We start from the raw sequence: 576,716 nt of genomic DNA, 5'->3' as shown, positions 1-576,716 counted from the left end.
AAACGCTGATTTTTGCTATTGGTTTCTATTGAATAATGAATGTTTTGAATTTTCTCCAAAAGTAAAGTAGTTGCAAACTCATGCTTTTAGAGACTTGTTTGGGCTCATGAGAGGAGTAGAAAAACATCAAAAATTTCAGTCCTGCATGATTCTACCAAGAAATGAGTGTTCATTCAAACCGCTGGTTTTTGATATTTTGGGCCCTATTGAATAATGAATGTTTTGAATTTTCTCCAAAAGTAAAGTAGTTGCAAACTCATCCTTTTAGAAACTTGTTTGGGCTGTTGAGAGGAGTAAAAAACCATCAAAAATTTCAGTCCTGCATGATTGTACCAAGAAATGTGATTCTTCATTCAAAACGCTGGTTTTTGCTATTGGGCTCTATTGAATAATGAATGTTTTGAATTTTCTCCAAAAGTAAAGTAGTTGCAAACTCATCCTTTTAGAGTCTTGGTTTGGGCTCATGAGAGGAGTAGAAAAACATCAAAAATTTCAGTCCTGCAAGATTCTAACAAGAAATGTGAGTGTTCATTCAAACCGCTGGTTTTTGATATTTTGGGCCCTATTGAATAATGAATGTTTTGAATTTTCTCCAAAAGTAAAGTAGTTGCAAACTCATCCTTTTAGAAACTTGTTTGTGCTGTTAAGAGGAATAAAAAACCATAAAAAATTTCAATCCTGCATGATTCTACCAAGAAATGTGATTCTTCATTCAAAACCTGATTTTTGCTATTGGGTTCTATTGAATAATGAATGTTTTGAATTTTCTCCAAAAGTAAAGTAGTTGCAAACTCATCCTTTTAGAGACTTGTTTGGGCTCATGAGAGGAGTAGAAAAACATCAAAAATTTCAGTCCTGCACGATTCTACCAAGAAATGTGAGTGTTCATTCAAACCGCTGGATTTTGATAGTTTGGGCCCTATTGAATAATGAATGTTTTGAATTTTCTCCAAAAGTAAAGTAGTTGCAAACTCATCCTTTTAGAAACTTGTTTGGGCTGTTGAGAGGAGTAAAAAACCATCAAAAATTTCAATCCTGCATGATTCTACCAAGAAATGTGATTCTTCATTCAAAACCTGATTTTTGCTATTGGGCTCTATTGAATAATGAATGTTTTGAATTTTCTCCAAAAGTAAAGTAGTTGCAAACTCATGCTTTTAGAGACTTGTTTGGGCTCATGAGAGGAGTAGAAAAACATCAAAAATTTCAGTCCTGCATGACTCTACCAAGAAATATGTGTTTATTCAAACCGCTGGTTTTTGATATTTTGGGCCCTATTGAATAATGAATGTTTTGAATTTTCTCCAAAAGTAAAGTAGTTGCAAACTCATCCTTTTAGAAACTTGTTTGGGCTGTTGAGAGGATTAAAAAACCATCAAAAATTTCAATCCTGCATGATTCTACCAAGAAATGTGATTCTTCATTCAAAACGCTGATTTTTGCTATTGGGTTCTATTGAATAATGAATGTTTTGAATTTTCTCCAAAAGTAAAGTAGTTGCAAACTCATCCTTTTAGAGACTTGTTTGGGCTCATGGGAGGAGTAGAAAAACCAAAAATTTCAGTCCTGCACGATTCTACCAAGAAATGTGAGTGTTCATTCAAACCGCTGGTTTTTGATAGTTTGGGCCCTATTGAATAATGAATGTTTTGAATTTTCTCCAAAAGTAAAGTAGTTGCAAGCTCATGCTTTTAGAGACTTGTTTGGGCTCATGAGAGGAGTAGAAAAACATCAAAAATTTCAGTCCTGCATTATTCTACCAAGAAATGTGTGTTCATTCAAACCGCTGGTTTTTGATATTTTGGGCCTTATTGAATAATGAATGTTTTGAATTTTCTCCAAAAGTAAAGTAGTTGCAAACTCATCCTTTTAGAAACTTGTTTGGGCTGTTGAGAGGAGTAAAAAACCATCAAAAATTTCAATCCTGCATGATTGTACCAAGAAATGTGATTCTTCATTCAAAACGCTGATTTTTGCTATTGGGTTCTATTGAATAATGAATGTTTTGAATTTTCTCCAAAAGTAAAGTAGTTGCAAGCTCATGCTTTTAGAGACTTGTTTGCGCTCATGAGAGGAGTAGAAAAACATCAAAAATTTCAGTCCTGCATGATTCTACCAAGAGATGTGTGTTAATTCAAACCACTGGTTTTTGATATTTTGGGCCCTATTGCATAATGAACGTTTTGAATTTTCTCCAAAAGTAAAGTAGTTGCAAACTCATCCTTTTAGAAACTTGTTTGGGCTGTTGAGAGGAGTAAAAAACCATCAAAAATTTCAAGCCTGCATGATTCTACCAAGAAATGTGATTCTTCAATCAAAACCTGATTTTTGCTATTGGGCTCTATTGAATAATGAATGTTTTGAATTTTCTCCAAAAGTAAAGTAGTTGCAAACTCATGCTTTTAGTGACTTGTTTGGGCTCATGAGAGGAGTAGAAAAACATCAAAAATTTCAGTCCTGCATGATTCTACCAAGAAATGTGTGTTCATTCAAACCGCTGGTTTTTGATTTTTTGGGCCCTATTGAATAATGAATGTTTTGAATTTTCTCCAAAAGTAAAGTAGTTGCAAACTCATCCTTTTAGAAACTTGTTTGGGCTGTTGAGAGGAGTAAAAAAACCATCAAAAATTTCAATCCTGCATGATTCTACCAAGAAATGTGATTCTTCATTCAAAACGCTGGTTTTTGATATTTTGGGCCCTATTGAATAATGAATGTTTTGAATTTTCTCCAAAAGTAAAGTAGTTGCAAACTCATCCTTTTAGAAACTTGTTTGGGCTGTTGAGAGGAGTAAAAAACCATCAAAAATTTCAATCCTGCATGATTCTACCAAGAAATGTGATTCTTCATTCAAAACGCTGATTTTTGCTATTGGGTTCTATTGAATAATGAATGTTTTGAATGTTCTCCAAAAGTAAAGTAGTTGCAAACTCATGCTTTTAGAGACTTGTTTGGGCTCATGAGAGGAGTAGAAAAACATCAAAAATTTCAGTCCTGCATGATTCTACCAAGAAATGTGTGTTCATTCAAACCGCTGGTTTTTGATATTTTGGGCCCTATTGAATAATGAATGTTTTGAATTTTCTCCAAAAGTAAAGTAGTTGCAAACTCATCCTTTTAGAAACTTGTTTGGGCTGTTGAGAGGAGTAAAAAACCATCAAAAATTTCAATCCTGCATGATTCTACCAAGAAATGTGATTCTTCATTCAAAACGCTGATTTTTGCTATTGGGTTCTATTGAATAATGAATGTTTTGAATTTTCTCCAAAAGTAAAGTAGTTGCAAACTCATGCTTTTAGAGACTTGTTTGGGCTCATGAGAGGAGTAGAAAAACATCAAAAATTTCAGTCCTGCATGATTCTACCAAGAAATGTGTGTTCATTCAAACCGCTGTTTTTTGATATTTTGGGCCCTATTGAATAATGAATGTTTTGAATTTTCTCCAAAAGTCTTTACTTTTGGAGAAAATTCAAAACATTCATTATTCAATTATTCAACTACTTTTAGTTGCAAACTCATCCTTTTAGAAACTTGTTTGGGCTGTTGAGAGGAGTAAAAAACCATCAAAAATTTCAATCCTGCATGATTCTACCAAGAAATGTGATTCTTCATTCAAAACGCTGGTTTTTGCTATTGGGCTCTATTGAATAATGAATGTTTTGAATTTTCTCCAAAAGTAAAGTAGTTGCGAACTCATCCTTTTAGAGTCTTGGTTTGGGCTCATGAGAGGAGTAGAAAAACATCAAAAATTTCAGTCCTGCACGATTCTACCAAGAAATGTGAGTGTTCATTCAAACCGCTGGTTTTTGATATTTTGGGCCCTATTGAATAATGAATGTTTTGAATTTTCTCCAAAAGTAAAGTAGTTGCAAACTCATCCTTTTAGAAACTTGTTTGGGCTGTTGAGAGGAGTAAAATAGAATCAAAATTTTAAATCCTGCATGATTCTACCAAGAAATGTGATTCTTCATTCAAAACCTGATTTTTGCTATTGGGCTCTATTGAATAATGAATGTTTTGAATTTTCTCCAAAAGTAAAGTAGTTGCAAACTCATCCTTTTAGAGACTTGTTTGGGCTCATGAGAGGAGTAGAAAAACATCAAAAATTTCAGTCCTGCACGATTCTACCAAGAAATGTGAGTGTTCATTCAAACCGCTGGTTTTTGATAGTTTGGGCCCTATTGAATAATGAATGTTTTGAATTTTCTCCAAAAGTAAAGTAGTTGCAAACTCATCCTTTTTGAAACTTGTTTGGGCTGTTGAGAGGAGTAAAAAACCATCAAAAATTTCAATCCTGCATGATTCTACCAAGAAATGTGATTCTTCATTCAAAACGCTGATTTTTGCTATTGGGTTTTATTGAATAATGAATGTTTTGAATTTTCTCCAAAAGTAAAGTAGTTGCAAACTCATGCTTTTAGAGACTTGTTTGGGCTCATGAGAGGAGTAGAAAAACATCAAAAATTTCAGTCCTGCATGATTCTACCAAGAAATGTGTGTTCATTCAAACCGCTGGTTTTTGATATTTTGGGCCCTATTGAATAATGAATGTTTTGAATTTTCTCCAAAAGTAAAGTAGTTGCAAACTCATCCTTTTTGAAACTTGTTTGGGCTGTTGAGAGGAGTAAAAAACCATCAAAAATTTCAATCCTGCATGATTCTACCAAGAAATGTGATTCTTCATTCAAAACGCTGGTTTTTGCTATTGGGCTCTATTGAATAATGAATGTTTTGAATTTTCTCCAAAAGTAAAGTAGTTGCGAACTCATCCTTTTAGAGTCTTGGTTTGGGCTCATGAGAGGAGTAGAAAAACATCAAAAATTTCAGTCCTGCACGATTCTACCAAGAAATGTGAGTGTTCATTCAAACCGCTGGTTTTTGATATTTTGGGCCCTATTGAATAATGAATGTTTTGAATTTTCTCCAAAAGTAAAGTAGTTGCAAATTCATCCTTTTAGAAACTTGTTTGGGCTGTTGAGAGGAGTAAAATAGAATCAAAAATTTAAATCCTGCATGATTCTACCAAGAAATGTGATTCTTCATTCAAAACCTGATTTTTGCTATTGGGCTCTATTGAATAATGAATGTTTTGAATTTTCTCCAAAAGTAAAGTAGTTGCAAACTCATCCTTTTAGAGACTTGTTTGGGCTCATGAGAGGAGTAGAAAAACATCAAAAATTTCAGTCCTGCACGATTCTACCAAGAAATGTGAGTGTTCATTCAAACCGCTGGTTTTTGATAGTTTGGGCCCTATTGAATAATGAATGTTTTGAATTTTCTCCAAAAGTAAAGTAGTTGCAAACTCATCCTTTTAGAAACTTGTTTGGGCTGTTGAGAGGAGTAAAAAAAATCAAAAATTTCAATCCTGCATGATTCTACCAAGAAATGTGATTCTTCATTCAAAACGCTGGTTTTTGCTATTGGGCTCTATTGAATAATGAATGTTTTGAATTTTCTCCAAAAGTAAAGTAGTTGCAAACTCATCCTTTTAGAGACTTGTTTGTGCTCATGAGAGGAGTAGAAAAACATCAAAAATTTCAGTCCTGCACGATTCTGCCAAGAAATGTGAGTGTTCATTCAAACCGCTGGTTTTTGATAGTTTGGGCCCTATTGAATAATGAATGTTTTGAATTTTCTCCAAAAGTAAAGTAGTTGCAAACTCATCCTTTTAGAAACTTGTTTGGGCTGTTGACAGGAGTGAAAAAACATCAAAAATTTCAATCCTGCATGATTCTACCAAGAAATGTGATTCTTCATTCAAAACGCTGATTTTTGCTATTGGGTTCTATTGAATAATGAATGTTTTGAATTTTCTCCAAAAGTAAAGTAGTTGCAAGCTCATGCTTTATAGACTTGTTTGGGCTCATGAGAGGAGTAGAAAAACATCAAAAATTTCAGTACTGCATGATTCTACCAAGAAATGTGTGTTCATTCAAACCGCTGGTTTTTGATATTTTGGGCCCTATTGAATAATGAATGTTTTAAATTTTGTCCAAAAGTAAAGAAGATGCAAACTCATCCTTTTAGAAACTTGTTTGGGCTGTTGACAGGAGTAAAAAACCATCAAAAATTTCAATCCTGCATGATTCTACCAAGAAATGTGATTCTTCATTCAAAACGCTGATTTTTGCTATTGGGTTATATTGAATAATGAATGTTTTGAATTTTCTCCAAAAGTCAAGTAGTTGCAAGCTCATGCTTTTAGAGACATGTTAGGGCTCATGAGAGGAGTAGAAAAACATCAAAAATTTCAGTCCTGCACGATTCTACCAAGAAATGTGTGTTCATTCAAACCGCTGGTTTTTGATATTTTGGGCCCTATTGAATAATGAATGTTTTGAATTTTCTACAAAAGTAAAGTAGTTGCAAACTCATCCTTTTAGAAACTTGTTTGGGCTGTTAAGAGGAGTAAAAAACCATCAAAAATTTCAATCCTGCATATTCTACCAAGAAATGTGATTCTTCATTCAAAACGCTGGTTTTTGCTTTTGGGCTCTATTGAATAATGAATGTTTTGAATTTTCTCCAAAAGTAAAGTAGTTGCAAACTCATCCTTTTAGAGACTTGTTTGTGCTCATGAGAGGAGTAGAAAAACATCAAAAATTTCAGTCCTGCACGATTCTACCAAGAAATGTGAGTGTTCATTCAAACCGCTGGTTTTTGATAGTTTGGGCCCTATTGAGTAATGAATGTTTTGAATTTTCTCCAAAAGTAAAGTAGTTGCAAACTCCTCCTTTTAGAAACTTGTTTGGGCTGTTGAGAGGAGTAAAAAAACATCAAAAATTTCAATCCTGCACGATTCTACCAAGAATTGTGAGTGTTCATTCAAACCGCTGGTTTTTGATATTTTGGGCCCTATTGAATAATGAATGTTTTGAATTTTCTCCAAAAGTAAAGTAGTTGCAAGCTATTGCTTTTAGAGACTTGTTTGGGCTCATGAGAGGAGTAGAAAAACATCAAAAATTTCAGTCCTGCATGATTCTACCAAGAAATGTGTGTTCATTCAAACTGCTGGTTTTTGATATTTTGGGCCCTATTGAATAATGAATGTTTTGAATTTTCTCCAAAAGTAAAGTAGTTGCAAACTCATGCTTTTTGTTTAAATATTTTTATTAAAGTTTCAAGTATAGAGGGAAAGGGTAAATGGACAAAGTAAAAAGTAGAGAACTTTACTCTACGTGTTACATCACACATTAAATAAAATTGTTTAATACAAGTAGTGTACATAAGAAACAAATATAATACATCGCTTGAATGCAATCCTCTCAAAAAAGGAACCAACATTGTCATATTGAGTTTACAGTAGAGTGTTAGATAACATAAATTAAGAAAATTTCAAATTCCAAACATCCCATTTAGTGTGATATTTATGGAGAGTACCATTAATAAAGGCAAATCTTTTCTCCATAGAATTATGAGTCCGTAATTTACCTAAAATATCAGCAAAAGAAGGTAAATCAGTTTTAAGCCACCAGAAAGCTATAGCGTTTTTGGTCACCAAAAAAGTATGTATCATTACAAATCGAATAACAGGATTTATTTCTTCAGTGCCCAAAGAAAGTAATGCCATTTGTGGGGTGACCTTCACTGCGTTGTCAGAGAGAGTATTTATATGATTCGTAACTTCTTTCCACAATCTCTTCAATTTAGGACAGCTCCAGAAAATGTGGTACAGGTTACCTGGTAAACCACAATTCCTCCAGCATAGAGGGGAGTATTTATTATCTATATGAGCTAACCTAATCGGAGTGTAATGCCATCTAATTAAAGTTTTAAAGAAAGACTCCTGTAAAGTCGCAGAAATAGTAGATGCATTTGAAAACTTTATGGCCTTCCCCCATTGGTCTTCATCAAATTTTATGTTAAAATCCCTTTCCCATCTTTGAATGTATACATTTTTAAAGAGTTCGGTGTCGTCATTAAGGTGGGAATATATGTTTTTAAGACTCCAAGTCGACTTAAGAGCAACATTTGCAAACATGGAGGCCACAATATCCGAATTCAAAGCTCTACTAGTCAAAAATTTCCGCAGAAGATCTTTCAGAAGTAGATAAGAGGTGAAATGTGTAGACGGGACATGAAATTTATTTTTAATTTCATTAAAGGGTAAAAAATTTTGTCCGTCCCATAAATCCCCTACCGTATTAATTTTAAAGCTGCACCACTCCTCTGGAACTGGACATTTATATATTTTTGATAATAATTTTAATGGGAATTTTTTCAAAATGCTTTTCCTGTCGTCGCCTTTCTTTAATTTTGTGAAACTCCTCCACATAGTCAGTATAGAATTTACAACAGGATGTTGATAAGTAATGATCGAAGGAGATAGCAGATCTTTAAAGAAAAAATCTGATATTGAACTAGTCCCATAATGTTCTAGCTCAAGGTCCAACCAAGCGGGAAGTGTTTTCGTAGAAAACCACTGTTGACTCTGAAGAATAAGAGAAGCTTGAAAATAGATTTGAATATTGGGGAGTGCAAGGCCTCCATTACTCTTTTTCTTATATAAAATTTCAGTAGCAACTCTAGGTTTCTTCCCTTTCCAGATAAAAAGGTTAATTGCTTTTTGGATTTTAAATAAAAGGGAAGTGGGAATCATAAGAGGTAAATTCCTAAGTACAAAAAGAATTTTAGGTAAAATATATGTTTTTATTACCAAGGTTCTTCCCATCAGGGATAGATCGCAATTATTATAACCAGAAAGGTCTTTTAAGATTTTCTTACTGAGATGTTCCATATTCTTAGAAACAATGAGTTTCAAATCTTTAGGGAAAATTATCCCCAAGTATTCTAGTTCAAAATCTTCCCAGTAAAATTCAGATAATTCTTTAAAGGCTTCAATTTCAGAGGGACGTAAATTAAAATGTATTATTTTAGATTTTTGGGGATTTATTTTAAAATATGAGACCTTAGAGAACTCATCTAAAATGGTGATTAAAGCGTTAAGTGAATTAGCCGGATCAGTGACTGATAACATAAGGTCGTCAGCAAATAAGGTTAACTTGTGATGATAATTTTTTGTTTTAAAACCCGAAATATCAGTACATTGTCTGATCATTTCCGCCAAGGGCTCGACTGCCAAGGCAAATAAAAGGGGCGAAAGGGGGCAGCCCTGTCTTGTTCCATTAGTGATGTTGAAATTCCTAGAAAGGTGATTATTAGTATAGGTTTTAGCATTAGTATTAGAGTACAATGCAAATAAAGATGTTATAAAGCGATTGTCAAAACCAAACTTTAGTAAAGTAGCTTTAAGATAATCCCAATTCACCCTATCAAAAGCTTTTTGGGCATCCAACGAGATAAATAGTGAAGGGAGATTATTAGAGCTAGCTATGTTAAACAAGTTCAAGATTCTTCTGGTACCGTCTGTTACTTGTCTTCCGGAGACAAACCCTACTTGATCATTTTTAACAAGATCAGGTAAAAGATTCTTTAATCGATCCGCTAAAATTTTTGAATATACTTTAATATCAGTGTTAATTAAAGAGATCGGACGATAATTTTTAACTTCTTGTGGGTTTCTAATGTCTTTGGGGATCAAAATGATAGTTGCCTCCGTCATTTCTTTGGGGAACGATCCAATACTAGAAGCGTGGTCAAAAAGAGATTTTAGGTGCGGGGATAAAATGTTGGAGAAAAACTTGAGATATTCGTTTGTGAACCCATCTGGGCCAGGGGATTTGTTAAGTTTAAGTTTGTCAATCGTTTTGGCAATTTCTTCTACAGTAAACGGTTGATTTAAAAGAGTTAGGTCCAAATTATCTAGTTGGGGAAGGGTCAATTTAGAAAGAAAAAGGTCAATCTCTTTTTGATTAGGAGTATGAACTAAGGGATCTTTTTTAAGATTATAGAGGGTTTCAAAATAATCCGCAAATATTTCGGTAATATCAGAGGGGTGTTGTTTCATTTCTCCTGAAGGGGATTTGATTTTAACAATCCTTCTACTTACGCGAGCTTGTTTAAGTTTACTTGTCATATATTTGGTGGGTTTTTTAATTGAAGCATACAGATTATATTTTGATGCTCTAACAATGGAATCGTACTCGGAAATAATTTCGGATCTTAACGCCTATCTCAATTTCAGGATATCAAGATGGATAATATGGGATGGAGCAGACAGGGAATTTTGTTGTTTTTCTTTTGAAGCAATTTGGTTCTGGAGGTCAGCAATTTTTTGTCTTTTTTCTTTTTTGTATCTCGTGGAGAGTTGGATGAGACATCCTCTCAAGACCGCCTTGTGGGCGTTCCATAATGTAAAGGGATCAATACTATCTGAAGAGTTTTCTTTAAAATAATTGTCAATAGTTTCGGTAATTATATTTCTATACTTTGGGGTACGTAGTAGGGTAGGATTAACCTTCCAAAGAAAAGTGTTTGCTACTGGAGGGCCTGATTCAAATACTGCCAGCACAGGGGCGTGGTCGGAAAAAGACTTCTCAAGAATTTCAATTTTCTTAAATGTTGTGATAGAAAAGACATTGGTTAGAAATAAGTCTATTCTGGAAGATGTCTTATATATATCTGAGTAATATGTAAATTCTCTAGAGGTGGTATTTAGACATCTGAAAATGTCATACATCTCATTTTGTTTTATCCAATTTTTCAGAGATCGGCCTGATTTAGAAGTAGCAGAAGATGATGAGTCAATTTCTCTATCGGGAACTAGATTGAAGTCCCCTATTAGCATGAGGTCACCTTTTTTAACTTCGTCAATCTTCTGCATTAATTTATTAAAAAAAGAGATCTGACCATTATTTGGGGCATATATATTCACGATTGTACAAAGGTTAAAATTTAACTTACATATGAGGATGTGAAATCTTCCCTGGGTGTCGGGATGTTCTTCAATTAATTGGAAGGGAATATTCGTATTTATAATGGTTATAACTCCCGCACTTTTTTTATTATTATTGAGGGATTTAAAAATATATGGAAAATCTTTATGCTGAAAGGTTGGATGTATATCTTTTATTAATTTGACCTCTTGTAAACAAGAGACATCCGCTTGAAGCCGTCTTATTTCTCTCCAAGTTATATAGCGCTTATGGGGACTGTTCAGTCCTTTAACATTGTGTGAAAGGATTTTAATTCTCATGATAATCTCTTTCCTTTTTTATTAGAGTAAATTATCTTATATATATTTAGGATTGCTTACTCTTATTAGCTGAATTCAATAAAATGTATATGTCTAGAAAAGGCGAATGAAACAACAAAAAGAAAAAAAAAAAAAAAAACTATAACAAACAAATAAACAAACTTAAAGAGTCCTCCTGGAGTTAATCACGGAACGTGATAATCTCCTTTTTTTGGGTACTTTAAAAAAAAAAAAGCCAAAGTGGCGAGAACCCATGAAGCCATTGATATTTTGTCAAATGTCAAATGTAAATAATACAAAGATCAATGAGAGATATATCCCTATTCAACCAGTATCTTTGTTAGAAGGATCCTCATCTAGAAAGCGTATAAAGTCTAAAGCTTCCTTTGGAGTAAAGAAGGGGACAATTTTACCCCTATGTGACACAAGTAACTTTGTTGGAAAGCCCCATTTATATGGAATCCCCATTTCCCTGAGAGCATTAGTAGCTTGATTAAACAATTTTCTAGCTTCCATAGTTGACTTTGAGAAATCAGAGAAGAATTTTAAATGATTATTAGGGGGAGGTAGAGAGCCCTTCTCTCTAATATATCTTAGTATCATTTCTTTAGTTTCAAAAAAGTGAAAGTGAAGTATCGTATCCCTCGGCTTATCCATTGGTACATTCTTTGGGCGGGGCAGGCGGTGAATCCTATCAATTATCAATTGTAAATCAGTTAAGGACGGCAAAGCCTTTTTAAGCGTAGCTTTAGTGTAATCTGAAAGGTCTTTCTGTATCACGCTTTCAGGTATCCCCCTAATCTTGACGTTGTTCCGTCTACTCCGGTCCTCTAAGTCCGTTAACTTGGACCTCACGGATAAAAGTTCGGCTTTTAAATCTGAGTTTTGCTTTAATAACTCATCTGTTCTATTTTCAACCTTTGACAATCTTTTCTCATTCAGTTCAAATCTTTGAGAGAATTTTTCACTAATCTCCTGCATATCCTTCCTGTGAGAATCAAATCCCGTTTTAATCGACGCATTGATTGCATTGATAGATTTATGCATGAATTGATTAGCTTGATTGGTGGATTCCTGGAAGGATATGAGGAAGCCAGCAAGCAAACCCTCAGTGACTCGCCTATCAGAGTTCAACAGTGTTTTAAAGTCAAAGTCATGGGGAGTCAGAAAATCAGTAGAAGACGACTCCGGACAGCCTTTTTTAGAGAGTTGTTTAACTGGGGTACTATTTGGAGAATAGTCATCAGATGAAGTATTAGAATCTAAATCTGCTGCCTCTGTTCTCACAGTTTCACCTTCTGGAATTCTTCTCTTATGAGATTTGGATAAATCCATTTTACTTTCCTCATCCTGAAAAGAAAGTTTTGAGGCACCTTTATTATCAAAAACTTGAGAAGATGTGAAAGATAGAGTACGGGGGTCAGAAGATATAATTTTTTGATCCGAGTCCTGCTGAGTAGCCTTATTAGATAAACCGTGAGGCATGTGTCTAGATGAGATAGCTTCCTCCCTTTTTAGAGGGGATCTAGATTTAATTGGACTTAATAGATTAACAGATTCAGTGTAAATTTTCTGATTTGAAGCGCTCGTAGATTTCTGGTTTTTACTAGTAGGCAATTTAGATTTCAAATTAGATGCCATAATTAGAGTATACCGAAACAAGAGTAAAGGAAATGCGCTATACCCTTAAATGTTCCTGTATATGCCACCCCTGTTTTATTATTATTGTAATTAAGTTGAACTTTATTACAGTTTCAGCAGGGTTTGTAAATCGCAAACTAAGATAAGAATAAAGACTTAAATAGAGTAGTAATGTAACCCCTTCAATTTTGATAATTCAACAAAGCAATAGAGACGTCTTGTCCTCCGTAACGTAGGCTTATATAAAACAACAGCACCTCATACACTCCTGTCCAAACACTACCTATATAACCTCAGGTGCCTTAAATGTTATAGACAGAGAAGAGAAGAGCATACAATCAGTAGGATTCAGAATAAGACAGTATAAGCTCTATATCTTCCCGTCTAGGAATGTATAGATTAGTTATTCCCTTAAATATCTTCTTCTAATGCTTTAATATGTCATCAAAACAAGGCACAAGAGACAATCTCCATGTAAGTCTCATCTAACTCAAGGATGCACTTCAGCAATACGCAAACAGTCTTATTGATATAACAATATTCAGATACTCTCCCCTATATTACTATCCCTATTCCAATTTACAAATAATTAAGATTTCACCATCCCCAAGAGACTAACAATAAGTTCAGAGAGCAACAGATTCCATCTCACCCAACGAGTGTAATATTCTCCAAGTAGTAGGGGTCAACGATGCTCCTTCCTTCAGGTCACCGTTGGATAGTAATCAAGTGACCGCCAAAACCATAGTCAAATTTCACTAAATCTCCTCTGCTTCTTCTTGTATAAATGTAGCCGTCTCTAAGCCCCTTAGCGTGTTAAAGGGTCGAACTCGATGTGACAATCAGTCAATGACAGCCTCAGCCGAGGCACCCAATAAGGACCAGATCCACCTCCACCCTCTTTGATGACAGCTTCTTCCTTGCAGCTTCGTGCCCGCCAGCTCCCGCCGCGACACTCTCCAGCACCGCCAGCTCCTTTACTCCTCTGCAGCTGAGCGGCGGCAAGCTGCGCAGAGCTCGGTCTCCAGGCAATGACCTCCGATCAGCACAGAAAAAGCATGGGCAATTCCAAATTCTTTCTGTTAAAGATATCCCCAGCAGTGGGCTTCTCCTCCTAGACCGCCGCTAAGCTCCAGCAGCTCTCCCGCCAAACAGTTTTAAAATCAGACGCGGCGCTCCCCTTCTTCTCCGCACTCACCAATGCAACACTCAGTCAGTGACAGCTTCAGCCGAGGCACCCAAGAAGGACCAGAGCCACCTCTACTTTCTTTGATGACAGCCTCTTCCTTGCGGCTTCGTGCCTGCCAACTCCCGCCGCGTCGCTCTCCAGCACCGCCAGCTCCTTTACTCCTCTGCAGCTGAGCGGCGGCAAGCTGCGCAGAGCCCAGTATCCAACAGCGTCGACAGCGGACCTCTATCGACTCAGGAATACCGAGGCTCCTTCAGCGTCAGATCAGGGGCTCAGCAGCCGTCACACAGGATCTCCTCCAGTTCATACCTCTGATGTAAACAATGGCGGTACCCGCGGCTAAGTACAGGGGAAACCTGTTGAGTCAACAGCGGCTCTCTCCTCACCACTCACTTCTAAAGGCTGTAATTCCTTAAGTAAACAGCGGATTTCTTCCAGGGAGGTGTCAAAATGTTCACAATAAAGATAAGAATCCAATTCCAAAGGTCTTCTGATGAATAAGAGTCTTCTTAAGCAATTATGTTGCTTTGTAGATAGGCTTCATGGGAGCTCTGAGCTCAAGTGTCCTCCTACATCGAGCTCCAGGCCACACCCCTTCCGCAAACTCATGCTTTTAGAGACTTGTTTGGGCTCATGAGAGGAGTAGAAAAACATCAAAAATTTCAGTCCTGCATGATTCTACCAAGAAATGTGTGTTCATTCAAACCGCTGGTTTTTGATATTTTGGGCCCTATTGAATAATGAATGTTTTGAATTTTCTCCAAAAGTAAAGTCGTTGCAAACTCATCCTTTTAGAAACTTGTTTGGGCTGTTGAGAGGAGTAAAAAACCATCAAAAATTTCAATCCTGCATGATTCTACCAATAAATGTGATTCTTCATTCAAAACGCTGGTTTTTGCTATTGGGCTCTATTGAATAATGAATGTTTTGAATTTTCTCCAAAAGTAAAGTAGTTGCAAACTCATCCGTTTAGAGTCTTGGTTTGGGCTCATGAGAGTAGAAAAACATCAAAAATTTCAGTCCTGCACGATTCTACCAAGAAATGTGAGTGTTCATTCAAACCGCTGGTTTTTGATATTTTGGGCCCTATTGAATAATGAATGTTTTGAATTTTCTCCAAAAGTAAAGTAGTTGCAAACTCATCCTTTTAGAAACTTGTTTGGGCTGTTGAGAGGATTAAAAAAGAATCAAAAATTTCAATCCTGCATGATTCTACCAAGAAATGTGATTCTTCATTCAAAACGCTGATTTTTGCTAGTGGGTTATATTGAATAATGAATGTTTTGAATTTTCTCCAAAAGTAAAGTAGTTGCAAGCTCATGCTTTTAGAGACTTGTTTGGGCTCATGAGAGGAGTAAAAAACCATCAAAAATTTCAATCCTGCATGATTCTACCAAGAAATGTGATTCTTCATTCAAAACCTGATTTTTGCTATTGGGCTCTATTGAATAATGAATGTTTTGAATTTTCTCCAAAAGTAAAGTAGTTGCAAACTCATGCTTTTAGAGACTTGTTTGGGCTCATGAGAGGAGTAGAAAAACATCAAAAATTTCAGTCCTGCATGATTCTACCAAGAAATATGTGTTCATTCAAACCGCTGTTTTTTGATATTTTGGGCCCTATTGAATAATGAATGTTTTGAATTTTCTGCAAAAGTAAAGTAGTTGCAAACTCATCCTTTTAGAAACTTGTTTGGGCTGTTGAGAGGAGTAAAAAACCATCAAAAATTTCAATCCTGCATAATTCTACCAAGAAATGTGATTCTTCATTCAAAACGCTGATTTTTGCTATTGGGTTCTATTGAATAATGAATGTTTTGAATTTTCTCCAAAAGTAAAGTAGTTGCAAGCTCATGCTTTTAGAGACTTGTTTGGGCTCATGAGAGGAGTAGAAAAACATCAAAAATTTCAGTCCTGCATGATTCTACCAAGAAATGTGTGTTCATTCAAACCGCTAGTTTGTGATATTTTGGGCCCTATTGAATAATGAATGTTTTGAATTTTCTCCAAAAGTAAAGTAGTTGCAAACTCATCCTTTTAGAAACTTGTTTGGGCTGTTGAGAGGAGTAAAAAACCATCAAAAATTTCAATCCTGCATGATTCTACCAAGAAATGTGATTCTTCATTCAAAACGCTGATTTTTGCTATTGGGTTCTATTGAATAATGAATGTTTTGAATTTTCTCCAAAAGTAAAGTAGTTGCAAACTCATCCTTTTAGAGACTTGTTTGGGCTCATGAGAGGAGTAGAAAAACATCAAAAATTTTAGTCCTGCACGATTCTACCAAGAAATGTGAGTGTTCATTCAAACCACTGGTTTTTGATAGTTTGTGCCCTATTGAATAATGAATGTTTTGAATTTTCTCCAAAAGTAAAGTAGTTGCAAACTCATCCTTTTAGAAACTTGTTTGGGCTGTTGAGAGGAGTAAAAAACCATCAAAAATTTCAATCCTGCATGATTCTACCAAGAAATGTGATTCTTCATTCAAAACCTGATTTTTGCTATTGGGCTCTATTGAATAATGAATGTTTTGAATTTTCTCCAAAAGTAAAGTAGTTGCAAACTCATGCTTTTAGAGACTTGTTTGGGCTCATGAGAGGAGTAGAAAAACATCAAAAATTTCAGTCCTGCATGATTCTACCAAGAAATGTGTGTTCATTCAAACCGCTGGTTTTTGATATTTTGGGCCCTATTGAATAATGAATGTTTTGAATTTTCTCCAAAAGTAAAGTAGTTGCAAACTCATCCTTTTAGAAACTTGTTTGGGCTGTTGAGAGGAGTAAAAAACCATCAAAAATTTCAATCCTGCATTTTCTACCAAGAAATGTGATTCTTCATTCAAAACGCTGGTTTTTGCTATTGGGATCTATTGAATAATGAATGTTTTGAATTTTCTCCAAAAGTAAAGTAGTTGCAAACTCATCCTTTTAGAGACTTGTTTGTGCTCATGAGAGGAGTAGAAAAACATCAAAAATTTCAGTCCTGCACGATTCTACCAAGAAATGTGAGTGTTCATTCAAACCGCTGGTTTTTGATAGTTTGGGCCCTATTGAATAATGAATGTTTTGAATTTTCTCCAAAAGTAAAGTAGTTGCAAACTCATCCTTTTAGAAACTTGTTTGGGCTGTTGAGAGGAGTAAAAAACCATCAAAAATTTCAATCCTGCATGATTCTACCAAGAAATGTGATTCTTCATTCAAAACCTGATTTTTGCTATTGGGTTCTATTGAATAATGAATGTTTTGAATTTTCTCCAAAAGTAAAGTAGTTGCAAACTCATGCTTTTAGAGACTTGTTTGGGCTCATGAGAGGAGTAGAAAAACATCAAAAATTTCAGTCCTGCATGATTCTACCAAGAAATGTGTGTTCATTCATACCGCTGGTTTTTGATATTTTGGGCCCTATTGAATAATGAATGTTTTGAATTTTCTCCAAAAGTAAAGTAGTTGCAAACTCATCATTTTAGAAACTTGTTTGGGCTGTTGAGAGGAGTAAAAAACCATCAAAAATTTCAATCCTGCATGATTCTACCAAGAAATGTGATTCTTCATTCAAACCTCTGGTTTTTGATATTTTGGGCCCTATTGAATAATGAATGTTTTGAATTTTCTCGAAAAGTAAAGTAGTTGCAAACTCATCCTTTTAGAAACTTGTTTGGGCTGTTGAGAGGAGTAAAAAACCATCAAAAATTTCAATCCTGCATGATTCTACCAAGAAATGTGATTCTTCATTCAAAAGCTGGTTTTTGCTATTGGGCTCTATTGAATAATGAATGTTTTGAATTTTCTCCAAAAGTAAAGTAGTTGCAAACTCATTCTTTTAGAGACTTGTTTGTGCTCATGAGAGGAGTAGAAAAACATCAAAAATTTCAGTCCTGCACGATTCTACCAAGAAATGTGAGTGTTCATTCAAACCGCTGGTTTTTGATAGTTTGGGCCCTATTGAATAATGAATGTTTTGAATTTTCTCCAAAAGTAAAGTAGTTGCAAACTTATCCTTTTAGAAACTTGTTTGGGCTGTTGAGAGGAGTAAAAAAACCATCAAAAATTTCAATCCTGCATGATTCTACCAAGAAATGTGATTCTTCATTCAAAACGCTGATTTTTGCTATTGGGTTCTATTGAATAATGAATGTTTTGAATTTTCTCCAAAAGTAAAGTAGTTGCAAGCTCATGCTTTTAGAGACTTGTTTGGGCTCATGAAAGGAGTAGAAAAACATCAAAAATTTCAGTCCTGCATGATTCTACCAAGAAATGTGTGTTCATTCAAACCGCTGGTTTTTGATATTTTGGGCCCTATTGAATAATGAATATTTTGAATTTTTTCCAAAAGTAAAGTAGTTGCAAACTCATGCTTTTTGAAACTTGTTTTGGCTGTTGACAGGAGTAAAAAACCTTCAAAAATTTCAATCCTGCATGATTCTACCAAGAAATGTGATTCTTCATTCAAAACGCTGATTTTTGCTATTGGTTTCTATTGAATAATGAATGTTTTGAATTTTGTCCAAAAGTAAAGTAGTTGCAAACTCATGCTTTTAGAGACTTGTTTGGGCTCATGAGAGGAGTAGAAAAACATCAAAAATTTCAGTCCTGCATGATTCTACCAAGAAATGAGTGTTCATTCAAACCGCTGGTTTTTGATATTTTGGGCCCTATTGAATAATGAATGTTTTGAATTTTCTCCAAAAGTAAAGTAGTTGCAAACTCATCCTTTTAGAAACTTGTTTGGGCTGTTGAGAGGAGTAAAAAACCATCAAAAATTTCAGTCCTGCATGATTGTACCAAGAAATGTGATTCTTCATTCAAAACGCTGATTTTTGCTATTGGGTTCTATTGAATAATGAATGTTTTGAATTTTCTCCAAAAGTAAAGTAGTTGCAAACTCATCCTTTTAGAGACTTGTTTGGGCTCATGAGAGGAGTAGAAAAACATCAAAAATTTCAGTCCTGCACGATTCTACCAAGAAATGTGAGTGTTCATTCAAACCACTGGTTTTTGATAGTTTGGGCCCTATTGAATAATGAATGTTTTGAATTTTCTCCAAAAGTAAAGTAGTTGCAAACTCATCCTTTTAGAAACTTGTTTGGGCTGTTGAGAGGAGTAAAAAACCATCAAAAATTTCAATCCTGCATGATTCTACCAAGAAATGTGATTCTTCATTCAAAACCTGATTTTTGCTATTGGGCTCTATTGAATAATGAATGTTTTGAATTTTCTCCAAAAGTAAAGTAGTTGCAAACTCATGCTTTTAGAGACTTGTTTGGGCTCATGAGAGGAGTAGAAAAACATCAAAAATTTCAGTCCTGCATGATTCTACCAAGAAATGTGTGTTCATTCAAACCGCTGGTTTTTGATATTTTGGGCCCTATTGAATAATGAATGTTTTGAATTTTCTCCAAAAGTAAAGTAGTTGCAAACTCATCCTTTTAGAAACTTGTTTGGGCTGTTGAGAGGAGTAAAAAACTATCAAAAATTTCAATCCTGCATTTTCTACCAAGAAATGTGATTCTTCATTCAAAACGCTGGTTTTTGCTATTGGGATGTATTGAATAATGAATGTTTTGAATTTTCTCCAAAAGTAAAGTAGTTGCAAACTCATCCTTTTAGAGACTTGTTTGTGCTCATGAGAGGAGTAGAAAAACATCAAATATTTCAGTCCTGCACGATTCTACCAAGAAATGTGAGTGTTCATTCAAACCGCTGGTTTTTGATAGTTTGGGCCCTATTGAATAATGAATGTTTTGAATTTTCTCCAAAAGTAAAGTAGTTGCAAACTCATCCTTTTAGAAACTTGTTTGGGCTGTTGAGAGGAGTAAAAAACCATCAAAAATTTCAATCCTGCATGATTCTACCAAGAAATGTGATTCTTCATTCAAAACCTGATTTTTGCTATTGGGTTCTATTGAATAATGAATGTTTTGAATTTTCTCCAAAAGTAAAGTAGTTGCAAACTCATGCTTTTAGAGACTTGTTTGGGCTCATGAGAGGAGTAGAAAAACATCAAAAATTTCAGTCCTGCATGATTCTACCAAGAAATGTGTGTTCATTCATACCGCTGGTTTTTGATATTTTGGGCCCTATTGAATAATGAATGTTTTGAATTTTCTCCAAAAGTAAAGTAGTTGCAAACTCATCTTTTTAGAAACTTGTTTGGGCTGTTGAGAGGAGTAAAAAACCATCAAAAATTTCAATCCTGCATGATTCTACCAAGAAATGTGATTCTTCATTCAAACCTCTGGTTTTTGATATTTTGGGCCCTATTGAATAATGAATGTTTTGAATTTTCTCGAAAAGTAAAGTAGTTGCAAACTCATCCTTTTAGAAACTTGTTTGGGCTGTTGAGAGGAGTAAAAAACCATCAAAAATTTCAATCCTGCATGATTCTACCAAGAAATGTGATTCTTCATTCAAAAGCTGGTTTTTGCTATTGGGCTCTATTGAATAATGAATGTTTTGAATTTTCTCCAAAAGTAAAGTAGTTGCAAACTCATTCTTTTAGAGACTTGTTTGTGCTCATGAGAGGAGTAGAAAAACATCAAAAATTTCAGTCCTGCACGATTCTACCAAGAAATGTGAGTGTTCATTCAAACCGCTGGTTTTTGATAGTTTGGGTCCTATTGAATAATGAATGTTTTGAATTTTCTCCAAAAGTAAAGTAGTTGCAAACTTATCCTTTTAGAAACTTGTTTGGGCTGTTGAGAGGAGTAAAAAAACCATCAAAAATTTCAATCCTGCATGATTCTACCAAGAAATGTGATTCTTCATTCAAAACGCTGATTTTTGCTATTGGGTTCTATTGAATAATGAATGTTTTGAATTTTCTCCAAAAGTAAAGTAGTTGCAAGCTCATGCTTTTAGAGACTTGTTTGGGCTCATGAAAGGAGTAGAAAAACATCAAAAATTTCAGTCCTGCATGATTCTACCAAGAAATGTGTGTTCATTCAAACCGCTGGTTTTTGATATTTTGGGCCCTATTGAATAATGAATATTTTGAATTTTTTCCAAAAGTAAAGTAGTTGCAAACTCATGCTTTTTGAAACTTGTTTTGGCTGTTGACAGGAGTAAAAAACCTTCAAAAATTTCAATCCTGCATGATTCTACCAAGAAATGTGATTCTTCATTCAAAACGCTGATTTTTGCTATTGGTTTCTATTGAATAATGAATGTTTTGAATTTTCTCCAAAAGTAAAGTAGTTGCAAACTCATGCTTTTAGAGACTTGTTTGGGCTCATGAGAGGAGAAGAAAAACATCAAAAATTTCAGTCCTGCATGATTCTACCAAGGAATGAGTGTTCATTCAAACCGCTGGTTTTTGATATTTTGGGCCCTATTGAATAATGAATGTTTTGAATTTTCTCCAAAAGTAAAGTAGTTGCAAACTCATCCTTTTAGAAACTTGTTTGGGCTGTTGAGAGGAGTAAAAAACCATCAAAAATTTCAGTCCTGCATGATTGTACCAAGAAATGTGATTCTTCATTCAAAACGCTGGTTTTTGCTATTGGGCTCTATTGAATAATGAATGTTTTGAATTTTCTCCAAAAGTAAAGTAGTTGCAAACTCATCCTTTTAGTAACTTGTTTGGGCTGTTGAGAGGAGTAAAAAAACCATCAAAAATTTCAATCCTGCATGATTCTACCAAGAAATGTGATTCTTCATTCAAAACCTGATTTTTGCTATTGGGCTATATTGAATAATGAATGTTTTGAATTTTCTCCAAAAGTAAAGTAGTTGCAAACTCATGCTTTTAGCGACTTGTTTGGGCTCATGAGAGGAGTAGAAAAACATCAAAAATTTCAGTCCTGCATGATTCTACCAAGAAATGTGTGTTCATTCAAACCGCTGGTTTTTGATATTTTGGGCCCTATTGAATAATGAATGTTTTGAATTTTCTCCAAAAGTAAAGTAGTTGCAAACTCATCCTTTTAGAAACTTGTTTGGGCTGTTGAGAGGAGTAAAAAACCATCAAAAATTTCAATCCTGCATTTTCTACCAAGAAATGTGATTCTTCATTCAAAACGCTGGTTTTTGCTATTGGGCTCTATTGAATAATGAATGTTTTGAATTTTTTCTAAAAGTAAAGTAGTTGCAAACTCATCCTTTTAGAGACTTGTTTGTGCTCATGAGAGGAGTAGAAAAACATCAAAAATTTCAGTCCTGCACGATTCTACCAAGAAATGTGAGTGTTCATTCAAACCGCTGGTTTTTGATAGTTTGGGCCCTATTGAATAATGAATGTTTTGAATTTTCTCCAAAAGTAAAGTAGTTGCAAACTAATCCTTTTAGAAACTTGTTTGGGCTGTTGAGAGGAGTAAAAAAACATCAAAAATTTCAATCCTGCATGATTCTACCAAGAAATGTGATTCTTCATTCAAAACCTGATTTTTGCTATTGGGTTCTATTGAATAATGAATGTTTTGAATTTTCTCCAAAAGTAAAGTAGTTGCAAACTCATGCTTTTAGAGACTTGTTTGGGCTCATGAGAGGAGTAGAAAAACATCAAAAATTTCAGTCCTGCATGATTCTACCAAGAAATGTGTGTTCATTCATACTGCTGGTTTTTGATATTTTGGGCCCTATTGAATAATGAATGTTTTGAATTTTCTCCAAAAGTAAAGTAGTTGCAAACTCTTCATTTTAGAAACTTGTTTGGGCTGTTGAGAGGATTAAAAAACCATCAAAAATTTCAATCCTGCATGATTCTACCAAGAAATGTGATTCTTCATTCAAACCTCTGGTTTTTGATATTTTGGGCCCTATTGAATAATGAATGTTTTGAATTTTCTCGAAAAGTAAAGTAGTTGCAAACTCATCCTTTTAGAAACTTGTTTGGGCTGTTGAGAGGAGTAAAAAACCATCAAAAATTTCAATCCTGCATGATTATACCAAGAAATGTGATTCTTCAGTCAAAAGCTGGTTTTTGCTATTGGGCTCTATTGAATAATGAATGTTTTGAATTTTCTTCAAAAGTAAAGTAGTTGCAAACTCATTCTTTTAGAGACTTGTTTGTGCTCATGAGAGGAGTAGAAAAACATCAAAAATTTCAGTCCTGCACGATTCTACCAAGAAATGTGAGTGTTCATTCAAACCGCTGGTTTTTGATAGTTTGGGCCCTATTGAATAATGAATGTTTTGAATTTTCTCCAAAAGTAAAGTAGTTGCAAACTTATCCTTTTAGAAACTTGTTTGGGCTGTTGAGAGGAGTAAAAAAACCATCAAAAATTTCAATCCTGCATGATTCTACCAAGAAATGTGATTCTTCATTCAAAACGCTGATTTTTGCTATTGGGTTCTATTGAATAATGAATGTTTTGAATTTTCTCCAAAAGTAAAGTAGTTGCAAGCTCATGCTTTTAGAGACTTGTTTGGGCTCATGAGAGGAGTAGAAAAACATCAAAAATTTCAGTCCTGCATGATTCTACCAAGAAATGTGTGTTCATTCAAACCGCTGGTTTTTGATATTTTGGGCCCTATTGAATAATGAATATTTTGAATTTTTTCCAAAAGTAAAGTAGTTGCAAACTCATCCTTTTTGAAACTTGTTTTGGCTGTTGACAGGAGTAAAAAACCTTCAAAAATTTCAATCCTGCATGATTCTACCAAGAAATGTGATTCTTCATTCAAAACGCTGATTTTTGCTATTGGGTTATATTGAATAATGAATGTTTTGAATTTTCTCCAAAAGTAAAGTAGTTGCAAACTCATGCTTTTAGAGACTTGTTTGGGCTCATGAGAGGAGTAGAAAAACATCAAAAATTTCAGTCCTGCATGATTCTACCAAGAAATGAGTGTTCATTCAAACCGCTGGTTTTTGATATTTTGGGCCCTATTGAATAATGAATGTTTTGAATTTTCTCCAAAAGTAAAGTAGTTGCAAACTCATCCTTTTAGAAACTTGTTTGGGCTGTTGAGAGGAGTAAAAAACCATCAAAAATTTCAGTCCTGCATGATTGTACCAAGAAATGTGATTCTTCATTCAAAACGCTGGTTTTTGCTATTGGGCTCTATTGAATAATGAATGTTTTGAATTTTCTCCAAAAGTAAAGTAGTTGCAAACTCATCCTTTTAGAGTCTTGGTTTGGGCTCATGAGAGGAGTAGAAAAACATCAAAAATTTCAGTCCTGCAAGATTCTAACAAGAAATGTGAGTGTTCATTCAAACCGCTGGTTTTTGATATTTTGGGCCCTATTGAATAATGAATGTTTTGAATTTTCTCCAAAAGTAAAGTAGTTGCAAACTCATCCTTTTAGAAACTTGTTTGTGCTGTTGAGAGGAGTAAAAAACCATAAAAAATTTCAATCCTGCATGATTCTACCAAGAAATGTGATTCTTCATTCAAAACCTGATTTTTGCTATTGGGCTCTATTGAATAATGAATGTTTTGAATTTTCTCCAAAAGTAAAGTAGTTGCAAACTCATCCTTTTAGAGACTTGTTTGGGCTCATGAGAGGAGTAGAAAAACATCAAAAATTTCAGTCCTGCACGATTCTACCAAGAAATGTGAGTGTTCATTCAAACCGCTGGATTTTGATAGTTTGGGCCCTATTGAATAATGAATGTTTTGAATTTTCTCCAAAAGTAAAGTAGTTGCAAACTCATCCTTTTAGAAACTTGTTTGGGCTGTTGAGAGGAGTAAAAAACCATCAAAAATTTCAATCCTGCATGATTCTACCAAGAAATGTGATTCTTCATTCTAAACCTGATTTTTGCTATTGGGCTCTATTGAATAATGAATGTTTTGAATTTTCTCCAAAAGTAAAGTAGTTGCAAACTCATGCTTTTAGAGACTTGTTTGGGCTCATGAGAGGAGTAGAAAAACATCAAAAATTTCAGTCCTGCATGATTCTACCAAGAAATATGTGTTTATTCAAACCGCTGGTTTTTGATATTTTGGGCCCTATTGAATAATGAATGTTTTGAATTTTCTCCAAAAGTAAAGTAGTTGCAAACTCATCCTTTTAGAAACTTGTTTGGGCTGTTGAGAGGAGTAAAAAACCATCAAAAATTTCAATCCTGCATGATTCTACCAAGAAATGTGATTCTTCATTCAAAACGCTGATTTTTGCTATTGGGTTCTATTGAATAATGAATGTTTTGAATTTTCTCCAAAAGTAAAGTAGTTGCAAACTCATCCTTTTAGAGACTTGTTTGGGCTCATGAGAGGAGTAGAAAAACCAAAAATTTCAGTCCTGCACGATTCTACCAAGAAATGTGAGTGTTCATTCAAACCGCTGGTTTTTGATAGTTTGGGCCCTATTGAATAATGAATGTTTTGAATTTTCTCCAAAAGTAAAGTAGTTGCAAACTCATCCTTTTAGAAACTTGTTTGGGCTGTTGAGAGGAGTAAAAAACCATCAAAAATTTCAATCCTGCATGATTCTACCAAGAAATGTGATTCTTCATTCAAAACGCTGATTTTTGCTATTGGGTTCTATTGAATAATGAATGTTTTGAATTTTCTCCAAAAGTAAAGTAGTTGCAAGCTCATGCTTTTAGAGACTTGTTTGGGCTCATGAGAGGAGTAGAAAAACATCAAAAATTTCAGTCCTGCATGATTCTACCAAGAAATGTGTGTTCATTCAAACCGCTGGTTTTTGATATTTTGGGCCCTATTGAATAATGAATGTTTTGAATTTTCTCCAAAAGTAAAGTAGTTGCAAACTCATCCTTTTAGAAACTTGTTTGGGCTGTTGAGAGGAGTAAAAAACCATCAAAAATTTCAATCTTGCATGATTCTACCAAGAAATGTGATTCTTCATTCAAAACGCTGATTTTTGCTATTGGGTTCTATTGAATAATGAATGTTTTGAATTTTCTCCAAAAGTAAAGTAGTTGCAAACTCATCCTTTTAGAGACTTGTTTGGGCTCATGAGAGGAGTAGAAAAACATCAAAAATTTCAGTCCTGCACGATTCTACCAAGAAATGTGAGTGTTCATTCAAACCGCTGGTTTTTGATAGTTTGGGCCCTATTGAATAATGAATGTTTTGAATTTTCTCCAAAAGTAAAGTAGTTGCAAGCTCATGCTTTTAGAGACTTGTTTGGGCTCATGAGAGGAGTAGAAAAACATCAAAAATTTCAGTGCTGCATTATTCTACCAAGAAATGTGTGTTCATTCAAACCGCTGGTTTTTGATATTTTGGGCCTTATTGAATAATGAATGTTTTGAATTTTCTCCAAAATTAAAATAGTTGCAAACTCATCCTTTTAGAAACTTGTTTGGGCTGTTGTGAGACGTAAAAAACCATCAAAAATTTCAATCCTGCATGATTCTACCAAGAAATGTGATTCTTCATTCAAAACGCTGATTTTTGCTATTGGGTTCTATTGAATAATGAATGTTTTGAATTTTCTCCAAAAGTAAAGTAGTTGCAAGCTCATGCTTTTAGAGACTTGTTTGGGCTCATGAGAGGAGTAGAAAAACATCAAAAATTTCAGTCCTGCATGATTCTACCAAGAGATGTGTGTTAATTCAAACCACTGGTTTTTGATATTTTGGGCCCTATTGCATAATGAATGTTTTGAATTTTCTCCAAAAGTAAAGTAGTTGCAAACTCATCCTTTTAGAAACTTGTTTGGGCTGTTGAGAGGAGTAAAAAAACCATCAAAAATTTCAAGCCTGCATGATTCTACCAAGAAATGTGATTCTTCAATCAAAACCTGATTTTTGCTATTGGGCTCTATTGAATAATGAATGTTTTGAATTTTCTCCAAAAGTAAAGTAGTTGCAAACTCATGCTTTTAGAGACTTGGTTGGGCTCATGAGAGGAGTAGAAAAACATCAAAAATTTCAGTCCTGCATGATTCTACCAAGAAATGTGTGTTCATTCAAACCGCTGGTTTTTGATTTTTTGGGCCCTATTGAATAATGAATGTTTTGAATTTTCTCCAAAAGTAAAGTAGTTGCAAACTCATCCTTTTAGAAACTTGTTTGGGCTGTTGAGAGGAGTAAAAAAACCATCAAAAATTTCAATCCTGCATGATTCTACCAAGAAATGTGATTCTTCATTCAAAACGCTGGTTTTTGATATTTTGGGCCCTATTGAATAATGAATGTTTTGAATTTTCTCCAAAAGTAAAGTAGTTGCAAACTCATCCTTTTAGAAACTTGTTTGGGCTGTTGAGAGGAGTAAAAAACCATCAAAAATTTCAATCCTGCATGATTCTACCAAGAAATGTGATTCTTCATTCAAAACGCTGATTTTTGCTATTGGGTTCTATTGAATAATGAATGTTTTGAATTTTCTCCAAAATTAAAGTAGTTGTAAACTCATGCTTTTAGAGACTTGTTTGGGCTCATGAGAGGAGTAGAAAAACATCAAAAATTTCAGTCCTGCATGATTCTACCAAGAAATGTGTGTTCATTCAAACCGCTGGTTTTTGATATTTTGGGCCCTATTGAATAATGAATGTTTTGAATTTTCTCCAAAAGTAAAGTAGTTGCAAACTCATCCTTTTTGAAACTTGTTTGGGCTGTTGAGAGGAGTAAAAAACCATCAAAAATTTCAATCCTGCATGATTCTACCAAGAAATGTGATTCTTCATTCAAAACGCTGGTTTTTGCTATTGGGCTCTATTGAATAATGAATGTTTTGAATTTTCTCCAAAAGTAAAGTAGTTGCGAACTCATCCTTTTAGAGTCTTGGTTTGGGCTCATGAGAGGAGTAGAAAAACATCAAAAATTTCAGTCCTGCACGATTCTACCAAGAAATGTGAGTGTTCATTCAAACCGCTGGTTTTTGATATTTTGGGCCCTATTGAATAATGAATGTTTTGAATTTTCTCCAAAAGTAAAGTAGTTGCAAACTCATCCTTTTAGAAACTTGTTTGGGCTGTTGAGAGGAGTAAAATAGAATCAAAAATTTAAATCCTGCATGATTCTACCAAGAAATGTGATTCTTCATTCAAAACCTGATTTTTGCTATTGGGCTCTATTGAATAATGAATGTTTTGAATTTTCTCCAAAAGTAAAGTAGTTGCAAACTCATCCTTTTAGAGACTTGTTTGGGCTCATGAGAGGAGTAGAAAAACATCAAAAATTTCAGTCCTGCACGATTCTACCAAGAAATGTGAGTGTTCATTCAAACCGCTGGTTTTTGATAGTTTGGACCCTATTGAATAATGAATGTTTTGAATTTTCTCCAAAAGTAAAATAGTTGCAAACTCATCCTTTTAGAAACTTGTTTGGGCTGTTGAGAGGAGTAAAAAAACATCAAAAATTTCAATCCTGCATGATTCTACCAAGAAATGTGATTCTTCATTCAAAACGCTGGTTTTTGCTATTGGGCTCTATTGAATAATGAATGTTTTGAATTTTCTCCAAAAGTAAAGTAGTTGCAAACTCATCCTTTTAGAGACTTGTTTGTGCTCATGAGAGGAGTAGAAAAACATCAAAAATTTCAGTCCTGCACGATTCTACCAAGAAATGTGAGTGTTCATTCAAACCGCTGGTTTTTGATATTTTGGGCCCTATTGAATAATGAATGTTTTAAATTTTCTCCAAAAGTAAAGAAGATGCAAACTCATCCTTTTAGAAACTTGTTTGGGCTGTTGAGAGGAGTAAAAAACCATCAAAAATTTCAATCCTGCATGATTCTACCAAGAAATGTGATTCTTCATTCAAAACGCTGATTTTTGCTATTGGGTTCTATTGAATAATGAATGTTTTGAATTTTCTCCAAAAGTCAAGTAGTTGCAAGCTCATGCTTTTAGAGACATGTTAGGGCTCATGAGAGGAGTAGAAAAACATCAAAAATTTCAGTCCTGCACGATTCTACCAAGAAATGTGTGTTCATTCAAACCGCTGGTTTTTGATATTTTGGGCCCTATTGAATAATGAATGTTTTGAATTTTCTCCAAAAGTAAAGTAGTTGCAAACTCATCCTTTTAGAAACTTGTTTGGGCTGTTGAGAGGAGTAAAAAACCATCAAAAATTTCAATCCTGCATATTCTACCAAGAAATGTGATTCTTCATTCAAAACGCTGGTTTTTGCTTTTGGGCTCTATTGAATAATGAATGTTTTGAATTTTCTCCAAAAGTAAAGTAGTTGCAAACTCATCCTTTTAGAGACTTGTTTGTGCTCATGAGAGGAGTAGAAAAACATCAAAAATTTCAGTCCTGCACGATTCTACCAAGAAATGTGAGTGTTCATTCAAACCGCTGGTTTTTGATAGTTTGGGCCCTATTGAGTAATGAATGTTTTGAATTTTCTCCAAAAGTAAAGTAGTTGCAAACTCCTCCTTTTAGAAACTTGTTTGGGCTGTTGAGAGGAGTAAAAAAACATCAAAAATTTCAATCCTGCATGATTCTACCAAGAAATGTGATTCTTCATTCAAAATGCTGATTTTTGGTATTGGGTTCTATTGAATAATGAATGTTTTGAATTTTCTCCAAAAGTAAAGTAGTTGCAAGCTCATGCTTTTAGAGACATGTTTGGGCTCATGAGAGGAGTAGAAAAACATCAAAAATTTCAGTCCTGCACGATTCTACCAAGAAATGTGTGTTCATTCAAACCGCTGGTTTTTGATATTTTGGGCCCTATTGAATAATGAATGTTTTGAGTTTTCTCCAAAAGTAAAGTAGTTGCAAACTCATCCTTTTAGAAACTTGTTTGGGCTGTTGAGAAGAGTAAAAAACCATCAAAAATTTCAATCCTGCATGATTCTACCAAGAAATGTGATTCTTTATTCAAAACGCTGATTTTTGCTAAAAGGATTAGTTTGCAACTACTTTACTTTTGGAGAAAATTCAAAACATTCATTATTCAATAGGGCCCAAACTATCAAAAACCAGCGGTTTGAATGAACACTCACATTTCTAGGTAGAATCGTGCAGGACTGAAATTTTTGATGTTTTTCTACTCCTCTCATGAGCCCAAACAAGTCTCTAAGGATGAGTTTGCAACAACTTTACTTTTGGAGAAAATTCAAAACATTCATTATTCAATAGAGCCCAATAGCAAAAATCAGGTTTTGAATGAAGAATCACATTTCTTGGTAGAATCATGCAGGATTGAAATTTTTGATGGTTTTTTACTCCTCTCAACAGCCCAAACAAGTTTCAAAAGGATGAGTTTGCAACTACTTTACTTTTGGAGAAAATTCAAAACATTCATTATTCAATAGGGCAAAAAATATCAAAAACCAGCGGTTTGAATGAACACACATTTCTTGGTAGAATCATGCAGGACTGAAATTTTTGATGTTTTTCTACTCTCATGAGCCCAAACAAGTCTCTAAAAGCATGAGTTTGCAACTACTTTACTTTTGGAGAAAATTCAAAACATTCATTATTCAATAGGGCCCAAACTATCAAAAACCAGCGGTTTGAATGAACACTCACATTTCTTGGTAGAATCGTGCAGGACTGAAATTTTTGATGTTTTTCTACTCCTCTCATGAGCACAAACAAGACTCTAAAAGGATGAGTTTGCAACTACTTTACTTTTGGAGAAAATTCAAAACATTCATTATTCAATAGAGCCCAATAGCAAAAATCAGGTTTTGAATGAAGAATCACATTTCTTGGTAGAATCATGCAGGATTGAAATTTTTGATGGTTTTTTACTCCTCTCAACAGCCCAAACAAGTTTCTATAAGGATGAGTTTGCAACTACTTTACTTTTGGAGAAAATTCAAAACATTCATTATTCAATAGGGCCCAAACTATCAAAAACCAGCGGTTTGAATGAACACTCACATTTCCTGGTAGAATCGTGCAGGACTGAAATTTTTGATGTTTTTCTACTCCTCTCATGAGCCCAAACAAGAGTTTAAAAGGATGAGTTTGCAACTACTTTACTTTTGGAGAAAATTCAAAACATTCATTATTCAATAGAGCCCAATAGCAAAAACCAGCGTTTTGAATGAAGAATCACATTTCTTGGTAGAATCATGCAGGATTGAAATTTTTGATGTTTTTTTACTCCTCTCAACAGCCCAAACAAGTTTCAAAAGGATGAGTTTGCAACTACTTTACTTTTGGAGAAAATTCAAAACATTCATTATTCAATAGGGCCCAAAATATCAAAAAACAGTGGTTTGAATGAACACACATTTCATGGTAGAATCATGCAGGACAGAAATTTTTGATGTTTTTCTACTCTCATGAGCCCAAACAAGTCTCTAAAAGCATGAGTTTGCAACTACTTTACTTTTGGAGAAAATTCAAAACATTCATTATTCAATAGGGCCCAAATTCAATCTGTGTTTGGAAACCGCTTAAGAGAGTGAGTGCACCATTCTCATAGGAACTGCAGATACTGAAATGATGCGTGTAGTGAAGTGAGCAAGCTCTTTTTCCATCTCCCTGGCGAGCATCGCCCACCTGTCTGCTGAGGCTCCCTCAGCAGACTGAAGCTGACTACTACTGCGCAGCTGCTACAGACTGTGGGCTGCCCATTGTGACACGTTGTCCCATTGTGACACGTCGTCCCATTGTTCCAGGAATAGAACACATCCAAGCATTGTGTTCTATGAATGGCATGATTCCTATCACAGTGTTCCATGGATGGAACACATCCTATTTACTGCAGGCAAGCAGCGCACCTAGCTGCTGCTGCTGCTGCTACTGCTACAAGCCACTAGAATACCGTCTGTCAGACAGGTGGACGTAGGCCGAACATTCAAATAACTCGCCAGATAAATCGTTGCTTTTCCATTTAATTCATATATGAATTAATTCAAAATTGAACAGTAAATTTCAAAGTTGGAAGGCCACAAGAGGGGGACAATGTTTCAAAAATGAAACGACATATCATTGCATGAGGGATGTGGTAGGAATTGAATGCTTGAATTAAGACTGGGGAAGTACTGAGGGGAAGGGGCTGCAGGCCTTGTAGAAGGTGGGTGTGCAGAAATGTAGCTATCCAAAGGCAAAGACATTACTGCAGCTTGTCACACCTGTACCTACCAAGCAGCAAAGGCCAAGATAGATCGTTATTTTACTGACAGATTGAATACAGTGCAATACCTCCCATATAGAGGTGAATAAGAGTAGTAGTAGTAGTAGTAGTAGTAGAAGAGTTGGTCAAGTTAAATCAAGGCTAAGGAATTGGAAATGTGCAACTTGGACCAAGAAAAACTTATTACAGAGCAACGACATTTGAAAAAAGCATTCAAATCATGCTTTGAAAACACTACTTGTGTATCCCGACTTCAATTCAATCTGTCTTTGGAAACCGCTTAAAGGGAAGGTGCCATCCAAAAAAATTTTTTTCAGCAATTGAAAAAATGTAAAGAATTAATGTTTACATTTTCTTAAAAAATATTATCGTTTGTTTTTAATTTTGCAAAATATGAAAAATAATTTTAAAAAGTTTGGCATTTCCACTTGTTAACACTAGGGGGAGCAGCTACTGAAATCTGGCACAAAAACCTATGACATCTATAGACACAGTGAGCAGCCATTTTGATGGGGCTTGCAAAGTTACTGACTGTCTTTGCATGTAAAGTCTGGATCACAACAGGCCATCAATCAGCAGACATGTTTCCTGGATTTCTGTGGAGCAGACAAGCAGACGGTTCATCCATGTGAATAAAACACAGCGCTCTTTGTACAATCCCTGGCACCGAACAGGGCGCCCCCACAGACCAGCACACACTGCTCTCCTGAAATACTCTGTGCTGCTGTCGCCCTGCTCCTTCCACCATACATCAGGCCCCTGTCCCCTCGGTTTCACACATCGCCAGGACGGGATCTGAGGAGAGGAATGGGGTCTTCGGTCACCGAGGATGGCAGGCAGCAAGGATTCTGGGAGCAGAGTGACAGCAGCACAGAGTATTTCAGGAGAGCAGTATCACACGGGATAGGATTAGATACACGGCTCAGCAGGCAGCATCACACAGGAGAGGATTAGATACACGGCTCAGCAGGCAGTATCACATGGGATAGGATTAGATACACGGCTCAGCAGGCAGCATCACACAGGAGAGGATTAGATACCCGGCTCAGAATACAGTATCACACAGGATAGGATTAGATACACGGCTCAGCAGTCAGTATCACACAGGATAGGATTACATACACGGTTCAGCAGTCAGTATCACACAGGAGAGGATTAGATACACGGCTCAGCAGGCAGTATCACACAGGAGAGGATTAGATACACGGCTCAGCAGGCAGTATCACACAGAAGAGGATTAGATGCACGGCTCAGCAGTCAGTATCACACAGGAGAGGATTAGATACACGGCTCAGCAGTCAGTATCACACAGGAGAGGATTAGATACACGGCTCAGCAGAAAGTATCACACAGGAGAGGATTAGATACCCGGCTCAGAATACAGTATCACACAGGATAGGATTAGATACACAGCTCAGCAGACAGTATCACACAGGAGAGGATTAGATACATGGCTCAGCAGACAGTATCACACAGGAGAGGATTAGATACACGGCTCAGCAGAAAGTATCACACAGGAGAGGATTAGATACCCGGCTCAGAATACAGTATCACACAGGATAGGATTAGATACACAGCTCAGCAGACAGTATCACACAGGAGAGGATTAGATACACGGCTCAGCAGACAGTATCACACAGGAGAGGATTAGATACACGGCTCAGCAGAAAGTATCACACAGGAGAGGATTAGATACCCGGCTCAGAATACAGTATCACACAGGATAGGATTACATACACGGCTCAGCAGTCAGTATCACACAGGAGAGGATTAGATACACGGCTCAGCAGTCAGTATCACACAGGAGAGGATTAGATAAACGGCTCAGCAGGCAGTATCACACAGGATAGGGTTAGATACACGGCTCAGCAGGCAGTATCACACAGGAGAGGATTAGATACACGGCTCAGCAGGCAGTATCACACAGAAGAGGATTGAATTGTTTGGCTTTGGATAGCTACATTTCTGCACACCCACCTGCTACAAGGCCTGCAGCCCCTTCCCCTCAGTACTTCCCCAGTCTTAATTCAAGCATTCAATTCCTACCACATCCCTCATGCAATGATATGTCGTTTCATTTTTGAAACATTGTCCCCCTCTTGTGGCCTTCCAACTTTGAAATTTACTGTTCAATTTTGAATTAATTCATATATGAATTAAATGGAAAAGCAACGATTTATCTGGCGAGTTATTTGAATGTTCGGCCTACGTCCACCTGTCTGACAGACGGTATTCTAGTGGCTTGTAGCAGCAGCAGCAGCAGCAGCAGCTAGGTGCGCTGCTTGCCTGCAGTAAATAGGATGTGTTCCATCCATGGAACACTGAGATAGGAATCATGCCATACATAGAACACAATTCTTGGATGTGTTCTATTCCTGGAACAATGGGACCACGTGTCACAATGGGACCACGTGTCACAATGGGCAGCCCACAGTCTGTAGCAGCTGCGCAGTAGTAGTCAGCTTCAGTCTGCTGAGGGAGCCTCAGCAGACAGGTGGGCGATGCTCGCCAGGGAGATGGAAAAATAGCTTGCTAACTTCACTCCACGCATCATTTCAGTATCTGCAGTTCCTCTGAGAATGGTGCACTCACTCTCTTAAGCGGTTTCCAAAGACAGATTGAATTGAAATCGGGATACACAAGTAGTGTTTTCAAAGCATGATTTGAATGCTTTTTTCAAATGTCGTTGCTCTGTAATTAGTTTTTCTTGGTGCAAGTTGCACATTTCCAATTCCTTAGCCTTGATTTAACTTGACCAATTCTTCTACTACTACTACTACTACTACTACTACTACTCTTATTCACCTCTATATGGGAGGCATTGCACTTTATTCAATCTGTCAGTAAAATAACGATCTATCTTGGCCTTTGCTGCTTGGTAGGTACAGGTGTGACAAGCTGCAGTAATGTGTTTGGCTTTGGATAGCTACATTTCTGCACACCCACCTGCTACAAGGCCTGCAGCCCCTTCCCCTCAGTACTTTCCCAGTCTTAATTCAAGCATTCAATTCCTACCACATCCCTCATGCAATGATATGTCGTTTCATTTTTGAAACATTGTCCCCCTCTTGTGTCCTTCCAACTTTGAAATTTACTGTTCAATTTTGAATTAATTCATATATGAATTAAATGGAAAAGCAACGATTTATCTGGCGAGTTATTTGAATGTTCGGCCTACGTCCACCTGTCTGACAGACGGTATTCTAGTGGCTTGTAGCAGCAGCAGCAGCAGCTAGGTGCGCTGCTTGCCTGCAGTAAATAGGATGTGTTCCATCCATGGAACACTGTGATAGGAATCATGCCATTCATAGAACACAATGCTTGGATGTGTTCTATTCCTGGAACAATGGGGCCACGTGTCACAATGGGACCACATGTCACAATGGGCAGCCCACAGTCTGTAGCAGCTGCGCAGTAGTAGTCAGCTTCAGTCTGCTGAGGGAGCCTCAGCAGACAGGTGGGCGATGCTCACCAGGGAGATGGAAAAATAGCTTGCTAACTTCACTCCACGCATCATTTCAGTATCTGCAGTTCCTCTGAGAATGGTGCACTCACTCTCTTAAGCGGTTTCCAAAGACAGATTGAATTGAAATCGGGATACACAAGTAGTGTTTTCAAAGCATGATTTGAATGCTTTTTTCAAATGTCGTTGCTCTGTAATTAGTTTTTCTTGGTCCAAGTTGCACATTTCCAATTCCTTAGCCTTGATTTAACTTGACCAACTCTTCTACTACTACTGCTACTACTACTACTCTTATTCACCTCTATATGGGAGGCATTGCACTGTATTCAATCATAGAATCGTAGAGTTGGAAGGGACCTCCTGGGCCATCTGGTCCAACCCCCTGCTCAAAGCAGGATTCGCTAAATCATCCCAGTCAGATGTCTGTCCAGCCTCTGTTTGAAGACTTCCATTGAAGGAGAACTCAATCTGTCAGTAAAATAACGATCTATCTTGTCCTTTGCTGCTTGGTAGGTACAGGTGTGACAAGCTGCAGTAATGTGTTTGGCTTTGGATAGCTACATTTCTGCACACCCACCTGCTACAAGGCCTGCAGCCCCTTCCCCTCAGTACTTCCCCAGTCTTAATTCAAGCATTCAATTCCTACCACATCCCTCATGCAATGATATGTCGTTTCATTTTTGAAACATTGTACCCCTCTTGTGGCCTTCCAACTTTGAAATTTACTGTTCAATTTTGAATTAATTCATATATGAATTAAATGGAAAAGCAACGATTTATCTGGCGAGTTATTTGAATGTTCGGCCTACGTCCACCTGTCTGACAGACGGTATTCTAGTGGCTTGTAGCAGCAGCAGCAGCAGCTAGGTGCGCTGCTTGCCTGCAGTAAATAGGATGTGTTCCATCCATGGAACACTGTGATAGGAATCATGCCATTCATAGAACACAATGCTTGGATGTGTTCTATTCCTGGAACAATGGGACCACGTGTCACAATGGGACCACGTGTCACAATGGGCAGCCCACATTCTGTAGCAGCTGCGTAGTAGTAGTCAGCTTCAGTCTGCTGAGGGAGCCTCAGCAGACAGGTGGGCGATGCTCGCCAGGGAGATGGAAAAATAGCTTGCTCACTTCACTCCACGCATCATTTCAGTATCTGCAGTTCCTCTGAGAATGGTGCGCTCACTCTCTTAAGCGGTTTCCAAAGACAGATTGAATTGAAATCGGGATACACAAGTAGTGTTTTCAAAGCATGATTTGAATGCTTTTTTCAAATGTCGTTGCTCTGTAATTAGTTTTTCTTGGTCCAAGTTGCACATTTCCAATTCCTTAGCCTTGATTTAACTTGACCAACTCTTCTACTACTACTACTACTACTACTCTTATTCACCTCTATATGGGAGGCATTGCACTGTATTCAATCTGTCAGTAAAATAACGATCTATCTTGGCCTTTGCTGCTTGGTAGGTACAGGTGTGACAAGCTGCGGTAATGTGTTTGGCTTTGGATAGCTACATTTCTGCACACCCACCTGCTACAAGGCCTGCAGCCCCTTCCCCTCAGTACTTCCCCAGTCTTAATTCAAGCATTCAATTCCTACCACATCCCTCATGCAATGATATGTCGTTTCATTTTTGAAACATTGTCCCCCTCTTGTGGCCTTCCAACTTTGAAATTTACTGTTCAATTTTGAATTAATTGATATATGAATTAAATGGAAAAGCAACGATTTATCTGGCGAGTTATTTGAATGTTCGGCCTACGTCCACCTGTCTGACAGACGGTATTCTAGTGGCTTGTAGCAGCAGCAGCAGCAGCAGCTAGGTGCGCTGCTTGCCTGTAGTAAATAGGATGTGTTCCATCAATGGAACACTGTGATAGGAATCATGCCATTCATAGAACACAATGCTTGGATGTGTTCTATTCCTGGAACAATGGGACCACGTGTCACAATGGGACCACGTGTCACAATGGGCAGCCCACATTCTGTAGCAGCTGCGTAGTAGTAGTCAGCTTCAGTCTGCTGAGGGAGCCTCAGCAGACAGGTGGGCGATGCTCGCCAGGGAGATGGAAAAATAGCTTGCTCACTTCACTCCACGCATCATTTCAGTATCTGCAGTTCCTCTGAGAATGGTGCGCTCACTCTCTTAAGCGGTTTCCAAAGACAGATTGAATTGAAATCGGGATACACAAGTAGTGTTTTCAAAGCATGATTTGAATGCTTTTTTCAAATGTCGTTGCTCTGTAATTAGTTTTTCTTGGTCCAAGTTGCACATTTCCAATTCCTTAGCCTTGATTTAACTTGACCAACTCTTCTACTACTACTACTACTACTACTCTTATTCACCTCTATATGGGAGGCATTGCACTGTATTCAATCTGTCAGTAAAATAACGATCTATCTTGGCCTTTGCTGCTTGGTAGGTACAGGTGTGACAAGCTGCAGTAATGTGTTTGGCTTTGGATAGCTACATTTCTGCACACCCACCTGCTACAAGGCCTGCAGCCCCTTCCCCTCAGTACTTCCCCAGTCTTAATTCAAGCATTCAATTCCTACCACATCCCTCATGCAATGATATGTCGTTTCATTTTTGAAACATTGTCCCCCTCTTGTGGCCTTCCAACTTTGAAATTTACTGTTCAATTTTGAATTAATTCATATATGAATTAAATGGAAAAGCAACGATTTATCTGGCGAGTTATTTGAATGTTCGGCCTACGTCCACCTGTCTGACAGACGGTATTCTAGTGGCTTGTAGCAGCAGCAGCAGCAGCAGCTAGGTGCGCTGCTTGCCTGCAGTAAATAGGATGTGTTCCATCCATGGAACACTGTGATAGGAATCATGCCATTCATAGAACACAATGCTTGGATGTGTTCTATTCTTGGAACAATGGGACCACGTGTCACAATGGGACCACGTGTCACAATGGGCAGCCCACAGTCTGTAGCAGCTGCGCAGTAGTAGTCAGCTTCAGTCTGCTGAGGGAGCCTCAGCAGACAGGTGGGCGATGCTCGCCAGGGAGATGGAAAAATAGCTTGCTCACTTCACTCCACGCATCATTTCAGTATCTGCAGTTCCTCTGAGAATAGTGCACTCACTCTCTTAAGCGGTTTACAAAGACAGATTGAATTGAAATTGGGATACACAAGTAGTGTTTTCAAAGCATGATTTGAATGCTTTTTTCAAATGTCGTTGCTCTGTAATTAGTTTTTCTTGGTCCAAGTTGCACATTTCCAATTCCTTAGCCTTGATTTAACTTGACCAACTCTTCTACTACTACTACTACTACTACTCTTATTCACCTCTATATGGGAGGCATTGCACTGTATTCAATCTGTCAGTAAAATAACGATCTATCTTGGCCTTTGCTGCTTGGTAGGTACAGGTGTGACAAGCTGCAGTAATGTGTTTGGCTTTGGATAGCTACATTTCTGCACACCCACCTGCTACAAGGCCTGCAGCCCCTTCCCCTCAGTACTTCCCCAGTCTTAATTCAAGCATTCAATTCCTACCACATCCCTCATGCAATGATATGTCGTTTCATTTTTGAAACATTGTCCCCCTCTTGTGGCCTTCCAACTTTGAAATTTACTGTTCAATTTTGAATTAATTCATATATGAATTAAATGGAAAAGCAACGATTTATCTGGCGAGTTATTTGAATGTTCGGCCTACGTCCACCTGTCTGACAGACGGTATTCTAGTGGCTTATAGCAGCAGCAGCAGCAGCAGCTAGGTGCGCTGCTTTCCTGCAGTAAATATTGAATGCTTGAATTAAGACTGGGGAATTACTGAGGGGAAGGGGCTGCAGGGCTTGTAGCAGGTGGGTGTGCAGAAATGTAGCTATCCAAAGCCAAACACATTACTGCAGCTTGTCACACCTGTACCTACCAAGCAGCAAAGGCCAAGATAGATCGTTATTTTACTGACAGATTGAATACAGTGCAATGCCTCCCATATAGAGGTGAATAAGAGTAGTAGTAGTAGTAGTAGTAGAAGAAGAGTTGGTCAAGTTAAATCATTGCTAAGGAATTGGAAATGTGCAACTTGGACCAAGAAAAACTAATTACAGAGCAACGACATTTGAAAAAAGCATTCAAATCATGCTTTGAAAACACTACTTGTGTATCCCAATTTCAATTCAATCTGTCTTTGGAAACCGCTTAAGAGAGTGAGTGCACCATTCTCAGAGGAACTGCAGATACTGAAATGATGCGTGGAGTGAAGTGAGCAAGCTATTTTTCCATCTCCCTGGCGAGCATCGCCCACCTGTCTGCTGAGGCTCCCTCAGCAGACTGAAGCTGACTACTACTGCGCAGCTGCTACAGACTGTGGGCTGCCCATTGTGACACGTGGTCCCATTGTGACACGTGGTCCCATTGTTCCAGGAATAGAACACATCCAAGCATTGTGTTCTATGAATGGCATGATTCCTATCACAGTGTTCCATGGATGGAACACATCCTATTTACTGCAGGCAAGCAGCGCACCTAGCTGCTGCTGCTGCTACAAGCCTCTAGAATACCGTCTGTCAGACAGGTGGACGTAGGCCGAACATTCAAATAACTCGCCAGATAAATCGTTGCTTTTCCATTTAATTCATATATGAATTAATTCAAAATTGAACAGTAAATTTCAAAGTTGGAAGGCCACAAGAGGGGGACAATGTTTCAAAAATGAAACGACATATCATTGCATGAGGGATGTGGTAGGAATTGAATGCTTGAATTAAGACTGGGGAAGTCCTGAGGGGAAGGGGCTGCAGGCCTTGTAGCAGGTGGGTGTGCAGAAATGTAGCTATCCAAAGCCAAACACATTACTGCAGCTTGTCACACCTGTACCTACCAAGCAGCAAAGGCCAAGATAGATCGTTATTTTACTGACAGATTGAATACAGTGCAATGCCTCCCATATAGAGGTGAATAAGAGTAGTAGTAGTAGTAGTAGTAGTAGTAGAAGAGTTGGTCAAGTTAAATCAAGGCTAAGGAATTGGAAATGTGCAACTTGGACCAAGAAAAACTAATTACAGAGCAACGACATTTGAAAAAAGCATTCAAATCATGCTTTGAAAACACTACTTGTGTATCCCAATTTCAATTCAATCTGTCTTTGGAAACCGCTTAAGAGAGTGAGTGCACCATTCTCAGAGGAACTGCAGATACTGAAATGATGCGTGGAGTGAAGTGAGCAAGCTATTTTTCCATCTCCCTGGCGAGCATCGCCCACCTGTCTGCTGAGGCTCCCTCAGCAGACTGAAGCTGACTACTACTGCGCAGCTGCTACAGACTGTGGGCTGCCCATTGTGACACGTGGTCCCATTGTGACACGTGGCCCCATTGTTCCAGGAATAGAACACATCCAAGCATTGTGTTCTATGAATGGCATGATTCCTATCACAGTGTTCCATGGATGGAACACATCCTATTTACTGCAGGCAAGCAGCGCACCTAGCTGCTGCTGCTGCTGCTGCTGCTACAAGCCACTAGAATACCGTCTGTCAGACAGGTGGACGTAGGCCGAACATTCAAATAACTCGCCAGATAAATCGTTGCTTTTCCATTTAATTCATATATGAATTAATTCAAAATTGAACAGTAAATTTCAAAGTTGGAAGGCCACAAGAGGGGGACAATGTTTCAAAAATGAAACGACATATCACTGCATGAGGGATGTGGTAGGAATTGAATGCTTGAATTAAGACTGGGGAAGTACTGAGGGGAAGGGGCTGCAGGCCTTGTAGCAGGTGGGTGTGCAGAAATGTAGCTTTCCAAAGCCAAACACATTACTGCAGCTTGTCACACCTGTACCTACCAAGCAGCAAAGGCCAAGATAGATCGTTATTTTACTGACAGATTGAATACAGTGCAATGCCTCCCATATAGAGGTGAATAAGAGTAGTAGTAGTAGTAGTAGTAGTAGTAGTAGTAGTAGTAGTAGAAGAGTTGATCAAGTTAAATCAAGGCTAAGGAATTGGAAATGTGCAACTTGGACCAAGAAAAACTAATTACAGAGCAACGACATTTGAAAAAAGCATTCAAATCATGCTTTGAAAACACTACTTGTGTATCCTGATTTCAATTCAATCTGTCTTTGGAAAACGCTTAAGAGAGTGAGTGCACCATTCTCAGAAGAACTGCAGATACTGAAATGATGCGTGGAGTGAAGTGATCAAGCTATTTTTCCATCTCCCTGGCGAGCATCGCCCACCTGTCTGCTGAGGCTCCCTCAGCAGACTGAAGCTGACCACTACTGCGCAGCTGCTACAGACTGTGGGCTGCCCATTGTGACACGTGGTCCCATTGTGACACGTGGTCCCATTGTTCCAGGAATAGAACACATCCAAGCATTGTGTTCTATGAATGGCATGATTCCTATCACAGTGTTCCATTGATGGAACACATCCTATTTACAGCAGGCAAGCAGCGCACCTAGCTGCTGCTGCTGCTGCTACAAGCCACTAGAATACCGTCTGTCAGACAGGTGGACGTAGGCCGAACATTCAAATAACTCGCCAGATAAATCGTTGCTTTTCCATTTAATTCATATATAAATTAATTCAAAATTGAACAGTAAATTTCAAAGTTGGAAGGCCACAAGAGGGGGACAATGTTTCAAAAATGAAACGACATATCATTGCATGAGGGATGTGGTAGGAATTGAATGCTTGAATTAAGAGTGGGGAAGTACTGAGGGGAAGGGGCTGCAGGCCTTGTAGCAGGTGGGTGTGCAGAAATGTAGCTATCCAAAGCCAAACACATTACTGCAGCTTGTCACAACTGTACCTACCAAGCAGCAAAGGCCAAGATAGATCGTTATTTTACTGACAGATTGAATACAGTGCAATGCCTCCCATATAGAGGTGAATAAGAGTAGTAGTAGTAGTAGTAGTAGTAGAAGAGTTGGTCAAGTTAAATCAAGGCTAAGGAATTGGAAATGTGCAACTTGGACCAAGAAAAACTAATTACAGAGCAACGACATTTGAAAAAAGCGTTCAAATCATGCTTTGAAAACACTACTTGTGTATCCCGATTTCAATTCAATCTGTCTTTGGAAACCGCTTAAGAGAGTGAGTGCACCATTCTCAGAGGAACTGCAGATACTGAAATGATGCGTGGAGTGAAGTGAGCAAGCTATTTTTCCATCCCCCTGGCGAGCATCGCCCACCTGTCTGCTGAGGCTCCCACAGCAGACTGAAGCTGACTACTACTGCGCAGCTGCTACAGACTGTGGGCTGCCCATTGTGACACGTGGTCCCATTGTGACACGTGGTCCCATTGTTCCAGGAATAGAACACATCCAAGCATTGTGTTCTATGAATGGCATGATTCCTATCACAGTGTTCCATGGATGGAACACATCCTATTTACTGCAGGCAAGCAGCGCACCTAGCTGCTGCTGCTGCTGCTGCTGCTACAAGCCACTAGAATACCGTCTGTCAGACAGGTGGACGTAGGCCGAACATTCAAATAACTCGCCAGATAAATCGTTGCTTTTCCATTTAATTCATATATGAATTAATTCAAAATTGAACAGTAAATTTCAAAGTTGGAAGGCCACAAGAGGGGGACAATGTTTCAAAAATGAAACGACATATCATTGCATGAGGGATGTGGTAGGAATTGAATGCTTGAATTAAGACTGGGGAAGTACTGAGGGGAAGGGGCTGCAGGCCTTGTAGCAGGTGGGTGTGCAGAAATGTAGCTATCCAAAGCCAAACACATTACTGCGGCTTGTCACACCTGTACCTACCAAGCAGCAAAGGCCAAGATAGATCGTTATTTTACTGACAGATTGAATACAGTGCAATGCCTCCCATATAGAGGTGAATAAGAGTAGTAGTAGTAGTAGTAGTAGTAGTAGTAGAAAAGTTGGTCAAGTTAAATCAAGGCTAAGGAATTGGAAATGTGCAACTTGGCCCAAGAAAAACTAATTACAGAGCAACGACATTTGAAAAAAGCATTCAAATCATGCTTTGAAAACACTACTTGTCTATCCCAATTTCAATTCAATCTGTCTTTGGAAACCGCTTAAGAGAGTGAGTGCACCATTCTCAGAGGAACTGCAGATACTGAAATGATGCGTGGAGTGAAGTGAGCAAGCTATTTTTCCATCTCCCTGGCGAGCATCGCCCACCTGTCTGCTGAGGCTCCCTCAGCAGACTGAAGCTGACTACTACTGCGCAGCTGCTACAGACTGTGGGCTGCCCATTGTGACACGTGGTCCCATTGTGACACGTGGTCCCATTGTTCCAAGAATAGAACACATCCAAGCATTGTGTTCTATGAATGGCATGATTCCTATCACAGTGTTCCATGGATGGAACACATCCTATTTACTGCAGGCAAGCAGCGCACCTAGCTGGTGCTGCTGCTGCTGCTGCTACAAGCCACTAGAATACCGTCTGTCAGACAGGTGGACGTAGGCCGAACATTCAAATAACTCGCCAGATAAATCGTTGCTTTTCCATTTAATTCATATATGAATTAATTCAAAATTGAACAGTAAATTTCAAAGTTGGAAGGCCACAAGAGGGGGACAATGTTTCAAAAATGAAACGACATATCATTGCATGAGGGATGTGGTAGGAATTGAATGCTTGAATCAAGACTGGGGAAGTACTGAGGGGAAGGGGCTGCAGGCCTTGTAGCAGGTGGGTGTGCAGAAATGTAGCTATCCAAAGCCAAACACATTACTGCAGCTTGTCACACCTGTACCTACCAAGCAGCAAAGGCCAAGATAGATCGTTATTTTACTGACAGATTGAATACAGTGCAATGCCTCCCATATAGAGCTGAATAAGAGTAGTAGTAGTAGTAGTAGTAGAAGAGTTGGTCAAGTTAAATCAAGGCTAAGGAATTGGAAATGTGCAACTTGGACCAAGAAAAACTAATTACAGAGCAACGACATTTGAAAAAAGCATTCAAATCATGCTTTGAAAACACTACTTGTGTATCCCAATTTCAATTCAATCTGTCTTTGTAAACCGCTTAAGAGAGTGAGTGCACCATTCTCAGAGGAACTGCAGATACTGAAATGATGCGTGGAGTGAAGTGAGCAAGCTATTTTTCCATCTCCCTGGCGAGCATCGCCCACCTGTCTGCTGAGGCTCCCTCAGCAGACTGAAGCTGACTACTACTGCGCAGCTGCTACAGACTGTGGGCTGCCCATTGTGACACGTGGTCCCATTGTGACACGTGGTCCCATTGTTCCAAGAATAGAACACATCCAAGCATTGTGTTCTATGAATGGCATGATTCCTATCACAGTGTTCCATGGATGGAACACATCCTATTTACTGCAGGCAAGCAGCGCACCTAGCTGCTGCTGCTGCTGCTACAAGCCACTAGAATACCGTCTGTCAGACAGGTGGACGTAGGCCGAACATTCAAATAACTCGCCAGATAAATTGTTGCTTTTCCATTTAATTCATATATGAATTAATTCAAAATTGAACAGTAAATTTCAAAGTTGGAAGGCCACAAGAGGGGGACAATGTTTCAAAAATGAAACGACATATCATTGCATGAGGGATGTGGTAGGAATTGAATGCTTGAATTAAGACTGGGGAAGTACTGAGGGGAAGGGGCTGCAGGCCTTGTAGCAGGTGGGTGTGCAGAAATGTAGCTATCCAAAGCCAAACACATTACCGCAGCTTGTCAAACATGTACCTACCAAGCAGCAAAGGCCAAGATAGATCGTTATTTTACTGACAGATTGAATACAGTGCAATGCCTCCCATATAGAGGTGAATAAGAGTAGTAGTAGTAGTAGTAGTAGAAGAGTTGGTCAAGTTAAATCAAGGCTAAGGAATTGGAAATGTGCAACTTGGACCAAGAAAAACTAATTACAGAGCAACGACATTTGAAAAAAGCATTCAAATCATGCTTTGAAAACACTACTTGTGTATCCCGATTTCAATTCAATCTGTCTTTGGAAACCGCTTAAGAGAGTGAGCGCACCATTCTCAGAGGAACTGCAGATACTGAAATGATGCGTGGAGTGAAGTGAGCAAGCTATTTTTCCATCTCCCTGGCGAGCATCGCCCACCTGTCTGCTGAGGCTCCCTCAGCAGACTGAAGCTGACTACTACTACGCATCTGCTACAGAATGTGGGCTGCCTATTGTGACACGTGGTCCCATTGTGACACGTGGTCCCATTGTTCCAGGAATAGAACACATCCAAGCATTGTGTTCTATGAATGGCATGATTCCTATCACAGTGTTCCATTGATGGAACACATCCTATTTACTACAGGCAAGCAGCGCACCTAGCTGCTGCTGCTGCTGCTGCTACAAGCCACTAGAATACCGTCTGTCAGACAGGTGGACGTAGGCCGAACATTCAAATAACTCGCCAGATAAATCGTTGCTTTTCCATTTAATTCATATATCAATTAATTCAAAATTGAACAGTAAATTTCAAAGTTGGAAGGCCACAAGAGGGGGACAATGTTTCAAAAATGAAATGACATATCATTGCATGAGGGATGTGGTAGGAATTGAATGCTTGAATTAAGACTGGGGAAGTACTGAGGGGAAGGGGCTGCAGGCCTTGTAGAAGGTGGGTGTGCAGAAATGTAGCTATCCAAAGCCAAACACATTACTGCAGCTTGTCACACCTGTACCTACCAAGCAGCAAAGGCCAAGATAGATCGTTATTTTACTGGCAGATTGAATACAGTGCAATGCCTCCCATATAGAGGTGAATAAGAGTAGTAGTAGTAGTAGTAGTAATAGTAGTAGTAGTAGAAGAGTTGGTCAAGTTAAATCAAGGCTAAGGAATTGGAAATGTGCAACTTGAACCAAGAAAAACTAATTACAGAGCAACGACATTTGAAAAAAGCATTCAAATCATGCTTTGAAAACACTACTTGTGTATCCCGATTTCAATTCAATCTGTCTTTGGAAACCGCTTAAGAGAGTGAGTGCACCATTCTCAGAGGAACTGCAGATACTGAAATGATGCGTGGAGTGAAGTGAGCAAGCTATTTTTCCATCTCCCTGGCGAGCATCGCCCACCTGTCTGCTGAGGCTCCCTCAGCAGACTGAAGCTGACTACTACTGCGCAGCTGCTACAGACTGTGGGCTGCCCATTGTGACTCGTGGTCCCATTGTGACACGTGGTCCCATTGTTCCAGGAATAGAACACATCCAAGCATTGTGTTCTATGAATGGCATGATTCCTATCACAGTGTTCCATGGATGGAACACATCCTATTTACTGCAGGCAAGCAGCGCACCTAGCTGCTGCTGCTGCTACAAGCCACTAGAATACCGTCTGTCAGACAGGTGGACGTAGGCCGAACATTCAAATAACTCGCCAGATAAATCGTTGCTTTTCCATTTAATTCATATATGAATTAATTCAAAATTGAACAGTAAATTTCAAAGTTGGAAGGCCACAAGAGGGGTACAATGTTTCAAAAATGAAACGACATATCATTGCATGAGGGATGTGGTAGGAATTGAATGCTTGAATTAAGACTGGGGAAGTACTGAGGGGAAGGGGCTGCAGGCCTTGTAGCAGGTGGGTGTGCAGAAATGTAGCTATCCAAAGCCAAACACATTACTGCAGCTTGTCACACCTGTATCTACCAAGCAGCAAAGGACAAGATAGATCGTTATTTTACTGACAGATTGAGTTCTCCTTCAATGGAAGTCTTCAAACAGAGGCTGGACAGACATCTGACTGGGATGATTTAGCGAATCCTGCTTTGAGCAGGGGGTTGGACCAGATGGCCCAGGAGGTCCCTTCCAACTCTACGATTCTATGATTGAATACAGTGCAATGCCTCCCATATAGAGGTGAATAAGAGTAGTAGTAGTAGCAGTAGTAGTAGAAGAGTTGGTCAAGTTAAATCAAGGCTAAGGAATTGGAAATGTGCAACTTGGACCAAGAAAAACTAATTACAGAGCAACGACATTTGAAAAAAGCATTCAAATCATGCTTTGAAAACACTACTTGTGTATCCCGATTTCAATTCAATCTGTCTTTGGAAACCGCTTAAGAGAGTGAGTGCACCATTCTCAGAGGAACTGCAGATACTGAAATGATGCGTGGAGTGAAGTGAGCAAGCTATTTTTCCATCTCCCTGGCTCCCTCAGCAGACTGAAGCTGACTACTACTGCGCAGCTGCTACAGACTGTGGGCTGCCCATTGTGACACGTGGTCCCATTGTGACACGTGGTCCCATTGTTCCAGGAATAGAACACATCCAAGCATTGTGTTCTATGAATGGCATGATTCCTATCACAGTGTTCCATGGATGGAACACATCCTATTTACTGCAGGCAAGCAGCGCACCTAGCTGCTGCTGCTGCTGCTGCTACAAGCCACTAGAATACCGTCTGTCAGACAGGTGGACGTAGGGCGAACATTCAAATAACTCGCCAGATAAATCGTTGCTTTTCCATTTAATTCTTATATGAATTAATTCAAAATTGAACAGTAAATTTCAAAGTTGGAAGGCCATAAGAGGGGGACAATGTTTCAAAAATGAAACGACATATCATTGCATGAGGGATGTGGTAGGAATTGAATGCTTGAATTAAGACTGGGGAAGTACTGAGGGGATGGGGCTGCAGGCCTTGTAGCAGGTGGGTGTGCAGAAATGTAGCTATCCAAAGCCAAACACACTACTGCAGCTTGTCACACCTTTACCTACCAAGCAGCAAAGGCCAAGATAGATCGTTATTTTACTGACAGATTGAATACAGTGCAATGCCTCCCATATAGAGGTGAATAAGAGTAGTAGTAGTAGTAGTAGTAGTAATAGTAGAAGAGTTGGTCAAGTTAAATCAAGGCTAAGGAATTGGAAATGTGCAACTTGGACCAAGAAAAACTAATTACAGAGCAACGACATTTGAAAAAAGCATTCAAATCATGCTTTGAAAACACTACTTGTCTATCCCAATTTCAATTCAATCTGTCTTTGGAAACCGCTTAAGAGAGTGAGTGCACCATTCTCAGAGGAACTGCAGATACTGAAATGATGCGTGGAGTGAAGTGAGCAAGCTATTTTTCCATCTCCCTGGCGAGCATCGCCCACCTGTCTGCTGAGGCTCCCTCAGCAGACTGAAGCTGACTACTACTGCGCAGCTGCTACAGACTGTGGGCTGCCCATTGTGACAAGTGGTCCGATTGTGACACGTGGTCCCATTGTTCCAGGAATAGAACACATCCAAGCATTGTGTTCTATGAATGGCATGATTCCTATCACAGTGTTCCATGGATGGAACACATCCTATTTACTGCAGGCAAGCAGCGCACCTAGCTGCTGCTGCTGCTGCTGCTGCTGCTACAAGCCACTAGAATACCGTCTGTCAGACAGGTGGACGTAGGCCGAACATTCAAATAACTCACCAGATAAATCGTTGCTTTTCCATTTAATTCATATATGAATTAATTAAAAATTGAACAGTAAATTTCAAAGTTGGAAGGCCACAAGAGGGGGACAATGTTTCAAAAATGAAACGACATATCATTGCATGAGGGATGTGGTAGGAATTGAATGCTTGAATTAAGACTGGGGAAGTACTGAGGGGAAGGGGCTGCAGGCCTTGTAGCAGGTGGGTGTGCAGAAATGTAGCTATCCAAAGCCAAACACATTACCGCAGCTTGTCACACCTGTACCTACCAAGCAGCAAAGGCCAAGATAGATCGTTATTTTACTGACAAATTGAATACAGTGCAATGCCTCCCATATAGAGGTGAATAAGAGTAGTAGTAGTAGTAGTAGTAGAAGAGTTGGTCAAGTTAAATCAAGGCTAAGGAATTGGAAATGTGCAACTTGGACCAAGAAAAACTAATTACAGAGCAACGACATTTGAAAAAAGCATTCAAATCATGCTTTGAAAACACTACTTGTGTATCCCGATTTCAATTCAATCTGTCTTTGGAAACCGCTTAAGAGAGTGAGTGCACCATTCTCAGAGGAACTGCAGATACTGAAATGATGCGTGGAGTGAAGTGAGCAAGCTATTTTTCCATCTCCCTGGCGAGCATCGCTCACCTGTCTGCTGAGGCTCCCTCAGCAGACTGAAGCTGACTACTACTGCGCAGCTGCTACAGACTGTGGGCTGCCCATTGTGACACGTGGTCCCATTGTGACACGTGGTCCCATTGTTCCAGGAATAGAACACATCCAAGCATTGTGTTCTATGAATGGCATGATTCCTATCACAGTGTTCCATGGATGGAACACATCCTATTTACTGCAGGCAAGCAGCGCACCTAGCTGCTGCTGCTGCTACAAGCCACTAGAATGCCGTCTGTCAGACAGGTGGACGTAGGCCGAACATTCAAATAACTCGCCAGATAAATCGTTGCTTTTCCATTTAATTCATATATGAATTAATTCAAAATTGAACAGTAAATTTCAAAGTTGGAAGGCCACAAGAGGGGTACAATGTTTCAAAAATGAAACGACATATCATTGCATGAGGGATGTGGTAGGAATTGAATGCTTGAATTAAGACTGGGGAAGTACTGAGGGGAAGGGGCTGCAGGCCTTGTAGCAGGTGGGTGTGCAGAAATGTAGCTATCCAAAGCCAAACACATTACTGCAGCTTGTCAAACCTGTACCTACCAAGCAGCAAAGGCCAAGATAGATCGTTATTTTACTGACAGATTGAATACAGTGCAATGCCTCCCATATAGAGGTGAATAAGAGTAGTAGTAGTAGTAGTAGTAGTAGAAGAGTTGGTCAAGTTAAATCAAGGCTAAGGAATTGGAAATGTGCAACTTGGACCAAGAAAAACTAATTACAGAGCAACGACATTTGAAAAAAGCATTCAAATCATGCTTTGAAAACACTACTTGTGTATCCTGATTTCAATTCAATCTGTCTTTGGAAAGCGCTTAAGAGAGTGAGTGCACCATTCTCAGAGGAACTGCAGATACTGAAATGATGCGTGGAGTGAAGTGAGCAAGCTATTTTTCCATCTCCCTGGCGAGCATTGCCCACCTGTCTGCTGAGGCTCCCTCAGCAGACTGAAGCTGACTACTACTGCGCAGCTGCTACAGACTGTGGGCTGCCCATTGTGACACGTGGTCCCATTGTGACACGTGGTCCCATTGTTCCAGGAATAGAACACATCCAAGCATTGTGTTCTATGAATGGCATGATTCCTATCACAGTGTTCCATGGATGGAACACATCCTATTTACTGCAGGCAAGCAGCACACCTAGCTGCTGCTGCTTCAAGCCACTAGAATACCGTCTGTCAGACAGGTGGACGTAGGCCGAACATTCAAATAACTCGCCAGATAAATCGTTGCTTTTCCATTTTATTCAAACATTAATTAATTCAAAATTGAACAGTAAATTTCAAAGTTGGAAGGCCTCAAGAGGGGGACAATATTTCAAAAATGAAACGACATATCATTGCATGAGGGATGTGGTAGGAATTGAATGCATGAATTAAGACTGGGGAAGTACTGAGGGGAAGGGGCTGCAGGCCTTGTAGCAGGTGGGTGTGCAGAAATGTAGCTATCCAAAGCCAAACATATTACTGCAGCTTGTCACACCTGTACCTACCAAGCAGCAAAGGAGAAGATAGATCGTTATTTTACTGACAGATTGAATACAGTGCAATGCCTCCCATATAGAGGTGAATAAGAGTAGTAGTAGTAGTAGAAGATTTGATCAAGTTAAATCAAGGCTAAGGAATTGGAAATGTGCAACTTGGACCAAGAAAAACTAATTACAGAGCAACGACATTTGAAAAAAGCATTCAAATCATGCTTTGAAAACACTATTTGTGTATCCCGATTTCAATTCAATCTGTCTTTGGAAACCGCTTAAGAGAGTGAGTGCACCATTCTCAGAGGAACTGCAGATACTGAAATGATGCGTGGAGTGAAGTGAGCAAGCTCTTTTTCCATCTCCCTGGCGAGCATCGCCCACCTGTCTGCTGAGGCTCCCTCAGCAGACTGAAGCTGAATACTACTGTGCAGCTGCTACAGACTGTGGGCTGCCCATTGTGACACGTGGTCCCATTGTGACACGTGGTCCCATTGTTCCAGGAATAGAACACATCCAAGCATTGTGTTCTATGAATGGCATGATTCCTATCACAGTGTTCCATGGATGGAACACATCCTATTTACTGCAGGCAAGCAGCGCACCTAGCTGCTGCTGCTGCTGCTGCTACAAGCCACTAGAATACCGTCTGTCAGACAGGTGGACGTAGGCCGAACATTCAAATAACTCACCAGATAAATCGTTGCTTTTCCATTTAATTCATATATGAATTAATTCAAAATTGAACAGTAAATTTCAAAGTTGGAAGGCCACAAGAGGGGGACAATGTTTCAAAAATGAAACGACATATCATTGCATGAGGGATGTGGTAGGAATTGAATGCTTGAATTAAGACTGGGGAAGTACTGAGGGGAAGGGGCTGCAGGCTTTGTAGCAGGTGGGTGTGCAGAAATATAGCTATCCAAAGCCAAACACATTACTGCAGCTTGTCACACCTGTACCTACCAAGCAGCAAAGGCCAAGATAGATCGTTATTTTACTGACAGATTGAATACAGTGCAATGCCTCCCATATAGAGGTGAATAAGAGTAGTAGTAGAAGAGTTGGTCAAGTTAAATCAAGGCTAAGGAATTGGAAATGTGCAACTTGGACCAAGAAAAACTAATTACAGAGCAACGACATTTGAAAAAAGCATTCAAATCATGCTTTGAAAACACTACTTGTGTATCCCGATTTCAATTCAATCTGTCTTTGGAAACCGCTTAAGAGAGTGAGTGCACCATTATCAGAGGAACTGCAGATACTGAAATGATGCGTGGAGTGAAGTGAGCAAGCTATTTTTCCATCTTCCATCTTCCTGGCGAGCATCGCCCACCTCTCTGCTGAGGCTCCCTCAGCAGACTGAAGCTGACTACAACTGCGCAGCTGCTACAGACTGTGGGCTGCCCATTGTGACACATGGTCACATTGTGACACGTGGTCCCATTGTTCCAAGAATAGAACACATCCAAGCATTGTGTTCTATGAATGGCATGATTCCTATCACAGTGTTCCATTGATGGAACACATCCTATTTACTGCAGGCAAGCAGCGCACCTAACTGCTGCTGCTGCTGCTGCTACAAGCCACTAGAATACCGTCTGTCTGACAGGTGGACGTAGGCCGAACATTCAAATAACTCGCCAGATAAATCGTTGCTTTTCCATTTAATTCATATATGAATTAATTGAAAATTGAACAGTAAATTTCAAAGTTGGAAGGCCACAAGAGGGGGACAATGTTTCAAAAATGAAACGACATATCATTGCATGAGGGATGTGGTAGGAATTGAATGCTTGAATTAAGACTGGGGAAGTACTGAGGGGAAGGGGCTGCAGGCCTTGTAGCAGGTGGGTGTGCAGAAATGTAGCTATCCAAAGCCAAACACATTACTGCAGCTTGTCACACCTGTACCTACCAAGCAGCAAAGGCCAAGATAGATCGTTGTTTTACTGGCAGATTGAATACAGTGCAATGCCTCCCATATAGAGGTGAATAAGAGTAATAGTAGTAGTAGTAGTAGTAGAAGAGTTGGTCAAGTTAAATCAAGGCTAAGGAATTGGAAATGTGCAACTTGGACCAAGAAAAACTAATTACAGAGCAACGACATTTGAAAAAAGCATTCAAATCATACTTTGAAAACACTACTTGTGTATCCCAATTTCAATTCAATCTGTCTTTGGAAACCGCTTAAGAGAGTGAGAACACCATTCTCAGAGGAACTGCAGATACTGAAATGATGCGTGGAGTGAAGTGAGCAAGCTATTTTTCCATCTCCCTGGCGAGCATCGCCCACCTGTCTGCTGAGGCTCCCTCAGCAGACTGAAGCTGACTAGTACTGCGCAGCTTCTGCAGACTGTGGGCTGCCCATTGTGACACGTGGTCCCATTGTGACACGTGGTCCCATTGTTCCAGGAATAGAACACATCCAAGCATTGTGTTCTATGAATGGCATGATTCCTATCACAGTGTTCCATGGATGGAACTCATCCTATTTACTGCAGGCAAGCAGCGCACCTAGCTGCTGCTGCTGCTGCTGCTACAAGCCACTAGAATACCGTCTGTCAGACAGGTGGACGTAGGCCGAACATTCAAATAACTCGCCAGATAAATCGTTGCTTTTCCATTTAATTCATATATGAATTAATTCAAAATTGAACAGTAAATTTCAAAGTTGGAAGGCCACAAGAGGGGGACAATGTTTCAAAAATGAAACGACATATCATTGCATGAGGGATGTGGTAGGAATTGAATGCTTGAATTAAGACTGGGGAAGTACTGAGGGGAAGGGGCTGGAGGCCTTGTAGCAGGTGGGTGTGCAGAAATGTAGCTATCCAAAGCCAAACACATTACTGCAGCTTGTCACACCTGTACCTACCAAGCAGCAAAGGCCAAGATAGATCGTTATTTTACTGACAGATTGAATACAGTGCAATGCCTCCCATATAGAGGTGAATAAGAGTAGTAGTAGTAGAAGAGTTGGTCAAGTTAAATCAAGGCTAAGGAATTGGAAATGTGCAACTTAGACCAAGAAAAACTAATTACAGAGCAACGACATTTGAAAAAAGCATTCAAATCATGCTATGAAAACACTACTTGTGTATCCCGATTTCAATTCAATCTGTATTTGGAAACCGCTTAAGAGATTGAGTGCACCATTCTCAGAGGAACTGCAGATACTGAAATGATGCGTGGAGTGAAGTGAGCAAGCTATTTTTCCATCTCCCTGGCTCCCTCAGCAGACTGAAGCTGACTACTGCTGCGCAGCTGCTACAGACTGTGGGCTGCCCATTGTGACACGTGGTCCCATTGTGACACGTGGTCCCATTGTTCCAGGAATAGAACACATCCAAGCATTGTGTTCTATGAATGGCATGATTCCTATCACAGTGTTCCATGGATGGAACACATCCTATTTACTGCAGGCAAGCAGCGCACCTAGCTGCTGCTGCTGCTACAAGCCACTAGAATACCGTCTGTCAGACAGGTGGACGTAGGGCGAACATTCAAATAACTAGCCAGATAAATCGTTGCTTTTCCATTTAATTCATATATGAATTAATTCAAAATTGAACAGTAAATTTCAAAGTTGGAAGGCCACAAGAGGGGTACAATGTTTCAAAAACGAAACGACATATCATTGCAAGAGGGATGTAGTAGGAATTGAATGCTTGAATTAAGACTGGGGAAGTACTGAGGGGAAGGGGCTGCAGGCCTTGTAGCAGGTGGGTGTGTAGAAATGTAGCTATCCAAAGCCAAACACATTACTGCAGCTTGTCACACCTGTACCTACCAAGCAGCAAAGGCCAAGATAGATCATTATTTAACTGACAGATTGAATACAGTGCAATGCCTCCCATATAGAGGTGAATAAGAGTAGTAGTAGTAGAAGTAGTAGTAGTAGAAGAGTTGGTCAAGTTAAATCAAGGCTAAGGAATTGGAAATGTGCAACTTGGACCAAGAAAAACTAATTACAGAGCAACGACATTTGAAAAAAGCATTCAAATCATGCTTTGAAAACACTACTTGTGTATCCCGATTTCAATTCAATCTGTCTTTGGAAACTGCTTAAGAGATTGAGTGCACCATTCTCAGAGGAACTGCAGATACTGAAATGATGCGTGGAGTGAAGTGAGCAAGCTATTTTTCCATCTCCCTGGCGAGCATCGCCCACCTGTCTGCTGAGGCTCCCTCAGCAGACTGCAGCTGACTACTACTGCGCAGCTGCTACAGACTGTGGGCGACCCATTGTGACACGTGGTCCCATTGTGACACGTGGTCCCATTGTTCCAGGAATAGAACACATCCAAGCATTGTGTTCTATGAATGGCATGATTCCTATCACAGTGTTCCATGGATGGAACACATCCTATTTACTGCAGGCAAGCAGCGCACCTAGCTGCTGCTGCTGCTGCTGCTGCTGCTGCTACAAGCCACTAGAATAATGTCTGTCAGACAGGTGGACGTAGGCCGAACATTCAAATAAGTCGCCAGATAAATCGTTGCTTTTCCATTTAATTCATATATAAATTAATTCAAAATTGAACAGTAAATTTCAAAGTTGTAAGGCCACAAGAGGGGGACAATGTTTCAAAAATGAAACGACATATCATTGCATGAGGGATGTGGTAGGAATTGAATGCTTGAATTAAGACTGGGGAAGTACTGAGGGGAAGGGGCTGCAGGCCTTGTAGCAGGTGGGTGTGCAGAAATGTAGCTATCCAAAGCCAAACACATTACTGCAGCTTGTCACAACTGTACCTACCAAGCAGCAAAGGCCAAGATAGATCGTTATTTTACTGACAAATTGAATACAGTGCAATGCCTCCCATATAGAGGTGAATAAGAGTAGTAGTAGTAGTGGTAGTAGTAGTAGTAGAAGAGTTATGTGTTATCCAAAGCCAAACACATTACCGCAGCTTGTCACACCTGTACCTACCAAGCAGCAAAGGCCAAGATAGATCGTTATTTTACTGACAAATTGCAGTAAAATTGCAGTGCAATGCCTCCCATATAGAGGTGAATAAGAATAGTAGTAGTAGTAGTAGTAGAAGAGTTGGTCAAGTTAAATCAAGGCTAAGGAATTGGAAATGTGCAACTTGGACCAAGAAAAACTAATTACAGAGCAACGACATTTGAAAAAAGCATTCAAATCATGCTTTGAAAACACTACTTGTGTATCCCGATTTCAATTCAATCTGTCTTTGGAAACCGCTTAAGAGAGTGAGTGCACCATTCTCAGAGGAACTGCAGATACTGAAATGATGCGTGGAGTGAAGTGAGCAAGCTATTTTTCCATCTCCCTGGCGAGCATCGCCCACCTGTCTGCTGAGGCTCCCTCAGCAGACTGAAGCTGACTACTACTGCGCAGCTGCTACAGACTGTGGGCTGCCCATTGTGACACGTGGTCCCATTGTGACACGTGGTCCCATTGTTCCAAGAATAGAACACATCCAAGCATTGTGTTCTATGAATGGCATGATTCCTATCACAGTGTTCCATGGATGGAACACATCCTATTTACTGCAGGCAAGCAGTGCACCTAGCTGCTGCTGCTGCTGCTGCTACAAGCCACTAGAATACCGTCTTGTCAGACAGGTGGATGTAGGCCGAACATTCAAATAACTCGCCAGATAAATCGTTGCTTTTCCATTTAATTCATATATGAATTAATTCAAAATTGAACAGTAAATTTCAAAGTTGGAAGGCCACAAGAGGGGGACAATGTTTCAAAAATGAAACGACATATCATTGCATGAGGGATGTGGTAGGAATTGAATGCTTGAATTAAGACTGGGGAAGTACTGAGGGGAAGGGGCTGCAGGCCTTGTAGCAGGTGGGTGTGCAGAAATGTAGCTATCCAAAGCCAAACACATTACTGCAGCTTGTCACACCTGTACCTACCAAGCAGCAAAGGCCAAGATAGATCGTTATTTTACTGACAGATTGAATACAGTGCAATGCCTCCCATATAGAGGTGAATAAGAGTAGTAGTAGTAGTAGTAGTAGTAGTAGTAGAAAAGTTGGTCAAGTTAAATCAAGGCTAAGGAATTGGAAATGTTCAACTTGGACCAAGAAAAACTAATTACAGAGCAACGACATTTGAAAAAAGCATTCAAATCATGCTTTGAAAACACTACTTGTCTATCCCAATTTCAATTCAATCTGTCTTTGGAAACCGCTTAAGAGAGTGAGTGCACCATTCTCAGAGGAACTGCAGATACTGAAATGATGCGTGGAGTGAAGTGAGCAAGCTATTTTTCCATCTCCCTGGCGAGCATCGCCCACCTGTCTGCTGAGGCTCCCTCAGCAGACTGAAGCTGACTACTACTGCGCAGCTGCTACAGACTGTGGGCTGCCCATTGTGACACATGGTCCCATTGTGACACGTGGTCCCATTGTTCCAGGAATAGAACACATCCAAGCATTGTGTTCTATGAATGGCATGATTCCTATCACAGTGTTCCATGGATGGAACACATCCTATTTACTGCAGGCAAGCAGCGCACCTAGCTGCTGCTGCTGCTGCTGCTACAAGCCACTAGAATACCGTCTGTCAGACAGGTGGACATAGGCCGAACATTCAAATAACTCGCCAGATAAATCGTTGCTTTTCCATTTAATTCATATATGAATTAATTCAAAATTGAACAGTAAATTTCAAAGTTGGAAGGCCACAAGAGGGGGACAATGTTTCAAAAATGAAACGACATATCATTGCATGAGGGATGTGGTAGGAATTGAATGCTTGAATCAAGACTGGGGAAGTACTGAGGGGAAGGGGCTGCAGGCCTTGTAGCAGGTGGGTGTGCAGAAATGTAGCTATCCAAAGCCAAACACATTACTGCAGCTTGTCACACCTGTACCTACCAAGCAGCAAAGGCCAAGATAGATCGTTATTTTACTGACAGATTGAATACAGTGCAATGCCTCCCATATAGAGGTGAATAAGAGTAGTAGTAGTAGTAGTAGTAGTAGTAGAAGAGTTGGTCAAGTTAAATCAAGGCTAAGGAATTGGAAATGTGCAACTTGGACCAAGAAAAACTAATTACAGAGCAACGACATTTGAAAAAAGCATTCAAATCATGCTTTGAAAACACTACTTGTCTATCCCAATTTCAATTCAATCTGTCTTTGGAAACCGCTTAAGAGAGTGAGTGCACCATTCTCAGAGGAACTGCAGATACTGAAATGATGCGTGGAGTGAAGTGAGCAAGCTATTTTTCCATCTCCCTGGCGAGCATCGCCCACCTGTCTGCTGAGGCTCCCTCAGCAGACTGAAGCTGACTACTACTGCGCAGCTGCTACAGACTGTGGGCTGCCCATTGTGACACGTGGTCCCATTGTGACACGTGGTCCCATTGTTCCAGGAATAGAACACATCCAAGCATTGTGTTCTATGAATGGCATGATTCCTAACACAGTGTTCCATGGATTGAACACATCCTATTTACTGCAGGCAAGCAGCGCACCTAGCTGCTGCTGCTGCTGCTGCTACAAGCCACTAGAATACCGTCTGTCAGACAGGTGGACGTAGGCCGAACATTCAAATAACTCGCCAGATAAATCGTTGCTTTTCCATTTAATTCATATATGAATTAATTCAAAATTGAACAGTAAATTTCAAAGTTGGAAGGCCACAAGAGGGGGACAATGTTTCAAAAATGAAACGACATATCATTGCATGAGGGATGTGGTAGGAATTGAATGCTTGAATTAAGACTGGGGAAGTACTGAGGGGAAGGGGCTGCAGGCCTTGTAGCAGGTGGGTGTGCAGAAATGTAGCTATCCAAAGCCAAACACATTACCGCAGCTTGTCATACCTGTACCTACCAAGCAGCAAAGGCCAAGAATGATCGTTATTTTACTGACAGATTGAATACAGTGCAATGCCTCCCATATAGAGGTGAATAAGAGTAGTAGTAGTAGTAGTAGTAGAAGAGTTGGTCAAGTTAAATCAAGGCTAAGGAATTGGAAATGTGCAACTTGGACCAAGAAAAACTAATTACAGAGCAACGATATTTGAAAAAAGCATTCAAATCATGCTTTGAAAACACTACTTGTGTATCCCAATTTCAATTCAATATGTCTTTGGAAACCGCTTAATAGAGTGAGTGCACCATTCTCAGAGGAACTTCAGATACTGAAATGATGCGTGGAGTGAAGTGAGCAAGCTATTTTTCCATCTCCCTGGCGAGCATCGCCCACCTGTCTGCTGAGGCTCCCTCAGCAGACTGAAGCTGACTACTACTGCGCAGCTGCTACAGACTGTGGGCTGCCCATTGTGACACGTGGTCCCATTGTGACACGTGGTCCCATTGTTATAGGAATAGAACACATCCAAGCATTGTGTTCTATGAATGGCATGATTCCTATCACAGTGTTCCATGGATGGAACACATCCTATTTACTGCAGGCAAGCAGCGCACCTAGCTGCTGCTGCTGCTGCTGCTGCTGCTGCTACAAACCACTAGAATACCGTCTGTCAGACAGGTGGACGTAGGCCGAACATTCAAATAACTCGCCAGATAAATCGTTGCTTTTCCATTTAATTCATATATGAATTAATTCAAAATTGAACAGTAAATTTCAAAGTTGGAAGGCCACAAGAGGGGGACAATGTTTCAAAAATGAAACGACATATCATTGCATGAGGGATGTGGTAGGAATTGAATGCTTGAATTAAGACTGGGGAAGTACTGAGGGGAAGGGGCTGCAGGCCTTGTAGCAGGTGGGTGTGCAGAAATATAGCTATCCAAAGCCAAACACATTACCGCAGCTTGTCACACCTGTACCTACCAAGCAGCAAAGGCCAAGATAGATCGTTATTTTACTGACAAATTGAATACAGTGCAATGCCTCCCATATAGAGGTGAATAAGAGTAGTAGTAGTAGTAGTAGTAGAAGAGTTGGTCAAGTTAAATCAAGGCTAAGGAATTGGAAATGTGCAACTTGGACCAAGAAAAACTAATTACAGAGCAACGACATTTGAAAAAAGCATTCAAATCATGCTTTGAAAACACTACTTGTGTATCCCGATTTCAATTCAATCTGTCTTTGGAAACCGCTTAAGAGAGTGAGTGCACCATTCTCAGAGGAACTGCAGATACTGAAATGATGCGTGGAGTGAAGTGAGCAAGCTATTTTTCCATCTCCCTGGCGAGCATCGCCCACCTGTCTGCTGAGGCTCCCTCAGCAGACTGAAGCTGACTACTACTGCGCAGCTGCTACAGACTGTGGGCTGCCCATTGTGACACGTGGTCCCATTGTGACACGTGGTCCCATTGTTCCAGGAATAGAACACATCCAAGAATTGTGTTCTATGAATGGCATGATTCCTATCACAGTGTTCCATGGATGGAACACATCCTATTTACTGCAGGCAAGCAGCGCACCTAGCTGCTGCTGCTGCTGCTGCTGCTGCTACAAGCCACTAGAATACCGTCTGTCAGACAGGTGGACGTAGGCCGAACATTCAAATAACTAGCCAGATAAATCGTTGCTTTTCCATTTAATTCATATATAAATTAATTCAAAATTGAACAGTAAATTTCAAAGTTGGAAGGCCACAAGAGGGGGACAATGTTTCAAAAATGAAACGACATATCATTGCATGAGGGATGTGGTAGGAATTGAATGCTTGAATTAAGACTGGGGAAGTACTGAGGGGAAGGGGCTGCAGGCCTTGTAGCAGGTGGGTGTGCAGAAATGTAGCTATCCAAAGCCAAACACATTACTGCAGCTTGTCACAACTGTACCTACCAAGCAGCAAAGGCCAAGATAGATCGTTATTTTACTGACAGATTGAATACAGTGCAATGCCTCCCATATAGAGGTGAATAAGAGTAGTAGTAGTAGTAGTAGTAGTAGTAGTAGTAGTAGTAGAAGAGTTGGTCAAGTTAAATCAAGGCTAAGGAATTGGAAATGTGCAACTTGGACCAAGAAAAACTAATTACAGAGCAACGACATTTGAAAAAAGCATTCAAATCATGCTTTGAAAACACTACTTGTGTATCCCGATTTCAATTCAATCTGTCTTTGGAAACCGCTTAAGAGAGTGAGTGCACCATTCTCAGAGGAACTGCAGATACTGAAATGATGCGTGGAGTGAAGTGAGCAAGCTATTTTTCCATCTCCCTGGCTCCCTCAGCAGACTGAAGCTGACTACTACTGCGCAGCTGCTACAGACTGTGGGCTGCCCATTGTGACACGTGGTCCCATTGTGACACGTGGTCCCATTGTTCCAGGAATAGAACACATCCAAGCATTGTGTTCTATGAATGGCATGATTCCTATCACAGTGTTCCATGGATGGAACACATCCTATTTACTGCAGGCAAGCAGCGCACCTAGCTGCTGCTGCTGCTGCTGCTGCTACAAGCCACTAGAATACCGTCTGTCAGACAGGTGGACGTAGGGCGAACATTCAAATAACTAGCCAGATAAATCGTTGCTTTTCCATTTAATTCATATATGAATTAATTCAAAATTGAACAGTAAATTTCAAAGTTGGAAGGCCACAAGAGGGGTACAATGTTTCAAAAACGAAACGACATATCATTGCAAGAGGGATGTAGTAGGAATTGAATGCTTGAATTAAGACTGGGGAAGTACTGAGGGGAAGGGGCTGCAGGCCTTGTAGCAGGTGGGTGTGTAGAAATGTAGCTATCCAAAGCCAAACACATTACTGCAGCTTGTCACACCTGTACCTACCAAGCAGCAAAGGCCAAGATAGATCATTATTTAACTGACAGATTGAATACAGTGCAATGCCTCCCATATAGAGGTGAATAAGAGTAGTAGTAGTAGAAGTAGTAGTAGTAGAAGAGTTGGTCAAGTTAAATCAAGGCTAAGGAATTGGAAATGTGCAACTTGGACCAAGAAAAACTAATTACAGAGCAACGACATTTGAAAAAAGCATTCAAATCATGCTTTGAAAACACTACTTGTGTATCCCGATTTCAATTCAATCTGTCTTTGGAAACTGCTTAAGAGATTGAGTGCACCATTCTCAGAGGAACTGCAGATACTGAAATGATGCGTGGAGTGAAGTGAGCAAGCTATTTTTCCATCTCCCTGGCGAGCATCGCCCACCTGTCTGCTGAGGCTCCCTCAGCAGACTGAAGCTGACTACTACTGCGCAGCTGCTACAGACTGTGGGCGACCCATTGTGACACGTGGTCCCATTGTGACACGTGGTCCCATTGTTCCAGGAATAGAACACATCCAAGCATTGTGTTCTATGAATGGCATGATTCCTATCACAGTGTTCCATGGATGGAACACATCCTATTTACTGCAGGCAAGCAGCGCACCTAGCTGCTGCTGCTGCTGCTGCTGCTGCTGCTGCTGCTACAAGCCACTAGAATAATGTCTGTCAGACAGGTGGACGTAGGCCGAACATTCAAATAACTCGCCAGATAAATCGTTGCTTTTCCATTTAATTCATATATAAATTAATTCAAAATTGAACAGTAAATTTCAAAGTTGGAAGGCCACAGGAGGGGGACAATGTTTCAAAAATGAAACGACATATCATTGCATGAGGGATGTGGTAGGAATTGAATGCTTGAATTAAGACTGGGGAAGTACTGAGGGGAAGGGGCTGCAGGCCTTGTAGCAGGTGGGTGTGCAGAAATGTAGCTATCCAAAGCCAAACACATTACTGCAGCTTGTCACAACTGTACCTACCAAGCAGCAAAGGCCAAGATAGATCGTTATTTTACTGACAAATTGAATACAGTGCAATGCCTCCCATATAGAGGTGAATAAGAGTAGTAGTAGTAGTGGTAGTAGTAGTAGTAGAAGAGTTATGTGTTATCCAAAGCCAAACACATTACCGCAGCTTGTCACACCTGTACCTACCAAGCAGCAAAGGCCAAGATAGATCGTTATTTTACTGACAAATTGCAGTAAAATTGCAGTGCAATGCCTCCCATATAGAGGTGAATAAGAATAGTAGTAGTAGTAGTAGAAGAGTTGGTCAAGTTAAATCAAGGCTAAGGAATTGGAAATGTGCAACTTGGACCAAGAAAAACTAATTACAGAGCAACGACATTTGAAAAAAGCATTCAAATCATGCTTTGAAAACACTACTTGTGTATCCCGATTTCAATTCAATCTGTCTTTGGAAACCGCTTAAGAGAGTGAGTGCACCATTCTCAGAGGAACTGCAGATACTGAAATGATGCGTGGAGTGAAGTGAGCAAGCTATTTTTCCATCTCCCTGGCGAGCATCGCCCACCTGTCTGCTGAGGCTCCCTCAGCAGACTGAAGCTGACTACTACTGCGCAGCTGCTACAGACTGTGGGCTGCCCATTGTGACACGTGGTCCCATTGTGACACGTGGTCCCATTGTTCCAGGAATAGAACACATCCAAGCATTGTGTTCTATGAATGGCATGATTCCTATCACAGTGTTCCATGGATGGAACACATCCTATTTACTGCAGGCAAGCAGTGCACCTAGCTGCTGCTGCTGCTGCTGCTACAAGCCACTAGAATACCGTCTTGTCAGACAGGTGGACGTAGGCCGAACATTCAAATAACTCGCCAGATAAATCGTTGCTTTTCCATTTAATTCATATATGAATTAATTCAAAATTGAACAGTAAATTTCAAAGTTGGAAGGCCACAAGAGGGGGACAATGTTTCAAAAATGAAACGACATATCATTGCATGAGGGATGTGGTAGGAATTGAATGCTTGAATTAAGACTGGGGAAGTACTGAGGGGAAGGGGCTGCAGGCCTTGTAGCAGGTGGGTGTGCAGAAATGTAGCTATCCAAAGCCAAACACATTACTGCAGCTTGTCACACCTGTACCTACCAAGCAGCAAAGGCCAAGATAGATCGTTATTTTACTGACAGATTGAATACAGTGCAATGCCTCCCATATAGAGGTGAATAAGAGTAGTAGTAGTAGTAGTAGTAGTAGTAGTAGTAGTAGAAAAGTTGGTCAAGTTAAATCAAGGCTAAGGAATTGGAAATGTGCAACTTGGACCAAGAAAAACTAATTACAGAGCAACGACATTTGAAAAAAGCATTCAAATCATGCTTTGAAAACACTACTTGTCTATCCCAATTTCAATTCAATCTGTCTTTGGAAACCGCTTAAGAGAGTGAGTGCACCATTCTCAGAGGAACTGCAGATACTGAAATGATGCGTGGAGTGAAGTGAGCAAGCTATTTTTCCATCTCCCTGGCGAGCATCGCCCACCTGTCTGCTGAGGCTCCCTCAGCAGACTGAAGCTGACTACTACTGCGCAGCTGCTACAGACTGTGGGCTGCCCATTGTGACACGTGGTCCCATTGTGACACGTGGTCCCATTGTTCCAGGAATAGAACACATCCAAGCATTGTGTTCTATGAATGGCATGATTCCTATCACAGTGTTCCATGGATGGAACACATCCTATTTACTGCAGGCAAGCAGCGCACCTAGCTGCTGCTGCTGCTGCTGCTGCTGCTACAAGCCACTAGAATACCGTCTGTCAGACAGGTGGACGTAGGCCGAACATTCAAATAACTCGCCAGATAAATCGTTGCTTTTCCATTTAATTCATATATGAATTAATTCAAAATTGAACAGTAAATTTCAAAGTTGGAAGGCCACAAGAGGGGGACAATGTTTCAAAAATGAAACGACATATCATTGCATGAGGGATGTGGTAGGAATTGAATGCTTGAATTAAGACTGGGGAAGTACTGAGGGGAAGGGGCTGCAGGCCTTGTAGCAGGTGGGTGTGCAGAAATGTAGCTATCCAAAGCCAAACACATTACTGCAGCTTGTCACACCTGTACCTACCAAGCAGCAAAGGCCAAGATAGATCGTTATTTTACTGACAAATTGAATACAGTGCAATGCCTCCCATATAGAGGTGAATAAGAGTAGTAGTAGTAGTAGTAGTAGAAGAGTTGGTCAAGTTAAATCAAGGCTAAGTAATTGGAAATGTGCAACTTGGACCAAGAAAAACTAATTACAGAGCAACAACATTTGAAAAAAGCATTCAAATCATGCTTTGAAAACACTACTTGTGTATCCCGATTTCAATTCAATCTGTCTTTGGAAACCGCTTAAGAGAGTGAGTGCACCATTCTCAGAGGAACTGCAGATACTGAAATGATGCGTGGAGTGAAGTGAGCAAGCTATTTTTCCATCTCCCTGGCGAGCATCGCCCACCTGTCTGCTGAGGCTCCCTCAGCAGACTGAAGCTGACTACTACTGCGCAGCTGCTACAGACTGTGGGCTGCCCATTGTGACACGTGGTCCCATTGTGACACGTGGTCCCATTGTTCCAGGAATAGAACACATCCAAGCATTGTGTTCTATGAATGGCATGATTCCTATCACAGTGTTCCATGGATGGAACACATCCTATTTACTGCAGGCAAGCAGCGCACCTAGCTGCTGCTGCTGCTGCTGCTGCTACAAGCCACTAGAATACCGTCTGTCAGACAGGTGGACGTAGGCCAAACATTCAAATAACTCGCCAGATAAATCGTTGCTTTTCCATTTAATTCATATATGAATTAATTCAAAATTGAACAGTAAATTTCAAAGTTGGAAGGCCACAAGAGGGGGACAATGTTTCAAAAATGAAACGACATATCATTGCATGAGGGATGTGGTAGGAATTGAATGCTTGAATTAAGACTGGGGAAGTACTGAGGGGAAGGGGCTGCAGGCCTTGTAGCAGGTGGGTGTGCAGAAATGTAGCTATCCAAAGCCAAACACATTACTGCAGCTTGTCACACCTGTACCTACCAAGCAGCAAAGGCCAAGATAGATCGTTATTTTACTGACAGATTGAATACAGTGCAATGCCTCCCATATAGAGGTGAATAAGAGTAGTAGTAGTAGTAGTAGTAGAAGAGTTGGTCAAGTTAAATCAAGGCTAAGGAATTGGAAATGTGCAACTTGGACCAAGAAAAACTAATTACAGAGCAACGACATTTGAAAAAAGCATTCAAATCATGCTTTGAAAACACTACTTGTCTATCCCAATTTCAATTCAATCTGTCTTTGGAAACCGCTTAAGAGAGTGAGTGCACCATTCTCAGAGGAACTGCAGATACTGAAATGATGCATGGAGTGAAGTGAGCAAGCTATTTTTCCATCTCCCTGGCGAGCATCGCCCACCTGTCTGCTGAGGCTCCCTCAGCAGACTGAAGCTGACTACTACTGCGCAGCTGCTACAGACTGTTGGCTGCCCATTGTGACACGTGGTCCCATTGGGACACGTGGTCCCATTGTTCCAGGAATAGAACACATCCAAGCATTGTGTTCTATGAATGGCATGATTCCTATCACAGTGTTCCATGGATGGAACACATCCTATTTACTGCAGGCAAGCAGCGCACCTAGCTGCTGCTGCTGCTGCTGCTGCTACAAGCCACTAGAATACCGTCTGTCAGACAGGTGGACGTAGGCCGAACATTCAAATAACTCGCCAAATAAATCGTTGCTTTTCCATTTAATTCATATATGAATTAATTCAAAATTGAACAGTAAATTTCAAAGTTGGAAGGCCACAAGAGGGGGACAATGTTTCAAAAATGAAACGACATATCATTGCATGAGGGATGTGGTAGGAATTGAATGCTTGAATTAAGACTGGGGAAGTACTGAGGGGATGGGGCTGCAGGCCTTGTAGCAGGTGGGTGTGCAGAAATGTAGCTATCCAAAGCCAAACACAATACCGCAGCTTGTCATACCTGTACCTACCAAGCAGCAAAGGCCAAGATAGATCGTTATTTTACTGACAGATTGAATGCAGTGCAATGCCTCCCATATAGAGGTGAATAAGAGTAGTAGTAGTAGAAGAGTTGGTCAAGTTAAATCAAGGCTAAGGAATTGGAAATGTGCAACTTGGACCAAGAAAAACTAATTACAGAGCAACGACATTTGAAAAAAGCATTCAAATCATGCTTTGAAAACACTACTTGTGTATCCCGATTTCAATTCAATCTGTCTTTGGAAACCGCTTAAGAGATTGAGTGCACCATTCTCAGAGGAACTGCAGATACTGAAATGATGCATGGAGTGAAGTGAGCAAGCTATTTTTCCATCTCCCTGGCGAGCATCGCCCACCTGTCTGCTGAGGCTCCCTCAGCAGACTGAAGCTGACTACTACTGCGCAGCTGCTACAGACTGTGGGCTGCCCATTGTGACACGTGGTCCCATTGTGACACGTGGTCCCATTGTTCCAGGAATAGAACACATCCAAGCATTGTGTTCTATGAATGGCATGATTCCTATCACAGTGTTCAATGGATGGAACACATCCTATTTACTGCAGGCAAGCAGCGCACCTAGCTGCTGCTGCTGCTACAAGCCTCTAGAATACAGTCTGTCAGACAGGTGGACGTAGGCCGAACATTCAAATAACTAGCCAGATAAATCGTTGCTTTTCCATTTAATTCATATATGAATTAATTCAAAATTGAACAGTAAATTTCAAAGTTGGAAGGCCACAAGAGGGGGACAATGTTTCAAAAATGAAACGACATATCATTGCATGAGGGATGTGGTAGGAATTGAATGCTTGAATTAAGACTGGGGAAGTACTGAGGGGAAGGGGCTGCAGGCCTTGTAGCAGGTGGGTGTGCAGAAATGTAGCTATCCAAAGCCAAACACATTACTGCAGCTTGTCACACCTGTACCTACCAAGCAGCAAAGGCCAAGATAGATCGTTATTTTACTGACAGATTGAATACAGTGCAATGCCTCCCATATAGAGGTGAATAAGAGTAGTAGTAGTATTAGTAGTAGTAGTAGTAGTAGTAGTAGTAGTAGTAGTAGAAGTAGAAGAGTTGGTCAAGTTAAATCAAGGCTAAGGAATTGGAAATGTGCAACTTGGACCAAGAAAAACTAATTACAGAGCAACGACATTTGAAAAAAGCATTCAAATCATGCTTTGAAAACACTACTTGTGTATCCCGATTTCAATTCAATCTGTCTTTGGAAACTGCTTAAGAGAGTGAGTGCACCATTCTCAGAGGAACTGCAGATACTGAAATGATGCGTGGAGTGAAGTGAGCAAGCTATTTTTCCATCTCCCTGGCGAGCATCGCCCACCTGTCTGCTGAGGCTCCCTCAGCAGACTGAAGCTGACTACTACTGCGCAGCTGCTACAGACTGTGGGCTGCCCATTGTGACACGTGGTCCCATTGTGACACGTGGTCCCATTGTTCCAGGAATAGAACACATCCAAGAATTGTGTTCTATGAATGGCATGATTCCTATCACAGTGTTCCATGGATGGAACACATCCTATTTACTGCAGGCAAGCAGCGCACCTAGCTGCTGCTGCTGCTGCTGCTGCTACAAGCCACTAGAATACCGTCTGTCAGACAGGTGGACGTAGGCCGAACATTCAAATAACTAGCCAGATAAATCGTTGCTTTTCCATTTAATTCATATATAAATTAATTCAAAATTGAACAGTAAATTTCAAAGTTGGAAGGCCACAAGAGGGGGACAATGTTTCAAAAATGAAACGACATATCATTGCATGAGGGATGTGGTAGGAATTGAATGCTTGAATTAAGACTGGGGAAGTACTGAGGGGAAGGGGCTGCAGGCCTTGTAGCAGGTGGGTGTGCAGAAATGTAGCTATCCAAAGCCAAACACATTACTGCAGCTTGTCACAACTGTACCTACCAAGCAGCAAAGGCCAAGATAGATCGTTATTTTACTGACAGATTGAATACAGTGCAATGCCTCCCATATAGAGGTAAATAAGAGTAGTAGTAGTAGTAGTAGTAGTAGTAGTAGTAGTAGTAGTAGAAGAGTTGGTCAAGTTAAATCAAGGCTAAGGAATTGGAAATGTGCAACTTGGACCAAGAAAAACTAATTACAGAGCAACGACATTTGAAAAAAGCATTCAAATCATGCTTTGAAAACACTACTTGTGTATCCCGATTTCAATTCAATCTGTCTTTGGAAACCGCTTAAGAGAGTGAGTGCACCATTCTCAGAGGAACTGCAGATACTGAAATGATGCGTGGAGTGAAGTGAGCAAGCTATTTTTCCATCTCCCTGGCGAGCATCGCCCACCTGTTTGCTGAGGCTCCCTCAGCAGACTGAAGCTGACTACTTCTGCGCAGCTGCTACAGACTGTGGGCTGCCCATTGTGACACGTGGTCCCATTGTGACACGTGCTCCCATTGTTCCAGGAATAGAACACATCCAAGCATTGTGTTCTATGAATGGCATGATTCCTATCACAGTGTTCCATGGATGGAACACATCCTATTTACTGCAGGCAAGCAGCGCACCTAGCTGCTGCTGCTGCTGCTGCTACAAGCCACTAGAATACCGTCTTGTCAGACAGGTGGACGTAGGCCGAACATTCAAATAACTCGCCAGATAAATCGTTGCTTTTCCATTTAATTCATATATGAATTAATTCAAAATTGAACAGTAAATTTCAAAGTTGGAAGGCCACAAGAGGGGGACAATGTTTCAAAAATGAAACGACATATCATTGCATGAGGGATGTGGTAGGAATTGAATGCTTGAATTAAGACTGGGGAAGTACTGAGGGGAAGGGGCTGCAGGCCTTGTAGCAGGTGGGTGTGCAGAAATGTAGCTATCCAAAGCCAAACACATTACTGCAGCTTGTCACACCTGTACCTACCAAGCAGCAAAGGCCAAGATAGATCGTTATTTTACTGACAGATTGAATACAGTGCAATGCCTCCCATATAGAGGTGAATAAGAGTAGTAGTAGTAGTAGTAGTAGTAGAAAAGTTGGTCAAGTTAAATCAAGGCTAAGGAATTGGAAATGTGCAACTTGGACCAAGAAAAACTAATTACAGAGCAACGACATTTGAAAAAAGCATTCAAATCATGCTTTGAAAACACTACTTGTCTATCCCAATTTCAATTCAATCTGTCTTTGGAAACCGCTTAAGAGAGTGAGTGCACCATTCTCAGAGGAACTGCAGATACTGAAATGATGCGTGGAGTGAAGTGAGCAAGCTATTTTTCCATCTCCCTGGCGAGCATCGCCCACCTGTCTGCTGAGGCTCCCTCAGCAGACTGAAGCTGACTACTACTGCGCAGCTGCTACAGACTGTGGGCTGCCCATTGTGACACGTGGTCCCATTGTGACACGTGGTCCCATTGTTCCAGGAATAGAACACATCCAAGCATTGTGTTCTATGAATGGCATGATTCCTATCACAGTGTTCCATGGATGGAACACATCCTATTTACTGCAGGCAAGCAGCGCACCTAGCTGCTGCTGCTGCTACAAGCCACTAGAATACCGTCTGTCAGACAGGTGGACGTAGGCCGAACATTCAAATAACTCGCCAGATAAATCGTTGCTTTTCCATTTAATTCATATATGAATTAATTCAAAATTGAACAGTAAATTTCAAAGTTGGAAGGCCACAAGAGGGGGACAATGTTTCAAAAATGAAACGACATATCATTGCATGAGGGATGTGGTAGGAATTGAATGCTTGAATTAAGACTGGGGAAGTACTGAGGGGAAGGGGCTGCAGGCCTTGTAGCAGGTGGGTGTGCAGAAATGTAGCTATCCAAAGCCAAACACATTACCGCAGCTTGTCATACCTGTACCTACCAAGCAGCAAAGGCCAAGATAGATCGTTATTTTACTGACAGATTGAATACAGTGCAATGCCTCCCATATAGAGGTGAATAAGAGTAGTAGTAGTAGTAGTAGTAGTAGAAGAGTTGGTCAAGTTAAATCAAGGCTAAGGAATTGGAAATGTGCAACTTGGACCAAGAAAAACTAATTACAGAGCAACGACATTTGAAAAAAGCATTCAAATCATGCTTTGAAAACACTACTTGTGTATCCCAATTTCAATTCAATATGTCTTTGCAAACCGCTTAATAGAGTGAGTGCACCATTCTCAGAGGAACTTCAGATACTGAAATGATGCGTGGAGTGAAGTGAGCAAGCTATTTTTCCATGTCCCTGGCGAGCATCGCCCACCTGTCTGCTGAGGCTCCCTCAGCAGACTGAAGCTGACTACTACTGCGCAGCTGCTACAGACTGTGGGCTGCCCATTGTGACACGTGGTCCCATTGTGACACGTGGTCCCATTGTTCCAGGAATAGAACACATCCAAGCATTGTGTTCTATGAATGGCATGATTCCTATCACAGTGTTCCATGGATGGAACACATCCTATTTACTGCAGGCAAGCAGCGCACCTAGCTGCTGCTGCTGCTGCTGCTACAAGCCACTAGAATACCGTCTGTCAGACAGGTGGACGTAGGCCGAACATTCAAATAACTCGCCAGATAAATCGTTGCTTTTCCATTTAATTCATATATGAATTAATTCAAAATTGAACAGTAAATTTCAAAGTTGGAAGGCCACAAGAGGGGGACAATGTTTCAAAAATGAAACGACATATCATTGCATGAGGGATGTGGTAGGAATTGAATGCTTGAATTAAGACTGGGGAAGTACTGAGGGGAAGGGGCTGCAGGCCTTGTAGCAGGTGGGTGTGCAGAAATGTAGCTATCCAAAGCCAAACACATTACCGCAGCTTGTCACACCTGTACCTACCAAGCAGCAAAGGCCAAGATAGATCGTTATTTTACTGACAAATTGAATACAGTGCAATGCCTCCCATATGGAGGTGAATAAGAGTAGTAGTAGTAGTAGTAGTAGAAGAGTTGGTCAAGTTAAATCAAGGATAAGGAATTGGAAATGTGCAACTTGGACCAAGAAAAACTAATTACAGAGCAACGACATTTGAAAAAAGCATTCAAATCATGCTTTGAAAACACTACTTGTGTATCCCGATTTCAATTCAATCTGTCTTTGGAAACCGCTTAAGAGAGTGAGTGCACCATTCTCAGAGGAACTGCAGATACTGAAATGATGCGTGGAGTGAAGTGAGCAAGCTATTTTTCCATCTCCCTGGCGAGCATCGCCCACCTGTCTGCTGAGGCTCCCTCAGCAGACTGAAGCTGACTACTACTGCGCAGCTGCTACAGACTGTGGGCTGCCCATTGTGACACGTGGTCCCATTGTGACACGTGGTCCCATTGTTCCAGGAATAGAACACATCCAAGCATTGTGTTCTATGAATGGCATGATTCCTATCACAGTGTTCCATGGATGGAACACATCCTATTTACTGCAGGCAAGCAGCGCACCTAGCTGTTGCTGCTGCTGCTGCTACAAGCCACTAGAATACCGTCTGTTAGACAGGTGGACGTAGGCCGAACATTCAAATAACTCGCCAGATAAATCGTTGCTTTTCCATTTAATTCATATATGAATTAATTCAAAATTGAACAGTAAATTTCAAAGTTGGAAGGCCACAAGAGGGGGACAATGTTTCAAAAATGAAACGACATATCATTGCATGAGGGATGTGGTAGGAATTGAATGCTTGAATTAAGACTGGGGAAGTACTGAGGGGAAGGGGCTGCAGGCCTTGTAGCAGGTGGGTGTGCAGAAATGTAGCTATCCAAAGCCAAACACATTACTGCAGCTTGTCACACCTGTACCTACCAAGCAGCAAAGGCCAAGATAGATCGTTATTTTACTGACAGATTGAATACAGTGCAATGTCTCCCATATAGAGGTGAATAAGAGTAGTAGTAGTAGTAGTAGTAGAAGAGTTGGTCAAGTTAAATAAAGGCTAAGGAATTGGAAATGTGCAACTTGGACCAAGAAAAACTAATTACAGAGCAACGACATTTGAAAAAAGCATTCAAATCATGCTTTGAAAACACTACTTGTCTATCCCAATTTCAATTCAATCTGTCTTTGGAAACCGCTTAAGAGAGTGAGTGCACCATTCTCAGAGGAACTGCAGATACTGAAATGATGCGTGGATTGAAGTGAGCAAGCTATTTTTCCATCTCCCTGGCGAGCATCGCCCACCTGTCTGCTGAGGCTCCCTCAGCAGACTGAAGCTGACTACTACTGCGCAGCTGCTACAGACTGTGGGCTGCCCATTGTGACACGTGGTCCCATTGTGACACGTGGTCCCATTGTTCCAGGAATAGAACACATCCAAGCATTGTGTTCTATGAATGGCATGATTCCTATCACAGTGTTCCATGGATGGAACACATCCTATTTACTGCAGGCAAGCAGCGCACCTAGCTGCTGCTGCTGCTGCTGCTGCTACAAGCCACTAGAATACCGTCTGTCAGACAGGTGGACGTAGGCCGAACATTCAAATAACTCGCCAGATAAATCGATGCTTTTCCATTTAATTCATATATGAATTAATTCAAAATTGAACAGTAAATTTCAAAGTTGGAAGGCCACAAGAGGGGGACAATGTTTCAAAAATGAAACGACATATCATTGCATGAGGGATGTGGTAGGAATTGAATGCTTGAATTAAGACTGGGGAAGTACTGAGGGGATGGGGCTGCAGGCCTTGTAGCAGGTGGGTGTGCAGAAATGTAGCTATCCAAAGACAAACACATTACCGCAGCTTGTCATACCTGTACCTACCAAGCAGCAAAGGCCAAGATAGATCGTTATTTTACTGACAGATTGAATACAGTGCAATGCCTCCCATATAGAGGTGAATAAGAGTAGTAGTAGTAGAAGAGTTGGTCAATTTAAATCAAGGCTAAGGAATTGGAAATGTGCAACTTGGACCAAGAAAAACTAATTACAGAGCAACGACATTTGAAAAAAGCATTCAAATCATGCTTTGAAAACACTACTTGTGTATCCCGATTTCAATTCAATCTGTCTTTGGAAACCGCTTAAGAGAGTGAGTGCACCATTCTCAGAGGAACTGCAGATACTGAAATGATGCGTGGAGTGAAGTGAGCAAGCTATTTTTCCATCTCCCTGGCGAGCATCGCCCACCTGTCTGCTGAGGCTCCCTCAGCAGACTGAAGCTGACTACTACTGCGCAGCTGCTACAGACTGTGGGCTGCCCATTGTGACACATGGTCCCATTGTGACACGTGGTCCCATTGTTCCAGGAATAGAACACATCCAAGAATTGTGTTCTATGAATGGCATGATTCCTATCACAGTGTTCCATGGATGGAACACATCCTATTTACTGCAGGCAAGCAGCGCACCTAGCTGCTGCTGCTGCTGCTGCTACAAGCCACTAGAATACCGTCTGTCAGACAGGTGGACGTAGGCCGAACATTCAAATAACTCGCCAGATAAATCGTTGCTTTTCCATTTAATTCATATATAAATTAATTCAAAATTGAACAGTAAATTTCAAAGTTGGAAGGCCACAAGAGGGGGACAATGTTTCAAAAATGAAACGACATATCATTGCATGAGGGATGTGGTAGGAATTGAATGCTTGAATTAAGACTGGGGAAGTACTGAGGGGAAGGGGCTGCAGGCCTTGTAGCAGGTGGGTGTGCAGAAATGTAGCTATCCAAAGCCAAACACATTACTGCAGCTTGTCACAACTGTACCTACCAAGCAGCAAAGGCCAAGGTAGATCGTTATTTTACTGTCAGATTGAATACAGTGCAATGCCTCCCATATAGAGGTGAATAAGAGTAGTAGTAGTAGTAGTAGTAGTAGTAGTAGTAGTAGTAGAAGAGTTGGTCAAGTTAAATCAAGGCTAAGGAATTGGAAATGTGCAACTTGGACCAAGAAAAACTAATTACATAGCAACGACATTTGAAAAAAGCATTCAAATCATGCTTTGAAAACACTACTTGTTTATCCCGATTTCAATTCAATCTGTCTTTGGAAACTGCTTAAGAGAGTGAGTGCACCATTCTCAGAGGAACTGCAGATACTGAAATGATGCGTGGAGTGAAGTGAGCAAGCTATTTTTCCATCTCCCTGGCGAGCATCGCCCACCTGTCTGCTTAGGCTCCCTCAGCAGACTGAAGCTGACTACTACTGCGCAGCTGCTACAGACTGTGGGCTGCCCATTGTGACACGTGGTCCCATTGTGACACGTGGTCCCATTGTTCCAGGAATAGAACACATCCAAGCATTGTGTTCTATGAATGGCATGATTCCTATCACAGTGTTCCATGGATGGAACACATCCTATTTACTGCAGGCAAGCCTCGCACCTAGCTGCTGCTGCTGCTGCTACAAGCCACTAGAATACCGTCTGTCAGACAGGTGGACGTAGGCCGAACATTCAAATAACTCGCCAGATAAATCGTTGCTTTTCCATTTAATTCATATATGAATTAATTCAAAATTGAACAGTAAATTTCAAAGTTGGAAGGCCACAAGAGGGGGACAATGTTTCAAAAATGAAACGACATATCATTGCATGAGGGATGTGGTAGGAATTGAATGCTTGAATTAAGACTGGGGAAGTACTGAGGGGAAGGGGCTGCAGGCCTTGTAGCAGGTGGGTGTGCAGAAATGTAGCTATCCAAAGCCAAACACATTACCGCAGCTTGTCACACCTGTACCTACCAAGCAGCAAAGGCCAAGATAGATCGTTATTTTACTGACAAATTGAATACAGTGCAATGCCTCCCATATGGAGGTGAATAAGAGTAGTAGTAGTAGTAGTAGTAGAAGAGTTGGTCAAGTTAAATCAAGGATAAGGAATTGGAAATGTGCAACTTGGACCAAGAAAAACTAATTACAGAGCAACGACATTTGAAAAAAGCATTCAAATCATGCTTTGAAAACACTACTTGTGTATCCCGATTTCAATTCAATCTGTCTTTGGAAACCGCTTAAGAGAGTGAGTGCACCATTCTCAGAGGAACTGCAGATACTGAAATGATGCGTGGAGTGAAGTGAGCAAGCTATTTTTCCATCTCCCTGGCGAGCATCGCCCACCTGTCTGCTGAGGCTCCCTCAGCAGACTGAAGCTGACTACTACTGCGCAGCTGCTACAGACTGTGGGCTGCCCATTGTGACACGTGGTCCCATTGTGACACGTGGTCCCATTGTTCCAGGAATAGAACACATCCAAGCATTGTGTTCTATGAATGGCATGATTCCTATCACAGTGTTCCATGGATGGAACACATCCTATTTACTGCAGGCAAGCAGCGCACCTAGCTGTTGCTGCTGCTGCTGCTACAAGCCACTAGAATACCGTCTGTTAGACAGGTGGACGTAGGCCGAACATTCAAATAACTCGCCAGATAAATCGTTGCTTTTCCATTTAATTCATATATGAATTAATTCAAAATTGAACAGTAAATTTCAAAGTTGGAAGGCCACAAGAGGGGGACAATGTTTCAAAAATGAAACGACATATCATTGCATGAGGGATGTGGTAGGAATTGAATGCTTGAATTAAGACTGGGGAAGTACTGAGGGGAAGGGGCTGCAGGCCTTGTAGCAGGTGGGTGTGCAGAAATGTAGCTATCCAAAGCCAAACACATTACTGCAGCTTGTCACACCTGTACCTACCAAGCAGCAAAGGCCAAGATAGATCGTTATTTTACTGACAGATTGAATACAGTGCAATGTCTCCCATATAGAGGTGAATAAGAGTAGTAGTAGTAGTAGTAGTAGAAGAGTTGGTCAAGTTAAATAAAGGCTAAGGAATTGGAAATGTGCAACTTGGACCAAGAAAAACTAATTACAGAGCAACGACATTTGAAAAAAGCATTCAAATCATGCTTTGAAAACACTACTTGTCTATCCCAATTTCAATTCAATCTGTCTTTGGAAACCGCTTAAGAGAGTGAGTGCACCATTCTCAGAGGAACTGCAGATACTGAAATGATGCGTGGATTGAAGTGAGCAAGCTATTTTTCCATCTCCCTGGCGAGCATCGCCCACCTGTCTGCTGAGGCTCCCTCAGCAGACTGAAGCTGACTACTACTGCGCAGCTGCTACAGACTGTGGGCTGCCCATTGTGACACGTGGTCCCATTGTGACACGTGGTCCCATTGTTCCAGGAATAGAACACATCCAAGCATTGTGTTCTATGAATGGCATGATTCCTATCACAGTGTTCCATGGATGGAACACATCCTATTTACTGCAGGCAAGCAGCGCACCTAGCTGCTGCTGCTGCTGCTGCTGCTACAAGCCACTAGAATACCGTCTGTCAGACAGGTGGACGTAGGCCGAACATTCAAATAACTCGCCAGATAAATCGATGCTTTTCCATTTAATTCATATATGAATTAATTCAAAATTGAACAGTAAATTTCAAAGTTGGAAGGCCACAAGAGGGGGACAATGTTTCAAAAATGAAACGACATATCATTGCATGAGGGATGTGGTAGGAATTGAATGCTTGAATTAAGACTGGGGAAGTACTGAGGGGATGGGGCTGCAGGCCTTGTAGCAGGTGGGTGTGCAGAAATGTAGCTATCCAAAGACAAACACATTACCGCAGCTTGTCATACCTGTACCTACCAAGCAGCAAAGGCCAAGATAGATCGTTATTTTACTGACAGATTGAATACAGTGCAATGCCTCCCATATAGAGGTGAATAAGAGTAGTAGTAGTAGAAGAGTTGGTCAATTTAAATCAAGGCTAAGGAATTGGAAATGTGCAACTTGGACCAAGAAAAACTAATTACAGAGCAACGACATTTGAAAAAAGCATTCAAATCATGCTTTGAAAACACTACTTGTGTATCCCGATTTCAATTCAATCTGTCTTTGGAAACCGCTTAAGAGAGTGAGTGCACCATTCTCAGAGGAACTGCAGATACTGAAATGATGCGTGGAGTGAAGTGAGCAAGCTATTTTTCCATCTCCCTGGCGAGCATCGCCCACCTGTCTGCTGAGGCTCCCTCAGCAGACTGAAGCTGACTACTACTGCGCAGCTGCTACAGACTGTGGGCTGCCCATTGTGACACATGGTCCCATTGTGACACGTGGTCCCATTGTTCCAGGAATAGAACACATCCAAGAATTGTGTTCTATGAATGGCATGATTCCTATCACAGTGTTCCATGGATGGAACACATCCTATTTACTGCAGGCAAGCAGCGCACCTAGCTGCTGCTGCTGCTGCTGCTACAAGCCACTAGAATACCGTCTGTCAGACAGGTGGACGTAGGCCGAACATTCAAATAACTCGCCAGATAAATCGTTGCTTTTCCATTTAATTCATATATAAATTAATTCAAAATTGAACAGTAAATTTCAAAGTTGGAAGGCCACAAGAGGGGGACAATGTTTCAAAAATGAAACGACATATCATTGCATGAGGGATGTGGTAGGAATTGAATGCTTGAATTAAGACTGGGGAAGTACTGAGGGGAAGGGGCTGCAGGCCTTGTAGCAGGTGGGTGTGCAGAAATGTAGCTATCCAAAGCCAAACACATTACTGCAGCTTGTCACAACTGTACCTACCAAGCAGCAAAGGCCAAGGTAGATCGTTATTTTACTGTCAGATTGAATACAGTGCAATGCCTCCCATATAGAGGTGAATAAGAGTAGTAGTAGTAGTAGTAGTAGTAGTAGTAGTAGTAGTAGAAGAGTTGGTCAAGTTAAATCAAGGCTAAGGAATTGGAAATGTGCAACTTGGACCAAGAAAAACTAATTACATAGCAACGACATTTGAAAAAAGCATTCAAATCATGCTTTGAAAACACTACTTGTTTATCCCGATTTCAATTCAATCTGTCTTTGGAAACTGCTTAAGAGAGTGAGTGCACCATTCTCAGAGGAACTGCAGATACTGAAATGATGCGTGGAGTGAAGTGAGCAAGCTATTTTTCCATCTCCCTGGCGAGCATCGCCCACCTGTCTGCTTAGGCTCCCTCAGCAGACTGAAGCTGACTACTACTGCGCAGCTGCTACAGACTGTGGGCTGCCCATTGTGACACGTGGTCCCATTGTGACACGTGGTCCCATTGTTCCAGGAATAGAACACATCCAAGCATTGTGTTCTATGAATGGCATGATTCCTATCACAGTGTTCCATGGATGGAACACATCCTATTTACTGCAGGCAAGCCTCGCACCTAGCTGCTGCTGCTGCTGCTACAAGCCACTAGAATACCGTCTGTCAGACAGGTGGACGTAGGCCGAACATTCAAATAACTCGCCAGATAAATCGTTGCTTTTCCATTTAATTCATATATGAATTAATTCAAAATTGAACAGTAAATTTCAAAGTTGGAAGGCCACAAGAGGGGAGCAATGTTTCAAAAATGAAACGACATATCATTGCATGAGGGATGTGGTAGGAATTGAATGCTTGAATTAAGACTGGGTAAGTACTGAGGGGAAGGGGCTGCAGGCCTTGTAGCAGATGGGTGTGCAGAAATGTAGCTATCCAAAGCCAAACACATTACTGCAGCTTGTCACACCTGTACCTACCAAGCAGCAAAGGCCAAGATAGATCGTTATTTTACTGACAGATTGAATACAGTGCAATGCCTCCCATATAGAGGTGAATAAGAGTAGTAGTAGTAGTAGTAGAAGAGTTGGTCAAGTTAAATCAAGGCAAAGGAATTGGAAATGTGCAACTTGGACCAAGAAAAACTAATTACAGAGCAACGACATTTGAAAAAAGCATTCAAATCATGCTTTGAAAACACTACTTGTGTATCCCAATTTCAATTCATTATGTCTTTGGAAACCGCTTAAGAGATTGAGTGCACCATTCTCAGAGGAACTGCCGATACTGAAATGATGTGTGGAGTGAAGTGAGCAAGCTATTTTTCCATCTCCCTGGCGAGCATCGCCCACCTGTCTGCTGAGGCTCCCTCAGCAGACTGAAGCTGACTACTACTGCGCAGCTGCTACAGACTGTGGGCTGCCCATTGTGACACGTGGTCCCATTGTGACACGTGGTCCCATTGTTCCAGGAATAGAACACATCCAAGCATTGTGTTCTATGAATGGCATGATTCCTATCACAGTGTTCCATGGATGGAACACATCCTATTTACTGCAGGCAAGCAGCGCACCTAGCTGCTGCTGCTGCTGCTGCTGCTACAAGCCACTAGAATACCGTCTGTCAGACAGGTGGACGTAGGCCGAACATTCAAATAACTCGCCAGATAAATCGTTGCTTTTCCATTTAATTCATATATGAATTAATTCAAAATTGAACAGTAAATTTCAAAGTTGGAAGGCCACAAGAGGGGGACAATGTTTCAAAAATGAAACGACATATCATTGCATGAGGGATGTGGTAGGAATTGAATGCTTGAATTAAGACTGGGGAAGTACTGAGGGGAAGGGGCTGCAGGCCTTGTAGCAGGTGGGTGTGCAGAAATGTAGCTATCCAAAGCCAAACACATTACTGCAGCTTGTCACACCTGTACCTACCAAGCAGCAAAGGCCAAGATAGATCGTTATTTTACTGACAGATTGAATACAGTGCAATGTCTCCCATATAGAGGTGAATAAGAGTAGTAGTAGTAGTAGTAGTAGAAGAGTTGGTCAAGTTAAATAAAGGCTAAGGAATTGGAAATGTGCAACTTGGACCAAGAAAAACTAATTACAGAGCAACGACATTTGAAAAAAGCATTCAAATCATGCTTTGAAAACACTACTTGTCTATCCCAATTTCAATTCAATCTGTCTTTGGAAACCGCTTAAGAGAGTGAGTGCACCATTCTCAGAGGAACTGCAGATACTGAAATGATGCGTGGATTGAAGTGAGCAAGCTATTTTTACATCTCCCTGGCGAGCATCGCCCACCTGTCTGCTGAGGCTCCCTCAGCAGACTGAAGCTGACTACTACTGCGCAGCTGCTACAGACTGTGGGCTGCCCATTGTGACACGTGGTCCCATTGTGACACGTGGTCCCATTGTTCCAGGAATAGAACACATCCAAGCATTGTGTTCTATGAATGGCATGATTCCTATCACAGTGTTCCATGGATGGAACACATCCTATTTACTGCAGGCAAGCAGCGCACCTAGCTGCTGCTGCTGCTGCTGCTGCTACAAGCCACTAGAATACCGTCTGTCAGACAGGTGGACGTAGGCCGAACATTCAAATAACTCGCCAGATAAATCGATGCTTTTCCATTTAATTCATATATGAATTAATTCAAAATTGAACAGTAAATTTCAAAGTTGGAAGGCCACAAGAGGGGGACAATGTTTCAAAAATGAAACGACATATCATTGCATGAGGGATGTGGTAGGAATTGAATGCTTGAATTAAGACTGGGGAAGTACTGAGGGGATGGGGCTGCAGGCCTTGTAGCAGGTGGGTGTGCAGAAATGTAGCTATCCAAAGACAAACACATTACCGCAGCTTGTCATACCTGTACCTACCAAGCAGCAAAGGCCAAGATAGATCGTTATTTTACTGACAGATTGAATACAGTGCAATGCCTCCCATATAGAGGTGAATAAGAGTAGTAGTAGTAGAAGAGTTGGTCAAGTTAAATCAAGGCTAAGGAATTGGAAATGTGCAACTTGGACCAAGAAAAACTAATTACAGAGCAACGACATTTGAAAAAAGCATTCAAATCATGCTTTGAAAACACTACTTGTGTATCCCGATTTCAATTCAATCTGTCTTTGGAAACCGCTTAAGAGATTGAGTGCACCATTCTCAGAGGAACTGCAGATACTGAAATGATGCATGGAGTGAAGTGAGCAAGCTATTTTTCCATCTCCCTGGCGAGCATCGCCCACCTCTCTGCTGAGGCTCCCTCAGCAGACTGAAGCTGACTACTACTGCGCAGCTGCTACAGACTGTGGGCTGCCCATTGTGACACGTGGTCCCATTGTGACACGTGGTCCCATTGTTCCAGGAATAGAACACATCCAAGCATTGTGTTCTATGAATGGCATGATTCCTATCACAGTGTTCCATGGATGGAACACATCCTATTTACTGCAGGCAAGCAGCGCACCTAGCTGCTGCTGCTGCTACAAGCCACTAGAATACAGTCTGTCAGACAGGTGGACGTAGGCCGAACATTCAAATAACTAGCCAGATAAATCGTTGCTTTTCCATTTAATTCATATATGAATTAATTCAAAATTGAACAGTAAATTTCAAAGTTGGAAGGCCACAAGAGGGGGACAATGTTTCAAAAATGAAACGACATATCATTGCATGAGGGATGTGGTAGGAATTGAATGCTTGTATTAAGACTGGGGAAGAACTGAGGGGAAGGGGCTGCAGGCCTTGTAGCAGGTGGGTGTGCAGAAATGTAGCTATCCAAAGCCAAACACATTACTGCAGCTTGTCACACCTGTACCTACCAAGCAGCAAAGGCCAAGATAGATCGTTATTTTACTGACAGATTGAATACAGTGCAATGCCTCCCATATAGAGGTGAATAAGAGTAGTAGTAGTATTTGTAGTAGTAGTAGTAGTAGTAGTAGTAGTAGTAGAAGTAGAAGAGTTGGTCAATTTAAATCAAGGCTAAGGAATTGGAAATGTGCAACTTGGACCAAGAAAAACTAATTACAGAGCAACGACATTTGAAAAAAGCATTCAAATCATGCTTTGAAAACACTACTTGTGTATACCGATTTCAATTCAATCTGTCTTTGGAAACCGCTTAAGAGAGTGAGTGCACCATTCTCAGAGGAACTGCAGATACTGAAATGATGCGTGGAGTGAAGTGAGCAAGCTATTTTTCCATCTCCCTGGCGAGCATCGCCCACCTGTCTGCTGAGGCTCCCTCAGCAGACTGAAGCTGACTACTACTGCGCAGCTGCTACAGACTGTGGGCTGCCCATTGTGACACATGGTCCCATTGTGACACGTGGTCCCATTGTTCCAGGAATAGAACACATCCAAGAATTGTGTTCTATGAATGGCATGATTCCTATCACAGTGTTCCATGGATGGAACACATCCTATTTACTGCAGGCAAGCAGCGCACCTAGCTGCTGCTGCTGCTGCTGCTACAAGCCACTAGAATACCATCTGTCAGACAGGTGGACGTAGGCCGAACATTCAAATAACTCGCCAGATAAATCGTTGCTTTTCCATTTAATTCATATATAAATTAATTCAAAATTGAACAGTAAATTTCAAAGTTGGAAGGCCACAAGAGGGGGACAATGTTTCAAAAATGAAACGACATATCATTGCATGAGGGATGTGGTAGGAATTGAATGCTTGAATTAAGACTGGGGAAGTACTGAGGGGAAGGGGCTGCAGGCCTTGTAGCAGGTGGGTGTGCAGAAATGTAGCTATCCAAAGCCAAACACATTACTGCAGCTTGTCACAACTGTACCTACCAAGCAGCAAAGGCCAAGGTAGATCGTTATTTTACTGTCAGATTGAATACAGTGCAATGCCTCCCATATAGAGGTGAATAAGAGTAGTAGTAGTAGTAGTAGTAGTAGTAGTAGTAGTAGTAGAAGAGTTGGTCAAGTTAAATCAAGGCTAAGGAATTGGAAATGTGCAACTTGGACCAAGAAAAACTAATTACATAGCAACGACATTTGAAAAAAGCATTCAAATCATGCTTTGAAAACACTACTTGTTTATCCCGATTTCAATTCAATCTGTCTTTGGAAACTGCTTAAGAGAGTGAGTGCACCATTCTCAGAGGAACTGCAGATACTGAAATGATGCGTGGAGTGAAGTGAGCAAGCTATTTTTCCATCTCCCTGGCGAGCATCGCCCACCTGTCTGCTTAGGCTCCCTCAGCAGACTGAAGCTGACTACTACTGCGCAGCTGCTACAGACTGTGGGCTGCCCATTGTGACACGTGGTCCCATTGTGACACGTGGTCCCATTGTTCCAGGAATAGAACACATCCAAGCATTGTGTTCTATGAATGGCATGATTCCTATCACAGTGTTCCATGGATGGAACACATCCTATTTACTGCAGGCAAGCCTCGCACCTAGCTGCTGCTGCTGCTGCTACAAGCCACTAGAATACCGTCTGTCAGACAGGTGGACGTAGGCCGAACATTCAAATAACTCGCCAGATAAATCGTTGCTTTTCCATTTAATTCATATATGAATTAATTCAAAATTGAACAGTAAATTTCAAAGTTGGAAGGCCACAAGAGGGGAGCAATGTTTCAAAAATGAAACGACATATCATTGCATGAGGGATGTGGTAGGAATTGAATGCTTGAATTAAGACTGGGTAAGTACTGAGGGGAAGGGGCTGCAGGCCTTGTAGCAGATGGGTGTGCAGAAATGTAGCTATCCAAAGCCAAACACATTACTGCAGCTTGTCACACCTGTACCTACCAAGCAGCAAAGGCCAAGATAGATCGTTATTTTACTGACAGATTGAATACAGTGCAATGCCTCCCATATAGAGGTGAATAAGAGTAGTAGTAGTAGTAGTAGAAGAGTTGGTCAAGTTAAATCAAGGCTAAGGAATTGGAAATGTGCAACTTGGACCAAGAAAAACTAATTACAGAGCAACGACATTTGAAAAAAGCATTCAAATCATGCTTTGAAAACACTACTTGTGTATCCCAATTTCAATTCATTATGTCTTTGGAAACCGCTTAAGAGATTGAGTGCACCATTCTCAGAGGAACTGCCGATACTGAAATGATGCGTGGAGTGAAGTGAGCAAGCTATTTTTCCATCTCCCTGGCGAGCATCGCCCACCTGTCTGCTGAGGCTCCCTCAGCAGACTGAAGCTGACTACGACTGCGCAGCTGCTACAGACTGTGGGCTGCCCATTGTGACACGTGGTCCCATTGTGACACGTGGTCCCATTGTTCCAGGAATAGAACACATCCAAGCATTGTGTTCTATGAATGGCATGATTCCTATCACAGTGTTCCATGGATGGAACACATCCTATTTACTGCAGGCAAGCAGCGCACCTAGCTGCTGCTGCTGCTGCTGCTGCTGCTACAAGCCACTAGAATACCGTCTGTCAGACAGGTGGACGTAGGCCGAACATTCAAATAACTCGCCAGATAAATCGTTGCTTTTCCATTTAATTCATATATGAATTAATTCAAAATTGAACAGTAAATTTCAAAGTTGGAAGGCCACAAGAGGGGGACAATGTTTCAAAAATGAAACGACATATCATTGCATGAGGGATGTGGTAGGAATTGAATGCTTGAATTAAGACTGGGGAAGTACTGAGGGGAAGGGGCTGCAGGCCTTGTAGCAGGTGGGTGTGCAGAAATGTAGCTATCCAAAGCCAAACACATTACCGCAGCTTGTCACACCTGTACCTACCAAGCAGCAAAGGCCAAGATAGATCGTTATTTTACTGACAAATTGAATACAGTGCAATGCCTCCCATATGGAGGTGAATAAGAGTAGTAGTAGTAGTAGTAGTAGAAGAGTTGGTCAAGTTAAATCAAGGCTAAGGAATTGGAAATGTGCAACTTGGACCAAGAAAAACTAATTACAGAGCAACGACATTTGAAAAAAGCATTCAAATCATGCTTTGAAAACACTACTTGTGTATCCCGATTTCAATTCAATCTGTCTTTGGAAACCGCTTAAGAGAGTGAGTGCACCATTCTCAGAGGAACTGCAGATACTGAAATGATGCGTGGAGTGAAGTGAGCAAGCTATTTTTCCATCTCCCTGGCGAGCATCGCCCACCTGTCTGCTGAGGCTCCCTCAGCAGACTGAAGCTGACTACTACTGCGCAACTGCTACAGACTGTGGGCTGCCCATTGTGACACGTGGTCCCATTGTGACACGTGGTCCCATTGTTCCAGGAATAGAACACATCCAAGCATTGTGTTCTATGAATGGCATGATTCCTATCACAGTGTTCCATGGATGGAACACATCCTATTTACTGCAGGCAAGCAGCGCACCTAGCTGCTGCTGCTGCTGCTGCTACAAGCCACTAGAATACCGTCTGTCAGACAGGTGGACGTAGGCCGAACATTCAAATAACTCGCCAGATAAATCGATGCTTTTCCATTTAATTCATATATGAATTAATTCAAAATTGAACAGTAAATTTCAAAGTTGGAAGGCCACAAGAGGGGGACAATGTTTCAAAAATGAAACGACATATCATTGCATGAGGGATGTGGTAGGAATTGAATGCTTGAATTAAGACTGGGGAAGTACTGAGGGGAAGGGGCTGCAGGCCATGTAGCAGGTGGGTGTGCAGAAATGTAGCTATCCAAAGCCAAACACATTACTGCAGCTTGTCACACCTGTACCTACCAAGCAGCAAAGGCCAAGATAGATCGTTATTTTACTGACAGATGGAATACAGTGCAATGCCTCCCATATAGAGGTGAATAAGAGTAGTAGTAGTAGTAGTAGTAGAAGAGTTGGTCAAGTTAAATAAAGGCTAAGGAATTGGAAATGTGCAACTTGGACCAAGAAAAACTAATTACAGAGCAACGACATTTGAAAAAAGCATTCAAATCATGCTTTGAAAACACTACTTGTCTATCCCAATTTCAATTCAATCTGTCTTTGGAAACCGCTTAAGAGAGTGAGTGCACCATTCTCAGAGGAACTGCAGATACTGAAATGATGCGTGGAGTGAAGTGAGCAAGCTATTTTTCCATCTCCCTGGCGAGCATCGCCCACCTGTCTGCTGAGGCTCCCTCAGCAGACTGAAGCTGACTACTACTGCGCAGCTGCTACAGACTGTTGGCTGCCCATTGTGACACGTGGTCCCATTGTGACACGTGGTCCCATTGTTCCAGGAATAGAACACATCCAAGCATTGTGTTCTATGAATGGCATGATTCCTATCACAGTGTTCCATGGATGGAACACATCCTATTTACTGCAGGCAAGCAGCGCACCTAGCTGCTGCTGCTGCTGCTGCTGATACAAGCCACTAGAATACCGTCTGTCAGACAGGTGGACGTAGGCCGAACATTCAAATAACTCGCCAGATAAATCGATGCTTTTCCATTTAATTCATATATGAATTAATTCAAAATTGAACAGTAAATTTCAAAGTTGGAAGGCCACAAGAGGGGGACAATGTTTCAAAAATGAAACGACATATCATTGCATGAGGGATGTGGTAGGAATTGAATGCTTGAATTAAGACTGGGGAAGTACTGAGGGGATGGGGCTGCAGGCCTTGTAGCAGGTGGGTGTGCAGAAATGTAGCTATCCAAAGACAAACACATTACCGCAGCTTGTCATACCTGTACCTACCAAGCAGCAAAGGCCAAGATAGATCGTTATTTTACTGACAGATTGAATACAGTGCAATGCCTCCCATATAGAGGTGAATAAGAGTAGTAGTAGTAGAAGAGTTGGTCAAGTTAAATCAAGGCTAAGGAATTGGAAATGTGCAACTTGGACCAAGAAAAACTAATTACAGAGCAACGACATATGAAAAAAGCATTCAAATCATGCTTTGAAAACACTACTTGTGTATCCCGATTTCAATTCAATCTGTCTTTGGAAACCGCTTAAGAGATTGAGTGCACCATTCTCAGAGGAACTGCAGATACTGAAATGATGCATGGAGTGAAGTGAGCAAGCTATTTTTCCATCTCCCTGGCGAGCATCGCCCACCTGTCTGCTGAGGCTCCCTCAACAGACTGAAGCTGACTACTACTGCGCAGCTGCTACAGACTGTGGGCTGCCCATTGTGACACGTGGTCCCATTGTGACACGTGGTCCCATTGTTCCAGGAATAGAACACATCCAAGCATTGTGTTCTATGAATGGCATGATTCCTATCACAGTGTTCCATGGATGGAACACATCCTATTTACTGCAGGCAAGCAGCGCACCTAGCTGCTGCTGCTTCTACAAGCCGCTAGAATACAGTCTGTCAGACAGGTGGACGTAGGCCGAACATTCAAATAACTAGCCAGATAAATCGTTGCTTTTCCATTTAATTCATATATGAATTAATTCAAAATTGAACAGTAAATTTCAAAGTTGGAAGGCCACAAGAGGGGGACAATGTTTCAAAAATGAAACGACATATCATTGCATGAGGGATGTGGTAGGAATTGAATGCTTGAATTAAGACTGGGGAAGTACTGAGGGGAAGGTGCTGCAGGCCTTGTAGCAGGTGGGTGTGCAGAAATGTAGCTATCCAAAGCCAAACACATTACTGCAGCTTGTCACACCTGTACCTACCAAGCAGCAAAGGCCAAGATAGATCGTTATTTTACTGACAGATTGAATACAATGCAATGCCTCCCATATAGAGGTGAATAAGAGTAGTAGTAGTATTAGTAGTAGTAGTAGTAGTAGTAGTAGTAGTAGTAGTAGTAGTAGAAGTAGAAGAGTTGGTCAATTTAAATCAAGGCTAAGGAATTGGAAATGTGCAACTTGGACCAAGAAAAACTAATTACAGAGCAACGACATTTGAAAAAAGCATTCAAATCATGCTTTGAAAACACTACTTGTGTATCCCGATTTCAATTCAATCTGTCTTTGGAAACCGCTTAAGAGAGTGAGTGCACCATTCTCAGAGGAACTGCAGATACTGAAATGATGCGTGGAGTGAAGTGAGCAAGCTATTTTTCCATCTCCCTGGCGAGCATCGCCCACCTGTCTGCTGAGGCTCCCTCAGCAGACTGAAGCTGACTACTACTGCGCAGCTGCTACAGACTGTGGGCTGCCCATTGTGACACGTGGTCCCATTGTGACACGTGGTCCCATTGTTCCAGGAATAGAACACATCCAAGAATTGTGTTCTATGAATGGCATGATTCCTATCACAGTGTTCCATGGATGGAACACATCCTATTTACTGCAGGCAAGCAGCGCACCTAGCTGCTGCTGCTGCTGCTGCTGCTACAAGCCACTAGAATACCGTCTGTCAGACAGGTGGACGTAGGCCGAACATTCAAATAACTAGCCAGATAAATCGTTGCTTTTCCATTTAATTCATATATAAATTAATTCAAAATTGAACAGTAAATTTCAAAGTTGGAAGGCCACAAGAGGGGGACAATGTTTCAAAAATGAAACGACATATCATTGCATGAGGGATGTGGTAGGAATTGAATGCTTGAATTAAGACTGGGGAAGTACTGAGGGGAAGGGGCTGCAGGCCTTGTAGCAGGTGGGTGTGCAGAAATGTAGCTATCCAAAGCCAAACACATTACTGCAGCTTGTCACAACTGTACCTACCAAGCAGCAAAGGCCAAGATAGATCGTTATTTTACTGACAGATTGAATACAGTGCAATGCCTCCCATATAGAGGTGAATAAGAGTAGTAGTAGTAGTAGTAGTAGTAGTAGTAGTAGAAGAGTTGGTCAAGTTAAATCAAGGCTAAGGAATTGGAAATGTGCAACTTGGACCAAGAAAAACTAATTACATAGCAACGACATTTGAAAAAAGCATTCAAATCATGCTTTGAAAACACTACTTGTTTATCCCGATTTCAATTCAATCTGTCTTTGGAAACTGCTTAAGAGAGTGAGTGCACCATTCTCAGAGGAACTGCAGATACTGAAATGATGCGTGGAGTGAAGTGAGCAAGCTATTTTTCCATCTCCCTGGCGAGCATCGCCCACCTGTCTGCTTAGGCTCCCTCAGCAGACTGAAGCTGACTACTACTGCGCAGCTGCTACAGACTGTGGGCTGCCCATTGTGACACGTGGTCCCATTGTGACACGTGGTCCCATTGTTCCAGGAATAGAACACATCCAAGCATTGTGTTCTATGAATGGCATGATTCCTATCACAGTGTTCCATGGATGGAACACATCCTATTTACTGCAGGCAAGCCTCGCACCTAGCTGCTGCTGCTGCTGCTACAAGCCACTAGAATACCATCTGTCAGACAGGTGGACGTAGGCCGAACATTCAAATAACTCGCCAGATAAATCGTTGCTTTTCCATTTAATTCATATATGAATTAATTCAAAATTGAACAGTAAATTTCAAAGTTGGAAGGCCACAAGAGGGGGGCAATGTTTCAAAAATGAAACGACATATCATTGCATGAGGGATGTGGTAGGAATTGAATGCTTGAATTAAGACTGGGGAAGTACTGAGGGGAAGGGCCTGCAGGCCTTGTAGCAGATGGGTGTGCAGAAATGTAGCTATCCAAAGCCAAACACATTACTGCAGCTTGTCACACCTGTACCTACCAAGCAGCAAAGGCCAAGATAGATCGTTATTTTACTGACAGATTGAATACAGTGCAATGCCTCCCATATAGAGGTGAATAAGAGTAGTAGTAGTAGTAGTAGAAGAGTTGGTCAAGTTAAATCAAGGCTAAGGAATTGGAAATGTGCAACTTGGACCAAGAAAAACTAATTACAGAGCAACGACATTTGAAAAAAGCATTCAAATCATGCTTTGAAAACACTACTTGTGTATCCCAATTTCAATTCTTTATGTCTTTGGAAACCGCTTAAGAGATTGAGTGCACCATTCTCAGAGGAACTACAGATACTGAAATGATGCGTGGAGTGAAGTGAGCAAGCTATTTTTCCATCTGCCTGGCGAGCATCGCCCACCTGTCTGCTGAGGCTCCCTCAGCAGACTGAAGCTGACTACGACTGCGCAGCTGCTACAGACTGTGGGCTGCCCATTGTGACACGTGGTCCCATTGTGACACGTGGCCCCATTGTTCCAGGAATAGAACACATCCAAGCATTGTGTTCTTTGAATGGCATGATTCCTATCACAGTGTTCCATGGATGGAACACATCCTATTTACTGCAGGCAAGCAGCGCACCTAGCTGCTGCTGCTGCTGCTGCTGCTGCTACAAGCCACTAGAATACCGTCTGTCAGACAGGTGGACGTAGGCCGAACATTCAAATAACTCGCCAGATAAATCGTTGCTTTTCCTTTTAATTCATATATAAATTAATTCAAAATTGAACAGTAAATTTCAAAGTTGGAATGCCACAAGAGGGGGACAATGTTTCAAAAATGAAACGACATATCTTTGCATGAGGGATGTGGTAGGAATTGAATGCTTGAATTAAGACTGGGGAAGTACTGAGGGGAAGTGGCTGCAGGCCTTGTAGCAGGTGGGTGTGAAGAAATGTAGCTATCCAAAGCCAAACACATTACTGCAGCTTGTCACACCTGTACCTACCAAGCAGCAAAGGCCAAGATAGATCGTTATTTTACTGACAGATTGAATACAGTGCAATGCCTCCCATATAGAGGTGAATAAGAGTAGTAGTAGTAGTAGTAGTAGTAGTAGAAGAGTTGGTCAAGTTAAATCAAGGCTAAGGAATTGGAAATGTGCAACTTGGACCAAGAAAAACTAATTACAGTGCAACGACATTTGAAAAAAGCTTTCAAATCATGCTTTGAAAACACTACTTGTGTATCCCATTTTCAATTCAGTATGTCTTTGGAAACCGCTTAAGAGAGTGAGTGCAACATTCTCAGAGGAACTGCAGATACTGAAATGATGCGTGGAGTGAAGTGAGCAAGCTATTTTTCCATCTCCCTGGCGAGCATCGCCCACCTGTCTGCTGAGGCTCCCTCAGCAGACTGAAGCTGACTACTACTGCGCAGCTGCTACAGACTGTGGGCTGCCCATTGTGACACGTGGTCCCATTGTGACACGTGGTCCCATTGTTCCAGGAATAGAACACATCCAAGCATTGTGTTCTATGAATGGCATGATTCCTCTCACAGTGTTCCATGGATGGAACACATCCTATTTACTGCAGGCAAGCAGCGCACCTAGCTGCTGCTGCTGCTACAAGCCACTAGAATACCGTCTGTCAGACAGGTGGACGTAGGCCGAACATTCAAATAACTCGCCAGATAAATCGTTGCTTTTCCATTTAATTCATATATGAATTAATTCAAAATTGAACAGTAAATTTCAAAGTTGGAAGGCCACAAGAGGGGGACAATGTTTCAAAAATGAAACGACATATCATTGCATGAGGGATGTGGTAGGAATTGAATGCTTGAATTAAGACTGGGGAAGTACTGAGGGGAAGGGGCTGCAGGCCTTGTAGCAGGTGGGTGTGCAGAAATGTAGCTATCCAAAGCCAAACACATTACTGCAGCTTGTCACACCTGTACCTACCAAGCAGCAAAGGCCAAGATAGATCGTTATTTTACTGACAGATTGAATACAGTGCAATGCCTCCCATATAGACGTGAATAAGAGTAGTAGTAGTAGTAGTAGTAGTAGTAGTAGTAGTAGTAGTAGTAGAAGAGTTGGCCAAGTTAAATCAAGGCTAAGGAATTGGAAATGTGCAACTTGGACCAAGAAAAACTAATTACAGAGCAACGACATTTGAAAAAAACATTCAAATCATGCTTTGAAAACACTACTTGTGTATCCCAATTTCAATTCAATCTGTCTTTGGAAACCGCTTAAGAGAGTGAGTGCACCATTCTCAGAGGAACTGCAGATACTGAAATGATGCGTGGAGTGAAGTGAGCAAGCTATTTTTCCATCTCCCTGGCGAGCATCGCCCACCTGTCTGCTGAGGCTCCCTCAGCAGACTGAAGCTGACTACTACTGCGCAGCTGCTACAGACTGTGGGCTGCCCATTGTGACACGTGGTCCCATTGTGACACGTGGCCCCATTGTTCCAGGAATAGAACACATCCAAGCATTGTGTTCTTTGAATGGCATGATTCCTATCACAGTGTTCCATGGATGGAACACATCCTATTTACTGCAGGCAAGCAGCGCACCTAGCTGCTGCTGCTGCTGCTGCTGCTACAAGCCACTAGAATACCGTCTGTCAGACAGGTGGGCGTAGGCCGAACATTCAAATAACTCGCCAGATAAATCGTTGCTTTTCCATTTAATTCATATATGAATTAATTCAAAATTGAACAGTAAATTTCAAAGTTGGAAGGCCACAAGAGGGGGACAATGTTTCAAAAATGAAACGACATATCATTGCATGAGGGATGTGGTAGGAATTGAATGCTTGAATTAAGACTGGGGAAGTACTGAGGGGAAGGGGCTGCAGGCCTTGTAGCAGGTGGGTGTGCAGAAATGTAGCTTTCCAAAGCCAAACACATTACTGCAGCTTGTCACACCTGTACCTACCAAGCAGCAAAGGCCAAGATGGATCGTTATTTTACTGACAGATTGAATACAGTGCAATGCCTCCCATATAGAGGTGAATAAGAGTAGTAGTAGTAGTAGTAGTAGAAGAGTTGATCAAGTTAAATCAAGGCTAAGGAATTGGAAATGTCCAACTTGGACCAAGAAAAACTAATTACAGAGCAACGACATTTGAAAAAAGCATTCAAATCATGCTTTGAAAACACTACTTGTGTATCCCGATTTCAATTCAATCTGTCTTTGGAAACCGCTTAAGAGAGTGAGTGCACCATTCTCAGAGGAACTGCAGATACTGAAATGATGCGTGGAGTGAAGTGAGCAAGCTATGTTTCCATCTCCCTGGCGAGCATCGCCCACCTGTCTGCTGAGGCTCCCTCAGCAGACTGAAGCTGACTACTACTGCGCAGCTGCTACAGACTGTGGGCTGCCCATTGTGACACGTGGTCCCATTGTGACACGTGGTCCCATTGTTCCAGGAATAGAACACATCCAAGAATTGTGTTCTATGAATGGCATGATTCCTATCACAGTGTTCCATGGATGGAACACATCCTATTTACTGCAGGCAAGCAGCGCACCTAGCTGCTGCTGCTGCTACAAGCCACTAGAATACCGTCTGTCAGACAGGTGGACGTAGGCCGAACATTCAAATAACTCACCAGATGAATCGTTGCTTTTCCATTTAATTCATATATGAATTAATTCAAAATTGAACAGTAAATTTCAAAGTTGGAAGGCCACAAGAGGGGGACAATGTTTCAAAAACGAAACAACATATCATTGCATGAGGGATGTGGTAGGAATTGAATGCTTGAATTAAGACTGGGGAAATACTGAGGGGAAGGGGCTGCAGGCCTTGTAGCAGGTGGGTGTGCAGAAATGTAGCTATCTAAAGCCAAACACATTACTGCAGCTTGTCACACCTGTACCTACCAAGCAGCAAAGGCCAAGATAGATCGTTATTTTACTGACAGATTGAATACAGTGCAATGCCTCCCATATAGAGGTGAATAAGAGTAGTAGTAGTAGTAGTAGTAGTAGTAGTAGAAGAGTTGGTCAAGATAAATCAAGGCTAAGGAATTGGAAATGTGCAACTTGGACCAAGAAAAACTAATTACAGAGCAACGACATTTGAAAAAAGCATTCAAATCATCCTTTGAAAACACTACTTGTGTATCCCGATTTCAATTCAATCTGTCTTTGGAAACCGCTTAAGAGAGTGAGTGCACCATTCTCAGAGGAACTGCAGATACTGAAATGATGTGTGGAGTGAAGTGAGCAAGCTATTTTTCCATCTCCCTGGCGAGCATCGCCCACCTGTCTGCTGAGGCTCCCTCAGCAGACTGAAGCTGACTACTACTGCGCAGCTGCTACAGACTGTGGGCGGCCCATTGTGACACATGGTCCCATTGTGACACGTGGTCCCATTGTTCCAGGAATAGAACACATCCAAGCATTGTGTTCTATGAATGGCATGATTCCTATCACAGTGTTCCATGGATGGAACACATCCTATTTACTGCAGGCAAGCAGCGCACCTAGCTGCTGCTGCTGCTGCTGCTGCTACAAGCCACTAGAATACCGTCTGTCAGACAGGTGGACGTAGGCCGAACATTCAAATAACTCGCCAGATAAATCGTTGCTTTTCCATTTAATTCACATATAAATTAATTCAAAATTGAACAGTAAATTTCAAAGTTGGAAGGCCACAAGAGGGGGACAATGTTTCAAAAATGAAACGACATATCATTGCATGAGGGATGTGGTAGGAATTGAATGCTTGAATTAAGACTGGGGAAGTACTGAGGGGAAGTGGCTGCAGGCCTTGTAGCAGGTGGGTGTGCAGAAATGTAGCTATCCAAAGCCAAACACATTACTGCAGCTTGTCACAACTGTACCTACCACGCAGCAAAGGCCAAGATAGATCGTTATTTTACTGACAGATTGAATACAGTGCAATGCCTCCCATATAGAGGTGAATAAGAGTAGTAGTAGTAGTAGTAGTAGTAGAAGAGTTGGTCAAGTTAAATCAAGGCTAAGGAATTGGAAATGTGCAACTTGGACCAAGAAAAACTAATTACAGAGCAATGACATTTGAAAAAAGCATTCAAATCATGCTTTGAAAACACTACTTGTGTATCCCGATTTCAATTCAATCTGTCTTTGGAAACTGCTTAAGAAAGTGAGTGCACCATTCTCAGAGGAACTGCAGATACTGAAATGATGAGTGGAGTGAAGTGAGCAAGCTATTTTTCCATCTCCCTGGCGAGCATCGCCCACTTGTCTGCTGAGGCTCCCTCAGCAGACTGAAGCTGACTACTACTGCGCAGCTGCTACAGACTGTGGGCTGCCCATTGTGACACGTGGTCCCATTGTGACACGTGGTCCCATTGTTCCAGGAATAGAACACATCCAAGCATTGTGTTCTATGAATGGCATGATTCCTATCACAGTGTTCGATGGATGGAACACATCCTATTTACTGCAGGCAAGCAGCGCACCTAGCTGCTGCTGCTGCTGCTTCAAGCCACTAGAATACCGTCTGTCAGACAGGTGGACGTAGGCCGAACATTCAAATAACTCGCCAGATAAATCGTTGCTTTTCCATTTAATTCATATATGAATTAATTCAAAATTGAACAGTAAATTTCAAAGTTGGAAGGCCACAAGAGGGGGGCAATGTTTAAAAAATGAAACGACATATCATTGCATGAGGGATGTGGTAGGAATTGAATGCTTGAATTAAGACTGGGGAAGTACTGAGGGGAAGGGGCTGCAGGCCTTGTAGCAGGTGGGTGTGCAGAAATGTAGCTATCCAAAGCCAAACACATTACTGCAGCTTGTCACACCTGTACCTACCAAGCAGCAAAGGCCAAGATAGATCGTTATTTTACTGACAGATTGAATACAGTGCAATGCCTCCCATATAGAGGTGAATAAGAGTAGTAGTAGTAGTAGTAGTAGTAGTAGAAGAGTTGGTCAAGTTAAATCAAGGCTAAGGAATTGGAAATGTGCAACTTGGACCAAGAAAAACTAATTACAGAGCAACGACATTTGAAGAAAGCTTTCAAATCATGCTTTGAAAACACTACTTGTGTATCCCATTTTCAATTCAGTCTGTCTTTGGAAACCGCTTAAGAGAGTGAGTGCACCATTCTCAGAGGAACTGCAGATACTGAAATGATGCGTGGAGTGAAGTGAGCAAGCTATTTTTCCATCTCCCTGGCGAGCATCGCCCACCTGTCTGCTGAGGCTCCCTCAGCAGACTGAAGCTGACTACTACTGCGCAGCTGCTACAGACTGTGGGCTGCCCATTGTGACACGTGGTCCCATTGTGACACGTGGTCCCATTGTTCCAGGAATAGAACACATCCAAGCATTGTGTTCTATGAATGGCATGATTCCTCTCACAGTGTTCCATGGATGGAACACATCCTATTTACTGCAGGCAAGCAGCGCACCTAGCTGCTGCTGCTGCTACAAGCCACTAGAATACCGTCTGTCAGACAGGTGGACGTAGGCCGAACATTCAAATAAGTCGCCAGATAAATCGTTGCTTTTCCATTTAATTCATATATGAATTAATTCAAAATTGAACAGTAAATTTCAAAGTTGGAAGGCCACAAGAGGGGGACAATGTTTCAAAAACGAAACGACATATCATTGCATGAGGGATGTGGTAGGAATTGAATGCTTTAATTAAGACTGGGGAAGTACTGAGGGGAAGGGTCTGCAGGCCTTGTAGCAGGTGGGTGTGCAGAAATGTAGCTATCCAAAGCCAAACACATTACTGCAGCTTGTCACACCTGTACCTATCAAGCAGCAAAGGCCAAGATATATCGTTATTTTACTGACAGATTGAATACAGTGCAATGCCTCCCATATAGAGGTGAATAAGAGTAGTAGTAGTAGTAGTAGTAGTAGTAGAAGAGTTGGTCAAGTTAAATCAAGGCTAAGGAATTGGAAATGTGCAACTTGGACCAAGAAAAACTAATTACAGAGCAACTACATTTGAAAAAAGCATTCAAATCATGCTTTGAAAACACTACTTGTCTATCCCGATTTCAATTCAATCTGTCTTTGGAAACCGCTTAAGAGAGTGAGTGCACCATTCTCAGAGGAACTGCAGATACTGAAATGATGTGTGGAGTGAAGTGAGCAAGCTATTTTTCCATCTCCCTGGCGAGCATCGCCCACCTGTCTGCTGAGGCTCCCTCAGCAGACTGAAGCTGACTACTACTGCGCAGCTGCTACAGACTGTGGGCTGCCATTGTGACTCGTGGTCCCATTGTGACACGTGGTCCCATTGTTTCAGGAATAGAACACATCCAAGCATTGTGTTCTATGAATGGCATGATTCCTATCACAGTGTTCCATGGATGGAACACATCCTATTTACTGCAGGCAAGCAGCGCACCTAGCTGCTGCTGCTGCTGCTGCTACAAGCCACTAGAATACCGTCTGTCAGACAGTTGGACGTAGGCTGAACATTCAAATAACTCGCCAGATAAATCGTTGCTTTTCCATTTAATTCATATATGAATTAATTCAAAATTGAACAGTAAATTTCAAAGTTGGAAGGCCACAAGAGGGGGACAATGTTTCAAAAACGAAACGACATATCATTGCATGAGGGATGTGGTAGGAATTGAATGCTTGAATTAAGACTGGGGAAGTACTGAGGGGAAGGGGCTGCAGGCCTTGTAGCAGGTGGGTGTGTAGAAATGTAGCTATCCAAAGCCAAACACATTACTGCAGCTTGTCACACCTGTACCTACCAAGCAGCAAAGGCCAAGATAGATCGTTATTTTACTGACAGATTGAATACAGTGCAATGCCTCCCATATAGAGGTGAATAAGAGTAGTAGTAGTAGTAGTAGTAGTAGAAGAGTTGGTCAAGTTAAATCAAGGCTAAGGAATTGGAAATGTGCAACTTGGACCAAGAAAAACTAATTACAGAGCAACGACATTTGAAAAAAGCATTCAAATCATGCTTTGAAAACACTACTTGTGTATCCCAATTTCAATTCAATCTGTCTTTGGAAACCGCTTAAGAGAGTGAGTGCACCATTCTCAGAGGAACTGCAGATACTGAAATGATGCGTGGAGTGAAGTGAGCAAGCTATTTTTCCATCTCCCTGGCGAGCATCGCCCACCAGTCTGCTGAGGCTCCCTCAGCAGACTGAAGCTGACTACTACTGCGCAGCTGCTACAGACTGTGGGCTGCCCATTGTGACACGTGGTCCCATTGTGACACGTGGTCCCATTGTTCCAGGAATAGAGCACATCCAAGCATTGTGTTCTATGAATGGCATGATTCCTATCACAGTGTTCCATGGATGGAACACATCCTATTTACTGCAGGCAAGCAGCGCACCTAGGCTGCTGCTGCTGCTGCTGCTACAAGCCACTAGAATACCATCTGTCAGACAGGTGGACGTAGGGGGAACATTCAAATAACTCGCCAGATAAATCGTTGCTTTTCCATTTAATTCATATATGAATTAATTCAAAATTGAACAGTAAATTTCAAAGTTGGAAGGCCACAAGAGGGGGACAATGTTTCAAAAATGAAACGACATATCATTGCATGAGGGATGTGGTAGGAATTGAATGCTTGTATTAAGACTGGGGAAGTACTGAGGGGAAGGGGCTGCAGGCCTTGTAGCAGGTGGGTGTGCAGAAATGTAGCTATCCAAAGCCAAACACATTACTTCAGCTTGTCACACCTGTACCTGCTAAGCAGCAAAGGCCAAGATAGATCGTTATTTTACTGACAGATTGAATACAGTGCAATGCCTCCCATATAGAGGTGAATAAGAGTAGTAGTAGTAGTAGTAGTAGTAGAAGAGTTGGTCAAGTTAAATCAAGGCTAAGGAATTGGAAATGTGCAACTTGGACCAAGAAAAACTAATTACAGAGCAACGACACTTATAAAAAGCATTCAAATCATGCTTTGAAAACACTACTTGTGTATCCCGATTTCAATTCAATCTTTCTTTGGAAACCGCTTAAGAGAGTGAGTGCACCATTCTCAGAGGAACTGCAGATACTGAAATGATGCGTGGAGTGAAGTGAGCAAGCTATTTTTCCATCTCCCTGGCGAGCATCGCCCACCTGTCTGCTGAGGCTCCCTCAGCAGACTGAAGCTGACTACTACTGCGCAGCTGCTACAGACTGTGGGCTGCCCATTGTGACACGTGGTCCCATTGCGACACATGGCCCCTTTGTTCCAGGAATAGAACACATCCAAGAATTGTGTTCTATGAATGGCATGATTCCTATCACAGTGTTCCATGGATGGAACACATCCTATTTACTGCAGGCAAGCAGCGCACCTAGCTGCTGCTGCTGCTGCTGCTGCTACAAGCCACTAGAATACCGTCTGTCAGACAGGTGGACGTAGGCCGAACATTCAAATAACTCGCCAGATAAATCGTTGCTTTTCCATTTAATTCATATATAAATTAATTCAAAATTGAACAGTAAATTTCAAAGTTGGAAGGCCACAAGAGGGGGACAATGTTTCAAAAATGAAACGACATATCATTGCATGAGGGATGTGGTAGGAATTGAATGCTTGAATTAAGACTGGGGAAGTACTGAGGGGAAGGGGCTGCAGGCCTTGTAGCAGGTGGGTGTGCAGAAATGTAGCTATCCAAAGCCAAACACATTACTGCAGCTTGTCACAACTGTACCTACCAAGCAGCAAAGGCCAAGATAGATCGTTATTTTACTGACAGATTGAATACAGTGCAATGCCTCCCATATAGAGGTGAATAAGAGTAGTAGTAGTAGTAGTAGTTGTAGTAGTAGTAGTAGAAGAGTTGGTCAAGTTAAATCAAGGCTAAGAAATTGGAAATGTGCAACTTGGACCAAGAAAAACTAATTACATAGCAACGACATTTGAAAAAAGCATTCAAATCATGCTTTGAAAACACTACTTGTTTATCCCGATTTCAATTCAATCTGTCTTTGGAAACTGCTTAAGAGAGTGAGTGCACCATTCTCAGAGGAACTGCAGATACTGAAATGATGCGTGGAGTGAAGTGAGCAAGCTATTTTTCCATCTCCCTGGCGAGCATCGCCCACCTGTCTGCTTAGGCTCCCTCAGCAGACTGAAGCTGACTACTACTGCGCAGCTGCTACAGACTGTGGGCTGCCCATTGTGACACGTGGTCCCATTGTGACACGTGGTCCCATTGTTCCAGGAATAGAACACATCCAAGCATTGTGTTCTATGAATGGCATGATTCCTATCACAGTGTTCCATGGATGGAACACATCCTATTTACTGCAGGCAAGCCTCGCACCTAGCTGCTGCTGCTGCTGCTACAAGCCACTAGAATACCGTCTGTCAGACAGGTGGACGTAGGCCGAACATTCAAATAACTCGCCAGATAAATCGTTGCTTTTCCATTTAATTCATATATGAATTAATTCAAAATTGAACAGTAAATTTCAAAGTTGGAAGGCCACAAGAGGGGGGTAATGTTTCAAAAATGAAACGACATATCATTGCATGAGGGATGTGGTAGGAATTGAATGCTTGAATTAAGACTGGGGAAGTACTGAGGGGAAGGGGCTGCAGGCCTTGTAGCAGATGGGTGTGCAGAAATGTAGCTATCCAAAGCCAAACACATTACTGCAGCTTGTCACACCTGTACCTACCAAGCAGCAAAGGCCAAGATAGATCGTTATTTTACTGACAGATTGAATACAGTGCAATGCCTCCCATATAGAGGTGAATAAGAGTAGTAGTAGTAGTAGTAGAAGAGTTGGTCAAGTTAAATCAAGGCTAAGGAATTGGAAATGTGCAACTTGGACCAAGAAAAACTAATTACAGAGCAACGACATTTGAAAAAAGCATTCAAATCATGCTTTGAAAACACTACTTGTGTATCCCAATTTCAATTCATTATGTCTTTGGAAACCGCTTAAGAGATTGAGTGCACCATTCTCAGAGGAACTGCAGATACTGAAATGATGCGTGGAGTGAAGTGAGCAAACTATTTTTCCATCTGCCTGGCGAGCATCGCCCACCTGTCTGCTGAGGCTCTCTCAGCAGACTGAAGCTGACTACTACTGCGCAGCTGCTACAGACTGTGGGCTGCCCATTGTGACACGTGGTCCCATTGTGACACGTGGCCCCATTGTTCCAGGAATAGAACACATCCAAGCATTGTGTTCTTTGAATGGCATGATTCCTATCACAGTGTTCCATGGATGGAACACATCCTATTTACTGCAGGCAAGCAGCGCACCTAGCTGCTGCTGCTGCTGCTGCTACAAGCCACTAGAATACCGTCTGTCAGACAGGTGGACGTAGGCCGAACATTCAAATAACTAGCCAGATAAATCGTTGCTTTTCCTTTTAATTCATATATAAATTAATTCAAAATTGAACAGTAAATTTCAAAGTTGGAAGGCCACAAGAGGGGGACAATGTTTCAAAAATGAAACGACATATCTTTGCATGAGGGATGTGGTAGGAATTGAATGCTTGAATTAAGACTGGGGAAGTACTGAGGGGAAGGGGCTGCAGGCCTTGTAGCAGGTGGGTGTGCAGAAATGTAGCTATCCAAAGCCAAACACATTACTGCAGCTTGTCACACCTGTACCTACCAAGCAGCAAAGGCCAAGATAGATCGTTATTTTACTGACAGATTGAATACAGTGCAATGCCTCCCATATAGAGGTGAATAAGAGTAGTAGTAGTAGTAGTAGTAGTAGTAGTAGAAGAGTTGGCCAAGTTAAATCAAGGCTAAGGAATTGGAAATGTGCAACTTGGACCAAGAAAAACTAATTACAGAGCAACGACATTTGAAAAAAGCATTCAAATCATGCTTTGAAAACACTACTTGTGTATCCCAATTTCAATTCAATCTGTCTTTGGAAACCGCTTAAGAGAGTGAGTGCACCATTCTCAGAGGAACTGCAGATACTGAAATGATGCGTGGAGTGAAGTGAGCAAACTATTTTTCCATCTGCCTGGCGAGCATCGCCCACCTGTCTGCTGAGGCTCCCTCAGCAGACTGAAGCTGACTACTACTGCGCAGCTGCTACAGACTGTGGGCTGCCCATTGTGACACGTGGTCCCATTGTGACACGTGGCCCCATTGTTCCAGGAATAGAACACATCCAAGCATTGTGTTCTTTGAATGGCATGATTCCTATCACAGTGTTCCATGGATGGAACACATCCTATTTACTGCAGGCAAGCAGCGCACCTAGCTGCTGCTGCTGCTGCTGCTGCTGCTACAAGCCACTAGAATACCGTCTGTCAGACAGGTGGACGTAGGCCGAACATTCAAATAACTCGCCAGATAAATCGTTGCTTTTCCTTTTAATTCATATATAAATTAATTCAAAATTGAACAGTAAATTTCAAAGTTGGAAGGCCACAAGAGGGGGACAATGTTTCAAAAATGAAACGACATATCTTTGCATGAGGGATGTGGTAGGAATTGAATGCTTGAATTAAGACTGGGGAAGTACTGAGGGGAAGGGGCTGCAGGCCTTGTAGCAGGTGGGTGTGCAGAAATGTAGCTATCCAAAGCCAAACACATTACTGCAGCTTGTCACACCTGTACCTACCAAGCAGCAAAAGCCAAGATAGATCGTTATTTTACTGACAGATTCAATACAGTGCAATGCCTCCCATATAGAGGTGAATAAGAGTAGTAGTAGTAGTAGTAGTAGTAGTAGTAGTAGAAGAGTTGGCCAAGTTAAATCAAGGCTAAGGAATTGGAAATGTGCAACTTGGACCAAGAAAAACTAATTACAGAGCAACGACATTTGAAAAAAGCATTCAAATCATGCTTTGAAAACACTACTTGTGTATCCCAATTTCAATTCAATCTGTCTTTGGAAACCGCTTAAGAGAGTGAGTGCACCATTCTCAGAGGAACTGCAGATACTGAAATGATGCGTGGAGTGAAGTGAGCAAGCTATTTTTCCATCTCCCTGGCGAGCATCGCCCACCTGTCTGCTGAGGCTCCCTCAGCAGACTGAAGCTGACTACTACTGCGCAGCTGCTACAGACTGTGGGCTGCCCATTGTGACACGTGGTCCCATTGTGATACGTGGCCCCATTGTTCCAGGAATAGAACACATCCAAGCATTGTGTTCTTTGAATGGCATGATTCCTATCACAGTGTTCCATGGATGGAACACATCCTATTTACTGCAGGCAAGCAGCGCACCTAGCTGCTGCTGCTGCTGCTGCTGCTACAAGCCACTAGAATACCGTCTGTCAGACAGGTGGGCGTAGGCCGAACATTCAAATAACTCGCCAGATAAATCGTTGCTTTTCCATTTAATTCATATATGAATTAATTCAAAATTGAACAGTAAATTTCAAAGTTGGAAGGCCACAAGAGGGGGACAATGTTTCAAAAATGAAACGACATATCATTGCATGAGGGATGTGGTAGGAATTGAATGCTTGAATTAAGACTGGGGAAGTACTGAGGGGAAGGGGCTGCAGGCCTTGTAGCAGGTGGGTGTGCAGAAATGTAGCTTTCCAAAGCCAAACACATTACTGCAGCTTGTCACACCTGTACCTACCAAGCAGCAAAGGCCAAGATAGATCGTTATTTTACTGACAGATTGAATACAGTGCAATGCCTCCCATATAGAGGTGAATAAGAGTAGTAGTAGTAGTAGTAGTAGTAGAAGAGTTGATCAAGTTAAATCAAGGCTAAGGAATTGGAAATGTCCAACTTGGACCAAGAAAAACTAATTACAGAGCAACGACATTTGAAAAAAGCATTCAAATCATGCTTTGAAAACACTACTTGTGTATCCCGATTTCAATTCAATCTGTCTTTGGAAACCGCTTAAGAGAGTGAGTGCACCATTCTCAGAGGAACTGCAGATACTGAAATGATGTGTGGAGTGAAGTGAGCAAGCTATTTTTCCATCTCCCTGGCGAGCATCGCCAACCTGTCTGCTGAGGCTCCCTCAGCAGACTGAAGCTGACTACTACTGCGCAGCTGCTACAGACTGTGGGCGGCCCATTGTGACACATGGTCCCATTGTGACACGTGGTCCCATTGTTCCAGGAATAGAACACATCCAAGCATTGTGTTCTATGAATGGCATGATTCCTATCACAGTGTTCCATGGATGGAACACATCCTATTTACTGCAGGCAAGCAGCGCACCTAGCTGCTGCTGCTGCTGCTGCTGCTACAAGCCACTAGAATACCGTCTGTCAGACAGGTGGACGTAGGCCGAACATTCAAATAACTCGCCAGATAAATCGTTGCTTTTCCATTTAATTCACATATAAATTAATTCAAAATTGAACAGTAAATTTCAAAGTTGGAAGGCCACAAGAGGGGGACAATGTTTCAAAAATGAAACGACATATCATTGCATGAGGGATGTGGTAGGAATTGAATGCTTGAATTAAGACTGGGGAAGTACTGAGGGGAAGTGGCTGCAGGCCTTGTAGCAGGTGGGTGTGCAGAAATGTAGCTATCCAAAGCCAAACACATTACTGCAGCTTGTCACAACTGTACCTACCACGCAGCAAAGGCCAAGATAGATCGTTATTTTACTGACAGATTGAATACAGTGCAATGCCTCCCATATAGAGGTGAATAAAAGTAGTAGTAGTAGTAGTAGTAGTAGAAGAGTTGGTCAAGTTAAATCAAGGCTAAGGAATTGGAAATGTGCAACTTGGACCAAGAAAAACTAATTACAGAGCAATGACATTTGAAAAAAGCATTCAAATCATGCTTTGAAAACACTACTTGTGTATCCCGATTTCAATTCAATCTGTCTTTGGAAACTGCTTAAGAAAGTGAGTGCACCATTCTCAGAGGAACTGCAGATACTGAAATGATGAGTGGAGTGAAGTGAGCAAGCTATTTTTCCATCTCCCTGGCGAGCATCGCCCACCTGTCTGCTGAGGCTCCCTCAGCAGACTGAAGCTGACTACTACTGCGCAGCTGCTACAGACTGTGGGCTGCCCATTGTGACACGTGGTCCCATTGTGACACGTCGTCCCATTGTTCCAGGAATAGAACACATCCAAGCATTGTGTTCTATGAATGGCATGATTCCTATCACAGTGTTCCATGGATGGAACACATCCTATTTACTGCAGGCAAGCAGCGCACCTAGCTGCTGCTGCTGCTGCTACAAGCCACTAGAATACCGTCTGTCAGACAGGTGGACGTAGGCCGAACATTCAAATAACTCGCCAGATAAATCGTTGCTTTTCCATTTAATTCATATATGAATTAATTCAAAATTGAACAGTAAATTTCAAAGTTGGAAGGCCACAAGAGGGGGGCAATGTTTCAAAAATGAAACGACATATCATTGCATGAGTGATGTGGTAGGAATTGAATGCTTGAATTAAGACTGGGGAAGTACTGAGGGGAAGGGGCTGCAGGCCTTGTAGCAGGTGGGTGTGCAGAAATGTAGCTATCCAAAGCCAAACACATTACTGCAGCTTGTCACACCTGTACCTACCAAGCAGCAAAGGCCAAGATAGATCGTTATTTTACTGACAGATTGAATACAGTGCAATGCCTCCCATATAGAGGTGAATAAGAGTAGTAGTAGTAGTAGTAGTAGTAGTAGAAGAGTTGGTCAAGTTAAATCAAGGCTAAGGAATTGGAAATGTGCAACTTGGACCAAGAAAAACTAATTACAGAGCAACGACATTTGAAAAAAGCTTTCAAATCATGCTTTGAAAACACTACTTGTGTATCCCATTTTCAATTCAGTCTGTCTTTGGAAACCGCTTAAGAGAGTGAGTGCACCATTCTCAGAGGAACTGCAGATACTGAAATGATGCGTGGAGTGAAGTGAGCAAGCTATTTTTCCATCTCCCTGGCGAGCATCGCCCACCTGTCTGCTGAGGCTCCCTCAGCAGACTGAAGCTGACTACTACTGCGCAGCTGCTACAGACTGTGGGCTGCCCATTGTGACACGTGGTCCCATTGTGACACGTGGTCCCATTGTTCCAGGAATAGAACACATCCAAGCATTGTGTTCTATGAATGGCATGATTCCTCTCACAGTGTTCCATGGATGGAACACATCCTATTTACTGCAGGCAAGCAGCGCACCTAGCTGCTGCTGCTGCTACAAGCCACTAGAATACCGTCTGTCAGACAGGTGGACGTAGGCCGAACATTCAAATAACTCGCCAGATGAATCGTTGCTTTTCCATTTAATTCATATATGAATTAATTCAAAATTGAACAGTAAATTTCAAAGTTGGAAGGCCACAAGAGGGGGACAATGTTTCAAAAATGAAACGACATATCATTGCATGAGGGATGTGGTAGGAATTGAATGCTTGAATTAAGACTGGGGAAGTACTGAGGGGAAGGGGCTGCAGGCCTTGTAGCAGGTGGGTGTGCAGAAATGTAGCTATCCAAAGCCAAACACATTACTGCAGCTTGTCACACCTGTACCTACCAAGCAGCAAAGGCCAAGATAGATCGTTATTTTACTGACAGATTGAATACAGTGCAATGCCTCCCATATAGAGGTGAATAAGAGTAGTAGTAGTAGTAGTAGTAGTAGTAGTAGTAGTAGTAGAAGAGTTGGTCAAGTTAAATCAAGGCTAAGGAATTGGAAATGTGCAACTTGGACCAAGAAAAACGAATTACAGAGCAACGACATTTGAAAAAAACATTCAAATCATGCTTTGAAAACACTACTTGTGTATCCCAATTTCAATTCAATCTGTCTTTGGAAACCGCTTAAGAGAGTGAGTGCACCATTCTCAGAGGAACTGCAGATACTGAAATGATGCGTGGAGTGAAGTGAGCAAGCTATTTTTCCATCTCCCTGGCGAGCATCGCCCACCTGTCTGCTGAGGCTCCCTCAGCAGACTGAAGCTGACTACTACTGCGCAGCTGCTACAGACTGTGGGCTGCCCATTGTGACACGTGGTCCCATTGTGACACGTGGCCCCATTGTTCCAGGAATAGAACACATCCAAGCATTGTGTTCTATGAATGGCATGATTCCTATCACAGTGTTCCATGGATGGAACACATCCTATTTACTGCAGGCAAGCAGCGCACCTACAAGCCACTAGAATACCGTCTGTCAGACAGGTGGACGTAGGCCGAACATTCAAATAACTCGCCAGATAAATCGTTGCTTTTCCATTTAATTCATATATGAATTAATCCAAAATTGAACAGTAAATTTCAAAGTTGGAAGGCCACAAGAGGGGGACAATGTTTCAAAAACGAAACGACATATCATTGCATGAGGGATGTGGTAGGAATTGAATGCTTGAATTAAGACTGGGGAAGTACTGAGGGGAAGGGGCTGCAGGCCTTGTAGCAGGTGGGTGTGCAGAAATGTAGCTTTCCAAAGCCAAACACATTACTGCAGCTTGTCACACCTGTACCTACCAAGCAGCAAAGGCCAAGATAGATCGTTATTTTACTGACAGATTGAATACAGTGCAATGCCTCCCATATAGAGGTGAATAAGAGTAGTAGTAGTAGTAGTAGTAGAAGAGTTGGTCAAGTTAAATCAAGGCTAAGGAATTGGAAATGTGCAACTTGAACCAAGAAAAACTAATTACAGAGCAACGACATTTGAAAAAAGCATTCAAATCATGCTTTGAAAACACTACTTGTGTATCCCAATTTCAATTCAATCTGTCTTTGGAAACCGCTTAAGAGAGTGAGTGCACCATTCTCAGAGGAACTGCAGATACTGAAATGATGCGTGGAGTGAAGTGAGCAAGCTATTTTTCCATCTCCCTGGCGAGCATCGCCCACCTGTCTGCTGAGGCTCCCTCAGCAGACTGAAGCTGACTACTACTGCGCAGCTGATACAGACTGTGGGCTGCCCATTGTGACACGTGGTCCCATTGTGACACGTGGTCCCATTGTTCCAGGAATAGAACACATCCAAGCATTGTGTTCTATGAATGGCATGATTCCTATCTGTACTACTTAGGGGAACTCTACGTTAGAGAGTGGACCCTCTGGGTCACGGATCCGGAGCCCCTGGGCGGAGCCCACCAGGTGAAGACCGACCCCTATACAGGGATCGTTAGGGGCAGGGCCACAGAGGACGGAGGCGCGACAGCCGGAACCAAGAGGGACGGCTCCACGGACAAAAGGACTGGGAAGGTGACGGTGCGAATAACGAGCAAGGACCAGTGGCACAGAGGAGGAATACTACGGTAGAAAGGCACGTGGAAGACCAAGGCGGACTGGAGACAGAGGACGGCACAGGGGAAGGAAGGAAGACAGCGCCCAGGCAGACTGGGTGGAAGGGAGACACGAGACTGAAGACGACAGGGCGAAACAGGCAGAGAGAGGTGAACTACAGCAAAACTGTAGAGGCCAGAGGGTGCAGAGAATCTACACAATCATCAGGCGTCCTCCTGACAGCGAGGACGCCTGAAATACAGCACACCCCCGGAAGTGTGTCCCCTGGACCCGCCCCTCAGCGCCGCCCACCGCTGGAGAGAGGGCGTTTGAGGTGGCGTGCGCGAACCAGGAGGCGGGAGCCAGGAGCCGCCGTGAGGCCGAGTGGACGGCGGGCGCGTGACCGGACGGGAGCGCGCTGGAGAGGTAACGCTGCGGCGCGCGCCGCAGCAGCAGGGGCATCGGCGGGCATGCCCGCCGATGTGACAGTACCCCTCCCCTTACGTCCTCCCTTACTGAGATTGGCCAAAAACTTTTTCAGAATGAGAGGGGCGTTGATATTCTCCCGAGGCTCCCAGGACCTCTCCTCGGGGCCAAAACCCACCCAATCGATAAGAAAAAAAGTCTTACCCCGGACTCTTTTCATAGCCAAGATGTCCTTGACCTCGAAGACGTTGTCCGAGATCGCAGGTGAGGGAGGGACGATGGAAACTGGTTGGAACCGATTCAGGACTACGGGTTTCAAGAGCGAGACATGGAAGGCGTTGGGCACCCGGAGCGAAGCAGGCAACCTCAGTTTGTAAACCACTGCATTAATACGTCCAATCACTTCAAAAGGCCCAATGTACCGAGGACTCAGCTTGTAAGAGGGAACTCTCAGACGGATATGTCGAGTTGAAAGCCAGACCTTGTCACCCGGATGGTATGGGGGCACGTCCTTCCGTCTCTTGTCCGCATGTTTCTTGATTCGGACGTTGGCACTTTTGAGCGCGTCCCTGGTCTCTCTCCAAATCTGCGAGAATTCTTTAGCAAGAGAATCGGCTGCGGGTACTCCTGTAGAGGTGAAAAAAGGCAACGGAATACTTGGGTTCTGACCGGTTACCACAAAAAAAGGTGACTTAGTGGTAGATTCACTAGGATGATTATTGTGCGAGAATTCAGCCCAAGGTAAGAGCGCAACCCAGTCGTCCTGATGAGCGTTGGTGAAGTGACGTAGAAAGGTGGTTAACCCCTGATTAATTCGCTCCACTTGCCCGTTGGTCTGAGGATGATATGCGGAGGAGAAGTCAAGAGATGTACCCATAAGCCGGCAGAGTGCCCTCCAGAAGCGGGAGGTGAACTGGACCCCCCGATCCGACAGAATCCGCTGAGGAAGACCATGCAGCCTGAAGACCTGGTGGATGAAGATCTCAGCCAACTTCGGGGCGGACGGTAGTCCCGGTAAGGGAATAAAATGGGCCATTTTAGAAAAACGATCTGCCACAACTAAGATGGTGGTACATCCGGCTGAGCGGGGTAAGTCAGTCACGAAATCCATGGCAATCTGCTGCCAGGGAGCCTCAGGAACTGGCAACGGGTGAAGAAGACCGGCGGGCAAAGTCCTAGCCACCTTATTCTGGGCACAGATTGTGCAAGAGGCCACGTAGTCCATCACATCCTGGCGAAGCGTGGGCCACCAGTAATACCGGGACAGCAGTAAGAGAGTCTTCTTTGTCCCAACGTGTCCAGCAATTTTGGAGGAATGTCCCCAACCCAACACCTCTGTACGTCTGCTTGAAGGGACGAAGGTCTTACCGGGCGGAGGGATAGCAAAATTCACAGGAGCCACGGTGATCATCTTAGTCGGCTCGATAATATAGGATGGGACTTCATCCCTCTCTGAAGACTGCAACGACCTGGAAAGGGCATCGGCCTTGATGTTCCTATTACCCGGTCGGAAGCGAAGTTGGAAGTCAAAGCGGGAGAAATACAGGGCCCACCGGGCTTGCCGGGCATTGAGCCTTTGGGCAGACTGCAGATAAGCCAGGTTCTTGTGGTCCGTGAGTATGGTAAAGGGATGTACAGCCCCCTCGAGTAAATACCGCCATTCAGCCAAGGCCATCTTAATGGCCAGTAATTCTCGATCTCCAATGGAGTAGTTGCACTCCGCCGGTGAAAAGACTTTAGAAAAAAAACCGCAAGGGACCAGCCGTCCGGACGAAGCCTGCTGGGACAGGACCGCCCCCGCTCCAGTGGAGGAGGCATCCACTTCCAGGACAAAGGGCCTGCTGGTCACAGGCCGATGCAAAATGGGTGCTGACAAAAAGGAACGTTTCAGAGTTTGGAAGGCGTTTTCCGCTTCAGGGGACCAGGTATTGGGCTTCGTTCCCTTGCGGGTCAGGTCCGTGATGGGTTTGGTAACCGTAGAAAAGTGAGGCACAAACTGACGATAATAATTTGCGAACCCAAGAAACCGCTGGATGGCCTTAATCCCCACTGGACGGGGCCACTTGAGTACCGCACTGAGTTTTTCGGGATCCATCCTTAGACCGGAGTCGGTGACGACATATCCCAAGAAGGGTAGAGACGACTGTTCAAAAAGGCATTTCTCGATCTTGGCGTAGAGTTGGTTCTCTCGAAGGCGGTGCAAGACCAAGCGTACACTCTTGCGATGAGAGGGCAGATCGGGGGAGAAAACGAGAATGTCGTCCAGGTAGATGACTACACAGGAATAAAGTAGATCCCGGAATACCTCATTGATAAATTCTTGGAACACAGCGGGGGCATTGCAAAGGCCGAATGGCATGACTAGGTATTCATAATGCCCGTCACGGGTATTGAAGGCCGTCTTCCACTCGTCCCCAGCACGGATCCGGACCAAATTGTAAGCTCCCCGCAGGTCTAACTTCGTGAAGATCCGGGCTCCTCTCAGTCGGTCAAAAAGCTCCGGAATCAACGGAAGGGGGTAACGATTTTTGATGGTGATTTTGTTCAGACCCCGGTAATCAATGCAAGGCCGCAGTGATCCATCTTTCTTCCGGACGAAGAAAAAACCCGCGCCCGCGGGAGAGGAGGACTTTCGGATAAACCCCTTGGACAGATTTTCGTGGATATATTCCGTCATGGCAGAGGTCTCGGCTGGAGAGAGAGGGTATGTTCTACCTCTGGGAGGGACCGCTCCAGGAACCAGGTCGATGGGGCAGTCATAAGGCCGGTGAGGAGGCAGGGAATCTGCCTCTTTCTTGCAGAAAACATCAGCATAAGCGTGGTATGGCACAGGAAGACCAGGGAGGTCTGTAGACTTAAACTGAGGATGGGAACGAACCAGGGTACATAAACAGTTTACATGGCAGGCGTGCCCCCAGCGCAGGATCTCTCCGGAGCGCCAGTCGACAACTGGCTCATGCCGCCTAAGCCAAGGTAGTCCCAAGAGAATGGCGTGGGATAATTGAGGCAGGACATAAAAGGCAATCTTCTCAGAATGAAGTGCGCCAATTTGCAGGTTTACTTCAGTGGTTACCGTGGTGATGAGCCCAGGAAGAGGTTTGCCATCAACGGAGGTGATTGCTCGAGGGTTACTTAGGACGACCACGGGAATCTGGAGTCTGTCAACCTCCTCCTGGTGGATGAAGTTGCCTGCCGCGCCCGAGTCCACATACGCCTCCACGGAGCTACGCCCCCGACCTGAAATAAGCAGAGCTGAAACAGTAAGTGGAAGAGAGGGGGTAGAATCACCTAGGGGGCCCTCTCCTACCTGGCCTAGGCGGATGCGTTTCCCGGTCTCTCAGGGCAAGTGCGTATGAAGTGATTGGCCCCTCCACAATAGAGACAGAGTCCCTTGGTCATCCTCTCCTTCCGCCGTAGTTCAGACAGCTTGATGCGATCTACTTGCATAGGCTCAGGGGTAGGGTTGCTAGGGGGAGCAACGGAGCGCGGAATGGGAGCTTGGTATAATCTAAAGGACCTCTTCTCCCTGGCTGACTCTCTGGCGCGTTCCTGAAAACGCAGGTCAATACGGGTAGCCAGGGAGATGAGATCTTCCAGGGTGGTGGGAAGATCACGCCCGGCCAACTCCTCTTTGATTTTACTAGAAAGGCCTCTCCAAAACGCACCAACCAGTGCTTCATTATTCCACCCCAGCTCTGAGGACAAGGTCCGGAAACGGATGGCGTATTGCCCTACCGTAAGGGACCCCTGGCTGAGGTTAAAAAGGGCCTCTGTAGAGGAAGCATGACGTCCAGGTTCATCAAAAACCTTACGGAATGTCTCCAAAAAACACTGAATGTTGGTCACCACCGGGTCATCCCTCACCCATAAGGGGTTCACCCAAGCCAACGCCTCCCCCTCTAGATGGGAGATGATAAAGGCCACCTTAGCACGATCCGTGGGGTACTGTTGGGGTAACAGATCGAAGTGCAATCTGCACTGATTTAAAAATCCCCTACACAATTTTGGGTCCCCACAGTACCTGGGCGGTTTACCGAGACGGGGGGGAGGACAAGGGACGGCGTCCCGGGCTTGGGAGGAAGCGGCCGCAGAGGACTGCAAAGAAAGCAGCCGATCATCCACGGACGCCATATACCCCAAAATGTGGGACTGAGCATCGCGCTGTTGTGCGAGCTCCTGCTGGAGACTGACCAAGAGGGGTGCGTGCGCTGGGTCTGCGGTTTGAAGAGCGGAGAGCCGGGAGTCCATGGACTTCATGAACGACATGATACGGGTCTGGTTCTCTCTAAGGAAAAGCAGTTCCTTTTGAGTGGCAGCCGCGGCACCGGCGGGGTCCATGGCCTGATGATACTGTACTACTTAGGGGAACTCTACGTTAGAGAGTGGACCCTCTGGGTCACGGATCCGGAGCCCCTGGGCCGAGCACACCAGGTGAAGACCGACCCCTATACAGGGATCGTTAGGGGCAGGGCCACAGAGGACGGAGGCGCGACAGCCGGAACCAAGAGGGACGGCTCCACGGACAAAAGGACTGGGAAGGTGACGGTGCGAATAACGAGCAAGGACCAGTGGCACAGGGGAGGAATACTACGGGAGAAAGGCACGTGGAAGACCAAGGCGGACTGGAGACAGAGGACGGCACAGGGGAAGGAAGGAAGACAGCGCCCAGGCAGACTGGGTGGAAGGGAGACACGAGACTGAAGACGACAGGGCGAAACAGGCAGAGAGAGGTGAACTACAGCAAAACTGTAGAGGCCAGAGGGTGCAGAGAATCTACACAATCATCAGGCGTCCTCCTGACAGCGAGGACGCCTGAAATACAGCACACCCCCGGAAGTGCGTCCCCTGGACCCGCCCCTCAGCGCCGCCCACCGCTGGAGAGAGGGCGTGGGAGGTGGCATGCGCGAACCAGGAGGCGGGAGCCAGGAGCCGCCGTAAGGCCGAGTGGACGGCGGGCGCGTGACCGGACGGGAGCGCGCTGGAGAGGTAACGCTGCGGCGCGCGCCGCAGCAGCAGGGGCATCGGCGGGCATGCCCGCCGATGTGACACTATCACAGTGTTCCATGGATGGAACACATCCTATTTACTGCAGGCAAGCAGTGCACCTAGCTGCTGCTGCTGCTACAAGCCACTAGAATACCGTCTGTCAGAGAGGTGGACGTAGGCCGAACATTCAAATAACTCGCCAGATAAATCGTTGCTTTTCCATTTAATTCATATATGAATTAATTCAAAATTGAACAGTAAATTTCAAAGTTGGAAGGCCACAAGAGGTTGACAATGTTTCAAAAACGAAACGACATATCATTGCAAGAGGGATGTGGTAGGAATTGAATGCTTGAATTAAGACTGGGGAAGTACTGAGGGGAAGGGGCTGCAGGCCTTGTAGCAGGTGGGTGTGCAGAAATGTAGCTATCCAAAGCCAAACACATTACTGCAGCTTGTCACACCTGTACCTACCAAGCAGCAAAGGCCAAGATAGATCGTTATTTTACTGACAGATTGAATACAGTGCAATGCCTCCCATATAGAGGTGAATAAGAGTAGTAGTAGTAGTAGTAGTAGTAGTAATAGAAGAGTTGGTCAAGTTAAATCAAGGCTAAGGAATTGGAAATGTGCAACTTGGACCAAGAAAAACTAATTACAGAGCAACGACGTTTGAAAAAAGCATTCAAATCATGCTTTGAAAACACTACTTGTGTATCCCGATTTCAATTCAATCTGTCTTTGGAAACCGCTTAAGAGAGTGAGTGCACCATTCTCAGAGGAACTGCAGATACTGAAATGATGTGTGGAGTGAAGTGAGCAAGCTATTTTTCCATCTCCCTGGCAAGCATCGCCCACCTGTCTGCTGAGGCTCCCTCAGCAGACTGAAGCTGACTACTACTGCGCAGCTGCTACAGACTGTGGGCTGCCCATTGTTACACGTGGTCCCATTGTGACACGTGGTCCCATTGTTCCAGGAATAGAACACATCCAAGCATTGTGTTCTATGAATGGCATGATTCCTATCACAGTGTTCCATGGATGGAACACATCCTATTTACTGCAGGCAAGCAGCGCACCTAGCTGCTGCTGCTGCAGCTGCTACAAGCCACTAGAATACCGTCTGTCAGACAGGTGGACGTAGGCCGAACATTCAAATAACTCGCCAGATAAACCGTTGCTTTTCCATTTAATTCATATATGAATTAATTCAAAATTGAACAGTAAATTTCAAAGTTGGAAGGCCACAAGAGGGGGACAATGTTTCAAAAATGAAACGACATATCATTGCATGAGGGATGTGGTAGGAATTGAATGCTTGAATTAAGACTGGGGAAGTACTGAGGGGAAGGGGCTGCAGGCCTTGTAGCAGGTGGGTGTGCAGAAATGTAGCTATCCAAAGCCAAACACATTACTGCAGCTTGCCACAACTGTACCTACCAAGCAGCAAAGGCCAAGATAGATCGTTATTTTACTGACAGATTGAATACAGTGCAATGCCTCCCATATAGAGGTGAATAAGAGTAGTAGTAGTAGTAGTAGTAGCAGCAGTAGAAGAGTTGGTCAAGTTAAATCAAGGCTAAGGAATTGGAAATGTGCAACTTGGACCAAGAAAAACTAATTACAGAGCAACGACATTTGAAAAAAGCATTTAAATCATGCTTTGAAAACACTACTTGTGTATCCCGATTTCAATTCAATCTGTCTTTGGAAACTGCTTATGAGAGTGAGTGCACCATTCTCAGAGGAACTGCAGATACTGAAATGATGTGTGGAGTGAAGTGAGCAAGCTCTTTTTCCATCTCCCTGGCGAGCATCGCCCACCTGTCTGCTGAGGCTCCCTCAGCAGACTGAAGCTGACTACTACTGCGCAGCTGCTACAGACTGTGGGCTGCCCATTGTGACATGTGGTCCCATTGTGACACGTGGTCCCATTGTTCCAGGAATAGAACACATACAAGTATTGTGTTCTATGAATGGCATGATTCCTATCACAGTGTTCCATGGATGGAACACATCCTATTTACTGCAGGCAAGCAGCGCACCTAGCTGCTGCTGCTGCTGCTGCTACAAGCCACTAGAATACCGTCTGTCAGACAGGTGGACGTAGGCCGAACATTCAAATAACTCGCCAGATAAATCGTTGCTTTTCCATTTAATTCATATATGAATTAATTCAAAATTGAACAGTAAATTTCAAAGTTGGAAGGCCACAAGAGGGGGACAATGTTTCAAAAATGAAACGACATATCATTGCATGAGGGATGTGGTAGGAAATGAATGCTTGAATTAAGACTGGGGAAGTACTGAGGGGAAGGGGCTGCAGGCCTTGTAGCAGGTGGGTGTGCAGAAATGTAGCTATCCAAAGCAAAACACATTACCGCAGCTTGTCATACCTGTACCTACCAAGCAGCAAAGGCCAAGATAGATCGTTATTTTACTGACAGATTGAATACAGTGCAATGCCTCCCATATAGAGGTGAATAAGAGTAGTAGTAGTAGAAGAGTTGGTCAAGTTAAATCAAGGCTAAGGAATTGGAAATGTGCAACTTGGACCAAGAAAAACTAATTACAGAGCAACGACATTTGAAAAAAGCATTCAAATCATGCTTTGAAAACACTACTTGTGTATCCCGATTTCAATTCAATCTGTCTTTGGAAACCGCTTAAGAGAGTGAGTGCACCATTCTCAGAGGAACTGCAGATACTGAAATGATGCGTGGAGTGAAGTGAGCAAGCTATTTTTCCATCTCCCTGGCGAGCATCGCCCACCTGTCTGCTGAGGCTCCCTCAGCAGACTGAAGCTGACTACTACTGCGCAGCTGCTACAGACTGTGGGCTGCCCATTGTGACACGTGGTCCCATTGTGACACGTGGTCCCATTGTTCCAGGAATAGAACACATCCAAGCATTGTGTTCTATGAATGGCATGATTCCTATCACAGTGTTCCATGGATGGAACACATCCTATTTACTGCAGGCAAGCAGCGCACCTAGCTGCTGCTGCTGCTACAAGCCACTAGAATACCGTCTGTCAGACAGGTGGACGTAGGCCGAACATTCAAATAACTCGCCAGATAAATCGTTGCTTTTCCATTTAATTCATATATGAATTAATTCAAAATTGAACAGTAAATTTCAAAGTTGGAAGGCCACAAGAGGGGGACAATGTTTCAAAAATGAAACGACATATCATTGCATGAGGGATGTGGTAGGAATTGAATGCTTGAATTAAGACTGGGGAAGTACTGAGGGGAAGGGGCTGCAGGCCTTGTAGCAGGTGGGTGTGCAGAAATGTAGCTATCCAAAGCCAAACACATTACTGCAGCTTGTCACAACTGTACCTACCAAGCAGCAAAGGCCAAGATAGATCGTAATTTTACTGACAGATTGAATACAGTGCAATGCCTCCCATATAGAGGTGAATAAGAGTAGTAGTAGTAGAAGAGTTGGTCAAGTTAAATCAAGGCTAAGGAATTGGAAATGTGCAACTTGGACCAAGAAAAACTAATTACAGAGCAACGACATTTGAAAAAAGCATTCAAATCATGCTTTGAAAACACTACTTGTGTATCCCGATTTCAATTCAATCTGTCTTTGGAAACCGCTTAAGAGAGTGAGTGCACCATTCTCAGAGGAACTGCAGATACTGAAATGATGCATGGAGTGAAGTGAGCAAGCTATTTTTCCATCTCCCTGGCGAGCATCGCCCACCTGTCTGCTGAGGCTCCCTCAGCAGACTGAAGCTGACTACTACTGCGCAGCTGCTACAGACTGTGGGCTGCCCATTGTGACACGTGGTCCCATTGTGACACGTGGTCCCATTGTTCCAGGAATAGAACACATCCAAGCATTGTGTTCTATGAATGGCATGATTCCTATCACAGTGTTCCATGTGATGCAGCAGCAAAAAAGGCAAATGCAATTCTTGGATGTATTAACAGAAGCATACAGTCTAGATCACGTGAAGTCATTATTTCCCTCTACTCCTCTTTGGTCAGACCTCATCTGGAATATTGTGTCCAGTTTTGGGCACCACATTTTAAAAAAGACATCAACAAACTGGAGCAAGTTCAGAAAAGAGCGACCAGAATGGTGACCGGTCTGCAAACCCTGTCTTATGAGGAAAGGTTGCAGGATTTGGGAATGTTTAGTTTGCAAAAGAGAAGACTGAGAGGAGACTTAATAGCTGTCTACAAATATCTAAAGGGCTGTCACATTGTAGAAGGATCAACTTTATTCTCATTTGCACAAGGAAAGACTAGAAGCAATGGAATGAAACTGAATGGGAAGAGACACAGATTAGATATTAGAAAAAACTTTTTGACATTTAGAGTGATCAATGAGTGGAACAGGCTGCCACGAGAAGTGGTGAGTTCTCCTTCAATGGAAGTCTTCAAACAGAGGCTGGACAGACATCTGACTGGGATGATTTAGCGAATCCTGCTTTGAGCAGGGGGTTGGACCAGATGGCCCAGGAGGTCCCTTCCAACTCTACGATTCTATGATTCTATGGATGGAACACATCCTATTTACTGCAGGCAAGCATCGCACCTAGCTGCTGCTGCTGCTGCTGCTGCTGCTACAAGCCACTAGAATACCGTCTGTCAGACAGGTGGACGTAGGCAGAACATTCAAATAACTAGCCAGATAAATCGTTGCTTTTCCATTTAATTCATATATGAATTAATTCAAAATTGAACAGTAAATTTCAAAGTTGGAAGGCCACAAGAGGGGGACAATGTTTCAAAAATGAAACGACATATCATTATAGCTGTCTACAAATAGCTGTCTACAAATATCTAAAGGGCTGTCACATTGTAGAAGGATCAACTTTATTCTCATTTGCACAAGGAAAGACTAGAAGCAATGGGATGAAACTGAATGGGAGGAGACACAGATTAGATATTAGAAAAAACTTTTTGACAGTTAGAGTGATCAATGAGTGGAACAGGCTGCCACGAGAAGTGGTGAGTTCTCCTTCAATGGAAGTCTTCAAACAGAGGCTGGACAGACATCTGACTGGGATGATTTAGCGAATCCTGCTTTGAGCAGGGGGTTGGACCAGATGGCCCAGGAGGTCCCTTCCAACTCTACGATTCTATGATTCTATGATTCTATGATTGCAAGAGGGATGTAGTAGGAATTGAATGCTTGAATTAAGACTGGGGAAGTACTGAGGGGAAGGGGCTGCAGGCCATGTAGCAGGTGGGTGTGCAGAAATGTAGCTATCCAAAGCCAAACACATTACTGCAGCTTGTCACACCTGTACCTACCAAGCAGCAAAGGCCAAGATAGATCATTATTTTACTGACAGATTGAATACAGTGCAATGCCTCCCATATAGAGGTGAATAAGAGTAGTAGTAGTAGTAGTAGTAGTAGTAGAAGAGTTGGTCAAGTTAAATCAAGGCTAAGGAATTGGAAATGTGCAACTTGGACCAAGAAAAACTAATTACAGAGCAACGACATTTGAAAAAAGCATTCAAATCATGCTTTGAAAACTCTACTTGTGTATCCCGATTTCAATTCAATCAGTCTTTGGAAACCGCTTAAGAGAGTGAGTGCACCATTCTCAGAGGAACTGCAGATACTGAAATGATGTGTGGAGTGAAGTGAGCAAGCTATTTTTCCATCTCCCTGGCAAGCATCGCCCACCTGTCTGCTGAGGCTCCCTCAGCAGACTGAAGCTGACTACTACTGCGCAGCTGCTACAGACTGTGGGCTGCCCATTGTGACACGTGGTCCCATTGTGACACGTGGTCCCATTGTTCCAGGAATAGAACACATCCAAGCATTGTGTTCTATGAATGGCATGATTCCTATCACAGTGTTCCATGGATGGAACACATCCTATTTACTGCAGGCAAGCAGCGCACCTAGCTGCTGCTGCTGCAGCTGCTACAAGCCACTAGAATACCGTCTGTCAGACAGGTGGACGTAGGCCGAACATTCAAATAACTCGCCAGATAAATCGTTGCTTTTCCATTTAATTCATATATGAATTAATTCAAAATTGAACAGTAAATTTCAAAGTTGGAAGGCCACAAGAGGGGGACAATGTTTCAAAAATGAAACGACATATCATTGCATGAGGGATGTGGTAGGAATTGAATGCTTGAATTAAGACTGGGGAAGTACTGAGGGGAAGGGGCTGCAGGCCTTGTAGCAGGTGGGTGTGCAGAAATGTAGCTATCCAAAGCCAAACACATTACTGCAGCTTGTCACAACTGTACCTACCAAGCAGCAAAGGCCAAGATAGATCGTTATTTTACTGACAGATTGAATACAGTGCAATGCCTCCCATATAGAGGTGAATAAGAGTAGTAGTAGTAGTAGTAGCAGTAGAAGAGTTGGTCAAGTTAAATCAAGGCTAAGGAATTGGAAATGTGCAACTTGGACCAAGAAAAACTAATTACAGAGCAACGACATTTGAAAAAAGCATTCAAATCATGCTTTGAAAACACTACTTGTGTATCCCGATTTCAATTCAATCTGTCTTTGGAAACTGCTTATGAGAGTGAGTGCACCATTCTCAGAGGAACTGCAGATACTGAAATGATGCGTGGAGTGAAGTGAGCAAGCTCTTTTTCCATCTCCCTGGCAAGCATCGCCCACCTGTCTGCTGAGGCTCCCTCAGCAGACTGAAGCTGACTACTACTGCGCAGCTGCTACAGACTGTGGGCTGCCCATTGTGACATGTGGTCCCATTGTGACACGTGGTCCCATTGTTCCAGGAATAGAACACATACAAGTATTGTGTTCTATGAATGGCATGATTCCTATCACAGTGTTCCATGGATGGAACACATCCTATTTACTGCAGGCAAGCAGCGCACCTAGCTGCTGCTGCTGCTGCTGCTACAAGCCACTAGAATACCGTCTGTCAGACAGGTGGACGTAGGCCGAACATTCAAATAACTCGCCAGATAAATCGTTGCTTTTCCATTTAATTCATATATGAATTAATTCAAAATTGAACAGTAAATTTCAAAGTTGGAAGGCCACAAGAGGGGGACAATGCTTCAAAAATGAAACGACATATCATTGCATGAGGGATGTGGTAGGAATTGAATGCTTGAATTAAGACTGGGGAAGTACTGAGGGGAAGGGGCTGCAGGCCTTGTAGCAGGTGGGTGTGCAGAATTGTAGCTATCCAAAGCAAAACACATTACCGCAGCTTGTCATACCTGTACCTACCAAGCAGCAAAGGCCAAGATAGATCGTTATTTTACTGACAGATTGAATACAGTGCAATGCCTCCCATATAGAGGTGAATAAGAGTAGTAGTAGTAGAAGAGTTGGTCAAGTTAAATCAAGGCTAAGGAATTGGAAATGTGCAACTTGGACCAAGAAAAACTAATTACAGAGCAACGACATTTGAAAAAAGCATTCAAATCATGCTTTGAAAACACTAATTGTGTATCCCGATTTCAATTCAATCTGTCTTTGGAAACCGCTTAAGAGAGTGAGTGCACCATTCTCAGAGGAACTGCAGATACTGAAATGATGCGTGGAGTGAAGTGAGCAAGCTATTTTTCCATCTCCCTGGCGAGCATCGCCCACCTGTCTGCTGAGGCTCCCTCAGCAGACTGAAGCTGACTACTACTGCGCAGCTGCTACAGACTGTGGACTGCCCATTGTGACACGTGGTCCCATTGTGACACGTGGTCCCATTGTTCCAGGAATAGAACACATCCAAGCATTGTGTTCTATGAATGGCATGATTCCTATCACAGTGTTCCATGGATGGAACACATCCTATTTACTGCAGGCAAGCAGCGCACCTAGCTGCTGCTGCTGCTGCTACAAGCCACTAGAATACCGTCTGTCAGACAGGTGGACGTAGGCCGAACATTCAAATAACTCGCCAGATAAATCGTTGCTTTTCCATTTAATTCATATATGAATTAATTCAAAATTGAACAGTAAATTTCAAAGTTGGAAGGCCACAAGAGGGGGACAATGTTTCAAAAATGAAACGACATATCATTGCATGAGGGATGTGGTAGGAATTGAATGCTTGAATTAAGACTGGGGAAGTACTGAGGGGAAGGGGCTGCAGGCCTTGTAGCAGGTGGGTGTGCAGAAATGTAGCTATCCAAAGCCAAACACATTACTGCAGCTTGTCACAACTGTACCTACCAAGCAGCAAAGGCCAAGATAGATCGTAATTTTACTGACAGATTGAATACAGTGCAATGCCTCTCATATAGAGGTGAATAAGAGTAGTAGTAGTAGAAGAGTTGGTCAAGTTAAATCAAGGCTAAGGAATTGGAAATGTGCAACTTGGACCAAGAAAAACTAATTACAGAGCAACGACATTTGAAAAAAGCATTCAAATCATGCTTTGAAAACACTACTTGTGTATCCCGATTTCAATTCAATCTGTCTTTGGAAACCGCTTAAGAGAGTGAGTGCACCATTCTCAGAGGAACTGCAGATACTGAAATGATGCATGGAGTGAAGTGAGCAAGCTATTTTTCCATCTCTCTGGCGAGCATCGCCCACCTGTCTGCTGAGGCTCCCTCAGCAGACTGAAGCTGACTACTACTGCGCAGCTGCTACAGACTGTGGGCTGCCCATTGTGACACGTGGTCCCATTGTGACACGTGGTCCCATTGTTCCAGGAATAGAACACATCCAAGCATTGTGTTCTATGAATGGCATGATTCCTATCACAGTGTTCCATGGATGGAACACATCCTATTTACTGCAGGCAAGCATCGCGCCTAGCTGCTGCTGCTGCTGCTGCTGCTGCTGCTACAAGCCACTAGAATACCGTCTGTCAGACAGGTGGACGTAGGCCGAACATTCAAATAACTAGCCAGATAAATCGTTGCTTTTCCAATTAATTCATATATGAATTAATTCAAAATTGAACAGTAAATTTCAAAGTTGAAAGGCCACAAGAGGGGGACAATGTTTCAAAAATGAAACGACATATCATTGCATGAGGGATGTGGTAGGAATTGAATGCTTGAATTAAGACTGGGGAAGTACTGAGGGGAAGGGGCTGCAGGCCTTGTAGCAGGTGGGTGTGCAGAAATGTAGCTATCCAAAGCCAAACACATTACTGCAGCTTGTCACACCTGTACCTACCAAGCAGCAAAGGCCAAGATAGATCGTTATTTTACTGACAGATTGAATACAGTGCAATGCCTCCCATATAGAGGTGAATAAGAGTAGTAGTAGTATTAGTAGTAGTAGTAGTAGTAGTAGTAGTAGTAGTAGTAGTAGTAGTAGTAGAAGTAGAAGAGTTGGTCAAGTTAAATCAAGGCTAAGGAATTGGAAATGTGCAACTTGGACCAAGAAAAACTAATTACAGAGCAACGACATTTGAAAAAAGCATTCAAATCATGCTTTGAAAACACTACTTGTGTATCCCGATTTCAATTCAATCTGTCTTTGGAAACTGCTTAAGAGAGTGAGTGCACCATTCTCAGAGGAACTGCAGATACAGAAATGATGCGTGGAGTGAAGTGAGCAAGCTATTTTTCCATCTCCCTGGCGAGCATCGCCCACCTGTCTGCTGAGGCTCCCTCAGCAGACTGAAGCTGACTACTACTGCGCAGCTGCAACAGACTGTGGGCTGCCCATTGTGACACGTGGTCCCATTGAAACACGTGGTCCCATTGTTCCAGGAATAGAACACATCCAAGCATTGTGTTCTATGAATGGCATGATTCCTATCACAGTGTTCCATGGATGGAACACATCCTATTTACTGCAGGCAAGCAGCGCACCTAGCTGCTGCTGCTGCTGCTACAAGCCACTAGAATACCGTCTGTCAGACAGGTGGACATAGGCCGAACATTCAAATAACTCGCCAGATAAATCGTTGCTTTTCCATTTAATTCATATATGAATTAATTCAAAATTGAACAGTAAATTTCAAAGTTGGAAGGCCACAAGAGGGGGGCAATGTTTCAAAAATGAAACGACATATCATTGCATGAGGGATGTGGTAGGAATTGAATGCTTGAATTAAGACTGGGGAAGTACTGAGGGGAAGGGGCTGCAGGCCTTGTAGCAGATGGGTGTGCAGAAATGTAGCTATCCAAAGCCAAACACATTACTGCAGCTTGTCACACCTGTACCTACCAAGCAGCAAAGGCCAAGATAGATCGTTATTTTACTGACAGATTGAATACAGTGCAATGCCTCCCATATAGAGGTGAATAAGAGTAGTAGTAGTAGTAGTAGTAGAAGAGTTGGTCAAGTTAAATCAAGGCTAAGGAATTGGAAATGTGCAACTTGGACCAAGAAAAACTAATTACAGAGCAACGACATTTGAAAAAAGCATTCAAATCATGCTTTGAAAACACTACTTGTCTATCCCAATTTCAATTCAATCTGTCTTTGGAAACCGCTTAAGAGAGTGAGTGCACCATTCTCAGAGGAACTGCAGATACTGAAATGATGCGTGGAGTGAAGTGAGCAAGCTATTTTTCCATCTCCCTGGCGAGCATCGCCCACCTGTCTGCTGAGGCTCCCTCAGCAGACTGAAGCTGACTACTACTGCGCAGCTGCTACAGACTGTGGGCTGCCCATTGTGACACGTGGTCCCATTGTGACACGTGGTCCCATTGTTCCAGGAATAGAACACATCCAAGCATTGTGTTCTATGAATGGCATGATTCCTATCACAGTGTTCCATGGATGGAACACATCCTATTTACTGCAGGCAAGCAGCGCACCTAGCTGCTGCTGCTGCTGCTGCTACAAGCCACTAGAATACCGTCTGTCAGACAGGTGGACGTAGGCCGAACATTCAAATAACTCGCCAGATAAATCGTTGCTTTTCCATTTAATTCATATATGAATTAATTCAAAATTGAACAGTAAATTTCAAAGTTGGAAGGCCACAAGAGGGGGACAATGTTTCAAAAATGAAACGACATATCATTGCATGAGGGATGAGGTAGGAATTGAATGCTTGAATTAAGACTGGGGAAGTACTGAGGGGAAGGGGCTGCAGGCCTTGTAGCAGGTGGGTGTGCAGAAATGTAGCTATCCAAAGCCAAACACATTACTGCAGCTTGTCACACCTGTACCGACCAAGCAGCAAAGGCCAAGATAGATCGTTATTTTACTGACAGATTGAATACAGTGCAATGCCTCCCATATAGAGGTGAATAAGAGTAGTAGTAGTAGTAGTAGTAGAAGAGTTGGTCAAGTTAAATCAAGGCTAAGGAATTGGAAATGTGCAACTTGGACCAAGAAAAACTAATTACAGAGCAACGACATTTGAAAAAAGCATTCAAATCATGCTTTGAAAACACTACTTGTGTATCCCGATTTCAATTCAATCTGTCTTTGGAAACCACTTAAGAGATTGAGTGCACCATTCTCAGAGGAACTGCAGATACTGAAATGATGCATGGAGTGAAGTGAGCAAGCTATTTTTCCATCTCCCTGGCGAGCATCGCCCACCTGTCTGCTGAGGCTCCCTCAGCAGACTGAAGCTGACTACTACTGCGCAGCTGCTACAGACTGTGGGCTGCCCATTGTGACACGTGGTCCCATTGTTCCAGGAATAGAACACATCCAAGCATTGTGTTCTATGAATGGCATGATTCCTATCACAGTGTTCCATGGATGGAACACATCCTATTTACTGCAGGCAAGCAGCGCACCTAGCTGCTGCTGCTGCTGCTGCTACAAGCCACTAGAATACCGTCTGTCAGACAGGTGGACGTAGGCCGAACATTCAAATAACTCGCCAGATAAATCGTTGCTTTTCCATTTAATTCATATATGAATTAATTCAAAATTGAACAGTAAATTTCAAAGTTGGAAGGCCACAAGAGGGGGACAATGTTTCAAAAATGAAACGACATATCATTGCATGAGGGATGTGGTAGGAATTGAATGCTTGAATTAAGACTGGGGAAGTACTGAGGGGAAGGGGCTGCAGGCCTTGTAGCAGGTGGGTGTGCAGAAATGTAGCTATCCAAAGCCAAACACATTACTGCAGCTTGTCACACCTGTACCTACCAAGCAGCAAAGGCCAAGATAGATCGTTATTTTACTGACAGATTGAATACAGTGCAATGCCTCCCATATAGAGGTGAATAAGAGTAGTAGTAGTAGTAGTAGTAGTAGTAGTAGTAGAAGAGTTGGTCAAGTGAAATCAAGGCTAAGGAATTGGAAATGTGCAACTTGGACCAAGAAAAACTAATTACAGAGCAACGACATTTGAAAAAAGCATTCAAATCATGCTTTGAAAACACTACTTGTTTATCCCGATTTCAATTCAATCTGTCTTTGGAAACTGCTTAAGAGAGTGAGTGCACCATTCTCAGAGGAACTGCAGATACTGAAATGATGCGTGGAGTGAAGTGAGCAAGCTATTTTTCCATCTCCCTGGCGAGCATCGCCCACCTGTCTGCTGAGGCTCCCTCAGCAGACTGAAGCTGACTACTACTGCGCAGCTGCTACAGACTGTGGGCTGCCCATTGTGACACGTGGTCCCATTGTGACACGTGGTCCCATTGTTCCAGGAATAGAACACATCCAAGCATTGTGTTCTATGAATGGCATGATTCCTATCACAGTGTTCCATGGATGGAACACATCCTATTTACTGCAGGCAAGCCTCGCACCTAGCTGCTGCTGCTGCTGCTACAAGCCACTAGAATACCGTCTGTCAGACAGGTGGACGTAGGCCGAACATTCAAATAACTCGCCAGATAAATCGTTGCTTTTCCATTTAATTCATATATGAATTAATTCAAAATTGAACAGTAAATTTCAAAGTTGGAAGGCCACAAGAGGGGGGCAATGTTTCAAAAATGAAACGACATATCATTGCATGAGGGATGTGGTAGGAATTGAATGCTTGAATTAAGACTGGGGAAGTACTGAGGGGAAGGGGCTGCAGGCCTTGTAGCAGATGGGTGTGCAGAAATGTAGCTATCCAAAGCCAAACACATTACTGCAGCTTGTCACACCTGTACCTACCAAGCAGCAAAGGCCAAGATAGATCGTTATTTTACTGACAGATTGAATACAGTGCAATGCCTCCCATATAGAGGTGAATAAGAGTAGTAGTAGTAGTAGTAGTAGTAGAAGAGTTGGTCAAGTTAAATCAAGGCTAAGGAATTGGAAATGTGCAACTTGGACCAAGAAAAACTAATTACAGAGCAACGACATTTGAAAAAAGCATTCACATCATGCTTTGAAAACACTACTTGTGTATCCCGATTTCAATTCAATCTGTCTTTGGAAACCGCTTAAGAGAGTGAGTGCACCATTCTCAGAGGAACTGCAGATACTGAAATGATGCGTGGAGTGAAGTGAGCAAGCTATTTTTCCATCTCCCTGGCGAGCATCGCCCACCTGTCTGCTGAGGCTCCCTCAGCAGACTGAAGCTGACTACTACTGCGCAGCTGCTACAGACTGTGGGCTGCCCATTGTGACACGTGGTCCCATTGTGACACGTGGTCCCATTGTTCCAGGAATAGAACACATCCAAGAATTGTGTTCTATGAATGGCATGATTCCTATCACAGTGTTCCATGGATGGAACACATCCTATTTACTGCAGGCAAGCAGCGCACCTAGCTGCTGCTGCTACAAGCCACTAGAATACCGTCTGTCAGACAGGTGGACGTAGGCCGAACATTCAAATAACTAGCCAGATAAATCGTTGCTTTTCCATTTAATTCATATATGAATTAATTCAAAATTGAACAGTAAATTTCAAAGTTGGAAGGCCACAAGAGGGGTACAATGTTTCAAAAACGAAACGACATATCATTGCAAGAGGGATGTGGTAGGAATTGAATGCTTGAATTAAGACTGGGGAAGTACTGAGGGGAAGGGGCTGCAGGCCTTGTAGCAGGTGGGTGTGCAGAAATGTAGCTATCCAAAGCCAAACACATTACTGCAGCTTGTCACATCTGTACCTACCAAGCAGCAAAGGCCAAGATAGATCATTATTTTACTGACAGATTGAATACAGTGCAATGCCTCCCATATAGAGGTGAATAAGAGTAGTAGTAGTAGTAGTAGTAGTAGTAGTAGAAGAGTTGGTCAAGTTAAATCAAGGCTAAGGAATTGGAAATGTGCAACTTGGACCAAGAAAAACTAATTACAGAGCAACGACATTTGAAAAAAGCATTCAAATCATGCTTTGAAAACACTACTTGTGTATCCCGATTTATATTCAATCTGTCTTTGGAAACCACTTAAGAGAGTGAGTGCACCATTCTCAGAGGAACTGCAGATACTGAAATGATGCGTGGAGTGAAGTGAGCAAGCTATTTTTCCATCTCCCTGGCGAGCATCGTCCACCTGTCTGCTGAGGCTCCCTCAGCAGACTGAAGCTGACTACTACTGCGCAGCTGCTACAGACTGTGGGCGGCCCATTGTGACACGTGGTCCCATTGTGACACGTGGTCCCATTGTTCCAGGAATAGAACACATCCAAGCATTGTGTTCTATGAATGGCATGATTCCTATCACAGTGTTCCATGGATGGAACACATCCTATTTACTGCAGGCAAGCAGCGCACCTAGCTGCTGCTGCTGCTGCTACAATCCACTAGAATACCGTCTGTCAGACAGGTGGACGTAGGCCGAACATTCAAATAACTCACCAGATAAATCGTTGCTTTTCAATTTAATTCATATATGAATTAATTCAAAATTGAACAGTAAATTTCAAAGTTGGAAGGCCACAAGAGGGGGGCAATGTTTCAAAAATGAAACGACATATCATTGCATGAGGGATGTGGTAGGAATTGAATGCTTGAATTAAGACTGGGGAAGTACTGAGGGGAAGGGGCTGCAGGCCTTGTAGCAGGTGGGTGTGCAGAAATGTAGCTATCCAAAGCCAAACACATTACTGCAGCTTGTCACACCTGTACCTACCAAGCAGCAAAGGCCAAGATAGATGGTTATTTTACTGACAGATTGAATACAGTGCAATGCCTCCCATATAGAGGTGAATAAGAGTAGTAGTAGTAGTAGTAGTAGTAGAAGAGTTGGTCAAGTTAAATCAAGGCTAAGGAATTGGAAATGTGCAACTTGGACCAAGAAAAACTAACTACAGAGCAACGACATTTGAAAAAAGCATTCAAATCATGCTTTGAAAACACTACTTGTGTATCCCAATTTCAATTCAATCTGTCTTTGGAAACCGCTTAAGAGAGTGAGTGCACCATTCTCAGAGGAACTGCAGATACTGAAATGATGCGTGGAGTGAAGTGAGCAAGCTATTTTTCCATCTCCCTGGCAAGCATCGCCCACCTGTCTGCTGAGGCTCCCTCAGCAGACTGAAGCTGACTACTACTGCGCAGCTGCTACAGACTGTGGGCTGCCCATTGTGACACGTGGTCCCATTGTGACACGTGGTCCCATTGTTTCAGGAATAGAACACATCCAAGCATTGTGTTCTATGAATGGCATGATTCCTATCACAGTGCTCCATGGATGGAACACATCCTATTTATTGCAGGCAAGCAGCGCACCTAGCTGCTGCTGCTGCTGCTGCTACAAGCCACTAGAATACCGTCTGTCAGACAGGTGGACGTAGGCCGAACATTCAAATAACTAGCCAGATAAATCGTTGCTTTTCCATTTAATTCATATATGAATTAATTCAAAATTGAACAGTAAATTTCAAAGTTGGAAGGCCACAAGAGGGGTACAATGTTTCAAAAACGAAACGACATATCATTGCAAGAGGGATGTGGTAGGAATTGAATGCTTGAATTAAGACTGGGGAAGTACTGAGGGGAAGGGGCTGCAGGCCTTGTAGCAGGTGGGTGTGCAGAAATGTAGCTATCCAAAGCCAAACACATTACTGCAGCTTGTCACACCTGTACCTACCAAGCAGCAAAGGCCAAGATAGATCATTATTTTACTGACAGATTGAATACAGTGCAATGCCTCCCATATAGAGGTGAATAAGAGTAGTAGTAGTAGTAGTAGTAGTAGTAGTAGTAGTAGAAGAGTTGGTCAAGTTAAATCAAGGCTAAGGAATTGGAAATGTGCAACTTGGACCAAGAAAAACTAATTACAGAGCAACGACATTTGAAAAAAGCATTCAAATCATGCTTTGAAAACACTACTTGTGTATCCCGATTTATATTCAATCTGTCTTTGGAAACCACTTAAGAGAGTGAGTGCACCATTCTCAGAGGAACTGCAGATACTGAAATGATGTGTGGAGTGAAGTGAGCAAGCTATTTTTCCATCTCCCTGGCGAGCATCGTCCACCTGTCTGCTGAGGCTCCCTCAGCAGACTGAAGCTGACTACTACTGCGCAGCTGCTACAGACTGTGGGCGGCCCATTGTGACACGTGGTCCCATTGTGACACGTGGTCCCATTGTTCCAGGAATAGAACACATCCAAGCATTGTGTTCTATGAATGGCATGATTCCTATCACAGTGTTCCATGGATGGAACACATCCTATTTACTGCAGGCAAGCAGCGCACCTAGCTGCTGCTGCTGCTGCTGCTACAAGCCACTAGAATACCGTCTGTCAGACAGGTGGACGTAGGCCGAACATTCAAATAACTCGCCAGATAAATCGTTGCTTTTCCATTTAATTCATATATAAATTAATTCAAAATTGAACAGTAAATTTCAAAGTTGGAAGGCCACAAGAGGGGGACAATGTTTCAAAAATGAAACGACGTATCATTGCATGAGGGATGTGGTAGGCACTGAATGCTTGAATTAAGACTGGGGAAGTACTGAGGGGAAGGGGCTGCAGGCCTTGTAGCAGGTGGGTGTGCAGAAATGTAGCTATCCAAAGCCAAACACATTACTGCAGCTTGTCACAACTGTACCTACCACGCAGCAAAGGCCAAGATAGATCGTTATTTTACTGACAGATTGAATACAGTGCAATGCCTCCCATATAGAGGTGAATAAGAGTAGTAGTAGTAGTAGTAGTAGTAGTAGTAGTAGTAGTAGTAGAAGAGTTGGTCAAGTTAAATCAAGGCTAAGGAATTGGAAATGTGCAACTTGGACCAAGAAAAACTAATTACAGAGCAACGACATTTGAAAAAAGCATTCAAATCATGCTTTGAAAACACTACTTGTGTATCCCATTTTCAATTCAGTCTGTCTTTGGAAACCGCTTAAGAGAGTGAGTGCACCATTCTCAGAGGAACTGCAGATACTGAAATGATGCGTGGAGTGAAGTGAGCAAGCTATTTTTCCATCTCCCTGGCGAGCATCGCCCACCTGTCTGCTGAGGCTCCCTCAGCAGACTGAAGCTGACTACTACTGCGCAGCTTCTACAGACTGTGGGCTGCCCATTGTGACACGTGGTCCCATTGTGACACGTGGCCCCATTGTTCCAGGAATAGAACACATCCAAGCATTGTGTTCTGTGAATGGCATGATTCCTATCACAGTGTTCCATGGATGGAACACATCCTATTTACTGCAGGCAAGCAGCGCACCTAGCTGCTGCTGCTACAAGCCACTAGAATACCGTCTGTCAGACAGGTGGACGTAGGCCGAACATTCAAATAACTCGCCAGATAAATCGTTGCTTTTCCATTTAATTCATATATGAATTAATTCAAAATTGAACAGTAAATTTCAAAGTTGGAAGGCCACAAGAGGGGGACAATGTTTCAAAAATGAAACGACATATCATTGCATGAGGGATGTGGTAGGAATTGAATGCTTGAATTAAGACTGGGGAAGTACTGAGGGGAAGGGGCTGCAGGCCTTGTAGCAGGTGGGTGTGCAGAAATGTAGCTTTCCAAAGCCAAACACATTACTGCAGCTTGTCACACCTGTACCTACCAAGCAGCAAAGGCCAAGATAGATCGTTATTTTACTGACAGATTGAATACAGTGCAATGCCTCCCATATAGAGGTGAATAAGAGTAGTAGTAGTAGTAGTAGAAGAGTTGGTCAAGTTAAATCAAGGCTAAGGAATTGGAAATGTGCAACTTGGACCAAGAAAAACTAACTACAGAGCAACGACATTTGAAAAAAGCATTCAAATCATGCTTTGAAAACACTACTTGTGTATCCCAATTTCAATTCAATCTGTCTTTGGAAACCGCTTAAGAGAGTGAGTGCACCATTCTCAGAGGAACTGCAGATACTGAAATGATGCGTGGAGTGAAGTGAGCAAGCTATTTTTCCATCTCCCTGGCAAGCATCGCCCACCTGTCTGCTGAGGCTCCCTCAGCAGACTGAAGCTGACTACTACTGCGCAGCTGCTACAGACTGTGGGCTGCCCATTGTGACACGTGGTCCCATTGTGACACGTGGTCCCATTGTTTCAGGAATAGAACACATCCAAGCATTGTGTTCTATGAATGGCATGATTCCTATCACAGTGCTCCATGGATGGAACACATCCTATTTACTGCAGGCAAGCAGCGCACCTAGCTGCTGCTGCTGCTGCTGCTGCTACAAGCCACTAGAATACCGTCTGTCAGACAGGTTGACGTAGGCCGAACATTCAAATAACTAGCCAGATAAATCGTTGCTTTTCCATTTAATTCATACATGAATTAATTCAAAATTGAACAGTAAATTTCAAAGTTGGAAGGCCACAAGAGGGGTACAATGTTTCAAAAACGAAACGACATATCATTGCAAGAGGGATGTGGTAGGAATTGAATGCTTGAATTAAGACTGGGGAAGTACTGAGGGGAAGGGGCTGCAGGCCTTGTAGCAGGTGGGTGTGCAGAAATGTAGCTATCCAAAGCCAAACACATTACTGCAGCTTGTCACACCTGTACCTACCAAGCAGCAAAGGCCAAGATAGATCATTATTTTACTGACAGATTGAATACAGTGCAATGCCTCCCATATAGAGGTGAATAAGAGTAGTAGTAGTAGTAGTAGTAGTAGTAGTAGTAGTAGTAGTAGTAGTAGTAGAAGAGTTGGTCAAGTTAAATCAAGGCTAAGGAATTGGAAATGTGCAACTTGGACCAAGAAAAACTAATTACAGAGCAACGACATTTGAAAAAAGCATTCAAATCATGCTTTGAAAACACTACTTGTGTATCCCGATTTCAATTCAATCTGTCTTTGGAAATCGCTTAAGAGAGTGAGTGCACCATTCTCAGAGGAACTGCAGATACTGAAATGATGTGTGGAGTGAAGTGAGCAAGCTATTTTTCCATCTCCCTGGCGAGCATCGCCCACCTGTCTGCTGAGGCTCCCTCAGCAGACTGAAGCTGACTACTACTGCGCAGCTGCTACAGACTGTGGGCGGCCCATTGTGACACGTGGTCCCATTGTGACACGTGGTCCCATTGTTCCAGGAATAGAACACATCCAAGCATTGTGTTCTATGAATGGCATGATTCCTATCACAGTGTTCCATGGATGGAACACATCCTATTTACTGCAGGCAAGCAGCGCACCTAGCTGCTGCTACTGCTGCTGCTGCTGCTGCTACAAGCCACTAGAATACCGTCTGTCAGACAGGTGGACGTAGGCCGAACATTCAAATAACTCGCCAGATAAATCGTTGCTTTTCCATTTAATTCATATATAAATTAATTCAAAATTGAACAGTAAATTTCAAAGTTGGAAGGCCACAAGAGGGGGACAATGTTTCAAAAATGAAACGACATATCATTGCATGAGGGATGTGGTAGGAATTGAATGCTTGAATTAAGACTGGGGAAGTACTGAGGGGAAGGGGCTGCAGGCCTTGTAGCAGGTGGGTGTGCAGAAATGTAGCTATCCAAAGCCAAACACATTACTGCAGCTTGTCACAACTGTACCTACCACGCAGCAAAGGCCAAGATAGATCGTTATTTTACTGACAGATTGAATACAGTGCAATGCCTCCCATATAGAGGTGAATAAGTGTAGTAGTAGTAGTAGTAGTAGTAGTAGTAGTAGTAGTAGTAGAAGAGTTGGTCAAGTTAAATCAAGGCTAAGGAATTGGAAATGTGCAACTTGGACCAAGAAAAACTAATTACAGAGCAACAACATTTGAAAAAAGCATTCAAATCATGCTTTGAAAACACTACTTGTGTATCCCGATTTCAATTCAATCTGTCTTTGGAAACTGCTTAAGAGAGTGAGTGCACCATTCTCAGAGGAACTGCAGATACTGAAATGATGCGTGGAGTGAAGAGATCAAGCTATTTTTCCATCTACCTGGCGAGCATCGCCCACCTGTCTGCTGAGGCTCCCTCAGCAGACTGAAGCTGACTACTACTGCGCAGCTGCTACAGACTGTGGGCTGCCCATTGTGACACGTGGTCCCATTGTGACACGTGGTCCCATTGTTCCAGGAATAGAACACATCCAAGCATTGTGTTCTATGAATGGCATGATTCCTATCACAGTGTTCCATGGATGGAACACATCCTATTTACTGCAGGCAAGCAGCGCACCTAGCTGCTGCTGCTGCTGCTGCTACAAGCCACTAGAATACCGTCTGTCAGACAGGTGGACGTAGGCCGAACATTCAAATAACTCACCAGATAAATCGTTGCTTTTCAATTTAATTCATATATGAATTAATTCAAAATTGAACAGTAAATTTCAAAGTTGGAAGGCCACAAGAGGGGGGCAATGTTTCAAAAATGAAACGACATATCATTGCATGAGGGATGTGGTAGGAATTGAATGCTTGAATTAAGACTGGGGAAGTACTGAGGGGAAGGGGCTGCAGGCCTTGTAGCAGGTGGGTGTGCAGAAATGTAGCTATCCAAAGCCAAACACATTACTGCAGCTTGTCACACCTGTACCTACCAAGCAGCAAAGGCCAAGATAGATCGTTATTTTACTGACAGATTGAATACAGTGCAATGCCTCCCATATAGAGGTGAATAAGAGTAGTAGTAGTAGTAGTAGTAGTAGTAGTAGTAGTAGTAGTAGAAGAGTTGGTCAAGTTAAATCAAGGCTAAGGAATTGGAAATGTGCAACTTGGACCAAGAAAAACTAATTACAGAGCAACGACATTTGAAAAAAGCATTCAAATCATGCTTTGAAAACACTACTTGTGTATCCCAATTTCAATTCAATCTGTCTTTGGAAACCGCTTAAGAGAGTGAGTGCACCATTCTCAGAGGAACTGCAGATACTGAAATGATGCGTGGAGTGAAGTGAGCAAGCTATTTTTCCATCTCCCTGGCGAGCATCGCCCACCTGTCTGCTGAGGCTCCCTCAGCAGACTTAAGCTGACTACTACTGCGCAGCTGCTACAGACTGTGGGCTGCCCATTGTGACACGTGGTCCCATTGTGACACGTGGCCCCATTGTTCCAGGAATAGAACACATCCAAGCATTGTGTTCTATGAATGGCATGATTCCTATCACAGTGTTCCATGGATGGAACACATCCTATTTACTGCAGGCAAGCAGCGCACCTAGCTGCTGCTGCTGCTACAAGCCACTAGAATACCGTCTGTCAGACAGGTGGACGTAGGCCGAACATTCAAATAACTCGCCAGATAAATCGTTGCTTTTCCATTTAATTCATATATGAATTAATTCAAAATTGAACAGTAAATTTCAAAGTTGGAAGGCCACAAGAGGGGGACAATGTTTCAAAAATGAAACGACATATCATTGCATGAGGGATGTGGTAGGAATTGAATGCTTGAATTAAGACTGGGGAAGTACTGAGGGGAAGGGGCTGCAGGCCTTGTAGCAGGTGGGTGTGCAGAAATGTAGCTATCCAAAGCCAAACACATTACTGCAGCTTGTCACACCTGTACCTACCAAGCAGCAAAGGCCAAGATAGATCGTTATTTTACTGACAGATTGAATACAGTGCAATGCCTCCCATATAGAGGTGAATAAGAGTAGTAGTAGTAGTAGTAGTAGTAGTAGTAGAAGAGTTGGTCAAGTTAAATCAAGGCTAAGGAATTGGAAATGTGCAACTTGGACCAAGAAAAACTAATTACAGAGCAACGACATTTGAAAAAAGCATTCAAATCATGCTTTGAAAACACTACTTGTGTATCCCGATTTCAATTCAATCTGTCTTTGGAAAACGCTTAAGAGAGTGAGTGCACCATTCTCAGAAGAACTGCAGATACTGAAATGATGCGTGGAGTGAAGTGAGCAAGCTATTTTTCCATCTCCCTGGCGAGCATCGCCCACCTGTCTGCTGAGGCTCCCTCAGCAGACTGAAGCTGACTACTACTGCGCAGCTGCTACAGACTGTGGGCTGCCCATTGTGACACGTGGTCCCATTGTGACACATGGTCCCATTGTTCCAGGAATAGAACACATCCAAGCATTGTGTTCTATGAATGGCATGATTCCTATCACAGTGTTCCATGGATGGAACACATCCTATTTACTGCAGGCAAGCAGCGCACCTAGCTGCTGCTGCTGCTACAAGCCACTAGAATACCGTCTGTCAGACAGGTGGACGTAGGCCGAACATTCAAATAACTCGCCACATAAATCGTTGCTTTTCCATTTAATTCATATATGAATTAATTCAAAATTGAACAGTAAATTTCAAAGTTGGAAGGCCACAAGAGGGGGACAATGTTTCAAAAATGAAACGACATATCATTGCATGAGGGATGTGGTAGGAATTGAATGCTTGAATTAAGACTGGGGAAGTACTGAGGGGAAGGGGCTGCAGGCCTTGTAGCAGGTGGGTGTGCAGAAATGTAGCTATCCAAAGCCAAACACATTACTGCAGCTTGTCACACCTGTACCTACCAAGCAGCAAAGGCCAAGATAGATCGTTATTTTACTGACAGATTGAATACAGTGCAATGCCTAGCATATAGAGGTGAATAAGAGTAGTAGTAGTAGTAGTAGTAGTAGTAGTAGAAGAGTTGGTCAAGTTAAATCAAGGCTAAGAAATTGGAAATGTGCAACTTGGACCAAGAAAAACTAATTACAGAGCAACGACATTTGAAAAAAGCATTCAAATCATGCTTTGAAAACACTACTTGTGTATCCCAATTTCAATTCAATCTGTCTTTGGAAACCGCTTAAGAGAGTGAGTGCACCATTCTCAGAGGAACTGCAGATACTGAAATGATGCGTGGAGTGAAGTGAGCAAGCTATTTTTCCATCTCCCTGGCGAGCATCGCCCACCTGTCTGCTGAGGCTCCCTCAGCAGACTTAAGCTGACTGCTACTGCGCAGCTGCTACAGACTGTGGGCTGCCCATTGTGACACGTGGTCCCATTGTGACACGTGGCCCCATTGTTCCAGGAATAGAACACATCCAAGCATTGTGTTCTGTGAATGGCATGATTCCTATCACAGTGTTCCATGGATGGAACACATCCTATTTACTGCAGGCAAGCAGCGCACCTAGCTGCTGCTGCTGCTACAAAGCCACTAGAATACCGTCTGTCAGATAGGTGGACGTAGGCCGAACATTCAAATAACTCGCCAGATAAATCGTTGCTTTTCCATTTAATTCATATATGAATTAATTCAAAATTGAACAGTAAATTTCAAAGTTGGAAGGCCACAAGAGGGGGACAATGTTTCAAAAATGAAACGACATATCATTGCATGAGGGATGTGGTAGGAATTGAATGCTTGAATTAAGACTGGGGAAGTACTGAGGGGAAGGGGCTGCAGGCCTTGTAGCAGGTGGGTGTGCAGAAATGTAGCTTTCCAAAGCCAAACACATTACTGCAGCTTGTCCCACCTGTACCTACCAAGCAGCAAAGGCCAAGATAGATCGTTATTTTACTGACAGATTGAATACAGTGCAATGCCTCCCATATAGAGGTGAATAAGAGTAGTAGTAGTAGTAGTAGAAGAGTTGGTCAAGTTAAATCAAGGCTAAGGAATTGGAAATGTGCAACTTGGACCAAGAAAAACTAACTACAGAGCAACGACATTTGAAAAAAGCATTGAAATCATGCTTTGAAAACACTACTTGTGTATCCCGATTTCAATTCAATCTGTCTTTGGAAACCGCTTAAGAGTGAGTGCACCATTCTCAGAGGAACTGCAGATACTGAAATGATGCGTGGAGTGAAGTGAGCAAGCTATTTTTCCATCTCCCTGGCGAGCATCGCCCACCTCTCTGCTGAGGCTCCCTCAGCAGACTGAAGCTGACTACTACTGCGCAGCTGCTACAGACTGTGGGCGGCCCATTGTGACAAGTGGTCCCATTGTGACACGTGGTCCCATTGTTCCAGGAATAGAACACATCCAAGCATTGTGTTCTATGAATGGCATGATTCCTATCACAGTGTTCCATGGATGGAACACATCCTATTTACTGCAGGCAAGCAGCGCACCTAGCTGCTGCTGCTGCTGCTGCTACAAGCCACTAGAATACCGTCTGTCAGACAGGTGGACGTAGGCCGAACATTCAAATAGCTAGCCAGATAAATTGTTGCTTTTCCATTTAATTCATATATGAATTAATTCAAAATTGAACAGTAAATTTCAAAGTTGGAAGGCCACAAGAGGGGGACAATGTTTCAAAAATGAAACGACATATCATTGCATGAGGGATGTGGTAGGAATTGAATGCTTGAATTAAGACTGGGGAAGTACTGAGGGGAAGGGGCTGCAGGCCTTGTAGCAGGTGGGTGTGCAGAAATGTAGCTATCCAAAGTCAAACACATTACTGCAGCTTGTCACACCTGTACCTACCAAGCAGCAAAGGCCAAGATAGATCGTTATTTTACTGACAGATTGAATACAGTGCAATGCCTCCCATATAGAGGTGAATAAGAGTAGTAGTAGTAGTAGTAGTAGTAGTAGTAGAAGAGTTGGTCAAGTTAAATCAAGGCTAAGGAATTGGAAATGTGCAACTTGGACCAAGAAAAACTAATTACAGAGCAACGACATTTGAAAAAAGCATTCAAATCATGCTTTGAAAACACTACTTGTGTATCCCGATTTCAATTCAATCTGTCTTTGGAAAACGCTTAAGAGAGTGAGTGCACCATTCTCAGAAGAACTGCAGATACTGAAATGATGCGTGGAGTGAAGTGAGCAAGCTATTTTTCCATCTCCCTGGCGAGCATCGCCCACCTGTCTGCTGAGGCTCCCTCAGCAGACTGAAGCTGACTACTACTGCGCAGCTGCTACAGACTGTGGGCTGCCCATTGTGACACGTGGTCCCATTGTGACACGTGGTCCCATTGTTCCAGGAATAGAACTCATCCAAGCATTGTGTTCTATGAATGGCATGATTCCTATCACAGTGTTCCATGGATGGAACACATCCTATTTACTGCAGGCAAGCAGCGCACCTAGCTGCTGCTGCTGCTACAAGCCACTAGAATACCGTCTGTCAGACAGGTGGACGTAGGCCGAACATTCAAATAACTCGCCAGATAAATCGTTGCTTTTCCATTTAATTCATATATGAATTAATTCAAAATTGAACAGTAAATTTCAAAGTTGGAAGGCCACAAGAGGGGGACAATGTTTCAAAAATGAAACGACATATCATTGCATGAGGGATGTGGTAGGAATTGAATGCTTGAATTAAGACTGGGGAAGTACTGAGGGGAAGGGGCTGCAGGCCTTGTAGCAGGTGGGTGTGCAGAAATGTAGCTATCCAAAGCCAAACACATTACTGCAGCTTGTCACACCTGTACCTACCAAGCAGCAAAGGCCAAGATAGATCGTTATTTTACTGACAGATTGAATACAGTGCAATGCATAGCATATAGAGGTGAATAAGAGTAGTAGTAGTAGTAGTAGTAGTAGTAGTAGTAGTAGTAGTAGAAGAGTTGGTCAAGTTAAATCAAGGCTAAGAAATTGGAAATGTGCAACTTGGACCAAGAAAAACTAATTACAGAGCAACGACATTTGAAAAAAGCATTCAAATCATGCTTTGAAAACACTACTTGTGTATCCCAATTTCAATTCAATCTGTCTTTGGAAACCGCTTAAGAGAGTGAGTGCACCATTCTCAGAGGAACTGCAGATACTGAAATGATGCGTGGAGTGAAGTGAGCAAGCTATTTTTCCATCTCCCTGGCGAGCATCGCCCACCTGTCTGCTGAGGCTCCCTCAGCAGACTTAAGCTGACTACTACTGCGCAGCTGCTACAGACTGTGGGCTGCCCATTGTGACACGTGGTCCCATTGTGACACGTGGCCCCATTGTTCCAGGAATAGAACACATCCAAGCATTGTGTTCTGTGAATGGCATGATTCCTATCACAGTGTTCCATGGATGGAACACATCCTATTTACTGCAGGCAAGCAGCGCACCTAGCTGCTGCTGCTGCTACAAGCCACTGGAATACCGTCTGTCAGATAGGTGGACGTAGGCCGAACATTCAAATAACTCGCCAGATAAATCGTTGCTTTTCCATTTAATTCATATATGAATTAATTCAAAATTGAACAGTAAATTTCAAAGTTGGAAGGCCACAAGAGGGGGACAATGTTTCAAAAATGAAACGACATATCATTGCATGAGGGATGTGGTAGGAATTGAATGCTTGAATTAAGACTGGGGAAGTACTGAGGGGAAGGGGCTGCAGGCCTTGTAGCAGGTGGGTGTGCAGAAATGTAGCTTTCCAAAGCCAAACACATTACTGCAGCTTGTCACACCTGTACCTACCAAGCAGCAAAGGCCAAGATAGATCGTTATTTTACTGACAGATTGAATACAGTGCAATGCCTCCCATATAGAGGTGAATAAGAGTAGTAGTAGTAGTAGTAGAAGAGTTGGTCAAGTTAAATCAAGGCTAAGGAATTGGAAATGTGCAACTTGGACCAAGAAAAACTAACTACAGAGCAACGACATTTGAAAAAAGCATTCAAATCATGCTTTGAAAACACTACTTGTGTATCCCAATTTCAATTCAATCTGTCTTTGGAAACAGCTTAAGAGAGTGAGTGCACCATTCTCAGAGGAACAGCAGATACTGAAATGATGCGTGGAGTGAAGTGAGCAAGCTATTTTTCCATCTCCCAGGCAAGCATCGCCCACCTGTCTGCTGAGGCTCCCTCAGCAGACTGAAGCTGACTACTACTGTGCAGCTGCTACAGACTGTGGGCTGCCCATTGTGACACGTGGTCCCATTGTGACACGTGGTCCCATTGTTTCAGGAATAGAACACATCCAAGCATTGTGTTCTATGAATGGCATGATTCCTATCACAGTGCTCCATGAATGGAACACATCCTATTTACTGCAGGCAAGCAGCGCACCTAGCTGCTGCTGCTGCTGCTACAAGCCACTAGAATACCGTCTGTCAGACAGGTGGACTTAGGCCGAACATTCAAATAACTCGCCAGATAAATCGTTGCTTTTCCATTTAATTCATATATGAATTAATTCAAAATTGAACAGTAAATTTCAAAGTTGGAAGGCCACAAGAGGGGGACAATGTTTCAAAAATGAAACGACATATCATTGCATGAGGGATGTGGTAGGAATTGAATGCTTGAATTAAGACTGGGGAAGTACTGAGGGGAAGGGGCTGCAGGCCTTGTAGCAGGTGGGTGTGCAGAAATGTAGCTATCCAAAGCCAAACACATTACCGCAGCTTGTCATACCTGTACCTACCAAGCAGCAAAGGCCAAGATAGATCGTTAGTTTACTGACAGATTGAATACAGTGCAATGCCTCCCATATAGAGGTGAATAAGAGTAGTAGTAGTAGTAGTAGTAGAAGAGTTGGTCAAGTTAAATCAAGGCTAAGGAATTGGAAATGTGCAACTTGGACCAAGAAAAACTAATTACAGAGCAACAACATTTGAAAAAAGCATTCAAATCATGCTTTGAAAACACTACTTGTGTATCCCGATTTCAATTCAATCTGCCTTTGGAAACCGCTTAAGAGTGAGTGCACCATTCTCAGAGGAACTGCAGATACTGAAATGATGCGTGGAGTGAAGTGAGCAAGCTATTTTTCCATCTCCCTGGCGAGCATCGCCCACCTCTCTGCTGAGGCTCCCTCAGCAGACTGAAGCTGACTACTACTGCGCAGCTGCTACAGACTGTGGGCGGCCCATTGTGACACATGGTCCCATTGTGACACGTGGTCCCATTGTTCCAGGAATAGAACACATCCAAGCATTGTGTTCTATGAATGGCATGATTCCTATCACAGTGTTCCATGGATGGAACACATCCTATTTACTGCAGGCAAGCAGCGCACCTAGCTGCTGCTGCTGCTGCTGCTACAAGCCACTAGAATACCGTCTGTCAGACAGGTGGACGTAGGCCGAACATTCAAATAACTAGCCAGATAAATCGTTGCTTTTCCATTTAATTCATATATGAATTAATTCAAAATTGAACAGTAAATTTCAAAGTTGGAAGGCCACAAGAGGGGGACAATGTTTCAAAAATGAAATGAAACGACATATCATTGCATGAGGGATGTGGTAGGAATTGAATGCTTGAATTAAGACTGGGGAAGTACTGAGGGGAAGGGGCTGCAGGCCTTGTAGCAGGTGGGTGTGCAGAAATGTAGCTATCCAAAGCCAAACACATTACTGCAGCTTGTCACACCTGTACCTACCAAGCAGCAAAGGCCAAGATCGATCGTTATTTTACTGACAGATTGAATACAGTGCAATGCCTCCCATATAGAGGTGAATAAGAGTAGTAGTAGTAGTAGTAGTAGAAGAGTTGGTCAAGTTAAATCAAGGCTAAGGAATTGGAAATGTGCAACTTGGACCAAGAAAAACTAATTACAGAGCAACGACATTTGAAAAAAGCATTCAAATCATGCTTTGAAAACACTACTTGTGTATCCCGATTTCAATTCAATCTGTCTTTGGAAACCGCTTAAGAGAGTGAGTGCACCATTCTCAGAGGAACTGCAGATACTGAAATGATGCGTGGAGTGAAGTGAGCAAGCTATTTTTCCATCTCCCTAGCGAGCATCGCCCACCTGTCTGCTGAGGCTCCCTCAGCAGACTGAAGCTGACTACTACTGCGCAGCTGCTACAGACTGTGGGCTGCCCATTGTGACACGTGGTCCCATTGTGACACGTGGTCCCATTGTTCCAGGAAGAGAACACATCCAAGAATTGTGTTCTATGAATGGCATGATTCCTATCACAGTGTTCCATGGATGGAACACATCCTATTTACTGCAGGCAAGCAGCGCACCTAGCTGCTGCTGCTACAAGCCACTAGAATACCGTCTGTCAGACAGGTGGACGTAGGCCGAACATTCAAATAACTAGCCAGATAAATCGTTGCTTTTCCATTTAATTCATATATGAATTAATTCAAAATTGAACAGTAAATTTCAAAGTTGGAAGGCCACAAGAGGGGTACAATGTTTCAAAAACGAAACGACATATCATTGCAAGAGGGATGTGGTAGGAATTGAATGCTTGAATTAAGACTGGGGAAGTACTGAGGGGAAGGGGCTGCAGGCCTTGTAGCAGGTGGGTGTGCAGAAATGTAGCTATCCAAAGCCAAACACATTACTGCAGCTTGTCACACCTGTACCTACCAAGCAGCAAAGGCCAAGATAGATCATTATTTTACTGACAGATTGAATACAGTGCAATGCCTCCCATATAGAGGTGAATAAGAGTAGTAGTAGTAGTAGTAGTAGTAGTAGTAGTAGTAGTAGAAGAGTTGGTCAAGTTAAATCAAGGCTAAGGAATTGGAAATGTGCAACTTGGACCAAGAAAAACTAATTACAGAGCAACGACATTTGAAAAAAGCATTCAAATCATGCTTTGAAAACACTACTTGTGTATCCCGATTTCAATTCAATCTGTCTTTGGAAACCGCTTAAGAGAGTGAGTGCACCATTCTCAGAGGAACTGCAGATACTGAAATGATGTGTGGAGTGAAGTGAGCAAGCTATTTTTCCATCTCTCTGGCGAGCATCGCCCACCTGTCTGCTGAGGCTCCCTCAGCAGACTGAAGCTGACTACTACTGCGCAGCTGCTACAGACTGTGGGCGGCCCATTGTGACACGTGGTCCCATTGTGACACGTGGTCCCATTGTTCCAGGAATAGAACACATCCAAGCATTGTGTTCTATGAATGGCATGATTCCTATCACAGTGTTCCATGGATGGAACACATCCTATTTACTGCAGGCAAGCAGCGCACCTAGCTGCTGCTGCTGCTGCTGCTGCTGCTACAAGCCACTAGAATACCGTCTGTCAGACAGGTGGACGTAGGCCGAACATTCAAATAACTCGCCAGATAAATCGTTGCTTTTCCATTTAATTCATATATAAATTAATTCAAAATTGAACAGTAAATTTCAAAGTTGGAAGGCCACAAGAGGGGGACAATGTTTCAAAAATGAAACGACATATCATTGCATGAGGGATGTGGTAGGAATTGAATGCTTGAATTAAGACTGGGGAAGTACTGAGGGGAAGGGGCTGCAGGCCTTGTAGCAGGTGGGTGTGCAGAAATGTAGCTATCCAAAGCCAAACACATTACTGCAGCTTGTCACAACTGTACCTACCACGCAGCAAAGGCCAAGATAGATCGTTATTTTACTGACAGATTGAATACAGTGCAATGCCTCCCATATAGAGGTGAATAAGTGTAGTAGTAGTAGTAGTAGTAGTAGTAGTAGTAGAAGAGTTGGTCAAGTTAAATCAAGGCTAAGGAATTGGAAATGTGCAACTTGGACCAAGAAAAACTAATTACAGAGCAACAACATTTGAAAAAAGCATTCAAATCATGCTTTGAAAACACTACTTGTGTATCCCGATTTCAATTCAATCTGTCTTTGGAAACTGCTTAAGAGAGTGAGTGCACCATTCTCAGAGGAACTGCAGATACTGAAATGATGCGAGAAGTGAAGAGAGCAAGCTATTTTTCCATCTCCCTGGCGAGCATCGCCCACCTGTCTGCTGAGGCTCCCTCAGCAGACTGAAGCTGACTACTACTGCGCAGCTGCTACAGACTGTGGGCTGCCCATTGTGACACGTGGTCCCATTGTGACACGTGGTCCCATTGTTCCAGGAATAGAACACATCCAAGCATTGTGTTCTATGAATGGCATGATTCCTATCACAGTGTTCCATGGATGGAACACATCCTATTTACTGCAGGCAAGCAGCGCACCTAGCTGCTGCTGCTGCTGCTGCTACAAGCCACTAGAATACCGTCTGTCAGACAGGTGGACGTAGGCCGAACATTCAAATAACTCACCAGATAAATCGTTGCTTTTCAATTTAATTCATATATGAATTAATTCAAAATTGAACAGTAAATTTCAAAGTTGGAAGGCCACAAGAGGGGGGCAATGTTTCAAAAATGAAACGACATATCATTGCATGAGGGATGTGGTAGGAATTGAATGCTTGAATTAAGACTGGGGAAGTACTGAGGGGAAGGGGCTGCAGGCCTTGTAGCAGGTGGGTGTGCAGAAATGTAGCTATCCAAAGCCAAACACATTACTGCAGTTTGTCACACCTGTACCTACCAAGCAGCAAAGGCCAAGATAGATCGTTATTTTACTGACAGATTGAATACAGTGCAATGCCTCCCATATAGAGGTGAATAAGAGTAGTAGTAGTAGTAGTAGTAGTAGTAGTAGTAGTAGTAGTAGAAGAGTTGGTCAAGTTAAATCAAGGCTAAGGAATTGGAAATGTGCAACTTGGACCAAGAAAAACTAATTACAGAGCAACGACATTTGAAAAAAGCATTCAAATCATGCTTTGAAAACACTACTTGTGTATCCCAATTTCAATTCAATCTGTCTTTGGAAACCGCTTAAGAGAGTGAGTGCACCATTCTCAGAGGAACTGCAGATACTGAAATGATGCGTGGAGTGAAGTGAGCAAGCTATTTTTCCATCTCCCTGGCGAGCATCGCCCACCTGTCTGCTGAGGCTCCCTCAGCAGACTTAAGCTGACTACTACTGCGCAGCTGCTACAGACTGTGGGCTGCCCATTGTGACACGTGGTCCCATTGTGACACGTGGCCCCATTGTTCCAGGAATAGAACACATCCAAGCATTGTGTTCTATGAATGGCATGATTCCTATCACAGTGTTCCATGGATGGAACACATCCTATTTACTGCAGGCAAGCAGCGCACCTAGCTGCTGCTGCTGCTACAAGCCACTAGAATACCGTCTGTCAGACAGGTGGACGTAGGCCGAACATTCAAATAACTCGCCAGATAAATCGTTGCTTTTCCATTTAATTCATATATGAATTAATTCAAAATTGAACAGTAAATTTCAAAGTTGGAAGGCCACAAGAGGGGGACAATGTTTCAAAAATGAAACGACATATCATTGCATGAGGGATGTGGTAGGAATTGAATGCTTGAATTAAGACTGGGGAAGTACTGAGGGGAAGGGGCTGCAGGCCTTGTAGCAGGTGGGTGTGCAGAAATGTAGCTTTCCAAAGCCAAACACATTACTGCAGCTTGTCACACCTGTACCTACCAAGCAGCAAAGGCCAAGATAGATCGTTATTTTACTGACAGATTGAATACAGTGCAATGCCTCCCATATAGAGGTGAATAAGAGTAGTAGTAGTAGTAGTAGTAGAAGAGTTGGTCAAGTTAAATCAAGGCTAAGGAATTGGAAATGTGCAACTTGGACCAAGAAAAACTAATTACAGAGCAACGACATTTGAAAAAAGCATTCAAATCATGCTTTGAAAACACTACTTGTGTATCCCGATTTCAATTCAATCTGTCTTTGGAAACCGCTTAAGAGAGTGAGTGCACCATTCTCAGAGGAACTGCAGATACTGAAATGATGCGTGGAGTGAAGTGAGCAAGCTATTTTTCCATCTCCCTGGCGAGCATCGCCAACCTGTCTGCTGAGGCTCCCTCAGCAGACTGAAGCTGACTACAACTGCGCAGCTGCTACACACTGTGGGCTGCCCATTGTGACACGTGGTCCCATTGTGACACGTGGTCCCATTGTTCCAGGAATAGAACACATCCAAGCATTGTGTTCTATGAATGGCATGATTCCTATCACAGTGTTCCATGGATGGAACACATCCTATTTACTGCAGGCATGCAGCGCACCTAGCTGCTGCTGCTGCTGATGCTACAAGCCACTAGAATACCGTCTGTCAGACAGGTGGACGTAGGCCGAACATTCAAATAACTCGCCAGATAAATCGTTGCTTTTCCATTTAATTCATATATGAATTAATTCAAAATTGAACAGTAAATTTCAAAGTTGGAAGGCCACAAGAGGGGGACAATGTTTCAAAAATGAAACGACATATCATTGCATGAGGGATGTGGTAGGAATTGAATGCTTGAATTAAGACTGGGGAAGTACTGAGGGGAAGGGGCTGCAGGCCTTGTAGCAGGTGGGTGTGCAGAAATGTAGCTATCCAAAGCCAAACACATTACTGCAGCTTGTCAAACCTGTACCTACCAAGCAGCAAAGGCCAAGATAGATCGTTATTTTACTGACAGATTGAATACAGTGCAATGCCTAGCATATAGAGGTGAATAAGAGTAGTAGTAGTAGTAGAAGAGTTGGTCAAGTTAAATCAAGGCTAAGGAATTGGAAATGTGCAACTTGAACCAAGAAAAACTAAATACAGAGCAACGACATTTGAAAAAAGCATTCAAATCATGCTTTGAAAACACTACTTGTGTATCCCGATTTCAATTCAATCTGTCTTTGGAAACCGCTTAAGAGAGTGAGTGCACCATTCTCAGAGGAACTGCAGATACTGAAATGATGCGTGGAGTGAAGTGAGCAAGCTATTTTTCCATCTCCCTGGCGAGCATCGCCCACCTGTCTGCTGAGGCTCCCTCAGCAGACTGAAGCTGACTACTACTGCGCAGCTGCTACAGACTGTGGGCTGCCCATTGTGACACGTGGTCCCATTGTGACACGTGGTCCCATTGTTCCAGGAATAGAACACATCCAAGCATTGTGTTCTATGAATGGCATGATTCCTATCACAGTGTTCCATGGATGGAACACATCCTATTTACTGCAGGCAAGCAGCGCACCTAGCTGCTGCTGCTGCTGCTGCTGCTGCTGCTGCTACAAGCCACTAGAATACCGTCTGTCAGACAGGTGGACGTAGGCCGAACATTCAAATAACTCGCCAGATAAATCGTTGCTTTCCATTTAATTCATATATGAATTAATTCAAAATTGAACAGTAAATTTCAAAGTTGGAAGGCCACAAGAGGGGGACAATGTTTCAAAAATGAAACGACATATCATTGCATGAGGGATGTGGTAGAAATTGAATGCTTGAATTAAGACTGGGGAAGTACTGAGGGGAAGGGGCTGCAGGCTTTGTAGCAGGTGGGTGTGCAGAAATGTAGCTATCCAAAGCCAAACACATTACTGCAGTTTGTCACACCTGTACCTACCAAGCAGCAAAGGCCAAGATAGATCGTTATTTTACTGACAGATTGAATACAGTGCAATGCCTCCCATATAGAGGTGAATAAGAGTAGTAGTAGAAGTAGTAGTAGTAGTAGTAGAAGAGTTGGTCAAGTTAAATCAAGGCTAAGGAATTGGAAATGTGCAACTTGGACCAAGAAAAACTAATTACAGAGCAACGACATTTGAAAAAAGCATTCAAATCATGCTTTGAAAACACTACTTGTGTATCCCGATTTCAATTCAATCTGTCTTTGGAAACCGCTTAATAGAGTGAGTGCACCATTCTCAGAGGAACTGCAGATACTGAAATGATGCGTGGAGTGAAGTGAGCAAGCTATTTTTCCATCTCCCTGGCGAGCATCGCCCACCTGTCTGTTGAGGCTCCCTCAGCAGACTGAAGCTGACTACTACTGCGCAGCTGCTACAGACTGTGGGCTGCCCATTGTGACACGTGGTCCCATTGTGACACGTGGTCCCATTGTTCCAGGAATAGAACACATCCAAGCATTGTGTTCTATGAATGGCATGATTCCTATCACAGTGTTCCATGGATGGAACACATCCTATTTACTGCAGGCAAGCAGCGCACCTAGCTGCTGCTGCTGCTGCTGCTACAAGCCACTAGAATACCGTCTGTCATACAGGTGGACATAGGCCGAACATTCAAATAACTCGCCAGATAAATCGTTGCTTTTCCATTTAATTCATATATGAATTAATTCAAAATTGAACAGTAAATTTCAAAGTTGCAAGGCCGCAAGAGGGGGACAATGTTTCTAAAATGAAACGACATATCATTGCATGAGGGATGTGGTAGGAATTGAATGCTTGAATTAAGACTGGGGAAGTACTGAGGGGAAGGGGCTGCAGGCCTTGTAGCAGGTGGGTGTGCAGAAATGTAGCTATCCAAAGCCAAACACATTACTGCAGCTTGTCACACCTGTACCTACCAAGCAGCAAAGGCCAAGATAGATAGTTATTTTACTGGCAGATTGAATACAGTGCAATGCCTCCCATATAGAGGTGAATAAGAGTAGTAGTAGTAGTAGTAGTAGTAGTAGTAGTAGTAGTAGTAGTAGTAGTAGTAGTAGTAGTAGAAGAGTTGGTCAAGTTAAATCAAGGCTAAGGAATTGGAAATGTGCAACTTGGACCAAGAAAAACTAATTACAGAGCAACGACATTTGAAAAAAGCATTCAAATCATGCTTTGAAAACACTACTTGTGTATCCCAATTTCAATTCAATCTGTCTTTAGAAACCGCTTAAGAGAGTGAGTGCACCATTCTCAGAGGAACTGCAGATACTGAAATGATGCGTGGAGTGAAGTAAGCAAGCTATTTTTCCATCTCCCTGGCGAGAATCGCCCACCTGTCTGCTGAGGCTCCCTCAGCAGACTGAAGCTGACTACTACTGAGCAGCTGCTACAGACTGTGGGCTGCCCATTGTGACATGTGGTCCCATTGTGACACGTGGCCCCATTGTTCCAGGAATAGAACACATCCAAGCATTGTATTCTATGAATGGCATGATTCCTATCACAGTGTTCCATGGATGGAACACATCCTATTTACTGCAGGCAAGCAGCGCACCTAGCTGCTGCTGCTGCTGCTTTTTTTCTACTCCTCTCATGAGCCCAAACAAGACTCTAAAAGGATGAGTTTGCAACTACTTTACTTTTGGAGAAAATTCAAAACATTCATTATTCAATAGAGCCCAATAGCAAAAACCAGCGTTTTGAATGAAGAATCACATTTCTTGGTAGAATCATGCAGGATTGAAATTTATGATGGTTTTTAACTCCTCTCAACAGCCCAAACAAGTTTCTAAAAGGATGAGTTTGCAACTACTTTACTTTTGGAGAAAATTCAAAACATTCATTATTCAATAGGGCCCAAACTATCAAAAACCAGCGGTTTGAATGAACACTCATATTTCTTGGTAGAATCGTGCAGGACTGAAATTTTTGATGTTTTTCTACTCCTCTCATGAGCCCAAACAAGACTCTAAAAGGATGAGTTTGCAACTACTTTACTTTTGGAGAAAATTCAAAACATTCATTATTCAATAGAGCCCAATAGCAAAAACCAGCGTTTTGAATGAAGAATCACATTTCTTGGTAGAATCATGCAGGATTGAAATTTTTGATGGTTTTTTACTCCTCTCAAAAGCCCAAACAAGTTTCTAAAAGGATGAGTTTGCAACTACTTTACTTTTGGAAAAAATTCAAAACATTCATTATTCAATAGGGCCCAAAATATCAAAAACCAGCGGTTTGAATGAACACACATTTCTTGGTAGAATCGTGCAGGACTGAAATTTTTGATGTTTTTCTACTCCTCTCATGAGCCCAAACAAGTCTCTAAAAGGATGAGTTTGCAACTACTTTACTTTTGGAGAAAATTCAATGAATGTCAATTGAATGTTTTGAATTTTCTCCAAAAGTAAAGTAGTTGCAAACTCATCCTTTTAGAGACTTGGTTTGGGCTCATGAGAGGAGTAGAAAAACATCAAAAATTTCAGTCCTGCACGATTCTACCAAGAAATGTGAGTGTTCATTCAAACCGCTGGTTTTTGATAGTTTGGGCCCTATTGAATAATGAATGTTTTGAATTTTCTCCAAAAGTAAAGTAGTTGCAAACTCATCCTTTTAGAAACTTGTTTGGGCTGTTGAGAGGAGTAAAAAACCATCAAAAATTTCAATCCTGCATGATTCTACCAAGAAATGTGATTCTTCATTCAAAACCTGATTTTTGCTATTGGGCTCTATTGAATAATGAATGTTTTGAATTTTCTACAAAATTAAAGTAGTTGCAAACTCATGCTTTTAGAGACTTGTTTGGGCTCATGAGAGGAGTAGAAAAACATCAAAAATTTCAGTCCTGCACAATTCTACCAAGAAATGTGAGTGTTCATTCAAACCGCTGGTTTTTGATAGTTTGGGCCCTATTGAATAATGAATGTTTTGAATTTTCTCCAAAAGTAAAGTATTTGCAAGCTCATGCATTTAGAGACTTGTTTGGGCTCATGAGAGGAGTAGAAAAACATCAAAAATTTCAGTCCTGCATGATTCTACCAAGAAATGTGTGTTCATTCAAACCGCTGGTTTTTGATATTTTGGGCCCTATTGAATATTGAATGTTTTGAATTTTCTCCAAAAGTAAAGTAGTTGCAAACTCATTCTTTTAGAAACTTGTTTGGGCTGTTGAGAGGAGTAAAAAACCATCAAAAATTTCAGTCCTGCATGATTCTACCAAGAAATGTGTGTTCATTCAAACCGCTGGTTTTTGATATTTTGGGCCCTATTGAATAATGAATGTTTTGAATTTTCTCCAAAAGTAAAGTAGTTGCAAACTCATCCTTTTAGAAACTTGTTTGGGCTGTTGAGAGGAGTAAAAAACCATCAAAAATTTCAATCCTGCATGATTCTACCAAGAAATGTGATTCTTCATTCAAAACGCTGATTTTTGCTATTGGGTTCTATTGAATAATGAATGTTTTGAATTTTCTCCAAAAGTAAAGTAGTTGCAAACTCATCCTTTTAGAGACTTGTTTGGGCTCATGAGAGGAGTAGAAAAACATCAAAAATTTCAGTCCTGCACGATTCTACCAAGAAATGTGAGTGTTCATTCAAACCGCTGGTTTTTGATAGTTTGGGCCCTATTGTATAATGAATGTTTTGAATTTTCTCCAAAAGTAAAGTAGTTGCAAACTCATCCTTTTAGAAACTTGTTTGGGCTGTTGAGAGGAGTAAAAAACCATCAATCATTTCAATCCTGCATGATTCTACCAAGAAATGTGATTCTTCATTCAAAACGCTGATTTTTGCTATTGGGTTCTATTGAATAATGAATGTTTTAAATTTTCTCCAAAAGTAAAGTAGATGCAAACTCATCCTTTTAGCGTCTTGGTTTGGGCTCATGAGAGGAGTAGAAAAACATCAAAAATTTCAGTCCTGCACGATTCTACCAAGAAATGTGAGTGTTCATTCAAACCGCTGGTTTTTGATTTTTTTTACCCTATTGAATAATGAATGTTTTGAATTTTCTCCAAAAGTAAAGTTGTTGCAAACTCATCCTTTTAGAGACTTGTTTGTGCTCATGAGAGGAGTAGAAAAACATCAAAAATTTCAGTCCTGCACGATTCTACCAAGAAATGTGAGTGTTCATTCAAACCGCTGGTTTTTGATAGTTTGGGCCCTATTGAATAATGAATGTTTTGAATTTTCTCCAAAAGTAAAGTAGTTGCAATCTCATCCTTTTAGAAACTTGTTTGGGCTGTTGAGAGGAGTAAAAATCCATCAAAAATTTAAATCCTGCATGATTCTACCAAGAAATGTGATTCAAAACGCTGATTTTTGCTATTGGGTTCTATTGAATAATGAATGTTTTGAATTTTCTCCAAAAGTAAAGTAGTTGCAAACTCATCCTTTTATAGACTTGTTTGGGCTCATGAGAGGAGTAGAAAAACATCAAAAATTTCAGTCCTGCACGATTCTACCAAGAAATGTGTGTTCATTCAAACCACTGGTTTTTGATATTTTGGGCCCTATTGAATAATGAATGTTTTGAATTTTCTCCAAAAGTAAAGTAGTTGCAAACTCATCCTTTTAGAAACTTGTTTGGGCTGTTGAGAGGAGTAAAAAACCATCAAAAATTTCAATCCTGCATTTTCTACCAAGAAATGTGATTCTTCATTCAAAACGCTGGTTTTTGCTATTGGGCTCTATTGAATAATGAATGTTTTGAATTTTCTCCAAAAGTAAAGTAGTTGCAAACTCATCCTTTTAGAGACTTGTTTGGGCTCATGAGAGGAGTAGAAAAACATCAAAAATTTCAGTCCTGCACGATTCTACCAAGAAATGTGAGTGTTCATTCAAACCGCTGGTTTTTGATAGTTTGGGCCACATTGAATAATGAATGTTTTGAATTTTCTCCAAAAGTAAAGTTGTTGCAAACTCATCCTTTTAGAAACTTGTTTGGGCTGTTGAGAGGAGTAAAAAACCATAAAAAATTTCAATCCTGCATGATTCTACCAAGAAATGTGATTCTTTATTCAAAACGCTGATTTTTGCTATTGGGTTCTATTGAATAATGAATGTTTTGAATTTTCTCCAAAAGTAAAGTAGTTGCAAACTCATGCTTTTAGAGACTTGTTTAGGCTCATGAGAGGAGTAGAAAAACATCAAAAATTTCAGTCCTGCATGATTCTACCAAGAAATGTGTGTTCATTCAAACCGCTGGTTTTTGATATTTTGGGCCCTATTGAATAATGAATGTTTTGAATTTTCTACAAAAGTAAAGTAGTTGCAAACTCATCCTTTTAGAAACTTGTTTGGGCTGTTGAGAGGAGTAAAAAACCATCAAAAATTTCAATCCTGCATGATTCTACCAAGAAATGTGATTCTTCATTCAAAACGCTGGTTTTTGCTATTGGGCTCTATTGAATAATGAATGTTTTGAATTTTCTCCAAAAGTAAAGTAGTTGCAAACTCATCCTTTTAGAGACTTGTTTGTGCTCATGAGAGGAGTAGAAAAACATCAAAAATTTCAGTCCTGCATGATTCTACCAAGAAATGTGTGTTCATTCAAACTGCTGGTTTTTGATATTTTGGGCCCTATTGAATAATGAATCTTTTGAATTTTCTCCAAAAGTAAAGTAGTTGCAAGCTATTGCTTTTAGAGGCTTGTTTGGGCTCATGAGAGGAGTAGAAAAACATCAAAAATTTCAGTCCTGCATGATTCTACCAAGAAATGTGTGTTCATTCAAACTGCTGGTTTTTGATATTTTGGGCCCTATTGAATAATGAATGTTTTGAATTTTCTCCAAAAGTAAAGTAGTTGCAAACTCATGCTTTTTTGTTTAAATATTTTTATTAAAGTTTCAAGTATAGAGGGAAAGGGTAAATGGACAAAGTAAAAAGTAGAGAACTTTACTCTACGTGTTACATCACACATTAAATAAAATTGTTTAATACAAGTAGTGTACATAAGAAACAAATATAATACATCGCTTGAATGCAATCCTCTCAAAAAAGGAACCAACATTGTCATATTGAGTTTACAGTAGAGTGTTAGATAACATAAATTAAGAAAATTTCAAATTCCAAACATCCCATTTAGTGTGATATTTATGGAGAGTACCATTAATAAAGGCAAATCTTTTCTCCATAGAATTATGAGTCCGTAATTTACCTAAAATATCAGCAAAAGAAGGTAAATCAGTTTTAAGCCACCAGAAAGCTATAGCGTTTTTGGTCACCAAAAAAGTATGTATCATTACAAATCGAATAACAGGATTTATTTCTTCAGTGCCCAAAGAAAGTAATGCCATTTGTGGGGTGACCTTCACTGCGTTGTCAGAGAGAGTATTTATATGATTCGTAACTTCTTTCCACAATCTCTTCAATTTAGGACAGCTCCAGAAAATGTGGTACAGGTTACCTGGTAAACCACAATTCCTCCAGCATAGAGGGGAGTATTTATTATCTATATGAGCTAACCTAATCGGAGTGTAATGCCATCTAATTAAAGTTTTAAAGAAAGACTCCTGTAAAGTCGCAGAAATAGTAGATGCATTTGAAAACTTTATGGCCTTCCCCCATTGGTCTTCATCAAATTTTATGTTAAAATCCCTTTCCCATCTTTGAATGTATACATTTTTAAAGAGTTCGGTGTCGTCATTAAGGTGGGAATATATGTTTTTAAGACTCCAAGTCGACTTAAGAGCAACATTTGCAAACATGGAGGCCACAATATCCGAATTCAAAGCTCTACTAGTCAAAAATTTCCGCAGAAGATCTTTCAGAAGTAGATAAGAGGTGAAATGTGTAGACGGGACATGAAATTTATTTTTAATTTCATTAAAGGGTAAAAAATTTTGTCCGTCCCATAAATCCCCTACCGTATTAATTTTAAAGCTGCACCACTCCTCTGGAACTGGACATTTATATATTTTTGATAATAATTTTAATGGGAATTTTTTCAAAATGCTTTTCCTGTCGTCGCCTTTCTTTAATTTTGTGAAACTCCTCCACATAGTCAGTATAGAATTTACAACAGGATGTTGATAAGTAATGATCGAAGGAGATAGCAGATCTTTAAAGAAAAAATCTGATATTGAACTAGTCCCATAATGTTCTAGCTCAAGGTCCAACCAAGCGGGAAGTGTTTTCGTAGAAAACCACTGTTGACTCTGAAGAATAAGAGAAGCTTGAAAATAGATTTGAATATTGGGGAGTGCAAGGCCTCCATTACTCTTTTTCTTATATAAAATTTCAGTAGCAACTCTAGGTTTCTTCCCTTTCCAGATAAAAAGGTTAATTGCTTTTTGGATTTTAAATAAAAGGGAAGTGGGAATCATAAGAGGTAAATTCCTAAGTACAAAAAGAATTTTAGGTAAAATATATGTTTTTATTACCAAGGTTCTTCCCATCAGGGATAGATCGCAATTATTATAACCAGAAAGGTCTTTTAAGATTTTCTTACTGAGATGTTCCATATTCTTAGAAACAATGAGTTTCAAATCTTTAGGGAAAATTATCCCCAAGTATTCTAGTTCAAAATCTTCCCAGTAAAATTCAGATAATTCTTTAAAGGCTTCAATTTCAGAGGGACGTAAATTAAAATGTATTATTTTAGATTTTTGGGGATTTATTTTAAAATATGAGACCTTAGAGAACTCATCTAAAATGGTGATTAAAGCGTTAAGTGAATTAGCCGGATCAGTGACTGATAACATAAGGTCGTCAGCAAATAAGGTTAACTTGTGATGATAATTTTTTGTTTTAAAACCCGAAATATCAGTACATTGTCTGATCATTTCCGCCAAGGGCTCGACTGCCAAGGCAAATAAAAGGGGCGAAAGGGGGCAGCCCTGTCTTGTTCCATTAGTGATGTTGAAATTCCTAGAAAGGTGATTATTAGTATAGGTTTTAGCATTAGTATTAGAGTACAATGCAAATATAGATGTTATAAAGCGATTGTCAAAACCAAACTTTAGTAAAGTAGCTTTAAGATAATCCCAATTCACCCTATCAAAAGCTTTTTGGGCATCCAACGAGATAAATAGTGAAGGGAGATTATTAGAGCTAGCTATGTTAAACAAGTTCAAGATTCTTCTGGTACCGTCTGTTACTTGTCTTCCGGAGACAAACCCTACTTGATCATTTTTAACAAGATCAGGTAAAAGATTCTTTAATCGATCCGCTAAAATTTTTGAATATACTTTAATATCAGTGTTAATTAAAGAGATCGGACGATAATTTTTAACTTCTTCTGGGTTTCTAATGTCTTTGGGGATCAAAATGATAGTTGCCTCCATCATTTCTTTGGGGAACGATCCAATACTAGAAGCGTGGTCAAAAAGAGATTTTAGGTGCGGGGATAAAATGTTGGAGAAAAACTTGAGATATTCGTTTGTGAACCCATCTGGGCCAGGGGATTTGTTAAGTTCAAGTTTGTCAATCGTTTTGGCAATTTCTTCTACAGTAAACGGTTGATTTAAAAGAGTTAGGTCCAAATTATCTAGTTGGGGAAGGGTCAATTTAGAAAGAAAAAGGTCAATCTCTTTTTGATTAGGAGTATGAACTAAGGGATCTTTTTTAAGATTATAGAGGGTTTCGAAATAATCCGCAAATATTTCGGTAATATCAGAGGGGTGTTGTTTCATTTCTCCTGAAGGGGATTTGATTTTAACAATCCTTCTACTTACGCGAGCTTGTTTAAGTTTACTTGTCATATATTTGGTGGGTTTGTTAATTGAAGCATACAGATTATATTTTGATGCTCCAACAATGGAATCGTACTCGGAAATAATTTCGGATCTTAACGCCTATCTCAATTTCAGGATATCAAGATGGATAATATGGGATGGAGCAGACAGAGAATTTTGTTGTTTTTCTTTTGAAGCAATTTGGTTCTGGAGGTCAGCAATTTTTTGTCTTTTTTCTTTTTTGTATCTCGTGGAGAGTTGGATGAGACATCCTCTCAAGACCGCCTTGTGGGCATTCCATAATGTAAAGGGATCAATACTATCTGAAGAGTTTTCTTTAAAATAATTATCAATAGTTTCGGTAATTATATTTCTATACTTTGGGGTACGTAGTAGGGTAGGATTAACCTTCCAAAGAAAAGTGTTTGCTACTGGAGGGCCTGATTCAAATACTGCCAGCACAGGGGCGTGGTCGGAAAAAGACTTCACAAGAATTTCAATTTTCTTAAATGTTGTGATAGAAAAGACATTGGTTAGAAATAAGTCTATTCTGGAAGATGTCTTATATATATCTGAGTAATATGTAAATTCTCTAGAGGTGGTATTTAGACATCTGAAAATGTCATACATCTCATTTTGTTTTATCCAATTTTTCAGAGATCGGCCTGATTTAGAAGTAGCAGAAGATGATGAGTCAATTTCTCTATCGGGAACTAGATTGAAGTCCCCTATTAGCATGAGGTCACCTTTTTTAACTTCGTCAATCTTCTGCATTAATTTATTAAAAAAAGAGATCTGACCATTATTTGGGGCATATATATTCACGATTGTACAAAGGTTAAAATTTAACTTACATATGAGGATGTGAAATCTTCCCTGGGTGTCGGGATGTTCTTCAATTAATTGGAAGGGAATATTCGTATTTATAATGGTTATAACTCCCGCACTTTTTTTATTATTATTGAGGGATTTAAAAATATATGGAAAATCTTTATGCTGAAAGGTTGGATGTATATCTTTTATTAATTTGACCTCTTGTAAACAAGAGACATCCGCTTGAAGCCGTCTTATTTCTCTCCAAGTTATATAGCGCTTATGGGGACTGTTCAGTCCTTTAACATTGTGTGAAAGGATTTTAATTCTCATGATAATCTCTTTCCTTTTTTATTAGAGTAAATTATCTTATATATATTTAGGATTGCTTACTCTTATTAGCTGAATTCAATAAAATGTATATGTCTAGAAAAGGCGAATGAAACAACAAAAAGAAAAAAAAAAAAAAAAACTATAACAAACAAATAAACAAACTTAAAGAGTCCTCCTGGAGTTAATCACGGAACGTGATAATCTCCTTTTTTTGGGTACTTTAAAAAAAAAAAAGCCAAAGTGGCGAGAACCCATGAAGCCATTGATATTTTGTCAAATGTCAAATGTAAATAATACAAAGACCAATGAGAGATATATCCCTATTCAACCAGTATCTTTGTTAGAAGGATCCTCATCTAGAAAGCGTATAAAGTCTAAAGCTTCCTTTGGAGTAAAGAAGGGGACAATTTTACCCCTATGTGACACAAGTAACTTTGTTGGAAAGCCCCATTTATATGGAATCCCCATTTCCCTGAGAGCATTAGTAGCTTGATTAAACGATTTTCTAGCTTCCATAGTTGACTTTGAGAAATCAGAGAAGAATTTTAAATGATTATTAGGGGGAGGTAGAGAGCCCTTCTCTCTAATATATCTTAGTATCATTTCTTTAGTTTCAAAAAAGTGAAAGTGAAGTATCGTATCCCTCGGCTTATCCATTGGTACATTCTTTGGGCGGGGCAGGCGGTGAATCCTATCAATTATCAATTGTAAATCAGTTAAGGACGGCAAAGCCTTTTTAAGCGTAGCTTTAGTGTAATCTGAAAGGTCTTTCTGTATCACGCTTTCAGGTATCCCCCTAATCTTGACGTTGTTCCGTCTACTCCGGTCCTCTAAGTCCGTTAACTTGGACCTCACGGATAAAAGTTCGGCTTTTAAATCTGAGTTTTGCTTTACTAACTCATCTGTTCTATTTTCAACCTTTGACAATCTTTTCTCATTCAGTTCAAATCTTTGAGAGAATTTTTCACTAATCTCCTGCATATCCTTCCTGTGAGAATCAAATCCCATTTTAATCGACGCATTGATTGCATTGATAGATTTATGCATGAATTGATTAGCTTGATTGGTGGATTCCTGGAAGGATATGAGGAAGCCAGCAAGCAAACCCTCAGTGACTCGCCTATCAGAGTTCAACAGTGTTTTAAAGTCAAAGTCATGGGGAGTCAGAAAATCAGTAGAAGACAACTCCGGACAGCCTTTTTTAGAGAGTTGTTTAACTGGGGTACTATTTGGAGAATAGTCATCAGATGAAGTATTAGAATCTAAATCTGCTGCCTCTGTTCTCACAGTTTCACCTTCTGGAATTCTTCTCTTATGAGATTTGGATAAATCCATTTTACTTTCCTCATCCTGAAAAGAAAGTTTTGAGGCACCTTTATTATCAAAAACTTGAGAAGATGTGAAAGATAGAGTACGGGGGTCAGAAGATATAATTTTTTGATCCGAGTCCTGCTGAGTAGCCTTATTAGATAAACCGTGAGGCATGTGTCTAGATGAGATAGCTTCCTCCCTTTTTAGAGGGGATCTAGATTTAATTGGACTTAATAGATTAACAGATTCAGTGTAAATTTTCTGATTTGAAGCGCTCGTAGATTTCTGGTTTTTACTAGTAGGCAATTTAGATTTCAAATTAGATGCCATAATTAGAGTATACCGAAACAAGAGTAAAGGAAATGCGCTATACCCTTAAATGTTCCTGTATATGCCACCCCTGTTTTATTATTATTGTAATTAAGTTGAACTTTATTACAGTTTCAGCAGGGTTTGTAAATCGCAAACTAAGATAAGAATAAAGACTTAAATAGAGTAGTAATGTAACCCCTTCAATTTTGATAATTCAACAAAGCAATAGAGACGTCTTGTCCTCCGTAACGTAGGCTTATATAAAACAACAGCACCTCATACACTCCTGTCCAAACACTACCTATATAACCTCAGGTGCCTTAAATGTTATAGACAGAGAAGAGAAGAGCATACAATCAGTAGGATTCAGAATAAGACAGTATAAGCTCTATATCTTCCCGTCTAGGAATGTATAGATTAGTTATTCCCTTAAATATCTTCTTCTAATGCTTTAATATGTCATCAAAACAAGGCACAAGAGACAATCTCCATGTAAGTCTCATCTAACTCAAGGATGCACTTCAGCAATACACAAACAGTCTTATTGATATAACAATATTCAGATACTCTCCCCTATATTACTATCCCTATTCCAATTTACAAATAATTAAGATTTCACCATCCCCAAGAGACTAACAATAAGTTCAGAGAGCAACAGATTCCATCTCACCCAACGAGTGTAATATTCTCCAAGTAGTAGGGGTCAACGATGCTCCTTCCTTCAGGTCACCGTTGGATAGTAATCAAGTGACCGCCAAAACCATAGTCAAATTTCACTAAATCTCCTCTGCTTCTTCTTGTATAAATGTAGCCGTCTCTAAGCCCCTTAGCGTGTTAAAGGGTCGAACTCGATGTGACAATCAGTCAATGACAGCCTCAGCCGAGGCACCCAATAAGGACCAGATCCACCTCCACCCTCTTTGATGACAGCTTCTTCCTTGCAGCTTCGTGCCCGCCAGCTCCCGCCGCGACACTCTCCAGCACCGCCAGCTCCTTTACTCCTCTGCAGCTGAGCGGCGGCAAGCTGCGCAGAGCTCGGTCTCCAGGCAATGACCTCCGATCAGCACAGAAAAAGCGTGGGCAATTCCAAATTCTTTCTGTTAAAGATATCCCCAGCAGTGGGCTTCTCCTCCTAGACCGCCGCTAAGCTCCAGCAGCTCTCCCGCCAAACAGTTTTAAAATCAGACGCGGCGCTCCCCTTCTTCTCCGCACTCACCAATGCAACACTCAGTCAGTGACAGCTTCAGCCGAGGCACCCAAGAAGGACCAGAGCCACCTCTACTTTCTTTGATGACAGCCTCTTCCTTGCGGCTTCGTGCCTGCCAACTCCCGCCGCGTCGCTCTCCAGCACCGCCAGCTCCTTTACTCCTCTGCAGCTGAGCGGCGGCAAGCTGCGCAGAGCCCAGTATCCAACAGCGTCGACAGCGGACCTCTATCGACTCAGGAACACCGAGGCTCCTTCAGCGTCAGATCAGGGGCTCAGCAGCCGTCACACAGGATCTCCTCCAGTTCATACCTCTGATGTAAACAATGGCGGTACCCGCGGCTAAGTACAGGGGAAACCTGTTGAGTCAACAGCGGCTCTCTCCTCACCACTCACTTCTAAAGGCTGTAATTCCTTAAGTAAACAGCGGATTTCTTCCAGGGAGGTGTCAAAATGTTCACAATAAAGATAAGAATCCAATTCCAAAGGTCTTCTGATGAATAAGAGTCTTCTTAAGCAATTATGTCGCTTTGTAGATAGGCTTCATGGGAGCTCTGAGCTCAAGTGCCCTCCTACATCGAGCTCCAGGCCACACCGCTTCCGCAAACTCATGCTTTTAGAGACTTGTTTGGGCTCATGAGAGGAGTAGAAAAACATCAAAAATTTCAGTCCTGCATGATTCTACCAAGAAATGTGTGTTCATTCAAAACCTGATTTTTGCTATTGGGCTCTATTGAATAATGAATGTTTTGAATTTTCTACAAAAGTAAAGTAGTTGCAAACTCATGCTTTTAGAGACTTGTTTGGGCTCATGAGAGGAGTAGAAAAACATCAAAAATTTCAGTCCTGCATGATTCTACCAAGAAATATGTGTTCATTCAAACCGCTGGTTTTTGATATTTTGGGCCCTATTGAATAATGAATGTTTTGAATTTTCTGCAAAGTAAAGTAGTTGCAAACTCATCCTTTTAGAAACTTGTTTGGGCTGTTGAGAGGAGTAAAGAACCATCAAAAATTTCAATCCTGCATGATTCTACCAAGAAATGTGATTCTTCATTCAAAACGCTGATTTTTGCTATTGGGTTCTATTGAATAATGAATGTTTTGAATTTTCTCCAAAAGTAAAGTAGTTGCAAGCTCATGCTTTTAGAGACTTGTTTGGGCTCATGAGAGGAGTAGAAAAACATCAAAAATTTCAGTCCTGCATGATTCTACCAAGAAATGTGTGTTCATTCAAACCGCTAGTTTGTGATATTTTGGGCCCTATTGAATAATGAATGTTTTGAATTTTCTCCAAAAGTAAAGTAGTTGGAAACTCATCCTTTTAGAAATTTGTTTGGGCTGTTGAGAGGAGTAAAAAACCATCAAAAATTTCAATCCTGCATGATTCTACCAAGAAATGTGATTCTTCATTCAAAACGCTGATTTTTGCTATTGGGTTCTATTGAATAATGAATGTTTTGAATTTTCTCCAAAAGTAAAGTAGTTGCAATCTCATGCTTTTAGAGACTTGTTTGGGCTCATGAGAGGAGTAGAAAAACATCAAAAATTTCAGTCCTGCACGATTCTACCAAGAAATGTGAGTGTTCATTCAAACCACTGGTTTTTGATAGTTTGGGCCCTATTGAATAATGAATGTTTTGAATTTTCTCCAAAAGTAAAGTAGTTGCAAACTCATCCTTTTAGAAACTTGTTTGGGCTGTTGAGAGGAGTAAAAAACCATCAAAAATTTCAATCCTGCATTTTCTACCAAGAAATGTGATTCTTCATTCAAAACGCTGGTTTTTGCTATTGGGATCTATTGAATAATGAATGTTTTGAATTTTCTCCAAAAGTAAAGTAGTTGCAAACTCATCCTTCTAGAGACTTGTTTGTGCTCATGAGAGGAGTAGAAAAACATCAAAAATTTCAGTCCTGCACGATTCTACCAAGAAATGTGAGTGTTCATTCAAACCGCTGGTTTTTGATAGTTTGGGCCCTATTGAATAATGAATGTTTTGAATTTTCTCCAAAAGTAAAGTAGTTGCAAACTCATCCTTTTAGAAACTTGTTTGGGCTGTTGAGAGGAGTAAAAAACCATCAAAAATTTCAATCCTGCATGATTCTACCAAGAAATGTGATTCTTCATTCAAAACCTGATTTTTGCTATTGGGTTCTATTGAATAATGAATGTTTTGAATTTTCTCCAAAAGTAAAGTAGTTGCAAACTCATGCTTTTAGAGACTTGTTTGGGCTCATGAGAGGAGTAGAAAAACATCAAAAATTTCAGTCCTGCATGATTCTACCAAGAAATGTGTGTTCATTCATACCGCTGGTTTTTGATATTTTGGGCCCTATTGAATAATGAATGTTTTGAATTTTCTCCAAAAGTAAAGTAGTTGCAAACTCATCATTTTAGAAACTTGTTTGGGCTGTTGAGAGGAGTAAAAAACCATCAAAAATTTTAATCCTGCATGATTCTACCAAGAAATGTGATTCTTCATTCAAACCTCTGGTTTTTGATATTTTGGGCCCTATTGAATAATGAATGTTTTGAATTTTCTCGAAAAGTAAAGTAGTTGCAAACTCATCCTTTTAGAAACTTGTTTGGGCTGTTGAGAGGAGTAAAAAACCATCAAAAATTTCAATCCTGCATGATTCTACCAAGAAATGTGATTCTTCATTCAAAAGCTGGTTTTTGCTATTGGGCTCTATTGAATAATGAATGTTTTGAATTTTCTCCAAAAGTAAAGTAGTTGCAAACTCATTCTTTTAGAGACTTGTTTGTGCTCATGAGAGGAGTAGAAAAACATCAAAAATTTCAGTCCTGCACGATTCTACCAAGAAATGTGAGTGTTCATTCAAACCGCTGGTTTTTGATAGTTTGGGCCCTATTGAATAATGAATGTTTTGAATTTTCTCCAAAAGTAAAGTAGTTGCAAACTTATCCTTTTAGAAACTTGTTTGGGCTGTTGAGAGGAGTAAAAAAACCATCAAAAATTTCAATCCTGCATGATTCTACCAAGAAATGTGATTCTTCATTCAAAACGCTGATTTTTGCTATTGGGTTCTATTGAATAATGAATGTTTTGAATTTTCTCCAAAAGTAAAGTAGTTGCAAGCTCATGCTTTTAGAGACTTGTTTGGGCTCATGAAAGGAGTAGAAAAACATCAAAAATTTCAGTCCTGCATGATTCTACCAAGAAATGTGTGTTCATTCAAACAGCTGGTTTTTGATATTTTGGGCCCTATTGAATAATGAATATTTTGAATTTTTTCCAAAAGTAAAGTAGTTGCAAACTCATCCTTTTAGAAACTTGTTTTGGCTGTTGACAGGAGTAAAAAACCTTCAAAAATTTCAATCCTGCATGATTCTACCAAGAAATGTGATTCTTCATTCAAAACGCTGATTTTTGCTATTGGTTTCTATTGAATAATGAATGTTTTGAATTTTCTCCAAAAGTAAAGTAGTTGCAAACTCATGCTTTTAGAGACTTGTTTGGGCTCATGAGAGGAGTAGAAAAACATCAAAAATTTCAGTCCTGCATGATTCTACCAAGAAATGAGTGTTCATTCAAACCGCTGGTTTTTGATATTTTGGGCCCTATTGAATAATGAATGTTTTGAATTTTCTCCAAAAGTAAAGTAGTTGCAAACTCATCCTTTTAGAAACTTGTTTGGGCTGTTGAGAGGAGTAAAAAACCATCAAAAATTTCAGTCCTGCATGATTGTACCAAGAAATGTGATTCTTCATTCAAAACGCTGGTTTTTGCTATTGGGCTCTATTGAATAATGAATGTTTTGAATTTTCTCCAAAAGTAAAGTAGTTGCAAACTCATCCTTTTAGAAACTTGTTTGGGCTGTTGAGAGGAGTAAAAAAACCATCAAAAATTTCAATCCTGCATGATTCTACCAAGAAATGTGATTCTTCATTCAAAACCTGATTTTTGCTATTGGGCTCTATTGAATAATGAATGTTTTGAATTTTCTCCAAAAGTAAAGTAGTTGCAAACTCATGCTTTTAGAGACTTGTTTGGGCTCATGAGAGGAGTAGAAAAACATCAAAAATTTCAGTCCTGCATGATTCTACCAAGAAATGTGTGTTCATTCAAACCGCTGGTTTTTGATATTTTGGGCCCTATTGAATAATGAATGTTTTGAATTTTCTCCAAAAGTAAAGTAGTTGCAAACTCATCCTTTTAGAAACTTGTTTGGGCTGTTGAGAGGAGTAAAAAACCATCAAAAATTTCAATCCTGCATTTTCTACCAAGAAATGTGATTCTTCATTCAAAACGCTGGTTTTTGCTATTGGGCTCTATTGAATAATGAATGTTTTGAATTTTCTCCAAAAGTAAAGTAGTTGCAAACTCATCCTTTTAGAGACTTGTTTGTGCTCATGAGAGGAGTAGAAAAACATCAAAAATTTCAATCCTGCACGATTCTACCAAGAAATGTGAGTGTTCATTCAAACCGCTGGTTTTTGATAGTTTGGGCCCTATTGAATAATGAATGTTTTGAATTTTCTCCAAAAGTAAAGTAGTTGCAAACTCATCCTTTTAGAAACTTGTTTGGGCTGTTGAGAGGAGTAAACAACCATCAAAAATTTCAATCCTGCATGATTCTACCAAGAAATGTGATTCTTCATTCAAAACCTGATTTTTGCTATTGGGTTCTATTGAATAATGAATGTTTTGAATTTTCTCCAAAAGTAAAGTAGTTGCAAACTCATGCTTTTAGAGACTTGTTTGGGCTCATGAGAGGAGTAGAAAAACATCAAAAATTTCAGTCCTGCATGATTCTACCAAGAAATGTGTGTTCATTCATACCGCTGGTTTTTGATATTTTGGGCCCTATTGAATAATGAATGTTTTGAATTTTCTCCAAAAGTAAAGTAGTTGCAAACTCTTCATTTTAGAAACTTGTTTGGGCTGTTGAGAGGAGTAAAAAACCATCAAAAATTTCAATCCTGCATGATTCTACCAAGAAATGTGATTCTTCATTCAAACCTCTGGTTTTTGATATTTTGGGCCCTATTGAATAATGAATGTTTTGAATTTTCTCGAAAAGTAAAGTAGTTGCAAACTCATCCTTTTAGAAACTTGTTTGGGCTGTTGAGAGGAGTAAAAAACCATCAAAAATTTCAATCCTGCATGATTCTACCAAGAAATGTGATTCTTCATTCAAAAGCTGGTTTTTGCTATTGGGCTCTATTGAATAATGAATGTTTTGAATTTTCTTCAAAAGTAAAGTAGTTGCAAACTCATTCTTTTAGAGACTTGTTTGTGCTCATGAGAGGAGTAGAAAAACATCAAAAATTTCAGTCCTGCACGATTCGACCAAGAAATGTGAGTGTTCATTCAAACCGCTGGTTTTTGATAGTTTGGGCCCTATTGAATAATGAATGTTTTGAATTTTCTCCAAAAGTAAAGTAGTTGCAAACTTATCCTTTTAGAAACTTGTTTGGGCTGTTGAGAGGAGTAAAAAAACCATCAAAAATTTCAATCCTGCATGATTCTACCAAGAAATGTGATTCTTCATTTAAAACGCTGATTTTTGCTATTGGGTTCTATTGAATAATGAATGTTTTGAATTTTATCCAAAAGTAAAGTAGTTGCAAACTCATGCTTTTAGAGACTTGTTTGGGCTCATGAGAGGAGTAGAAAAACATCAAAAATTTCAGTCCTGCATGATTCTACCAAGAAATGAGTGTTCATTCAAACCGCTGGTTTTTGATATTTTGGGCCCTATTGAATAATGAATGTTTTGAATTTTCTCCAAAAGTAAAGTAGTTGCAAACTCATCCTTTTAGAAACTTGTTTGGGCTGTTGAGAGGAGTAAAAACCATCAAAAATTTCAGTCCTGCATGATTGTACCAAGAAATGTGATTCTTCATTCAAAACGCTGGTTTTTGCTATTGGGCTCTATTGAATAATGAATGTTTTGAATTTTCTCCAAAAGTAAAGTAGTTGCAAACTCATCCTTTTAGAAACTTGTTTGTGCTGTTGAGAGGAGTAAAAAAACATAAAAAATTTCAATCCTGCATGATTCTACCAAGAAATGTGATTCTTCATTCAAAACCTGATTTTTGCTATTGGGCTCTATTGAATAATGAATGTTTTGAATTTTCTCCAAAAGTAAAGTAGTTGCAAACTCATCCTTTTAGAGACTTGTTTGGGCTCATGAGAGGAGTAGAAAAACATCAAAAATTTCAGTCCTGCACGATTCTACCAAGAAATGTGAGTGTTCATTCAAACCGCTGGATTTTGATAGTTTGGGCTCTATTGAATAATGAATGTTTTGAATTTTCTCCAAAAGTAAAGTAGTTGCAAACTCATCCTTTTAGAAACTTGTTTGGGCTGTTGAGAGGAGTAAAAAACCATCAAAAATTTCAATCCTGCATGATTCTACCAAGAAATGTGATTCTTCATTGAAAACCTGATTTTTGCTATTGGGCTCTATTGAATAATGAATGTTTTGAATTTTCTCCAAAAGTAAAGTAGTTGCAAACTCATGCTTTTAGAGACTTGTTTGGGCTCATGAGAGGAGTAGAAAAACATCAAAAATTTCAGTCCTGCATGATTCTACCAAGAAATATGTGTTTATTCAAACCGCTGGTTTTTGATATTTTGGGCCCTATTGAATAATGAATGTTTTGAATTTTCTCCAAAAGTAAAGTAGTTGCAAACTCATCCTTTTAGAAACTTGTTTGGGCTGTTGAGAGGAGTAAAAAACCATCAAAAATTTCAATCCTGCATGATTCTACCAAGAAATGTGATTCTTCATTCAAAACGCTGATTTTTGCTATTGGGTTCTATTGAATAATGAATGTTTTGAATTTTCTCCAAAAGTAAAGTAGTTGCAAGCTCATGCTTTTAGAGACTTGTTTGGGCTCATGAAAGGAGTAGAAAAACATCAAAAATTTCAGTCCTGCATGATTCTACCAAGAAATGTGTGTTCATTCAAACCGCTGGTTTTTGATATTTTGGGCCCTATTGAATAATGAATATTTTGAATTTTTTCCAAAAGTAAAGTAGTTGCAAACTCATCCTTTTTGAAACTTGTTTTGGCTGTTGACAGGAGTAAAAAACCTTCAAAAATTTCAATCCTGCATGATTCTACCAAGAAATGTGATTCTTCATTCAAAACGCTGGTTTTTGCTATTGGGCTCTATTGAATAATGAATGTTTTGAATTTTCTCCAAAAGTAAAGTAGTTGCAAACTCATCCTTTTAGAAACTTGTTTGGGCTGTTGAGAGGAGTAAAAAAACCATCAAAAATTTCAATCCTGCATGATTCTACCAAGAAATGTGATTCTTCATTCAAAACCTGATTTTTGCTATTGGGCTCTATTGAATAATGAATGTTTTGAATTTTCTCCAAAAGTAAAGTAGTTGCAAACTCATGCTTTTAGAGACTTGTTTGGGCTCATGAGAGGAGTAGAAAAACATCAAAAATTTCAGTCCTGCATGATTCTACCAAGAAATGTGTGTTCATTCAAACCGCTGGTTTTTGATATTTTGGGCCCTATTGAATAATGAATGTTTTGAATTTTCTCCAAAAGTAAAGTAGTTGCAAACTCATCCTTTTAGAAACTTGTTTGGGCTGTTGAGAGGAGTAAAAAACCATCAAAAATTTCAATCCTGCATGATTCTACCAAGAAATGTGATTCTTCATTCAAACCTCTGGTTTTTGATATTTTGGGCCCTATTGAAAAATGAATGTTTTGAATTTTCTCGAAAAGTAAAGTAGTTGCAAACTCATCCTTTTAGAAACTTGTTTGGGCTCTTGAGAGGAGTAAAAAACCATCAAAAATTTCAATCCTGCATGATTCTACCAAGAAATGTGATTCTTCATTCAAAAGCTGGTTTTTGCTATTGGGCTCTATTGAATAATGAATGTTTTGAATTTTCTTCAAAAGTAAAGTAGTTGCAAACTCATTCTTTTAGAGACTTGTTTGTGCTCATGAGAGGAGTAGAAAAACATCAAAAATTTCAGTCCTGCATGATTCTACCAAGAAATGTGAGTGTTCATTCAAACCGCTGGTTTTTGATAGTTTGGGCCCTATTGAATAATGAATGTTTTGAATTTTCTCCAAAAGTAAAGTAGTTGCAAACTTATCCTTTTTTGAAACTTGTTTGGGCTGTTGAGAGGAGTAAAAAAACCATCAAAAATTTCAATCCTGCATGATTCTACCAAGAAATGTGATTCTTCATTCAAAACGCTGATTTTTGCTATTGGGTTCTATTGAATAATGAATGTTTTGAATTTTCTCCAAAAGTAAAGTAGTTGCAAGCTCATGCTTTTAGAGACTTGTTTGGGCTCATGAGAGGAGTAGAAAAACATCAAAAATTTCAGTCCTGCATGATTCTACCAAGAAATGTGTGTTCATTCAAACCGCTGGTTTTTGATATTTTGGGCCCTATTGAATAATGAATATTTTGAATTTTTTCCAAAAGTAAAGTAGTTGCAAACTCATCCTTTTTGAAACTTTTTTTTGGCTGTTGACAGGAGTAAAAAACCTTCAAAAATTTCAATCCTGCATGATTCTACCAAGAAATGTGATTCTTCATTCAAAACGCTGATTTTTGCTATTGGTTTCTATTGAATAATGAATGTTTTGAATTTTCTCCAAAAGTAAAGTAGTTGCAAACTCATGCTTTTAGAGACTTGTTTGGGCTCATGAGAGGAGTAGAAAAACATCAAAAATTTCAGTCCTGCATGATTCTACCAAGAAATGAGTGTTCATTCAAACCGCTGGTTTTTGATATTTTGGGCCCTATTGAATAATGAATGTTTTGAATTTTCTCCAAAAGTAAAGTAGTTGCAAACTCATCCTTTTAGAAACTTGTTTGGGCTGTTGAGAGGAGTAAAAACCATCAAAAATTTCAGTCCTGCATGATTGTACCAAGAAATGTGATTCTTCATTCAAAACGCTGGTTTTTGCTATTGGGCTCTATTGAATAATGAATGTTTTGAATTCTCTCCAAAAGTAAAGTAGTTGCAAACTCATCCTTTTAGAAACTTGTTTGTGCTGTTGAGAGGAGTAAAAAAACATAAAAAATTTCAATCCTGCACGATTCTACCAAGAAATGTGAGTGTTCATTCAAACCGCTGGTTTTTTACTCCTCTCAACAGCCCAAACAAGTTTCTAAAAGGATGAGTTTGCAACTACTTTACTTTTGCAGAAAATTCAAAACATTCATTATTCAATAGGGCCCAAAATATCAAAAACCAGCGGTTTGAATGAACACATATTTCTTGGTAGAATCATGCAGGACTGAAATTTTTGATGTTTTTCTACTCCTCTCATGAGCCCAAACAAGTCTCTAAAAGCATGAGTTTGCAACTACTTTACTTTTGGAGAAAATTCAAAACATTCATTATTCAATAGAGCCCAATAGCAAAAATCAGGTTTTGAATGAAGAATCACATTTCTTGGTAGAATCATGCAGGATTGAAATTTTTGATGGTTTTTTACTCCTCTCATGAGCCCAAACAAGTCTCTAAAAGCATGAGCTTGCAACTACTTTACTTTTGGAGAAAATTCAAAACATTCATTATTCAATATAACCCAATAGCAAAAATCAGCGTTTTGAATGAAGAATCACATTTCTTGGTAGAATCATGCAGGATTGAAATTTTTGATTCTTTTTTAATCCTCTCAACAGCCCAAACAAGTTTCTAAAAGGATGAGTTTGCAACTACTTTACTTTTGGAGAAAATTCAAAACATTCATTATTCAATAGGGCCCAAAATATCAAAAACCAGCGGTTTGAATGAACACTCACATTTCTTGGTAGAATCGTGCAGGACTGAAATTTTTGATGTTTTTCTACTCTCATGAGCCCAAACCAAGACTCTAAAAGGATGAGTTTGCAACTACTTTACTTTTGGAGAAAATTCAAAACATTCATTATTCAATAGAGCCCAATAGCAAAAACCAGCGTTTTGAATGAAGAATCACATTTCTTGGTAGAATCATGCAGGATTGAAATTTTTGATGGTTTTTTACTCCTCTCAACAGCCCAAACAAGTTTCTAAAAGGATGAGTTTGCAACGACTTTACTTTTGGAGAAAATTCAAAACATTCATTATTCAATAGGGCCCAAAATATCAAAAACCAGCGGTTTGAATGAACACACATTTCTTGGTAGAATCATGCAGGACTGAAATTTTTGATGTTTTTCTACTCCTCTCATGAGCCCAAACAAGTCTCTAAAAGCATGAGTTTGCGGAAGGGGTGTGGCCTGGAGCTCAATGTAGGAGGACACTTGAGCTCAGAGCTCCCATGAAGCCTATCTACAAAGCGACATAATTGCTTAAGAAGACTCTTATTCATCAGAAGACCTTTGGAATTGGATTCTTATCTTTATTGTGAACATTTTGACACCTCCCTGGAAGAAATCCGCTGTTTACTTAAGGAATTACAGCCTTTAGAAGTGAGTGGTGAGGAGAGAGCCGCTGTTGACTCAACAGGTTTCCCCTGTACTTAGCCGCGGGTACCGCCATTGTTTACATCAGAGGTATGAACTGGAGGAGATCCTGTGTGACGGCTGCTGAGCCCCTGATCTGACGCTGAAGGAGCCTCGGTGTTCCTGAGTCGATAGAGGTCCGCTGTCGACGATGTTGGATACTGGGCTCTGCGCAGCTTGCCGCCGCTCAGCTGCAGAGGAGTAAAGGAGCTGGCGGTGCTGGAGAGCGACGCGGCGGGAGTTGGCAGGCACGAAGCCGCAAGGAAGAGGCTGTCATCAAAGAAAGTAGAGGTGGCTCTGGTCCTTCTTGGGTGCCTCGGCTGAAGCTGTCACTGACTGAGTGTTGCATTGGTGAGTGCGGAGAAGAAGGGGAGCGCCGCCGCTCAGCTGCAGAGGAGTAAAGGAGCTGGCGGTGCTGGAGAGTGTCGCGGCGGGAGCTGGCGGGCACAAAGCTGCAAGGAAGAAGCTGTCATCAAAGAGGGTGGAGGTGGATCTGGTCCTTATTGGGTGCCTCGGCTGAGGCTGTCATTGACTGATTGTCACATCGAGTTCGACCCTTTAACACGCTAAGGGGCTTAGAGACGGCTACATTTATACAAGAAGAAGCAGAGGAGATTTAGTGAAATTTGACTATGGTTTTGGCGGTCACTTGATTACTATCCAACGGTGACCTGAAGGAAGGAGCATCGTTGACCCCTACTACTTGGAGAATATTACACTCGTTGGGTGAGATGGAATCTGTTGCTCTCTGAACTTATTGTTAGTCTCTTGGGGATGGTGAAATCTTAATTATTTGTAAATTGGAATAGGGATAGTAATATAGGGGAGAGTATCTGAATATTGTTATATCAATAAGACTGTTTGCGTATTGCTGAAGTGCATCCTTGAGTTAGATGAGACTTACATGGAGATTGTCTCTTGTGCCTTGTTTTGATGACATATTAAAGCATTAGAAGAAGATATTTAAGGGAATAACTAATCTATACATTCCTAGACGGGAAGATATAGAGCTTATACTGTCTTATTCTGAATCCTACTGATTGTATGCTCTTCTCTTCTCTGTCTATAACATTTAAGGCACCTGAGGTTATATAGGTAGTGTTTGGACAGGAGTGTATGAGGTGCTGTTGTTTTATATAAGCCTACGTTACGGAGGACAAGACGTCTCTATTGCTTTGTTGAATTATCAAAATTGAAGGGGTTACATTACTACTCTATTTAAGTCTTTATTCTTATCTTAGTTTGCGATTTACAAACCCTGCTGAAACTGTAATAAAGTTCAACTTAATTACAATAATAATAAAACAGGGGTGGCATATACAGGAACATTTAAGGGTATAGCGCATTTCCTTTACTCTTGTTTCGGTATACTCTAATTATGGCATCTAATTTGAAATCTAAATTGCCTACTAGTAAAAACCAGAAATCTACGAGCGCTTCAAATCAGAAAATTTACACTGAATCTGTTAATCTATTAAGTCCAATTAAATCTAGATCCCCTCTAAAAAGGGAGGAAGCTATCTCATCTAGACACATGCCTCACGGTTTATCTAATAAGGCTACTCAGCAGGACTCGGATCAAAAAATTATATCTTCTGACCCCCGTACTCTATCTTTCACATCTTCTCAAGTTTTTGATAATAAAGGTGCCTCAAAACTTTCTTTTCAGGATGAGGAAAGTAAAATGGATTTATCCAAATCTCATAAGAGAAGAATTCCAGAAGGTGAAACTGTGAGAACAGAGGCAGCAGATTTAGATTCTAATACTTCATCTGATGACTATTCTCCAAATAGTACCCCAGTTAAACAACTCTCTAAAAAAGGCTGTCCGGAGTCGTCTTCTACTGATTTTCTGACTCCCCATGACTTTGACTTTAAAACACTGTTGAACTCTGATAGGCGAGTCACTGAGGGTTTGCTTGCTGGCTTCCTCATATCCTTCCAGGAATCCACCAATCAAGCTAATCAATTCATGCATAAATCTATCAATGCAATCAATGCGTCGATTAAAACGGGATTTGATTCTCACAGGAAGGATATGCAGGAGATTAGTGAAAAATTCTCTCAAAGATTTGAACTGAATGAGAAAAGATTGTCAAAGGTTGAAAATAGAACAGATGAGTTAGTAAAGCAAAACTCAGATTTAAAAGCCGAACTTTTATCCGTGAGGTCCAAGTTAACGGACTTAGAGGACCGGAGTAGACGGAACAACGTCAAGATTAGGGGGATACCTGAAAGCGTGATACAGAAAGACCTTTCAGATTACACTAAAGCTACACTTAAAAAGGCTTTGCCGTCCTTAACTGATTTACAATTGATAATTGATAGGATTCACCGCCTGCCCCGCCCAAAGAATGTACCAATGGATAAGCCGAGGGATACGATACTTCACTTTCACTTTTTTGAAACTAAAGAAATGATACTAAGATATATTAGAGAGAAGGGCTCTCTACCTCCCCCTAATAATCATTTAAAATTCTTCTCTGATTTCTCAAAGTCAACTATGGAAGCTAGAAAATCGTTTAATCAAGCTACTAATGCTCTCAGGGAAATGGGGATTCCATATAAATGGGGCTTTCCAACAAAGTTACTTGTGTCACATAGGGGTAAAATTGTCCCCTTCTTTACTCCAAAGGAAGCTTTAGACTTTATACGCTTTCTAGATGAGGATCCTTCTAACAAAGATACTGGTTGAATAGGGATATATCTCTCATTGGTCTTTGTATTATTTACATTTGACATTTGACAAAATATCAATGGCTTCATGGGTTCTCGCCACTTTGGCTTTTTTTTTTTTTAAAGTACCCAAAAAAAGGAGATTATCACGTTCCGTGATTAACTCCAGGAGGACTCTTTAAGTTTGTTTATTTGTTTGTTATAGTTTTTTTTTTTTTTTTTCTTTTTGTTGTTTCATTCGCCTTTTCTAGACATATACATTTTATTGAATTCAGCTAATAAGAGTAAGCAATCCTAAATATATATAAGATAATTTACTCTAATAAAAAAGGAAAGAGATTATCATGAGAATTAAAATCCTTTCACACAATGTTAAAGGACTGAACAGTCCCCATAAGCGCTATATAACTTGGAGAGAAATAAGACGGCTTCAAGCGGATGTCTCTTGTTTACAAGAGGTCAAATTAATAAAAGATATACATCCAACCTTTCAGCATAAAGATTTTCCATATATTTTTAAATCCCTCAATAATAATAAAAAAAGTGCGGGAGTTATAACCATTATAAATACGAATATTCCCTTCCAATTAATTGAAGAACATCCCGACACCCAGGGAAGATTTCACATCCTCATATGTAAGTTAAATTTTAACCTTTGTACAATCGTGAATATATATGCCCCAAATAATGGTCAGATCTCTTTTTTTAATAAATTAATGCAGAAGATTGACGAAGTTAAAAAAGGTGACCTCATGCTAATAGGGGACTTCAATCTAGTTCCCGATAGAGAAATTGACTCATCATCTTCTGCTACTTCTAAATCAGGCCGATCTCTGAAAAATTGGATAAAACAAAATGAGATGTATGACATTTTCAGATGTCTAAATACCACCTCTAGAGAATTTACATATTACTCAGATATATATAAGACATCTTCCAGAATAGACTTATTTCTAACCAATGTCTTTTCTATCACAACATTTAAGAAAATTGAAATTCTTGAGAAGTCTTTTTCCGACCACGCCCCTGTGCTGGCAGTATTTGAATCAGGCCCTCCAGTAGCAAACACTTTTCTTTGGAAGGTTAATCCTACCCTACTACGTACCCCAAAGTATAGAAATATAATTACCGAAACTATTGATAATTATTTTAAAGAAAACTCTTCAGATAGTATTGATCCCTTTACATTATGGAACGCCCACAAGGCGGTCTTGAGAGGATGTCTCATCCAACTCTCCACGAGATACAAAAAAGAAAAAAGACAAAAAATTGCTGACCTCCAGAACCAAATTGCTTCAAAAGAAAAACAACAAAATTCCCTGTCTGCTCCATCCCATATTATCCATCTTGATATCCTGAAATTGAGATAGGCGTTAAGATCCGAAATTATTTCCGAGTACGATTCCATTGTTAGAGCATCAAAATATAATCTGTATGCTTCAATTAACAAACCCACCAAATATATGACAAGTAAACTTAAACAAGCTCGTGTAAGTAGAAGGATTGTTAAAATCAAATCCCCTTCAGGAGAAATGAAACAACACCCCTCTGATATTACCGAAATATTTGCGGATTATTTCGAAACCCTCTATAATCTTAAAAAAGATCCCTTAGTTCATACTCCTAATCAAAAAGAGATTGACCTTTTTCTTTCTAAATTGACCCTTCCCCAACTAGATAATTTGGACCTAACTCTTTTAAATCAACCGTTTACTGTAGAAGAAATTGCCAAAACGATTGACAAACTTAAACTTAACAAATCCCCTGGCCCAGATGGGTTCACAAACGAATATCTCAAGTTTTTCTCCAACATTTTATCCCCGCACCTAAAATCTCTTTTTGACCACGCTTCTAGTATTGGATCGTTCCCCAAAGAAATGACGGAGGCAACTATCATTTTGATCCCCAAAGACATTAGAAACCCAGAAGAAGTTAAAAATTATCGTCCGATCTCTTTAATTAACACTGATATTAAAGTATATTCAAAAATTTTAGCGGATCGATTAAAGAATCTTTAAAAATGTAAAAAAATGATCAAGTAGGGTTTGTCTCCGGAAGACAAGTAACAGACGGTACCAGAAGAATCTTGAACTTGTTTAACATAGCTAGCTCTAATAATCTCCCTTCACTATTTATCTCGTTGGATGCCCAAAAAGCTTTTGATAGGGTGAATTGGGATTATCTTAAAGCTACTTTACTAAAGTTTGGTTTTGACAATCGCTTTATAACATCTATATTTGCATTGTACTCTAATACTAATGCTAAAACCTATACTAATAATCACCTTTCTAGGAATTTCAACATCACTAATGGAACAAGACAGGGCTGCCCCCTTTCGCCCCTTTTATTTGCCTTGGCAGTCGAGCCCTTGGCGGAAATGATCAGACAATGTACTGATATTTCGGGTTTTAAAACAAAAAATTATCATCACAAGTTAACCTTATTTGCTGACGACCTTATGTTATCAGTCACTGATCCGGCTAATTCACTTAACGCTTTAATCACCATTTTAGATGAGTTCTCTAAGGTCTCATATTTTAAAATAAATCCCCAAAAATCTAAAATAATACATTTTAATTTACGTCCCTCTGAAATTGAAGCCTTTAAAGAATTATCTGAATTTTACTGGGAAGATTTTGAACTAGAATACTTGGGAATAATTTTCCCTAAAGATTTGAAACTCATTGTTTCTAAGAATATGGAACATCTCAGTAAGAAAATCTTAAAAGACCTTTCTGGTTATAATAATTGCGATCTATCCCTGATGGGAAGAACCTTGGTAATAAAAACATATATTTTACCTAAAATTCTTTTTGTACTTAGGAATTTACCTCTTATGATTCCCACTTCCCTTTTATTTAAAATCCAAAAAGCAATTAACCTTTTTATCTGGAAAGGGAAGAAACCTAGAGTTGCTACTGAAATTTTATATAAGAAAAAGAGTAATGGAGGCCTTGCACTCCCCAATATTCAAATCTATTTTCAAGCTTCTCTTATTCTTCAGAGTCAACAGTGGTTTTCTACGAAAACACTTCCCGCTTGGTTGGACCTTGAGCTAGAACATTATGGGACTAGTTCAATATCAGATTTTTTCTTTAAAGATCTGCTATCTCCTTCGATCATTACTTATCAACATCCTGTTGTAAATTCTATACTGACTATGTGGAGGAGTTTCACAAAATTAAAGAAAGGCGACGACAGGAAAAGCATTTTGAAAAAATTCCCATTAAAATTATTATCAAAAATATATAAATGTCCAGTTCCAGAGGAGTGGTGCAGCTTTAAAATTAATACGGTAGGGGATTTATGGGACGGACAAAATTTTTTACCCTTTAATGAAATTAAAAATAAATTTCTTGTCCCGTCTACACATTTCACCTCTTATCTACTTCTGAAAGATCTTCTGCGGAAATTTTTGACTAGTAGAGCTTTGAATTCGGATATTGTGGCCTCCATGTTTGCAAATGTTGCTCTTAAGTCGACTTGGAGTCTTAAAAACATATATTCCCACCTTAATGACGACACCGAACTCTTTAAAAATGTATACATTCAAAGATGGGAAAGGGATTTTAACATAAAATTTGATGAAGACCAATGGGGGAAGGCCATAAAGTTTTCAAATGCATCTACTATTTCTGCGACTTTACAGGAGTCTTTCTTTAAAACTTTAATTAGATGGCATTACACTCCGATTAGGTTAGCTCATATAGATAATAAATACTCCCCTCTATGCTGGAGGAATTGTGGTTTACCAGGTAACCTGTACCACATTTTCTGGAGCTGTCCTAAATTGAAGAGATTGTGGAAAGAAGTTACGAATCATATAAATACTCTCTCTGACAACGCAGTGAAGGTCACCCCACAAATGGCATTACTTTCTTTGGGCACTGAAGAAATAAATCCTGTTATTCGATTTGTAATGATACATACTTTTTTGGTGACCAAAAACGCTATAGCTTTCTGGTGGCTTAAAACTGATTTACCTTCTTTTGCTGATATTTTAGGTAAATTACGGACTCATAATTCTATGGAGAAAAGATTTGCCTTTATTAATGGTACTATCCATAAATATCACACTAAATGGGATGTTTGGAATTTGAAATTTTCTTAATTTATGTTATCTAACACTCTACTGTAAACTCAATATGACAATGTTGGTTCCTTTTTTGAGAGGATTGCATTCAAGTGATGTATTATATTTGTTTCTTATGTACACTACTTGTATTAAACAATTTTATTTAATGTGTGATGTAACACGTAGAGTAAAGTTCTCTACTTTTTACTTTGTCCATTTACCCTTTCCCTCTATACTTGAAACTTTAATAAAAATATTTAAACAAAAAAGCATGAGTTTGCAACTACTTTACTTTTGGAGAAAATTCAAAACATTCATTATTCAATAGGGCCCAAAATATCAAAAACCAGCAGTTTGAATGAACACACATTTCTTGGTAGAATCATGCAGGACTGAAATTTTTGATGTTTTTCTACTCCTCTCATGAGCCCAAACAAGTCTCTAAAAGCAATAGCTTGCAACTACTTTACATTTGGAGAAAATTCAAAACATTCATTATTCAATAGGGCCCAAAATATCAAAAACCAGCGGTTTGAATGAACACTCACATTTCTTGGTAGAATCGTGCAGGATTGAAATTTTTGATGTTTTTTTACTCCTCTCAACAGCCCAAACAAGTTTCTAAAAGGAGGAGTTTGCAACTACTTTACTTTTGGAGAAAATTCAAAACATTCATTACTCAATAGGGCCCAAACTATCAAAAACCAGCGGTTTGAATGAACACTCACATTTCTTGGTAGAATCGTGCAGGACTGAAATTTTTGATGTTTTTCCACTCCTCTCATGAGCACAAACAAGTCTCTAAAAGGATGAGTTTGCAACTACTTTACTTTTGGAGAAAATTCAAAACATTCATTATTCAATAGAGCCCAAAAGCAAAAACCAGCGTTTTGAATGAAGAATCACATTTCTTGGTAGAATATGCAGGATTGAAATTTTTGATGGTTTTTTACTCCTCTCAACAGCCCAAACAAGTTTCTAAAAGGATGAGTTTGCAACTACTTTACTTTTGGAGAAAATTCAAAACATTCATTATTCAATAGGGCCCAAAATATCAAAAACCAGCGGTTTGAATGAACACACATTTCTTGGTAGAATCGTGCAGGACTGAAATTTTTGATGTTTTTCTACTCCTCTCATGAGCCCTAACATGTCTCTAAAAGCATGAGCTTGCAACTACTTGACTTTTGGAGAAAATTCAAAACATTCATTATTCAATATAACCCAATAGCAAAAATCAGCGTTTTGAATGAAGAATCACATTTCTTGGTAGAATCATGCAGGATTGAAATTTTTGATGGTTTTTTACTCCTCTCAACAGCCCAAACAAGTTTCTAAAAGGATGAGTTTGCATCTTCTTTACTTTTGGAGAAAATTTAAAACATTCATTATTCAATAGGGCCCAAAATATCAAAAACCAGCGGTTTGAATGAACACACATTTCTTGGTAGAATCATGCAGTACTGAAATTTTTGATGTTTTTCTACTCCTCTCATGAGCCCAAACAAGTCTATAAAGCATGAGCTTGCAACTACTTTACTTTTGGAGAAAATTCAAAACATTCATTATTCAATAGAACCCAATAGCAAAAATCAGCGTTTTGAATGAATAATCACATTTCTTGGTAGAATCATGCAGGATTGAAATTTTTGATGGTTTTTTACTCCTGTCAACAGCCCAAACAAGTTTCTAAAAGGATGAGTTTGCAACTACTTTACTTTTGGAGAAAATTCAAAACATTCATTATTCAATAGGGCCCAAACTATCAAAAACCAGCGGTTTGAATGAACACTCACATTTCTTGGTAGAATTGTGCAGGACTGAAATTTTTGATGTTTTTCTACTCCTCTCATGAGCACAAACAAGTCTCTAAAAGGATGAGTTTGCAACTACTTTACTTTTGGAGAAAATTCAAAACATTCATTATTCAATAGAGCCCAATAGCAAAAACCAGCGTTTTGAATGAAGAATCACATTTCTTGGTAGAATCATGCAGGATTGAAATTTTTGATTTTTTTTACTCCTCTCAACAGCCCAAACAAGTTTCTAAAAGGATGAGTTTGCAACTACTTTACTTTTGGAGAAAATTCAAAACATTCATTATTCAATAGGGCCCAAACTATCAAAAACCAGCGGTTTGAATGAACACTCACATTTCTTGGTAGAATCGTGCAGGACTGAAATTTTTGATGTTTTTCTACTCCTCTCATTAGCCCAAACAAGTCTCTAAAAGGATGAGTTTGCAACTACTTTACTTTTGGAGAAAATTCAAAACATTCATTATTCAATAGAGCCCAATAGCAAAAACCAGCGTTTTGAATGAAGAATCACATTTCTTGGTAGAATCATGCAGGATTGAAATTTTTGATGGTTTTTTACTCCTCTCAACAGCCCAAACAAGTTTCTAAAAGGATGAGTTTGCAACTACTTTACTTTTGGAGAAAATTCAAAACATTCATTATTCAATAGGGCCCAAACTATCAAAAACCAGCGGTTTGAATGAACACACATTTCTTGGTAGAATCATGCAGGACTGAAATTTTTGATGTTTTTCTACTCCTCTCATGAGCCCAAACAAGTCTCTAAAAGGATGAGTTTGCAACTACTTTACTTTTGGAGAAAATTCAAAACATTCATTATTCAATAGAGCCCAATAGCAAAAATCAGGTTTTGAATGAAGAATCACATTTCTTGGTAGAATCATGCAGGATTGAAATTTTTGATGGTTTTTTACTCCTCTCAACAGCCCAAACAAGTTTCTAAAAGGATGAGTTTGCAACTACTTTACTTTTGGAGAAAATTCAAAACATTCATTATTCAATAGGGCCCAAAATATCAAAAACCAGCGGTTTGAATGAACACACATTTCTTGGTAGAATCGTGCAGGACTGAAATTTTTGATGTTTTTCTACTCCTCTCATGAGCCCAAACAAGTCTCTAAAAGGATGAGTTTGCAACTACTTTACTTTTGGAGAAAATTCAAAACATTCATTATTCAATAGAGCCCAATAGCAAAAACCTGCGTTTTGAATGAAGAATCACATTTCTTGGTAGAATCATGCAGGATTGAAATTTTTGATGGTTTTTTACTCCTCACAACAGCCCAAACAAGTTTCTAAAAGGATGAGTTTGCAACTACTTTATTTTTGGAGAAAATTCAAAACATTCATTATTCAATAGGGCCCAAACTATCAAAAACCAGTGGTTTCAATAAACACACATTTCTTGGTGGGATCATGCAGGACTGAAATTTTTGATGTTTTTCTACTCCTCTCATGAGCCCAAACAAGTCTCTAAAAGCATGAGTTTGCAACTACTTTACTTTTGGAGAAAATTCAAAACATTCATTATTCAATAGAGCCCAAGAGCAAAAATCAGGTTTTGAATGAAGAATCACATTTCTTGGTAAAATAATGCAGGATTGAAATTTTTGATGGTTTTTTACTCCTCTCAACAGCCCAAACAAGTTTCTAAAAGGATGAGTTTGCAACTACTTTACTTTTGGAGAAAATTCAAAACATTCATTATTCAATAGGGCCCAAACTAGCAAAAACCAGCAGTTTCAATGAACACACATTTCTTGGTAGAATCATGCAGGACTGAAATTTTTGATGTTTTTCTACTCCTCTCATGAGCCCAAACAAGTCTCTAAAAGCATGAGTTTGCAACTATTTTACTTTTGGAGAAAATTCAAAACATTCATTATTCAATAGAGCCCAATAGCAAAAACCAGCGTTTTGAATGAAGAATCACATTTCTTGGTAGAATCATGCAGGATTTAAATTTTTGATGGTTTTTTACTCCTCTCAACAGCCCAAACAAGTTTCTAAAAGGATGAGTTTGCAACTACTTTACTTTTGGAGAAAATTCAAAACATTCATTATTCAATAGGGCCCAAACTATCAAAAACCAGCGGTTTCAATGAACACACATTTCTTGGTAGAATCATGCAGGACTGAAATTTTTGATGTTTTTCTACTCCTCTCATGAGCCCAAACAAGTCTCTAAAAGCATGAGTTTGCAACTACTTTACTTTTGGAGAAAATTCAAAACATTCATTATTCAATAGAGCCCAATAGCAAAAATCAGGTTTTGAATGAAGAATCACATTTCTTGGTAGAATCATGCAGGATTGAAATTTTTGATGTTTTTTTACTCCTCTCAACAGCCCAAACAAGTTTCTAAAAGGATGAGTTTGCAACTACTTTACTTTTGGAGAAAATTCAAAACATTCATTATTCAATAGAGCCCAATAGCAAAAACCAACGTTTTGAATGAAGAATCACATTTCTTGGTAGAATCATTCAGGATTGAAATTTTTGATGGTTTTTTACTGCTCTCAACAGCCCAAACAAGTTTCTAAAAGGATGAGTTTGCAACTACTTTACTTTTGGAGAAAATTCAAAACATTCATTATTCAATAGGGCCCAAACTATCAAAAACCAGCGGTTTCAATGAACACACATTTCTTGGTAGAATCATGCAGGACTGAAATTTTTGATGTTTTTCTACTCCTCTCATGAGCCCAAACAAGTCTCTAAAAGCATGAGTTTGCAACTACTTTAATTTTGGAGAAAATTCAAAACATTCATTATTCAATAGAGCCCAATAGCAAAAACCAGCGTTTTGAATGAAGAATCACATTTCTTGGTAGAATCATGCAGGATTGAAATTTTTGATGGTTTTTTACTCCTCTCAACAGCCCAAACAAGTGTCTAAAAGGATGAGTTTGCAACTACTTTACTTTTGGAGAAAATTCAAAACATTCATTATTCAATAGGGCCCAAAATATCAAAAACCAGCGGTTTGAATGAACACACATTTCTTGGTAGAATCGTGCAGTACTGAAATTTTTGATGTTTTTCTACTCCTCTCATGAGCCCAAACAAGTCTCTAAAAGGATGAGTTTGCAACTACTTTACTTTTGGAGAAAATTCAAAACATTCATTATTCAATAGAGCCCAATAGCAAAAACCAGCGTTTTGAATGAAGAATCACATTTCTTGGTAGAATAATGCAGGATTGAAATTTTTGATGGTTTTTTACTGCTCTCAACAGCCCAAACAAGTTTCTAAAAGGATGAGTTTGCAACTACTTTACTTTTGGAGAAAATTTAAAACATTCATTATTCAATAGGGCCCAAACTTTCAAAAACCAGCGGTTTGAATGAACACACATTTCTTGGTAGAATCATGCAGGACTGAAATTTTTGATGTTTTTCTACTCCTCTCATGAGCCCAAACAAGTCTCTAAAAGCATGAGTTTGCAACTACTTTACTTTTGGAGAAAATTCAAAACATTCATTATTCAATAGAGCCCAATAGCAAAAATCAGGTTTTGAATGAAGAATCACATTTCTTGGTAGAATCACGCAGGATTGAAATTTTTGATGGTTTTTTACTCCTCTCAACAGCCCAAACAAGTTTCTAAAAGGATGAGTTTGCAACTATTTTATTTTTGGAGAAAATTCAAAACATTCATTATTCAATAGGGCCCAAACTATCAAAAACCAGCGGTTTCAATGAACACACATTTCTTGGTAGAATCATGCAGGACTGAAATTTCTGATGTTTTTCTACTCTCATGAGCCCAAACAAGTCTCTAAAAGCATGAGTTTGCAACTACTTTACTTTTGGAGAAAATTCAAAACATTCATTATTCAATAGGGCCCAAACTATCAAAAACCAGCGGTTTCAATGAACACACATTTCTTGGTAGAATCATGCAGGACTGAAATTTTTGATGTTTTTCTACTCCTCTCATGAGCCCAAACAAGTCTCTAAAAGCATGAGTTTGCAACTACTTTACTTTTGGAGAAAATTCAAAACATTCATTATTCAATAGAGCCCAATAGCAAAAATCAGTTTTTGAATGAAGAATCACATTTCTTGGTAGAATCATGCAAGATTGAAATTTTTGATGGTTTTTTACTCCTCTCAACAGCCCAAACAAGTTTCTAAAAGGATGAGTTTGCAACTACTTTACTTTTGGAGAAAATTCAAAACATTCATTATTCAATAGGGCCCAAACTATCAAAAACCAGCGGTTTCAATGAACACACATTTCTTGGTTGAATCGTGCAGGACTGAAATTTTTGATGTTTTTCTACTCCTCTCATTAGCCCAAACAAGTCTCTAAAAGGATGAGTTTGCAACTACTTTACTTTTGGAGAAAATTCAAAACATTCATTATTCAATAGGGCCCAAACTATCAAAAACCAGCGGTGTCAATGAACACACATTTCTTGGTAGAATCATGCAGGACTGTAATTTTTGATGTTTTTCTACTCCTCTCATGAGACCAAACAAGTCTCTAAAAGCATGAGTTTGCAACTACTTTACTTTTGGAGAAAATTCAAAACATTCATTATTCAATAGAGCCCAATAGCAAAAATCAGGTTTTGAATGAAGAATCACATTTCTTGTTAGAATCATGCAGGATTGAAATTTTTGATGGTTTTTTACTGCTCTCAACAGCCCAAACAAGTTTCTAAAAGGATGAGTTTGCAACTACTTTACTTTTGGAGAAAATTCAAAACATTCATTATTCAATAGGGCCCAAAATATCAAAAACCAGCGGTTTGAATGAACACACATTTCTTGGTAGAATCGTGCAGGACTGAAATTTTTGATGTTTTTCTACTCCTCTCATGAGCCCAAACAAGTCTCTAAAAGGATGAGTTTGCAACTACTTTACTTTTGGAGAAAACTCAAAACATTCATTATTCAATAGAGCCCAATAGCAAAAACCAGGGTTTTGAATGAAGAATCACATTTCTTGGTAGAATAATTCAGGATTGAAATTTTTGATGGTTGTTTACTCCTCTCAACAGCCCAAACAAGTTTCTAAAAGGATGAGTTTGCAACTACTTTACTTTTGGAGAAAATTCAAAACATTCATTATTCAATAGGGCCCAAACTATCAAAAACCAGCGGTTTCAATGAACACACATTTCTTGGTAGAATCATGCAGGACTGAAATTTTTGATGTTTTTCTACTCCTCTCATGAGCCCAAACAAGTCTCTAAAAGCATGAGTTTGCAACTACTTTACTTTTGAAGAAAATTCAAAACATTCATTATTCAATAGAGCCCAATAGCAAAAATCAGGTTTTGAATGAAGAATCACATTTCTTGGTAGAATCATGCAGGATTGAAATTTTTGATTTTTTTTACTCCTCTCAACAACCCAAACAAGTTTCTAAAAGGATGAGTTTGCAACTACTTTACTTTTGGAGAAAATTCAAAACATTCATTATTCAATAGGGCCCAAGCTATCAAAAACCAGCGGTTTGAATGAACACACATTTCTTGGTAGAATCGTGCAGGACTGAAATTTTTGATGTTTTTCTACTCCTCTCATTAGCCCAAACAAGTCTCTAAAAGGATGAGTTTGCAACTACTTTACTTTTGGAGAAAATTCAAAACATTCATTATTCAATAGAGCCCAATAGCAAAAACCAGCGTTTTGAATGAAGAATCACATTTCTTGGTAGAATCATGCAGGATTGAAATTTTTGATGGTTTTTTACTCCTCTCAACAGCCCAAACAAGTTTCTAAAAGGATGAGTTTGCAACTACTTTACTTTTGGAGAAAATTCAAAACATTCATTATTCAATAGGGCCCAAACTATCAAAAACCAGCGGTTTCAATGAACACACATTTCTTGGTAGAATCATGCAGGACTGAAATTTTTGATGTTTTTCTACTCCTCTCATGAGCCCAAACAAGTCTCTAAAAGCATGAGTTTGCAACTACTTTACTTTTGGAGAAAATTCAAAACATTCATTATTCAATAGAGCCCAATAGCAAAAATCAGGTTTTGAATGAAGAATCACATTTCTTGGTAGAATCATGCAGGATTGAAATTTTTGATGGTTTTTTACTCCTCTCAACAGCCCAAACAAGTTTCTAAAAGGATGAGTTTGCAACTACTTTACTTTTTTAGAAAATTCAAAACATTCATTATTCAATAGGGCCCAAAATATCAAAAATCAGCGGTTTGAATGAACACACATTTCTTGGTAGAATCGTGCAGGACTGAAATTTTTGATGTTTTTCTACTCCTCTCATGAGCCCAAACAAGTCTCTAAAAGGATGAGTTTGCAACTACTTTACTTTTGGAGAAAATTCAAAACATTCATTATTCAATAGAGCCCAATAGCAAAAACCTGCGTTTTGAATGAAGAATCACATTTCTTGGTAGAATCATGCAGGATTGAAATTTTTGATGGTTTTTTACTCCTCTCAACAGCCCAAACAAGTTTCTAAAAGGATGAGTTTGCAACTACTTTATTTTTGGAGAAAATTCAAAACATTCATTATTCAATAGGGCCCAAACTATCAAAAACCAGTGGTTTCAATAAACACACATTTCTTGGTGGGATCATGCAGGACTGAAATTTTTGATGTTTTTCTACTCCTCTCATGAGCCCAAACAAGTTTCTAAAAGCATGAGTTTGCAACTACTTTACTTTTGGAGAAAATTCAAAACATTCATTATTCAATAGAGCCCAAGAGCAAAAATCAGGTTTTGAATGAAGAATCACATTTCTTGGTAAAATAATGCAGGATTGAAATTTTTGATGGTTTTTTACTCCTCTCAACAGCCCAAACAAGTTTCTAAAAGGATGAGTTTGCAACTACTTTACTTTTGGAGAAAATTCAAAACATTCATTATTCAATAGAGCCCAATAGCAAAAACCAGCGTTTTGAATGAAGAATCACATTTCTTGGTAGAATCATGCAGGATTGAAATTTTTGATGGTTTTTTACTCCTCTCAACAGCCCAAACAAGTTTCTAAAAGGATGAGTTTGCAACTACTTTACTTTTGGAGAAAATTCAAAACATTCATTATTCAATAGGGCCCAAACTATCAAAAACCAGCGGTTTCAATGAACACACATTTCTTGGTAGAATCATGCAGGACTGAAATTTTTGATGTTTTTCTACTCCTCTCATGAGCCCAAACAAGTCTCTAAAAGCATGAGTTTGCAACTACTTTACTTTTGGAGAAAATTCAAAACATTCATTATTCAATAGAGCCCAATAGCAAAAATCAGGTTTTGAATGAAGAATCACATTTCTTGGTAGAATCATGCAGGATTGAAATTTTTGATGGTTTTTTACTCCTCTCAACAGCCCAAACAAGTTTCTAAAAGGATGAGTTTGCAACTACTTTACTTTTGGAGAAAATTCAAAACATTCGTTATTCAATAGGGCCCAAAATATCAAAAACCAGCGGTTTGAATGAACACACATTTCTTGGTAGAATCGTGCAGGACTGAAATTTTTGATGTTTTTCTACTCCTCTCATTAGCCCAAACAAGTCTCTAAAAGGATGAGTCTGCAACTACTTTACTTTTGGAGAAAATTCAAAACATTCATTATTCAATAGAACCCAATAGCAAAAACCAGCGTTTTGAATGAAGAATCACATTTCTTGGTAGAATCATGCAGGATTGAAATTTTTGATGGTTTTTTACTGCTCTCAACAGCCCAAACAAGTTTCTAAAAGGATGAGTTTGCAACTACTTTACTTTTGGAGAAAATTCAAAACATTCATTATTCAATAGGGCCCAAACTATCAAAAACCAGCGGTTTCAATGAACACACATTTCTTGGTAGAATCATGCAGGACTGAAATTTTTGATGTTTTTCTACTCCTCTCATGAGCCCAAACAAGTCTCTAAAAGCATGAGTTTGCAACGACTTTAATTTTGGAGAAAATTCAAAACATTCATTATTCAATAGAGCCCAATAGCAAAAACCACCGTTTTGAATGAAGAATCACATTTCTTGGTAGAATCATGCAGGATTGAAATTTTTGATGGTTTTTTACTCCTCTCAACAGCCCAAACAAGTGTCTAAAAGGATGAGTTTGCAACTACTTTACTTTTGGAGAAAATTCAAAACATTCATTATTCAATAGGGCCCAAAATATCAAAAACCAGCGGTTTGAATGAACACACATTTCTTGGTAGAATCGTGCAGGACTGAAATTTTTGATGTTTTTCTACTCCTCTCATGAGCCCAAATAAGTCTCTAAAAGGATGAGTTTGCAACTACTTTACTTTTGGAGAAAATTCAAAACATTCATTATTCAATAGAGCCCAATAGCAAAAATCAGGTTTTGAATGAAGAATCACATTTCTTGGTAGAATCATGCAGGATTGAAATTTTTGATGGTTTTTTACTCCTCTCAACAGCCCAAACAAGTTTCTAAAAGGATGAGTTTGCAACTACTTTACTTTTGGAGAAAATTCAAAACATTCATTATTCAATAGGGCCCAAACTATCAAAAACCAGCGGTTTGAATGAACACACATTTCTTGGTAGAATCGTGCAGGACTGAAATTTTTGATGTTTTTCTACTCCTCTCATGAGCCCAAACAAGTCTCTAAAAGGATGAGTTTGCAACTACTTTACTTTTGGAGAAAATTCAAAACATTCATTATTCAATAGAGCCCAATAGCAAAAACCTGCGTTTTGAATGAAGAATCACATTTCTTGGTAGAATCATGCAGGATTGAAATTTTTGATGGTTTTTTACTCCTCTCAACATCCCAAACAAGTTTCTAAAAGGATGAGTTTGCAACTACTTTATTTTTGGAGAAAATTCAAAACATTCATTATTCAATAGGGCCCAAACTATCAAAAACCAGTGGTTTCAATAAACACACATTTCTTGGTGGGATCATGCAGGACTGAAATTTTTGATGTTTTTCTACTCCTCTCATGAGCCCAAACAAGTCTCTAAAAGCATGAGTTTGCAACTACTTTACTTTTGGAGAAAATTCAAAACATTCATTATTCAATAGAGCCCAATAGCAAAAATCAGGTTTTGAATGAAGAATCACATTTCTTGGTAAAATCATGCAGGATTGAAATTTTTGATGGTTTTTTACTCCTCTCTACAGCCCAAACAAGTTTCTAATAGGATGAGTTTGCAACTACTTTACTTTTGGAGAAAATTCAAAACATTCATTATTCAATAGGGCCCAAAATATCAAAAACCAGCGGTTTGAATGAACACACATTTCTTGGTAGAATCGTGCAGGACTGAAATTTTTGATGTTTTTCTACTTCTCTCATGAGCCCAAACAAGTCTCTAAAAGGATGAGTTTGCAACTACTTTACTTTTGGAGAAAATTCAAAACATTCATTATTCAACAGAGCCCAATAACAAAAACCAGCGTTTTGAATGAAGAATCACATTTCTTGGTAGAATCATGCAGGATTGAAATTTTTGATGGTTTTTTTACTCCTCTCAACAGCCCAAACAAGTTTCTAAAAGGATGAGTTTGCAACTATTTTATTTTTGGAGAAAATTCAAAACATTCATTATTCAATAGGGCCCAAACTATCAAAAACCAGCAGTTTCAATGAACACACATTTCTTGGTAGAATCATGCAGGACTGAAATTTCTGATGGTTTTCTACTCCTCTCATGAGCCCAAACAAGTCTCTAAAAGCATGAGTTTGCAACTACTTTACTTTTGGAGAAAATTCAAAACATTCATTATTCAATAGAGCCCAATAGCAAAAATCAGGTTTTGAATGAAGAATCACATTTCTTGGTAGAATCATGCAGGATTGAAATTTTTGATGTTTTTTTACTCCTCTCAACAACCCAAACAAGTTTCTAAAAGGATGAGTTTGCAACTACTTTACTTTTGGAGAAAATTCAAAACATTCATTATTCAATAGGGCCCAAGCTAGCAAAAACCAGCGGTTTGAATGAACACACATTTCTTGGTATAATCGTGCAGGACTGAAATTTTTGATGTTTTTCTACTCCTCTCATTAGCCCAAACAAGTCTCTCAAAGGATGAGTTTGCAACTACTTTACTTTTGGAGAAAATTCAAAACATTCATTATTCAATAGAGCCCAATAGCAAAAACCAGCGTTTTGAATGAAGAATCACATTTCTTGGTAGAATCATGCAGGATTGAAATTTTTGATGGTTTTTTACTCCTCTCAACAGCCCAAACAAGTTTCTAAAAGGATGAGTTTGCAACTACTTTACTTTTGGAGAAAATTCAAAACATTCATTATTCAATAGGGCCCAAACTATCAAAAACCAGCGGTTTCAATGAACACACATTTCTTGGTAGAATCATGCAGGACTGAAATTTTTGATGTTTTTCTACTCCTCTCATGAGCCCAAACAAGTCTCTAAAAGCATGAGTTTGCAACTACTTTACTTTTGGAGAAAATTCAAAACATTCATTATTCAATAGAGCCCAATAGCAAAAATCAGGTTTTGAATGAAGAATCACATTTCTTGGTAGAATCATGCAGGATTGAAATTTTTGATGGTTTTTTACTCCTCTCAACAGCCCAAACAAGTTTCTAAAAGGATGAGTTTGCAACTACTTTAATTTTGGAGAAAATTCAAAACATTCATTATTCAATAGGGCCCAAAATATCAAAAATCAGCGGTTTGAATGAACACACATTTCTTGGTAGAATCGTGCAAGACTGAAATTTTTGATGTTTTTCTACTCCTCTCATGAGCCCAAACAAGTCTTTAAAAGGATGAGTTTGCAACTACTTTACTTTTGGAGAAAATTCAAAACATTCATTATTCAATAGAGCCCAATAGCAAAAACCTGCGTTTTGAATGAAGAATCACATTTCTTGGTAGAATCATGCAGGATTGAAATTTTTGATGGTTTTTTACTCCTCTCAACAGCCCAAACAAGTTTCTAAAAGGATGAGTTTGCAACTACTTTATTTTTGGAGAAAATTCAAAATATTCATTATTCAATAGGGCCCAAACTATCAAAAACCAGTGGTTTCAATAAACACACATTTCTTGGTGGGATCATGCAGGACTGAAATTTTTGATGTTTTTCTACTCCTCTCATGAGCCCAAACAAGTCTCTAAAAGCATGAGTTTGCAACTACTTTACTTTTGAAGAAAATTCAAAACATTCATTATTCAATAGAGCCCAAGAGCAAAAATCAGGTTTTGAATGAAGAATCACATTTCTTGGTAAAATAATGCAGGATTGAAATTTTTGATGGTTTTTTACTCCTCTCAACAGCCCAAACAAGTTTCTAAAAGGATGAGTTTGCAACTACTTTACTTTTGGAGAAAATTCAAAACATTCATTATTCAATAGAGCCCAATAGCAAAAACCAGCGTTTTGAATGAAGAATCACATTTCTTGGTAGAATCATGCAGGATTGAAATTTTTGATGGTTTTTTACTCCTCTCAACAGCCCAAACAAGTTTCTAAAAGGATGAGTTTGCAACTACTTTACTTTTGGAGAAAATTCAAAACATTCATTATTCAATAGGGCCCAAACTATCAAAAACCAGCGGTTTCAATGAACACACATTTCTTGGTAGAATCATGCAGGACTGAAATTTTTGATGTTTTTCTACTCCTCTCATGAGCCCAAACAAGTCTCTAAAAGCATGAGTTTGCAACTACTTTACTTTTGGAGAAAATTCAAAACATTCATTATTCAATAGAGCCCAATAGCAAAAATCAGGTTTTGAATGAAGAATCACATTTCTTGGTAGAATCATGCAGGATTGAAATTTTTGATGTTTTTTTCTCCTCTCAACAGCCCAAACAAGTTTCTAAAAGGATGAGTTTGCAACTACTTTACTTTTGGAGAAAATTCAAAACATTCGTTATTCAATAGGGCCCAAAATATCAAAAACCAGCGGTTTGAATGAACACACATTTCTTGGTAGAATCGTGCAGGACTGAAATTTTTGATGTTTTTCTACTCCTCTCATTAGCCCAAACAAGTCTCTAAAAGGATGAGTCTGCAACTACTTTACTTTTGGAGAAAATTCAAAACATTCATTACTCAATAGAGCCCAATAGCAAAAACCAGCGTTTTGAATGAAGAATCACATTTCTTGGTAGAATCATGCAGGATTGAAATTTTTGATGGTTTTTTACTGCTCTCAACAGCCCAAACAAGTTTCTAAAAGAATGAGTTTGCAACTACTTTACTTTTGGAGAAAATTCAAAACATTCATTATTCAATAGGGCCCAAACTATCAAAAACCAGCGGTTTCAATGAACACACATTTCTTGGTAGAATCATGCAGGACTGAAATTTTTGATGTTTTTCTACTCCTCTCATGAGCCCAAACAAGTCTCTAAAAGCATGAGTTTGCAACGACTTTAATTTTGGAGAAAATTCAAAACATTCATTATTCAATAGAGCCCAATAGCAAAAACCAGCGTTTTGAATGAAGAATCACATTTCTTGGTAGAATCATGCAGGATTGAAATTTTTGATGGTTTTTTACTCCTCTCAACAGCCCAAACAAGTGTCTAAAAGGATGAGTTTGCAACTACTTTACTTTTGGAGAAAATTCAAAACATTCATTATTCAAAAGGGCCCAAAATATCAAAAACCAGCGGTTTGAATGAACACACATTTCTTGGTAGAATCGTGCAGGACTGAAATTTTTGATGTTTTTCTACTCCTCTCATGAGCCCAAATAAGTCTCTAAAAGGATGAGTTTGCAACTACTTTACTTTTGGAGAAAATTCAAAACATTCATTATTCAATAGAGCCCAATAGCAAAAACCAGCGTTTTGAATGAAGAATCACATTTCTTGGTAGAATCATGCAGGATTGAAATTTTTGATGGTTTTTTACTCCTCTCAACAGCCCAAACAAGTTTCTAAAAGGATGAATTTGCAACTACTTTACTTTTGGAGAGAATTCAAAACATTCATTATTCAATAGGGCCCAAACTATCAAAAACCAGCGGTTTCAATGAACACACATTTCTTGGTAGAATCATGCAGGACTGAAGTTTTTGATGTTTTTCTACTCCTCTCATGAGCCCAAACAAGTCTCTAAAAGCATGAGTTTGCAACTACTTTACTTTTGAAGAAAATTCAAAACATTCATTATTCAATAGAGCCCAATAGCAAAAATCAGGTTTTGAATGAAGAATCACATTTCTTGGTAGAATCATGCAGGATTGAAATTTTTGATGGTTTTTTACTCCTCTCAACAGCCCAAACAAGTTTCTAAAAGGATGAGTTTGCAACTACTTTACTTTTGGAGAAAATTCAAAACATTCATTATTCAATAGGGCCCAAATTATCAAAAACCAGCGGTTTGAATGAACACACATTTCTTGGTAGAATCGTGCAGGACTGAAATTTTTGATGTTTTTCTACTCCTCTCATGAGCCCAAACAAGTCTCTAAAAGGATGAGTTTGCAACTACTTTACTTTTGGAGAAAATTCAAAACATTCATTATTCAATAGAGCCCAATAGCAAAAACCTGCGTTTTGAATGAAGAATCACATTTCTTGGTAGAATCATGCAGGATTGAAATTTTTGATGGTTTTTTACTCCTCTCAACAGCCCAAACAAGTTTCTAAAAGGATGAGTTTGCAACTACTTTATTTTTGGAGAAAATTCAAAACATTCATTATTCAATAGGGCCCAAACTATCAAAAACCAGTGGTTTCAATAAACACACATTTCTTGGTGGGATCATGCAGGACTGAAATTTTTGATGTTTTTCTACTCCTCTCATGAGCCCAAACAAGTCTCTAAAAGCATGAGTTTGCAACTACTTTACTTTTGGAGAAAATTCAAAACATTCATTATTCAATAGAGCCCAATAGCAAAAATCAGGTTTTGAATGAAGAATCACATTTCTTGGTAAAATCATGCAGGATTGAAATTTTTGATGGTTTTTTACTCCTCTCTACAGCCCAAACAAGTTTCTAATAGGATGAGTTTGCAACTACTTTACTTTTGGAGAAAATTCAAAACATTCATTATTCAATAGGGCCCAAAATATCAAAAACCAGCGGTTTGAATGAACACACATTTCTTGGTAGAATCGTGCAGGACTGAAATTTTTGATGTTTTTCTACTTCTCTCATGAGCCCAAACAAGTCTCTAAAAGGATGAGTTTGCAACTACTTTACTTTTGGAGAAAATTCAAAACATTCATTATTCAACAGAGCCCAATAACAAAAACCAGCGTTTTGAATGAAGAATCACATTTCTTGGTAGAATCATGCAGGATTGAAATTTTTGATGGTTTTTTACTCCTCTCAACAGCCCAAACAAGTTTCTAAAAGGATGAGTTTGCAACTATTTTATTTTTGGAGAAAATTCAAAACATTCATTATTCAATAGGGCCCAAACTATCAAAAACCAGCAGTTTCAATGAACACACATTTCTTGGTAGAATCATGCAGGACTGAAATTTCTGATGGTTTTCTACTCTCATGAGCCCAAACAAGTCTCTAAAAGCATGAGTTTGCAACTACTTTACTTTTGGAGAAAATTCAAAACATTCATTATTCAATAGGGCCCAAACGATCAAAAACCAGCGGTTTCAATGAACACACATTTCTTGGTAGAATCATGCAGGACTGAAATTTTTGATGTTTTTCTACTCCTCTCATGAGCCCAAACAAGTCTCTAAAAGCATGAGTTTGCAACTACTTTACTTTTGGAGAAAATTCAAAACATTCATTATTCAATAGAGCCCAAGAGCAAAAATCAGGTTTTGAATGAAGAATCACATTTCTTGGTAGAATCATGCAGGATTGAAATTTTTGTTGGTTTTTTACTCCTCTCAACAGACCAAACAAGTTTCTAAAAGGATGAGTTTGCAACTACTTTACTTTTGGAGAAAATTCAAAACATTCATTATTCAATAGGGCCCAAAATATCAAAAACCAGCGGTTTGAATGAACACACATTTCTTGGTAGAATCGTGCAGGACTGAAATTTTTGATGTTTTTCTACTCCTCTCATGAGCCCAAACAAGTCTCTAAAAGGATGAGTTTGCAACTACTTTACTTTTGGAGAAAATTCAAAACATTCATTATTCAATAGAGCCCAATAGCAAAAACCAGCGTTTTGAATGAAGAATCACATTTCTTGGTAGAATCATGCAGGATTGAAATTTTTGATGGTTTTTTACTCCTCTCAACAGCCCAAACAAGTTTCTAAAAGGATGAGTTTGCAACTACTTTACTTTTGGAGAAAATTCAAATCATTCATTATTCAATAGGGCCCAAACTATCAAAAACCAGCGGTGTCAATGAACACACATTTCTTGGTAGAATCATGCAGGACTGAAATTTTTGATGTTTTTCTACTCCTCTCATGAGCCCAAACAAGTCTCTAAAAGCATGAGTTTGCAACTACTTTACTTTTGGAGAAAATTCAAAACATTCATTATTCAATAGAGCCCAATAGCAAAAGTCAGGTTTTGAATGAAGAATCACATTTCTTGGTAGAATCATGCAGGATTGAAATTTTTGATGGTTTTTTACTCCTCTCAACAGCCCAAACAAGTTTCTAAAAGGATGAGTTTGCAACTACTTTACTTTTGGAGAAAATTCAAAACATTCATTATTCAATAGGGCCCAAACTATCAAAAACCAGCGGTTTGAATGAACACACATTTCTTGGTAGAATCGTGCAGTACTGAAATTTTTGATGTTTTTCTACTCCGCTCATTAGCCCAAACAAGTCTCTAAAAGGATGAGTTTGCAACTACTTTACTTTTGGAGAAAATTCAAAACATTCATTATTCAATAGAGCCCAATAGCAAAAACCAGCGTTTTGAATGAAGAATCACATTTCTTGGTAGAATCATGCAGGATTTAAATTTTTGATGGTTTTTTACTGCTCTCAACAGCCCAAACAAGTTTCTAAAAGGATGAGTTTGCAACTACTTTACTTTTGGAGAAAATTCAAAACATTCATTATTCAATAGGGCCCAAACTATCAAAAACCAGCGGTTTGAATGAACACACATTTCTTGGTAGAATCATGCAGGACTGAAATTTTTGATGTTTTTCTACTCCTCTCATGAGCCCAAACAAGTCTCTAAAAGCATGAGTTTGCAACTACTTTACTTTTGGAGAAAATTCAAAACATTCATTATTCAATAGAGCCCAATAGCAAAAATCAGGTTTTGAATGAAGAATCACATTTCTTGGTAGAATCATGCAGGATTGAAATTTTTGATGGTTTTTTACTCCTCTCAACAGCCCAAACAAGTTTCTAAAAGGATGAGTTTGCAACTACTTTACTTTTGGAGAAAATTCAAAACATTCATTATTCAATAGGGCCCAAAATATCAAAAACCAGCGGTTTGAATGAACACACATTTCTTGGTAGAATCGTGCAGGACTGAAATTTTTGATGTTTTTCTACTCCTCTCATGAGCCCAAACAAGTCTCTAAAAGGATGAGTTTGCAACTACTTTACTTTTGGAGAAAATTCAAAACATTCATTATTCAATAGAGCCCAATAGCAAAAACCAGCGTTTTGAATGAAGAATCACATTTCTTGGTAGAATCATGCAGGATTGAAATTTTTGATGGTTTTTTACTCCTCTCAACAGCCCAAACAAGTTTCTAAAAGGATGAGTTTGCAACTACTTTACTTTTGGAGAAAATTCAAAACATTCATTATTCAATAGGGCCCAAACTATCAAAAACCAGCGGTGTCAATGAACACACATTTCTTGGTAGAATCATGCAGGACTGAAATTTTTGATGTTTTTCTACTCCTCTCATGAGCCCAAACAAGTCTCTAAAAGCATGAGTTTGCAACTACTTTACTTTTGGAGAAAATTCAAAACATTCATTATTCAATAGAGCCCAATAGCAAAAATCAGTTTTTGAATGAAGAATCACATTTCTTGGTAGAATCATGCAAGATTGAAATTTTTGATGGTTTTTTACTCCTCTCAACAGCCCAAACAAGTTTCTAAAAGGATGAGTTTGCAACTACTTTACTTTTGGAGAAAATTCAAAACATTCATTATTCAATAGGGCCCAAACTATCAAAAACCAGCGGTTTCAATGAACACACATTTCTTGGTAGAATCGTGCAGGACTGAAATTTTTGATGTTTTTCTACTCCTCTCATTAGCCCAAACAAGTCTCTAAAAGGATGAGTTTGCAACTACTTTACTTTTGGAGAAAATTCAAAACATGCATTATTCAATAGGGCCCAAACTATCAAAAACCAGCGGTGTCAATGAACACACATTTCTTGGTAGAATCATGCAGGACTGTAATTTTTGATGTTTTTCTACTCCTCTCATGAGTCCAAACAAGTCTCTAAAAGCATGAGTTTGCAACTACTTTACTTTTGGAGAAAATTCAAAACATTCATTATTCAATAGAGCCCAATAGCAAAAATCAGGTTTTGAATGAAGAATCACATTTCTTGTTAGAATCATGCAGGATTGAAATTTTTGATGGTTTTTTACTCCTCTCAACAGCCCAAACAAGTTTCTAAAAGGATGAGTTTGCAACTACTTTACTTTTGGAGAAAATTCAAAACATTCATTATTCAATAGGGCCCAAAATATCAAAAACCAGCGGTTTGAATGAACACACATTTCTTGGTAGAATCGTGCAGGACTGAAATTTTTGATGTTTTTCTACTCCTCTCATGAGCCCAAACAAGTCTCTAAAAGGATGAGTTTGCAACTACTTTACTTTTGGAGAAAACTCAAAACATTCATTATTCAATAGAGCCCAATAGCAAAAACCAGCGTTTTGAAAGAAGAATCACATTTCTTGGTAGAATAATTCAGGATTGAAATTTTTGATGGTTGTTTACTCCTCTCAACAGCCCAAACAAGTTTCTAAAAGGATGAGTTTGCAACTACTTTACTTTTGGAGAAAATTCAAAACATTCATTATTCAATAGGGCCCAAACTATCAAAAACCAGCGGTTTCAATGAACACACATTTCTTGGTAGAATCATGCATGACTGAAATTTTTGATGTTTTTCTACTCCTCTCATGAGCCCAAACAAGTCTCTAAAAGCATGAGTTTGCAACTACTTTACTTTTGAAGAAAATTCAAAACATTCATTATTCAATAGAGCCCAATAGCAAAAATCAGGTTTTGAATGAAGAATCACATTTCTTGGTGGAATCATGCAGGATTGAAATTTTTGATGGTTTTTTACTCCGCTCAACAACCCAAACAAGTTTCTAAAAGGATGAGTTTGCAACTACTTTACTTTTGGAGAAAATTCAAAACATTCATTATTCAATAGGGCCCAAGCTATCAAAAACCAGCGGTTTGAATGAACACACATTTCTTGGTAGAATCGTGCAGGACTGAAATTTTTGATGTTTTTCTACTCCTCTCATTAGCCCAAACAAGTCTCTAAAAGGATGAGTTTGCAACTACTTTACTTTTGGAGAAAATTCAAAACATTCATTATTCAATAGAGCCCAATAGCAAAAATCAGGTTTTGAATGAAGAATCACATTTCTTGGTAGAATCATGCAGGATTGAAATTTTTGATGGTTTTTTACTCCTCTCAACAGCCCAAACAAGTTTCTAAAAGGATGAGTTTGCAACTACTTTACTTTTGGAGAAAATTCAAAACATTCATTATTCAATAGGGCCCAAACTATCAAAAACCAGCGGTTTCAATAAACACACATTTCTTGGTGGGATCATGCAGGACTGAAATTTTTGATGTTTTTCTACTCCTCTCATGAGCCCAAACAAGTCTCTAAAAGCATGAGTTTGCAACTACTTTACTTTTGGAGAAAATTCAAAACATTCATTATTCAATAGAGCCCAAGAGCAAAAATCAGGTTTTGAATGAAGAATCACATTTCTTGGTAAAATAATGCAGGATTGAAATTTTTGATGGTTTTTTACTCCTCTCAACAGCCCAAACAAGTTTCTAAAAGGATGAGTTTGCAACTACTTTACTTTTGGAGAAAATTCAAAACATTCATTATTCAATAGAGCCCAATAGCAAAAACCAGCGTTTTGAATGAAGAATCACATTTCTTGGTAGAATCATGCAGGATTGAAATTTTTGATGTTTTTTTACTCCTCTCAACAGCCCAAACAAGTTTCTAAAAGGATGAGTTTGCAACTACTTTACTTTTGGAGAAAATTCAAAACATTCATTATTCAATAGGGCCCAAACTATCAAAAACCAGCGGTTTCAATGAACACACATTTCTTGGTAGAATCATGCAGGACTGAAATTTTTGATGTTTTTCTACTCCTCTCATGAGCCCAAACAAGTCTCTAAAAGCATGAGTTTGCAACTACTTTACTTTTGGAGAAAATTCAAAACATTCATTATTCAATAGAGCCCAATAGCAAAAATCAGGTTTTGAATGAAGAATCACATTTCTTGGTAGAATCATGCAGGATTGAAATTTTTGATGGTTTTTTACTCCTCTCAACTGCCCAAACAAGTTTCTAAAAGGATGAGTTTGCAACTACTTTACTTTTGGAGAAAATTCAAAACATTCGTTATTCAATAGGGCCCAAAATATCAAAAACCAGCGGTTTGAATGAACACACATTTCTTGGTAGAATCGTGCAGGACTGAAATTTTTGATGTTTTTCTACTCCTCTCATTAGCCCAAACAAGTCTCTAAAAGGATGAGTCTGCAACTACTTTACTTTTGGAGAAAATTCAAAACATTCATTATTCAATAGAGCCCAATAGCAAAAACCAGCGTTTTGAATGAAGAATCACATTTCTTGGTAGAATCATGCAGGATTGAAATTTTTGATGGTTTTTTACTGCTCTCAACAGCCCAAACAAGTTTCTAAAAGGATGAGTTTGCAACTACTTTACTTTTGGAGAAAATTCAAAACATTCATTATTCAATAGGGCCCAAACTATCAAAAACCAGCGGTTTCAATGAACACACATTTCTTGGTAGAATCATGCAGGACTGAAATTTTTGATGTTTTTCTACTTCTCTCATGAGCCCAAACAAGTCTCTAAAAGCATGAGTTTGCAGCGACTTTAATTTTGGAGAAAATTCAAAACATTCATTATTCAATAGAGCCCAATAGCAAAAACCAGCGTTTTGAATGAAGAATCACATTTCTTGGTAGAATCATGCAGGATTGAAATTTTTGATGGTTTTTTACTCCTCTCAACAGCCCAAACAAGTTTCTAAAAGGATGAATTTGCAACTACTTTACTTTTGGAGAGAATTCAAAACATTCATTATTCAATAGGGCCCAAACTATCAAAAACCAGCGGTTTCAATGAACACACATTTCTTGGTAGAATCATGCAGGACTGAAATTTTTGATGTTTTTCTACTCCTCTCATGAGCCCAGACAAGTCTCTAAAAGCATGAGTTTGCAACTACTTTACTTTTGAAGAAAATTCAAAACATTCATTATTCAATAGAGCCCAATAGCAAAAATCAGGTTTTGAATGAAGAATCACATTTCTTGGTAGAATCATGCAGGATTGAAATTTTTGATGGTTTTTTTACTCCTCTCAACAGCCCAAACAAGTTTCTAAAAGGATGAGTTTGCAACTACTTTACTTTTGGAGAAAATTCAAAACATTCATTATTCAATAGGGCCCAAACTATCAAAAACCAGCGGTTTGAATGAACACACATTTCTTGGTAGAATCATGCAGGACTGAAATTTTTGATGTTTTTCTACTCCTCTCATGAGCCCAAACAAGTCTCTAAAAGGATGAGTTTGCAACTACTTTACTTTTGGAGAAAATTCAAAACATTCATTATTCAATAGAGCCCAATAGCAAAAACCTGCGTTTTGAATGAATAATCACATTTCTTGGTAGAATCATGCAGGATTGAAATTTTTGATGGTTTTTTACTCCTCTCAACAGCCCAAACAAGTTTCTAAAAGGATGAGTTTGCAACTACTTTATTTTTGGAGAAAATTCAAAACATTCATTATTCAATAGGGCCCAAACTATCAAAAACCAGTGGTTTCAATAAACACACATTTCTTGGTGGGATCATGCAGGACTGAAATTTTTGATGTTTTTCTACTCCTCTCATGAGCCCAAACAAGTCTCTAAAAGGATGAGTTTGCAACTACTTTACTTTTGGAGAAAATTCAAAACATTCATTATTCAATAGAGCCCAATAGCAAAAACCAGCGTTTTGAATGAAGAATCACATTTCTTGGTAGAATCATGCAGGATTTAAATTTTTGATGGTTTTTTACTCCTCTCAACAGCCCAAACAAGTTTCTAAAAGGATGAGTTTGCAACTACTTTACTTTTGGAGAAAATTCAAAACATTCATTATTCAATAGGGCCCAAACTATCAAAAACCAGCGGTGTCAATGAACACACATTTCTTGGTAGAATCATGCAGGACTGAAATTTTTGATGTTTTTCTACTCCTCTCATGAGCCCAAACAAGTCTCTAAAAGCATGAGTTTGCAACTACTTTACTTTTGGAGAAAATTCAAAACATTCATTATTCAATAGAGCCCAATAGCAAAAGTCAGGTTTTGAATGAAGAATCACATTTCTTGGTAGAATCATGCAGGATTGAAATTTTTGATGGTTTTTTACTCCTCTCAACAGCCCAAACAAGTTTCTAAAAGGATGAGTTTGCAACTACTTTACTTTTGGAGAAAATTCAAAACATTCATTATTCAATAGGGCCCAAACTATCAAAAACCAGCGGTTTGAATGAACACACATTTCTTGGTAGAATCGTGCAGGACTGAAATTTTTGATGTTTTTCTACTCCTCTCATTAGCCCAAACAAGTCTCTAAAAGGATGAGTTTGCAACTACTTTACTTTTGGAGAAAATTCAAAACATTCATTATTCAATAGAGCCCAATAGCAAAAACCAGCGTTTTGAATGAAGAATCACATTTCTTGGTAGAATCATGCAGGATTTAAATTTTTGATGGTTTTTTACTGCTCTCAACAGCCCAAACAAGTTTCTAAAAGGATGAGTTTGCAACTGCTTTACTTTTGGAGAAAATTCAAAACATTCATTATTCAATAGGGCCCAAAATATCAAAAACCAGCGGTTTGAATGAACACACATTTCTTGGTAGAATCGTGCAGGACTGAAATTTTTGATGTTTTTCTACTCCTCTCATGAGCCCAAACAAGTCTCTAAAAGGATGAGTTTGCAACTACTTTACTTTTGGAGAAAATTCAAAACATTCATTATTCAATAGAGCCCAATAGCAAAAACCTGCGTTTTGAATGAAGAATCACATTTCTTGGTAGAATCATGCAGGATTGAAATTTTTGATGGTTTTTTACTCCTCTCAACAGCCCAAACAAGTTTCTAAAAGGATGAGTTTGCAACTACTTTATTTTTGGAGAAAATTCAAAACATTCATTATTCAATAGGGCCCAAACTATCAAAAACCAGTGGTTTCACTGAACACACATTTCTTGGTGGGATCATGCAGGACTGAAAATTTTGATGTTTTTCTACTCCTCTCATGAGCCCAAACAAGTCTCTAAAAGCATGAGTTTGCAACTACTTTACTTTTGGAGAAAATTCAAAACATTCATTATTCAATAGAGCCCAATAGCAAAAATCAGGTTTTGAATGAAGAATCACATTTCTTGGTAAAATCATGCAGGATTGAAATTTTTGATGGTTTTTTACTCCTCTCAACAGCCCAAACAAGTTTCTAAAAGGATGAGTTTGCAACTACTTTACTTTTGGAGAAAATTCAAAACATTCATTATTCAATAGGGCCCAAACTATCAAAAACCAGCAGTTTCAATGAACACACATTTCTTGGTAGAATCATGCAGGACTGAAATTTTTGATGTTTTTCTACTCCTCTCATGAGCCCAAACAAGTCTCTAAAAGCATGAGTTTGCAACTACTTTACTTTTGGAGAAAATTCAAAACATTCATTATTCAATAGAGCCCAATAGCAAAAACCAGCGTTTTGAATGAAGAATCACATTTCTTGGTAGAATCATGCAGGATTGAAATTTTTGATGGTTTTTTACTCCTCTCAACAGCCCAAACAAGTTTCTAAAAGGATGAGTTTGCAACTACTTTACTTTTGGAGAAAATTCAAAACATTCATTATTCAATAGGGCCCAAACTATCAAAAACCAGCGGTTTGAATGAACACACATTTCTTGGTAGAATCATGCAGGACTGAAATTTTTGATGTTTTTCTACTCCTCTCATGAGCCCAAACAAGTCTCTAAAAGGATGAGTTTGCAACTACTTTACTTTTGGAGAAAATTCAAAACATTCATTATTCAATAGAGCCCAATAGCAAAAACCTGCGTTTTGAATGAATAATCACATTTCTTGGTAGAATCATGCAGGATTGAAATTTTTGATGGTTTTTTACTCCTCTCAACAGCCCAAACAAGTTTCTAAAAGGATGAGTTTGCAACTACTTTATTTTTGGAGAAAATTCAAAACATTCATTATTCAATAGGGCCCAAACTATCAAAAACCAGTGGTTTCAATAAACACACATTTCTTGGTGGGATCATGCAGGACTGAAATTTTTGATGTTTTTCTACTCCTCTCATGAGCCCAAACAAGTCTCTAAAAGGATGAGTTTGCAACTACTTTACTTTTGGAGAAAATTCAAAACATTCATTATTCAATAGAGCCCAATAGCAAAAACCAGCGTTTTGAATGAAGAATCACATTTCTTGGTAGAATCATGCAGGATTGAAATTTTTGATGGTTTTTTACTCCTCTCAACAGCCCAAACAAGTTTCTAAAAGGATGAGTTTGCAACTACTTTACTTTTGGAGAAAATTCAAAACATTCATTATTCAATAGGGCCCAAACTATCAAAAACCAGCGGTGTCAATGAACACACATTTCTTGGTAGAATCATGCAGGACTGAAATTTTTGATGTTTTTCTACTCCTCTCATGAGCCCAAACAAGTCTCTAAAAGCATGAGTTTGCAACTACTTTACTTTTGGAGAAAATTCAAAACATTCATTATTCAATAGAGCCCAATAGCAAAAGTCAGGTTTTGAATGAAGAATCACATTTCTTGGTAGAATCATGCAGGATTGAAATTTGTGATGGTTTTTTACTCCTCTCAACAGCCCAAACAAGTTTCTAAAAGGATGAGTTTGCAACTACTTTACTTTTGGAGAAAATTCAAAACATTCATTATTCAATAGGGCCCAAACTATCAAAAACCAGCGGTTTGAATGAACACACATTTCTTGGTAGAATCGTGCAGGACTGAAATTTTTGATGTTTTTCTACTCCTCTCATTAGCCCAAACAAGTCTCTAAAAGGATGAGTTTGCAACTACTTTACTTTTGGAGAAAATTCAAAACATTCATTATTCAATAGAGCCCAATAGCAAAAACCAGCGTTTTGAATGAAGAATCACATTTCTTGGTAGAATCATGCAGGATTTAAATTTTTGATGGTTTTTTACTGCTCTCAACAGCCCAAACAAGTTTCTAAAAGGATGAGTTTGCAACTACTTTACTTTTGGAGAAAATTCAAAACATTCATTATTCAATAGGGCCCAAACTATCAAAAACCAGCGGTTTGAATGAACACACATTTCTTGGTAGAATCATGCAGGACTGAAATTTTTGATGTTTTTCTACTCCTCTCATGAGCCCAAACAAGTCTCTAAAAGCATGAGTTTGCAACTACTTTACTTTTGGAGAAAATTCAAAACATTCATTATTCAATAGAGCCCAATAGCTAAAATCAGGTTTTGAATGAAGAATCACATTTCTTGGTAGAATCATGCAGGATTGAAATTTTTGATGGTTTTTTACTCCTCTCAACAGCCCAAACAAGTTTCTAAAAGGATGAGTTTGCAACTGCTTTACTTTTGGAGAAAATTCAAAACATTCATTATTCAATAGGGCCCAAAATATCAAAAACCAGCGGTTTGAATGAACACACATTTCTTGGTAGAATCGTGCAGGACTGAAATTTTTGATGTTTTTCTACTCCTCTCATGAGCCCAAACAAGTCTCTAAAAGGATGAGTTTGCAACTACTTTACTTTTGGAGAAAATTCAAAACATTCATTATTCAATAGAGCCCAATAGCAAAAACCTGCGTTTTGAATGAAGAATCACATTTCTTGGTAGAATCATGCAGGATTGAAATTTTTGATGGTTTTTTACTCCTCTCAACAGCCCAAACAAGTTTCTAAAAGGATGAGTTTGCAACTACTTTATTTTTGGAGAAAATTCAAAACATTCATTATTCAATAGGGCCCAAACTATCAAAAACCAGTGGTTTCACTGAACACACATTTCTTGGTGGGATCATGCAGGACTGAAAATTTTGATGTTTTTCTACTCCTCTCATGAGCCCAAACAAGTCTCTAAAAGCATGAGTTTGCAACTACTTTACTTTTGGAGAAAATTCAAAACATTCATTATTCAATAGAGCCCAATAGCAAAAATCAGGTTTTGAATGAAGAATCACATTTCTTGGTAAAATCATGCAGGATTGAAATTTTTGATGGTTTTTTACTCCTCTCAACAGCCCAAACAAGTTTCTAAAAGGATGAGTTTGCAACTACTTTACTTTTGGAGAAAATTCAAAACATTCATTATTCAATAGGGCCCAAACTATCAAAAACCAGCAGTTTCAATGAACACACATTTCTTGGTAGAATCATGCAGGACTGAAATTTTTGATGTTTTTCTACTCCTCTCATGAGCCCAAACAAGTCTCTAAAAGCATGAGTTTGCAACTACTTTACTTTTGGAGAAAATTCAAAACATTCATTATTCAATAGAGCCCAATAGCAAAAACCAGCGTTTTGAATGAAGAATCACATTTCTTGGTAGAATCATGCAGGATTGAAATTTTTGATGGTTTTTTACTCCTCTCAACAGCCCAAACAAGTTTCTAAAAGGATGAGTTTGCAACTACTTTACTTTTGGAGAAAATTCAAAACATTCATTATTCAATAGGGCCCAAACTATCAAAAACCAGCGGTTTCAATGAACACACATTTCTTGGTAGAATCATGCAGGACTGAAATTTTTGATGTTTTTCTACTCCTCTCATGAGCCCAAACAAGTCTCTAAAAGCATGAGTTTGCAACTACTTTACTTTTGGAGAAAATTCAAAACATTCATTATTCAATAGAGCCCAATAGCAAAAATCAGGTTTTGAATGAAGAATCACATTTCTTGGTAGAATCATGCAGGATTGAAATTTTTGATGGTTTTTTACTCCTCTCAACAGCCCAAACAAGTTTCTAAAAGGATGAGTTTGCAACTACTTTACTTTTGGAGAAAATTCAAAACATTCATTATTCAATAGGGCCCAAAATATCAAAAACCAGCAGTTTGAATGAACACACATTTCTTGGTAGAATCGTGCAGGACTAAAATTTTTGATGTTTTTCTACTCCTCTCATGAGCCCAAACAAGTCTCTAAAAGGATGAGTTTGCAACTACTTTACTTTTGGAGAAAATTCAAAACATTCATTATTCAATAGAGCCCAATAGCAAAAACCAGCGTTTTGAATGAAGAATCACATTTCCTGGTAGAATCATGCAGGATTGAAATTTTTGATGGTTTTTTACTCCTCTCAACAGCCCAAACAAGTTTCTAAAAGCATGAGTTTGCAACTACTTTACTTTTGGAGAAAATTCAAAACATTCGTTATTCAATAGGGCCCAAAATATCAAAAACCAGCGGTTTGAATGAACACACATTTCTTGGTAGAATCGTGCAGGACTGAAATTTTTGAATTTTTTCTACTCCTGTCATGAGCCCAAACAAGTCTCTAAAAGCATGAGTTTGCAACTACTTTTCTTTTGGAGAAAATTCAAAACATTCATTATTCAATAGAGCCCAATAGCAAAAACCAGCGTTTTGAATGAAGAATCACATTTCTTGGTAGAATCATGCAGGATTGAAATTTTTGATGGTTTTTTACTCCTCTCAACAGCCCAAACAATTTTCTAAAAGGATGAGTTTGCAACTACTTTACTTTTGGAGAAAATTCAACACATTCATTATTCAATAGGGCCCAAACTATCAAAAACCAGCGGTTTGAATGAACACACATTTCTTGGTAGAATCGTGCAGGACTGAAATTTTTGATGTTTTTCTACTCCTCTCATTAGCCCAAACAAGTCTCTAAAAGGATGAGTCTGCAACTACTTTACTTTTGGAGAAAATTCAAAACATTCATTATTCAATAGAGCCCAATAGCAAAAACCAGCGTTTTGAATGAAGAATCACATTTCTTGGTAGAATCATGCAGGATTGAAATTTTTGATGGTTTTTTACTGCTCTCAACAGCCCAAACAAGTTTCTAAAAGGATGAGTTTGCAACTACTTTACTTTTGGAGAAAATTCAAAACATTCATTATTCAATAGGGCCCAAACTATCAAAAATCAGCGGTTTCAATGAACACACATTTCTTGGTAGAATCATGCAGGACTGAAATTTTTGATGTTTTTCTACTCCTTTCATGAGCCCAAACAAGTCTCTAAAAGCATGAGTTTGCAACTACTTTAATTTTGGAGAAAATTCAAAACATTCATTATTCAATAGAGCCCAATAGCAAAAACCAGCGTTTTGAATGAAGAATCACATTTCTTGGTAGAATCATGCAGGATTGAAATTTTTGATGGTTTTTTACTCCTCTCAACAGCCCAAACAAGAGTCTAAAAGGATGAGTTTGCAACTACTTTACTTTTGGAGAAAATTCAAAACATTCATTATTCAATAGGGCCCAAAATATCAAAAACCAGCGGTTTGAATGAACACACATTTCTTGGTAGAATCATGCAGGACTGAAATTTTTGATGTTTTTCTACTCCTCTCATTAGCCCAAACAAGTCTCTAAAAGGATGAGTTTGCAACTACTTTACTTTTGGAGAAAATTCAAAACATTCATTATTCAATAGAGCCCAATAGCAAAAACCAGCGTTTTGAATGAAGAATCACATTTCTTGGTAGAATCATGCAGGATTGAAATTTTTGATGGTTTTTTACTCCTCTCAACAGCCCAAACAAGTTTCTAAAAGGATGAGTTTGCAACTACTTTACTTTTGGAGAAAATTCAAAACATTCATTATTCAATAGGGCCCAAACTATCAAAAACCAGCGGTTTCAATGAACACACATTTCTTGGTAGAATCATGCAGGACTGAAATTTCTGATGTTTTTCTACTCTCATGAGCCCAAACAAGTCTCTAAAAGCATGAGTTTGCAACTACTTTACTTTTGGAGAAAATTCAAAACATTCATTATTCAATAGGGCCCAAACTATCAAAAACCAGCGGTTTCAATGAACACACATTTCTTGGTAGAATCATGCAGGACTGAAATTTTTGATGTTTTTCTACTCCTCTCATGAGCCCAAACAAGTCTCTAAAAGCATGAGTTTGCAACTACTTTACTTTTGGAGAAAATTCAAAACATTCATTATTCAATAGAGCCCAATAGCAAAAATCAGGTTTTGAATGAAGAATCACATTTCTTGGTAGAATAATGCAAGATTGAAATTTTTGATGGTTTCTTACTCCTTTCAACAGCCCAAACAAGTTTCTAAAAGGATGAGTTTGCAACTACTTTACTTTTGGAGAAAATTCAAAACATTCATTATTCAATAGGGCCCAAACTATCAAAAACCAGCGGTTTGAATGAACACACATTTCTTGGTAGAATCGTGCAGGACTGAAATTTTTGATGTTTTTCTACTCCTCTCATTAGCCCAAACAAGTCTCTAAAAGGATGAGTTTGCAACTACTTTACTTTTGGAGAAAATTCAAAACATTCATTATTCAATAGAGCCCAATAGCAAAAACCAGCGTTTTGAATGAAGAATCACATTTCTTGGTAGAATCATGCAGGATTGAAATTTTTGATGGTTTTTTACTGCTCTCAACAGCCCAAACAAGTTTCTAAAAGGATGAGTTTGCAACTACTTTACTTTTGGAGAAAATTCAAAACATTCATTATTCAATAGGGCCCAAACTATCAAAAACCTGCGGTTTCAATGAACACACATTTCTTGGTAGAATCATGCAGGACTGAAATTTTTGATGTTTTTCTACTCCTCTCATGAGCCCAAACAAGTCTCTAAAAGCATGAGTTTGCAACTACTTTACTTTTGGAGAAAATTCAAAACATTCATTATTCAATAGAGCCCAATAGCAAAAACCAGCGTATTGAATGAAGAATCACATTTCTTGGTAGAATCATGCAGGATTGAAATTTTTGATGGTTTTTTACTCCTCTCAACAGCCCAAACAAGTTTCTAAAAGGATGAGTTTGCAACTACTTTACGTTTGCAGAAAATTCAAAACATTCATTATTCAATAGGGCCCAAACTATCAAAAACCAGTGGTTTCAATGAACACACATTTCTTGGTGGGATCATGCAGGACTGAAATTTTTGATGTTTTTCTACTCCTCTCATGAGCCCAAACAAGTCTCTAAAAGCATGAGTTTGCAACTACTTTACTTTTGGAGAAAATTTAAAACATTCATTATTCAATAGAGCCCAATAGCAAAAATCAGGTTTTGAATGAAGAATCACATTTCTTGGTAAAATCATGCAGGATTGAAATTTTTGATGGTTTTTTACTCCTCTCAACAGCCCAAACAAGTTTCTAAAAGGATGAGTTTGCAACTACTTTACTTTTGGAGAAAATTCAAAACATTCATTATTCAATAGGGCCCAAACTATCAAAAACCAGCAGTTTCAATGAACACACATTTCTTGGTAGAATCGTGCAGGACTGAAATTTTTGATGTTTTTCTACTCCTCTCATGAGCCCAAACAAGTCTCTAAAAGGATGAGTTTGCAACTACTTTACTTTTGGAGAAAATTCAAAACATTCATTATTCAATAGAGCCCAATAGCAAAAACCAGCGTTTTGAATGAAGAATCACATTTCTTGGTAGAATCATGCAGGATTGAAATTTTTGATGGTTTTTTACTCCTCTCAACAGCCCAAACAAGTTTCTAAAAGCATGAGTTTGCAACTACTTTACTTTTGGAGACAATTCAAAACATTCGTTATTCAATAGGGCCCAAAATATCAAAAACCAGCGGTTTGAATGAACACACATTTCTTGGTAGAATCGTGCAGGACTGAAATTTTTGATTTTTTTCTTCTCCTCTCATGAACCCAAACAAGTCTCTAAAAGCATGAGTTTGCAACTACTTTACTTTTGGAGAAAATTCAAAACATTCATTATTCAATAGAGCCCAATAGCAAAAACCAGCGTTTTGAATGAAGAATCACATTTCTTGGTAGAATCATGCAGGATTGAAATTTTTGATGGTTTTTTACTCCTCTCAACAGCCCAAACAAGTTTCTAAAAGGATGAGTTTGCAACTACTTTATTTTTGGAGAAAATTCAAAACATTCATTATTCAATAGGGCCCAAACTATCAAAAACCAGCGGTTTCAATGAACACACATTTCTTGGTAGAATCATGCAGGACTGAAATTTCTGATGTTTTTCTAATCTCATGAGCCCAAACAAGTCTCTAAAAGCATGAGTTTGCAACTACTTTACTTTTGGAGAAAATTCAAAACATTCATTATTCAATAGGGCCCAAACTATCAAAAACCAGCGGTTTGAATGAACACACATTTCTTGGTAGAATCGTGCAGGACTGAAATTTTTGATGTTTTTCTACTCCTCTCATTAGCCCAAACAAGTCTCTAAAAGGATGAGTCTGCAACTACTTTACTTTTGGAGAAAATTCAAAACATTCATTATTCAATAGAGCCCAATAGCAAAAACCAGCGTTTTGAATGAAGAACTACATTTCTTGGTAGAATCATGCAGGATTGAAATTTTTGATGGTTTTTTACTGCTCTCAACAGCCCAAACAAGTTTCTAAAAGGATGAGTTTGCAACTACTTTACTTTTGGAGAAAATTCAAAACATTCATTATTCAATAGGGCCCAAACTATCAAAAACCAGCGGTTTGAATGAACACACATTTCTTGGTAGAATCATGCAGGACTGAAATTTTTGATGTTTTTCTACTCCTCTCATGAGCCCAAACAAGTCTCTAAAAGGATGAGTTTGCAACTACTTTACTTTTGGAGAAAATTCAAAACATTCATTATTCAATAGAGCCCAATAGCAAAAACCTGCGTTTTGAATGAAGAATCACATTTCTTGGTAGAATCATGCAGGATTGAAATTTTTGATGGTTTTTTACTCCTCTCAACAGCCCAAACAAGTTTCTAAAAGGATGAGTTTGCAACTACTTTATTTTTGGAGAAAATTCAAAACATTCATTATTCAATAGGGCCCAAACTATCAAAAACCAGTGGTTTCAATGAACACACATTTCTTGGTGGGATCATGCAGGACTGAAATTTTTGATGCTTTTCTACTCCTCTCATGAGCCCAAACAAGTCTCTAAAAGCATGAGTTTGCAACTACTTTACTTTTGGAGAAAATTCAAAACATTCATTATTCAATAGAGCCCAATAGCAAAAATCAGGTTTTGAATGAAGAATCACATTTCTTGGTAAAATCATGCAGGATTGAAATTTTTGATGGTTTTTTACTCCTCTCAACAGCCCAAACAAGTTTCTAAAAGGATGCGTTTGCAACTACTTTACTTTTGGAGAAAATTCAAAACATTCATTATTCAATAGGGCCCAAACTATCAAAAACCAGCAGTTTCAATGAACACACAATTCTTGGTAGAATCATGCAGGACTGAAATTTTTGATGTTTTTCTACTCCTCTCATGAGCCCAAACAAGTCTCTAAAAGGATGAGTTTGCAACTACTTTACTTTTGGAGAAAATTCAAAACATTCATTATTCAATAGAGCCCAATAGCAAAAACCAGCGTTTTGAATGAAGAATCACATTTCTTGGTAGAATCATGCAGGATTGAAATTTTTGATGGTTTTTTACTCCTCTCAACAGCCCAAACAAGTTTCTAAAAGGATGAATTTGCAACTACTTTACTTTTGGAGAGAATTCAAAACATTCATTATTCAATAGGGCCCAAACTATCAAAAACCAGCGGTTTCAATGAACACACATTTCTTGGTAGAATCATGCAGGACTGAAATTTTTGATGTTTTTCTACTCCTCTCATGAGCCCAAACAAGTCTCTAAAAGCATGAGTTTGCAACTACTTTACTTTTGAAGAAAATTCAAAACATTCGTTATTCAATAGAGCCCAATAGCAAAAATCAGGTTTTGAATGAAGAATCACATTTCTTGGTAGAATCATGCAGGATTGAAATTTTTGATGGTTTTTTACTCCTCTCAACAGCCCAAACAAGTTTCTAAAAGGATGAGTTTGCAACTACTTTACTTTTGGAGAAAATTCAAAACATTCATTATTCAATAGAGCCCAATAGCAAAAATCAGCGTTTTGAATGAAGAATCACATTTCTTGGTAGAATCATGCAGGATTGAAATTTTTGATGGTTTTTTACTCCTCTCAACAGCCCAAACAAGTTTCTAAAAGGATGAGTTTGCAACTATTTTATTTTTGGAGAAAATTCAAAACATTCATTATTCAATAGGGCCCAAACTATCAAAAACCAGCGGTTTCAATGAACACACATTTCTTGGTAGAATCATGCAGGACTGAAATTTCTGATGTTTTTCTACTCTCATGAGCCCAAACAAGTCTCTAAAAGCATGAGTTTGCAACTACTTTACTTTTGGAGAAAATTCAAAACATTCATTATTCAATAGGGCCCAAACTATCAAAAACCAGCGGTTTCAATGAACACACATTTCTTGGTAGAATCATGCAGGACTGAAATTTTTGATGTTTTTCTACTCCTCTCATGAGCCCAAACAAGTCTCTAAAAGCATGAGTTTGCAACTACTTTACTTTTGGAGAAAATTCAAAACATTCATTATTCAATAGAGCCCAATAGCAAAAACCAGCGTTTTGAATGAAGAATCACATTTCTTGGTAGAATCATGCAGGATTGAAATTTTTGATGGTTTTTTACTCCTCTCAACAGCCCAAACAAGTTTCTAAAAGGATGAGTTTGCAACTACTTTACTTTTGGAGAAAATTCAAAACATTCATTATTCAATAGGGCCCAAACTATCAAAAACCAGCGGTGTCAATGAACACACATTTCTTGGTAGAATCATGCAGGACTGTAATTTTTGATGTTTTTCTACTCATCTCATGAGACCAAACAAGTCTCTAAAAACATGAGTTTGCAACTACTTTACTTTTGGAGAAAATTCAAAACATTCATTATTCAATAGAGCCCAATAGCAAAAATCAGGTTTTGAATGAAGAATCACATTTCTTGTTAGAATCATGCAGGATTGAAATTTTTGATGGTTTTTTACTCCTCTCAACAGCCCAAACAAGTTTCTAAAAGGATGAGTTTGCAACTACTTTACTTTTGGAGAAAATTCAAAACATTCATTATTCAATAGGGCCCAAAATATCAAAAACCAGCGGTTTGAATGAACACACATTTCTTGGTAGAATCGTGCAGGACTGAAATTTTTGATGTTTTTCTACTCCTCTCATGAGCCCAAACAAGTCTCTAAAAGGATGAGTTTGCAACTACTTTACTTTTGGAGAAAACTCAAAACATTCATTATTCAATAGAGCCCAATAGCAAAAACCAGCGTTTTGAATGAAGAATCACATTTCTTGGTAGAATAATTCAGGATTGAAATTTTTGATGGTTGTTTACTCCTCTCAACAGCCCAAACAAGTTTCTAAAAGGCTGAGTTTGCAACTACTTTACTTTTGGAGAAAATTCAAAACATTCATTATTCAATAGGGCCCAAACTATCAAAAACCAGCGGTTTCAATGAACACACATTTCTTGGTAGAATCATGCAGGACTGAAATTTTTGATGTTTTTCTACTCCTCTCATGAGCCCAAACAAGTCTCTAAAAGCATGAGTTTGCAACTACTTTACTTTTGAAGAAAATTCAAAACATTCATTATTCAATAGAGCCCAATAGCAAAAATCAGGTTTTGAATGAAGAATCACATTTCTTGGTAGAATCATGCAGGATTGAAATTTTTGATGGTTTTTTACTCCTCTCAACAACCCAAACAAGTTTCTAAAAGGATGAGTTTGCAACTACTTTACTTTTGGAGAAAATTCAAAACATTCATTATTCAATAGGGCCCAAGCTATCAAAAACCAGCGGTTTGAATGAACACACATTTCTTGGTAGAATCGTGCAGGACTGAAATTTTTGATGTTTTTCTACTCCTCTCATTAGCCCAAACAAGTCTCTAAAAGGATGAGTTTGCAACTACTTTACTTTTGGAGAAAATTCAAAACATTCATTATTCAATAGAGCCCAATAGCAAAAACCAGCGTTTTGAATGAAGAATCACATTTCTTGGTAGAATCATGCAGGATTGAAATTTTTGATGGTTTTTTACTCCTCTCAACAGCCCAAACAAGTTTCTAAAAGGATGAGTTTGCAACTACTTTACTTTTGGAGAAAATTCAAAACATTCATTATTCAATAGGGCCCAAACTATCAAAAACCAGCGGTTTCAATGAACACACATTTCTTGGTAGAATCATGCAGGACTGAAATTTTTTATGTTTTTCTACTCCTCTCATGAGCCCAAACAAGTCTCTAAAAGCATGAGTTTGCAACTACTTTACTTTTGGAGAAAATTCAAAACATTCATTATTCAATAGAGCCCAATAGCAAAAATAAGGTTTTGAATGAAGAATCACATTTCTTGGTAGAATCATGCAGGATTGAAATTTTTGATGGTTTTTTACTCCTCTCAACAACCCAAACAAGTTTCTAAAAGGATGAGTTTGCAACTACTTTACTTTTGGAGAAAATTCAAAACATTCATTATTCAATAGGGCCCAAGCTATCAAAAACCAGCGGTTTGAATGAACACACATTTCTTGGTAGAATCGTGCAGGACTGAAATTTTTGATGTTTTTCTACTCCTCTCATTAGCCCAAACAAGTCTCTAAAAGGATGAGTTTGCAACTACTTTACTTTTGGAGAAAATTCAAAACATTCATTATTCAATAGAGCCCAATAGCAAAAACCAGCGTTTTGAATGAAGAATCACATTTCTTGGTAGAATCATGCAGGATTGAAATTTTTGATGGTTTTTTACTCCTCTCAACAGCCCAAACAAGTTTCTAAAAGGATGAGTTTGCAACTACTTTACTTTTGGAGAAAATTCAAAACATTCATTATTCAATAGGGCCCAAACTATCAAAAACCAGCGGTTTCAATGAACACACATTTCTTGGTAGAATCATGCAGGACTGAAATTTTTTATGTTTTTCTACTCCTCTCATGAGCCCAAACAAGTCTCTAAAAGCATGAGTTTGCAACTACTTTACTTTTGGAGAAAATTCAAAACATTCATTATTCAATAGAGCCCAATAGCAAAAATAAGGTTTTGAATGAAGAATCACATTTCTTGGTAGAATCATGCAGGATTGAAATTTTTGATGGTTTTTTACTCCTCTCAACAGCCCAAACAAGTTTCTAAAAGGATGAGTTTGCAACTACTTTACTTTTGGAGAAAATTCAAAACATTCATTATTCAATAGGGCCCAAAATATCAAAAATCAGCGGTTTGAATGAACACACATTTCTTGGTAGAATCGTGCAGGACTGAAATTTTTGATGTTTTTCTACTCCTCTCATGAGCCCAAACAAGTCTCTAAAAGCATGAGTTTGCAACTACTTTACTTTTGAAGAAAATTCAAAACATTCATTATTCAATAGAGCCCAATAGCAAAAATCAGCGTTTTGAATGAAGAATCACATTTCTTGGTAGAATCATGCAGGATTGAAATTTTTGATGGTTTTTTACTGCTCTCAACAGCCCAAACAAGTTTCTAAAAGGATGAGTTTGCAACTACTTTACTTTTGGAGAAAATTCAAAACATTCATTATTCAGTAGGGCCCAAACTATCAAAAACCAGCGGTTTCAATGAACACACATTTCTTGGTAGAATCATGCAGGACTGAAATTTTTGATGTTTTTCTACTCCTCTCATGAGCCCAAACAAGTCTCTAAAAGCATGAGTTTGCAACGACTTTAATTTTGGAGAAAATTCAAAACATTCATTATTCAATAGAGCCCAATAGGAAAAACCAGCGTTTTGAATGAAGAATCACATTTCTTGGTAGAATCATGCAGGATTGAAATTTTTGATGGTTTTTTACTCCTCTCAACAGCCCAAACAAGTGTCTAAAAGGATGAGTTTGCAACTACTTTACTTTTGGAGAAAATTCAAAACATTCATTATTCAATAGGGCCCAAAATATCAAAAACCAGCGGTTTGAATGAACACACATTTCTTGGTAGAATCGTGCAGGACTGAAATTTTTGATGTTTTTCTACTCCTCTCATGAGCCCAAATAAGTCTCTAAAAGGATGAGTTTGCAACTACTTTACTTTTGGAGAAAATTCAAAACATTCTTTATTCAATAGAGCCCAATAGCAAAAACCAGCGTTTTGAATGAAGAATCACATTTCTTGGTAGAATCATGCAGGATTGAAATTTTTGATGGTTTTTTACTCCTCTCAACAGCCCAAACAAGTTTCTAAAAGGATGAATTTGCAACTACTTTACTTTTGGAGAGAATTCAAAACATTCATTATTCAATAGGTCCCAAACTATCAAAAACCAGCGGTTTCAATGAACACACATTTCTTGGTAGAATCATGCAGGACTGAAATTTTTGATGTTTTTCTACTCCTCTCATGAGCCCAAACAAGTCTCTAAAAGCATGAGTTTGCAACTACTTTACTTTTGAAGAAAATTCAAAACATTCATTATTCAATAGAGCCCAATAGCAAAAATCAGGTTTTGAATGAAGAATCACATTTCTTGGTAAAATCATGCAGGATTGAAATTTTTGATGGTTTTTTACTCCTCTCTACAGCCCAAACAAGTTTCTAATAGGATGAGTTTGCAACTACTTTACTTTTGGAGAAAATTCAAAACATTCATTATTCAATAGGGCCCAAAATATCAAAAACCAGCGGTTTGAATGAACACACATTTCTTGGTAGAATCGTGCAGGACTGAAATTTTTGATGTTTTTCTACTCCTCTCATGAGCCCAAACAAGTCTCTAAAAGGATGAGTTTGCAACTACTTTACTTTTGGAGAAAATTCAAAACATTCATTATTCAACAGAGCCCAATAACAAAAACCAGCGTTTTGAATGAAGAATCACATTTCTTGGTAGAATCATGCAGGATTGAAATTTTTGATGGTTTTTTACTCCTCTCAACAGCCCAAACAAGTTTCTAAAAGGATGAGTTTGCAACTATTTTATTTTTGGAGAAAATTCAAAACATTCATTATTCAATAGGGCCCAAACTATCAAAAACCAGCAGTTTCAATGAACACACATTTCTTGGTAGAATCATGCAGGACTGAAATTTCTGATGGTTTTCTACTCTCATGAGCCCAAACAAGTCTCTAAAAGCATGAGTTTGCAACTACTTTACTTTTGGAGAAAATTCAAAACATTCATTATTCAATAGGGCCCAAACTATCAAAAACCAGCGGTTTCAATGAACACACATTTCTTGGTAGAATCATGCAGGACTGAAATTTTTGATGTTTTTCTACTCCTCTCATGAGCCCAAACAAGTCTCTAAAAGCATGAGTTTGCAACTACTTTACTTTTGGAGAAAATTCAAAACATTCATTATTCAATAGAGCCCAATAGCAAAAATCAGGTTTTGAATGAAGAATCACATTTCTTGGTAGAATCTTGCAGGATTGAAATTTTTGATGGTTTTTTACTCCTCTCAACAGCCCAAACAAGTTTCTAAAAGGATGAGTTTGCAACTACTTTACTTTTGGAGAAAATTCAAAACATTCATTATTCAATAGGGCCCAAAATATCAAAAACCAGCGGTTTGAATGAACACACATTTCTTGGTAGAATCGTGCAGGACTGAAATTTTTGATGTTTTTCTACTCCTCTCATGAGCCCAAACAAGTCTCTAAAAGGATGAGTTTGCAACTACTTTACTTTTGGAGAAAATTCAAAACATTCATTATTCAATAGAGCCCAATAGCAAAAACCAGCGTTTTGAATGAAGAATCACATTTCTTGGTAGAATCATGCAGGATTGAAATTTTTGATGGTTTTTTACTCCTCTCAACAGCCCAAACAAGTTTCTAAAAGGATGAGTTTGCAACTACTTTACTTTTGGAGAAAATTCAAAACATTCATTATTCAATAGGGCCCAAACTATCAAAAACCAGCGGTGTCAATGAACACACATTTCTTGGTAGAATCATGCAGGACTGAAATTTTTGATGTTTTTCTACTCCTCTCATGAGCCCAAACAAGTCTCTAAATGCATGAGTTTGCAACTACTTTACTTTTGGAGAAAATTCAAAACATTCATTATTCAATAGAGCCCAATAGCAAAAGTCAGGTTTTGAATGAAGAATCACATTTCTTGGTAGAATCATGCAGGATTGAAATTTTTGATGGTTTTTTTACTCCTCTCAACAGCCCAAACAAGTTTCTAAAAGGATGAGTTTGCAACTACTTTACTTTTGGAGAAAATTCAAAACATTCATTATTCAATAGGGCCCAAACTATCAAAAACCAGCGGTTTGAATGAACACACATTTCTTGGTAGAATCGTGCAGGACTGAAATTTTTGATGTTTTTCTACTCCTCTCATTAGCCCAAACAAGTCTCTAAAAGGATGAGTTTGCAACTACTTTACTTTTGGAGAAAATTCAAAACATTCATTATTCAATAGAGCCCAATAGCAAAAACCAGCGTTTTGAATGAAGAATCACATTTCTTGGTAGAATCATGCAGGATTGAAATTTTTGATGGTTTTTTACTCCTCTCAACAGCCCAAACAAGTTTCTAAAAGGATGAGTTTGCAACTACTTTACTTTTGGAGAAAATTCAAAACATTCATTATTCAATAGGGCCCAAACTATCAAAAACCAGCGGTGTCAATGAACACACATTTCTTGGTAGAATCATGCAGGACTGTAATTTTTGATGTTTTTCTACTCATCTCATGAGACCAAACAAGTCTCTAAAAACATGAGTTTGCAACTACTTTACTTTTGGAGAAAATTCAAAACATTCATTATTCAATAGAGCCCAATAGCAAAAATCAGGTTTTGAATGAAGAATCACATTTCTTGTTAGAATCATGCAGGATTGAAATTTTTGATGGTTTTTTACTCCTCTCAACAGCCCAAACAAGTTTCTAAAAGGATGAGTTTGCAACTACTTTACTTTTGGAGAAAATTCAAAACATTCATTATTCAATAGGGCCCAAAATATCAAAAACCAGCGGTTTGAATGAACACACATTTCTTGGTAGAATCGTGCAGGACTGAAATTTTTGATGTTTTTCTACTCCTCTCATGAGCCCAAACAAGTCTCTAAAAGGATGAGTTTGCAACTACTTTACTTTTGGAGAAAACTCAAAACATTCATTATTCAATAGAGCCCAATAGCAAAAACCAGCGTTTTGAATGAAGAATCACATTTCTTGGTAGAATAATTCAGGATTGAAATTTTTGATGGTTGTTTACTCCTCTCAACAGCCCAAACAAGTTTCTAAAAGGATGAGTTTGCAACTACTTTACTTTTGGAGAAAATTCAAAACATTCATTATTCAATAGGGCCCAAACTATCAAAAACCAGCGGTTTCAATGAACACACATTTCTTGGTAGAATCATGCAGGACTGAAATTTTTGATGTTTTTCTACTCCTCTCATGAGCCCAAACAAGTCTCTAAAAGCATGAGTTTGCAACTACTTTACTTTTGAAGAAAATTCAAAACATTCATTATTCAATAGAGCCCAATAGCAAAAATCAGGTTTTGAATGAAGAATCACATTTCTTGGTAGAATCATGCAGGATTGAAATTTTTGATGGTTTTTTACTCCTCTCAACAACCCAAACAAGTTTCTAAAAGGATGAGTTTGCAACTACTTTACTTTTGGAGAAAATTCAAAACATTCATTATTCAATAGGGCCCAAGCTATCAAAAACCAGCGGTTTGAATGAACACACATTTCTTGGTAGAATCGTGCAGGACTGAAATTTTTGATGTTTTTCTACTCCTCTCATTAGCCCAAACAAGTCTCTAAAAGGATGAGTTTGCAACTACTTTACTTTTGGAGAAAATTCAAAACATTCATTATTCAATAGAGCCCAATAGCAAAAACCAGCGTTTTGAATGAAGAATCACATTTCTTGGTAGAATCATGCAGGATTGAAATTTTTGATGGTTTTTTACTCCTCTCAACAGCCCAAACAAGTTTCTAAAAGGATGAGTCTGCAACTACTTTACTTTTGGAGAAAATTCAAAACATTCATTATTCAATAGGGCCCAAACTATCAAAAACCAGCGGTTTCAATGAACACACATTTCTTGGTAGAATCATGCAGGACTGAAATTTTTTATGTTTTTCTACTCCTCTCATGAGCCCAAACAAGTCTCTAAAAGCATGAGTTTGCAACTACTTTACTTTTGGAGAAAATTCAAAACATTCATTATTCAATAGAGCCCAATAGCAAAAATAAGGTTTTGAATGAAGAATCACATTTCTTGGTAGAATCATGCAGGATTGAAATTTTTGATGGTTTTTTACTCCTCTCAACAGCCCAAACAAGTTTCTAAAAGGATGAGTTTGCAACTACTTTACTTTTGGAGAAAATTCAAAACATTCATTATTCAATAGGGCCCAAAATATCAAAAATCAGCGGTTTGAATGAACACACATTTCTTGGTAGAATCGTGCAGGACTGAAATTTTTGATGTTTTTCTACTCCTCTCATGAGCCCAAACAAGTCTCTAAAAGCATGAGTTTGCAACTACTTTACTTTTGGAGAAAATTCAAAACATTCATTATTCAATAGAGCCCAATAGCAAAAATCAGGTTTTGAATGAAGAATCACATTTCTTGGTAGAATCATGCAGGATTGAAATTTTTGATGGTTTTTTACTCCTCTCAACAGCCCAAACAAGTTTCTAAAAGGATGAGTTTGCAACTACTTTACTTTTGGAGAAAATTCAAAACATTCATTATTCAATAGGGCCCAAAATATCAAAAACCAGCAGTTTGAATGAACACACATTTCTTGGTAGAATCGTGCAGGACTAAAATTTTTGATGTTTTTCTACTCCTCTCATGAGCCCAAACAAGTCTCTAAAAGGATGAGTTTGCAACTACTTTACTTTTGGAGAAAATTCAAAACATTCATTATTCAATAGAGCCCAATAGCAAAAACCAGCGTTTTGAATGAAGAATCACATTTCCTGGTAGAATCATGCAGGATTGAAATTTTTGATGGTTTTTTACTCCTCTCAACAGCCCAAACAAGTTTCTAAAAGCATGAGTTTGCAACTACTTTACTTTTGGAGAAAATTCAAAACATTCGTTATTCAATAGGGCCCAAAATATCAAAAACCAGCGGTTTGAATGAACACACATTTCTTGGTAGAATCGTGCAGGACTGAAATTTTTGAATTTTTTCTACTCCTGTCATGAGCCCAAACAAGTCTCTAAAAGCATGAGTTTGCAACTACTTTTCTTTTGGAGAAAATTCAAAACATTCATTATTCAATAGAGCCCAATAGCAAAAACCAGCGTTTTGAATGAAGAATCACATTTCTTGGTAGAATCATGCAGGATTGAAATTTTTGATGGTTTTTTACTCCTCTCAACAGCCCAAACAATTTTCTAAAAGGATGAGTTTGCAACTACTTTACTTTTGGAGAAAATTCAACACATTCATTATTCAATAGGGCCCAAACTATCAAAAACCAGCGGTTTGAATGAACACACATTTCTTGGTAGAATCGTGCAGGACTGAAATTTTTGATGTTTTTCTACTCCTCTCATTAGCCCAAACAAGTCTCTAAAAGGATGAGTCTGCAACTACTTTACTTTTGGAGAAAATTCAAAACATTCATTATTCAATAGAGCCCAATAGCAAAAACCAGCGTTTTGAATGAAGAATCACATTTCTTGGTAGAATCATGCAGGATTGAAATTTTTGATGGTTTTTTACTGCTCTCAACAGCCCAAACAAGTTTCTAAAAGGATGAGTTTGCAACTACTTTACTTTTGGAGAAAATTCAAAACATTCATTATTCAATAGGGCCCAAACTATCAAAAATCAGCGGTTTCAATGAACACACATTTCTTGGTAGAATCATGCAGGACTGAAATTTTTGATGTTTTTCTACTCCTTTCATGAGCCCAAACAAGTCTCTAAAAGCATGAGTTTGCAACTACTTTAATTTTGGAGAAAATTCAAAACATTCATTATTCAATAGAGCCCAATAGCAAAAACCAGCGTTTTGAATGAAGAATCACATTTCTTGGTAGAATCATGCAGGATTGAAATTTTTGATGGTTTTTTACTCCTCTCAACAGCCCAAACAAGAGTCTAAAAGGATGAGTTTGCAACTACTTTACTTTTGGAGAAAATTCAAAACATTCATTATTCAATAGGGCCCAAAATATCAAAAACCAGCGGTTTGAATGAACACACATTTCTTGGTAGAATCATGCAGGACTGAAATTTTTGATGTTTTTCTACTCCTCTCATTAGCCCAAACAAGTCTCTAAAAGGATGAGTTTGCAACTACTTTACTTTTGGAGAAAATTCAAAACATTCATTATTCAATAGAGCCCAATAGCAAAAACCAGCGTTTTGAATGAAGAATCACATTTCTTGGTGGAATCATGCAGGATTGAAATTTTTGATGGTTTTTTACTCCTCTCAACAGCCCAAACAAGTTTCTAAAAGGATGAGTTTGCAACTACTTTACTTTTGGAGAAAATTCAAAACATTCATTATTCAATAGGGCCCAAACTATCAAAAACCAGCGGTTTCAATGAACACACATTTCTTGGTAGAATCAAGCAGGACTGAAATTTCTGATGTTTTTCTACTCTCATGAGCCCAAACAAGTCTCTAAAAGCATGAGTTTGCAACTACTTTACTTTTGGAGAAAATTCAAAACATTCATTATTCAATAGGGCCCAAACTATCAAAAACCAGCGGTTTCAATGAACACACATTTCTTGGTAGAATCATGCAGGACTGAAATTTTTGATGTTTTTCTACTCCTCTCATGAGCCCAAACAAGTCTCTAAAAGCATGAGTTTGCAACTACTTTACTTTTGGAGAAAATTCAAAACATTCATTATTCAATAGAGCCCAATAGCAAAAATCAGGTTTTGAATGAAGAATCACATTTCTTGGTAGAATAATGCAAGATTGAAATTTTTGATGGTTTCTTACTCCTTTCAACAGCCCAAACAAGTTTCTAAAAGGATGAGTTTGCAACTACTTTACTTTTGGAGAAAATTCAAAACATTCATTATTCAATAGGGCCCAAACTATCAAAAACCAGCGGTTTGAATGAACACACATTTCTTGGTAGAATCGTGCAGGACTGAAATTTTTGATGTTTTTCTACTCCTCTCATTAGCCCAAACAAGTCTCTAAAAGGATGAGTTTGCAACTACTTTACTTTTGGAGAAAATTCAAAACATTCATTATTCAATAGAGCCCAATAGCAAAAACCAGCGTTTTGAATGAAGAATCACATTTCTTGGTAGAATCATGCAGGATTGAAATTTTTGATGGTTTTTTACTGCTCTCAACAGCCCAAACAAGTTTCTAAAAGGATGAGTTTGCAACTACTTTACTTTTGGAGAAAATTCAAAACATTCATTATTCAATAGGGCCCAAACTATCAAAAACCTGCGGTTTCAATGAACACACATTTCTTGGTAGAATCATGCAGGACTGAAATTTTTGATGTTTTTCTACTCCTCTCATGAGCCCAAACAAGTCTCTAAAAGCATGAGTTTGCAACTACTTTACTTTTGGAGAAAATTCAAAACATTCATTATTCAATAGAGCCCAATAGCAAAAACCAGCGTATTGAATGAAGAATCACATTTCTTGGTAGAATCATGCAGGATTGAAATTTTTGATGGTTTTTTACTCCTCTCAACAGCCCAAACAAGTTTCTAAAAGGATGAGTTTGCAACTACTTTACGTTTGGAGAAAATTCAAAACATTCATTATTCAATAGGGCCCAAACTATCAAAAACCAGTGGTTTCAATGAACACACATTTCTTGGTGGGATCATGCAGGACTGAAATTTTTGATGTTTTTCTACTCCTCTCATGAGCCCAAACAAGTCTCTAAAAGCATGAGTTTGCAACTACTTTACTTTTGGAGAAAATTTAAAACATTCATTATTCAATAGAGCCCAATAGCAAAAATCAGGTTTTGAATGAAGAATCACATTTCTTGGTAAAATCATGCAGGATTGAAATTTTTGATGGTTTTTTACTCCTCTCAACAGCCCAAACAAGTTTCTAAAAGGATGAGTTTGCAACTACTTTACTTTTGGAGAAAATTCAAAACATTCATTATTCAATAGGGCCCAAACTATCAAAAACCAGCAGTTTCAATGAACACACATTTCTTGGTAGAATCGTGCAGGACTGAAATTTTTGATGTTTTTCTACTCCTCTCATGAGCCCAAACAAGTCTCTAAAAGGATGAGTTTGCAACTACTTTACTTTTGGAGAAAATTCAAAACATTCATTATTCAATAGAGCCCAATAGCAAAAACCAGCGTTTTGAATGAAGAATCACATTTCTTGGTAGAATCATGCAGGATTGAAATTTTTGATGGTTTTTTACTCCTCTCAACAGCCCAAACAAGTTTCTAAAAGCATGAGTTTGCAACTACTTTACTTTTGGAGACAATTCAAAACATTCGTTATTCAATAGGGCCCAAAATATCAAAAACCAGCGGTTTGAATGAACACACATTTCTTGGTAGAATCGTGCAGGACTGAAATTTTTGATTTTTTTCTTCTCCTCTCATGAACCCAAACAAGTCTCTAAAAGCATGAGTTTGCAACTACTTTACTTTTGGAGAAAATTCAAAACATTCATTATTCAATAGAGCCCAATAGCAAAAACCAGCGTTTTGAATGAAGAATCACATTTCTTGGTAGAATCATGCAGGATTGAAATTTTTGATGGTTTTTTACTCCTCTCAACAGCCCAAACAAGTTTCTAAAAGGATGAGTTTGCAACTACTTTATTTTTGGAGAAAATTCAAAACATTCATTATTCAATAGGGCCCAAACTATCAAAAACCAGCGGTTTCAATGAACACACATTTCTTGGTAGAATCATGCAGGACTGAAATTTCTGATGTTTTTCTAATCTCATGAGCCCAAACAAGTCTCTAAAAGCATGAGTTTGCAACTACTTTACTTTTGGAGAAAATTCAAAACATTCATTATTCAATAGGGCCCAAACTATCAAAAACCAGCGGTTTGAATGAACACACATTTCTTGGTAGAATCGTGCAGGACTGAAATTTTTGATGTTTTTCTACTCCTCTCATTAGCCCAAACAAGTCTCTAAAAGGATGAGTCTGCAACTACTTTACTTTTGGAGAAAATTCAAAACATTCATTATTCAATAGAGCCCAATAGCAAAAACCAGCGTTTTGAATGAAGAACTACATTTCTTGGTAGAATCATGCAGGATTGAAATTTTTGATGGTTTTTTACTGCTCTCAACAGCCCAAACAAGTTTCTAAAAGGATGAGTTTGCAACTACTTTACTTTTGGAGAAAATTCAAAACATTCATTATTCAATAGGGCCCAAACTATCAAAAACCAGCGGTTTGAATGAACACACATTTCTTGGTAGAATCATGCAGGACTGAAATTTTTGATGTTTTTCTACTCCTCTCATGAGCCCAAACAAGTCTCTAAAAGGATGAGTTTGCAACTACTTTACTTTTGGAGAAAATTCAAAACATTCATTATTCAATAGAGCCCAATAGCAAAAACCTGCGTTTTGAATGAAGAATCACATTTCTTGGTAGAATCATGCAGGATTGAAATTTTTGATGGTTTTTTACTCCTCTCAACAGCCCAAACAAGTTTCTAAAAGGATGAGTTTGCAACTACTTTATTTTTGGAGAAAATTCAAAACATTCATTATTCAATAGGGCCCAAACTATCAAAAACCAGTGGTTTCAATGAACACACATTTCTTGGTGGGATCATGCAGGACTGAAATTTTTGATGCTTTTCTACTCCTCTCATGAGCCCAAACAAGTCTCTAAAAGCATGAGTTTGCAACTACTTTACTTTTGGAGAAAATTCAAAACATTCATTATTCAATAGAGCCCAATAGCAAAAATCAGGTTTTGAATGAAGAATCACATTTCTTGGTAAAATCATGCAGGATTGAAATTTTTGATGGTTTTTTACTCCTCTCAACAGCCCAAACAAGTTTCTAAAAGGATGCGTTTGCAACTACTTTACTTTTGGAGAAAATTCAAAACATTCATTATTCAATAGGGCCCAAACTATCAAAAACCAGCAGTTTCAATGAACACACAATTCTTGGTAGAATCATGCAGGACTGAAATTTTTGATGTTTTTCTACTCCTCTCATGAGCCCAAACAAGTCTCTAAAAGGATGAGTTTGCAACTACTTTACTTTTGGAGAAAATTCAAAACATTCATTATTCAATAGAGCCCAATAGCAAAAACCAGCGTTTTGAATGAAGAATCACATTTCTTGGTAGAATCATGCAGGATTGAAATTTTTGATGGTTTTTTACTCCTCTCAACAGCCCAAACAAGTTTCTAAAAGGATGAATTTGCAACTACTTTACTTTTGGAGAGAATTCAAAACATTCATTATTCAATAGGGCCCAAACTATCAAAAACCAGCGGTTTCAATGAACACACATTTCTTGGTAGAATCATGCAGGACTGAAATTTTTGATGTTTTTCTACTCCTCTCATGAGCCCAAACAAGTCTCTAAAAGCATGAGTTTGCAACTACTTTACTTTTGAAGAAAATTCAAAACATTCGTTATTCAATAGAGCCCAATAGCAAAAATCAGGTTTTGAATGAAGAATCACATTTCTTGGTAGAATCATGCAGGATTGAAATTTTTGATGGTTTTTTACTCCTCTCAACAGCCCAAACAAGTTTCTAAAAGGATGAGTTTGCAACTACTTTACTTTTGGAGAAAATTCAAAACATTCATTATTCAATAGAGCCCAATAGCAAAAATCAGCGTTTTGAATGAAGAATCACATTTCTTGGTAGAATCATGCAGGATTGAAATTTTTGATGGTTTTTTACTCCTCTCAACAGCCCAAACAAGTTTCTAAAAGGATGAGTTTGCAACTATTTTATTTTTGGAGAAAATTCAAAACATTCATTATTCAATAGGGCCCAAACTATCAAAAACCAGCGGTTTCAATGAACACACATTTCTTGGTAGAATCATGCAGGACTGAAATTTCTGATGTTTTTCTACTCTCATGAGCCCAAACAAGTCTCTAAAAGCATGAGTTTGCAACTACTTTACTTTTGGAGAAAATTCAAAACATTCATTATTCAATAGGGCCCAAACTATCAAAAACCAGCGGTTTCAATGAACACACATTTCTTGGTAGAATCATGCAGGACTGAAATTTTTGATGTTTTTCTACTCCTCTCATGAGCCCAAACAAGTCTCTAAAAGCATGAGTTTGCAACTACTTTACTTTTGGAGAAAATTCAAAACATTCATTATTCAATAGAGCCCAATAGCAAAAACCAGCGTTTTGAATGAAGAATCACATTTCTTGGTAGAATCATGCAGGATTGAAATTTTTGATGGTTTTTTACTCCTCTCAACAGCCCAAACAAGTTTCTAAAAGGATGAGTTTGCAACTACTTTACTTTTGGAGAAAATTCAAAACATTCATTATTCAATAGGGCCCAAACTATCAAAAACCAGCGGTGTCAATGAACACACATTTCTTGGTAGAATCATGCAGGACTGTAATTTTTGATGTTTTTCTACTCATCTCATGAGACCAAACAAGTCTCTAAAAACATGAGTTTGCAACTACTTTACTTTTGGAGAAAATTCAAAACATTCATTATTCAATAGAGCCCAATAGCAAAAATCAGGTTTTGAATGAAGAATCACATTTCTTGTTAGAATCATGCAGGATTGAAATTTTTGATGGTTTTTTACTCCTCTCAACAGCCCAAACAAGTTTCTAAAAGGATGAGTTTGCAACTACTTTACTTTTGGAGAAAATTCAAAACATTCATTATTCAATAGGGCCCAAAATATCAAAAACCAGCGGTTTGAATGAACACACATTTCTTGGTAGAATCGTGCAGGACTGAAATTTTTGATGTTTTTCTACTCCTCTCATGAGCCCAAACAAGTCTCTAAAAGGATGAGTTTGCAACTACTTTACTTTTGGAGAAAACTCAAAACATTCATTATTCAATAGAGCCCAATAGCAAAAACCAGCGTTTTGAATGAAGAATCACATTTCTTGGTAGAATAATTCAGGATTGAAATTTTTGATGGTTGTTTACTCCTCTCAACAGCCCAAACAAGTTTCTAAAAGGATGAGTTTGCAACTACTTTACTTTTGGAGAAAATTCAAAACATTCATTATTCAATAGGGCCCAAACTATCAAAAACCAGCGGTTTCAATGAACACACATTTCTTGGTAGAATCATGCAGGACTGAAATTTTTGATGTTTTTCTACTCCTCTCATGAGCCCAAACAAGTCTCTAAAAGCATGAGTTTGCAACTACTTTACTTTTGAAGAAAATTCAAAACATTCATTATTCAATAGAGCCCAATAGCAAAAATCAGGTTTTGAATGAAGAATCACATTTCTTGGTAGAATCATGCAGGATTGAAATTTTTGATGGTTTTTTACTCCTCTCAACAACCCAAACAAGTTTCTAAAAGGATGAGTTTGCAACTACTTTACTTTTGGAGAAAATTCAAAACATTCATTATTCAATAGGGCCCAAGCTATCAAAAACCAGCGGTTTGAATGAACACACATTTCTTGGTAGAATCGTGCAGGACTGAAATTTTTGATGTTTTTCTACTCCTCTCATTAGCCCAAACAAGTCTCTAAAAGGATGAGTTTGCAACTACTTTACTTTTGGAGAAAATTCAAAACATTCATTATTCAATAGAGCCCAATAGCAAAAACCAGCGTTTTGAATGAAGAATCACATTTCTTGGTAGAATCATGCAGGATTGAAATTTTTGATGGTTTTTTACTCCTCTCAACAGCCCAAACAAGTTTCTAAAAGGATGAGTTTGCAACTACTTTACTTTTGGAGAAAATTCAAAACATTCATTATTCAATAGGGCCCAAACTATCAAAAACCAGCGGTTTCAATGAACACACATTTCTTGGTAGAATCATGCAGGACTGAAATTTTTTATGTTTTTCTACTCCTCTCATGAGCCCAAACAAGTCTCTAAAAGCATGAGTTTGCAACTACTTTACTTTTGGAGAAAATTCAAAACATTCATTATTCAATAGAGCCCAATAGCAAAAATAAGGTTTTGAATGAAGAATCACATTTCTTGGTAGAATCATGCAGGATTGAAATTTTTGATGGTTTTTTACTCCTCTCAACAACCCAAACAAGTTTCTAAAAGGATGAGTTTGCAACTACTTTACTTTTGGAGAAAATTCAAAACATTCATTATTCAATAGGGCCCAAGCTATCAAAAACCAGCGGTTTGAATGAACACACATTTCTTGGTAGAATCGTGCAGGACTGAAATTTTTGATGTTTTTCTACTCCTCTCATTAGCCCAAACAAGTCTCTAAAAGGATGAGTTTGCAACTACTTTACTTTTGGAGAAAATTCAAAACATTCATTATTCAATAGAGCCCAATAGCAAAAACCAGCGTTTTGAATGAAGAATCACATTTCTTGGTAGAATCATGCAGGATTGAAATTTTTGATGGTTTTTTACTCCTCTCAACAGCCCAAACAAGTTTCTAAAAGGATGAGTTTGCAACTACTTTACTTTTGGAGAAAATTCAAAACATTCATTATTCAATAGGGCCCAAACTATCAAAAACCAGCGGTTTCAATGAACACACATTTCTTGGTAGAATCATGCAGGACTGAAATTTTTGATGTTTTTCTACTCCTCTCATTAGCCCAAACAAGTCTCTAAAAGGATGAGTTTGCAACTACTTTACTTTTGGAGAAAATTCAAAACATTCATTATTCAATAGAGCCCAATAGCAAAAACCAGCGTTTTGAATGAAGAATCACATTTCTTGGTGGAATCATGCAGGATTGAAATTTTTGATGGTTTTTTACTCCTCTCAACAGCCCAAACAAGTTTCTAAAAGGATGAGTTTGCAACTACTTTACTTTTGGAGAAAATTCAAAACATTCATTATTCAATAGGGCCCAAACTATCAAAAACCAGCGGTTTCAATGAACACACATTTCTTGGTAGAATCAAGCAGGACTGAAATTTCTGATGTTTTTCTACTCTCATGAGCCCAAACAAGTCTCTAAAAGCATGAGTTTGCAACTACTTTACTTTTGGAGAAAATTCAAAACATTCATTATTCAATAGGGCCCAAACTATCAAAAACCAGCGGTTTCAATGAACACACATTTCTTGGTAGAATCATGCAGGACTGAAATTTTTGATGTTTTTCTACTCCTCTCATGAGCCCAAACAAGTCTCTAAAAGCATGAGTTTGCAACTACTTTACTTTTGGAGAAAATTCAAAACATTCATTATTCAATAGAGCCCAATAGCAAAAATCAGGTTTTGAATGAAGAATCACATTTCTTGGTAGAATAATGCAAGATTGAAATTTTTGATGGTTTCTTACTCCTTTCAACAGCCCAAACAAGTTTCTAAAAGGATGAGTTTGCAACTACTTTACTTTTGGAGAAAATTCAAAACATTCATTATTCAATAGGGCCCAAACTATCAAAAACCAGCGGTTTGAATGAACACACATTTCTTGGTAGAATCGTGCAGGACTGAAATTTTTGATGTTTTTCTACTCCTCTCATTAGCCCAAACAAGTCTCTAAAAGGATGAGTTTGCAACTACTTTACTTTTGGAGAAAATTCAAAACATTCATTATTCAATAGAGCCCAATAGCAAAAACCAGCGTTTTGAATGAAGAATCACATTTCTTGGTAGAATCATGCAGGATTGAAATTTTTGATGGTTTTTTACTGCTCTCAACAGCCCAAACAAGTTTCTAAAAGGATGAGTTTGCAACTACTTTACTTTTGGAGAAAATTCAAAACATTCATTATTCAATAGGGCCCAAACTATCAAAAACCTGCGGTTTCAATGAACACACATTTCTTGGTAGAATCATGCAGGACTGAAATTTTTGATGTTTTTCTACTCCTCTCATGAGCCCAAACAAGTCTCTAAAAGCATGAGTTTGCAACTACTTTACTTTTGGAGAAAATTCAAAACATTCATTATTCAATAGAGCCCAATAGCAAAAACCAGCGTATTGAATGAAGAATCACATTTCTTGGTAGAATCATGCAGGATTGAAATTTTTGATGGTTTTTTACTCCTCTCAACAGCCCAAACAAGTTTCTAAAAGGATGAGTTTGCAACTACTTTACGTTTGGAGAAAATTCAAAACATTCATTATTCAATAGGGCCCAAACTATCAAAAACCAGTGGTTTCAATGAACACACATTTCTTGGTGGGATCATGCAGGACTGAAATTTTTGATGTTTTTCTACTCCTCTCATGAGCCCAAACAAGTCTCTAAAAGCATGAGTTTGCAACTACTTTACTTTTGGAGAAAATTTAAAACATTCATTATTCAATAGAGCCCAATAGCAAAAATCAGGTTTTGAATGAAGAATCACATTTCTTGGTAAAATCATGCAGGATTGAAATTTTTGATGGTTTTTTACTCCTCTCAACAGCCCAAACAAGTTTCTAAAAGGATGAGTTTGCAACTACTTTACTTTTGGAGAAAATTCAAAACATTCATTATTCAATAGGGCCCAAACTATCAAAAACCAGCAGTTTCAATGAACACACATTTCTTGGTAGAATCGTGCAGGACTGAAATTTTTGATGTTTTTCTACTCCTCTCATGAGCCCAAACAAGTCTCTAAAAGGATGAGTTTGCAACTACTTTACTTTTGGAGAAAATTCAAAACATTCATTATTCAATAGAGCCCAATAGCAAAAACCAGCGTTTTGAATGAAGAATCACATTTCTTGGTAGAATCATGCAGGATTGAAATTTTTGATGGTTTTTTACTCCTCTCAACAGCCCAAACAAGTTTCTAAAAGCATGAGTTTGCAACTACTTTACTTTTGGAGACAATTCAAAACATTCGTTATTCAATAGGGCCCAAAATATCAAAAACCAGCGGTTTGAATGAACACACATTTCTTGGTAGAATCGTGCAGGACTGAAATTTTTGATTTTTTTCTTCTCCTCTCATGAACCCAAACAAGTCTCTAAAAGCATGAGTTTGCAACTACTTTACTTTTGGAGAAAATTCAAAACATTCATTATTCAATAGAGCCCAATAGCAAAAACCAGCGTTTTGAATGAAGAATCACATTTCTTGGTAGAATCATGCAGGATTGAAATTTTTGATGGTTTTTTACTCCTCTCAACAGCCCAAACAAGTTTCTAAAAGGATGAGTTTGCAACTACTTTATTTTTGGAGAAAATTCAAAACATTCATTATTCAATAGGGCCCAAACTATCAAAAACCAGCGGTTTCAATGAACACACATTTCTTGGTAGAATCATGCAGGACTGAAATTTCTGATGTTTTTCTAATCTCATGAGCCCAAACAAGTCTCTAAAAGCATGAGTTTGCAACTACTTTACTTTTGGAGAAAATTCAAAACATTCATTATTCAATAGGGCCCAAACTATCAAAAACCAGCGGTTTGAATGAACACACATTTCTTGGTAGAATCGTGCAGGACTGAAATTTTTGATGTTTTTCTACTCCTCTCATTAGCCCAAACAAGTCTCTAAAAGGATGAGTCTGCAACTACTTTACTTTTGGAGAAAATTCAAAACATTCATTATTCAATAGAGCCCAATAGCAAAAACCAGCGTTTTGAATGAAGAACTACATTTCTTGGTAGAATCATGCAGGATTGAAATTTTTGATGGTTTTTTACTGCTCTCAACAGCCCAAACAAGTTTCTAAAAGGATGAGTTTGCAACTACTTTACTTTTGGAGAAAATTCAAAACATTCATTATTCAATAGGGCCCAAACTATCAAAAACCAGCGGTTTGAATGAACACACATTTCTTGGTAGAATCATGCAGGACTGAAATTTTTGATGTTTTTCTACTCCTCTCATGAGCCCAAACAAGTCTCTAAAAGGATGAGTTTGCAACTACTTTACTTTTGGAGAAAATTCAAAACATTCATTATTCAATAGAGCCCAATAGCAAAAACCTGCGTTTTGAATGAAGAATCACATTTCTTGGTAGAATCATGCAGGATTGAAATTTTTGATGGTTTTTTACTCCTCTCAACAGCCCAAACAAGTTTCTAAAAGGATGAGTTTGCAACTACTTTATTTTTGGAGAAAATTCAAAACATTCATTATTCAATAGGGCCCAAACTATCAAAAACCAGTGGTTTCAATGAACACACATTTCTTGGTGGGATCATGCAGGACTGAAATTTTTGATGCTTTTCTACTCCTCTCATGAGCCCAAACAAGTCTCTAAAAGCATGAGTTTGCAACTACTTTACTTTTGGAGAAAATTCAAAACATTCATTATTCAATAGAGCCCAATAGCAAAAATCAGGTTTTGAATGAAGAATCACATTTCTTGGTAAAATCATGCAGGATTGAAATTTTTGATGGTTTTTTACTCCTCTCAACAGCCCAAACAAGTTTCTAAAAGGATGCGTTTGCAACTACTTTACTTTTGGAGAAAATTCAAAACATTCATTATTCAATAGGGCCCAAACTATCAAAAACCAGCAGTTTCAATGAACACACAATTCTTGGTAGAATCATGCAGGACTGAAATTTTTGATGTTTTTCTACTCCTCTCATGAGCCCAAACAAGTCTCTAAAAGGATGAGTTTGCAACTACTTTACTTTTGGAGAAAATTCAAAACATTCATTATTCAATAGAGCCCAATAGCAAAAACCAGCGTTTTGAATGAAGAATCACATTTCTTGGTAGAATCATGCAGGATTGAAATTTTTGATGGTTTTTTACTCCTCTCAACAGCCCAAACAAGTTTCTAAAAGGATGAATTTGCAACTACTTTACTTTTGGAGAGAATTCAAAACATTCATTATTCAATAGGGCCCAAACTATCAAAAACCAGCGGTTTCAATGAACACACATTTCTTGGTAGAATCATGCAGGACTGAAATTTTTGATGTTTTTCTACTCCTCTCATGAGCCCAAACAAGTCTCTAAAAGCATGAGTTTGCAACTACTTTACTTTTGAAGAAAATTCAAAACATTCGTTATTCAATAGAGCCCAATAGCAAAAATCAGGTTTTGAATGAAGAATCACATTTCTTGGTAGAATCATGCAGGATTGAAATTTTTGATGGTTTTTTACTCCTCTCAACAGCCCAAACAAGTTTCTAAAAGGATGAGTTTGCAACTACTTTACTTTTGGAGAAAATTCAAAACATTCATTATTCAATAGAGCCCAATAGCAAAAATCAGCGTTTTGAATGAAGAATCACATTTCTTGGTAGAATCATGCAGGATTGAAATTTTTGATGGTTTTTTACTCCTCTCAACAGCCCAAACAAGTTTCTAAAAGGATGAGTTTGCAACTATTTTATTTTTGGAGAAAATTCAAAACATTCATTATTCAATAGGGCCCAAACTATCAAAAACCAGCGGTTTCAATGAACACACATTTCTTGGTAGAATCATGCAGGACTGAAATTTCTGATGTTTTTCTACTCTCATGAGCCCAAACAAGTCTCTAAAAGCATGAGTTTGCAACTACTTTACTTTTGGAGAAAATTCAAAACATTCATTATTCAATAGGGCCCAAACTATCAAAAACCAGCGGTTTCAATGAACACACATTTCTTGGTAGAATCATGCAGGACTGAAATTTTTGATGTTTTTCTACTCCTCTCATGAGCCCAAACAAGTCTCTAAAAGCATGAGTTTGCAACTACTTTACTTTTGGAGAAAATTCAAAACATTCATTATTCAATAGAGCCCAATAGCAAAAACCAGCGTTTTGAATGAAGAATCACATTTCTTGGTAGAATCATGCAGGATTGAAATTTTTGATGGTTTTTTACTCCTCTCAACAGCCCAAACAAGTTTCTAAAAGGATGAGTTTGCAACTGCTTTACTTTTGGAGAAAATTCAAAACATTCATTATTCAATAGGGCCCAAACTATCAAAAACCAGCGGTGTCAATGAACACACATTTCTTGGTAGAATCATGCAGGACTGTAATTTTTGATGTTTTTCTACTCATCTCATGAGACCAAACAAGTCTCTAAAAACATGAGTTTGCAACTACTTTACTTTTGGAGAAAATTCAAAACATTCATTATTCAATAGAGCCCAATAGCAAAAATCAGGTTTTGAATGAAGAATCACATTTCTTGTTAGAATCATGCAGGATTGAAATTTTTGATGGTTTTTTACTCCTCTCAACAGCCCAAACAAGTTTCTAAAAGGATGAGTTTGCAACTACTTTACTTTTGGAGAAAATTCAAAACATTCATTATTCAATAGGGCCCAAAATATCAAAAACCAGCGGTTTGAATGAACACACATTTCTTGGTAGAATCGTGCAGGACTGAAATTTTTGATGTTTTTCTACTCCTCTCATGAGCCCAAACAAGTCTCTAAAAGGATGAGTTTGCAACTACTTTACTTTTGGAGAAAACTCAAAACATTCATTATTCAATAGAGCCCAATAGCAAAAACCAGCGTTTTGAATGAAGAATCACATTTCTTGGTAGAATAATTCAGGATTGAAATTTTTGATGGTTGTTTACTCCTCTCAACAGCCCAAACAAGTTTCTAAAAGGATGAGTTTGCAACTACTTTACTTTTGGAGAAAATTCAAAACATTCATTATTCAATAGGGCCCAAACTATCAAAAACCAGCGGTTTCAATGAACACACATTTCTTGGTAGAATCATGCAGGACTGAAATTTTTGATGTTTTTCTACTCCTCTCATGAGCCCAAACAAGTCTCTAAAAGCATGAGTTTGCAACTACTTTACTTTTGAAGAAAATTCAAAACATTCATTATTCAATAGAGCCCAATAGCAAAAATCAGGTTTTGAATGAAGAATCACATTTCTTGGTAGAATCATGCAGGATTGAAATTTTTGATGGTTTTTTACTCCTCTCAACAACCCAAACAAGTTTCTAAAAGGATGAGTTTGCAACTACTTTACTTTTGGAGAAAATTCAAAACATTCATTATTCAATAGGGCCCAAGCTATCAAAAACCAGCGGTTTGAATGAACACACATTTCTTGGTAGAATCGTGCAGGACTGAAATTTTTGATGTTTTTCTACTCCTCTCATTAGCCCAAACAAGTCTCTAAAAGGATGAGTTTGCAACTACTTTACTTTTGGAGAAAATTCAAAACATTCATTATTCAATAGAGCCCAATAGCAAAAACCAGCGTTTTGAATGAAGAATCACATTTCTTGGTAGAATCATGCAGGATTGAAATTTTTGATGGTTTTTTACTCCTCTCAACAGCCCAAACAAGTTTCTAAAAGGATGAGTTTGCAACTACTTTACTTTTGGAGAAAATTCAAAACATTCATTATTCAATAGGGCCCAAACTATCAAAAACCAGCGGTTTCAATGAACACACATTTCTTGGTAGAATCATGCAGGACTGAAATTTTTTATGTTTTTCTACTCCTCTCATGAGCCCAAACAAGTCTCTAAAAGCATGAGTTTGCAACTACTTTACTTTTGGAGAAAATTCAAAACATTCATTATTCAATAGAGCCCAATAGCAAAAATAAGGTTTTGAATGAAGAATCACATTTCTTGGTAGAATCATGCAGGATTGAAATTTTTGATGGTTTTTTACTCCTCTCAACAACCCAAACAAGTTTCTAAAAGGATGAGTTTGCAACTACTTTACTTTTGGAGAAAATTCAAAACATTCATTATTCAATAGGGCCCAAGCTATCAAAAACCAGCGGTTTGAATGAACACACATTTCTTGGTAGAATCGTGCAGGACTGAAATTTTTGATGTTTTTCTACTCCTCTCATTAGCCCAAACAAGTCTCTAAAAGGATGAGTTTGCAACTACTTTACTTTTGGAGAAAATTCAAAACATTCATTATTCAATAGAGCCCAATAGCAAAAACCAGCGTTTTGAATGAAGAATCACATTTCTTGGTAGAATCATGCAGGATTGAAATTTTTGATGGTTTTTTACTCCTCTCAACAGCCCAAACAAGTTTCTAAAAGGATGAGTTTGCAACTACTTTACTTTTGGAGAAAATTCAAAACATTCATTATTCAATAGGGCCCAAACTATCAAAAACCAGCGGTTTCAATGAACACACATTTCTTGGTAGAATCATGCAGGACTGAAATTTTTTATGTTTTTCTACTCCTCTCATGAGCCCAAACAAGTCTCTAAAAGCATGAGTTTGCAACTACTTTACTTTTGGAGAAAATTCAAAACATTCATTATTCAATAGAGCCCAATAGCAAAAATAAGGTTTTGAATGAAGAATCACATTTCTTGGTAGAATCATGCAGGATTGAAATTTTTGATGGTTTTTTACTCCTCTCAACAGCCCAAACAAGTTTCTAAAAGGATGAGTTTGCAACTACTTTACTTTTGGAGAAAATTCAAAACATTCATTATTCAATAGGGCCCAAAATATCAAAAATCAGCGGTTTGAATGAACACACATTTCTTGGTAGAATCGTGCAGGACTGAAATTTTTGATGTTTTTCTACTCCTCTCATGAGCCCAAACAAGTCTCTAAAAGCATGAGTTTGCAACTACTTTACTTTTGAAGAAAATTCAAAACATTCATTATTCAATAGAGCCCAATAGCAAAAATCAGCGTTTTGAATGAAGAATCACATTTCTTGGTAGAATCATGCAGGATTGAAATTTTTGATGGTTTTTTACTGCTCTCAACAGCCCAAACAAGTTTCTAAAAGGATGAGTTTGCAACTACTTTACTTTTGGAGAAAATTCAAAACATTCATTATTCAGTAGGGCCCAAACTATCAAAAACCAGCGGTTTCAATGAACACACATTTCTTGGTAGAATCATGCAGGACTGAAATTTTTGATGTTTTTCTACTCCTCTCATGAGCCCAAACAAGTCTCTAAAAGCATGAGTTTGCAACGACTTTAATTTTGGAGAAAATTCAAAACATTCATTATTCAATAGAGCCCAATAGGAAAAACCAGCGTTTTGAATGAAGAATCACATTTCTTGGTAGAATCATGCAGGATTGAAATTTTTGATGGTTTTTTACTCCTCTCAACAGCCCAAACAAGTGTCTAAAAGGATGAGTTTGCAACTACTTTACTTTTGGAGAAAATTCAAAACATTCATTATTCAATAGGGCCCAAAATATCAAAAACCAGCGGTTTGAATGAACACACATTTCTTGGTAGAATCGTGCAGGACTGAAATTTTTGATGTTTTTCTACTCCTCTCATGAGCCCAAATAAGTCTCTAAAAGGATGAGTTTGCAACTACTTTACTTTTGGAGAAAATTCAAAACATTCATTATTCAATAGAGCCCAATAGCAAAAACCAGCGTTTTGAATGAAGAATCACATTTCTTGGTAGAATCATGCAGGATTGAAATTTTTGATGGTTTTTTACTCCTCTCAACAGCCCAAACAAGTTTCTAAAAGGATGAATTTGCAACTACTTTACTTTTGGAGAGAATTCAAAACATTCATTATTCAATAGGGCCCAAACTATCAAAAACCAGCGGTTTCAATGAACACACATTTCTTGGTAGAATCATGCAGGACTGAAATTTTTGATGTTTTTCTACTCCTCTCATGAGCCCAAACAAGTCTCTAAAAGCATGAGTTTGCAACTACTTTACTTTTGAAGAAAATTCAAAACATTCATTATTCAATAGAGCCCAATAGCAAAAATCAGGTTTTGAATGAAGAATCACATTTCTTGGTAAAATCATGCAGGATTGAAATTTTTGATGGTTTTTTACTCCTCTCTACAGCCCAAACAAGTTTCTAATAGGATGAGTTTGCAACTACTTTACTTTTGGAGAAAATTCAAAACATTCATTATTCAATAGGGCCCAAAATATCAAAAACCAGCGGTTTGAATGAACACACATTTCTTGGTAGAATCGTGCAGGACTGAAATTTTTGATGTTTTTCTACTCCTCTCATGAGCCCAAACAAGTCTCTAAAAGGATGAGTTTGCAACTACTTTACTTTTGGAGAAAATTCAAAACATTCATTATTCAACAGAGCCCAATAACAAAAACCAGCGTTTTGAATGAAGAATCACATTTCTTGGTAGAATCATGCAGGATTGAAATTTTTGATGGTTTTTTACTCCTCTCAACAGCCCAAACAAGTTTCTAAAAGGATGAGTTTGCAACTATTTTATTTTTGGAGAAAATTCAAAACATTCATTATTCAATAGGGCCCAAACTATCAAAAACCAGCAGTTTCAATGAACACACATTTCTTGGTAGAATCATGCAGGACTGAAATTTCTGATGGTTTTCTACTCTCATGAGCCCAAACAAGTCTCTAAAAGCATGAGTTTGCAACTACTTTACTTTTGGAGAAAATTCAAAACATTCATTATTCAATAGGGCCCAAACTATCAAAAACCAGCGGTTTCAATGAACACACATTTCTTGGTAGAATCATGCAGGACTGAAATTTTTGATGTTTTTCTACTCCTCTCATGAGCCCAAACAAGTCTCTAAAAGCATGAGTTTGCAACTACTTTACTTTTGGAGAAAATTCAAAACATTCATTATTCAATAGAGCCCAATAGCAAAAATCAGGTTTTGAATGAAGAATCACATTTCTTGGTAGAATCTTGCAGGATTGAAATTTTTGATGGTTTTTTACTCCTCTCAACAGCCCAAACAAGTTTCTAAAAGGATGAGTTTGCAACTACTTTACTTTTGGAGAAAATTCAAAACATTCATTATTCAATAGGGCCCAAAATATCAAAAACCAGCGGTTTGAATGAACACACATTTCTTGGTAGAATCGTGCAGGACTGAAATTTTTGATGTTTTTCTACTCCTCTCATGAGCCCAAACAAGTCTCTAAAAGGATGAGTTTGCAACTACTTTACTTTTGGAGAAAATTCAAAACATTCATTATTCAATAGAGCCCAATAGCAAAAACCAGCGTTTTGAATGAAGAATCACATTTCTTGGTAGAATCATGCAGGATTGAAATTTTTGATGGTTTTTTACTCCTCTCAACAGCCCAAACAAGTTTCTAAAAGGATGAGTTTGCAACTACTTTACTTTTGGAGAAAATTCAAAACATTCATTATTCAATAGGGCCCAAACTATCAAAAACCAGCGGTGTCAATGAACACACATTTCTTGGTAGAATCATGCAGGACTGAAATTTTTGATGTTTTTCTACTCCTCTCATGAGCCCAAACAAGTCTCTAAATGCATGAGTTTGCAACTACTTTACTTTTGGAGAAAATTCAAAACATTCATTATTCAATAGAGCCCAATAGCAAAAGTCAGGTTTTGAATGAAGAATCACATTTCTTGGTAGAATCATGCAGGATTGAAATTTTTGATGGTTTTTTTACTCCTCTCAACAGCCCAAACAAGTTTCTAAAAGGATGAGTTTGCAACTACTTTACTTTTGGAGAAAATTCAAAACATTCATTATTCAATAGGGCCCAAACTATCAAAAACCAGCGGTTTGAATGAACACACATTTCTTGGTAGAATCGTGCAGGACTGAAATTTTTGATGTTTTTCTACTCCTCTCATTAGCCCAAACAAGTCTCTAAAAGGATGAGTTTGCAACTACTTTACTTTTGGAGAAAATTCAAAACATTCATTATTCAATAGAGCCCAATAGCAAAAACCAGCGTTTTGAATGAAGAATCACATTTCTTGGTAGAATCATGCAGGATTGAAATTTTTGATGGTTTTTTACTCCTCTCAACAGCCCAAACAAGTTTCTAAAAGGATGAGTTTGCAACTACTTTACTTTTGGAGAAAATTCAAAACATTCATTATTCAATAGGGCCCAAACTATCAAAAACCAGCGGTGTCAATGAACACACATTTCTTGGTAGAATCATGCAGGACTGTAATTTTTGATGTTTTTCTACTCATCTCATGAGACCAAACAAGTCTCTAAAAACATGAGTTTGCAACTACTTTACTTTTGGAGAAAATTCAAAACATTCATTATTCAATAGAGCCCAATAGCAAAAATCAGGTTTTGAATGAAGAATCACATTTCTTGTTAGAATCATGCAGGATTGAAATTTTTGATGGTTTTTTACTCCTCTCAACAGCCCAAACAAGTTTCTAAAAGGATGAGTTTGCAACTACTTTACTTTTGGAGAAAATTCAAAACATTCATTATTCAATAGGGCCCAAAATATCAAAAACCAGCGGTTTGAATGAACACACATTTCTTGGTAGAATCGTGCAGGACTGAAATTTTTGATGTTTTTCTACTCCTCTCATGAGCCCAAACAAGTCTCTAAAAGGATGAGTTTGCAACTACTTTACTTTTGGAGAAAACTCAAAACATTCATTATTCAATAGAGCCCAATAGCAAAAACCAGCGTTTTGAATGAAGAATCACATTTCTTGGTAGAATAATTCAGGATTGAAATTTTTGATGGTTGTTTACTCCTCTCAACAGCCCAAACAAGTTTCTAAAAGGATGAGTTTGCAACTACTTTACTTTTGGAGAAAATTCAAAACATTCATTATTCAATAGGGCCCAAACTATCAAAAACCAGCGGTTTCAATGAACACACATTTCTTGGTAGAATCATGCAGGACTGAAATTTTTGATGTTTTTCTACTCCTCTCATGAGCCCAAACAAGTCTCTAAAAGCATGAGTTTGCAACTACTTTACTTTTGAAGAAAATTCAAAACATTCATTATTCAATAGAGCCCAATAGCAAAAATCAGGTTTTGAATGAAGAATCACATTTCTTGGTAGAATCATGCAGGATTGAAATTTTTGATGGTTTTTTACTCCTCTCAACAACCCAAACAAGTTTCTAAAAGGATGAGTTTGCAACTACTTTACTTTTGGAGAAAATTCAAAACATTCATTATTCAATAGGGCCCAAGCTATCAAAAACCAGCGGTTTGAATGAACACACATTTCTTGGTAGAATCGTGCAGGACTGAAATTTTTGATGTTTTTCTACTCCTCTCATTAGCCCAAACAAGTCTCTAAAAGGATGAGTTTGCAACTACTTTACTTTTGGAGAAAATTCAAAACATTCATTATTCAATAGAGCCCAATAGCAAAAACCAGCGTTTTGAATGAAGAATCACATTTCTTGGTAGAATCATGCAGGATTGAAATTTTTGATGGTTTTTTACTCCTCTCAACAGCCCAAACAAGTTTCTAAAAGGATGAGTTTGCAACTACTTTACTTTTGGAGAAAATTCAAAACATTCATTATTCAATAGGGCCCAAACTATCAAAAACCAGCGGTTTCAATGAACACACATTTCTTGGTAGAATCATGCAGGACTGAAATTTTTTATGTTTTTCTACTCCTCTCATGAGCCCAAACAAGTCTCTAAAAGCATGAGTTTGCAACTACTTTACTTTTGGAGAAAATTCAAAACATTCATTATTCAATAGAGCCCAATAGCAAAAATAAGGTTTTGAATGAAGAATCACATTTCTTGGTAGAATCATGCAGGATTGAAATTTTTGATGGTTTTTTACTCCTCTCAACAGCCCAAACAAGTTTCTAAAAGGATGAGTTTGCAACTACTTTACTTTTGGAGAAAATTCAAAACATTCATTATTCAATAGGGCCCAAAATATCAAAAATCAGCGGTTTGAATGAACACACATTTCTTGGTAGAATCGTGCAGGACTGAAATTTTTGATGTTTTTCTACTCCTCTCATGAGCCCAAACAAGTCTCTAAAAGCATGAGTTTGCAACTACTTTACTTTTGAAGAAAATTCAAAACATTCATTATTCAATAGAGCCCAATAGCAAAAATCAGCGTTTTGAATGAAGAATCACATTTCTTGGTAGAATCATGCAGGATTGAAATTTTTGATGGTTTTTTACTGCTCTCAACAGCCCAAACAAGTTTCTAAAAGGATGAGTTTGCAACTACTTTACTTTTGGAGAAAATTCAAAACATTCATTATTCAGTAGGGCCCAAACTATCAAAAACCAGCGGTTTCAATGAACACACATTTCTTGGTAGAATCATGCAGGACTGAAATTTTTGATGTTTTTCTACTCCTCTCATGAGCCCAAACAAGTCTCTAAAAGCATGAGTTTGCAACGACTTTAATTTTGGAGAAAATTCAAAACATTCATTATTCAATAGAGCCCAATAGGAAAAACCAGCGTTTTGAATGAAGAATCACATTTCTTGGTAGAATCATGCAGGATTGAAATTTTTGATGGTTTTTTACTCCTCTCAACAGCCCAAACAAGTGTCTAAAAGGATGAGTTTGCAACTACTTTACTTTTGGAGAAAATTCAAAACATTCATTATTCAATAGGGCCCAAAATATCAAAAACCAGCGGTTTGAATGAACACACATTTCTTGGTAGAATCGTGCAGGACTGAAATTTTTGATGTTTTTCTACTCCTCTCATGAGCCCAAATAAGTCTCTAAAAGGATGAGTTTGCAACTACTTTACTTTTGGAGAAAATTCAAAACATTCATTATTCAATAGAGCCCAATAGCAAAAACCAGCGTTTTGAATGAAGAATCACATTTCTTGGTAGAATCATGCAGGATTGAAATTTTTGATGGTTTTTTACTCCTCTCAACAGCCCAAACAAGTTTCTAAAAGGATGAATTTGCAACTACTTTACTTTTGGAGAGAATTCAAAACATTCATTATTCAATAGGGCCCAAACTATCAAAAACCAGCGGTTTCAATGAACACACATTTCTTGGTAGAATCATGCAGGACTGAAATTTTTGATGTTTTTCTACTCCTCTCATGAGCCCAAACAAGTCTCTAAAAGCATGAGTTTGCAACTACTTTACTTTTGAAGAAAATTCAAAACATTCATTATTCAATAGAGCCCAATAGCAAAAATCAGGTTTTGAATGAAGAATCACATTTCTTGGTAAAATCATGCAGGATTGAAATTTTTGATGGTTTTTTACTCCTCTCTACAGCCCAAACAAGTTTCTAATAGGATGAGTTTGCAACTACTTTACTTTTGGAGAAAATTCAAAACATTCATTATTCAATAGGGCCCAAAATATCAAAAACCAGCGGTTTGAATGAACACACATTTCTTGGTAGAATCGTGCAGGACTGAAATTTTTGATGTTTTTCTACTCCTCTCATGAGCCCAAACAAGTCTCTAAAAGGATGAGTTTGCAACTACTTTACTTTTGGAGAAAATTCAAAACATTCATTATTCAACAGAGCCCAATAACAAAAACCAGCGTTTTGAATGAAGAATCACATTTCTTGGTAGAATCATGCAGGATTGAAATTTTTGATGGTTTTTTACTCCTCTCAACAGCCCAAACAAGTTTCTAAAAGGATGAGTTTGCAACTATTTTATTTTTGGAGAAAATTCAAAACATTCATTATTCAATAGGGCCCAAACTATCAAAAACCAGCAGTTTCAATGAACACACATTTCTTGGTAGAATCATGCAGGACTGAAATTTCTGATGGTTTTCTACTCTCATGAGCCCAAACAAGTCTCTAAAAGCATGAGTTTGCAACTACTTTACTTTTGGAGAAAATTCAAAACATTCATTATTCAATAGGGCCCAAACTATCAAAAACCAGCGGTTTCAATGAACACACATTTCTTGGTAGAATCATGCAGGACTGAAATTTTTGATGTTTTTCTACTCCTCTCATGAGCCCAAACAAGTCTCTAAAAGCATGAGTTTGCAACTACTTTACTTTTGGAGAAAATTCAAAACATTCATTATTCAATAGAGCCCAATAGCAAAAATCAGGTTTTGAATGAAGAATCACATTTCTTGGTAGAATCTTGCAGGATTGAAATTTTTGATGGTTTTTTACTCCTCTCAACAGCCCAAACAAGTTTCTAAAAGGATGAGTTTGCAACTACTTTACTTTTGGAGAAAATTCAAAACATTCATTATTCAATAGGGCCCAAAATATCAAAAACCAGCGGTTTGAATGAACACACATTTCTTGGTAGAATCGTGCAGGACTGAAATTTTTGATGTTTTTCTACTCCTCTCATGAGCCCAAACAAGTCTCTAAAAGGATGAGTTTGCAACTACTTTACTTTTGGAGAAAATTCAAAACATTCATTATTCAATAGAGCCCAATAGCAAAAACCAGCGTTTTGAATGAAGAATCACATTTCTTGGTAGAATCATGCAGGATTGAAATTTTTGATGGTTTTTTACTCCTCTCAACAGCCCAAACAAGTTTCTAAAAGGATGAGTTTGCAACTACTTTACTTTTGGAGAAAATTCAAAACATTCATTATTCAATAGGGCCCAAACTATCAAAAACCAGCGGTGTCAATGAACACACATTTCTTGGTAGAATCATGCAGGACTGAAATTTTTGATGTTTTTCTACTCCTCTCATGAGCCCAAACAAGTCTCTAAATGCATGAGTTTGCAACTACTTTACTTTTGGAGAAAATTCAAAACATTCATTATTCAATAGAGCCCAATAGCAAAAGTCAGGTTTTGAATGAAGAATCACATTTCTTGGTAGAATCATGCAGGATTGAAATTTTTGATGGTTTTTTTACTCCTCTCAACAGCCCAAACAAGTTTCTAAAAGGATGAGTTTGCAACTACTTTACTTTTGGAGAAAATTCAAAACATTCATTATTCAATAGGGCCCAAACTATCAAAAACCAGCGGTTTGAATGAACACACATTTCTTGGTAGAATCGTGCAGGACTGAAATTTTTGATGTTTTTCTACTCCTCTCATTAGCCCAAACAAGTCTCTAAAAGGATGAGTTTGCAACTACTTTACTTTTGGAGAAAATTCAAAACATTCATTATTCAATAGAGCCCAATAGCAAAAACCAGCGTTTTGAATGAAGAATCACATTTCTTGGTAGAATCATGCAGGATTTAAATTTTTGATGGTTTTTTACTGCTCTCAACAGCCCAAACAAGTTTCTAAAAGGATGAGTTTGCAACTACTTTACTTTTGGAGAAAATTCAAAACATTCATTATTCAATAGGGCCCAAACTATCAAAAACCAGCGGTTTGAATGAACACACATTTCTTGGTAGAATCATGCAGGACTGAAATTTTTGATGTTTTTCTACTCCTCTCATGAGCCCAAACAAGTCTCTAAAAGCATGAGTTTGCAACTACTTTACTTTTGGAGAAAATTCAAAACATTCATTATTCAATAGAGCCCAATAGCAAAAATCAGGTTTTGAATGAAGAATCACATTTCTTGGTAGAATCATGCAGGATTGAAATTTTTGATGGTTTTTTACTCCTCTCAACAGCCCAAACAAGTTTCTAAAAGGATGAGTTTGCAACTACTTTACTTTTGGAGAAAATTCAAAACATTCATTATTCAATAGGGCCCAAAATATCAAAAACCAGCGGTTTGAATGAACACACATTTCTTGGTAGAATCGTGCAGGACTGAAATTTTTGATGTTTTTCTACTTCTCTCATGAGCCCAAACAAGTCTCTAAAAGGATGAGTTTGCAACTACTTTACTTTTGGAGAAAATTCAAAACATTCATTATTCAATAGAGCCCAATAGCAAAAACCTGCGTTTTGAATGAAGAATCACATTTCTTGGTAGAATCATGCAGGATTGAAATTTTTGATGGTTTTTTACTCCTCTCAACAGCCCAAACAAGTTTCTAAAAGGATGAGTTTGCAACTACTTTATTTTTGGAGAAAATTCAAAACATTCATTATTCAATAGGGCCCATACTATCAAAAACCAGTGGTTTCAATGAACACACATTTCTTGGTGGGATCATGCAGGACTGAAATTTTTGATGTTTTTCTACTCCTCTCATGAGCCCAAACAAGTCTCTAAAAGCATGAGTTTGCAACTACTTTACTTTTGGAGAAAATTCAAAACATTCATTATTCAATAGAGCCCAATAGCAAAAATCAGGTTTTGAATGAAGAATCACATTTCTTGGTAAAATCATGCAGGATTGAAATTTTTGATGGTTTTTTACTCCTCTCAACAGCCCAAACAAGTTTCTAAAAGGATGAGTTTGCAACTACTTTACTTTTGGAGAAAATTCAAAACATTCATTATTCAATAGGGCCCAAACTATCAAAAACCAGCGGTTTGAATGAACACACATTTCTTGGTAGAATCATGCAGGACTGAAATTTTTGATGTTTTTCTACTCCTCTCATGAGCCCAAACAAGTCTCTAAAAGCATGAGTTTGCAACTACTTTACTTTTGGAGAAAATTCAAAACATTCATTATTCAATAGAGCCCAATAGCAAAAATCAGGTTTTGAATGAAGAATCACATTTCTTGGTAGAATCATGCAGGATTGAAATTTTTGATGGTTTTTTACTCCTCACAACAGCCCAAACAAGTTTCTAAAAGGATGAGTTTGCAACTACTTTACTTTTGGAGAAAATTCAAAACATTCATTATTCAATAGGGCCCAAAATATCAAAAACCAGCGGTTTTAATGAACACACATTTCTTGGTAGAATCGTGCAGGACTGAAATTTTTGATGTTTTTCTACTCCTCTCATGAGCCCAAACAAGTCTCTAAAAGGATGAGTTTGCAACTACTTTACTTTTGGAGAAAATTCAAAACATTCATTATTCAATAGAGCCCAATAGCAAAAACCTGCGTTTTGAATGAAGAATCACATTTCTTGGTAGAATCATGCAGGATTGAAATTTTTGATGGTTTTTTACTCCTCTCAACAGCCCAAACAAGTTTCTAAAAGGATGAGTTTGCAACTACTTTATTTTTGGAGAAAATTCAAAACATTCATTATTCAATAGGGCCCAAACTATCAAAAACCAGTGGTTTCAATGAACACACATTTCTTGGTGGGATCATGCAGGACTGAAAATTTTGATGTTTTTCTACTCCTCTCATGAGCCCAAACAAGTCTCTAAAAGCATGAGTTTGCAACTACTTTACTTTTGGAGAAAATTCAAAACATTCATTATTCAATAGAGCCCAATAGCAAAAATCAGGTTTTGAATGAAGAATCACATTTCTTGGTAAAATCATGCAGGATTGAAATTTTTGATGGTTTTTTACTCCTCTCAACAGCCCAAACAAGTTTCTAAAAGGATGAGTTTGCAACTACTTTACTTTTGGAGAAAATTCAAAACATTCATTATTCAATAGGGCCCAAACTATCAAAAACCAGCAGTTTCAATGAACACACATTTCTTGGTAGAATCATGCAGGACTGAAATTTTTGATGTTTTTCTACTCCTCTCATGAGCCCAAACAAGTCTCTAAAAGCATGAGTTTGCAACTACTTTACTTTTGGAGAAAATTCAAAACATTCATTATTCAATAGAGCCCAATAGCAAAAACCAGCGTTTTGAATGAAGAATCACATTTCTTGGTAGAATCATGCAGGATTGAAATTTTTGATGGTTTTTTACTCCTCTCAACAGCCCAAACAAGTTTCTAAAAGGATGAGTTTGCAACTACTTTACTTTTGGAGAAAATTCAAAACATTCATTATTCAATAGGGCCCAAACTATCAAAAACCAGCGGTTTCAATGAACACACATTTCTTGGTAGAATCATGCAGGACTGAAATTTTTGATGTTTTTCTACTCCTCTCATGAGCCCAAACAAGTCTCTAAAAGCATGAGTTTGCAACGACTTTACTTTTGGAGAAAATTCAAAACATTCATTATTCAATAGAGCCCAATAGCAAAAATCAGGTTTTGAATGAAGAATCACATTTCTTGGTAGAATCATGCAGGATTGAAATTTTTGATGGTTTTTTACTCCTCTCAACAGCCCAAACAAGTTTCTAAAAGGATGAGTTTGCAACTACTTTACTTTTGGAGAAAATTCAAAACATTCATTATTCAATAGGGCCCAAAATATCAAAAACCAGCAGTTTGAATGAACACACATTTCTTGGTAGAATCGTGCAGGACTGAAATTTTTGATGTTTTTCTACTCCTCTCATGAGCCCAAACAAGTCTCTAAAAGGATGAGTTTGCAACTACTTTACTTTTGGAGAAAATTCAAAACATTCATTATTCAATAGAGCCCAATAGCAAAAACCAGCGTTTTGAATGAAGAATCACATTTCTTGGTAGAATCATGCAGGATTGAAATTTTTGATGGTTTTTTACTCCTCTCAACAGCCCAAACAAGTTTCTAAAAGCATGAGTTTGCAACTACTTTACTTTTGGAGAAAATTCAAAACATTCGTTATTCAATAGGGCCCAAAATATCAAAAACCAGCGGTTTGAATGAACACACATTTCTTGGTAGAATCGTGCAGGACTGAAATTTTTGATTTTTTTCTACTCCTCTCATGAGCCCAAACAAGTCTCTAAAAGCATGAGTTTGCAACTACTTTTCTTTTGGAGAAAATTCAAAACATTCATTATTCAATAGAGCCCAATAGCAAAAACCAGCGTTTTGAATGAAGAATCACATTTCTTGGTAGAATCATGCAGGATTGAAATTTTTGATGGTTTTTTACTCCTCTCAACAGCCCAAACAATTTTCTAAAAGGATGAGTTTGCAACTACTTTACTTTTGGAGAAAATTCAACACATTCATTATTCAATAGGGCCCAAACTATCAAAAACCAGCGGTTTGAATGAACACACATTTCTTGGTAGAATCGTGCAGGACTGAAATTTTTGATGTTTTTCTACTCCTCTCATTAGCCCAAACAAGTCTCTAAAAGGATGAGTCTGCAACTACTTTACTTTTGGAGAAAATTCAAAACATTCATTATTCAATAGAGCCCAATAGCAAAAACCAGCGTTTTGAATGAAGAATCACATTTCTTGGTAGAATCATGCAGGATTGAAATTTTTGATGATTTTTTACTGCTCTCAACAGCCCAAACAAGTTTCTAAAAGGATGAGTTTGCAACTACTTTACTTTTGGAGAAAATTCAAAACATTCATTATTCAATAGGGCCCAAACTATCAAAAATCAGCGGTTTCAATGAACACACATTTCTTGGTAGAATCATGCAGGACTGAAATTTTTGATGTTTTTCTACTCCTTTCATGAGCCCAAACAAGTCTCTAAAAGCATGAGTTTGCAACTACTTTAATTTTGGAGAAAATTCAAAACATTCATTATTCAATAGAGCCCAATAGCAAAAACCAGCGTTTTGAATGAAGAATCACATTTCTTGGTAGAATCATGCAGGATTGAAATTTTTGATGGTTTTTTACTCCTCTCAACAGCCCAAACAAGAGTCTAAAAGGATGAGTTTGCAACTACTTTACTTTTGGAGAAAATTCAAAACATTCATTATTCAATAGGGCCCAAAATATCAAAAACCAGCGGTTTGAATGAACACACATTTCTTGGTAGAATCATGCAGGACTGAAATTTTTGATGTTTTTCTACTCCTCTCATGAGCCCAAACAAGTCTCTAAAAGCATGAGTTTGCAACTACTTTACTTTTGGAGAAAATTCAAAACATTCATTATTCAATAGGGCCCAAACTATCAAAAACCAGCGGTTTGAATGAACACACATTTCTTGGTAGAATCATGCAGGACTGAAATTTTTGATGTTTTTCTACTCCTCTCATGAGCCCAAACAAGTCTCTAAAAGCATGAGTTTGCAACTACTTTACTTTTGGAGAAAATTCAAAACATTCATTATTCAATAGAGCCCAATAGCAAAAATCAGGTTTTGAATGAAGAATCACATTTCTTGGTAGAATCATGCAGGATTGAAATTTTTGATGGTTTTTTACTCCTCTCAACAGCCCAAACAAGTTTCTAAAAGGATGAGTTTGCAACTACTTTACTTTTGGAGAAAATTCAAAACATTCATTATTCAATAGGGCCCAAAATATCAAAAACCAGCGGTTTGAATGAACACACATTTCTTGGTAGAATCGTGCAGGACTGAAATTTTTGATGTTTTTCTACTCCTCTCATGAGCCCAAACAAGTCTCTAAAAGGATGAGTTTGCAACTACTTTACTTTTGGAGAAAATTCAAAACATTCATTATTCAACAGAGCCCAATAACAAAAACCAGCGTTTTGAATGAAGAATCACATTTTTTGGTAGAATCGTGCAGGATTGAAATTTTTGATGGTTTTTTACTCCTCTCAACAGCCCAAACAAGTTTCTAAAAGGATGAGTTTGCAACTATTTTATTTTTGGAGAAAATTCAAAACATTCATTATTCAATAGGGCCCAAACTATCAAAAACCAGCGGTTTCAATGAACACACATTTCTTGGTAGAATCATGCAGGACTGAAATTTCTGATGTTTTTCTACTCTCATGAGCCCAAACAAGTCTCTAAAAGCATGAGTTTGCAACTACTTACTTTTGGAGAAAATTCAAAACATTCATTATTCAATAGGGCCCAAACTATCAAAAACCAGCGGTTTCAATGAACACACATTTCTTGGTAGAATCATGCAGGACTGAAATTTTTGATGTTTTTCTACTCCTCTCATGAGCCCAAACAAGTCTCTAAAAGCATGAGTTTGCAACTACTTTACTTTTGGAGAAAATTCAAAACATTCATTATTCAATAGAGCCCAATAGCAAAAATCAGGTTTTGAATGAAGAATCACATTTCTTGGTAGAATAATGCAAGATTGAAATTTTTGATGGTTTTTTACTCCTCTCAACAGCCCAAACAAGTTTCTAAAAGGATGAGTTTGCAACTACTTTACTTTTGGAGAAAATTCAAAACATTCATTATTCAATAGGGCCCAAACTATCAAAAACCAGCGGTTTGAATGAACACACATTTCTTGGTAGAATCGTGCAGGACTGAAATTTTTGATGTTTTTCTACTCCTCTCATTAGCCCAAACAAGTCTCTAAAAGGATGAGTTTGCAACTACTTTACTTTTGGAGAAAATTCAAAACATTCATTATTCAATAGAGCCAAATAGGAAAAACCAGCGTTTTGAATGAAGAATCACATTTCTTGGTAGAATCATGCAGGATTGAAATTTTTGATGGTTTTTTACTGCTCTCAACAGCCCAAACAAGTTTCTAAAAGGATGAGTTTGCAACTACTTTACTTTTGGAGAAAATTCAAAACATTCATTATTCAATAGGGCCCAAACTATCAAAAACCTGCGGTTTCAATGAACACACATTTCTTGGTAGAATCATGCAGGACTGAAATTTTTGATGTTTTTCTACTCCTCTCATGAGCCCAAACAAGTCTCTAAAAGCATGAGTTTGCAACTACTTTACTTTTGGAGAAAATTCAAAACATTCATTATTCAATAGAGCCCAATAGCAAAAACCAGCGTATTGAATGAAGAATCACATTTCTTGGTAGAATCATGCAGGATTGAAATTTTTGATGGTTTTTTACTCCTCTCAACAGCCCAAACAAGTTTCTAAAAGGATGAGTTTGCAACTACTTTACTTTTGGAGAAAATTCAAAACATTCATTATTCAATAGGGCCCAAACTATCAAAAACCAGTGGTTTCAATGAACACACATTTCTTGGTGGGATCATGCAGGACTGAAATTTTTGATGTTTTTCTACTCCTCTCATGAGCCCAAACAAGTCTCTAAAAGCATGAGTTTGCAACTACTTTACTTTTGGAGAAAATTTAAAACATTCATTATTCAATAGAGCCCAATAGCAAAAATCAGGTTTTGAATGAAGAATCACATTTCTTGGTAAAATCATGCAGGATTGAAATTTTTGATGGTTTTTTACTCCTCTCAACAGCCCAAACAAGTTTCTAAAAGGATGAGTTTGCAACTACTTTACTTTTGGAGAAAATTCAAAACATTCATTATTCAATAGGGCCCAAACTATCAAAAACCAGCAGTTTCAATGAACACACATTTCTTGGTAGAATCATGCAGGACTGAAATTTTTGATGTTTTTCTACTCCTCTCATGAGCCCAAACAAGTCTCTAAAAGCATGAGTTTGCAACTACTTTACTTTTGGAGAAAATTCAAAACATTCATTATTCAATAGAGCCCAATAGCAAAAATCAGGTTTTGAATGAAGAATCACATTTCTTGGTAGAATCATGCAGGATTGAAATTTTTGATGGTTTTATACTCCTCTCAACAGCCCAAACAAGTTTCTAAAAGGATGAGTTTGCAACTACTTTACTTTTGGAGAAAATTCAAAACATTCATTATTCAATAGGGCCCAAAATATCAAAAACCAGCGGTTTGAATGAACACACATTTCTTGGTAGAATCGTGCAGGACTGAAATTTTTGATGTTTTTCTACTCCTCTCATGAGCCCAAACAAGTCTCTAAAAGGATGAGTTTGCAACTACTTTACTTTTGGAGAAAATTCAAAACATTCATTATTCAATAGAGCCCAATAGCAAAAACCAGCGTTTTGAATGAAGAATCACATTTCTTGGTAGAATCATGCAGGATTGAAATTTTTGATGGTTTTTTACTCCTCTCAACAGCCCAAACAAGTTTCTAAAAGCATGAGTTTGCAACTACTTTACTTTTGGAGACAATTCAAAACATTCGTTATTCAATAGGGCCCAAAATATCAAAAACCAGCGGTTTGAATGAACACACATTTCTTGGTAGAATCGTGCAGGACTGAAATTTTTGATTTTTTTCTACTACTCTCATGAGCCCAAACAAGTCTCTAAAAGCATGAGTTTGCAACTACTTTACTTTTGGAGAAAATTCAAAACGTTCATTATTCAATAGAGCCCAATAGCAAAAACCAGCGTTTTGAATGAAGAATCACATTTCTTGGTAGAATCATGCAGGATTGAAATTTTTGATGGTTTTTTACTCCTCTCAACAGCCCAAACAAGTTTCTAAAAGGATGAGTTTGCAACTACTTTATTTTTGGAGAAAATTCAAAACATTCATTATTCAATAGGGCCCAAACTATCAAAAACCAGCGGTTTCAATGAACACACATTTCTTGGTAGAATCATGCAGGACTGAAATTTCTGATGTTTTTCTAATCTCATGAGCCCAAACAAGTCTCTAAAAGCATGAGTTTGCAACTACTTTACTTTTGGAGAAAATTCGAAACATTCATTATTCAATAGGGCCCAAACTATCAAAAACCAGCGGTTTGAATGAACACACATTTCTTGGTAGAATCGTGCAGGACTGAAATTTTTGATGTTTTTCTACTCCTCTCATTAGCCCAAACAAGTCTCTAAAAGGATGAGTCTGCAACTACTTTACTTTTGGAGAAAATTCAAAACATTCATTATTCAATAGAGCCCAATAGCAAAAACCAGCGTTTTGAATGAAGAATTACATTTCTTGGTAGAATCATGCAGGATTGAAATTTTTGATGGTTTTTTACTCCTCTCAACAGCCCAAACAAGTTTCTAAAAGGATGAGTTTGCAACTACTTTATTTTTGGAGAAAATTCAAAACATTCATTATTCAATAGGGCCCAAACTATCAAAAACCAGTGGTTTCAATGAACACACATTTCTTGGTGGGATCATGCAGGACTGAAATTTTTGATGTTTTTCTACTCCCCTCATGAGCCCAAACAAGTCTCTAAAAGCATGAGTTTGCAACTACTTTACTTTTGGAGAAAATTCAAAACATTCATTATTCAATAGAGCCCAATAGCAAAAATCAGGTTTTGAATGAAGAATCACATTTCTTGGTAGAATCATGCAGGATTGAAATTTTTGATGGTTTTTTACTCCTCTCAACAGCCCAAACAAGTTTCTAAAAGCATGAGTTTGCAACTACTTTACTTTTGGAGAAAATTCAAAACATTCGTTATTCAATAGGGCCCAAAATATCAAAAACCAGCGGTTTGAATGAACACACATTTCTTGGTAGAATCGTGCAGGACTGAAATTTTTGATTTTTTTCTACTCCTCTCATGAGCCCAAACAAGTCTCTAAAAGCATGAGTTTGCAACTACTTTTCTTTTGGAGAAAATTCAAAACATTCATTATTCAATAGAGCCCAATAGCAAAAACCAGCGTTTTGAATGAAGAATCACATTTCTTGGTAGAATCATGCAGGATTGAAATTTTTGATGGTTTTTTACTCCTCTCAACAGCCCAAACAATTTTCTAAAAGGATGAGTTTGCAACTACTTTACTTTTGGAGAAAATTCAACACATTCATTATTCAATAGGGCCCAAACTATCAAAAACCAGCGGTTTGAATGAACACACATTTCTTGGTAGAATCGTGCAGGACTGAAATTTTTGATGTTTTTCTACTCCTCTCATTAGCCCAAACAAGTCTCTAAAAGGATGAGTCTGCAACTACTTTACTTTTGGAGAAAATTCAAAACATTCATTATTCAATAGAGCCCAATAGCAAAAACCAGCGTTTTGAATGAAGAATCACATTTCTTGGTAGAATCATGCAGGATTGAAATTTTTGATGATTTTTTACTGCTCTCAACAGCCCAAACAAGTTTCTAAAAGGATGAGTTTGCAACTACTTTACTTTTGGAGAAAATTCAAAACATTCATTATTCAATAGGGCCCAAACTATCAAAAATCAGCGGTTTCAATGAACACACATTTCTTGGTAGAATCATGCAGGACTGAAATTTTTGATGTTTTTCTACTCCTTTCATGAGCCCAAACAAGTCTCTAAAAGCATGAGTTTGCAACTACTTTAATTTTGGAGAAAATTCAAAACATTCATTATTCAATAGAGCCCAATAGCAAAAACCAGCGTTTTGAATGAAGAATCACATTTCTTGGTAGAATCATGCAGGATTGAAATTTTTGATGGTTTTTTACTCCTCTCAACAGCCCAAACAAGAGTCTAAAAGGATGAGTTTGCAACTACTTTACTTTTGGAGAAAATTCAAAACATTCATTATTCAATAGGGCCCAAAATATCAAAAACCAGCGGTTTGAATGAACACACATTTCTTGGTAGAATCATGCAGGACTGAAATTTTTGATGGTTTTTCTACTCCTCTCATGAGCCCAAACAAGTCTCTAAAAGCATGAGTTTGCAACTACTTTACTTTTGGAGAAAATTCAAAACATTCATTATTCAATAGGGCCCAAACTATCAAAAACCAGCGGTTTGAATGAACACACATTTCTTGGTAGAATCATGCAGGACTGAAATTTTTGATGTTTTTCTACTCCTCTCATGAGCCCAAACAAGTCTCTAAAAGCATGAGTTTGCAACTACTTTACTTTTGGAGAAAATTCAAAACATTCATTATTCAATAGAGCCCAATAGCAAAAATCAGGTTTTGAATGAAGAATCACATTTCTTGGTAGAATCATGCAGGATTGAAATTTTTTGATGCTTTTTTACTCCTCTCAACAGCCCAAACAAGTTTCTAAAAGGATGAGTTTGCAACTACTTTACTTTTGGAGAAAATTCAAAACATTCATTATTCAATAGGGCCCAAAATATCAAAAACCAGCGGTTTGAATGAACACACATTTCTTGGTAGAATCGTGCAGGACTGAAATTTTTGATGTTTTTCTACTCCTCTCATGAGCCCAAACAAGTCTCTAAAAGGATGAGTTTGCAACTACTTTACTTTTGGAGAAAATTCAAAACATTCATTATTCAACAGAGCCCAATAACAAAAACCAGCGTTTTGAATGAAGAATCACATTTTTTGGTAGAATCGTGCAGGATTGAAATTTTTGATGGTTTTTTACTCCTCTCAACAGCCCAAACAAGTTTCTAAAAGGATGAGTTTGCAACTATTTTATTTTTGGAGAAAATTCAAAACATTCATTATTCAATAGGGCCCAAACTATCAAAAACCAGCGGTTTCAATGAACACACATTTCTTGGTAGAATCATGCAGGACTGAAATTTCTGATGTTTTTCTACTCTCATGAGCCCAAACAAGTCTCTAAAAGCATGAGTTTGCAACTACTTACTTTTGGAGAAAATTCAAAACATTCATTATTCAATAGGGCCCAAACTATCAAAAACCAGCGGTTTCAATGAACACACATTTCTTGGTAGAATCATGCAGGACTGAAATTTTTGATGTTTTTCTACTCCTCTCATGAGCCCAAACAAGTCTCTAAAAGCATGAGTTTGCAACTACTTTACTTTTGGAGAAAATTCAAAACATTCATTATTCAATAGAGCCCAATAGCAAAAATCAGGTTTTGAATGAAGAATCACATTTCTTGGTAGAATAATGCAAGATTGAAATTTTTGATGGTTTTTTACTCCTCTCAACAGCCCAAACAAGTTTCTAAAAGGATGAGTTTGCAACTACTTTACTTTTGGAGAAAATTCAAAACATTCATTATTCAATAGGGCCCAAACTATCAAAAACCAGCGGTTTGAATGAACACACATTTCTTGGTAGAATCGTGCAGGACTGAAATTTTTGATGTTTTTCTACTCCTCTCATTAGCCCAAACAAGTCTCTAAAAGGATGAGTTTGCAACTACTTTACTTTTGGAGAAAATTCAAAACATTCATTATTCAATAGAGCCAAATAGGAAAAACCAGCGTTTTGAATGAAGAATCACATTTCTTGGTAGAATCATGCAGGATTGAAATTTTTGATGGTTTTTTACTGCTCTCAACAGCCCAAACAAGTTTCTAAAAGGATGAGTTTGCAACTACTTTACTTTTGGAGAAAATTCAAAACATTCATTATTCAATAGGGCCCAAACTATCAAAAACCTGCGGTTTCAATGAACACACATTTCTTGGTAGAATCATGCAGGACTGAAATTTTTGATGTTTTTCTACTCCTCTCATGAGCCCAAACAAGTCTCTAAAAGCATGAGTTTGCAACTACTTTACTTTTGGAGAAAATTCAAAACATTCATTATTCAATAGAGCCCAATAGCAAAAACCAGCGTATTGAATGAAGAATCACATTTCTTGGTAGAATCATGCAGGATTGAAATTTTTGATGGTTTTTTACTCCTCTCAACAGCCCAAACAAGTTTCTAAAAGGATGAGTTTGCAACTACTTTACTTTTGGAGAAAATTCAAAACATTCATTATTCAATAGGGCCCAAACTATCAAAAACCAGTGGTTTCAATGAACACACATTTCTTGGTGGGATCATGCAGGACTGAAATTTTTGATGTTTTTCTACTCCTCTCATGAGCCCAAACAAGTCTCTAAAAGCATGAGTTTGCAACTACTTTACTTTTGGAGAAAATTTAAAACATTCATTATTCAATAGAGCCCAATAGCAAAAATCAGGTTTTGAATGAAGAATCACATTTCTTGGTAAAATCATGCAGGATTGAAATTTTTGATGGTTTTTTACTCCTCTCAACAGCCCAAACAAGTTTCTAAAAGGATGAGTTTGCAACTACTTTACTTTTGGAGAAAATTCAAAACATTCATTATTCAATAGGGCCCAAACTATCAAAAACCAGCAGTTTCAATGAACACACATTTCTTGGTAGAATCATGCAGGACTGAAATTTTTGATGTTTTTCTACTCCTCTCATGAGCCCAAACAAGTCTCTAAAAGCATGAGTTTGCAACTACTTTACTTTTGGAGAAAATTCAAAACATTCATTATTCAATAGAGCCCAATAGCAAAAATCAGGTTTTGAATGAAGAATCACATTTCTTGGTAGAATCATGCAGGATTGAAATTTTTGATGGTTTTATACTCCTCTCAACAGCCCAAACAAGTTTCTAAAAGGATGAGTTTGCAACTACTTTACTTTTGGAGAAAATTCAAAACATTCATTATTCAATAGGGCCCAAAATATCAAAAACCAGCGGTTTGAATGAACACACATTTCTTGGTAGAATCGTGCAGGACTGAAATTTTTGATGTTTTTCTTCTCCTCTCATGAGCCCAAACAAGTCTCTAAAAGGATGAGTTTGCAACTACTTTACTTTTGGAGAAAATTCAAAACATTCATTATTCAATAGAGCCCAATAGCAAAAACCAGCGTTTTGAATGAAGAATCACATTTCTTGGTAGAATCATGCAGGATTGAAATTTTTGATGGTTTTTTACTCCTCTCAACAGCCCAAACAAGTTTCTAAAAGCATGAGTTTGCAACTACTTTACTTTTGGAGACAATTCAAAACATTCGTTATTCAATAGGGCCCAAAATATCAAAAACCAGCGGTTTGAATGAACACACATTTCTTGGTAGAATCGTGCAGGACTGAAATTTTTGATTTTTTTCTACTCCTCTCATGAGCCCAAACAAGTCTCTAAAAGCATGAGTTTGCAACTACTTTACTTTTGGAGAAAATTCAAAACGTTCATTATTCAATAGAGCCCAATAGCAAAAACCAGCGTTTTGAATGAAGAATCACATTTCTTGGTAGAATCATGCAGGATTGAAATTTTTGATGGTTTTTTACTCCTCTCAACAGCCCAAACAAGTTTCTAAAAGGATGAGTTTGCAACTACTTTATTTTTGGAGAAAATTCAAAACATTCATTATTCAATAGGGCCCAAACTATCAAAAACCAGCGGTTTCAATGAACACACATTTCTTGGTAGAATCATGCAGGACTGAAATTTCTGATGTTTTTCTAATCTCATGAGCCCAAACAAGTCTCTAAAAGCATGAGTTTGCAACTACTTTACTTTTGGAGAAAATTCGAAACATTCATTATTCAATAGGGCCCAAACTATCAAAAACCAGCGGTTTGAATGAACACACATTTCTTGGTAGAATCGTGCAGGACTGAAATTTTTGATGTTTTTCTACTCCTCTCATTAGCCCAAACAAGTCTCTAAAAGGATGAGTCTGCAACTACTTTACTTTTGGAGAAAATTCAAAACATTCATTATTCAATAGAGCCCAATAGCAAAAACCAGCGTTTTGAATGAAGAATTACATTTCTTGGTAGAATCATGCAGGATTGAAATTTTTGATGGTTTTTTACTGCTCTCAACAGCCCAAACAAGTTTCTAAAAGGATGAGTTTGCAACTACTTTACTTTTGGAGAAAATTCAAAACATTCATTATTCAATAGGGCCCAAACTATCAAATACCAGCGGTTTGAATGAACACACATTTCTTGGTAGAATCATGCAGGACTGAAATTTTTGATGTTTTTCTACTCCTCTCATGAGCCCAAACAAGTCTCTAAAAGGATGAGTTTGCAACTACTTTACTTTTGGAGAAAATTCAAAACATTCATTATTCAATAGAGCCCAATAGCAAAAACCTGCGTTTTGAATGAAGAATCACATTTCTTGGTAGAATCATGCAGGATTGAAATTTTTGATGGTTTTTTACTCCTCTCAACAGCCCAAACAAGTTTCTAAAAGGATGAGTTTGCAACTACTTTATTTTTGGAGAAAATTCAAAACATTCATTATTCAATAGGGCCCAAACTATCAAAAACCAGTGGTTTCAATGAACACACATTTCTTGGTGGGATCATGCAGGACTGAAATTTTTGATGTTTTTCTACTCCCCTCATGAGCCCAAACAAGTCTCTAAAAGCATGAGTTTGCAACTACTTTACTTTTGGAGAAAATTCAAAACATTCATTATTCAATAGAGCCCAATAGCAAAAATCAGGTTTTGAATGAAGAATCACATTTCTTGGTAAAATCATGCAGGATTGAAATTTTTGATGGTTTTTTACTCCTCTCAACAGCCCAAACAAGTTTCTAAAAGGATGAGTTTGCAACTACTTTACTTTTGGAGAAAATTCAAAACATTCATTATTCAATAGGGCCCAAACTATCAAAAACCAGCAGTTTCAATGAACACACATTTCTTGGTAGAATCATGCAGGACTGAAATTTTTGATGTTTTTCTACTCCTCTCATGAGCCCAAACAAGTCTCTAAAAGCATGAGTTTGCAACTACTTTACTTTTGGAGAAAATTCAAAACATTCATTATTCAATAGAGCCCAATAGCAAAAATCAGGTTTTGAATGAAGAATCACATTTCTTGGTAGAATAATGCAAGATTGAAATTTTTGATGGTTTTTTACTCCTCTCAACAGCCCAAACAAGTTTCTAAAAGGATGAGTTTGCAACTACTTTACTTTTGGAGAAAATTCAAAACATTCATTATTCAATAGGGCCCAAACTATCAAAAACCAGCGGTTTGAATGAACACACATTTCTTGGTAGAATCGTGCAGGACTGAAATTTTTGATGTTTTTCTACTTCTCTCATTAGCCCAAACAAGTCTCTAAAAGGATGAGTTTGCAACTACTTTACTTTTGGAGAAAATTCAAAACATTCATTATTCAATAGAGCCCAATAGGAAAAACCAGCGTTTTGAATGAAGAATCACATTTCTTGGTAGAATCATGCAGGATTGAAATTTTTGATGGTTTTTTACTGCTCTCAACAGCCCAAACAAGTTTCTAAAAGGATGAGTTTGCAACTACTTTACTTTTGGAGAAAATTCAAAACATTCATTATTCAATAGGGCCCAAACTATCAAAAACCTGCGGTTTCAATGAACACACATTTCTTGGTAGAATCATGCAGGACTGAAATTTTTGATGTTTTTCTACTCCTCTCATGAGCCCAAACAAGTCTCTAAAAGCATGAGTTTGCAACTACTTTACTTTTGGAGAAAATTCAAAACATTCATTATTCAATAGAGCCCAATAGCAAAAACCAGCGTATTGAATGAAGAATCACATTTCTTGGTAGAATCATGCAGGATTGAAATTTTTGATGGTTTTTTACTCCTCTCAACAGCCCAAACAAGTTTCTAAAAGGATGAGTTTGCAACTACTTTACTTTTGGAGAAAATTCAAAACATTCATTATTCAATAGGGCCCAAACTATCAAAAACCAGTGGTTTCAATGAACACACATTTCTTGGTGGGACCATGCAGGACTGAAATTTTTGATGTTTTTCTACTCCTCTCATGAGCCCAAACAAGTCTCTAAAAGCATGAGTTTGCAACTACTTTACTTTTGGAGAAAATTTAAAACATTCATTATTCAATAGAGCCCAATAGCAAAAATCAGGTTTTGAATGAAGAATCACATTTCTTGGTAAAATCATGCAGGATTGAAATTTTTGATGGTTTTTTACTCCTCTCAACAGCCCAAACAAGTTTCTAAAAGGATGAGTTTGCAACTACTTTACTTTTGGAGAAAATTCAAAACATTCATTATTCAATAGGGCCCAAACTATCAAAAACCAGCAGTTTCAATGAACACACATTTCTTGGTAGAATCATGCAGGACTGAAATTTTTGATGTTTTTCTACTCCTCTCATGAGCCCAAACAAGTCTCTAAAAGCATGAGTTTGCAACTACTTTACTTTTGGAGAAAATTCAAAACATTCATTATTCAATAGAGCCCAATAGCAAAAATCAGGTTTTGAATGAAGAATCACATTTCTTGGTAGAATCATGCAGGATTGAAATTTTTGATGGTTTTATACTCCTCTCAACAGCCCAAACAAGTTTCTAAAAGGATGAGTTTGCAACTACTTTACTTTTGAAGAAAATATAAAACATTCATTAATCAATAGGGCCCAAAATATCAAAAACCAGCGGTTTGAATGAACACACATTTCTTGGTAGAATCGTGCAGGACTGAAATTTTTGATGTTTTTCTACTCCTCTCATGAGCCCAAACAAGTCTCTAAAAGGATGAGTTTGCAACTACTTTACTTTTGGAGAAAATTCAAAACATTCATTATTCAATAGAGCCCAATAGCAAAAACCAGCGTTTTGAATGAAGAATCACATTTCTTGGTAGAATCATGCAGGATTGAAATTTTTGATGGTTTTTTACTCCTCTCAACAGCCCAAACAAGTTTCTAAAAGCATGAGTTTGCAACTACTTTACTTTTGGAGACAATTCAAAACATTCGTTATTCAATAGGGCCCAAAATATCAAAAACCAGCGGTTTGAATGAACACACATTTCTTGGTAGAATCGTGCAGGACTGAAATTTTTGATTTTTTTCTACTCCTCTCATGAGGAGCCCAAACAAGTCTCTAAAAGCATGAGTTTGCAACTACTTTACTTTTGGAGAAAATTCAAAACATTCATTATTCAATAGAGCCCAATAGCAAAAACCAGCGTTTTGAATGAAGAATCACATTTCTTGGTAGAATCATGCAGGATTGAAATTTTTGATGGTTTTTTACTCCTCTCAACAGCCCAAAACAAGTTTCTAAAAGGATGAGTTTGCAACTACTTTATTTTTGGAGAAAATTCAAAACATTCATTATTCAATAGGGCCCAAACTATCAAAAACCAGCGGTTTCAATGAACACACATTTCTTGGTAGAATCATGCAGGACTGAAATTTCTGATGTTTTCTAATCTCATGAGCCCAAACAAGTCTCTAAAAGCATGAGTTTGCAACTACTTTACTTTTGGAGAAAATTCAAAACATTCATTATTCAATAGGGCCCAAACTATCAAAAACCAGCGGTTTGAATGAACACACATTTCTTGGTAGAATCGTGCAGGACTGAAATTTTTGATGTTTTTCTACTCCTCTCATTAGCCCAAACAAGTCTCTAAAAGGATGAGTCTGCAACTACTTTACTTTTGGAGAAAATTCAAAACATTCATTATTCAATAGAGCCCAATAGCAAAAACCAGCGTTTTGAATGAAGAATTACATTTCTTGGTAGAATCATGCAGGATTGAAATTTTTGATGGTTTTTTACTGCTCTCAACAGCCCAAACAAGTTTCTAAAAGGATGAGTTTGCAACTACTTTACTTTTGGAGAAAATTCAAAACATTCATTATTCAATAGGGCCCAAACTATCAAAAACCAGCGGTTTGAATGAACACACATTTCTTGGTAGAATCATGCAGGACTGAAATTTTTGATGTTTTTCTACTCCTCTCATGAGCCCAAACAAGTCTCTAAAAGGATGAGTTTGCAACTACTTTACTTTTGGAGAAAATTCAAAACATTCATTATTCAATAGAGCCCAATAGCAAAAACCTGCGTTTTGAATGAAGAATCACATTTCTTGGTAGAATCATGCAGGATTGAAATTTTTGATGGTTTTTTACTCCTCTCAACAGCCCAAACAAGTTTCTAAAAGGATGAGTTTGCAACTACTTTATTTTTGGAGAAAATTCAAAACATTCATTATTCAATAGGGCCCAAAATATCAAAAACCAGTGGTTTCAATGAACACACATTTCTTGGTGGGATCATGCAGGACTGAAATTTTTGATGTTTTTCTACTCCCCTCATGAGCCCAAACAAGTCTCTAAAAGCATGAGTTTGCAACTACTTTACTTTTGGAGAAAATTCAAAACATTCATTATTCAATAGAGCCCAATAGCAAAAATCAGGTTTTGAATGAAGAATCACATTTCTTGGTAAAATCATGCAGGATTGAAATTTTTGATGGTTTTTTACTCCTCTCAACAGCCCAAACAAGTTTCTAAAAGGATGAGTTTGCAACTACTTTACTTTTGGAGAAAATTCAAAACATTCATTATTCAATAGGGCCCAAACTATCAAAAACCAGCAGTTTCAATGAACACACATTTCTTGGTAGAATCATGCAGGACTGAAATTTTTGATGTTTTTCTACTCCTCTCATGAGCCCAAACAAGTCTCTAAAAGCATGAGTTTGCAACTACTTTACTTTTGGAGAAAATTCAAAACATTCATTATTCAATAGAGCCCAATAGCAAAAATCAGGTTTTGAATGAAGAATCACATTTCTTGGTAGAATCATGCAGGATTGAAATTTTTGATGGTTTTATACTCCTCTCAACAGCCCAAACAAGTTTCTAAAAGGATGAGTTTGCAACTACTTTACTTTTGGAGAAAATATAAAACATTCATTAATCAATAGGGTGCAAAATATCAAAAACCAGCGGTTTGAATGAACACACATTTCTTGGTAGAATCGTGCAGGACTGAAATTTTTGATGTTTTTCTACTCCTCTCATGAGCCCAAACAAGTCTCTAAAAGGATGAGTTTGCAACTACTTTACTTTTGGAGAAAATTCAAAACATTCATTACTCAATAGAGCCCAATAGCAAAAACCAGCGTTTTGAATGAAGAATCACATTTCTTGGTAGAATCATGCAGGATTGAAATTTTTGATGGTTTTTTACTCCTCTCAACAGCCCAAACAAGTTTCTAAAAGCATGAGTTTGCAACTACTTTACTTTTGGAGACAATTCAAAACATTCGTTATTCAATAGGGCCCAAAATATCAAAAACCAGCGGTTTGAATGAACACACATTTCTTGGTAGAATCGTGCAGGACTGAAATTTTTGATTTTTTTCTACTCCTCTCATGAGGAGCCCAAACAAGTCTCTAAAAGCATGAGTTTGCAACTACTTTACTTTTGGAGAAAATTCAAAACATTCATTATTCAATAGAGCCCAATAGCAAAAACCAGCGTTTTGAATGAAGAATCACATTTCTTGGTAGAATCATGCAGGATTGAAATTTCTGATGGTTTTTTACTCCTCTCAACAGCCCAAACAAGTTTCTAAAAGGATGAGTTTGCAACTACTTTATTTTTGGAGAAAATTCAAAACATTCATTATTCAATAGGGCCCAAACTATCAAAAACCAGCGGTTTCAATGAACACACATTTCTTGGTAGAATCATGCAGGACTGAAATTTCTGATGTTTTTCTAATCTCATGAGCCCAAACAAGTCTCTAAAAGCATGAGTTTGCAACTACTTTCCTTTTGGAGAAAATTCAAAACATTCATTATTCAATAGGGCCCAAACTATCAAAAACCAGCGGTTTGAATGAACACACATTTCTTGGTAGAATCGTGCAGGACTGAAATTTTTGATGTTTTTCTACTCCTCTCATTAGCCCAAACAAGTCTCTAAAAGGATGAGTCTGCAACTACTTTACTTTTGGAGAAAATTCAAAACATTCATTATTCAATAGATCCCAATAGCAAAAACCAGCGTTTTGAATGAAGAATTACATTTCTTGGTAGAATCATGCAGGATTGAAATTTTTGATGGTTTTTTACTGCTCTCAACAGCCCAAACAAGTTTATAAAAGGATGAGTTTGCAACTACTTTAATTTTGGAGAAAATTCAAAACATTCATTATTCAATAGGGCCCAAACTATCAAAAACCAGCGGTTTCAATGAACACACATTTCTTGGTAGAATCATGCAGGACTGAAATTTTTGATGTTTTTCTACTCCTCTCATGAGCCCAAACAAGTCTCTAAAAGCATGAGTTTGCAACTACTTTAATTTTGGAGAAAATTCAAAACATTCATTATTCAATAGAGCCCAATAGCAAAAACCAGCGTTTTGAATGAAGAATCACATTTCTTGGTAGAATCATGCAGGATTGAAATTTTTGATGGTTTTTTACTCCTCTCAACAGCCCAAACAAGTGTCTAAAAGGATGAGTTTGCAACTACTTTACTTTTGGAGAAAATTCAAAACATTCATTATTCAATAGGGCCCAAAATATCAAAAACCAGCGGTTTGAATGAACACACATTTCTTGGTAGAATCGTGCAGGACTGAAATTTTTGATGTTTTTCTACTCCTCTCATGAGCCCAAACAAGTCTCTAAAAGGATGAGTTTGCAACTACTTTACTTTTGGAGAAAATTCAAAACATTCATTATTCAATAGAGCCCAATAGCAAAAACCAGCGTTTTGAATGAAGAATCACATTTCTTGGTAGAATCATGCAGGATTGAAATTTTTGATGGTTTTTTACTCCTCTCAACAGCCCAAACAAGTTTCTAAAAGGATGAGTTTGCAACTACTTTACTTTTGGAGAGAATTCAAAACATTCATTATTCAATATGGCCCAAACTATCAAAAACCAGCGGTTTCAATGAACACACATTTCTTGGTAGAATCATGCAGGACTGAAATTTTTGATGTTTTTCTACTCCTCTCATGAGCCCAAACAAGTCTCTAAAAGCATGAGTTTGCAACTACTTTACTTTTGAAGAAAATTCAAAACATTCATTATTCAATAGAGCCCAATAGCAAAAATCAGGTTTTGAATGAAGAATCACATTTCTTGGTAGAATCATGCAGTATTGAAATTTTTGATGGTTTTTTACTCCTCTCAACAGACGAAACAAGTTTCTAAAAGGATGAGTTTGCAACTACTTTACTTTTGGAGAAAATTCAAAACATTCATTATTTAATAGGGCCCAAACTATCAAAAACCAGCGGTTTGAATGAACACACATTTCTTGGTAGAATCGTGCAGGACTGAAATTTTTGATGTTTTTCTACTCCTCTCATGAGCCCAAACAAGTCTCTAAAAGGATGAGTTTGCAACTACTTTACTTTTGGAGAAAATTCAAAACATTCATTATTCAACAGAGCCCAATAACAAAAACCAGCGTTTTGAATGAAGAATCACATTTCTTGGTAGAATCATGCAGGATTGAAATTTTTGATGGTTTTTTACTCCTCTCAACAGCCCAAACAAGTATCTAAAAGGATGAGTTTGCAACTATTTTATTTTTGGAGAAAATTCAAAACATTCATTATTCATTAGGGCCCAAACTATCAAAAACCAGCGGTTTCAATGAACACACATTTCTTGGTAGAATCATGCAGGACTGAAATTTTTGATGTTTTTCTACTCCTCTCATGAGCCCAAACAAGTCTCTAAAAGCATGAGTTTGCAACTACTTTACTTTTGGAGAAAATTCAAAACATTCATTATTCAATAGGGCCCAAACTATCAAAAACCAGCGGTTTCAATGAACACACATTTCTTGGTAGAATCATGCAGGACTGAAATTTTTGATGTTTTTCTACTCCTCTCATGAGCCCAAACAAGACTATAAAAGGATGAGTTTGCAACTACTTTACTTTTGGAGAAAATTCAAAACATTCATTATTCAATAGAGCCCAATAGCAAAAATCAGGTTTTGAATGAAGAATCACATTTCTTGGTAGAATCATGCAGGATTGAAATTTTTGATGGTTTTTTACTCCTCTCAACAGCCCAAACAAGTTTCTAAAAGGATGAGTTTGCAACTGCTTTACTTTTGGAGAAAATTCAAAACATTCATTATTCAATAGGGCCCAAAATATCAAAAACCAGCGGTTTGAATGAACACACATTTCTTGGTAGAATCGTGCAGGACTGAAATTTTTGATGTTTTTCTACTCCTCTCATGAGCCCAAACAAGTCTCTAAAAGGATGAGTTTGCAACTACTTTACTTTTGGAGAAAATTCAAAACATTCATTATTCAATAGAGCCCAATAGCAAAAAACAGCGTTTTGAATGAAGAATCACATTTCTTGGTAGAATCATGCAGGATTGAAATTTTTGATGGTTTTTTACTCCTCTCAACAGCCCAAACAAGTTTCTAAAAGGATGAGTTTGCAACTACTTTACTTTTGGAGAAAATTCAAAACATTCATTATTCAATAGGGCCCAAACTATCAAAAACCAGCGGTTTCAATGAACACACATTTCTTGGTAGAATCATGCAGGACTGAAATTTTTGATGTTTTTCTACTCCTCTCATGAGCCCAAACAAGTCTCTAAAAGCATGAGTTTGCAACTACTTTACTTTTGAAGAAAATTCAAAACATTCATTATTCAATAGAGCCCAATAGCAAAAATCAGGTTTTGAATGAAGAATCACATTTCTTGGTAGAATCATGCAGGATTGAAATTTTTGATGGTTTTTTACTCCTCTCAACAGCCCAAACAAGTTTCTAAAAGGATGAGTTTGCAACTACTTTACTTTTGGAGAAAATTCAAAACATTCATTATTCAATAGGGCCCAAACTATCAAAAACCAGCGGTTTGAATGAACACACATTTCTTGGTAGAATCGTGCAGAACTGAAATTTTTGATGTTTTTCTACTCCTCTCATTAGCCCAAACAAGTCTCTAAAAGGATGAGTTTGCAACTACTTTACTTTTGGAGAAAATTCAAAACATTCATTATTCAATAGAGCCCAATAGCAAAAACCAGCGTTTTGAATGAAGAATCACATTTCTTGGTAGAATCATGCAGGATTGAAATTTTTGATGGTTTTTTACTGCTCTCAACAGTCCAAACAAGTTTCTAAAAGGATGAGTTTGCAACTACTTTACTTTTGGAGAAAATTCAAAACATTCATTATTCAATAGGGCCCAAACTATCAAAAACCAGCGGTTTGAATGAACACACATTTCTTGGTAGAATCATGCAGGACTGAAATTTTTGATGTTTTTCTACTCCTCTCATGAGCCCAAACAAGTCTCTAAAAGCATGAGTTTGCAACTACTTTACTTTTGGAGAAAATTCAAAACATTCATTATTCAATAGAGCCCAATAGCAAAAATCAGGTTTTGAATGAAGAATCACATTTCTTGGTAGAATCATGCAGGATTGAAATTTTTGAGGGTTTTTTACTCCTCTCAACAGCCCAAACAAGTTTCTAAAAGGATGAGTTTGCAACTACTTTACTTTTGGAGAAAATTCAAAACATTCATTATTCAATAGGGCCCAAAATATCAAAAACCAGCGGTTTGAATGAACACACATTTCTTGGTTGAATCGTGCAGGACTGAAATTTTTGATGTTTTTCTACTCCTCTCATGAGCCCAAACAAGTCTCTAAAAGCATGAGTTTGCAACTACTTTACTTTTGGAGAAAATTCAAAACATTCATTATTCAATAGAGCCCAATAGCAAAAACCAGCGTTTTGAATGAAGAATCACATTTCTTGGTAGAATCATGCAGGATTGAAATTTTTGATGGTTTTTTACTCCTCTCAACAGCCCAAACAAGAGTCTAAAAGGATGAGTTTGCAACTACTTTACTTTTGGAGAAAATTCAAAACATTCATTATTCAATAGGGCCCAAAATATCAAAAACCAGCGGTTTGAATGAACACACATTTCTTGGTAGAATCGTGCAGGACTGAAATTTTTGATGTTTTTCTACTCCTCTCATGAGCCCAAACAAGTCTCTAAAAGGATGAGTTTGCAACTACTTTACTTTTGGAGAAAATTCAAAACATTCATTATTCAATAGAGCCCAATAGCAAAAACCAGCGTTTTGAATGAAGAATCACATTTCTTGGTAGAATCATGCAGGATTGAAATTTTTGATGGTTTTTTACTGCTCTCAACAGCCCAAACAAGTTTCTAAAAGGATGAGTTTGCAACTACTTTACTTTTGGAGAAAATTCAAAACATTCATTATTCAATAGGGCCCAAACTATCAAAAACCAGCGGTTTCAATGAACACACATTTCTTGGTAGAATCATGCAGGACTGAAATTTTTGATGTTTTTCTACTCCTCTCATGAGCCCAAACAAGTCTCTAAAAGCATGAGTTTGCAACTACTTTACTTTTGGAGAAAACTCAAAACATTCATTATTCAATAGAGCCCAATAGCAAAAATCAGGTTTTGAATGAAGAATCACATTTCTTGGTAGAATCATGCAGGATTGAAATTTTTGATGGTTTTTTACTCCTCTCAACAGCCCAAACAAGTTTCTAAAAGGATGAGTTTGCAACTACTTTACTTTTGAAGAAAATTCAAAACATTCATTATTCAATAGGGCCCAAAATATCAAAAACCAGCGGTTTGAATGAACACACATTTCTTGGTAGAATCGTGCAGGACTGAAATTTTTGATGTTTTTCTACTCCTCTCATGAGCCCAAACAAGTCTCTAAAAGGATGAGTTTGCAACTACTTTACTTTTGGAGAAAATTCAAAACATTCATTATTCAATAGAGCCCAATAACAAAAACCTGCGTTTTAAATGAAGAATCACATTTCTTGGTAGAATCATGCAGGATTGAAATTTTTGATGGTTTTTTACTCCTCTCAACAGCCCAAACAAGTTTCTAAAAGGATGAGTTTGCAACTACTTTATTTTTGGAGAAAATTCAAAACATTCATTATTCAATAGGGCCCAAACTATCAAAAACCAGTGGTTTCAATGAACACACATTTCTTGGTGGGATCATGCAGGACTGAAAATTTTGATGTTTTTCTACTCCTCTCATGAGCCCAAACAAGTCTCTAAAAGCATGAGTTTGCAACTACTTTACTTTTGGAGAAAATTCAAAACATTCATTATTCAATAGAGCCCAATAGCAAAAATCAGGTTTTGAATGAAGAATCACATTTCTTGGCAAAATCATGCAGGATTGAAATTTTTTATGGTTTTTTACTCCTCTCAACAGCCCAAACAAGTTTCTAAAAGGATGAGTTTGCAACTACTTTACTTTTGGAGAAAATTCAAAACATTCATTATTCAATAGGGCCCAAAATATCAAAAACCAGCAGTTTCAATGAACACACATTTCTTGGTAGAATCATTCAGGACTGAAATTTTTGATGTTTTTCTACTCCTCTCATGAGCCCAAACAAGTCTCTAAAAGCATGAGTTTGCAACTACTTTACTTTTGGAGAAAATTCAAAACATTCATTATTCAATAGAGCCCAATAGCAAAAACCAGCGTTTTGAATGAAGAATCACATTTCTTGGTAGAATCATGCAGGATTGAAATTTTTGATGGTTTTTTACTCCTCTCAACAGCCCAAACAAGTTTCTAAAAGGATGAGTTTGCAACTACTTTACTTTTGGAGAAAATTCAAAACATTCATTATTCAATAGGGCCCAAACTATCAAAAACCAGCGGTTTCAATGAACACACATTTCTTGGTAGAATCATGCAGGACTGAAATTTTTGATGTTTTTCTACTCCTCTCATGAGCCCAAACAAGTCTCTAAAAGCATGAGTTTGCAACTACTTTACTTTTGGAGAAAATTCAAAACATTCATTATTCAATAGAGCCCAAAAGCAAAAATCAGGTTTTGAATGAAGAATCACATTTATTGGTAGAATCATGCAGGATTGAAATTTTTGATGGTTTTTTACTTCTCTCAACAGCCCAAACAAGTTTCTAAAAGGATGAGTTTGCAACTACTTTACTTTTGGAGAAAATTCAAAACATTCATTATTCAATAGGGCCCAAAATATCAAAAACCAGCAGTTTGAATGAACACACATTTCTTGGTAGAATCGTGCAGGACTGAAATTTTTGATGTTTTTCTACTCCTCTCATGAGCCCAAACAAGTCTCTAAAAGCATGAGTTTGCAACTACTTTACTTTTGGAGAAAATTCAAAACATTCATTATTCAATAGAGCCCAATAGCAAAAACCAGCGTTTTGAATGAAGAATCACATTTCTTGGTAGAATCATGCAGGATTGAAATTTTTGATGGTTTTTTACTCCTCTCAACAGCCCAAACAAGTTTCTAAAAGGATGAGTTTGCAACTACTTTACTTTTGGAGAAAATTCAAAACATTCATTATTCAATAGGGCCCAAACTATCAAAAACCAGCGGTTTCAATGAACACACATTTCTTGGTAGAATCATGCAGGACTGAAATTTTTGATGTTTTTCTACTCCTCTCATGAGCCCAAACAAGTCTCTAAAAGCATGAGTTTGCAACTACTTTACTTTTGAAGAAAATTCAAAACATTCATTATTCAATAGAGCCCAATAGCAAAAATCAGGTTTTGAATGAAGAATCACATTTCTTGGTAGAATCATGCAGGATTGAAATTTTTGATGGTTTTTTACTCCTCTCAACAGCCCAAACAAGTTTCTAAAAGGATGAGTTTGCAACTACTTTACTTTTGGAGAAAATTCAAAACATTCATTATTCAATAGGGCCCAAACTATCAAAAAAAAGCGGTTTGAATGAACACACATTTCTTGGTAGAATCGTGCAGGACTGAAATTTTTGATGTTTTTCTACTCCTCTCATTAGCCCAAACAAGTCTCTAAAAGGATGAGTTTGCAACTACTTTACTTTTGGAGAAAATTCAAAACATTCATTATTCAATAGAGCCCAATAGCAAAAACCAGCGTTTTGAATGAAGAATCACATTTCTTGGTAGAATCATGCAGGATTGAAATTTATGATGGTTTTTTACTCCTCTCAACAGCCCAAACAAGTTTCTAAAAGGATGAGTTTGCAACTACTTTACTTTTGAAGAAAATTCAAAACATTCATTATTCAATAGGGCCCAAACTATCAAAAACCAGCGGTTTGAATGAACACACGTTTCTTGGTAGAATCATGCAGGACTGAAATTTTTGATGTTTTTCTACTCCTCTCATGAGCCCAAACAAGTCTCTAAAAGCATGAGTTTGCAACTACTTTACTTTTGGAGAAAATTCAAAACATTCATTATTCAATAGAGCCCAATAGCAAAAATCAGGTTTTGAATGAAGAATCACATTTCTTGGTAGAATCATGCAGGATTGAAATTTTTGATGGTTTTTTACTCCTCTCAACAGCCCAAACAAGTTTCTAAAAGGATGAGTTTGCAACTACTTTACTTTTGGAGAAAATTCAAAACATTCATTATTCAATAGGGCCCAAAATATCAAAAACCAGCGGTTTGAATGAACACACATTTCTTGGTAGAATCGTGCAGGACTGAAATTTTTGATGTTTTTCTACTCCTCTCATGAGCCCAAACAAGTCTCTAAAAGCATGAGTTTGCAACTACTTTACTTTTGGAGAAAATTCAAAACATTCATTATTCAACAGAGCCCAATAACAAAAACCAGCGTTTTGAATGAAGAATCACATTTCTTGGTAGAATCGTGCAGGATTGAAATTTTTGATGGTTTTTTACTCCTCTCAACAGCCCAAACAAGTTTCTAAAAGGATGAGTTTGCAACTATTTTATTTTTGGAGAAAATTCAAAACATTCATTATTCAATAGGGCCCAAACTATCAAAAACCAGCGGTTTCAATGAACACACATTTCTTGGTAGAATCATGCAGGACTGAAATTTTTGATGTTTTTCTACTCCTCTCATGAGCCCAAACAAGTCTCTAAAAGCATGAGTTTGCAACTACTTTACTTTTGGAGAAAATTCAAAACATTCATTATTCAATAGAGCCCAATAGCAAAAATCAGGTTTTGAATGAAGAATCACATTTCTTGGTAAAATCATGCAGGATTGAAATTTTTGATGGTTTTTTACTCCTCTCAACAGCCCAAACAAGTTTCTAAAAGGATGAGTTTGCAACTACTTTACTTTTGGAGAAAATTCAAAACATTCATTATTCAATAGGGCCCAAACTATCAAAAACCAGCAGTTTCAATGAACACACATTTCTTGGTAGAATCATGCAGGACTGAAATTTTTGATGTTTTTCTACTCCTCTCATGAGCCCAAACAAGTCTCTAAAAGCATGAGTTTGCAACTACTTTACTTTTGGAGAAAATTCAAAACATTCATTATTCAATAGAGCCCAATAGCAAAAATCAAGTTTTGAATGAACAATCACATTTCTTGGTAGAATCATGCAGGATTGAAATTTTTGATGATTTTATACTCCTCTCAACAGCCCAAACAAGTTTCTAAAAGGATGAGTTTGCAACTACTTTACTTTTGGAGAAAATTCAAAACATTCATTATTCAATAGGGCCCAAAATATCAAAAACCAGCGGTTTGAATGAACACACATTTCTTGGTAGAATCGTGCAGGACTGAAATTTTTGATGTTTTTCTACTCCTCTCATGAGCCCAAACAAGTCTCTAAAAGGATGAGTTTGTAACTACTTTACTTTTGGAGAAAATTCAAAACATTCATTATTCAATAGAGCCCAATAGCAAAAACCAGCGTTTTGAATGAAGAATCACATTTCTTGGTAGAATCATGCAGGATTGAAATTTTTGATGGTTTTTTACTTCTCTCAACAGCCCAAACAAGTTTCTAAAAGCATGAGTTTGCAACTACTTTACTTTTGGAGACAATTCAAAACATTCATTATTCAATAGGGCCCAAAATATCAAAAACCAGCGGTTTGAATGAACACACATTTCTTGGTAGAATCGTGCAGGACTGAAATTTTTGATTTTTTTCTACTCCTCTCATGAGCCCAAACAAGTCTCTAAAAGCATGAGTTTGCAACTACTTTACTTTTGGAGAAAATTCAAAACATTCATTATTCAATAGAGCCCAATAGCAAAAACCAGCGTTTTGAATGAAGAATCACATTTCTTGGTAGAATCATGCAGGATTGAAATTTTTGATGGTTTTTTACTCCTCTCAACAGCCCAAACAAGTTTCTAAAAGGATGAGTTTGCAACTATTTTATTTTTGGAGAAAATTCAAAACATTCATTATTCAATAGGGCCCAAACTATCAAAAACCAGCGGTTTCAATGAACACACATTTCTTGGTAGAATCGTGCAGGACTGAAATTTTTGATTTTTTTCTACTCCTCTCATGAGCCCAAACAAGTCTCTAAAAGCATGAGTTTGCAACTACTTTACTTTTGGAGAAAATTCAAAACATTCATTATTCAATAGAGCCCAATAGCAAAAACCAGCGTTTTGAATGAAGAATCACATTTCTTGGTAGAATCATGCAGGATTGAAATTTTTGATGGTTTTTTACTCCTCTCAACAGCCCAAACAAGTTTCTAAAAGGATGAGTTTGCAACTAATTTATTTTTGGAGAAAATTCAAAACATTCATTATTCAATAGGGCCCAAACTATCAAAAACCAGCGGTTTCAATGAACACACATTTCTTGGTAGAATCATGCAGGACTGAAATTTCTGATGTTTTTCTAATCTCATGAGCCCAAACAAGTCTCTAAAAGCATGAGTTTGCAACTACTTTACTTTTGGAGAAAATTCAAAACATTCATTATTCAATAGGGCCCAAACTATCAAAAACCAGCGGTTTGAATGAACACACATTTCTTGGTAGAATCGTGCAGGACTGAAATTTTTGATGTTTTTCTACTCCTCTCATGAGCCCAAACAAGTCTCTAAAAGCATGAGTTTGCAACTACTTTACTTTTGGAGAAAATTCAAAACATTCATTATTCAATAGAGCCCAATAGCAAAAATCAGGTTTTGAATGAAGAATCACATTTCTTGGTAGAATCATGCAGGATTGAAATTTTTGATGGTTTTTTACTCCTCTCAACAGCCCAAACAAGTTTCTAAAAGGATGAGTTTGCAACTACTTTACTTTTGGAGAAAATTCAAAACATTCATTATTCAATAGGGCCCAAAATATCAAAAACCAGCGGTTTGAATGAACACACATTTCTTGGTAGAATCATGCAGGACTGAAATTTTTGATGTTTTTCTACTCCTCTCATGAGCCCAAACAAGTCTCTAAAAGGATGAGTTTGCAACTACTTTACTTTTGGAGAAAATTCAAAACATTCATTATTCAATAGAGCCCAATAGCAAAAACCAGCATTTTGAATGAAGAATCACATTTCTTGGTAGAATCATGCAGGATTGTAATTTTTGATGGTTTTTTACTCCTCTCAACAGCCCAAACAAGTTTCTAAAAGGATGAGTTTGCAACTACTTTACTTTTGGAGAAAATTCAAAACATTCGTTATTCAATAGGGCCCAAAATATCAAAAGCCAGCGGTTTGAATGAACACACATTTCTTGGTAGAATCGTGCAGGACTGAAATTTTTGATTTTTTTCTACTCCTCTCATGAGCCCAAACAAGTCTCTAAAAGCATGAGTTTGCAACTACTTTACTTTTGGAGAAAATTCAAAACATTCATTATTCAATAGAGCACAATAGCAAAAACCAGCGTTTTGAATGAAGAATCACATTTCTTGGTAGAATCATGCAGGATTGAAATTTTTGATGGTTTTTTACTCCTCTCAACAGCCCAAACAAGTTTCTAAAAGGATGAGTTTGCAACTACTTTATTTTTGGAGAAAATTCAAAACATTCATTATTCAATAGGGCCCAAACTATCAAAAACCAGCAGTTTCAATGAACACACATTTCTTGGTAGAATCATGCAGGACTGAAATTTCTGATGTTTTTCTACTCTCATGAGCCCAAACAAGTCTCTAAAAGCATGAGTTTTCAACTACTTTACTTTTGGAGAAAATTCAAAACATTCATTATTCAATAGGGCCCAAACTATCAAAAACCAGCGGTTTGAATGAACACACATTTCTTGGTAGAATCGTGCAGGACTGAAATTTTTGATGTTTTTCTACTCCTCTCATGAGCCCAAACAAGTCTCTAAAAGGATGAGTTTGCAAATACTTTACTTTTGGAGAAAATTCAAAACATTCATTATTCAATAGAGCCCAATAGCAAAAACCAGCGTTTTGAATGAAGAATCACATTTCTTGGTAGAATCATGCAGGATTGAAATTTTTGATGGTTTTTTACTGCTCTCAACAGCCCAAACAAGTTTCTAAAAGGATGAGTTTGCAACTACTTTACTTTTGGAGAAAATTCAAAACATTCATTATTCAATAGGGCCCAAACTATCAAAAACCAGCGGTTTCAATGAACACACATTTCTTGGTAGAATCATGCAGGACTGAAATTTTTGATGTTTTTCTACTCCTCTCATGAGCCCAAACAAGTCTCTAAAAGCATGAGTTTGCAACTACTTTACTTTTGGAGAAAATTCAAAACATTCATTATTCAATAGAGCCCAATAGCAAAAATCAGGTTTTGAATGAAGAATCACATTTCTTGGTAGAATCATGCAGGATTGAAATTTTTGATGGTTTTTTACTCCTCTCAACAGCCCAAACAAGTTTCTAAAAGGATGAGTTTGCAACTACTTTACTTTTGGAGAAAATTCAAAACATTCATTATTCAATAGGGCCCAAACTATCAAAAACCAGCGGTTTGAATGAATACACATTTCTTGGTAGGATCGTGCAGGACTGAAATTTTTGATGTTTTTCTACTCCTCTCATTAGCCCAAACAAGTCTCTAAAAGGATGAGTTTGCAACTACTTTACTTTTGGAGAAAATTCAAAACATTCATTATTCAATAGAGCCCAATAGCAAAAACCAGCATTTTGAATGAAGAATCACATTTCTTGGTAGAATCATGCAGGATTGAAATTTTTGATGGTTTTTTACTGCTCTCAACAGCCCAAACAAGTTTCTAAAAGGATGAGTTTGCAACTACTTTACTTTTGGAGAAAATTCAAAACATTCATTATTCAATAGGGCCCAAACTATCAAAAACCAGCGGTTTCAATGAACACACATTTCTTGGTAGAATCATGCAGGACTGAAATTTTTGATGTTTTTCTACTCCTCTCATGAGCCCAAACAAGTCTCTAAAAGCATGAGTTTGCAACTACTTTACTTTTGGAGAAAATTCAAAACATTCATTATTCAATAGAGCCCAATAGCAAAAATCAGGTTTTGAATGAAGAATCACATTTCTTGGTAGAATCATGCAGGATTGAAATTTTTGATGGTTTTTTACTCCTCTCAACAGCCCAAACAAGTTTCTAAAAGGATGAGTTTGCAACTACTTTACTTTTGGAGAAAATTCAAAACATTCATTATTCAATAGGGCCCAAACTATCAAAAACCAGCGGTTTGAATGAACACACATTTCTTGGTAGAATCGTGCAGGACTGAAATTTTTGATGTTTTTCTACTCCTCTCATTAGCCCAAACAAGTCTCTAAAAGGATGAGTTTGCAACTACTTTACTTTTGGAGAAAATTCAAAACATTCATTATTCAATAGAGCCCAATAGCAAAAATCAGGTTTTGAATGAAGAATCACATTTCTTGGTAGAATCATGCAGGATTGAAATTTTTGATGGTTTTTTACTCCTCTCAACAGCCCAAACAAGTATCTAAAAGGATGAGTTTGCAACTACTTTACTTTTGGAGAAAATTCAAAACATTCATTATTCAATAGGGCCCAAACTATCAAAAACCAGCGGTTTGAATGAACACACATTTCTTGGTAGAATCATGCAGGACTGAAATTTTTGATGTTTTTCTACTCCTCTCATGAGCCCAAACAAGTCTCTAAAAGCATGAGTTTGCAACTACTTTACTTTTGGAGAAAATTCAAAACATTCATTATTCAATAGAGCCCAATAGCAAAAATCAGGTTTTGAATGAAGAATCACATTTCTTGGTAGAATCATGCAGGATTGAAATTTTTGATGGTTTTTTACTCCTCTCAACAGCCCAAACAAGTTTCTTAAAGGGTGAGTTTGCAACTACTTTACTTTTGGAGAAAATTCAAAACATTCATTATTCAATAGGGCCCAAACTATCAAAAACCAGCGGTTTCAATGAACACACATTTCTTGGTAGAATCATGCAGGACTGAAATTTTTGATGTTTTTCTACTCCTCTCATGAGCCCAAACAAGTCTCTAAAAGCATGAGTTTGCAACTACTTTACTTTTGGAGAAAATTCAAAACATTCATTATTCAATAGGGCCCAAACTATCAAAAACCAGCAGTTTCAATGAACACACATTTCTTGGTAGAATCATGCAGGACTGAAATTTCTGATGTTTTTCTACTCTCATGAGCCCAAACAAGTCTCTAAAAGCATGAGTTTTCAACTACTTTACTTTTGGAGAAAATTCAAAACATTCATTATTCAATAGGGCCCAAACTATCAAAAACCAGCGGTTTGAATGAACACACATTTCTTGGTAGAATCGTGCAGGACTGAAATTTTTGATGTTTTTCTACTCCTCTCATGAGCCCAAACAAGTCTCTAAAAGGATGAGTTTGCAAATACTTTACTTTTGGAGAAAATTCAAAACATTCATTATTCAATAGAGCCCAATAGCAAAAACCAGCGTTTTGAATGAAGAATCACATTTCTTGGTAGAATCATGCAGGATTGAAATTTTTGATGGTTTTTTACTGCTCTCAACAGCCCAAACAAGTTTCTAAAAGGATGAGTTTGCAACTACTTTACTTTTGGAGAAAATTCAAAACATTCATTATTCAATAGGGCCCAAACTATCAAAAACCAGCGGTTTCAATGAACACACATTTCTTGGTAGAATCATGCAGGACTGAAATTTTTGATGTTTTTCTACTCCTCTCATGAGCCCAAACAAGTCTCTAAAAGCATGAGTTTGCAACTACTTCACTTTTGGAGAAAATTCAAAACATTCATTATTCAATAGAGCCCAATAGCAAAAATCAGGTTTTGAATGAAGAATCACATTTCTTGGTAGAATCATGCAGGATTGAAATTTTTGATGGTTTTTTACTCCTCTCAACAGCCCAAACAAGTTTCTAAAAGGATGAGTTTGCAACTACTTTACTTTTGGAGAAAATTCAAAACATTCATTATTCAATAGGGCCCAAACTATCAAAAACCAGCGGTTTGAATGAACACACATTTCTTGGTAGGATCGTGCAGGACTGAAATTTTTGATGTTTTTCTACTCCTCTCATTAGCCCAAACAAGTCTCTAAAAGGATGAGTTTGCAACTACTTTACTTTTGGAGAAAATTCAAAACATTCATTATTCAATAGAGCCCAATAGCAAAAACCAGCATTTTGAATGAAGAATCACATTTCTTGGTAGAATCATGCAGGATTGAAATTTTGGATGGTTTTTTACTGCTCTCAACAGCCCAAACAAGTTTCTAAAAGGATGAGTTTGCAACTACTTTACTTTTGGAGAAAATTCAAAACATTCATTATTCAATAGGGCCCAAACTATCAAAAAAAAGCGGTTTGAATGAACACACATTTCTTGGTAGAATCGTGCAGGACTGAAATTTTTGATGTTTTTCTACTCCTCTCATTAGCCCAAACAAGTCTCTAAAAGGATGAGTTTGCAACTACTTTACTTTTGGAGAAAATTCAAAACATTCATTATTCAATAGAGCCCAATAGCAAAAACCAGCGTTTTGAATGAAGAATCACATTTCTTGGTAGAATCATGCAGGATTGAAATTTATGATGGTTTTTTACTCCTCTCAACAGCCCAAACAAGTTTCTAAAAGGATGAGTTTGCAACTACTTTACTTTTGAAGAAAATTCAAAACATTCATTATTCAATAGGGCCCAAACTATCAAAAACCAGCGGTTTGAATGAACACACGTTTCTTGGTAGAATCATGCAGGACTGAAATTTTTGATGTTTTTCTACTCCTCTCATGAGCCCAAACAAGTCTCTAAAAGCATGAGTTTGCAACTACTTTACTTTTGGAGAAAATTCAAAACATTCATTATTCAATAGAGCCCAATAGCAAAAATCAGGTTTTGAATGAAGAATCACATTTCTTGGTAGAATCATGCAGGATTGAAATTTTTGATGGTTTTTTACTCCTCTCAACAGCCCAAACAAGTTTCTAAAAGGATGAGTTTGCAACTACTTTACTTTTGGAGAAAATTCAAAACATTCATTATTCAATAGGGCCCAAAATATCAAAAACCAGCGGTTTGAATGAACACACATTTCTTGGTAGAATCGTGCAGGACTGAAATTTTTGATGTTTTTCTACTCCTCTCATGAGCCCAAACAAGTCTCTAAAAGGATGAGTTTGCAACTACTTTACTTTTGGAGAAAATTCAAAACATTCATTATTCAACAGAGCCCAATAACAAAAACCAGCGTTTTGAATGAAGAATCACATTTCTTGGTAGAATCGTGCAGGATTGAAATTTTTGATGGTTTTTTACTCCTCTCAACAGCCCAAACAAGTTTCTAAAAGGATGAGTTTGCAACTATTTTATTTTTGGAGAAAATTCAAAACATTCATTATTCAATAGGGCCCAAACTATCAAAAACCAGCGGTTTCAATGAACACACATTTCTTGGTAGAATCATGCAGGACTGAAATTTTTGATGTTTTTCTACTCCTCTCATGAGCCCAAACAAGTCTCTAAAAGCATGAGTTTGCAACTACTTTACTTTTGAAGAAAATTCAAAACATTCATTATTCAATAGAGCCCAATAGCAAAAATCAGGTTTTGAATGAAGAATCACATTTCTTGGTAGAATCATGCAGGATTGAAATTTTTGATGGTTTTTTACTCCTCTCAACAGCCCAAACAAGTTTCTAAAAGGATGAGTTTGCAACTACTTTACTTTTGGAGAAAATTCAAAACATTCATTATTCAATAGGGCCCAAACTATCAAAAACCAGCGGTTTCAATGAACACACATTTCTTGGTAGAATCATGCAGGACTGAAATTTTTGATGTTTTTCTACTCCTCTCATGAGCCCAAACAAGTCTCTAAAAGCATGAGTTTGCAACTACTTTACTTTTGAAGAAAATTCAAAACATTCATTATTCAATAGAGCCCAATAGCAAAAATCAGGTTTTGAATGAAGAATCACATTTCTTGGTAGAATCATGCAGGATTGAAATTTTTGATGGTTTTTTACTCCTCTCAACAGCCCAAACAAGTTTCTAAAAGGATGAGTTTGCAACTACTTTACTTTTGGAGAAAATTCAAAACATTCATTATTCAATAGGGCCCAAACTATCAAAAAAAAGCGGTTTGAATGAACACACATTTCTTGGTAGAATCGTGCAGGACTGAAATTTTTGATGTTTTTCTACTCCTCTCATTAGCCCAAACAAGTCTCTAAAAGGATGAGTTTGCAACTACTTTACTTTTGGAGAAAATTCAAAACATTCATTATTCAATAGAGCCCAATAGCAAAAACCAGCGTTTTGAATGAAGAATCACATTTCTTGGTAGAATCATGCAGGATTGAAATTTATGATGGTTTTTTACTCCTCTCAACAGCCCAAACAAGTTTCTAAAAGGATGAGTTTGCAACTACTTTACTTTTGAAGAAAATTCAAAACATTCATTATTCAATAGGGCCCAAACTATCAAAAACCAGCGGTTTGAATGAACACACGTTTCTTGGTAGAATCATGCAGGACTGAAATTTTTGATGTTTTTCTACTCCTCTCATGAGCCCAAACAAGTCTCTAAAAGCATGAGTTTGCAACTACTTTACTTTTGGAGAAAATTCAAAACATTCATTATTCAATAGAGCCCAATAGCAAAAATCAGGTTTTGAATGAAGAATCACATTTCTTGGTAGAATCATGCAGGATTGAAATTTTTGATGGTTTTTTACTCCTCTCAACAGCCCAAACAAGTTTCTAAAAGGATGAGTTTGCAACTACTTTACTTTTGGAGAAAATTCAAAACATTCATTATTCAATAGGGCCCAAAATATCAAAAACCAGCGGTTTGAATGAACACACATTTCTTGGTAGAATCGTGCAGGACTGAAATTTTTGATGTTTTTCTACTCCTCTCATGAGCCCAAACAAGTCTCTAAAAGGATGAGTTTGCAACTACTTTACTTTTGGAGAAAATTCAAAACATTCATTATTCAACAGAGCCCAATAACAAAAACCAGCGTTTTGAATGAAGAATCACATTTCTTGGTAGAATCGTGCAGGATTGAAATTTTTGATGGTTTTTTACTCCTCTCAACAGCCCAAACAAGTTTCTAAAAGGATGAGTTTGCAACTATTTTATTTTTGGAGAAAATTCAAAACATTCATTATTCAATAGGGCCCAAACTATCAAAAACCAGCGGTTTCAATGAACACACATTTCTTGGTAGAATCATGCAGGACTGAAATTTTTGATGTTTTTCTACTCCTCTCATGAGCCCAAACAAGTCTCTAAAAGCATGAGTTTGCAACTACTTTACTTTTGGAGAAAATTCAAAACATTCATTATTCAATAGAGCCCAATAGCAAAAATCAGGTTTTGAATGAAGAATCACATTTCTTGGTAAAATCATGCAGGATTGAAATTTTTGATGGTTTTTTACTCCTCTCAACAGCCCAAACAAGTTTCTAAAAGGATGAGTTTGCAACTACTTTACTTTTGGAGAAAATTCAAAACATTCATTATTCAATAGGGCCCAAACTATCAAAAACCAGCAGTTTCAATGAACACACATTTCTTGGTAGAATCATGCAGGACTGAAATTTTTGATGTTTTTCTACTCCTCTCATGAGCCCAAACAAGTCTCTAAAAGCATGAGTTTGCAACTACTTTACTTTTGGAGAAAATTCAAAACATTCATTATTCAATAGAGCCCAATAGCAAAAATCAAGTTTTGAATGAACAATCACATTTCTTGGTAGAATCATGCAGGATTGAAATTTTTGATGATTTTATACTCCTCTCAACAGCCCAAACAAGTTTCTAAAAGGATGAGTTTGCAACTACTTTACTTTTGGAGAAAATTCAAAACATTCATTATTCAATAGGGCCCAAAATATCAAAAACCAGCGGTTTGAATGAACACACATTTCTTGGTAGAATCGTGCAGGACTGAAATTTTTGATGTTTTTCTACTCCTCTCATGAGCCCAAACAAGTCTCTAAAAGGATGAGTTTGTAACTACTTTACTTTTGGAGAAAATTCAAAACATTCATTATTCAATAGAGCCCAATAGCAAAAACCAGCGTTTTGAATGAAGAATCACATTTCTTGGTAGAATCATGCAGGATTGAAATTTTTGATGGTTTTTTACTTCTCTCAACAGCCCAAACAAGTTTCTAAAAGCATGAGTTTGCAACTACTTTACTTTTGGAGACAATTCAAAACATTCATTATTCAATAGGGCCCAAAATATCAAAAACCAGCGGTTTGAATGAACACACATTTCTTGGTAGAATCGTGCAGGACTGAAATTTTTGATTTTTTTCTACTCCTCTCATGAGCCCAAACAAGTCTCTAAAAGCATGAGTTTGCAACTACTTTACTTTTGGAGAAAATTCAAAACATTCATTATTCAATAGAGCCCAATAGCAAAAACCAGCGTTTTGAATGAAGAATCACATTTCTTGGTAGAATCATGCAGGATTGAAATTTTTGATGGTTTTTTACTCCTCTCAACAGCCCAAACAAGTTTCTAAAAGGATGAGTTTGCAACTATTTTATTTTTGGAGAAAATTCAAAACATTCATTATTCAATAGGGCCCAAACTATCAAAAACCAGCGGTTTCAATGAACACACATTTCTTGGTAGAATCGTGCAGGACTGAAATTTTTGATTTTTTTCTACTCCTCTCATGAGCCCAAACAAGTCTCTAAAAGCATGAGTTTGCAACTACTTTACTTTTGGAGAAAATTCAAAACATTCATTATTCAATAGAGCCCAATAGCAAAAACCAGCGTTTTGAATGAAGAATCACATTTCTTGGTAGAATCATGCAGGATTGAAATTTTTGATGGTTTTTTACTCCTCTCAACAGCCCAAACAAGTTTCTAAAAGGATGAGTTTGCAACTATTTTATTTTTGGAGAAAATTCAAAACATTCATTATTCAATAGGGCCCAAACTATCAAAAACCAGCGGTTTCAATGAACACACATTTCTTGGTAGAATCATGCAGGACTGAAATTTCTGATGTTTTTCTAATCTCATGAGCCCAAACAAGTCTCTAAAAGCATGAGTTTGCAACTACTTTACTTTTGGAGAAAATTCAAAACATTCATTATTCAATAGGGCCCAAACTATCAAAAACCAGCGGTTTGAATGAATACACATTTCTTGGTAGGATCGTGCAGGACTGAAATTTTTGATGTTTTTCTACTCCTCTCATTAGCCCAAACAAGTCTCTAAAAGGATGAGTTTGCAACTACTTTACTTTTGGAGAAAATTCAAAACATTCATTATTCAATAGAGCCCAATAGCAAAAACCAGCATTTTGAATGAAGAATCACATTTCTTGGTAGAATCATGCAGGATTGAAATTTTTGATGGTTTTTTACTGCTCTCAACAGCCCAAACAAGTTTCTAAAAGGATGAGTTTGCAACTACTTTACTTTTGGAGAAAATTCAAAACATTCATTATTCAATAGGGCCCAAACTATCAAAAACCAGCGGTTTCAATGAACACACATTTCTTGGTAGAATCATGCAGGACTGAAATTTTTGATGTTTTTCTACTCCTCTCATGAGCCCAAACAAGTCTCTAAAAGCATGAGTTTGCAACTACTTTACTTTTGGAGAAAATTCAAAACATTCATTATTCAATAGAGCCCAATAGCAAAAATCAGGTTTTGAATGAAGAATCACATTTCTTGGTAGAATCATGCAGGATTGAAATTTTTGATGGTTTTTTACTCCTCTCAACAGCCCAAACAAGTTTCTAAAAGGATGAGTTTGCAACTACTTTACTTTTGGAGAAAATTCAAAACATTCATTATTCAATAGGGCCCAAACTATCAAAAACCAGCGGTTTGAATGAACACACATTTCTTGGTAGAATCGTGCAGGACTGAAATTTTTGATGTTTTTCTACTCCTCTCATTAGCCCAAACAAGTCTCTAAAAGGATGAGTTTGCAACTACTTTACTTTTGGAGAAAATTCAAAACATTCATTATTCAATAGAGCCCAATAGCAAAAATCAGGTTTTGAATGAAGAATCACATTTCTTGGTAGAATCATGCAGGATTGAAATTTTTGATGGTTTTTTACTCCTCTCAACAGCCCAAACAAGTATCTAAAAGGATGAGTTTGCAACTACTTTACTTTTGGAGAAAATTCAAAACATTCATTATTCAATAGGGCCCAAACTATCAAAAACCAGCGGTTTGAATGAACACACATTTCTTGGTAGAATCATGCAGGACTGAAATTTTTGATGTTTTTCTACTCCTCTCATGAGCCCAAACAAGTCTCTAAAAGCATGAGTTTGCAACTACTTTACTTTTGGAGAAAATTCAAAACATTCATTATTCAATAGAGCCCAATAGCAAAAATCAGGTTTTGAATGAAGAATCACATTTCTTGGTAGAATCATGCAGGATTGAAATTTTTGATGGTTTTTTACTCCTCTCAACAGCCCAAACAAGTTTCTTAAAGGGTGAGTTTGCAACTACTTTACTTTTGGAGAAAATTCAAAACATTCATTATTCAATAGGGCCCAAACTATCAAAAACCAGCGGTTTCAATGAACACACATTTCTTGGTAGAATCATGCAGGACTGAAATTTTTGATGTTTTTCTACTCCTCTCATGAGCCCAAACAAGTCTCTAAAAGCATGAGTTTGCAACTACTTTACTTTTGGAGAAAATTCAAAACATTCATTATTCAATAGGGCCCAAACTATCAAAAACCAGCAGTTTCAATGAACACACATTTCTTGGTAGAATCATGCAGGACTGAAATTTCTGATGTTTTTCTACTCTCATGAGCCCAAACAAGTCTCTAAAAGCATGAGTTTTCAACTACTTTACTTTTGGAGAAAATTCAAAACATTCATTATTCAATAGGGCCCAAACTATCAAAAACCAGCGGTTTGAATGAACACACATTTCTTGGTAGAATCGTGCAGGACTGAAATTTTTGATGTTTTTCTACTCCTCTCATGAGCCCAAACAAGTCTCTAAAAGGATGAGTTTGCAAATACTTTACTTTTGGAGAAAATTCAAAACATTCATTATTCAATAGAGCCCAATAGCAAAAACCAGCGTTTTGAATGAAGAATCACATTTCTTGGTAGAATCATGCAGGATTGAAATTTTTGATGGTTTTTTACTGCTCTCAACAGCCCAAACAAGTTTCTAAAAGGATGAGTTTGCAACTACTTTACTTTTGGAGAAAATTCAAAACATTCATTATTCAATAGGGCCCAAACTATCAAAAACCAGCGGTTTCAATGAACACACATTTCTTGGTAGAATCATGCAGGACTGAAATTTTTGATGTTTTTCTACTCCTCTCATGAGCCCAAACAAGTCTCTAAAAGCATGAGTTTGCAACTACTTCACTTTTGGAGAAAATTCAAAACATTCATTATTCAATAGAGCCCAATAGCAAAAATCAGGTTTTGAATGAAGAATCACATTTCTTGGTAGAATCATGCAGGATTGAAATTTTTGATGGTTTTTTACTCCTCTCAACAGCCCAAACAAGTTTCTAAAAGGATGAGTTTGCAACTACTTTACTTTTGGAGAAAATTCAAAACATTCATTATTCAATAGGGCCCAAACTATCAAAAACCAGCGGTTTGAATGAACACACATTTCTTGGTAGGATCGTGCAGGACTGAAATTTTTGATGTTTTTCTACTCCTCTCATTAGCCCAAACAAGTCTCTAAAAGGATGAGTTTGCAACTACTTTACTTTTGGAGAAAATTCAAAACATTCATTATTCAATAGAGCCCAATAGCAAAAACCAGCATTTTGAATGAAGAATCACATTTCTTGGTAGAATCATGCAGGATTGAAATTTTGGATGGTTTTTTACTGCTCTCAACAGCCCAAACAAGTTTCTAAAAGGATGAGTTTGCAACTACTTTACTTTTGGAGAAAATTCAAAACATTCATTATTCAATAGGGCCCAAACTATCAAAAACCAGCGGTTTCAATGAACACACATTTCTTGGTAGAATCATGCAGGACTGAAATTTTTGATGTTTTTCTACTCCTCTCATGAGCCCAAACAAGTCTCTAAAAGCATGAGTTTGCAACTACTTTACTTTTGGAGAAAATTCAAAACATTCATTATTCAATAGGGCCCAAACTATCAAAAACCAGCAGTTTCAATGAACACACATTTCTTGGTAGAATCATGCAGGACTGAAATTTCTGATGTTTTTCTACTCTCATGAGCCCAAACAAGTCTCTAAAAGCATGAGTTTTCAACTACTTTACTTTTGGAGAAAATTCAAAACATTCATTATTCAATAGGGCCCAAACTATCAAAAACCAGCGGTTTGAATGAACACACATTTCTTGGTAGAATCGTGCAGGACTGAAATTTTTGATGTTTTTCTACTCCTCTCATGAGCCCAAACAAGTCTCTAAAAGGATGAGTTTGCAAATACTTTACTTTTGGAGAAAATTCAAAACATTCATTATTCAATAGAGCCCAATAGCAAAAACCAGCGTTTTGAATGAAGAATCACATTTCTTGGTAGAATCATGCAGGATTGAAATTTTTGATGGTTTTTTACTGCTCTCAACAGCCCAAACAAGTTTCTAAAAGGATGAGTTTGCAACTACTTTACTTTTGGAGAAAATTCAAAACATTCATTATTCAATAGGGCCCAAACTATCAAAAACCAGCGGTTTCAATGAACACACATTTCTTGGTAGAATCATGCAGGACTGAAATTTTTGATGTTTTTCTACTCCTCTCATGAGCCCAAACAAGTCTCTAAAAGCATGAGTTTGCAACTACTTCACTTTTGGAGAAAATTCAAAACATTCATTATTCAATAGAGCCCAATAGCAAAAATCAGGTTTTGAATGAAGAATCACATTTCTTGGTAGAATCATGCAGGATTGAAATTTTTGATGGTTTTTTACTCCTCTCAACAGCCCAAACAAGTTTCTAAAAGGATGAGTTTGCAACTACTTTACTTTTGGAGAAAATTCAAAACATTCATTATTCAATAGGGCCCAAACTATCAAAAACCAGCGGTTTGAATGAACACACATTTCTTGGTAGGATCGTGCAGGACTGAAATTTTTGATGTTTTTCTACTCCTCTCATTAGCCCAAACAAGTCTCTAAAAGGATGAGTTTGCAACTACTTTACTTTTGGAGAAAATTCAAAACATTCATTATTCAATAGAGCCCAATAGCAAAAACCAGCATTTTGAATGAAGAATCACATTTCTTGGTAGAATCATGCAGGATTGAAATTTTGGATGGTTTTTTACTGCTCTCAACAGCCCAAACAAGTTTCTAAAAGGATGAGTTTGCAACTACTTTACTTTTGGAGAAAATTCAAAACATTCATTATTCAATAGGGCCCAAACTATCAAAAACCAGCGGTTTCAATGAACACACATTTCTTGGTAGAATCATGCAGGACTGAAATTTTTGATGTTTTTCTACTCCTCTCATGAGCCCAAACAAGTCTCTAAAAGCATGAGTTTGCAACTACTTTACTTTTGGAGAAAATTCAAAACATTCATTATTCAATAGAGCCCAATAGCAAAAATCAGGTTTTGAATGAAGAATCACATTTCTTGGTAGAATCATGCAGGATTGAAATTTTTGATGGTTTTTTACTCCTCTCAACATCCCAAACAAGTTTCTAAAAGGATGAGTTTGCAACTACTTTACTTTTGGAGAAAATTCAAAACATTCATTATTCAATAGGGCCCAAACTATCAAAAACCAGCGGTTTGAATGAACACACATTTCTTGGTAGAATCGTGCAGGACTGAAATTTTTGATGTTTTTCTACTCCTCTCATGAGCCCAAACAAGTCTCTAAAAGGATGAGTTTGCAACTACTTTACTTTTGGAGAAAATTCAAAACATTCATTATTCAATAGAGCCCAATAGCAAAAATCAGGTTTTGAATGAAGAATCACATTTCTTGGTAGAATCATGCAGGATTGAAATTTTTGATGGTTTTTTACTCCTCTCAACAGCCCAAACAAGTTTCTAAAAGGATGAGTTTGCAACTACTTTACTTTTGGAGAAAATTCAAAACATTCATTATTCAATAGGGCCCAAAATATCAAAAACCAGCGGTTTGAATGAACACACATTTCTTGGTAGAATCGTGCAGGACTGAAATTTTTGATGTTTTTCTACTCCTCTCATGAGCCCAAACAAGTCTCTAAAAGGATAAGTTTGCAACTACTTTACTTTTGGAGAAAATTCAAAACATTCATTATTCAATAGAGCCCAATAGCAAAAACCAGCATTTTGAATGAAGAATCACATTTCTTGGTAGAATCATGCAGGATTGTAATTTTTGATGGTTTTTTACTCCTCTCAACAGCCCAAACAAGTTTCTAAAAGGATGAGTTTGCAACTACTTTATTTTTGGAGAAAATTCAAAACATTCATTATTCAATAGGGCCCAAACTATCAAAAACCAGCAGTTTCAATGAACACACATTTCTTGGTAGAATCATGCAGGACTGAAATTTCTGATGTTTTTCTACTCTCATGAGCCCAAACAAGTCTCAAAAAGCATGAGTTTTCAACTACTTTACTTTTGGAGAAAATTCAAGACATTCATTATTCAATAGGGCCCAAACTATCAAAAACCAGCGGTTTGAATGAACACACATTTCTTGGTAGAATCGTGCAGGACTGAAATTTTTGATGTTTTTCTACTCCTCTCATGAGCCCAAACAAGTCTCTAAAAGGATGAGTTTGCAAATACTTTACTTTTGGAGAAAATTCAAAACATTCATTATTCAATAGAGCCCAATAGCAAAAACCAGCGTTTTGAATGAAGAATCACATTTCTTGGTAGAATCATGCAGGATTGAAATTTTTGATGGTTTTTTACTCCTCTCAACAGGCCAAACAAGTTTCTAAAAGGATGAGTTTGCAACTACTTTACTTTTGGAGAAAATTCAAAACATTCATTATTCAATAGGGCCCAAACTATCAAAAACCAGCGGTTTCAATGAACACACATTTCTTGGTAGAATCATGCAGAACTGAAATTTTTGATGTTTTTCTACTCCTCTCATGAGCCCAAACAAGTCTCTAAAAGCATGAGTTTGCAACTACTTTACTTTTGGAGAAAATTCAAAACATTCATTATTCAATAGAGCCCAATAGGAAAAATCAGGTTTTGAATGAAGAATCACATTTCTTGGTAAAATCATGCAGGATTGAAATTTTTGATGGTTTTTTACTCCTCTCAACAGCCCAAACAAGTTTCTAAAAGGATGAGTTTACAAATACTTTACTTTTGGAGAAAATTCAAAACATTCATTATTCAATAGGGCCCAAACTATCAAAAACCAGCGGTTTCAATGAACACACATTTCTTGGTAGGATCATGCAGGACTGAAATTTTTGATGTTTTTCTACTCCTCTCATGAGCCCAAACAAGTCTCTAAAAGCATGAGTTTGCAACTACTTTACTTTTGGAGAAAATTCAAAACATTCATTATTCAATAGAGCCCAATAGCAAAAACCAGCGTTTTGAATGAAGAATCACATTTCTTGGTAGAATCATGCAGGATTGAAATTTTTGATGGTTTTTTACTCCTCTCAACAGCCCAAACAAGTTTCTAAAAGGATGAGTTTGCAACTACTTTACTTTTGGAGAAAATTCAAAACATTCATTATTCAATAGGGCCCAAACTATCAAAAACCAGCGGTTTCAATGAACACACATTTCTTGGTAGAATCATGCAGGATTGAAATTTTTGATGTTTTTCTACTCCTCTCATGAGCCCAAACAAGTCTCTAAAAGCATGAGTTTGCAACTAATTAACTTTTGGAGAAAATTCAAAACATTCATTATTCAATAGAGCCCAATAGCAAAAATCAGGTTTTGAATGAAGAATCACATTTCTTGGTAGAATCATGCAGGATTGAAATTTTTGATGGTTTTTTACTCCTCTCAACAGCCCAAACAAGTTTCTAAAAGGATGAGTTTGCAACTACTTTACTTTTGGAGAAAATTCAAAACATTCATTATTCAATAGGGCCCAAACTATCAAAAACCAGCGGTTTCAATGAACACACATTTCTTGGTAGAATCATGCAGGACTGAAATTTTTGATGTTTTTCTACTCCTCTCATGAGCCCAAACAAGTCTCTAAAAGCATGAGTTTGCAATTACTTTACTTTTGGAGAAAATTCAAAACATTCAATATTCAATAGAGCCCAATAGCAAAAATCAGGTTTTGAATGAAGAATCACATTTCTTGGTAGAATCATGCAGGATTGAAATTTTTGATGGTTTTTTACTCCTCTCAACAGCCCAAACAAGTTTCTAGAAGGATGAGTTTGCAACTACTTTACTTTTGGAGAAAATTCAAAACATTCATTATTCAATAGGGCCCAAACTATCAAAAACCAGCGGTTTGAATGAACACACATTTCTTGGTAGAATCATGCAGGACTGAAATTTTTGATGTTTTTCTACTCCTCTCATGAGCCCAAACAAGTCTCTAAAAGCATGAGTTTGCAACTACTTTACTTTTGGAGAAAATTCAAAACATTCATTATTCAATAGAGCCCAATAGCAAAAACCAGCGTTTTGAATGAAGAATCACATTTCTTGGTAGAATCATGCAGGATTGAAATTTTTGATGGTTGTTTACTCCTCTCAACAGCCCAAACAAGTTTCTAAAAGGATGAGTTTGCAACTACTTTACTTTTGGAGAAAATTCAAAACATTCATTATTCAATAGGGCCCAAACTATCAAAAACCAGCGGTTTCAATGAACACACATTTCTTGGTAGTATCATGCAGGACTGAAATTTTTGATGTTTTTCTACTCCTCTCATGAACCCAAACAAGTCTCTAAAAGCATGAGTTTGCAACTACTTTACTTTTGGAGAAAATTCAAAACATTCATTATTCAATAGAGCCCAATAGCAAAAACCAGCGTTTTGAATGAAGAATCACATTTCTTGGTAGAATCATGCAGGATTGAAATTTTTGATGGTTTTTTACTCCTCTCAACAGCCCAAACAAGTTTCTAAAAGGATGAGTTTGCAACTACTTTACTTTTGGAGAAAATTCAAAACATTCATTATTCAATAGGGCCCAAACTATCAAAAACCAGCGGTTTGAATGAACACACATTTCTTGGTAGAATCGTGCAGGACTGAAATTTTTGATGTTTTTCTACTCCTCTCATTAGCCCAAACAAGTCTCTAAAAGGATGAGTTTGCAACTACTTTACTTTTGGAGAAAATTCAAAACATTCATTATTCAATAGAGCCCAATAGCAAAAACCAGCGTTTTGAATGAAGAATCACATTTCTTGGTAGAATCATGCAGGATTGAAATTTTTGATGGTTTTTTACTCCTCTCAACAGCCCAAACAAGTTTCTAAAAGGATGAGTTTGCAACTACTTTACTTTTGGAGAAAATTCAAAACATTCATTATTCAATAGGGCCCAAAATATCAAAAACCAGAGGTTTGAATGAACACACATTTCTTGGTAGAATCATGCAGGACTGAAATTTTTGATGTTTTTCTACTCCTCTCATGAGCCCAAACAAGTCTCTAAAAGGATGAGTTTGCAACTACTTTACTTTTGGAGAAAATTCAAAACATTCATTATTCAATAGAGCCCAATAGCAAAAACCAGCATTTTGAATGAAGAATCACATTTCTTGGTAGAATCATGCAGGATTGTAATTTTTGATGGTTTTTTACTCCTCTCAACAGCCCAAACAAGTTTCTAAAAGGATGAGTTTGCAACTACTTTACTTTTGGAGAAAATTCAAAACATTCGTTATTCAATAGGGCCCATATTATCAAAAGCCAGCGGTTTGAATGAACACACATTTCTTGGTAGAATCGTGCAGGACTGAAATTTTTGATTTTTTTCTACTCCTCTCATGAGCCCAAACAAGTCTCTAAAAGCATGAGTTTGCAACTACTTTACTTTTGGAGAAAATTCAAAACATTCATTATTCAATAGAGCGCAATAGCAAAAACCAGCGTTTTGAATGAAGAATCACATTTCTTGGTAGAATCATGCAGGATTGAAATTTTTGATGGTTTTTTACTCCTCTCAACAGCCCAAACAAGTTTCTAAAAGGATGAGTTTGCAACTACTTTATTTTTGGAGAAAATTCAAAACATTCATTATTCAATAGGGCCCAAACTATCAAAAACCAGCAGTTTCAATGAACACACATTTCTTGGTAGAATCATGCAGGACTGAAATTTCTGATGTTTTTCTACTCTCATGAGCCCAAACAAGTCTCTAAAAGCATGAGTTTTCAACTACTTTACTTTTGGAGAAAATTCAAAACATTCATTATTCAATAGGGCCCAAACTATCAAAAACCAGCGGTTTGAATGAACACACATTTCTTGGTAGAATCGTGCAGGACTGAAATTTTTGATGTTTTTCTACTCCTCTCATGAGCCCAAACAAGTCTCTAAAAGGATGAGTTTGCAAATACTTTACTTTTGGAGAAAATTCAAAACATTCATTATTCAATAGAGCCCAATAGCAAAAACCAGCGTTTTGAATGAAGAATCACATTTCTTGGTAGAATCATGCAGGATTGAAATTTTTGATGGTTTTTTACTGCTCTCAACAGCCCAAACAAGTTTCTAAAAGGATGAGTTTGCAACTACTTTACTTTTGGAGAAAATTCAAAACATTCATTATTCAATAGGGCCCAAACTATCAAAAACCAGCGGTTTCAATGAACACACATTTCTTGGTAGAATCATGCAGGACTGAAATTTTTGATGTTTTTCTACTCCTCTCATGAGCCCAAACAAGTCTCTAAAAGCATGAGTTTGCAACTACTTTACTTTTGGAGAAAATTCAAAACATTCATTATTCAATAGAGCCCAATAGCAAAAATCAGGTTTTGAATGAAGAATCACATTTCTTGGTAGAATCATGCAGGATTGAAATTTTTGATGGTTTTTTACTCCTCTCAACAGCCCAAACAAGTTTCTAAAAGGATGAGTTTGCAACTACTTTACTTTTGGAGAAAATTCAAAACATTCATTATTCAATAGGGCCCAAACTATCAAAAACCAGCGGTTTGAATGAACACACATTTCTTGGTAGGATCGTGCAGGACTGAAATTTTTGATGTTTTTCTACTCCTCTCATTAGCCCAAACAAGTCTCTAAAAGGATGAGTTTGCAACTACTTTACTTTTGGAGAAAATTCAAAACATTCATTATTCAATAGAGCCCAATAGCAAAAACCAGCATTTTGAATGAAGAATCACATTTCTTGGTAGAATCATGCAGGATTGAAATTTTTGATGGTTTTTTACTGCTCTCAACAGCCCAAACAAGTTTCTAAAAGGATGAGTTTGCAACTACTTTACTTTTGGAGAAAATTCAAAACATTCATTATTCAATAGGGCCCAAACTATCAAAAACCAGCGGTTTCAATGAACACACATTTCTTGGTAGAATCATGCAGGACTGAAATTTTTGATGTTTTTCTACTCCTCTCATGAGCCCAAACAAGTCTTTAAAAGCATGAGTTTGCAACTACTTTACTTTTGGAGAAAATTCAAAACATTCATTATTCAATAGAGCCCAATAGCAAAAATCAGGTTTTGAATGAAGAATCACATTTCTTGGTAGAATCATGCAGGATTGAAATTTTTGATGGTTTTTTACTCCTCTCAACAGCCCAAACAAGTTTCTAAAAGGATGAGTTTGCAACTACTTTACTTTTGGAGAAAATTCAAAACATTCGTTATTCAATAGGGCCCAAACTATCAAAAACCAGCGGTTTGAATGAACACACATTTCTTGGTAGAATCGTGCAGGACTGAAATTTTTGATGTTTTTCTACTCCTCTCATTAGCCCAAACAAGTCTCTAAAAGGATGAGTTTGCAACTACTTTACTTTTGGAGAAAATTCAAAACATTCATTATTCAATAGAGCACAATAGCAAAAATCAGGTTTTGAATGAAGAATCACATTTCTTGGTAGAATCATGCAGGATTGAAATTTTTGATGGTTTTTTACTCCTCTCAACAGCCCAAACAAGTATCTAAAAGGATGAGTTTGCAACTACTTTACTTTTGGAGAAAATTCAAAACATTCATTATTCAATAGGGCCCAAACTATCAAAAACCAGCGGTTTGAATGAACACACATTTCTTGGTAGAATCATGCAGGACTGAAATTTTTGATGTTTTTCTACTCCTCTCATGAGCCCAAACAAGTCTCTAAAAGCATGAGTTTGCAACTACTTTACTTTTGGAGAAAATTCAAAACATTCATTATTCAATAGAGCCCAATAGCAAAAATCAGGTTTTGAATGAAGAATCACATTTCTTGGTAGAATCATGCAGGATTGAAATTTTTGATGGTTTTTTACTCCTCTCAACAGCCCAAACAAGTTTCTAAAAGGATGAGTTTTCAACTACTTTACTTTTGGAGAAAATTCAAAACATTCATTATTCAATAGGGCCCAAACTATCAAAAACCAGCGGTTTCAATGAACACACATTTCTTGGTAGAATCATGCAGGACTGAAATTTTTGATGTTTTTCTACTCCTCTCATGAGCCCAAACAAGTCTCTAAAAGCATGAGTTTGCAACTACTTTACTTTTGGAGAAAATTCAAAACATTCATTATTCAATAGAGCCCAATAGGAAAAATCAGGTTTTGAATGAAGAATCACATTTCTTGGTAAAATCATGCAGGATTGAAATTTTTGATGGTTTTTTACTCCTCTCAACAGCCCAAACAAGTTTCTAAAAGGATGAGTTTGCAACTACTTTACTTTTGGAGAAAATTCAAAACATTCATTATTCAATAGGGCCCAAACTATCAAAAACCAGCAGTTTCAATGAACACACATTTCTTGGTAGGATCATGCAGGACTGAAATTTTTGATGTTTTTCTACTCCTCTCATGAGCCCAAACAAGTCTCTAAAAGCATGAGTTTGCAACTACTTTACTTTTGGAGAAAATTCAAAACATTCATTATTCAATAGAGCCCAATAGCAAAAATCAGGTTTTGAATGAAGAATCACATTTCTTGTTAAAATCATGCAGGATTGAAATTTTTGATGGTTTTTTTACTCCTCTCAACAGCCCAAACAAGTTTCTAAAAGGATGAGTTTGCAACTACTTTACTTTTGGAGAAAATTCAAAACATTCATTATTCAATAGGGCCCAAACTATCAAAAACCAGCGGTTTCAATGAACACACATTTCTTGGTAGAATCATGCAGGACTGAAATTTTTGATGTTTTTCTACTCCTCTCATGAGCCCAAACAAGTCTCTAAAAGCATGAGTTTGCAACTACTTTACTTTTGGAGAAAATTCAAAACATTCATTATTCAATAGAGCCCAATAGCAAAAACCAGCGTTTTGAATGAAGAATCACATTTCTTGGTAGAATCATGCAGGATTGAAATTTTTGATGGTTTTTTACTCCTCTCAACAGCCCAAACAAGTTTCTAAAAGGATGAGTTTGCAACTACTTTACTTTTGGAGAAAATTCAAAACATTCATTATTCAATAGGGCCCAAACTATCAAAAACCAGCGGTTTCAATGAACACACATTTCTTGGTAGAATCATGCAGGATTGAAATTTTTGATGTTTTTCTACTCCTCTCATGAGCCCAAACAAGTCTCTAAAAGCATGAGTTTGCAACTACTTTACTTTTGGAGAAAATTCAAAACATTCATTATTCAATAGAGCCCAATAGCAAAAATCAGGTTTTGAATGAAGAATCACATTTCTTGGTAGAATCATGCAGGATTGAAATTTTTGATGGTTTTTTACTCCTCTCAACAGCCCAAACAAGTTTCTAAAAGGATGAGTTTGCAACTACTTTACTTTTGGAGAAAATTCAAAACATTCATTATTCAATAGGGCCCAAACTATCAAAAACCAGCGGTTTCAATGAACACACATTTCTTGGTAGAATCATGCAGGACTGAAATTTTTGATGTTTTTCTACTCCTCTCATGAGCCCAAACAAGTCTCTAAAAGCATGAGTTTGCAATTACTTTACTTGTGGAGAAAATTCAAAACATTCAATATTCAATAGAGCCCAATAGCAAAAATCAGGTTTTGAATGAAGAATCACATTTCTTGGTAGAATCATGCAGGATTGAAATTTTTGATGGTTTTTTACTCCTCTCAACAGCCCAAACAAGTTTCTAAAAGGATGAGTTTGCAACTACTTTACTTTTGGAGAAAATTCAAAACATTCATTATTCAATAGGGCCCAAACTATCAAAAACCAGCGGTTTGAATGAACACACATTTCTTGGTAGAATCATGCAGGACTGAAATTTTTGATGTTTTTCTACTCCTCTCATGAGCCCAAACAAGTCTCTAAAAGCATGAGTTTGCAACTACTTTACTTTTGGAGAAAATTCAAAACATTCATTATTCAATAGAGCCCAATAGCAAAAATCAGGTTTTGAATGAAGAATCACATTTCTTGGTAGAATCATGCAGGATTGAAATTTTTGATGGTTTTTTTACTCCTCTCAACAGCCCAAACAAGTTTCTAAAAGGTTGAGTTTGCAACTACTTTACTTTTGGAGAAAATTCAAAACATTCATTATTCAATAGGGCCCAAACTATCAAAAACCAGCGGTTTAAATGAACACACATTTCTTGGTAGAATCGTGCAGGACTGAAATTTTTGATGTTTTTCTACTCCTCTCATGAGCCCAAACAAGTCTCTAAAAGGATGAGTTTGCAACTACTTTACTTTTGGAGAAAATTCAAAACATTCATTATTCAATAGAGCCCAATAGCAAAAACCAGCGTTTTGAATGAAGAATCACATTTCTTGGTAGAATCATGCAGGATTGAAATTTTTGATGGTTGTTTACTCCTCTCAACAGCCCAAACAAGTTTCTAAAAGGATGAGTTTGCAACTACTTTACTTTTGGAGAAAATTCAAAACATTCATTATTCAATAGGGCCCAAACTATCAAAAACCAGCGGTTTCAATGAGCACACATTTCTTGGTAGAATCATGCAGGACTGAAATTTCTGATGTTTTTCTAATCTCATGAGCCCAAACAAGTCTATAAAAGCAAGAGTTTGCAACTACTTTACTTTTGGAGAAAATTCAAAACATTCATTATTCAATAGGGCCCAAACTATCAAAAACCAGCGGTTTGAATGAACACACATTTCTTGGTAGAATCGTGCAGGACTGAAATTTTTGATGTTTTTCTACTCCTCTCATGAGCCCAAACAAGTCTCTAAAAGCATGAGTTTGCAACTACTTTACTTTTGGAGAAAATTCAAAACATTCATTATTCAATAGAGCACAATAGCAAAAATCAGGTTTTGAATGAAGAATCACATTTCTTGGTAGAATCATGCAGGATTGAAATTTTTGATGGTTTTTTACTCCTCTCAACAGCCCAAACAAGTTTCTAAAAGGATGAGTTTGCAACTACTTTACTTTTGGAGAAAATTCAAAACATTCATTATTCAATAGGGCCCAAAATATCAAAAACCAGCGGTTTGAATGAACACACATTTCTTGGTAGAATCGTGCAGGACTGAAATTTTTGATGTTTTTCTACTCCTCTCATGAGCCCAAACAAGTCTCTAAAAGGATGAGTTTGCAACTACTTTACTTTTGGAGAAAATTCAAAACATTCATTATTCAATAGAGCCCAATAGCAAAAACCAGCATTTTGAATGAAGAATCACATTTCTTGGTAGAATCATGCAGGATTGTAATTTTTGATGGTTTTTTACTCCTCTCAACAGCCCAAACAAGTTTCTAAAAGGATGAGTTTGCAACTACTTTACTTTTGGAGAAAATTCAAAACATTCGTTATTCAATAGGGCCCAAAATATCAAAAGCCAGCGGTTTGAATGAACACACATTTCTTGGTAGAATCGTGCAGGACTGAAATTTTTGATTTTTTTCTACTCCTCTCATGAGCCCAAACAAGTCTCTAAAAGCATGAGTTTGCAACTACTTTACTTTTGGAGAAAATTCAAAACATTCATTATTCAATAGAGCACAATAGCAAAAACCAGCGTTTTGAATGAAGAATCACATTTCTTGGTAGAATCATGCAGGATTGAAATTTTTGATGGTTTTTTACTCCTCTCAACAGCCCAAACAAGTTTCTAAAAGGATGAGTTTGCAACTACTTTATTTTTGGAGAAAATTCAAAACATTCATTATTCAATAGGGCCCAAACTATCAAAAACCAGCAGTTTCAATGAACACACATTTCTTGGTAGAATCATGCAGGACTGAAATTTCTGATGTTTTTCTACTCTCATGAGCCCAAACAAGTCTCTAAAAGCATGAGTTTTCAACTACTTTACTTTTGGAGAAAATTCAAAACATTCATTATTCAATAGGGCCCAAACTATCAAAAACCAGCGGTTTGAATGAACACACATTTCTTGGTAGAATCGTGCAGGACTGAAATTTTTGATGTTTTTCTACTCCTCTCATGAGCCCAAACAAGTCTCTAAAAGGATGAGTTTGCAAATACTTTACTTTTGGAGAAAATTCAAAACATTCATTATTCAATAGGGCCCAAACTATCAAAAACCAGCGGTTTGAATGAACACACATTTCTTGGTAGGATCGTGCAGGACTGAAATTTTTGATGTTTTTCTACTCCTCTCATTAGCCCAAACAAGTCTATAAAAGGATGAGTTTGCAACTACTTTACTTTTGGAGAAAATTCAAAACATTCATTATTCAATAGAGCCCAATAGCAAAAACCAGCATTTTGAATGAAGAATCACATTTCTTGGTAGAATCATGCAGGATTGAAATTTTTGATGGTTTTTTACTGCTCTCAACAGCCCAAACAAGTTTCTAAAAGGATGAGTTTGCAACTACTTTACTTTTGGAGAAAATTCAAAACATTCATTATTCAATAGGGCCCAAACTATCAAAAACCAGCGGTTTCAATGAACACACATTTCTTGGTAGAATCATGCAGGACTGAAATTTTTGATGTTTTTCTACTCCTCTCATGAGCCCAAACAAGTCTCTAAAAGCATGAGTTTGCAACTACTTTACTTTTGGAGAAAATTCAAAACATTCATTATTCAATAGAGCCCAATAGCAAAAATCAGGTTTTGAATGAAGAATCACATTTCTTGGTAGAATCATGCAGGATTGAAATTTTTGATGGTTTTTTACTCCTCTCAACAGCCCAAACAAGTTTCTAAAAGGATGAGTTTGCAACTACTTTACTTTTGGAGAAAATTCAAAACATTCATTATTCAATAGGGCCCAAACTATCAAAAACCAGCGGTTTGAATGAACACACATTTCTTGGTAGAATCGTGCAGGACTGAAATTTTTGATGTTTTTCTACTCCTCTCATTAGCCCAAACAAGTCTCTAAAAGGATGAGTTTGCAACTACTTTACTTTTGGAGAAAATTCAAAACATTCATTATTCAATAGAGCCCAATAGCAAAAATCAGGTTTTGAATGAAGAATCACATTTCTTGGTAGAATCATGCAGGATTGAAATTTTTGATGGTTTTTTACTCCTCTCAACAGCCCAAACAAGTATCTAAAAGGATGAGTTTGCAACTACTTTACTTTTGGAGAAAATTCAAAACATTCATTATTCAATAGGGCCCAAACTATCAAAAACCAGCGGTTTGAATGAACACACATTTCTTGGTAGAATCATGCAGGACTGAAATTTTTGATGTTTTTCTACTCCTCTCATGAGCACAAACAAGTCTCTAAAAGGATGAGTTTGCAACTACTTTACTTTTGGAGAAAATTCAAAACATTCATTATTCAATAGAGCCCAATAGCAAAAATCAGGTTTTGAATGAAGAATCACATTTCTTGGTAGAATCATGCAGGATTGAAATTTTTGATGGTTTTTAACTCCTCTCAACAGCCCAAACAAGTTTCTAAAAGGATGAGTTTGCAACTACTTTACTTTTGGAGAAAATTCAAAACATTCATTATTCAATAGGGCCCAAACTATCAAAAACCAGCGTTTTGAATGAACACTCACATTTCTTGGTAGAATCGTGCAGGACTGAAATTTTTGTTGTTTTTCTACTCCTCTCATGAGCACAAACAAGTCTCTAAAAGGATGAGTTTGCAACTACTTTATTTTTGGAGAAAATTCAAAACATTCATTATTCAATAGAGCCCAAAAGCAAAAACCAGCGTTTTGAATGAAGAATCACATTTCTTGGTAGAATCATGCAGGATTGAAATTTTTGATGGTTTTTTACTCCTCTCAACAGCCTAAAAAAGTTTCAAAAAGGATGAGTTTGCAACTACTTTACTTTTGGAGAAAATTCAAAACATTCATTATTCAATAGGGCCCAAAATATCAAAAACCAGCGGTTTGAATGAACACACATTTCTTGGTAGAATCATGCAGGACTGAAATTTTTGATGTTTTTCTATTCCTCTCATGAGCCCAAACAAGTCTCTAAAAGCATGAGCTTGCAACTACTTTACTTTTGGAGAAAATTCAAAACATTCATTATTCAATAGAACCCAATAGCAAAAATCAGCGTTTTGAATGAAGAATCACATTTCTTGGTAGAATCATGCAGGATTGAAATTTTTGATGGTTTTTTATTCCTCTCAACAGCCCAAACAAGTTTCTAAAAGGATGAGTTTGCAACTACTTTACTTTTGGAGAAAATTCAAAACATTCATTATTCAATAGGGCCCAAACTATCAAAAACCAGCGGTTTGAATGAACACACACATTTCTTGGTAGAATCGTGCAGGACTGAAATTTTTGATGTTTTTCTACTCCTCTCATGAGCACAAACAAGTCTCTAAAAGGATGAGTTTGCAACTACTTTACTTTTGGAGAAAATTCAAAACATTCATTATTCAATAGGGTAAAAAAAAAACAAAAACCAGCGGTTTGAATGAACACTCACATTTCTTGGTAGAATCGTGCAGGACTGAAATTTTTGATGTTTTTCTACTCCTCTCATGAGCCCAAACCAAGACTCTAAAAGGATGAGTTTGCATCTACTTTACTTTTGGAGAAAATTCAAAACATTCATTATTCAATAGAGCCCAATAGCAAAAACCAGCGTTTTGAATGAAGAATCACATTTCTTGGTAAAATCATGCAGGATTGAAATTTTTGATGGTTTTTTACTCCTCTCAACAGCCCAAACAAGTTTCTAAAAGGATGAGTTTGCAACTACTTTACTTTTGGAGAAAATTCAAAACATTCATTATTCAATAGGGCCCAAAATATCAAAAACCAGCGGTTTGAATGAAGAATCACATTTCTTGGTAGAATCATGCAGGATTGAAATTTTTGATGGTTTTTTACTCCTCTCAACAGCCCAAACAAGTTTCTAAAAGGATGAGTTTGCAACTACTTTACTTTTGGAGAAAATTCAAAACATTCATTATTAAATAGGGCCCAAAATATCAAAAACCAGCGGTTTGAATGAACACACATTTCTTGGTAGAATCATACAGGACTGAAATTTTTGATGTTTTTCTACTCCTCTCATGAGTCCAAACAAGTCTCTAAAAGCATGAGTTTGCAACTACTTTACTTTTGGAGAAAATTCAAAACATTCATTATTCAATAGAGCCTAATAGCAAAAATCAGGTTTTGAATGAAGAATCACATTTCTTGGTAGAATCATGCAGGATTGAAATTTTTGATGGTTTTTTACTCCTCTCAACAGCCCAAACAAGTTTCTAAAAGGATGAGTTTGCAACTACTTTACTTTTGGAGAAAATTCAAAACATTCAATTGACATTCATTGAATTTTCTCCAAAAGTAAAGTAGTTGCAAACTCATCCTTTTAGAGACTTGTTTGGGCTCATGAGAGGAGTAGAAAAACATCAAAAATTTCAGTCCTGCACGATTCTACCAAGAAATGTGTGTTCATTTAAACCGCTGGTTTTTGATATTTTGGGCCCTATTGAATAATGAATGTTTTGAATTTTCTCCAAAAGTAAAGTAGTTGCAAACTCATCCTTTCAGAAACTTGTTTGGGCTTTTGAGAGGAGTAAAAAACCATCAAAAATTTCAATCCTGCATGATTCTACCAAGAAATGTGATTCTTCATTCAAAACGCTGGTTTTTGCTATTGGGCTCTAATGAATAATGAACGTTTTGAAATTTCTCCAAAAGTAAAGTAGTTGCAAACTCATCCTTTTAGAGTCTTGTTTGGGCTCATGAGAGGAGTAGAAAAACATCAAAAATTTCAGTCCTGCACGATTCTACCAAGAAATGTGAGTGTTCATTCAAACCGCTGGTTTTTGATAGTTTGGGCCCTATTGAATAATGAATGTTTTGAATTTTCTCCAAAACTAAAGTAGTTGCAAACTCATCCTTTTAGAAACTTGTTTGGGCTGTTGAGAGGAGTAAAAAACCATGAAAAATTTCAATCCTGCATGATTCTACCAAGAAATGTGATTCTTCATTCAAAACGCTGGTTTTTGCTAGTGGGCTCTATTGAATAATGAATGTTTTGAATTTTCTCCAAAAGTAAAGTAGTTGCAAACTCATCCTTTTAGAGTCTTGTTTGTGCTCATGAGAGGAGTAGAAAAACAGCAGCAGCAGCAGCAGCTAGGTGCGCTGCTTGCCTGCAGTAAATAGGATGTGTTCCATCCATGGAACACTGTGATAGGAATCATGCCATTCATAGAACACAATGCTTGGATGTGTTCTATTCCTGGAACAATGGGGCCACGTGTCACAATGGGACCACGTGTCACAATGGGCAGCCCACAGTCTGTAGCAGCTGCTCAGTAGTAGTCAGCTTCAGTCTGCTGAGGGAGCCTCAGCAGACAGGTGGGCGATGCTCGCCAGGGAGATGGAAAAATAGCTTGCTCACTTCACTCCACGCATCATTTCAGTATCTGCAGTTCCTCTGAGAATGGTGCACTCACTCTCTTAAGCGGTTTCCAAAGACAGATTGAATTTAAATTGGGATACACAAGTACTGTTTTCAAAGCATGATTTGAATGCTTTTTTCAAATGTCGTTGCTCTGTAATTAGTTTTTCTTGGTCCAAGTTGCACATTTCCAATTCCTTAGCCTTGATTTAACTTGACCAACTCTTCTACTACTACTACTACTACTACTACTACTCTTATTCACCTCTATATGGGAGGCATTGCACTGTATTCAATCTGCCAGTAAAATAACGATCTATCTTGGCCTTTGCTGCTTGGTAGGTACAGGTGTGACAAGCTGCAGTAATGTGTTTGGCTTTGGATAGCTACATTTCTGCACACCCACCTGCTACAAGGCCTGCAGCCCCTTCCCCTCAGTACTTCCCCAGTCTTAATTCAAGCATTCAATTCCTACCACATCCCTCATGCAATGATATGTCGTTTCATTTTTGAAACATTGTCCCCCTCTTGTGGCCTTCCAACTTTGAAATTTACTGTTCAATTTTGAATTAATTCATATATGAATTAAATGGAAAAGCAACGATTTATCTGGCGAGTTATTTGAATGTTCGGCCTATGTCCACCTGTCTGACAGACGGTATTCTAGTGGCTTGTAGCAGCAGCAGCAGCTAGGTGCGCTGCTTGCCTGCAGTAAATAGGATGTGTTCCATCCATGGAACACTGTGATAGGAATCATGCCATTCATAGAACACAATTCTTGGATGTGTTCTATTCCTGGAACAATGGGACCACGTGTCACAATGGGACCACGTGTCACAATGGGCAGCCCACAGTCTGTAGCAGCTGCGCAGTAGTAGTCAGCTTCCGTCTGCTGAGGGAGCCTCAGCAGACAGGTGGGCGATGCTCGCCAGGGAGATGGAAAAATAGCTTGCTCACTTCACTCCACGCATCATTTCAGTATCTGCAGTTCCTCTGAGAATGGTGCACTCACTCTCTTAAGCGGTTTCCAAAGACAGATTGAATTGAAATCGGGATACACAAGTAGTGTTTTCAAAGCATGATTTGAATGCTTTTTTCAAATGTCGTTGCTCTGTAATTAGTTTTTCTTGGTCCAAGTTGCACATTTCCAATTCCTTAGCCTTGATTTAACTTGACCAACTCTTCTACTACTACTACTACTACTACTACTACTACTACAACTACTCTTATTCACCTCTATATGGGAGGCATTGCACTGTATTCAATCTGTCAGTAAAATAACGATCTATCTTGGCCTTTGCTGCTTGGTAGGTACAGGTGTGACAAGCTGCAGTAATGTGTTTGGCTTTGGATAGCTACATTTCTGCACACCCACCTGCTACAAGGCCTGCAGCCCCTTCCCCTCAGTACTTCCCCAGTCTTAATTCAAGCATTCAATTCCTACCACATCCCTCATGCAATGATATGTCGTTTCATTTTTGAAACATTGTCCCCCTGTTGTGGCCTTCCAACTTTGAAATTTACTGTTCAATTTTGAATTAATTTATATATGAATTAAATGGAAAAGCAACGATTTATCTGGCGAGTTATTTGAATGTTCGGCCTACGTCCACCTGTCTGACAGACGGTATTCTAGTGGCTTGTAGCAGCAGCAGCAGCAGCAGCAGCAGCAGCAGCAGCTAGGTGCGCTGCTTGCCTGCAGTAAATAGGATGTGTTCCATCCATGGAACACTGTGATAGGAATCATGCCATTCATAGAACACAATGCTTGGATGTGTTCTATTCCTGGAACAATGGGGCCACGTGTCACAATGGGACCACGTGTCACAATGGGCAGCCCACAGTCTGTAGCAGCTGCGCAGTAGTAGTCAGCTTCAGTCTGCTGAGGGAGCCTCAGCAGACAGGTGGGCGATGCTCACCAGGGAGATGGAAAAATAGCTTGCTCACTTCACTCCACGCATCATTTCAGTATCTGCAGTTCCTCTGAGAATGGTGCACTCACTCTCTTAAGCGGTTTCCAAAGACAGATTGAATTGAAATTGGGATACACAAGTAGTGTTTTCAAAGCATGATTTGAATGCTTTTTTCAAATGTCATTGCTCTGTAATTAGTTTTTCTTGGTCCAAGTTGCACATTTCCAATTCCTTAGCCTTGATTTAACTTGACCAACTCTTCTACTACTACTACTACTACTACTACTACTCTTATTCACCTCTATATGGGAGGCATTGCACTGTATTCAATCTGTCAGTAAAATAACGATCTATCTTAGCCTTTGCTGCTTGGTAGGTACAGGTGTGACAAGCTGCAGTAATGTGTTTGGCTTTGGATAGCTACATTTCTGCACACCCACCTGCTACAAGGCCTGCAGCCCCTTCCCCTCAGTACTTCCCCAGTCTTAATTCAAGCATTCAATTCCTACCACATCCCTCATGCAAAGATATGTCGTTTCATTTTTGAAACATTGTCCCCCTCTTGTGGCCTTCCAACTTTGAAATTTACTGTTCAATTTTGAATTAATTCATATATGAATTAAATGGAAAAGCAACGATTTATCTGGCGAGTTATTTGAATGTTCGGCCTACGTCCACCTGTCTAACAGACGGTATTCTAGTGGCTTGTAGCAGCAGCAGCAGCAGCTAGGTGCGCTGCTTGCCTGCAGTAAATAGGATGTGTTCCATCCATGGAACACTGTGATAGGAATCATGCCATTCATAGAACACAATGCTTGGATGTGTTCTATTCCTGGAACAATGGGACCACGTCTCACAATGGGACCATGTGTCACAATGGGCAGCCCACAGTCTGTAGCAGCTGCGCAGTAGTAGTCAGCTTCAGTCTGCTGAGGGAGCCTCAGCAGACAGGTGGGCGATGCTCGCCAGGGAGATGGAAAAAAAGCTTGCTCACTTCACTCCACGCATCATTTCAGTATCTGCAGTTCCTCTGAGAATGGTGCACTCACCCTCTTAAGCGGTTTCCAAAGACATATTGAATTGAAATTGGGATACACAAGTAGTGTTTTCAAAGCATGATTTGAATGCTTTTTTCAAATGTCGTTGCTCTGTAGTTAGATTTTCTTGGTGCAAGTTGCACATTTCCAATTCCTTAGCCTTGATTTAACTTGACCAACTCTTCTACTACTACTACTACTACTACTCTTATTCACCTCTATATGGGAGGCATTGCACTGTATTCAATCTGTCAGTAAAATAACGATCTATCTTGGCCTTTGCTGCTTGGTAGGTACAGGTGTGACAAGCTGCAGTAATGTGTTTGGCTCTGGATAGCTTCATTTCTGCACACCCACCTGCTACAAGGCCTGCAGCCCCTTCCCCTCAGCACTTCCCCAGTCTTAATTCAAGCATTCAATTCCTACCACATCCCTCATGCAATGATATGTCGTTTCATTTTTGAAACATTGTCCCCCTCTTGTGGCCTTCCAACTTTGAAATTTACTGTTCAATTTTGAATTAATTCATATATGAATTAAATGGAAAAGCAACGATTTATCTGGCGAGTTATTTGAATGTTCGGCCTACGTCCACCTGTCTGACAGACGGTATTCTAGTGGCTTGTAGCAGCAGCAGCAGCAGCTAGGTGCGCTGCTTGCCTGCAGTAAATAGGATGTGTTCCATCCATGGAACACTGTGATAGGAATCATGCCATTCATAGAACACAATGCTTGGATGTGTTCTATTCCTGGAACAATGGGACCACGTGTCACAATGGGACCACGTGTCACAATGGGCAGCCCACAGTCTGTAGCAGCTGCGCAGTTGTAGTCAGCTTCAGTCTGCTGAGGGAGCCTCAGCAGACAGGTGGGCGATGCTCGCCAGGGAGATGGAAAAATAGCTTGCTCACTTCACTCCACGCATCATTTCAGTATCTGCAGTTCCTCTGAGAATGGTGCACTCACTCTCTAAATCGGTTTCCAAAGACAGATTGAATTGAAATTGGGATAAACAAGTAGTGTTTTCAAAGCATGATTTGAATGCTTTTTTCAAATGTCGTTGCTCTGTAATTAGTTTTTCTTGGTCCAAGTTGCACATTTCCAATTCCTTAGCCTTGATTTAACTTCACCAACTCTTCTACTACTACTACTACTACTACTACTACTCTTATTCACCTCTATATGGGAGGCATTGCACTGTATTCAATCTGTCAGTAAAATAACGATCTATCTTGGCCTTTGCTGCTTGGTAGGTACAGGTGTGACAAGCTGCAGTAATGTGTTTGGCTTTGGATAGCTACATTTCTGCACACCCACCTGCTACAAGGCCTGCAGCCCCTTCCCCTCAGTACTTCCCCAGTCTTAATTCAAGCATTCAATTCCTACCACATCCCTCATGCAATGATATGTCGTTTCATTTTTGAAACATTGTCCCCCTCTTGTGGCCTTCCAACTTTGAAATTTACTGTTCAATTTTGAATTAATTCATATATGAATTAAATGGAAAAGCAACGATTTATCTGGCGAGTTATTTGAATGTTCGGCCTACGTCCACCTGTCTGACAGACGGTATTCTAGTGGCTTGTAGCAGCAGCAGCAGCTAGGTGCGCTGCTTGCCTGCAGTAAATAGGATGTGTTCCATCCATGGAACACTGTGATAGGAATCATGCCATTCATAGAACACAATGCTTGGATGTGTTCTATTCCTGGAACAATGGGGCCACGTGTCACAATGGGACCACATGTCACAATGGGCAGCCCACAGTCTGTAGCAGCTGCGCAGTAGTAGTCAGCTTCAGTCTGCTGAGGGAGCCTCAGCAGACAGGTGGGCGATGCTCACCAGGGAGATGGAAAAATAGCTTGCTCACTTCACTCCACGCATCATTTCAGTATCTGCAGTTCCTCTGAGAATGGTGCACTCACTCTCTTAAGCGGTTTCCAAAGACAGATTGAATTGAAATTGGGATACACAAGTAGTGTTTTCAAAGCATGATTTGAATGCTTTTTTCAAATGTCGTTGCTCTGTGATTAGTTTTTCTTGGTCCAAGTTGCACATTTCCAATTCCTTAGCCTTGATTTAACTTGACCAACTCTTCTACTACTACTACTACTACTACTCTTATTCACCTCTATATGGGAGGCATTGCACTGTATTCAATCTGTCAGTAAAATAACGATCTATCTTGGCCTTTGCTGCTTGGTAGGTACAGGTGTGACAAGCTGCAGTAATGTGTTTGGCTTTGGATAGCTACATTTCTGCACACCCACCTGCTACAAGGCCTGCAGCCCCTTCCCCTCAGTACTTCCCCAGTCTTAATTCAAGCATTCAATTCCTACCACATCCCTCATGCAATAATATGTCGTTTCGTTTTTGAAACATTGTCCCCCTCTTGTGGCCTTCCAACTTTGAAATTTACTGTTCAATTTTGAATTAATTCATATATGAATTAAATGGAAAAGCAACGATTTATCTGGCGAGTTATTTGAATGTTCGGCCTACGTCCACCTGTCTGACAGACGGTATTCTAGTGGCTTGTAGCAGCAGCAGCAGCAGCAGCTAGGTGCGCTGCTTGCCTGCAGTAAATAGGATGTGTTCCATCCATGGAACACTGTGATAGGAATCATGCCATTCATAGAACACAATTCTTAGATGTGTTCTATTCCTGGAACAATGGGATCACGTGTCACAATGGGACCACGTGTCACAATGGGCAGCCCACAGTCTGTAGCAGCTGCGCAGTAGTAGTCAGCTTCAGTCTGCTGAGGGAGCCTCAGCAGACAGGTGGGCGATGCTCGCCAGGGAGATGGAAAAATAGCTTGCTCACTTCACTCCACGCATCATTTCAGTATCTGCAGTTCCTCTGAGAATGGTGCACTCACTCTCTTAAGCGGTTTCCAAAGACAGATTGAATTGAAATCGGGATACACAAGTAGTGTTTTCAAAGCATGATTTGAATGCTTTTTTCAAATGTCGTTGCTCTGTAATTAGTTTTTCTTGGTCCAAGTTGCACATTTCCAATTCCTTAGCCTTGATTTAACTTGACCAACTCTTCTACTACTACTACTACTACTACTACTACTCTTATTCACCTCTATATGGGAGGCATTGCACTGTATTCAATCTGTCAGTAAAATAACGATCTATCTTGGCCTTTGCTGCTTGGTAGGTACAGGTGTGACAAGCTGCAGTAATGTGTTTGGCTTTGGATAGCTACATTTCTGCACACCCACCTGCTACAAGGCCTGCAGCCCCTTCCCCTCAGTACTTCCCCAGTCTAAATTCAAGCATTCAATTCCTACCACATCCCTCATGCAATGATATGTCGTTTCATTTTTGAAACATTGTCCCCCTCTTGTGGCCTTCCAACTTTGAAATTTACTGTTCAATTTTGAATTAATTTACATATGAATTAAATGGAAAAGCAACAATTTATTTGGCGAGTTATTTGAATGTTCGGCCTACGTCCACCTGTCTGACAGAAGGTATTCTAGTGGCTTGTAGCAGCAGCAGCAGCAGCAGCTAGGTGCGCTGCTTGCCTGCAGTAAATAGGATGTGTTCCATCCATGGAACACTGTGATAGGAATCATGCCATTCATAGAACACAATGCTTGGATGTGTTCTATTCCTGGAACAATGGGACCACGTGTCACAATGGGACCACGTGTCACAATGGGCAGCCCACAGTCTGTAGCAGCTGTGCAGTAGTAGTCAGCTTCAGTCTGCTGAGGGAGCCTCAGCAGACAGGTGGGCGATGCTCGCCAGGGAGATGGAAAAATAGCTTGCTCACTTCACTCCACGCATCAGTTCAGTATCTGCAGTTCCTCTGAGAATGGTGCACTCACTCTCTTAAGCGGTTTCCAAAGACAGATTGAATTGAAATCGGAATACACAAGTAGTGTTTTCAAAGCATGATTTGAATGCTTTTTTCAAATGTCGTTGCTCTGTAATTAGTTTTTCTTGGTCCAAGTTGCACATTTCCAATTCCTTAGCCTTGATTTAACTTGACCAACTCTTCTACTACTACTACTACTACTACTCTTATTCACCTCTATATGGGAGGCATTGCACTGTATTCAATCTGTCAGTAAAATAACGATCTATCTTGGCCTTTGCTGCTTGGTAGGTACAGGTATGACAAGCTGCGGTAATGTGTTTGGCTTTGGATAGCTACATTTCTGCACACCCACCTGCTACAAGGTCTGCAGCCCCTTCCCCTCAGTACTTCCCCAGTCTTAATTCAAGCATTCAATTCCTACCACATCCCTCATGCAATCATATGTCGTTTCATTTTTAAAACATTGTCCCCCTCTTGTGGCCTTCCAACTTTGAAATTTACTGTTCAATTTTGAATTAATTCATATATGAATTAAATGGAAAAGCAACGATTTATCTGGCGAGTTATTTGAAAGTTCGGCCTACGTCCACCTGTCTGACAGACAGTATTCTAGTGGCTTGTAGCAGCAGCAGCAGCAGCAGCTAGGTGCGCTGCTTGCCTGCAGTAAATAGGATGTGTTCCATCCATGGAACACTGTGATTGCAATCATGCCATTCATAGAACACAATGCTTGGATGTGTTCTATTCCTGGAACAATGGGACCACGTGTCACAATGGGACCACGTGTCACAATGGGCAGCCCACAGTCTGTAGCAGCTGCGCAGTAGTAGTCAGCTTCAGTCTGCTGAGGGAGCCTCAGCAGACAGGTGGGCGATGCTCGCCAGGGAGATGGAAAAATAGCTTGCTCACTTCACTCCACGCATCATTTCAGTATCTGCCGTTCCTCTGAGAATGGTGCACTCACTCTCTTAAGCGGTTTCCAAAGACAGATTGAATTGAAATTGGGATACACAAGTAGTGTTTTCAAAGCATGATTTGAATGCTTTTTTCAAATGTCGTTGCTCTGTATTTAGTTTTTCTTGGTGCAAGTTGCACATTTCCAATTCCTTAGCCTTGATTTAACTTGACCAACTCTTCTACTACTACTACTACTCTTATTCACCTCTATATGGGAGGCATTGCACTGTATTCAATCTGTCAGTAAAATAACGATCTATCTTGGCCTTTGATGCTTGGTAGGTACAGGTGTGACAAGCTGCAGTAATGTGTTTGGCTTTGGATAGCTACATTTCCGCACATCCACGTGCTACAAGGCCTGCAGCCCCTTCCCCTCAGTACTTCCCCAGTCTTAATTCAAGCATTCAATTCCTACCACATCGCTCATGCAATGATATGTCGTTTCATTTTTGAAACATTGTCCCCCTCTTGTGGCCTTCCAACTTTGAAATTTACTGTTCAATTTTGAATTAATTCATATATGAATTAAATGGAAAAGCAACGATTTATCTGGCGAGTTATTTGAATGTTCGGCCTACGTCCACCTGTCTCACAGACGGTATTCTAGTGGCTTGTAGCAGCAGCAGCAGCTAGGTGCGCTGCTTGCCTGCAGTAAATAGGATGTGTTCCATCCATGGAACACTGTGATAGGAATCATTCCATTCATAGAACACAATGCTTGGATGTGTTCTATTCCTGGAACAATGGGACCACGTGTCACAATGGGACCACGTGTCACAATGGGCAGCCCACAGTCTGTAGCAGCTGCGCAGTAGTAGTCAGCTTCAGTCTGCAGAGGGAGCCTGAGCAGACAGGTGGGCGATGCTCGCCAGGGAGATGGAAAAATAGCTTGCTCACTTCACTCCACGCATCATTTCAGTATCTGCAGTTCCTCTGAGAATGGTGCACTCACTCTCTAAAGCGGTTTCCAAAGACAGATTGAATTGAAATTGGGATACACAAGTAGTGTTTTCAAAGTATGATTTGAATGCTTTTTTCAAATGTCGTTGCTCTGTAATTAGTTTTTCTTGGTCCAAGTTGCACATTTCCCATTCCTTAGCCTTGATTTAACTTGACCAACTCTTCTACTACTACTACTACTACTACTACTACTACTACTACTACTATTCTTATTCACCTCTATATGGGAGGCATTGCACTGTATTCAATCTGTCAGTAAAATAACGATCTATCTTGGCCTTTGCTGCTTGGTAGGTACAGGTGTGACAAGCTGCAGTAATGTGTTTGGCTTTGGATAGCTACATTTCTGCACACCCACCTGCTACAAGGCCTGCAGCCCCTTCCCCTCAGTACTTCCCCAGTCTTAATTCAAGCATTCAATTCCTACCACATCCCTCATGCAATGATATGTCGTTTCATTTTTGAAACATTGTCCCCCTCTTGTGGCCTTCCAACTTTGAAATTTACTGTTCAATTTTGAATTAATTCATATATGAATTAAATGGAAAAGCAACGATTTATCTGGCGAGTTATTTGAATGTTCGTCCTATGTCCACCTGTCTGACAGACGGTATTCTAGTGGCTTGTAGCAGCAGCAGCAGCAGCTAGGTGCGCTGCTTGCCTGCAGTAAATAGGATGTGTTCCATCCATGGAACACTGTGATAGGAATCATGCCATTCATAGAACACAATGCTTGGATGTGTTCTATTCCTGGAACAATGGGACCACGTGTCACAATGGGACCACGTGTCACAATGGGCAGCCCACAGTCTGTAGCAGCTGCGCAGTAGTAGTCAGCTTCAGCCTGCTGAGGGAGCCTCAGCAGACAGGTGGGCGATGCTCGCCAGGGAGATGGAAAAATAGCTTCCTCACTTCACTCCACGCATCATTTCAGTATCTGCAGTTCTTCTGAGAATGGTGCACTCACTCTCTAAAGCGGTTTCCAAAGACAGATTGAATTGAAATTGGGATACACAAGTAGTGTTTTCAAAGCATGATTTGAATGCTTTTTTCAAATGTCGTTGCTCTGTAATTAGTTTTTCTTGGTGCAAGTTGCACATTTCCAATTCCTTAGCCTTGATTTAACTTGACCAACTCTTCTACTACTACTACTACTACTACTACTACTACTACTCTTATTCACCTCTATATGGGAGGCATTGCACTGTATTCAATCTGTCAGTAAAATAACGATCTATCTTGGCCTTTGCTGCTTGGTATGTACAGGTATGACAATCTGCAGTAATGTGTTTGGCTTTGGATAGCTACATTTCTGCACACCCACCTGCTACAAGGCCTGCAGCCCCTTCCCCTCAGTACTTCCCCAGTCTTAATTCAAGCATTCAATTCCTACCACATCCCTCATGCAATGATATGTCGTTTCATTTTTGAAACATTGTCCCCCTCTTGTGGCCTTCCAACTTTGAAATTTACTGTTCAATTTTGAATTAATTCATATATGAATTAAATGGAAAAGCAACGATTTATCTGGCGAGTTATTTGAATGTTCGGCCTACGTCCACCTGTCTGACAGACGGTATTCTAGTGGCTTGTAGCAGCAGCAGCAGCAGCAGCAGCTAGGTGCGCTGCTTGCCTGCAGTAAATAGGATGTGTTCCATCCATGGAACACTGTGATAGGAATCATGCCATACATAGAACACAATGCTTGGATGTGTTCTATTCCTGGAACAATGGGACCACGTGTCACAATGGGACCACATGTCACAATGGGCAGCCCACAGTCTGTAGCAGCTGCGCAGTAGTAGTCAGCTTCAGTCTGCTGAGGGAGCCTCAGCAGACAGGTGGGCGATGCTCGCCAGGGAGATGGAAAAAGAGCTTGCTCACTTCACTCCACGCATCATTTCAGTATCTGCAGTTCCTCTGAGAATGGTGCACTCACTCTCTTAAGCAGTTTCCAAAGACAGATTGAATTGAAATCGGGATACACAAGTAGTGTTTTCAAAGCATGATTTGAATGCTTTTTTCAAATGTCGTTGCTCTGTAATTAGTTTTTCTTGGTCCAAGTTGCACATTTCCAATTCCTTAGCCTTGATTTAACTTGACCAACTCTTCTACTACTACTACTACTACTACTCTTATTCACCTCTATATGGGAGGCATTGCACTGTATTCAATCTGTCAGTAAAATAACGATCTATCTTGGCCTTTGCTGCTTGGTAGGTACAGTTGTGACAAGCTGCAGTAATGTGTTTGGCTTTGGATAGCTACATTTCTGCACACCCACCTGCTACAAGGCCTGCAGCCCCTTCCCCTCAGTACTTCCCCAGTCTTAATTCAAGCATTCAATTCCTACCACATCCCTCTTGCAATGATATGTCATTTCGTTTTTGAAACATTGTCAACCTCTTGTGGCCTTCCAACTTTAAAATTTACTGTTCAATTTTTAATTAATTCATATATGAATTAAATGGAAAAGCAATGATTTATCTGGCGAGTTATTTGAATGTTCGGCCTACGTACACCTCTCTGACAGACGGTATTCTAGTGGCTTGTAGCAGCAGCAGCAGCAGCAGCAGCAGCTAGGTGCGCTGCTTGCCTGCAGTAAATAGGATGTGTTCCATCCATGGAACACTGTGATAGGAATCATGCCATTCATAGAACACAATGCTTGGATGTGTTCTATTCCTGGAACAATGGGACCACGTGTCACAATGGGACCACGTGTCACAATGGGCAGCCCACAGTCTGTAGCAGCTGCGCAGTAGTAGTCAGCTTCAGTCTGATGAGGGAGCCTCAGCAGACAGGTGGGCGATGCTCGCCAGGGAGATGGAAAAATAGCTTGCTCACTTCACTCCACGCATCATTTCAGTATCTGCAGTTCCTCTGAGAATGGTGCACTCACTCTCTTAAGCGGTTTCCAAAGACAGATTGAATTGAAATCGGGATACACAAGTAGTGTTTTCAAAGCATGATTTGATTGCTTTTTTTCAAATGTCGTTGCTCTGTAATTAGTTTTTCTTGGTCCAAGTTGCACATTTCCAATTCCTTAGCCTTGATTTAACTTGACCAACTCTTCTACTACTACTACTCTTATTCACCTCTATATGGGAGGCATTGCACTGTATTCAATCTGTCAGTAAAATAACGATCTATCTTGGCCTTTGCTGCTTGGTAGTTACAGGTGTGACAAGCTGCAGTAATGTGTTTGGCTTTGGATAGCTACATTTCTGCACACCCACCTGCTACAAGGCCTGCAGCCCCTTCCCCTCAGTACTTCCCCAGTCTTAATTCAAGCATTCAATTCCTACCACATCCCTCATGCAATGATATGTCGTTTCATTTTTGAAACATTGTCCCCCTCTTGTGGCCTTCCAACTTTGAAATTTACTGTTCAATTTTGAATTAATTCATATATGAATTAAATGGAAAAGCAACGATTTATCTGGCGAGTTATTTGAATGTTCGGCCTACGTCCACCTGTCTGACAGACGGTATTCTTGTGGCTTGTAGCAGCAGCAGCAGCAGCAGCTAGGTGCGCTGCTTGCCTGCAGTAAATAGGATGTGTTCCATCCATGGAACACTGTGATAGGAATCATGCCATTCATAGAACACAATGCTTGGATGTGTTCTATTCCTGGAACAATGGGGCCATGTGTCGCAATGGGACCACGTGTCACAATGGGCAGCCCACAGTCTGTAGCAGCTGCGCAGTAGTAGTCAGCTTCAGTCTGCTGAGGGAGCCTCAGCAGACAGGTGGGCGATGCTCGCCAGGGAGATGGAAAAATAGCTTGCTCACTTCACTCCACGCATCATTTCAGTATCTGCAGTTCCTCTGAGAATGGTGCACTCACTCTCTTAAGCGGTTTCCAAAGACAGATTGAATTGAAATTGGGATACACAAGTAGTGTTTTCAAAGCATGATTTGAATGCTTTTTTCAAATGTCGTTGCTCTGTAATTAGTTTTTCTTGGTCCAAGTTGCACATTTCCAATTCCTTAGCCTTGATTTAACTTGACCAACTCTTCTACTACTACTACTACTGCTCTTATTCACCTCTATATGGGAGGCATTGCACTGTATTCAATCTGTCAGTAAAATAACGATCTATCTTGGCCTTTGCTGCTTGGTAGGTACAGGTGTGACAAGCTGCAGTAATGTGTTTGGCTTTGGATAGCTACATTTCTGCACACCCACCTGCTACAAGGCCTGCAGCCCCTTCCCCTCAGTACTTCCCCAGTCTTAATTCAAGCATTCAATTCCTACCACATCCCTCATGCAATGATATGTCGTTTCGTTTTTGAAACATTGTCCCCCTCTTGTGGCCTTCCAACTTTGAAATTTACTGTTCAATTTTGAATTAATTCATATATGAATTAAATGGAAAAGCAACGATTTATCTGGCGAGTTATTTGAATGTTCGGCCTACGTCCAACTGTCTGACAGACGGTATTCTAGTGGCTTGTAGCAGCAGCAGCAGCTAGGTGCGCTGCTTGCCTGCAGTAAATAGGATGTGTTCCATCCATGGAACACTGTGATAGGAATCATGCCATTCATAGAACACAATGCTTGGATGTGTTCTATTCCTGGAACAATGGGACCACGTGTCAGAATGGGACCACGTGTCACAATGGGCAGCCCACAGTCTGTAGCAGCTGCGCAGTAGTAGTCAGCTTCAGTCTGCTGAGGGAGCCTCAGCAGACTGGTGGGCGATGCTCGCCAGGGAGATGGAAAAATAGCTTGCTCACTTCACTCCACGCATCATTTCAGTATCTGCAGTTCCTCTGAGAATGGTGCACTCACTCTCTTAAGCGGTTTCCAAAGACAGATTGAATTGAAATTGGGATACACAAGTAGTGTTTTCAAAGCATGATTTGAATGCTTTTTTCAAATGTCGTTGCTCTGTAATTAGTTTTTCTTGGTCCAAGTTGCACATTTACAATTCCTTAGCCTTGATTTAACTTGACCAACTCTTCTACTACTACTACTACTACTCTTATTCACCTCTATATGGGAGGCATTGCACTGTATTCAATCTGTCAGTAAAATAACGATCTATCTTGGCCTTTGCTGCTTGGTAGGTACAGGTGTGACAAGCTGCAGTAATGTGTTTGGCTTTGGATAGCTACATTTCTGCACACCCACCTGCTACAAGGCCTGCAGCCCCTTCCCCTCAGTACTTCCCCAGTCTTAATTCAAGCATTCAATTCCTACCACATCCCTAATGCAATGATATGTCGTTTCGTTTTTGAAACATTGTCCCCCTCTTGTGGCCTTCCAACTTTGAAATTTACTGTTCAATTTTGAATTAATTCATATATGAATTAAATGGAAAAGCAACGATTTATCTGGCGAGTTATTTGAATGTTCGGCCTACGTCCAACTGTCTGACAGACGGTATTCTAGTGGCTTGTAGCAGCAGCAGCAGCTAGGTGCGCTGCTTGCCTGCAGTAAATAGGATGTGTTCCATCCATGGAACACTGTGATAGGAATCATGCCATTCATAGAACACAATGCTTGGATGTGTTCTATTCCTGGAACAATGGGACCACGTGTCACAATGGGACCACGTGTCACAATGGGCAGCCCACAGTCTGTAGCAGCTGCGCAGTAGTAGTCAGCTTCAGTCTGCTGAGGGAGCCTCAGCAGACTGGTGGGCGATGCTCGCCAGGGAGATGGAAAAATAGCTTGCTCACTTCACTCCACGCATCATTTCAGTATCTGCAGTTCCTCTGAGAATGGTGCACTCACTCTCTTAAGCGGTTTCCAAAGACAGATTGAATTGAAATTGGGATACACAAGTAGTGTTTTCAAAGCATGATTTGAATGCTTTTTTCAAATGTCGTTGCTCTGTAATTAGTTTTTCTTGGTCCAAGTTGCACATTTCCAATTCCATAGCCTTGATTTAACTTGACCAACTCTTCTACTACTACTACTACTACTCTTATTCACCTCTATATGGGAGGCATTGCACTGTATTCAATCTGTCAGTAAAATAACGATCTATCTTGGCCTTTGCTGCTTGGTAGGTACAGGTGTGACAAGCTGCAGTAATGTGTTTGGCTTTGGATAGCTACATTTCTGCACACCCACCTGCTACAAGGCCTGCAGCCCCTTCCCCTCAGTACTTTCCCAGTCTTAATTCAAGCATTCAATTCCTACCACATCCCTCATGCAATGATATGTCGTTTCGTTTTTGAAACATTGTCCCCCTCTTGTGGCCTTCCAACTTTGAAATTTACTGTTCAATTTTGAATTAAGTCATATATGAATTAAATGGAAAAGCAACGATTTATCTGGCGAGTTATTTGAATGTTCGGCCTACGTCCAACTGTCTGACAGACGGTATTCTAGTGGCTTGTAGCAGCAGCAGCAGCAGCAGCTAGATGCGCTGCTTGCCTGCAGTAAATAGAATGTGTTCCATCCATGGAGCACTGTGATAGGAATCATGCCATTCATAGAACACAATGCTTGGATGTGTTCTATTCCTGGAACAATGGGACCACGTGTCACAATGGGACCACGTGTCACAATGGGCAGCCCACAGTCTGTAGCAGCTGCGCAGTAGTAGTCAGCTTCAGTCTGCTGAGGGAGCCTCAGCAGACTGGTGGGCGATGCTCGCCAGGGAGATGGAAAAATAGCTTGCTCACTTCACTCCACGTATCATTTCAGTATCTGCAGTTCCTCTGAGAATGGTGCACTCACTCTCTTAAGCGGTTTCCAAAGACAGATTGAATTGAAATTGGGATACACAAGTAGTGTTTTCAAAGCATGATTTGAATGCTTTTTTCAAATGTCGTTGCTCTGTAATTAGTTTTTCTTGGTCCAAGTTGCACATTTCCAATTCCTTAGCCTTGATTTAACTTGACCAACTCTTCTACTACTACTACTGCTACTACTACTACTCTTATTCACCTCTATATGGGAGGCATTGCACTGTATTCAATCTGTCAGTAAAATAACGATCTATCTTGGCCTTTGCTGCTTGGTAGGTACAGGTGTGACAAGCTGCAGTAATGTGTTTGGCTTTGGATAGCTACATTTCTGCACACCCACCTGCTACAAGGCCTGCAGCCCCTTCCCCTCATTACTTCCCCAGTCTTAATTCAAGCATTCAATTCCTACCACATCCCTCATGCAATGATATGTCGTTTCATTTTTGAAACATTGTCCCCCTCTTGTGGCCTTCCAACTTTGAAATTTACTGTTCAATTTTGAATTAATTCATATATGAATTAAATGGAAAAGCAACGATTTACCTGGCGATTTATTTGAATGTTCGGCCTACGTCCACCTGTCTGACAGACGGTATTCTAGAGGCTTGTAGCAGCAGCAGCAGCTAGGTGCGCTGCTTGCCTGCAGTAAATAGGATGTGTTCCATCCATGGAACACTGTGATAGGAATCATGCCATTCATAGAACACAATGCTTGGATGTGTTCTATTCCTGGAACAATGGGACCACGTGTCACAATGGGACCACGTGTCACAATGGGCAGCCCACAGTCTGTAGCAGCTGCACAGTAGTAGTCAGCTTCAGTCTGCTGAGGGAGCCTCAGCAGACAGGTGGGCGATGCTCGCCAGGGAGATGGAAAAATAGCTTGCTCACTTCACTCCACGCATCATTTCAGTATCTGCAGTTCCTCTGAGAATGGTGCACTCACTCTCTTAAGCGGTTTCCAAAGACAGATTGAAATGAAATTGGGATACACAAGTAGTGTTTTCAAAGCATGATTTGAATGCTTTTTTCAAATGTCGTTGCTCTGTAATTAGTTTTTCTTGGTCCAAGTTGCACATTTCCAATTCCTTAGCCTTGATTTAACTTGACCAACTCTTCTTCTACTACTACTACTACTACTACTCTTATTCACCTCTATATGGGAGGCATTGCACTGTATTCAATCTGTCAGTAAAATAACGATCTATCTTGGCCTTTGCTGCTTGGTAGGTACAGGTGTGACAAGCTGCAGTAATGTGTTTGGCTTTGGATAGCTACATTTCTGCACACCCACCTGCTACAAGGCCTGCAGCCCCTTCCCCTCAGTAATTCCCCAGTCTTAATTCAAGCATTCAATATTTACTGCAGGAAAGCAGCGCACCTAGCTGCTGCTGCTGCTGCTGCTGCTACAAGCCACTAGAATACCGTCTGTCAGACAGGTGGACGTAGGCCGAACATTCAAATAACTCGCCAGATAAATCGTTGCTTTTCCATTTAATTCATATATGAATTAATTTAAAATTGAACAGTAAATTTCAAAGTTGGAAGGCCACAAGAGGGGGACAATGTTTCAAAAATGAAACGACATATCATTGCATGAGGGATGTGGTAGGAATTGAATGCTTGAATTAAGACTGGGGAAGTACTGAGGGGAAGGGGCTGCAGGCCTTGTAGCAGGTGGGTGTGCAGAAATGTAGCTATCCAAAGCCAAACACATTACTGCAGCTTGTCACACCTGTACCTACCAAGCAGCAAAGGCCAAGACAGATCGTTATTTTACTGACAGATTGAATACAGTGCAATGCCTCCCATATAGAGGTGAATAAGAGTAGTAGTAGTAGTAGTAGTAGAAGAGTTGGTCAAGTTAAATCAAGGCTAAGGAATTGGAAATGTGCAACTTGGACCAAGAAAAACTAATTACAGAGCAACGACATTTGAAAAAAGCATTCAAATCTTACTTTGAAAACACTACTTGTGTATCCCAATTTCAATTCAATCTGTCTTTGGAAACCGCTTAAGAGAGTGAGTGCACCATTCTCAGAGGAACTGCAGATACTGAAATGCTGCGTGGAGTGATGTGAGCAAGCTATTTTTCAATCTCCCTGGCGAGCATCGCCCACCTGTCTGCTGAGGCTCCCTCAGCAGACTGAAGCTGACTACTACTGCGCAGCTGCTACAGACTGTGGGCTGCCCATTGTGACACGTGTTCCCATTGTGACACGTGGTCCCATTGTTCCAGGAATAGAACACATCCAAGCATTGTGTTCTATGAATGGCATGATTCCTATCACAGTGTTCCATGGATGGAACACATCCTATTTACTGCAGGCAAGCAGCGCACCTAGCTGCTGCTGCTGCTGCTACAAGCCACTAGAATACCGTCTGTCAGACAGGTGGACGTAGGCCGAACATTCAAATAACTCGCCAGATAAATCGTTGCTTTTCCATTTAATTCATATATGAATTAATTCAAAATTGAACAGTAAATTTCAAAGTTGGAAGGCCACAAGAGGGGGACAATGTTTCAAAAATGAAACGACATATCATTGCATGAGGGATGTGGTAGGAATTGAATGCTTGAATTAAGACTGGGGAAATACTGAGGGGAAGGGGCTGCAGGCCTTGTAGCAGGTGGGTGTGCAGAAATGTAGCTATCCAAAGCCAAACACATTACTGCAGCTTGTCACACCTGTACCTACCAAGCAGCAAAGGCCAAGATAGATCGTTATTTTACTGACAGATTGAATACAGTGCAATGCCTCCCATATAGAGGTGAATAAGAGTAGTAGTAGTAGTAGTAGTAGTAGTAGAAGAGTTGGTCAAGTTAAATCAAGGCTAAGGAATTGGAAATGTGCAACTTGGACCAAGAAAAACTAATTACAGAGCAACGACATGTGAAAAAAGCATTCAAATCATGCTTTGAAAACACTACTTGTGTATCCCGATTTCAATTCAATCTGTCTTTGGAAACCGCTTAAGAGAGTGAGTGCACCATTCTCAGAGGAACTGCAGATACTGAAATGATGCGTGGAGTGAAGTGAGCAAGCTATTTTTCCATCTCCCTGGCGAGCATCGCCCACCTGTCTGCTGAGGCTCCCTCAGCAGACTGAAGCTGACTACTACTGCGCAGCTGCTACAGACTGTGGGCTGCCCATTGTGACACGTGGTCCGATTGTGACACGTGGTCCCATTGTTCCAGGAATAGAACACATCCAAGCATTGTGTTCTATGAATGGCATGATTCCTATCACAGTGTTCCATGGATGGAACACATCCTATTTACTGCAGGCAAGCAGCGCACCTAGCTGCTGCTGCTGTTGCTGCTGCTACAAGCCACTAGAATACCGTCTGTCAGACAGGTGGACGTAGGCCGAACATTCAAATAACTCGCCAGATAAATCGTTGCTTTTCCATTTAATTCATATATGAATTAATTCAAAATTGAACAGTAAATTTCAAAGTTGGAAGGCCACAAGAGGGGGACAATGTTTCAAAAATGAAACGACATATCATTGCATGAGGGATGTGGTAGGAATTGAATGCTTGAATTAAGACTGGGGAAGTACTGAGGGGAAGGGGCTGCAGGCCCCTTTAGCAGGTGGGTGTGCAGAAATGTAGCTATCCAAAGCCAAACACATTACCGCAGCTTGTCACACCTGTATCTACCAAGCAGCAAAGGCCAAGATAGATCGTTATTTTACTGACAAATTGAATACAGTGCAATGCCTCCCATATAGAGGTGAATAAGAGTAGTAGTAGTAGTAGTAGTAGAAGAGTTGGTCAAGTTAAATCAAGGCTAAGGAATTGGAAATGTGCAACTTGGACCAAGAAAAACTAATTACAGAGCAACGACATTTGAAAAAAGCTTTCAAGTCATTCTTTGAAAACACTACTTGTGTATCCCGATTTCAATTCAATCTGTCTTTGGAAACCGCTTAAGAGAGTGAGTGCACCATTCTCAGAGGAACTGCAGATACTGAAATGATGCGTGGAGTGAAGTGAGCAAGCTATTTTTCCATCTCCCTGGCGAGCATCGCCCACCTGTCTGCTGAGGCTCCCTCAGCAGACTGAAGCTGACTACTACTGCGCAGCTGCTACAGACTGTGGGCTGCCCATTGTGACACGTGGTCCCATTGTGACACGTGGTCCCATTGTTCCAGGAATAGAACACATCCAAGCATTGTGTTCTATGAATGGCATGATTCCTATCACAGTGTTCCATGGATGGAACACATCCTATTTACTGCAGGCAAGCAGCGCACCTAGCTGCTGCTGCTGCTGCTGCTACAAGCCACTAGAATACCGTCTGTCAGACAGGTGGACGTAGGGCGAACATTCAAATAACTCGCCAGATAAATCGTTGCTTTTCCATTTAATTCTTATATGAATTAATTCAAAATTGAACAGGAAATTTCAAAGTTGGAAGGCCACAAGAGGGGGACAATGTTTCAAAAATGAAACGACATATCATTGCATGAGGGATGTGGTAGGAATTGAATGCTTGAATTAAGACTGGGGAAGTATTGAGGGGATGGGGCTGCAGGCCTTGTAGCAGGTGGGTGTGCAGAAATGTAGCTATTCAAAGCCAAACACACTACTGCAGCTTGTCACACCTTTACCTACCAAGCAGCAAAGGCCAAGATAGATCGTTATTTTACTGACAGATTGAATACAGTGCAATGCCTCCCATATAGAGGTGAATAAGAGTAGTAGTAGTAGTAGAAGATTTGATCAAGTTAAATCAAGGCTAAGGAATTGGAAATGTGCAACTTGGACCAAGAAAAACTAATTACAGAGCAACGACATTTGAAAAAAGCATTCAAATCATGCTTTGAAAACACTATTTGTGTATCCCGATTTCAATTCAATCTGTCTTTGGAAACCGCTTAAGAGAGTGAGTGCACCATTCTCAGAGGAACTGCAGATACTGAAATGATGCGTGGAGTGAAGTGAGCAAGCTCTTTTTCCATCTCCCTGGCGAGCATCGCCCACCTGTCTGCTGAGGCTCCCTCAGCAGACTGAAGCTGACTACTACTGTGCAGCTGCTACAGACTGTGGGCTGCCCATTGTGACACGTGGTCCCATTGTGACACGTGGTCCCATTGTTCCAGGAATAGAACACATCCAAGCATTGTGTTCTATGAATGGCATGATTCCTATCACAGTGTTCCATGGATGGAACACATCCTATTTACTGCAGGCAAGCAGCGCACCTAGCTGCTGCTGCTGCTACAAGCCACTAGAATACCGTCTGTCAGACAGGTGGACGTAGGCCGAACATTCAAATAACTCACCAGATAAATCGTTGCTTTTCCATTTAATTCATATATGAATTAATTCAAAATTGAACAGTAAATTTCAAAGTTGGAAGGCCACAAGAGGGGGACAATGTTTCAAAAATGAAACGACATATCATTGCATGAGGGATGTGGTAGGAATTGAATGCTTGAATTAAGACTGGGGAAGTACTGAGGGGAAGGGGCTGCAGGCTTTGTAGCAGGTGGGTGTGCAGAAATATAGCTATCCAAAGCCAAACACATTACTGCAGCTTGTCACACCTGTACCTACCAAGCAGCAAAGGCCAAGATAGATCGTTATTTTACTGACAGATTGAATACAGTGCAATGCCTCCCATATAGAGGTGAATAAGAGTAGTAGTAGAAGAGTTGGTCAAGTTAAATCAAGGCTAAGGAATTGGAAATGTGCAACTTGGACCAAGAAAAACTAATTACAGAGCAACGACATTTGAAAAAAGCATTCAAATCATGCTTTGAAAACACTACTTGTGTATCCCGATTTCAATTCAATCTGTCTTTGGAAACCGCTTAAGAGAGTGAGTGCACCATTCTCAGAGGAACTGACGATACTGAAATGATGCGTGGAGTGAAGTGAGCAAGCTATTTTTCCATCTCCCTGGCGAGCATCGCCCACCTGTCTGCTGAGGCTCCCTCAGCAGAATGAAGCTGACTACTACTGCGCAGCTGCTACAGACTGTGGGCTGCCCATTGTGACACGTGGTCCCATTGTGACACGTGGTCCCATTGTTCCAGGAATAGAACACATCCAAGCATTGTGTTCTATGAATGGCATGATTCCTATCACAGTGTTCCATGGATGGAACACATCCTATTTACTGCAGGAAAGCAGCGCACCTAGCTGCTGCTGCTGCTACAAGCCACTAGAATACCGTCTGTCAGACAGGTGGACGTAGGCCGAACATTCAAATAACTCGCCAGATAAATCGTTGCTTTTCCATTTAATTCATATATGAATTAATTCAAAATTGAACAGGAAATTTCAAAGTTGGAAGGCCACAAGAGGGGGACAATGTTTCAAAAATGAAACGACATATCATTGCATGAGGGATGTGGTAGGAAATGAATGCTTGAATTAAGACTGGGGAAGTACTGAGGGGAAGGGGCTGCAGGCCTTGTAGCAGGTGGGTGTGCAGAAATGTAGCTATCCAAAGCCAAACACATTACTGCAGCTTGTCACACCTGTACCTACCAAGCAGCAAAGGCCAAGATAGATCGTTATTTTACTGACAGATTGAATACAGTGCAATGCCTCCCATATAGAGGTGAATAAGAGTAGTAGTAGTAGTAGTAGTAGTATTAGTAGTAGAAGAGTTGGTCAAGTTAAATCAAGGCTAAGGAATTGGAAATGTGCAACTTGCACCAAGAAAAATTAATTACAGAGCAACGACATTTGAAAAAAGCATTCAAATCATGCTTTGAAAACACTACTTGTGTATCCCAATTTCATATCAATCTGTCTTTGTAAACCGCTTAAGAGAGTGAGTGCACCATTCTCAGAGGAACTGCAGATACTGAAATGATGTGTGGAGTGAAGTGAGCAAGCTATTTTTCCATGTCCCTGGCGAGCATCGCCCACCTGTCTGCTGAGGCTCCCTCAGCAGACTGAAGCTGACTACTACTGTGCAGCTGCTACAGACTGTGGGCTGCCCATTGTGACACGTGGTCCCATTGTTCCAGGAATAGAACACATCCAAGCATTGTGTTCTATGAATGGCATGATTCCTATCACAGTGTTCCATTGATGGAACACATCCTATTTACTGCAGGCAAGCAGTGCACCTAGCTGCTGCTGCTGCAGCTGCTGCTGCTACAAGCCACTAGAATACCGTCTGTCAGACAGGTGGACGTAGGCCAAACATTCAAATAACTCGCCAGATAAATCGTTGCTTTTCCATTTAATTCATATATGAATTAATTCAAAATTGAACAGTAAATTTCAAAGTTGGAAGGCCACAAGAGGGGGACAATGTTTCAAAAATGAAACGACATATCATTGCATGAGGGATGTGGTAGGAATTGAATGCTTGAATTAAGACTGGGGAAGTACTGAGGGGAAGGGGCTGCAGGCCTTGTAGCAGGTGGGTGTGCAGAAATGTAGCTATCCAAAGCCAAACACATTACTGCAGCTTGTCACACCTGTACCTACCAAGCAGCAAAGGCCAAGATAGATCGTTATTTTACTGACAGATTGAATACAGTGCAATGCCTCCCATATAGAGGTGAATAAGAGTAGTAGTAGAAGTAGTAGTAGTAGTAGTAGAAGAGTTGGTCAAGTTAAATCAAGGCTAAGGAATTGGAAATGTGCAACTTGGACCAAGAAAAACTAATTACAGAGCAACGACATTTGAAAAAAGCATTCAAATCATGCTTTGAAAACACTACTTGTGTATCCCAATTTCAATTCAATCTGTCTTTGGAAACCGCTTAAGAGAGTGAGTGCACCATTCTCAGAGGAACTGCAGATACTGAAATGATGCGTGGAGTGAAGTGAGCAAGCTATTTTTCCATCTTCCTGGCGAGCATCGCCCACCTGTCTGCTGAGGCTCCCTCAGCAGACTGAAGCTGACTACAACTGCGCAGCTGCTACAGACTGTGGGCTGCCCATTGTGACACGTGGTCCCATTGTGACACGTGGTCCCATTGTTCCAAGAATAGAACACATCCAAGCATTGTGTTCTATGAATGGCATGATTCCTATCATAGTGTTCCATTGATGGAACACATCCTATTTACTGCAGGCAAGCAGCGCACCTAACTGCTGCTGCTGCTGCTGCTACAAGCCACTAGAATACCGTCTGTCAGACAGGTGGACGTAGGCCGAACATTCAAATAACTCGCCAGATAAATCGTTGCTTTTCCATTTAATTCATATATGAATTAATTCAAAATTGAACAGTAAATTTCAAAGTTGGAAGGCCACAAAAGGGGGACAATGTTTCAAAAATGAAACGACATATCATTGCATTAGGGATGTGGTAGGAATTGAATGCTTGAATTAAGACTGGGGAAGTACTGAGGGGAAGGGGCTGCAGGCCTTGTAGCAGGTGGGTGTGCAGAAATGTAGCTATCCAAAGCCAAACACATTACTGCAGCTTGTCACACCTGTACCTACCAAGCAGCAAAGGCCAAGATAGATCGTTATTTTACTGGCAGATTGAATACAGTGCAATGCCTCCCATATAGAGGTGAATAAGAGTAATAGTAGTAGTAGTAGTAGTAGAAGAGTTGGTCAAGTTAAATCAAGGCTAAGGAATTGGAAATGTGCAACTTGGACCAAGAAAAACTAATTACAGAGCAACGACATTTGAAAAAAGCATTCAAATCATACTTTGAAAACACTACTTGTGTATCCCAATTTCAATTCAATCTGTCTTTGGAAACCGCTTAAGAGAGTGAGTGCACCATTCTCAGAGGAACTGCAGATACTGAAATGATGCGTGGAGTGAAGTGAGCAAGCTATTTTTCCATCTCCCTGGCGAGCATCACCCACCTGTCTGCTGAGGCTCCCTCAGCAGACTGAAGCTGACTAGTACTGCGCAGCTTCTGCAGACTGTGGGCTGCCCATTGTGACACGTGGTCCCATTGTGACACGTGGTCCCATTGTTCCAGGAATAGAACACATCCAAGCATTGTGTTCTATGAATGGCATAATTCCTATCACAGTGTTCCATGGATGGAACTCATCCTATTTACTGCAGGCAAGCAGCGCACCTAGCTGCTGCTGCTGCTGCTATAAGCCACTAGAATACCGTCTGTCAGACAGGTGGACGTAGGCCGAACATTCAAATAACTCGCCAGATAAATCGTTGCTTTTCCATTTAATTCATATATGAATTAATTCAAAATTGAACAGTAAATTTCAAAGTTGGAAGGCCACAAGAGGGGGACAATGTTTCAAAAATGAAACGACATATCATTGCATGAGGGATGTGGTAGGAATTGAATGCTTGAATTAAGACTGGGGAAGTACTGAGGGGAAGGGGCTGGAGGCCTTGTAGCAGGTGGGTGTGCAGAAATGTAGCTATCCAAAGCCAAACACATTACTGCAGCTTGTCACACCTGTACCTACCAAGCAGCAAAGGCCAAGATAGATCGTTATTTTACTGACAGATTGAATACAGTGCAATGCCTCCCATATAGAGGTGAATAAGAGTAGTAGTAGTAGTAGTAGTAGAAGAGTTGGTCACGTTAAATCAAGGCTAAGGAATTGGAAATGTGCAACTTGGACCAAGAAAAACTAATTACAGAGCAACGACATTTGAAAAAAGCATTCAAATCGTGCTTTGAAAACACTACTTGTCTATCCCGATTTCAATTCAATCTGTCTTTGGAAACCGCTTAAGAGAGTGAGTGCACCATTCTCAGAGGAACTGCAGATACTGAAATGATGCGTGGAGTGAAGTGAGCAAGCTATTTTTCCATCTCCCTGGCGAGCATCGCCCACCTGTCTGCTGAGGCTCCCTCAGCAGACTGAAGCTGACTACTACTGCGCAGCTGCTACAGAATGTGGGCTGCCCATTGTGACACGTGGTCCCATTGTGACACGTGGTCCCATTGTTCCAGGAATAGAACACATCCAAGCATTGTGTTCTATGAATGGCATGATTCCTATCACAGTGTTCCATTGATGGAACACATCCTATTTACTACAGGCAAGCAGCGCACCTAGCTGCTGCTGCTGCTGCTGCTACAAGCCACTAGAATACCGTCTGTCAGACAGGTGGACGTAGGCCGAACATTCAAATAACTCGCCAGATAAATCGTTGCTTTTCCATTTAATTCATATATGAATTAATTCAAAATTGAACAGTAAATTTCAAAGTTGGAAGGCCACAAGAGGGGGACAATGTTTCAAAAATGAAACGACATATCATTGCATGAGGGATGTGGTAGGAATTGAATGCTTGAATTAAGACTGGGGAAGTACTGAGGGGAAGGGGCTGCAGGCCTTGTAGCAGGTGGGTGTGCAGAAATGTAGCTATCCAAAGCCAAACACATTACTGCAGCTTGTCACACCTGTACCTACCAAGCAGCAAAGGCCAAGATAGATCGTTATTTTACTGACAGATTGAATACAGTGCAATGCCTTCCATATAGAGGTTAATAAGAGTAGGAGTAGTAGTAGTAGTAGAAGAGTTGGTCAAGTTAAATCAAGGCTAAGGAATTGGAAATGTGCAACTTGGACCAAGAAAAACTAATTACAGAGCAACGACATTTGAAAAAAGCATTCAAATCATGCTTTGAAAACACTACTTGTCTATCCCAATTTCAATTCAATCTGTCTTTGGAAACCGCTTAAGAGAGTGAGTGCACCATTCTCAGAGGAACTGCAGATACTGAAATGATGCGTGGAGTGAAGTGAGCAAGCTATTTTTCCATCTCCCTGGCGAGCATCGCCCACCTGTCTGCTGAGGCTCCCTCAGCAGACTGAAGCTGACTACTACTGGCAGCTGCTACAGACTGTGGGCTGCCCATTGTGACACGTGGTCCCATTGTGACACGTGGTCCCATTGTTCCAGGAATAGAACACATCCAAGCATTGTGTTCTATGAATGGCATGATTCCTATCACAGTGTTCCATGGATGGAACACATCCTATTTACTGCAGGCAAGCAGCGCACCTAGCTGCTGCTGCTGCTGCTGCTGCTACAAACCACTAGAATACCGTCTGTCAGACAGGTGGACGTAGGCCGAACATTCAAATAACTCGCCAGATAAATCGTTGCTTTTCCATTTAATTCATATATGAATTAATTCAAAATTGAACAGTAAATTTCAAAGTTGGAAGGCCACAAGAGGGGGACAATGTTTCAAAAATGAAACGACATATCATTGCATAAGGGATGTGGTAGGAATTGAATGCTTGAATTAAGACTGGGGAAGTACTGAGGTGAAGGGGCTGCAGGCCTTGTAGCAGGTGGGTGTGCAGAAATGTAGCTATCCAAAGCCAAACACATTTCCGCAGCTTGTCATACCTGTACCTACCAAGCAGCAAAGGCCAAGATAGATTGTTATTTTACTGACAGATTGAATACAGTGCAATGCCTCCCATATAGAGGTGAATAAGAGTAGTAGTAGTAGTAGTAGTAGTATTAGAAGAGTTGGTCAAGTTAAATCAAGGCTAAGGAATTGGAAATGTGCAACTTGGACCAAGAAAAACTAATTACATAGCAACGACATTTGAAAAAAGCATTCAAATCATGCTTTGAAAACACTACTTGTTTATCCCGATTTCAATTCAATCTGTTTTTGGAAACTGCTTAAGAGAGTGAGTGCACCATTCTCAGAGGAACTGCAGATACTGAAATGATGCGTGGAGTGAAGTGAGCAAGCTATTTTTCCATCTCCCTGGCGAGCATCGCCCACCTGTCTGCTTAGGCTCCCTCAGCAGACTGAAGCTGACTACTACTGCGCAGCTGCTACAGACTGTTGGCTGCCCATTGTGACACGTGGTCCCATTGTGACACGTGGTCCCATTGTTCCAGGAATAGAACACATCCAAGCATTGTGTTCTATGAATGGCATGATTCCTATCACAGTGTTCCATGGATGGAACACATCCTATTTACTGCAGGCAAGCAGCGCACCTAGCTGCTGCTGCTGCTGCTGCTACAAGCCACTAGAATACCGTCTGTCAGACAGGTGGACGTAGGCCGAACATTCAAATAACTCGCCAGATAAATCGTTGCTTTTCCATTTAATTCATATATGAATTAATTCAAAATTGAACAGTAAATTTCAAAGTTGGAAGGCCACAAGAGGGGGACAATGTTTCAAAAATGAAACGACATATCATTGCATGAGGGATGTGGTAGGAATTGAATGCTTGAATTAAGACTGGGGAAGTACTGAGGGGAAGGGGCTGCAGGCCTTGTAGCAGGTGGGTGTGCAGAAATGTAGCTATCCAAAGCCAAACACATTACTGCAGCTTGTCATATCTGTACCTACCAAGCAGCAAAGGCCAAGATAGATCGTTATTTTACTGACAGATTGAATACAGTGCAATGCCTCCCATATAGAGGTGAATAAGAGTAGTAGTAGTAGTAGTAGTAGTAGTAGTAGAAGAGTTGGTCAAGTTAAATCAAGGCTAAGGAATTGGAAATGTGCAACTTGGACCAAGAAAAACTAATTACAGAGCAACGACATTTGAAAAAAGCATTCAAATCATGCTTTGAAAACACTACTTGTGTATCCCAATTTCAATTCAATATGTCTTTGGAAACCGCTTAATAGAGTGAGTGCACCATTCTCAGAGGAACTTCAGATACTGAAATGATGCGTGGAGTGAAGTGAGCAAGCTATTTTTCCATCTCCCTGGCGAGCATCGCCCACCTGTCTGCTGAGGCTCCCTCAGCAGACTGAAGCTGACTACTACTGCGCAGCTGCTACAGACTGTGGGCTGCCCATTGTGACACGTGGTCCCATTGTGACACGTGGTCCCATTGTTCCAGGAATAGAACACATCCAAGCATTGTGTTCTATGAATGGCATGATTCCTATCACAGTGTTCCATGGATGGAACACATCCTATTTACTGCAGGCAAGCAGCGCACCTAGCTGCTGCTGCTGCTGCTGCTACAAGCCACTAGAATACCGTCTGTCAGACATGTGGACGTAGGCCGAACATTCAAATAACTCGCCAGATAAATCGTTGCTTTTCCATTTAATTCATATATGAATTAATTCAAAATTGAACAGTAAATTTCGAAGTTGGAAGGCCACAAGAGGGGGACAATGTTTCAAAAATGAAACGACATATCATTGCATGAGGGATGTGGTAGGAATTGAATGCTTGAATTAAGACTGGGGAAGTACTGAGGGGAAGGGGCTGCAGGCCTTGTAGCAGGTGGGTGTGCAGAAATGTAGCTATCCAAAGCCAAACACATTACCGCAGCTTGTCATACCTGTACCTACCAAGCAGCAAAGGCCAAGATAGATCGTTATTTTACTGACAGATTGAATACAGTGCATTGCCTCCCATATAGAGGTGAATAAGAGTAGTAGTAGTAGTAGTAGTAGAAGAGTTGGTCAAGTTAAATCAAGGCTAAGGAATTGGAAATGTGCAACTTGGACCAAGAAAAACTAATTACAGAGCAACGACATTTGAAAAAAGCATTCAAATCATGCTTTGAAAACACTACTTGTCTATCCCAATTTCAATTCAATCTGTCTTTGGAAACCGCTTAAGAGAGTGAGTGCACCATTCTCAGAGGAACTGCAGATACTGAAATGATGCGTGGAGTGAAGTGAGCAAGCTATTTTTCCATCTCCCTGGCGAGCATCGCCCACCTGTCTGCTGAGGCTCCCTCAGCAGACTGAAGCTGACTACTACTGCGCAGCTGCTACAGACTGTTGGCTGCCCATTGTGACACGTGGTCCCATTGTGACACGTGGTCCCATTGTTCCAGGAATAGAACACATCCAAGCATTGTGTTCTATGAATGGCATGATTCCTATCACAGTGTTCCATGGATGGAACACATCCTATTTACTGCAGGCAAGCAGCGCACCTAGCTGCTGCTGCTGCTACAAGCCACTAGAATACCGTCTGTCAGACAGGTGGACGTAGGCCGAACATTCAAATAACTAGCCAGATAAATCGTTGCTTTTCCATTTAATTCATATATGAATTAATTCAAAATTGAACAGTAAATTTCAAAGTTGGAAGGCCACAAGAGGGGGACAATGTTTCAAAAATGAAACGACATATCATTGCATGAGGGATGTGGTAGGAATTGAATGCTTGAATTAAGACTGGGGAAGTACTGAGGGGAAGGGGCTGCAGGCCTTGTAGCAGGTGGGTGTGCAGAAATGTAGCTATCCAAAGCCAAACACATTACCGCAGCTTGTCATACCTGTACCTACCAAGCAGCAAAGGCCAAGATAGATCGTTATTTTACTGACAGATTGAATACAGTGCAATGCCTCCCATATAGAGGTGAATAAGAGTAGTAGTAGTATAAGTAGTAGTAGTAGTAGTAGTAGTAGTAGTAGTAGTCGTAGTAGAAGTAGAAGAGTTGGTCAAGTTAAATCAAGGCTAAGGAATTGGAAATGTGCAACTTGGACCAAGAAAAACTAATTACAGAGCAACGACATTTGAAAAAAGCATTCAAATCATGCTTTGAAAACACTACTTGTGTATCCCGATTTCAATTCAATCTGTCTTTGGAAACCGCTTAAGAGAGTGAGTGCACCATTCTCAGAGGAACTGCAGATACTGAAGTGATGCGTGGAGTGAAGTGAGCAAGCTATTTTTCCATCTCCCTGGCGAGCATCGCCCACCTGTCTGCTGAGGCTCCCTCAGCAGACTGAAGCTGACTACTACTACGCAGCTGCTACAGACTGTGGGCGGCCCATTGTGACACGTGGTCCCATTGTGACACGTGGTCCCATTGTTCCAGGAATAGAACACATCCAAGCATTGTGTTCTATGAATGGCATGATTCCTATCACAGTGTTCCATGGATAGAACACATCCTATTTACTGCAGGCAAGCAGCGCACCTAGCTGCTGCTGCTGCTGTTGCTGCTACAAACCACTAGAATACCGTCTGTCAGACAGGTGGACGTAGGCCGAACATTCAAATAACTCGCCAGATAAATCGTTGCTTTTCCATTTAATTCACATATAAATTAATTCAAAATTGAACAGTAAATTTCAAAGTTGGAAGGCCACAAGAGGGGGACAATGTTTCAAAAATGAAACGACATATCATTGCATGAGGGATGTGGTAGGAATTGAATGCTTGAATTAAGACTGGGGAAGTACTGAGGGGAAGGGGCTGCAGGCCTTGTAGCAGGTGGGTGTGCAGAAATGTAGCTATCCAAAGCCAAACACATTACCGCAGCTTGTCATACCTGTACCTACCAAGCAGCAAAGGCCAAGATAGATCGTTATTTTACTGACAAATTGAATACAGTGCAATGCCTCCCATATAGAGGTGAATAAGAATAGTAGTAGTAGTAGTAGTAGAAGAGTTGGTCAAGTTAAATCAAGGCTAAGGAATTGGAAATGTGCAACTTGGACCAAGAAAAACTAATTACAGAGCAACGACATTTGAAAAAAGCATTCAAATCATGCTTTGAAAACACTACTTGTGTATCCCGATTTCAATTCAATCTGTCTTTGGAAACCGCTTAAGAGATTGAGTGCACCATTCTCAGAGGAACTGCAAATACTGAAATGATGCATGGAGTGAAGTGAGCAAGCTATTTTTCCATCTCCCTGGCGTGCATCGCCCACCTGTCTGCTGAGGCTCCCTCAGCAGACTGAAGCTGATTACTACTGCGCAGCTGCTACAGACTGTGGGCTGCCCATTGTGACACGTAGTCCCATTGTGACACGTGATCCCATTGTTCCAGGAATAGAACACATCCAAGCATTGTGTTCTATGAATGGCATGATTCCTATCACAGTGTTCCATGGATGGAACACATCCTATTTACTGCAGGCAAGCAGCGCACCTAGCTGCTGCTGCTGCTACAAGCCACTAGAATACAGTCTGTCAGACAGGTGGACGTAGGCCGAACATTCAAATAACTAGCCAGATAAATCGTTGCTTTTCCATTTAATTCATATATGAATTAATTCAAAATTGAACAGTAAATTTCAAAGTTGGAAGGCCACAAGAGGGGGACAATGTTTCAAAAATGAAACGACATATCATTGCATGAGGGATGTGGTAGGAATTGAATGCTTGAATTAAGACTGGGGAAGTACTGAGGGGAAGGGGCTGCAGGCCTTGTAGCAGGTGGGTGTGCAGAAATGTAGCTATCCAAAGCCAAACACATTACTGCAGCTTGTCACACCTGTACCTACCAAGCAGCAAAGGCCAAGATAGATCGTTATTTTACTGACAGATTGAATACAGTGCAATGCCTCCCATATAGAGGTGAATAAGAGTAGTAGTAGTAGTAGTAGTAGTAGTAGTAGAAGAGTTGGTCAAGTTAAATCAAGGCTAAGGAATTGGAAATGTGCAACTTGGACCAAGAAAAACTAATTACAGAGCAACGACATTTGAAAAAAGCTTTCAAATCATGCTTTGAAAACACTACTTGTGTATCCCATTTTCAATTCAGTCTGTCTTTGGAAACCGCTTAAGAGAGTGAGTGCACCATTCTCAGAGGAACTGCAGATACTGAAATGATGCGTGGAGTGAAGTGAGCAAGCTATTTTTCCATCTCCCTGGCGAGCATCGCCCACCTGTCTGCTGAGGCTCCCTCAGCAGACTGAAGCTGACTACTACTGCGCAGCTGCTACAGACTGTGGGCTGCCCATTGTGACACGTGGTCCCATTGTGACACGTGGTCCCATTGTTCCAGGAATAGAACACATCCAAGCATTGTGTTCTATGAATGGCATGATTCCTCTCACAGTGTTCCATGGATGGAACACATCCTATTTACTGCAGGCAAGCAGCGCACCTAGCTGCTGCTGCTGCTACAAGCCACTAGAATACCGTCTGTCAGACAGGTGGACGTAGGCCGAACATTCAAATAACTCGCCAGATAAATCGTTGCTTTTCCATTTAATTCATATATGAATTAATTCAAAATTGAACAGTAAATTTCAAAGTTGGAAGGCCACAAGAGGGGGACAATGTTTCAAAAATGAAACGACATATCATTGCATGAGGGATGTGGTAGGAATTGAATGCTTGAATTAAGACTGGGGAAGTACTGAGGGGAAGGGGCTGCAGGCCTTGTAGCAGGTGGGTGTGCAGAAATGTAGCTATCCAAAGCCAAACACATTACTGCAGCTTGTCACACCTGTACCTACCAAGCAGCAAAGGCCAAGATAGATCGTTATTTTACTGACAGATTGAATACAGTGCAATGCCTCCCATATAGAGGTGAATAAGAGTAGTAGTAGTAGTAGTAGTAGTAGTAGTAGTAGTAGTAGTAGTAGTAGAAGAGTTGGTCAAGTTAAATCAAGGCTATGGAATTGGAAATGTGCAACTTGGACCAAGAAAAACTAATTACAGAGCAACGACATTTGAAAAAAACATTCAAATCATGCTTTGAAAACACTACTTGTGTATCCCAATTTCAATTCAATCTGTCTTTGGAAACCGCTTAAGAGAGTGAGTGCACCATTCTCAGAGGAACTGCAGATACTGAAATGATGCGTGGAGTGAAGTGAGCAAGCTATTTTTCCATCTCCCTGGCGAGCATCGCCCACCTGTCTGCTGAGGCTCCCTCAGCAGACTTAAGCTGACTACTACTGCGCAGCTGCTACAGACTGTGGGCTGCCCATTGTGACACGTGGTCCCATTGTGACACGTGGCCCCATTGTTCCAGGAATAGAACACATTCAAGCATTGTGTTCTATGAATGGCATGATTCCTATCACAGTGTTCCATGGATGGAACACATCCTATTTACTGCAGGCAAGCAGCGCACCTACAAGCCACTAGAATACCGTCTGTCAGACAGGTGGACGTAGGCCGAACATTCAAATAACTCGCCAGATAAATCGTTGCTTTTCCATTTAATTCATATATGAATTAATTCAAAATTGAACAGTAAATTTCAAAGTTGGAAGGCCACAAGAGGGGGACAATGTTTCAAAAACGAAACGACATATCATTGCATGAGGGATGTGGTAGGAATTGAATGCTTGAATTAAGACTGGGGAAGTACTGAGGGGAAGGGGCTGCAGGCCTTGTAGCAGGTGGGTGTGCAGAAATGTAGCTATCCAAAGCCAAACACATTACTGCAGCTTGTCACACCTGTACCTATCAAGCAGCAAAGGCCAAGATAGATCGTTATTTTACTGACAGATTGAATACAGTGCAATGCCTCCCATATAGAGGTGAATAAGAGTAGTAGTAGTAGTAGTAGTAGTAGAAGAGTTGGTCAAGTTAAATCAAGGCTAAGGAATTGGAAATGTGCAACTTGGACCAAGAAAAACTAATTACAGAGCAACTACATTTGAAAAAAGCATTCAAATCATGCTTTGAAAACACTACTTGTCTATCCCGATTTCAATTCAATCTGTCTTTGGAAACCGCTTAAGAGAGTGAGTGCACCATTCTCAGAGGAACTGCAGATACTGAAATGATGTGTGGAGTGAAGTGAGCAAGCTATTTTTCCATCTCCCTGGCGAGCATCGCCCACCTGTCTGCTGAGGCTCCCTCAGCAGACTGAAGCTGACTACTACTGCGCAGCTGCTACAGACTGTGGGCTGCCCATTGTGACACGTGGTCCCATTGTGACACGTGGTCCCATTGTTCCAGGAATAGAACACATCCAAGCATTGTGTTCTATGAATGGCATGATTCCTATCACAGTGTTCCATGGATGGAACACATCCTATTTACTGCAGGCAAGCAGCGCACCTAGCTGCTGCTGCTGCTGCTGCTACAAGCCACTAGAATACCGTCTGTCAGACAGGTGGACGTAGGCCGAACATTCAAATAACTCGCCAGATAAATCGTTGCTTTTCCATTTAATTCATATATGAATTAATTCAAAATTGAACAGTAAATTTCAAAGTTGGAAGGCCACAAGAGGGGGACAATGTTTCAAAAATGAAACGACATATCATTGCATGAGGGATGTGGTAGGAATTGAATGCTTGTATTAAGACTGGGGAAGTACTGAGGGGAAGGGGCTGCAGGCCTTGTAGCAGGTGGGTGTGCAGAAATGTAGCTATCCAAAGCCAAACACATTACTTCAGCTTGTCACACCTGTACCTACCAAGCAGCAAAGGCCAAGATAGATCGTTATTTTACTGACAGATTGAATACAGTGCAATGCCTCCCATATAGAGGTGAATAAGAGTAGTAGTAGTAGTAGTAGTAGTAGTAGTAGTAGTAGAAGAGTTGGTCAAGTTAAATCAAGGCTAAGGAATTGGAAATGTGCAACTTGGACCAAGAAAAACTAATTACATAGCAACGACATTTGAAAAAAGCATTCAAATCATGCTTTGAAAACACTACTTGTTTATCCCGATTTCAATTCAATCTGTCTTTGGAAACTGCCTCAGCAGACAGGTGGGCGATGCTTGCCTGGGAGATGGAAAAATAGCTTGCTCACTTCACTCCACGCATCATTTCAGTATCTGCAGTTCCTCTGAGAATGGTGCACTCACTCTCTTAAGCGGTTTCCAAAGACAGATGAATAATGAATGTTTTGAATTTTCTCCAAAAGTAAAGTAGTTGCAGACTCATCCTTTTAGAGACTTGTTTGGGCTAATGAGAGGAGTAGAAAAACATCAAAAATTTCAGTCCTGCACGATTCTACCAAGAAATGTGTGTTCATTCAAACCGCTGGTTTTTGATATTTTGGGCCCTATTGAATAACGAATGTTTTGAATTTTCTCCAAAAGTAAAGTAGTTGCAAACTCATCCTTTTAGAAACTTGTTTGGGCAGTTGAGAGGAGTAAAAAACCATCAAAAATTTCAATCCTGCATGATTCTACCAAGAAATGTGATTCTTCATTCAAAACCTGATTTTTGCTATTGGGCTCTATTGAATAATGAATGTTTTGAATTTTCTCCAAAAGTAAAGTAGTTGCAAACTCATGCTTTTAGAGACTTGTTTGGGCTCATGAGAGGAGTAGAAAAACATCAAAAATTTCAGTCCTGCATGATTCTACCAAGAAATGTGTGTTCATTGAAACCGCTGGTTTTTGATAGTTTGGGCCCTATTGAATAATGAATGTTTTGAATTTTCTCCAAAAGTAAAGTAGTTGCAAACTCATCCTTTTAGAAACTTGTTTGGGCTGTTGAGAGGAGTAAAAAACCATCAAAAATTTCAATCCTGCATGATTCTACCAAGAAATGTGATTCTTCATTCAAAACGCTGGTTTTTGCTATTGGGCTCTATTGAATAATGAATGTTTTGAATTTTCTCCAAAAGTAAAGTAGTTGCAAACTCATCCTTTTAGAAACTTGTTTGGGCTGTTGAGAGGAGTAAAAAACCATCAAAAATTTCAATCCTGCATTATTTTACCAAGAAATGTGATTTTTCATTCAAAACCTGATTTTTGCTCTTGGGCTCTATTGAATAATGAATGTTTTGAATTTTCTCCAAAAGTAAAGTAGTTGCAAACTCATGCTTTTAGAGACTTGTTTGGGCTCATGAGAGGAGTAGAAAAACATCAAAAATTTCAGTCCTGCATGATCCCACCAAGAAATGTGTGTTTATTGAAACCGCTGGTTTTTGATAGTTTGGGCCCTATTGAATAATGAATGTTTTGAATTTTCTCCAAAAGTAAAGTAGTTGCAAACTCATCCTTTTAGAAACTTGTTTGGGCTGTTGAGAGGAGTAAAAAACCATCAAAAATTTCAATCCTGCATGATTCTACCAAGAAATGTGATTCTTCATTCAAAACCTGATTTTTGCTATTGGGCTCTATTGAATAATGAATGTTTTGAATTTTCTCCAAAAGTAAAGTAGTTGCAAACTCATCCTTTTAGAGACTTGTTTGGGCTAATGAGAGGAGTAGAAAAACATCAAAAATTTCAGTCCTGCACGATTCTACCAAGAAATGTGTGTTCATTCAAACCGCTGGTTTTTGATAGCTTGGGCCCTATTGAATAATGAATGTTTTGAATTTTCTCCAAAAGTAAAGTAGTTGCAAACTCATCCTTTTAGAAACTTGTTTGGGTTGTTGAGCGGAGTAAAAAACCATCAAAAATTTCAATCCTGCATGATTCCACCAAGAAATGTGATTCTTCATTCAAAACCTGATTTTTGCTATTGGGCTCTATTGAATAATGAATGTTTTGAATTTTCTTCAAAAGTAAAGTAGTTGCAAACTCATGCTTTTAGAGACTTGTTTGGGCTCATGAGAGGAGTAGAAAAACATCAAAAATTTCAGTCCTGCATGATTCTACCAAGAAATGTGTGTTCATTGAAACCGCTGGTTTTTGATAGTTTGGGCCCTATTGAATAATGAATGTTTTGAATTTTCTCCAAAAGTAAAGTAGTTGCAAACTCATCCTTTTAGAAACTTGTTTGGGCTGTTGAGAGGAGTAAACAACCATCAAAAATTTCAATCCTGAATTATTCTACCAAGAAATGTGATTCTTCATTCAAAACGCTGGTTTTTGCTATTGGGCTCTATTGAATAATGAATGTTTTGAGTTTTCTCCAAAAGTAAAGTAGTTGCAAACTCATCCTTTTAGAGACTTGTTTGGGCTCATGAGAGGAGTAGAAAAACATCAAAAATTTCAGTCCTGCACGATTCTACCAAGAAATGTGTGTTCATTCAAACCGCTGGTTTTTGATATTTTGGGCCCTATTGAATAATGAATGTTTTGAATTTTCTCCAAAAGTAAAGTAGTTGCAAACTCATCCTTTTAGAAACTTGTTTGGGCTGTTGAGAGGAGTAAAAAACCATCAAAAATTTCAATCCTGCATGATTCTAACAAGAAATGTGATTCTTCATTCAAAACCTGATTTTTGCTATTGGGCTCTATTGAATAATGAATGTTTTGAATTTTCTCCAAAAGTAAAGTAGTTGCAAACTCATGCTTTTAGAGACTTGTTTGGACTCATGAGAGGAGTAGAAAAACATCAAAAATTACAGTCCTGCATGATTCTACCAAGAAATGTGTGTTCATTGACACCGCTGGTTTTTGATAGTTTGGGCCCTATTGAATAATGCATGTTTTGAATTTTCTCCAAAAGTAAAGTAGTTGCAAACTCATCCTTTTAGAGACTTGTTTGGGCTAATGAGAGGAGTAGAAAAACATCAAAAATTTCAGTCCTGCACGATTCTACCAAGAAATGTGTGTTCATTGAAACCGCTGGTTTTTGATAGTTTGGGCCCTATTGAATAATGAATGTTTTGAATTTTCTCCAAAAGTAAAGTAGTTGCAAACTCATCCTTTTAGAAACTTGTTTGGGCTGTTGAGAGGAGTAAAAAACCATCAAAAATTTCAATCTTGCATGATTCTACCAAGAAATGTGATTCTTCATTCAAAAACTGATTTTTGCTATTGGGCTCTATTGAATAATGAATGTTTTGAATTTTCTCCAAAAGTAAAGTAGTTGCAAACTCATGCTTTTAGAGACTTGTTTGGGCTCATGAGAGGAGTAGAAAAACATCAAAAATTTCAGTCCTGCATGATTCTACCAAGAAATGTGTGTTCATTGACACCGCTGGTTTTTGATAGTTTGGGCCCTATTGAATAATGAATGTTTTGAATTTTCTCCAAAAGTAAAGTAGTTGCAAACTCATCCTTTTAGAAACTTGTTTGGGCTGTTGAGAGGAGTAAAAAACCATCAAAAATTTCAATCCTGCATGATTCTACCAAGAAATGTGATTCTTCATTCAAAACGCTGGTTTTTGCTATTGGGCTCTATTGAATAATGAATGTTTTGAATTTTCTCCAAAAGTAAAGTAGTTGCAAACTCATCCTTTTAGAGACTTGTTTGGGCTCATGAGAGGAGTAGAAAAACATCAAAAATTTCAGTCCTGCACGATTCTACCAAGAAATGTGTGTTCATTCAAACCGCTGGTTTTTGATATTTTGGGCCCTATTGAATAATGAATGTTTTGAATTTTCTCCAAAAGTAAAGTAGTTGCAAACTCATCCTTTTAGAAACTTGTTTGGGCTGTTGAGAGGAGTAAAAAACCATCAAAAATTTCAATCTTGCATGATTCTACCAAGAAATGTGATTCTTCATTCAAAAACTGATTTTTGCTATTGGGCTCTATTGAATAATGAATGTTTTGAATTTTCTCCAAAAGTAAAGTAGTTGCAAACTCATGCTTTTAGAGACTTGTTTGGGCTCATGAGAGGAGTAGAAAAACATCAAAAATTTCAGTCCTGCATGATTCTACCAAGAAATGTGTGTTCATTCAAACCGCTGGTTTTTGATAGTTTGGGCCCTATTGAATAATGAATGTTTTGAATTTTCTCCAAAAGTAAAGTAGTTGCAAACTCATCCTTTTAGAAACTTGTTTGGGCTGTTGAGAGCAGTAAAAAACCATCAAAAATTTAAATCCTGCATGATTCTACCAAGAAATGTGATTCTTCATTCAAAATGCTGGTTTTTGCTATTGGGCTCTATTGAATAATGAATGTTTTGAATTTTCTCCAAAAGTAAAGTATTTGCAAACTCATCCTTTTAGAGACTTGTTTGGGCTAATGAGAGGAGTAGAAAAACATCAAAAATTTCAGTACTGCACGATTCTACCAAGAAATGTGTGTTCATTCAAACCGCTGGTTTTTGATAGTTTGGGCCCTATTGAATAATGAATGTTTTGAATTTTCTCCAAAAGTAAAGTAGTTGCAAACTCATCCTTTTAGAAACTTGTTTGGGCTGTTGAGAGGAGTAAAAAACCATCAAAAATTTCAATCCTGCATGATTCTACCAAGAAATGTGATTCTTCATTCAAAACCTGACTTTTGCTATTGGGCTCTATTGAATAATGAATGTTTTGAATTTTCTCCAAAAGTAAAGTAGTTGCAAACTCATGCTTTTAGAGACTTGTTTGGGCTCATGAGAGGAGTAGAAAAACATCAAAAATTTCAGTCCTGCATGATTCTACCAAGAAATGTGTGTTCATTGACACCGCTGGTTTTTGATAGTTTGGGCCCTATTGAATAATGAATGATTTGAATTTTCTCCAAAAGTAAAGTAGTTGCAAACTCATCCTTTTAGAAACTTGTTTGGGCTGTTGAGAGGAGTAAAAAACCATCAAAAATTTCAATCCTGCATGATTCTACCAAGAAATGTGATTCTTCATTCAAAACGCTGGTTTTTGCTATTGGGCTCTATTGAATAATGAATGTTTTGAATTTTCTCCAAAAGTAAAGTAGTTGCAAACTCATCCTTTTAGAGACTTGTTTGGGCTCATGAGAGGAGTAGAAAAACATCAAAAATTTCAGTCCTGCACGATTCTACCAAGAAATGTGATTCTTCATTCAAAACCTGATTTTTGCTCTTGGGCTCTATTGAATAATGAATGTTTTGAATTTTCTCCAAAAGTAAAGTAGTTGCAAACTCATGCTTTTAGAGACTTGTTTGGGCTCATGAGAGGAGTAGAAAAACATCAAAAATTTCAGTCCTGCTTGATTCTACCAAGAAATGTGTGTTCATTGACACCGCTGGTTTTTGATAGTTTGGGCCCTATTGAATAATGAATGTTTTGAATTTTCTCCAAAAGTAAAGTAGTTGCAAACTCATCCTTTTAGAAACTTGTTTGGGCTGTTGAGAGGAGTAAAAAACCATCAAAAATTTCAATCCTGCATGATTCTACCAAGAAATGTGATTCTTCATTCAAAACGCTGGTTTTTGCTATTGGGCTCTATTGAATAATGAATGTTTTGAATTTTCTCCAAAAGTAAAGTAGTTGCAAACTCATCCTTTTAGAGACTTGTTTGGGCTCATGAGAGGAGTAGAAAAACATCAAAAATTTCAGTCCTGCACGATTCTACCAAGAAATGTGTGTTCATTCAAACCGCTGGTTTTTGATATTTTGGGCCCTATTGAATAATGAATGTTTTGAATTTTCTCCAAAAGTAAAGTAGTTGCAAACTCATCCTTTTAGAAACTTGTTTGGGCTGTTGAGAGGAGTAAAAAACCATCAAAAATTTCAATCTTGCATGATTCTACCAAGAAATGTGATTCTTCATTCAAAAACTGATTTTTGCTATTGGGCTCTATTGAATAATGAATGTTTTGAATTTTCTCCAAAAGTAAAGTAGTTGCAAACTCATGCTTTTAGAGACTTGTTTGGGCTCATGAGAGGAGTAGAAAAACATCAAAAATTTCAGTCCTGCATGATTCTACCAAGAAATGTGTGTTCATTCAAACCGCTGGTTTTTGATAGTTTGGGCCCTATTGAATAATGAATGTTTTGAATTTTCTCCAAAAGTAAAGTAGTTGCAAACTCATCCTTTTAGAAACTTGTTTGGGCTGTTGAGAGCAGTAAAAAACCATCAAAAATTTAAATCCTGCATGATTCTACCAAGAAATGTGATTCTTCATTCAAAATGCTGGTTTTTGCTATTGGGCTCTATTGAATAATGAATGTTTTGAATTTTCTCCAAAAGTAAAGTATTTGCAAACTCATCCTTTTAGAGACTTGTTTGGGCTAATGAGAGGAGTAGAAAAACATCAAAAATTTCAGTACTGCACGATTCTACCAAGAAATGTGTGTTCATTCAAACCGCTGGTTTTTGATAGTTTGGGCCCTATTGAATAATGAATGTTTTGAATTTTCTCCAAAAGTAAAGTAGTTGCAAACTCATCCTTTTAGAAACTTGTTTGGGCTGTTGAGAGGAGTAAAAAACCATCAAAAATTTCAATCCTGCATGATTCTACCAAGAAATGTGATTCTTCATTCAAAACCTGACTTTTGCTATTGGGCTCTATTGAATAATGAATGTTTTGAATTTTCTCCAAAAGTAAAGTAGTTGCAAACTCATGCTTTTAGAGACTTGTTTGGGCTCATGAGAGGAGTAGAAAAACATCAAAAATTTCAGTCCTGCATGATTCTACCAAGAAATGTGTGTTCATTGACACCGCTGGTTTTTGATAGTTTGGGCCCTATTGAATAATGAATGATTTGAATTTTCTCCAAAAGTAAAGTAGTTGCAAACTCATCCTTTTAGAAACTTGTTTGGGCTGTTGAGAGGAGTAAAAAACCATCAAAAATTTCAATCCTGCATGATTCTACCAAGAAATGTGATTCTTCATTCAAAACGCTGGTTTTTGCTATTGGGCTCTATTGAATAATGAATGTTTTGAATTTTCTCCAAAAGTAAAGTAGTTGCAAACTCATCCTTTTAGAGACTTGTTTGGGCTCATGAGAGGAGTAGAAAAACATCAAAAATTTCAGTCCTGCACGATTCTACCAAGAAATGTGATTCTTCATTCAAAACCTGATTTTTGCTCTTGGGCTCTATTGAATAATGAATGTTTTGAATTTTCTCCAAAAGTAAAGTAGTTGCAAACTCATGCTTTTAGAGACTTGTTTGGGCTCATGAGAGGAGTAGAAAAACATCAAAAATTTCAGTCCTGCACGATTCTACCAAGAAATGTGTGTTCATTCAAACCGCTGGTTTTTGATAGTTTGGGCCCTATTGAATAATGAATGTTTTGAATTTTCTCCAAAAGTAAAGTAGTTGCAAACTCATCCTTTTAGAAACTTGTTTGGGCTGTTGAGAGGAGTAAAAAACCATCAAAAATTTCAATCCTGCATGATTCTACCAAGAAATGTGATTCTTCATTCAAAACCTGACTTTTGCTATTGGGCTCTATTGAATAATGAATGTTTTGAATTTTCTCCAAAAGTAAAGTAGTTGCAAACTCATGCTTTTAGAGACTTGTTTGGGCTCATGAGAGGAGTAGAAAAACATCAAAAATTTCAGTCCTGCATGATTCTACCAAGAAATGTGTGTTCATTGACACCGCTGGTTTTTGATAGTTTGGGCCCTATTGAATAATGAATGATTTGAATTTTCTCCAAAAGTAAAGTAGTTGCAAACTCATCCTTTTAGAAACTTGTTTGGGCTGTTGAGAGGAGTAAAAAACCATCAAAAATTTCAATCCTGCATGATTCTACCAAGAAATGTGATTCTTCATTCAAAACGCTGGTTTTTGCTATTGGGCTCTATTGAATAATGAATGTTTTGAATTTTCTCCAAAAGTAAAGTAGTTGCAAACTCATCCTTTTAGAGACTTGTTTGGGCTCATGAGAGGAGTAGAAAAACATCAAAAATTTCAGTCCTGCACGATTCTACCAAGAAATGTGATTCTTCATTCAAAACCTGATTTTTGCTCTTGGGCTCTATTGAATAATGAATGTTTTGAATTTTCTCCAAAAGTAAAGTAGTTGCAAACTCATGCTTTTAGAGACTTGTTTGGGCTCATGAGAGGAGTAGAAAAACATCAAAAATTTCAGTCCTGCATGATTCTACCAAGAAATGTGTGTTCATTGAAACCGCTGGTTTTTGATCGTTTGGGCCCTATTGAATAATGAATGTTTTGAATTTTCTCCAAAAGTAAAGTAGTTGCAAACTCATGCTTTTAGAGACTTGTTTGGGCTCATGAGAGTAGAAAACCATCAGAAATTTCAGTCCTGCATGATTCTACCAAGAAATGTGTGTTCATTGAAACTGCTGGTTTTTGATAGTTTGGGCCCTATTGAATAATGAATGTTTTGAATTTTCTCCAAAAATAAAATAGTTGCAAACTCATCCTTTTAGAAACTTGTTTGGGCTGTTGAGAGGAGTAAAAAACCATCAAAAATTTCAATCCTGCATGATTCTACCAAGAAATGTGATTCTTCATTCAAAACGCTGGTTTTTGTTATTGGGCTCTGTTGAATAATGAATGTTTTGAATTTTCTCCAAAAGTAAAGTAGTTGCAAACTCATCCTTTTAGAGACTTGTTTGGGCTCATGAGAGAAGTAGAAAAACATCAAAAATTTCAGTCCTGCACGATTCTACCAAGAAATGTGTGTTCATTCAAACCGCTGGTTTTTGATATTTTGGGCCCTATTGAATAATGAATGTTTTGAATTTTCTCCAAAAGTAAAGTAGTTGCAAACTCATCCTATTAGAAACTTGTTTGGGCTGTAGAGAGGAGTAAAAAACCATCAAAAATTTCAATCCTGCATGATTTTACCAAGAAATGTGATTCTTCATTCAAAACCTGATTTTTGCTATTGGGCTCTATTGAATAATGAATGTTTTGAATTTTCTCCAAAAGTAAAGTAGTTGCAAACTCATGCTTTTAGAGACTTGTTTGGGCTCATGAGAGGAGTAGAAAAACATCAAAAATTTCAGTCCTGCATGATCCCACCAAGAAATGTGTGTTTATTGAAACCACTGGTTTTTGATAGTTTGGGCCCTATTGAATAATGAATGTTTTGAATTTTCTCCAAAAATAAAGTAGTTGCAAACTCATCCTTTTAGAAACTTGTTTGGGCTGTTGAGAGGAGTAAAAAACCATCAAAAATTTCAATCCTGCATGATTCTACCAAGAAATGTGATTCTTCATTCAAAACCTGATTTTTGCTATTGGGCTCTATTGAATAATGAATGTTTTGAATTTTCTTCAAAAGTAAAGTAGTTGCAAACTCATGCTTTTAGAGACTTGTTTGGGCTCATGAGAGGAGTAGAAAAACATCAAAAATTTCAGTCCTGCATGATTCTACCAAGAAATGTGTGTTCATTGAAACCGCTGGTTTTTGATAGTTTGGGCCCTATTGAATAATGAATGTTTTGAATTTTCTCCAAAAGTAAAGTAGTTGCAAACTCATCCTTTTAGAAACTTGTTTGGGCTGTTGAGAGCAGTAAAAAACCATCAAAAATTTCAATCCTGCATGATTCTACCAAGAAATGTGATTCTTCATTCAAAACGCTGGTTTTTGCTATTGGGCTATATTGAGTAATGAATGTTTTGAATTTTCTCCAAAAGTAAAGTAGTTGCAGACTCATCCTTTTAGAGACTTGTTTGGGCTAATGAGAGGAGTAGAAAAACATCAAAAATTTCAGTCCTGCACGATTCTACCAAGAAATGTGTGTTCATTCAAACCGCTGGTTTTTGATATTTTGGGCCCTATTGAATAACGAATGTTTTGAATTTTCTCCAAAAGTAAAGTAGTTGCAAACTCATCCTTTTAGAAACTTGTTTGGGCTGTTGAGAGGAGAAAAAAACATCAAAAATTTCAATCCTGCATGATTCTACCAAGAAATGTGATTCTTCATTCAAAACCTGATTTTTGCTATTGGGCTCTATTGAATAATGAATGTTTTGAATTTTCTCCAAAAGTAAAGTAGTTGCAAACTCATGCTTTTAGAGACTTGTTTGGGCTCATGAGAGGAGTAGAAAAACATCAAAAATTTCAGTCCTGCATGATTCTACCAAGAAATGTGTGTTCATTGAAACCGCTGGTTTTTGATAGTTTGGGCCCTATTGAATAATGAATGTTTTGAATTTTCTCCAAAAGTAAAGTAGTTGCAAACTCATCCTTTTAGAAACTTGTTTGGGCTGTTGAGAGGAGTAAAAAACCATCAAAAATTTCAATCCTGCATGATTCTACCAAGAAATGTGATTCTTCATTCAAAACGCTGGTTTTTGCTATTGGGCTCTATTGAATAATGAATGTTTTGAATTTTCTCCAAAAGTAAAGTAGTTGCAAACTCATCCTTTTAGAAACTTGTTTGGGCTGTTGAGAGGAGTAAAAAACCATCAAAAATTTCAATCCTGCATTATTTTACCAAGAAATGTGATTCTTCATTCAAAACCTGATTTTTGCTCTTGGGCTCTATTGAATAATGAATGTTTTGAATTTTCTTCAAAAGTAAAGTAGTTGCAAACTCATGCTTTTAGAGACTTGTTTGGGCTCATGAGAGGAGTAGAAAAACATCAAAAATTTCAGTCCTGCATGATCCCACCAAGAAATGTGTGTTTATTGAAACCACTGGTTTTTGATAGTTTGGGCCCTATTGAATAATGAATGTTTTGAATTTTCTCCAAAAATAAAGTAGTTGCAAACTCATCCTTTTAGAAACTTGTTTGGGCTGTTGAGAGGAGTAAAAAACCATCAAAAATTTCAATCCTGCATGATTCTACCAAGAAATGTGATTCTTCATTCAAAACGCAGGTTTTTGCTATTGGGCTCTATTGAATAATGAATGTTTTGAATTTTCTCCAAAAGTAAAGTAGTTGCAAACTCATCCTTTTAAAGACTTGTTTGGGCTCATGAGAGGAGTAGAAAAACATCAAAAATTTCAGTCTTGCACGATTCTACCAAGAAATGTGTGTTCATTCAAACCGCTGATTTTTGATATTTTGGGCCCTATTGAATAATGAATGTTTTGAATTTTCTCCAAAAGTAAAGTAGTTGCAAACTCATCCTTTTAGAAACTTGTTTGGGCTGTTGAGAGGAGTAAAAAACCATCAAAAATTTCAATCCTGCATGATTCTACCAAGAAATGTGATTCTTCATTCAAAACCTGATTTTTGCTATTGGGCTCTATTGAATAATGAATGTTTTGAATTTTCTCCAAAAGTAAAGTAGTTGCAAACTCATGCTTTTAGAGACTTGTTTGGGCTCATGAGAGGAGTAGAAAAACATCAAAAATTTCAGTCCTGCATGATTCTACCAAGAAATGTGTGTTCATTGAAACCGCTGGTTTTTGATAGTTTGGGCCCTATTGAATAATGAATGTTTTGAATTTTCTCCAAAAGTAAAGTAGTTGCAAACTCATCCTTTTAGAAACTTGTTTGGGCTGTTGAGAGGAGTAAAAAACCATCAAAAATTTCAATCCTGCATGATTCTACCAAGAAATGTGATTCTTCATTCAAAACGCTGGTTTTTGCTATTGGGCTCTATTGAATAATGAATGTTTTGAATTTTCTCCAAAAGTAAAGTAGTTGCAAACTCATCCTTTGAGAGACTTGTTTGGGCTAATGAGAGGAGTAGAAAAACATCAAAAATTTCAGTCCTGCACGATTCTACCAAGAAATGTGTGTTCATTCAAACCGCTGGTTTTTGATAGCTTGGGCCCTATTGAATAATGAATGTTTTGAATTTTCTCCAAAAGTAAAGTAGTTGCAAACTCATCCTTTTAGAAACTTGTTTGGGTTGTTGAGAGGAGTAAAAAAACATCAAAAATTTCAATCCTGCATGATTCTACCAAGAAATGTGATTCTTCATTCAAAACCTGATTTTTGCTATTGGGCTCTATTGAATAATGAATGTTTTGAATTTTCTCCAAAAGTAAAGTAGTTGCAAACTCATGCTTTTAGAGACTTGTTTGGGCTCATGAGAGGAGTAGAAAACCATCAGAAATTTCAGTCCTGCATGATTCTACCAAGAAATGTGTGTTCATTGAAACTGCTGGTTTTTGATAGTTTGGGCCCTATTGAATAATGAATGTTTTGAATTTTCTCCAAAAATAAAATAGTTGCAAACTCATCCTTTTAGAAACTTGTTTGGGCTGTTGAGAGGAGTAAAAAAACCATCAAAAATTTCAATCCTGCATGATTCTACCAAGAAATGTGATTCTTCATTCAAAACGCTGGTTTTTGTTATTGGGCTCTGTTGAATAATGAATGTTTTGAATTTTCTCCAAAAGTAAAGTAGTTGCAAACTCATCCTTTTAGAGACTTGTTTGGGCTCATGAGAGAAGTAGAAAAACATCAAAAATTTCAGTCCTGCACGATTCTACCAAGAAATGTGTGTTCATTCAAACCGCTGGTTTTTGATATTTTGGGCCCTATTGAATAATGAATGTTTTGAATTTTCTCCAAAAGTAAAGTAGTTGCAAACTCATCCTATTAGAAACTTGTTTGGGCTGTAGAGAGGAGTAAAAAACCATCAAAAATTTCAATCCTGCATGATTTTACCAAGAAATGTGATTCTTCATTCAAAACCTGATTTTTGCTATTGGGCTCTATTGAATAATGAATGTTTTGAATTTTCTCCAAAAGTAAAGTAGTTGCAAACTCATGCTTTTAGAGACTTGTTTGGGCTCATGAGAGGAGTAGAAAAACATCAAAAATTTCAGTCCTGCACGATTCTACCAAGAAATGTGTGTTCATTGAAACCGCTGGTTTTTGATAGTTTGGGCCCTATTGAATAATGAATGTTTTGAATTTTCTCCAAAAGTAAAGTAGTTGCAAACTCATCCTTTTAGAAACTTGTTTGGGCTGTTGAGAGGAGTAAAAAACCATCAAAAATTTCAATCTTGCATGATTCTACCAAGAAATGTGATTCTTCATTCAAAAACTGATTTTTGCTATTGGGCTCTATTGAATAATGAATGTTTTGAATTTTCTCCAAAAGTAAAGTAGTTGCAAACTCATGCTTTTAGAGACTTGTTTGGGCTCATGAGAGGAGTAGAAAAACATCAAAAATTTCAGTCCTGCATGATTCTACCAAGAAATGTGTGTTCATTGACACCGCTGGTTTTTGATAGTTTGGGCCCTATTGAATAATGAATGTTTTGAATTTTCTCCAAAAGTAAAGTAGTTGCAAACTCATCCTTTTAGAAACTTGTTTGGGCTGTTGAGAGGAGTAAAAAACCATCAAAAATTTCAATCCTGCATGATTCTACCAAGAAATGTGATTCTTCATTCAAAACGCTGGTTTTTGCTATTGGGCTCTATTGAATAATGAATGTTTTGAATTTTCTCCAAAAGTAAAGTAGTTGCAAACTCATCCTTTTAGAGACTTGTTTGGGCTCATGAGAGGAGTAGAAAAACATCAAAAATTTCAGTCCTGCACGATTCTACCAAGAAATGTGTGTTCATTCAAACCGCTGGTTTTTGATATTTTGGGCCCTATTGAATAATGAATGTTTTGAATTTTCTCCAAAAGTAAAGTAGTTGCAAACTCATCCTTTTAGAAACTTGTTTGGGCTGTTGAGAGGAGTAAAAAACCATCAAAAATTTCAATCTTGCATGATTCTACCAAGAAATGTGATTCTTCATTCAAAAACTGATTTTTGCTATTGGGCTCTATTGAATAATGAATGTTTTGAATTTTCTCCAAAAGTAAAGTAGTTGCAAACTCATGCTTTTAGAGACTTGTTTGGGCTCATGAGAGGAGTAGAAAAACATCAAAAATTTCAGTCCTGCATGATTCTACCAAGAAATGTGTGTTCATTCAAACCGCTGGTTTTTGATAGTTTGGGCCCTATTGAATAATGAATGTTTTGAATTTTCTCCAAAAGTAAAGTAGTTGCAAACTCATCCTTTTAGAAACTTGTTTGGGCTGTTGAGAGCAGTAAAAAACCATCAAAAATTTAAATCCTGCATGATTCTACCAAGAAATGTGATTCTTCATTCAAAATGCTGGTTTTTGCTATTGGGCTCTATTGAATAATGAATGTTTTGAATTTTCTCCAAAAGTAAAGTATTTGCAAACTCATCCTTTTAGAGACTTGTTTGGGCTAATGAGAGGAGTAGAAAAACATCAAAAATTTCAGTACTGCACGATTCTACCAAGAAATGTGTGTTCATTCAAACCGCTGGTTTTTGATAGTTTGGGCCCTATTGAATAATGAATGTTTTGAATTTTCTCCAAAAGTAAAGTAGTTGCAAACTCATCCTTTTAGAAACTTGTTTGGGCTGTTGAGAGGAGTAAAAAACCATCAAAAATTTCAATCCTGCATGATTCTACCAAGAAATGTGATTCTTCATTCAAAACCTGACTTTTGCTATTGGGCTCTATTGAATAATGAATGTTTTGAATTTTCTCCAAAAGTAAAGTAGTTGCAAACTCATGCTTTTAGAGACTTGTTTGGGCTCATGAGAGGAGTAGAAAAACATCAAAAATTTCAGTCCTGCATGATTCTACCAAGAAATGTGTGTTCATTGACACCGCTGGTTTTTGATAGTTTGGGCCCTATTGAATAATGAATGATTTGAATTTTCTCCAAAAGTAAAGTAGTTGCAAACTCATCCTTTTAGAAACTTGTTTGGGCTGTTGAGAGGAGTAAAAAACCATCAAAAATTTCAATCCTGCATGATTCTACCAAGAAATGTGATTCTTCATTCAAAACGCTGGTTTTTGCTATTGGGCTCTATTGAATAATGAATGTTTTGAATTTTCTCCAAAAGTAAAGTAGTTGCAAACTCATCCTTTTAGAGACTTGTTTGGGCTCATGAGAGGAGTAGAAAAACATCAAAAATTTCAGTCCTGCACGATTCTACCAAGAAATGTGATTCTTCATTCAAAACCTGATTTTTGCTCTTGGGCTCTATTGAATAATGAATGTTTTGAATTTTCTCCAAAAGTAAAGTAGTTGCAAACTCATGCTTTTAGAGACTTGTTTGGGCTCATGAGAGGAGTAGAAAAACATCAAAAATTTCAGTCCTGCACGATTCTACCAAGAAATGTGTGTTCATTCAAACCGCTGGTTTTTGATAGTTTGGGCCCTATTGAATAATGAATGTTTTGAATTTTCTCCAAAAGTAAAGTAGTTGCAAACTCATCCTTTTAGAAACTTGTTTGGGCTGTTGAGAGGAGTAAAAAACCATCAAAAATTTCAATCCTGCATGATTCTACCAAGAAATGTGATTCTTCATTCAAAACCTGACTTTTGCTATTGGGCTCTATTGAATAATGAATGTTTTGAATTTTCTCCAAAAGTAAAGTAGTTGCAAACTCATGCTTTTAGAGACTTGTTTGGGCTCATGAGAGGAGTAGAAAAACATCAAAAATTTCAGTCCTGCATGATTCTACCAAGAAATGTGTGTTCATTGACACCGCTGGTTTTTGATAGTTTGGGCCCTATTGAATAATGAATGATTTGAATTTTCTCCAAAAGTAAAGTAGTTGCAAACTCATCCTTTTAGAAACTTGTTTGGGCTGTTGAGAGGAGTAAAAAACCATCAAAAATTTCAATCCTGCATGATTCTACCAAGAAATGTGATTCTTCATTCAAAACGCTGGTTTTTGCTATTGGGCTCTATTGAATAATGAATGTTTTGAATTTTCTCCAAAAGTAAAGTAGTTGCAAACTCATCCTTTTAGAGACTTGTTTGGGCTCATGAGAGGAGTAGAAAAACATCAAAAATTTCAGTCCTGCACGATTCTACCAAGAAATGTGATTCTTCATTCAAAACCTGATTTTTGCTCTTGGGCTCTATTGAATAATGAATGTTTTGAATTTTCTCCAAAAGTAAAGTAGTTGCAAACTCATGCTTTTAGAGACTTGTTTGGGCTCATGAGAGGAGTAGAAAAACATCAAAAATTTCAGTCCTGCATGATTCTACCAAGAAATGTGTGTTCATTGAAACCGCTGGTTTTTGATCGTTTGGGCCCTATTGAATAATGAATGTTTTGAATTTTCTCCAAAAGTAAAGTAGTTGCAAACTCATGCTTTTAGAGACTTGTTTGGGCTCATGAGAGTAGAAAACCATCAGAAATTTCAGTCCTGCATGATTCTACCAAGAAATGTGTGTTCATTGAAACTGCTGGTTTTTGATAGTTTGGGCCCTATTGAATAATGAATGTTTTGAATTTTCTCCAAAAATAAAATAGTTGCAAACTCATCCTTTTAGAAACTTGTTTGGGCTGTTGAGAGGAGTAAAAAACCATCAAAAATTTCAATCCTGCATGATTCTACCAAGAAATGTGATTCTTCATTCAAAACGCTGGTTTTTGTTATTGGGCTCTGTTGAATAATGAATGTTTTGAATTTTCTCCAAAAGTAAAGTAGTTGCAAACTCATCCTTTTAGAGACTTGTTTGGGCTCATGAGAGAAGTAGAAAAACATCAAAAATTTCAGTCCTGCACGATTCTACCAAGAAATGTGTGTTCATTCAAACCGCTGGTTTTTGATATTTTGGGCCCTATTGAATAATGAATGTTTTGAATTTTCTCCAAAAGTAAAGTAGTTGCAAACTCATCCTATTAGAAACTTGTTTGGGCTGTAGAGAGGAGTAAAAAACCATCAAAAATTTCAATCCTGCATGATTTTACCAAGAAATGTGATTCTTCATTCAAAACCTGATTTTTGCTATTGGGCTCTATTGAATAATGAATGTTTTGAATTTTCTCCAAAAGTAAAGTAGTTGCAAACTCATGCTTTTAGAGACTTGTTTGGGCTCATGAGAGGAGTAGAAAAACATCAAAAATTTCAGTCCTGCATGATCCCACCAAGAAATGTGTGTTTATTGAAACCACTGGTTTTTGATAGTTTGGGCCCTATTGAATAATGAATGTTTTGAATTTTCTCCAAAAATAAAGTAGTTGCAAACTCATCCTTTTAGAAACTTGTTTGGGCTGTTGAGAGGAGTAAAAAACCATCAAAAATTTCAATCCTGCATGATTCTACCAAGAAATGTGATTCTTCATTCAAAACCTGATTTTTGCTATTGGGCTCTATTGAATAATGAATGTTTTGAATTTTCTTCAAAAGTAAAGTAGTTGCAAACTCATGCTTTTAGAGACTTGTTTGGGCTCATGAGAGGAGTAGAAAAACATCAAAAATTTCAGTCCTGCATGATTCTACCAAGAAATGTGTGTTCATTGAAACCGCTGGTTTTTGATAGTTTGGGCCCTATTGAATAATGAATGTTTTGAATTTTCTCCAAAAGTAAAGTAGTTGCAAACTCATCCTTTTAGAAACTTGTTTGGGCTGTTGAGAGCAGTAAAAAACCATCAAAAATTTCAATCCTGCATGATTCTACCAAGAAATGTGATTCTTCATTCAAAACGCTGGTTTTTGCTATTGGGCTATATTGAGTAATGAATGTTTTGAATTTTCTCCAAAAGTAAAGTAGTTGCAGACTCATCCTTTTAGAGACTTGTTTGGGCTAATGAGAGGAGTAGAAAAACATCAAAAATTTCAGTCCTGCACGATTCTACCAAGAAATGTGTGTTCATTCAAACCGCTGGTTTTTGATATTTTGGGCCCTATTGAATAACGAATGTTTTGAATTTTCTCCAAAAGTAAAGTAGTTGCAAACTCATCCTTTTAGAAACTTGTTTGGGCTGTTGAGAGGAGAAAAAAACATCAAAAATTTCAATCCTGCATGATTCTACCAAGAAATGTGATTCTTCATTCAAAACCTGATTTTTGCTATTGGGCTCTATTGAATAATGAATGTTTTGAATTTTCTCCAAAAGTAAAGTAGTTGCAAACTCATGCTTTTAGAGACTTGTTTGGGCTCATGAGAGGAGTAGAAAAACATCAAAAATTTCAGTCCTGCATGATTCTACCAAGAAATGTGTGTTCATTGAAACCGCTGGTTTTTGATAGTTTGGGCCCTATTGAATAATGAATGTTTTGAATTTTCTCCAAAAGTAAAGTAGTTGCAAACTCATCCTTTTAGAAACTTGTTTGGGCTGTTGAGAGGAGTAAAAAACCATCAAAAATTTCAATCCTGCATGATTCTACCAAGAAATGTGATTCTTCATTCAAAACGCTGGTTTTTGCTATTGGGCTCTATTGAATAATGAATGTTTTGAATTTTCTCCAAAAGTAAAGTAGTTGCAAACTCATCCTTTTAGAAACTTGTTTGGGCTGTTGAGAGGAGTAAAAAACCATCAAAAATTTCAATCCTGCATTATTTTACCAAGAAATGTGATTCTTCATTCAAAACCTGATTTTTGCTCTTGGGCTCTATTGAATAATGAATGTTTTGAATTTTCTTCAAAAGTAAAGTAGTTGCAAACTCATGCTTTTAGAGACTTGTTTGGGCTCATGAGAGGAGTAGAAAAACATCAAAAATTTCAGTCCTGCATGATCCCACCAAGAAATGTGTGTTTATTGAAACCACTGGTTTTTGATAGTTTGGGCCCTATTGAATAATGAATGTTTTGAATTTTCTCCAAAAATAAAGTAGTTGCAAACTCATCCTTTTAGAAACTTGTTTGGGCTGTTGAGAGGAGTAAAAAACCATCAAAAATTTCAATCCTGCATGATTCTACCAAGAAATGTGATTCTTCATTCAAAACGCAGGTTTTTGCTATTGGGCTCTATTGAATAATGAATGTTTTGAATTTTCTCCAAAAGTAAAGTAGTTGCAAACTCATCCTTTTAAAGACTTGTTTGGGCTCATGAGAGGAGTAGAAAAACATCAAAAATTTCAGTCTTGCACGATTCTACCAAGAAATGTGTGTTCATTCAAACCGCTGATTTTTGATATTTTGGGCCCTATTGAATAATGAATGTTTTGAATTTTCTCCAAAAGTAAAGTAGTTGCAAACTCATCCTTTTAGAAACTTGTTTGGGCTGTTGAGAGGAGTAAAAAACCATCAAAAATTTCAATCCTGCATGATTCTACCAAGAAATGTGATTCTTCATTCAAAACCTGATTTTTGCTATTGGGCTCTATTGAATAATGAATGTTTTGAATTTTCTCCAAAAGTAAAGTAGTTGCAAACTCATGCTTTTAGAGACTTGTTTGGGCTCATGAGAGGAGTAGAAAAACATCAAAAATTTCAGTCCTGCATGATTCTACCAAGAAATGTGTGTTCATTGAAACCGCTGGTTTTTGATAGTTTGGGCCCTATTGAATAATGAATGTTTTGAATTTTCTCCAAAAGTAAAGTAGTTGCAAACTCATCCTTTTAGAAACTTGTTTGGGCTGTTGAGAGGAGTAAAAAACCATCAAAAATTTCAATCCTGCATGATTCTACCAAGAAATGTGATTCTTCATTCAAAACGCTGGTTTTTGCTATTGGGCTCTATTGAATAATGAATGTTTTGAATTTTCTCCAAAAGTAAAGTAGTTGCAAACTCATCCTTTGAGAGACTTGTTTGGGCTAATGAGAGGAGTAGAAAAACATCAAAAATTTCAGTCCTGCACGATTCTACCAAGAAATGTGTGTTCATTCAAACCGCTGGTTTTTGATAGCTTGGGCCCTATTGAATAATGAATGTTTTGAATTTTCTCCAAAAGTAAAGTAGTTGCAAACTCATCCTTTTAGAAACTTGTTTGGGTTGTTGAGAGGAGTAAAAAAACATCAAAAATTTCAATCCTGCATGATTCTACCAAGAAATGTGATTCTTCATTCAAAACCTGATTTTTGCTATTGGGCTCTATTGAATAATGAATGTTTTGAATTTTCTCCAAAAGTAAAGTAGTTGCAAACTCATGCTTTTAGAGACTTGTTTGGGCTCATGAGAGGAGTAGAAAACCATCAGAAATTTCAGTCCTGCATGATTCTACCAAGAAATGTGTGTTCATTGAAACTGCTGGTTTTTGATAGTTTGGGCCCTATTGAATAATGAATGTTTTGAATTTTCTCCAAAAATAAAATAGTTGCAAACTCATCCTTTTAGAAACTTGTTTGGGCTGTTGAGAGGAGTAAAAAAACCATCAAAAATTTCAATCCTGCATGATTCTACCAAGAAATGTGATTCTTCATTCAAAACGCTGGTTTTTGTTATTGGGCTCTGTTGAATAATGAATGTTTTGAATTTTCTCCAAAAGTAAAGTAGTTGCAAACTCATCCTTTTAGAGACTTGTTTGGGCTCATGAGAGAAGTAGAAAAACATCAAAAATTTCAGTCCTGCACGATTCTACCAAGAAATGTGTGTTCATTCAAACCGCTGGTTTTTGATATTTTGGGCCCTATTGAATAATGAATGTTTTGAATTTTCTCCAAAAGTAAAGTAGTTGCAAACTCATCCTATTAGAAACTTGTTTGGGCTGTAGAGAGGAGTAAAAAACCATCAAAAATTTCAATCCTGCATGATTTTACCAAGAAATGTGATTCTTCATTCAAAACCTGATTTTTGCTATTGGGCTCTATTGAATAATGAATGTTTTGAATTTTCTCCAAAAGTAAAGTAGTTGCAAACTCATGCTTTTAGAGACTTGTTTGGGCTCATGAGAGGAGTAGAAAAACATCAAAAATTTCAGTCCTGCATGATCCCACCAAGAAATGTGTGTTTATTGAAACCACTGGTTTTTGATAGTTTGGGCCCTATTGAATAATGAATGTTTTGAATTTTCTCCAAAAATAAAGTAGTTGCAAACTCATCCTTTTAGAAACTTGTTTGGGATGTTGAGAGGAGTAAAAAACCATCAAAAATTTCAATCCTGCATGATTCTACCAAGAAATGTGATTCTTCATTCAAAACGCAGGTTTTTGCTATTGGGCTCTATTGAATAATGAATGTTTTGAATTTTCTCCAAAAGTAAAGTAGTTGCAAACTCATCCTTTTAGAGACTTGTTTGGGCTCATGAGAGGAGTAGAAAAACATCAAAAATTTCAGTCCTGCACGATTCTACCAAGAAATGTGTGTTCATTCAAACCGCTGGTTTTTGATATTTTGGGCCCTATTGAATAATGAATGTTTTGAATTTTCTCCAAAAGTAAAGTAGTTGCAAACTCATCCTTTTAGACACTTGTTTGGGCTGTTGAGAGGAGTAAAAAACCATCAAAAATTTCAATCCTGCATGATTCTACCAAGAAATGTGATTCTTCATTCAAAACGGTGGTTTTTGCTATTGGGCTCTATTGAATAATGAATGTTTTGAATTTTCTCCAAAATTAAAGTCGTTGCAAACTCATGCTTTTAGAGACTTGTTTGGGCTCATGAGAGGAGTAGAAAAACATCAAAAATTTCAGTCCTGCATGATTCTACCAAGAAATGTGTGTTCATTGAAACCGCTGGTTTTTGATAGTTTGGGCCCTATTGAATAATGAATGTTTTGAATTTTCTCCAAAAGTAAAGTAGTTGCAAACTCATCCTTTTAGAAACTTGTTTGGGCTGTTGAGAGCAGTAAAAAACCATCAAAAATTTCAATCCTGCATGATTCTACCAAGAAATGTGATTCTTCATTCAAAACGCTGGTTTTTGCTATTGGGTTCTATTGAATAATGAATGTTTTGAATTTTCTCCAAAAGTAAAGTAGTTGCAGACTCATCCTTTTAGAGACTTGTTTGGGCTAATGAGAGGAGTAGAAAAACATCAAAAATTTCAGTCCTGCACGATTCTACCAAGAAATGTGTGTTCATTCAAACCGCTGGTTTTTGATATTTTGGGCCCTATTGAATAACGAATGTTTTGAATTTTCTCCAAAAGTAAAGTAGTTGCAAACTCATCCTTTTAGAAACTTGTTTGGGCTGTTGAGAGGAGTAAAAAACCATCAAAAATTTCAATCCTGCATGATTCTACCAAGAAATGTGATTCTTCATTCAAAACCTGATTTTTGCTATTGGGCTCTATTGAATAATGAATGTTTTGAATTTTCTCCAAAAGTAAAGTAGTTGCAAACTCATGCTTTTAGAGACTTGTTTGGGCTCATGAGAGGAGTAGAAAAACATCAAAAATTTCAGTCCTGCATGATTCTACCAAGAAATGTGTGTTCATTGAAACCGCTGGTTTTTGATAGTTTGGGCCCTATTGAATAATGAATGTTTTGAATTTTCTCCAAAAGTAAAGTAGTTGCAAACTCATCCTTTTAGAAACTTGTTTGGGCTGTTGAGAGGAGTAAAAAACCATCAAAAATTTCAATCCTGCATGATTCTACCAAGAAATGTGATTCTTCATTCAAAACGCTGGTTTTTGCTATTGGGCTCTATTGAATAATGAATGTTTTGAATTTTCTCCAAAAGTAAAGTAGTTGCAAACTCATCCTTTTAGAAACTTGTTTGGGCTGTTGAGAGGAGTAAAAAACCATCAAAAATTTCAATCCTGCATTATTTTAACCAAGAAATGTGATTCTTCATTCAAAACCTGATTTTTGCTCTTGGGCTCTATTGAATAATGAATGTTTTGAATTTTCTCCAAAAGTAAAGTAGTTGCAAACTCATGCTTTTAGAGACTTGTTTGGGCTCATGAGAGGAGTAGAAAAACATCAAAAATTTCAGTCCTGAATGATCCCACCAAGAAATGTGTGTTTATTGAAACCACTGGTTTTTGATAGTTTGGGCCCTATTGAATAATGAATGTTTTGAATTTTCTCCAAAAATAAAGTAGTTGCAAACTCATCCTTTTAGAAACTTGTTTGGGCTGTTGAGAGGAGTAAAAAACCATCAAAAATTTCAATCCTGCATGATTCTACCAAGAAATGTGATTCTTCATTCAAAACGCAGGTTTTTGCTATTGGGCTCTATTGAATAATGAATGTTTTGAATTTTCTCCAAAAGTAAAGTAGTTGCAAACTCATCCTTTTAGAGACTTGTTTGGGCTCATGAGAGGAGTAGAAAAACATCAAAAATTTCAGTCCTGCACGATTCTACCAAGAAATGTGTGTTCATTCAAACCGCTGATTTTTGATATTTTGGGCCCTATTGAATAATGAATGTTTTGAATTTTCTAAAAAAGTAAAGTAGTTGCAAACTCATCCTTTTAGAAACTTGTTTGGGCTGTTGAGAGGAGTAAAAAACCATCAAAAATTTCAATCCTGCATGATTCTACCAAGAAATGTGATTCTTCATTCAAAACCTGATTTTTGCTATTGGGCTCTATTGAATAATGAATGTTTTGAATTTTCTCCAAAAGTAAAGTAGTTGCAAACTCATGCTTTTAGAGACTTGTTTGGGCTCATGAGAGGAGTAGAAAAACATCAAAAATTTCAGTCCTGCATGATTCTACCAAGAAATGTGTGTTCATTGAAACCGCTGGTTTTTGATAGTTTGGGCCCTATTGAATAATGAATGTTTTGAATTTTCTCCAAAAGTAAAGTAGTTGCAAACTCATCCTTTTAGAAACTTGTTTGGGCTGTTGAGAGGAGTAAAAAACCATCAAAAATTTCAATCCTGCATGATTCTACCAAGAAATGTGATTCTTCATTCAAAACGCTGGTTTTTGCTATTGGGCTCTATTGAATAATGAATGTTTTGAATTTTCTCCAAAAGTAAAGTAGTTGCAAACTCATCCTTTTAGAGACTTGTTTGGGCTAATGAGAGGAGTAGAAAAACATCAAAAATTTCAGTCCTGCACGATTCTACCAAGAAATGTGTGTTCATTCAAACCGCTGGTTTTTGATAGCTTGGGCCCTATTGAATAATGAATGTTTTGAATTTTCTCCAAAACTAAAGTAGTTGCAAACTCATCCTTTTAGAAACTTGTTTGGGTTGTTGAGAGGAGTAAAAAAACATCAAAAATTTCAATCCTGCATGATTCTACCAAGAAATGTGATTCTTCATTCAAAACCTGATTTTTGCTATTGGGCTCTATTGAATAATGAATGTTTTGAATTTTCTTCAAAAGTAAAGTAGTTGCAAACTCATGCTTTTAGAGACTTGTTTGGGCTCATGAGAGGAGTAGAAAAACATCAAAAATTTCAGTCCTGCATGATTCTACCAAGAAATGTGTGTTCATTGAAACCGCTGGTTTTTGATAGTTTGGGCCCTATTGAATAATGAATGTTTTGAATTTTCTCCAAAAGTAAAGTAGTTGCAAACTCATCCTTTTAGAAACTTGTTTGGGCTGTTGAGAGGAGTAAACAACCATCAAAAATTTCAATCCTGAATTATTCTACCAAGAAATGTGATTCTTCATTCAAAACCCTGGTTTTTGCTATTGGGCTCTATTGAATAATGAATGTTTTGAGTTTTCTCCAAAAGTAAAGTAGTTGCAAACTCATCCTTTTAGAGACTTGTTTGGGCTCATGAGAGGAGTAGAAAAACATCAAAAATTTCAGTCCTGCACGATTCTACCAAGAAATGTGTGTTCATTCAAACCGCTGGTTTTTGATATTTTGGGCCCTATTGAATAATGAATGTTTTGAATTTTCTCCAAAAGTAAAGTAGTTGCAAACTCATCCTTTTAGAAACTTGTTTGGGCTGTTGAGAGCAGTAAAAAACCATCAAAAATTTCAATCCTGCATGATTCTAACAAGAAATGTGATTCTTCATTCAAAACCTGATTTTTGCTATTGGGCTCTATTGAATAATGAATGTTTTGAATTTTCTCCAAAAGTAAAGTAGTTGCAAACTCATGCTTTTAGAGACTTGTTTGGTCTCATGAGAGGAGTAGAAAAACATCAAAAATTACAGTCCTGCATGATTCTACCAAGAAATGTGTGTTCATTGACACCGCTGGTTTTTGATAGTTTGGGCCCTATTGAATAATGAATGTTTTGAATTTTCTCCAAAAGTAAAGTAGTTGCAAACTCATCCTTTTAGAGACTTGTTTGGGCTAATGGTGAGGAGTAGAAAAACATCAAAAATTTCAGTCCTGCACGATTCTACCAAGAAATGTGTGTTCATTGAAACCGCTGGTTTTTGATAGTTTGGGCCCTATTGAAGAATGAATGTTTTGAATTTTCTCCAAAAGTAAAGTAGTTGCAAACTCATCCTTTTAGAAACTTGTTTGGGCTGTTGAGAGGAGTAAAAAACCATCAAAAATTTCAATCTTGCATGATTCTACCAAGAAATGTGATTCTTCATTCAAAAACTGATTTTTGCTATTGGGCTCTATTGAATAATGAATGTTTTGAATTTTCTCCAAAAGTAAAGTAGTTGCAAACTCATGCTTTTAGAGACTTGTTTGGGCTCATGAGAGGAGTAGAAAAACATCAAAAATTTCAGTCCTGCATGATTCTACCAAGAAATGTGTGTTCATTGAAACCGCTGGTTTTTGATAGTTTGGGCCCTATTGAATAATGAATGTTTTGAATTTTCTCCAAAAGTAAAGTAATTGCAAACTCATGCTTTTAGAGACTTGTTTGGGCTCATGAGAGTAGAAAAACATCAGAAATTTCAGTCCTGCATGATTCTACCAAGAAATGTGTGTTCATTGAAACCGCTGGTTTTTGATAGTTTGGGCCCTATTGAATAATGAATGTTTTGAATTTTCTCCAAAAATAAAATAGTTGCAAACTCATCCTTTTAGAAACTTGTTTGGGATGTTGAGAGGAGTAAAAAACCATCAAAAATTTCAATCCTGCGTGATTCTACCAAGAAATGTGATTCTTCATTCAAAACCTGATTTTTGCTATTGGGCTCTATTGAATAATGAATGTTTTGAATTTTCTCCAAAAGTAAAGTAGTTGCAAACTCATGCTTTTAGAGACTTGTTTGGGCTCATGAGAGGAGTAGAAAAACATCAAAAATTTCAGTCCTGCATGATTCTACCAAGAAATGTGTGTTCATTCAAACCGCTGGTTTTTGAAAGTTTGGGCCCTATTGAATAATGAATGTTTTAAATTTTCTCCAAAAGTAAAGTAGTTGCAAACTCATCCTTTTAGAAACTTGTTTGGGCTGTTGAGAGCAGTAAAAAACCATCAAAAATTTCAATCCTGCATTATTCTACCAAGAAATGTGATTCTTCATTCAAAACGCTGGTTTTTGCTATTGGGCTCTATTGAATAATGAATGTTTTGAATTTTCTCCAAAAGTAAAGTAGTTGCAAACTCATCCTTTTAGAGACTTGTTTGGGCTCATGAGAGGAGTAGAAAAACATCAAAAATTTCAGTACTGCACGATTCTACCAAGAAATGTGTGTTCATTCAAACCGCTGGTTTTTGATATTTTGGGCCCTATTGAATAATGAATGTTTTGAATTTTCTCCAAAAGTAAAGTAGTTGCAAACTCATCCTTTTAGACACTTGTTTGGGCTGTTGAGAGGAGTAAAAAACCATCAAAAATTTCAATCCTGCATGATTCTACCAAGAAATGTGATTCTTCATTCAAAACGCTGGTTTTTGCTATTGGGCTCTATTGAATAATGAATGTTTTGAATTTTCTCCAAAATTAAAGTAGTTGCAAACTCATGCTTTTAGAGACTTGTTTGGGCTCATGAGAGGAGTAGAAAAACATCAAAAATTTCAGTCCTGCATGATTCTACCAAGAAATGTGTGTTCATTGAAACCGCTGGTTTTTGATAGTTTGGGCCCTATTGAATAATGAATGTTTTGAATTTTCTCCAAAAGTAAAGTAGTTGCAAACTCATCCTTTTAGAAACTTGTTTGGGCTGTTGAGAGCAGTAAAAAACCATCAAAAATTTCAATCCTGAATGATTCTACCAAGAAATGTGATTCTTCATTCAAAACGTTGGTTTTTGCTATTGGGCTCTATTGAATAATGAATGTTTTGAATTTTCTCCAAAAGTAAAGTAGTTGCAAACTCATCCTTTTAGAAACTTGTTTGGGCTGTTGAGAGGAGTAAAAAAACCATCAAAAATTTCAATCCTGCATGATTCTACCAAGAAATGTGATTCTTCATTCAAAACCTGATTTTTGCTATTGGGCTCTATTGAATAATGAATGTTTTGAATTTTCTCCAAAAGTAAAGTAGTTGCAAACTCATGCTTTTAGAGACTTGTTTGGGCTCATGAGAGGAGTAGAAAAACATCAAAAATTTCAGTCCTGCATGATTCTACCAAGAAATGTGTGTTCATTGAAACCGCTGGTTTTTGATAGTTTGGGCCCTATTGAATAATGAATGTTTTGAATTTTCTCCAAAAGTAAAGTAGTTGCAAACTCATCCTTTTAGAAACTTGTTTGGGCTGTTGAGAGGAGTAAAAAACCATCAAAAATTTCAATCCTGCATGATTCTACCAAGAAATGTGATTCTTCATTCAAAACGCTGGTTTTTGCTATTGGGCTCTATTGAATAATGAATGTTTTGAATTTTCTCCAAAAGTAAAATAGTTGCAAACTCATGCTTTTAGAGACTTGTTTGGGCTCATGAGAGGAGTAGAAAAACATCAAAAATTTCAGTCCTGCATGATTCTACCAAGAAATGTGTGTTCATTGAAACTGCTGGTTTTTGCTAGTTTGGGCCCTATTGAATAATGAATGTTTTGAATTTTCTCCAAAAGTAAAGTAGTTGCAAACTCATCCTTTTAGAAACTTGTTTGGGCTGTTGAGAGGAGTAAAAAACCATCAAAAATTTCAATCCTGCATTATTTTACCAAGAAATGTGATTCTTCATTCAAAACCTGATTTTTGCTCTTGGGCTCTATTGAATAATGAATGTTTTGAATTTTCTCCAAAAGTAAAGTAGTTGCAAACTCATGCTTTTAGAGACTTGTTTGGGCTCATGAGAGGAGTAGAAAAACATCAAAAATTTCAGTCCTGCATGATCCCACCAAGAAATGTGTGTTTATTGAAACCACTGGTTTTTGATAGTTTGGGCCCTATTGAATAATGAATGTTTTGAATTTTCTCCAAAAATAAAGTAGTTGCAAACTCATCCTTTTAGAAACTTGTTTGGGCTGTTGTGAGGAGTAAAAAACCATCAAAAATTTCAATCCTGCATGATTCTACCAAGAAATGTGATTCTTCATTCAAAACGCAGGTTTTTGCTATTGGGCTCTATTGAATAATGAATGTTTTGAATTTTCTCCAAAAGTAAAGTAGTTGCAAACTCATCCTTTTAGAGACTTGTTTGGGCTCATGAGAGGAGTAGAAAAACATCAAAAATTTCAGTCCTGCACGATTCTACCAAGAAATGTGTGTTCATTCAAACCGCTGGTTTTTGATATTTTGGGCCCTATTGAATAATGAATGTTTTGAATTTTCTCCAAAAGTAAAGTAGTTGCAAACTCATCCTTTTAGAAACTTGTTTGGGCTGTTGAGAGGAGTAAAAAACCATCAAAAATTTCAATCCTGCATGATTCTACCAAGAAATGTGATTCTTCATTCAAAACCTGATTTTTGCTATTGGGCTCTATTGAATAATGAATGTTTTGAATTTTCTCCAAAAGTAAAGTAGTTGCAAACTCATCCTTTTAGAGACTTGTTTGGGCTCATGAGAGGAGTAGAAAAACATCAAAAATTTCAGTCCTGCATGATTCTACCAAGAAATGTGTGTTCATTCAAACCGCTGGTTTTTGATAGTTTGGGCCCTATTGAATAATGAATGTTTTGAATTTTCTCCAAAAGTAAAGTAGTTGCAAACTCATCCTTTTAGAAACTTGTTTGGGCTGTTGAGAGGAGTAAAAAACCATCAAAAATTTCAATCCTGCATGATTCTACCAAGAAATGTGATTCTTCATTCAAAACGCTGGTTTTTGCTATTGGGCTCTATTGAATAATGAATGTTTTGAATTTTCTCCAAAAGTAAAGTAGTTGCAAACTCATCCTTTTAGAGACTTGTTTGGGCTAATGAGAGGAGTAGAAAAACATCAAAAATTTCAGTCCTGCACGATTCTACCAAGAAATGTGAGTGTTCATTCAAACCGCTGGTTTTTGATAGTTTGGGCCCTATTGAATAATGAATGTTTTGAATTTTCTCCAAAAGTAAAGTAGTTGCAAACTCATCCTTTTAGAAAATTGTTTGGGCTGTTGAGAGGAGTAAAAAAAATCAAAAATTTCAATCCTGCATGATTCTACCAAGAAATGTGATTCTTCATTCAAAACGCTGGTTTTTGCTATTGGGCTCTATTGAATAATGAATGTTTTGAATTTTCTCCAAAAGTAAAGTAGTTGCAAACTCATCCTTTTAGAGACTTGTTTGTGCTCATGAGAGGAGTAGAAAAACATCAAAAATTTCAGTCCTGCACAATTCTACCAAGAAATGTGAGTGTTCATTCAAACCGCTGGTTTTTGATAGTTTGGGCCCTATTGAATAATGAATGTTTTGAATTTTCTCCAAAAGTAAAGTAGTTGCAAACTCATCCTTTTAGAAACTTGTTTGGGCTGTTGACAGGAGTAAAAAACCATCAAAAATTTCATTCCTGCATGATTCTACCAAGAAATGTGATTATTCATTCAAAACGCTGATTTTTGCTATTGGGTTCTATTGAATAATGAATGTTTTGAATTTTCTCCAAAAGTAAAGTAGTTGCAAGCTCATGCTTTATAGACTTGTTTGGGCTCATGAGAGGAGTAGAAAAACATCAAAAATTTCAGTACTGCATGATTCTACCAAGAAATGTGTGTTCATTCAAACCGCTGGTTTTTGATATTTTGGGCCCTATTGAATAATGAATGTTTTAAATTTTCTCCAAAAGTAAAGAAGATGCAAACTCATCCTTTTAGAAACTTGTTTGGGCTGTTGAGAGGAGTAAAAAACCATCAAAAATTTCAATCCTGCATGATTCTACCAAGAAATGTGATTCTTCATTCAAAACGCTGATTTTTGCTATTGGGTTATATTGAATAATGAATGTTTTGAATTTTCTCCAAAAGTCAAGTAGTTGCAAGCTCATGCTTTTAGAGACATGTTAGGGCTCATGAGAGGAGTAGAAAAACATCAAAAATTTCAGTCCTGCACGATTCTACCAAGAAATGTGTGTTCATTCAAACCGCTGGTTTTTGATATTTTGGGCCCTATTGAATAATGAATGTTTTGAATTTTCTCCAAAAGTAAAGTAGTTGCAAACTCATCCTTTTAGAAACTTGTTTGGGCTGTTGAGAGGAGTAAAAAACCATCAAAAATTTCAATCCTGCATATTCTACCAAGAAATGTGATTCTTCATTCAAAACGCTGGTTTTTGCTTTTGGGCTCTATTGAATAATGAATGTTTTGAATTTTCTCCAAAAGTAAAGTAGTTGCAAACTCATCCTTTTAGAGACTTGTTTGTGCTCATGAGAGGAGTGGAAAAACATCAAAAATTTCAGTCCTGCACGATTCTACCAAGAAATGTGAGTGTTCATTCAAACCGCTGGTTTTTGATAGTTTGGGCCCTATTGAGTAATGAATGTTTTGAATTTTCTCCAAAAGTAAAGTAGTTGCAAACTCCTCCTTTTAGAAACTTGTTTGGGCTGTTGAGAGGAGTAAAAAAACATCAAAATTTTCAATCCTGCACGATTCTACCAAGAAATGTGAGTGTTCATTCAAACCGCTGGTTTTTGATATTTTGGGCCCTATTGAATAATGAATGTTTTGAATTTTCTCCAAATGTAAAGTAGTTGCAAGCTATTGCTTTTAGAGACTTGTTTGGGCTCATGAGAGGAGTAGAAAAACATCAAAAATTTCAGTCCTGCATGATTCTACCAAGAAATGTGTGTTCATTCAAACTGCTGGTTTTTGATATTTTGGGCCCTATTGAATAATGAATGTTTTGAATTTTCTCCAAAAGTAAAGTAGTTGCAAACTCATGCTTTTTTGTTTAAATATTTTTATTAAAGTTTCAAGTATAGAGGGAAAGGGTGAATGGACAAAGTAAAAAGTAGAGAACTTTACTCTACGTGTTACATCACACATTAAATAAAATTGTTTAATACAAGTAGTGTACATAAGAAACAAATATAATACATCGCTTGAATGCAATCCTCTCAAAAAAGGAACCAACATTGTCATATTGAGTTTACAGTAGAGTGTTAGATAACATAAATTAAGAAAATTTCAAATTCCAAACATCCCATTTAGTGTGATATTTATGGATAGTACCATTAATAAAGGCAAATCTTTTCTCCATAGAATTATGAGTCCGTAATTTACCTAAAATATCAGCAAAAGAAGGTAAATCAGTTTTAAGCCACCAGAAAGCTATAGCGTTTTTGGTCACCAAAAAAGTATGTATCATTACAAATCGAATAACAGGATTTATTTCTTCAGTGCCCAAAGAAAGTAATGCCATTTGTGGGGTGACCTTCACTGCGTTGTCAGAGAGAGTATTTATATGATTCGTAACTTCTTTCCACAATCTCTTCAATTTAGGACAGCTCCAGAAAATGTGGTACAGGTTACCTGGTAAACCACAATTCCTCCAGCATAGAGGGGAGTATTTATTATCTATATGAGCTAACCTAATCGGAGTGTAATGCCATCTAATTAAAGTTTTAAAGAAAGACTCCTGTAAAGTCGCAGAAATAGTAGATGCATTTGAAAACTTTATGGCCTTCCCCCATTGGTCTTCATCAAATTTTATGTTAAAATCCCTTTCCCATCTTTGAATGTATACATTTTTAAAGAGTTCGGTGTCGTCATTAAGGTGGGAATATATGTTTTTAAGACTCCAAGTCGACTTAAGAGCAACATTTGCAAACATGGAGGCCACAATATCCGAATTCAAAGCTCTACTAGTCAAAAATTTCCGCAGAAGATCTTTCAGAAGTAGATAAGAGGTGAAATGTGTAGACGGGACAAGAAATTTATTTTTAATTTCATTAAAGGGTAAAAAATTTTGTCCGTCCCATAAATCCCCTACCGTATTAATTTTAAAGCTGCACCACTCCTCTGGAACTGGACATTTATATATTTTTGATAATAATTTTAATGGGAATTTTTTCAAAATGCTTTTCCTGTCGTCGCCTTTCTTTAATTTTGTGAAACTCCTCCACATAGTCAGTATAGAATTTACAACAGGATGTTGATAAGTAATGATCGAAGGAGATAGCAGATCTTTAAAGAAAAAATCTGATATTGAACTAGTCCCATAATGTTCTAGCTCAAGGTCCAACCAAGCGGGAAGTGTTTTCGTAGAAAACCACTGTTGACTCTGAAGAATAAGAGAAGCTTGAAAATAGATTTGAATATTGGGGAGTGCAAGGCCTCCATTACTCTTTTTCTTATATAAAATTTCAGTAGCAACTCTAGGTTTCTTCCCTTTCCAGATAAAAAGGTTAATTGCTTTTTGGATTTTAAATAAAAGGGAAGTGGGAATCATAAGAGGTAAATTCCTAAGTACAAAAAGAATTTTAGGTAAAATATATGTTTTTATTACCAAGGTTCTTCCCATCAGGGATAGATCGCAATTATTATAACCAGAAAGGTCTTTTAAGATTTTCTTACTGAGATGTTCCATATTCTTAGAAACAATGAGTTTCAAATCTTTAGGGAAAATTATTCCCAAGTATTCTAGTTCAAAATCTTCCCAGTAAAATTCAGATAATTCTTTAAAGGCTTCAATTTCAGAGGGACGTAAATTAAAATGTATTATTTTAGATTTTTGGGGATTTATTTTAAAATATGAGACCTTAGAGAACTCATCTAAAATGGTGATTAAAGCGTTAAGTGAATTAGCCGGATCAGTGACTGATAACATAAGGTCGTCAGCAAATAAGGTTAACTTGTGATGATAATTTTTTGTTTTAAAACCCGAAATATCAGTACATTGTCTGATCATTTCCGCCAAGGGCTCGACTGCCAAGGCAAATAAAAGGGGCGAAAGGGGGCAGCCCTGTCTTGTTCCATTAGTGATGTTGAAATTCCTAGAAAGGTGATTATTAGTATAGGTTTTAGCATTAGTATTAGAGTACAATGCAAATATAGATGTTATAAAGCGATTGTCAAAACCAAACTTTAGTAAAGTAGCTTTAAGATAATCCCAATTCACCCTATCAAAAGCTTTTTGGGCATCCAACGAGATAAATAGTGAAGGGAGATTATTAGAGCTAGCTATGTTAAACAAGTTCAAGATTCTTCTGGTACCGTCTGTTACTTGTCTTCCGGAGACAAACCCTACTTGATCATTTTTTAACATTTTTAAAGATTCTTTAATCGATCCGCTAAAATTTTTGAATATACTTTAATATCAGTGTTAATTAAAGAGATCGGACGATAATTTTTAACTTCTTCTGGGTTTCTAATGTCTTTGGGGATCAAAATGATAGTTGCCTCCGTCATTTCTTTGGGGAACGATCCAATACTAGAAGCGTGGTCAAAAAGAGATTTTAGGTGCGGGGATAAAATGTTGGAGAAAAACTTGAGATATTCGTTTGTGAACCCATCTGGGCCAGGGGATTTGTTAAGTTTAAGTTTGTCAATCGTTTTGGCAATTTCTTCTACAGTAAACGGTTGATTTAAAAGAGTTAGGTCCAAATTATCTAGTTGGGGAAGGGTCAATTTAGAAAGAAAAAGGTCAATCTCTTTTTGATTAGGAGTATGAACTAAGGGATCTTTTTTAAGATTATAGAGGGTTTCGAAATAATCCGCAAATATTTCGGTAATATCAGAGGGGTGTTGTTTCATTTCTCCTGAAGGGGATTTGATTTTAACAATCCTTCTACTTACACGAGCTTGTTTAAGTTTACTTGTCATATATTTGGTGGGTTTGTTAATTGAAGCATACAGATTATATTTTGATGCTCTAACAATGGAATCGTACTCGGAAATAATTTCGGATCTTAACGCCTATCTCAATTTCAGGATATCAAGATGGATAATATGGGATGGAGCAGACAGGGAATTTTGTTGTTTTTCTTTTGAAGCAATTTGGTTCTGGAGGTCAGCAATTTTTTGTCTTTTTTCTTTTTTGTATCTCGTGGAGAGTTGGATGAGACATCCTCTCAAGACCGCCTTGTGGGCGTTCCATAATGTAAAGGGATCAATACTATCTGAAGAGTTTTCTTTAAAATAATTATCAATAGTTTCGGTAATTATATTTCTATACTTTGGGGTACGTAGTAGGGTAGGATTAACCTTCCAAAGAAAAGTGTTTGCTACTGGAGGGCCTGATTCAAATACTGCCAGCACAGGGGCGTGGTCGGAAAAAGACTTCTCAAGAATTTCAATTTTCTTAAATGTTGTGATAGAAAAGACATTGGTTAGAAATAAGTCTATTCTGGAAGATGTCTTATATATATCTGAGTAATATGTAAATTCTCTAGAGGTGGTATTTAGACATCTGAAAATGTCATACATCTCATTTTGTTTTATCCAATTTTTCAGAGATCGGCCTGATTTAGAAGTAGCAGAAGATGATGAGTCAATTTCTCTATCGGGAACTAGATTGAAGTCCCCTATTAGCATGAGGTCACCTTTTTTAACTTCGTCAATCTTCTGCATTAATTTATTAAAAAAAGAGATCTGACCATTATTTGGGGCATATATATTCACGATTGTACAAAGGTTAAAATTTAACTTACATATGAGGATGTGAAATCTTCCCTGGGTGTCGGGATGTTCTTCAATTAATTGGAAGGGAATATTCGTATTTATAATGGTTATAACTCCCGCACTTTTTTTATTATTATTGAGGGATTTAAAAATATATGGAAAATCTTTATGCTGAAAGGTTGGATGTATATCTTTTATTAATTTGACCTCTTGTAAACAAGAGACATCCGCTTGAAGCCGTCTTATTTCTCTCCAAGTTATATAGCGCTTATGGGGACTGTTCAGTCCTTTAACATTGTGTGAAAGGATTTTAATTCTCATGATAATCTCTTTCCTTTTTTATTAGAGTAAATTATCTTATATATATTTAGGATTGCTTACTCTTATTAGCTGAATTCAATAAAATGTATATGTCTAGAAAAGGCGAATGAAACAACAAAAAGAAAAAAAAAAAAAAAAACTATAACAAACAAATAAACAAACTTAAAGAGTCCTCCTGGAGTTAATCACGGAACGTGATAATCTCCTTTTTTTGGGTACTTTAAAAAAAAAAAAAGCCAAAGTGGCGAGAACCCATGAAGCCATTGATATTTTGTCAAATGTCAAATGTAAATAATACAAAGACCAATGAGAGATATATCCCTATTCAACCAGTATCTTTGTTAGAAGGATCCTCATCTAGAAAGCGTATAAAGTCTAAAGCTTCCTTTGGAGTAAAGAAGGGGACAATTTTACCCCTATGTGACACAAGTAACTTTGTTGGAAAGCCCCATTTATATGGAATCCCCATTTCCCTGAGAGCATTAGTAGCTTGATTAAACGATTTTCTAGCTTCCATAGTTGACTTTGAGAAATCAGAGAAGAATTTTAAATGATTATTAGGGGGAGGTAGAGAGCCCTTCTCTCTAATATATCTTAGTATCATTTCTTTAGTTTCAAAAAAGTGAAAGTGAAGTATCGTATCCCTCGGCTTATCCATTGGTACATTCTTTGGGCGGGGCAGGCGGTGAATCCTATCAATTATCAATTGTAAATCAGTTAAGGACGGCAAAGCCTTTTTAAGCGTAGCTTTAGTGTAATCTGAAAGGTCTTTCTGTATCACGCTTTCAGGTATCCCCCTAATCTTGACGTTGTTCCGTCTACTCCGGTCCTCTAAGTCCGTTAACTTGGACCTCACGGATAAAAGTTCGGCTTTTAAATCTGAGTTTTGCTTTACTAACTCATCTGTTCTATTTTCAACCTTTGACAATCTTTTCTCATTCAGTTCAAATCTTTGAGAGAATTTTTCACTAATCTCCTGCATATCCTTCCTGTGAGAATCAAATCCCGTTTTAATCGACGCATTGATTGCATTGATAGATTTATGCATGAATTGATTAGCTTGATTGGTGGATTCCTGGAAGGATATGAGGAAGCCAGCAAGCAAACCCTCAGTGACTCGCCAATCAGAGTTCAACAGTGTTTTAAAGTCAAAGTCATGGGGAGTCAGAAAATCAGTAGAAGACGACTCCGGACAGCCTTTTTTAGAGAGTTGTTTAACTGGGGTACTATTTGGAGAATAGTCATCAGATGAAGTATTAGAATCTAAATCTGCTGCCTCTGTTCTCACAGTTTCACCTTCTGGAATTCTTCTCTTATGAGATTTGGATAAATCCATTTTACTTTCCTCATCCTGAAAAGAAAGTTTTGAGGCACCTTTATTATCAAAAACTTGAGAAGATGTGAAAGATAGAGTACGGGGGTCAGAAGATATAATTTTTTGATCCGAGTCCTGCTGAGTAGCCTTATTAGATAAACCGTGAGGCATGTGTCTAGATGAGATAGCTTCCTCCCTTTTTAGAGGGGATCTAGATTTAATTGGACTTAATAGATTAACAGATTCAGTGTAAATTTTCTGATTTGAAGCGCTCGTAGATTTCTGGTTTTTACTAGTAGGCAATTTAGATTTCAAATTAGATGCCATAATTAGAGTATACCGAAACAAGAGTAAAGGAAATGCGCTATACCCTTAAATGTTCCTGTATATGCCACCCCTGTTTTATTATTATTGTAATTAAGTTGAACTTTATTACAGTTTCAGCAGGGTTTGTAAATCGCAAACTAAGATAAGAATAAAGACTTAAATAGAGTAGTAATGTAACCCCTTCAATTTTGATAATTCAACAAAGCAATAGAGACGTCTTGTCCTCCGTAACGTAGGCTTATATAAAACAACAGCACCTCATACACTCCTGTCCAAACACTACCTATATAACCTCAGGTGCCTTAAATGTTATAGACAGAGAAGAGAAGAGCATACAATCAGTAGGATTCAGAATAAGACAGTATAAGCTCTATATCTTCCCGTCTAGGAATGTATAGATTAGTTATTCCCTTAAATATCTTCTTCTAATGCTTTAATATGTCATCAAAACAAGGCACAAGAGACAATCTCCATGTAAGTCTCATCTAACTCAAGGATGCACTTCAGCAATACGCAAACAGTCTTATTGATATAACAATATTCAGATACTCTCCCCTATATTACTATCCCTATTCCAATTTACAAATAATTAAGATTTCACCATCCCCAAGAGACTAACAATAAGTTCAGAGAGCAACAGATTCCATCTCACCCAACGAGTGTAATATTCTCCAAGTAGTAGGGGTCAACGATGCTCCTTCCTTCAGGTCACCGTTGGATAGTAATCAAGTGACCGCCAAAACCATAGTCAAATTTCACTAAATCTCCTCTGCTTCTTCTTGTATAAATGTAGCCGTCTCTAAGCCCCTTAGCGTGTTAAAGGGTCGAACTCGATGTGACAATCAGTCAATGACAGCCTCAGCCGAGGCACCCAATAAGGACCAGATCCACCTCCACCCTCTTTGATGACAGCTTCTTCCTTGCAGCTTTGTGCCCGCCAGCTCCCGCCGCGACACTCTCCAGCACCGCCAGCTCCTTTACTCCTCTGCAGCTGAGCGGCGGCGCTCCCCTTCTTCTCCGCACTCACCAATGCAACACTCAGTCAGTGACAGCTTCAGCCGAGGCACCCAAGAAGGACCAGAGCCACCTCTACTTTCTTTGATGACAGCCTCTTCCTTGCGGCTTCGTGCCTGCCAACTCCCGCCGCGTCGCTCTCCAGCACCGCCAGCTCCTTTACTCCTCTGCAGCTGAGCAGCGGCAAGCTGCGCAGAGCCCAGTATCCAACATCGTCGACAGCGGACCTCTATCGACTCAGGAACACCGAGGCTCCTTCAGCGTCAGATCAGGGGCTCAGCAGCCGTCACACAGGATCTCCTCCAGTTCATACCTCTGATGTAAACAATGGCGGTACCCGCGGCTAAGTACAGGGGAAACCTGTTGAGTCAACAGCGGCTCTCTCCTCACCACTCACTTCTAAAGGCTGTAATTCCTTAAGTAAACAGCGGATTTCTTCCAGGGAGGTGTCAAAATGTTCACAATAAAGATAAGAATCCAATTCCAAAGGTCTTCTGATGAATAAGAGTCTTCTTAAGCAATTATGTCGCTTTGTAGATAGGCTTCATGGGAGCTCTGAGCTCAAGTGTCCTCCTACATTGAGCTCCAGGCCACACCCCTTCCGCAAACTCATGCTTTTAGAGACTTGTTTGGGCTCATGAGAGGAGTAGAAAAACATCAAAAATTTCAGTCCTGCATGATTCTACCAAGAAATGTGTGTTCATTCAAACCGCTGGTTTTTGATATTTTGGGCCCTATTGAATAATGAATGTTTTGAATTTTCTCCAAAAGTAAAGTCGTTGCAAACTCATCCTTTTAGAAACTTGTTTGGGCTGTTGAGAGGAGTAAAAAACCATCAAAAATTTCAATCCTGCATGATTCTACCAAGAAATGTGATTCTTCATTCAAAACGCTGGTTTTTGCTATTGAGCTCTATTGAATAATGAATGTTTTGAATTTTCTCCAAAAGTAAAGTAGTTGCAAACTCATCCTTTTAGAGTCTTGGTTTGGGCTCATGAGAGTAGAAAAACATCAAAAATTTCAGTCCTGCACGATTCTACCAAGAAATGTGAGTGTTCATTCAAACCGCTGGTTTTTGATATTTTGGGCCCTATTGAATAATGAATGTTTTGAATTTTCTCCAAAAGTAAAGTAGTTGCAAACTCATCCTTTTAGAAACTTGTTTGGGCTGTTGAGAGGATTAAAAAAGAATCAAAAATTTCAATCCTGCATGATTCTACCAAGAAATGTGATTCTTCATTCAAAACGCTGATTTTTGCTATTGGGTTATATTGAATAATGAATGTTTTGAATTTTCTCCAAAAGTAAAGTAGTTGCAAGCTCATGCTTTTAGAGACTTGTTTGGGCTCATGAGAGGAGTAAAAAACCATCAAAAATTTCAATCCTGCATGATTCTACCAAGAAATGTGATTCTTCATTCAAAACCTGATTTTTGCTATTGGGCTCTATTGAATAATGAATGTTTTGAATTTTCTCCAAAAGTAAAGTAGTTGCAAACTCATGCTTTTAGAGACTTGTTTGGGCTCATGAGAGGAGTAGAAAAACATCAAAAATTTCAGTCCTGCATGATTCTACCAAGAAATATGTGTTCATTCAAACCGCTGGTTTTTGATATTTTGGGCCCTATTGAATAATGAATGTTTTGAATTTTCTGCAAAAGTAAAGTAGTTGCAAACTCATCCTTTTAGAAACTTGTTTGGGCTGTTGAGAGGAGTAAAAAACCAGCGGTTTGAATGAACACTCACATTTCTTGGTAGAATCGTGCAGGATTGAAATTTTTTATGTTTTTTTACTCCTCTCAACAGCACAAACAAGTTTCTAAAAGGATGAGTTTGCAACTACTTTACTTTTGGAGAGAATTCAAAACATTCATTATTCAATAGAGCCCAATAGCAAAAACCAGCGTTTTGAATGAAGAATCACATTTCTTGGTACAATCATGCAGGACTGAAATTTTTGATGGTTTTTACTCCTCTCAACAGCCCAAACAAGTTTCTAAAAGGATGAGTTTGCAACTACTTTACTTTTGGAGAAAATTCAAAACATTCATTATTCAATAGGGCCCAAAATATCAAAAACCAGCGGTTTGAATGAACACTCATTTCTTGGTAGAATCATGCAGGACTGAAATTTTTGATGTTTTTCTACTCCTCTCATGAGCCCAAACAAGTCTCTAAAAGCATGAGTTTGCAACTACTTTACTTTTGGAGAAAATTCAAAACATTCATTATTCAATAGAAACCAATAGCAAAAATCAGCGTTTTGAATGAAGAATCACATTTCTTGGTAGAATCATGCAGGATTGAAATTTTTGAAGGTTTTTTACTCCTGTCAACAGCCAAAAAAAAGTTTCAAAAAGGATGAGTTTGCAACTACTTTACTTTTGCAAAAAATTCAAAATATTCATTATTCAATAGGGCCCAAAATATCAAAAACCAGCGGTTTGAATGAACACACATTTCTTGGTAGAATCATGCAGGACTGAAATTTTTGATGTTTTTCTACTCCTCTCATGAGCCCAAACAAGTCTCTAAAAGCATGAGCTTGCAACTACTTTACTTTTGGAGAAAATTCAAAACATTCATTATTCAATAGAACCCAATAGCAAAAATCAGCGTTTTGAATGAAGAATCACATTTCTTGGTAGAATCATGCAGGATTGAAATTTTTGATGGTTTTTTTACTCCTCTCAACAGCCCAAACAAGTTTCAAAAAAGGATAAGTTTGCAACTACTTTACTTTTGGAGAAAATTCAAAACATTCATTATTCAATAGGGCCCAAACTATCAAAAACCAGCGGTTTGAATGAACACTCACATTTCTTGGTAGAATCATGCAGGACTGAAATTTTTGATGTTTTTCTACTCCTCTCATGAGCACAAACAAGTCTCTAAAAGAATGAGTTTGCAACTACTTTACTTTTGAAGAAAATTCAAAACATTCATTATTCAATAGAGCCCAATAGCAAAAACCAGCTTTTGAATGAAGAATCACATTTCTTGGTAGAATCATGCAGGATTGAAATTTTTGATGGTTTTTTACTCCTCTCAAGAGCCCAAACAAGTTTCTAAAAGGATGAGTTTGCAACTACTTTACTTTTCGAGAAAATTCAAAACATTCATTTTTCAATAGGGCCCAAAATATCAAAAACCAGAGGTTTGAATGAAGAATCACATTTCTTGGTAGAATCATGCAGGATTGAAATTTTTGATGGTTTTTTACTCCTCTCAACAGCCCAAACAAGTTTCTAAAATGAAGAGTTTGCAACTACTTTACTTTTGGAGAAAATTCAAAACATTCATTATTCAATAGGGCCCAAAATATCAAAAACCAGCGGTATGAATGAACACACATTTCTTGGTAGAATCATGCAGGACTGAAATTTTTGATGTTTTTCTACTCCTCTCATGAGCCCAAACAAGTCTCTAAAAGCATGAGTTTGCAACTACTTTACTTTTGGAGAAAATTCAAAACATTCATTATTCAATAGAACCCAATAGCAAAAATCAGGTTTTGAATGAAGAATCACATTTCTTGGTAGAATCATGCAGGATTGAAATTTTTGATGGTTTTTTACTCCTCTCAACAGCCCAAACAAGTTTCTAAAAGGATGAGTTTGCAACTACTTTACTTTTGGAGAAAATTCAAAACATTCATTATTCAATAGGGCCCAAACTATCAAAAACCAGCGGTTTGAATGAACACTCACATTTCTTGGTAGAATCATGCAGGACTGAAATTTTTGATGTTTTTCTACTCCTCTCATGAGCCCAAACAATTCTCTAGAAGGATGAGTTTGCAACTACTTTACTTTTGGAGAAAATTCAAAACATTCATTATTCAATAGAGCCCAATAGCAAAAACCAGCGTTTTGAATGAAGAATCACATTTCTTGGTAGAATCATGCAGGATTGAAATTTTTGAAGGTTTTTTACTCCTGTCAACAGCCAAAACAAGTTTCAAAAAGGATGAGTTTGCAACTACTTTACTTTTGGAAAAAATTCAAAATATTCATTATTCAATAGGGCCCAAAATATCAAAAACCAGCGGTTTGAATGAACACACATTTCTTGGTAGAATCATGCAGGACTGAAATTTTTGATGTTTTTCTACTCCTTTCATGAGCCCAAACAAGTCTCTAAAAGCATGAGCTTGCAACTACTTTACTTTTGGAGAAAATTCAAAACATTCATTATTCAATAGAACCCAATAGCAAAAATCAGCGTTTTGAATGAAGAATCACATTTCTTGGTAGAATCATGCAGGATTGAAATTTTTGATGGTTTTTTACTCCTCTCAACAGCCCAAACAAGTTTCTAAAAGGATGAGTTTGCAACTACTTTACTTTTGGAGAAAATTCAAAACATTCATTATTCAATAGGGCCCAAAATATCAAAAACCAGCGGTTTGAATAAACACATATTTCTTGGTAGAATCATGCAGGACTGAAATTTTTGATGTTTTTCTACTCCTCTCATGAGCCCAAACAAGTCTCTAAAAGCATGAGTTTGCAACTACTTTACTTTTGGAGAAAATTCAAAACATTCATTATTCAATAGAGCCCAATAGCAAAAATCAGGTTTTCAATGAAGAATCACATTTCTTGGTAGAATCATGCAGGATTGAAATTTTTGATGGTTTTTTACTCCTCTCAACAGCCCAAACAAGTTTCTAAAAGGATGAGTTTGCAACTACTTTACTTTTGGAGAAAATTCAAAACATTCATTATTCAATAGGGCCCAAACTATCAAAATCCAGCGGTTTGAATGAACACTCACATTTCTTGGTAGAATCGTGCAGGACTGAAATTTTTGATGTTTTTCTACTCCTCTCATGAGCCCAAACAAGTCTCTAAAAGGATGAGTTTGCAACTACTTTACTTTTGGAGAAAATTCAAAACATTCATTATTCAATAGAGCCCAATAGCAAAAATCAGGTTTTGAATGAAGAATCACATTTCTTGGTAGAATCATGCAGGATTGAAATTTTTTATGTTTTTTTACTCCTCTCAACAGCACAAACAAGTTTCTAAAAGGATGAGTTTGCAACTACTTTACTTTTGGAGAAAATTCAAAACATTCATTATTCAATAGAGCCCAATAGCAAAAACCAGCGTTTTGAATGAAGAATCACATTTCTTGGTACAATCATGCAGGACTGAAATTTTTGATGGTTTTTACTCCTCTCAACAGCCCAAACAAGTTTCTAAAAGGATGAGTTTGCAACTACTTTACTTTTGGAGAAAATTCAAAACATTCATTATTCAATAGGGCCCAAAATATCAAAAACCAGCGGTTTGAATGAACACTCATTTCTTGGTAGAATCATGCAGGACTGAAATTTTTGATGTTTTTCTACTCCTCTCATGAGCCCAAACAAGTCTCTAAAAGCATGAGTTTGCAACTACTTTACTTTTGGATAAAATTCAAAACATTCATTATTCAATAGAACCCAATAGCAAAAATCAGCGTTTTAAATGAAGAATCACATTTCTTGGTAGAATCATGCAGGATTGAAATTTTTGATGGTTTTTTTACTCCTCTCAACAGCCCAAACAAGTTTCTAAAAGGATAAGTTTGCAACTACTTTACTTTTGGAGAAAATTCAAAACATTCATTATTCAATAGGGCCCAAACTATCAAAAACCAGCGGTTTGAATGAACACTCACATTTCTTGGTCGAATCGTGCAGGACTGAAATTTTTGATGTTTTTCTACTCCTCTCATGAGCACAAACAAGTCTCTAAAAGAATGAGTTTGCAACTACTTTACTTTTGAAGAAAATTCAAAACATTCATTATTCAATAGAGCCCAATAGCAAAAACCAGCTTTTGAATGAAGAATCACATTTCTTGGTAGAATCATGCAGGATTGAAATTTTTGATGGTTTTTTACTCCTCTCAACAGCCCAAACAAGTTTCTAAAAGGATGAGTTTGCAACTACTTTACTTTTCGAGAAAATTCAAAACATTCATTATTCAATAGGGCCCAAAATATCAAAAACCAGAGGTTTGAATGAAGAATCACATTTCTTGGTAGAATCATGCAGGATTGAAATTTTTGATGGTTTTTTACTCCTCTCAACAGCCCAAACAAGTTTCTAAAATGAAGAGTTTGCAACTACTTTACTTTTGGAGAAAATTCAAAACATTCATTATTCAATAGGGCCCAAAATATCAAAAACCAGCGGTATGAATGAACACACATTTCTTGGTAGAATCATGCAGGACTGAAATTTTTGATGTTTTTCTACTCCTCTCATGAGCCCAAACAAGTCTCTAAAAGCATGAGTTTGCAACTACTTTACTTTTGGAGAAAATTCAAAACATTCATTATTCAATAGAACCCAATAGCAAAAATCAGGTTTTGAATGAAGAATCACATTTCTTGGTAGAATCATGCAGGATTGAAATTTTTGATGGTTGTTTACTCCTCTCAACAGCCCAAACAAGTTTCTAAAAGGATGAGTTTGCAACTACTTTACTTTTGGAGAAAATTCAAAACATTCATTATTCAATAGGGCCCAAACTATCAAAAACCAGCGGTTTGAATGAACACTCACATTTCTTGGTAGAATCGTGCAGGATTGAAATTTTTGATGTTTTTCTACTCCTCTCATGAGCACAAACAAGTCTCTAAAAGGATGAGTTTGCAACTACTTTACTTTTGGAGAAAATTCAAAACATTCATTATTCAATAGAGCCCAATAGCAAAAACCAGCGTTTTGAATGAAGAATCACATTTCTTGGTAGAAAATGCAGGATTGAAATTTTTGATGGTTTTTTACTCCTCTCAACAGCCCAAACAAGTTTCTAAAAGGATGAGTTTGCAACTACTTTACTTTTGGAGAAAATTCAAAACATTCATTATTCAATAGGGCCCAAAATATCAAAAACCAGCGGTTTGAATGAATACACATTTCTTGGTAGAATCATGCAGGACTGAAATTTTTGATGTTTTTCTACTCCTCTCATGAGCCCAAACAAGTCTCTAAAAGCATGAGTTTGCAACTACTTTACTTTTGGAGAAAATTCAAAACATTCATTATTCAATAGAGCCCAATAGCAAAAATCAGGTTTTGAATGAAGAATCACATTTCTTGGTAGAATCATGCAGGATTGAAATTTTTGATGGTTTTTTTACTCCTCTCAACAGCCCAAACAAGTTTCTAAAAGGATGAGTTTGCAACTACTTTACTTTTGGAGAAAATTCAAAACATTCATTATTCAATAGAGCCCAATAGCAAAAACCAGCGTTTTGAATGAAGAATCACATTTCTTGGTACAATCATGCAGGACTGAAATTTTTGATGGTTTTTTACTCCTCTCAACAGCCCAAACAAGTTTCTAAAAGGATGAGTTTGCAACTACTTTACTTTTGGAGAAAATTCAAAACATTCATTATTCAATAGGGCCCAAAATATCAAAAACCAGCGGTTTGAATGAACACTCATTTCTTGGTAGAATCATGCAGGACTGAAATTTTTGATGTTTTTCTACTCCTCTCATGAGCCCAAACAAGTCTCTAAAAGCATGAGTTTGCAACTACTTTACTTTTGGAGAAAATTCAAAACATTCATTATTCAATAGAAACCAATAGCAAAAATCAGCGTTTTGAATGAAGAATCACATTTCTTGGTAGAATCATGCAGGATTGAAATTTTTGAAGGTTTTTTACTCCTGTCAACAGCCAAAACAAGTTTCTAAAAGGATGAGTTTGCAACTACTTTACTTTTGGAAAAAATTCAAAATATTCATTATTCAATAGGGCCCAAAATATCAAAAACCAGCTGTTTGAATGAACACACATTTCTTGGTAGAATCATGCAGGACTGAAATTTTTGATGTTTTTCTACTCCTTTCATGAGCCCAAACAAGTCTCTAAAAGCATGAGCTTGCAACTACTTTACTTTTGGAGAAAATTCAAAACATTCATTATTCAATAGAACCCAATAGCAAAAATCAGCGTTTTGAATGAAGAATCACATTTCTTGGTAGAATCATGCAGGATTGAAATTTTTGATGGTTTTTTTACTCCTCTCAACAGCCCAAACAAGTTTCTAAAAGGATAAGTTTGCAACTACTTTACTTTTGGAGAAAATTCAAAACATTCATTATTCAATAGGGCCCAAACTATCAAAAACCAGCGGTTTGAATGAACACTCACATTTCTTGGTAGAATCGTGCAGGACTGAAATTTTTGATGTTTTTCTACTCCTCTCATGAGCACAAACAAGTCTCTAAAAGAATGAGTTTGCAACTACTTTACTTTTGGAGAAAATTCAAAACATTCATTATTCAATAGAGCCCAATAGCAAAAACCAGCTTTTGAATGAAGAATCACATTTCTTGGTAGAATCATGCAGGATTGAAATTTTTGATGGTTTTTTACTCCTCTCAACAGCCCAAACAAGTTTCTAAAATGATGAGTTTGCAACTACTTTACTTTTGGAGAAAATTCAAAACATTCATTATTCAATAGGGCCCAAAATATCAAAAACCAGCGGTATGAATGAACACACATTTCTTGGTAGAATCATGCAGGACTGAAATTTTTGATGTTTTTCTACTCCTCTCATGAGCCCAAACAAGTCTCTAAAAGCATGAGTTTGCAACTACTTTACTTTTGGAGAAAATTCAAAACATTCATTATTCAATAGAACCCAATAGCAAAAATCAGGTTTTGAATGAAGAATCACATTTCTTGGTAGAATCATGCAGGATTGAAATTTTTGATGGTTTTTTACTCCTCTCAACAGCCCAAACAAGTTTCTAAAAGGATGAGTTTGCAACTACTTTACTTTTGGAGAAAATTCAAAACATTCATTATTCAATAGGGCCCAAACTATCAAAAACCAGCGGTTTGAATGAACACTCACATTTCTTGGTAGAATCGTGCAGGACTGAAATTTTTGATGTTTTTCTACTCCTCTCATGAGCACAAACAAGTCTCTAGAAGGATGAGTTTGCAACTACTTTACTTTTGGAGAAAATTCAAAACATTCATTATTCAATAGATCCCAATAGCAAAAACCAGCGTTTTGAATGAAGAATCACATTTCTTGGTAGAAAATGCAGGATTGAAATTTTTGATGGTTTTTTACTCCTCTCAACAGCCCAAACAAGTTTCTAAAAGGATGAGTTTGCAACTACTTTACTTTTGGAGAAAATTCAAAACATTCATTATTCAATAGGGCCCAAACTATCAAAAACCAGTGGTTTGAATGAACACTCACATTTCTTGGTAGAATCGTGCAGGACTGAAATTTTTGATGTTTTTCTACTCCTCTCATGAGCCCAAACAAGTCTCTAAAAGCATGAGATTGCAACTACTTTACTTTTGGAGAAAATTCAAAACATTCATTATTCAATAGAACCCAATAGCAAAAATCAGCGTTTTGAATGAAGAATCACATTTCTTGGTAGAATCATGCAGGATTGAAATTTTTGATGGTTTTTTACTCCTCTCAACAGCCCAAACAAATTTCTAAAAGGATGAGTTTCCAACTACTTTACTTTTGGAGAAAATTCAAAACATTCATTATTCAATAGGGCCCAAAATATCACAAACTAGCGGTTTGAATGAACACACATTTCTTGGTAGAATCATGCAGGACTGAAATTTTTGATGTTTTTCTACTCCTCTCATGAGCCCAAACAAGTCTCTAAAAGCATGAGCTTGCAACTACTTTACTTTTGGAGAAAATTCAAAACATTCATTATTCAATAGAACCCAATAGCAAAAATCAGCGTTTTGAATGAAGAATCACATTTCTTGGTAGAATCATGCAGGATTGAAATTTTTGATGGTTCTTTACTCCTCTCAACAGCCCAAACAAGTTTCTAAAAGGATGAGTTTGCAACTACTTTACTTTGCAGAAAATTCAAAACATTCATTATTCAATAGGGCCCAAAATATCAAAAACCAGCGGTTTGAATGAACACATATTTCTTGGTAGAATCATGCAGGACTGAAATTTTTGATGTTTTTCTACTCCTCTCATGAGCCCAAACAAGTCTCTAAAAGCATGAGTTTGCAACTACTTTACTTTTGTAGAAAATTCAAAACATTCATTATTCAATAGAGCCCAATAGCAAAAATCAGGTTTTGAATGAACACACATTTCTTGGTAGAATCATGCAGGACTGAAATTTTTGATGTTTTTCTACTCCTCTCATGAGCCCAAACAAGTCTCTAAAAGCATGAGTTTGCGGAAGGGGTGTGGCCTGGAGCTCGATGTAGGAGGGCACTTGAGCTCAGAGCTCCCATGAAGCCTATCTACAAAGCGACATAATTGCTTAAGAAGACTCTTATTCATCAGGAGACCTTTGGAATTGGATTCTTATCTTTATTGTGAACATTTTGACACCTCCCTGGAAGAAATCCGCTGTTTACTTAAGGAATTACAGCCTTTAGAAGTGAGTGGTGAGGAGAGAGCCGCTGTTGACTCAACAGGTTTCCCCTGTACTTAGCCGCGGGTACCGCCATTGTTTACATCAGAGGTATGAACTGGAGGAGATCCTGTGTGACGGCTGCTGAGCCCCTGATCTGACGCTGAAGGAGCCTCGGTGTTCCTGAGTCGATAGAGGTCCGCTGTCGACGCTGTTGGATACTGGGCTCTGCGCAGCTTGCCGCCGCTCAGCTGCAGAGGAGTAAAGGAGCTGGCGGTGCTGGAGAGCGACGCGGCGGGAGTTGGCAGGCACGAAGCCGCAAGGAAGAGGCTGTCATCAAAGAAAGTAGAGGTGGCTCTGGTCCTTCTTGGGTGCCTCGGCTGAAGCTGTCACTGACTGAGTGTTGCATTGGTGAGTGCGGAGAAGAAGGGGAGCGCCGCGTCTGATTTTAAAACTGTTTGGCGGGAGAGCTGCTGGAGCTTAGCGGCGGTCTAGGAGGAGAAGCCCACTGCTGGGGATATCTTTAACAGAAAGAATTTGGAATTGCCCACGCTTTTTCTGTGCTGATCGGAGGTCATTGCCTGGAGACCGAGCTCTGCGCAGCTTGCCGCCGCTCAGCTGCAGAGGAGTAAAGGAGCTGGCGGTGCTGGAGAGTGTCGCGGCGGGAGCTGGCGGGCACGAAGCTGCAAGGAAGAAGCTGTCATCAAAGAGGGTGGAGGTGGATCTGGTCCTTATTGGGTGCCTCGGCTGAGGCTGTCATTGACTGATTGTCACATCGAGTTCGACCCTTTAACACGCTAAGGGGCTTAGAGACGGCTACATTTATACAAGAAGAAGCAGAGGAGATTTAGTGAAATTTGACTATGGTTTTGGCGGTCACTTGATTACTATCCAACGGTGACCTGAAGGAAGGAGCATCGTTGACCCCTACTACTTGGAGAATATTACACTCGTTGGGTGAGATGGAATCTGTTGCTCTCTGAACTTATTGTTAGTCTCTTGGGGATGGTGAAATCTTAATTATTTGTAAATTGGAATAGGGATAGTAATATAGGGGAGAGTATCTGAATATTGTTATATCAATAAGACTGTTTGTGTATTGCTGAAGTGCATCCTTGAGTTAGATGAGACTTACATGGAGATTGTCTCTTGTGCCTTGTTTTGATGACATATTAAAGCATTAGAAGAAGATATTTAAGGGAATAACTAATCTATACATTCCTAGACGGGAAGATATAGAGCTTATACTGTCTTATTCTGAATCCTACTGATTGTATGCTCTTCTCTTCTCTGTCTATAACATTTAAGGCACCTGAGGTTATATAGGTAGTGTTTGGACAGGAGTGTATGAGGTGCTGTTGTTTTATATAAGCCTACGTTACGGAGGACAAGACGTCTCTATTGCTTTGTTGAATTATCAAAATTGAAGGGGTTACATTACTACTCTATTTAAGTCTTTATTCTTATCTTAGTTTGCGATTTACAAACCCTGCTGAAACTGTAATAAAGTTCAACTTAATTACAATAATAATAAAACAGGGGTGGCATATACAGGAACATTTAAGGGTATAGCGCATTTCCTTTACTCTTGTTTCGGTATACTCTAATTATGGCATCTAATTTGAAATCTAAATTGCCTACTAGTAAAAACCAGAAATCTACGAGCGCTTCAAATCAGAAAATTTACACTGAATCTGTTAATCTATTAAGTCCAATTAAATCTAGATCCCCTCTAAAAAGGGAGGAAGCTATCTCATCTAGACACATGCCTCACGGTTTATCTAATAAGGCTACTCAGCAGGACTCGGATCAAAAAATTATATCTTCTGACCCCCGTACTCTATCTTTCACATCTTCTCAAGTTTTTGATAATAAAGGTGCCTCAAAACTTTCTTTTCAGGATGAGGAAAGTAAAATGGATTTATCCAAATCTCATAAGAGAAGAATTCCAGAAGGTGAAACTGTGAGAACAGAGGCAGCAGATTTAGATTCTAATACTTCATCTGATGACTATTCTCCAAATAGTACCCCAGTTAAACAACTCTCTAAAAAAGGCTGTCCGGAGTCGTCTTCTACTGATTTTCTGACTCCCCATGACTTTGACTTTAAAACACTGTTGAACTCTGATAGGCGAGTCACTGAGGGTTTGCTTGCTGGCTTCCTCATATCCTTCCAGGAATCCACCAATCAAGCTAATCAATTCATGCATAAATCTATCAATGCAATCAATGCGTCGATTAAAATGGGATTTGATTCTCACAGGAAGGATATGCAGGAGATTAGTGAAAAATTCTCTCAAAGATTTGAACTGAATGAGAAAAGATTGTCAAAGGTTGAAAATAGAACAGATGAGTTAGTAAAGCAAAACTCAGATTTAAAAGCCGAACTTTTATCCGTGAGGTCCAAGTTAACGGACTTAGAGGACCGGAGTAGACGGAACAACGTCAAGATTAGGGGGATACCTGAAAGCGTGATACAGAAAGACCTTTCAGATTACACTAAAGCTACGCTTAAAAAGGCTTTGCCGTCCTTAACTGATTTACAATTGATAATTGATAGGATTCACCGCCTGCCCCGCCCAAAGAATGTACCAATGGATAAGCCGAGGGATACGATACTTCACTTTCACTTTTTTGAAACTAAAGAAATGATACTAAGATATATTAGAGAGAAGGGCTCTCTACCTCCCCCTAATAATCATTTAAAATTCTTCTCTGATTTCTCAAAGTCAACTATGGAAGCTAGAAAATCGTTTAATCAAGCTACTAATGCTCTCAGGGAAATGGGGATTCCATATAAATGGGGCTTTCCAACAAAGTTACTTGTGTCACATAGGGGTAAAATTGTCCCCTTCTTTACTCCAAAGGAAGCTTTAGACTTTATACGCTTTCTAGATGAGGATCCTTCTAACAAAGATACTGGTTGAATAGGGATATATCTCTCATTGGTCTTTGTATTATTTACATTTGACATTTGACAAAATATCAATGGCTTCATGGGTTCTCGCCACTTTGGCTTTTTTTTTTTTAAAGTACCCAAAAAAAGGAGATTATCACGTTCCGTGATTAACTCCAGGAGGACTCTTTAAGTTTGTTTATTTGTTTGTTATAGTTTTTTTTTTTTTTTTTCTTTTTGTTGTTTCATTCGCCTTTTCTAGACATATACATTTTATTGAATTCAGCTAATAAGAGTAAGCAATCCTAAATATATATAAGATAATTTACTCTAATAAAAAAGGAAAGAGATTATCATGAGAATTAAAATCCTTTCACACAATGTTAAAGGACTGAACAGTCCCCATAAGCGCTATATAACTTGGAGAGAAATAAGACGGCTTCAAGCGGATGTCTCTTGTTTACAAGAGGTCAAATTAATAAAAGATATACATCCAACCTTTCAGCATAAAGATTTTCCATATATTTTTAAATCCCTCAATAATAATAAAAAAAGTGCGGGAGTTATAACCATTATAAATACGAATATTCCCTTCCAATTAATTGAAGAACATCCCGACACCCAGGGAAGATTTCACATCCTCATATGTAAGTTAAATTTTAACCTTTGTACAATCGTGAATATATATGCCCCAAATAATGGTCAGATCTCTTTTTTTAATAAATTAATGCAGAAGATTGATGAAGTTAAAAAAGGTGACCTCATGCTAATAGGGGACTTCAATCTAGTTCCCGATAGAGAAATTGACTCATCATCTTCTGCTACTTCTAAATCAGGCCGATCTCTGAAAAATTGGATAAAACAAAATGAGATGTATGACATTTTCAGATGTCTAAATACCACCTCTAGAGAATTTACATATTACTCAGATATATATAAGACATCTTCCAGAATAGACTTATTTCTAACCAATGTCTTTTCTATCACAACATTTAAGAAAATTGAAATTCTTGTGAAGTCTTTTTCCGACCACGCCCCTGTGCTGGCAGTATTTGAATCAGGCCCTCCAGTAGCAAACACTTTTCTTTGGAAGGTTAATCCTACCCTACTACGTACCCCAAAGTATAGAAATATAATTACCGAAACTATTGATAATTATTTTAAAGAAAACTCTTCAGATAGTATTGATCCCTTTACATTATGGAACGCCCACAAGGCGGTCTTGAGAGGATGTCTCATCCAACTCTCCACGAGATACAAAAAAGAAAAAAGACAAAAAATTGCTGACCTCCAGAACCAAATTGCTTCAAAAGAAAAACAACAAAATTCTCTGTCTGCTCCATCCCATATTATCCATCTTGATATCCTGAAATTGAGATAGGCGTTAAGATCCGAAATTATTTCCGAGTACGATTCCATTGTTGGAGCATCAAAATATAATCTGTATGCTTCAATTAACAAACCCACCAAATATATGACAAGTAAACTTAAACAAGCTCGCGTAAGTAGAAGGATTGTTAAAATCAAATCCCCTTCAGGAGAAATGAAACAACACCCCTCTGATATTACCGAAATATTTGCGGATTATTTCGAAACCCTCTATAATCTTAAAAAAGATCCCTTAGTTCATACTCCTAATCAAAAAGAGATTGACCTTTTTCTTTCTAAATTGACCCTTCCCCAACTAGATAATTTGGACCTAACTCTTTTAAATCAACCGTTTACTGTAGAAGAAATTGCCAAAACGATTGACAAACTTGAACTTAACAAATCCCCTGGCCCAGATGGGTTCACAAACGAATATCTCAAGTTTTTCTCCAACATTTTATCCCCGCAGCTAAAATCTCTTTTTGACCACGCTTCTAGTATTGGATCGTTCCCCAAAGAAATGATGGAGGCAACTATCATTTTGATCCCCAAAGACATTAGAAACCCAGAAGAAGTTAAAAATTATCGTCCGATCTCTTTAATTAACACTGATATTAAAGTATATTCAAAAATTTTAGCGGATCGATTAAAGAATCTTTTACCTGATCTTGTTAAAAATGATCAAGTAGGGTTTGTCTCCGGAAGACAAGTAACAGACGGTACCAGAAGAATCTTGAACTTGTTTAACATAGCTAGCTCTAATAATCTCCCTTCACTATTTATCTCGTTGGATGCCCAAAAAGCTTTTGATAGGGTGAATTGGGATTATCTTAAAGCTACTTTACTAAAGTTTGGTTTTGACAATCGCTTTATAACATCTATATTTGCATTGTACTCTAATACTAATGCTAAAACCTATACTAATAATCACCTTTCTAGGAATTTCAACATCACTAATGGAACAAGACAGGGCTGCCCCCTTTCGCCCCTTTTATTTGCCTTGGCAGTCGAGCCCTTGGCGGAAATGATCAGACAATGTACTGATATTTCGGGTTTTAAAACAAAAAATTATCATCACAAGTTAACCTTATTTGCTGACGACCTTATGTTATCAGTCACTGATCCGGCTAATTCACTTAACGCTTTAATCACCATTTTAGATGAGTTCTCTAAGGTCTCATATTTTAAAATAAATCCCCAAAAATCTAAAATAATACATTTTAATTTACGTCCCTCTGAAATTGAAGCCTTTAAAGAATTATCTGAATTTTACTGGGAAGATTTTGAACTAGAATACTTGGGGATAATTTTCCCTAAAGATTTGAAACTCATTGTTTCTAAGAATATGGAACATCTCAGTAAGAAAATCTTAAAAGACCTTTCTGGTTATAATAATTGCGATCTATCCCTGATGGGAAGAACCTTGGTAATAAAAACATATATTTTACCTAAAATTCTTTTTGTACTTAGGAATTTACCTCTTATGATTCCCACTTCCCTTTTATTTAAAATCCAAAAAGCAATTAACCTTTTTATCTGGAAAGGGAAGAAACCTAGAGTTGCTACTGAAATTTTATATAAGAAAAAGAGTAATGGAGGCCTTGCACTCCCCAATATTCAAATCTATTTTCAAGCTTCTCTTATTCTTCAGAGTCAACAGTGGTTTTCTACGAAAACACTTCCCGCTTGGTTGGACCTTGAGCTAGAACATTATGGGACTAGTTCAATATCAGATTTTTTCTTTAAAGATCTGCTATCTCCTTCGATCATTACTTATCAACATCCTGTTGTAAATTCTATACTGACTATGTGGAGGAGTTTCACAAAATTAAAGAAAGGCGACGACAGGAAAAGCATTTTGAAAAAATTCCCATTAAAATTATTATCAAAAATATATAAATGTCCAGTTCCAGAGGAGTGGTGCAGCTTTAAAATTAATACGGTAGGGGATTTATGGGACGGACAAAATTTTTTACCCTTTAATGAAATTAAAAATAAATTTCATGTCCCGTCTACACATTTCACCTCTTATCTACTTCTGAAAGATCTTCTGCGGAAATTTTTGACTAGTAGAGCTTTGAATTCGGATATTGTGGCCTCCATGTTTGCAAATGTTGCTCTTAAGTCGACTTGGAGTCTTAAAAACATATATTCCCACCTTAATGACGACACCGAACTCTTTAAAAATGTATACATTCAAAGATGGGAAAGGGATTTTAACATAAAATTTGATGAAGACCAATGGGGGAAGGCCATAAAGTTTTCAAATGCATCTACTATTTCTGCGACTTTACAGGAGTCTTTCTTTAAAACTTTAATTAGATGGCATTACACTCCGATTAGGTTAGCTCATATAGATAATAAATACTCCCCTCTATGCTGGAGGAATTGTGGTTTACCAGGTAACCTGTACCACATTTTCTGGAGCTGTCCTAAATTGAAGAGATTGTGGAAAGAAGTTACGAATCATATAAATACTCTCTCTGACAACGCAGTGAAGGTCACCCCACAAATGGCATTACTTTCTTTGGGCACTGAAGAAATAAATCCTGTTATTCGATTTGTAATGATACATACTTTTTTGGTGACCAAAAACGCTATAGCTTTCTGGTGGCTTAAAACTGATTTACCTTCTTTTGCTGATATTTTAGGTAAATTACGGACTCATAATTCTATGGAGAAAAGATTTGCCTTTATTAATGGTACTCTCCATAAATATCACACTAAATGGGATGTTTGGAATTTGAAATTTTCTTAATTTATGTTATCTAACACTCTACTGTAAACTCAATATGACAATGTTGGTTCCTTTTTTGAGAGGATTGCATTCAAGCGATGTATTATATTTGTTTCTTATGTACACTACTTGTATTAAACAATTTTATTTAATGTGTGATGTAACACGTAGAGTAAAGTTCTCTACTTTTTACTTTGTCCATTTACCCTTTCCCTCTATACTTGAAACTTTAATAAAAATATTTAAACAAAAAAGCATGAGTTTGCAACTACTTTACTTTTGGAGAAAATTCAAAACATTCATTATTCAATAGGGCCCAAAATATCAAAAACCAGCAGTTTGAATGAACACACATTTCTTGGTAGAATCATGCAGGACTGAAATTTTTGATGTTTTTCTACTCCTCTCATGAGCCCAAACAAGCCTCTAAAAGCAATAGCTTGCAACTACTTTACTTTTGGAGAAAATTCAAAAGATTCATTATTCAATAGGGCCCAAAATATCAAAAACCAGCAGTTTGAATGAACACACATTTCTTGGTAGAATCATGCAGGACTGAAATTTTTGATGTTTTTCTACTCCTCTCATGAGCACAAACAAGTCTCTAAAAGGATGAGTTTGCAACTACTTTACTTTTGGAGAAAATTCAAAACATTCATTATTCAATAGAGCCCAATAGCAAAAACCAGCGTTTTGAATGAAGAATCACATTTCTTGGTAGAATCATGCAGGATTGAAATTTTTGATGGTTTTTTACTCCTCTCAACAGCCCAAACAAGTTTCTAAAAGGATGAGTTTGCAACTACTTTACTTTTGTAGAAAATTCAAAACATTCATTATTCAATAGGGCCCAAAATATCAAAAACCAGCGGTTTGAATGAACACACATTTCTTGGTAGAATCATGCAGGACTGAAATTTTTGATGTTTTTCTACTCCTCTCATGAGCCTAAACAAGTCTCTAAAAGCATGAGTTTGCAACTACTTTACTTTTGGAGAAAATTCAAAACATTCATTATTCAATAGAACCCAATAGCAAAAATCAGCGTTTTGAATAAAGAATCACATTTCTTGGTAGAATCATGCAGGATTGAAATTTTTTATGGTTTTTTACTCCTCTCAACAGCCCAAACAAGTTTCTAAAAGGATGAGTTTGCAACAACTTTACTTTTGGAGAAAATTCAAAACATTCATTATTCAATGTGGCCCAAACTATCAAAAACCAGCGGTTTGAATGAACACTCACATTTCTTGGTAGAATCGTGCAGGACTGAAATTTTTGATGTTTTTCTACTCCTCTCATGAGCCCAAACAAGTCTCTAAAAGGATGAGTTTGCAACTACTTTACTTTTGGAGAAAATTCAAAACATTCATTATTCAATAGAGCCCAATAGCAAAAACCAGCGTTTTGAATGAAGAATCACATTTCTTGGTAGAAAATGCAGGATTGAAATTTTTGATGGTTTTTTACTCCTCTCAACAGCCCAAACAAGTTTCTAAAAGGATGAGTTTGCAACTACTTTACTTTTGGAGAAAATTCAAAACATTCATTATTCAATAGGGCCCAAAATATCAAAAACCAGTGGTTTGAATGAACACACATTTCTTGGTAGAATCGTGCAGGACTGAAATTTTTGATGTTTTTCTACTCCTCTCATGAGCCCAAACAAGTCTATAAAAGGATGAGTTTGCAACTACTTTACTTTTGGAGAAAATTCAAAACATTCATTATTCAATAGAACCCAATAGCAAAAATCAGCGTTTTGAATCACATTTCTTGGTAGAATCATGCAGGATTTAAATTTTTGATGGATTTTTACTCCTCTCAACAGCCCAAACAAGTTTCTAAAAGGATGAGATTGCAACTACTTTACTTTTGGAGAAAATTCAAAACATTCATTATTCAATAGGGCCCAAACTATCAAAAACCAGCGGTTTGAATGAACACTCACATTTCTTGGTAGAATCGTGCAGGACTGAAATTTTTGATGTTTTTCTACTCCTCTCATGAGCACAAACAAGTCTCTAAAAGGATGAGTTTGCAACAACTTTACTTTTGGAGAAAATTCAAAACATTCATTATTCAATAGGGTAAAAAAAATCAAAAACCAGCGGTTTGAATGAACACTCACATTTCTTGGTAGAATCGTGCAGGACTGAAATTTTTGATGTTTTTCTACTCCTCTCATGAGCCCAAACCAAGACTCTAAAAGGATGAGTTTGCATCTACTTTACTTTTGGAGAAAATTTAAAACATTCATTATTCAATAGAGCCCAATAGCAAAAACCAGCGTTTTGAATGAAGAATCACATTTCTTGGTAGAATCATGCAGGATTGAAATGGTTGATGGTTTTTTACTCCTCTCAACAGCCCAAACAAGTTTCTAAAAGGATGAGTTTGCAACTACTTTACTTTTGGAGAAAATTCAAAACATTCATTATACAATAGGGCCCAAACTATCAAAAACCAGCGGTTTGAATGAACACTCACATTTCTTGGTAGAATCGTGCAGGACTGAAATTTTTGATGTTTTTCTACTCCTCTCATGAGCCCAAACAAGTCTCTAAAAGGATGAGTTTGCAACTACTTTACTTTTGGAGAAAATTCAAAACATTCATTATTCAATAGAACCCAATAGCAAAAATCAGCGTTTTGAATGAAGAATCACATTTCTTGGTAGAATCATGCAGGATTGAAATTTTTGATGGTTTTTTACTCCTCTCAACAGCCCAAACAAGTTTCTAAAAGGATGAGTTTGCAACTACTTTACTTTTGGAGAAAATTCAAAACATTCATTATTCAATAGGGCCCAAAATATCAAAAACCAGCGGTTTGAATGAACACACATTTCTTGGTAGAATCATGCAGGACTGAAATTTTTGATGGTTTTTTACTCCTCTCAACAGCCCAAACAAGTTTCTAAAAGAATGAGTTTGCAACTACTTTACTTTTGGAGAAAATTCAAAACATTCAATATTCAATAGGGCCCAAAATATCAAAAACCAGCGGTTTGAATGAACACACATTTCTTGGTAGAATCATGCAGGACTGAAATTTTTGATGTTTTTCTACTCCTCTCATGAGCCCAAACAAGTCTCTAAATGCATGAGCTTGCAACTACTTTACTTTTGGAGAAAATTCAAAACATTCATTATTCAATAGGGCCCAAACTATCAAAAACCAGCGGTTTGAATGAACACTCACATTTCTTGGTAGAATTGTGCAGGACTGAAATTTTTGATGTTTTTCTACTCCTCTCATGAGCCCAAACAAGTCTCTAAAAGCATGAGTTTGCAACTACTTTACTTTTGTAGAAAATTCAAAACATTCATTATTCAATAGAGCCCAATAGCAAAAATCAGGTTTTGAATGAAGAATCACATTTCTTGGTAGAATCATGCAGGATTGAAATTTTTGATGGTTTTTTACTCCTCTCAACAGCCCAAACAAGTTTCTAAAAGGATGAGTTTGCAACTACTTTACTTTTGGAGAAAATTCAAAACATTCATTATTCAATAGGGCCCAAACTATCAAAAACCAGCGGTTTGAATGAACACTCACATTTCTTGGTAGAATCGTGCAGGACTGAAATTTTTGATGTTTTTCTACTCCTCTCATGAGCCCAAACCAAGTCTCTAAAAGGATGAGTTTGCAACTACTTTACTTTTGGAGAAAATTCAAAACATTCAATTGACATTCATTGAATTTTCTCCAAAAGTAAAGTAGTTGCAAACTCATACTTTTAGAGACTTGTTTGGGCTCATGAGAGGAGTAGAAAAACATCAAAAATTTCAGTCCTGCACGATTCTACCAAGAAATGTGTGTTCATTCAAACCGCTGGTTTTTGATATTTTGGGCCCTATTGAATAATGAATGTTTTGAATTTTTTCCAAAAGTAAAGTAGTTGCAAACTCATCCTTTTAGAAACTTGTTTGGGCTTTTGAGAGGAGTAAAAAACCATCAAAAATTTCAATCCTGCATGATTCTACCAAGAAATGTGATTCTTCATTCAAAACGCTGGTTTTTGCTATTGGGCTCTATTGAATAATGAATGTTTTGAATTTTCTCCAAAAGTAAAGTAGTTGCAAACTCATCCTTTTAGAGTCTTGTTTGGGCTCATGAGAGGAGTAGAAAAACATCAAAAATTTCAGTCCTGCACGATTCTACCAAGAAATATGAGTGTTCATTCAAACCGCTGGTTTTTGATAGTTTGGGCCCTATTGAATAATGAATGTTTTGAATTTTCTCCAAAAGTAAAGTAGTTGCAAACTCATCCTTTTAGAAACTTGTTTGGGCTGTTGAGAGGAGTTAAAAACCATCATAAATTTCAATCCTGCATGATTCTACCAAGAAATGTGATTCTTCATTCAAAACGCTGGTTTTTGCTATTGGGCTCTATTGAATAATGAATGTTTTGAATTTTCTCCAAAAGTAAAGTAGTTGCAAACTCATCCTTTTAGAGTCTTGTTTGGGCTCATGAGAGGAGTAGAAAAAAAGCAGCAGCAGCAGCAGCTAGGTGCGCTGCTTGCCTGCAGTAAATAGGATGTGTTCCATCCATGGAACACTGTGATAGGAATCATGCCATTCATAGAACACAATGCTTGGATGTGTTCTATTCCTGGAACAATGGGGCCACGTGTCACAATGGGACCACATGTCACAATGGGCAGCCCACAGTCTGTAGCAGCTGCTCAGTAGTAGTCAGCTTCAGTCTGCTGAGGGAGTCTCAGCAGACAGGTGGGCGATTCTCGCCAGGGAGATGGAAAAATAGCTTGCTTACTTCACTCCACGCATCATTTCAGTATCTGCAGTTCCTCTGAGAATGGTGCACTCACTCTCTTAAGCGGTTTCCAAAGACAGATTGAATTGAAATTGGGATACACAAGTAGTGTTTTCAAAGCATGATTTGAATGCTTTTTTCAAATGTCGTTGCTCTGTAATTAGTTTTTCTTGGTCCAAGTTGCACATTTCCAATTCCTTAGCCTTGATTTAACTTGACCAACTCTTCTACTACTACTACTACTACTACTACTACTACTACTACTACTACTACTACTACTCTTATTCACCTCTATATGGGAGGCATTGCACTGTATTCAATCTGCCAGTAAAATAACTATCTATCTTGGCCTTTGCTGCTTGGTAGGTACAGGTGTGACAAGCTGCAGTAATGTGTTTGGCTTTGGATAGCTACATTTCTGCACACCCACCTGCTACAAGGCCTGCAGCCCCTTCCCCTCAGTACTTCCCCAGTCTTAATTCAAGCATTCAATTCCTACCACATCCCTCATGCAATGATATGTCGTTTCATTTTTGAAACATTGTCCCCCTCTTGCGGCCTTGCAACTTTGAAATTTACTGTTCAATTTTGAATTAATTCATATATGAATTAAATGGAAAAGCAACGATTTATCTGGCGAGTTATTTGAATGTTCGGCCTATGTCCACCTGTATGACAGACGGTATTCTAGTGGCTTGTAGCAGCAGCAGCAGCAGCAGCTAGGTGCGCTGCTTGCCTGCAGTAAATAGGATGTGTTCCATCCATGGAACACTGTGATAGGAATCATGCCATTCATAGAACACAATGCTTGGATGTGTTCTTTTCCTGGAACAATGGGACCACGTGTCACAATGGGACCACGTGTCACAATGGGCAGCCCACAGTCTGTAGCAGCTGCGCAGTAGTAGTCAGCTTCAGTCTGCTGAGGGAGCCTCAACAGACAGGTGGGCGATGCTCGCCAGGGAGATGGAAAAATAGCTTGCTCACTTCACTCCACGCATCATTTCAGTATCTGCAGTTCCTCTGAGAATGGTGCACTCACTCTATTAAGCGGTTTCCAAAGACAGATTGAATTGAAATCGGGATACACAAGTAGTGTTTTCAAAGCATGTTTTGAATGCTTTTTTCAAATGTCGTTGCTCTGTAATTAGTTTTTCTTGGTCCAAGTTGCACATTTCCAATTCCTTAGCCTTGATTTAACTTGACCAACTCTTCTACTACTACTACTGCTACTACTACTACTCTTATTCACCTCTATATGGGAGGCATTGCACTGTATTCAATCTGTCAGTAAAATAACGATCTATCTTGGCCTTTGCTGCTTGGTAGGTACAGGTGTGACAAGCTGCAGTAATGTGTTTGGCTTTGGATAGCTACATTTCTGCACACCCACCTGCTACAAGGCCTGCAGCCCCTTCTCCTCATTACTTCCCCAGTCTTAATTCAAGCATTCAATTCCTACCACATCCCTCATGCAATGATATGTCGTTTCATTTTTGAAACATTGTCCCCCTCTTGTGGCCTTCCAACTTTGAAATTTACTGTTCAATTTTGAATTAATTCATATATGAATTAAATGGAAAAGCAACGATTTACCTGGCGATTTATTTGAATGTTCGGCCTACGTCCACCTGTCTGACAGACGGTATTCTAGAGGCTTGTAGCAGCAGCAGCAGCTAGGTGCGCTGCTTGCCTGCAGTAAATAGGATGTGTTCCATCCATGGAACACTGTGATAGGAATCATGCCATTCATAGAACACAATGCTTGGATGTGTTCTATTCCTGGAACAATGGGACCACGTGTCACAATGGGACCACGTGTCACAATGGGCAGCCCACAGTCTGTAGCAGCTGCACAGTAGTAGTCAGCTTCAGTCTGCTGAGGGAGCCTCAGCAGACAGGTGGGCGATGCTCGCCAGGGAGATGGAAAAATAGCTTGCTCACTTCACTCCACGCATCATTTCAGTATCTGCAGTTCCTCTGAGAATGGTGCACTCACTCTCTTAAGCGGTTTCCAAAGACAGATTGAAATGAAATTGGGATACACAAGTAGTGTTTTCAAAGCATGATTTGAATGCTTTTTTCAAATGTCGTTGCTCTGTAATTAGTTTTTCTTGGTCCAAGTTGCACATTTCCAATTCCTTAGCCTTGATTTAACTTGACCAACTCTTCTTCTACTACTACTACTACTACTACTCTTATTCACCTCTATATGGGAGGCATTGCACTGTATTCAATCTGTCAGTAAAATAACGATCTATCTTGGCCTTTGCTGCTTGGTAGGTACAGGTGTGACAAGCTGCAGTAATGTGTTTGGCTTTGGATAGCTACATTTCTGCACACCCACCTGCTACAAGGCCTGCAGCCCCTTCCCCTCAGTAATTCCCCAGTCTTAATTCAAGCATTCAATATTTACTGCAGGAAAGCAGCGCACCTAGCTGCTGCTGCTGCTGCTGCTGCTACAAGCCACTAGAATACCGTCTGTCAGACAGGTGGACGTAGGCCGAACATTCAAATAACTCGCCAGATAAATCGTTGCTTTTCCATTTAATTCATATATGAATTAATTTAAAATTGAACAGTAAATTTCAAAGTTGGAAGGCCACAAGAGGGGGACAATGTTTCAAAAATGAAACGACATATCATTGCATGAGGGATGTGGTAGGAATTGAATGCTTGAATTAAGACTGGGGAAGTACTGAGGGGAAGGGGCTGCAGGCCTTGTAGCAGGTGGGTGTGCAGAAATGTAGCTATCCAAAGCCAAACACATTACTGCAGCTTGTCACACCTGTACCTACCAAGCAGCAAAGGCCAAGACAGATCGTTATTTTACTGACAGATTGAATACAGTGCAATGCCTCCCATATAGAGGTGAATAAGAGTAGTAGTAGTAGTAGTAGTAGTAGAAGAGTTGGTCAAGTTAAATCAAGGCTAAGGAATTGGAAATGTGCAACTTGGACCAAGAAAAACTAATTACAGAGCAACGACATTTGAAAAAAGCATTCAAATCTTACTTTGAAAACACTACTTGTGTATCCCAATTTCAATTCAATCTGTCTTTGGAAACCGCTTAAGAGAGTGAGTGCACCATTCTCAGAGGAACTGCAGATACTGAAATGCTGCGTGGAGTGATGTGAGCAAGCTATTTTTCAATCTCCCTGGCGAGCATCGCCCACCTGTCTGCTGAGGCTCCCTCAGCAGACTGAAGCTGACTACTACTGCGCAGCTGCTACAGACTGTGGGCTGCCCATTGTGACACGTGTTCCCATTGTGACACGTGGTCCCATTGTTCCAGGAATAGAACACATCCAAGCATTGTGTTCTATGAATGGCATGATTCCTATCACAGTGTTCCATGGATGGAACACATCCTATTTACTGCAGGCAAGCAGCGCACCTAGCTGCTGCTGCTGCTGCTACAAGCCACTAGAATACCGTCTGTCAGACAGGTGGACGTAGGCCGAACATTCAAATAACTCGCCAGATAAATCGTTGCTTTTCCATTTAATTCATATATGAATTAATTCAAAATTGAACAGTAAATTTCAAAGTTGGAAGGCCACAAGAGGGGGACAATGTTTCAAAAATGAAACGACATATCATTGCATGAGGGATGTGGTAGGAATTGAATGCTTGAATTAAGACTGGGGAAATACTGAGGGGAAGGGGCTGCAGGCCTTGTAGCAGGTGGGTGTGCAGAAATGTAGCTATCCAAAGCCAAACACATTACTGCAGCTTGTCACACCTGTACCTACCAAGCAGCAAAGGCCAAGATAGATCGTTATTTTACTGACAGATTGAATACAGTGCAATGCCTCCCATATAGAGGTGAATAAGAGTAGTAGTAGTAGTAGTAGTAGTAGTAGAAGAGTTGGTCAAGTTAAATCAAGGCTAAGGAATTGGAAATGTGCAACTTGGACCAAGAAAAACTAATTACAGAGCAACGACATGTGAAAAAAGCATTCAAATCATGCTTTGAAAACACTACTTGTGTATCCCGATTTCAATTCAATCTGTCTTTGGAAACCGCTTAAGAGAGTGAGTGCACCATTCTCAGAGGAACTGCAGATACTGAAATGATGCGTGGAGTGAAGTGAGCAAGCTATTTTTCCATCTCCCTGGCGAGCATCGCCCACCTGTCTGCTGAGGCTACCTCAGCAGACTGAAGCTGACTACTACTGCGCAGCTGCTACAGACTGTGGGCTGCCCATTGTGACACGTGGTCCGATTGTGACACGTGGTCCCATTGTTCCAGGAATAGAACACATCCAAGCATTGTGTTCTATGAATGGCATGATTCCTATCACAGTGTTCCATGGATGGAACACATCCTATTTACTGCAGGCAAGCAGCGCACCTAGCTGCTGCTGCTGTTGCTGCTGCTACAAGCCACTAGAATACCGTCTGTCAGACAGGTGGACGTAGGCCGAACATTCAAATAACTCGCCAGATAAATCGTTGCTTTTCCATTTAATTCATATATGAATTAATTCAAAATTGAACAGTAAATTTCAAAGTTGGAAGGCCACAAGAGGGGGACAATGTTTCAAAAATGAAACGACATATCATTGCATGAGGGATGTGGTAGGAATTGAATGCTTGAATTAAGACTGGGGAAGTACTGAGGGGAAGGGGCTGCAGGCCCCTTTAGCAGGTGGGTGTGCAGAAATGTAGCTATCCAAAGCCAAACACATTACCGCAGCTTGTCACACCTGTATCTACCAAGCAGCAAAGGCCAAGATAGATCGTTATTTTACTGACAAATTGAATACAGTGCAATGCCTCCCATATAGAGGTGAATAAGAGTAGTAGTAGTAGTAGTAGTAGAAGAGTTGGTCAAGTTAAATCAAGGCTAAGGAATTGGAAATGTGCAACTTGGACCAAGAAAAACTAATTACAGAGCAACGACATTTGAAAAAAGCTTTCAAGTCATTCTTTGAAAACACTACTTGTGTATCCCGATTTCAATTCAATCTGTCTTTGGAAACCGCTTAAGAGAGTGAGTGCACCATTCTCAGAGGAACTGCAGATACTGAAATGATGCGTGGAGTGAAGTGAGCAAGCTATTTTTCCATCTCCCTGGCGAGCATCGCCCACCTGTCTGCTGAGGCTCCCTCAGCAGACTGAAGCTGACTACTACTGCGCAGCTGCTACAGACTGTGGGCTGCCCATTGTGACACGTGGTCCCATTGTGACACGTGGTCCCATTGTTCCAGGAATAGAACACATCCAAGCATTGTGTTCTATGAATGGCATGATTCCTATCACAGTGTTCCATGGATGGAACACATCCTATTTACTGCAGGCAAGCAGCGCACCTAGCTGCTGCTGCTGCTGCTGCTACAAGCCACTAGAATACCGTCTGTCAGACAGGTGGACGTAGGGCGAACATTCAAATAACTCGCCAGATAAATCGTTGCTTTTCCATTTAATTCTTATATGAATTAATTCAAAATTGAACAGGAAATTTCAAAGTTGGAAGGCCACAAGAGGGGGACAATGTTTCAAAAATGAAACGACATATCATTGCATGAGGGATGTGGTAGGAATTGAATGCTTGAATTAAGACTGGGGAAGTATTGAGGGGATGGGGCTGCAGGCCTTGTAGCAGGTGGGTGTGCAGAAATGTAGCTATTCAAAGCCAAACACACTACTGCAGCTTGTCACACCTTTACCTACCAAGCAGCAAAGGCCAAGATAGATCGTTATTTTACTGACAGATTGAATACAGTGCAATGCCTCCCATATAGAGGTGAATAAGAGTAGTAGTAGTAGTAGAAGATTTGATCAAGTTAAATCAAGGCTAAGGAATTGGAAATGTGCAACTTGGACCAAGAAAAACTAATTACAGAGCAACGACATTTGAAAAAAGCATTCAAATCATGCTTTGAAAACACTATTTGTGTATCCCGATTTCAATTCAATCTGTCTTTGGAAACCGCTTAAGAGAGTGAGTGCACCATTCTCAGAGGAACTGCAGATACTGAAATGATGCGTGGAGTGAAGTGAGCAAGCTCTTTTTCCATCTCCCTGGCGAGCATCGCCCACCTGTCTGCTGAGGCTCCCTCAGCAGACTGAAGCTGACTACTACTGTGCAGCTGCTACAGACTGTGGGCTGCCCATTGTGACACGTGGTCCCATTGTGACACGTGGTCCCATTGTTCCAGGAATAGAACACATCCAAGCATTGTGTTCTATGAATGGCATGATTCCTATCACAGTGTTCCATGGATGGAACACATCCTATTTACTGCAGGCAAGCAGCGCACCTAGCTGCTGCTGCTGCTACAAGCCACTAGAATACCGTCTGTCAGACAGGTGGACGTAGGCCGAACATTCAAATAACTCACCAGATAAATCGTTGCTTTTCCGTTTAATTCATATATGAATTAATTCAAAATTGAACAGTAAATTTCAAAGTTGGAAGGCCACAAGAGGGGGACAATGTTTCAAAAATGAAACGACATATCATTGCATGAGGGATGTGGTAGGAATTGAATGCTTGAATTAAGACTGGGGAAGTACTGAGGGGAAGGGGCTGCAGGCTTTGTAGCAGGTGGGTGTGCAGAAATATAGCTATCCAAAGCCAAACACATTACTGCAGCTTGTCACACCTGTACCTACCAAGCAGCAAAGGCCAAGATAGATTGTTATTTTACTGACAGATTGAATACAGTGCAATGCCTCCCATATAGAGGTGAATAAGAGTAGTAGTAGAAGAGTTGGTCAAGTTAAATCAAGGCTAAGGAATTGGAAATGTGCAACTTGGACCAAGAAAAACTAATTACAGAGCAACGACATTTGAAAAAAGCATTCAAATCATGCTTTGAAAACACTACTTGTGTATCCCGATTTCAATTCAATCTGTCTTTGGAAACCGCTTAAGAGAGTGAGTGCACCATTCTCAGAGGAACTGAAGATACTGAAATGATGCGTGGAGTGAAGTGAGCAAGCTATTTTTCCATCTCCCTGGCGAGCATCGCCCACCTGTCTGCTGAGGCTCCCTCAGCAGAATGAAGCTGACTACTACTGCGCAGCTGCTACAGACTGTGGGCTGCCCATTGTGACACGTGGTCCCATTGTGACACGTGGTCCCATTGTTCCAGGAATAGAACACATCCAAGCATTGTGTTCTATGAATGGCATGATTCCTATCACAGTGTTCCATGGATGGAACACATCCTATTTACTGCAGGAAAGCAGCGCACCTAGCTGCTGCTGCTGCTACAAGCCACTAGAATACCGTCTGTCAGACAGGTGGACGTAGGCCGAACATTCAAATAACTCGCCAGATAAATCGTTGCTTTTCCATTTAATTCATATATGAATTAATTCAAAATTGAACAGGAAATTTCAAAGTTGGAAGGCCACAAGAGGGGGACAATGTTTCAAAAATGAAACGACATATCATTGCATGAGGGATGTGGTAGGAAATGAATGCTTGAATTAAGACTGGGGAAGTACTGAGGGGAAGGGGCTGCAGGCCTTGTAGCAGGTGGGTGTGCAGAAATGTAGCTATCCAAAGCCAAACACATTACTGCAGCTTGTCACACCTGTACCTACCAAGCAGCAAAGGCCAAGATAGATCGTTATTTTACTGACAGATTGAATACAGTGCAATGCCTCCCATATAGAGGTGAATAAGAGTAGTAGTAGTAGTAGTAGTAGTATTAGTAGTAGAAGAGTTGGTCAAGTTAAATCAAGGCTAAGGAATTGGAAATGTGCAACTTGCACCAAGAAAAATTAATTACAGAGCAACGACATTTGAAAAAAGCATTCAAATCATGCTTTGAAAACACTACTTGTGTATCCCAATTTCATATCAATCTGTCTTTGTAAACCGCTTAAGAGAGTGAGTGCACCATTCTCAGAGGAACTGCAGATACTGAAATGATGTGTGGAGTGAAGTGAGCAAGCTATTTTTCCATGTCCCTGGCGAGCATCGCCCACCTGTCTGCTGAGGCTCCCTCAGCAGACTGAAGCTGACTACTACTGTGCAGCTGCTACAGACTGTGGGCTGCCCATTGTGACACGTGGTCCCATTGTTCCAGGAATAGAACACATCCAAGCATTGTGTTCTATGAATGGCATGATTCCTATCACAGTGTTCCATTGATGGAACACATCCTATTTACTGCAGGCAAGCAGTGCACCTAGCTGCTGCTGCTGCAGCTGCTGCTGCTACAAGCCACTAGAATACCGTCTGTCAGACAGGTGGACGTAGGCCAAACATTCAAATAACTCGCCAGATAAATCGTTGCTTTTCCATTTAATTCATATATGAATTAATTCAAAATTGAACAGTAAATTTCAAAGTTGGAAGGCCACAAGAGGGGGACAATGTTTCAAAAATGAAACGACATATCATTGCATGAGGGATGTGGTAGGAATTGAATGCTTGAATTAAGACTGGGGAAGTACTGAGGGGAAGGGGCTGCAGGCCTTGTAGCAGGTGGGTGTGCAGAAATGTAGCTATCCAAAGCCAAACACATTACTGCAGCTTGTCACACCTGTACCTACCAAGCAGCAAAGGCCAAGATAGATCGTTATTTTACTGACAGATTGAATACAGTGCAATGCCTCCCATATAGAGGTGAATAAGAGTAGTAGTAGAAGTAGTAGTAGTAGTAGTAGAAGAGTTGGTCAAGTTAAATCAAGGCTAAGGAATTGGAAATGTGCAACTTGGACCAAGAAAAACTAATTACAGAGCAACGACATTTGAAAAAAGCATTCAAATCATGCTTTGAAAACACTACTTGTGTATCCCAAATTCAATTCAATCTGTCTTTGGAAACCGCTTAAGAGAGTGAGTGCACCATTCTCAGAGGAACTGCAGATACTGAAATGATGCGTGGAGTGAAGTGAGCAAGCTATTTTTCCATCTTCCTGGCGAGCATCGCCCACCTGTCTGCTGAGGCTCCCTCAGCAGACTGAAGCTGACTACAACTGCGCAGCTGCTACAGACTGTGGGCTGCCCATTGTGACACGTGGTCCCATTGTGACACGTGGTCCCATTGTTCCAAGAATAGAACACATCCAAGCATTGTGTTCTATGAATGGCATGATTCCTATCATAGTGTTCCATTGATGGAACACATCCTATTTACTGCAGGCAAGCAGCGCACCTAACTGCTGCTGCTGCTGCTGCTACAAGCCACTAGAATACCGTCTGTCAGACAGGTGGACGTAGGCCGAACATTCAAATAACTCGCCAGATAAATCGTTGCTTTTCCATTTAATTCATATATGAATTAATTCAAAATTGAACAGTAAATTTCAAAGTTGGAAGGCCACAAAAGGGGGACAATGTTTCAAAAATGAAACGACATATCATTGCATTAGGGATGTGGTAGGAATTGAATGCTTGAATTAAGACTGGGGAAGTACTGAGGGGAAGGGGCTGCAGGCCTTGTAGCAGGTGGGTGTGCAGAAATGTAGCTATCCAAAGCCAAACACATTACTGCAGCTTGTCACACCTGTACCTACCAAGCAGCAAAGGCCAAGATAGATCGTTATTTTACTGGCAGATTGAATACAGTGCAATGCCTCCCATATAGAGGTGAATAAGAGTAATAGTAGTAGTAGTAGTAGTAGAAGAGTTGGTCAAGTTAAATCAAGGCTAAGGAATTGGAAATGTGCAACTTGGACCAAGAAAAACTAATTACAGAGCAACGACATTTGAAAAAAGCATTCAAATCATACTTTGAAAACACTACTTGTGTATCCCAATTTCAATTCAATCTGTCTTTGGAAACCGCTTAAGAGAGTGAGTGCACCATTCTCAGAGGAACTGCAGATACTGAAATGATGCGTGGAGTGAAGTGAGCAAGCTATTTTTCCATCTCCCTGGCGAGCATCACCCACCTGTCTGCTGAGGCTCCCTCAGCAGACTGAAGCTGACTAGTACTGCGCAGCTTCTGCAGACTGTGGGCTGCCCATTGTGACACGTGGTCCCATTGTGACACGTGGTCCCATTGTTCCAGGAATAGAACACATCCAAGCATTGTGTTCTATGAATGGCATAATTCCTATCACAGTGTTCCATGGATGGAACTCATCCTATTTACTGCAGGCAAGCAGCGCACCTAGCTGCTGCTGCTGCTGCTATAAGCCACTAGAATACCGTCTGTCAGACAGGTGGACGTAGGCCGAACATTCAAATAACTCGCCAGATAAATCGTTGCTTTTCCATTTAATTCATATATGAATTAATTCAAAATTGAACAGTAAATTTCAAAGTTGGAAGGCCACAAGAGGGGGACAATGTTTCAAAAATGAAACGACATATCATTGCATGAGGGATGTGGTAGGAATTGAATGCTTGAATTAAGACTGGGGAAGTACTGAGGGGAAGGGGCTGGAGGCCTTGTAGCAGGTGGGTGTGCAGAAATGTAGCTATCCAAAGCCAAACACATTACTGCAGCTTGTCACACCTGTACCTACCAAGCAGCAAAGGCCAAGATAGATCGTTATTTTACTGACAGATTGAATACAGTGCAATGCCTCCCATATAGAGGTGAATAAGAGTAGTAGTAGTAGTAGTAGTAGAAGAGTTGGTCACGTTAAATCAAGGCTAAGGAATTGGAAATGTGCAACTTGGACCAAGAAAAACTAATTACAGAGCAACGACATTTGAAAAAAGCATTCAAATCGTGCTTTGAAAACACTACTTGTCTATCCCGATTTCAATTCAATCTGTCTTTGGAAACCGCTTAAGAGAGTGAGTGCACCATTCTCAGAGGAACTGCAGATACTGAAATGATGCGTGGAGTGAAGTGAGCAAGCTATTTTTCCATCTCCCTGGCGAGCATCGCCCACCTGTCTGCTGAGGCTCCCTCAGCAGACTGAAGCTGACTACTACTGCGCAGCTGCTACAGAATGTGGGCTGCCCATTGTGACACGTGGTCCCATTGTGACACGTGGTCCCATTGTTCCAGGAATAGAACACATCCAAGCATTGTGTTCTATGAATGGCATGATTCCTATCACAGTGTTCCATTGATGGAACACATCCTATTTACTACAGGCAAGCAGCGCACCTAGCTGCTGCTGCTGCTGCTGCTGCTACAAGCCACTAGAATACCGTCTGTCAGACAGGTGGACGTAGGCCGAACATTCAAATAACTCGCCAGATAAATCGTTGCTTTTCCATTTAATTCATATATGAATTAATTCAAAATTGAACAGTAAATTTCAAAGTTGGAAGGCCACAAGAGGGGGACAATGTTTCAAAAATGAAACGACATATCATTGCATGAGGGATGTGGTAGGAATTGAATGCTTGAATTAAGACTGGGGAAGTACTGAGGGGAAGGGGCTGCAGGCCTTGTAGCAGGTGGGTGTGCAGAAATGTAGCTATCCAAAGCCAAACACATTACTGCAGCTTGTCACACCTGTACCTACCAAGCAGCAAAGGCCAAGATAGATCGTTATTTTACTGACAGATTGAATACAGTGCAATGCCTTCCATATAGAGGTTAATAAGAGTAGGAGTAGTAGTAGTAGTAGAAGAGTTGGTCAAGTTAAATCAAGGCTAAGGAATTGGAAATGTGCAACTTGGACCAAGAAAAACTAATTACAGAGCAACGACATTTGAAAAAAGCATTCAAATCATGCTTTGAAAACACTACTTGTCTATCCCAATTTCAATTCAATCTGTCTTTGGAAACCGCTTAAGAGAGTGAGTGCACCATTCTCAGAGGAACTGCAGATACTGAAATGATGCGTGGAGTGAAGTGAGCAAGCTATTTTTCCATCTCCCTGGCGAGCATCGCCCACCTGTCTGCTGAGGCTCCCTCAGCAGACTGAAGCTGACTACTACTGGCAGCTGCTACAGACTGTGGGCTGCCCATTGTGACACGTGGTCCCATTGTGACACGTGGTCCCATTGTTCCAGGAATAGAACACATCCAAGCATTGTGTTCTATGAATGGCATGATTCCTATCACAGTGTTCCATGGATGGAACACATCCTATTTACTGCAGGCAAGCAGCGCACCTAGCTGCTGCTGCTGCTACAAGCCACTAGAATACCGTCTGTCAGACAGGTGGACGTAGGCCGAACATTCAAATAACTAGCCAGATAAATCGTTGCTTTTCCATTTAATTCATATATGAATTAATTCAAAATTGAACAGTAAATTTCAAAGTTGGAAGGCCACAAGAGGGGGACAATGTTTCAAAAATGAAACGACATATCATTGCATGAGGGATGTGGTAGGAATTGAATGCTTGAATTAAGACTGGGGAAGTACTGAGGGGAAGGGGCTGCAGGCCTTGTAGCAGGTGGGTGTGCAGAAATGTAGCTATCCAAAGCCAAACACATTACCGCAGCTTGTCATACCTGTACCTACCAAGCAGCAAAGGCCAAGATAGATCGTTATTTTACTGACAGATTGAATACAGTGCAATGCCTCCCATATAGAGGTGAATAAGAGTAGTAGTAGTATAAGTAGTAGTAGTAGTAGTAGTAGTAGTAGTAGTAGTCGTAGTAGAAGTAGAAGAGTTGGTCAAGTTAAATCAAGGCTAAGGAATTGGAAATGTGCAACTTGGACCAAGAAAAACTAATTACAGAGCAACGACATTTGAAAAAAGCATTCAAATCATGCTTTGAAAACACTACTTGTGTATCCCGATTTCAATTCAATCTGTCTTTGGAAACCGCTTAAGAGAGTGAGTGCACCATTCTCAGAGGAACTGCAGATACTGAAGTGATGCGTGGAGTGAAGTGAGCAAGCTATTTTTCCATCTCCCTGGCGAGCATCGCCCACCTGTCTGCTGAGGCTCCCTCAGCAGACTGAAGCTGACTACTACTACGCAGCTGCTACAGACTGTGGGCGGCCCATTGTGACACGTGGTCCCATTGTGACACGTGGTCCCATTGTTCCAGGAATAGAACACATCCAAGCATTGTGTTCTATGAATGGCATGATTCCTATCACAGTGTTCCATGGATAGAACACATCCTATTTACTGCAGGCAAGCAGCGCACCTAGCTGCTGCTGCTGCTGTTGCTGCTACAAACCACTAGAATACCGTCTGTCAGACAGGTGGACGTAGGCCGAACATTCAAATAACTCGCCAGATAAATCGTTGCTTTTCCATTTAATTCACATATAAATTAATTCAAAATTGAACAGTAAATTTCAAAGTTGGAAGGCCACAAGAGGGGGACAATGTTTCAAAAATGAAACGACATATCATTGCATGAGGGATGTGGTAGGAATTGAATGCTTGAATTAAGACTGGGGAAGTACTGAGGGGAAGGGGCTGCAGGCCTTGTAGCAGGTGGGTGTGCAGAAATGTAGCTATCCAAAGCCAAACACATTACCGCAGCTTGTCATACCTGTACCTACCAAGCAGCAAAGGCCAAGATAGATCGTTATTTTACTGACAAATTGAATACAGTGCAATGCCTCCCATATAGAGGTGAATAAGAATAGTAGTAGTAGTAGTAGTAGAAGAGTTGGTCAAGTTAAATCAAGGCTAAGGAATTGGAAATGTGCAACTTGGACCAAGAAAAACTAATTACAGAGCAACGACATTTGAAAAAAGCATTCAAATCATGCTTTGAAAACACTACTTGTGTATCCCGATTTCAATTCAATCTGTCTTTGGAAACCGCTTAAGAGATTGAGTGCACCATTCTCAGAGGAACTGCAAATACTGAAATGATGCATGGAGTGAAGTGAGCAAGCTATTTTTCCATCTCCCTGGCGTGCATCGCCCACCTGTCTGCTGAGGCTCCCTCAGCAGACTGAAGCTGATTACTACTGCGCAGCTGCTACAGACTGTGGGCTGCCCATTGTGACACGTAGTCCCATTGTGACACGTGATCCCATTGTTCCAGGAATAGAACACATCCAAGCATTGTGTTCTATGAATGGCATGATTCCTATCACAGTGTTCCATGGATGGAACACATCCTATTTACTGCAGGCAAGCAGCGCACCTAGCTGCTGCTGCTGCTACAAGCCACTAGAATACAGTCTGTCAGACAGGTGGACGTAGGCCGAACATTCAAATAACTAGCCAGATAAATCGTTGCTTTTCCATTTAATTCATATATGAATTAATTCAAAATTGAACAGTAAATTTCAAAGTTGGAAGGCCACAAGAGGGGGACAATGTTTCAAAAATGAAACGACATATCATTGCATGAGGGATGTGGTAGGAATTGAATGCTTGAATTAAGACTGGGGAAGTACTGAGGGGAAGGGGCTGCAGGCCTTGTAGCAGGTGGGTGTGCAGAAATGTAGCTATCCAAAGCCAAACACATTACTGCAGCTTGTCACACCTGTACCTACCAAGCAGCAAAGGCCAAGATAGATCGTTATTTTACTGACAGATTGAATACAGTGCAATGCCTCCCATATAGAGGTGAATAAGAATAGTAGTAGTAGTAGTAGTAGTAGTAGTAGAAGAGTTGGTCAAGTTAAATCAAGGCTAAGGAATTGGAAATGTGCAACTTGGACCAAGAAAAACTAATTACAGAGCAACGACATTTGAAAAAAGCTTTCAAATCATGCTTTGAAAACACTACTTGTGTATCCCATTTTCAATTCAGTCTGTCTTTGGAAACCGCTTAAGAGAGTGAGTGCACCATTCTCAGAGGAACTGCAGATACTGAAATGATGCGTGGAGTGAAGTGAGCAAGCTATTTTTCCATCTCCCTGGCGAGCATCGCCCACCTGTCTGCTGAGGCTCCCTCAGCAGACTGAAGCTGACTACTACTGCGCAGCTGCTACAGACTGTGGGCTGCCCATTGTGACACGTGGTCCCATTGTGACACGTGGTCCCATTGTTCCAGGAATAGAACACATCCAAGCATTGTGTTCTATGAATGGCATGATTCCTCTCACAGTGTTCCATGGATGGAACACATCCTATTTACTGCAGGCAAGCAGCGCACCTAGCTGCTGCTGCTGCTACAAGCCACTAGAATACCGTCTGTCAGACAGGTGGACGTAGGCCGAACATTCAAATAACTCGCCAGATAAATCGTTGCTTTTCCATTTAATTCATATATGAATTAATTCAAAATTGAACAGTAAATTTCAAAGTTGGAAGGCCACAAGAGGGGGACAATGTTTCAAAAATGAAACGACATATCATTGCATGAGGGATGTGGTAGGAATTGAATGCTTGAATTAAGACTGGGGAAGTACTGAGGGGAAGGGGCTGCAGGCCTTGTAGCAGGTGGGTGTGCAGAAATGTAGCTATCCAAAGCCAAACACATTACTGCAGCTTGTCACACCTGTACCTACCAAGCAGCAAAGGCCAAGATAGATCGTTATTTTACTGACAGATTGAATACAGTGCAATGCCTCCCATATAGAGGTGAATAAGAGTAGTAGTAGTAGTAGTAGTAGTAGTAGTAGTAGTAGTAGTAGTAGTAGTAGTAGAAGAGTTGGTCAAGTTAAATCAAGGCTATGGAATTGGAAATGTGCAACTTGGACCAAGAAAAACTAATTACAGAGCAACGACATTTGAAAAAAACATTCAAATCATGCTTTGAAAACACTACTTGTGTATCCCAATTTCAATTCAATCTGTCTTTGGAAACCGCTTAAGAGAGTGAGTGCACCATTCTCAGAGGAACTGCAGATACTGAAATGATGCGTGGAGTGAAGTGAGCAAGCTATTTTTCCATCTCCCTGGCGAGCATCGCCCACCTGTCTGCTGAGGCTCCCTCAGCAGACTTAAGCTGACTACTACTGCGCAGCTGCTACAGACTGTGGGCTGCCCATTGTGACACGTGGTCCCATTGTGACACGTGGCCCCATTGTTCCAGGAATAGAACACATTCAAGCATTGTGTTCTATGAATGGCATGATTCCTATCACAGTGTTCCATGGATGGAACACATCCTATTTACTGCAGGCAAGCAGCGCACCTACAAGCCACTAGAATACCGTCTGTCAGACAGGTGGACGTAGGCCGAACATTCAAATAACTCGCCAGATAAATCGTTGCTTTTCCATTTAATTCATATATGAATTAATTCAAAATTGAACAGTAAATTTCAAAGTTGGAAGGCCACAAGAGGGGGACAATGTTTCAAAAACGAAACGACATATCATTGCATGAGGGATGTGGTAGGAATTGAATGCTTGAATTAAGACTGGGGAAGTACTGAGGGGAAGGGGCTGCAGGCCTTGTAGCAGGTGGGTGTGCAGAAATGTAGCTATCCAAAGCCAAACACATTACTGCAGCTTGTCACACCTGTACCTATCAAGCAGCAAAGGCCAAGATAGATCGTTATTTTACTGACAGATTGAATACAGTGCAATGCCTCCCATATAGAGGTGAATAAGAGTAGTAGTAGTAGTAGTAGTAGTAGAAGAGTTGGTCAAGTTAAATCAAGGCTAAGGAATTGGAAATGTGCAACTTGGACCAAGAAAAACTAATTACAGAGCAACTACATTTGAAAAAAGCATTCAAATCATGCTTTGAAAACACTACTTGTCTATCCCGATTTCAATTCAATCTGTCTTTGGAAACCGCTTAAGAGAGTGAGTGCACCATTCTCAGAGGAACTGCAGATACTGAAATGATGTGTGGAGTGAAGTGAGCAAGCTATTTTTCCATCTCCCTGGCGAGCATCGCCCACCTGTCTGCTGAGGCTCCCTCAGCAGACTGAAGCTGACTACTACTGCGCAGCTGCTACAGACTGTGGGCTGCCCATTGTGACACGTGGTCCCATTGTGACACGTGGTCCCATTGTTCCAGGAATAGAACACATCCAAGCATTGTGTTCTATGAATGGCATGATTCCTATCACAGTGTTCCATGGATGGAACACATCCTATTTACTGCAGGCAAGCAGCGCACCTAGCTGCTGCTGCTGCTGCTGCTACAAGCCACTAGAATACCGTCTGTCAGACAGGTGGACGTAGGCCGAACATTCAAATAACTCGCCAGATAAATCGTTGCTTTTCCATTTAATTCATATATGAATTAATTCAAAATTGAACAGTAAATTTCAAAGTTGGAAGGCCACAAGAGGGGGACAATGTTTCAAAAATGAAACGACATATCATTGCATGAGGGATGTGGTAGGAATTGAATGCTTGTATTAAGACTGGGGAAGTACTGAGGGGAAGGGGCTGCAGGCCTTGTAGCAGGTGGGTGTGCAGAAATGTAGCTATCCAAAGCCAAACACATTACTTCAGCTTGTCACACCTGTACCTACCAAGCAGCAAAGGCCAAGATAGATCGTTATTTTACTGACAGATTGAATACAGTGCAATGCCTCCCATATAGAGGTGAATAAGAGTAGTAGTAGTAGTAGTAGTAGTAGTAGTAGTAGTAGAAGAGTTGGTCAAGTTAAATCAAGGCTAAGGAATTGGAAATGTGCAACTTGGACCAAGAAAAACTAATTACATAGCAACGACATTTGAAAAAAGCATTCAAATCATGCTTTGAAAACACTACTTGTTTATCCCGATTTCAATTCAATCTGTCTTTGGAAACTGCCTCAGCAGACAGGTGGGCGATGCTTGCCTGGGAGATGGAAAAATAGCTTGCTCACTTCACTCCACGCATCATTTCAGTATCTGCAGTTCCTCTGAGAATGGTGCACTCACTCTCTTAAGCGGTTTCCAAAGACAGATGAATAATGAATGTTTTGAATTTTCTCCAAAAGTAAAGTAGTTGCAGACTCATCCTTTTAGAGACTTGTTTGGGCTAATGAGAGGAGTAGAAAAACATCAAAAATTTCAGTCCTGCACGATTCTACCAAGAAATGTGTGTTCATTCAAACCGCTGGTTTTTGATATTTTGGGCCCTATTGAATAACGAATGTTTTGAATTTTCTCCAAAAGTAAAGTAGTTGCAAACTCATCCTTTTAGAAACTTGTTTGGGCAGTTGAGAGGAGTAAAAAACCATCAAAAATTTCAATCCTGCATGATTCTACCAAGAAATGTGATTCTTCATTCAAAACCTGATTTTTGCTATTGGGCTCTATTGAATAATGAATGTTTTGAATTTTCTCCAAAAGTAAAGTAGTTGCAAACTCATGCTTTTAGAGACTTGTTTGGGCTCATGAGAGGAGTAGAAAAACATCAAAAATTTCAGTCCTGCATGATTCTACCAAGAAATGTGTGTTCATTGAAACCGCTGGTTTTTGATAGTTTGGGCCCTATTGAATAATGAATGTTTTGAATTTTCTCCAAAAGTAAAGTAGTTGCAAACTCATCCTTTTAGAAACTTGTTTGGGCTGTTGAGAGGAGTAAAAAACCATCAAAAATTTCAATCCTGCATGATTCTACCAAGAAATGTGATTCTTCATTCAAAACGCTGGTTTTTGCTATTGGGCTCTATTGAATAATGAATGTTTTGAATTTTCTCCAAAAGTAAAGTAGTTGCAAACTCATCCTTTTAGAAACTTGTTTGGGCTGTTGAGAGGAGTAAAAAACCATCAAAAATTTCAATCCTGCATTATTTTACCAAGAAATGTGATTTTTCATTCAAAACCTGATTTTTGCTCTTGGGCTCTATTGAATAATGAATGTTTTGAATTTTCTCCAAAAGTAAAGTAGTTGCAAACTCATGCTTTTAGAGACTTGTTTGGGCTCATGAGAGGAGTAGAAAAACATCAAAAATTTCAGTCCTGCATGATCCCACCAAGAAATGTGTGTTTATTGAAACCGCTGGTTTTTGATAGTTTGGGCCCTATTGAATAATGAATGTTTTGAATTTTCTCCAAAAGTAAAGTAGTTGCAAACTCATCCTTTTAGAAACTTGTTTGGGCTGTTGAGAGGAGTAAAAAACCATCAAAAATTTCAATCCTGCATGATTCTACCAAGAAATGTGATTCTTCATTCAAAACCTGATTTTTGCTATTGGGCTCTATTGAATAATGAATGTTTTGAATTTTCTCCAAAAGTAAAGTAGTTGCAAACTCATCCTTTTAGAGACTTGTTTGGGCTAATGAGAGGAGTAGAAAAACATCAAAAATTTCAGTCCTGCACGATTCTACCAAGAAATGTGTGTTCATTCAAACCGCTGGTTTTTGATAGCTTGGGCCCTATTGAATAATGAATGTTTTGAATTTTCTCCAAAAGTAAAGTAGTTGCAAACTCATCCTTTTAGAAACTTGTTTGGGTTGTTGAGCGGAGTAAAAAACCATCAAAAATTTCAATCCTGCATGATTCCACCAAGAAATGTGATTCTTCATTCAAAACCTGATTTTTGCTATTGGGCTCTATTGAATAATGAATGTTTTGAATTTTCTTCAAAAGTAAAGTAGTTGCAAACTCATGCTTTTAGAGACTTGTTTGGGCTCATGAGAGGAGTAGAAAAACATCAAAAATTTCAGTCCTGCATGATTCTACCAAGAAATGTGTGTTCATTGAAACCGCTGGTTTTTGATAGTTTGGGCCCTATTGAATAATGAATGTTTTGAATTTTCTCCAAAAGTAAAGTAGTTGCAAACTCATCCTTTTAGAAACTTGTTTGGGCTGTTGAGAGGAGTAAACAACCATCAAAAATTTCAATCCTGAATTATTCTACCAAGAAATGTGATTCTTCATTCAAAACGCTGGTTTTTGCTATTGGGCTCTATTGAATAATGAATGTTTTGAGTTTTCTCCAAAAGTAAAGTAGTTGCAAACTCATCCTTTTAGAGACTTGTTTGGGCTCATGAGAGGAGTAGAAAAACATCAAAAATTTCAGTCCTGCACGATTCTACCAAGAAATGTGTGTTCATTCAAACCGCTTGTTTTTGATATTTTGGGCCCTATTGAATAATGAATGTTTTGAATTTTCTCCAAAAGTAAAGTAGTTGCAAACTCATCCTTTTAGAAACTTGTTTGGGCTGTTGAGAGGAGTAAAAAACCATCAAAAATTTCAATCCTGCATGATTCTAACAAGAAATGTGATTCTTCATTCAAAACCTGATTTTTGCTATTGGGCTCTATTGAATAATGAATGTTTTGAATTTTCTCCAAAAGTAAAGTAGTTGCAAACTCATGCTTTTAGAGACTTGTTTGGACTCATGAGAGGAGTAGAAAAACATCAAAAATTACAGTCCTGCATGATTCTACCAAGAAATGTGTGTTCATTGACACCGCTGGTTTTTGATAGTTTGGGCCCTATTGAATAATGCATGTTTTGAATTTTCTCCAAAAGTAAAGTAGTTGCAAACTCATCCTTTTAGAGACTTGTTTGGGCTAATGAGAGGAGTAGAAAAACATCAAAAATTTCAGTCCTGCACGATTCTACCAAGAAATGTGTGTTCATTGAAACCGCTGGTTTTTGATAGTTTGGGCCCTATTGAATAATGAATGTTTTGAATTTTCTCCAAAAGTAAAGTAGTTGCAAACTCATCCTTTTAGAAACTTGTTTGGGCTGTTGAGAGGAGTAAAAAACCATCAAAAATTTCAATCTTGCATGATTCTACCAAGAAATGTGATTCTTCATTCAAAAACTGATTTTTGCTATTGGGCTCTATTGAATAATGAATGTTTTGAATTTTCTCCAAAAGTAAAGTAGTTGCAAACTCATGCTTTTAGAGACTTGTTTGGGCTCATGAGAGGAGTAGAAAAACATCAAAAATTTCAGTCCTGCATGATTCTACCAAGAAATGTGTGTTCATTGACACCGCTGGTTTTTGATAGTTTGGGCCCTATTGAATAATGAATGTTTTGAATTTTCTCCAAAAGTAAAGGAGTTGCAAACTCATCCTTTTAGAAACTTGTTTGGGCTGTTGAGAGGAGTAAAAAACCATCAAAAATTTCAATCCTGCATGATTCTACCAAGAAATGTGATTCTTCATTCAAAACGCTGGTTTTTGCTATTGGGCTCTATTGAATAATGAATGTTTTGAATTTTCTCCAAAAGTAAAGTAGTTGCAAACTCATCCTTTTAGAGACTTGTTTGGGCTCATGAGAGGAGTAGAAAAACATCAAAAATTTCAGTCCTGCACGATTCTACCAAGAAATGTGTGTTCATTCAAACCGCTGGTTTTTGATATTTTGGGCCCTATTGAATAATGAATGTTTTGAATTTTCTCCAAAAGTAAAGTAGTTGCAAACTCATCCTTTTAGAAACTTGTTTGGGCTGTTGAGAGGAGTAAAAAACCATCAAAAATTTCAATCCTGCATGATTCTACCAAGAAATGTGATTCTTCATTCAAAACCTGATTTTTGCTATTGGGCTCTATTGAATAATGAATGTTTTGAATTTTCTCCAAAAGTAAAGTAGTTGCAAACTCATGCTTTTAGAGACTTGTTTGGGCTCATGAGAGGAGTAGAAAAACATCAAAAATTTCAGTCCTGCATGATTCTACCAAGAAATGTGTGTTCATTCAAACCGCTGGTTTTTGATAGTTTGGGCCCTATTGAATAATGAATGTTTTGAATTTTCTCCAAAAGTAAAGTAGTTGCAAACTCATCCTTTTAGAAACTTGTTTGGGCTGTTGAGAGCAGTAAAAAACCATCAAAAATTTAAATCCTGCATGATTCTACCAAGAAATGTGATTCTTCATTCAAAACGCTGGTTTTTGCTATTGGGCTCTATTGAATAATGAATGTTTTGAATTTTCTCCAAAAGTAAAGTAGTTGCAAACTCATCCTTTTAGAGACTTGTTTGGGCTAATGAGAGGAGTAGAAAAACATCAAAAATTTCAGTACTGCACGATTCTACCAAGAAATGTGTGTTCATTCAAACCGCTGGTTTTTGATAGTTTGGGCCCTATTGAATAATGAATGTTTTGAATTTTCTCCAAAAGTAAAGTAGTTGCAAACTCATCCTTTTAGAAACTTGTTTGGGCTGTTGAGAGGAGTAAAAAACCATCAAAAATTTCAATCCTGCATGATTCTACCAAGAAATGTGATTCTTCATTCAAAACCTGACTTTTGCTATTGGGCTCTATTGAATAATGAATGTTTTGAATTTTCTCCAAAAGTAAAGTAGTTGCAAACTCATGCTTTTAGAGACTTGTTTGGGCTCATGAGAGGAGTAGAAAAACATCAAAAATTTCAGTCCTGCATGATTCTACCAAGAAATGTGTGTTCATTGACACCGCTGGTTTTTGATAGTTTGGGCCCTATTGAATAATGAATGATTTGAATTTTCTCCAAAAGTAAAGTAGTTGCAAACTCATCCTTTTAGAAACTTGTTTGGGCTGTTGAGAGGAGTAAAAAACCATCAAAAATTTCAATCCTGCATGATTCTACCAAGAAATGTGATTCTTCATTCAAAACGCTGGTTTTTGCTATTGGGCTCTATTGAATAATGAATGTCTTGAATTTTCTCCAAAAGTAAAGTAGTTGCAAACTCATCCTTTTAGAGACTTGTTTGGGCTCATGAGAGGAGTAGAAAAACATCAAAAATTTCAGTCCTGCACGATTCTACCAAGAAATGTGTGTTCATTCAAACCGCTGGTTTTTGATATTTTGGGCCCTATTGAATAATGAATGTTTTGAATTTTCTCCAAAAGTAAAGTAGTTGCAAACTCATCCTTTTAGAAACTTGTTTGGGCTGTTGAGAGGAGTAAAAAACCAACAAAAATTTCAATCCTGCATGATTCTACCAAGAAATGTGATTCTTCATTCAAAACCTGATTTTTGCTCTTGGGCTCTATTGAATAATGAATGTTTTGAATTTTCTCCAAAAGTAAAGTAGTTGCAAACTCATGCTTTTAGAGACTTGTTTGGGCTCATGAGAGGAGTAGAAAAACATCAAAAATTTCAGTCCTGCATGATTCTACCAAGAAATGTGTGTTCATTGAAACCGCTGGTTTTTGATCGTTTGGGCCCTATTGAATAATGAATGTTTTGAATTTTCTCCAAAAGTAAAGTAGTTGCAAACTCATGCTTTTAGAGACTTGTTTGGGCTCATGAGAGTAGACAACCATCAGAAATTTCAGTCCTGCATGATTCTACCAAGAAATGTGTGTTCATTGAAACTGCTGGTTTTTGATAGTTTGGGCCCTATTGAATAATGAATGTTTTGAATTTTCTCCAAAAATAAAATAGTTGCAAACTCATCCTTTTAGAAACTTGTTTGGGCTGTTGAGAGGAGTAAAAAACCATCAAAAATTTCAATCCTGCATGATTCTACCAAGAAATGTGATTCTTCATTCAAAACGCTGGTTTTTGTTATTGGGCTCTGTTGAATAATGAATGTTTTGAATTTTCTCCAAAAGTAAAGTAGTTGCAAACTCATCCTTTTAGAGACTTGTTTGGGCTCATGAGAGAAGTAGAAAAACATCAAAAATTTCAGTCCTGCACGATTCTACCAAGAAATGTGTGTTCATTCAAACCGCTGGTTTTTGATATTTTGGGCCCTATTGAATAATGAATGTTTTGAATTTTCTCCAAAAGTAAAGTAGTTGCAAACTCATCCTATTAGAAACTTGTTTGGGCTGTAGAGAGGAGTAAAAAACCATCAAAAATTTCAATCCTGCATGATTTTACCAAGAAATGTGATTCTTCATTCAAAACCTGATTTTTGCTATTGGGCTCTATTGAATAATGAATGTTTTGAATTTTCTCCAAAATAAAGTAGTTGCAAACTCATGCTTTTAGAGACTTGTTTGGGCTCATGAGAGGAGTAGAAAAACATCAAAAATTTCAGTCCTGCATGATCCCACCAAGAAATGTGTGTTTATTGAAACCACTGGTTTTTGATAGTTTGGGCCCTATTGAATAATGAATGTTTTGAATTTTCTCCAAAAATAAAGTAGTTGCAAACTCATCCTTTTAGAAACTTGTTTGGGCTGTTGAGAGGAGTAAAAAACCATCAAAAATTTCAATCCTGCATGATTCTACCAAGAAATGTGATTCTTCATTCAAAACGCAGGTTTTTGCTATTGGGCTCTATTGAATAATGAATGTTTTGAATTTTCTCCAAAAGTAAAGTAGTTGCAAACTCATCCTTTTAGAGACTTGTTTGGGCTCATGAGAGGAGTAGAAAAACATCAAAAATTTCAGTCCTGCACGATTCTACCAAGAAATGTGTGTTCATTCAAACCGCTGGTTTTTGATAATTTGGGCCCTATTGAATAATGAATGTTTTGAATTTTCTCCAAAAGTAAAGTAGTTGCAAACTCATCCTTTTTGAAACTTGTTTGGGCTGTTGAGAGGAGTAAAAAACCATCAAAAATTTCAATCCTGCATGATTCTACCAAGAAATGTGATTCTTCATTCAAAACCTGATTTTTGCTATTGGGCTCTATTGAATAATGAATGTTTTGAATTTTCTTCAAAAGTAAAGTAGTTGCAAACTCATGCTTTTAGAGACTTGTTTGGGCTCATGAGAGGAGTAGAAAAACATCAAAAATTTCAGTCCTGCATGATTCTACCAAGAAATGTGTGTTCATTGAAACCGCTGGTTTTTGATAGTTTGGGCCCTATTGAATAATGAATGTTTTGAATTTTCTCCAAAAGTAAAGTAGTTGCAAACTCATCCTTTTAGAAACTTGTTTGGGCTGTTGAGAGGAGTAAAAAACCATCAAAAATTTCAATCCTGCATGATTCTACCAAGAAATGTGATTCTTCATTCAAAACGCTGGTTTTTGCTATTGGGCTCTATTGAATAATGAATGTTTTGAATTTTCTCCAAAAGTAAAGTAGTTGCAAACTCATCCTTTTAGAAACTTGTTTGGGCTGTTGAGAGGAGTAAAAAACCATCAAAAATTTCAATCCTGCATTATTTTACCAAGAAATGTGATTCTTCATTCAAAACCTGATTTTTGCTCTTGGGCTCTATTGAATAATGAATGTTTTGAATTTTCTTCAAAAGTAAAGTAGTTGCAAACTCATGCTTTTAGAGACTTGTTTGGGCTCATGAGAGGAGTAGAAAAACATCAAAAATTTCAGTCCTGCATGATCCCACCAAGAAATGTGTGTTTATTGAAACCACTGGTTTTTGATAGTTTGGGCCCTATTGAATAATGAATGTTTTGAATTTTCTCCAAAAATAAAGTAGTTGCAAACTCATCCTTTTAGAAACTTGTTTGGGCTGTTGAGAGGAGTAAAAAACCATCAAAAATTTCAATCCTGCATGATTCTACCAAGAAATGTGATTCTTCATTCAAAACGCAGGTTTTTGCTATTGGGCTCTATTGAATAATGAATGTTTTGAATTTTCTCCAAAAGTAAAGTAGTTGCAAACTCATCCTTTTAAAGACTTGTTTGGGCTCATGAGAGGAGTAGAAAAACATCAAAAATTTCAGTCTTGCACGATTCTACCAAGAAATGTGTGTTCATTCAAACCGCTGATTTTTGATATTTTGGGCCCTATTGAATAATGAATGTTTTGAATTTTCTCCAAAAGTAAAGTAGTTGCAAACTCATCCTTTTAGAAACTTGTTTGGGCTGTTGAGAGGAGTAAAAAACCATCAAAAAATTCAATCCTGCATGATTCTACCAAGAAATGTGATTCTTCATTCAAAACCTGATTTTTGCTCTTGGGCTCTATTGAATAATGAATGTTTTGAATTTTCTCCAAAAGTAAAGTAGTTGCAAACTCATGCTTTTAGAGACTTGTTTGGGCTCATGAGAGGAGTAGAAAAACATCAAAAATTTCAGTCCTGCATGATTCTACCAAGAAATGTGTGTTCATTGAAACCGCTGGTTTTTGATAGTTTGGGCCCTATTGAATAATGAATGTTTTGAATTTTCTCCAAAAGTAAAGTAGTTGCAAACTCATCCTTTTAGAAACTTGTTTGGGCTGTTGAGAGGAGTAAAAAACCATCAAAAATTTCAATCCTGCATGATTCTACCAAGAAATGTGATTCTTCATTCAAAACGCTGGTTTTTGCTATTGGGCTCTATTGAATAATGAATGTTTTGAATTTTCTCCAAAAGTAAAGTAGTTGCAAACTCATCCTTTGAGAGACTTGTTTGGGCTAATGAGAGGAGTAGAAAAACATCAAAAATTTCAGTCCTGCACGATTCTACCAAGAAATGTGTGTTCATTCAAACCGCTGGTTTTTGATAGCTTGGGCCCTATTGAATAATGAATGTTTTGAATTTTCTCCAAAAGTAAAGTAGTTGCAAACTCATCCTTTTAGAAACTTGTTTGGGTTGTTGAGAGGAGTAAAAAAACATCAAAAATTTCAATCCTGCATGATTCTACCAAGAAATGTGATTCTTCATTCAAAACCTGATTTTTGCTATTGGGCTCTATTGAATAATGAATGTTTTGAATTTTCTCCAAAAGTAAAGTAGTTGCAAACTCATGCTTTTAGAGACTTGTTTGGGCTCATGAGAGGAGTAGAAAACCATCAGAAATTTCAGTCCTGCATGATTCTACCAAGAAATGTGTGTTCATTGAAACTGCTGGTTTTTGATAGTTTGGGCCCTATTGAATAATGAATGTTTTGAATTTTCTCCAAAAATAAAATAGTTGCATACTCATCCTTTTAGAAACTTGTTTGGGCTGTTGAGAGGAGTAAAAAAACCATCAAAAATTTCAATCCTGCATGATTCTACCAAGAAATGTGATTCTTCATTCAAAACGCTGGTTTTTGTTATTGGGCTCTGTTGAATAATGAATGTTTTGAATTTTCTCCAAAAGTAAAGTAGTTGCAAACTCATCCTTTTAGAGACTTGTTTGGGCTCATGAGAGAAGTAGAAAAACATCAAAAATTTCAGTCCTGCACGATTCTACCAAGAAATGTGTGTTCATTCAAACCGCTGGTTTTTGATATTTTGGGCCCTATTGAATAATGAATGTTTTGAATTTTCTCCAAAAGTAAAGTAGTTGCAAACTCATCCTATTAGAAACTTGTTTGGGCTGTAGAGAGGAGTAAAAAACCATCAAAAATTTCAATCCTGCATGATTTTACCAAGAAATGTGATTCTTCATTCAAAACCTGATTTTTGCTATTGGGCTCTATTGAATAATGAATGTTTTGAATTTTCTCCAAAAGTAAAGTAGTTGCAAACTCATGCTTTTAGAGACTTGTTTGGGCTCATGAGAGGAGTAGAAAAACATCAAAAATTTCAGTCCTGCATGATCCCACCAAGAAATGTGTGTTTATTGAAACCACTGGTTTTTGATAGTTTGGGCCCTATTGAATAATGAATGTTTTGAATTTTTTCCAAAAATAAAGTAGTTGCAAACTCATCCTTTTAGAAACTTGTTTGGGATGTTGAGAGGAGTAAAAAACCATCAAAAATTTCAATCCTGCATGATTCTACCAAGAAATGTGATTCTTCATTCAAAACGCAGGTTTTTGCTATTGGGCTCTATTGAATAATGAATGTTTTGAATTTTCTCCAAAAGTAAAGTAGTTGCAAACTCATCCTTTTAGAGACTTGTTTGGGCTCATGAGAGGAGTAGAAAAACATCAAAAATTTCAGTCCTGCACGATTCTACCAAGAAATGTGTGTTCATTCAAACCGCTGGTTTTTGATAGTTTGGGCCCTATTGAATAATGAATGTTTTGAATTTTCTCCAAAAGTAAAGTAGTTGCAAACTCATCCTTTTAGAAACTTGTTTGGGCTGTTGAGAGGAGTAAAAAACCATCAAAAATTTCAATCCTGCATGATTCTACCAAGAAATGTGATTCTTCATTCAAAACCTGATTTTTGCTATTGGGCTCTATTGAATAATGAATGTTTTGAATTTTCTCCAAAAGTAAAGTAGTTGCAAACTCATCCTTTTAGAGACTTATTTGGGCTCATGAGAGGAGTAGAAAAACATCAAAAATTTCAGTCCTGCACGATTCTACCAAGAAATGTGTGTTCATTCAAACCGCTGGTTTTTGATATTTTGGGCCCTATTGAATAATGAATGTTTTGAATTTTCTCCAAAAGTAAAGTAGTTGCAAACTCATCCTTTTAGACACTTGTTTGGGCTGTTGAGAGGAGTAAAAAACCATCAAAAATTTCAATCCTGCATGATTCTACCAAGAAATGTGATTCTTCATTCAAAACGGTGGTTTTTGCTATTGGGCTCTATTGAATAATGAATGTTTTGAATTTTCTCCAAAATTAAAGTCGTTGCAAACTCATGCTTTTAGAGACTTGTTTGGGCTCATGAGAGGAGTAGAAAAACATCAAAAATTTCAGTCCTGCATGATTCTACCAAGAAATGTGTGTTCATTGAAACCGCTGGTTTTTGATAGTTTGGGCCCTATTGAATAATGAATGTTTTGAATTTTCTCCAAAAGTAAAGTAGTTGCAAACTCATCCTTTTAGAAACTTGTTTGGGCTGTTGAGAGCAGTAAAAAACCATCAAAAATTTCAATCCTGCATGATTCTACCAAGAAATGTGATTCTTCATTCAAAACGCTGGTTTTTGCTATTGGGTTCTATTGAATAATGAATGTTTTGAATTTTCTCCAAAAGTAAAGTAGTTGCAGACTCATCCTTTTAGAGACTTGTTTGGGCTAATGAGAGGAGTAGAAAAACATCAAAAATTTCAGTCCTGCACGATTCTACCAAGAAATGTGTGTTCATTCAAACCGCTGGTTTTTGATATTTTGGGCCCTATTGAATAACGAATGTTTTGAATTTTCTCCAAAAGTAAAGTAGTTGCAAACTCATCCTTTTAGAAACTTGTTTGGGCTGTTGAGAGGAGTAAAAAACCATCAAAAATTTCAATCCTGCATGATTCTACCAAGAAATGTGATTCTTCATTCAAAACCTGATTTTTGCTATTGGGCTCTATTGAATAATGAATGTTTTGAATTTTCTCCAAAAGTAAAGTAGTTGCAAACTCATGCTTTTAGAGACTTGTTTGGGCTCATGAGAGGAGTAGAAAAACATCAAAAATTTCAGTCCTGCATGATTCTACCAAGAAATGTGTGTTCATTGAAACCGCTGGTTTTTGATAGTTTGGGCCCTATTGAATAATGAATGTTTTGAATTTTCTCCAAAAGTAAAGTAGTTGCAAACTCATCCTTTTAGAAACTTGTTTGGGCTGTTGAGAGGAGTAAAAAACCATCAAAAATTTCAATCCTGCATGATTCTACCAAGAAATGTGATTCTTCATTCAAAACGCTGGTTTTTGCTATTGGGCTCTATTGAATAATGAATGTTTTGAATTTTCTCCAAAAGTAAAGTAGTTGCAAACTCATCCTTTTAGAAACTTGTTTGGGCTGTTGAGAGGAGTAAAAAACCATCAAAAATTTCAATCCTGCATTATTTTAACCAAGAAATGTGATTCTTCATTCAAAACCTGATTTTTGCTCTTGGGCTCTATTGAATAATGAATGTTTTGAATTTTCTCCAAAAGTAAAGTAGTTGCAAACTCATGCTTTTAGAGACTTGTTTGGGCTCATGAGAGGAGTAGAAAAACATCAAAAATTTCAGTCCTGAATGATCCCACCAAGAAATGTGTGTTTATTGAAACCACTGGTTTTTGATAGTTTGGGCCCTATTGAATAATGAATGTTTTGAATTTTCTCCAAAAATAAAGTAGTTGCAAACTCATCCTTTTAGAAACTTGTTTGGGCTGTTGAGAGGAGTAAAAAACCATCAAAAATTTCAATCCTGCATGATTCTACCAAGAAATGTGATTCTTCATTCAAAACGCAGGTTTTTGCTATTGGGCTCTATTGAATAATGAATGTTTTGAATTTTCTCCAAAAGTAAAGTAGTTGCAAACTCATCCTTTTAGAGACTTGTTTGGGCTCATGAGAGGAGTAGAAAAACATCAAAAATTTCAGTCCTGCACGATTCTACCAAGAAATGTGTGTTCATTCAAACCGCTGATTTTTGATATTTTGGGCCCTATTGAATAATGAATGTTTTGAATTTTCTAAAAAAGTAAAGTAGTTGCAAACTCATCCTTTTAGAAACTTGTTTGGGCTGTTGAGAGGAGTAAAAAACCATCAAAAATTTCAATCCTGCATGATTCTACCAAGAAATGTGATTCTTCATTCAAAACCTGATTTTTGCTATTGGGCTCTATTGAATAATGAATGTTTTGAATTTTCTCCAAAAGTAAAGTAGTTGCAAACTCATGCTTTTAGAGACTTGTTTGGGCTCATGAGAGGAGTAGAAAAACATCAAAAATTTCAGTCCTGCATGATTCTACCAAGAAATGTGTGTTCATTGAAACCGCTGGTTTTTGATAGTTTGGGCCCTATTGAATAATGAATGTTTTGAATTTTCTCCAAAAGTAAAGTAGTTGCAAACTCATCCTTTTAGAAACTTGTTTGGGCTGTTGAGAGGAGTAAAAAACCATCAAAAATTTCAATCCTGCATGATTCTACCAAGAAATGTGATTCTTCATTCAAAACGCTGGTTTTTGCTATTGGGCTCTATTGAATAATGAATGTTTTGAATTTTCTCCAAAAGTAAAGTAGTTGCAAACTCATCCTTTTAGAGACTTGTTTGGGCTAATGAGAGGAGTAGAAAAACATCAAAAATTTCAGTCCTGCACGATTCTACCAAGAAATGTGTGTTCATTCAAACCGCTGGTTTTTGATAGCTTGGGCCCTATTGAATAATGAATGTTTTGAATTTTCTCCAAAACTAAAGTAGTTGCAAACTCATCCTTTTAGAAACTTGTTTGGGTTGTTGAGAGGAGTAAAAAAACATCAAAAATTTCAATCCTGCATGATTCTACCAAGAAATGTGATTCTTCATTCAAAACCTGATTTTTGCTATTGGGCTCTATTGAATAATGAATGTTTTGAATTTTCTTCAAAAGTAAAGTAGTTGCAAACTCATGCTTTTAGAGACTTGTTTGGGCTCATGAGAGGAGTAGAAAAACATCAAAAATTTCAGTCCTGCATGATTCTACCAAGAAATGTGTGTTCATTGAAACCGCTGGTTTTTGATAGTTTGGGCCCTATTGAATAATGAATGTTTTGAATTTTCTCCAAAAGTAAAGTAGTTGCAAACTCATCCTTTTAGAAACTTGTTTGGGCTGTTGAGAGGAGTAAACAACCATCAAAAATTTCAATCCTGAATTATTCTACCAAGAAATGTGATTCTTCATTCAAAACCCTGGTTTTTGCTATTGGGCTCTATTGAATAATGAATGTTTTGAGTTTTCTCCAAAAGTAAAGTAGTTGCAAACTCATCCTTTTAGAGACTTGTTTGGGCTCATGAGAGGAGTAGAAAAACATCAAAAATTTCAGTCCTGCACGATTCTACCAAGAAATGTGTGTTCATTCAAACCGCTGGTTTTTGATATTTTGGGCCCTATTGAATAATGAATGTTTTGAATTTTCTCCAAAAGTAAAGTAGTTGCAAACTCATCCTTTTAGAAACTTGTTTGGGCTGTTGAGAGCAGTAAAAAACCATCAAAAATTTCAATCCTGCATGATTCTAACAAGAAATGTGATTCTTCATTCAAAACCTGATTTTTGCTATTGGGCTCTATTGAATAATGAATGTTTTGAATTTTCTCCAAAAGTAAAGTAGTTGCAAACTCATGCTTTTAGAGACTTGTTTGGTCTCATGAGAGGAGTAGAAAAACATCAAAAATTACAGTCCTGCATGATTCTACCAAGAAATGTGTGTTCATTGACACCGCTGGTTTTTGATAGTTTGGGCCCTATTGAATAATGAATGTTTTGAATTTTCTCCAAAAGTAAAGTAGTTGCAAACTCATCCTTTTAGAGACTTGTTTGGGCTAATGGTGAGGAGTAGAAAAACATCAAAAATTTCAGTCCTGCACGATTCTACCAAGAAATGTGTGTTCATTGAAACCGCTGGTTTTTGATAGTTTGGGCCCTATTGAATAATGAATGTTTTGAATTTTCTCCAAAAGTAAAGTAGTTGCAAACTCATCCTTTTAGAAACTTGTTTGGGCTGTTGAGAGGAGTAAAAAACCATCAAAAATTTCAATCTTGCATGATTCTACCAAGAAATGTGATTCTTCATTCAAAAACTGATTTTTGCTATTGGGCTCTATTGAATAATGAATGTTTTGAATTTTCTCCAAAAGTAAAGTAGTTGCAAACTCATGCTTTTAGAGACTTGTTTGGGCTCATGAGAGGAGTAGAAAAACATCAAAAATTTCAGTCCTGCATGATTCTACCAAGAAATGTGTGTTCATTGAAACCGCTGGTTTTTGATAGTTTGGGCCCTATTGAATAATGAATGTTTTGAATTTTCTCCAAAAGTAAAGTAGTTGCAAACTCATGCTTTTAGAGACTTGTTTGGGCTCATGAGAGTAGAAAAACATCAGAAATTTCAGTCCTGCATGATTCTACCAAGAAATGTGTGTTCATTGAAACCGCTGGTTTTTGATAGTTTGGGCCCTATTGAATAATGAATGTTTTGAATTTTCTCCAAAAATAAAATAGTTGCAAACTCATCCTTTTAGAAACTTGTTTGGGATGTTGAGAGGAGTAAAAAACCATCAAAAATTTCAATCCTGCGTGATTCTACCAAGAAATGTGATTCTTCATTCAAAACCTGATTTTTGCTATTGGGCTCTATTGAATAATGAATGTTTTGAATTTTCTCCAAAAGTAAAGTAGTTGCAAACTCATGCTTTAAGAGACTTGTTTGGGCTCATGAGAGGAGTAGAAAAACATCAAAAATTTCAGTCCTGCATGATTCTACCAAGAAATGTGTGTTCATTCAAACCGCTGGTTTTTGAAAGTTTGGGCCCTATTGAATAATGAATGTTTTAAATTTTCTCCAAAAGTAAAGTAGTTGCAAACTCATCCTTTTAGTCACTTGTTTGGGCTGTTGAGAGGAGTAAAAAACCATCAAAAATTTCAATCCTGCATGATTCTACCAAGAAATGTGATTCTTCATTCAAAACGCTGGTTTTTTCTATTGGGCTCTATTGAATAATGAATGTTTTGAATTTTCTCCAAAATTAAAGTAGTTGCAAACTCATCCTTTTAGAGACTTGTTTGGGCTCATGAGAGGAGTAGAAAAACATCAAAAATTTCAGTCCTGCATGATTCTACCAAGAAATGTGTGTTCATTGAAACCGCTGGTTTTTGATAGTTTGGGCCCTATTGAATAATGAATGTTTTGAATTTTCTCCAAAAGTAAAGTAGTTGCAAACTCATCCTTTTAGAAACTTGTTTGGGCTGTTGAGAGCAGTAAAAAACCATCAAAAATTTCAATCCTGAATGATTCTACCAAGAAATGTGATTCTTCATTCAAAACGTTGGTTTTTGCTATTGGGCTCTATTGAATAATGAATGTTTTGAATTTTCTCCAAAAGTAAAGTAGTTGCAAACTCATCCTTTTAGAAACTTGTTTGGGCTGTTGAGAGGAGTAAAAAAACCATCAAAAATTTCAATCCTGCATGATTCTACCAAGAAATGTGATTCTTCATTCAAAACCTGATTTTTGCTATTGGGCTCTATTGAATAATGAATGTTTTGAATTTTCTCCAAAAGTAAAGTAGTTGCAAACTCATGCTTTTAGAGACTTGTTTGGGCTCATGAGAGGAGTAGAAAAACATCAAAAATTTCAGTCCTGCATGATTCTACCAAGAAATGTGTGTTCATTGAAACCGCTGGTTTTTGATAGTTTGGGCCCTATTGAATAATGAATGTTTTGAATTTTCTCCAAAAGTAAAGTAGTTGCAAACTCATCCTTTTAGAAACTTGTTTGGGCTGTTGAGAGGAGTAAAAAACCATCAAAAATTTCAATCCTGCATGATTCTACCAAGAAATGTGATTCTTCATTCAAAACGCTGGTTTTTGCTATTGGGCTCTATTGAATAATGAATGTTTTGAATTTTCTCCAAAAGTAAAATAGTTGCAAACTCATGCTTTTAGAGACTTGTTTGGGCTCATGAGAGGAGTAGAAAAACATCAAAAATTTCAGTCCTGCATGATTCTACCAAGAAATGTGTGTTCATTGAAACTGCTGGTTTTTGCTAGTTTGGGCCCTATTGAATAATGAATGTTTTGAATTTTCTCCAAAAGTAAAGTAGTTGCAAACTCATCCTTTTAGAAACTTGTTTGGGCTGTTGAGAGGAGTAAAAAACCATCAAAAATTTCAATCCTGCATTATTTTACCAAGAAATGTGATTCTTCATTCAAAACCTGATTTTTGCTCTTGGGCTCTATTGAATAATGAATGTTTTGAATTTTCTCCAAAAGTAAAGTAGTTGCAAACTCATGCTTTTAGAGACTTGTTTGGGCTCATGAGAGGAGTAGAAAAACATCAAAAATTTCAGTCCTGCATGATCCCACCAAGAAATGTGTGTTTATTGAAACCACTGGTTTTTGATAGTTTGGGCCCTATTGAATAATGAATGTTTTGAATTTTCTCCAAAAATAAAGTAGTTGCAAACTCATCCTTTTAGAAACTTGTTTGGGCTGTTGTGAGGAGTAAAAAACCATCAAAACTTTCAATCCTGCATGATTCTACCAAGAAATGTGATTCTTCATTCAAAACGCAGGTTTTTGCTATTGGGCTCTATTGAATAATGAATGTTTTGAATTTTCTCCAAAAGTAAAGTAGTTGCAAACTCATCCTTTTAGAGACTTGTTTGGGCTCATGAGAGGAGTAGAAAAACATCAAAAATTTCAGTCCTGCACGATTCTACCAAGAAATGTGTGTTCATTCAAACCGCTGGTTTTTGATATTTTGGGCCCTATTGAATAATGAATGTTTTGAATTTTCTCCAAAAGTAAAGTAGTTGCAAACTCATCCTTTTAGAAACTTGTTTGGGCTGTTGAGAGGAGTAAAAAACCATCAAAAATTTCAATCCTGCATGATTCTACCAAGAAATGTGATTCTTCATTCAAAACCTGATTTTTGCTATTGGGCTCTATTGAATAATGAATGTTTTGAATTTTCTCCAAAAGTAAAGTAGTTGCAAACTCATCCTTTTAGAGACTTGTTTGGGCTCATGAGAGGAGTAGAAAAACATCAAAAATTTCAGTCCTGCATGATTCTACCAAGAAATGTGTGTTCATTCAAACCGCTGGTTTTTGATAGTTTGGGCCCTATTGAATAATGAATGTTTTGAATTTTCTCCAAAAGTAAAGTAGTTGCAAACTCATCCTTTTAGAAACTTGTTTGGGCTGTTGAGAGGAGTAAAAAACCATCAAAAATTTCAATCCTGCATGATTCTACCAAGAAATGTGATTCTTCATTCAAAACGCTGGTTTTTGCTATTGGGCTCTATTGAATAATGAATGTTTTGAATTTTCTCCAAAAGTAAAGTAGTTGCAAACTCATCCTTTTAGAGACTTGTTTGGGCTAATGAGAGGAGTAGAAAAACATCAAAAATTTCAGTCCTGCACGATTCTACCAAGAAATGTGAGTGTTCATTCAAGCCGCTGGTTTTTGATAGTTTGGGCCCTATTGAATAATGAATGTTTTGAATTTTCTCCAAAAGTAAAGTAGTTGCAAACTCATCCTTTTAGAAACTTGTTTGGGCTGTTGAGAGGAGTAAAAAAAATCAAAAATTTCAATCCTGCATGATTCTACCAAGAAATGTGATTCTTCATTCAAAACGCTGGTTTTTGCTATTGGGCTCTATTGAATAATGAATGTTTTGAATTTTCTCCAAAAGTAAAGTAGTTGCAAACTCATCCTTTTAGAGACTTGTTTGTGCTCATGAGAGGAGTAGAAAAACATCAAAAATTTCAGTCCTGCACAATTCTACCAAGAAATGTGAGTGTTCATTCAAACCGCTGGTTTTTGATAGTTTGGGCCCTATTGAATAATGAATGTTTTGAATTTTCTCCAAAAGTAAAGTAGTTGCAAACTCATCCTTTTAGAAACTTGTTTGGGCTGTTGACAGGAGTAAAAAACCATCAAAAATTTCAATCCTGCATGATTCTACCAAGAAATGTGATTATTCATTCAAAACGCTGATTTTTGCTATTGGGTTCTATTGAATAATGAATGTTTTGAATTTTCTCCAAAAGTAAAGTAGTTGCAAGCTCATGCTTTATAGACTTGTTTGGGCTCATGAGAGGAGTAGAAAAACATCAAAAATTTCAGTACTGCATGATTCTACCAAGAAATGTGTGTTCATTCAAACCGCTGGTTTTTGATATTTTGGGCCCTATTGAATAATGAATGTTTTAAATTTTCTCCAAAAGTAAAGAAGATGCAAACTCATCCTTTTAGAAACTTGTTTGGGCTGTTGAGAGGAGTAAAAAACCATCAAAAATTTCAATCCTGCATGATTCTACCAAGAAATGTGATTCTTCATTCAAAACGCTGATTTTTGCTATTGGGTTATATTGAATAATGAATGTTTTGAATTTTCTCCAAAAGTCAAGTAGTTGCAAGCTCATGCTTTTAGAGACATGTTAGGGCTCATGAGAGGAGTAGAAAAACATCAAAAATTTCAGTCCTGCACGATTCTACCAAGAAATGTGTGTTCATTCAAACCGCTGGTTTTTGATATTTTGGGCCCTATTGAATAATGAATGTTTTGAATTTTCTCCAAAAGTAAAGTAGTTGCAAACTCATCCTTTTAGAAACTTGTTTGGGCTGTTGAGAGGAGTAAAAAACCATCAAAAATTTCAATCCTGCATATTCTACCAAGAAATGTGATTCTTCATTCAAAACGCTGGTTTTTGCTTTTGGGCTCTATTGAATAATGAATGTTTTGAATTTTCTCCAAAAGTAAAGTAGTTGCAAACTCATCCTTTTAGAGACTTGTTTGTGCTCATGAGAGGAGTGGAAAAACATCAAAAATTTCAGTCCTGCACGATTCTACCAAGAAATGTGAGTGTTCATTCAAACCGCTGGTTTTTGATAGTTTGGGCCCTATTGAGTAATGAATGTTTTGAATTTTCTCCAAAAGTAAAGTAGTTGCAAACTCCTCCTTTTAGAAACTTGTTTGGGCTGTTGAGAGGAGTAAAAAAACATCAAAAATTTCAATCCTGCACGATTCTACCAAGAAATGTGAGTGTTCATTCAAACCGCTGGTTTTTGATATTTTGGGCCCTATTGAATAATGAATGTTTTGAATTTTCTCCAAATGTAAAGTAGTTGCAAGCTATTGCTTTTAGAGACTTGTTTGGGCTCATGAGAGGAGTAGAAAAACATCAAAAATTTCAGTCCTGCATGATTCTACCAAGAAATGTGTGTTCATTCAAACTGCTGGTTTTTGATATTTTGGGCCCTATTGAATAATGAATGTTTTGAATTTTCTCCAAAAGTAAAGTAGTTGCAAACTCATGCTTTTTTGTTTAAATATTTTTATTAAAGTTTCAAGTATAGAGGGAAAGGGTGAATGGACAAAGTAAAAAGTAGAGAACTTTACTCTACGTGTTACATCACACATTAAATAAAATTGTTTAATACAAGTAGTGTACATAAGAAACAAATATAATACATCGCTTGAATGCAATCCTCTCAAAAAAGGAACCAACATTGTCATATTGAGTTTACAGTAGAGTGTTAGATAACATAAATTAAGAAAATTTCAAATTCCAAACATCCCATTTAGTGTGATATTTATGGATAGTACCATTAATAAAGGCAAATCTTTTCTCCATAGAATTATGAGTCCGTAATTTACCTAAAATATCAGCAAAAGAAGGTAAATCAGTTTTAAGCCACCAGAAAGCTATAGCGTTTTTGGTCACCAAAAAAGTATGTATCATTACAAATCGAATAACAGGATTTATTTCTTCAGTGCCCAAAGAAAGTAATGCCATTTGTGGGGTGACCTTCACTGCGTTGTCAGAGAGAGTATTTATATGATTCGTAACTTCTTTCCACAATCTCTTCAATTTAGGACAGCTCCAGAAAATGTGGTACAGGTTACCTGGTAAACCACAATTCCTCCAGCATAGAGGGGAGTATTTATTATCTATATGAGCTAACCTAATCGGAGTGTAATGCCATCTAATTAAAGTTTTAAAGAAAGACTCCTGTAAAGTCGCAGAAATAGTAGATGCATTTGAAAACTTTATGGCCTTCCCCCATTGGTCTTCATCAAATTTTATGTTAAAATCCCTTTCCCATCTTTGAATGTATACATTTTTAAAGAGTTCGGTGTCGTCATTAAGGTGGGAATATATGTTTTTAAGACTCCAAGTCGACTTAAGAGCAACATTTGCAAACATGGAGGCCACAATATCCGAATTCAAAGCTCTACTAGTCAAAAATTTCCGCAGAAGATCTTTCAGAAGTAGATAAGAGGTGAAATGTGTAGACGGGACAAGAAATTTATTTTTAATTTCATTAAAGGGTAAAAAATTTTGTCCGTCCCATAAATCCCCTACCGTATTAATTTTAAAGCTGCACCACTCCTCTGGAACTGGACATTTATATATTTTTGATAATAATTTTAATGGGAATTTTTTCAAAATGCTTTTCCTGTCGTCGCCTTTCTTTAATTTTGTGAAACTCCTCCACATAGTCAGTATAGAATTTACAACAGGATGTTGATAAGTAATGATCGAAGGAGATAGCAGATCTTTAAAGAAAAAATCTGATATTGAACTAGTCCCATAATGTTCTAGCTCAAGGTCCAACCAAGCGGGAAGTGTTTTCGTAGAAAACCACTGTTGACTCTGAAGAATAAGAGAAGCTTGAAAATAGATTTGAATATTGGGGAGTGCAAGGCCTCCATTACTCTTTTTCTTATATAAAATTTCAGTAGCAACTCTAGGTTTCTTCCCTTTCCAGATAAAAAGGTTAATTGCTTTTTGGATTTTAAATAAAAGGGAAGTGGGAATCATAAGAGGTAAATTCCTAAGTACAAAAAGAATTTTAGGTAAAATATATGTTTTTATTACCAAGGTTCTTCCCATCAGGGATAGATCGCAATTATTATAACCAGAAAGGTCTTTTAAGATTTTCTTACTGAGATGTTCCATATTCTTAGAAACAATGAGTTTCAAATCTTTAGGGAAAATTATTCCCAAGTATTCTAGTTCAAAATCTTCCCAGTAAAATTCAGATAATTCTTTAAAGGCTTCAATTTCAGAGGGACGTAAATTAAAATGTATTATTTTAGATTTTTGGGGATTTATTTTAAAATATGAGACCTTAGAGAACTCATCTAAAATGGTGATTAAAGCGTTAAGTGAATTAGCCGGATCAGTGACTGATAACATAAGGTCGTCAGCAAATAAGGTTAACTTGTGATGATAATTTTTTGTTTTAAAACCCGAAATATCAGTACATTGTCTGATCATTTCCGCCAAGGGCTCGACTGCCAAGGCAAATAAAAGGGGCGAAAGGGGGCAGCCCTGTCTTGTTCCATTAGTGATGTTGAAATTCCTAGAAAGGTGATTATTAGTATAGGTTTTAGCATTAGTATTAGAGTACAATGCAAATATAGATGTTATAAAGCGATTGTCAAAACCAAACTTTAGTAAAGTAGCTTTAAGATAATCCCAATTCACCCTATCAAAAGCTTTTTGGGCATCCAACGAGATAAATAGTGAAGGGAGATTATTAGAGCTAGCTATGTTAAACAAGTTCAAGATTCTTCTGGTACCGTCTGTTACTTGTCTTCCGGAGACAAACCCTACTTGATCATTTTTTAACATTTTTAAAGATTCTTTAATCGATCCGCTAAAATTTTTGAATATACTTTAATATCAGTGTTAATTAAAGAGATCGGACGATAATTTTTAACTTCTTCTGGGTTTCTAATGTCTTTGGGGATCAAAATGATAGTTGCCTCCGTCATTTCTTTGGGGAACGATCCAATACTAGAAGCGTGGTCAAAAAGAGATTTTAGGTGCGGGGATAAAATGTTGGAGAAAAACTTGAGATATTCGTTTGTGAACCCATCTGGGCCAGGGGATTTGTTAAGTTTAAGTTTGTCAATCGTTTTGGCAATTTCTTCTACAGTAAACGGTTGATTTAAAAGAGTTAGGTCCAAATTATCTAGTTGGGGAAGGGTCAATTTAGAAAGAAAAAGGTCAATCTCTTTTTGATTAGGAGTATGAACTAAGGGATCTTTTTTAAGATTATAGAGGGTTTCGAAATAATCCGCAAATATTTCGGTAATATCAGAGGGGTGTTGTTTCATTTCTCCTGAAGGGGATTTGATTTTAACAATCCTTCTACTTACACGAGCTTGTTTAAGTTTACTTGTCATATATTTGGTGGGTTTGTTAATTGAAGCATACAGATTATATTTTGATGCTCTAACAATGGAATCGTACTCGGAAATAATTTCGGATCTTAACGCCTATCTCAATTTCAGGATATCAAGATGGATAATATGGGATGGAGCAGACAGGGAATTTTGTTGTTTTTCTTTTGAAGCAATTTGGTTCTGGAGGTCAGCAATTTTTTGTCTTTTTTCTTTTTTGTATCTCGTGGAGAGTTGGATGAGACATCCTCTCAAGACCGCCTTGTGGGCGTTCCATAATGTAAAGGGATCAATACTATCTGAAGAGTTTTCTTTAAAATAATTATCAATAGTTTCGGTAATTATATTTCTATACTTTGGGGTACGTAGTAGGGTAGGATTAACCTTCCAAAGAAAAGTGTTTGCTACTGGAGGGCCTGATTCAAATACTGCCAGCACAGGGGCGTGGTCGGAAAAAGACTTCTCAAGAATTTCAATTTTCTTAAATGTTGTGATAGAAAAGACATTGGTTAGAAATAAGTCTATTCTGGAAGATGTCTTATATATATCTGAGTAATATGTAAATTCTCTAGAGGTGGTATTTAGACATCTGAAAATGTCATACATCTCATTTTGTTTTATCCAATTTTTCAGAGATCGGCCTGATTTAGAAGTAGCAGAAGATGATGAGTCAATTTCTCTATCGGGAACTAGATTGAAGTCCCCTATTAGCATGAGGTCACCTTTTTTAACTTCGTCAATCTTCTGCATTAATTTATTAAAAAAAGAGATCTGACCATTATTTGGGGCATATATATTCACGATTGTACAAAGGTTAAAATTTAACTTACATATGAGGATGTGAAATCTTCCCTGGGTGTCGGGATGTTCTTCAATTAATTGGAAGGGAATATTCGTATTTATAATGGTTATAACTCCCGCACTTTTTTTATTATTATTGAGGGATTTAAAAATATATGGAAAATCTTTATGCTGAAAGGTTGGATGTATATCTTTTATTAATTTGACCTCTTGTAAACAAGAGACATCCGCTTGAAGCCGTCTTATTTCTCTCCAAGTTATATAGCGCTTATGGGGACTGTTCAGTCCTTTAACATTGTGTGAAAGGATTTTAATTCTCATGATAATCTCTTTCCTTTTTTATTAGAGTAAATTATCTTATATATATTTAGGATTGCTTACTCTTATTAGCTGAATTCAATAAAATGTATATGTCTAGAAAAGGCGAATGAAACAACAAAAAGAAAAAAAAAAAAAAAAACTATAACAAACAAATAAACAAACTTAAAGAGTCCTCCTGGAGTTAATCACGGAACGTGATAATCTCCTTTTTTTGGGTACTTTAAAAAAAAAAAAAGCCAAAGTGGCGAGAACCCATGAAGCCATTGATATTTTGTCAAATGTCAAATGTAAATAATACAAAGACCAATGAGAGATATATCCCTATTCAACCAGTATCTTTGTTAGAAGGATCCTCATCTAGAAAGCGTATAAAGTCTAAAGCTTCCTTTGGAGTAAAGAAGGGGACAATTTTACCCCTATGTGACACAAGTAACTTTGTTGGAAAGCCCCATTTATATGGAATCCCCATTTCCCTGAGAGCATTAGTAGCTTGATTAAACGATTTTCTAGCTTCCATAGTTGACTTTGAGAAATCAGAGAAGAATTTTAAATGATTATTAGGGGGAGGTAGAGAGCCCTTCTCTCTAATATATCTTAGTATCATTTCTTTAGTTTCAAAAAAGTGAAAGTGAAGTATCGTATCCCTCGGCTTATCCATTGGTACATTCTTTGGGCGGGGCAGGCGGTGAATCCTATCAATTATCAATTGTAAATCAGTTAAGGACGGCAAAGCCTTTTTAAGCGTAGCTTTAGTGTAATCTGAAAGGTCTTTCTGTATCACGCTTTCAGGTATCCCCCTAATCTTGACGTTGTTCCGTCTACTCCGGTCCTCTAAGTCCGTTAACTTGGACCTCACGGATAAAAGTTCGGCTTTTAAATCTGAGTTTTGCTTTACTAACTCATCTGTTCTATTTTCAACCTTTGACAATCTTTTCTCATTCAGTTCAAATCTTTGAGAGAATTTTTCACTAATCTCCTGCATATCCTTCCTGTGAGAATCAAATCCCGTTTTAATCGACGCATTGATTGCATTGATAGATTTATGCATGAATTGATTAGCTTGATTGGTGGATTCCTGGAAGGATATGAGGAAGCCAGCAAGCAAACCCTCAGTGACTCGCCTATCAGAGTTCAACAGTGTTTTAAAGTCAAAGTCATGGGGAGTCAGAAAATCAGTAGAAGACGACTCCGGACAGCCTTTTTTAGAGAGTTGTTTAACTGGGGTACTATTTGGAGAATAGTCATCAGATGAAGTATTAGAATCTAAATCTGCTGCCTCTGTTCTCACAGTTTCACCTTCTGGAATTCTTCTCTTATGAGATTTGGATAAATCCATTTTACTTTCCTCATCCTGAAAAGAAAGTTTTGAGGCACCTTTATTATCAAAAACTTGAGAAGATGTGAAAGATAGAGTACGGGGGTCAGAAGATATAATTTTTTGATCCGAGTCCTGCTGAGTAGCCTTATTAGATAAACCGTGAGGCATGTGTCTAGATGAGATAGCTTCCTCCCTTTTTAGAGGGGATCTAGATTTAATTGGACTTAATAGATTAACAGATTCAGTGTAAATTTTCTGATTTGAAGCGCTCGTAGATTTCTGGTTTTTACTAGTAGGCAATTTAGATTTCAAATTAGATGCCATAATTAGAGTATACCGAAACAAGAGTAAAGGAAATGCGCTATACCCTTAAATGTTCCTGTATATGCCACCCCTGTTTTATTATTATTGTAATTAAGTTGAACTTTATTACAGTTTCAGCAGGGTTTGTAAATCGCAAACTAAGATAAGAATAAAGACTTAAATAGAGTAGTAATGTAACCCCTTCAATTTTGATAATTCAACAAAGCAATAGAGACGTCTTGTCCTCCGTAACGTAGGCTTATATAAAACAACAGCACCTCATACACTCCTGTCCAAACACTACCTATATAACCTCAGGTGCCTTAAATGTTATAGACAGAGAAGAGAAGAGCATACAATCAGTAGGATTCAGAATAAGACAGTATAAGCTCTATATCTTCCCGTCTAGGAATGTATAGATTAGTTATTCCCTTAAATATCTTCTTCTAATGCTTTAATATGTCATCAAAACAAGGCACAAGAGACAATCTCCATGTAAGTCTCATCTAACTCAAGGATGCACTTCAGCAATACGCAAACAGTCTTATTGATATAACAATATTCAGATACTCTCCCCTATATTACTATCCCTATTCCAATTTACAAATAATTAAGATTTCACCATCCCCAAGAGACTAACAATAAGTTCAGAGAGCAACAGATTCCATCTCACCCAACGAGTGTAATATTCTCCAAGTAGTAGGGGTCAACGATGCTCCTTCCTTCAGGTCACCGTTGGATAGTAATCAAGTGACCGCCAAAACCATAGTCAAATTTCACTAAATCTCCTCTGCTTCTTCTTGTATAAATGTAGCCGTCTCTAAGCCCCTTAGCGTGTTAAAGGGTCGAACTCGATGTGACAATCAGTCAATGACAGCCTCAGCCGAGGCACCCAATAAGGACCAGATCCACCTCCACCCTCTTTGATGACAGCTTCTTCCTTGCAGCTTTGTGCCCGCCAGCTCCCGCCGCGACACTCTCCAGCACCGCCAGCTCCTTTACTCCTCTGCAGCTGAGCGGCGGCGCTCCCCTTCTTCTCCGCACTCACCAATGCAACACTCAGTCAGTGACAGCTTCAGCCGAGGCACCCAAGAAGGACCAGAGCCACCTCTACTTTCTTTGATGACAGCCTCTTCCTTGCGGCTTCGTGCCTGCCAACTCCCGCCGCGTCGCTCTCCAGCACCGCCAGCTCCTTTACTCCTCTGCAGCTGAGCAGCGGCAAGCTGCGCAGAGCCCAGTATCCAACATCGTCGACAGCGGACCTCTATCGACTCAGGAACACCGAGGCTCCTTCAGCGTCAGATCAGGGGCTCAGCAGCCGTCACACAGGATCTCCTCCAGTTCATACCTCTGATGTAAACAATGGCGGTACCCGCGGCTAAGTACAGGGGAAACCTGTTGAGTCAACAGCGGCTCTCTCCTCACCACTCACTTCTAAAGGCTGTAATTCCTTAAGTAAACAGCGGATTTCTTCCAGGGAGGTGTCAAAATGTTCACAATAAAGATAAGAATCCAATTCCAAAGGTCTTCTGATGAATAAGAGTCTTCTTAAGCAATTATGTCGCTTTGTAGATAGGCTTCATGGGAGCTCTGAGCTCAAGTGTCCTCCTACATTGAGCTCCAGGCCACACCCCTTCCGCAAACTCATGCTTTTAGAGACTTGTTTGGGCTCATGAGAGGAGTAGAAAAACATCAAAAATTTCAGTCCTGCATGATTCTACCAAGAAATGTGTGTTCATTCAAACCGCTGGTTTTTGATATTTTGGGCCCTATTGAATAATGAATGTTTTGAATTTTCTCCAAAAGTAAAGTCGTTGCAAACTCATCCTTTTAGAAACTTGTTTGGGCTGTTGAGAGGAGTAAAAAACCATCAAAAATTTCAATCCTGCATGATTCTACCAAGAAATGTGATTCTTCATTCAAAACGCTGGTTTTTGCTATTGAGCTCTATTGAATAATGAATGTTTTGAATTTTCTCCAAAAGTAAAGTAGTTGCAAACTCATCCTTTTAGAGTCTTGGTTTGGGCTCATGAGAGTAGAAAAACATCAAAAATTTCAGTCCTGCACGATTCTACCAAGAAATGTGAGTGTTCATTCAAACCGCTGGTTTTTGATATTTTGGGCCCTATTGAATAATGAATGTTTTGAATTTTCTCCAAAAGTAAAGTAGTTGCAAACTCATCCTTTTAGAAACTTGTTTGGGCTGTTGAGAGGATTAAAAAAGAATCAAAAATTTCAATCCTGCATGATTCTACCAAGAAATGTGATTCTTCATTCAAAACGCTGATTTTTGCTATTGGGTTATATTGAATAATGAATGTTTTGAATTTTCTCCAAAAGTAAAGTAGTTGCAAGCTCATGCTTTTAGAGACTTGTTTGGGCTCATGAGAGGAGTAAAAAACCATCAAAAATTTCAATCCTGCATGATTCTACCAAGAAATGTGATTCTTCATTCAAAACCTGATTTTTGCTATTGGGCTCTATTGAATAATGAATGTTTTGAATTTTCTCCAAAAGTAAAGTAGTTGCAAACTCATGCTTTTAGAGACTTGTTTGGGCTCATGAGAGGAGTAGAAAAACATCAAAAATTTCAGTCCTGCATGATTCTACCAAGAAATATGTGTTCATTCAAACCGCTGGTTTTTGATATTTTGGGCCCTATTGAATAATGAATGTTTTGAATTTTCTGCAAAAGTAAAGTAGTTGCAAACTCATCCTTTTAGAAACTTGTTTGGGCTGTTGAGAGGAGTAAAAAACCAGCGGTTTGAATGAACACTCACATTTCTTGGTAGAATCGTGCAGGATTGAAATTTTTTATGTTTTTTTACTCCTCTCAACAGCACAAACAAGTTTCTAAAAGGATGAGTTTGCAACTACTTTACTTTTGGAGAGAATTCAAAACATTCATTATTCAATAGAGCCCAATAGCAAAAACCAGCGTTTTGAATGAAGAATCACATTTCTTGGTACAATCATGCAGGACTGAAATTTTTGATGGTTTTTACTCCTCTCAACAGCCCAAACAAGTTTCTAAAAGGATGAGTTTGCAACTACTTTACTTTTGGAGAAAATTCAAAACATTCATTATTCAATAGGGCCCAAAATATCAAAAACCAGCGGTTTGAATGAACACTCATTTCTTGGTAGAATCATGCAGGACTGAAATTTTTGATGTTTTTCTACTCCTCTCATGAGCCCAAACAAGTCTCTAAAAGCATGAGTTTGCAACTACTTTACTTTTGGAGAAAATTCAAAACATTCATTATTCAATAGAAACCAATAGCAAAAATCAGCGTTTTGAATGAAGAATCACATTTCTTGGTAGAATCATGCAGGATTGAAATTTTTGAAGGTTTTTTACTCCTGTCAACAGCCAAAAAAAAGTTTCAAAAAGGATGAGTTTGCAACTACTTTACTTTTGGAAAAAATTCAAAATATTCATTATTCAATAGGGCCCAAAATATCAAAAACCAGCGGTTTGAATGAACACACATTTCTTGGTAGAATCATGCAGGACTGAAATTTTTGATGTTTTTCTACTCCTCTCATGAGCCCAAACAAGTCTCTAAAAGCATGAGCTTGCAACTACTTTACTTTTGGAGAAAATTCAAAACATTCATTATTCAATAGAACCCAATAGCAAAAATCAGCGTTTTGAATGAAGAATCACATTTCTTGGTAGAATCATGCAGGATTGAAATTTTTGATGGTTTTTTTACTCCTCTCAACAGCCCAAACAAGTTTCAAAAAAGGATAAGTTTGCAACTACTTTACTTTTGGAGAAAATTCAAAACATTCATTATTCAATAGGGCCCAAACTATCAAAAACCAGCGGTTTGAATGAACACTCACATTTCTTGGTAGAATCATGCAGGACTGAAATTTTTGATGTTTTTCTACTCCTCTCATGAGCACAAACAAGTCTCTAAAAGAATGAGTTTGCAACTACTTTACTTTTGAAGAAAATTCAAAACATTCATTATTCAATAGAGCCCAATAGCAAAAACCAGCTTTTGAATGAAGAATCACATTTCTTGGTAGAATCATGCAGGATTGAAATTTTTGATGGTTTTTTACTCCTCTCAAGAGCCCAAACAAGTTTCTAAAAGGATGAGTTTGCAACTACTTTACTTTTCGAGAAAATTCAAAACATTCATTTTTCAATAGGGCCCAAAATATCAAAAACCAGAGGTTTGAATGAAGAATCACATTTCTTGGTAGAATCATGCAGGATTGAAATTTTTGATGGTTTTTTACTCCTCTCAACAGCCCAAACAAGTTTCTAAAATGAAGAGTTTGCAACTACTTTACTTTTGGAGAAAATTCAAAACATTCATTATTCAATAGGGCCCAAAATATCAAAAACCAGCGGTATGAATGAACACACATTTCTTGGTAGAATCATGCAGGACTGAAATTTTTGATGTTTTTCTACTCCTCTCATGAGCCCAAACAAGTCTCTAAAAGCATGAGTTTGCAACTACTTTACTTTTGGAGAAAATTCAAAACATTCATTATTCAATAGAACCCAATAGCAAAAATCAGGTTTTGAATGAAGAATCACATTTCTTGGTAGAATCATGCAGGATTGAAATTTTTGATGGTTTTTTACTCCTCTCAACAGCCCAAACAAGTTTCTAAAAGGATGAGTTTGCAACTACTTTACTTTTGGAGAAAATTCAAAACATTCATTATTCAATAGGGCCCAAACTATCAAAAACCAGCGGTTTGAATGAACACTCACATTTCTTGGTAGAATCATGCAGGACTGAAATTTTTGATGTTTTTCTACTCCTCTCATGAGCACAAACAAGTCTCTAAAAGGATGAGTTTGCAACTACTTTACTTTTGGAGAAAATTCAAAACATTCATTATTCAATAGAGCCCAATAGCAAAAACCAGCGTTTTGAATGAAGAATCACATTTCTTGGTAGAAAATGCAGGATTGAAATTTTTGATGGTTTTTTACTCCTCTCAACAGCCCAAACAAGTTTCTAAAAGGATGAGTTTGCAACTACTTTACTTTTGGAGAAAATTCAAAACATTCATTATTCAATAGGGCCCAAAATATCAAAAACCAGCGGTTTGAATGAACACACATTTCTTGGTAGAATCATGCAGGACTGAAATTTTTGATGTTTTTCTACTCCTCTCATGAGCCCAAACAAGTCTCTAAAAGCATGAGTTTGCAACTACTTTACTTTTGGAGAAAATTCAAAACATTCATTATTCAATAGAGCCCAATAGCAAAAATCAGGTTTTGAATGAAGAATCACATTTCTTGGTAGAATCATGCAGGATTGAAATTTTTGATGGTTTTTTTACTCCTCTCAACAGCCCAAACAAGTTTCTAAAAGGATGAGTTTGCAACTACTTTACTTTTGGAGAAAATTCAAAACATTCATTATTCAATAGAGCCCAATAGCAAAAACCAGCGTTTTGAATGAAGAATCACATTTCTTGGTAGAATCATGCAGGATTGAAATTTTTGAAGGTTTTTTACTCCTGTCAACAGCCAAAACAAGTTTCAAAAAGGATGAGTTTGCAACTACTTTACTTTTGGAAAAAATTCAAAATATTCATTATTCAATAGGGCCCAAAATATCAAAAACCAGCGGTTTGAATGAACACACATTTCTTGGTAGAATCATGCAGGACTGAAATTTTTGATGTTTTTCTACTCCTTTCATGAGCCCAAACAAGTCTCTAAAAGCATGAGCTTGCAACTACTTTACTTTTGGAGAAAATTCAAAACATTCATTATTCAATAGAACCCAATAGCAAAAATCAGCGTTTTGAATGAAGAATCACATTTCTTGGTAGAATCATGCAGGATTGAAATTTTTGATGGTTTTTTACTCCTCTCAACAGCCCAAACAAGTTTCTAAAAGGATGAGTTTGCAACTACTTTACTTTTGGAGAAAATTCAAAACATTCATTATTCAATAGGGCCCAAAATATCAAAAACCAGCGGTTTGAATAAACACATATTTCTTGGTAGAATCATGCAGGACTGAAATTTTTGATGTTTTTCTACTCCTCTCATGAGCCCAAACAAGTCTCTAAAAGCATGAGTTTGCAACTACTTTACTTTTGGAGAAAATTCAAAACATTCATTATTCAATAGAGCCCAATAGCAAAAATCAGGTTTTCAATGAAGAATCACATTTCTTGGTAGAATCATGCAGGATTGAAATTTTTGATGGTTTTTTACTCCTCTCAACAGCCCAAACAAGTTTCTAAAAGGATGAGTTTGCAACTACTTTACTTTTGGAGAAAATTCAAAACATTCATTATTCAATAGGGCCCAAACTATCAAAATCCAGCGGTTTGAATGAACACTCACATTTCTTGGTAGAATCGTGCAGGACTGAAATTTTTGATGTTTTTCTACTCCTCTCATGAGCCCAAACAAGTCTCTAAAAGGATGAGTTTGCAACTACTTTACTTTTGGAGAAAATTCAAAACATTCATTATTCAATAGAGCCCAATAGCAAAAATCAGGTTTTGAATGAAGAATCACATTTCTTGGTAGAATCATGCAGGATTGAAATTTTTTATGTTTTTTTACTCCTCTCAACAGCACAAACAAGTTTCTAAAAGGATGAGTTTGCAACTACTTTACTTTTGGAGAAAATTCAAAACATTCATTATTCAATAGAGCCCAATAGCAAAAACCAGCGTTTTGAATGAAGAATCACATTTCTTGGTACAATCATGCAGGACTGAAATTTTTGATGGTTTTTACTCCTCTCAACAGCCCAAACAAGTTTCTAAAAGGATGAGTTTGCAACTACTTTACTTTTGGAGAAAATTCAAAACATTCATTATTCAATAGGGCCCAAAATATCAAAAACCAGCGGTTTGAATGAACACATTTCTTGGTAGAATCATGCAGGACTGAAATTTTTGATGTTTTTCTACTCCTCTCATGAGCCCAAACAAGTCTCTAAAAGCATGAGTTTGCAACTACTTTACTTTTGGATAAAATTCAAAACATTCATTATTCAATAGAACCCAATAGCAAAAATCAGCGTTTTAAATGAAGAATCACATTTCTTGGTAGAATCATGCAGGATTGAAATTTTTGATGGTTTTTTTACTCCTCTCAACAGCCCAAACAAGTTTCTAAAAGGATAAGTTTGCAACTACTTTACTTTTGGAGAAAATTCAAAACATTCATTATTCAATAGGGCCCAAACTATCAAAAACCAGCGGTTTGAATGAACACTCACATTTCTTGGTCGAATCGTGCAGGACTGAAATTTTTGATGTTTTTCTACTCCTCTCATGAGCACAAACAAGTCTCTAAAAGAATGAGTTTGCAACTACTTTACTTTTGAAGAAAATTCAAAACATTCATTATTCAATAGAGCCCAATAGCAAAAACCAGCTTTTGAATGAAGAATCACATTTCTTGGTAGAATCATGCAGGATTTAAATTTTTGATGGTTTTTAACTCCTCTCAACAGCCCAAACAAGTTTCTAAAAGGATGAGTTTGCAACTACTTTACTTTTCGAGAAAATTCAAAACATTCATTATTCAATAGGGCCCAAAATATCAAAAACCAGAGGTTTGAATGAAGAATCACATTTCTTGGTAGAATCATGCAGGATTGAAATTTTTGATGGTTTTTTACTCCTCTCAACAGCCCAAACAAGTTTCTAAAATGAAGAGTTTGCAACTACTTTACTTTTGGAGAAAATTCAAAACATTCATTATTCAATAGGGCCCAAAATATCAAAAACCAGCGGTATGAATGAACACACATTTCTTGGTAGAATCATGCAGGACTGAAATTTTTGATGTTTTTCTACTCCTCTCATGAGCCCAAACAAGTCTCTAAAAGCATGAGTTTGCAACTACTTTACTTTTGGAGAAAATTCAAAACATTCATTATTCAATAGAACCCAATAGCAAAAATCAGGTTTTGAATGAAGAATCACATTTCTTGGTAGAATCATGCAGGATTGAAATTTTTGATGGTTGTTTACTCCTCTCAACAGCCCAAACAAGTTTCTAAAAGGATGAGTTTGCAACTACTTTACTTTTGGAGAAAATTCAAAACATTCATTATTCAATAGGGCCCAAACTATCAAAAACCAGCGGTTTGAATGAACACTCACATTTCTTGGTAGAATCGTGCAGGATTGAAATTTTTGATGTTTTTCTACTCCTCTCATGAGCACAAACAAGTCTCTAAAAGGATGAGTTTGCAACTACTTTACTTTTGGAGAAAATTCAAAACATTCATTATTCAATAGAGCCCAATAGCAAAAACCAGCGTTTTGAATGAAGAATCACATTTCTTGGTAGAAAATGCAGGATTGAAATTTTTGATGGTTTTTTACTCCTCTCAACAGCCCAAACAAGTTTCTAAAAGGATGAGTTTGCAACTACTTTACTTTTGGAGAAAATTCAAAACATTCATTATTCAATAGGGCCCAAAATATCAAAAACCAGCGGTTTGAATGAATACACATTTCTTGGTAGAATCATGCAGGACTGAAATTTTTGATGTTTTTCTACTCCTCTCATGAGCCCAAACAAGTCTCTAAAAGCATGAGTTTGCAACTACTTTACTTTTGGAGAAAATTCAAAACATTCATTATTCAATAGACCCCAATAGCAAAAATCAGGTTTTGAATGAAGAATCACATTTCTTGGTAGAATCATGCAGGATTGAAATTTTTGATGGTTTTTTTACTCCTCTCAACAGCCCAAACAAGTTTCTAAAAGGATGAGTTTGCAACTACTTTACTTTTGGAGAAAATTCAAAACATTCATTATTCAATAGAGCCCAATAGCAAAAACCAGCGTTTTGAATGAAGAATCACATTTCTTGGTACAATCATGCAGGACTGAAATTTTTGATGGTTTTTTACTCCTCTCAACAGCCCAAACAAGTTTCTAAAAGGATGAGTTTGCAACTACTTTACTTTTGGAGAAAATTCAAAACATTCATTATTCAATAGGGCCCAAAATATCAAAAACCAGCGGTTTGAATGAACACTCATTTCTTGGTAGAATCATGCAGGACTGAAATTTTTGATGTTTTTCTACTCCTCTCATGAGCCCAAACAAGTCTCTAAAAGCATGAGTTTGCAACTACTTTACTTTTGGAGAAAATTCAAAACATTCATTATTCAATAGAAACCAATAGCAAAAATCAGCGTTTTGAATGAAGAATCACATTTCTTGGTAGAATCATGCAGGATTGAAATTTTTGAAGGTTTTTTACTCCTGTCAACAGCCAAAACAAGTTTCTAAAAGGATGAGTTTGCAACTACTTTACTTTTGGAAAAAATTCAAAATATTCATTATTCAATAGGGCCCAAAATATCAAAAACCAGCTGTTTGAATGAACACACATTTCTTGGTAGAATCATGCAGGACTGAAATTTTTGATGTTTTTCTACTCCTTTCATGAGCCCAAACAAGTCTCTAAAAGCATGAGCTTGCAACTACTTTACTTTTGGAGAAAATTCAAAACATTCATTATTCAATAGAACCCAATAGCAAAAATCAGCGTTTTGAATGAAGAATCACATTTCTTGGTAGAATCATGCAGGATTGAAATTTTTGATGGTTTTTTTACTCCTCTCAACAGCCCAAACAAGTTTCTAAAAGGATAAGTTTGCAACTACTTTACTTTTGGAGAAAATTCAAAACATTCATTATTCAATAGGGCCCAAACTATCAAAAACCAGCGGTTTGAATGAACACTCACATTTCTTGGTAGAATCGTGCAGGACTGAAATTTTTGATGTTTTTCTACTCCTCTCATGAGCACAAACAAGTCTCTAAAAGAATGAGTTTGCAACTACTTTACTTTTGGAGAAAATTCAAAACATTCATTATTCAATAGAGCCCAATAGCAAAAACCAGCTTTTGAATGAAGAATCACATTTCTTGGTAGAATCATGCAGGATTGAAATTTTTGATGGTTTTTTACTCCTCTCAACAGCCCAAACAAGTTTCTAAAATGATGAGTTTGCAACTACTTTACTTTTGGAGAAAATTCAAAACATTCATTATTCAATAGGGCCCAAAATATCAAAAACCAGCGGTATGAATGAACACACATTTCTTGGTAGAATCATGCAGGACTGAAATTTTTGATGTTTTTCTACTCCTCTCATGAGCCCAAACAAGTCTCTAAAAGCATGAGTTTGCAACTACTTTACTTTTGGAGAAAATTCAAAACATTCATTATTCAATAGAACCCAAGAGCAAAAATCAGGTTTTGAATGAAGAATCACATTTCTTGGTAGAATCATGCAGGATTGAAATTTTTGATGGTTTTTTACTCCTCTCAACAGCCCAAACAAGTTTCTAAAAGGATGAGTTTGCAACTACTTTACTTTTGGAGAAAATTCAAAACATTCATTATTCAATAGGGCCCAAACTATCAAAAACCAGCGGTTTGAATGAACACTCACATTTCTTGGTAGAATCGTGCAGGACTGAAATTTTTGATGTTTTTCTACTCCTCTCATGAGCACAAACAAGTCTCTAGAAGGATGAGTTTGCAACTACTTTACTTTTGGAGAAAATTCAAAACATTCATTATTCAATAGATCCCAATAGCAAAAACCAGCGTTTTGAATGAAGAATCACATTTCTTGGTAGAAAATGCAGGATTGAAATTTTTGATGGTTTTTTACTCCTCTCAACAGCCCAAACAAGTTTCTAAAAGGATGAGTTTGCAACTACTTTACTTTTGGAGAAAATTCAAAACATTCATTATTCAATAGGGCCCAAACTATCAAAAACCAGTGGTTTGAATGAACACTCACATTTCTTGGTAGAATCGTGCAGGACTGAAATTTTTGATGTTTTTCTACTCCTCTCATGAGCCCAAACAAGTCTCTAAAAGCATGAGATTGCAACTACTTTACTTTTGGAGAAAATTCAAAACATTCATTATTCAATAGAACCCAATAGCAAAAATCAGCGTTTTGAATGAAGAATCACATTTCTTGGTAGAATCATGCAGGATTGAAATTTTTGATGGTTTTTTACTCCTCTCAACAGCCCAAACAAATTTCTAAAAGGATGAGTTTCCAACTACTTTACTTTTGGAGAAAATTCAAAACATTCATTATTCAATAGGGCCCAAAATATCACAAACTAGCGGTTTGAATGAACACACATTTCTTGGTAGAATCATGCAGGACTGAAATTTTTGATGTTTTTCTACTCCTCTCATGAGCCCAAACAAGTCTCTAAAAGCATGAGCTTGCAACTACTTTACTTTTGGAGAAAATTCAAAACATTCATTATTCAATAGAACCCAATAGCAAAAATCAGCGTTTTGAATGAAGAATCACATTTCTTGGTAGAATCATGCAGGATTGAAATTTTTGATGGTTCTTTACTCCTCTCAACAGCCCAAACAAGTTTCTAAAAGGATGAGTTTGCAACTACTTTACTTTGCAGAAAATTCAAAACATTCATTATTCAATAGGGCCCAAAATATCAAAAACCAGCGGTTTGAATGAACACATATTTCTTGGTAGAATCATGCAGGACTGAAATTTTTGATGTTTTTCTACTCCTCTCATGAGCCCAAACAAGTCTCTAAAAGCATGAGTTTGCAACTACTTTACTTTTGTAGAAAATTCAAAACATTCATTATTCAATAGAGCCCAATAGCAAAAATCAGGTTTTGAATGAACACACATTTCTTGGTAGAATCATGCAGGACTGAAATTTTTGATGTTTTTCTACTCCTCTCATGAGCCCAAACAAGTCTCTAAAAGCATGAGTTTGCGGAAGGGGTGTGGCCTGGAGCTCGATGTAGGAGGGCACTTGAGCTCAGAGCTCCCATGAAGCCTATCTACAAAGCGACATAATTGCTTAAGAAGACTCTTATTCATCAGGAGACCTTTGGAATTGGATTCTTATCTTTATTGTGAACATTTTGACACCTCCCTGGAAGAAATCCGCTGTTTACTTAAGGAATTACAGCCTTTAGAAGTGAGTGGTGAGGAGAGAGCCGCTGTTGACTCAACAGGTTTCCCCTGTACTTAGCCGCGGGTACCGCCATTGTTTACATCAGAGGTATGAACTGGAGGAGATCCTGTGTGACGGCTGCTGAGCCCCTGATCTGACGCTGAAGGAGCCTCGGTGTTCCTGAGTCGATAGAGGTCCGCTGTCGACGCTGTTGGATACTGGGCTCTGCGCAGCTTGCCGCCGCTCAGCTGCAGAGGAGTAAAGGAGCTGGCGGTGCTGGAGAGCGACGCGGCGGGAGTTGGCAGGCACGAAGCCGCAAGGAAGAGGCTGTCATCAAAGAAAGTAGAGGTGGCTCTGGTCCTTCTTGGGTGCCTCGGCTGAAGCTGTCACTGACTGAGTGTTGCATTGGTGAGTGCGGAGAAGAAGGGGAGCGCCGCGTCTGATTTTAAAACTGTTTGGCGGGAGAGCTGCTGGAGCTTAGCGGCGGTCTAGGAGGAGAAGCCCACTGCTGGGGATATCTTTAACAGAAAGAATTTGGAATTGCCCACGCTTTTTCTGTGCTGATCGGAGGTCATTGCCTGGAGACCGAGCTCTGCGCAGCTTGCCGCCGCTCAGCTGCAGAGGAGTAAAGGAGCTGGCGGTGCTGGAGAGTGTCGCGGCGGGAGCTGGCGGGCACGAAGCTGCAAGGAAGAAGCTGTCATCAAAGAGGGTGGAGGTGGATCTGGTCCTTATTGGGTGCCTCGGCTGAGGCTGTCATTGACTGATTGTCACATCGAGTTCGACCCTTTAACACGCTAAGGGGCTTAGAGACGGCTACATTTATACAAGAAGAAGCAGAGGAGATTTAGTGAAATTTGACTATGGTTTTGGCGGTCACTTGATTACTATCCAACGGTGGCCTGAAGGAAGGAGCATCGTTGACCCCTACTACTTGGAGAATATTACACTCGTTGGGTGAGATGGAATCTGTTGCTCTCTGAACTTATTGTTAGTCTCTTGGGGATGGTGAAATCTTAATTATTTGTAAATTGGAATAGGGATAGTAATATAGGGGAGAGTATCTGAATATTGTTATATCAATAAGACTGTTTGTGTATTGCTGAAGTGCATCCTTGAGTTAGATGAGACTTACATGGAGATTGTCTCTTGTGCCTTGTTTTGATGACATATTAAAGCATTAGAAGAAGATATTTAAGGGAATAACTAATCTATACATTCCTAGACGGGAAGATATAGAGCTTATACTGTCTTATTCTGAATCCTACTGATTGTATGCTCTTCTCTTCTCTGTCTATAACATTTAAGGCACCTGAGGTTATATAGGTAGTGTTTGGACAGGAGTGTATGAGGTGCTGTTGTTTTATATAAGCCTACGTTACGGAGGACAAGACGTCTCTATTGCTTTGTTGAATTATCAAAATTGAAGGGGTTACATTACTACTCTATTTAAGTCTTTATTCTTATCTTAGTTTGCGATTTACAAACCCTGCTGAAACTGTAATAAAGTTCAACTTAATTACAATAATAATAAAACAGGGGTGGCATATACAGGAACATTTAAGGGTATAGCGCATTTCCTTTACTCTTGTTTCGGTATACTCTAATTATGGCATCTAATTTGAAATCTAAATTGCCTACTAGTAAAAACCAGAAATCTACGAGCGCTTCAAATCAGAAAATTTACACTGAATCTGTTAATCTATTAAGTCCAATTAAATCTAGATCCCCTCTAAAAAGGGAGGAAGCTATCTCATCTAGACACATGCCTCACGGTTTATCTAATAAGGCTACTCAGCAGGACTCGGATCAAAAAATTATATCTTCTGACCCCCGTACTCTATCTTTCACATCTTCTCAAGTTTTTGATAATAAAGGTGCCTCAAAACTTTCTTTTCAGGATGAGGAAAGTAAAATGGATTTATCCAAATCTCATAAGAGAAGAATTCCAGAAGGTGAAACTGTGAGAACAGAGGCAGCAGATTTAGATTCTAATACTTCATCTGATGACTATTCTCCAAATAGTACCCCAGTTAAACAACTCTCTAAAAAAGGCTGTCCGGAGTCGTCTTCTACTGATTTTCTGACTCCCCATGACTTTGACTTTAAAACACTGTTGAACTCTGATAGGCGAGTCACTGAGGGTTTGCTTGCTGGCTTCCTCATATCCTTCCAGGAATCCACCAATCAAGCTAATCAATTCATGCATAAATCTATCAATGCAATCAATGCGTCGATTAAAATGGGATTTGATTCTCACAGGAAGGATATGCAGGAGATTAGTGAAAAATTCTCTCAAAGATTTGAACTGAATGAGAAAAGATTGTCAAAGGTTGAAAATAGAACAGATGAGTTAGTAAAGCAAAACTCAGATTTAAAAGCCGAACTTTTATCCGTGAGGTCCAAGTTAACGGACTTAGAGGACCGGAGTAGACGGAACAACGTCAAGATTAGGGGGATACCTGAAAGCGTGATACAGAAAGACCTTTCAGATTACACTAAAGCTACGCTTAAAAAGGCTTTGCCGTCCTTAACTGATTTACAATTGATAATTGATAGGATTCACCGCCTGCCCCGCCCAAAGAATGTACCAATGGATAAGCCGAGGGATACGATACTTCACTTTCACTTTTTTGAAACTAAAGAAATGATACTAAGATATATTAGAGAGAAGGGCTCTCTACCTCCCCCTAATAATCATTTAAAATTCTTCTCTGATTTCTCAAAGTCAACTATGGAAGCTAGAAAATCGTTTAATCAAGCTACTAATGCTCTCAGGGAAATGGGGATTCCATATAAATGGGGCTTTCCAACAAAGTTACTTGTGTCACATAGGGGTAAAATTGTCCCCTTCTTTACTCCAAAGGAAGCTTTAGACTTTATACGCTTTCTAGATGAGGATCCTTCTAACAAAGATACTGGTTGAATAGGGATATATCTCTCATTGGTCTTTGTATTATTTACATTTGACATTTGACAAAATATCAATGGCTTCATGGGTTCTCGCCACTTTGGCTTTTTTTTTTTTAAAGTACCCAAAAAAAGGAGATTATCACGTTCCGTGATTAACTCCAGGAGGACTCTTTAAGTTTGTTTATTTGTTTGTTATAGTTTTTTTTTTTTTTTTTCTTTTTGTTGTTTCATTCGCCTTTTCTAGACATATACATTTTATTGAATTCAGCTAATAAGAGTAAGCAATCCTAAATATATATAAGATAATTTACTCTAATAAAAAAGGAAAGAGATTATCATGAGAATTAAAATCCTTTCACACAATGTTAAAGGACTGAACAGTCCCCATAAGCGCTATATAACTTGGAGAGAAATAAGACGGCTTCAAGCGGATGTCTCTTGTTTACAAGAGGTCAAATTAATAAAAGATATACATCCAACCTTTCAGCATAAAGATTTTCCATATATTTTTAAATCCCTCAATAATAATAAAAAAAGTGCGGGAGTTATAACCATTATAAATACGAATATTCCCTTCCAATTAATTGAAGAACATCCCGACACCCAGGGAAGATTTCACATCCTCATATGTAAGTTAAATTTTAACCTTTGTACAATCGTGAATATATATGCCCCAAATAATGGTCAGATCTCTTTTTTTAATAAATTAATGCAGAAGATTGATGAAGTTAAAAAAGGTGACCTCATGCTAATAGGGGACTTCAATCTAGTTCCCGATAGAGAAATTGACTCATCATCTTCTGCTACTTCTAAATCAGGCCGATCTCTGAAAAATTGGATAAAACAAAATGAGATGTATGACATTTTCAGATGTCTAAATACCACCTCTAGAGAATTTACATATTACTCAGATATATATAAGACATCTTCCAGAATAGACTTATTTCTAACCAATGTCTTTTCTATCACAACATTTAAGAAAATTGAAATTCTTGTGAAGTCTTTTTCCGACCACGCCCCTGTGCTGGCAGTATTTGAATCAGGCCCTCCAGTAGCAAACACTTTTCTTTGGAAGGTTAATCCTACCCTACTACGTACCCCAAAGTATAGAAATATAATTACCGAAACTATTGATAATTATTTTAAAGAAAACTCTTCAGATAGTATTGATCCCTTTACATTATGGAACGCCCACAAGGCGGTCTTGAGAGGATGTCTCATCCAACTCTCCACGAGATACAAAAAAGAAAAAAGACAAAAAATTGCTGACCTCCAGAACCAAATTGCTTCAAAAGAAAAACAACAAAATTCTCTGTCTGCTCCATCCCATATTATCCATCTTGATATCCTGAAATTGAGATAGGCGTTAAGATCCGAAATTATTTCCGAGTACGATTCCATTGTTGGAGCATCAAAATATAATCTGTATGCTTCAATTAACAAACCCACCAAATATATGACAAGTAAACTTAAACAAGCTCGCGTAAGTAGAAGGATTGTTAAAATCAAATCCCCTTCAGGAGAAATGAAACAACACCCCTCTGATATTACCGAAATATTTGCGGATTATTTCGAAACCCTCTATAATCTTAAAAAAGATCCCTTAGTTCATACTCCTAATCAAAAAGAGATTGACCTTTTTCTTTCTAAATTGACCCTTCCCCAACTAGATAATTTGGACCTAACTCTTTTAAATCAACCGTTTACTGTAGAAGAAATTGCCAAAACGATTGACAAACTTGAACTTAACAAATCCCCTGGCCCAGATGGGTTCACAAACGAATATCTCAAGTTTTTCTCCAACATTTTATCCCCGCAGCTAAAATCTCTTTTTGACCACGCTTCTAGTATTGGATCGTTCCCCAAAGAAATGATGGAGGCAACTATCATTTTGATCCCCAAAGACATTAGAAACCCAGAAGAAGTTAAAAATTATCGTCCGATCTCTTTAATTAACACTGATATTAAAGTATATTCAAAAATTTTAGCGGATCGATTAAAGAATCTTTTACCTGATCTTGTTAAAAATGATCAAGTAGGGTTTGTCTCCGGAAGACAAGTAACAGACGGTACCAGAAGAATCTTGAACTTGTTTAACATAGCTAGCTCTAATAATCTCCCTTCACTATTTATCTCGTTGGATGCCCAAAAAGCTTTTGATAGGGTGAATTGGGATTATCTTAAAGCTACTTTACTAAAGTTTGGTTTTGACAATCGCTTTATAACATCTATATTTGCATTGTACTCTAATACTAATGCTAAAACCTATACTAATAATCACCTTTCTAGGAATTTCAACATCACTAATGGAACAAGACAGGGCTGCCCCCTTTCGCCCCTTTTATTTGCCTTGGCAGTCGAGCCCTTGGCGGAAATGATCAGACAATGTACTGATATTTCGGGTTTTAAAACAAAAAATTATCATCACAAGTTAACCTTATTTGCTGACGACCTTATGTTATCAGTCACTGATCCGGCTAATTCACTTAACGCTTTAATCACCATTTTAGATGAGTTCTCTAAGGTCTCATATTTTAAAATAAATCCCCAAAAATCTAAAATAATACATTTTAATTTACGTCCCTCTGAAATTGAAGCCTTTAAAGAATTATCTGAATTTTACTGGGAAGATTTTGAACTAGAATACTTGGGGATAATTTTCCCTAAAGATTTGAAACTCATTGTTTCTAAGAATATGGAACATCTCAGTAAGAAAATCTTAAAAGACCTTTCTGGTTATAATAATTGCGATCTATCCCTGATGGGAAGAACCTTGGTAATAAAAACATATATTTTACCTAAAATTCTTTTTGTACTTAGGAATTTACCTCTTATGATTCCCACTTCCCTTTTATTTAAAATCCAAAAAGCAATTAACCTTTTTATCTGGAAAGGGAAGAAACCTAGAGTTGCTACTGAAATTTTATATAAGAAAAAGAGTAATGGAGGCCTTGCACTCCCCAATATTCAAATCTATTTTCAAGCTTCTCTTATTCTTCAGAGTCAACAGTGGTTTTCTACGAAAACACTTCCCGCTTGGTTGGACCTTGAGCTAGAACATTATGGGACTAGTTCAATATCAGATTTTTTCTTTAAAGATCTGCTATCTCCTTCGATCATTACTTATCAACATCCTGTTGTAAATTCTATACTGACTATGTGGAGGAGTTTCACAAAATTAAAGAAAGGCGACGACAGGAAAAGCATTTTGAAAAAATTCCCATTAAAATTATTATCAAAAATATATAAATGTCCAGTTCCAGAGGAGTGGTGCAGCTTTAAAATTAATACGGTAGGGGATTTATGGGACGGACAAAATTTTTTACCCTTTAATGAAATTAAAAATAAATTTCATGTCCCGTCTACACATTTCACCTCTTATCTACTTCTGAAAGATCTTCTGCGGAAATTTTTGACTAGTAGAGCTTTGAATTCGGATATTGTGGCCTCCATGTTTGCAAATGTTGCTCTTAAGTCGACTTGGAGTCTTAAAAACATATATTCCCACCTTAATGACGACACCGAACTCTTTAAAAATGTATACATTCAAAGATGGGAAAGGGATTTTAACATAAAATTTGATGAAGACCAATGGGGGAAGGCCATAAAGTTTTCAAATGCATCTACTATTTCTGCGACTTTACAGGAGTCTTTCTTTAAAACTTTAATTAGATGGCATTACACTCCGATTAGGTTAGCTCATATAGATAATAAATACTCCCCTCTATGCTGGAGGAATTGTGGTTTACCAGGTAACCTGTACCACATTTTCTGGAGCTGTCCTAAATTGAAGAGATTGTGGAAAGAAGTTACGAATCATATAAATACTCTCTCTGACAACGCAGTGAAGGTCACCCCACAAATGGCATTACTTTCTTTGGGCACTGAAGAAATAAATCCTGTTATTCGATTTGTAATGATACATACTTTTTTGGTGACCAAAAACGCTATAGCTTTCTGGTGGCTTAAAACTGATTTACCTTCTTTTGCTGATATTTTAGGTAAATTACGGACTCATAATTCTATGGAGAAAAGATTTGCCTTTATTAATGGTACTCTCCATAAATATCACACTAAATGGGATGTTTGGAATTTGAAATTTTCTTAATTTATGTTATCTAACACTCTACTGTAAACTCAATATGACAATGTTGGTTCCTTTTTTGAGAGGATTGCATTCAAGCGATGTATTATATTTGTTTCTTATGTACACTACTTGTATTAAACAATTTTATTTAATGTGTGATGTAACACGTAGAGTAAAGTTCTCTACTTTTTACTTTGTCCATTTACCCTTTCCCTCTATACTTGAAACTTTAATAAAAATATTTAAACAAAAAAGCATGAGTTTGCAACTACTTTACTTTTGGAGAAAATTCAAAACATTCATTATTCAATAGGGCCCAAAATATCAAAAACCAGCAGTTTGAATGAACACACATTTCTTGGTAGAATCATGCAGGACTGAAATTTTTGATGTTTTTCTACTCCTCTCATGAGCCCAAACAAGCCTCTAAAAGCAATAGCTTGCAACTACTTTACTTTTGGAGAAAATTCAAAAGATTCATTATTCAATAGGGCCCAAAATATCAAAAACCAGCAGTTTGAATGAACACACATTTCTTGGTAGAATCATGCAGGACTGAAATTTTTGATGTTTTTCTACTCCTCTCATGAGCACAAACAAGTCTCTAAAAGGATGAGTTTGCAACTACTTTACTTTTGGAGAAAATTCAAAACATTCATTATTCAATAGAGCCCAATAGCAAAAACCAGCGTTTTGAATGAAGAATCACATTTCTTGGTAGAATCATGCAGGATTGAAATTTTTGATGGTTTTTTACTCCTCTCAACAGCCCAAACAAGTTTCTAAAAGGATGAGTTTGCAACTACTTTACTTTTGTAGAAAATTCAAAACATTCATTATTCAATAGGGCCCAAAATATCAAAAACCAGCGGTTTGAATGAACACACATTTCTTGGTAGAATCATGCAGGACTGAAATTTTTGATGTTTTTCTACTCCTCTCATGAGCCTAAACAAGTCTCTAAAAGCATGAGTTTGCAACTACTTTACTTTTGGAGAAAATTCAAAACATTCATTATTCAATAGAACCCAATAGCAAAAATCAGCGTTTTGAATAAAGAATCACATTTCTTGGTAGAATCATGCAGGATTGAAATTTTTTATGGTTTTTTACTCCTCTCAACAGCCCAAACAAGTTTCTAAAAGGATGAGTTTGCAACAACTTTACTTTTGGAGAAAATTCAAAACATTCATTATTCAATGTGGCCCAAACTATCAAAAACCAGCGGTTTGAATGAACACTCACATTTCTTGGTAGAATCGTGCAGGACTGAAATTTTTGATGTTTTTCTACTCCTCTCATGAGCCCAAACAAGTCTCTAAAAGGATGAGTTTGCAACTACTTTACTTTTGGAGAAAATTCAAAACATTCATTATTCAATAGAGCCCAATAGCAAAAACCAGCGTTTTGAATGAAGAATCACATTTCTTGGTAGAAAATGCAGGATTGAAATTTTTGATGGTTTTTTACTCCTCTCAACAGCCCAAACAAGTTTCTAAAAGGATGAGTTTGCAACTACTTTACTTTTGGAGAAAATTCAAAACATTCATTATTCAATAGGGCCCAAAATATCAAAAACCAGTGGTTTGAATGAACACACATTTCTTGGTAGAATCGTGCAGGACTGAAATTTTTGATGTTTTTCTACTCCTCTCATGAGCCCAAACAAGTCTATAAAAGGATGAGTTTGCAACTACTTTACTTTTGGAGAAAATTCAAAACATTCATTATTCAATAGAACCCAATAGCAAAAATCAGCGTTTTGAATCACATTTCTTGGTAGAATCATGCAGGATTTAAATTTTTGATGGATTTTTACTCCTCTCAACAGCCCAAACAAGTTTCTAAAAGGATGAGATTGCAACTACTTTACTTTTGGAGAAAATTCAAAACATTCATTATTCAATAGGGCCCAAACTATCAAAAACCAGCGGTTTGAATGAACACTCACATTTCTTGGTAGAATCGTGCAGGACTGAAATTTTTGATGTTTTTCTACTCCTCTCATGAGCACAAACAAGTCTCTAAAAGGATGAGTTTGCAACAACTTTACTTTTGGAGAAAATTCAAAACATTCATTATTCAATAGGGTAAAAAAAATCAAAAACCAGCGGTTTGAATGAACACTCACATTTCTTGGTAGAATCGTGCAGGACTGAAATTTTTAATGTTTTTCTACTCCTCTCATGAGCCCAAACCAAGACTCTAAAAGGATGAGTTTGCATCTACTTTACTTTTGGAGAAAATTTAAAACATTCATTATTCAATAGAGCCCAATAGCAAAAACCAGCGTTTTGAATGAAGAATCACATTTCTTGGTAGAATCATGCAGGATTGAAATGGTTGATGGTTTTTTACTCCTCTCAACAGCCCAAACAAGTTTCTAAAAGGATGAGTTTGCAACTACTTTACTTTTGGAGAAAATTCAAAACATTCATTATACAATAGGGCCCAAACTATCAAAAACCAGCGGTTTGAATGAACACTCACATTTCTTGGTAGAATCGTGCAGGACTGAAATTTTTGATGTTTTTCTACTCCTCTCATGAGCCCAAACAAGTCTCTAAAAGGATGAGTTTGCAACTACTTTACTTTTGGAGAAAATTCAAAACATTCATTATTCAATAGAACCCAATAGCAAAAATCAGCGTTTTGAATGAAGAATCACATTTCTTGGTAGAATCATGCAGGATTGAAATTTTTGATGGTTTTTTACTCCTCTCAACAGCCCAAACAAGTTTCTAAAAGGATGAGTTTGCAACTACTTTACTTTTGGAGAAAATTCAAAACATTCATTATTCAATAGGGCCCAAAATATCAAAAACCAGTGGTTTGAATGAACACACATTTCTTGGTAGAATCGTGCAGGACTGAAATTTTTGATGTTTTTCTACTCCTCTCATGAGCCCAAACAAGTCTATAAAAGGATGAGTTTGCAACTACTTTACTTTTGGAGAAAATTCAAAACATTCATTATTCAATAGAACCCAATAGCAAAAATCAGCGTTTTGAATCACATTTCTTGGTAGAATCATGCAGGATTTAAATTTTTGATGGATTTTTACTCCTCTCAACAGCCCAAACAAGTTTCTAAAAGGATGAGATTGCAACTACTTTACTTTTGGAGAAAATTCAAAACATTCATTATTCAATAGGGCCCAAACTATCAAAAACCAGCGGTTTGAATGAACACTCACATTTCTTGGTAGAATCGTGCAGGACTGAAATTTTTGATGTTTTTCTACTCCTCTCATGAGCACAAACAAGTCTCTAAAAGGATGAGTTTGCAACAACTTTACTTTTGGAGAAAATTCAAAACATTCATTATTCAATAGGGTAAAAAAAATCAAAAACCAGCGGTTTGAATGAACACTCACATTTCTTGGTAGAATCGTGCAGGACTGAAATTTTTAATGTTTTTCTACTCCTCTCATGAGCCCAAACCAAGACTCTAAAAGGATGAGTTTGCATCTACTTTACTTTTGGAGAAAATTTAAAACATTCATTATTCAATAGAGCCCAATAGCAAAAACCAGCGTTTTGAATGAAGAATCACATTTCTTGGTAGAATCATGCAGGATTGAAATGGTTGATGGTTTTTTACTCCTCTCAACAGCCCAAACAAGTTTCTAAAAGGATGAGTTTGCAACTACTTTACTTTTGGAGAAAATTCAAAACATTCATTATACAATAGGGCCCAAACTATCAAAAACCAGCGGTTTGAATGAACACTCACATTTCTTGGTAGAATCGTGCAGGACTGAAATTTTTGATGTTTTTCTACTCCTCTCATGAGCCCAAACAAGTCTCTAAAAGGATGAGTTTGCAACTACTTTACTTTTGGAGAAAATTCAAAACATTCATTATTCAATAGAACCCAATAGCAAAAATCAGCGTTTTGAATGAAGAATCACATTTCTTGGTAGAATCATGCAGGATTGAAATTTTTGATGGTTTTTTACTCCTCTCAACAGCCCAAACAAGTTTCTAAAAGGATGAGTTTGCAACTACTTTACTTTTGGAGAAAATTCAAAACATTCATTATTCAATAGGGCCCAAAATATCAAAAACCAGCGGTTTGAATGAACACACATTTCTTGGTAGAATCATGCAGGACTGAAATTTTTGATGGTTTTTTACTCCTCTCAACAGCCCAAACAAGTTTCTAAAAGAATGAGTTTGCAACTACTTTACTTTTGGAGAAAATTCAAAACATTCAATATTCAATAGGGCCCAAAATATCAAAAACCAGCGGTTTGAATGAACACACATTTCTTGGTAGAATCATGCAGGACTGAAATTTTTGATGTTTTTCTACTCCTCTCATGAGCCCAAACAAGTCTCTAAATGCATGAGCTTGCAACTACTTTACTTTTGGAGAAAATTCAAAACATTCATTATTCAATAGGGCCCAAACTATCAAAAACCAGCGGTTTGAATGAACACTCACATTTCTTGGTAGAATTGTGCAGGACTGAAATTTTTGATGTTTTTCTACTCCTCTCATGAGCCCAAACAAGTCTCTAAAAGCATGAGTTTGCAACTACTTTACTTTTGTAGAAAATTCAAAACATTCATTATTCAATAGAGCCCAATAGCAAAAATCAGGTTTTGAATGAAGAATCACATTTCTTGGTAGAATCATGCAGGATTGAAATTTTTGATGGTTTTTTACTCCTCTCAACAGCCCAAACAAGTTTCTAAAAGGATGAGTTTGCAACTACTTTACTTTTGGAGAAAATTCAAAACATTCATTATTCAATAGGGCCCAAACTATCAAAAACCAGCGGTTTGAATGAACACTCACATTTCTTGGTAGAATCGTGCAGGACTGAAATTTTTGATGTTTTTCTACTCCTCTCATGAGCCCAAACCAAGTCTCTAAAAGGATGAGTTTGCAACTACTTTACTTTTGGAGAAAATTCAAAACATTCAATTGACATTCATTGAATTTTCTCCAAAAGTAAAGTAGTTGCAAACTCATCCTTTTAGAGACTTGTTTGGGCTCATGAGAGGAGTAGAAAAACATCAAAAATTTCAGTCCTGCACGATTCTACCAAGAAATGTGTGTTCATTCAAACCGCTGGTTTTTGATATTTTGGGCCCTATTGAATAATGAATGTTTTGAATTTTTTCCAAAAGTAAAGTAGTTGCAAACTCATCCTTTTAGAAACTTGTTTGGGCTTTTGAGAGGAGTAAAAAACCATCAAAAATTTCAATCCTGCATGATTCTACCAAGAAATGTGATTCTTCATTCAAAACGCTGGTTTTTGCTATTGGGCTCTATTGAATAATGAATGTTTTGAATTTTCTCCAAAAGTAAAGTAGTTGCAAACTCATCCTTTTAGAGTCTTGTTTGGGCTCATGAGAGGAGTAGAAAAACATCAAAAATTTCAGTCCTGCACGATTCTACCAAGAAATATGAGTGTTCATTCAAACCGCTGGTTTTTGATAGTTTGGGCCCTATTGAATAATGAATGTTTTGAATTTTCTCCAAAAGTAAAGTAGTTGCAAACTCATCCTTTTAGAAACTTGTTTGGGCTGTTGAGAGGAGTTAAAAACCATCATAAATTTCAATCCTGCATGATTCTACCAAGAAATGTGATTCTTCATTCAAAACGCTGGTTTTTGCTATTGGGCTCTATTGAATAATGAATGTTTTGAATTTTCTCCAAAAGTAAAGTAGTTGCAAACTCATCCTTTTAGAGTCTTGTTTGGGCTCATGAGAGGAGTAGAAAAAAAGCAGCAGCAGCAGCAGCTAGGTGCGCTGCTTGCCTGCAGTAAATAGGATGTGTTCCATCCATGGAACACTGTGATAGGAATCATGCCATTCATAGAACACAATGCTTGGATGTGTTCTATTCCTGGAACAATGGGGCCACGTGTCACAATGGGACCACATGTCACAATGGGCAGCCCACAGTCTGTAGCAGCTGCTCAGTAGTAGTCAGCTTCAGTCTGCTGAGGGAGCCTCAGCAGACAGGTGGGCGATTCTCGCCAGGGAGATGGAAAAATAGCTTGCTTACTTCACTCCACGCATCATTTCAGTATCTGCAGTTCCTCTGAGAATGGTGCACTCACTCTCTTAAGCGGTTTCCAAAGACAGATTGAATTGAAATTGGGATACACAAGTAGTGTTTTCAAAGCATGATTTGAATGCTTTTTTCAAATGTCGTTGCTCTGTAATTAGTTTTTCTTGGTCCAAGTTGCACATTTCCAATTCCTTAGCCTTGGTTTAACTTGACCAACTCTTCTACTACTACTACTACTACTACTACTACTACTACTACTACTACTACTACTACTACTCTTATTCACCTCTATATGGGAGGCATTGCACTGTATTCAATCTGCCAGTAAAATAACTATCTATCTTGGCCTTTGCTGCTTGGTAGGTACAGGTGTGACAAGCTGCAGTAATGTGTTTGGCTTTGGATAGCTACATTTCTGCACACCCACCTGCTACAAGGCCTGCAGCCCCTTCCCCTCAGTACTTCCCCAGTCTTAATTCAAGCATTCAATTCCTACCACATCCCTCATGCAATGATATGTCGTTTCATTTTTGAAACATTGTCCCCCTCTTGCGGCCTTGCAACTTTGAAATTTACTGTTCAATTTTGAATTAATTCATATATGAATTAAATGGAAAAGCAACGATTTATCTGGCGAGTTATTTGAATGTTCGGCCTATGTCCACCTGTATGACAGACGGTATTCTAGTGGCTTGTAGCAGCAGCAGCAGCAGCAGCTAGGTGCGCTGCTTGCCTGCAGTAAATAGGATGTGTTCCATCCATGGAACACTGTGATAGGAATCATGCCATTCATAGAACACAATGCTTGGATGTGTTCTATTCCTGGAACAATGGGACCACGTGTCACAATGGGACCACGTGTCACAATGGGCAGCCCACAGTCTGTAGCAGCTGCGCAGTAGTAGTCAGCTTCAGTCTGCTGAGGGAGCCTCAACAGACAGGTGGGCGATGCTCGCCAGGGAGATGGAAAAATAGCTTGCTCACTTCACTCCACGCATCATTTCAGTATCTGCAGTTCCTCTGAGAATGGTGCACTCACTCTATTAAGCGGTTTCCAAAGACAGATTGAATTGAAATCGGGATACACAAGTAGTGTTTTCAAAGCATGTTTTGAATGCTTTTTTCAAATGTCGTTGCTCTGTAATTAGTTTTTCTTGGTCCAAGTTGCACATTTCCAATTCCTTAGCCTTGATTTAACTTGACCAACTCTTCTACTACTACTACTACTACTTCTACTACTACTCTTATTCACCTCTATATGGGAGGCATTGCACTGTATTCAATCTGTCAGTAAAATAACGATCTATCTTGGCCTTTGCTGCTTGGTAGGTACAGGTGTGACAAACTGCAGTAATGTGTTTGGCTTTGGATAGCTACATTTCTGCACACCCACCTGCTACAAGGCCTGCAGCCCCTTCCCCTCAGTACTTCCCCAGTCTTAATTCAAGCATTCAATTTCTACCACATCCCTCATGCAATGATATGTCGTTTCATTTTTGAAACATTGTCCCCCTCTTGTGGCCTTCCAACTTTGAAATTTACTGTTCAATTTTGAATTAATTCATATATGAATTAAATGGAAAGCAACGATTTATCTGGCGAGTTATTTGAATGTTCGGCCTATGTCCACCTGTCTGACAGACGGTATTCTAGTGGCTTGTAGCAGCAGCAGCAGCAGCAGCAGCAGCAGCTAGGTGCGCTGCTTGCCTGCAGTAAATAGGATGTGTTCCATCCATGGAACACTGTGATAGGAATCATGCCATTCATAGAACACAATGCTTGGATGTGTTCTATTCCTGGAACAATGGGACCACGTGTCACAATGGGACCACGTGTCACAATGGGCAGCCCACAGTCTGTAGCAGCTGCGCAGTAGTAGTCAGCTTCAGTCTGCTGAGGGAGCCTCAGCAGACAGGTGGGCGATGCTCGCCAGGGAGATGGAAAAATAGCTTGCTCACTTCACTCCACGCATCATTTCAGTATCTGCAGTTCCTCTGAGAATGGTGCACTCACTCTCTTAAGCGGTTTCCAAAGACAGATTGAATTGAAATCGGGATACACAAGTAGTGTTTTCAAAGCATGATTTGAATGCTTTTTTCAAATGTCGTTGCTCTGTATTTAGTTTTTCTTGGTTCAAGTTGCACATTTCCAATTCCTTAGCCTTGATTTAACTTGACCAACTCTTCTACTACTACTACTACTCTTATTCACCTCTATATGCTAGGCATTGCACTGTATTCAATCTGTCAGTAAAATAACGATCTATCTTGGCCTTTGCTGCTTGGTAGGTACAGGTTTGACAAGCTGCAGTAATGTGTTTGGCTTTGGATAGCTACATTTCTGCACACCCACCTGCTACAAGGCCTGCAGCCCCTTCCCCTCAGTACTTCCCCAGTCTTAATTCAAGCATTCAATTCCTACCACATCCCTCATGCAATGATATGTCGTTTCATTTTTGAAACATTGTCCCCCTCTTGTGGCCTTCCAACTTTGAAATTTACTGTTCAATTTTGAATTAATTCATATATGAATTAAATGGAAAAGCAACGATTTATCTGGCGAGTTATTTGAATGTTCGGCCTACGTCCACCTGTCTGACAGACGGTATTCTAGTGGCTTGTAGCATCAGCAGCAGCAGCAGCTAGGTGCGCTGCATGCCTGCAGTAAATAGGATGTGTTCCATCCATGGAACACTGTGATAGGAATCATGCCATTCATAGAACACAATGCTTGGATGTGTTCTATTCCTGGAACAATGGGACCACGTGTCACAATGGGACCACGTGTCACAATGGGCAGCCCACAGTGTGTAGCAGCTGCGCAGTTGTAGTCAGCTTCAGTCTGCTGAGGGAGCCTCAGCAGACAGGTGGGCGATGCTCGCCAGGGAGATGGAAAAATAGCTTGCTCACTTCACTCCACGCATCATTTCAGTATCTGCAGTTCCTCTGAGAATGGTGCACTCACTCTCTTAAGCGGTTTCCAAAGACAGATTGAATTGAAATCGGGATACACAAGTAGTGTTTTCAAAGCATGATTTGAATGCTTTTTTCAAATGTCGTTGCTCTGTAATTAGTTTTTCTTGGTCCAAGTTGCACATTTCCAATTCCTTAGCCTTGATTTAACTTGACCAACTCTTCTACTACTACTACTACTACTACTCTTATTCACCTCTATATGGGAGGCATTGCACTGTATTCAATCTGTCAGTAAAATAACGATCTATCTTGGCCTTTGCTGCTTGGTAGGTACAGGTGTGACAAGCTGCAGTAATGTGTTTGGCTTTGGAAAGCTACATTTCTGCACACCCACCTGCTACAAGGCCTGCAGCCCCTTCCCCTCAGTACTTCCCCAGTCTTAATTCAAGCATTCAATTCCTACCACATCCCTCATGCAATGATATGTCGTTTCATTTTTGAAACATTGTCCCCCTCTTGTGGCCTTCCAACTTTGAAATTTACTGTTCAATTTTGAATTAATTCATATATGAATTAAATGGAAAAGCAACGATTTATCTGGCGAGTTATTTGAATGTTCGGCCTACGTCCACCTGTCTGACAGACGGTATTCTAGTGGCTTGTAGCAGCAGCAGCAGCTAGGTGCGCTGCTTGCCTGCAGTAAATAGGATGTGTTCCATCCATGGAACACTGTGATAGGAATCATGCCATTCATAGAACACAATGCTTGGATGTGTTCTATTCCTGGAACAATCGGGCCATGTGTCACAATGGGACCACGTGTCACAATGGGCAGCCCACAGTCTGTAGCAGCTGCGCAGTAGTAGTCAGCTTAAGTCTGCTGAGGGAGCCTCAGCAGACAGGTGGGCGATGCTCGCCAGGGAGATGGAAAAATAGCTTGCTCACTTCACTCCACGCATCATTTCAGTATCTGCAGTTCCTCTGAGAATGGTGCACTCACTCTCTTAAGCGGTTTCCAAAGACAGATTGAATTGAAATTGGGATACACAAGTAGTGTTTTCAAAGCATGATTTGAATGCTTTTTTCAAATGTCGTTGCTCTGTAATTAGTTTTTCTTGGTCCAAGTTGCACATTTCCAATTCCTTAGCCTTGATTTAACTTGACCAACTCTTCTACTACTACTACTACTACTACTACTACTACTACTACTACTACTCTTATTCACCTCTATATGGGAGGCATTGCACTGTATTCAATCTGTCAGTAAAATAACGATCTATCTTGGCCTTTGCTGCTTGGTAGGTACAGGTGTGACAAACTGCAGTAATGTGTTTGGCTTTGGATAGCTACATTTCTGCACACCCACCTGCTACAAGGCCTGCAGCCCCTTCCCCTCAGTACTTCCCCAGTCTTAATTCAAGCATTCAATTCCTATCACATCCCTCATGCAATGATATGTCGTTTCATTTTTGAAACATTGCCCCCCTCTTGTGGCCTTCCAACTTTGAAATTTACTGTTCAATTTTGAATTAATTCATATATGAATTAAATTGAAAAGCAACGATTTATCTGGTGAGTTATTTGAATGTTCGGCCTACGTCCACCTGTCTGACAGACGGTATTCTAGTGGCTTGTAGCAGCAGCAGCAGCAGCAGCTAGGTGCGCTGCTTGCCTGCAGTAAATAGGATGTGTTCCATCCATGGAACACTGTGATAGGAATCATGCCATTCATAGAACACAATGCTTGGATGTGTTCTATTCCTGGAACAATGGGACCACGTGTCACAATGGGACCACGTGTCACAATGGGCAGCCCACAGTCTGTAGCAGCTGCGCAGTAGTAGTCAGCTTCAGTCTGCTGAGGGAGCCTCAGCAGACAGGTGGGCGATGCTCGCCAGGGAGATGGAAAAATAGCTTGCTCTCTTCACTTCTCGCATCATTTCAGTATCTGCAGTTCCTCTGAGAATGGTGCACTCACTCTCTTAAGCAGTTTCCAAAGACAGATTGAATTGAAATCGGGATACACAAGTAGTGTTTTCAAAGCATGATTTGAATGCTTTTTTCAAATGTTGTTGCTCTGTAATTAGTTTTTCTTGGTCCAAGTTGCACATTTCCAATTCCTTAGCCTTGATTTAACTTGACCAACTCTTCTACTACTACTACTACTACTACACTTATTCACCTCTATATGGGAGGCATTGCACTGTATTCAATCTGTCAGTAAAATAACGATCTATCTTGGCCTTTGCTGCGTGGTAGGTACAGTTGTGACAAGCTGCAGTAATGTGTTTGGCTTTGGATAGCTACATTTCTGCACACCCACCTGCTACAAGGCCTGCAGCCCCTTCCCCTCAGTACTTCCCCAGTCTTAATTCAAGCATTCAATTCCTACCACATCCCTCATGCAATGATATGTCGTTTCATTTTTGAAACATTGTCCCCCTCTTGTGGCCTTCCAACTTTGAAATTTACTGTTCAATTTTGAATTAATTTATATATGAATTAAATGGAAAAGCAACGATTTATCTGGCGAGTTATTTGAATGTTCGGCCTACGTCCACCTGTCTGACAGACGGTATTCTAGTGGCTTGTAGCAGCAGCAGCAGCAGCAGCAGCAGCTAGGTGCGCTGCTTGCCTGCAGTAAATAGGATGTGTTCCATCCATGGAACACTGTGATAGGAATCATGCCATTCATAGAACACAATGCTTGGATGTGTTCTATTCCTGGAACAATGGGACCACGTGTCACAATGGGACCACGTGTCACAATGGGCCGCCCACAGTCTGTAGCAGCTGCGCAGTAGTAGTCAGCTTCAGTCTGCTGAGGGAGCCTCAGCAGACAGGTGGGCGATGCTCGCCAGAGAGATGGAAAAATAGCTTGCTCACTTCACTCCACACATCATTTCAGTATCTGCAGTTCCTCTGAGAATGGTGCACTCACTCTCTTAAGCGGTTTCCAAAGACAGATTGAATTGAAATCGGGATACACAAGTAGTGTTTTCAAAGCATGATTTGAATGCTTTTTTCAAATGTCGTTGCTCTGTAATTAGTTTTTCTTGGTCCAAGTTGCACATTTCCAATTCCTTAGCCTTGATTTAACTTGACCAACTCTTCTACTACTACTACTACTACTACTACTACTACTACTACTATTATTCACCTCTATATGGGAGGCATTGCACTGTATTCAATCTGTCAGTAAAATAATGATCTATCTTGGCCTTTGCTGCTTGGTAGGTACAGGTGTGACAAGCTGCAGTAATGTGTTTGGCTTTGGATAGCTACATTTCTGCACACCCACCTGCTACAAGGCCTGCAGCCCCTTCCCCTCAGTACTTCCCCAGTCTTAATTCAAGCATTCAATTCCTACCACATCCCTCTTGCAATGATATGTCGTTTCGTTTTTGAAACATTGTACCCCTCTTGTGGCCTTCCAACTTTGAAATTTACTGTTCAATTTTGAATTAATTCATATATGAATTAAATGGAAAAGCAACGATTTATCTGGCTAGTTATTTGAATGTTCGGCCTACGTCCACCTGTCTGACAGACGGTATTCTAGTGGCTTGTAGCAGCAGCAGCTAGGTGCGCTGCTTGCCTGCAGTAAATAGGATGTGTTCCATCCATGGAACACTGTGATAGGAATCATGCCATTCATAGAACACAATTCTTGGATGTGTTCTATTCCTGGAACAATGGGACCACGTGTCACAATGGGACCACGTGTCACAATGGGCAGCCCACAGTCTGTAGCAGCTGCGCAGTAGTAGTCAGCTTCAGTCTGCTGAGGGAGCCTCAGCAGACAGGTGGGCGATGCTCGCTAGGGAGATGGAAAAATAGCTTGCTCACTTCACTCCACGCATCATTTCAGTATCTGCAGTTCCTCTGAGAATGGTGCACTCACTCTCTTAAGCGGTTTCCAAAGACAGATTGAATTGAAATCGGGATACACAAGTAGTGTTTTCAAAGCATGATTTGAATGCTTTTTTCAAATGTCGTTGCTCTGTAATTAGTTTTTCTTGGTCCAAGTTGCACATTTCCAATTCCTTAGCCTTGATTTAACTTGACCAACTCTTCTACTACTACTACTACTACTACTCTTATTCACCTCTATATGGGAGGCATTGCACTGTATTCAATCTGTCAGTAAAACAACGATCGATCTTGGCCTTTGCTGCTTGGTAGGTACAGGTGTGACAAGCTGCAGTAATGTGTTTGGCTTTGGATAGCTACATTTCTGCACACCCACCTGCTACAAGGCCTGCAGCCCCTTCCCCTCAGTACTTCCCCAGTCTTAATTCAAGCATTCAATTCCTACCACATCCCTCATGCAATGATATGTCGTTTCATTTCATTTTTGAAACATTGTCCCCCTCTTGTGGCCTTCCAACTTTGAAATTTACTGTTCAATTTTGAATTAATTCATATATGAATTAAATGGAAAAGCAACGATTTATCTGGCTAGTTATTTGAATGTTCGGCCTACGTCCACCTGTCTGACAGACGGTATTCTAGTGGCTTGTAGCAGCAGCAGCAGCTAGGTGCGCTGCTTGCCTGCAGTAAATAGGATGTGTTCCATCCATGGAACACTGTGATAGGAATCATGCCATTCATAGAACACAATGCTTGGATGTGTTCTATTCCTGGAACAATGGGACCACGTGTCACAATGGGACCATGTGTCACAATGGGCCGCCCACAGTCTGTAGCAGCTGCGCAGTAGTAGTCAGCTTCAGTCTGCTGAGGGAGCCTCAGCAGAGAGGTGGGCGATGCTCGCCAGGGAGATGGAAAAATAGCTTGCTCACTTCACTCCACGCATCATTTCAGTATCTGCAGTTCCTCTGAGAATGGTGCACTCACTCTTAAGCGGTTTCCAAAGGCAGATTGAATTGAAATCGGGATACACAAGTAGTGTTTTCAAAGCATGATTTGAATGCTTTTTTCAAATGTTGTTGCTCTGTAATTAGTTTTTCTTGGTCCAAGTTGCACATTTCCAATTCCTTAGCCTTGATTTAACTTGACCAACTCTTCTACTACTACTACTACTACTACTCTTATTCACCTCTATATGGGAGGCATTGCACTGTATTCAATCTGTCAGTAAAACAACGATCGATCTTGGCCTTTGCTGCTTGGTAGGTACAGGTATGACAAGCTGCGGTAATGTGTTTGGCTTTGGATAGCTACATTTCTGCACACCCACCTGCTACAAGGCCTGCAGCCCCTTCCCCTCAGTACTTCCCCAGTCTTAATTCAAGCATTCAATTCCTACCACATCCCTCATGCAATGATATGTCGTTTCATTTTTGAAACATTGTCCCGCTCTTGTGGCCTTCCAACTTTGAAATTTACTGTTCAATTTTGAATTAATTCATATATGAATTAAATGGAAAAGCAACGATTTATCTGGCGAGTTATTTGAATGTTCGGCCTAAGTCCACCTGTCTGACAGACGGTATTCTAGTGGCTTGTAGCAGCAGCAGCAGCAGCTAGGTGCGCTGCTTGCCTGCAGTAAATAGGATGTGTTCCATTCATGGAGCACTGTGATAGGAATCATGCCATTCATAGAACACAATGCTTGGATGTGTTCTATTCCTGAAACAATGGGACCACGTGTCACAATGGGACCACGTGTCACAATGGGCAGCCCACAGTCTGTAGCAGCTGCACAGTAGTAGTCAGCTTCAGTCTGCTGAGGGAGCCTCAGCAGACAGGTGGGCGATGCTTGCCTGGGAGATGGAAAAATAGCTTGCTCACTTCACTCCACGCATCATTTCAGTATCTGCTGTTCCTCTGAGAATGGTGCACTCACTCTCTTAAGCTGTTTCCAAAGACAGATTGAATTGAAATTGGGATACACAAGTAGTGTTTTCAAAGCATGATTTGAATGCTTTTTTCAAATGTCGTTGCTCTGTAGTTAGTTTTTCTTGGTCCAAGTTGCACATTTCCAATTCCTTAGCCTTGATTTAACTTGACCAACTCTTCTACTACTACTACTACTACTCTTATTCACCTCTATATGGGAGGCATTGCACTGTATTCAATCTGTCAGTAAAATAACGATCTATCTTGGCCTTTGCTGCTTGGTAGGTACAGGTGTGACAAGCTGCAGTAATGTGTTTGGCTTTGGAAAGCTACATTTCTGCACACCCACCTGCTACAAGGCCTGCAGCCCCTTCCCCTCAGTACTTCCCCAGTCTTAATTCAAGCATTCAATTCCTACCACATCCCTCATGCAATGATATGTCGTTTCATTTTTGAAACATTGTCCCCCTCTTGTGGCCTTCCAACTTTGAAATTTACTGTTCAATTTTGAATTAATTCATATATGAATTAAATGGAAAAGCAACGATTTATCTGGCGAGTTATTTGAATGTTCGGCCTACGTCCACCTATCTGACAGACGGTATTCTAGTGGCTTGTAGCAGCAGCAGCAGCTAGGTGCGCTGCTTGCCTGCAGTAAATAGGATGTGTTCCATCCATGGAACACTGTGATAGGAATCATGCCATTCACAGAACACAATGCTTGGATGTGTTCTATTCCTGGAACAATGGGGCCACGTGTCACAATGGGACCACGTGTCACAATGGGCAGCCCACAGTCTGTAGCAGCTGCGCAGTAGTAGTCAGCTTAAGTCTGCTGAGGGAGCCTCAGCAGACAGGTGGGCGATGCTCGCCAGGGAGATGGAAAAATAGCTTGCTCACTTCACTCCACGCATCATTTCAGTATCTGCAGTTCCTCTGAGAATGGTGCACTCACTCTCTTAAGCGGTTTCCAAAGACAGATTGAATTGAAATTGGGATACACAAGTAGTGTTTTCAAAGCATGATTTGAATGCTTTTTTCAAATGTCGTTGCTCTGTAATTAGTTTTTCTTGGTCCAAGTTGCACATTTCCAATTTCTTAGCCTTGATTTAACTTGACCAACTCTTCTACTACTACTACTACTACTACTACTACTACTACTACTACTACTCTTATTCACCTCTATATGCTATGCATTGCACTGTATTCAATCTGTCAGTAAAATAACGATCTATCTTGGCCTTTGCTGCTTGGTAGGTACAGGTGTGACAAGCTGCAGTAATGTGTTTGGCTTTGGATAGCTACATTTCTGCACACCCACCTGCTACAAGGCCTGCAGCCCCTTCCCCTCAGTACTTCCCCAGTCTTAATTCAAGCATTCAATTCCTACCACATCCCTCATGCAATGATATGTCGTTTCATTTTTGAAACATTGTCCCCCTCTTGTGGCCTTCCAACTTTGAAATTTACTGTTCAATTTTGAATTAATTCATATATGAATTAAATGGAAAAGCAACGATTTATCTGGCGAGTTATTTGAATGTTCGGCCTACGTCCACCTGTCTGACAGACGGTATTCTAGTGGCTTGTAGCAGCAGCAGCAGCTAGGTGCGCTGCTTGCCTGCAGTAAATAGGATGTGTTCCATCCATGGAACACTGTGATAGGAATCATGCCATTCATAGAACACAATGCTTGGATGAGTTCTATTCCTGGAACAATGGGACCACGTGTCACAATGGGACCACGTGTCACAATGGGCAGCCCACAGTCTGTAGCAGCTGCGCAGTAGTAGTCAGCTTCAGTCTGCTGAGGGAGCCTCAGCAGACAGGTGGGCGATGCTCGCCAGGGAGATGGAAAAATAGCTTGCTCACTTCACTCCACGCATCATTTCAGTATCTGCAGTTCTTCTGAGAATGGTGCACTCACTCTCTTAAGCGTTTTCCAAAGACAGATTGAATTGAAATCGGGATACACAAGTAGTGTTTTCAAAGCATGATTTGAATGCTTTTTTCAAATGTCGTTGCTCTGTAATTAGTTTTTCTTGGTCCAAGTTGCACATTTCCAATTCCTTAGCCTTGATTTAACTTGACCAACTCTTCTACTACTACTACTACTACTACTACTACTACTCTTATTCACCTCTATATGGGAGGCATTGCACTGTATTCAATCTGTCAGTAAAATAACGATCTATCTTGGCCTTTGCTGCTTGGTAGGTACAGGTGTGACAAGCTGCAGTAATGTGTTTGACTTTGGATAGCTACATTTCTGCACACCCACCTGCTACAAGGCCTGCAGCCCCTTCCCCTCAGTACTTCCCCAGTCTTAATTCAAGCATTCAATTCCTACCACATCCCTCATGCAATGATATGTCGTTTCATTTTTGAAACATTGTCCCCCTCTTGTGGCCTTCCAACTTTGAAATTTACTGTTCAATTTTGAATTAATTCATATATGAATTAAATGGAAAAGCAACAATTTATCTGGCTAGCTATTTGAATGTTCGGCCTACGTCCACCTGTCTGACAGACGGTATTCTAGTGGCTTGTAGCAGCAGCAGCAGCAGCAGCTAGGTGCGCTGCTTGCCTGCAGTAAATAGGATGTGTTCCATCCATGGAACACTGTGATAGGAATCATGCCATTCATAGAACACAATGCTTGGATGTGTTCTATTCCTGGAACAATGGGACCACGTGTCACAATGGGACCACTTGTCACAATGGGCCGCCCACAGTCTGTAGCAGCTGCGCAGTAGTAGTCAGCTTCAGTCTGCTGAGGGAGCCTCAGCAGAGAGGTGGGCGATGCTCGCCAGGGAGATGGAAAAATAGCTTGCTCACTTCACTCCACGCATCATTTCAGTATCTGCAGTTCCTCTGAGAATGGTGCACTCACTCTTAAGCGGTTTCCAAAGACAGATTGAATTGAAATCGGGATACACAAGTAGTGTTTTCAAAGCATGATTTCAATGCTTTTTTCAAATGTCGTTGCTCTGTAATTAGTTTTTCTTGGTACAAGTTGCACATTTCCAATTCCTTAGCCTTGATTTAACTTGACCAACTCTTCTACTACTACTACTACTCTTATTCACCTCTATATGGGAGGCATTGCACTGTATTCAATCTGTCAGTAAAATAACGATCTATCTTGGCCTTTGCTGCTTGGTAGGTACAGGTATGAGAAGCTGCGGTAATGTGTTTGGCTTTGGATAGCTACATTTCTGCACTCCCACCTGCTACAAGGCCTGCAGCCCCTTACCCTCAGTACTTCCCCAGTCTTAATTCAAGCATTCAATTCCTACCACATCCCTCATGCAATGATATGTCGTTTCATTTTTGAAACATTGTCCCCCTCTTGTGGCCTTCCAACTTTGAAATTTACTGTTCAATTTTGAATTAATTCATATATGAATTAAATGGAAAAGCAACGATTTATCTGGCGAGTTATTTGAATGTTCGGCCTACGTCCACCTGTCTGACAGACGGTATTCTAGTGGCTTGTAGCAGCAGCAGCAGCAGCTAGGTGCGCTGCTTGCCTGCAGTAAATAGGATGTGTTCCATCCATGGAGCACTGTGATAGGAATCATGCCATTCATAGAACACAATGCTTGGATGTGTTCTATTCCTGAAACAATGGGACCACGTGTCACAATGGGACCACGTGTCACAATGGGCAGCCCACAGTGTGTAGCAGCTGCGCAGTAGTAGTCAGCTTCAGTCTGCTGAGGGAGCCTCAGCAGACAGGTGGGCGATGCTTGCCTGGGAGATGGAAAAATAGCTTGCGCACTTCACTCCACGCATCATTTCAGTATCTGCAGTTCCTCTGAGAATGGTGCACTCACTCTCTTAAGCGGTTTCCAAAGACAGATTGAATTGAAATTGGGATACACAAGTAGTGTTTTCAAAGCATGATTTGAATGCTTTTTTCAAATGTCGTTGCTCTGTAGTTAGTTTTTCTTGGTCCAAGTTGCACATTTCCAATTCCTTAGCCTTGATTTAACTTGACCAACTCTTCTACTACTACTACTACTACTCTTATTCACCTCTATATGGGAGGCATTGCACTGTATTCAATCTGTCAGTAAAATAACGATCTATCTTGGCCTTTGCTGCTTGGTAGGTACAGGTGTGACAAGCTGCAGTAATGTGTTTGGCTTTGGAAAGCTACATTTCTGCACACCCACCTGCTACAAGGCCTGCAGCCCCTTCCCCTCAGTACTTCCCCAGTCTTAATTCAAGCATTCAATTCCTACCACATCCCTCATGCAATGATATGTCGTTTCATTTTTGAAACATTGTCCCCCTCTTGTGGCCTTCCAACTTTGAAATTTACTGTTCAATTTTGAATTAATTCATATATGAATTAAATGGAAAAGCAACGATTTATCTGGCGAGTTATTTGAATGTTCGGCCTACGTCCACCTATCTGACAGACGGTATTCTAGTGGCTTTGTAGCAGCAGCAGCAGCTAGGTGCGCTGCTTGCCTGCAGTAAATAGGATGTGTTCCATCCATGGAACACTGTGATAGGAATCATGCCATTCACAGAACACAATGCTTGGATGTGTTCTATTCCTGGAACAATGGGGCCACGTGTCACAATGGGACCACGTGTCACAATGGGCAGCCCACAGTCTGTAGCAGCTGCGCAGTAGCAGTCAGCTTAAGTCTGCTGAGGGAGCCTCAGCAGACAGGTGGGCGATGCTCGCCAGGGAGATGGAAAAATAGCTTGCTCACTTCACTCCACGCATCATTTCAGTATCTGCAGTTCCTCTGAGAATGGTGCACTCACTCTCTTAAGCGGTTTCCAAAGACAGATTGAATTGAAATTGGGATACACAAGTAGTGTTTTCAAAGCATGATTTGAATGCTTTTTTCAAATGTCGTTGCTCTGTAATTAGTTTTTCTTGGTCCAAGTTGCACATTTCCAATTTCTTAGCCTTGATTTAACTTGACCAACTCTTCTACTACTACTACTACTACTACTACTACTACTCTTATTCACCTCTATATGCTAGGCATTGCACTGTATTCAATCTGTCAGTAAAATAACGATCTATCTTGGCCTTTGCTGCTTGGTAGGTACAGGTGTGACAAGCTGCAGTAATGTGTTTGGCTTTGGATAGCTACATTTCTGCACACCCACCTGATACAAGGCCTGCAGCCCCTTCCCCTCAGTACTTCCCCAGTCTTAATTCAAGCATTCAATTCCTACCACATCCCTCATGCAATGATATGTCGTTTCATTTTTGAAACATTGTCCCCCTCTTGTGGCCTTCCAACTTTGAAATTTACTGTTCAATTTTGAATTAATTCATATATGAATTAAATGGAAAAGCAACGATTTATCTGGCGAGTTATTTGAATGTTCGGCCTACGTCCACCTGTCTGACAGACGGTATTCTAGTGGCTTGTAGCAGCAGCAGCAGCTAGGTGCGCTGCTTGCCTGCAGTAAATAGGATGTGTTCCATCCATGGAACACTGTGATAGGAATCATGCCATTCATAGAACACAATGCTTGGATGTGTTCTATTCCTGGAACAATGGGACCATGTGTCACAATGGGACCACGTGTCACAATGGGCAGCCCACAGTCTGTAGCAGCTGCGCAGTAGTAGTCAGCTTCAGTCTGCTGAGGGAGCCTCAGCAGACAGGTGGGCGATGCTCGCCAGGGAGATGGAAAAATAGCTTGCTCACTTCACTCCACGCATCATTTCAGTATCTGCAGTTCTTCTGAGAATGGTGCACTCACTCTCTTAAGCGTTTTCCAAAGACAGATTGAATTGAAATCGGGATACACAAGTAGTGTTTTCAAAGCATGATTTGAATGCTTTTTTCAAATGTCGTTGCTCTGTAATTAGTTTTTCTTGGTCCAAGTTGCACATTTCCAATTCCTTAGCCTTGATTTAACTTGACCAACTCTTCTACTACTACTACTACTACTTCTACTACTCTTATTCACCTCTATATGGGAGGCATTGCACTGTATTCAATCTGTCAGTAAAATAACGATCTATCTTGGCCTTTGCTGCTTGGTAGGTACAGGTGTGACAAGCTGCAGTAATGTGTTTGGCTTTGGATAGCTACATTTCTGCACACCCACCTGCTACAAGGCCTGCAGCCCCTTCCCCTCAGTACTTCCCCAGTCTTAATTCAAGCATTCAATTCCTACCACATCCCTCATGCAATGATATGTCGTTTCATTTTTGAAACATTGTCCCCCTCTTGTGGCCTTCCAACTTTGAAATTTACTGTTCAATTTTGAATTAATTCATATATGAATTAAATGGAAAAGCAACGATTTATCTGGCGAGTTATTTGAATGTTCGGCCTACGTCCACCTGTCTGACAGACGGTATTCTAGTGGCTTGTAGCAGCAGCAGCAGCTAGGTGCGCTGCTTGCCTGCAGTAAATAGGATGTGTTCCATCCATGGAACACTGTGATAGGAATCATGCCATTCATAGAACACAATGCTTGGATGTGTTCTATTCCTGGAACAATGGGGCCACGTGTCACAATGGGACCACGTGTCACAATGGGCAGCCCACAGTCTGTAGCAGCTGCGCAGTAGTAGTCAGCTTAAGTCTGCTGAGGGAGCCTCAGCAGACAGGTGGGCGATGCTCGCCAGGGAGATGGAAAAATAGCTTGCTCACTTCACTCCACGCATCATTTCAGTATCTGCAGTTCCTCTGAGAATGGTGCACTCACTCTCTTAAGCGGTTTCCAAAGACAGATTGAATTGAAATTGGGATACACAAGTAGTGTTTTCAAAGCATGATTTGAATGCTTTTTTCAAATGTCGTTGCTCTGTAATTAGTTTTTCTTGGTCCAAGTTGCACATTTCCAATTCCTTAGCCTTGATTTAACTTGACCAACTCTTCTTCTACTACTACTACTACTACTACTACTACTACTACTACTACTCTTATTCACCTCTATATGGGAGGCATTGCACTGTATTCAATCTGTCAGTAAAATAACGATCTATCTTGGCCTTTGCTGCTTGGTAGGTACAGGTGTGACAAGCTGCAGTAATGTGTTTGGCTTTGGATAGCTACATTTCTGCACACCCACCTGCTACAAGGCCTGCAGCCCCTTCCCCTCAGTACTTCCCCAGTCTTAATTCAAGCATTCAATTCCTACCACATCCCTCATGCAATGATATGTCGTTTCATTTTTGAAACATTGCCCCCCTCTTGTGGCCTTCCAACTTTGAAATTTACTGTTCAATTTTGAATTAATTCATATATGAATTAAATTGAAAAGCAACGATTTATCTGGTGAGTTATTTGAATGTTCGGCCTACGTCCACCTGTCTGACAGACGGTATTCTAGTGGCTTGTAGCAGCAGCAGCAGCAGCTAGGTGCGCTGCTTGCCTGCAGTAAATAGGATGTGTTCCATCCATGGAACACTGTGATAGGAATCATGCCATTCATAGAACACAATGCTTGGATGTGTTCTATTCCTGGAACAATGGGACCACGTGTCACAATGGGACCACGTGTCACAATGGGCAGCCCACAGTCTGTAGCAGCTGCGCAGTAGTAGTCAGCTTCAGTCTGCTGAGGGAGCCTCAGCAGACAGGTGGGCGATGCTCGCCAGGTAGATGGAAAAATAGCTTGATCTCTTCACTCCACGCATCATTTCAGTATCTGCAGTTCCTCTGAGAATGGTGCACTCACTCTCTTAAGCAGTTTCCAAAGACAGATTGAATTGAAATCGGGATACACAAGTAGTGTTTTCAAAGCATGATTTGAATGCTTTTTTCAAATGTTGTTGCTCTGTAATTAGTTTTTCTTGGTCCAAGTTGCACATTTCCAATTCCTTAGCCTTGATTTAACTTGACCAACTCTTCTACTACTACTACTACTACTACTACTACTACTACTACTACTACACTTATTCACCTCTATATGGGAGGCATTGCACTGTATTCAATCTGTCAGTAAAATAACGATCTATCTTGGCCTTTGCTGCGTGGTAGGTACAGTTGTGACAAGCTGCAGTAATGTGTTTGGCTTTGGATAGCTACATTTCTGCACACCCACCTGCTACAAGGCCTGCAGCCCCTTCCCCTCAGTACTTCCCCAGTCTTAATTCAAGCATTCAATTCCTACCACATCCCTCATGCAATGATATGTCGTTTCATTTTTGAAACATTGTCCCCCTCTTGTGGCCTTCCAACTTTGAAATTTACTGTTCAATTTTGAATTAATTTATATATGAATTAAATGGAAAAGCAACGATTTATCTGGCGAGTTATTTGAATGTTCGGCCTACGTCCACCTGTCTGACAGACGGTATTCTAGTGGCTTGTAGCAGCAGCAGCAGCAGCAGTAGCAGCAGCTAGGTGCGCTGCTTGCCTGCAGTAAATAGGATGTGTTCCATCCATGGAACACTGTGATAGGAATCATGCCATTCATAGAACACAATGCTTGGATGTGTTCTATTCCTGGAACAATGGGACCACGTGTCACAATGGGACCACGTGTCACAATGGGCCGCCCACAGTCTGTAGCAGCTGCGCAGTAGTAGTCAGCTTCAGTCTGCTGAGGGAGCCTCAGCAGACAGGTGGGCGATGCTCGCCAGGGAGATGGAAAAATAGCTTGCTCACTTCACTCCACACATCATTTCAGTATCTGCAGTTCCTCTGAGAATGGTGCACTCACTCTCTTAAGCGATTTCCAAAGACAGATTGAATTGAAATCGGGATACACAAGTAGTGTTTTCAAAGCATGATTTGAATGCTTTTTTCAAATGTCGTTGCTCTGTAATTAGTTTTTCTTGGTCCAAGTTGCACATTTCCAATTCCTTAGCCTTGATTTAACTTGACCAACTCTTCTACTACTACTACTACTACTACTACTACTACTACTACTACTACTACTACTACTCTTATTCACCTCTATATGGGAGGCATTGCACTGTATTCAATCTGTCAGTAAAATAATGATCTATCTTGGCCTTTGCTGCTTGGTAGGTACAGGTGTGACAAGCTGCAGTAATGTGTTTGGCTTTGGATAGCTACATTTCTGCACACCCACCTGCTACAAGGCCTGCAGCCCCTTCCCCTCAGTACTTCCCCAGTCTTAATTCAAGCATTCAATTCCTACCACATCCCTCTTGCAATGATATGTCGTTTCGTTTTTGAAACATTGTACCCCTCTTGTGGCCTTCCAACTTTGAAATTTACTGTTCAATTTTGAATTAATTCATGTATGAATTAAATGGAAAAGCAACGATTTATCTGGCTAGTTATTTGAATGTTCGGCCTACGTCAACCTGTCTGACAGACGGTATTCTAGTGGCTTGTAGCAGCAGCAGCAGCAGCAGCAGCTAGGTGCGCTGCTTGCCTGCAGTAAATAGGATGTGTTCCATCCATGGAGCACTGTGATAGGAATCATGCCATTCATAGAACACAATGCTTGGATGTGTTCTATTCCTGAAACAATGGGACCACGTGTCACAATGGGACCACGTGTCACAATGGGCAGCCCACAGTCTGTAGCAGCTGCGCAGTAGTAGTCAGCTTCAGTCTGCTGAGGGAGCCTCAGCAGACAGGTGGGCGATGCTTGCCAGGGAGATGGAAAAATAGCTTGCTCACTTCACTCCACGCATCATTTCAGTATCTGCAGTTCCTCTGAGAATGGTGCACTCACTCTCTTAAGCGGTTTCCAAAGACAGATTGAATTGAAATTGGGATACACAAGTAGTGTTTTCAAAGCATGATTTGAATGCTTTTTTCAAATGTCGTTGCTCTGTAGTTAGTTTTTCTTGGTCCAAGTTGCACATTTCCAATTCCTTAGCCTTGATTTAACTTGACCAACTCTTCTACTACTACTACTACTACTCTTATTCACCTCTATATGGGAGGCATTGCACTGTATTCAATCTGTCAGTAAAATAACGATCTATCTTGGCCTTTGCTGCTTGGTAGGTACAGGTGTGACAAGCTGCAGTAATGTGTTTGGCTTTGGAAAGCTACATTTCTGCACACCCACCTGCTACAAGGCCTGCAGCCCCTTCCCCTCAGTACTTCCCCAGTCTTAATTCAAGCATTCAATTCCTACCACATCCCTCATGCAATGATATGTCGTTTCATTTTTGAAACATTGTCCCCCTCTTGTGGCCTTCCAACTTTGAAATTTACTGTTCAATTTTGAATTAATTCATATATGAATTAAATGGAAAAGCAACGATTTATCTGGCGAGTTATTTGAATGTTCGGCCTACGTCCACCTGTCTGACAGACGGTATTCTAGTGGCTTGTAGCAGCAGCAGCTAGGTGCGCTGCTTGCCTGCAGTAAATAGGATGTGTTCCATCCATGGAACACTGTGATAGGAATCATGCCATTCACAGAACACAATGCTTGGATGTGTTCTATTCCTGGAACAATGGGGCCACGTGTCACAATGGGACCACGTGTCACAATGGGCAGCCCACAGTCTGTAGAAGCTGCGCAGTAGTAGTCAGCTTCAGTCTGCTGAGGGAGCCTCAGCAGACAGGTGGGCGATGCTCGCCAGGGAGATGGAAAAATAGCTTGCTCACTTCACTCCACGCATCATTTCAGTATCTGCAGTTCCTCTGAGAATGGTGCACTCACTCTCTTAAGCGGTTTCCAAAGACAGACTGAATTGAAAATGGGATACACAAGTAGTGTTTTCAAAGCATGATTTGAATGCTTTTTTCAAATGTCGTTGCTCTGTAATTAGTTTTTCTTGGTCCAAGTTGCACATTTCCAATTCCTTAGCCTTGATTTAACTTGACCAACTCTTCTACTACTACTACTACTACTACTACTACTACTACTACTACTACTCTTATTCACCTCTATATGGGAGGCATTGCACTGTATTCAATCTGTCAGTAAAATAACGATCTATCTTGGCCTTTGCTGCGTGGTAGGTACAGTTGTGACAAGCTGCAGTAATGTGTTTGGCTTTGGATAGCTACATTTCTGCACACCCACCTGCTACAAGGCCTGCAGCCCCTTCCCCTCAGTACTTCCCCAGTCTTAATTCAAGCATTCAGTGCCTACCACATCCCTCATGCAATGATACGTCGTTTCATTTTTGAAACATTGTCCCCCTCTTGTGGCCTTCCAACTTTGAAATTTACTGTTCAATTTTGAATTAATTTATATATGAATTAAATGGAAAAGCAACGATTTATCTGGCGAGTTATTTGAATGTTCGGCCTACGTCCACCTGTCTGACAGACGGTATTCTAGTGGCTTGTAGCAGCAGCAGCAGCAGCAGCTAGGTGCGCTGCTTGCCTGCAGTAAATAGGATGTGTTCCATCCATGGAACACTGTGATAGGAATCATGCCATTCATAGAACACAATGCTTGGATGTGTTCTATTCCTGGAACAATGGGACCACGTGTCACAATGGGACCACGTGTCACAATGGGCCGCCCACAGTCTGTAGCAGCTGCGCAGTAGTAGTCAGCTTCAGTCTGCTGAGGGAGCCTCAGCAGACAGGTGGACGATGCTCGCCAGGGAGATGGAAAAATAGCTTGCTCACTTCACTCCACACATCATTTCAGTATCTGCAGTTCCTCTGAGAATGGTGCACTCACTCTCTTAAGTGGTTTCCAAAGACAGATTGAATATAAATCGGGATACACAAGTAGTGTTTTCAAAGCATGATTTGAATGCTTTTTTCAAATGTCGTTGCTCTGTAATTAGTTTTTCTTGGTCCAAGTTGCACATTTCCAATTCCTTAGCCTTGATTTAACTTGACCAACTCTTCTACTACTACTACTACTACTACTACTACTCTTATTCACCTCTATATGGGAGGCATTGCACTGTATTCAATCTGTCAGTAAAATAATGATCTATCTTGGCCTTTGCTGCTTGGTAGGTACAGGTGTGACAAGCTGCAGTAATGTGTTTGGCTTTGGATAGCTACATTTCTGCACACCCACCTGCTACAAGGCCTGCAGCCCCTTCCCCTCAGTACTTCCCCAGTCTTAATTCAAGCATTCAATTCCTACCACATCCCTCTTGCAATGATATGTCGTTTCGTTTTTGAAACATTGTACCCCTCTTGTGGCCTTCCAACTTTGAAATTTACTGTTCAATTTTGAATTAATTCATATATGAATTAAATGGAAAAGCAACGATTTATCTGGCTAGTTATTTGAATGTTCGGCCTACGTCCACCTGTCTGACAGACGGTATTCTAGTGGCTTGTAGCAGCAGCAGCAGCAGCAGCTAGGTGCGCTGCTTGCCTGCAGTAAATAGGATGTGTTCCATCCATGGAGCACTGTGATAGGAATCATGCCATTCATAGAACACAATGCTTGGATGTGTTCTATTCCTGAAACAATGGGACCACGTGTCACAATGGGACCACGTGTCACAATGGGCAGCCCACAGTCTGTAGCAGCTGCGCAGTAGTAGTCAGCTTCAGTCTGCTGAGGGAGCCTCAGCAGACAGGTGGGCGATGCTTGCCAGGGAGATGGAAAAATAGCTTGCTCACTTCACTCCACGCATCATTTCAGTATCTGCAGTTCCTCTGAGAATGGTGCACTCACTCTCTTAAGCGGTTTCCAAAGACAGATTGAATTGAAATTGGGATACACAAGTAGTGTTTTCAAAGCATGATTTGAATGCTTTTTTCAAATGTCGTTGCTCTGTAGTTAGTTTTTCTTGGTCCAAGTTGCACATTTCCAATTCCTTAGCCTTGATTTAACTTGACCAACTCTTCTACTACTACTACTACTACTACTACTCTTATTCACCTCTATATGGGAGGCATTGCACTGTATTCAATCTGTCAGTAAAATAACCATCTATCTTGGCCTTTGCTGCTTGGTAGGTACAGGTGTGACAAGCTGCAGTAATGTGTTTGGCTTTGGATAGCTACATTTCTGCACACCCACCTGCTACAAGGCCTGCAGCCCCTTCCCCTCAGTACTTCCCCAGTCTTAATTCAAGCATTCAATTCCTACCACATCCCTCATGCAATGATATGTCGTTTCATTTTTGAAACATTGCCCCCCTCTTGTGGCCTTCCAACTTTGAAATTTACTGTTCAATTTTGAATTAATTCATATATGAATTAAATTGAAAAGCAACGATTTATCTGGTGAGTTATTTGAATGTTCGGCCTACGTCCACCTGTCTGACAGACGGTATTCTAGTGGATTGTAGCAGCAGCAGCAGCAGCTAGGTGCGCTGCTTGCCTGCAGTAAATAGGATGTGTTCCATCCATGGAACACTGTGATAGGAATCATGCCATTCATAGAACACAATGCTTGGATGTGTTCTATTCCTGGAACAATGGGACCACGTGTCACAATGGGACCACGTGTCACAATGGGCCGCCCACAGTCTGTAGCAGCTGCGCAGTAGTAGTCAGCTTCAGTCTGCTGAGGGAGCCTCAGCAGACAGGTGGACGATGCTCGCCAGGGAGATGGAAAAATAGCTTGCTCACTTCACTCCACGCATCATTTCAGTATCTGCAGTTCCTCTGAGAATGGTGCACTCACTCTCTTAAGTGGTTTCCAAAGACAGATTGAATATAAATCGGGATACACAAGTAGTGTTTTCAAAGCATGATTTGAATGCTTTTTTCAAATGTCGTTGCTCTGTAATTAGTTTTTCTTGGTCCAAGTTGCACATTTCCAATTCCTTAGCCTTGATTTAACTTGACCAACTCTTCTACTACTACTACTACTACTACTACTACTACTCTTATTCACCTCTATATGGGAGGCATTGCACTGTATTCAATCTGTCAGTAAAATAATGATCTATCTTGGCCTTTGCTGATTGGTAGGTACAGATGTGACAAGCTGCAGTAATGTGTTTGGCTTTGGATAGCTACATTTCTGCACACCCACCTGCTACAAGGCCTGCAGCCCCTTCCCCTCAGTACTTCCCCAGTCTTAATTCAAGCATTCAATTCCTACCACATCCCTCTTGCAATGATATGTCGTTTCGTTTTTGAAACATTGTACCCCTCTTGTGGCCTTCCAACTTTGAAATTTACTGTTCAATTTTGAATTAATTCATATATGAATTAAATGGAAAAGCAACGATTTATCTGGCTAGTTATTTGAATGTTCGGCCTACGTCCACCTGTCTGACAGACGGTATTCTAGTGGCTTGTAGCAGCAGCAGCTAGGTGCGCTGCTTGCCTGCAGTAAATAGGATGTGTTCCATCCATGGAACACTGTGATAGGAATCATGCCATTCATAGAACACAATTCTTGGATGTGTTCTATTCCTGGAACAATGGGACCACGTGTCACAATGGGACCACGTGTCACAATGGGCAGCCCACAGTCTGTAGCAGCTGCGCAGTAGTAGTCAGCTTCAGTCTGCTGCGGGAGCCTCAGCAGACAGGTGGGCGATGCTCGCCAGGGAGATGGAAAAATAGCTTGCTCACTTCACTCCACGCATCATTTCAGTATCTGCAGTTCCTCTGAGAATGGTGCACTCACTCTCTTAAGCGGTTTCCAAAGACAGATTGAATTGAAATCGGGATACACAAGTAGTGTTTTCAAAGCATGATGTGAATGCTTTTTTCAAATGTCGTTGCTCTGTAATTAGTTTTTCTTGGTCCAAGTTGCACATTTCCAATTCCTTAGCCTTGATTTAACTTGACCAACTCTTCTACTACTACTACTACTACTACTACTCTTATTCACCTCTATATGGGAGGCATTGCACTGTATTCAATCTGTCAGTAAAATAACGATCTATCTTGGCCTTTGCTGCTTGGTAGGTACAGGTGTGACAAGCTGCAGTAATGTGTTTGGCTTTGGATAGCTACATTTCTGCACACCCATCTGCTACAAGGCCTGCAGCCCCTTCCCCTCAGTACTTCCCCAGTCTTAATTCAAGCATTCAATTCCTACCACATCCCTCATGCAATGATATGTCGTTTCATTTTTGAAACATTGCCCCCCTCTTGTGGCCTTCCAACTTTGAAATTTACTGTTCAATTTTGAATTAATTCATATATGAATTAAATGGAAAAGCAACGATTTATCTGGCGAGTTATTTGAATGTTCGGCCTACGTCCACCTGTCTGACAGACGGTATTCTAGTGGCTTGTAGCAGCAGCAGCAGCATCTAGGTGCGAGGCTTGCCTGCAGTAAATAGGATGTGTTCCATCCATGGAACACTGTGATAGGAATCATGCCATTCATAGAACACAATGCTTGGATGTGTTCTATTCCTGGAACAATGGGACCACGTGTCACAATGGGACCACGTGTCACAATGGGCAGCCCACAGTCTGTAGCAGCTGCGCAGTAGTAGTCAGCTTCAGTCTGCTGAGGGAGCCTCAGCAGACAGGTGGGCGATGCTCGCCAGGGAGATGGAAAAATAGCTTGCTCACTTCACTCCACGCATCATTTCAGTATCTGCAGTTCCTCTGAGAATGGTGCACTCACTCTCTTAAGCAGTTTCCAAAGACAGATTGAATTGAAATCGGGATAAACAAGTAGTGTTTTCAAAGCATGATTTGAATGCTTTTTTCAAATGTCGTTGCTCTGTAATTAGTTTTTCTTGGTCCAAGTTGCACATTTCCAATTCCTTAGCCTTGATTTCACTTGACCAACTCTTCTACTACTACTACTACTACTACTACTACTACTACTACTCTTATTCACCTCTATATGGGAGGCATTGCACTGTATTCAATCTGTCAGTAAAATAACGATCTATCTTGGCCTTTGCTGCTTGGTAGGTACAGGTGTGACAAGCTGCAGTAATGTGTTTGGCTTTGGATAGCTACATTTCTGCACACCCACCTGCTACAAGGCCTGCAGCCCCTTCCCCTCAGTACTTCCCCAGTCTTAATTCAAGCATTCAATTCCTACCACATCCCTCATGCAATGATATGTCGTTTCATTTTTGAAACATTGTCCCCCTCTTGTGGCCTTCCAACTTTGAAATTTACTGTTCAATTTTGAATTAATTCATATATGAATTAAATGGAAAAGCAACGATTTATCTGGCGAGTTATTTGAATGTTCGGCCTACGTCCACCTGTCTGACAGACGGTATTCTAGTGGCTTGTAGCAGCTGCAGCAGCAGCAGCTAGGTGCGCTGCTTGCCTGCAGTAAATAGGATGTGTTCCATCCATGGAACACTGTGATAGGAATCATGCCATTCATAGAACACAATGCTTGGATGTGTTCTATTCCTGGAACAATGGGACCACGTGTCACAATGGGACCACGTGTCACAATGGGCAGCCCACAGTCTGTAGCAGCTGCGCAGTAGTAGTCAGCTTCAGTCTGCTGAGGGAGCCTCAGCAGACAGGTGGGCGATGCTTGCCAGGGAGATGGAAAAATAGCTTGCTCACTTCACTCCACACATCATTTCAGTATCTGCAGTTCCTCTGAGAATGGTGCACTCACTCTCTTAAGCGGTTTCCAAAGACTGATTGAATTGAAATCGGGATACACAAGTAGAGTTTTCAAAGCATGATTTGAATGCTTTTTTCAAATGTCGTTGCTCTGTAATTAGTTTTTCTTGGTCCAAGTTGCACATTTCCAATTCCTTAGCCTTGATTTATCTTGACCAACTCTTCTACTACTACTACTACTACTACTACTACTACTCTTATTCACCTCTATATGGGAGGCATTGCACTGTATTCAATCTGTCAGTAAAATAATGATCTATCTTGGCCTTTGCTGCTTGGTAGGTACAGGTGTGACAAGCTGCAGTAATGTGTTTGGCTTTGGATAGCTACATTTCTGCACACCCACCTGCTACATGGCCTGCAGCCCCTTCCCCTCAGTACTTCCCCAGTCTTAATTCAAGCATTCAATTCCTACTACATCCCTCTTGCAATCATAGAATCATAGAATCATAGAATCGTAGAGTTGGAAGGGACCTCCTGGGCCATCTGGTCCAACCCCCTGCTCAAAGCAGGATTCGCTAAATCATCCCAGTCAGATGTCTGTCCAGCCTCTGTTTGAAGACTTCCATTGAAGGAGAACTCACCACTTCTCGTGGCAGCCTGTTCCACTCATTGATCACTCTAACTGTCAAAAAGTTTTTTCTAATATCTAATCTGTGTCTCCTCCCATTCAGTTTCATCCCATTGCTTCTAGTCTTTCCTTGTGCAAATGAGAATAAAGTTGATCCTTCTACAATGTGACAGCCCTTTAGATATTTGTAGACAGCTATTTGTAGACAGCTATAATGATATGTCGTTTCATTTTTGAAACATTGTCCCCCTCTTGTGGCCTTCCAACTTTGAAATTTACTTTTCAATTTTGAATTAATTCATATATGAATTAAATGGAAAAGCAACGATTTATCTGGCTAGTTATTTGAATGTTCTGCCTACGTCCACCTGTCTGACAGACGGTATTCTAGTGGCTTGTAGCAGCAGCAGCAGCAGCAGCAGCAGCTAGGTGCGATGCTTGCCTGCAGTAAATAGGATGTGTTCCATCCATAGAATCATAGAATCGTAGAGTTGGAAGGGACCTCCTGGGCCATCTGGTCCAACCCCCTGCTCAAAGCAGGATTCGCTAAATCATCCCAGTCAGATGTCTGTCCAGCCTCTGTTTGAAGACTTCCATTGAAGGAGAACTCACCACTTCTCGTGGCAGCCTGTTCCACTCATTGATCACTCTAAATGTCAAAAAGTTTTTTCTAATATCTAATCTGTGTCTCTTCCCATTCAGTTTCATTCCATTGCTTCTAGTCTTTCCTTGTGCAAATGAGAATAAAGTTGATCCTTCTACAATGTGACAGCCCTTTAGATATTTGTAGACAGCTATTAAGTCTCCTCTCAGTCTTCTCTTTTGCAAACTAAACATTCCCAAATCCTGCAACCTTTCCTCATAAGACAGGGTTTGCAGACCGGTCACCATTCTGGTCGCTCTTTTCTGAACTTGCTCCAGTTTGTTGATGTCTTTTTTAAAATGTGGTGCCCAAAACTGGACACAATATTCCAGATGAGGTCTGACCAAAGAGGAGTAGAGGGAAATAATGACTTCACGTGATCTAGACTGTATGCTTCTGTTAATACATCCAAGAATTGCATTTGCCTTTTTTGCTGCTGCATCACATGGAACACTGTGATAGGAATCATGCCATTCATAGAACACAATGCTTGGATGTGTTCTATTCCTGGAACAATGGGACCACGTGTCACAATGGGACCACGTGTCACAATGGGCAGCCCACAGTCTGTAGCAGCTGCGCAGTAGTAGTCAGCTTCAGTCTGCTGAGGGAGCCTCAGCAGACAGGTGGGCGATGCTCGCCAGGGAGATGGAAAAATAGCTTGCTCACTTCACTCCATGCATCATTTCAGTATCTGCAGTTCCTCTGAGAATGGTGCACTCACTCTCTTAAGCGGTTTCCAAAGACAGATTGAATTGAAATCGGGATACACAAGTAGTGTTTTCAAAGCATGATTTGAATGCTTTTTTCAAATGTCGTTGCTCTGTAATTAGTTTTTCTTGGTCCAAGTTGCACATTTCCAATTCCTTAGCCTTGATTTAACTTGACCAACTCTTCTACTACTACTACTCTTATTCACCTCTATATGGGAGGCATTGCACTGTATTCAATCTGTCAGTAAAATTACGATCTATCTTGGCCTTTGCTGCTTGGTAGGTACAGTTGTGACAAGCTGCAGTAATGTGTTTGGCTTTGGATAGCTACATTTCTGCACACCCACCTGCTACAAGGCCTGCAGCCCCTTCCCCTCAGTACTTCCCCAGTCTTAATTCAAGCATTCAATTCCTACCACATCCCTCATGCAATGATATGTCGTTTCATTTTTGAAACATTGTCCCCCTCTTGTGGCCTTCCAACTTTGAAATTTACTGTTCAATTTTGAATTAATTCATATATGAATTAAATGGAAAAGCAACGATTTATCTGGCGAGTTATTTGAATGTTCGGCCTACGTCCACCTGTCTGACAGACGGTATTCTAGTGGCTTGTAGCAGCAGCAGCAGCTAGGTGCGCTGCTTGCCTGCAGTAAATAGGATGTGTTCCATCCATGGAACACTGTGATAGGAATCATGCCATTCATAGAACACAATGCTTGGATGTGTTCTATTCCTGGAACAATGGGACCACGTGTCACAATGGGACCACGTGTCACAATGGGCAGCCCACAGTCTGTAGCAGCTGCGCAGTAGTAGTCAGCTTCAGTCTGCTGAGGGAGCCTCAGCAGACAGGTGGGCGATGCTCGCCAGGGAGATGGAAAAATAGCTTGCTCACTTCACTCCACGCATCATTTCAGTATCTGCAGTTCCTCTGAGAATGGTGCACTCACTCTCTTAAGCGGTTTCCAAAGACAGATTGAATTGAAATCGGGATACACAAGTAGTGTTTTCAAAGCATGATTTGAATGCTTTTTTCAAATGTCGTTGCTCTGTAATTAGTTTTTCTTGGTCCAAGTTGCACATTTCCAATTCCTTAGCCTTGATTTAACTTGACCAACTCTTCTACTACTACTACTCTTATTCACCTCTATATGGGAGGCATTGCACTGTATTCAATCTGTCAGTAAAATAACGATCTATCTTGGCCTTTGCTGCTTGGTAGGTACAGGTATGACAAGCTGCGGTAATGTGTTTTGCTTTGGATAGCTACATTTCTGCACACCCACCTGCTACAAGGCCTGCAGCCCCTTCCCCTCAGTACTTCCCCAGTCTTAATTCAAGCATTCATTTCCTACCACATCCCTCATGCAATGATATGTCGTTTCATTTTTGAAACATTGTCCCCCTCTTGTGGCCTTCCAACTTTGAAATTTACTGTTCAATTTTGAATTAATTCATATATGAATTAAATGGAAAAGCAACGATTTATCTGGCGAGTTATTTGAATGTTCGGCCTACGTCCACCTGTCTGACAGACGGTATTCTAGTGGCTTGTAGCAGCAGCAGCAGCAGCAGCTAGGTGCGCTGCTTGCCTGCAGTAAATAGGATGTGTTCCATCCATGGAACACTGTGATAGGAATCATGCCATTCATAGAACACAATACTTGTATGTGTTCTATTCCTGGAACAATGGGACCACGTGTCACAATGGGACCACATGTCACAATGGGCAGCCGACAGTCTGTAGCAGCTGCGCAGTAGTAGTCAGCTTCAGTCTGCTGAGGGAGCCTCAGCAGACAGGTGGGCGATGCTCGCCAGGGAGATGGAAAAAGAGCTTGCTCACTTCACTCCACACATCATTTCAGTATCTGCAGTTCCTCTGAGAATGGTGCACTCACTCTCATAAGCAGTTTCCAAAGACAGATTGAATTGAAATCGGGATACACAAGTAGTGTTTTCAAAGCATGATTTAAATGCTTTTTTCAAATGTCGTTGCTCTGTAATTAGTTTTTCTTGGTCCAAGTTGCACATTTCCAATTCCTTAGCCTTGATTTAACTTGACCAACTCTTCTACTGCTGCTACTACTACTACTACTACTACTCTTATTCACCTCTATATGGGAGGCATTGCACTGTATTCAATCTGTCAGTAAAATAACGATCTATCTTGGCCTTTGCTGCTTGGTAGGTACAGTTGTGGCAAGCTGCAGTAATGTGTTTGGCTTTGGATAGCTACATTTCTGCACACCCACCTGCTACAAGGCCTGCAGCCCCTTCCCCTCAGTACTTCCCCAGTCTTAATTCAAGCATTCAATTCCTACCACATCCCTCATGCAATGATATGTCGTTTCATTTTTGAAACATTGTCCCCCTCTTGTGGCCTTCCAACTTTGAAATTTACTGTTCAATTTTGAATTAATTCATATATGAATTAAATGGAAAAGCAACGATTTATCTGGCGAGTTATTTGAATGTTCGGCCTACGTCCACCTGTCTGACAGACGGTATTCTAGTGGCTTGTAGCAGCTGCAGCAGCAGCAGCTAGGTGCGCTGCTTGCCTGCAGTAAATAGGATGTGTTCCATCCATGGAACACTGTGATAGGAATCATGCCATTCATAGAACACAATGCTTGGATGTGTTCTATTCCTGGAACAATGGGACCACGTGTCACAATGGGACCACGTGTCACAATGGGCAGCCCACAGTCTGTAGCAGCTGCGCAGTAGTAGTCAGCTTCAGTCTGCTGAGGGAGCCTCAGCAGACAGGTGGGCGATGCTTGCCAGGGAGATGGAAAAATAGCTTGCTCACTTCACTCCACACATCATTTCAGTATCTGCAGTTCCTCTGAGAATGGTGCACTCACTCTCTTAAGCGGTTTCCAAAGACAGATTGAATTGAAATCGGGATACACAAGTAGTGTTTTCAAAGCATGATTTGAATGCTTTTTTCAAACGTCGTTGCTCTGTAATTAGTTTTTCTTGGTCCAAGTTGCACATTTCCAATTCCTTAGCCTTGATTTAACTTGACCAACTCTTCTATTACTACTACTACTACTACTACTACTACTCTTATTCACCTCTATATGGGAGGCATTGCACTGTATTCAATCTGTCAGTAAAATAACGATCTATCTTGGCCTTTGCTGCTTGGTAGGTACAGGTGTGACAAGCTGCAGTAATGTGTTTGGCTTTGGATAGCTACATTTCTGCACACCCACCTGCTACAAGGCCTGCAGCCCCTTCCCCTCAGTACTTCCCCAGTCTTAATTCAAGCATTCAATTCCTACCACATCCCTCTTGCAATGATATGTCGTTTCGTTTTTGAAACATTGTCAACCTCTTGTGGCCTTCCAACTTTGAAATTTACTGTTCAATTTTGAATTAATTCATATATGAATTAAATGGAAAAGCAACGATTTATCTGGCGAGTTATTTGAATGTTCGGCCTACGTCCACCTCTCTGACAGACGGTATTCTAGTGGCTTGTAGCAGCAGCAGCAGCTAGGTGCACTGCTTGCCTGCAGTAAATAGGATGTGTTCCATCCATGGAACACTGTGATAGTGTCACATCGGCGGGCATGCCCGCCGATGCCCCTGCTGCTGCGGCGCGCGCCGCAGCGTTACCTCTCCAGCGCGCTCCCGTCCGGTCACGCGCCCGCCGTCCACTCGGCCTTACGGCTGCTCCTGGCTCCCGCCTCCTGGTTCGCGCATGCCACCTCCCACGCCCTCTCTCCAGCGGTGGGCGGCGCTGAGGGGCGGGTCCAGGGGACGCACTTCCGGGGGTGTGCTGTATTTCAGGCGTCCTCGCTGTCAGGAGGACGCCTGATGATTGTGTAGATTCTCTGCACCCTCTGGCCTCTACAGTTTTGCTGTAGTTCACCTCTCTCTGCCTGTTTCGCCCTGTCGTCTTCAGTCTCGTGTCTCCCTTCCACCCAGTCTGCCTGGGCGCTGTCTTCCTTCCTTCCCCTGTGCCGTCCTCTGTCTCCAGTCCGCCTTGGTCTTCCACGTGCCTTTCTCCCGTAGTATTCCTCCCCTGTGCCACTGGTCCTTGCTCGTTATTCGCACCGTCACCTTCCCAGTCCTTTTGTCCGTGGAGCCGTCCCTCTTGGTTCCGGCTGTCGCGCCTCCGTCCTCTGTGGCCCTGCCCCTAACGATCCCTGTATAGGGGTCGGTCTTCACCTGGTGTGCTCGGCCCAGGGGCTCCGGATCCGTGACCCAGAGGGTCCACTCTCTAACGTAGAGTTCCCCTAAGTAGTACAGTATCATCAGGCCATGGACCCCGCCGGTGCCGCGGCTGCCACTCAAAAGGAACTGCTTTTCCTTAGAGAGAACCAGACCCGTATCATGTCGTTCATGAAGTCCATGGACTCCCGGCTCTCCGCTCTTCAAACCGCAGACCCAGCGCACGCACCCCTCTTGGTCAGTCTCCAGCAGGAGCTCGCACAACAGCGCGATGCTCAGTCCCACATTTTGGGGTATATGGCGTCCGTGGATGATCGGCTGCTTTCTTTGCAGTCCTCTGCGGCCGCTTCCTCCCAAGCCCGGGACGCCGTCCCTTGTCCTCCCCCCCGTCTCGGTAAACCGCCCAGGTACTGTGGGGACCCAAAATTGTGTAGGGGATTTTTAAATCAGTGCAGATTGCACTTCGATCTGTTACCCCAACAGTACCCCACGGATCGTGCTAAGGTGGCCTTTATCATCTCCCATCTAGAGGGGGAGGCGTTGGCTTGGGTGAACCCCTTATGGGTGAGGGATGACCCGGTGGTGACCAACATTCAGTGTTTTTTGGAGACATTCCGTAAGGTTTTTGATGAACCTGGACGTCATGCTTCCTCTACAGAGGCCCTTTTTAACCTCAGCCAGGGGTCCCTTACGGTAGGGCAATACGCCATCCGTTTCCGGACCTTGTCCTCAGAGCTGGGGTGGAATAATGAAGCACTGGTTGGTGCGTTTTGGAGAGGCCTTTCTAGTAAAATCAAAGAGGAGTTGGCCGGGCGTGATCTTCCCACCACCCTGGAAGATCTCATCTCCCTGGCTACCCGTATTGACCTGCGTTTTCAGGAACGCGCCAGAGAGTCAGCCAGGGAGAAGAGGTCCTTTAGATTATACCAAGCTCCCATTCCGCGCTCCGTTGCTCCCCCTAGCAACCCTACCCCTGAGCCTATGCAAGTAGATCGCATCAAGCTGTCTGAACTACGGCGGAAGGAGAGGATGACCAAGGGACTCTGTCTCTATTGTGGAGGGGCCAATCACTTCATACGCACTTGCCCTGAGAGACCGGGAAACGCATCCGCCTAGGCCAGGTAGGAGAGGGCCCCCTAGGTGATTCTACCCCCTCTCTTCCACTTACTGTTTCAGCTCTGCTTATTTCAGGTCGGGGGCGTAGCTCCGTGGAGGCGTATGTGGACTCGGGCGCGGCAGGCAACTTCATCCACCAGGAGGAGGTTGACAGACTCCAGATTCCCGTGGTCGTCCTAAGTAACCCTCGAGCAATCACCTCCGTTGATGGCAAACCTCTTCCTGGGCTCATCACCACGGTAACCACTGAAGTAAACCTGCAAATTGGCGCACTTCATTCTGAGAAGATTGCCTTTTATGTCCTGCCTCAATTATCCCACGCCATTCTCTTGGGACTACCTTGGCTTAGGCGGCATGAGCCAGTTGTCGACTGGCGCTCCGGAGAGATCCTGCGCTGGGGGCACGCCTGCCATGTAAACTGTTTATGTACCCTGGTTCGTTCCCATCCTCAGTTTAAGTCTACAGACCTCCCTGGTCTTCCTGTGCCATACCACGCTTATGCTGATGTTTTCTGCAAGAAAGAGGCAGATTCCCTGCCTCCTCACCGGCCTTATGACTGCCCCATCGACCTGGTTCCTGGAGCGGTCCCTCCCAGAGGTAGAACATACCCTCTCTCTCCAGCCGAGACCTCTGCCATGACGGAATATATCCACGAAAATCTGTCCAAGGGGTTTATCCGAAAGTCCTCCTCTCCCGCGGGCGCGGGTTTTTTCTTCGTGCGGAAGAAAGATGGATCACTGCGGCCTTGCATTGATTACCGGGGTCTGAACAAAATCACCATCAAAAATCGTTACCCCCTTCCGTTGATTCCGGAGCTTTTTGACCGACTGAGAGGAGCCCGGATCTTCACGAAGTTAGACCTGCGGGGAGCTTACAATTTGGTCCGGATCCGTGCTGGGGACGAGTGGAAGACGGCCTTCAATACCCGTGACGGGCATTATGAATACCTAGTCATGCCATTCGGCCTTTGCAATGCCCCCGCTGTGTTCCAAGAATTTATCAATGAGGTATTCCGGGATCTACTTTATTCCTGTGTAGTCATCTACCTGGACGACATTCTCGTTTTCTCCCCCGATCTGCCCTCTCATCGCAAGAGTGTACGCTTGGTCTTGCACCGCCTTCGAGAGAACCAACTCTACGCCAAGATCGAGAAATGCCTTTTTGAACAGTCGTCTCTACCCTTCTTGGGATATGTCGTCACCGACTCCGGTCTAAGGATGGATCCCGAAAAACTCAGTGCGGTACTCAAGTGGCCCCGTCCAGTGGGGATTAAGGCCATCCAGCGGTTTCTTGGGTTCGCAAATTATTATCGTCAGTTTGTGCCTCACTTTTCTACGGTTACCAAACCCATCACGGACCTGACCCGCAAGGGAACGAAGCCCAATACCTGGTCCCCTGAAGCGGAAAACTCCTTCCAAACTCTGAAACGTTCCTTTTCGTCAGCACCCATTTTGCATCGGCCTGTGACCAGCAGGCCCTTTGTCCTGGAAGTGGATGCCTCCTCCACTGGAGCGGGGGCGGTCCTGTCCCAGCAGGCTTCGTCCGGACGGCTGGTCCCTTGCGGTTTTTTTTCTAAAGTCTTTTCACCGGCGGAGTGCAGTTACTCCATTGGAGATCGAGAATTACTGGCCATTAAGATGGCCTTGGCTGAATGGCGGTATTTACTCGAGGGGGCTGTACATCCCTTTACCATACTCACGGACCACAAGAACCTGGCTTATCTGCAGTCTGCCCAAAGGCTCAATGCCCGGCAAGCCCGGTGGGCCCTGTATTTCTCCCGCTTTGACTTCCAACTTCGCTTCCGACCGGGTAATAGGAACATCAAGGCCGATGCCCTTTCCAGGTCGTTGCAGTCTTCAGAGAGGGATGAAGTCCCATCCTATATTATCGAGCCGACTAAGATGATCACCGTGGCTCCTGTGAATTTTGCTATCCCTCCGCCCGGTAAGACCTTCGTCCCTTCAAGCAGACGTACAGAGGTGTTGGGTTGGGGACATTCCTCCAAAATTGCTGGACACGTTGGGACAAAGAAGACTCTCTTACTGCTGTCCCGGTATTACTGGTGGCCCACGCTTCGCCAGGATGTGATGGACTACGTGGCCTCTTGCACAATCTGTGCCCAGAATAAGGTGGCTAGGACTTTGCCCGCCGGTCTTCTTCACCCGTTGCCAGTTCCTGAGGCTCCCTGGCAGCAGATTGCCATGGATTTCGTGACTGACTTACCCCGCTCAGCCGGATGTACCACCATCTTAGTTGTGGCAGATCGTTTTTCTAAAATGGCCCATTTTATTCCCTTACCGGGACTACCGTCCGCCCCGAAGTTGGCTGAGATCTTCATCCACCAGGTCTTCAGGCTGCATGGTCTTCCTCAGCGGATTCTGTCGGATCGGGGGGTCCAGTTCACCTCCCGCTTCTGGAGGGCACTCTGCCGGCTTATGGGTACATCTCTTGACTTCTCCTCCGCATATCATCCTCAGACCAACGGGCAAGTGGAGCGAATTAATCAGGGGTTAACCACCTTTCTACGTCACTTCACCAACGCTCATCAGGACGACTGGGTTGCGCTCTTACCTTGGGCTGAATTCTCGCACAATAATCATCCTAGTGAATCTACCACTAAGTCACCTTTTTTTGTGGTAACCGGTCAGAACCCAAGTATTCCGTTGCCTTTTTTCACCTCTACAGGAGTACCCGCAGCCGATTCTCTTGCTAAAGAATTCTCGCAGATTTGGAGAGAGACCAGGGACGCGCTCAAAAGTGCCAACGTCCGAATCAAGAAACATGCGGACAAGAGACGGAAGGACGTGCCCCCATACCATCCGGGTGACAAGGTCTGGCTTTCAACTCGACATATCCGTCTGAGAGTTCCCTCTTACAAGCTGAGTCCTCGGTACATTGGGCCTTTTGAAGTGATTGGACGTATTAATGCAGTGGTTTACAAACTGAGGTTGCCTGCTTCGCTCCGGGTGCCCAACGCCTTCCATGTCTCGCTCTTGAAACCCGTAGTCCTGAATCGGTTCCAACCAGTTTCCATCGTCCCTCCCTCACCTGCGATCTCGGACAACGTCTTCGAGGTCAAGGACATCTTGGCTATGAAAAGAGTCCGGGGTAAGACTTTTTTTCTTATCGATTGGGTGGGTTTTGGCCCCGAGGAGAGGTCCTGGGAGCCTCGGGAGAATATCAACGCCCCTCTCATTCTGAAAAAGTTTTTGGCCAATCTCAGTAAGGGAGGACGTAAGGGGAGGGGTACTGTCACATCGGCGGGCATGCCCGCCGATGCCCCTGCTGCTGCGGCGCGCGCCGCAGCGTTACCTCTCCAGCGCGCTCCCGTCCGGTCACGCGCCCGCCGTCCACTCGGCCTCACGGCGGCTCCTGGCTCCCGCCTCCTGGTTCGCGCACGCCACCTCAAACGCCCTCTCTCCAGCGGTGGGCGGCGCTGAGGGGCGGGTCCAGGGGACACACTTCCGGGGGTGTGCTGTATTTCAGGCGTCCTCGCTGTCAGGAGGACGCCTGATGATTGTGTAGATTCTCTGCACCCTCTGGCCTCTACAGTTTTGCTGTAGTTCACCTCTCTCTGCCTGTTTCGCCCTGTCGTCTTCAGTCTCGTGTCTCCCTTCCACCCAGTCTGCCTGGGCGCTGTCTTCCTTCCTTCCCCTGTGCCGTCCTCTGTCTCCAGTCCGCCTTGGTCTTCCACGTGCCTTTCTACCGTAGTATTCCTCCTCTGTGCCACTGGTCCTTGCTCGTTATTCGCACCGTCACCTTCCCAGTCCTTTTGTCCGTGGAGCCGTCCCTCTTGGTTCCGGCTGTCGCGCCTCCGTCCTCTGTGGCCCTGCCCCTAACGATCCCTGTATAGGGGTCGGTCTTCACCTGGTGGGCTCCGCCCAGGGGCTCCGGATCCGTGACCCAGAGGGTCCACTCTCTAACGTAGAGTTCCCCTAAGTAGTACAGATAGGAATCATGCCATTCATAGAACACAATGCTTGGATGTGTTCTATTCCTGGAACAATGGGACCACGTGTCACAATGGGACCACGTGTCACAATGGGCAGCCCACAGTCTGTATCAGCTGCGCAGTAGTAGTCAGCTTCAGTCTGCTGAGGGAGCCTCAGCAGACAGGTGGGCGATGCTCGCCAGGGAGATGGAAAAATAGCTTGCTCACTTCACTCCACGCATCATTTCAGTATCTGCAGTTCCTCTGAGAATGGTGCACTCACTCTCTTAAGCGGTTTCCAAAGACAGATTGAATTGAAATTGGGATACACAAGTAGTGTTTTCAAAGCATGATTTGAATGCTTTTTTCAAATGTCGTTGCTCTGTAATTAGTTTTTCTTGGTTCAAGTTGCACATTTCCAATTCCTTAGCCTTGATTTAACTTGACCAACTCTTCTACTACTACTACTACTACTACTCTTATTCACCTCTATATGGGAGGCATTGCACTGTATTCAATCTGTCAGTAAAATAACGATCTATCTTGGCCTTTGCTGCTTGGTAGGTACAGGTGTGACAAGCTGCAGTAATGTGTTTGGCTTTGGAAAGCTACATTTCTGCACACCCACCTGCTACAAGGCCTGCAGCCCCTTCCCCTCAGTACTTCCCCAGTCTTAATTCAAGCATTCAATTCCTACCACATCCCTCATGCAATGATATGTCGTTTCGTTTTTGAAACATTGTCCCCCTCTTGTGGCCTTCCAACTTTGAAATTTACTGTTCAATTTTGGATTAATTCATATATGAATTAAATGGAAAAGCAACGATTTATCTGGCGAGTTATTTGAATGTTCGGCCTACGTCCACCTGTCTGACAGACGGTATTCTAGTGGCTTGTAGGTGCGCTGCTTGCCTGCAGTAAATAGGATGTGTTCCATCCATGGAACACTGTGATAGGAATCATGCCATTCATAGAACACAATGCTTGGATGTGTTCTATTCCTGGAACAATGGGGTCACGTGTCACAATGGGACCACGTGTCACAATGGGCAGCCCACAGTCTGTAGCAGCTGCGCAGTAGTAGTCAGCTTCAGTCTGCTGAGGGAGCCTCAGCAGACAGGTGGGCGATGCTCGCCAGGGAGATGGAAAAATAGCTTGCTCACTTCACTCCACGCATCATTTCAGTATCTGCAGTTCCTCTGAGAATGGTGCACTCACTCTCTTAAGCGGTTTCCAAAGACAGATTGAATTGAAATTGGGATACACAAGTAGTGTTTTCAAAGCATGATTTGAATGTTTTTTTCAAATGTCGTTGCTCTGTAATTCGTTTTTCTTGGTCCAAGTTGCACATTTCCAATTCCTTAGCCTTGATTTAACTTGACCAACTCTTCTACTACTACTACTACTACTACTACTACTACTACTACTACTACTACTACTACTCTTATTCACCTCTATATGGGAGGCATTGCACTGTATTCAATCTGTCAGTAAAATAACGATCTATCTTGGCCTTTGCTGCTTGGTAGGTACAGGTGTGACAAGCTGCAGTAATGTGTTTGGCTTTGGATAGCTACATTTCTGCACACCCACCTGCTACAAGGCCTGCAGCCCCTTCCCCTCAGTACTTCCCCAGTCTTAATTCAAGCATTCAATTCCTACCACATCCCTCATGCAATGATATGTCGTTTCATTTTTGAAACATTGTCCCCCTCTTGTGGCCTTCCAACTTTGAAATTTACTGTTCAATTTTGAATTAATTCATATATGAATTAAATGGAAAAGCAACGATTCATCTGGCGAGTTATTTGAATGTTCGGCCTACGTCCACCTGTCTGACAGACGGTATTCTAGTGGCTTGTAGCAGCAGCAGCAGCTAGGTGCGCTGCTTGCCTGCAGTAAATAGGATGTGTTCCATCCATGGAACACTGTGAGAGGAATCATGCCATTCATAGAACACAATGCTTGGATGTGTTCTATTCCTGGAACAATGGGACCACGTGTCACAATGGGACCACGTGTCACAATGGGCAGCCCACAGTCTGTAGCAGCTGCGCAGTAGTAGTCAGCTTCAGTCTGCTGAGGGAGCCTCAGCAGACAGGTGGGCGATGCTCGCCAGGGAGATGGAAAAATAGCTTGCTCACTTCACTCCACGCATCATTTCAGTATCTGCAGTTCCTCTGAGAATGGTGCACTCACTCTCTTAAGCGGTTTCCAAAGACAGACTGAATTGAAAATGGGATACACAAGTAGTGTTTTCAAAGCATGATTTGAAAGCTTTTTTCAAATGTCGTTGCTCTGTAATTAGTTTTTCTTGGTCCAAGTTGCACATTTCCAATTCCTTAGCCTTGATTTAACTTGACCAACTCTTCTACTACTACTACTACTACTACTACTACTCTTATTCACCTCTATATGGGAGGCATTGCACTGTATTCAATCTGTCAGTAAAATAACGATCTATCTTGGCCTTTGCTGCTTGGTAGGTACAGGTGTGACAAGCTGCAGTAATGTGTTTGGCTTTGGATAGCTACATTTCTGCACACCCACCTGCTACAAGGCCTGCAGCCCCTTCCCCTCAGTACTTCCCCAGTCTTAATTCAAGCATTCAATTCCTACCACATCACTCATGCAATGATATGTCGTTTCATTTTTGAAACATTGCCCCCCTCTTGTGGCCTTCCAACTTTGAAATTTACTGTTCAATTTTGAATTAATTCATATATGAATTAAATGGAAAAGCAACGATTTATCTGGCGAGTTATTTGAATGTTCGGCCTACGTCCACCTGTCTGACAGACGGTATTCTAGTGGCTTGTAGCAGCAGCAGCAGCAGCTAGGTGCGCTGCTTGCCTGCAGTAAATAGGATGTGTTCCATCCATGGAACACTGTGATAGGAATCATGCCATTCATAGAACACAATGCTTGGATGTGTTCTATTCCTGGAACAATGGGACGACGTGTCACAATGGGACCACGTGTCACAATGGGCAGCCCACAGTCTGTAGCAGCTGCGCAGTAGTAGTCAGCTTCAGTCTGCTGAGGGAGCCTCAGCAGACAGGTGGGCGATGCTCGCCAGGGAGATGGAAAAATAGCTTGCTCACTTCACTCCACTCATCATTTCAGTATCTGCAGTTCCTCTGAGAATGGTGCACTCACTTTCTTAAGCAGTTTCCAAAGACAGATTGAATTGAAATCGGGATACACAAGTAGTGTTTTCAAAGCATGATTTGAATGCTTTTTTCAAATGTCATTGCTCTGTAATTAGTTTTTCTTGGTCCAAGTTGCACATTTCCAATTCCTTAGCCTTGATTTAACTTGACCAACTCTTCTACTACTACTACTACTACTACTACTTTTATTCACCTCTATATGGGAGGCATTGCACTGTATTCAATCTGTCAGTAAAATAACGATCTATCTTGGCCTTTGCTGCGTGGTAGGTACAGTTGTGACAAGCTGCAGTAATGTGTTTGGCTTTGGATAGCTACATTTCTGCACACCCACCTGCTACAAGGCCTGCAGCCACTTCCCCTCAGTACTTCCCCAGTCTTAATTCAAGCATTCAATTCCTACCACATCCCTCATGCAATGATATGTCGTTTCATTTTTGAAACATTGTCCCCCTCTTGTGGCCTTCCAACTTTGAAATTTACTGTTCAATTTTGAATTAATTTATATGTGAATTAAATGGAAAAGCAACGATTTATCTGGCGAGTTATTTGAATGTTCGGCCTACGTCCACCTGTCTGACAGACGGTATTCTAGTGGCTTGTAGCAGCAGCAGCAGCAGCAGCAGCTAGGTGCGCTGCTTGCCTGCAGTAAATAGGATGTGTTCCATCCATGGAACACTGTGATAGGAATCATGCCATTCATAGAACACAATGCTTGGATGTGTTCTATTCCTGGAACAATGGGACCACGTGTCACAATGGGACCATGTGTCACAATGGGCCGCCCACAGTCTGTAGCAGCTGCGCAGTAGTAGTCAGCTTCAGTCTGCTGAGGGAGCCTCAGCAGACAGGTTGGCGATGCTCGCCAGGGAGATGGAAAAATAGCTTGCTCACTTCACTCCACACATCATTTCAGTATCTGCAGTTCCTCTGAGAATGGTGCACTCACTCTCTTAAGCGGTTTCCAAAGACAGATTGAATTGAAATCGGGATACACAAGTAGTGTTTTCAAAGCATGATTTGAATGCTTTTTTCAAATGTCGTTGCTCTGTAATTAGTTTTTCTTGGTCCAAGTTGGACATTTCCAATTCCTTAGCCTTGATTTAACTTGATCAACTCTTCTACTACTACTACTACTACTACTACTCTTATTCACCTCTATATGGGAGGCATTGCACTGTATTCAATCTGTCAGTAAAATAACGATCTATCTTGGCCTTTGCTGCTTGGTAGGTACAGGTGTGACAAGCTGCAGTAATGTGTTTGGCTTTGGAAAGCTACATTTCTGCACACCCACCTGCTACAAGGCCTGCAGCCCCTTCCCCTCAGTACTTCCCCAGTCTTAATTCAAGCATTCAATTCCTACCACATCCCTCATGCAATGATATGTCGTTTCATTTTTGAAACATTGTCCCCCTCTTGTGGCCTTCCAACTTTGAAATTTACTGTTCAATTTTGAATTAATTCATATATGAATTAAATGGAAAAGCAACGATTTATCTGGCGAGTTATTTGAATGTTCGGCCTACGCCCACCTGTCTGACAGACGGTATTCTAGTGGCTTGTAGCAGCAGCAGCAGCAGCAGCAGCTAGGTGCGCTGCTTGCCTGCAGTAAATAGGATGTGTTCCATCCATGGAACACTGTGATAGGAATCATGCCATTCAAAGAACACAATGCTTGGATGTGTTCTATTCCTGGAACAATGGGGCCACGTATCACAATGGGACCACGTGTCACAATGGGCAGCCCACAGTCTGTAGCAGCTGCGCAGTAGTAGTCAGCTTCAGTCTGCTGAGGGAGCCTCAGCAGACAGGTGGGCGATGCTCGCCAGGGAGATGGAAAAATAGCTTGCTCACTTCACTCCACGCATCATTTCAGTATCTGCAGTTCCTCTGAGAATGGTGCACTCACTCTCTTAAGCGGTTTCCAAAGACAGATTGAATTGAAATTGGGATACACAAGTAGTGTTTTCAAAGCATGATTTGAATTCTTTTTTCAAATGTCGTTGCTCTGTAATTAGTTTTTCTTGGTCCAAGTTGCACATTTCCAATTCCTTAGCCTTGATTTAACTTGGCCAACTCTTCTACTACTACTACTACTACTACTACTACTACTACTCTTATTCACCTCTATATGGGAGGCATTGCACTGTATTCAATCTGTCAGTAAAATAACGATCTATCTTGGCCTTTGCTGCTTGGTAGGTACAGGTGTGACAAGCTGCAGTAATGTGTTTGGCTTTGGATAGCTACATTTCTGCACACCCACCTGCTACAAGGCCTGCAGCCCCTTCCCCTCAGTACTTCCCCAGTCTTAATTCAAGCATTCAATTCCTACCACATCCCTCATGCAAAGATATGTCGTTTCATTTTTGAAACATTGTCCCCCTCTTGTGGCCTTCCAACTTTGAAATTTACTGTTCAATTTTGAATTAATTTATATATGAATTAAAAGGAAAAGCAACGATTTATCTGGCGAGTTATTTGAATGTTCGGCCTACGTCCACCTGTCTGACAGACGGTATTCTAGTGGCTTGTAGCAGCAGCAGCAGCAGCAGCAGCAGCTAGGTGCGCTGCTTGCCTGCAGTAAATAGGATGTGTTCCATCCATGGAACACTGTGATAGGAATCATGCCATTCAAAGAACACAATGCTTGGATGTGTTCTATTCCTGGAACAATGGGGCCACGTGTCACAATGGGACCACGTGTCACAATGGGCAGCCCACAGTCTGTAGCAGCTGCGCAGTAGTAGTCAGCTTCAGTCTGCTGAGGGAGCCTCAGCAGACAGGTGGGCGATGCTCGCCAGGCAGATGGAAAAATAGTTTGCTCACTTCACTCCACGCATCATTTCAGTATCTGCAGTTCCTCTGAGAATGGTGCACTCACTCTCTTAAGCGGTTTCCAAAGACAGATTGAATTGAAATTGGGATACACAAGTAGTGTTTTCAAAGCATGATTTGAATGCTTTTTTCAAATGTCGTTGCTCTGTAATTAGTTTTTCTTGGTCCAAGTTGCACATTTCCAATTCCTTAGCCTTGATTTAACTTGGCCAACTCTTCTACTACTACTACTACTACTACTACTACTACTACTCTTATTCACCTCTATATGGGAGGCATTGCACTGTATTCAATCTGTCAGTAAAATAACGATCTATCTTGGCCTTTGCTGCTTGGTAGGTACAGGTGTGACAAGCTGCAGTAATGTGTTTGGCTTTGGATAGCTACATTTCTGCACACCCACCTGCTACAAGGCCTGCAGCCCCTTCCCCTCAGTACTTCCCCAGTCTTAATTCAAGCATTCAATTCCTACCACATCCCTCATGCAAAGATATGTCGTTTCATTTTTGAAACATTGTCCCCCTCTTGTGGCCTTCCAACTTTGAAATTTACTGTTCAATTTTGAATTAATTTATATATGAATTAAAAGGAAAAGCAACGATTTATCTGGCGAGTTATTTGAATGTTCGGCCTACGTCCACCTGTCTGACAGACGGTATTCTAGTGGCTTGTAGCAGCAGCAGCAGCAGCAGCAGCAGCTAGGTGCGCTGCTTGCCTGCAGTAAATAGGATGTGTTCCATCCATGGAACACTGTGATAGGAATCATGCCATTCAAAGAACACAATGCTTGGATGTGTTCTATTCCTGGAACAATGGGGCCACGTGTCACAATGGGACCACGTGTCACAATGGGCAGCCCACAGTCTGTAGCAGCTGCGCAGTAGTAGTCAGCTTCAGTCTGCTGAGAGAGCCTCAGCAGACAGGTGGGCGATGCTCGCCAGGCAGATGGAAAAATAGTTTGCTCACTTCACTCCACGCATCATTTCAGTATCTGCAGTTCCTCTGAGAATGGTGCACTCAATCTCTTAAGCGGTTTCCAAAGACATAATGAATTGAAATTGGGATACACAAGTAGTGTTTTCAAAGCATGATTTGAATGCTTTTTTCAAATGTCGTTGCTCTGTAATTAGTTTTTCTTGGTCCAAGTTGCACATTTCCAATTCCTTAGCCTTGATTTAACTTGACCAACTCTTCTACTACTACTACTACTACTCTTATTCACCTCTATATGGGAGGCATTGCACTGTATTCAATCTGTCAGTAAAATAACGATCTATCTTGGCCTTTGCTGCTTGGTAGGTACAGTTGTGACAAGCTGCAGTAATGTGTTTGGCTTTGGATAGCTACATTTCTGCACACCCACCTGCTACAAGGCCTGCAGCCCCTTCCCCTCAGTACTTCCCCAGTCTTAATTCAAGCATTCAATTCCTACCACATCCCTCATGCAATGATATGTCGTTTCATTTTTGAAACATTGTCCCCCTCTTGTGGCCTTCCAACTTTGAAATTTACTGTTCAATTTTGAATTAATTTATATATGAATTAAATGGAAAAGCAACGATTTATCTGGCGAGTTATTTGAATGTTCGGCCTACGTCCACCTGTCTGACAGACGGTATTCTAGTGGCTTGTAGCAGCAGCAGCAGCAGCAGCAGCTAGGTGCGCTGCTTGCCTGCAGTAAATAGGATGTGTTCCATCCATGGAACACTGTGATAGGAATCATGCCATTCATAGAACACAATTCTTGGATGTGTTCTATTCCTGGAACAAAGGGGCCATGTGTCGCAATGGGACCACGTGTCACAATGGGCAGCCCACAGTCTGTAGCAGCTGCGCAGTAGTAGTCAGCTTCAGTCTGCTGAGGGAGCCTCAGCAGACAGGTGGGCGATGCTCGCCAGGGAGATGGAAAAATAGCTTGCTCACTTCACTCCACGCATCATTTCAGTATCTGCAGTTCCTCTGAGAATGGTGCACTCACTCTCTTAAGCGGTTTCCAAAGAAAGATTGAATTGAAATCGGGATACACAAGTAGTGTTTTCAAAGCATGATTTGAATGCTTTTTATAAGTGTCGTTGCTCTGTAATTAGTTTTTCTTGGTCCAAGTTGCACATTTCCAATTCCTTAGCCTTGATTTAACTTGACCAACTCTTCTACTACTACTACTACTACTACTACTCTTATTCACCTCTATATGGGAGGCATTGCACTGTATTCAATCTGTCAGTAAAATAACGATCTATCTTGGCCTTTGCTGCTTAGCAGGTACAGGTGTGACAAGCTGAAGTAATGTGTTTGGCTTTGGATAGCTACATTTCTGCACACCCACCTGCTACAAGGCCTGCAGCCCCTTCCCCTCAGTACTTCCCCAGTCTTAATACAAGCATTCAATTCCTACCACATCCCTCATGCAATGATATGTCGTTTCATTTTTGAAACATTGTCCCCCTCTTGTGGCCTTCCAACTTTGAAATTTACTGTTCAATTTTGAATTAATTCATATATGAATTAAATGGAAAAGCAACGATTTATCTGGCGAGTTATTTGAATGTTCCCCCTACGTCCACCTGTCTGACAGATGGTATTCTAGTGGCTTGTAGCAGCAGCAGCAGCAGCAGCCTAGGTGCGCTGCTTGCCTGCAGTAAATAGGATGTGTTCCATCCATGGAACACTGTGATAGGAATCATGCCATTCATAGAACACAATGCTTGGATGTGCTCTATTCCTGGAACAATGGGACCACGTGTCACAATGGGACCACGTGTCACAATGGGCAGCCCACAGTCTGTAGCAGCTGCGCAGTAGTAGTCAGCTTCAGTCTGCTGAGGGAGCCTCAGCAGACTGGTGGGCGATGCTCGCCAGGGAGATGGAAAAATAGCTTGCTCACTTCACTCCACGCATCATTTCAGTATCTGCAGTTCCTCTGAGAATGGTGCACTCACTCTCTTAAGCGGTTTCCAAAGACAGATTGAATTGAAATTGGGATACACAAGTAGTGTTTTCAAAGCATGATTTGAATGCTTTTTTCAAATGTCGTTGCTCTGTAATTAGTTTTTCTTGGTCCAAGTTGCACATTTCCAATTCCTTAGCCTTGATTTAACTTGACCAACTCTTCTACTACTACTACTACTACTACTACTCTTATTCACCTCTATATGGGAGGCATTGCACTGTATTCAATCTGTCAGTAAAATAACGATCTATCTTGGCCTTTGCTGCTTGGTAGGTACAGGTGTGACAAGCTGCAGTAATGTGTTTGGCTTTGGATAGCTACATTTCTACACACCCACCTGCTACAAGGCCTGCAGCCCCTTCCCCTCAGTACTTCCCCAGTCTTAATTCAAGCATTCAATTCCTACCACATCCCTCATGCAATGATATGTCGTTTCGTTTTTGAAACATTGTCCCCCTCTTGTGGCCTTCCAACTTTGAAATTTACTGTTCAATTTTGAATTAATTCATATATGAATTAAATGGAAAAGCAACGATTTATCTGGCGAGTTATTTGAATGTTCAGCCTACGTCCAACTGTCTGACAGACGGTATTCTAGTGGCTTGTAGCAGCAGCAGCAGCAGCAGCTAGGTGCGCTGCTTGCCTGCAGTAAATAGGATGTGTTCCATCCATGGAACACTGTGATAGGAATCATGCCATTCATAGAACACAATGCTTGGATGTGTTCTATTCCTGAAACAATGGGACCACGTGTCACAATGGGACCACGAGTCACAATGGGCAGCCCACAGTCTGTAGCAGCTGCGCAGTAGTAGTCAGCTTCAGTCTGCTGAGGGAGCCTCAGCAGACAGGTGGGCGATGCTCGCCAGGGAGATGGAAAAATAGCTTGCTCACTTCACTCCACACATCATTTCAGTATCTGCAGTTCCTCTGAGAATGGTGCACTCACTCTCTTAAGCGGTTTCCAAAGACAGATTGAATTGAAATCGGGATAGACAAGTAGTGTTTTCAAAGCATGATTTGAATGCTTTTTTCAAATGTAGTTGCTCTGTAATTAGTTTTTCTTGGTCCAAGTTGCACATTTCCAATTCCTTAGCCTTGATTTAACTTGACCAACTCTTCTACTACTACTACTACTACTACTACTACTCTTATTCACCTCTATATGGGAGGCATTGCACTGTATTCAATCTGTCAGTAAAATAACGATATATCTTGGCCTTTGCTGCTTGATAGGTACAGGTGTGACAAGCTGCAGTAATGTGTTTGGCTTTGGATAGCTACATTTCTGCACACCCACCTGCTACAAGGCCTGCAGACCCTTCCCCTCAGTACTTCCCCAGTCTTAATTAAAGCATTCAATTCCTACCACATCCCTCATGCAATGATATGTCGTTTCGTTTTTGAAACATTGTCCCCCTCTTGTGGCCTTCCAACTTTGAAATTTACTGTTCAATTTTGAATTAATTCATATATGAATTAAATGGAAAAGCAACGATTTATCTGGCGACTTATTTGAATGTTCGGCCTACGTCCACCTGTCTGACAGACGGTATTCTAGTGGCTTGTAGCAGCAGCAGCAGCTAGGTGCGCTGCTTGCCTGCAGTAAATAGGATGTGTTCCATCCATGGAACACTGTGAGAGGAATCATGCCATTCATAGAACACAATGCTTGGATGTGTTCTATTCCTGGAACAATGGGACCACGTGTCACAATGGGACCACGTGTCACAATGGGCAGCCCACAGTCTGTAGCAGCTGCGCAGTAGTAGTCAGCTTCAGTCTGCTGAGGGAGCCTCAGCAGACAGGTGGGCGATGCTCGCCAGGGAGATGGAAAAATAGCTTGCTCACTTCACTCCACGCATCATTTCAGTATCTGCAGTTCCTCTGAGAATGGTGCACTCACTCTCTTAAGCGGTTTCCAAAGACAGACTGAATTGAAAATGGGATACACAAGTAGTGTTTTCAAAGCATGATTTGAAAGCTTTCTTCAAATGTCGTTGCTCTGTAATTAGTTTTTCTTGGTCCAAGTTGCACATTTCCAATTCCTTAGCCTTGATTTAACTTGACCAACTCTTCTACTACTACTACTACTACTACTATTCTTATTCACCTCTATATGGGAGGCATTGCACTGTATTCAATTTGTCAGTAAAATAACGATCTATCTTGGCCTTTGCTGCTTGGTAGGTACAGGTGTGACAAGCTGCGGTAATGTGTTTGGCTTTGGATAGCTACATTTCTGCACACCCACCTGCTACAAGGCCTGCAGCCCCTTCCCCTCAGTACTTCCCCAGTCTTAATTCAAGCATTCAATTCCTACCACATCCCTCATGCAATGATATGTCGTTTCATTTTTGAAACATTGTCCCCCTCTTGTGGCCTTCCAACTTTGAAATTTACTGTTCAATTTTGAATTAATTCATATATGAATTAAATGGAAAAGCAACGATTTATCTGGCGAGTTATTTGAATGTTCGGCCTACGTCCACCTGTCTGACAGACGGTATTCTAGTGGCTTGTAGCAGCAGCAGCAGCAGCAGCTAGGTGCGCTGCTTGCCTGCAGTAAATAGGATGTGTTCCATCCATGGAACACTGTGATAGGAATCATGCCATTCATAGAACACAATGCTTGGATGTGTTATATTCCTGGAACAATGGGACCACGTGTCACAATGGGACCACGTGTCACAATGGGCAGCCCACAGTCTGTAGCAGCTGCGCAGTAGTAGTCAGCTTCAGTCTGCTGAGGGAGCCTCAGCAGACAGGTGGGCGATGCTCGCCAGGGAGATGGAAAAATAGCTTGCTCACTTCACTCCACGCATCATTTCAGTATCGGGAGTTCCTCTGAGAATGGTGCACTCAATCTCTTAAGCAGTTTCCAAAGACATAATGAATTGAAATTGGGATACACAAGTAGTGTTTTCAAAGCATGATTTGAATGCTTTTTTCAAATGTCGTTGCTCTGTAATTAGTTTTTCTTGGTCCAAGTTGCACATTTCCAATTCCTTAGCCTTGATTTAACTTGACCAACTCTTCTACTACTACTACTACTACTACTCTTATTCACCTCTATATGGGAGGCATTGCACTGTATTCAATCTGTCAGTAAAATAACGATCTATCTTGGCCTTTGCTGCTTGGTAGGTACAGGTGTGACAAGCTGCAGTAATGTGTTTGGCTTTGGATAGCTACATTTCTGCACACCCATCTGCTACAAGGCCTGCAGCCCCTTCCCCTCAGTACTTACCCAGTCTTAATTCAAGCATTCAATTCCTACCACATCCCTCATGCAATGATATGTCGTTTCATTTTTGAAACATTGCTCCCCTCTTGTGGCCTTCCAACTTTGAAATTTACTGTTCAATTTTGAATTAATTCATATATGAATTAAATGGAAAAGCAACGATTTATCTGGCGAGTTATTTGAATGTTCGGCCTACGTCCACCTGTCTGACAGACGGTATTCTAGTGGCTTGTAGCAGCAGCAGCAGCAGCTAGGTGCGAGGCTTGCCTGCAGTAAATAGGATGTGTTCCATCCATGGAACACTGTGATAGGAATCATGCCATTCATAGAACACAATGCTTGGATGTGTTCTATTCCTGGAACAATGGGACCACGTGTCAGAATGGGACCACGTGTCACAATGGGCAGCCCACAGTCTGTAGCAGCTGCGCAGTAGTAGTCAGCTTCAGTCTGCTGAGGGAGCCTAAGCAGACAGGTGGGCGATGCTCGCCAGGGAGATGGAAAAATAGCTTGCTCACTTCACTCCACACATCATTTCAGTATCTGCAGTTCCTCTGAGAATGGTGCACTCACTCTCTTAAGCAGTTTGCAAAGACAGATTGAATTGAAATCGGGATAAACAAGTAGTGTTTTCAAAGCATGATTTGAATGCTTTTTTCAAATGTCGTTGCTATGTAATTAGTTTTTCTTGGTCCAAGTTGCACATTTCCAATTCCTTAGCCTTGATTTAACTTGACCATCTCTTCTACTACTACTACTACTACTACTACTACTACTACTACTCTTATTCACCTCTATATGGGAGGCATTGCACTGTATTCAATCTGACAGTAAAATAACGATCTACCTTGGCCTTTGCTGCTTGGTAGGTACAGTTGTGACAAGCTGCAGTAATGTGTTTGGCTTTGGATAGCTACATTTCTGCACACCCACCTGCTACAAGGCCTGCAGCCCCTTCCCCTCAGTACTTCCCCAGTCTTAATTCAAGCATTCAATTCCTACCACATCCCTCATGCAATGATATGTCGTTTCATTTTTGAAACATTGTCCCCCTCTTGTGGCCTTCCAACTTTGAAATTTACTGTTCAATTTTGAATTAATTCATATATGAATTAAATGGAAAAGCAACGATTTATCTGGCGAGTTATTTGAATGTTCGGCCTACGCCCACCTGTCTGACAGACGGTATTCTAGTGGCTTGTAGCAGCAGCAGCAGCAGCAGCAGCTAGGTGCGCTGCTTGCCTGCAGTAAATAGGATGTGTTCCATCCATGGAACACTGTGATAGGAATCATGCCATTCAAAGAACACAATGCTTGGATGTGTTCTATTCCTGGAACAATGGGGCCACGTATCACAATGGGACCACGTGTCACAATGGGCAGCCCACAGTCTGTAGCAGCTGCGCAGTAGTAGTCAGCTTCAGTCTGCTGAGGGAGCCTCAGCAGACAGGTGGGCGATGCTCGCCAGGGAGATGGAAAAATAGCTTGCTCACTTCACTCCACGCATCATTTCAGTATCTGCAGTTCCTCTGAGAATGGTGCACTCACTCTCTTAAGCGGTTTCCAAAGACAGATTGAATTGAAATTGGGATACACAAGTAGTGTTTTCAAAGCATGATTTGAATTCTTTTTTCAAATGTCGTTGCTCTGTAATTAGTTTTTCTTGGTCCAAGTTGCACATTTCCAATTCCTTAGCCTTGATTTAACTTGGCCAACTCTTCTACTACTACTACTACTACTACTACTACTACTACTCTTATTCACCTCTATATGGGAGGCATTGCACTGTATTGAATCTGTCAGTAAAATAACGATCTATCTTGGCCTTTGCTGCTTGGTAGGTACAGGTGTGACAAGCTGCAGTAATGTGTTTGGCTTTGGATAGCTACATTTCTGCACACCCACCTGCTACAAGGCCTGCAGCCCCTTCCCCTCAGTACTTCCCCAGTCTTAATTCAAGCATTCAATTCCTACCACATCCCTCATGCAAAGATATGTCGTTTCATTTTTGAAACATTGTCCCCCTCTTGTGGCCTTCCAACTTTGAAATTTACTGTTCAATTTTGAATTAATTTATATATGAATTAAAAGGAAAAGCAACGATTTATCTGGCGAGTTATTTGAATGTTCGGCCTACGTCCACCTGTCTGACAGACGGTATTCTAGTGGCTTGTAGCAGCAGCAGCAGCAGCAGCAGCAGCTAGGTGCGCTGCTTGCCTGCAGTAAATAGGATGTGTTCCATCCATGGAACACTGTGATAGGAATCATGCCATTCAAAGAACACAATGCTTGGATGTGTTCTATTCCTGGAACAATGGGGCCACGTGTCACAATGGGACCAAGTGTCACAATGGGCAGCCCACAGTCTGTAGCAGCTGCGCAGTAGTAGTCAGCTTCAGTCTGCTGAGGGAGCCTCAGCAGACAGGTGGGCGATGCTCGCCAGGCAGATGGAAAAATAGTTTGCTCACTTCACTCCACGCATCATTTCAGTATCTGCAGTTCCTCTGAGAATGGTGCACTCACTCTCTTAAGCGGTTTCCAAAGACAGATTGAATTGAAATTGGGATACACAAGTAGTGTTTTCAAAGCATGATTTGAATGCTTTTTTCAAATGTCGTTGCTCTGTAATTAGTTTTTCTTGGTCCAAGTTGCACATTTCCAATTCCTTAGCCTTGATTTAACTTGGCCAACTCTTCTACTACTACTACTACTACTACTACTACTACTACTACTCTTATTCACCTCTATATGGGAGGCATTGCACTGTATTCAATCTGTCAGTAAAATAACGATCTATCTTGGCCTTTGCTGCTTGGTAGGTACAGGTGTGACAAGCTGCAGTAATGTGTTTGGCTTTGGATAGCTACATTTCTGCACACCCACCTGCTACAAGGCCTGCAGCCCCTTCCCCTCAGTACTTCCCCAGTCTTAATTCAAGCATTCAATTCCTACCACATCCCTCATGCAAAGATATGTCGTTTCATTTTTGAAACATTGTCCCCCTCTTGTGGCCTTCCAACTTTGAAATTTACTGTTCAATTTTGAATTAATTTATATATGAATTAAAAGGAAAAGCAACGATTTATCTGGCGAGTTATTTGAATGTTCGGCCTACGTTCACCTGTCTGACAGACGGTATTCTAGTGGCTTGTAGCAGCAGCAGCAGCAGCAGCAGCAGCTAGGTGCGCTGCTTGCCTGCAGTAAATAGGATGTGTTCCATCCATGGAACACTGTGATAGGAATCATGCCATTCAAAGAACACAATGCTTGGATGTGTTCTATTCCTGGAACAATGGGGCCACGTGTCACAATGGGACCACGTGTCACAATGGGCAGCCCACAGTCTGTAGCAGCTGCGCAGTAGTAGTCAGCTTCAGTCTGCTGAGAGAGCCTCAGCAGACAGGTGGGCGATGCTCGCCAGGCAGATGGAAAAATAGTTTGCTCACTTCACTCCACGCATCATTTCAGTATCTGCAGTTCCTCTGAGAATGGTGCACTCAATCTCTTAAGCGGTTTCCAAAGACATAATGAATTGAAATTGGGATACACAAGTAGTGTTTTCAAAGCATGATTTGAATGCTTTTTTCAAATGTCGTTGCTCTGTAATTAGTTTTTCTTGGTCCAAGTTGCACATTTCCAATTCCTTAGCCTTGATTTAACTTGACCAACTCTTCTACTACTACTACTACTACTCTTATTCACCTCTATATGGGAGGCATTGCACTGTATTCAATCTGTCAGTAAAATAACGATCTATCTTGGCCTTTGCTGCTTGGTAGGTACAGGTGTGACAAGCTGCAGTAATGTGTTTGGCTTTGGATAGCTACATTTCTGCACACCCATCTGCTACAAGGCCTGCAGCCCCTTCCCCTCAGTACTTCCCCAGTCTTAATTCAAGCATTCAATTCCTACCACATCCCTCATGCAATGATATGTCGTTTCATTTTTGAAACATTACCCCCCTCTTGTGGCCTTCCAACTTTGAAATTTACTGTTCAATTTTGAATTAATTCATATATGAATTAAATGGAAAAGCAACGATTTATCTGGCGAGTTATTTGAATGTTCGGCCTACGTCCACCTGTCTGACAGACGGTATTCTAGTGGCTTGTAGCAGCAGCAGCAGCAGCTAGGTGCGAGGCTTGCCTGCAGTAAATAGGATGTGTTCCATCCATGGAACACTGTGATAGGAATCATGCCATTCATAGAACACAATGCTTGGATGTGTTCTATTCCTGGAACAATGGGACCACGTGTCACAATGGGACCACGTGTCACAATGGGCAGCCCACAGTCTGTAGCAGCTGCGCAGTAGTAGTCAGCTTCAGTCTGCTGAGGGAGCCTAAGCAGACAGGTGGGCGATGCTCGCCAGGGAGATGGAAAAATAGCTTGCTCACTTCACTCCACGCATCATTTCAGTATCTGCAGTTCCTCTGAGAATGGTGCACTCACTCTCTTAAGCAGTTTCCAAAGACAGATTGAATTGAAATCGGGATAAACAAGTAGTGTTTTCAAAGCATGATTTGAATGCTTTTTTCAAATGTCGTTGCTATGTAATTAGTTTTTCTTGGTCCAAGTTGCACATTTCCAATTTCTTAGCCTTGATTTAACTTGACCAACTCTTCTACTACTACTACTACAACTACTACTACTACTACTACTCTTATTCACCTCTATATGGGAGGCATTGCACTGTATTCAATCTGTCAGTAAAATAACGATCTATCTTGGCCTTTGCTGCTTGGTAGGTACAGTTGTGACAAGCTGCAGTAATGTGTTTGGCTTTGGATAGCTACATTTCTGCACACCCACCTGCTACAAGGCCTGCAGCCCCTTCCCCTCAGTACTTCCCCAGTCTTAATTCAAGCATTCAATTCCTACCACATCCCTCATGCAATGATATGTCGTTTCATTTTTGAAACATTGTCCCCCTCTTGTGGCCTTCCAACTTTGAAATTTACTGTTCAATTTTGAATTAATTTATATATGAATTAAATGGAAAAGCAACGATTTATCTGGCGAGTTATTTGAATGTTCGGCCTACGTCCACCTGTCTGACAGACGGTATTCTAGTGGCTTGTAGCAGCAGCAGCAGCAGCAGCAGCTAGGTGCGCTGCTTGCCTGCAGTAAATAGGATGTGTTCCATCCATGGAACACTGTGATAGGAATCATGCCATTCATTGAACACAATTCTTGGATGTGTTCTATTCCTGGAACAAAGGGGCCATGTGTCGCAATGGGACCACGTGTCACAATGGGCAGCCCACAGTCTGTAGCAGCTGCGCAGTAGTAGTCAGCTTCAGTCTGCTGAGGGAGCCTCAGCAGACAGGTGGGCGATGCTCGCCAGGGAGATGGAAAAATAGCTTGCTCACTTCACTCCACGCATCATTTCAGTATCTGCAGTTCCTCTGAGAATGGTGCACTCACTCTCTTAAGCGGTTTCCAAAGAAAGATTGAATTGAAATCGGGATACACAAGTAGTGTTTTCAAAGCATGATTTGAATGCTTTTTATAAGTGTCGTTGCTCTGTAATTAGTTTTTCTTGGTCCAAGTTGCACATTTCCAATTCCTTAGCCTTGATTTAACTTGACCAACTCTTCTACTACTACTACTACTACTACTACTCTTATTCACCTCTATATGGGAGGCATTGCACTGTATTCAATCTGTCAGTAAAATAACGATCTATCTTGGCCTTTGCTGCTTAGCAGGTACAGGTGTGACAAGCTGAAGTAATGTGTTTGGCTTTGGATAGCTACATTTCTGCACACCCACCTGCTACAAGGCCTGCAGCCCCTTCCCCTCAGTACTTCCCCAGTCTTAATACAAGCATTCAATTCCTACCACATCCCTCATGCAATGATATGTCGTTTCATTTTTGAAACATTGTCCCCCTCTTGTGGCCTTCCAACTTTGAAATTTACTGTTCAATTTTGAATTAATTCATATATGAATTAAATGGAAAAGCAACGATTTATCTGGCGAGTTATTTGAATGTTCCCCCTACGTCCACCTGTCTGACAGATGGTATTCTAGTGGCTTGTAGCAGCAGCAGCAGCAGCAGCCTAGGTGCGCTGCTTGCCTGCAGTAAATAGGATGTGTTCCATCCATGGAACACTGTGATAGGAATCATGCCATTCATAGAACACAATGCTTGGATGTGCTCTATTCCTGGAACAATGGGACCACGTGTCACAATGGGACCACGTGTCACAATGGGCAGCCCACAGTCTGTAGCAGCTGCGCAGTAGTAGTCAGCTTCAGTCTGCTGAGGGAGCCTCAGCAGACTGGTGGGCGATGCTCGCCAGGGAGATGGAAAAATAGCTTGCTCACTTCACTCCACGCATCATTTCAGTATCTGCAGTTCCTCTGAGAATGGTGCACTCACTCTCTTAAGCGGTTTCCAAAGACAGATTGAATTGAAATTGGGATACACAAGTAGTGTTTTCAAAGCATGATTTGAATGCTTTTTTCAAATGTCGTTGCTCTGTAATTAGTTTTTCTTGGTCCAAGTTGCACATTTCCAATTCCTTAGCCTTGATTTAACTTGACCAACTCTTCTACTACTACTACTACTACTACTACTCTTATTCACCTCTATATGGGAGGCATTGCACTGTATTCAATCTGTCAGTAAAATAACGATCTATCTTGGCCTTTGCTGCTTGGTAGGTACAGGTGTGACAAGCTGCAGTAATGTGTTTGGCTTTGGATAGCTACATTTCTACACACCCACCTGCTACAAGGCCTGCAGCCCCTTCCCCTCAGTACTTCCCCAGTCTTAATTCAAGCATTCAATTCCTACCACATCCCTCATGCAATGATATGTCGTTTCGTTTTTGAAACATTGTCCCCCTCTTGTGGCCTTCCAACTTTGAAATTTACTGTTCAATTTTGAATTAATTCATATATGAATTAAATGGAAAAGCAACGATTTATCTGGCGAGTTATTTGAATGTTCAGCCTACGTCCAACTGTCTGACAGACGGTATTCTAGTGGCTTGTAGCAGCAGCAGCAGCAGCAGCTAGGTGCGCTGCTTGCCTGCAGTAAATAGGATGTGTTCCATCCATGGAACACTGTGATAGGAATCATGCCATTCATAGAACACAATGCTTGGATGTGTTCTATTCCTGAAACAATGGGACCACGTGTCACAATGGGACCACGAGTCACAATGGGCAGCCCACAGTCTGTAGCAGCTGCGCAGTAGTAGTCAGCTTCAGTCTGCTGAGGGAGCCTCAGCAGACAGGTGGGCGATGCTCGCCAGGGAGATGGAAAAATAGCTTGCTCACTTCACTCCACACATCATTTCAGTATCTGCAGTTCCTCTGAGAATGGTGCACTCACTCTCTTAAGCGGTTTCCAAAGACAGATTGAATTGAAATCGGGATAGACAAGTAGTGTTTTCAAAGCATGATTTGAATGCTTTTTTCAAATGTAGTTGCTCTGTAATTAGTTTTTCTTGGTCCAAGTTGCACATTTCCAATTCCTTAGCCTTGATTTAACTTGACCAACTCTTCTACTACTACTACTACTACTACTACTACTCTTATTCACCTCTATATGGGAGGCATTGCACTGTATTCAATCTGTCAGTAAAATAACGATATATCTTGGCCTTTGCTGCTTGATAGGTACAGGTGTGACAAGCTGCAGTAATGTGTTTGGCTTTGGATAGCTACATTTCTGCACACCCACCTGCTACAAGGCCTGCAGACCCTTCCCCTCAGTACTTCCCCAGTCTTAATTAAAGCATTCAATTCCTACCACATCCCTCATGCAATGATATGTCGTTTCGTTTTTGAAACATTGTCCCCCTCTTGTGGCCTTCCAACTTTGAAATTTACTGTTCAATTTTGAATTAATTCATATATGAATTAAATGGAAAAGCAACGATTTATCTGGCGACTTATTTGAATGTTCGGCCTACGTCCACCTGTCTGACAGACGGTATTCTAGTGGCTTGTAGCAGCAGCAGCAGCTAGGTGCGCTGCTTGCCTGCAGTAAATAGGATGTGTTCCATCCATGGAACACTGTGAGAGGAATCATGCCATTCATAGAACACAATGCTTGGATGTGTTCTATTCCTGGAACAATGGGACCACGTGTCACAATGGGACCACGTGTCACAATGGGCAGCCCACAGTCTGTAGCAGCTGCGCAGTAGTAGTCAGCTTCAGTCTGCTGAGGGAGCCTCAGCAGACAGGTGGGCGATGCTCGCCAGGGAGATGGAAAAATAGCTTGCTCACTTCACTCCACGCATCATTTCAGTATCTGCAGTTCCTCTGAGAATGGTGCACTCACTCTCTTAAGCGGTTTCCAAAGACAGACTGAATTGAAAATGGGATACACAAGTAGTGTTTTCAAAGCATGATTTGAAAGCTTTCTTCAAATGTCGTTGCTCTGTAATTAGTTTTTCTTGGTCCAAGTTGCACATTTCCAATTCCTTAGCCTTGATTTAACTTGACCAACTCTTCTACTACTACTACTACTACTACTATTCTTATTCACCTCTATATGGGAGGCATTGCACTGTATTCAATTTGTCAGTAAAATAACGATCTATCTTGGCCTTTGCTGCTTGGTAGGTACAGGTGTGACAAGCTGCGGTAATGTGTTTGGCTTTGGATAGCTACATTTCTGCACACCCACCTGCTACAAGGCCTGCAGCCCCTTCCCCTCAGTACTTCCCCAGTCTTAATTCAAGCATTCAATTCCTACCACATCCCTCATGCAATGATATGTCGTTTCATTTTTGAAACATTGTCCCCCTCTTGTGGCCTTCCAACTTTGAAATTTACTGTTCAATTTTGAATTAATTCATATATGAATTAAATGGAAAAGCAACGATTTATCTGGCGAGTTATTTGAATGTTCGGCCTACGTCCACCTGTCTGACAGACGGTATTCTAGTGGCTTGTAGCAGCAGCAGCAGCAGCAGCTAGGTGCGCTGCTTGCCTGCAGTAAATAGGATGTGTTCCATCCATGGAACACTGTGATAGGAATCATGCCATTCATAGAACACAATGCTTGGATGTGTTATATTCCTGGAACAATGGGACCACGTGTCACAATGGGACCACGTGTCACAATGGGCAGCCCACAGTCTGTAGCAGCTGCGCAGTAGTAGTCAGCTTCAGTCTGCTGAGGGAGCCTCAGCAGACAGGTGGGCGATGCTCGCCAGGGAGATGGAAAAATAGCTTGCTCACTTCACTCCACGCATCATTTCAGTATCGGGAGTTCCTCTGAGAATGGTGCACTCAATCTCTTAAGCAGTTTCCAAAGACATAATGAATTGAAATTGGGATACACAAGTAGTGTTTTCAAAGCATGATTTGAATGCTTTTTTCAAATGTCGTTGCTCTGTAATTAGTTTTTCTTGGTCCAAGTTGCACATTTCCAATTCCTTAGCCTTGATTTAACTTGACCAACTCTTCTACTACTACTACTACTACTACTCTTATTCACCTCTATATGGGAGGCATTGCACTGTATTCAATCTGTCAGTAAAATAACGATCTATCTTGGCCTTTGCTGCTTGGTAGGTACAGGTGTGACAAGCTGCAGTAATGTGTTTGGCTTTGGATAGCTACATTTCTGCACACCCATCTGCTACAAGGCCTGCAGCCCCTTCCCCTCAGTACTTACCCAGTCTTAATTCAAGCATTCAATTCCTACCACATCCCTCATGCAATGATATGTCGTTTCATTTTTGAAACATTGCTCCCCTCTTGTGGCCTTCCAACTTTGAAATTTACTGTTCAATTTTGAATTAATTCATATATGAATTAAATGGAAAAGCAACGATTTATCTGGCGAGTTATTTGAATGTTCGGCCTACGTCCACCTGTCTGACAGACGGTATTCTAGTGGCTTGTAGCAGCAGCAGCAGCAGCTAGGTGCGAGGCTTGCCTGCAGTAAATAGGATGTGTTCCATCCATGGAACACTGTGATAGGAATCATGCCATTCATAGAACACAATGCTTGGATGTGTTCTATTCCTGGAACAATGGGACCACGTGTCAGAATGGGACCACGTGTCACAATGGGCAGCCCACAGTCTGTAGCAGCTGCGCAGTAGTAGTCAGCTTCAGTCTGCTGAGGGAGCCTAAGCAGACAGGTGGGCGATGCTCGCCAGGGAGATGGAAAAATAGCTTGCTCACTTCACTCCACACATCATTTCAGTATCTGCAGTTCCTCTGAGAATGGTGCACTCACTCTCTTAAGCAGTTTCCAAAGACAGATTGAATTGAAATCGGGATAAACAAGTAGTGTTTTCAAAGCATGATTTGAATGCTTTTTTCAAATGTCGTTGCTATGTAATTAGTTTTTCTTGGTCCAAGTTGCACATTTCCAATTCCTTAGCCTTGATTTAACTTGACCAACTCTTCTACTACTACTACTACTACTACTACTACTACTACTACTCTTATTCACCTCTATATGGGAGGCATTGCACTGTATTCAATCTGACAGTAAAATAACGATCTACCTTGGCCTTTGCTGCTTGGTAGGTACAGTTGTGACAAGCTGCAGTAATGTGTTTGGCTTTGGATAGCTACATTTCTGCACACCCACCTGCTACAAGGCCTGCAGCCCCTTCCCCTCAGTACTTCCCCAGTCTTAATTCAAGCATTCAATTCCTACCACATCCCTCATGCAATGATATGTCGTTTCATTTTTGAAACATTGTCCCCCTCTTGTGGCCTTCCAACTTTGAAATTTACTGTTCAATTTTGAATTAATTCATATATGAATTAAATGGAAAAGCAACGATTTATCTGGCGAGTTATTTGAATGTTCGGCCTACGCCCACCTGTCTGACAGACGGTATTCTAGTGGCTTGTAGCAGCAGCAGCAGCAGCAGCAGCTAGGTGCGCTGCTTGCCTGCAGTAAATAGGATGTGTTCCATCCATGGAACACTGTGATAGGAATCATGCCATTCAAAGAACACAATGCTTGGATGTGTTCTATTCCTGGAACAATGGGGCCACGTATCACAATGGGACCACGTGTCACAATGGGCAGCCCACAGTCTGTAGCAGCTGCGCAGTAGTAGTCAGCTTCAGTCTGCTGAGGGAGCCTCAGCAGACAGGTGGGCGATGCTCGCCAGGGAGATGGAAAAATAGCTTGCTCACTTCACTCCACGCATCATTTCAGTATCTGCAGTTCCTCTGAGAATGGTGCACTCACTCTCTTAAGCGGTTTCCAAAGACAGATTGAATTGAAATTGGGATACACAAGTAGTGTTTTCAAAGCATGATTTGAATTCTTTTTTCAAATGTCGTTGCTCTGTAATTAGTTTTTCTTGGTCCAAGTTGCACATTTCCAATTCCTTAGCCTTGATTTAACTTGGCCAACTCTTCTACTACTACTACTACTACTACTACTACTACTACTCTTATTCACCTCTATATGGGAGGCATTGCACTGTATTGAATCTGTCAGTAAAATAACGATCTATCTTGGCCTTTGCTGCTTGGTAGGTACAGGTGTGACAAGCTGCAGTAATGTGTTTGGCTTTGGATAGCTACATTTCTGCACACCCACCTGCTACAAGGCCTGCAGCCCCTTCCCCTCAGTACTTCCCCAGTCTTAATTCAAGCATTCAATTCCTACCACATCCCTCATGCAAAGATATGTCGTTTCATTTTTGAAACATTGTCCCCCTCTTGTGGCCTTCCAACTTTGAAATTTACTGTTCAATTTTGAATTAATTTATATATGAATTAAAAGGAAAAGCAACGATTTATCTGGCGAGTTATTTGAATGTTCGGCCTACGTCCACCTGTCTGACAGACGGTATTCTAGTGGCTTGTAGCAGCAGCAGCAGCAGCAGCAGCAGCTAGGTGCGCTGCTTGCCTGCAGTAAATAGGATGTGTTCCATCCATGGAACACTGTGATAGGAATCATGCCATTCAAAGAACACAATGCTTGGATGTGTTCTATTCCTGGAACAATGGGGCCACGTGTCACAATGGGACCACGTGTCACAATGGGCAGCCCACAGTCTGTAGCAGCTGCGCAGTAGTAGTCAGCTTCAGTCTGCTGAGGGAGCCTCAGCAGACAGGTGGGCGATGCTCGCCAGGCAGATGGAAAAATAGTTTGCTCACTTCACTCCACGCATCATTTCAGTATCTGCAGTTCCTCTGAGAATGGTGCACTCACTCTCTTAAGCGGTTTCCAAAGACAGATTGAATTGAAATTGGGATACACAAGTAGTGTTTTCAAAGCATGATTTGAATGCTTTTTTCAAATGTCGTTGCTCTGTAATTAGTTTTTCTTGGTCCAAGTTGCACATTTCCAATTCCTTAGCCTTGATTTAACTTGGCCAACTCTTCTACTACTACTACTACTACTACTACTACTACTACTCTTATTCACCTCTATATGGGAGGCATTGCACTGTATTCAATCTGTCAGTAAAATAACGATCTATCTTGGCCTTTGCTGCTTGGTAGGTACAGGTGTGACAAGCTGCAGTAATGTGTTTGGCTTTGGATAGCTACATTTCTGCACACCCACCTGCTACAAGGCCTGCAGCCCCTTCCCCTCAGTACTTCCCCAGTCTTAATTCAAGCATTCAATTCCTACCACATCCCTCATGCAAAGATATGTCGTTTCATTTTTGAAACATTGTCCCCCTCTTGTGGCCTTCCAACTTTGAAATTTACTGTTCAATTTTGAATTAATTTATATATGAATTAAAAGGAAAAGCAACGATTTATCTGGCGAGTTATTTGAATGTTCGGCCTACGTCCACCTGTCTGACAGACGGTATTCTAGTGGCTTGTAGCAGCAGCAGCAGCAGCAGCAGCAGCTAGGTGCGCTGCTTGCCTGCAGTAAATAGGATGTGTTCCATCCATGGAACACTGTGATAGGAATCATGCCATTCAAAGAACACAATGCTTGGATGTGTTCTATTCCTGGAACAATGGGGCCACGTGTCACAATGGGACCACGTGTCACAATGGGCAGCCCACAGTCTGTAGCAGCTGCGCAGTAGTAGTCAGCTTCAGTCTGCTGAGAGAGCCTCAGCAGACAGGTGGGCGATGCTCGCCAGGCAGATGGAAAAATAGTTTGCTCACTTCACTCCACGCATCATTTCAGTATCTGCAGTTCCTCTGAGAATGGTGCACTCAATCTCTTAAGCGGTTTCCAAAGACATAATGAATTGAAATTGGGATACACAAGTAGTGTTTTCAAAGCATGATTTGAATGCTTTTTTCAAATGTCGTTGCTCTGTAATTAGTTTTTCTTGGTCCAAGTTGCACATTTCCAATTCCTTAGCCTTGATTTAACTTGACCAACTCTTCTACTACTACTACTACTACTCTTATTCACCTCTATATGGGAGGCATTGCACTGTATTCAATCTGTCAGTAAAATAACGATCTATCTTGGCCTTTGCTGCTTGGTAGGTACAGGTGTGACAAGCTGCAGTAATGTGTTTGGCTTTGGATAGCTACATTTCTGCACACCCATCTGCTACAAGGCCTGCAGCCCCTTCCCCTCAGTACTTCCCCAGTCTTAATTCAAGCATTCAATTCCTACCACATCCCTCATGCAATGATATGTCGTTTCATTTTTGAAACATTACCCCCCTCTTGTGGCCTTCCAACTTTGAAATTTACTGTTCAATTTTGAATTAATTCATATATGAATTAAATGGAAAAGCAACGATTTATCTGGCGAGTTATTTGAATGTTCGGCCTACGTCCACCTGTCTGACAGACGGTATTCTAGTGGCTTGTAGCAGCAGCAGCAGCAGCTAGGTGCGAGGCTTGCCTGCAGTAAATAGGATGTGTTCCATCCATGGAACACTGTGATAGGAATCATGCCATTCATAGAACACAATGCTTGGATGTGTTCTATTCCTGGAACAATGGGACCACGTGTCACAATGGGACCACGTGTCACAATGGGCAGCCCACAGTCTGTAGCAGCTGCGCAGTAGTAGTCAGCTTCAGTCTGCTGAGGGAGCCTAAGCAGACAGGTGGGCGATGCTCGCCAGGGAGATGGAAAAATAGCTTGCTCACTTCACTCCACGCATCATTTCAGTATCTGCAGTTCCTCTGAGAATGGTGCACTCACTCTCTTAAGCAGTTTCCAAAGACAGATTGAATTGAAATCGGGATAAACAAGTAGTGTTTTCAAAGCATGATTTGAATGCTTTTTTCAAATGTCGTTGCTATGTAATTAGTTTTTCTTGGTCCAAGTTGCACATTTCCAATTTCTTAGCCTTGATTTAACTTGACCAACTCTTCTACTACTACTACTACAACTACTACTACTACTACTACTACTCTTATTCACCTCTATATGGGAGGCATTGCACTGTATTCAATCTGTCAGTAAAATAACGATCTATCTTGGCCTTTGCTGCTTGGTAGGTACAGTTGTGACAAGCTGCAGTAATGTGTTTGGCTTTGGATAGCTACATTTCTGCACACCCACCTGCTACAAGGCCTGCAGCCCCTTCCCCTCAGTACTTCCCCAGTCTTAATTCAAGCATTCAATTCCTACCACATCCCTCATGCAATGATATGTCGTTTCATTTTTGAAACATTGTCCCCCTCTTGTGGCCTTCCAACTTTGAAATTTACTGTTCAATTTTGAATTAATTTATATATGAATTAAATGGAAAAGCAACGATTTATCTGGCGAGTTATTTGAATGTTCGGCCTACGTCCACCTGTCTGACAGACGGTATTCTAGTGGCTTGTAGCAGCAGCAGCAGCAGCAGCAGCTAGGTGCGCTGCTTGCCTGCAGTAAATAGGATGTGTTCCATCCATGGAACACTGTGATAGGAATCATGCCATTCATAGAACACAATTCTTGGATGTGTTCTATTCCTGGAACAAAGGGGCCATGTGTCGCAATGGGACCACGTGTCACAATGGGCAGCCCACAGTCTGTAGCAGCTGCGCAGTAGTAGTCAGCTTCAGTCTGCTGAGGGAGCCTCAGCAGACAGGTGGGCGATGCTCGCCAGGGAGATGGAAAAATAGCTTGCTCACTTCACTCCACGCATCATTTCAGTATCTGCAGTTCCTCTGAGAATGGTGCACTCACTCTCTTAAGCGGTTTCCAAAGAAAGATTGAATTGAAATCGGGATACACAAGTAGTGTTTTCAAAGCATGATTTGAATGCTTTTTATAAGTGTCGTTGCTCTGTAATTAGTTTTTCTTGGTCCAAGTTGCACATTTCCAATTCCTTAGCCTTGATTTAACTTGACCAACTCTTCTACTACTACTACTACTACTACTACTCTTATTCACCTCTATATGGGAGGCATTGCACTGTATTCAATCTGTCAGTAAAATAACGATCTATCTTGGCCTTTGCTGCTTAGCAGGTACAGGTGTGACAAGCTGAAGTAATGTGTTTGGCTTTGGATAGCTACATTTCTGCACACCCACCTGCTACAAGGCCTGCAGCCCCTTCCCCTCAGTACTTCCCCAGTCTTAATACAAGCATTCAATTCCTACCACATCCCTCATGCAATGATATGTCGTTTCATTTTTGAAACATTGTCCCCCTCTTGTGGCCTTCCAACTTTGAAATTTACTGTTCAATTTTGAATTAATTCATATATGAATTAAATGGAAAAGCAACGATTTATCTGGCGAGTTATTTGAATGTTCCCCCTACGTCCACCTGTCTGACAGATGGTATTCTAGTGGCTTGTAGCAGCAGCAGCAGCAGCAGCCTAGGTGCGCTGCTTGCCTGCAGTAAATAGGATGTGTTCCATCCATGGAACACTGTGATAGGAATCATGCCATTCATAGAACACAATGCTTGGATGTGCTCTATTCCTGGAACAATGGGACCACGTGTCACAATGGGACCACGTGTCACAATGGGCAGCCCACAGTCTGTAGCAGCTGCGCAGTAGTAGTCAGCTTCAGTCTGCTGAGGGAGCCTCAGCAGACTGGTGGGCGATGCTCGCCAGGGAGATGGAAAAATAGCTTGCTCACTTCACTCCACGCATCATTTCAGTATCTGCAGTTCCTCTGAGAATGGTGCACTCACTCTCTTAAGCGGTTTCCAAAGACAGATTGAATTGAAATTGGGATACACAAGTAGTGTTTTCAAAGCATGATTTGAATGCTTTTTTCAAATGTCGTTGCTCTGTAATTAGTTTTTCTTGGTCCAAGTTGCACATTTCCAATTCCTTAGCCTTGATTTAACTTGACCAACTCTTCTACTACTACTACTACTACTACTACTACTCTTATTCACCTCTATATGGGAGGCATTGCACTGTATTCAATCTGTCAGTAAAATAACGATCTATCTTGGCCTTTGCTGCTTGGTAGGTACAGGTGTGACAAGCTGCAGTAATGTGTTTGGCTTTGGATAGCTACATTTCTACACACCCACCTGCTACAAGGCCTGCAGCCCCTTCCCCTCAGTACTTCCCCAGTCTTAATTCAAGCATTCAATTCCTACCACATCCCTCATGCAATGATATGTCGTTTCGTTTTTGAAACATTGTCCCCCTCTTGTGGCCTTCCAACTTTGAAATTTACTGTTCAATTTTGAATTAATTCATATATGAATTAAATGGAAAAGCAACGATTTATCTGGCGAGTTATTTGAATGTTCAGCCTACGTCCAACTGTCTGACAGACGGTATTCTAGTGGCTTGTAGCAGCAGCAGCAGCAGCAGCTAGGTGCGCTGCTTGCCTGCAGTAAATAGGATGTGTTCCATCCATGGAACACTGTGATAGGAATCATGCCATTCATAGAACACAATGCTTGGATGTGTTCTATTCCTGAAACAATGGGACCACGTGTCACAATGGGACCACGAGTCACAATGGGCAGCCCACAGTCTGTAGCAGCTGCGCAGTAGTAGTCAGCTTCAGTCTGCTGAGGGAGCCTCAGCAGACAGGTGGGCGATGCTCGCCAGGGAGATGGAAAAATAGCTTGCTCACTTCACTCCACACATCATTTCAGTATCTGCAGTTCCTCTGAGAATGGTGCACTCACTCTCTTAAGCGGTTTCCAAAGACAGATTGAATTGAAATCGGGATAGACAAGTAGTGTTTTCAAAGCATGATTTGAATGCTTTTTTCAAATGTAGTTGCTCTGTAATTAGTTTTTCTTGGTCCAAGTTGCACATTTCCAATTCCTTAGCCTTGATTTAACTTGACCAACTCTTCTACTACTACTACTACTACTACTACTACTCTTATTCACCTCTATATGGGAGGCATTGCACTGTATTCAATCTGTCAGTAAAATAACGATATATCTTGGCCTTTGCTGCTTGATAGGTACAGGTGTGACAAGCTGCAGTAATGTGTTTGGCTTTGGATAGCTACATTTCTGCACACCCACCTGCTACAAGGCCTGCAGACCCTTCCCCTCAGTACTTCCCCAGTCTTAATTAAAGCATTCAATTCCTACCACATCCCTCATGCAATGATATGTCGTTTCGTTTTTGAAACATTGTCCCCCTCTTGTGGCCTTCCAACTTTGAAATTTACTGTTCAATTTTGAATTAATTCATATATGAATTAAATGGAAAAGCAACGATTTATCTGGCGACTTATTTGAATGTTCGGCCTACGTCCACCTGTCTGACAGACGGTATTCTAGTGGCTTGTAGCAGCAGCAGCAGCTAGGTGCGCTGCTTGCCTGCAGTAAATAGGATGTGTTCCATCCATGGAACACTGTGAGAGGAATCATGCCATTCATAGAACACAATGCTTGGATGTGTTCTATTCCTGGAACAATGGGACCACGTGTCACAATGGGACCACGTGTCACAATGGGCAGCCCACAGTCTGTAGCAGCTGCGCAGTAGTAGTCAGCTTCAGTCTGCTGAGGGAGCCTCAGCAGACAGGTGGGCGATGCTCGCCAGGGAGATGGAAAAATAGCTTGCTCACTTCACTCCACGCATCATTTCAGTATCTGCAGTTCCTCTGAGAATGGTGCACTCACTCTCTTAAGCGGTTTCCAAAGACAGACTGAATTGAAAATGGGATACACAAGTAGTGTTTTCAAAGCATGATTTGAAAGCTTTCTTCAAATGTCGTTGCTCTGTAATTAGTTTTTCTTGGTCCAAGTTGCACATTTCCAATTCCTTAGCCTTGATTTAACTTGACCAACTCTTCTACTACTACTACTACTACTACTATTCTTATTCACCTCTATATGGGAGGCATTGCACTGTATTCAATTTGTCAGTAAAATAACGATCTATCTTGGCCTTTGCTGCTTGGTAGGTACAGGTGTGACAAGCTGCGGTAATGTGTTTGGCTTTGGATAGCTACATTTCTGCACACCCACCTGCTACAAGGCCTGCAGCCCCTTCCCCTCAGTACTTCCCCAGTCTTAATTCAAGCATTCAATTCCTACCACATCCCTCATGCAATGATATGTCGTTTCATTTTTGAAACATTGTCCCCCTCTTGTGGCCTTCCAACTTTGAAATTTACTGTTCAATTTTGAATTAATTCATATATGAATTAAATGGAAAAGCAACGATTTATCTGGCGAGTTATTTGAATGTTCGGCCTACGTCCACCTGTCTGACAGACGGTATTCTAGTGGCTTGTAGCAGCAGCAGCAGCAGCAGCTAGGTGCGCTGCTTGCCTGCAGTAAATAGGATGTGTTCCATCCATGGAACACTGTGATAGGAATCATGCCATTCATAGAACACAATGCTTGGATGTGTTATATTCCTGGAACAATGGGACCACGTGTCACAATGGGACCACGTGTCACAATGGGCAGCCCACAGTCTGTAGCAGCTGCGCAGTAGTAGTCAGCTTCAGTCTGCTGAGGGAGCCTCAGCAGACAGGTGGGCGATGCTCGCCAGGGAGATGGAAAAATAGCTTGCTCACTTCACTCCACGCATCATTTCAGTATCGGGAGTTCCTCTGAGAATGGTGCACTCAATCTCTTAAGCAGTTTCCAAAGACATAATGAATTGAAATTGGGATACACAAGTAGTGTTTTCAAAGCATGATTTGAATGCTTTTTTCAAATGTCGTTGCTCTGTAATTAGTTTTTCTTGGTCCAAGTTGCACATTTCCAATTCCTTAGCCTTGATTTAACTTGACCAACTCTTCTACTACTACTACTACTACTACTCTTATTCACCTCTATATGGGAGGCATTGCACTGTATTCAATCTGTCAGTAAAATAACGATCTATCTTGGCCTTTGCTGCTTGGTAGGTACAGGTGTGACAAGCTGCAGTAATGTGTTTGGCTTTGGATAGCTACATTTCTGCACACCCATCTGCTACAAGGCCTGCAGCCCCTTCCCCTCAGTACTTACCCAGTCTTAATTCAAGCATTCAATTCCTACCACATCCCTCATGCAATGATATGTCGTTTCATTTTTGAAACATTGCTCCCCTCTTGTGGCCTTCCAACTTTGAAATTTACTGTTCAATTTTGAATTAATTCATATATGAATTAAATGGAAAAGCAACGATTTATCTGGCGAGTTATTTGAATGTTCGGCCTACGTCCACCTGTCTGACAGACGGTATTCTAGTGGCTTGTAGCAGCAGCAGCAGCAGCTAGGTGCGAGGCTTGCCTGCAGTAAATAGGATGTGTTCCATCCATGGAACACTGTGATAGGAATCATGCCATTCATAGAACACAATGCTTGGATGTGTTCTATTCCTGGAACAATGGGACCACGTGTCAGAATGGGACCACGTGTCACAATGGGCAGCCCACAGTCTGTAGCAGCTGCGCAGTAGTAGTCAGCTTCAGTCTGCTGAGGGAGCCTAAGCAGACAGGTGGGCGATGCTCGCCAGGGAGATGGAAAAATAGCTTGCTCACTTCACTCCACACATCATTTCAGTATCTGCAGTTCCTCTGAGAATGGTGCACTCACTCTCTTAAGCAGTTTCCAAAGACAGATTGAATTGAAATCGGGATAAACAAGTAGTGTTTTCAAAGCATGATTTGAATGCTTTTTTCAAATGTCGTTGCTATGTAATTAGTTTTTCTTGGTCCAAGTTGCACATTTCCAATTCCTTAGCCTTGATTTAACTTGACCAACTCTTCTACTACTACTACTACTACTACTACTACTACTACTACTCTTATTCACCTCTATATGGGAGGCATTGCACTGTATTCAATCTGACAGTAAAATAACGATCTACCTTGGCCTTTGCTGCTTGGTAGGTACAGTTGTGACAAGCTGCAGTAATGTGTTTGGCTTTGGATAGCTACATTTCTGCACACCCACCTGCTACAAGGCCTGCAGCCCCTTCCCCTCAGTACTTCCCCAGTCTTAATTCAAGCATTCAATTCCTACCACATCCCTCATGCAATGATATGTCGTTTCATTTTTGAAACATTGTCCCCCTCTTGTGGCCTTCCAACTTTGAAATTTACTGTTCAATTTTGAATTAATTCATATATGAATTAAATGGAAAAGCATCGATTTATCTGGCGAGTTATTTGAATGTTCGGCCTACGTCCACCTGTCTGACAGACGGTATTCTAGTGGCTTGTATCAGCAGCAGCAGCAGCAGCAGCAGCTAGGTGCGCTGCTTGCCTGCAGTAAATAGGATGTGTTCCATCCATGGAACACTGTGATAGGAATCATGCCATTCATAGAACACAATGCTTGGATGTGTTCTATTCCTGGAACAATGGGACCACGTGTCACAATGGGACCACGTGTCACAATGGGCAGCCAACAGTCTGTAGCAGCTGCGCAGTAGTAGTCAGCTTCAGTCTGCTGAGGGAGCCTCAGCAGACAGGTGGGCGATGCTCGCCAGGGAGATGGAAAAATAGCTTGCTCACTTCACTCCACGCATCATTTCAGTATCTGCAGTTCCTCTGAGAATGGTGCACTCACTCTCTTAAGCGGTTTCCAAAGACAGATTGAATTGAAATTGGGAAAGACAAGTAGTGTTTTCAAAGCATGATTTGAATGCTTTTTTCAAATGTCGTTGCTCTGTAATTAGTTTTTCTTGGTCCAAGTTGCACATTTCCAATTCCTTAGCCTTTATTTAACTTGACCAACTCTCCTACTACTACTACTACTACTACTCTTATTCACCTCTATATGGGAGGCATTGCACTGTATTCAATCTGTCAGTAAAATAACGATCTATCTTGGCCTTTGCTGCTTGGTAGGTACAGGTGTGACAAGCTGCAGTAATGTGTTTGGCTTTGGATAGCTACATTTCTGCACACCCACCTGCTACAAGGCCTGCAGCCCCTTCCCCTCAGTACTTCCCCAGTCTTAATTCAAGCATTCAATTCCTACCACATCCCTCATGCAATGATATGTCGTTTCATTTTTGAAACATTGTCCCCCTCTTGTGGCCTTCCAACTTTGAAATTTACTGTTCAATTTTGAATTAATTCATATATGAATTAAATGGAAAAGCATCGATTTATCTGGCGAGTTATTTGAATGTTCGGCCTACGTCCACCTGTCTGACAGACGGTATTCTAGTGGCTTGTAGCAGCAGCAGCAGCAGCAGCTAGGTGCGCTGCTTGCCTGCAGTAAATAGGATGTGTTCCATCCATGGAACACTGTGATAGGAATCATGCCATTCATAGAACACAATTCTTGGATGTGTTCTATTCCTGGAACAATGGGACCACGTGTCACAATGGGACCATGTGTCACAATGGGCAGCCCACAGTCTGTAGCAGCTGCGCAGTAGTAGTCAGCTTCAGTCTGCTGAGGGAGCCTCAGCAGACAGGTGGGCGATGCTCGCCAGGGAGATGGAAAAATAGCTTGCTCACTTCACTCCACGCATCATTTCAGTATCTGCAGTTCCTCTGAGAATGGTGCACTCACTCTCTTAAGCGGTTTCCAAAGACAGATTGAATTGAAATCGGTATACACAAGTAGTGTTTTCAAAGCATGATTTGAATGCTTTTTTCAAATGTCGTTGCTCTGTAATTAGTTTTTCTTGGTCCAAGTTGCACATTTCCAATTCCTTAGCCTTGATTTAAATTGACCAACTCTTCTACTTCTACTACTACTACTACTACTACTACTACTACTACAAATACTACTACTACTCTTATTCACCTCTATATGGGAGGCATTGCACTGTATTCAATCTGTCAGTAAAATAACGATCTATCTTGGCCTTTGCTGCTTGGTAGGTACAGGTGTGACAAGCTGCAGTAATGTGTTTGGCTTTGGATAGCTACATTTCTGCACACCCACCTGCTACAAGGCCTGCAGCCCCTTCCCCTCAGTTCTTCCCCAGTCTTAATACAAGCATTCAATTCCTACCACATCCCTCATGCAATGATATGTCGTTTCATTTTTGAAACATTGTCCCCCTCTTGTGGCCTTCCAACTTTGAAATTTACTGTTCAATTTTGAATTAATTCATATATGAATTAAATGGAAAAGCAACGATTTATCTGGCTAGTTATTTGAATGTTCGGCCTACGTCCACCTGTCTGACAGACTGTATTCTAGTGGCTTGTAGCAGCAGCAGCAGCTAGGTGCGCTGCTTGCCTGCAGTAAATAGGATGTGTTCCATCCATGGAACACTGTGATAGGAATCATGCCATTCATAGAACACAATGCTTGGATGTGTTCTATTCCTGGAACAATGGGACCACGTGTCACAATGGGACCACGTGTCACAATGGGCAGCCCACAGTCTGTAGCAGCTGCGCAGTAGTAGTCAGCTTCAGTCTGCTGAGGGAGCCTCAGCAGAGAGGTGGGCGATGCTCGCCAGGGAGATGGAAAAATAGCTTGCTCACTTCACTCCATGCATCATTTCAGTATCTGCAGTTCCTCTGAGAATGGTGCACTCAATCTCTTAAGCGGTTTCCAAAGACAGATTGAATTGAAATCGGGATACACAAGTAGTGTTTTCAAAGCATGATTTGAATGCTTTTTTCAAATGTCGTTGCTCTGTAATTAGTTTTTCTTGGTCCAAGTTGCACATTTCCAATTCCTTAGCCTTGATTTAACTTGACCAACTCTTCTACTACTACTACTCTTATTCACCTCTATATGGGAGGCATTGCACTGTATTCAATCTGTCAGTAAAATAACGATCTATCTTGGCCTTTGCTGCTTGGTAGGTACAGGTATGACAAGCTGCGGTAATGTGTTTGTCTTTGGATAGCTACATTTCTGCACACCCACCTGCTACAAGGCCTGCAGCCCCATCCCCTCAGTACTTCCCCAGTCTTAATTCAAGCATTCAATTCCTACCACATCCCTCATGCAATGATATGTCGTTTCATTTTTGAAACATTGTCCCCCTCTTGTGGCCTTCCAACTTTGAAATTTACTGTTCAATTTTGAATTAATTCATATATGAATTAAATGGAAAAGCATCGATTTATCTGGCGAGTTATTTGAATGTTCGGCCTACGTCCACCTGTCTGACAGACGGTATTCTAGTGGCTTGTAGCAGCAGCAGCAGCAGCAGCAGCAGCTAGGTGCGCTGCTTGCCTGCAGTAAATAGGATGTGTTCCATCCATGGAACACTGTGATAGGAATCATGCCATTCATAGAACACAATGCTTGGATGTGTTCTATTCCTGGAACAATGGGACCACGTGTCACAATGGGACCACGTGTCACAATGGGCAGCCCACAGTCTGTAGCAGCTGCGCAGTAGTAGTCAGCTTCAGTCTGCTGAGGGAGCCTCAGCAGACAGGTGGGCGATGCTCGCCAGGGAGATGGAAAAATAGCTTGCTCACTTCAATCCACGCATCATTTCAGTATCTGCAGTTCCTCTGAGAATGGTGCACTCACTCTCTTAAGCGGTTTCCAAAGACAGATTGAATTGAAATTGGGATAGACAAGTAGTGTTTTCAAAGCATGATTTGAATGCTTTTTTCAAATGTCGTTGCTCTGTAATTAGTTTTTCTTGGTCCAAGTTGCACATTTCCAATTCCTTAGCCTTTATTTAACTTGACCAACTCTTCTACTACTACTACTACTACTACTCTTATTCACCTCTATATGGGAGACATTGCACTGTATTCAATCTGTCAGTAAAATAACGATCTATCTTGGCCTTTGCTGCTTGGTAGGTACAGGTGTGACAAGCTGCAGTAATGTGTTTGGCTTTGGATAGCTACATTTCTGCACACCCACCTGCTACAAGGCCTGCAGCCCCTTCCCCTCAGTACTTCCCCAGTCTTAATTCAAGCATTCAATTCCTACCACATCCCTCATGCAATGATATGTCGTTTCATTTTTGAAACATTGTCCCCCTCTTGTGGCCTTCCAACTTTGAAATTTACTGTTCAATTTTGAATTAATTCATATATGAATTAAATGGAAAAGCAACGATTTATCTGGCGAGTTATTTGAATGTTCGGCCTACGTCCACCTGTCTGACAGACGGTATTCTAGTGGCTTGTAGCAGCAGCAGCAGCAGCAGCAGCTAGGTGCGCTGCTTGCCTGCAGTAAATAGGATGTGTTCCATCCATGGAACACTGTGATAGGAATCATGCCATTCATAGAACACAATGCTTGGATGTGTTCTATTCCTGGAACAATGGGACCACGTGTCACAATGGGACCACGTGTCACAATGGGCAGCCCACAGTCTGTAGCAGCTGCGCAGTAGTAGTCAGCTTCAGTCTGCTGAGGGAGCCTCAGCAGACAGGTGGGCGATGCTCGCCAGGGAGATGGAAAAATAGCTTGCTCACTTCACTCCACGCATCATTTCAGTATCGGCAGTTCCTCTGAGAATGGTGCACTCAATCTCTTAAGCGGTTTCCAAAGACATAATGAATTGAAATTGGGATACACAAGTAGTGTTTTCAAAGCATGATTTGAATGCTTTTTTCAAATGTCGTTGCTCTGTAATTAGTTTTTCTTGGTCCAAGTTGCACATTTCCAATTCCTTAGCCTTGATTTAACTTGACCAACTCTTCTACTACTACTACTACTACTCTTATTCACCTCTATATGGGAGGCATTGCACTGTATTCAATCTGTCAGTAAAATAACGATCTATCTTGGCCTTTGCTGCTTGGTAGGTACAGGTGTGACAAGCTGCAGTAATGTGTTTGGCTTTGGATAGCTACATTTCTGCACACCCATCTGCTACAAGGCCTGCAGCCCCTTCCCCTCAGTACTTACCCAGTCTTAATTCAAGCATTCAATTCCTACCACATCCCTCATGCAATGATATGTCGTTTCATTTTTGAAACATTGCTCCCCTCTTGTGGCCTTCCAACTTTGAAATTTACTGTTCAATTTTGAATTAATTCATATATGAATTAAATGGAAAAGCAACGATTTATCTGGCGAGTTATTTGAATGTTCGGCCTACGTCCACCTGTCTGACAGACGGTATTCTAGTGGCTTGTAGCAGCAGCAGCAGCAGCTAGGTGCGAGGCTTGCCTGCAGTAAATAGGATGTGTTCCATCCATGGAACACTGTGATAGGAATCATGCCATTCATAGAACACAATGCTTGGATGTGTTCTATTCCTGGAACAATGGGACCACGTGTCACAATGGGACCACGTGTCACAATGGGCAGCCCACAGTCTGTAGCAGCTGCGCAGTAGTAGTCAGCTTCAGTCTGCTGAGGGAGCCTAAGCAGACAGGTGGGCGATGCTCGCCAGGGAGATGGAAAAATAGCTTGCTCACTTCACTCCACGCATCATTTCAGTATCTGCAGTTCCTCTGAGAATGGTGCACTCACTCTCTTAAGCAGTTTCCAAAGACAGATTGAATTGAAATCGGGATAAACAAGTAGTGTTTTCAAAGCATGATTTGAATGCTTTTTTCAAATGTCGTTGCTATGTAATTAGTTTTTCTTGGTCCAAGTTGCACATTTCCAATTCCTTAGCCTTGATTTAACTTGACCAACTCTTCTACTACTACTACTACTACTACTACTACTACTACTACTACTACTCTTATTCACCTCTATATGGGAGGCATTGCACTGTATTCAATCTGACAGTAAAATAACGATCTACCTTGGCCTTTGCTGCTTGGTAGGTACAGTTGTGACAAGCTGCAGTAATGTGTTTGGCTTTGGATAGCTACATTTCTGCACACCCACCTGCTACAAGGCCTGCAGCCCCTTCCCCTCAGTACTTCCCCAGTCTTAATTCAAGCATTCAATTCCTACCACATCCCTCATGCAATGATATGTCGTTTCATTTTTGAAACATTGTCCCCCTCTTGTGGCCTTCCAACTTTGAAATTTACTGTTCAATTTTGAATTAATTTATATATGAATTAAATGGAAAAGCAACGATTTATCTGGCGAGTTATTTGAATGTTCGGCCTACGTCCACCTGTCTGACAGACGGTATTCTAGTGGCTTGTAGCAGCAGCAGCAGCTAGGTGCGCTGCTTGCCTGCAGTAAATAGGATGTGTTCCATTGATGGAACACTGTGATAGGAATCATGCCATTCATAGAACACAATTCTTGGATGTGTTCTATTCCTGGAACAATGGGACCACGTGTCACAATGGGACCATGTGTCACAATGGGCAGCCCACAGTCTGTAGCAGCTGCGCAGTAGTAGTCAGCTTCAGTCTGCTGAGGGAGCCTCAGCAGACAGGTGGGCGATGCTCGCCAGGGAGATGGAAAAATAGCTTGCTCACTTCACTCCACGCATCATTTCAGTATCTGCAGTTCCTCTGAGAATGGTGCACTCACTCTCTTAAGCGGTTTCCAAAGACAGATTGAATTGAAATCGGGATACACAAGTAGTGTTTTCAAAGCATGATTTGAATGCTTTTTTCAAATGTCGTTGCTCTGTAATTAGTTTTTCTTGGTCCAAGTTGCACATTTCCAATTCCTTAGCCTTGATTTAAATTGACCAACTCTTCTACTACTACTACTCTTATTCACCTCTATATGGGAGGCATTGCACTGTATTCAATCTGTCAGTAAAATAACGATCTATCTTGGCCTTTGCTGCTTGGTAGGTACAGGTATGACAAGCTGCGGTAATGTGTTTGTCTTTGGATAGCTACATTTCTGCACACCCACCTGCTACAAGGCCTGCAGCCCCATCCCCTCAGTACTTCCCCAGTCTTAATTCAAGCATTCAATTCCTACCACATCCCTCATGCAATGATATGTCGTTTCATTTTTGAAACATTGTCCCCCTCTTGTGGCCTTCCAACTTTGAAATTTACTGTTCAATTTTGAATTAATTCATATATGAATTAAATGGAAAAGCATCGATTTATCTGGCGAGTTATTTGAATGTTCGGCCTACGTCCACCTGTCTGACAGACGGTATTCTAGTGGCTTGTAGCAGCAGCAGCAGCAGCAGCAGCTAGGTGCGCTGCTTGCCTGCAGTAAATAGGATGTGTTCCATCCATGGAACACTGTGATAGGAATCATGCCATTCATAGAACACAATGCTTGGATGTGTTCTATTCCTGGAACAATGGGACCACGTGTCACAATGGGACCACGTGTCACAATGGGCAGCCCACAGTCTGTAGCAGCTGCGCAGTAGTAGTCAGCTTCAGTCTGCTGAGGGAGCCTCAGCAGACAGGTGGGCGATGCTCGCCAGGGAGATGGAAAAATAGCTTGCTCACTTCAATCCACGCATCATTTCAGTATCTGCAGTTCCTCTGAGAATGGTGCACTCACTCTCTTAAGCGGTTTCCAAAGACAGATTGAATTGAAATTGGGATAGACAAGTAGTGTTTTCAAAGCATGATTTGAATGCTTTTTTCAAATGTCGTTGCTCTGTAATTAGTTTTTCTTGGTCCAAGTTGCACATTTCCAATTCCTTAGCCTTTATTTAACTTGACCAACTCTTCTACTACTACTACTACTACTACTCTTATTCACCTCTATATGGGAGACATTGCACTGTATTCAATCTGTCAGTAAAATAACGATCTATCTTGGCCTTTGCTGCTTGGTAGGTACAGGTGTGACAAGCTGCAGTAATGTGTTTGGCTTTGGATAGCTACATTTCTGCACACCCACCTGCTACAAGGCCTGCAGCCCCTTCCCCTCAGTACTTCCCCAGTCTTAATTCAAGCATTCAATTCCTACCACATCCCTCATGCAATGATATGTCGTTTCATTTTTGAAACATTGTCCCCCTCTTGTGGCCTTCCAACTTTGAAATTTACTGTTCAATTTTGAATTAATTCATATATGAATTAAATGGAAAAGCAACGATTTATCTGGCGAGTTATTTGAATGTTCGGCCTACGTCCACCTGTCTAACAGACGGTATTCTAGTGGCTTGTAGCAGCAGCAGCAGCAGCAGCTAGGTGCGCTGCTTGCCTGCAGTAAATAGGATGTGTTCCATCCATGGAACACTGTGATAGGAATCATGCCATTCATAGAACACAATGCTTGGATGTGTTCTATTCCTGGAACAATGGGACCACGTGTCACAATGGGACCACGTGTCACAATGGGCAGCCCACAGTCTGTAGCAGCTGCGCAGTAGTAGTCAGCTTCAGTCTGCTGAGGGAGCCTCAGCAGACAGGTGGGCGATGCTCGCCAGGGAGATGGAAAAATAGCTTGCTCACTTCACTCCACGCATCATTTCAGTATCTGCAGTTCCTCTGAGAATGGTGCACTCACTCTCTTAAGCGGTTTCCAAAGACAGATTGAATTGAAATCGGGATACACAAGTAGTGTTTTCAAAGCATGATTTGAATGCTTTTTTCAAATGTCGTTGCTCTGTAATTAGTTTTTCTTGGTCCAAGTTGCACATTTCCAATTCCTTAGCCTTGATTTAACTTGACCAACTCTTCTACTACTACTACTACTACTACTCTTATTCACCTCCATATGGGAGGCATTGCACTGTATTCAATTTGTCAGTAAAATAACGATCTATCTTGGCCTTTGCTGCTTGGTAGGTACAGGTGTGACAAGCTGCGGTAATGTGTTTGGCTTTGGATAGCTACATTTCTGCACACCCACCTGCTACAAGTCCTGCAGCCCCTTCCCCTCAGTACTTCCCCAGTCTTAATTCAAGCATTCAATTCCTACCACATCCCTCATGCAATGATATGTCGTTTCATTTTTGAAACATTGTCCCCCTCTTGTGGCCTTCCAACTTTGAAATTTACTGTTCAATTTTGAATTAATTCATATATGAATTAAATGGAAAAGCAACGATTTATCTGGCGAGTTATTTGAATGTTCGGCCTACGTCCACCTGTCTGACAGACGGTATTCTAGTGGCTTGTAGCAGCAGCAGCAGCAGCAGCTAGGTGCGCTGCTTGCCTGCAGTAAATAGGATGTGTTCCATCCATGGAACACTGTGATAGGAATCATGCCATTCATAGAACACAATGCTTGGATGTGTTCTATTCCTGGAACAATGGGACCACGTGTCACAATGGGACCACGTGTCACAATGGGCAGCCCACAGTCTGTAGCAGCTGCGCAGTAGTAGTCAGCTTCAGTCTGCTGAGGGAGCCTCAGCAGACAGGTGGGCGATGCTCGCCAGGGAGATGGAAAAATAGCTTGCTCACTTCACTCCACGCATCATTTCAGTATCTGAAGTTCCTCTGAGAATGGTGCACTCACTCTATTAAGCGGTTTGCAAAGACATATTGAATTGAAATTGGGATACACAAGTAGTGTTTTCAAAGCATGATTTGAATGCTTTTTTCAAATGTCGTTGCTCTGTAATTAGTTTTTCTTGGTCCAAGTTGCACATTTCCAATTCCTTAGCCTTGATTTAACTTGACCAACTCTTCTACTACTACTACTACTACTACTACTCTTATTCACCTCTATATGGGAGGCATTGCACTGTATTCAATCTGTCAGTAAAATAACGATCTATCTTGGCCTTTGCTGCTTGGTAGGTACAGGTATGACAAGCTGCGGTAATGTGTTTGGCTTTGGATAGCTACATTTCTGCACACCCACCTGCTACAAGGCCTGCAGCCCCTTCCCCTCAGTACTTCCCCAGTCTTAATTCAAGCATTCAATTCCTACCACATCCCTCATGCAATGATATGTCGTTTCATTTTTGAAACATTGTCCCCCTCTTGTGGCCTTCCAACTTTGAAATTTACTGTTCAATTTTGAATTAATTCATATATGAATTAAATGGAAAAGCAACGATTTATCTGGCGAGTTATTTGAATGTTCGGCCTACGTCCACCTGTCTGACAGACGGTATTCTAGTGGCTTGTAGCAGCAGCAGCAGCTAGGTGCGCTGCTTGCCTGCAGTAAATAGGATGTGTTCCATCCATGGAACACTGTGATAGGAATCATGCCATTCATAGAACACAATGCTTGGATGTGTTCTATTCCTGGAACAATGGGACCACGTGTCACAATGGGACCACGTGTCACAATGGGCAGCCCACAGTCTGTAGCAGCTGCGCAGTAGTAGTCAGCTTCAGTCTGCTGAGGGAGCCTCAGCAGACAGGTGGGCGATGCTCGCCAGGGAGATGGAAAAATAGCTTGCTCACTTCACTCCACGCATCATTTCAGTATCTGCAGTTCCTCTGAGAATGGTGCACTCACTCTCTTAAGCGGTTTCCAAAGACAGATTGAATTGAAATTGGGATAGACAAGTAGTGTTTTCAAAGCATGATTTGAATGCTTTTTTCAAATGTCGTTGCTCTGTAATTAGTTTTTCTTGGTCCAAGTTGCACATTTCCAATTCCTTAGCCTTGATTTAACTTGACCAACTTTTCTACTACTACTACTACTACTACTACTCTTATTCACCTCTATATGGGAGGCATTGCACTGTATTCAATCTGTCAGTAAAATAACGATCTATCTTGGCCTTTGCTGCTTGGTAGGTACAGGTGTGACAAGCTGCAGTAATGTGTTTGGCTTTGGATAGCTACATTTCTGCACACCCACCTGCTACAAGGCCTGCAGCCCCTTCCCCTCAGTACTTCCCCAGTCTTAATTCAAGCATTCAATTCCTACCACATCCCTCATGCAATGATATGTCGTTTCATTTTTGAAACATTGTCCCCCTCTTGTGGCCTTCCAACTTTGAAATTTACTGTTCAATTTTGAATTAATTCATATATGAATTAAATGGAAAAGCAACGATTTATCTGGCGAGTTATTTGAATGTTCGGCCTACGTCCACCTGTCTGACAAGACGGTATTCTAGTGGCTTGTAGCAGCAGCAGCAGCAGCAGCTAGGTGCGCTGCTTGCCTGCAGTAAATAGGATGTGTTCCATCCATGGAACACTGTGATAGGAATCATGCCATTCATAGAACACAATGCTTGGATGTGTTCTATTCCTGGAACAATGGGACCACGTGTCACAATGGGACCACGTGTCACAATGGGCAGCCCACAGTCTGTAGCAGCTGCGCAGTAGTAGTCAGCTTCAGTCTGCTGAGGGAGCCTCAGCAGACAGGTGGGCGATGCTCGCCAGGGAGATGGAAAAATAGCTTGCTCACTTCACTCCACGCATCATTTCAGTATCTGAAGTTCCTCTGAGAATGGTGCACTCACTCTATTAAGCGGTTTGCAAAGACATATTGAATTGAAATTGGGATACACAAGTAGTGTTTTCAAAGCATGATTTGAATGCTTTTTTCAAATGTCGTTGCTCTGTAATTAGTTTTTCTTGGTCCAAGTTGCACATTTCCAATTCCTTAGCCTTGATTTAACTTGACCAACTCTTCTACTACTACTACTACTACTACTACTCTTATTCACCTCTATATGGGAGGCATTGCACTGTATTCAATCTGTCAGTAAAATAACGATCTATCTTGGCCTTTGCTGCTTGGTAGGTACAGGTATGACAAGCTGCGGTAATGTGTTTGGCTTTGGATAGCTACATTTCTGCACACCCACCTGCTACAAGGCCTGCAGCCCCTTCCCCTCAGTACTTCCCCAGTCTTAATTCAAGCATTCAATTCCTACCACATCCCTCATGCAATGATATGTCGTTTCATTTTTGAAACATTGTCCCCCTCTTGTGGCCTTCCAACTTTGAAATTTACTGTTCAATTTTGAATTAATTCATATATGAATTAAATGGAAAAGCAACGATTTATCTGGCGAGTTATTTGAATGTTCGGCCTACGTCCACCTGTCTGACAGACGGTATTCTAGTGGCTTGTAGCAGCAGCAGCAGCTAGGTGCGCTGCTTGCCTGCAGTAAATAGGATGTGTTCCATCCATGGAACACTGTGATAGGAATCATGCCATTCATAGAACACAATGCTTGGATGTGTTCTATTCCTGGAACAATGGGACCACGTGTCACAATGGGACCACGTGTCACAATGGGCAGCCCACAGTCTGTAGCAGCTGCGCAGTAGTAGTCAGCTTCAGTCTGCTGAGGGAGCCTCAGCAGACAGGTGGGCGATGCTCGCCAGGGAGATGGAAAAATAGCTTGCTCACTTCACTCCACGCATCATTTCAGTATCTGCAGTTCCTCTGAGAATGGTGCACTCACTCTCTTAAGCGGTTTCCAAAGACAGATTGAATTGAAATTGGGATAGACAAGTAGTGTTTTCAAAGCATGATTTGAATGCTTTTTTCAAATGTCGTTGCTCTGTAATTAGTTTTTCTTGGTCCAAGTTGCACATTTCCAATTCCTTAGCCTTGATTTAACTTGACCAACTTTTCTACTACTACTACTACTACTACTACTCTTATTCACCTCTATATGGGAGGCATTGCACTGTATTCAATCTGTCAGTAAAATAACGATCTATCTTGGCCTTTGCTGCTTGGTAGGTATAGGTGTGACAAGCTGCAGTAATGTGTTTGGCTTTGGATAGCTACATTTCTGCACACCCACCTGCTACAAGGCCTGCAGCCCCTTCCCCTCAGTACTTCCCCAGTCTTAATTCAAGCATTCAATTCCTACCACATCCCTCATGCAATGATATGTCGTTTCATTTTTGAAACATTGTCCCCCTCTTGTGGCCTTCCAACTTTGAAATTTACTGTTCAATTTTGAATTAATTCATATATGAATTAAATGGAAAAGCAACGATTTATCTGGCGAGTTATTTGAATGTTCGGCCTACGTCCACCTGTCTGACAAGACGGTATTCTAGTGGCTTGTAGCAGCAGCAGCAGCAGCAGCTAGGTGCGCTGCTTGCCTGCAGTAAATAGGATGTGTTCCATCCATGGAACACTGTGATAGGAATCATGCCATTCATAGAACACAATGCTTGGATGTGTTCTATTCCTGGAACAATGGGAGCACGTGTCACAATGGGACCACGTGTCACAATGGGCAGCCCACAGTCTGTAGCAGCTGCGCAGTAGTAGTCAGCTTCAGTCTGCTGAGGGAGCCTCAGCAAACAGGTGGGCGATGCTCGCCAGGGAGATGGAAAAATAGCTTGCTCACTTCACTCCACGCATCATTTCAGTATCTGCAGTTCCTCTGAGAATGGTGCACTCACTCTCTTAAGCGGTTTCCAAAGACAGATTGAATTGAAATCGGGATACACAAGTAGTGTTTTCAAAGCATGATTTGAATGCTTTTTTCAAATGTCGTTGCTCTGTAATTAGTTTTTCTTGGTCCAAGTTGCACATTTCCAATTCCTTAGCCTTGATTTAACTTGACCAACTCTTCTACTACTACTACTACTACTACTACTACTACTACTACTACTACTCTTATTCACCTCTATATGGGAGGCATTGCACTGTATTCAATCTGTCAGTAAAATAACGATCTATCTTGGCCTTTGCTGCTTGGTAGGTACAGTTGTGACAAGCTGCAGTAATGTGTTTGGCTTTGGATAGCTACATTTCTGCACACCCACCTGCTACAAGGCCTGCAGCCCCTTCCCCTCAGTACTTCCCCAGTCTTAATTCAAGCATTCAATTCCTACCACATCCCTCATGCAATGATATGTCGTTTCATTTTTGAAACATTGTCCCCCTCTTGTGGCCTTCCAACTTTGAAATTTACTGTTCAATTTTGAATTAATTTATATATGAATTAAATGGAAAAGCAACGATTTATCTGGCTAGTTATTTGAATGTTCGGCCTACGTCCACCTGTCTGACAGACGGTATTCTAGTGGCTTGTAGCAGCAGCAGCAGCAGCAGCAGCTAGGTGCGCTGCTTGCCTGCAGTAAATAGGATGTGTTCCATCCATGGAACACTGTGATAGGAATCATGCCATTCATAGAACACAATTCTTGGATGTGTTCTATTCCTGGAACAATGGGACCACGTGTCACAATGGGACCACGTGTCACAATGGGCAGCCCACAGTCTGTAGCAGCTGCGCAGTAGTAGTCAGCTTCAGTCTGCTGAGGGAGCCTCAGCAGACAGGTGGGCGATGCTCGCCAGGGAGATGGAAAAATAGCTTGCTCACTTCACTCCACGCATCATTTCAGTATCTGCAGTTCCTCTGAGAATGGTGCACTCACTCTCTTAAGCAGTTTCCAAAGACAGATTGAATTGAAATCGGGATACACAAGTAGTGTTTTCAAAGCATGATTTGAATGCTTTTTTCAAATGTCGTTGCTCTGTAATTAGTTTTTCTTGGTCCAAGTTGCACATTTCCAATTCCTTAGCCTTGATTTAACTTGACCAACTCTTCTACTTCTACTACTACTACTACTACTACTACTACTACTACTACTACTACTACTACTAATACTACTACTACTCTTATTCACCTCTATATGGGAGGCATTGCACTGTATTCAATCTGTCAGTAAAATAACGATCTATCTTGGCCTTTGCTGCTTGGTAGGTACAGGTGTGACAAGCTGCAGTAATGTGTTTGGCTTTGGATAGCTACATTTCTGCACACCCACCTGCTACAAGGCCTGCAGCCCCTTCCCCTCAGTACTTCCCCAGTCTTAATTCAAGCATTCAATTCCTACCACATCCCTCATGCAATGATATGTCGTTTCATTTTTGAAACATTGTCCCCCTCTTGTGGCCTTCCAACTTTGAAATTTACTGTTCAATTTTGAATTAATTCATATATGAATTAAATGGAAAAGCAACGATTTATCTGGCGAGTTATTTGAATGTTCGGCCTACGTCCACCTGTCTGACAGACGGTATTCTAGTGGCTTGTAGCAGCAGCAGCAGCTAGGTGCGCTGCTTGCCTGCAGTAAATAGGATGTGTTCCATCCATGGAACACTGTGATAGGAATCATGCCATTCATAGAACACAATGCTTGGATGTGTTCTATTCCTGGAACAATGGGACCACGTGTCACAATGGGACCACGTGTCACAATGGGCAGCCCACAGTCTGTAGCAGCTGCGCAGTAGTAGTCAGCTTCAGTCTGCTGAGGGAGCCTCAGCAGACAGGTGGGCGATGCTCGCCAGGGAGATGGAAAAATAGCTTGCTCACTTCACTCCACGCATCATTTCAGTATCTGCAGTTCCTCTGAGAATGGTGCACTCACTCTCTTAAGCGGTTTCCAAAGACAGATTGAATTGAAATTGGGATAGACAAGTAGTGTTTTCAAAGCATGATTTGAATGCTTTTTTCAAATGTCGTTGCTCTGTAATTAGTTTTTCTTGGTCCAAGTTGCACATTTCCAATTCCTTAGCCTTGATTTAACTTGACCAACTTTTCTACTACTACTACTACTACTACTACTCTTATTCACCTCTATATGGGAGGCATTGCACTGTATTCAATCTGTCAGTAAAATAACGATCTATCTTGGCCTTTGCTGCTTGGTAGGTACAGGTGTGACAAGCTGCAGTAATGTGTTTGGCTTTGGATAGCTACATTTCTGCACACCCACCTGCTACAAGGCCTGCAGCCCCTTCCCCTCAGTACTTCCCCAGTCTTAATTCAAGCATTCAATTCCTACCACATCCCTCATGCAATGATATGTCGTTTCATTTTTGAAACATTGTCCCCCTCTTGTGGCCTTCCAACTTTGAAATTTACTGTTCAATTTTGAATTAATTCATATATGAATTAAATGGAAAAGCAACGATTTATCTGGCGAGTTATTTGAATGTTCGGCCTACGTCCACCTGTCTGACAAGACGGTATTCTAGTGGCTTGTAGCAGCAGCAGCAGCAGCAGCTAGGTGCGCTGCTTGCCTGCAGTAAATAGGATGTGTTCCATCCATGGAACACTGTGATAGGAATCATGCCATTCATAGAACACAATGCTTGGATGTGTTCTATTCCTGGAACAATGGGAGCACGTGTCACAATGGGACCACGTGTCACAATGGGCAGCCCACAGTCTGTAGCAGCTGCGCAGTAGTAGTCAGCTTCAGTCTGCTGAGGGAGCCTCAGCAAACAGGTGGGCGATGCTCGCCAGGGAGATGGAAAAATAGCTTGCTCACTTCACTCCACGCATCATTTCAGTATCTGCAGTTCCTCTGAGAATGGTGCACTCACTCTCTTAAGCGGTTTCCAAAGACAGATTGAATTGAAATCGGGATACACAAGTAGTGTTTTCAAAGCATGATTTGAATGCTTTTTTCAAATGTCGTTGCTCTGTAATTAGTTTTTCTTGGTCCAAGTTGCACATTTCCAATTCCTTAGCCTTGATTTAACTTGACCAACTCTTCTACTACTACTACTACTACTACTACTACTACTACTACTACTACTCTTATTCACCTCTATATGGGAGGCATTGCACTGTATTCAATCTGTCAGTAAAATAACGATCTATCTTGGCCTTTGCTGCTTGGTAGGTACAGTTGTGACAAGCTGCAGTAATGTGTTTGGCTTTGGATAGCTACATTTCTGCACACCCACCTGCTACAAGGCCTGCAGCCCCTTCCCCTCAGTACTTCCCCAGTCTTAATTCAAGCATTCAATTCCTACCACATCCCTCATGCAATGATATGTCGTTTCATTTTTGAAACATTGTCCCCCTCTTGTGGCCTTCCAACTTTGAAATTTACTGTTCAATTTTGAATTAATTTATATATGAATTAAATGGAAAAGCAACGATTTATCTGGCTAGTTATTTGAATGTTCGGCCTACGTCCACCTGTCTGACAGACGGTATTCTAGTGGCTTGTAGCAGCAGCAGCAGCAGCAGCAGCTAGGTGCGCTGCTTGCCTGCAGTAAATAGGATGTGTTCCATCCATGGAACACTGTGATAGGAATCATGCCATTCATAGAACACAATTCTTGGATGTGTTCTATTCCTGGAACAATGGGACCACGTGTCACAATGGGACCACGTGTCACAATGGGCAGCCCACAGTCTGTAGCAGCTGCGCAGTAGTAGTCAGCTTCAGTCTGCTGAGGGAGCCTCAGCAGACAGGTGGGCGATGCTCGCCAGGGAGATGGAAAAATAGCTTGCTCACTTCACTCCACGCATCATTTCAGTATCTGCAGTTCCTCTGAGAATGGTGCACTCACTCTCTTAAGCAGTTTCCAAAGACAGATTGAATTGAAATCGGGATACACAAGTAGTGTTTTCAAAGCATGATTTGAATGCTTTTTTCAAATGTCGTTGCTCTGTAATTAGTTTTTCTTGGTCCAAGTTGCACATTTCCAATTCCTTAGCCTTGATTTAACTTGACCAACTCTTCTACTTCTACTACTACTACTACTACTACTACTACTACTACTACTACTACTACTACTAATACTACTACTACTCTTATTCACCTCTATATGGGAGGCATTGCACTGTATTCAATCTGTCAGTAAAATAACGATCTATCTTGGCCTTTGCTGCTTGGTAGGTACAGGTGTGACAAGCTGCAGTAATGTGTTTGGCTTTGGATAGCTACATTTCTGCACACCCACCTGCTACAAGGCCTGCAGCCCCTTCCCCTCAGTACTTCCCCAGTCTTAATTCAAGCATTCAATTCCTACCACATCCCTCATGCAATGATATGTCGTTTCATTTTTGAAACATTGTCCCCCTCTTGTGGCCTTCCAACTTTGAAATTTACTGTTCAATTTTGAATTAATTCATATATGAATTAAATGGAAAAGCAACGATTTATCTGGCTAGTTATTTGAATGTTCGGCCTACGTCCACCTGTCTGACAGACTGTATTCTAGTGGCTTGTAGCAGCAGCAGCAGCTAGGTGCGCTGCTTGCCTGCAGTAAATAGGATGTGTTCCATCCATTGAACACTGTGATAGGAATCATGCCATTCATAGAACACAATGCTTGGATGTGTTCTATTCCTGGAACAATGGGACCACGTGTCACAATGGGACCACGTGTCACAATGGGCAGCCCACAGTCTGTAGCAGCTGCGCAGTAGTAGTCAGCTTCAGTCTGCTGAGGGAGCCTCAGCAGACAGGTGGGCGATGCTCGCCAGGGAGATGGAAAAATAGCTTGCTCACTTCACTCCATGCATCATTTCAGTATCTGCAGTTCCTCTGAGAATGGTGCACTCAATCTCTTAAGCGGTTTCCAAAGACAGATTGAATTGAAATCGGGATACACAAGTAGTGTTTTCAAAGCATGATTTGAATGCTTTTTTCAAATGTCGTTGCTCTGTAATTAGTTTTTCTTGGTCCAAGTTGCACATTTCCAATTCCTTAGCCTTGATTTAACTTGACCAACTCTTCTACTACTACTACTCTTATTCACCTCTATATGGGAGGCATTGCACTGCATTCAATCTGTCAGTAAAATAACGATCTATCTTGGCCTTTGCTGCTTGGTAGGTACAGGTATGACAAGCTGCGGTAATGTGTTTGGCTTTGGATAGCTACATTTCTGCACACCCACCTGCTACAAGGCCTGCAGCCCCATCACCTCAGTACTTCCCCAGTCTTAATTCAAGCATTCAATTCCTACCACATCCCTCATGCAATGATATGTCGTTTCATTTTTGAAACATTGTCCCCCTCTTGTGGCCTTCCAACTTTGAAATTTACTGTTCAATTTTGAATTAATTCATATATGAATTAAATGGAAAAGCAACGATTTATTTGGCGAGTTATTTGAATGTTCGGCCTACGTCCACCTGTCTGACAGACGGTATTCTAGTGGCTTGTAGCAGCAGCAGCAGCAGCAGCAGCTAGGTGCGCTGCTTGCCTGCAGTAAATAGGATGTGTTCCATCCATGGAACACTGTGATAGGAATCATGCCATTCATAGAACACAATGCTTGGATGTGTTCTATTCCTGGAACAATGGGACCACGTGTCCCAATGGGACCACGTGTCACAATGGGCAGCCAACAGTCTGTAGCAGCTGCGCAGTAGTAGTCAGCTTCAGTCTGCTGAGGGAGCCTCAGCAGACAGGTGGGCGATGCTCGCCAGGGAGATGGAAAAATAGCTTGCTCACTTCACTCCATGCATCATTTCAGTATCTGCAGTTCCTCTGAGAATGGTGCACTCACTCTCTTAAGCGGTTTCCAAAGACAGATTGAATTGAAATTGGGATAGACAAGTAGTGTTTTCAAAGCATGATTTGAATGCTTTTTTCAAATGTCGTTGCTCTGTAATTAGTTTTTCTTGGTCCAAGTTGCACATTTCCAATTCCTTAGCCTTGATTTAACTTGACCAACTCTTCTACTACTACTACTACTACTACTCTTATTCACCTCTATATGGGAGGCATTGCACTGTATTCAATCTGTCAGTAAAATAACGATCTATCTTGGCCTTTGCTGCTTGGTAGGTACAGGTGTGACAAGCTGCAGTAATGTGTTTGGCTTTGGATAGCTACATTTCTGCACACCCACCTGCTACAAGGCCTGCAGCCCCTTCCCCTCAGTACTTCCCCAGTCTTAATTCAAGCATTCAATTCCTACCACATCCCTCATGCAATGATATGTCGTTTCATTTTTGAAACATTGTCCCCCTCTTGTGGCCTTCCAACTTTGAAATTTACTGTTCAATTTTGAATTAATTCATATATGAATTAAATGGAAAAGCAATGATTTATCTGGCGAGTTATTTGAATGTTTGGCCTACGTCCACCTGTCTGACAGACGGTATTCTAGTGGCTTGTAGCAGCAGCAGCAGCAGCAGCAGCTAGGTGCGCTGCTTGCCTGCAGTAAATAGGATGTGTTCCATCCATGGAACACTGTGATAGGAATCATGCCATTCATAGAACACAATGCTTGGATGTGTTCTATTCCTGGAACAATGGGACCACGTGTCACAATGGGACCACGTGTCACAATGGGCAGCCCACAGTCTGTAGCAGCTGCGCAGTAGTAGTCAGCTTCAGTCTGCTGAGGGAGCCTCAGCAGACAGGTGGGCGATGCTCGCCAGGGAGATGGAAAAATAGCTTGCTCACTTCACTCCACGCATCATTTCAGTATCTGCAGTTCCTCTGAGAATGGTGCACTCACTCTCTTAAGCGGTTTCCAAAGACAGATTGAATTGAAATCGGGATACACAAGTAGTGTTTTCAAAGCATGATTTGAATGCTTTTTTCAAATGTTGTTGCTCTGTAATTAGTTTTTCTTGGTCCAAGTTGCACATTTCCAATTACTTAGCCTTGATTTAACTTGACCAACTCTTCTACTACTACTACTACTACTACTCTTATTCACCTCTATATGGGAGGCATTGCACTGTATTCAATTTGTCAGTAAAATAACGATCTATCTTGGCCTTTGCTGCTTGGTAGGTATAGGTGTGACAAGCTGCAGTAATGTGTTTGGCTTTGGATAGCTACATTTCTGCACACCCACCTGCTACAAGGCCTGCAGCCCCTTCCCCTCAGTACTTCCCCAGTCTTAATTCAAGCATTCAATTCCTACCACATCCCTCATGCAATGATATGTCGTTTCATTTTTGAAACATTGTCCCCCTCTTGTGGCCTTCCAACTTTGAAATTTACTGTTCAATTTTGAATTAATTCATATATGAATTAAATGGAAAAGCAACGATTTATCTGGCGAGTTATTTGAATGTTCGGCCTACGTCCACCTGTCTGACAGACGGTATTCTAGTGGTTTGTAGCAGCAGCAGCAGCAGCAGCAGCTAGGTGCGCTGCTTGCCTGCAGTAAATAGGATGTGTTCCATCCATGGAACACTGTGATAGGAATCATGCCATTCATAGAACACAATGCTTGGATGTGTTCTATTCCTATAACAATGGGACCACGTGTCACAATGGGACCACGTGTCACAATGGGCAGCCCACAGTCTGTAGCAGCTGCGCAGTAGTAGTCAGCTTCAGTCTGCTGAGGGAGCCTCAGCAGACAGGTGGGCGATGCTCGCCAGGGAGATGGAAAAATAGCTTGCTCACTTCACTCCACGCATCATTTCAGTATCTGAAGTTCCTCTGAGAATGGTGCACTCACTCTATTAAGCGGTTTCCAAAGACATATTGAATTGAAATTGGGATACACAAGTAGTGTTTTCAAAGCATGATTTGAATGCTTTTTTCAAATATCGTTGCTCTGTAATTAGTTTTTCTTGGTCCAAGTTGCACATTTCCAATTCCTTAGCCTTGATTTAACTTGACCAACTCTTCTATTACTACTACTACTACTACTACTCTTATTCACCTCTATATGGGAGGCATTGCACTGTATTCAATCTGTCAGTAAAATAACGATCATTCTTGGCCTTTGCTGCTTGGTAGGTACAGGTATGACAAGCTGCGGTAATGTGTTTGGCTTTGGATAGCTACATTTCTGCACACCCACCTGCTACAAGGCCTGCAGCCCCTTCCCCTCAGTACTTCCCCAGTCTTAATTCAAGCATTCAATTCCTACCACATCCCTCATGCAATGATATGTCGTTTCATTTTTGAAACATTGTCCCCCTCTTGTGGCCTTCCAACTTTGAAATTTACTGTTCAATTTTGAATTAATTCATATATGAATTAAATGGAAAAGCAACGATTTATCTGGCGAGTTATTTGAATGTTCGGCCTACGTCCACCTGTCTGACAGACGGTATTCTAGTGGCTTGTAGCAGCAGCAGCAGCAGCAGCAGCAGCTAGGTGCGCTGCTTGCCTGCAGTAAATAGGATGTGTTCCATCCATGGAACACTGTGATAGGAATCATGCCATTCATAGAACACAATGCTTGGATGTGTTCTATTCCTGGAACAATGGGACCACGTGTCACAATGGGACCACGTGTCACAATGGGCAGCCCACAGTCTGTAGCAGCTGCGCAGTAGTAGTCAGCTTCAGTCTGCTGAGGGAGCCTCAGCAGACAGGTGGGCGATGCTCGCCAGGGAGATGGAAAAATAGCTTGCTCACTTCACTCCACGCATCATTTCAGTATCTGCAGTTCCTCTGAGAATGGTGCACTCACTCTCTTAAGCGGTTTCCAAAGACAGATTGAATTGAAATTGGGATAGACAAGTAGTGTTTTCAAAGCATGATTTGAATGCTTTTTTCAAATGTCGTTGCTCTGTAATTAGTTTTTCTTGGTCCAAGTTGCACATTTCCAATTCCTTAGCCTTGATTTAACTTGACCAACTTTTCTACTACTACTACTACTACTACTACTACTACTACTACTCTTATTCACCTCTATATGGGAGGCATTGCACTGTATTCAATCTGTCAGTAAAATAACGATCTATCTTGGCCTTTGCTGCTTGGTAGGTACAGGTGTGACAAGCTGCAGTAATGTGTTTGGCTTTGGATAGCTACATTTCTGCACACCCACCTGCTACAAGGCCTGCAGCCCCTTCCCCTCAGTACTTCCCCAGTATTAATTCAAGCATTCAATTCCTACCACATCCCTCATGCAATGATATGTCGTTTCATTTTTGAAACATTGTCCCCCTCTTGTGGCCTTCCAACTTTGAAATTTACTGTTCAATTTTGAATTAATTCATATATGAATTAAATGGAAAAGCAACGATTTATCTGGCGAGTTATTTGAATGTTCGGCCTACGTCCACCTGTCTGACAAGACGGTATTCTAGTGGCTTGTAGCAGCAGCAGCAGCAGCAGCTAGGTGCACTGCTTGCCTGCAGTAAATAGGATGTGTTCCATCCATGGAACACTGTGATAGGAATCATGCCATTCATAGAACACAATGCTTGGATGTGTTCTATTCCTGGAACAATGGGACCACGTGTCAGAATGGGACCACGTGTCACAATGGGCAGCCCACAGTCTGTAGCAGCTGCGCAGTAGTAGTCAGCTTCAGTCTGCTGAGGGAGCCTCAGCAGACAGGTGGGCGATGCTCGCCAGGGAGATGGAAAAATAGCTTGCTCACTTCACTCCACGCATCATTTCAGTATCTGCAGTTCCTCTGAGAATGGTGCACTCACTCTCTTAAGCGGTTTCCAAAGACAGATTGAATTGAAATCGGGATACACAAGTAGTGTTTTCAAAGCATGATTTGAATGCTTTTTTCAAATGTCGTTGCTCTGTAATTAGTTTTTCTTGGTCCAAGTTGCACATTTCCAATTCCTTAGCCTTGATTTAACTTGACCAACTCTTCTACTACTACTACTACTATTCTTATTCACCTCTATATGGGAGGCATTGCACTGCAATTTTACTGCAATTTGTCAGTAAAATAACGATCTATCTTGGCCTTTGCTGCTTGGTAGGTACAGGTGTGACAAGCTGCGGTAATGTGTTTGGCTTTGGATAACACATAACTCTTCTACTACTACTACTACCACTTCTACTACTACTCTTATTCACCTCTATATGGGAGGCATTGCACTGTATTCAATTTGTCAGTAAAATAACGATCTATCTTGGCCTTTGCTGCTTGGTAGGTACAGTTGTGACAAGCTGCAGTAATGTGTTTGGCTTTGGATAGCTACATTTCTGCACACCCACCTGCTACAAGGCCTGCAGCCCCTTCCCCTCAGTACTTCCCCAGTCTTAATTCAAGCATTCAATTCCTACCACATCCCTCATGCAATGATATGTCGTTTCATTTTTGAAACATTGTCCCCCTCCTGTGGCCTTCCAACTTTGAAATTTACTGTTCAATTTTGAATTAATTTATATATGAATTAAATGGAAAAGCAACGATTTATCTGGCGAGTTATTTGAATGTTCGGCCTACGTCCACCTGTCTGACAGACATTATTCTAGTGGCTTGTAGCAGCAGCAGCAGCAGCAGCAGCTAGGTGCGCTGCTTGCCTGCAGTAAATAGGATGTGTTCCATCCATGGAACACTGTGATAGGAATCATGCCATTCATAGAACACAATGCTTGGATGTGTTCTATTCCTGGAACAATGGGACCACGTGTCACAATGGGACCACGTGTCACAATGGGTCGCCCACAGTCTGTAGCAGCTGCGCAGTAGTAGTCAGCTTCAGTCTGCTGAGGGAGCCTCAGCAGACAGGTGGGCGATGCTCGCCAGGGAGATGGAAAAATAGCTTGCTCACTTCACTCCACGCATCATTTCAGTATCTGCAGTTCCTCTGAGAATGGTGCACTCAATCTCTTAAGCAGTTTCCAAAGACAGATTGAATTGAAATCGGGATACACAAGTAGTGTTTTCAAAGCATGATTTGAATGCTTTTTTCAAATGTCGTTGCTCTGTAATTAGTTTTTCTTGGTCCAAGTTGCACATTTCCAATTCCTTAGCCTTGATTTAACTTGACCAACTCTTCTACTACTACTACTTCTACTACTACTACTCTTATTCACCTCTATATGGGAGGCATTGCACTGTATTCAATCTGTCAGTTAAATAATGATCTATCTTGGCCTTTGCTGCTTGGTAGGTACAGGTGTGACAAGCTGCAGTAATGTGTTTGGCTTTGGATAGCTACATTTCTACACACCCACCTGCTACAAGGCCTGCAGCCCCTTCCCCTCAGTACTTCCCCAGTCTTAATTCAAGCATTCAATTCCTACTACATCCCTCTTGCAATGATATGTCGTTTCGTTTTTGAAACATTGTACCCCTCTTGTGGCCTTCCAACTTTGAAATTTACTGTTCAATTTTGAATTAATTCATATATGAATTAAATGGAAAAGCAACGATTTATCTGGCTAGTTATTTGAATGTTCGCCCTACGTCCACCTGTCTGACAGACGGTATTCTAGTGGCTTGTAGCAGCAGCAGCAGCAGCAGCTAGGTGCGCTGCTTGCCTGCAGTAAATAGGATGTGTTCCATCCATGGAACACTGTGATAGGAATCATGCCATTCATAGAACACAATGTTTGGATGTGTTCTATTCCTGGAACAATGGGACCACGTGTCACAATGGGACCACGTGTCACAATGGGCAGCCCACAGTCTGTAGCAGCTGCGCAGTAGTAGTCAGCTTCAGTCTGCTGAGGGAGCCAGGGAGATGGAAAAATAGCTTGCTCACTTCACTCCACGCATCATTTCAGTATCTGCAGTTCCTCTGAGAATGGTGCACTCACTCTCTTAAGCGGTTTCCAAAGACAGATTGAATTGAAATCGGGATACACAAGTAGTGTTTTCAAAGCATGATTTGAATGCTTTTTTCAAATGTCGTTGCTCTGTAATTAGTTTTTCTTGGTCCAAGTTGCACATTTCCAATTCCTTAGCCTTGATTTAACTTGACCAACTCTTCTACTACTACTACTACTACTACTACTACTACTACTACTACTCTTATTCACCTCTATATGGGAGGCATTGCACTGTATTCAATCTGTCAGTAAAATAACGATCTATCTTGGCCTTTGCTGCTTGGTAGGTACAGTTGTGACAAGCTGCAGTAATGTGTTTGGCTTTGGATAGCTACATTTCTGCACACCCACCTGCTACAAGGCCTGCAGCCCCTTCCCCTCAGTACTTCCCCAGTCTTAATTCAAGCATTCAATTCCTACCACATCCCTCATGCAATGATATGTCGTTTCATTTTTGAAACATTGTCCCCCTCTTGTGGCCTTCCAACTTTGAAATTTACTGTTCAATTTTGAATTAATTTATATATGAATTAAATGGAAAAGCAACGATTTATCTGGCTAGTTATTTGAATGTTCGGCCTACGTCCACCTGTCTGACAGACGGTATTCTAGTGGCTTGTAGCAGCAGCAGCAGCAGCAGCAGCAGCAGCTAGGTGCGCTGCTTGCCTGCAGTAAATAGGATGTGTTCCATCCATGGAACACTGTGATAGGAATCATGCCATTCATAGAACACAATTCTTGGATGTGTTCTATTCCTGGAACAATGGGACCACGTGTCACAATGGGACCACGTGTCACAATGGGCAGCCCACAGTCTGTAGCAGCTGCGCAGTAGTAGTCAGCTTCAGTCTGCTGAGGGAGCCTCAGCAGACAGGTGGGCGATGCTCGCCAGGGAGATGGAAAAATAGCTTGCTCACTTCACTCCACGCATCATTTCAGTATCTGCAGTTCCTCTGAGAATGGTGCACTCACTCTCTTAAGCGGTTTCCAAAGACAGATTGAATTGAAATCGGGATACACAAGTAGTGTTTTCAAAGCATGATTTGAATGCTTTTTTCAAATGTCGTTGCTCTGTAATTAGTTTTTCTTGGTCCAAGTTGCACATTTCCAATTCCTTAGCCTTGATTTAACTTGACCAACTCTTCTACTTCTACTACTACTACTACTACTACTACTACTACTACTACTACTACTACTACTACTCTTATTCACCTCTATATGGGAGGCATTGCACTGTATTCAATCTGTCAGTAAAATAACGATCTATCTTGGCCTTTGCTGCTTGGTAGGTACAGGTGTGACAAGCTGCAGTAATGTGTTTGGCTTTGGATAGCTACATTTCTGCACACCCACCTGCTACAAGGCCTGCAGCCCCTTCCCCTCAGTACTTCCCCAGTCTTAATTCAAGCATTCAATTCCTACCACATCCCTCATGCAATGATATGTCGTTTCATTTTTGAAACATTGTCCCCCTCTTGTGGCCTTCCAACTTTGAAATTTACTGTTCAATTTTGAATTAATTCATATATGAATTAAATGGAAAAGCAACGATTTATCTGGCTAGTTATTTGAATGTTCGGCCTACGTCCACCTGTCTGACAGACTGTATTCTAGTGGCTTGTAGCAGCAGCAGCAGCTAGGTGCGCTGCTTGCCTGCAGTAAATAGGATGTGTTCCATCCATTGAACACTGTGATAGGAATCATGCCATTCATAGAACACAATGCTTGGATGTGTTCTATTCCTGGAACAATGGGACCACGTGTCACAATGGGACCACGTGTCACAATGGGCAGCCCACAGTCTGTAGCAGCTGCGCAGTAGTAGTCAGCTTCAGTCTGCTGAGGGAGCCTCAGCAGACAGGTGGGCGATGCTCGCCAGGGAGATGGAAAAATAGCTTGCTCACTTCACTCCATGCATCATTTCAGTATCTGCAGTTCCTCTGAGAATGGTGCACTCAATCTCTTAAGCGGTTTCCAAAGACAGATTGAATTGAAATCGGGATACACAAGTAGTGTTTTCAAAGCATGATTTGAATGCTTTTTTCAAATGTCGTTGCTCTGTAATTAGTTTTTCTTGGTCCAAGTTGCACATTTCCAATTCCTTAGCCTTGATTTAACTTGACCAACTCTTCTACTACTACTACTCTTATTCACCTCTATATGGGAGGCATTGCACTGCATTCAATCTGTCAGTAAAATAACGATCTATCTTGGCCTTTGCTGCTTGGTAGGTACAGGTATGACAAGCTGCGGTAATGTGTTTGGCTTTGGATAGCTACATTTCTGCAAACCCACCTGCTACAAGGCCTGCAGCCCCATCCCCTCAGTACTTCCCCAGTCTTAATTCAAGCATTCAATTCCTACCACATCCCTCATGCAATGATATGTCGTTTCATTTTTGAAACATTGTCCCCCTCTTGTGGCCTTCCAACTTTGAAATTTACTGTTCAATTTTGAATTAATTCATATATGAATTAAATGGAAAAGCAACGATTTATTTGGCGAGTTATTTGAATGTTCGGCCTACGTCCACCTGTCTGACAGACGGTATTCTAGTGGCTTGTAGCAGCAGCAGCAGCAGCAGCAGCAGCATCTAGGTGCGCTGCTTGCCTGCAGTAAATAGGATGTGTTCCATCCATGGAACACTGTGATAGGAATCATGCCATTCATAGAACACAATGCTTGGATGTGTTCTATTCCTGGAACAATGGGACCACGTGTCCCAAAGGGACCACGTGTCACAATGGGCAGCCAACAGTCTGTAGCAGCTGCGCAGTAGTAGTCAGCTTCAGTCTGCTGAGGGAGCCTCAGCAGACAGGTGGGCGATGCTCGCCAGGGAGATGGAAAAATAGCTTGCTCACTTCACTCCACGCATCATTTCAGTATCTGCAGTTCCTCTGAGAATGGTGCACTCACTCTTTTAAGCGGTTTCCAAAGACAGATTGAATTGAAATTGGGATAGACAAGTAGTGTTTTCAAAGCATGATTTGAATGCTTTTTTCAAATGTCGTTGCTCTGTAATTAGTTTTTCTTGGGCCAAGTTGCACATTTCCAATTCCTTAGCCTTGATTTAACTTGACCAACTCTTCTACTACTACTACTACTACTACTCTTATTCACCTCTATATGGGAGGCATTGCACTGTATTCAATCTGTCAGTAAAATAACGATCTATCTTGGCCTTTGCTGCTTGGTAGGTACAGGTGTGACAAGCTGCAGTAATGTGTTTGGCTTTGGATAGCTACATTTCTGCACACCCACCTGCTACAAGGCCTGCAGCCCCTTCCCCTCAGTACTTCCCCAGTCTTAATTCAAGCATTCAATTCCTACCACATCCCTCATGCAATGATATGTCGTTTCATTTTTGAAACATTGTCCCCCTCTTGTGGCCTTCCAACTTTGAAATTTACTGTTCAATTTTGAATTAATTCATATATGAATTAAATGGAAAAGCAACGATTTATCTGGCGAGTTATTTGAATGTTCGGCCTACGTCCACCTGTCTGACAGACGGTATTCTAGTGGCTTGTAGCAGCAGCAGCAGCAGCAGCTAGGTGCGCTGCTTGCCTGCAGTAAATAGGATGTGTTCCATCCATGGAACACTGTGATAGGAATCATGCCATTCATAGAACACAATGCTTGGATGTGTTCTATTCCTGGAACAATGGGACCACGTGTCACAATGGGACCACGTGTCACAATGGGCAGCCCACAGTCTGTAGCAGCTGCGCAGTAGTAGTCAGCTTCAGTCTGCTGAGGGAGCCTCAGCAGACAGGTGGGCGATGCTCGCCAGGGAGATGGAAAAATAGCTTGCTCACTTCACTCCACGCATCATTTCAGTATCTGCAGTTCCTCTGAGAATGGTGCACTCACTCTCTTAAGCGGTTTCCAAAGACAGATTGAATTGAAATCGGGATACACAAGTAGTGTTTTCAAAGCATGATTTGAATGCTTTTTTCAAATGTCGTTGCTCTGTAATTAGTTTTTCTTGGTCCAAGTTGCACATTTCCAATTCCTTAGCCTTGATTTAACTTGACCAACTCTTCTACTACTACTACTACTACTACTCTTATTCACCTCTATATGGGAGGCATTGCACTGTATTCAATTTGTCAGTAAAATAACGATCTATCTTGGCCTTTGCTGCTTGGTAGGTACAGGTGTGACAAGCTGCGGTAATGTGTTTGGCTTTGGATAGCTACATTTCTGCACACCCACCTGCTACAAGGCCTGCAGCCCCTTCCCCTCAGTACTTCCCCAGTCTTAATTCAAGCATTCAATTCCTACCACATCCCTCATGCAATGATATGTCGTTTCATTTTTGAAACATTGTCCCCCTCTTGTGGCCTTCCAACTTTGAAATTTACTGTTCAATTTTGAATTAATTCATATATGAATTAAATGGAAAAGCAACGATTTATCTGGCGAGTTATTTGAATGTTCGGCCTACGTCCACCTGTCTGACAGACGGTATTCTAGTGGTTTGTAGCAGCAGCAGCAGCTAGGTGCGCTGCTTGCCTGCAGTAAATAGGATGTGTTCCATCCATGGAACACTGTGATAGGAATCATGCCATTCATAGAACACAATGCTTGGATGTGTTCTATTCCTATAACAATGGGACCACGTGTCACAATGGGACCACGTGTCACAATGGGCAGCCCACAGTCTGTAGCAGCTGCGCAGTAGTAGTCAGCTTCAGTCTGCTGAGGGAGCCTCAGCAGACAGGTGGGCGATGCTCGCCAGGGAGATGGAAAAATAGCTTGCTCACTTCACTCCACGCATCATTTCAGTATCTGAAGTTCCTCTGAGAATGGTGCACTCACTCTATTAAGCGGTTTCCAAAGACATATTGAATTGAAATTGGGATACACAAGTAGTGTTTTCAAAGCATGATTTGAATGCTTTTTTCAAATATCGTTGCTCTGTAATTAGTTTTTCTTGGTCCAAGTTGCACATTTCCAATTCCTTAGCCTTGATTTAACTTGACCAACTCTTCTACTACTACTACTACTACTACTCTTATTCACCTCTATATGGGAGGCATTGCACTGTATTCAATCTGTCAGTAAAATAACGATCATTCTTGGCCTTTGCTGCTTGGTAGGTACAGGTATGACAAGCTGCGGTAATGTGTTTGGCTTTGGATAGCTACATTTCTGCACACCCACCTGCTACAAGGCCTGCAGCCCCTTCCCCTCAGTACTTCCCCAGTCTTAATTCAAGCATTCAATTCCTACCACATCCCTCATGCAATGATATGTCGTTTCATTTTTGAAACATTGTCCCCCTCTTGTGGCCTTCCAACTTTGAAATTTACTGTTCAATTTTGAATTAATTCATATATGAATTAAATGGAAAAGCAACGATTTATCTGGCGAGTTATTTGAATGTTCGGCCTATGTCCACCTGTCTGACAGACGGTATTCTAGTGGCTTGTAGCAGCAGCAGCAGCAGCAGCAGCAGCTAGGTGCGCTGCTTGCCTGCAGTAAATAGGATGTGTTCCATCCATGGAACACTGTGATAGGAATCATGCCATTCATAGAACACAATGCTTGGATGTGTTCTATTCCTGGAACAATGGGACCACGTGTCACAATGGGACCACGTGTCACAATGGGCAGCCCACAGTCTGTAGCAGCTGCGCAGTAGTAGTCAGCTTCAGTCTGCTGAGGGAGCCTCAGCAGACAGGTGGGCGATGCTCGCCAGGGAGATGGAAAAATAGCTTGCTCACTTCACTCCACGCATCATTTCAGTATCTGCAGTTCCTCTGAGAATGGTGCACTCACTCTCTTAAGCGGTTTCCAAAGACAGATTGAATTGAAATTGGGATAGACAAGTAGTGTTTTCAAAGCATGATTTGAATGCTTTTTTCAAATGTCGTTGCTCTGTAATTAGTTTTTCTTGGTCCAAGTTGCACATTTCCAATTCCTTAGCCTTGATTTAACTTGACCAACTTTTCTACTACTACTACTACTACTACTACTACTACTCTTATTCACCTCTATATGGGAGGCATTGCACTGTATTCAATCTGTCAGTAAAATAACGATCTATCTTGGCCTTTGCTGCTTGGTAGGTACAGGTGTGACAAGCTGCAGTAATGTGTTTGGCTTTGGATAGCTACATTTCTGCACACCCACCTGCTACAAGGCCTGCAGCCCCTTCCCCTCAGTACTTCCCCAGTCTTAATTCAAGCATTCAATTCCTACCACATCCCTCATGCAATGATATGTCGTTTCATTTTTGAAACATTGTCCCCCTCTTGTGGCCTTCCAACTTTGAAATTTACTGTTCAATTTTGAATTAATTCATATATGAATTAAATGGAAAAGCAACGATTTATCTGGCGAGTTATTTGAATGTTCGGCCTACATCCACCTGTCTGACAAGACGGTATTCTAGTGGCTTGTAGCAGCAGCAGCAGCAGCAGCTAGGTGCACTGCTTGCCTGCAGTAAATAGGATGTGTTCCATCCATGGAACACTGTGATAGGAATCATGCCATTCATAGAACACAATGCTTGGATGTGTTCTATTCTTGGAACAATGGGACCACGTGTCACAATGGGACCACGTGTCACAATGGGCAGCCCACAGTCTGTAGCAGCTGCGCAGTAGTAGTCAGCTTCAGTCTGCTGAGGGAGCCTCAGCAGACAGGTGGGCGATGCTCGCCAGGGAGATGGAAAAATAGCTTGCTCACTTCACTCCACGCATCATTTCAGTATCTGCAGTTCCTCTGAGAATGGTGCACTCACTCTCTTAAGCGGTTTCCAAAGACAGATTGAATTGAAATCGGGATACACAAGTAGTGTTTTCAAAGCATGATTTGAATGCTTTTTTCAAATGTCGTTGCTCTGTAATTAGTTTTTCTTGGTCCAAGTTGCACATTTCCAATTCCTTAGCCTTGATTTAACTTGACCAACTCTTCTACTACTACTACTACTACTATTCTTATTCACCTCTATATGGGAGGCATTGCACTGCAATTTTACTGCAATTTGTCAGTAAAATAACGATCTATCTTGGCCTTTGCTGCTTGGTAGGTACAGGTGTGACAAGCTGCGGTAATGTGTTTGGCTTTGGATAACACATAACTCTTCTACTACTACTACTACCACTACTACTACTACTCTTATTCACCTCTATATGGGAGGCATTGCACTGTATTCAATTTGTCAGTAAAATAACGATCTATCTTGGCCTTTGCTGCTTGGTAGGTACAGGTGTGACAAGCTGCAGTAATGTGTTTGGCTTTGGATAGCTACATTTCTGCACACCCACCTGCTACAAGGCCTCCAGCCCCTTCCCCTCAGTACTTCCCCAGTCTTAATTCAAGCATTCAATTCCTACCACATCCCTCATGCAATGATATGTCGTTTCATTTTTGAAACATTGTCCCCCTCTTGTGGCCTTCCAACTTTGAAATTTACTGTTCAATTTTGAATTAATTCATATATGAATTAAATGGAAAAGCAACGATTTATCTGGCGAGTTATTTGAATGTTCGGCCTACGTCCACCTGTCTGACAGACGGTATTCTAGTGGCTTGAAGCAGCAGCAGCTAGGTGCGCTGCTTGCCTGCAGTAAATAGGATGTGTTCCATCCATGGAACACTGTGATAGGAATCATGCCATTCATAGAACACAATGCTTGGATGTGTTCTATTCCTGGAACAATGGGACCACGTGTCACAATGGGACCACGTGTCACAATGGGCAGCCCACAGTCTGTAGCAGCTGCGCAGTAGTAGTCAGCTTCAGTCTGCTGAGGGAGCCTCAGCAGACAGGTGGGCAATGCTCGCCAGGGAGATGGAAAAATAGCTTGCTCACTTCACTCCACGCATCATTTCAGTATCTGCAGTTCCTCTGAGAATGGTGCACTCACTCTCTTAAGCGCTTTCCAAAGACAGATTGAATTGAAATCAGGATACACAAGTAGTGTTTTCAAAGCATGATTTGAATGCTTTTTTCAAATGTCGTTGCTCTGTAATTAGTTTTTCTTGGTCCAAGTTGCACATTTCCAATTCCTTAGCCTTGATTTAACTTGACCAACTCTTCTACTACTACTACTACTACTACTACTCTTATTCACCTCTATATGGGAGGCATTGCACTGTATTCAATCTGTCAGTAAAATAACGATCTATCTTGGCCTTTGCTGCTTGGTAGGTACAGGTTTGACAAGCTGCAGTAATGTGTTTGGCTTTGGATAGCTACATTTCTGCACACCCACCTGCTACAAGGCCTGCAGCCCCTTCCCCTCAGTACTTCCCCAGTCTTAATTCAAGCATTCAATTCCTACCACATCCCTCATGCAATGATATGTCGTTTCATTTTTGAAACATTGTACCCCTCTTGTGGCCTTCCAACTTTGAAATTTACTGTTCAATTTTGAATTAATTCATATATGAATTAAATGGAAAAGCAACGATTTATCTGGCGAGTTATTTGAATGTTCGGCCTACGTCCACCTGTCTGACAGACGGCATTCTAGTGGCTTGTAGCAGCAGCAGCAGCTAGGTGCGCTGCTTGCCTGCAGTAAATAGGATGTGTTCCATCCATGGAACACTGTGATAGGAATCATGCCATTCATAGAACACAATGCTTGGATGTGTTCTATTCCTGGAACAATGGAACCACGTGTCACAATGGGACCACGTGTCACAATGGGCAGCCCACAGTCTGTAGCAGCTGCGCAGTAGTAGTCAGCTTCAGTCTGCTGAGGGAGCCTCAGCAGACAGGTGGGCGATGCTCGCCAGGGAGATGGAAAAATAGCTTGCTCACTTCACTCCACGCATCATTTCAGTATCTGCAGTTCCTCTGAGAATGGTGCACTCACTCTCTTAAGTGGTTTCCAAAGACAGATTGAATTGAAATCGGGATACACAAGTAGTGTTTTCAAAGCATGATTTGAATGCTTTTTTCAAATGTCGTTGCTCTGTAATTAGTTTTTCTTGGTCCAAGTTGCACATTTCCAATTCCTTAGCCTTGATTTAACTTGACCAACTCTTCTACTACTACTACTACTACTACTCTTATTCACCTCTATATGGGAGGCATTGCACTGTATTCAATTTGTCAGTAAAATAACGATCTATCTTGGCCTTTGCTGCTTGGTAGGTACAGGTGTGACAAGCTGCGGTAATGTGTTTGGCTTTGGATAGCTACATTTCTGCACACCCACCTGCTACAAGGCCTGCAGCCCCTTCCCCTCAGTACTTCCCCAGTCTTAATTCAAGCATTCAATTCCTACCACATCCCTCATGCAATGATATGTCGTTTCATTTTTGAAACATTGTCCCCCTCTTGTGGCCTTCCAACTTTGAAATTTACTGTTCAATTTTTAATTAATTCATATATGAATTAAATGGAAAAGCAACGATTTATCTGGTGAGTTATTTGAATGTTCGGCCTACGTCCACCTGTCTGACAGACGGTATTCTAGTGGCTTGTAGCAGCAGCAGCAGCAGCAGCAGCAGCTAGGTGCGCTGCTTGCCTGCAGTAAATAGGATGTGTTCCATCCATGGAACACTGTGATAGGAATCATGCCATTCATAGAACACAATGCTTGGATGTGTTCTATTCCTGGAACAATGGGACCACGTGTCACAATCGGACCACTTGTCACAATGGGCAGCCCACAGTCTGTAGCAGCTGCGCAGTAGTAGTCAGCTTCAGTCTGCTGAGGGAGCCTCAGCAGACAGGTGGGCGATGCTCGCCAGGGAGATGGAAAAATAGCTTGCTCACTTCACTCCACGCATCATTTCAGTATCTGCAGTTCCTCTGAGAATGGTGCACTCACTCTCTTAAGCGGTTTCCAAAGACAGATTGAATTGAAATTGGGATAGACAAGTAGTGTTTTCAAAGCATGATTTGAATGCTTTTTTCAAATGTCGTTGCTCTGTAATTAGTTTTTCTTGGTCCAAGTTGCACATTTCCAATTCCTTAGCCTTGATTTAACTTGGCCAACTCTTCTACTATTACTACTACTACTACTACTACTACTCTTATTCACCTCTATATGGGAGGCATTGCACTGTATTCAATCTGTCAGTAAAATAACGATCTATCTTGGCCTTTGCTGCTTGGTAGGTAAAGGTGTGACAAGCTGCAGTAGTGTGTTTGGCTTTGGATAGCTACATTTCTGCACACCCACCTGCTACAAGGCCTGCAGCCCCATCCCCTCAGTACTTCCCCAGTCTTAATTCAAGCATTCAATTCCTACCACATCCCTCATGCAATGATATGTCGTTTCATTTTTGAAACATTGTCCCCCTCTTATGGCCTTCCAACTTTGAAATTTACTGTTCAATTTTGAATTAATTCATATAAGAATTAAATGGAAAAGCAACGATTTATCTGGCGAGTTATTTGAATGTTCGGCCTACGTCCACCTGTCTGACAGACGGTATTCTAGTGGCTTGTAGCAGCAGCAGCAGCAGCAGCTAGGTGCGCTGCTTGCCTGCAGTAAATAGGATGTGTTCCATCCATGGAACACTGTGATAGGAATCATGCCATTCATAGAACACAATGCTTGGATGTGTTCTATTCCTGGAACAATGGGACCACGTGTCACAATGGGACCACGTGTCACAATGGGCAGCCCACAGTCTGTAGCAGCTGCGCAGTAGTAGTCAGCTTCAGTCTGCTGAGGGAGCCAGGGAGATGGAAAAATAGCTTGCTCACTTCACTCCACGCATCATTTCAGTATCTGCAGTTCCTCTGAGAATGGTGCACTCACTCTCTTAAGCGGTTTCCAAAGACAGATTGAATTGAAATCGGGATACACAAGTAGTGTTTTCAAAGCATGATTTGAATGCTTTTTTCAAATGTCGTTGCTCTGTAATTAGTTTTTCTTGGTCCAAGTTGCACATTTCCAATTCCTTAGCCTTGATTTAACTTGACCAACTCTTCTACTACTACTGCTACTACTACTACTCTTATTCACCTCTATATGGGAGGCATTGCACTGTATTCAATCATAGAATCGTAGAGTTGGAAGGGACCTCCTGGGCCATCTGGTCCAACCCCCTGCTCAAAGCAGGATTCGCTAAATCATCCCAGTCAGATGTCTGTCCAGCCTCTGTTTGAAGACTTCCATTGAAGGAGAACTCAATCTGTCAGTAAAATAACGATCTATCTTGTCCTTTGCTGCTTGGTAGATACAGGTGTGACAAGCTGCAGTAATGTGTTTGGCTTTGGATAGCTACATTTCTGCACACCCACCTGCTACAAGGCCTGCAGCCCCTTCCCCTCAGTACTTCCCCAGTCTTAATTCAAGCATTCAATTCCTACCACATCCCTCATGCAATGATATGTCGTTTCATTTTTGAAACATTGTACCCCTCTTGTGGCCTTCCAACTTTGAAATTTACTGTTCAATTTTGAATTAATTCATATATGAATTAAATGGAAAAGCAACGATTTATCTGGCGAGTTATTTGAATGTTCGGCCTACGTCCACCTGTCTGACAGACGGTATTCTAGTGGCTTGTAGCAGCAGCAGCAGCTAGGTGCGCTGCTTGCCTGCAGTAAATAGGATGTGTTCCATCCATGGAACACTGTGATAGGAATCATGCCATTCATAGAACACAATGCTTGGATGTGTTCTATTCCTGGAACAATGGGACCACGTGTCACAATGGGACCACGAGTCACAATGGGCAGCCCACAGTCTGTAGCAGCTGCGCAGTAGTAGTCAGCTTCAGTCTGCTGAGGGAGCCTCAGCAGACAGGTGGGCGATGCTCGCCAGGGAGATGGAAAAATAGCTTGCTCACTTCACTCCACGCATCATTTCAGTATCTGCAGTTCCTCTGAGAATGGTGCACTCACTCTCTTAAGCGGTTTCCAAAGACAGATTGAATTGAAATCGGGATACACAAGTAGTGTTTTCAAAGCATGACTTGAAAGCTTTTTTCAAATGTCGTTGCTCTGTAATTAGTTTTTCTTGGTCCAAGTTGCACATTTCCAATTCCTTAGCCTTGATTTAACTTGACCAACTCTTCTACTACTACTACTACTACTACTCTTATTCACCTCTATATGGGAGGCATTGCACTGTATTCAATTTGTCAGTAAAATAACGATCTATCTTGGCCTTTGCTGCTTGGTAGATACAGGTATGACAAGCTGCGGTAATGTGTTTGGCTTTGGATAGCTACATTTCTGCACACCCACCTTCTACAAGGCCTGCAGCCCCTTCCCCTCAGTACTTCCCCAGTCTTAATTCAAGCATTCAATTCCTACCACATCCCTCATGCAATGATATGTCGTTTCATTTTTGAAACATTGTACCCCTCTTGTGGCCTTCCAACTTTGAAATTTACTGTTCAATTTTGAATTAATTCATATATGAATTAAATGGAAAAGCAACGATTTATCTGGCGAGTTATTTGAATGTTCGGCCTACGTCCACCTGTCTGACAGACGGTATTCTAGTGGCTTGTAGCAGCAGCAGCAGCAGCAGCTAGGTGCGCTGCTTGCCTGCAGTAAATAGGATGTGTTCCATCCATGGAACACTGTGATAGGAATCATGCCATTCATAGAACACAATGCTTGGATGTGTTCTATTCCTGGAACAATGGGACCACGTGTCACAATGGGACCACGTGTCACAATGGGCAGCCCACAGTCTGTAGCAGCTGCGCAGTAGTAGTCAGCTTCAGTCTGCTGAGGGAGCCTCAGCAGACAGGTGGGCGATGCTCGCCAGGGAGATGGAAAAATAGCTTGCTCACTTCACTCCACGCATCATTTCAGTATCTGCAGTTCCTCTGAGAATGGTGCACTCACTCTCTTAAGCGGTTTCCAAAGACAGATTGAATTGAAATTGGGATACACAAGTAGTGTTTTCAAAGCATGATTTGAATGCTTTTTTCAAATGTCGTTGCTCTGTAATTAGTTTTTCTTGGTCCAAGTTGCACATTTCCAATTCCTTAGCCTTGATTTAACGTGACCAACTCTTCTACTACTACTACTATTACTACTACTACTACTACTACTCTTATTCACCTCTATATGGGAGGCATTGCACTGTATTCAATCTGCCAGTAAAATAACGATCTATCTTGGCCTTTGCTGCTTGGTAGGTACAGGTGTGACAAGCTGCAGTAATGTGTTTGGCTTTGGATAGCTACATTTCTGCACACCCACCTTCTACAAGGCCTGCAGCCCCTTCCCCTCAGTACTTCCCCAGTCTTAATTCAAGCATTCAATTCCTACCACATCCCTCATGCAATGATATGTCATTTCATTTTTGAAACATTGTCCCCCTCTTGTGGCCTTCCAACTTTGAAATTTACTGTTCAATTTTGAATTAATCGATATATGAATTAAATGGAAAAGCAACGATTTATCTGGCGAGTTATTTGAATGTTCGGCCTACGTCCACCTGTCTGACAGACGGTATTCTAGTGGCTTGTAGCAGCAGCAGCAGCAGCAGCTAGGTGCGCTGCTTGCCTGTAGTAAATAGGATGTGTTCCATCAATGGAACACTGTGATAGGAATCATGCCATTCATAGAACACAATGCTTGGATGTGTTCTATTCCTGGAACAATGGGACCACGTGTCACAATGGGACCACGTGTCACAATAGGCAGCCCACATTCTGTAGCAGCTGCGTAGTAGTAGTCAGCTTCAGTCTGCTGAGGGAGCCTCAGCAGACAGGTGGGCGATGCTCGCCAGGGAGATGGAAAAATAGCTTGCTCACTTCACTCCACGCATCATTTCAGTATCTGCAGTTCCTCTGAGAATGGTGCGCTCACTCTCTTAAGCGGTTTCCAAAGACAGATTGAATTGAAATCGGGATACACAAGTAGTGTTTTCAAAGCATGATTTGAATGCTTTTTTCAAATGTCGTTGCTCTGTAATTAGTTTTTCTTGGTCCAAGTTGCACATTTCCAATTCCTTAGCCTTGATTTAACTTGACCAACTCTTCTACTACTACTACTACTACTACTCTTATTCACCTCTATATGGGAGGCATTGCACTGTATTCAATCTGTCAGTAAAATAACGATCTATCTTGGCCTTTGCTGCTTGGTAGGTACAGGTGTGACAAGCTGCGGTAATGTGTTTGGCTTTGGATAGCTACATTTCTGCACACCCACCTGCTACAAGGCCTGCAGCCCCTTCCCCTCAGTACTTCCCCAGTCTTAATTCAAGCATTCAATTCCTACCACATCCCTCATGCAATGATATGTCGTTTCATTTTTGAAACATTGTCCCCCTCTTGTGGCCTTCCAACTTTGAAATTTACTGTTCAATTTTGAATTAATTCATATATGAATTAAATGGAAAAGCAACAATTTATCTGGCGAGTTATTTGAATGTTCGGCCTACGTCCACCTGTCTGACAGACGGTATTCTAGTGGCTTGTAGCAGCAGCAGCAGCAGCTAGGTGCGCTGCTTGCCTGCAGTAAATAGGATGTGTTCCATCCATGGAACACTGTGATAGGAATCATGCCATTCATAGAACACAATGCTTGGATGTGTTCTATTCTTGGAACAATGGGACCACGTGTCACAATGGGACCACGTGTCACAATGGGCAGCCCACAGTCTGTAGCAGCTGCGCAGTAGTAGTCAGCTTCAGTCTGCTGAGGGAGCCTCAGCAGACAGGTGGGCGATGCTCGCCAGGGAGATGGAAAAATAGCTTGCTCACTTCACTCCACGCATCATTTCAGTATCTGCAGTTCCTCTGAGAATGGTGCACTCACTCTCTTAAGCGGTTTCCAAAGACAGATTGAATTGAAATTGGGATAGACAAGTAGTGTTTTCAAAGCATGATTTGAATGCTTTTTTCAAATGTCGTTGCTCTGTAATTAGTTTTTCTTGGGCCAAGTTGCACATTTCCAATTCCTTAGCCTTGATTTAACTTGACCAACTTTTCTACTACTACTACTACTACTACTACTACTACTCTTATTCACCTCTATATGGGAGGCATTGCACTGTATTCAATCTGTCAGTAAAATAACGATCTATCTTGGCCTTTGCTGCTTGGTAGGTACAGGTGTGACAAGCCGCAGTAATGTGTTTGGCTTTGGATAGCTACATTTCTGCACACCCACCTGCTACAAGGCCTGCAGCCCCTTCCCCTCAGTACTTCCCCAGTCTTAATTCAAGCATTCAATTCCTACCACATCCCTCATGCAATGATATGTCGTTTCATTTTTGAAACATTGTCCCCCTCTTGTGGCCTTCCAACTTTGAAATTTACTGTTCAATTTTGAATTAATTCATATATGAATTAAATGGAAAAGCAACGATTTATCTGGCGAGTTATTTGAATGTTCGGCCTACGTCCACCTGTCTGACAGACGGTATTCTAGTGGCTTGTAGCAGCAGCAGCAGCAGCAGCAGCTAGGTGCGCTGCTTGCCTGCAGTAAATAGGATGTGTTCCATCCATGGAACACTGTGATAGGAATCATGCCATTCATAGAACACAATGCTTGGATGTGTTCTATTCCTGGAACAATGGGACCACGTGTCACAATGGGACCACGTGTCACAATGGGCAGCCCACAGTCTGTAGCAGCTGCGCAGTAGTAGTCAGCTTCAGTCTGCTGTGGGAGCCTCAGCAGACAGGTGGGCGATGCTCGCCAGGGGGATGGAAAAATAGCTTGCTCACTTCACTCCACGCATCATTTCAGTATCTGCAGTTCCTCTGAGAATGGTGCACTCACTCTCTTAAGCGGTTTCCAAAGACAGATTGAATTGAAATCGGGATACACAAGTAGTGTTTTCAAAGCATGATTTGAACGCTTTTTTCAAATGTCGTTGCTCTGTAATTAGTTTTTCTTGGTCCAAGTTGCACATTTCCAATTCCTTAGCCTTGATTTAACTTGACCAACTCTTCTACTACTACTACTACTACTACTACTCTTATTCACCTCTATATGGGAGGCATTGCACTGTATTCAATCTGTCAGTAAAATAACGATCTATCTTGGCCTTTGCTGCTTGGTAGGTACAGTTGTGACAAGCTGCAGTAATGTGTTTGGCTTTGGATAGCTACATTTCTGCACACCCACCTGCTACAAGGCCTGCAGCCCCTTCCCCTCAGTACTTCCCCACTCTTAATTCAAGCATTCAATTCCTACCACATCCCTCATGCAATGATATGTCGTTTCATTTTTGAAACATTGTCCCCCTCTTGTGGCCTTCCAACTTTGAAATTTACTGTTCAATTTTGAATTAATTTATATATGAATTAAATGGAAAAGCAACGATTTATCTGGCGAGTTATTTGAATGTTCGGCCTACGTCCACCTGTCTGACAGACGGTATTCTAGTGGCTTGTAGCAGCAGCAGCAGCAGCTAGGTGCGCTGCTTGCCTGCTGTAAATAGGATGTGTTCCATCAATGGAACACTGTGATAGGAATCATGCCATTCATAGAACACAATGCTTGGATGTGTTCTATTCCTGGAACAATGGGACCACGTGTCACAATGGGACCACGTGTCACAATGGGCAGCCCACAGTCTGTAGCAGCTGCGCAGTAGTGGTCAGCTTCAGTCTGCTGAGGGAGCCTCAGCAGACAGGTGGGCGATGCTCGCCAGGGAGATGGAAAAATAGCTTGATCACTTCACTCCACGCATCATTTCAGTATCTGCAGTTCTTCTGAGAATGGTGCACTCACTCTCTTAAGCGTTTTCCAAAGACAGATTGAATTGAAATCAGGATACACAAGTAGTGTTTTCAAAGCATGATTTGAATGCTTTTTTCAAATGTCGTTGCTCTGTAATTAGTTTTTCTTGGTCCAAGTTGCACATTTCCAATTCCTTAGCCTTGATTTAACTTGATCAACTCTTCTACTACTACTACTACTACTACTACTACTACTACTACTACTACTACTCTTATTCACCTCTATATGGGAGGCATTGCACTGTATTCAATCTGTCAGTAAAATAACGATCTATCTTGGCCTTTGCTGCTTGGTAGGTACAGGTGTGACAAGCTGCAGTAATGTGTTTGGCTTTGGAAAGCTACATTTCTGCACACCCACCTGCTACAAGGCCTGCAGCCCCTTCCCCTCAGTACTTCCCCAGTCTTAATTCAAGCATTCAATTCCTACCACATCCCTCATGCAGTGATATGTCGTTTCATTTTTGAAACATTGTCCCCCTCTTGTGGCCTTCCAACTTTGAAATTTACTGTTCAATTTTGAATTAATTCATATATGAATTAAATGGAAAAGCAACGATTTATCTGGCGAGTTATTTGAATGTTCGGCCTACGTCCACCTGTCTGACAGACGGTATTCTAGTGGCTTGTAGCAGCAGCAGCAGCAGCAGCAGCTAGGTGCGCTGCTTGCCTGCAGTAAATAGGATGTGTTCCATCCATGGAACACTGTGATAGGAATCATGCCATTCATAGAACACAATGCTTGGATGTGTTC

Source organism: Dendrobates tinctorius, unplaced genomic scaffold, assembly GCF_039654945.1.
Source record: "Dendrobates tinctorius isolate UK_male_01 unplaced genomic scaffold, ASM3965494v1 ptg000125l, whole genome shotgun sequence".
Classification (NCBI taxonomy): domain Eukaryota; kingdom Metazoa; phylum Chordata; class Amphibia; order Anura; family Dendrobatidae; genus Dendrobates; species Dendrobates tinctorius.
This window is presented reverse-complemented; position numbering follows the sequence as displayed.